General features: G+C 40.2%; 34 protein-coding genes and 2 long non-coding RNA genes across 72 annotated transcripts in view; 20 read left to right on the top strand and 16 right to left on the bottom strand.

Annotated features, from left to right (window-relative positions):
• Positions 1-20,662: 20,662 nt before the first annotated feature.
• Positions 20,663-23,500, top strand: LOC122986226 (F-box/LRR-repeat protein 14-like). The gene has a single exon (XM_044357378.1). The coding sequence runs from the start codon at positions 21,434-21,436 to the stop codon at positions 22,643-22,645; it is 1,212 nt and encodes a 403-aa protein (XP_044213313.1). The 5' UTR covers positions 20,663-21,433; the 3' UTR covers positions 22,646-23,500.
• Positions 23,501-25,456: 1,956 nt separating this feature from the next.
• LOC122986238 (ELKS/Rab6-interacting/CAST family member 1-like) lies at positions 25,457-44,012 on the bottom strand. 4 transcript variants are annotated; one of them, XM_044357401.1, is made up of 21 exons: positions 43,805-44,012; positions 41,709-42,372; positions 41,391-41,579; positions 38,327-38,618; positions 37,816-37,943; positions 37,600-37,674; positions 37,364-37,519; positions 37,042-37,209; positions 36,682-36,849; positions 36,402-36,539; positions 36,105-36,245; positions 35,711-35,851; positions 35,390-35,583; positions 34,505-34,516; positions 33,537-33,666; positions 33,233-33,364; positions 32,114-32,274; positions 31,764-31,911; positions 30,810-30,905; positions 29,510-29,695; positions 25,457-28,520 (listed from the first exon to the last, which is right to left on the bottom strand). In XM_044357401.1, the coding sequence occupies exons 2-21, from the start codon at positions 42,246-42,248 to the stop codon at positions 28,383-28,385; spliced, it is 3,333 nt and encodes a 1,110-aa protein (XP_044213336.1). In that variant the 5' UTR covers positions 42,249-42,372; positions 43,805-44,012; the 3' UTR covers positions 25,457-28,382. The 4 variants fall into 4 exon arrangements, with proteins under 4 accessions (XP_044213336.1, XP_044213335.1, XP_044213334.1 ...); XM_044357400.1 differs by having other exon boundaries at positions 33,531-33,666; positions 41,709-42,503; positions 43,805-44,011; XM_044357399.1 differs by having other exon boundaries at positions 33,531-33,666; positions 43,805-44,011.
• Positions 44,013-45,629: 1,617 nt separating this feature from the next.
• LOC122986232 (serine/threonine-protein kinase WNK1-like) lies at positions 45,630-75,043 on the top strand. 4 transcript variants are annotated; one of them, XM_044357386.1, is made up of 28 exons: positions 45,630-45,883; positions 47,613-48,864; positions 58,239-58,411; positions 58,654-58,874; positions 60,518-60,675; positions 62,023-62,111; positions 62,223-62,442; positions 62,607-62,708; positions 62,884-63,268; positions 63,378-63,532; positions 63,725-63,808; positions 64,227-64,262; positions 64,802-64,936; positions 66,207-66,283; positions 66,370-66,532; positions 66,623-66,739; positions 67,067-67,180; positions 67,286-67,334; positions 67,436-67,579; positions 68,144-69,162; positions 69,250-69,324; positions 69,453-69,572; positions 69,667-69,994; positions 70,569-70,746; positions 70,872-71,065; positions 71,194-71,349; positions 71,441-71,664; positions 71,768-75,043. In XM_044357386.1, the coding sequence occupies exons 2-28, from the start codon at positions 48,067-48,069 to the stop codon at positions 72,152-72,154; spliced, it is 5,901 nt and encodes a 1,966-aa protein (XP_044213321.1). In that variant the 5' UTR covers positions 45,630-45,883; positions 47,613-48,066; the 3' UTR covers positions 72,155-75,043. The 4 variants fall into 4 exon arrangements, with proteins under 4 accessions (XP_044213321.1, XP_044213324.1, XP_044213322.1 ...); XM_044357387.1 differs by lacking the exon at positions 45,630-45,883 and adding an exon at positions 46,065-46,274; XM_044357388.1 differs by lacking the exon at positions 45,630-45,883 and adding an exon at positions 46,423-46,589.
• Positions 75,044-75,821: 778 nt separating this feature from the next.
• rad52 (RAD52 homolog, DNA repair protein) lies at positions 75,822-81,052 on the bottom strand. The gene is made up of 12 exons (XM_044357417.1): positions 80,920-81,052; positions 80,564-80,635; positions 78,568-78,669; positions 78,164-78,257; positions 78,003-78,070; positions 77,751-77,869; positions 77,546-77,621; positions 77,204-77,442; positions 76,932-77,122; positions 76,404-76,484; positions 76,080-76,319; positions 75,822-76,000 (listed from the first exon to the last, which is right to left on the bottom strand). Exons 2-12 carry the CDS (start codon positions 80,618-80,620, stop codon positions 75,939-75,941), a joined length of 1,329 nt encoding a protein of 442 aa, XP_044213352.1. The 5' UTR covers positions 80,621-80,635; positions 80,920-81,052; the 3' UTR covers positions 75,822-75,938.
• Positions 81,053-83,554: 2,502 nt separating this feature from the next.
• Positions 83,555-92,786, top strand: LOC122986242 (proline-rich protein 5-like). 3 transcript variants are annotated; one of them, XM_044357409.1, is made up of 11 exons: positions 83,555-83,795; positions 85,007-85,137; positions 87,597-87,722; positions 87,820-87,900; positions 88,463-88,511; positions 88,653-88,710; positions 88,809-88,900; positions 89,032-89,172; positions 90,292-90,427; positions 90,535-90,813; positions 90,900-92,786. In XM_044357409.1, exons 2-11 carry the CDS (start codon positions 85,007-85,009, stop codon positions 91,187-91,189), a joined length of 1,383 nt encoding a protein of 460 aa, XP_044213344.1. In that variant the 5' UTR covers positions 83,555-83,795; the 3' UTR covers positions 91,190-92,786. The 3 variants fall into 3 exon arrangements, with proteins under 3 accessions (XP_044213344.1, XP_044213345.1, XP_044213343.1); XM_044357410.1 differs by lacking the exons at positions 83,555-83,795; positions 85,007-85,137 and adding an exon at positions 86,130-86,225; XM_044357408.1 differs by lacking the exons at positions 83,555-83,795; positions 85,007-85,137 and having other exon boundaries at positions 86,372-87,722.
• A 1,747-nt stretch (positions 92,787-94,533) lies between these two features.
• On the top strand, positions 94,534-96,449 carry tmem60 (transmembrane protein 60). Its single transcript, XM_044357426.1, has 2 exons — positions 94,534-94,786; positions 95,047-96,449. Exon 2 carries the CDS (start codon positions 95,133-95,135, stop codon positions 95,535-95,537), a length of 405 nt encoding a protein of 134 aa, XP_044213361.1. The 5' UTR covers positions 94,534-94,786; positions 95,047-95,132; the 3' UTR covers positions 95,538-96,449.
• A 1,177-nt stretch (positions 96,450-97,626) lies between these two features.
• LOC122986237 (lysine-specific demethylase RSBN1L-like) lies at positions 97,627-112,185 on the bottom strand. Its single transcript, XM_044357397.1, has 8 exons — positions 111,634-112,185; positions 111,213-111,341; positions 110,094-110,794; positions 104,016-104,153; positions 103,747-103,889; positions 103,041-103,208; positions 100,662-100,773; positions 97,627-100,210 (listed from the first exon to the last, which is right to left on the bottom strand). Exons 1-8 carry the CDS (start codon positions 112,106-112,108, stop codon positions 98,462-98,464), a joined length of 3,615 nt encoding a protein of 1,204 aa, XP_044213332.1. The 5' UTR covers positions 112,109-112,185; the 3' UTR covers positions 97,627-98,461.
• Positions 112,186-120,488: 8,303 nt separating this feature from the next.
• Positions 120,489-132,991, bottom strand: LOC122986252. Its single transcript, XR_006404270.1, has 2 exons — positions 132,904-132,991; positions 120,489-120,870 (listed from the first exon to the last, which is right to left on the bottom strand). It is a non-coding gene; the product is annotated as an uncharacterized LOC122986252 (long non-coding RNA).
• LOC122986233 (microtubule-associated protein futsch-like) lies at positions 122,713-130,756 on the top strand. Of its 2 annotated transcripts, XM_044357391.1 has the most exons (3): positions 122,713-125,969; positions 126,402-127,979; positions 129,291-130,756. In XM_044357391.1, the coding sequence occupies exons 1-3, from the start codon at positions 122,816-122,818 to the stop codon at positions 129,998-130,000; spliced, it is 5,442 nt and encodes a 1,813-aa protein (XP_044213326.1). In that variant the 5' UTR covers positions 122,713-122,815; the 3' UTR covers positions 130,001-130,756. The 2 variants fall into 2 exon arrangements, with proteins under 2 accessions (XP_044213326.1, XP_044213325.1); XM_044357390.1 differs by having other exon boundaries at positions 122,713-127,979.
• fam185a (family with sequence similarity 185 member A) lies at positions 132,655-137,398 on the top strand. The gene is made up of 8 exons (XM_044357418.1): positions 132,655-133,345; positions 134,029-134,138; positions 135,035-135,127; positions 135,335-135,473; positions 136,141-136,182; positions 136,281-136,376; positions 136,472-136,606; positions 136,745-137,398. Exons 1-8 carry the CDS (start codon positions 132,919-132,921, stop codon positions 136,855-136,857), a joined length of 1,155 nt encoding a protein of 384 aa, XP_044213353.1. The 5' UTR covers positions 132,655-132,918; the 3' UTR covers positions 136,858-137,398.
• Positions 136,476-155,856, bottom strand: fbxl13 (F-box and leucine-rich repeat protein 13). Of its 5 annotated transcripts, XM_044357404.1 has the most exons (22): positions 155,581-155,856; positions 155,330-155,436; positions 154,062-154,155; positions 153,863-153,930; positions 148,576-148,730; positions 148,087-148,196; positions 147,899-147,997; positions 146,820-146,915; positions 146,583-146,718; positions 142,766-142,818; positions 142,403-142,503; positions 141,763-141,892; positions 141,164-141,262; positions 140,866-140,986; positions 140,607-140,769; positions 140,404-140,523; positions 140,153-140,276; positions 139,983-140,063; positions 139,486-139,620; positions 139,223-139,386; positions 138,969-139,144; positions 136,476-136,557 (listed from the first exon to the last, which is right to left on the bottom strand). In XM_044357404.1, the coding sequence occupies exons 1-22, from the start codon at positions 155,650-155,652 to the stop codon at positions 136,541-136,543; spliced, it is 2,421 nt and encodes an 806-aa protein (XP_044213339.1). In that variant the 5' UTR covers positions 155,653-155,856; the 3' UTR covers positions 136,476-136,540. The 5 variants fall into 5 exon arrangements, 4 of the variants coding, with proteins under 4 accessions (XP_044213339.1, XP_044213338.1, XP_044213340.1 ...); XM_044357403.1 differs by lacking the exon at positions 136,476-136,557 and having other exon boundaries at positions 138,362-139,144; XM_044357406.1 differs by lacking the exons at positions 136,476-136,557; positions 138,969-139,144 and having other exon boundaries at positions 139,236-139,386; positions 139,486-139,522.
• On the top strand, positions 141,560-146,419 carry LOC122986243 (leucine-rich repeat-containing protein 17-like). Of its 5 annotated transcripts, none has more exons than XM_044357414.1 (7): positions 141,560-141,646; positions 143,066-143,346; positions 143,461-143,937; positions 144,197-144,411; positions 145,078-145,233; positions 145,748-145,889; positions 145,976-146,419. In XM_044357414.1, the coding sequence occupies exons 2-7, from the start codon at positions 143,222-143,224 to the stop codon at positions 146,256-146,258; spliced, it is 1,398 nt and encodes a 465-aa protein (XP_044213349.1). In that variant the 5' UTR covers positions 141,560-141,646; positions 143,066-143,221; the 3' UTR covers positions 146,259-146,419. The 5 variants fall into 5 exon arrangements, with proteins under 5 accessions (XP_044213349.1, XP_044213351.1, XP_044213347.1 ...); XM_044357416.1 differs by having other exon boundaries at positions 141,566-141,646; positions 143,184-143,346; XM_044357412.1 differs by lacking the exon at positions 141,560-141,646 and adding an exon at positions 141,699-141,822 and having other exon boundaries at positions 143,137-143,346.
• On the top strand, positions 149,394-152,305 carry LOC122986240. The gene is made up of 3 exons (XM_044357407.1): positions 149,394-149,604; positions 149,684-149,742; positions 149,817-152,305. The coding sequence occupies exons 1-3, from the start codon at positions 149,588-149,590 to the stop codon at positions 152,144-152,146; spliced, it is 2,406 nt and encodes an 801-aa protein (XP_044213342.1). The 5' UTR covers positions 149,394-149,587; the 3' UTR covers positions 152,147-152,305.
• A 141-nt stretch (positions 155,857-155,997) lies between the features above and the next one.
• Positions 155,998-160,719, top strand: armc10 (armadillo repeat containing 10). The gene is made up of 6 exons (XM_044357421.1): positions 155,998-156,508; positions 157,192-157,337; positions 157,541-157,675; positions 157,821-157,997; positions 158,235-158,306; positions 158,782-160,719. Exons 1-6 carry the CDS (start codon positions 156,235-156,237, stop codon positions 159,031-159,033), a joined length of 1,056 nt encoding a protein of 351 aa, XP_044213356.1. The 5' UTR covers positions 155,998-156,234; the 3' UTR covers positions 159,034-160,719.
• An 882-nt stretch (positions 160,720-161,601) lies between these two features.
• Positions 161,602-181,385, top strand: LOC122986236 (DENN domain-containing protein 5B-like). The gene is made up of 21 exons (XM_044357396.1): positions 161,602-162,979; positions 167,282-167,391; positions 168,320-169,034; positions 169,683-169,870; positions 171,268-171,783; positions 171,943-172,174; positions 173,215-173,365; positions 173,880-173,970; positions 174,086-174,205; positions 174,310-174,462; positions 174,613-174,691; positions 174,785-174,860; positions 175,563-175,691; positions 175,811-175,932; positions 176,136-176,281; positions 177,047-177,165; positions 177,645-177,829; positions 178,004-178,086; positions 178,764-178,890; positions 179,120-179,294; positions 179,987-181,385. Exons 1-21 carry the CDS (start codon positions 162,871-162,873, stop codon positions 180,168-180,170), a joined length of 3,810 nt encoding a protein of 1,269 aa, XP_044213331.1. The 5' UTR covers positions 161,602-162,870; the 3' UTR covers positions 180,171-181,385.
• A 947-nt stretch (positions 181,386-182,332) lies between these two features.
• On the top strand, positions 182,333-189,802 carry LOC122986249 (SIN3-HDAC complex-associated factor-like). Its single transcript, XM_044357422.1, has 6 exons — positions 182,333-182,812; positions 185,481-185,608; positions 185,735-185,834; positions 185,935-186,058; positions 186,214-186,364; positions 187,529-189,802. Exons 2-6 carry the CDS (start codon positions 185,481-185,483, stop codon positions 187,863-187,865), a joined length of 840 nt encoding a protein of 279 aa, XP_044213357.1. The 5' UTR covers positions 182,333-182,812; the 3' UTR covers positions 187,866-189,802.
• Positions 189,803-190,491: 689 nt separating this feature from the next.
• On the top strand, positions 190,492-192,899 carry kxd1 (KxDL motif containing 1). Of its 2 annotated transcripts, none has more exons than XM_044357423.1 (5): positions 190,492-190,664; positions 190,977-191,096; positions 191,286-191,438; positions 191,517-191,563; positions 191,658-192,899. In XM_044357423.1, the coding sequence occupies exons 2-5, from the start codon at positions 190,999-191,001 to the stop codon at positions 191,912-191,914; spliced, it is 555 nt and encodes a 184-aa protein (XP_044213358.1). In that variant the 5' UTR covers positions 190,492-190,664; positions 190,977-190,998; the 3' UTR covers positions 191,915-192,899. The 2 variants fall into 2 exon arrangements, with proteins under 2 accessions (XP_044213358.1, XP_044213360.1); XM_044357425.1 differs by having other exon boundaries at positions 190,510-190,668.
• A 1,161-nt stretch (positions 192,900-194,060) lies between these two features.
• LOC122986246 (endoplasmic reticulum-Golgi intermediate compartment protein 2-like) lies at positions 194,061-199,488 on the top strand. Of its 2 annotated transcripts, none has more exons than XM_044357419.1 (13): positions 194,061-194,525; positions 194,659-194,767; positions 194,853-194,899; positions 194,988-195,055; positions 195,222-195,262; positions 196,261-196,362; positions 196,510-196,602; positions 196,712-196,767; positions 196,904-197,002; positions 197,139-197,236; positions 197,327-197,489; positions 198,402-198,481; positions 198,596-199,488. In XM_044357419.1, the coding sequence occupies exons 1-13, from the start codon at positions 194,420-194,422 to the stop codon at positions 198,662-198,664; spliced, it is 1,131 nt and encodes a 376-aa protein (XP_044213354.1). In that variant the 5' UTR covers positions 194,061-194,419; the 3' UTR covers positions 198,665-199,488. The 2 variants fall into 2 exon arrangements, with proteins under 2 accessions (XP_044213354.1, XP_044213355.1); XM_044357420.1 differs by having other exon boundaries at positions 194,434-194,525; positions 194,720-194,767.
• A 64-nt stretch (positions 199,489-199,552) lies between these two features.
• LOC122986234 (membrane-associated guanylate kinase, WW and PDZ domain-containing protein 2-like) lies at positions 199,553-288,040 on the bottom strand. Of its 4 annotated transcripts, none has more exons than XM_044357392.1 (25): positions 287,669-288,040; positions 286,919-287,067; positions 280,747-280,826; positions 279,979-280,653; positions 257,682-257,798; positions 242,939-243,058; positions 237,904-238,128; positions 236,216-236,444; positions 235,425-235,504; positions 225,887-225,944; positions 224,612-224,733; positions 223,814-223,996; positions 219,296-219,825; positions 218,195-218,363; positions 212,953-212,984; positions 211,391-211,583; positions 211,176-211,291; positions 210,583-210,775; positions 209,783-210,022; positions 207,065-207,250; positions 206,625-206,928; positions 205,676-205,895; positions 205,368-205,511; positions 204,634-204,772; positions 199,553-203,562 (listed from the first exon to the last, which is right to left on the bottom strand). In XM_044357392.1, exons 4-25 carry the CDS (start codon positions 280,274-280,276, stop codon positions 202,868-202,870), a joined length of 4,593 nt encoding a protein of 1,530 aa, XP_044213327.1. In that variant the 5' UTR covers positions 280,277-280,653; positions 280,747-280,826; positions 286,919-287,067; positions 287,669-288,040; the 3' UTR covers positions 199,553-202,867. The 4 variants fall into 4 exon arrangements, with proteins under 4 accessions (XP_044213327.1, XP_044213328.1, XP_044213329.1 ...); XM_044357393.1 differs by having other exon boundaries at positions 211,200-211,291; XM_044357394.1 differs by lacking the exons at positions 279,979-280,653; positions 280,747-280,826.
• A 632-nt stretch (positions 288,041-288,672) lies between these two features.
• Positions 288,673-299,293, bottom strand: LOC122985871 (guanine nucleotide-binding protein G(i) subunit alpha-1). Its single transcript, XM_044356855.1, has 9 exons — positions 298,763-299,293; positions 294,347-294,389; positions 293,734-293,875; positions 292,411-292,568; positions 292,163-292,291; positions 291,691-291,820; positions 291,427-291,580; positions 289,924-290,116; positions 288,673-289,754 (listed from the first exon to the last, which is right to left on the bottom strand). The coding sequence occupies exons 1-8, from the start codon at positions 298,878-298,880 to the stop codon at positions 289,926-289,928; spliced, it is 1,065 nt and encodes a 354-aa protein (XP_044212790.1). The 5' UTR covers positions 298,881-299,293; the 3' UTR covers positions 288,673-289,754; positions 289,924-289,925.
• An 11,212-nt stretch (positions 299,294-310,505) lies between these two features.
• On the top strand, positions 310,506-320,666 carry LOC122985139 (muscarinic acetylcholine receptor M2-like). The gene is made up of 4 exons (XM_044355533.1): positions 310,506-310,563; positions 316,551-316,784; positions 317,016-317,885; positions 319,601-320,666. The coding sequence occupies exons 2-4, from the start codon at positions 316,614-316,616 to the stop codon at positions 319,910-319,912; spliced, it is 1,353 nt and encodes a 450-aa protein (XP_044211468.1). The 5' UTR covers positions 310,506-310,563; positions 316,551-316,613; the 3' UTR covers positions 319,913-320,666.
• Positions 320,667-323,978: 3,312 nt separating this feature from the next.
• LOC122985640 (S-adenosylhomocysteine hydrolase-like protein 1) lies at positions 323,979-334,008 on the top strand. The gene is made up of 16 exons (XM_044356467.1): positions 323,979-324,263; positions 328,893-329,004; positions 329,537-329,674; positions 329,892-329,992; positions 330,100-330,202; positions 330,309-330,403; positions 331,114-331,220; positions 331,304-331,420; positions 331,508-331,571; positions 332,348-332,436; positions 332,540-332,610; positions 332,722-332,816; positions 332,928-333,026; positions 333,528-333,596; positions 333,694-333,772; positions 333,884-334,008. Exons 1-16 carry the CDS (start codon positions 323,979-323,981, stop codon positions 334,006-334,008), a joined length of 1,749 nt encoding a protein of 582 aa, XP_044212402.1.
• A 13,063-nt stretch (positions 334,009-347,071) lies between these two features.
• Positions 347,072-355,329, bottom strand: LOC122986217 (ubiquitin-conjugating enzyme E2 H-like). Its single transcript, XM_044357363.1, has 7 exons — positions 355,052-355,329; positions 351,237-351,313; positions 351,008-351,082; positions 350,867-350,906; positions 350,604-350,656; positions 348,598-348,726; positions 347,072-348,323 (listed from the first exon to the last, which is right to left on the bottom strand). The coding sequence occupies exons 1-7, from the start codon at positions 355,102-355,104 to the stop codon at positions 348,199-348,201; spliced, it is 552 nt and encodes a 183-aa protein (XP_044213298.1). The 5' UTR covers positions 355,105-355,329; the 3' UTR covers positions 347,072-348,198.
• LOC122986218 lies at positions 355,304-358,066 on the top strand. Its single transcript, XR_006404266.1, has 3 exons — positions 355,304-355,368; positions 357,165-357,263; positions 357,907-358,066. It is a non-coding gene; the product is annotated as an uncharacterized LOC122986218 (long non-coding RNA).
• A 1,844-nt stretch (positions 358,067-359,910) lies between these two features.
• Positions 359,911-366,452, top strand: LOC122985811 (kelch domain-containing protein 10-like). Its single transcript, XM_044356750.1, has 10 exons — positions 359,911-360,165; positions 361,226-361,318; positions 361,555-361,776; positions 362,800-362,954; positions 363,075-363,223; positions 363,336-363,420; positions 363,517-363,583; positions 363,684-363,731; positions 363,821-363,960; positions 364,051-366,452. The coding sequence occupies exons 1-10, from the start codon at positions 360,087-360,089 to the stop codon at positions 364,258-364,260; spliced, it is 1,248 nt and encodes a 415-aa protein (XP_044212685.1). The 5' UTR covers positions 359,911-360,086; the 3' UTR covers positions 364,261-366,452.
• Positions 365,975-378,485, bottom strand: LOC122985810 (putative cation exchanger C521.04c). Its single transcript, XM_044356749.1, has 20 exons — positions 378,306-378,485; positions 375,378-375,542; positions 375,194-375,300; positions 374,984-375,098; positions 374,031-374,147; positions 373,877-373,938; positions 372,182-372,334; positions 371,870-372,061; positions 371,643-371,742; positions 371,392-371,533; positions 371,055-371,238; positions 370,689-370,788; positions 369,784-369,905; positions 369,632-369,663; positions 368,902-369,014; positions 368,620-368,765; positions 368,448-368,542; positions 368,287-368,365; positions 368,075-368,183; positions 365,975-367,095 (listed from the first exon to the last, which is right to left on the bottom strand). The coding sequence occupies exons 1-20, from the start codon at positions 378,373-378,375 to the stop codon at positions 367,022-367,024; spliced, it is 2,277 nt and encodes a 758-aa protein (XP_044212684.1). The 5' UTR covers positions 378,376-378,485; the 3' UTR covers positions 365,975-367,021.
• Positions 378,486-383,321: 4,836 nt separating this feature from the next.
• On the top strand, positions 383,322-387,748 carry LOC122986437 (zona pellucida sperm-binding protein 4-like). The gene is made up of 11 exons (XM_044357717.1): positions 383,322-383,438; positions 384,186-384,287; positions 384,450-384,740; positions 384,927-385,164; positions 385,558-385,742; positions 385,835-385,932; positions 386,014-386,174; positions 386,260-386,452; positions 386,641-386,788; positions 386,869-386,953; positions 387,034-387,748. The coding sequence occupies exons 1-11, from the start codon at positions 383,322-383,324 to the stop codon at positions 387,126-387,128; spliced, it is 1,713 nt and encodes a 570-aa protein (XP_044213652.1). The 3' UTR covers positions 387,129-387,748.
• Positions 387,749-392,746: 4,998 nt separating this feature from the next.
• Positions 392,747-396,583, top strand: LOC122986436 (zona pellucida sperm-binding protein 4-like). Its single transcript, XM_044357716.1, has 8 exons — positions 392,747-394,089; positions 394,327-394,511; positions 394,614-394,711; positions 394,793-394,953; positions 395,039-395,231; positions 395,577-395,724; positions 395,805-395,889; positions 395,970-396,583. The coding sequence occupies exons 1-8, from the start codon at positions 393,033-393,035 to the stop codon at positions 396,062-396,064; spliced, it is 2,022 nt and encodes a 673-aa protein (XP_044213651.1). The 5' UTR covers positions 392,747-393,032; the 3' UTR covers positions 396,065-396,583.
• A 520-nt stretch (positions 396,584-397,103) lies between these two features.
• On the bottom strand, positions 397,104-400,803 carry tmem263 (transmembrane protein 263). 3 transcript variants are annotated; one of them, XM_044357929.1, is made up of 3 exons: positions 400,575-400,803; positions 399,063-399,131; positions 397,104-398,706 (listed from the first exon to the last, which is right to left on the bottom strand). In XM_044357929.1, the coding sequence occupies exons 2-3, from the start codon at positions 399,127-399,129 to the stop codon at positions 398,408-398,410; spliced, it is 366 nt and encodes a 121-aa protein (XP_044213864.1). In that variant the 5' UTR covers positions 399,130-399,131; positions 400,575-400,803; the 3' UTR covers positions 397,104-398,407. The 3 variants fall into 3 exon arrangements, with proteins under 3 accessions (XP_044213864.1, XP_044213866.1, XP_044213865.1); XM_044357931.1 differs by lacking the exon at positions 400,575-400,803 and adding an exon at positions 400,031-400,551; XM_044357930.1 differs by lacking the exon at positions 400,575-400,803 and adding an exon at positions 399,662-400,001.
• Positions 400,804-403,174: 2,371 nt separating this feature from the next.
• Positions 403,175-412,922, top strand: si:dkey-103i16.6 (uncharacterized protein LOC557125 homolog). Its single transcript, XM_044357927.1, has 8 exons — positions 403,175-403,449; positions 409,457-409,685; positions 409,797-409,952; positions 410,268-410,500; positions 411,428-411,528; positions 411,630-411,791; positions 411,906-412,115; positions 412,307-412,922. The coding sequence occupies exons 2-8, from the start codon at positions 409,465-409,467 to the stop codon at positions 412,526-412,528; spliced, it is 1,305 nt and encodes a 434-aa protein (XP_044213862.1). The 5' UTR covers positions 403,175-403,449; positions 409,457-409,464; the 3' UTR covers positions 412,529-412,922.
• A 51-nt stretch (positions 412,923-412,973) lies between these two features.
• Positions 412,974-424,475, bottom strand: ric8b (RIC8 guanine nucleotide exchange factor B). 3 transcript variants are annotated; one of them, XM_044357926.1, is made up of 11 exons: positions 424,396-424,475; positions 424,013-424,105; positions 423,526-423,573; positions 422,791-423,420; positions 421,522-421,616; positions 419,526-419,676; positions 418,825-418,923; positions 418,449-418,593; positions 418,170-418,314; positions 417,928-418,047; positions 412,974-415,702 (listed from the first exon to the last, which is right to left on the bottom strand). In XM_044357926.1, exons 2-11 carry the CDS (start codon positions 424,094-424,096, stop codon positions 415,594-415,596), a joined length of 1,626 nt encoding a protein of 541 aa, XP_044213861.1. In that variant the 5' UTR covers positions 424,097-424,105; positions 424,396-424,475; the 3' UTR covers positions 412,974-415,593. The 3 variants fall into 3 exon arrangements, with proteins under 3 accessions (XP_044213861.1, XP_044213859.1, XP_044213860.1); XM_044357924.1 differs by having other exon boundaries at positions 424,376-424,459; XM_044357925.1 differs by having other exon boundaries at positions 418,825-418,920; positions 424,376-424,458.
• Positions 424,476-428,365: 3,890 nt separating this feature from the next.
• On the bottom strand, positions 428,366-450,415 carry rfx4 (regulatory factor X, 4). Of its 2 annotated transcripts, none has more exons than XM_044357922.1 (19): positions 449,751-450,415; positions 448,713-449,638; positions 446,220-446,306; positions 445,859-445,919; positions 442,544-442,667; positions 441,041-441,102; positions 440,231-440,444; positions 439,675-439,752; positions 439,364-439,527; positions 437,940-438,040; positions 437,755-437,813; positions 437,498-437,642; positions 437,030-437,124; positions 436,390-436,507; positions 434,810-434,929; positions 433,955-434,116; positions 433,660-433,825; positions 433,425-433,563; positions 428,366-429,795 (listed from the first exon to the last, which is right to left on the bottom strand). In XM_044357922.1, the coding sequence occupies exons 2-19, from the start codon at positions 448,753-448,755 to the stop codon at positions 429,523-429,525; spliced, it is 2,211 nt and encodes a 736-aa protein (XP_044213857.1). In that variant the 5' UTR covers positions 448,756-449,638; positions 449,751-450,415; the 3' UTR covers positions 428,366-429,522. The 2 variants fall into 2 exon arrangements, with proteins under 2 accessions (XP_044213857.1, XP_044213858.1); XM_044357923.1 differs by having other exon boundaries at positions 433,660-433,786.
• Positions 450,416-453,021: 2,606 nt separating this feature from the next.
• Positions 453,022-478,994, bottom strand: polr3b (polymerase (RNA) III (DNA directed) polypeptide B). Its single transcript, XM_044357796.1, has 28 exons — positions 478,809-478,994; positions 478,447-478,479; positions 477,328-477,384; positions 477,178-477,242; positions 477,007-477,082; positions 475,933-476,033; positions 475,593-475,684; positions 475,377-475,494; positions 474,689-474,797; positions 473,783-473,905; positions 469,574-469,690; positions 469,353-469,487; positions 467,947-468,108; positions 466,768-466,968; positions 465,312-465,474; positions 464,081-464,234; positions 463,764-463,838; positions 463,528-463,626; positions 463,305-463,432; positions 461,987-462,196; positions 461,723-461,881; positions 460,036-460,153; positions 459,664-459,806; positions 457,113-457,216; positions 455,825-455,991; positions 455,030-455,143; positions 454,611-454,784; positions 453,022-453,438 (listed from the first exon to the last, which is right to left on the bottom strand). The coding sequence occupies exons 1-28, from the start codon at positions 478,878-478,880 to the stop codon at positions 453,309-453,311; spliced, it is 3,399 nt and encodes a 1,132-aa protein (XP_044213731.1). The 5' UTR covers positions 478,881-478,994; the 3' UTR covers positions 453,022-453,308.
• A 126-nt stretch (positions 478,995-479,120) lies between these two features.
• Positions 479,121-483,795, bottom strand: endouc (endonuclease, polyU-specific C). Its single transcript, XM_044357807.1, has 8 exons — positions 483,688-483,795; positions 482,686-482,742; positions 482,499-482,598; positions 482,302-482,413; positions 482,080-482,201; positions 480,808-480,920; positions 480,516-480,666; positions 479,121-480,418 (listed from the first exon to the last, which is right to left on the bottom strand). Exons 1-8 carry the CDS (start codon positions 483,696-483,698, stop codon positions 480,143-480,145), a joined length of 942 nt encoding a protein of 313 aa, XP_044213742.1. The 5' UTR covers positions 483,699-483,795; the 3' UTR covers positions 479,121-480,142.
• A 699-nt stretch (positions 483,796-484,494) lies between these two features.
• ppfibp1b (PPFIA binding protein 1b) lies at positions 484,495-505,054 on the bottom strand. 10 transcript variants are annotated; one of them, XM_044357797.1, is made up of 28 exons: positions 504,835-505,054; positions 499,146-499,227; positions 498,417-498,622; positions 497,220-497,309; positions 496,980-497,093; positions 496,360-496,491; positions 495,311-495,403; positions 494,598-494,690; positions 493,756-493,873; positions 493,531-493,575; positions 492,306-492,367; positions 492,117-492,201; positions 491,589-491,728; positions 490,990-491,087; positions 490,460-490,520; positions 489,914-490,088; positions 489,432-489,464; positions 488,603-488,744; positions 488,289-488,420; positions 487,911-488,061; positions 487,681-487,792; positions 487,403-487,491; positions 486,925-487,047; positions 486,700-486,825; positions 486,422-486,610; positions 485,906-486,070; positions 485,576-485,641; positions 484,495-485,476 (listed from the first exon to the last, which is right to left on the bottom strand). In XM_044357797.1, the coding sequence occupies exons 2-28, from the start codon at positions 499,207-499,209 to the stop codon at positions 485,393-485,395; spliced, it is 2,988 nt and encodes a 995-aa protein (XP_044213732.1). In that variant the 5' UTR covers positions 499,210-499,227; positions 504,835-505,054; the 3' UTR covers positions 484,495-485,392. The 10 variants fall into 10 exon arrangements, with proteins under 10 accessions (XP_044213732.1, XP_044213734.1, XP_044213733.1 ...); XM_044357799.1 differs by having other exon boundaries at positions 490,460-490,517; XM_044357798.1 differs by lacking the exon at positions 504,835-505,054 and adding an exon at positions 504,327-504,418.
• A 1,227-nt stretch (positions 505,055-506,281) lies between these two features.
• Positions 506,282-507,984, bottom strand: part of si:ch211-245j22.3 (uncharacterized protein LOC563798 homolog) — a 4,103-nt gene continuing 2,400 nt past the window's right edge. Inside the window, exon 5 of the mRNA XM_044356380.1 lies at positions 506,282-507,258. Coding sequence (XP_044212315.1) covers positions 507,122-507,258 — 137 coding nt within the window. The 3' untranslated portion in view covers positions 506,282-507,121. The remainder of the gene's footprint in view (positions 507,259-507,984) is intronic.

Here is a 507,984-nt window from a genome sequence, read left to right as displayed (position 1 = left end):
ATATTCACAAACATTCACCAATTCTCTTGAAGTCATTACTCTTCTCCAGCCTGAGAAATGAGTATTTACCTTGTATGGAGGACTTTTTCTGCTGTGCAACGCAGGAAAAATATTTAGAGTGAAGTTATCAAATCACAGTACGAGAGCCTGAGGCTGAGTGAGATGTGTGTGTGCACTGAATATGTGTGTGTGTGTGTGTGTGTGCGTGTATGTTCATGTGACATCTGCCATAAATCACACACGCCACAGTGTCCTTGTAGCTCTAACACATATCATGGAAATCAATGTGGAGGTCAAGTCGAACAGAGCTACCCAGCCCCCGAAAATACCACAGCAGCCAATAAATATGGCAGGCTAATACACACGTCAACAACCCGCCGTTCTCACCCTATTGACTCGCCACAGATAATGTGTGTGCGTGCACGTGAACGAATGCATACATGGACAGAAACGCAAATGTCACTGAGTGTGTGTCTATTCTCCATGCACACGTTTGAGCCGGGTTTGACCTGGTGACATTGTGAGAACAGGAGATGAATTAATCTCAACCTGCTCGGCTTCTGCAAACAATATTAGAGGATAAGACCTGTGATATTCATCTCTTTTTGTTTTTTTTACCAGCAATAAAAACCCACGAAAAGACCAAAACTAACACTGAATTGATCCTACTCACAGCTTATTACTCTGTCCAAATCTGCAGCTGAAAACAGTCCCCAAAAATGCACTTTTCACTCTTGTTGGGGTAATGTTTGCTAAAAACTACATTGCCCAGCTGTTTTAGCAAGTTTTTTAAACATGAAAGTATTTGTGACCTGTTTTTGAATCCCCAGCTTTATCCTTTAAACACAGTAAAAGGTGGTTTTGTTTATTTCGTGACTTGCAAACTCCCAGCAGCCTTGATGCTCCTTCTCCTGGGAATGCATTCAGATTTTAAGAGATACAGTTTTTGAGAAGACATTCAGATAGCGATCGAGTGACAAGTCACTGAGGGGAAAACAGTGGGACGCTGTAAATTGTGTGGTGTGTATCACCAGGAGGTCCAGAGAGTGGGAGATAGTAAAATGCCACTTTCTTTTCCTTATGATACCACATTAAGGTCACGGTGTGCTCTGGATAACAACGCGTGAATGTAGTACACACACACACACACACACACACACATCCCCTCTCTCTCTCTCTCTCTCTCTGTCATGTCTTCTGTCTCATACTTTCTTCTTCTCTGTGGCATGCGATGATGGTTTTATGAAAGATTTTTATGTAGATAATATGTGTCATTAACCTGATTTTCTATTGTTGCCTCTAATCTCCATTCCTCTCTCATCCTTACTCTGCTCCACTCCTTCTACCCTGACTAATCACACAGTAATCGCTCCACATCTCACACAGACACACACACACACACACACACACACACACACACACACACACACACGCCTTACCCCTCACCCCCTACATTGTCAAATGATCATTGAGGAGCGAGCGTGTGGCTGACACTGTCTCCACAGCAACGGCAGTTAGGACCAGGAGGGGGGCTGGGGTATCTCCAGTGTGTGAATGATGAGAGAACACACACACATGAAAAAACACAACTACATAAACACAGACAGGTGCACACAACCACACACACACACACACACACACATACAAAGGTGCCAGCTATGATAAAAACCCATTTACACACATGCACAAAAACGCAAGTTCACACACACACACTTATGCACACAGACGTTCAAAAGTACACACATCACACAGACATTAAGCCAGACCTAGGAAACTGAAAAAAAAGAGGATGAAAGCAAGAGTGGAGGGTGGGGAGGGAGGTTGTTGCTTCCTGGAGAGATTTTCTTCTTCTCCCTCTCTCGCCTACATGCACGCACAGAATAGAAACACACTCACGCAAATATACAAACAATGACAAAGCACCACATAATCACTTCGATTCAGTCATTTATGAAAGCAGATGTATAATTCAAAAAGCAGCATGAAAGATTCACAAGGCAAAGAACATTGTTTAATCTGCCCTCCGCCCTCTAATTCCCCCCCATCAATCCCTCCTCATTTCTCTCTCTCTCATATCACCCCCTCCCCTCTCTCACTTTTCACCTTTTGCCACAGCAGGGTGTTTAATCATTGACCACAGTCTGGCCCAGACAACTAAAAGGTCAAAGATCAGGGTTAGGGGTCGGGGGAAAGACACGTCGTCAAGATCTGCCGCCATGCAAACAGCGTTCTGTTTCAAACATTATCATTCATATCGTTTCCTGTAGTTCTTCAATGAACAAAATCCCACTTTACACACCTTTACCTTTCCTTCTCACCCCGTCATCTTAATTGTTTCCTTCTCACTGCTTTTTCACTGACCTCTCCCTCACTCACTCCCTCCCTCTCTCTCTTTTCTGTCATCCTGCCCATCAGGCATGTTTAAGCACCTTTCTCAGGTAACCTCACACCTGTGTCCATGCTGACACTGGCCTCGCTTGCACTTGCATATCACACAGTGAAAGACTACAGACAATAGGCTGGTTGGCTAATAGCAAAGGAAAGATAAACCAAAGAGTTATTATAGACTGTGGAGCACAGAAAACCCACTACCTTTATCATGTCACCTTAAATGTACAGCTGTGTAATTTTCTCCAAGGTTGGTTTCTACGTCCACTGTATCTACTTATTCAATGAAACCTAAAATTCATAGAAGATCTGAGAAGGACGAGAGAAAATCCATACTTGCAACAACTTTAAAAAAAACATCAAAAAATCAAAACATTAAAAAATTCAAGAATGACATCTATAGAAAACCTTCAACTAACAATAAGAAGATACACCACTAAAGGCATGAAATATTCTGTATGTTTGGCTTAAAATGAGCAAAATTACTGTGATTAAGTGATTAAGAGAATATCATTTCTGCTGAATGATCACAGAGGGAAGTATTAGCAGTGGCTGAGAAATTATGGTACTTATTTGAACAGTCTATTCTGTCTAAAATGATCAAAATGATGAATTTGAATCAAAAACATCACTAACCACAGTGGCTGCAATATCTGTGACTATTACAGAAGCACTCTCCTTACCTGGAAGAAGACAGTAAATCAATGTGACATGACTCAGGCTATTAATTATGCCTTGAAAGAATGATTGAATGAAAGTGAAATTCACTCTCTGCAGCCATGTGACCAGCCCACAGTTTGATACAGTTTGACAGAGTGAGGGATACCAGCACAGAACTGTCCACAGAAAAATCAAATCCTGAATAAAAATGGACTTACCTGGGAGGTAGAAGTGTGGGGTCTTTAATCCAAACATGGCTCTGGATCACTCTTCCACTGACTCAGAGAATAAGAGCCCGGGTTTACAGGAGGCAGGGAGGGGGCGGGCTGTGGTCGGCCGGGTTAAGGAGCTCGTTGTTGGTGTAAGTCATCAGACGGCTCTCTGCCCCGGCTCTCTGGGCCCTGCGGGTGCGAGGAGGGAGGAGGGTGAGAGGTCAGCCTCTGTCTACCTCCCTCGCCTCCTCTTCACCCTCTGGACTGAACCCGTGTAGAGCGAAGTGGAGGGACCAGAGAGCAAACAGAGAGGGAAGAGAGAAAGGAAGAAAGAGTGAAAGAGAGGAGGAAAAATGCTCCACAAGATGAGGACGGGTGACAGTGTGGTCATGCCATCTTTTACTGAGGAGATCGTCTGGGAAGGAGAGCCTCTGAGAGAGTTGGGAGGGTGACAGGAAGGATAGAGAAGGGGGGAGGGAGTGAGAGAAAGAGAGGAGAGAGTAGAGAGATTCTTCAGCCGGCGTCCTTTCCTTTTTTTTAGTCTTGCGCTTTGTAATCCCTTCCTTGTTATTCATTCAGCGGCCTCTTGCTCGTTTGCTGTATAATGATCTGTTTTTCTGTGCCTCTGTTCTCTTTTCTGTCTCTATTCTTGCTTTATCCTCCCTCCTTTGCCTCAGTCCCACCACTGACTGCTCAGCTCTGCGAGCACAGAAGAGGAGGAGGAGGAGGAGGAGGAGGAGGAGGAGGAGGAGGAGGAGGGAGGAAAGCAGGGAGGGAGGAAAGAAAAAAGAGGGGAGGAGAATCATAAGACGGATGAGTGAGGGAGAGATGAATGAGTTTGTGTGAGTGTGGCTGCACACACGTTTGTGTTTGTGTGTGTGTGTGTGTGTGTGTGTGTGTGTGTGCATGAAATATGAAGAGAGGAGGAAGGATGATTTAGTTGGCACGCGTGTGTGTGAGTAAAAAGAGTGAGAGATTGAGAGGAAGAGAAAGAGGGAGGAAGAGAGGCGAGAGGGTGTTGATGCAGTTCTCATTATCAGTAGATTGGACTGGTGCCTGAGTGACAGCTGATTCATCATGGGAGAGAGAGAGGAAGGGAGAGTGAAGGGGAGGTAAAAGTGTGTGTGTGTGTGTGTGTGTGTGTGGAGCAGAAAGGGGGGGGGGGGGTTTCAAATCTGCCCTTAAGCATCTGCTTCATTCAGATCTCCTCTTCTTCTTTCTCCTCTCTTTCTTCCTCTCCTCTTTTCCAGCCTCTAGTCCTGAAAATCAACAGTCTGCTGCTTTGGATCGCAGACACACTGGTGCATACAGCGATGTGACCAGCATAACTGTATCATCCACACACACACACACACACACACACACACACACACACACACACACACATAGGCACATAAAATCGGTCACATGCTCCCATTGATTAGACAGGCCTCATATGTCTGACACATCACGTTAGCTGGGCTTTCCATCAATTACTGTCCACTCTTGGCGAGCTAACGTCCCATCTACTGTCACTGAGACCCAATTCTATCACAGCCACGTTAGAGTAGGAGCCACAAACCACTGCCCACACACACACACACACACACACACACACAGAGCATCAAACCAAGCTGCATCACAGGGGAATGATATGCCATTAGGAGCAATTATTTGAGGTGGTTCTGTGGTGTTCTCCCTGTTGGTGGTATAATGTCAGCGGTGCCGTTGTGGAGCGACTTTTTGCCGCTCATGGTTTTCGTTCTGTGTGTCCATGGCAGCCTGGAGGAACCTGGCCGCTCTATCACTGTCTCCATCTCCATGCACTAGGCTCCATTTTTCTCTGTCACTTCCTCTCTCTCTCACACAAATATGGTTGCATGTAGCCACATGGCCACACAGTGACTGTTTCACGGCATGTACACACACATTCAAGTGTACGGACACAGAAATGTTACTGATACTGTTTCTCACGTCTGTATTTTCCTCTATTCCACTTCTTTATATTTCTTCTCTTTTTTTCTCTTCACCTCGCTCCCTCTTCTCTGTGAGTTGTGAAGAGGAAGTGTGCTGGTGATGAGATTGATCGCAAGAGGTCTCAAAGAGCTATCTATAACCCCGTCTGTCACCAGTGAATCAATGAACAGAGACTGCTCTAGGACACACTGTATACAGTGCACACACACACACACACACACACACACACATACTATAGGGATATAAGCATTCACAGTCACACACATATATGTATAAACCAGCACATCACGCATGTATGCAGGCATGCAGGCATGCAAAGCCTCAGACATGCACACACGGATACACACACACACACAAATAAACACACATACACGGACACTGATCAGCAGCTGTGAGAGCAGTTGTGAAACATCAGCAGACCACAAACTGACAGTGGGGGCAGACTGGGGAGAAGAGATAAAGAAGACTGAGGAAACAGCAAAGAGGACAGAGAGGTGCTTGTGGGGAGGAGGGGCTGAGAACTGAAGAGTGTGTGTGTGTGTGTGTGTGTGTGTGTGTGTGATGGGAGATAATGGAAGTCAGAAAAAAATATGGTTTTTGTCTTTTTTTTCTCCATCACTCCTGAATCTGATCAAACTCCAAAGGAGACAATGCTTGTTTCTCTTCTTTTTCCGTATGATCATCTCAACTCACTCACTCACTCACACACACACACACACACACACACACCAGCCAACGCTCTGTAAACACCCCTGACCTCTGGGTCGAGACAGTCGAGACCCTCTGGCCCCCAGGGGTCACGCTCTACTGCACTGAGCAGGGTCGGCGAGGTCAAGAGAGGAGGAGGAGAGGGAGGGCCAACAAACACACAGCACAATCTGCGATGATTACAGACAACAGCCAATAACGAGCGCCCACCTCTGACCTCATCACCGTGGAAACGTGAGGGAATGCCTGTCACCGAGGGAGCCGTATAACTCAATCTACCACCGAGCGGGCGGAGGGACAGGATAGTGGATGGGAAGAGAAACCAGCCATCCCACAGCCCTCCTTTTTCCTCATTTGAGCTCTTGTTCTGTCTTCAAAACAGACGCCGTCACAGACACAAGAAGCAACCCCCCTCTCCCGCGCTGCTCCCTCTTCCTTGGCTCTTTCTCTATCATTTGCCTGTCAGATGCATGCTGTGGCAGAATAAGAGCTGACACCCCGGTCCCAGCAGCAACCAGGGGCTGCCATCAGCACTTAAACATTTTCTCTCTCTGCTACTTCCCCCTTCTCTCCCCTGCGCCCATGCAGCACTCATGCTGACAAGGAGCACAGAGAAGATGACAAATAAAAGGAGAGAAAAGATGAAAAAAAAGAGAAAACCCTCCTCCATCTTGGTATTATTCCTGCTTTCCCTTCCCCTCTTGTTTTCTCTACCCCACCCGCCCTCCTCTCCTCTCCCCATCTCAGCCCCAGTGAGGTCACTGACCCCGAGTGAACGAGCCTCATTACCCAGTCACTCTGTATCCACTCACATGGGGGGGGGTATCTATGTGTGTGTGTGCGTGTGTGTGTGTGTACATGAGTGTGTGTTGACAAGAGGAATAGTAAATATATTTGTCATTCCTGAAGTCACTCAGGCAGTTTCAGGGAGGACTTTAAAAGAGACGACAGAGGACAGGTATCATCGCAGAAAGGAAGGAAAGATTAAAAGCTGACGCTGAATCGAGGATGGGTAGAACAGAAGATGAAGTGGGGATAGGGTGGGGGGATGGATGGTGGATGGTGGAGGGGTAGGGGATGGCTTAGTACTGCGTTGGATCAAAGATAATTGTCAGCGGAAGTCATTATGCACATATTGTATAGAGAAACCCGTGGACGCTTCTTTCAACCGATCCCTCTCATCATTTCTCCTCTCCTCTTCATCAGTCTCGTGGTGTCTTCCATACCATCAGGGATTTAATTGGACGCTGATGGATTCACTGTGACCTCAAGAGAGAGCGGGGGAAAAAAATAGTTAAAATTGTAGAACTGTTGGGACATAAAACCGAATCCACACCACCATTAGCATTAGAACCAAACCAAAGTCTTTTACAGAAACACTTACAAACGATCCACAAGGCAGCACAATCTCATTTCTGTCTCCTCTCCTCCAAACTCATGACACAGCCTCAGACGTTCAGTAATAACACCCTAAAGTGCAGCCTTATTGAGGTTTGGATTGCCATGGTGGATTTAGATTGGTTTGGTCTGTGTGTCTTTGTCCGTTGGCATATGTGTGACTGTTTTAGTCTCCATATGTGTGCAGGCAAATGAGGATGAAATAGGAGGGAGGTATGCTGTGTTCCTCCCCCACAAAAAAAAAAACTCTTTTTAGCCCCCGAGCTAAACTCTGGACTCAGGCTGTCTGGTGCCTGTCTGGCCACGAAACTATCCTAAACACGCCATTCATGCATGCTCACATAGACATGTATTATCAGAGTGTGGCCTGCTGAAGCCCTGAATCAGCACACACACACACACACACACACACACACACACACATACTAGGCTGACGTCCCACCACAGCATGCAGAGCAGCATAAATCAAGACTGTTAATGGGCCTGAGCCACAGGGCTTCACTGTACTTCTCCACCTCCAAACTCTCTCTCTCTCTCTCTCTCTCTCTCTCCCTCACCCTCTCTCTCGCTCTCCTGTCCATCTGTCCTTTGCAAGTATGAGCAGAGCACAGTGACACACATACTGAGTGGGAAATTAGCCTGCTGCTGTGACATTCGGTCTTGTGTGTGTGTGTGTGTGTGTGTGTGTGTGTGCCTGTTTCTGTCAGTACGTGTACATGAAAGAGTGTGTATGCATGTTGGCATATGTGTATATGCACATACAGTATGTACATCTGATTTTTATGCTTGATGCAAAAACATTACCATAAGATGTCCTCTGGATTGTAGAACTGGATGTTTTTAAATGATATGAAGTGCATTAGTTCTGAGTTGAGTTGAGTTTCTGCTGTTTGATCAGCATCATCATTATCATACTGTACAGTATGTTCTGGCCTTTATGGTCACCAGATTTCAACGCAGTTGAACACTTATGATATATTTGGAGCAATGTGTTATTAGACAGTGTTCCTGAGCACCATCATTTCGAAAAGAGTGGTTGAAACAAAGCTGTAGAGGCCGGATATGCTGGCTTTAAGTGTGAAATAGCCAATAGGTTGAGACCCCAAACACTGGATCCTACACATCCCATAATGCAACTCAAGCCTCTTTGATGAGACCCTCCTTGTTTAGCAAATGTTCATGTTTCAAAGTCACCAGCCTATCTATCTATCTATCTATCTATCTATCTATCTATCTATCTATCTATCTATCTATCTATCTATCTATCTATCTATCTATCTATCTATCTATCCATCCATCTGTGTGCCTTAGTTTGGCCCTGCTCTGTCTACCCAGATGGCATATCTGGCTATTATCTCTCTATGTATCTCCTCCCCCATCCATCAGCCCTTCCGGGTCAGTCAGGTCCCACTCTCGTCGTGCCACATTGATTATGCTCCCCTGGGAAACACAGGCCTTCACAGCCAGGATCACACGAGCAGAGCTGCCCAGGAGAGTTTTGAACTTCTCTCAGCACATTTGCCTGACCACGGAGGTGACCCCTAACCTTTGACTCTGACTCTGTGACCTCTAAACCTGCGTCTGTCCATTCTGATGCTTACCGACCTCAAAGGATCATAAATCACCACCTCAGACACTGACTGAGCCTCAAGCCTTTCTTTTTTTTTCTTGTACAAAAATTGTGTAATTTTGCCCAAATGTGAATCTCTAAATTACTTCATTACTGTAAAACTACTAATGCTCACATGTGATGTTTTTGAAAAGTAAGAAAGAAATATCCATCTCTAATGTCTGTGACCTTTTATGATCTATAAGCTAATTTAAATGATTTTTAATTGATAAAACTCTATTTACAGTATCATCATATATCTCATTTACTCTAAATTTCCAGCAGATGTGTTAGACTGATGTGTGATAGTGGTTACTGTACCATGGTTTTCCGCAAATCACAGCTCTGCCTTGTGGGATATCGGGCGTGCCGGTGTGTGTGTGTGCAGTCAGTGCTGTCACTTGTCAGTCAGCTTTCGCTTCACATCTCGGACTGCTGAGTTAAAACACTGAGGAAAGACTGAAGAGGGAAAGCAGTTTTTTTAAACAGTTTTATCAAGATAACAGATATTCAAATGTTTCATATCCCAAAGCTCTTGAGGGAAATCCTGGCAGTCTGCACCAAATAACCAGATCAAGGATTATTCTAGCTCCACTGCCAACACACACACCTTCACACACACGTCCACACACACTCACACATGCACATTACCTGGGGGGTCTGAGCTCCCCCCTCTACAGGCCTTCACCCCACATGCTCATCCCAATTAATCACCCAACAAAACAGATGTCAGGAACAAAGGAACGATCTCCAGGCCTGTGGGGTAAAGGAGGGAGTGCGGGGAGTGTTAGGAGGAGGAGGAGGAGGATGAGCAGAGGGAGGAAGAACGGCAGGAGGAATAGGAAGCAAGGAGAAAGAGAAGGAAGTGTCTGTGTATTTAGAGCCGGGGTGGTTTGTATGAGGCAGGTGATTGGAGGTTGGAAGGGCAGTTAGTGTGGGATGTGTTAGCTGTTTATGTGCTTCAAGCCAGGTGCTACTGTTACTGTACAATACAAGATGAAACTGTAAAAGAGTGGGAAAAATAGAAGAAGTCACGATGCAAAGAGAGGGGGAGAGCGAGAGACGGCGAGAGAGTGAGAAAACAACAAAGCCCTGGAGATGAAAGACGGTCTACAAAACAATGGATACAAAATAATGCTCTGCTGTGTGCAGAAATAGAGCAAAGATTGAAAACCTGCCAAGATAAAGACAAACCCCCGCTTTTGAACTGTCACTTCGCCGCGATACTGTCAGAAAACAAATGGCAATCTTGACAGGTTTCATCTGCTTTGAAAGAGACAGAATCATATTTTATTCACAAATGCATATTTTAATGGCTTTTATAGCAAAGATCATAACCTGTTGTTAAGCACTGAATTCTTGAATCTTATGCTAAATTATTGACATCTACATAATGTACAGATGGAGATAGAGGGGGAGAGTAGGGGGGAGAGAGTGGGGTGAGGGGGGGCAGGGAGAAGGGTGAAAGTAGGAAGGAAAGAGGAGGGGGATAGAGAGAAAAAGAGAGGCTGCAGGGTGAGGGACAGTGAAATCACTACATTTTATTACGTTTTATTTTCACCACATGCACACTGTTGTTTTTACATGAATCTGTGAAAAACGCCACACCGCCTGCTGTCTGAACATTACAGGGAAAAGCCATTAATCTGCCGGCTTTATCTCGCCACTGTTTTCTTTTTCTTCCGTCCACCCATCCTTCTGAGGCAGCAGTCTTCCGTCTCCCTTTCCATCCGCCTGTGGAGTGTGGACAGTGAGAGTTACAGCTCGCATCAATAACAGGCAGATAACAGCCCAGTCTTCAGTCTTCAAGCACAGCCTTAAATCACTTCAGCCCCGGAGGGAAGCAAATGAAGAGAAAGAGAGAGAAAGAGGGAAGAGGAGAGGTGGAAAGAAAGGAGGGAAAAGCTTAGCACGTATCAGGCGCACAACAACAACAAAAACAACAGCAGCGCCGTGCTGCTAAAACACACACACAAGTGGAAAAGACCTGTATTGTTGGATATGTGGAGGGGGGGGGAATTACAAGAACACATCAATTTATGCAGCATAAAAACAAGGCTTGGTGTTGTAACTGAGAGTTCACACACTGAGCAACACACTGAGGGAGGAGAGAAAAGGAGACAAGCTATGATGACTGTGTGTGTGTGTGTGTGTGTGTGTCACTGCATGTCTTCAAGCCCATTTTAATGATACAGACTGTTTTAGTAACAAGAGAACTTTTTATTCTCACATTACATAATGATTTTATCTCAGTTGAGTTTATATCTTCAATTTTAAATATGAAATATATTGTGAATAAGACATTTCTCTGTCTGTTTTCCAACGAAATCGAAGATAAACATATGTAAATGGCTGCTGGGTTCCCAAATGACTCGTGTGTGTGTGTGTGTGTGTGTGTGTGTGTGCGTGTGTGTGTGTGTGTCACTGCATGTCTTCAAGCCCATTTTTCTGTCTGTGTGTGTGACAGCGGCACATTACCAAGCTGCAGTGCCCAACATGAAAAAGCACTTAATGAAGCGCTCCATCCCACGGGCATAGACTACATTGATCCAGAGATCGCTGGGAAACACTGACCCCAGTTGTAGGTATTGAACTAACGCATACACATACACACCATCGTGTTTTAAAGGATAACGACCTGGTATTACAACTTGGGTCTTATTTTAATAGCTGCGGCCATTATTCTTGTCGTTAATCATAACTTTGTACTCGCCAAGTTCATTGCTGAAATCTGGTAACGTGGCGGCATTGTTGAAAAGAAGTCTGACAGCCACGAAAGACGAACAGTTAGACATCTATTCAGGTTTTAAACAAACTCATCCATTTGAAAACAAAGTCAAGTGTCTATTTGAACACTGAAACAGGTTTTGCTTGTTGTAATCATTCCTCCTGATCCCTTCCTAATGCACTTTCAGTGTAATTGATAGGGAACAAAATCCACAGTCGTCTTTCTTGTCTTCTTAGATAAGAAGACTTCTTAGTTTATCTGTAGCTAATCTGAAGCCTCTGCAGTCCAAATTAGTCAAATCAAGTGGATATCTCTCAAACTTACAGTGTCCCAGCTGCGGGACCTTTATTGCATGTCATCCCCTCTCTCTCTCCCTATGTTTCCTGTCTCTCTCTGCACTGACTGTCAAATAAAGGCAAAAAGCCAAAAAACAATCTTTAAAAGATATATATATATATATAACTTGACAGTGGAGAATTTCCTCAATGAAAAATACATCCCATTTCCTACCAATAGTAGTTCTAGTTGCCTAAACCTTACCAAATCTAACCATACAAATGACATGTCAAGCAAAAAAAATCTCCTATGAATAATTTTTGTCATTTCAAACAGTTTCAGAGGCGTGCCAGATCAGAAAACATTCCTGTGGGTTTAGAAAATAATATCACTAAAAGGTCCTTTTAATAGCTGGTTTTCTTCATCAGCAGATCTAATTTATGTCACAGACTTACAGATATTCAATTTTTAAAACATTTTTCTGAGGACTTTGCATTCATGGAGGACATGGGGAGTAAATATGGATTTTTACCAACATTTTGGTTGAACTCACTTTGAGGTTTACCCTAAAAAAAAGCAGTTTAGAGAATCTGGCCAAACTGTTGGTTTGTGGTTGTCCTGCCTGATTGTCTGACTGCTCGTAATTCTTGCCCCTTATACTTTAGTGTAGCAATGTTAGCCTGTTCTCAGATGTCAGCTATTACAGTGGTGATAATAATATCCCAACCAATATGAAAATCTACAGGAATATTCCTTTAAGTCAAAACCTTCGTCAAGTTCGGGATGTAACTGATCACACATTCCTCTCTTTCACTCTTCCCCCCTTTTATCCTTCCACCCTTTGTGCCTCCCTCTTCATCTTCCCTCTTTTCTCTTTTGAAGACATGTCACTCAAACACACACACACACACATCAATGCCTCTCCGCCTCAAACCCACATCTTGCTCATTTATCTCGTTTGTCTCTTCCCAACTATCTCCCTCCCTCTTTCTCTCTTGACATGATGATTCAGTGACACTTTACAATTCAGTGTAATGCTGACAGGAGCACGCACACACACACACACACACACACACAGGAGAGTTGAAGGGGTTGTACAGAATAAAACCATCTACAGTTAACAATATGCGTGTGTGTGACATCCTCTGAGCTGAGGTCAGAGGTCACGTGGTGTTACGACTCCCTTTGTACCCTCTGCGCTGCCTGGGTCATACATCTTTCATAGACAGCTGCTGTCCATACTGCCCCCATGCTCTGAGGTATGGATCAGGACAGCTAAAGAGATTTAAAGGGATTACTCCACTCTGCTCAAACACACACAAACTCTTACTCACAAACATACACTGGCACACACAACGTGTTCGTGCAGACACACACTTGTCAGAGATAGAAAGGCTTTCAGACTGCCATGTTACTGCATTACCAGAGTGTTTATTTTGCCCGCGGGGTTCGATAATGTCATTGTGTCCGGCCACGTAGTAGCTGACCTTCTGACCTTTGCCCTGTGCTCAGCACCTGCCGACCCCGTTTACAGAAGAGGTCAGAGGTCACCGGGGACCTCCCAGTCACACTCCCAGATGGAGCCCTTTTAGTAACGGAGATAAACACCTGTTAAGCACACACACAGACAGCATCATCACTGCCCTGTAAAGGATACATATTTTCTCCATAGTGACTCCTCTGAATAGTGTTTGTTTCCTGTGAGTGTTAATCACACTGACACACCACTCTGCGCAGACACAACACACACTACGCTCTGTTTGACACGTCCTGTGAGTTCAGTCGCTCAGGGAGTGTTGCACCGTATGAATGATGACTGGTCACAGCTCACTAACTCTGAACACAATGACAGGAGGTCACAGTCACACAGTAGTAACTGTCTCCAGTGTATGTGTGTGTATGTGTGTGCGGTTTTTTGTGTGTGCCTGAAAAAGTGTGTGAAAGAGTAAATATGTTAACCACAATGACAATATGTGACTCAACAGTTTCTATAGTGAACAAATGTGTAGTTTTTCACTTACAATCATACAGACTGTTTTGGTAACAAGACAACTTTTTATTCTCACATTACATAACGATTTTATCACAGTGGAGTTTAGATCTTCAATTTTAAATATGAAATATATTGTGAATAAGACGTGTGTGTGTGTGTGTGTGTGTGTGTGTGTGTGTGTGTGTGTGTGTGTGTGTGTGTGTGGTGAGCTGTCAGAGGAGATCTGGTGAGAGTGGGCTAATTGGAGTTAATTCACCATCTGTCTGTGTGAGCCAGCAGACAGGGTCATTAGCAGAGACAAGTCCAGCCACAGGGGAGGCCGAAAGGGGAATCACCATCCCTCACTTTCTCTCCCTCTGTCTTTAGTTTTCCTCTTCATCTACCAAACCCTCTCTTGCCTCCATCTCTTTGTCCATACGTCAGCCAGATCCAACCTCATTGCTCTCTTTTATCCTTTTGTCTCATCTCCTCCCCTTTTTCAAAACACAGAATAAAAGAAATCTTTATTTTGTATATATATATATATATATATATATATATATATTCTTTTAACTCCCTGACTCTATTACAGGCAGAAGACTGTTTGAGGTTGCGATGCTCTAACTGGGTGTAGAGTTATCAAGTGAGAGAGCTGGTTTTCCTGATTGATTGTTTTGTCAGAGCAGCACTGCCCTCTGCTGGTCAGATGTGAGATGCCTGAGATGCCTCACAGAACTGAGCAGAGATAAAAGAGGAGAGAGTTATTTCATGTTCACCTCAGATAAAAAAGAGAATGTGCCAGCTTCTTAAGCTAATGTGCATTAATTGTGTCACAATCCCTCTATGAGTTGACGTGAGCATATGACACCCATCTGAAGCATAAAAGCAAAAATATACTGTATGATGTCACAAAAAACTCATGTCCCTTGACTTTAAGATAAACTTGAGCATCATGTTCATTACCTTTTCCATTTTTTACCTGATATTTCCTGTATCTCTCCACTATGCAGGGATGTAACCCTGTAGGATTTTAGAAATACTGAGGTCATGAATCAAGTCAAATCCTGAATTATGTATTCTGTAAATTTTATTTCACAACATGAAAGTCTAAATACTGCCTTCCCCAAACTGCCAGGATACATTCTCGTGGAGAAATACATATCCTTTATTTCCTCATCTTTTTTTGGATAAAAGTGTTCAAATTTAAATATATTGAGTCTATAAAATACTGGAATCAGCCTATAAAAACACCCAACACAAGCCATAAAAATATGCCCTCTTAAAATAATCTCTTAAAATTACTAAGAGGAACGAGAGCAAGAATCTGAGCAAGCGGGTGATAACTAAATGTTATACTCCCCCAAAGGTTCTTGTAAAATATCTCTGGATTATTAACTCTGACCATTAAATCTCTGCAGGTCCATGGAGGCAAGACAGATGATTGAGTTTTGAGGCCCATTTCCGTCCTGTACCACCCACACAGGTTTCACCAATCTGTATCCTAGAGAAGAGAAAATAGCAGGCGACTTCATATTTGGAGGGCAAATATTTAGTATTGGATGATTTAAATCTGGCCATTCAACTGGACCTTCTTACAAAGAGGTCATATTTTCCTTCAGTTCAGTAAATTTTCTCCATGTGGTCTTGTTTACCATAATTTGTGAAGAATGACACCTTTAGATATACATACCTGTTCATTAATCACAATGTGTCCACACCACACCAACAAAAGAAATCTCAGTGGGAGGTTAGAGCTCTTCGCACTCTTGATGTTTTCATCTAAAGACAACAGATCTCAGTGGGTGTTTCCAACTTTGCTAACTTATAAGTGAAATACGATATGAAGGTTCAAGAGTAAAAATCCAAAACACTCATTCTTTGTCACCACATGCTGCCGAATGTCTGTGGCCTAATGAACAACATACATAATTCACTGTCTTGTACTCAACACCTTCACTGTAGTTTTTTGGGGTTTAGTGCTTTGCTCTAGGGCACTTTAACAGAAGCTGATAACAATAGGAAAAGAGCTCATTTGCTTCAATGCCCGAAAAAAAGTAAATGATGCCTGACACAGCATCATTATACATACTGCATGTGGTATTTATAGTGGCACTAACATGTATTCAATTATTGAATGGATGGAACTTCGGCTACTCTCACACTCATTATGCAAACTAAAACAGATGCTCACGTTTTCCACATTACATGGTTGTCAACTGAAATACAATAAGGATTACAATTCAAAATAATGACAATTTAACCCTGATTAATCTTTCTGGCAATGGTTTATTCCTTCATTTTAGAATATTTTATGCTAGAAATTCATTAAGGATTAGTTTGTGTACTGTGTAAATCAGGAAAACATGATCATTAGTTTCTCATATCTTCGTGTCATTTACACATATGCTGGTTTTCATCATTTGAATACAGAAGAATGCCTTATATTTATATATAATTATTCAATTTGGTATATTATTCTATATTATCACATTTTTGGATACTTTCTGGCTGTCTGGTTTCCTTTGTCCTTTGGCTTCTTCTGTCTGAGTCCTTGTAAACTAAAATGCTCTGAGAAAAAAAAAGAAAGAAAGTTGTATGGGGGGGGGGGGGGGGGGGGGGGGGGGTCGCTGAATGATTCAGGGGCCTGGAGCTAGACAGGAGCCCTGAAACATGCCAGGAATTGTAGATATTTATTATTTCATGGCCCCAAGTGAGCTGTTGTCAAGAGGCCCAGGATTTCTCACGGTGCCCCTGGAGGTCAAAGGTGAGTCTGAGGGCAGATTCACTCTAACAACATTAACTTCACACTGGTTGTTCTGCTGGACAGAAATGTGATAGCATTAATGTTTTAAACAAATTAAAATATACAACATACATAAACTGAATTATGCTCAGGTGAATTGAATATGCAGTTAGTTGACTGACAAATAATTAGAACAACACACCACAGTTCATTCTCTCCATCATTATAAGAAATGTTCGACCATTTCCCAGAGTGTCTGCAGGTTAACACAGAAAGTCTCTATCCTGCTGTCAGATCCTGGATCTCCTGGTTGTCTGTCAGGTTTCTCTCACTGTGAAGGGATCTCAGAGGTAGTCAGATCGTTAAATCTTTTCCTTTTCCGAAAATAATCTGCCATCACCAGTGTTTTTCTTCCTGTAAATTCATGCACTTGCACAAATGTGTCTCAGCATGTGACTAATTTTTTAAAGTAGTTCACTTTTTTTGTCCACCAAAATCTTAATGTGCAGTCAGGTTAACAAAAAAAACAAACACACTCTTGAATACTGATGTGATAACCTACTGCAACACAACAAAGCATGAAGGTATTATTTGTTTGAAAGCCTTTGTATTGGATTGCATACAAATCAGGACTTATTGTGTTCACCTTGTGTTTATCTCTTTTAATGTTGGTGTGTAAATCAGAACATTGTACAAACACTCAGGACCCAGAGCCACTCTGACACATCCTGCCTGTTGTGCCCTATCCAAACTAAACCACTAACAATCATTGTAAAGCACCCACTATGTGTCCTCCCAGCAGCCAGAGGTGACCATGCAGGTCAGTGAATGCCTCGCTCCAGTAACTCCGGGCTTCCTGCCAGGTCAAAAACATTTTACCAAATGGCACTTAAGAGGGAGGCAGGTGACACAGCAGAGTCCTCTGAACAAATCCATTTCACTCTGCGTTGATGCTGGACCTGCGACTATGAGAATTCAAAGAGACTGTTTTGAACTGTCTGTGGAGGATGAGGCTGCCTCTCTGGTTGCCAGTCGTCCTTGAAAAGCTTCCAACAGCAAATGTGGTTACATGACTCCTGTTTTCAATCTTCTCTACGGGGCAAAACATTGAGATTCTATTTTTCTCCAGAGACGATTGCTGCACTAAAATATTTATGTTGCTGATCTATTCCAAGAAACAACATTAATCATGTCAAAAGATTAGAAGTCATCTGCAACCACATCATATCAGGGATATAAAAATATGCATCAAGTAAGTATACTCGCAAGTAATAATGTATGTGATACATTAAAGGGCTATTTTGACTGTACAGAGTGGGAGGTGTTAACTCAGGGGGGCAGTTTAGAGGACGCTGTTGTCAGTCACTACATCACCTTTTGCGAGGAGATGATAGTCTCCACCAAGTCTGTCAAAAATATTTTCTGGATCACAGAAGCCGTAAAAGTCACATTCAATGAAAAGAAAATAGGATTTATCCTGGGAAACAGGACTGAGTCCAAACACATTCAGAACAAGTTGAGCAAACAAATAAAAGAGGCCAAGAGATTGTACAAGGAAAAGGTTGAGAAGCTCTTCCAGGGAGGCAAAGCCAGGGGACGCCTGCAGGTTTGACCAGTACAACTTCACACTGTAGAGGGAGGAGCTAAAATCTGACCTGGCTACCATGTCACTCACTAGTGCAAACCTGGAACTGCATCCTGGGGAGGTAAAACTCACCCTGAAGAGGATAATTCCAAACAAAGCACCTGTGCCTGACCAGATCTTAGGCAGCCTGCTGAAGACCTGCTGCAGCCAATTGTCCGGTGTTCTCTGTGAGCTCTTCAACCACTCCTTGGCAGAACACTCAATCCCTACAATATGAATCCTCTATTATTTGTCCAGTACCCAAAAAAAGCAACCCCACCTGTGTTAATGATTACCAACCCATAGCCTTAACATCCCTGGTAATGAAAAGTTTTGAGAGGTTTGTTCTTTCCCAGTTACAGAAGGAAGTAGGCGTGCACACTGAGCCTCTCCAGTGTGCATATAAACAACATAGGAGGGTTGATGATGCTGTTCTGACACTGCTGCACGGTGCTTATACCCACCTTGAGAAGCCCCAGTCATATGTTAGAATGGTCTTTGTGGACTTCACAAGCACCATTAACACAGTGCAACCCCACCTGGTGGGACTAACTCTGAAGGGCAGCTCCGAGCTGAGATGGACACATTCTCAAAGTGGTATAGGGAGAATTGCCTTGATCTCAATGCCTCCAAGACCAAGGAGCTGGTCAGTGGAGGTCAATGGCCAGGCTATAGACAGAGTTGGAGGCATACAAATACCTTGGCACCTAAAGTGACCACAAACTCACTTTCAAACCTAACAGTAAAATTGTCTTGTCCAAATGTCAACAACGCCTCTTCTTTCTGAGGAATCTCTGTAAACTCCAGTGATCAGTTCTACTAGCTTTCTACAAGTGCTTCATTGAATTCATCATCATCTTCGACTTAAAAGCCTGATTGGTGCTTTCAGTAACATCCACCTTAATCCTCTCAAGAACCACTAAGCAGCATCTACAGCAAACGGTATAAAATGAAAGGACCACAAATAGCCTCGGATACCACACACACACTACATAACCAATAAAGCCACCTACTTCAGGCCACGGATACAGGTCACTCCCATTCAAGACCAACAGGCCATATCAAGCTTTGTGCCGACTTCAATTAGACTCATTAATGCCTGAGCTAGCTTGGGTGTTTGACCCTATTTATTACTCTTTATCTATGGGCATTTTTAAGCACACTTAACCTTATTAGTGGACATTTTAAACTGTTTAAAGCTGCACTTGTATGTTGTCTACTCTGTGTTTGTCATTTGTCTGGCTGTGTGTTGTGTATGCACTGACGTTTTTACACAAATGAAGTTCCTAACGGATAAATGAGTTTGAATTGAACTGAATTTGAATATGTAGTGTCAGTTGTTGGGCGAGGTGCAAAATAAAATGTACTGTATGTGATAATTACACATTGCAATCAAGTCAATCTAACATTTTGTGTAAATGTTCTCAACTCTTTGGAATATTTTTCAGTGTCAAAGACATTTTAAATCAACAGCTATACGAATTGTTTTCACATGTCATTTGTTATCAGTAAGATACATTTAACACTCAGTCTTTGTGTTGGGCCTGATTATTTTCTTATCTGCCAAAATTGTTGCTAAAAAATAGGAACCGTGGAAAGATTAGTGAGGAGAAACATCAACAGTTTGGATAAAAAGGTAGTTGATTTTAAAATGTGTTGATACAAAAGTTAACAGCATTCAGTGGGATTTTGAGCCCAGGTTACCCCCAAAAAATAAGCAAACACTGTTAACAGTTTGATCCATGTTCTGCTTTTGAGGTTTTAGGTTGATAATAAATTGGTCTCAGACAAGTTTGTTTACTTATAACAGTTACTTATGCCGTATGTTAATTAATTAACAATGAATGTATGTTCATAAATAGAACCTCTCTGTTGTATATATAGTAACTTATTGTACTCATCATACATTATTTATTCCAATGTTCTTTGCACTGCCATGCACTCTTGTACAGAAGTTACCAGCCAGACACCAATCTATATGATTGTGTATATACAACAACAACAACAAGCTTACCTGTGATGGTTTATTATTTTGTCCAGCTGCTTCTGCTAATTTATATTTTCATACTCACATTCATATATGCACATAATAGCTATAGTTTTTCGATTCTTGTGTAGCTTTGCGATCTATGTTGAGATGCATGCTGTTTTTATTTTCTCTGCTCATTGAGAGCTACAGACAACTGCAGTCAAATTAAATCCAAAATGAGCATATGAGCCAATAAACTTAATTTATGGGTTAGTAATAAATTACTAATCCTTGTGTAACCTTTTTTGGTAACTCATTCATTTTGCATGCTTTAGTGTGATGACTTACACTCAGGCATACTAACATACATACATTGCGTTTTATGTTGACCTAATGTGCTTTTCTCATTTGTTTTATCACGTGGTGGGCTTGTCAACTTGTGTTTATAAAGCTTCCCGCACAATATACTAACAGGTCAAACATTGTTCAAGAGCCATAATTTACTCTTACAAACTGTGTTATTGTGTTTTGAATAATCATATATATTGTATCATTGCTGTGTTGTGGAGGACGTATATCACCGATACTCGTCACTGCCACTAGGAGCCGCCGGCCAGCAGCTAACCTCGCTGTGAGCTAATAGTTGTTTTATTCATTTGTGGAGATCCGGGATGCTGGAAATGCTTCAGCAGCTACCTTCATACGATACTACTGCTTTGTAGATGAAGATTGCTACGGACAGAAAAAGTTCCTGGATACGCTTTGCGATGAGTTGGAGTAAAGAATAAGTTGTTCCGGACGGCTTGGACGAGGAAGCTCACAAGTTTAAACAGCTAGCTCTAATGCTACGCCGACATTTAGCTCAGTAGCATTAGCATAGCTTGCGAGGTAAATATTGCGACTGCCTTTCGGAGTTTCCCGCATCTGGTTCCACGTTGTCAACTTAAGAACTGCCCCGTCTGTTTTCATTTTCTGCCATTATTATTTTTTTAAGTTTAATGGTAAGCTTCTCTGCTGTGAGATGGGTGGATTTGTGTTGCCGTACACACATAGCTCACTTAGCCTGTGCGTATGCTAGCTGACATTAGCTAACGTTGTCGAGCAACTTCTGCAGGAGAGTTTAACCACGACAGTAACGTTACTGTCGCTCACGAACAACCTCTGCTGCTCGGAGCGACCCATTTGCAGTCATGTTTGAAATGGAGACACATATATCGTGCCTTTTCCCGGAGATCCTGGCCATTATTTTCAGTTATCTGGACGTTAAAGACAAAGGAAGAGTAGCCCAAGTGTGCGCGGCCTGGAGAGACGCGTCCTACCACAAGTCTGTGTGGAGGGGGGTGGAAGCCAAGCTGCACCTGCGGAGAGCTAACCCGTCCCTGTTCCCCAGCCTGCAGACCAGGGGCATCAAAAAAGTCCAGATCCTCAGCCTGAGGCGAAGCCTGAGCTACGTGATTCAAGGGATGCCGCACATCGAAAGCCTTAACCTGTGTGGGTGTTTCAACCTCACAGACAACGGACTCGGACATGCCTTTGTGCAGGACATCCCGTCGCTGCGGGTGCTGAATCTCAGCCTTTGCAAACAGATCACTGACTCCAGCCTGGGGAGGATTGCACAGTACCTCAAAAACCTGGAGGTGCTTGAACTTGGGGGATGCAGCAACATCACCAACACCGGCCTGTTGCTCGTCGCCTGGGGCTTGCACAGACTCAAGAGCCTTAACCTGCGCAGCTGCAGGCATGTGTCAGATGTGGGCATCGGTCACCTGTCTGGCATGACCCGCAGCGCTGCAGAGGGCTGCCTGTCCCTGGAGAAGCTGACCTTGCAGGACTGCCAGAAGCTGACTGACCTATCTCTCAAACATGTCTCAAAGGGCCTAAATAAACTCAAAGTGCTCAACCTTAGCTTCTGTGGCGGGATATCGGATGCGGGGATGATCCACCTGTCTCACATGACCCACCTCTGCAGCCTGAACCTGCGGTCCTGTGATAACATCAGTGACACGGGGATAATGCATCTGGCTATGGGCTCCCTCCGGCTTTCTGGGCTTGATGTCTCCTTCTGTGATAAGATCGGGGACCAGAGCCTGGCATACATCGCCCAGGGGCTGTATCAGCTCAAGTCCCTCTCTCTTTGTTCCTGCCATATCAGTGATGATGGCATTAACAGGATGGTACGTCAGATGCACGAACTGAAAACTCTCAACATTGGACAGTGTGTACGAATCACAGACAAAGGGTTGGAGCTGATAGCTGACCATCTGACCCAGCTGACAGGGATTGATCTTTACGGTTGTACTAAGATCACTAAGAGGGGTCTGGAGAGGATAACGCAGCTCCCGTGCCTTAAAGTGTTAAACCTGGGACTGTGGCAGATGACTGAGAGCGAGAGAGTGAGGTGAAAAGCTCTCCTGATCAGTATACATGTGCTTCATTGTGTATAGTGCTCAGTTGTGTACTGAGAGGGACTGCCTGTGTCCATTCTTAATTTTACCTTCTATACTGTGACTAAAAACAAGGAGAGAGAATCAGCACTGATCACTGGAATATTGTTCATCTCCGCTGCAGTACTCTGCTCCTGTTCTGATTTTGTTTCAGTTTTGTGCTCTCTTTTGATTGTTTAAATCTCAGCCTGTGTACAGTTCTTACTATCTAGCTACCTCACCCATCCAACACAGGAGTGCCTATCGCCGAATACTAGATTACATTGCATATTTTTATGACTCACATACCAATGGAGATTTTGATATTTTAAAAAAGAAAAAAATCTCATTGCAGAATAATAGCTAGGAGTTTTAACTCTTAACAGAAAGGCTGGAGTACCTTGGATTGAAGTTTTGATAGAATGTTTTTTAGGCTGATGTATTTTTTACTTATGTAACCAATATTTTTTGTATTGAATGACTGTTGTTGACAAAATTGTACTTCAAATTGAAGTGGGTGGATCACTCCCGTCTGTCTTTGTTTACCTATGTATAGTCGGCTATGTTTCATATTCCTGAGGAAATAATAAGTATGTATCAGATGTTCCAGTATGCTACTCTGTCAAACGCTCATCAACACAACTACAGTAAGGCGTAGTAATTAACAGCTGCCAAGGCTATATGCAATATCTTAAACTGTTCGTCAGTGGTTTTCTCCTGAGGAGCTTCCAACGATAGTGTCAAGAGTATTTGTTTAAAAAAAGCAGTAATTTAAGATTGTTTTATATTCATACAGTAGTGATATTTATGAATAAAGATGGCAAATATGTTTCAGTTTTGTCCTTTATTTGTAAGTAACTGTTTTACCAACTATTAATTGATTTATTATGGTTTTTTTATAATGACCTTCTGAATTCTAAGGTTTGTGCAGTTTAGTTCACCGTTTGAAACGTCTTTCATTTGTAGAAGTTGAGTCTTAATCACAACATGACCTGAAGCCTTTTGGTTTCTTAATTTTAGTATCTGAGGGGCCACCACTAAACTAGGGCTGCAAATAACAATTATTGTCATTATTGCTTAATCTGTTGATTATTTTTTCAATTAATTGATAAGTCTTTTGGTTTATTAAATGACAGAACATGGTGGAAAATATTGTTCAACAATTCCCTAGGTGGTGTCCTCTAATGTCTTATTTTGTCCTGAGCAACAGTCCCTAACTCAAAGATATTCAGTTTACTATCATAAAGCTGGAATGAAGGAAATTTAGTATTAAATCATTACATTTGAGAAACTGAAACCAGCAACTTCTTTGACATTTTTGCTCCAAAAATTACTTAAATGATTATTTGATTTTTAAAATGGTTGGTAATTATCTTTCTGTCGATCAATGTATTGACTGATCATTTCAGCTCTACTGGAGACTATCATCTTAATCACAGCATGTGATAACAAATATTAATACAACATCTTTACCAGCTTCTGCATATGAAGGGAATTCACATCATATAACTATAACAAAATGACATTTAAACATTTAAGAATGTTTGAGTTATTATGTTTAATATTGTCTATTGTAGAAAATTGTCTTTACGCTCAGAATCAATCTCAGCTGAACTAGTATAAACTTGACATAATACAAAGCTGTGCCAACAGGTTCAAAGCCCCATGCTGACAAGTTTCTACCTTGTCTAGCTGTTCTTGAGGAAGGCGCCAGTCCATCTGGTGTCTTTCTTTCAGATTCATATATGTTCTCGATGCGACTGTGAGGACTCGGGGCTGATGAATTATAAAACTGGCAAGTACTTTAATGGTTCTCTGACAGATGTCTTTGGCCTTTGAACACCTTTCTGAGGTCTGCAATGCTGTTTAATTGGCTTGAGGAAATAACCAACAATTCACTGCATTAAAGATGGCACATTAAAAAGCTTGCAAGATACACTGCGTTTAGTTGACAATTTCTAAAGGTTTTCACATGATTTGATTCCATATTTTTTACATGTATATTGAGAGTGAACAAAAAGCACCACAATTAAACCATAATTTAAATATGAGGTTCATGTCATGGACACATAAAAAAACTTCCTGTCTTGACCAGTGTGTCTGGCCCAGTTTAGTGTCGAGGCAAGTAAAATTAGAAATTTCTCATTGTGTTAAATTAATTAACAACATATGAAACTGACACATATAAGCCCACCAATTTTATCAGAGTAGAATATCAATTCCACAAATGTTTACAGATCCCCTCCAGAAATGTTTTAAGATGTATATAAAATACTCTACTTAGAATAATCATTTGTTTCTGGTATGGTTTTTCCACCAAAAAAAAAAAAAGAGTCAAATTATCTTGTTAAAATCCTTAAAACTACATCTACTCCTCCTCCGTCATTAAAAATTCCAGAATCTGTGAATACGCAAATATTTTTTATTTGTAAAGTTTAACTTTTTTTGAGTGGAGTGGGACTTTAAGATTCACCTCAAGGTGTACAAGTTTAAAACCTTTATTTTAAAGGCAACTCCACTAAGAGTCATTATATTAAACCAGTTTACTTTATTTCACCAAGATAATCCATTCAACATTAATACTACTTTCCCTGTTGGCCACATATTAAAAGCAAATAAAATGAGCCCTTCATTCAGTTCCACTAATAAAGTAAAACTACCAAATGTAACTTTATATTTGTACTGATTTCATTTAAATCAACAGCTGCAAATATGAAATCAGCAAGAAATATTGTCTTGATTTATACTCATAGGTTTTGTTTGGGAAAAAGAAAAACTTAAACAAGAAAACAAGGCTTATAATTTATTTATTTACATACATACAAAATCCAAATAACTCACAAACATGTCTGGTTTGCTTTCTTTTTACACAGTTTGATTCTTAACACGAACAGACAGAAGGCAGTACATTTCTTTTACAAATGCAAAATAAAGGGAAAAAAAACCAAAACAAAACACCATGAACTTGACAGAAGCCCCTTTTAATCAGCTCTGTGTTCCTCAATGAAGAGTCAAGAAAAGAGATGACGAGACATTAAGGCAAGGGCGGGGACACACAGGCCAAAGTAAGGGAAATAAAACACTTGAAAAACAAAAAAAAAAGCCTTCTTCCTCTGAAACCAGCGGTGAAAGGTGAGGGAGGGGGTTAAAAGGGACGGAGAGAAATCAATCTCCACTCCGAGAGGGTTGACAGACGAGATGCTGGAGTACAAAAACAAGCATCCAACTAACATCCTCCAAAACCAGGGGCGGGTTTTTTATTTTTTCAGTATCGCACACTGTTAGTCCACTCTGAAAAATCCACCCGTCCAAATGTATCTGTAAATCAACCACATACAGGACGTTTATGTTAGAAAACTTTTCTCTTTTTTTCTTTTTTTAAGATGCAGACAGATGCAGTTTTTCCACTGTTTTCTTGCGTTACATTATGTTCCTCTCATAACAGCAGGAGGGCCGTGAAAGCTGGAGACTTATTCGTGTCCCATCAGGCGCAGTCTGCCTTTGACATCAACCAACAAAATAACAGACACGACAAGTAAGAAGAAAAGAAAAACCACCACAACACTGGAATCGCAGGATAATACATTTACATCACCGTGTGGTGAAAATATATATAAAAAAAAATGACAATTAGAAATAAATGCAAGAAAAGTACGCTCCCATCACACAGTCACGGTTTGAAAACATTTTGTAGTTCACACGTTATTTTTGACACAAAAAGGTTGTTTTTTTTTTTTTTTGACACTTTCCTGTTTCCGCTGAGGAAACTAACTCAACGGTCATTTTGTTCAGAGCAGCTCGCTCTTCAAGATTCTGTGCAAACATTCAATGCATATCCATACAGTAAACATTTTTATATATATATATGTTTTATATTTATATATATATAGATATATATATATATATATCTCTATAGAACATGACTTTCCGCAAGTTATGGCAGTACTGTCACACACACACATTTTGTCTTGAAGACAAAATTAGACACAAGACAACTGCACTGCTTTTAACTTTTCAGATTTTTTTTTTTAAAGAATGCACAACACCTTCCACTTAATTACCTTTATTCAGTCACTGCACGTGTTAAATATCACGTTATTTACAAACTGATCTAAAAAGTCAGAATCTGCTGAAAAGTGACTTTCATTTCCTGCAAATGTAGATGCACTTAGTAATTAAAAACCTCAGCCCTGAAGATTTCAAAAAATACAATAAAAGGAGGCATCACTTGCATTTGTAAGTGATCTGAAAAATACAAGAAAAGGGGCGTCGCTTGTATTCTTCAGTGATTCAGTCAAACTAAAGATCAGGTGGGCTTTAAGTAACATCTATAGAAACTTTGGATGAGACTGAATGATCAGTGGATCCGATCGAAAAATTCTTACATCATGCCTTAGCACCAATATTACAGAGGAGTAAATATCCCTGCATTAGGTCCAGTACTGATCTGTGCATGCTCCAAGGCCACTAGAACGTTCTCAAAAGAAACATTGCATACCTCATAACAAGTGGACGTTGTGTGCAAAACCATCTAAAAAATTAATACGTCACCAAGGATAAAAGCTTTTTTTTTCCCCCCTCTTCTCTCTCTCTCTCTCATCCTGATTTAAGCTCATATTTAGTAACTAAAAGCTGACCGTTGATCTGTGTCAAAGGTCAGACCTTGATCCCCCTCTCATGCCACTGACCCAGCCACAGACTGCACAAGAAAAACGTACCTTTAGCCTAATCCTGCCTACCAGGACAGATCAACAGCTCCAAACTGGGAGAGGAAACATTTGGAGAACATGCTGCGTTTCATTTGGTTTAAAAGTGGTATCTCCTAAGTGTTCAGATGATCGATGACTCGGTTCCAATCCGCTACTTAGGGAACACTTACTAAAAATACATGAAAAGCATCTACTTAGCTCCATGATTCACCCTCCGAGCACAGTTCCTCTCCGCTCCCCTCTAGATGTAGCAGCTCCCCAGTTCTCCAAGACAAAAAGTGCTTTCCTGCCCCACGTTAGGAATAAATGTAACCCTTTTAACTTGAAAGATTTGTGAGAGGAAGGAGTAGAAGACTGAGATAGAAGTACGTGAGGTAACTGTGCTTGATCTAGCGATTCCTGCTGTGAATGAAGCCGTCTAGGGAGAGGAAGGCTGGCAGTAAACTCCAAGACTTTGTGCGGAAGTTTGCTTCTTTCATCTGATTTCCTTTCTCTCCCAATGCACCTGTCCCAGACATACAGGTGTGCAATAATACTTTTTTTTTTAAAGTGTACTACAAGCAAAATTGAATTTTGAGTTCAAAAATTCAAAAGTGTAAACTTTAAACCTTTCACCGACACACCTTATACCGTTTCCTGCCTGACATGTGATTATGTACTTTAACTTCAGCTCTTCTCTTATTGTGACTCACAAGCTCCACCATCAGACATGTCATAAATGAGCAGACCTTATATCAGACTTTGTGAACATCCCTAATTCAATTTTGCAGGCCTTAAACATTAAAGAGACACATGAGACAGGAAAGCGCTCAGGAGTCATGAAAGTTTTTTCCCAGGGTGGACGAGGGGAGACGAGGGAGGAGAGCTCAGGGGGGGAGTAAGATAATGCTCCCGGCTTTCTCACTTCCTTCCAGGAGCCACGTAGGATGGAGGTAGGGGCGCCTGGGCTCAGCTACAGGTTATGTGAGGACCAGGGTTCAACCGGGTTGTTACTGAGGTCAGAGTTGTCAGCATGACTCCTCCAGGGCGTTGACGACCTGCTCCAGGATGTCGGGGCAGTAGTCTGCGATCTGCTGGAGAACAGAGTTGGCGTATTCCTGCAGTTCTCCGCTCTCCTTCTCACACACCTCCAGCTCCCGCTCCAACTGGAGGGAAGAAAGTCTGGATTAGTTTCTTTTTAACAAAGTTTGAATCCAACCGTCAATACAAACTAACATTATTTTAAAAAATAAAATAAAATAATTAAGAATATTAACATTTATTGGACAAAAACATTTTCTTTAACAAAGATTAAAAAACATTTTTAAGTGTCAATTTTACAATAGTAAGGACATTTTATACAAAAATTTGCATTTACATTCAACCTTATTCAGGCACCATTCATTAAGTCATTGTACACTAAAGAATTGTGCCTCGACCCTAACCCTTTTAATACTATACACATAAATCTAAGTTATACATTTTAAGATGCTATTATAGGTTTGATCAATCAAACAGGATTTGAGGCTTTGTGCACAACATTCACAAAAGCGATGCCAACAACAGGACTCATATAAAAAATAAGAAGTTGTTGCACACTGAGGGGCTTGTGTCTTCTTCATAAGTTCTTGTAACATTTTATTTTTGTTGCCATTTTAGGATTGTTTAAATCAGCAATGTTTGTAATTATGAATAAAAGCCATTGAACTTCCCCCAAATTAAAATGTCAAAAACATTACTGTTCTCCTTTGTCTTTGTTTAATTTTATTTCCTTTATTAGATTTGGGGCATTTTACAGCACTGGGATTCTATTTTTTGTCTATTATTTTCTCTCCATTTGTATTTTATTTTCGTCTTCAGTGTGTTTTTAAATGTTGTCCTGAATCATTTCTTTACCTTATATGAAGCACTTTGAATTACCTGCATTTTAAAAAAGGTTTTGTACAAATTAATCTGCCTTTCATAAAACAGCCATATTAATTTTAGTTATTATCAATTTAAAAAATATTTTCAATAAAATAAATATAATAAAATAAAATATATTTTTTAATCAATGAGTTACAATATACTAATTATAAATGGGTCCTTTTAAGAGCGTGGATCAAAATCAAGTTCTTGCGATGTCGAAATGAGAAGTGCAAAGTTCCTCCGCTACCTGTTCAACGCTCATCTTCTGGAGCTCCTCCTCCCAGTCTTCGGGGTCGCTGTGGTGGTAGTGAGACGGCGGCGTGAGCTGGCTGAGGATGCTGGGGTCCCGGTCATGGCAGAGGTCTGTCAGGTGGGCGATGTAGAGCTTGAGCTTACTGCGGTTCTGGGACAGGGCTAGAAGAGGGGGTATCATCTGCGGGGCCGCGAGGGAGAAGCAGTGTGGAAGAGAGAGGAACGGGATGTTTAGGATAAGAGAGAGCGGTAAGGGACAGAGATAAATTGTGGGAAAGGGGAAGAAAATATGTTATTTTTCAGACTACACACAATACGTTCATGAAGGGAGACGCATGCTGCTGTTTCAGCGGTCAAAAATAATGTAAAACCAAAAGCACAAGACACCATCAGCATGAAAACATCATTTCATCAAACTAAAAGAAGTTTGAGAAAAAACAAAGCACCATCATGGGCATGCATGCTTATGAACCCAACACCATCTCACCATTTGAGCTTCTCACATACATTAATACTGTATCTATGCATTGTTATTTATGTATGTGCAGCTCAACAAAGTGTCTAACAAAGCATCTTACTCCACCACCGATTACATCAAGGCTAAAACTTTTATCCAATGCAAAAATCATTAGTGTGAGAGCAGTGGCATGCAAAGCTAAGATGCTTTAGTTTGAAGCGATGAGACTGAGCCAGGATCATCTCATCCACTTAGCTTGCATTTACAAACACACACACACAAACACACACACCACTGATCCCTGTCCCAGAAGTCACTAAAAAAAGCAATAAATGAATAGTGTCGTAGCACGGGATGAGTGGTGAGAACTGCTCTTATACGACAACGACCATCGACATCATGAAGAAAAAGGAATGAGGTGACAAAAAGAAAACCACAGATTGAATGGAAGACGAGTAAACATGCCACAGGGCAACGATGAAGAAAGACAAGTGTAGCTTTTCATACAAGCTCACCCTTCTGAACAAAATGGCAGAGAGAGAGGGGGAGGGCAAAAAGGCTGGCTATGCCCAAATACCCTCCTCATCATCCTGTTAGCCACAAGGTAAGCCAATCGCAGCATTAGAAAGGAACATTTGGTTAGTGCGTGTACAGAGTTTGTCTAAAAAAAATTTTTTTAAAAAAGGACAGAAGAAAACTTCCATTTCAAAGCAGCATCGGTTCAACCTGCTTCTCAACGTAACAACATTATCTTGTTAAATCAGTCAATCACAGAAATTTTAGAGAAACTGTTACCGATGAAAAGGAAACATGATTCATTGGTGGTTAGTTAAGCTACCTGATCTGGAGAGGGTTTGTGATTTGTCTGGTCAGGGGCAGTCTTTAGATGGTCATCCTCATAGTTGTCCGCCATCAGCTTCATTCGGTTCTGAGTCTGAATATAATCAAGGGAGAATTAAAAAAAACACGTCTGTGACATTAAGTAGAGGAGAGAGAGTCAGAGAGTGACCTGAAAAATCTAAACATCTAAAAGTGGGTTAGAAATGTGACACAAAAGTATCTTTTATCTTCTTATTTTAGTACTTTCAGCCATCATTCTGATCGATTATGATTACATTTGACTCCTGGGAAGTGGTGATATCCAAGAATAGTTTCAAGCAATACAACCACACGTGTAACAAAATCAAAACAAAGGTTTGAATGAAACAAAGAAATGAAATATATATATGTATAAATAATCTACATGATTTATAATTCATCATATAGCAGCATCATGAAGATTATTACAACTGTCAACAGGGGTTATATTTATATTTATATTTAGGAGAAAAAGAAAGATTGCATAAGTTTAAAAACTTTGTATGGAAGCAGCAAACACACAGCCAGTCAGGAAGCAGTTTGATATGGAGCCATTGTTTTACTTTTATTTGACTGGCTCATGGTTAGAGAGAGTGTGTTGTGTTAAGCAGGGAAACAGGCAAATAGGGAAAACTGACCATATCCAAGGACTTCAAATACTGTTTGTAGAAAATTTACCCCCAGAGAGACTAAAATAAAAATCCTCAAAGTGTTGTGGAAAAGACATATTTTACTGGCATTTGGCGTTTAAAAGTGCAATATGCAATTAATGGAAAGTCACACTGAGAGCCAAACTTTCCTTATGTTGAACAGTTGTCTTCTGTGTGGGATACGTGTGGGACAGATAAATGGAAATAACAGGAATGTGTTGAGGCTCCCTGAAATATTGAAATGTCTCAATCATGTCTGCTGAAACCAGAAGCCGTCCCCCCACCTGCTGTTTGAGCTGTTGCACCAGTCTGTCCTTCTCCCGCTTCAGCAGAGCCACCTCATCCTGGGTTTTCTTCTTCTTGGAGGAGGACAACTCCAGTAGGGCAATGTTAGCATCCTTCTCACTGATGGCAGCCAACAGCGCCTCCTGCCTGTTAGGTGGGAATAAAACAAGGTGGCATTTAATCACTTAAGTAAATAGCTCAATTATCATTTATTATTCATCGCACAAAATCATCCTGCTAGCTGGGGAGTGCCAGAATTGGATGACATTTTACAAGATGAAGGTAGCAATCAATAATACAGTCTCCTCCACCCTACTGTGTTGCCTGTGTGTGTGCGCATATGTCTTACTTCATCTCCAGCACCTCCTCCAGGTGTTTCCTGCGCTCAGCCCGCAGTGTTGTGAGGTGTGCCTCTTTCTCACACAGAGACTGCTGGGTGGAGGCCAGCTTGGCCCTCATAGACTCCAGCTCCTGCTTCACCTTCTCCATGGCACCCAGCAGCTCCTCCATCTGGAAACACACACACACACACACACACACACACACAAACAAGTCAATTATGAATACAGTAAAACAGATTGCCTAAATCCATCAGTTGAGGCACAGGGCTTTTTTCCAGGAAAATACATTTTGGGTAACTGCTTTAATAAGAGGCAGGGGCAGCAGAATTAACGTTGGCTGTCGGGAAGGAGTAGGGGTCAACTAAAACACAGGTCAGAGCTAAATGTACCATTAAAACTACAGCACTACGTTTTATTTACCTGTCATTTACTTGAAAAAGGCACAAGTACCATTGTTTTCTAGCAATATGTGCTTTAATTAGAATTGATTGAACAAGGGAGTGAATAATTTATCCCCAAATGATCAATTTTATTGGCTACTTTATGTGTGATCCAACCAATTCATTATTATTTAATTATTAGCAAAGAGCAGGTAAACAAAATAACATGAAAATTACACAAGTTGGAAACAAGAGCAACACCGTACAAATTAATACAATCTATTTAAATCCAACTAACAGCCCCACAGAACCTTTTTTATTGCGGGGCTGTTGTATAGCATTGCATGCATTGTAGAGGTGTTGCTGTTATTGTGTCCACCCCTGTGAGTGTTGTTGCTCACCGATGGAGGTCACACATACTGGGCTCATACCTTAGATAACTTTAAGAGGGCGAGGTTGGACTCATGCATTGGTTTGAGTGAGTGCTTCTGAGAGGCGGTGTGTAGCAGAGAGAAAACAAGAGAAAACGACAAGCAAAGATAAAAGAACTGAGAAAGAGGAGGAGGCCAGAGCAGGGGAGGGAAGTGAAGAAAGGATGAGAAACACCACAATGGCAGCAAAAAGGTGAGGGAGAAATAATCTCAGTATATGAAGGCGTTTGTTTTCTTCTACCAACTATAGGTGCGATCTTGTGGTTTGTTAATATTGCCTTGTCATGCCTGTGTGTGTTTAGAGGATGTTGTGTACCTGTTTCTCCTGGAGTGACCTGGCAGCCTCCTCCTGTGCCAGCACCATCTCTCGCTCTGCAGTGATTTGAACGCTCTCTCTCAGGGCCTCCTCCAGCTCCTCTATGCGCTCAGACTTCTGACGCAGGGTGTCCTACAAAACAAGAGTTTGAATTAGTCGAATTATAGTTTGTTATGGATTTGGCTAGCGAGGGAGTGCAGCCAAATGTGAACCTTTCTGCAGGGTTAATTGAGTGCAAGAGAGCCACACACATACACACACACACACACGCACACACACACACACGCGCAAGCCTTACCTTTACCTGCTGAGAGTTCTCGGACAAGTTGTCCTCCCTCTTTCTGGCCTCCTCCATGAGTCGAGCATTCTTGCTTTTTTCCACCTGCTCCTTGTGCTTCAGAGACGCAACCTTCTTTGACTGGTCCTTCGTCTGCCTACAGGGACACCATGGGACACATGGGAGGAGTTACATGTATTCACCTTGGAGAGAAAATCATACTGTGGTACCACCTGACATGTTAATGCAACATTTATCATTCAATTTGTAACGAGATTGGGAAAAGCTCTGAAAATAAAGCATGTACAGTTTATGTATTGATCATGTTTTGGGGAAATTAGCTGACGAGTGAAAGCACGTTTTACTCAGAAATTCTATTAACAATGGCACCTCAAGCGCACAGCAAGACTATTCCGATATAGCACAGAATTTACACACACTGATCTTTCCCGCGCATGACACAGATGGCCAATCCACGTGGAAATTGAAGGTCTGCAAATATAGTCATGGCACCAAATATAGTCATTTTATATTAGATTTGTACTTGATGACTCGCATATTGCCACTTAACTCATCATCCATGTAGAAAGTTTATAACTCAGTTATGATTGCGGCCAACTGATCATCACACGCCAAGTAAATACACAGAGAGGCAGGAAATGAAACGCATTTTCGAAGCAAATGTACAGTACCAACACACAAAAATGACAATTATAGCTGTAGAGGCTTTCATTGGCAAGATTTTAACCTCGAAATTTAATTCTGAAATGTAGAATAAGAAGGTGAAAAAGGAAAAATGTGCATCAACAGGGGTACAAGGAAAGAAAGCATTCAATATGTCAGGATAAGGTGAGGGCTTGCGGCTTCAAATACAAAGGAGAGGCAAAAGGTGGAGATTTTTTAAGAAACAAAAGGGGAGAGAAATGTGAGAAGTTGGTGAGAAAAAGATGTCAGGGTTGGAGGGGGGGGGGTTGAGAAAAAGAGCAAGTACTAACCTGGAGGCCAAACTGGTGGGGTGAAGGATTTCCGTTGTAAAGACAAGAAAGCAGTAAAGAGAAAAATAGACTCAGACCAGGAAGATGAATAAATATGAAGAAAAAGAGAGGAAGAGGGGGACCTCAAACACATCAGCTATAATATAAACGTGGTGTCTGATACAACAAGGCCACATGGTTCACCACATACAAGGAGAAGACAAAATGACAGAAAACACTACATGAAAAAGGCCACTGCTACGCACTGTGGCACAATTAAAACAGGTCTGCTCATGACATTCACCACATCAGCTTTCAGAGCAATATCGCCAATATGCCAAATGGCAGCTGGCCAAATTACACAGAAATCCACCGTTTAATGTGCAGGGGGCAACGGTCTCCACAGTGACATGATGTCATTGGTGGAAAATTTGCATCATTTAAGAGGCACAGCGGTCACAAGTCCAAGCTGACAGGGATGGAAACAGATAGCAGAGAGCATAGCTGGCTAATAATACAAGAAACAGCCTGGAAAAACTTCTGTGACGCAGACAACAAAGTCTGTACATTTTGTTTGAATAACGTCATAGATCAGCAGCCAGTTACATATGAAATCAAGGACAAACATGAATTCACTATCGTACAGTGAAAAAGGCAAAGCTTGAATATGTGGAGCAATCACTGTCTATGTCTTTCAGTACTTTAAGGATGTCGAGGTGTTCTTCCTTGAACATTCATCCAAAATAAATAAAGATTAATGAAAGAGTTAGGTTGTTCTGATAAAAAGAGTGGCCCTTCCCCTCTATATTAGGCTCTTGATATTCATATTTCTGTTATTTTGTCCTGAAGACTGAAACATATATGCACAGACATGTGTACACACATCCACAACACATTTCCACCCACCTCTCCAGCTCATTGATCTTTTTGTCCTTGTCATTCTTCTCGTTTTCCATTTCCCGAAGGATCTCCAACAGGCGGTCCACCTCAGCCTGGGCCTTCCCAGAATCCTCTTTGTGGCGGGCCACTTCCTGCTCGAGGCTCTTAATACGCTCAGCCAGCTCGGTGTTGGCTTGAGCCTCAAGGGCTGCATTTTGAGCCTAACAGGAGGTCAAGATGCTGGTTAGAAAGCAGCTGTTTTCATTTAAATGTCAGCAGGTAGGGATCTGGAAAGTGAAAATTCAAAAGTGCCATAATAAATCTCATTTCTTTATTTAATGATCTTACTCTCTTCAGCTGGTTCTCCAATTTGAGGCACTCCTCCTTCTTCTGCTCTAAAGCGATCTCCAGACTCTTAAGTTTAGAGTCCTTCTTCAGCCCTGAGGAGGCCAGGGATGATGCATGCTCCTTCAGGTCTAACAGAGATGTCTGTACATACACACACACACACACACACACACACACACGTATAGATGAACTTGTTGCAACTTATTAAATTAAGAGCATGGGACTGAAGAGACTGAAAATACATTAGATCTAATACAGGCATCCATGACTCATTGCGAAGTACGTCTAATGGAAAAAACCTGATGTTCATTTTTTGACAGCAAAGTTTCATTGTATTTATAGAATCGCAGTAAACAAGCATTTGCTTGTCTTTGTGTGAGCTTGTGTTTCTCACCTCTCTGTCTGACAGGTCTCCCTGCAGTAAGCTCAGTCTCTCCTTAAACTCTTTCAGTTCTTTCTTGGTGCAGTCGAGCTCCTCTGTCTTCTCCCGATCGTCTCTGTCTCGCTGCTCCTTTAGACGCTCAATGATGCGCTCCTAGGAGAAGGTAGAGGAAACGATCACACATGCTACCCTGACAGATATAACAATACACACCACCGCCATATTGCTAAAAATGAACACATACAAATAAATACAAATTCCAATTCGCAAGTGCACCAGTGACTTAAGTTTGTGCAGACATAAACTAACCTTTTCTGCAAGAGACTCCTCCAGTGTGGTTAGAGCAGTGTCAGTGTTGGAAGTGTCTGCCTGCAAGGACTTCACTCTCTCCTTCAGGCTGCTCATCTGCTTCTCCTTGTCCCTCAGCTGCTCCTGCAGGTTCTCAATCTGCAGAGCAAACACAAGCCCACCCCCCCCTCAGTAAGAATGGCCATCAACCACAGGACATGCATCGGATGTATCTCTGTGGTCATTTCACACAACAAACTCAATACAAATTCTTTGAAAAACAGCTCTTAGTCTAAATCACCTTCTTCTGGAGCACATTAACTTTGCGCTCCTTAACCTCAAGCATGTCCTTGAGGTCGTGGATCTCCCCATTGAGTGTTCCCTTCTCCTCTGACATTTCTTGTATCTGCTTGCTCTTCTTATTCAGAGTTGCCTCCTTCTCTTCCAAGCGCAGGCGCAAGGCATCCACCTGGCCAGGAAAAAAATAATAGTCATAGAATTTAACTGTGTTCTGCCTACAAGTGTAAAACTGTCGGTATGAAACTGTGGCATCACATGGCAGCACTTGTAAAGAATTGTCATGCTCATTCAACAGGGTGTTTGCTGTAAACATATTCCTAAATCCTCTGGGCAAGAGTGCATAGACATGTTTCTGCTGTACCTCTGTCTGTAAGATGGCAGCTCTCTGCTCCTTGGCAGTGAGGGACTCCTTGAGGACTTCAATGTGTTGCTTGCTATCTGAGAACTGGTTGGTCAGAGTCTCCAGCTTTGTCTGCAAACCAAGTAGCTCAGAGTCCTTCCTGGAGAGGTCCTGCTTCACCTGTTCCATCTGAAAAAAGGTGGGAGAGAAAGAGAGAGCCATACATAATATGAGAAATCTTGAGTTTACCTCCTGGATTGTTGCATAACTTTTAATTTTATGTAGGGCAAACCAAAAACTTCAGCAGCTCAGTCAAACTAAACCTCATCTTGCCGTCTCTGACCTTGTTTTTCATGAACTTGGTGTGGCTGCGGTAGACCTCCATCTGCTTCATCTCCTCCTGACGCTCCTCACAACTCAGAAGTCCGTTAGATTTCATCATTAACAGCTCCTCTTCCATGTCCCTCAGGCTCCGCTCCATTGAATTGATTTTTGCATCCTGGGGTAGATGAAGAGTGGTTAACACACGTAGCATGATGTGAGCTAACACACCGCACACATCTCTATTTTCATCCTCACCTTCATGTCGATGACGGTCTGTAAAGCCTTAGTTTTGGTGGACTCAGGGGTTCCCTCGTATCGACGGTGCAGCTCCTGTCAGGTCAGATGAGGAAGGTCATGTTGCAAGTATTTATGGAATATATGCAATTATAGATCAGGCAAAAAAATGAGAGAAAACACAACTAGGTCATTCAAACTTAATGTTATATCTCCCATGGTTAAGCTGGACATTACCTCTCTTAGTGCTGTAATCTCTCTGTCTCTCTGGTCCAGTAAACTCTCAAGGTGATGCCTGTGCATCTCTGCATCAGCCAATCTCCTGGTGCGCTCCTGGTCCTCCTCTGATGCCTTAGCAGATGGCCCTGAAACAGCAAGCGTTATAACAACTTGGTGAAGCAGGTCGAAAGACATTAATGCAGTTGTAAGGAAACAGGTTCAGTCTTCACAACAGCCAACATGAGCATCATCAGCCATGTGAGTAACAATAGCTCAGAGCTGCTCACACAGGAGGTGAGAGTTTGTTTTATGCGTCAGACAGAAGCTAATCTGTTCAGCAGGGAGGGATATGCAAATGTACCAGACCCCCACTTGCACATGCAACATGAAGCAAAAACATAGATCACCACTAACCACCATGTCTTACTGTGATAGACTGAGACCCTAACCTACTATAATACAGATTAGAAGTAGTCATATTAGCTATTGAGACTTGGTGTCTTGCTGATCTCCTGGGGTCCAAACCTACCTTTGCTCTGCAGCATCTCTAAAAGTTTCTTGATGGACTCGTCTCTGGCACCCAGGGTTTGTTTCTGTGTGTCAATCCTCAGCTCCATCTCCTCCAGGGTCTTCCTTAGGAGGAAGAGCTCTTTGGCCTGCCTCTCGTGCTCGGCCTGTAGCCGCCTGTAGTTCTCCTCTGTAGGTTCAGAGGTGAGGGCCAGGTCCCGGCCTTGGCTGGCAGGGTCTTGCTGTAGCAGCTGGTTCAGGTCCCTCTGGATCCTCAGCTCATCCTGGAGTGCCTGCACAGTCATCTGGAGATGCTGGGGACAGATGCGAGACACGGGCATGTGTTACTATTCATATGTTCTTCTGGACTTTAGTACAAAACAATTAATATTAGGTTAGGTGAGGTGAAGGAAATATATTGATTATTTGAATGGCACAGGGCTGCAAACACCCAAACTTAATGGGAATTGATCCTGCCAGAATATTGTGTTAGTCAGTTAAAAAAAAAAAAAAATCAGCCTCTAATTATGACTGAAAATGTATCAACACCCTCATAGATGCACCCCCAACAGTCGTGCTTTGTGGACAGTGTTACATTTCATGCCCAGAGAAATACAATTGGTGAAACACAATCAGCCCAGTATAGTGTTGCATTGTTTGTGGCATCCGACGCCACGGACACTTGGCAGAGCTGCTATGAGACAGTAACACAAGGCTGTGTTACACTCTGGTCTGAATCAGCTGTGAGCGTTTTCAGACGAGAGAACAAAGAGACAAGTCAGTGTCTGCCTTTGTTTCTCCCTGTCCTCCTCCTCCAGCCCCCTCCCTTTTCTTCCTTTGTCGTTCTCTCCTCCTCCCTCCATCGGCACACATCATTCTCGTCCTCATGCGCTGTTCGTCTACCTTGCTTGCTCTCTCCCTATCTCTTCCCTCCAATACTCTCACCTCTCCTCTCACTAACCCTCCCTTTCCATCACCCTCTCCACCCCGTGACTAAGGCTGACTCACTGCTGTGACTGCACCGATCCACCCTCCAACAGACACACACACACACCTTCTCCCTTCCTCAGCACCCATATTCTCACTCTCTCCTGCCCGAGGAGAGATAACGGTCAGTTTTAGAAAGCAGAAAGCATATGTGAGCATATGAAAGCGATGTGATGCACTAACTACACTGATCTAAACACTCAGTCACAACTCATTACTGCGCTCACACACAAACAAACCTTTCCTATGCACAAAGCACAGCCCTGAATAAACTGTATAAAAGTCAAAATGTTAAAAAAAAAAAGCTCAGTGTGCGATACAAACTTCTTTTTTCTTTTATTAAAATCTCCTGTCTGCTGCACTAACATCACTACCCCTATATATCAGTTGATGAAACATCACTGACATTTCACAACATCTTGACATAAATGTGGTGTATTATTCATATGACAAGGAGTATTTAGAGTGAAATAACTAATGATTAGACGAGTATCTGACCTCCTTTAATGGGAAAAGGAAGATAATAGCCATTTCACACTATTACAGACTAGGTAATAACAGTCACTAATCACAAAGGATGACAGGGACAAATGCCTTGCAGTGGGGATTTTGGAAACACTGTGGCTAGCACGCATATCAGCAAAGCAAGCTCAGAAACACATTAAAGTGATGGAAGCGCATAGATTAGAGAATATAAACTGGAAGACACAAACATACAAATGCAAACGTATGCACAGTCAGTTGGAGCTCTGTTCAATGAGGGCGTGCAGTTTAACAGAAGTCGTAATTAGCCAAATGACTTTGGGTGTGTGTGTGTGTGTGTGTGTGTGTGTCTCAGTGCTTTCCGTTGTATGTGTGTCAGCGTGGGAGGTGGAGGCTGACATATGAAAGCGGACATCTTTAAATTACAGCACCCACTGATTAGCCCTGCACTAGTCGGGCATTACTGGAATTAGTCCACAGTGTGATTCTGTGACTCAGCAGGAGTGAAAACAGCAAATTATACAGATCTGCCCATCCATTAAGAATCACAATGAAACAAAGACTATTTTTCTTCATTAATGAAACTTAATTGGAACAATTCCCACAGCATATTGTAAGTATTAAAAATAGAACTTATAGCTATATTTATTAAGTCGTTATTCTTAAATACATAAACATGTGTGTGTACAATCTGTACACAAGTATGCAGTCAGCATGTTGCTCAACAGGGAGACTGTTCAGCTGGGTTATCCCACCTGACATCAGAAATAAAGAGGCCATTTGGATGATTGACAAAGCAGCTTTAACTCTACAGTTAAGTGCGGGAACTAAATACTTGTTTTGTCATTTGAATGAGGAACTTGATGAAAACTTGTAATTGAAAAATTAAAAAAAGGAATCAAAGCAGTCAACACCAAGTCACAGACACACTCATATTTAATAAGAGTATTTTCTCTTAACTGCTCTTTGGACTTTATATTTGTGTTTTTATTCTGCAGTTTTCATACAGATTGTGTATAACATGTATTTATCTGGTTTCTGATCATTTCTTCTCAAGATATCAAAAGTGTCCAAAACATTTGATGAACCAAAAGAGAAATTCAATGATCATGAATGACTAAAATACTAAATAAAAAGTGCTTTTCACAACAGCTTCTTTCTTACAGATACCTGTGACAATATTTTTAAGTTGGTTTTGTGTTTTTCTGCAGTGATTAAACTGCTACACATACCCCCAGCTTTTAAAAAATTGCTCTTTCCCCACATTTTTATCCTCTACACCACATCCATCATTTTTCTGAAACATATAGGAGATGCTAATGCAGCCATTAGACTTACACCCTCTTTCATCTATTAAGCATGAGCATATAGCTGCATATAAGAGGATTAACTAGATGTTCAAAAATCTGCCTCTAACCTATACAGAGAGAGAAAAGAGAGAGAAACACACTTCTACTAAAGCTGACAGACTGGGGGAAATGCATTTTTCCAACATGTTTGACCAATGCAGATTGATGGTACTATTCAAAATGGCACAGAAAAGATCAAAAAAGGGGAATTTTAAATAGGAAGTCAAACAAAAGTATCTATTTGACCAGCTATGTGGGAACACTCACCTGTGCTTCATCTTGAATCACACGGTATTGTTCCTTCCACACAGTAATCTTAGAAACCTCATCTTTCCGAAGAGCTCGCTCCTTTTTTAACTCTGGGCTCCAAAAGGTCTTGATGGAATTCATGGAGGAACTGAGCTTACTCTCTTTAACTTCCACTTCTCGCCGCAGCATCTCATTTTCACGCAGAACCTGAGAAATCGGGATCAAAGGAGTAGCAGTAGATGTGGTCTGTCAAACCTTGCATGTACTCTTAATTAAAAATTCCACATCCTTTTTTAGAAAATATCAGCAAACTGTAAATAAAAACAAGCAAAATACCTCTTTGAGTTGGGCCTGCAGGTCAAGTATGGTGTTGTCTCTGGCCTGCCTTAGAGAATGGGGTACCGTGGAGGCCATGTGGTGATCCCCAAAAGCCAGAGAGTCACCTGCCATCATGCCTGCTGGCAGTACAGCGTTGGCAGGCACTGAGGTGGAAATGTTTGGAGTGCTGGCAGCCACAACCCCACTGCTGCTGCCCCTTGACCCATATGTCACCCTCTGTCTCCCCATGGTCGTCACTGTCCCGCCACTTTTGGGAATGTGGTCACCTGCCATGGCAACCTCATTGTCACTCAGGTACATTGGTCCTGAGGTGGCATACGCAGCGTTGAGGGACTGGATGTTCTCCATGGAAAGCGTCTTGCCTCCAGCTCCTCCAGGACCCCCTCCACTGCCTCCGGTGCTGTTGGTGCGGCGGTGTCCCATCCGAGGAGAGCGGGGAAGGCGAGGGGAACGGCCCTGATTACCAGTACCACCTCCATCTCTTCCTCCACTATGGTTGGCATCCCCTCTGCCAACAGAGCGGGCGCTACCATACATCTTCTGCTAAATAGAAGAATCAAGCTGACAGCAAAACTGTAGACTGTTGAGAGTATAGTCTTGCGGATTTTGTGGTTGTGACTTTCACCAAGTCTGTAGATATGTGGTGGCGAGCCTGCTTCAGCTGGAGACAGAGGACACAATGTTCATGATTAAAAAAAAAAAAAAAAAAGTCTGACTCTCTCCACTTTCAGTGACAGACTTTCCCTCCTAACAGGAGATGTAACATCCAGTTTTGCAAAATATGACACCAATCTGCAAAGAAAACACAGTTGTTCCCTGTAAATACCAGTATAGTATGCATAGTGATAGTATAAATTAAGTGGCTTTTATCAATGGAAAGTAAATGTATGCACTGGGTGTCATTTAAAGGCGTCCTGTGCATCTCCAGCAAAATGGGAGGTCTCTGTCTCATTAATTAACACTTAGCACAATGACAGTGAGTAAGAAAAGGCTATTCTGCATAGGTTTCACTGTTTTTACTGGATTCCTTTCTGCAGTACAGACAGTTATGTAACTGTATAAATCATGTCTAAGAACAAAAACCTTTTCAGATGTACTTCCTTAGTACAAAGTCCTTGCTGACTGACCAATTTCTATATCTATAGGGCAGAAATGTGTAAAAGTTTATCAGCCACTGCATTAAGGTTTATCCTTAACAAAGGTTAGGTTGAATGCGGTATTAAACTGTTGGTAAGTCATAACTCTTCCTCTCGTCCTCGTCGAGCAATTTGACTCGAAATTCAAGAGTTTCTGGTGGGGTTTTGTATACGGAAATGTATCTAACTGTTGTAATTTTGTGCTCCGTTTCATTTTGTGTTTGTTTTTAACTGAATTTCCACCACAGCCATTTAACTAGGGAGTCTGCGTGGCCTGGCTAGCAGCTAACGTTACGTTAACACACCGGCTAACAGCAAAAGCTGACATTTCTACCTTTACGTGTGCTACTAACTTGTTATTTGCGTTGAGAAGTGTGTTATTTGGTTCATATATTATGACTGGAGTCTAAATCTTGAATCTTTGAATCATTTTTTCTAATGTGCTGACGCTATGGATTAAAACTAGCAAGGGAGGGAAAAGGGGATTGTCCATGGTGGACGTTGTAAGGAAAAAAAACCCTCCCTGCTTGTAAAATTGAATACAGACAGAGATAAAAATGCTGCTGAATACATAGCTATATATCCAACGTGATAAATTCGTTAGATGAACTGTCTAAATGTGATAAATTAAACCAGAATTAAAACATTTGCACAATCTCAACGACACCGTAACGTTACTGGGTCTGCTCTGGAGACACCCATATCAAACCAAATCCATTTTCCTCCTCCTCTACTGAACGGTTTTTCATTTTAAGAAACGTGATTTCTTCATTTCAGAGGCTTACACGCCTCTCATTAATATCAAACACATAGCCTGAATAAAATTCGCATACGTTTAAACGTTAGCTCGCCGTGACATATGTAGGCTAGTCCATCCAATTTATGTGGTCAAGCAGAACCTCTATTTTTTCTCGCTAACACAATAGCCAGTGGTGAAAACCTCTCTAAACAAACTACCTTTCTCGTCCTCCGGTGGACTTCAAATCGGTGCCAGTCCTGAATCCTCTGTCAAGGGGAAAGCAGCTGCAAAAACGATCATTTTATGTTAATTACTCGATAGATGTCTATCTGATTTTCCCATCTTTTCGCCAGCAGTACCAGCGGCTCAGGAGAGCCAGGGCGCCTCAGTGACGTCAAGCCTCCTGTGCGCGCTCACGATAGTCCTCCTCGCCACGCTTGAATTTTAAACGCGCGGTCACGAGCTTATGGTGGTAGACAATGTAGACAGCAGAAAGCGACAACAAAACCAACACTTTGATAAATAAATAAAAAAGATACACTGAGTTCAATAAATATGATGGGAAAAGTAAAAGTTGTGCTCAAACTCATGAGTATTTTAAAATTAATTCCACTAAGCAAGCACCAATGGCCGTGCAGTTTATCAATTTAGAAGACCTTCCCCTGGTATTAACAATAAAATATAAAATAGACATTGTGCATGCACTATCTTTAGCAGTGAACATTTCACTTAATGTGACAGATTATAAAAGGTAAAACATATTGCGTGTTTTGTCAACATTTGCCAGCAGGGGGCAGTGTCTACCTGTGGAAAAAAAAAAGTCTATGACATGGTTGCAATCAAAATGTTTGTGGTCTTGGTGATTGCTCAGAGAAAATCAATAAACGAAACTAAGTATTGGGCCATAAACAGTTATAACAACATACAACAGTTGTATAGTAGCTACTCATAATGACATAGTAAAATATCGGTTTTATTTTCTGCAGTAATGTGTGGTCTGATAGAAAGTTGGAAAAAAGCAGCTCCAGGCTAATACTCACTATTCATCCTTAATTACATTTTAATAACAGAGCAACATCCTGGGGTTTTTCAACAGGGCTTCACTTAACAATGGTGTGATCAAAGTAGTATGTTTTGTCAAAACATAATAAGAAATAAGTTACCATTGTCGTTTTATCATAATAGGCGTTTTAAACAGTATAAATGGAAGATACAATCAAAAAAACATAAAATAAATTGAATGGAATAAAAAAATACAGGCTGTATTAAATTGAGAGCTTAGATTTAAGTGTTTTTGCAAGTGCAATTATAACATTCAATTGTATATGTACGCTTTGTATAAGTTCAGAGAGTAAAGTTGCAGGAAGTAAATATGGATATTCTTTCAGAAAAAGTGTTTTTTGAATGAAAAAAAAATTATAATTATAATCATGAAATTATTGTTAGTATGTGATATACCATTATCTACTACCATGAAACAAATCAGATACAAAATTGAAACTATGAAGGTGCCTCAAAATAATATTTTTTTTTCAACTGTATTAGTCAGCATTTGAAATACACAACACACACCACTAATACACGAATACAGGAAAACCATCACACAAAACAAATAGTCAAACAAATCCATAAAGGACATAAAACAACATAAGAGGCACAGGAATAGAATCATATATTTAAAAAAAGGAAAAAAAACAACAACAAAAGAAATTAGAGAGCTGAAGACAATAAATAAGTACATAAATACAAATAAATAAATAAAGACTATTACATAAGTGAGTTCTGAGTGTGGAGACAGTAGTAAGGCATTTTTGTGGCTCTTCATGTGTCTTAAAAAAGGCAGGAGACTGAATTTCTGCAAGGAAAGGCAGTAAACAAGGAGGTGATTTGGAACATTTGCTTGTGGATATAAAATTTAGCCATCAAAACCATTAAATCTTCTCGTGTCGGAAAAATATTATGGCATCACATAAAATAAAAGGCACATCAATTAAGCTGAATATATGACCTCAAAATAATGTTTGCGTTAGATGATTATGAGGTCATTCTTAGTTTGCGCATGCGCTTTGGGGAAAACCCGTTTCTTCGTCAATATGTAACAACTGCGCCGCATTTGTGTCCGCGAGCTCACAAACAGTAACTTTGATATTCAGTAACTGGATAACGTATCTCTCTGACACGTATGGATAATGTACATGTAACTTTACGTCTCTATATACATGCGAAGACGGATCTCCGCTGTGAGGACGATTTCAACCCCCGATGACCATCAGTTGTGTTTTGGATACGATATTGAGGTAGGTCGCTCTTCGCCACCCCCAGCACCGCTGTTCGTTAGCTGACGGTGTGACGGACTAACTGTAATGTTATCAAACATATAGTTAAACAGTCAGTCACGAAGACTCGCTGTGAAACAGCTGGTAAAAAATATAATTGTCTAATTATAACACTAGTGATATTAACGTTAAATTGAATGGGGCGGCCCCAGGAGGTGGGTCCAGCCTTTTAGGCCATCAGGAAGACCCGCCTAGCTAACGTTAGCTAGCAGGGTAACCGCGGCGCTATTTGTAGCTACCTGGTAACTTAGCTTTCCAACCGGCGTCACACTGGGTGAACGTTTCCGGTGTGTTAGCACTAGCACGGCTCGTAATGTTAATCACTCAGGGATGGAAACCGGGCCTATATACGGTAAAGTTGTCAATAACGAGTTAACGCTTGTGTTATATTGTTAACAGTTACAGATTAAAAATGGCAACATCAGCTATCTATTTGAACTGTAAGCTCAATTTGCCGACAGCGGGGAGGGATTTATTTAAAAAAAGACGTGACGTGGAAATTATTCATCGTTGTTTAACATTTCGCTGGTTAGGCCAGGATTAGCTCACACCAGCTAACTCAACTAGCTCTGTGCTAACAAAGAGCCGTTGCTCCTCCTTGCTTTGTATCGCTCGGTGTTGCCATTTCAAACGGTGTGGTGTCACTTGTAAGGTGGTGAATAAGTAGGTACGTAAGACAAGTTTTACGTTTAATTGAAATGCCTGTGTAATTAATTTCCGCTACAGTTTCATGTAATTGTCGGGATGTTACTGTCGCTATCATTGCCAGGTTTGGTTCTGGTGTTATGGTTGCCTACGTTGGTAATGGCTGCAACCATGGCAAGGTATATATTAGATGACGAATAAGTAATAAGACTGTCATTGCAAACTTGCATGTTTAAAAAAAAACCCCCACCGCAGATGCAAAATTGTAAACAATTATAATAATTGTCATATCAAAATGGCACCGGTCTTTTGCAGCTACAGTTTAAATGTTGGCAGGTTTATAGCGTTGTGCAGCTTTATCGTTGAGTGTTTAGTAGCGATTACCGCAATTGACTTAATCTTAGTTATTCAGACCGTATTCGTTAATTTGAGATCACCATTTTGTATTTCTAATATGTTGTTTATACTTGAGACTGTGAAATAAACAGCTGTCAGTGAGTTACTTTAGTCTCTAACAAGTGTGAGCCATTGAGAGGCTAGTGTGTCAATATAAAGGGGTGAGGAATGCTTTTTTTTTTTTTAAAGATTTATACAGCGTTACAAACTTTTAAAATCTTACATATATACATACTTATAAAGACAAATTTGCTGAATGTTTTATTGATTAGGCATGGCTGAAACATATAGTATAACAGCCCATTTGGACTTGCAGTGAAGCCACTGTGACAGTAAGCATGTGTCCTACATACCATGCCCTTGGGCAAGACAGCAAATTTTATCAAAGAGGGTATTAGAGAGTGTTAAAAGTGTACTACAAAATAATCTAGTGATTCACTGCAGTAGTATAAAAATGCACATGGCAGTCAAGGTAATGTCTGAAGCAGTAGATATGTTCCGTGCTTATAACTAAAGCAATATTTATAAACCTTTTGCATACTGTAAATTCTACTTGTGAACTCTTGCATATCTTGTTGACATTTGACATAACGTTGGCTACTTTCTGAAACATGTCATTCAGCTTTTGTTTTTGTATATTCTCTTGCAGTGAAACTGTACAGGACCATATTTGGATTATCCGGCCAACCTGCCTTTGCCCGCAGTCGTACGCTCAGTGCCTGTAGCAGGCTGTGAATGTTTGTTCCTCACCAGTGAATCCTTATGCTTGGTAGAAGAGGAACCCTGTCTCTTACAGGATGGATGGTGTGGACTTAAAGAGACTTGTGTATCAACATCGGCACTCTGCGTTCTGCTGCGGTGTTCAATCTTTTTCCTTTTATAAAAGAACACCTCCAATCTCTGCACTATATATATATAAAGACCGTCCTTGAGCAATAAAAAAGACAGTGAAATATAGGAGTTGGAAGACGTTCTATCTTTTTTTTTTTTAAAAAAAATCACAGATAGATACCGCTTATATAAGCCTATATGGCAGACATGGAAGTATCCTTATTTTAATTTTTCAGTTATTGTAGCCCCTTACTCTTGCTGTGGGTGGTGGGATGTCGGAAAAGCCTGACGACAAAATGGTGAAGTTCCTGGCTCCCCCTCAGAAGAGTGGAAATGGCCCAAGTTCTGGTTCAGACTCGATGGTGAGCGAGTGCCGGCCGACAGAAGTGAGACGCCGGCATCACACCATGGAGCGTGATCGTTGTAACCCTGAACACCGTTTCTTGCGCCGCAGTGTCATCAGTGATTCCAATGCCACAGCATTGGCCCTCCCTTTACCCACCAAGACCCCCGTCCCAGCACCTCTACTGATTCAACCACTTGAAGCCGTCCCCCCACGGCAACAGGCTGTTGCTGCTGATCATTTACCACGGGCTGAACCAAGTTTAGCTCAAAATGAGGAGACTGCTGTTAGTGATAGAGGGAGACAAGAAGGAAAAGACATAGAAATAGCTAAGGTGGAAGTAGTGCCTTTAGAACAGAAGCCTACCAGTGTACAACAAATCCGTGATGGAGAGGTGGTGATAGCAGCCCGCTCCGCACCATGCTTAGAAGCAGAATTGCCAAGTCGAACAGAACCTGAAATCACCGCTGAGGTGAAGGGAAATCATGAAGGAGAGGGGGAGGAAGAAGATAAGGAATCTGCCAAGGCTCGAGCAGAGGCAGAGCAGAGAGAAGCTGAGAAGAAAGTGCAAGATGACATCGAAGAGGCTGAGACCAAAGCAGTGGGAACATCACCAGACGGGCGTTTCCTAAAGTTTGATATCGAAATTGGACGTGGCTCCTTCAAGACAGTCTACAAGGGCTTGGACACTGACACCACAGTGGAGGTGGCTTGGTGTGAGTTGCAGGTATGAAATTCTGATAACTATTGTTCTCATTACTACCCCCCCCCCTCCCAAATCACCATGGCTGTCATTTCAATACATTTTTCATTTTCATCTTGTGCCCTGACTTGACATATTATTAGTTAAGAGGACACCAGTTATTCTTGGTCGTTAATTCACTCACCTTTACTATTGTATTCTCTTACAAGTGTCATCATCTCCTTTTGTTTAGACTGTTTGCTTTTAAAAGGGTTAAGTGTGGTGGAGTAGAGGAGTGGCGTAGATGTATTCGTGGAATTTCCTTCCACATTGTTACCTGAGTAACAAATGCCTCTGACATTTCCCCTCTGAGAGATATGGCTAGCATTTCCCTTTTAGATTGTTTCACATTGCTTTTGTCAGCAAAGTACAACAAAAAACTTCAATTTCCCCATTTCATTTTTAATTTTGGTGCAGCTCAGTCCATACTGGTTGGCATGACAACACTTAAGACTGAATGTCTTAATATAAAAAAGTGCCTACTTCACCTTAAGGCATTGGCAAAGTACCAGTGGTTATCAAGGCTTGTATAATGAATGTTTATAGCGCTGTATGACTAAGGAATACCTAACACTTTAGACACAGGAAATTACCCTCGACTACATTCAGGGTTGGACTTTTTTTCATTGTACTCATAGTGTGCACTATTGATGCAGTTATGATGTGTAATTTCCCGTCTTACATTTCTTCATACACTGTTAGAGGACATTGTATACCATTTCTAAAAATGAACTACATTTTAATAATAGATAAATAATGGATACTTGAGGTTATTACAACAACCTTTGAAGATGTCACATATCTCACATGGCTATAAAAGGGTAATAAAACTTTAAAATGCCATTTCCAAGGGTAATTCAGGCAACCATAGTTATAATTGTTAACCTTTTTTTAACACATTTTTCAGAGATCTTCCTCTCACTACTGATTTTGACTGACTGAAGTTTTATTCCCATCTTTAAATGATTCTTTGAGGCCTTGATATACTTGAGTTAATTATTGAGTCTATTTCATTGTTATTAACCTAAATTCAGTGTTTCTTATCTATTTGCTTTGAATCTACTACAGACCAGTTAGTAGTAATTCTCTTAAATATGCTTATGAAAAATAATGTCGCTCTGCTGTCTGTCCAGTTAAAGCAGCAACTTGGCCCATAGCAAAGTTTGACCTCATTCACCACATGAATGTTTGCTTTTACTGTCACGCTTTTACCCCGTCACGAGAGGCACAGGCCTCACACAGCAGCACATACAACCACAGCTACACATGCACACTGGTCTCAGAACAATGTGAAGATTACCGACACGTGCCCCTCCCCCCCTACACAGAGCGAATCTCACGCATGCTCAGTGCATTCCTGCTCTGAATGCTTGTGTGAATGTAAAATGGGTCACATTCCTGACAGAGGAATCTCCTGTGTGAAGCAGGCTGGCCTGCCAAGGCCTGCTTCTGAACTATCAGTCCACCTCCCAGCCATTTAACTTACTTACATTTTTCTATATTTCTAATTTCTTCAACCCTTTTTATTTCAAGCAAAACTCACTAAATGTGACTACTTTCCTATTTCCATTAGTTGATAGTAGTATACGTTTAGTTATCCCTGTCTAAACTTCATTCTACAACATAATCTATTTGTCTTTCTCTTGACCTCAAACTGTTTGCCAGCTGCTGTAGTAGGCATTGTGATTGCTTACACACTTTGTTAGTATACATTTGACTTCATCTATGGCAAGATGCTATATTGTGGTACTGTATATAAGTGTAGATGTGAGGTATACGCTGCTCCTTAATGCTATTTATTATTCGTATCCGGGCTGCAACTAGTGATAAGTAAACATCACAAGTTACCATAACCAAGTGACTTATGATTATCAATTTTCTGTTGAGTGAGTTATTATTGAAAAGGAAGGGAAACATTAAAACCAAAAAGTACCCTTCTCTTTGTTTGCTTGGTTTATATATATATAAAGCTGCAACAAGTAGTTGATTAATTTATTAGTGGATTGGGAGAAAATTAATCTGCAAATACTTGATAATCAATTCATTTTTACTGTCACTTTTTAAGGAAAAGAGCCAAACATTCTTTGGTTTCTGCTCCGTAAATGTGAGGAGTTGCTGCTTTTCTTTGTCACATAGGATAGTAACACAAATATTGTTAGGTTGTGGACTCTTGGTCAGAAAAAACAAGGAAATTGAAGACAGCACCTCACACTGACAAATTCTAAAGGGCATTTTTTGATCATTTCTGACATTTTATAGACTAAACGATTAATTGATAATGAAAATAATTGTTAGTTGCAGCCCTGTTTATCGAAAATGACTCACTCATATGGAGAAGGTGTAACAGCCTCTCTTTTGATGCTCACCTAAACTTGGTGTAGGATCTAGCTGGTCTCTAGCAGTTACCACTTTTATGAGGAGGCAACAAGTCAGCAATGAGAGTCAGCTTTGTTTCAGGCATTTGGTCCGTTCTGAGGTATGAACATGTAACCTAACACTCATTCCCCCACCGTTCCTCTGTCAATTCAAGAGTTTCAGGGCTAGAAACTGTTCAGCTATACATGAGAGGCTGAAATCCCCTCTCACATGGTTGTTAAAGCTGTCCCATGATCACTCAAGTGCTAGTGTTACATTCCCCATACAGCCTCAGAACATATTTAGTGGAATATAATCTTAATTTACAATATTTTTACTACTTTCAGTTTGGTTTCAGTTGCGTCTTTTCACACTTTAATTTAATTGCAGCCACCTCCTCTGAGGAGCTTTTGACAGCAATAGATGTACATATATTAACCATTTCAACTTTCCTAGTTTGGTTGCATGGAAAATGCAAATATTTTCCTAAAAAAATAAACAAAGTCCATCAGAACAAATGTTAAGATCACACTGTATACGAAAGGAGTCACGGCTCACCCAGTTGTTCTATTTATTGTTTTGTTTCCTCTTTATGCTGTAATCAGTGGTGCAGAGAGTAATCAGCCTCGTGTGCTCATGGGAAATTTGGTGTCAGCTGGAAGCAACAGCAGAACCCGTGCCTGTATGCTAATGAAACACGTCTGACAGGTTTTCCTAAGATCGTAAGATCCTTTTAATCTTGCTTAAACGTGGCAAAATCCTAGAGCTTCACTAGCAGCTAGCACTAGCAGTCCTGTGAGGCTGTAATGCTTATTACACACAAGAAGACTATGAAAATGGAGACATATTCATACCACTGGTGGGACAAATAATGTAACTTATAAATAATGTTTGACTTAAAGGTGGTCAAACAGATGTTATCCTTTGTATTCTTTATTTTATTACATTTATTTGTCAGGGAACATGTCAAACAGCACCTGAAAGCACTACATGTGGAAAGTTTTTACCAATTGTCGTGTCAATCTATTCAATAGTTGTCGATGTTTCACTCAACCCACATTGCCTTCCTTAGAGCTACGCTGCAGGCATGGATATGAACTTGTGTAAAGTTTAAATGAAGTGGTCCTGGTTTATTCAGGCTGAAAGGCCATCTGTCCACAATCGTCTAAGAATTTCTAGGCGTCCACCCTGTTTCACCCACACACGAACCCACACATTTGTTTCGGATCTCACGTTGCAGGCATGTTTGGACAATAAGTAGGTCACCAAAGAGAGGAAGTCAAGGAGAAAAAAAGAGGAATAAATTAAGGAGCCTCCCCTTTCTTGCTCACTCATCCATTTTCAACCATGTCATATTGCACTCTGCTTCCCCACCTCCTTCCTCTCCGGTACTGGCTGATGCCAAACATTGAAAGATTGAAAATAGAGAAGTCCAGGCATCCATAATAAGCTATGGGAGCTGCCTGTCCAGCTGGCTTATGGCATCCGCTGGTAGTGCCACGCTATACCCAAGTATTACAACATAGTAGCTTGTCTGTAATTACTCTTCATAATTGGTAGTCTTCAGGTTAGCTATAAGATTTAAAAATTAAAATTGCTAAAATTTCTATTTGTTAGATTTGATAAAGTTTAGATGGAACATCACATTTTGGTGAGTGAAATTCCTAAATGCATCATCATTCCTCAGTGAAAACATGTGTAGACTAACTCATGACACAGTGGTTTACTGTCTAAGCTCCTTCTCATTCACAGTTTGTTTTAACGGCTTGTTGTGAGTCATTTATAGTTTTTGTTGTGTCATTAACTATTAACCAGCAACAATCTTACAGTATTACTATAGACAAAAGCAGTGCAGTGCATCTGTTAGTGGTGCACTGCTTTTGTCCATAGCAATACTATAAGATTATTATAGAAGATTATTCACTATGCTGTAGAAGACCTGTAAGATGACTCAATGTGTAAAATCGGTTTAGTTCCCCTTTACAGATACTTTCATATCAGTTTCATCTACAGTTTATTACACTGAAAGAACTTTAAGGAAATGAAATACATCAGTAAAAAAGCAGAGCTGAATGGCAGCTTTGTGCATCGCAGCACTCAAAATAGACCAGAACGCAAAACTGACACAAATAACTGTTTAGTGTGATAATTTGATTATCTAGAATATAATAGGAAAATAAGATTATTTATAGGTTATTTGTGGGAACGTGGAGGAGACCCTTGACAAAATGAAAGCCTCCCTTGCGTACATATTATCAGGCATGTTTGCAGGGTTGTCCTTTTTGTATAATCTCTAGAAAATCACATATTTAAAATGCAGGCACAGTATTAGTCAAAACCTTTGCAGTCATGTTTTCATTCAACCATATTTATACAAAGTCTTTGAACATTCATTCAGTGATTGTGATTTAACAGTGTCAGCTTTTTTCAAGTAATGTGCTTTGAAGTGTTAGTTATGTTGGCTCTCTTTGGGACTCTTTGGACCCTGTATTTCCTAACAGCATTTCAGCTGGATATCTGTTTTTATTTTCTGCACCATTAAAATCAGATGAATAGATGTGAGGCAGTTGCGGATCTGTCATCTAGTCTTTTGCTGACAGCTTGACTGACAGTCACAGTGATCTTTGACCTCATCGCCATGTGTCAGGGGAACACCAAAGATTTCTGCCTATTGAGAAATACTGCACTTAATGCAATAAGTAAGCAACCTTTAGTGTGGATCCATCTAACATGGCTTCTTGACTTATCAGCCGTTACCCAGATCCCAACCAATGAGGGCTCCATGTAGCCCTCAGTCTCAACCTCAGAGCAGGGAGCTGACAGAGCCCGCCCATGGCATGATCACAGGCTTCTTTTTTTTTCACTCTGTCTGTTTTTAGGGTTGTTGGGTTATTCATGATGGCCTTTGCCTAGAAGCAGTTTTTTTTCCTGCTCTGCTCTGGTGATACAGTATTTAACTGCCATTACATGTGATTCACAGTGGGTGGAAATGCCACAGGTCAAAGAGTTATTCAGATAATATTAGGGTGTGGTGATTATAGTTGATATGAACATCACAACATTCATAGCAGCATATTTCTTATCGCCTCATACATCAAGACATGGCAAATCCGTGCATTCAGAATCACATAAGTCACATATACAATAATTAAATTGATTTTCCCATACAGTTTGTAAAATATCTGCATCGTGGAAATCAAGTTACCCCAAACCACTGCTCTTTGTCTGCTAAGCAGACATGGAGCTCAAATCTAACACTGAATAGCTGTATATTTTTTTGAAGGGACTTTTTGCTTGATAATTTTAATATAACAGCTTATCAAGTTGTAACACTGAACTAAAACAATGGGATCATGATTTTAAAAGTTCTTTTATGCTTGCTTGCATACTGACTCTGCAGAGATGTCAGAAACTCAAAGTGTTGAAGCCTCTATTTTCTTGATATTAAGTGTTTCTGCAGAACTCTCACACTCTCACTTAATCTGTATGCACACGTTTTTTTTTTTTTCATGGCTGCCTCAGAGATAATGCATAGGCATTGGTGGTGGCTTTTTAGTGAGCTGACTCATGCCCACTCTGTTAAATAGAGATGCTGTGATTCAAATGCAGCTGCTGTTGCCGTCTGAGTGCCTGCCAGGTTTCCTAATTTATAGACATTTAAAGCCTCGCCCTGAAAATGGCATGTAGACTATGCTGGGACCATAGACAGTAGAACAAGACGAGGTCAAAACCTAATATATGGCTGGACCGCATATGAAACCCTAGAGGGCCTTTCATTTGAAACGGATACAGGAAGTGGCGGCATTCGGCCTACCAATGGTGTAACTTCATCACTCAGTGAGTCACAGACATTCATGTTTATTGGGCTGGCCCCGCTGTTGCTGTCCTGCCAAAAATATGGACAAAGAATCTGAAGACGCCCCTGTGTGTTTTGTAAAATCTTAATCTCTGGTTTCCCAGTTCTTAAACCATTTATTGAGTTCTGAAAAGATTGTTTTAATTGCTAGTTCAACAAATTTCATCTAAATATTTTATTTGTGAAAGTCAAGCAAATGAAACAGTATAATTTTAGTTTGTCTTTGGCCTAAGCAGTAATGGGAGAAAGTATTCCTATTTGTTTCCCTTCCATTGTTCAGTGAGTGGTTAGCCTCTCCGCTCAGGATTTGTGGATGTACCAGTGACCACCAGGCACTGTTCTCACTGACACTGAGAGCAGGACATGGCACAGGCCAAAGAACTCTTTCAACTTATAGTCAAAGGTGGTTTGATGTGTCTTATGATTTTAAGACTGTAAATTCCTGGAGGGTTTACTTTTAAGTGGTGAGAGTTATGTAACTGGTTTGTAACTGGCTTGTGCTGAGCAATTTACAGAGAAAATGTTAAAGGGTCTAGTGTGGGAGTTAAATATTTTTCTGGGATTTTTTTTCTGTGTTTTTGTGTCTGGCACTTAGTCAGTGGTTCTCAAAGTGATCCGGGAACCCCCAGGGGTCCTTAAGGGTGTTCCAGGTGGGCCCCAGCAAAAAGGAGAATCATTTATTTTCACTTTAATTCCATTCATAAGTAACACAATGAATGTATGACTATTTTGGTCATGGGTTTCATATACTTTCTGTAATAAACATCTAAAAGCAAAAATCTCATCAGATGGGGGACACTGGGACAAATTCTTATCAAATGGGGGTCGGTGGTCTAATTTGTGTCAGTTTAGGGGTCCTTGATATGAAAAATTTTGGGAACCACTGACGCAAAAAACAAACTTTTCACATTTGAAAAACTGTCTTTCAAATGCATCGGACACATCACATGTCTGACATACTCATATACTCTGAGCATATCTCTTTTTTGATCACTGTAGTCACTGGATTAGAGTCTAAAATAATCATCCTGTGATCTTTATCAAGTTCAATATGCTTGTTTTTGACATTATGCACAACGTAGGAAAAATCTGCAGCTGTTAAGTAGATTTCACAAAAAATATGCTTCAAGTCATGAAGTCATTGCATTAATCTTAAATGTAAACACCATGATGATTATTTTTTTGTTGTTGATAAAGTAGTTTGGTATTTGTGGGGGTTGCAGTGCTGCACACACTAGGGTAGGAGCTCTGATGCTACACTGGATGCTTTGCATGACTGTCTTCACATGGTGTGCAGAAAGAGAAAGGGGAACCACTGCCCCACCAGCAAAGTAGGTCATTGCACGGAGGAGCCTCCATTACTCACCCATCTTCCCTCACCTCCTGTTTCCTGATATTGCTGCCTGATTCATTGTCTTCCCCTGCTCCTAATTGTTTCCACATGTCTCCCTGTAACTTCTCATTATGTCAAATTGCCCTCAGACGTTGCAAAAAAATGCAGCCTAAAACCCTCAATATACCTCCAGCAAAGTTTGCAGCACGTTTCTCTTCAAATGATATCAGTCACTGGAAAGTTTTCTGTCTCTCGCTGTCGCTGACATACACACACACACAAGTCAAACGCTCGCTCTCCACTCACAAATGGGTTGAATTTCCTGGATAGCCTGGCTAGTAGCCAGGTCTCTGGGGGTTTCAAGGGAGGTCTTTGGCTGCGGGGTTTCACTGGGCTTGTCTAACTGGTATGAGTATGTAGCTGCTCTACAGTCATGCATGTTGTAAATGTAGGTCACGCCAGGAATTACTCAGGAAATTTGAGAAGGGCGGTTTTACACATTCCGGGTTTTTTTTTTTTTTTTTTTTTTTTTTTTTACTTTTTGGCTAAGAACCTACATCCAAAAGCCATTATTGCCAATCCTTATTTATGCACAGGCCATTTAAAGAATGTTAAATCACATTGGACAAACAATAATATCAGATATGCATACATTTAGCTATTATTCATTATCAACCCCATCAGCTGCCAGAACATTTGCTGACTCTTATCATCCATAGCTTAGTTCAAAAACAGATCTTGGTGAGTACAATAGTTTTCTTTTGTGGTCTTACCCACTGTATCTAGTATGAGGCTATCAGAAGGGCTGAGAAATATATTAATATTCATTATCTTCTATCATTGTTAACATAGTAAAGCACAATACACACAGTGTTAACTGATTAACAATACAAAGACAGTGCTCAGTTATTAAGAATGTCTGTTATTTCATTTGGAAGCTTTTCACTGCTGTAATGGACAGTTTTTGTAACAAAAAAACAGATGGTTTTCAGCATCTAAACATATATACTGTGAGGTTTTGATATTGTCCTCAGGTATTGGTGATATTTATTTTTCCCACATTGCTTAAACCTACTTTAGAGTGGTATATGATTGCTGAGATGAGTGTAGCTTGTGTATAAAAGTAAAAAGCTCAAAGAGGACGGTTTTGATGTGGTGTAACAGGCCTGATTTAGGCTATTCTTTTTTTCTTTGTTAGACACAGTCAGATCTTCTCTAGTTCTGAGTCATACAGTAGCTCTTTTCTTATTTTGGTTTGGTTGGAATCTAGGACAAAGCTCGACACATTCCTTTTGGTTCACAGTCATCCACCAGAGAAAACAGGGCCACATCCCTCTGCCCCCAACTGTATGTGTGCCTGTGCAGGAACATGTATGCAATTCTTGTGTGCTGAAGCAAATGGATATTGCACTACCTTTTTAGTTGAACTTTCAAAGGTGTTTTATCTAATATGAAACATGCAAGTTGTGAATTTAAAAAGTGGAAATCTGATCCCAGACTGGTAGTTGTCATATTTAGATATACGCAGCCTGACTCCCCTTCAACACTTTTAATAAACAAATAAGTAATTCACACATTGAGGCAGAATTAGATATCACTCCTGATGCAGTCACACTTTTGAGTGATTGTATGATGATGAGCTAACCAATACATCAAATTCCCATGGTCTGTCTTCAACCTTCAAATGATCATCATTTGAAGGTCAACATTTGACCCTTTTCACTGACTTTTTAAATTAATCTGTATACCTCTATAAATAGTGCTGCCCTCTGTGTTGTGTGGAATCTTCAAATATTTCCTTTTTGTCCCCTGCAGGATCGTAAATTGTCAAAGACAGAGCGGCAGCGCTTTAAGGAGGAAGCAGGGATGTTAAAGGGACTACAGCATCCCAACATTGTCCGCTTTTACGACTCCTGGGAGGGACCCTCCAAAGGCAGGAAGTGCATTGTACTGGTTACTGAACTCATGACCTCTGGCACACTCAAAACGTGAGTCTTGGTTGAGCTAACAAACGCTTGAATACTGTACTCGTATATATACAGTGTGCACTGCCCCATTTTGACAAACGGCCCATCTTGATTATTGATTATAAGTAACATAACCCATATTTGTATTACATTTTAAAAAACAAAATATGTGTTGCACTTTATATAAACTGCTCTGTGTTTCCTTGCATACTTTGTAAACTACTTAACAGATGATGTGAAAATGATGACCTGTTTTCTTGTAGATATCTGAAGCGGTTCAAGGTGATGAAAATTAAAGTGCTGCGGAGCTGGTGTAGACAAATCCTCAAGGGGCTTCACTTCCTTCACACTCGGGCTCCTCCCATCATCCATAGAGACCTAAAGTGCGACAACATTTTCATCACAGGCCCAACAGGATCCGTTAAGATTGGAGACCTGGGACTGGCCACACTGAAGCGCGCATCATTTGCCAAGAGTGTTATAGGTACGACTCCGAAGTCATTTCTACCTCCTGATCCCTGTCCTACTGTGGGGCAGTACCTTTTCTGAGGTCATGATATTATGTTTTGTATTGAAAATGACGGTGTTATAAAGAAGGTATTTTGCTTTGTTTTACTGACGATGTGGTTCAAAAACAGACCACAGCGTTTCAGCTGTCTCTCAAACCACAGCTCAAATGGAGGCCAAATACTGTGGTAATCTTAGGCAGATAACCACAAGGCTTTCTCTCTTTGGACTCACAGCAACTCTATCAAGTTTGGTCATTGTACAGAATATTTCTGTTCTATGTTTCTCCAAAAAAGAGAGGGTTTTTTTCCAGGCACCTACTGAATGTAAGTAGAGCCTAATGTTTCTCCTACTGTTAAACATTAATATCATTATTATAATAGTTGTCATGCCTTCTTGCAGGCTAACCTGGCCATGGCTAAAGGTATGGCCTTTGCTTCTGTCTTAGACTGGTCTTTGTTCTGTGGTTTGGAAATATGTGGTCTGTTTGCCAGTTATATACCCATAATGTTTAACATCTCTTTCTATGGGTTTGCCTCAACAGGTTTTTTTTCCTAGTGTTTGTCTCTTACTGTCTTTTAAAATATTGCAGGACCGCAGAATCTTTTTGCTCCATCTTTGTGTCCAGGGAGCTCTCCCCACTTTCTCTCTGTCAGCCTTTTGCGTTTATTTATTTATTTTATTTTTTTTACTTTCACATTTTTTTCTTGGGTATGTTTTTAAAATGTAGGCTCTAGCCTCAGCTGTGCCCCATTCTGCTGTTTGGAATGAATAGGGTACTGCTGGTCATTGAGTAAGTATGAACTTTTATGGGCCTGGTAAGTCTGACAGTGTGCTGTAACACACATCAATTTCAAAAACAATTGCATTCAAATAACCAAATGAGTTTTTCTGTGTAAGACCTAAGATTGAACATAAAAATGATCAAGTAATGAATCAAAGCTGATGTGCAGAGACACACTGCTGAGAACAGTAACTAGCTATGGGATCTGCTTCTCTCAGCCTTGACCGTAACACTTTCAACCTGTAGGTCAAGAAGAGATGGTAAGTCAGACTTCAAAAGGTGAGTGTACTATAAAAAGCAATGTTCATGTGGTTTTAAGGTAAGGTCTTGACAAAAGTTACTTCCATAGCTAGTCTTATTTCTCTTACAGAGATCATTGGCGTCCCTTTTAACATTCCACTGTATTTTGGCCTATGTACTATTCCTAAGTGCCTTATTTAAAGCTAATGTCAAACATGGCAAATAACTCATTTTGGCTCACAAGTGTGTTCTGCACATTGGCTACCTCAGCCACATTCTTTATATCTCAACATGTGAAGGTCTTACACAGACAAACACGTGCCTTCTTCTCAACAGTCTAACTGAGTCCAGCTTCTCCCTCCTTTTTTGTTTTCTGTCTCTTTTTTTGCTTTCCTTCCCCTTTTCTTTTTTTCTCTCTCTTCCAACTTTCACCTCACAGGTTCTACCCCAGGAGACGTCAACAGGCTGGTCACTCTTCTCATCCTCCTCTTCCTCAACCCCTCACGGGTTAGAGGAGCAGAGGGGCAATGGGTTGTGAGAAGCCCACTCAATCAGTAAGGAAGTTCGAGAGTTCTGAATAGTTGTTTTGATTTAAGGTACCCCTGAGTTCATGGCGCCTGAGATGTATGAGGAGAAGTACGACGAGTCAGTGGATGTGTATGCCTTTGGAATGTGCATGCTGGAGATGGCCACCTCAGAGTACCCGTACTCAGAGTGCCAGAATGCTGCACAGATCTACCGCAGAGTTACCAGCGTAAGTCCTTTTATTCAACCCTCCATGTCACTCCTCTGCCCTGCCTTCACCTCTTCCTATGTGCCAAGAAGGCCTAGTGTCCCATTCTGGAATAATTTTCTATTCACATAGCTGAACCTGCTATGGTCACATTCCCGCTGACTCTTCTTTATCAAGCTTATTTTACATTTCTGTCTTCTAAACCTGTATTTCACCTCTCAACAAGTGCATTCCTGTATTTCCCAGTCCCTGTTACCCTGTTTGAACAAATCCCAAACTTGCAGGACCTCTAAGAGAAAACATGTTATTTACACAAACAAGCCCCTTTTGCTTCACCTCATCCTGTTTTTTTCCTTTGTCTTTCCTTCTGAATTATGTCCTATGTTGGTTAAGCATGTAGACCTGAGGCTTTGTATGACTGAGAGGCTGAACAAGCATATTCCTGTTATTATCCTAACGGCTAATAGTTCAGTCTTTTGTCAGTTCCGGGAGGGCAGTAACTGTCATAGAAGGAAACACATATTTTTGGTCTTATTCATACAACTCCTACTGGCCTACTGATATGATTCATACTCTTGCAATTACAAGAGTCTCATAGATAAAAAGGTTAAACCTGTTCCTGGAGTGATATCTACCAAATGGGCCTTGAAATTTATACTAGTACCTTCACTAAAGTCTTTTCCACATGATTTAACGAAGGTTTTTTATTTATCACATGGCTAGATGTTGACTTCTTCAGGCCTTTTGATCAGCTACAAATAGCTGATACCGCAGAGCAGCAGACACAGTCAACTCACTCGAGAAACAAAGTGCTGTTGTGGTGTTGAGCCTACATTTAGGTGGTGTCACATGCTCTGGTTTTACAGTAGTATTCCTTTGGGAGATGGACTGTTATTCTTCCTGTTCTTACAGTCAGCTCAGCTGTTCAGCTCTCAGCCAGTCCTCCATTTTTATGTAGCACCAGGCAGTTTTCTGTTGCTATTGGATCAATTCATCACCTCTTATCAGCCGTCCTTCATTCACTCATGCCCTCCTATTCCCCTCACTTGACATTCTGCGGTATTTAAATGCCACCAGGCAAAGAGCACACCATCTTTATAACTTTATTTTAGCGACTACTTCTCCAACTTCTTACTGTGATTTTTGAGATGCTCTATAGATGAAAATGAAAAGAGGAAGTTTGTACTTTTGTACCTTACTGTTAAAGATTGTGATTATTTCAATCATTCAGAATGTGACAGTATATAATAGTACTATACTAGTAGTACATAGATGAAAATGACAACAAGGTATGGGCTAGTATCCAAAATTTAGAAAGAATAGATGAGATGAGAACTACTCTCATTCAGTGTTCTGTGTTTCCTGTAGGGGGTGAAGCCAGGCAGCTTTGACAAGGTGGCCATTCCTGAAGTGAAGGAGATCATCGAGGGATGTATTCGCCAGAACAAGGATGAGAGGTCTCTAACTTAAGAAGAGCACATGTTTACAAATTTAGGGTGGTCAAGCTCTCCCTGAACATACACATTTTATGTCTTCCGTTTGCTTACCGCTTGTTTCTGTCTATTTAGGTACTCGATCAAGGACCTTCTGAACCATGCCTTCTTCCAGGAAGACACAGGGGTGCGTGTGGAGTTGGCAGAGGAGGATGATGGAGAGATGGAAGCTATCAAGCTGTGGCTGAGAATTGAGGATGTGAAGAAGCTCAAGGGGAAGTACAAAGACAACGAAGCTATTGAGTTCTCCTTTGACCTCAGCAAAGACGTCCCAGAGGATGTGGCTCAGGAAATGGTGACTTTAACTTTTAATGCTATAGTCATTAGACTTATGTCTTTAAAAACACTTTATTAATTCCATCACTGGTGAAGAGTGTATGTCGATTAATTAAAAGGGTTAGTTACCACAATGTTTGAAAAGTTTATTGCTGAATTGTACATCATGTCTCTGTGCTTTAGGTTGAGTCTGGTTATGTATGCGAAGGTGACCACAAGACCATAGCTAAGGCCATCAAGGACAGGGTGTCTCTGATCAGTCGCAAGAGAGCACAACGGCAGCAGGTGTGTCCTTACTCGCCATATTGCATCCAATGTTTTTATGTGTACTATCTGTTTAGGTGCGTTGCTGAAATTCTTAATGCAGCCATATGATGTATGTAATTGTGCTGTGATCAGATGTTGCCCATTGATGCTCTCTTGAAGGATTTTAATACATTTGGCACTGATTGTCTTGAAGGTCAGAGAAGAACAGGAGAAGAGAAGGCTAGAAGAAGAACAACAGATTCAGTTACCGCCAGCACAGCAACCAGGCCAACAAACTAGCACGGAGATGTCTCAGCCGGTGCCACAGCCTGCATCTTATGTCTCTCCACAACCAAACCAACACAGCACACAGATGTCTGCCCAGCCTACATCTCAGCAGAGCATTCAGAGCACTAACTACAACACTCCCCAGTCAACCCAGCTGACTGGCATGGCACAGGGGGTCCCTTATGTCCCCCAGTCAGCTGGGCAAGTCCCAGTCCCAGTTCCAGTTCAGGGTCAGAGTGTGGTTACCATCCAGCCAGAGTCAGAGGAACCTGAAGCTGACCTACACCAACAGCTGCAGCACGCTGGAGGAGGTATCTATCAAAGATGATTTATGGCCTGATATACTTACAGCTCACTGCATGATAATAAAATGGTTTGGGTGTTTAACACATGACTAACCCTCTTGTCTCCCTCTTACAGTCACTCACATGGGAGACAGACAGCACGGTTCTTCCGAGGCCCAGCCTGTTCAGCCTGAAATGTCCTACAGTAACCCTCCCGGTCAGCAGCTTCAGCCCCAGGTGTCATGCCCTCAGACACAAAATGACCAAAATCAACAGCAGCAGTTGTCAGTGGTGAGTCATGTTTAATATAGAATATGATCCACTGTGCTGAATTAAAGAGATGATTTCCCTTTGGTATATGCTCAGAATTATGCGTGTGTGTGTGTTTGTAGATATATAATGATCCTTCATTAGTTTACTTTTTACTTTCTACTTTGCCTAATTTTTAACCATATACGCCGTTTTCTCTCTGTGTTTCATAAGGTTCAACCCCAAATGCAAGGTGTCAAGCCTGAAGTTATCCCTGTTGTGCCCGGCAGCCAGTCTGTTCCAGTGGCACCTCAGCAGGTATACTTACGTCATACTACATGTTCTAATGTCTTAAGAGTAACTTAACACCAAGCTGAGAAGCCTTGTTTCACTGACCTGTTGTGGTTAAGTTTCAAATCTGTTGCACCTAACAACACACTTGTGTATATATGATAGTAATGTCAGGGTTTACTGAACACACCCTGAGTACACTTCTTTATCACTGCAGTAAAGTGAGGACTTTAACTACTCAAAGTCAGCAAAAACAAGATTTTCAGATGGTGTTAAATTAACCGTCTATATACTCTGCTTCAGGCGGCTGTGTCAAAGCTGCGGAGTCTTCTGAATCCCCAAAGCCTAGTTTTCCTGTCTGTTCTATTTTCCTAGGTTTGCTTGTCTTTTCTTTTCATTATCAACTTTCCCACTCTTACCCTGTGTTATGTTTTGTTTCTTATAGTACGGAGTTTACTACAAACCATCGCTTCCCCCTCAGGTAGATAAAATGTCCCATTTTGCTGTTACCACTTTTAAATACACCCACAGCCTTTCAGATGTTCTGGGGAAGAAAGTTAACGTAAAGTTTTATATTGGTCTGTGTGGTAGACTCTGTGTTTGTGGTCAGTTTTCACAGATGTTTGGTAAGTTTTGACTTAGTTGTAGCAGGATTTCAAAAAATGAAATTTATGGCATGCAAATAAACAAGACAATAGTTTTTGAAACCTTGCAAGTACAGTTTAGATGGACACAACTATATACATGTCTCTAAAGTGGTCGTTAGATGTTCAATGACTTGCCAGCCTATACTGTCAAATAGATAGAGGGTCTGATTTATGTAACTATGTTATCCAACAGGTAAGTGCATGTGGCTTTGGAGAAGAGCCAAAATAAATAAATGAGAGCTTTTAGATAAGAAAGAAACTGCGTTTTCAGGAAGTAGCTTGAATACCAGTAGGAATGTGTTTTTATCTCAACCTCTTACCCATCTGATTTTAGCCTGTTTCTGCCTCTCCATTTTTATCTCTTTTCATATAGATGCCCACCCAGCAGGTGATGATACCCCCATCCTCTCAGTCATCTCCTCCTCAGCAACAGCAACAGCCCGAGAGCAGCACTTCTCTTCAGAGCCCCGCTCTACCACAGGCACAGACTGGAGCTCAACAGCTACAGGTGATACACACCTACCCTGCTCATAATTTCAGACACACGCTGACATACAGTACATATGTGTTTAACTCATTAGTTCCTCTCTTCACCATACTACAGTGTGAATTTCATGCTGTCCATTTTATATGTGCAGTTCTTCTAAATCTCTGTCCTTTTCTCTGGACACACTATTCTCATTACCATGGCTTTCCACTTTTTTCTTTCACCTGTCCCCTCTGCATGCTGCTTATTCCTGCATGACTATTAGTCTTGGGCCAATGATCCAAGTCCTATCCTGTCTCCTCCACTCAACGCAGAGCACCTATACTTCCTCTATCAGGCCTCGTGCCTCTCTGTACTGCAGGTACTCAGTGCACCAAATAAATTTATGTGTGTGTGTGTGTGTGTATATGTGGGTCAGGTGTGAAGCATTTGGTCCTTTTTGCTCTGTCCGTGTTCCTTGAACTATGTGTGCGTTCCTCCCAAAACATGAAGTCAAGTATTCACATTTTAAATCTTTTTTTCATTGTTTTATGTTAAATAAAACATAACCCTTTACATACATTTATCATAGAGCACCAACAAACATACAAGTAACATAAGGAGGACAATAAGGGTTTTTTTTTCCACCCACATTCCCACCACCACACACCAACATATAAGAGCATAGAACAGTGTTTGTGTTGAAGACTGTTAATATTTGACCAAAACGCTATGTCATCAGTTTCACATCATTCTGGCTCTTCAGATCAAAACAGCTCAAAGGTTTTACTTGGACCTTTAAGTCCTCCATGAAACACTACCCCAGTAGACATAATCTGTTATCAGTTACAAAAATCACAGTTTATTGAAACTTGAAATTGATAGAACAGCAGTAGTTTATATAAACATGTATAAACAGAGAAACATGGCCACATTCTGGAGGAAATGAAATGAAAACTCCATTGTACAGCAATATTTACACTCTGTCTGAGAGCTGAGTAATGGCCGCACCTGTAGTACTCAGATACAACCATCAACATCTCACCAGGTTAAACAGCTCCATCTGGTGGATGGTTTGATTTTTAACCATTATATTTTCTGTAAATGTTTTATCAACATAAATGGTTAAAAGTCAAATTTAATGAGTATGCAATGACATTGCAAAAAGTAAAGATAAAGTTAAAGATTGAAGGTTAACTATGTACATTCCTAAATCATTTCAAATTAGTAATGCACAAACAGTAGGACTTTCCATTTTGCGATTTGGTTTTGATATGAAGTGATTTATTTATGAAAGTTTTCTGTGTTTCAGGCCCCTGTGAGTGTTCCTCAGTCCACGCCAGTTGAGCAGCCAGGCTCTGCAGCTCTGGTGCCTCCACCTGTGGAAAGGTGAGAAAGAACTTGATTAAAAATGTCAGATTTTGTAACAAAAACATCTTGTCAGAATGTTTCTCATGGATCCTCGTCTCTTTCAGCTGCCTGTCAGATGCAGCTTCAGGTCTTAGTGACGGCAATGATGGAAATTCTACATCAGGAGGCCGTCATGAGGGGCGCTCACTAAAGCGCCACCAGCGACGATCCGTCCGCAGTCGCTCCCGCCATGACAAGACTGCAAAGGCTAAACTGAATGTTCTCAGTGTAAGGATCTGAACTGATAAGTTCATTTATATTCTTTCTTAAACTCTTTTTTTTGATGAAACTGTTTTAACCTGAATGAATCTTTTGCAGATCTCTAATGTGGGCGACAGAGTAGCAGAATGTCAGCTGGAAACGCACAACAGGAAGATGGTGACCTTCAAATTTGACCTTGATGGTGATAATCCAGAGGAAATTGCACAAATCATGGTAACAGTGACTCTCTTCTCTAAACAAAACCACAATTACATAGAGACTCTACATATGTGTATCATATACACTCAAGTTCATGCATAAATTGTTGCATATCTACCATTCATGAAGCACCTTTGAATTCACAACTGACAATCCAGTGACAGCTCACTGTAAATGAACAAAAAACAAGAGCAAAGGACACATAAAACTAAATTCCTACTATTAAATATCTGTAGCCTCAACCTCAACAGTGCTTGTCACAATTATTGAGCTGGTGTTTGGAGTTTTCTCACATTATATGTAGTTTAGATACAGTAGTTGAACTTTTGCTTTATGTTTCAGGTTTCGAGTGAGTTCATCTTGGAAAGTGAGCGAGAGTCCTTCATCGAGCAGGTCCGTGAAGTCATAGAAATGGCTGATGAGAAAGGAGAGGGCATGAAGGAAGGCTTTCCCCAGGTATTTCTTTACTACGCAGTACCTTTTTATTAACCAAATATTCATACTGTCAATTTCAATCCTCACCCGAACCTGAAGACTTACCTAAATGCAATCTCTCCACAGATGATTGATCTTCAGCAACAGCCTGAGCTCTCTGTTCCCATGCTGCCAGGTAATCAGCCAGCCACACATACAATACTTAATTCCCAGTTATTAATTTTCTGAAGTCCAACTCCTGCCTCACTTCTGACTTTCTTTTGACTATTTCCTCAGGCATTAATCCCAACACTGCAGCCCAGGTGGTGCATTCGGCAGGACGAAGGTTCATAGTCAGCCCAGTGCCGGAGTCCCGTCTTAGGGAACAGTTCTTTGGCGCTCCCTCTGCTAATACCTCCTTTGGAGATGAACCTGCCCCAGGTGAGAGAACTGAAGACTGTATATAGACTGCTTAGATAAACAATGAAGCAGCGACACAACAATAAGAATACAGCAGCAATTTATAGTGCACTGATGATATATGACGTGGCAGCAACACCACAGAAATGTAGTTTCTGACATTAAACCCCTCACAGCTCCATCAATAGTGTTATTTTTAACTTAGAGTCTGAAACTGAATTTAAACATTTTAAGTATATATTTGTAACTCCTATGTAGAGTTTGGTTGTTCAGAGTAATACATTTGATTATGCATGGAAATAAACAGGAATTGAAAACATGTCATTTGTTTGGGGTCCTTAAGTGTTATTGACCCTCTGACCAGTTCCATTGTCAAAACGTTTAACTCTGGCTGGTGATATTTTCTAAAACAAGACAATAAAAAGAGAATTAGAGAATAATAAACTGTTTTCTTTGTTATGCAGTATATTAGTCAACTGATCACATTAGCTGGGTTTTGCTTCTCAGAGTGCTCAGATTTCTCCACATTTTTGTCAATTTCCATTGATTATTTTAATTAAATGACTTATTCTCAATTATTTCTAGGGGCTCCTATGACATTGGGCCTCTCCCTGTCTGCTCCATCTGGGATTCTACAGCAGGCTTTCAGTAAAGTGAAGCAGGCTCGTGTAGAAAGAGGCAACACCATTGATCTTCCCACTGCTGATCAAGAACCAGGCACTGTCCCGTCCACTGAGGCTGTACTCGGCCCAAACTCTAACAGTGTTCTGGCTCCTCCAGAAGCTGTAGCTTCCACCACTGGCACTAATTTTCCTGCTGTGTCTCTCACATCGACTGCAACACCCTCACCACCTCCTTCAACTGGGAGGGTTTCCCCTCCGCCCATATCATCTCAGTCCCAAATTCCAGCTCCTGTCCCCAGTGAACCCTGTCTACCATGCCAGTCTTCTCATGAAACTGCCTCCTCACAGATTGCACCAACTGTCAGCATCCCTCCCTCATCTTCCTCCATTTCTCCTCCAGCTGTGCAGACCTCTGTCCCTGCAGCACCAGGGCCTCAGCTGAGCGGTAGTTCTGTATCCTCTGTTGCTACATTCAGTAATACTGTCTCTGTCCCTGCTTCAGAGCCTTCGCAGCCTTTTAATAGTGCCGCTTCATCCTCTCAGCCTATGAATTCATCCATCCATGCACCACAGCACACAACCTCCCAGTGTCCGCCTGTTCCCATTTCTGCTCAACCTGCACCTCCCACCTCGTTACCCAGTCAGAGCCAGCCACAGCCAGGGGAGTCAGAAGGGGCTGAGCTCCAGACCAAAGCCACTGGCAGAGATGATATCCAAGCCCTAGATAAAAAGCTACGCTCCCTCTTTAAAGACCAGAGCTCTGCTTCCTCCTCTGCATCACTGGATCCTGGACAGAACACAGGGACCTCCTCACCTCCCACTGGAACTTCTTCCCCTCCACCTGGAGTAGCTCTGGTACCTCCATCTAACCTTCCCCTCACGTCTGGGGTACAAGGTGTCCTGGGCCCCACAACCACCTCAGGACAGGGGATTACCCCAGCAGGACATGCCCAGACTCCCCCAACTAAGCCCAGGGCACAGGTGAGAGACATATCTAGAATCTAAGAGTAATCCCAAAATGCTGTTTATTACAATAATAATAATAAGTTCTTTGTTATATTTTTTTAGACTTTACCCACTGGTTTTGACCAAGCTGCTACACCTTCCTCCGACCTTGTGCCCCCATTTCCTGGACCAAATCAGGTGAGATCTGCTGTGTCCCTGTAATACTACCTGCCCTTTTACTTCTGCAGGTTTTTACCAGATGCGTTGAAGGTGTACTCATGTACTACTTAGATTGTTGATTTTATTCTGTTTGTTTGACTCCACAGTCACAGCAACCCCTGGGTAATTTGGATGCCCAGTTGAGGAGAGCTCTGAGCCCAGAGACTGTTCAGGGAGGTAACAGAGTCCAGCCTCCAGCAGCAGGTTTCACTCTGGGACGTTTCCAAGTAGGTTTATAATAGTCGCAGCTTAAAATGAATGCGGTTAAACCTCTTAAACCTTGAGCGCAGGTCATTAAAAATCCCTCCTCTCTGTGCTCAGGTGTCCGTTGCTGGTGATGGGACATCAAGCAGCGTTCCAGGTCCCCCCAGCATTGTCTCCTCTTCCTCCCACCCACCGTCCTCTACCTCTTCTTCCTCCTCATCTTCTTCCTCTTCATCCTCCCCCTCAAGTCCAGAAAATACTCTCCACCGGTCATCCTCTCTGTCCAGAGGAGTCTGTAAATCTGACACTGTAAATGGAGCCTCATCTGTCTCTGCTGGTCCTGCCAGTCAGCCCACCACCATAGGGCGCTTCCAAGTTTCCACAAGCACTAATGCAACATCTGGGCAAACAACTGGCTCTAAAGTGGGACGCTTTTCAGTCACAGGTGTGTATCAGGTGCACAGTCCGCAGAAGCTAGCTTTGATAAACTAGTGAAAGGCCCTCTTTATCAGGGACTAATGTTAAACAGGGTCCTTCTATACTGTACTGTTCTGACAACCGTACAAAATGATATTCCACGGTATTTTACCAGTTATTTCACTGCAGTTGAACTGGCTAAAAGAAACGTAACAAATGTTTTAAAAATAAAATGACGATTTTATCACAGCTTTGATTTGTGGCCACGGTATAATCACAATAATGCACTCAGAGATTTCTCCAGAAAACTGTGTGAAGGCGTCGTCTTTGCTGCCTATTGCAGAGACCGTAGTGGAAATTATTAAGAACTTTGATGTCATTTTTTAAATAGCAAATTCAGTAGACTCATCTGCTACTGAGCTGGAAGATCCATTATGTTTCATTCATTTCCAGATATAATCCTTTTATTTGGTCAGTGACATGAAACAAAGACTGTTAATCCTGTGCACGAGATGTTGAGGATACATTTTTAAATTGTTTAAGGTCTCCAGTTTAACTTAGTCCAGGCCAGTAATTGACATCATGTGTTAAATTTACCTCAGTGACCCCAGCCCCAGCAGCAGCCTCCGGCCCGTCACAAGGCTCCAGTATGCAGAACGGGCCCTCATCCTCAACCTCCGACCCTCATAATGCACATACCCATTACAGTAGTGACAATGATGATGACTCTGAGACTGACGACGAAGCTCTGCAGAAAGAAATCAGCCGTCTCAGAGAAAAGTATGTCACATGTTCACAATCCTATTTGATGCTACCTTCATTTCTCCTTATGAATGTCACTTCACATTTACAGTACAAGTGTTTTCAACATGACTATTTTTCTACCTTTGCTTTCCCGCTCACAGACACATGTTGGAGATTCAGGCCTTGCAGAGTCGTCAGAAAGAGGAGATAGAGTCCCTGTTCACGCGGATGGGAAAAGCACCTCCTCCCTCTGTCTTTTCTCCTGCCGTGGCCATGGCTGGAGGTCGACGTAGGCTTAAAAGCAAAAGCCACAAATCCGCTCGCAGTAGTGGACAACCCAGCCCTGTACACTCAGGTAAGGACAGTGAACTGGCTTTTCAACGTTTTGTCCACTTCAAGGTCAATGCTACAGTTTTTTAAAGTATTATGTACATTCTTAACCATTTTAATTTAAAACTCTGTGTGCTCTGCTCATGTATTCAGGATCTCCGTCCTCAGCTCAGAGTCTTCATGGTTCAGAGTCGTCTCCAAAGCAAAGTTCACCATCAGCAACAGAGGCTTCACAATCAGGTGGCAAGTCATCTTTACAACAGCTCAAATCCTCTCCATCCATGCCCATTCTCAGTAGTTGCTCTACAGGTATGTGCATACACTTCATCTTGCCGCACCGAGCGACCAGGCTGAATTTATTTCCTGTTTCCCATCTCACCTCTCTTTTCTGTATTCCCAGGAGTAAGCGGGACCAGCTCCACAAATGGTTCAGGCCACTGCCAGAACCACTCTACTTCTCTGACCCAGGCGACCGGACCCACCCCCTCTGCCTCTCACACCCAGAAGGGCAAGGGCACCTTCACCGATGACCTGCACAAACTGGTGGATAACTGGGCCAGAGATGCCATCAACCTCTCCCAGTGCAAGAGAGGTCCTAAAACTGGACCACAGGCAGCACATGATGTAAGCAAATTGTGTTGTCATATATGATACGTATGTTTTTGTAAACCACATAAAACAATCTTGTATACACAGTAGTAACATCCATTATTTTTCTCTTTGACAGATTATTCCTCCAGCCAACATGGGCCGTAAATTCTCAGCTCCAGGCTACCTCTGCCCAACACTTCCCAATCCTTCCAGCACCACCACTACCACCGCCACTCACCTCCCCAACCCTGCCAATCCCTCCGTCCCTCTTGGGCCTCGTAAAGGCTCTCTGGGCCCAGTCGCCCCGGGGTTTGGGTACGCCTCAGCCCCGTACAGCGCTCCTCAGTGGGCAGGACCCACAGGCACGTGCCCGGTCAACATGCTTAACCCAGCACAGCCACTAACACAGTACCAGCCGCCTACAACAGCCTCAGTGTCCCTGCACCAAGGCTACCACATGGGAACCACGCCAGCCCCCCAGAAATCAGTCAGCCCCGGAGGATCAAACCTGAGGCCTACGTAGCCCAGTCCAAGCCCTGGTCCAGGCTGAGATGGAGGGGCCACACAGGGCAGAGAGGGCAGACAAGTCGTTGAACAAGAACCACTAGCTCTCTTTGCAGTTTGCTGGTTATCGTGCTTTTTATTTTTATTTCAACTTTTATTATTATTATGTGTTATTCTGTCATAGAGTTGACCTGTGTGGTTCAAGTCCTCTCAGGCAGAACGAAATCTGTCTGGCAATTGGAGGGAGAGTGCAATACACATCCACAGCATGAGAGTCTCACACTTAGCTTGCCATTAGCTGTGGAATCGAGCTGTGATGAGTTGGTTGGTTGTGTCTGGCGATGTAACAACCCAAAGGCATAACCAACAGCAGCCAAAGATGTCTTTTTTTGAGAGCAGATGTTGCAATTTTGTCATTCCTTTTGGAGAGGAGAAGGTAGGAGGGATTCTGGTTCACATCCTTACTGGTCCTGACTTAAATCCGAGCTTGGACTGAAACAGTTTGACTGACCACCATTACACCGTAACAGACACACAGTGCACATAAACTTGACTAAACATCGACCTGGTTGAGATGGGATGATATGTTAAGTCTCAGAGAGGGGAGAATGTACAGAAAGAGGAATAGTGAAGTGTGACTGGTGAAGTAAGACAGCGAGTGTTAGGAGAAGAAAGACAAAGTAAGTTAGGCAGGAGTGTTATGGATCAGGTTGCAGTATGAATACATCCCAGTGGCTACCTATTAAGTAAAATGCAATAATGGCAAAGAAAAGATAAACTGTCCCTTGTAACTGTGGCCTTAATCCCCAAACACATTTAAACATTGACTTTGTACATAGATGTTTCCTCACTGGGTTATGATTCCATGTTTAGCATATTTATGTCTCTGTGAGAGTCTGGTGTCATTGTGATTTGAGTTGTTTATCCACACAGATTTAATATCATACGGATTTCTCCTTCACATCTGACATAAGCCAGTGGATCTGCCACATAAAAAGCATTGTCCTGGTGTTGACCACCATTAGGAGTTTGGATTGAAGAGGTGATGCTGCTGTAAATCACAATCTGAGTAGAGGGTGTTTGCAGGGTGATTTTTTTTGTTTTGTTTTGTTTTGTTTTTTTTACACAAGAATAAAATCTTGTAAAGAATCCCAACTTGACACATAAACCATTCACTCAGTAGTTCATTATTAGATGCTGGCAGTTCAGAATCTGCTTATCATATCATATAAGACGAAATAGTTTGTAGGATTTAGTGTTTGTGGAAGGTCTCGGACTCTGTCCCGGATGTTTACACAGATGGTGTACAGTACACAAATGAACAGGTTGTTAGATACGTCAAGCCACAAAATATCTCAGCTCATAACATTTAGTCGTCACCTCCCGAATCACAAGTGTCTGGGGTTCTCTCTCTCTCTCTCTCTGTGGTCTGTTTTTGTATGCGTATATTTAATAAAAACAAACAAATGTTCTTTATGGACCTGTATTCAGCCATCAGATTTTGATGTTGTTTCACTGTAATTATTATTAAAGGTTGTTAAACAACATGTAGTTAAAGGAATATAAAAAGTGCAATTGCAGGGTTGTTGTTATCGGTATCCTACTCACAACGCAGGAGCGATCCTGCTGTTAAGCTCTTCTATCTATAACTGCCCTGCCCCCCCACCCCACCCCACCCCACCCTTTTCCTTTGTCCCCCCACCTTTTCTATTTTATTGTATATATGTTAATGTGAGGTAAATGCTTTCACGTGATGCTCAGTCACTAGAGTACGCTTGTGGTAACCTATTCGACATGCACACGCACTCTAACCTGTAAACATGAGGAACACTTTAGTGCCTTGCATCCTCACTAATGACAAGTTCCAGATTCATCTAGTCCTGTAGCTGTGACTGTACTGCAGAAAAACCAGTTAACTAAACCTGTACATGACGTAAACGCAGCACGTGGCTCAGTAACTGTCACACGGCCAGTTCAGAGGATATAACGCTCTGAAACATTAGACACAACACACAGGACTGCAGCACAAAGAGCACACTGAGTAATGCAGAATCGTTTCTTTTCTCTCTCTACAGTTACGTTTGTGTTGATTGTGTAATCAGCTGTGTATTTATATTTGGCTCATGTGTACTTGTTTTTTTTTTGTTTTTTTTGGCTGGCATTTGTTTTTGTGGATTTATCATTAAACCATTTCATAGAAGCACTTGTTCAGGCAGCGAGTGAGCTGTGTAAAGGTTTTAAAAAAAAAAGTTGTCATGCTCTCATGCTGATTTAACTTTTTTGTCACAACCTCTCACGAGTGCCATGCTGTCATTGTGACTCTTTATCGCCTGCTCGTAGATTGGATGAATAGTTAAACTTCTCTAGAGAAAAAATAAGTTACTGCAATGCAGAATATGCAATGTTTAAAGTTTTATAGGGACTGAGGGGTAATGGAAACATTTGCATGCTGATGAGGGTTGTTACTGATGTCAATGTTTTTGATATTGGAATATTAGAAATCTTTTTTTAATTATTCTTTGCCTTCCTGATTCATCACAAAGTGTTGATCTGTTTGATTGCCATTCACCAATATCACAGGCACAACTTCGATATCAGCATATGATTTTCTGCATGCCGGCTTCACTGGTGTTTAATCTTACAACTGACAACCAACTCACATCTGGCCACTGTACAGCACAAACTCACAACAAAGCTTACATGTTAGATTCATGTGCTACTATGCTACTTTCAGTAATTATCAAAGACCTCCATACAGTACTGTTTGAGGCTACTGACACGCAGTGATATCTGTTGAACTTTTACTTCTGATCCCTCCTTACTGACTTCCTGTGATTCAGTGTCTGTTTTGTGTATGTTTTTCACATTGTACAAAATGTAAAAACAAATAAAAATAATATCAATTAAAGCACTTGTCATGCTTTTTTTGTGATTTTGATGACTGTGCTCTTTTAATTTACTAGTTACTAATTAAAAACTCCCTCAGGATGAACTAACATGATATTCTATGTCAATGCTTTTGAACAAGAAGAAAAACATTTTTGGAGTGGAGGGGGGACTTTAAGATTATTCATCAAATTTTATTAAAAAGCCCTGAAAATCCTGAATATTAAATATTCATGGATAATTAAGTAACAAATCAAAAAAAAAATCCTTTTCTATTGCTTAAGATTTTCACTCTTAAATCTTCACTAGGACACTATTGAAATATCATGTTAGTCAAACTTAAATAAATTGCAAGAGATCCTTTTTAAGAGGAGCATGACTTCATTTCCTATGACAAGTAATTTCCTCTTCACTGCTATATGATCATTTTCTACTGTAGTTGAATAATGGTTTCATCTTTTATTTTACAAGGTTTTTTTGGTGACCATCCTCAAAACTTAACCCTTTAAATCTTACTTAATTATGTTTTACATACATTTAGTAGTATTTGTTTTGAGCACAGCCAACTTGCTTTATGTATTATAGTTCCTTTTTACTTGTAGCTGGGGGCTTTTATTAATGAGACACACACAGCGTAACTAACATATTCTCTGCAGAAGCTGTGCAGAAGCAGCACTGAGAATAACCCTGAATTCTGATGGGACTGTTGCTTCTTGGCCTGTGAGCTGCTGCGTTAATATAAAACAAAACTACAGCTGCAGACTTCTGTGCTTGTTTTTATTATTTTTTTACAAAACCAAACAATATTTGTGCAGAAACACACAACATGAACTAATGAATTTATTTACACTGAAATAAATATAAAACAGAGTTAAACCATGTGGCTGGATTCTATAAAGTGTTGAGGATGTAAAAGTTCAAGTGTCCAGTCTGCGTTTCTTCATGAGCTGTCCTTGTCTGTATGGACTGAAGGTTTCACCTGTGAGATTGAAAAGGTGAATTAGAGACTCATCCAACACCTCGCTGACAGATCAGCGTCTCCTCTCATGAAATCTCACCAGGTTTCGCCTGATTGTGGTTCTGTTGTTGAGGTCTGTGCTGAGTCTGGTCCTGTCCTCTGCTGTACCACGAGGCCTCATCTGGAGGTCTACCGGGGGCTCTTTGTGGGGTCTTACTGCGCGTCTGCATCTGATGATTCCCGGGTGTGCTGGGTCTGAGCCCTCTAGAGGGCGTTCCGTCTGCGGGGACATCCAACTCCTCAATCCCATCCAGGGTGAAATCCCAGAGCTCCGGATCATCTGCAGAGAAACAAAAAACAGAATTACAAGGAGGTAAAGAGAGGCGGATTATATGTTGAGCCCTCTGGTGGTGGGTCACAGCACCTGCTAAATGCTCGTCCCTGCTGCAGGGCTTCCTGTGCGCAGCCGCGGCGCTGTCACTGAACGCAGGTACACCATCATGACCTAGAGAAGAGAGAGATCTTCATGGAAACACCACCAGAGGAAGACACATTTATGGAACAAAGATACTTGTGTGACCAGTGGGGTCAAACTACCAGCCTGCAATTCTTTTGTCTTGTGTTTTACTGTAATTATTTAAATTTCAGGCAAAACTGCAAAATCAAAGAATAAAAACTGACTCTTTCTGTCACATTTGACATTCAGTAAGCTGTACCGATCTGCACAACATCAACACTAACGACCCTCTGATTTACTGTTGCACACATGACACCAAAATATCTTTTAATAAACATAAAAGAATGAGTGTTTGGAAACAGTCTGGAGGAAAAAGTTACATGTGACAGCTTCCCCCACATGCATGATCTCAATCAGTGTTAGTGCAGGTACGAGGGAGAAATTTATTGTTGGGAGAAAAAAAACAAACACTAAAAGGTCATTTGAGTTTGAGACCTCCACTGGATCCTTGTCCAATAGCGATCTCTGCATCCTCGGTCTTGGTTTGATCCTGTTTCTGTTGCAGCTTCTTGGCCTCCATCTCTCTCCTGAACTTCTGTTGTAGCTGCTGCTGTCGGAGTTTTCTCAGCTGTTTGGGGTCCGAGTGTGTCTCAGACCCAACAACGTCCACCGAGTCCATCGCAGGTCTGAGGAGAGGAAACGGAATAAGGTAACATGAGGAGGTTTCGGTGCTGTTGAGAACAGAGAGGAGGCCCAGTGTCGTTTACCTGGAGCAGACGTTCTCGCTCCTGTCGGTTGCAGAGTCAACATTAGGAGTGTGAACCTCTGAACAACTCTGCTCCTGGTTCTGGTTCTGGTTGAGGACTCGCGGCTCCAGTGGCATCCTGGCGGGACCCACCGCAGACGCAAGCTTTTCCTCTCGGACCAGACTGGAGAAACGGGCCTTCTCCACTGAGGGCTCACCCTCAGAGCGTTTAGTCCGAGCCGGGTCTAGAGGAGGAGGAGGCTTTGTGTAGAAGAGAAGTGACGAGATTCAGAATCAACAGAACTACTGGATGGAAAAAAATGAAAATAAAACACAAGATGTAAATGATTAAACTGCATCTGACCTGTTTGGGGATCTTGTTAATTGCTAGGAGGTATTCTTTATCCAGGATGCAGTTTCCAAGAGCATTACCGAAGCATCTCAACAGGGACGACAATAATACATAAATAAATATTAGCACAAACATTTGATAAGTTATTAACAAAACTAATTTTTCTAAAGTTTTCTAGGTAAATTTGTAAGAGGCGTAAATAATCAAGTTCCAGTACTTCAGTGCTCTCTTCATGCCGTCAGTGACAGCTTCTTTTCTCGCTTTTTCTAGTGACAAAGCTTTAGACTTCAGTCCCTCACTGACTCCATATCCTACATCCTCATGAAACGATCCGTCCTGGAGGAAAAATTATTCCAATCACACACAAATCCATGAACAATATGAGCATCAGAGGGTCATGAGGGGGTCAATTCATGTGAAAATACTGCTGGGATCACAATCAAGAAAAAAAAATGTTTTTCATTCTAACCTTCAGCTGGACTTTGACAAACGCACTGACTCCGACATAAAACTTCCCGTTGATGAGGTCTACAAAGTCTGTGAAGCACAAACACAGGGTTCGGTTAGTCTGGTAGTGGTCTGGCATTGAAACAGGATCCTCTGGCGACAAAAAAGCTCGGCGAGTCGTACCGACGTTCTGCTGCGAGATGGAGTGAGACCATCCGTTGTATCCAAACATCTCGTTGGCCAGGCCGATTACGCGATGCCCTTCAATGTAGCACACCTGGAAGAGTCATATCAGAAAGTTACACGCAAATGCTTTTATGCAAATTTAACAAACTGGAAAATTTAGGTAAAATGTTCTCTGTATTGCAACAAGATATTTCTGTTGCCACAGTTTGTTTAGAAAGTATAAAGAAATTTCAAACCAGCAATGAAAATGCATTTGTGGAGTAATTACATGTGGCTATAAATTCATTTGAATACATTTAACTTTGTATGTTTGGAACATTTCTACGAGTCACTGACAACTGATTTCAAAGCTGCTGGACAGAAACAAAGAGACAGACTGAGAGAGAACAACAAAGACTTGCCCTCTGTCCTCCTCCGGCCACTCTGGTACTGATGTACTCTGGTCCTAGCCGCTGCCGCAGAGCACTGTGCACCGCCTGGTACTCCTCAGCAGTGTAGGTACACTGAGACCACAGTGCAGTTAGGACACAAAGTACACAGAAGTAACAGTTATGTGACAACGGATACTTGTATCAGTCATCCAGACATCTTTGTACCAAATTGTTTTGCTTTCAAATCATACAGGACTGTGATTTTCCCTTCAATGAAAAATGTGTTACAAGCACAATTTATTATAATTCTTCTTTGAAGTTGCCTGAAGCTGAAAAACATAATAAAAATGATGAATGATTATTCTGTTCTTCTTGCCTCCTGACTACACGAACCCTCACTTTCAAAGTTGATATTCCATCCATGCAGCTGTTTAGGGGCTGCAACTAACGATTCATTTCATTATCAATTTATCTGATGATTATATTCCTGATTTGTTTTTGGTCTGTAAAATGTCAGAAAATGTCAAATGGTGACGTCGTCAAATGTCTAGTTTTGTCCACAACCCGAAGATTAAGTTTACTGTCACATAAAGATAAAGAAACCAGAAAATGTTCACATTTAAGAATCTGGAACAAGAGAATTTTTACATTTTTTTCTTAAAAAATTACTTAAAACAATTAATCAATCATCAAAATAGTTGGCTATTAATTGGGTGGCAGAAGCCTTTCCCAGCATCCTGGAGAGTTTACCAGCACATTATTACACAAACACACTTGTAAGCAGATGTATGTGTAATTCCAGGTGTCCAATCCACTTGAATATGGACAAAGAACAGGTAGAACCACCAGACTAGGGGACAGAAACACACTGGTCTTATCATAGATTGTCATGATTATAAAAGGTAGTTTGACTAATCTTACTCCTTCTGGATTCAGGAGCTCAGTAGCACAAAGACATTTTTACACACTGCTGCAGATCTCTGAAGCAACAGCAGTCTGAAAGGGGTCAGAAAGGGTTATTAAATAGTTAATCATACTTTTGCATGTTTTTAACCTGCAAATAAATAAATAAGTAAGTAATGAAATACGCTTTTAACTTTGTTGTGTTTTCTTATCCTCTGCAGTTTAATTGTATGTCAGGACTTAGTGACTGCAGTCTTGTATTCACACACACTTCACTGTAAAAGAGATGCTTTCCCTGACTGAAGGGCCCAGGTTTTTTCCTTCATGCCTTTAACATCTGTAGGAAAAGACCAGCTGTGTACAGAAGCTGAAAGCGGCCGTGCTGGCAATTTTTTACTTATTTTTTTAATGCCATTATCTCAAGATCACAAGTTTATTATTTCGTTATCTCATGATGAGGAGATAAACAACCCGTTATCATGCGAAAACAAAAGGTTGTTTCCTCTTATTACATATAAAGCTTATGAGAGATCAGGAATGCCATGCCAGCATGCAGAGATGGCATCTTGACAACTGTAGCAACTGATTTAAGGAGTATCTATTATTGATCAAAGCATCAGACTGTACTTCAACAGAGGATCGCAGTTCACAACCAAGTCTTCTTTTACAACCTTTTTCTTCAAGTTTATTATATACAAAACCTACATGAGATCATCTATCTACTCAATTAAAATAGCTTTATTGGCATGAACAAAAACATGTTGCTGCCAAAGCAGATTCACATATATTACATATACAGTACATACAAAATACACAGGTGTCACATATGCAGGTTCTATATTATACTGATGCAGTCCATTATTTGATTGCTATACAATACAATAACGATAAATCAACCCGTTATCACGATAAAAACGAGCTATGTTATTTCAGGATAACGAAATAATTAACTCGTGATCTCGAGATGACGGCATTAAAATATAATTACATGCACGTCCGTTCTTGGCTTCCGTAGCTTATTTACCTCAGATTAATTAAATCTGTACACCTGAGCCTCATTTGGATGACAGGAATAGTCAGTTAAACGTTAAAAGGTGTCCCTGCAGTCTTGTAATCCACCTACCTGTCCGAAGCACTTTTTGGCAGCAGGAGTGCTCTTCTCCTCAGAGTTATCGGACATGTCTGCAGAGATGTCCTGCAGTGCAGAAAATAAATGCAGACATGTAAACAGCCATGAGACAGTTAACGTCGGTGGTTTGTGTGACCAAATAACAACTCTGCTGCCAGGTCAAAGATGCCTTTTCATCATTTCATAACGGAAACTTTTTAATTTAATGCTAAAAATGAAGCCAGAGCTGACGCAGGAGACTAATAGGTCTAAAGAAGCTAACGTTAAAGGTTTGTACAGCTAGCAAACAGCTAATACTGACGCCACTATTACACTAGCCATGACTGAATGTCACTTACATACAAACTCACCTGTTACACTTCATAAAAGGTGGTTTTTGTGTTGAATGAGTTAGTCGGAGCACCGGAATATCTGCTACATTGTAGCTGAACGGGAACAACATCTGAACTTCCCGCCGACAACCGGAGGTGGAGTTTATGCTGCCTTCAGGGTTTGTCGGAAAATAGAGATGCATGGATAAACACGAAGCTCTGGTTTTGCATTTATTCTTACTATAGCGTAGAGAATTTAATCATTAATGAATAAATAAAAGACTGAATACCTGTGTAGTAGCTATCTGTCAGTCTCACTGGTATGTCAGTTTTGTTTATACAAATTTGTGCGTTATCCTGTAGCCTACTTAGGAGCAGTGGTGGAAAGTAACTAAGTACATTTACTTAAGTACAATTTTGAGGTACTTGTACTTAACTTGAGTATTTCCATTTGATGCTACTTTATACTTTCACTCCACTACATTTCAGAGGGAAATATTGTACTTTCTACTCCACTACATTTATCTGACAGCTTTAGTTACTTTTCAGATGAAGATTTGACACAATGGATAATATAACAAGCCTTTAAAATACAACACATTGTTAAAAATGAAACCAGTGGTTTCCAACCTTTTTGGCTTTTGACGTCTTACAAAAAGTAGTGTGTAGTAATGTAGTACATTTCAGATGTCTATGAGTTGTTAACAGCTCCACCAAATCATGATTTTTCCCTCTAAACTTCTCACATGGTTTAATTTCAATAAATGTTCAAATGATCCAATATTTCACCAAAAATCAAAGATTAGAGAAAAAGTCCAAAAACTGAAAACAGATTTGTGTATCAGAACTTTGTTTTTTCTTCTTTCCTCTCCCATTAATCATCTCACCACCCCTCAGATTTATCTGCTGACCCTTTGGAGGGGCCCGACCCCTAGGTTGGGAACCACTGGACTAAACCAGTTAACTGTATATAAAGTAGTTCAAACTAGCTCCACCTCCAGCAGCTACAACAGTAACATGCTGCTTACACACTGATGCTTCAGTGTTAATAATCTAATGATGTCATATATAATAATATATCAGTCAGAGGGACCAAAGCACTACTTTTACTGCAATACTTCAACTACATTTTGCTACTCATACTTATGTACTTTTACTTAAAGGTGCAGTATGTAGAATTAAGTGGCATCTAGCAGAAGGGCCTTTCGCATTTTTCGTGAGAACTTTTACTTGTCATGTTATATTTTTACATTGCTGTGTTGGTGCTTTTACATCAGTAAATGATATACTTCTTCCACTACTGCTTAGGAGAGATAAAGCACAAATTCACACCAATCACAGATGTGGCTGTTACCATAGAAACGTCACCCTCTTAATGGTAGAGAGTCAACTTGGGACAACAAATGTGTTTTAAAATGTGTCGGCAGGTTATTTTATTGAATAAAATAAGGACCGAATAAAATTAGCTACATATTCAATTTATCTTCTTCGTTCTGTCGCTATAGCACATGAATAACATTTAATAATATAGAAACAGCTTTTGTTCCCGTACAGATTTGTGGGCTAATTCTTTCCAAAACAGCCGTAATGCGTAATGAGGGTTATTTTCCTTCTTAATAGGCTAAAAATGGGAATTTACAACGTGCACCTGAATGGAACATTAAAATTATGCACTAGGAAGATTAAATGAAGATGAAAAAAGCTCTATTTCCCTCTTCTTCTCTTACTCGACAGTCTAAATTGTCCACTGTTAATGCACCGTGTTGTTGTTAATTTAATTTGGGGGATAAATATAGAAAGATGAAGATCCATGTTTTTATTCACTTTGTCTATTTTTTTATTATTATTAATCGTTGGCTTCTTCTATAGACCTTTCTTGTCTTTTCACGTTTTCACTCTGAATAAATCGTGCAAATGATTATCTGAGCAGAAAAAAACACATCACAGACTGGATCTGAGGTGAAAGAAACTCCCTTTATTGTTTATCCGGGCTGTGCAGTATGCTGATGTGCGCCTCTTTGATCCAATAAGAGCGTTTTACTGCACGCACAGATTAACTGTCACAACACGCATATGAATGTCATTATTTGATGTTTGCTTATTTATGCACCAGTCAAAAATTACATTCTTATATTCTGAGGAGGCAACTGAAATTTACTGTGTGCCTAAATTCATTACAAAAAATTGGGTAGTGATTTCTCTATACCATTTAAATTGCTCATGACTCTGAATTATTTACACCACACCACTCATGGAAATAGGGGATTATCTGCAAAATCCCATCGTCTGCACTGACAGATGGCAAGACACCCACTGTGTTAAACGACATAGATTGGGGTCAGTGTGTCTTTCTCCAGCACCAACATCTACTCTGCATACCTGCATTCACAGTAGATACCTCTTGTTTTGTTTTGTTTTTTTTTGGGGGGGGGGGGGTCTTTTGTGTTGGGTTCAAGGGCCTGCAGTAAATCTGTGTCCTACATGACTCTGCGTTTTAATGCTTAATGAATAAAATGGCAACATTTTCCAGAAATGTCCAATGCAGGACAAAACTCATGAATCACAGTGGTGCCCTCTTATTTGCATATACAGTTTAAAAACCTCGGTGCGCGTGCACGTGCCGCTCTCGGTCGCGTCCACGCGTGCAGGTTCGCTTTTGCATCTCGTCAAAACAAAGCGGGGGCGAGCCAGAGAGCGAGCGAGCGGCGCTGCATGCTTCATGAATGAGTCCCCCTCCGCCGCACCGCAGGTCGGACCCCTCATCCGCCTGCACCCTGATGCCCGTGTGGGTGCGCAGACTGGCGGGGAACAGTAGAGGAACCCGCCGCTGATGAGCCCCGGACGGTAAAGACTTCCCAATCTGGACTACATGACCGATTCATCTCATCAGGAACAACACGACAGGAGAAGGCACGGTGAGTACAGGCTACAGGCGGGCACAGGCGCATGACATACGGCAACTTTGTGGCCATTATGGTACAGTTTTCATCCATAGGTGGACTTTATGATGCATCTGTGCCAGTCTGTGTGTGTCCATGAGACAGCCGCGTTGTTTACAGTGGTACTTTTCCTCATTTTGTCGTCCACACAGGTAGAAAAAATAGAAAAACCTCCACGTACGCACGACTGGCTAAACATTCCTCCCTGTAGGATAAACGTGGACTGTTGATTGCGTATCTGGCCGATTGATTTGGTTATTTTATGTCGAATAAACATGACAGGGGCAGTGCAGTGGGATATCAATACGCCAGAAAAGCAATAGTGGCAAATGGTAATCAAAAAAAGTGGCATCGATCTGACTGTAGTCGCCCCTAAAAGACAAGGAGGGCGAACAGAAGCAGAAATGCCCAGACTGGCGTGGCATGGCATGTCGGGTAGACAGTGTAGTCTGCCTCAGTGTGTGTGTGTGTGTGTGTGTGTGTGTATGTGTGTGTGTTTGTGTGTGTGTATGTGTGCGACTTACTCTAATGATACTGCAGACCAATCCCTCTGAAAATACACGAGTCACCCATTTTATCACTTGCATGCAGGGTGGCAGTGAAAGGAGGCTGGTGCTGTGTCTTTGTCTGAAGAGTGACAGCCCAGACTGTTGTTCTCCCCTCTGACCAGAGGATGGTGTTTTACTATGTACAGTGTGTTTCTGTGGGGGTGACACCCAAATAGACTATAATACTGTAATGTCATACTCCAGGAGAATCATATACAGTGTGTACACTCATACTGTACATGCACACACACACGTTTTCCTCCCCTTCTCCTACAACGTAATGTCTGTTATTTCAACACTGTGGGAGTGTATTTTGCAATCATTGCTCAACCTAACACTCCTACCTTACCACACACAGTCAGTGACAGAATAAGGAAACCAAAAGCAACAAGCTGTGTGATTTTGAGACAATAACTCCTTTAAGGAGGTAACAAATATGTCTTTATTTACTTTAATTTGACATGTGTGTCTGTTTCAGTGCTTTAATGTCATCCTTTGTCTGAAGGGAAGATATGAGCGGATCATTAAGGGCCTGATGTCTCCAAGAGCGTTTTGATCGTGCCTGTAGGCTTTTTATCTTTTTCCTTTTTACTCCAATCATAATAACCACTTTTACATCATTTCCCCTCTTGTGTTCAGATGCTTGATGGACTCAGGCGGAGGCACGCCTCCCGGCCCTCCCCCCGACCCCTTTCACTCAACTTCAGCACCTTCTCTGCCCCTCCCCCGAGCCCGGACATGGACAGCAGCAGTGAACATCCAATCAGGAGGTAAGGATCAGTTCCTGGGATTAACATTTCAGAACGTACAAGCATCCTGGAAAATGCATGAAATATTCATGAGCATTCACAAAAATCCCACCATCTCTCTCGTCCCCCCCCAAAGATTTCGTTTACTGGCTGAGTGCTTCTTGCAACATATGTTGACCTAAAGATAATGATCTCCCGGTGGGATATTTGATTGATTCCTTTCATTGTGCGTGTACATTTCATCAATTCATATGTGTGAGTGTTTATTTGAGACGTTTGTTTTTCATGTTTTCATGTGTGTTTGTGTGCATGTGGGTGATGAAGGGGGTCTGTTGTTTACTGCCGTGCTGTCAGCAGAGAGTTTCTGGACTGCGTGGGTTTGAACTCATCATTTCGTCTTCTTCAGAGTTCTAGTTTTCACCAGTATCCCCCTGAAAATATACAAACAGTGTTTTCTTTTTTTGACACTCATTTCAATTCAGGGCTTTTTAATTTTTTAATGAATGCAAGTGTGCAATAAAATCCGTGATCACATCCAGGAGTTAGGATTTACAAAAATCTGTAAGGGAGGATGTCTTATTTAGAGCAAGACCAATCAATCAACCATATCAGCTTATTATAGATATTAGATCAGAAGTGGTCTGTATGTCGGCTGATAAGTAATGAAAAATATTAGTGCAGAAATGCTGAATATACATTATCTCAGTGTCTATCAGTGTCTCTATTTTATAGTTTGTCCACCTGACAAATTTATTTCTCCACTGTATAATGTCCTGCCCACATATTGTGATCATAGTTCTTTAAGAAAAAAAGACTAATTTAAGGTATATTTATCAAAATTGTTTGTTTGGGTTATGTGTTTCTGTTAAAAAAAGACTATTGGTCAATATATTGTTATCAGATTATTTTTTTATTTGCTTTCTTGCTGAGAGTGAGATGAGAAGGTTGATACCGTTCTTATGTCTGTATGCTAAATATGAAGCTACAACCAGCAGGTTAGCTTAGCTTAGCATAAAGATTGGAAACAGAGAGAAACAGCTAGCCTGACTCTGTCCAGACACAAAAACCAGAGAATGAAAACAACGGAAGCGAGACTATTGCTTGGCCAGGTGTAGTAACTTCCTGAATTCAAAGGAAACCACAGTTTGTCATTTTACACAAACAAGATATGTTAATTAGTGAACTTTAAAGGTGTTGGTAGGCTTTTTTTTTTTTCTTTTTTTTTTTTAGCTTTTTACAGAGCCAGGCTAGCTGTTTTTTAGCCTTCAGTCTGTATGCTAAGCTAAGCTAACCAGCAGCTGCCTCCAACTTCAAATATACCGTACAGACATGAGACATGGTATCTCCTCAACTAACTCTGGGCAAGAGCGAATTAGCGAATTAGTGTATTTCCCCCCAAAAAATTGAACTATTCCCTTAAATTCTCAAACACTGATAGTTAATAATAGTTAGCTTAGTTTATTATCCTTTCATAAATTCCTTGTATGTCCGTGGCAATTGTCAGACAAACAAGCAACAACAAGGATATTACAATTAATCATCAAACAGCTTAGTGCTCCATAATATCAGGTAACATTGTGCTCACCACAACGACACCAACAATCAAAAATCAACAAAATGCGAGTGACACAACTCTCATATCACAATGATTTGTTGAAGAGCTTTACTGGACAATATAAAGGATCTCTGAGCACGGGAAGTTCAATATCTTTATGTCTGATATTATTTGCCTCAAATATCTGGTATTGTTCATGCTCTTGTCTCCTACATTGTGCTACTTCTTACTTTTGTCATCCTGCACCACTCATCACCAGCTGTGCTGAAAATGGGAAAGCAGGAAAACCTCCTTTATTGTCCTGCATTGTATCACTGCTTCCTATCCCTGTTTTTGTTGTCAATAAGCTGCACGACTTCCTCCTCCACCTCCTCGCTGTACAGTGACAAGCGCAACAAAGTCCCCCACTGCTCCAGTCTGCTTACCCTGCAGTTCCTCTGGCATCTGTGTTCTGCATAAATATTTGTTTGCATCAATGGTTGTATTGTGCTGAGAGAAGAGAGGCAGAGAGGGAGGAAGAGTATGCCCCATCAGTGCATGTGCTATTGTTTCCTCCTCTTCTGAGACCTCGGGCAGCGTGGCCCACCTCTCGGCTTGGCTCCACCCATCCTGCTCTTAACGTGCTGCCCCTCTCTCACCATGTATCATTCTGTCCTACTTCTCTCCTCCTCTGTCACCGCGGCCGCTCTTTGTATTGTCATTGTCCGTTTTCCCTCTGTGCGCTCTCTCTCTCTCTCTCTCTCTCTCTCAGGCTCGCGCCGCTTATGTTCTCCTCGGCCCTGCAGCTATCTCCTCGTGTTTCCTCCCTGTGTCAGTCTCTGCGTGTGTCAGCTTGCAGCCTGACCTTCTTTCTCTCCGGTCCGGTACTTAGTGCATACTCTTGTTTCTCTCCACCCCCTCAAACTCTCTCTCTCTCTCTCATGAGGACTCTGCACCGGCTGAAGTTGATGAGCTCCCCCAGCCTCAGCGAGCTGGGGAAGAGCGAAAAAAGTTCGCCAGAGGACAGAGGGGAGAAACAGAAGAGGGCAGGAGCCAACGCCACCTGGAACAGGTACACCAAATAAAATCAAGGTGCAAAAAAAATGTTGTATTTAAATGCATTTGGGACAGTAATGTAAACGAGAGTGTGTGTGTTTTTGGTGACGCAGCATCCACAACGCCGTCATCGCAGTCTTCCAGAAGAAGGGTTTGGCAGATAACGAACTCTACGTCCTCAATGAAGGTGTCCGGTAAGTTTATACAGCCACACACACTCACTATGTAGAGAAAACATCCTGATTTTAGACTGTTGATGTCATTTTCTGCCGTAATTAGTATAATTAGTCTGCCCTGCGTTTGCTGACTGAATGTATTATAGTGAATGAGTTTGTTTGCGTGTGTAGTGTACTGTATGTGGGTCTGGGGAGTCATGTGGTCGTGCCAGATATCTCATTATCTTTGTAAACCAGACTCATCCCTTCTATCACATTACCCTCCATTAAAGCTCAGTAAACACGTTTCCATGTGCGGAAAAAAGACACAAAGACGTCGAAACACACATTTCCTCAACTCCACTTCGAAATCTGAGTGTAATACAGGAAAACGAGGTGTCGATTGGATTGTGCAGTAACCTGAAAATTAGCGTAATTAAGTAATTAATTGCAGGTTGTAAACACCTTATTCACACAGGAATGAGAAAAGGCTGCACTGATTCATGTAGTTTCTATTAATGGTTGAATGCTGTTCATTTTAGGACTGTTGGTGTTGTATTTGAGTCATATAGTGAAGCAGATGACGTATTTGTTTTTCCAGGCATCTGTTGAAGACTGAGCTGGGGTCCTTCTTCACAGAATACCTTCAGGTAATAGACTTTTAATACTGAATGGAACAGGATTGGGATTAGTAAATGGCTGCAAAAACATCATGTAGATACATGAAATATATGAGACTCAGTCAGCTTATCTCAGATGTTCATATTTAATCTTCTCTCTTGATTTCACAGAACCAGTTGCTGACAAAAGGCATGGTCATCCTTCGGGACAAAATAAGATTCTACGAAGGTATGACTGAACATGGTCTGAATATATTTTGTGGTGGTCAGTGTCAGTACATTAAGCTTAAATGAAGTGTCTTTTTGGCCCCCGTGTGGTGGATGCAGGTCAGAAGTTACTCGACTCTCTGGCTGAGACCTGGGACTTCTTCTTCTGTGATGTTCTCTCGATGTTGCAGGCCATCTTCCACCCGGTTCAGGTACATCTTAAAAATCTGCTGGTTTTTCTCTTGACTGCCCAAAAGATCAACAACCTCAACTGTCGGATCTCGACTTGATGATGGTGATTGTTGCTCACTTCTGCTGGTTTCTGTGTCGTCCCTGTGTGCAGGGTAAGGAGCCTTCCGTCCGACAGCTAGCTCTGCTTCACTTCAGGAACACCATAGTCCTGAGCGTAAAGTTAGAGGACGCTCTCTCTCGGCCTCGGGCCCGTGTGCCCCCCTCTGTTACACAGATGCTGCTTATTCTACAGGTAGGCCTGCGGATGTGATTGCTTGTTCACTTGTGTTAAGTTATTGTCTCTGTTCCTAATGTGGGAAATCTGTACTAAATCATGTTTTTTAAGTTTAAACTGTATATTTAACAGCCTCTAAACTAAAATGGTAATCTCATCACAGACAAACCTGATTTGCATCTGAGGTCATGCTCAGATCCACTGTTTTCTACTTACATATAAATATAAACTCACATGACACAGAGCGGCATAAAACAGAAAAAGCTAAGATGAAAATTCTAATAAAAAATATTTATTTATTGGGGCGCCCTGGTAGCCTGCTGGTTAAAACAAACATAACCACAACATCAATGTTTCACTTCTGGCTGTGAACTCTACTTGTGATTTCCGTCTCACTACCCATGTTTCCTGTCCCTGTGCACTTTCAACTATATTCTGGGGTAGAGGGCGTATGACACTATTTACAGGCAACCAAATGAAACTAACCATTAACTAATTAAAATAATGGATTTATCTAGGTTTAAAAATTGTTGGAAACATTTGGGATAATTCAAGTACACAACTGAACAAAATATATAACATAGGTATAGTCGTTTTCAGTGACATATTAATGCGTTTTAATGACATATTATACCTTTAAGTGAATATATACATTGGGTGACATAAAAAACTTATTTGTCAGACATTTTAATGTTTTTTTACAAACCAGGTTAACCTGTAATTGAGTAAAAGTGAACAAATTCATTAATTCCAATTTTTCTGATTGATTTTTAAATTAAATGATCATTACTTTAGTCTATAATATGTCAAAAATAAATACTAATTTCCATCTCAAGTTACCACAAATTCCTTGCACACATGTGCTGAGTGAATAATATTTCTGATTCTGAGCCTGTTAAAATGATATTATATTGCTTTATATTGTGTTCATATTGCTCGGTGTCTGACCTGCAGTCATAAAACCCAAAGTTGCTCAATTTATTTTTCATATTTTTACTTATAAATGACTATTAAATAATTATCAAAATCGTCATTGATTACTTTTCTGATGGATGTGGACCAGCTTCAGTACAGACCAAATAAAAAAACAAAAAAACAACTTGTAGTGTGATTGATGTCTGTCTCTTCTGTTCATAGGGGGTCCATGAGTCACGGGGTGTGAATGAGGACTACTTGAGGCTCGAGTCTCTTGTTCAGAAGGTAGTCTCGCCCTACCTGGGCACCCACGGACTTTACTCTGGAGATGGCGCAGAGGCCCATTGCTGTGTTCTGGGTGAGACAGTGTGTACATAAACCTAGAAAAGAGTAACAATGGCGTGTGTGTCCAACAAGAAACACAACTTATTCAACACCTTCCCTGCTTTTCTTCTCGTCTTTCAGAGAAGCGTTTACATTGGGGCTGCTCCAAGTCTGCGGATCAACTGTCTAAAAACCCAGTGGTACGATCGAAAAGCTACAATATCCCTTTGCTGCTGACCCCAGTGGCTGAGTATGACCCAGATGCCAGCTCGGTTGGCAGTGGAGGAATTAGGCGCCACTCGGCCTGTGAGATTATATCATGCTTGGAGGAACAAGGACTGGCCTATGCTGACCTGGCCTCGGGATCTGAACTGTCTGGCTCCTCCTCCAACAGGCTGTGTGTGGCCTCTCAGTTCAAAGGTATGACTTTTGTTTTCTGTTTTGTTGGTTATTATGAAAAAAAACCCCCAAAATGTATTAATCAGTTATACCCCTCTTGTTCACAGGTATCGTACAAGCAGGAGCCGGCGCCCTGGACTTGCCTCTTTCGTCTCCCTCCATCCTTCCCCTTCACTCCTCGGGAGCCCTCCACGGCACTGAGGCCACAACAACAATGACTGATCTCAGTAAGGCTGCGTCCTCTACGCCACCCAGTGAATCATCCAGCCCCGAAACCATAATTGGACAAGTGCTAGAGTCTGCAGACTCAGACTCAGATGGGATATTTATTGATTTCCCACCTCACTCCTCAGAGGCTATCGGGTACAGCCGCGAGAGCAGGCAGAGCACTGTGTAGCTGCGGTTGCCTTTAGGAGCGCCCCCCCCCCCCCCCCCCCCATGTGTGTGTACGGTAATAATCTGGGACAAACTTAAAAAAAAATCTTAAAACTACATTTCATTAAATGGGTACCGTCTTCTTTTCTTACTGTTGTACGCGGAGGTCATTCCTGCTGCTTTCACTGGTGGATGCAAACCTCGTAACTCTGAAAATGTAACTTTCTAAGAGCTAAGAAACATACTCTCGCCTAATTTCATTAATATTAAGAGCTGGAGATGTTTTACTGTGTTTTCAACTTGAGGATAGTGTAGTTGTAACTTTATCAAATGAGCTTTGGAAGGATTTTATAACCTCAGATAATTTTCTCTTTTTCTTATTGTCAACAAATCCCATGAAATGACCAAAACCAACAATGAACTGATCACACAAGTTTTGATTGTGTAGCCAAAGCCTGATTGAGTTTATAGCTTTTGTCTGAACTAAAAACTATTAAAAACATCTCAGTGAGCCACACCATTGAACTGGGTGTCATGTGCATGATATTTTGAGTCCCTCATACACGCTCCTGGTACTGTAAATACTCACCAGAGCACAAATGGTGTATTAATCCGCAGCTGAAGATAATCCCTAATAAATACACTAATTACTTCTGATTGAGTAATGTTTGCTTAAAAACTGCAGTGCCCAGCTGTTTTAGAAGACTATTAAACTTGTTTTTTTAATGAAAGTTTCTATTTGTGACCCATTTTGAGTACGAATAAGTGCTCTTGTGGCTGAGTACTGAGAGAGAGATCAACGCATCTTCGGTTTTGGTCTTTTGATGGGTTTTGTGGACCATAACAAAAATATTGAATATCGCCAGCCTTATTCTTTTACCCGCTGAGGAGCATGTAATCCTTCAACAGCAAGTAGAAACACAAAAAATTTGAATTACAAGGTTTTCACACCACAGTTTTTTTACCTCCACTGAGGAGGTGGCGACTACAGCCGCCAGAAGTGGCTTTACATAATCATCATGTTTTACATTTTTCATGGATTTGTGTTGTTTGTGTGTATTCTGAACCTTACAACATTTTTGATAGTTTCTGTTTACGTTCTGTTGTCTGCCGCTTGGCATTAACACAGAAATGAGGTCTTCTGCTCTCACTTTTGATCCGAATCTGATGAAAAAGTGGAAATGTTGAACTGTTTTTTATCGTCAGCGCTCGTAGAGGTCTAATGCAAAAGTCCCTTCTTAGACCAAACATCAGTGTGACAGCATTTGCTTTTCTGTATTAGCTTTGTACAGCCGGAGTTTGAGGAATATGATGATGTTTATTGTTTACATTCGACAAAGACATGAAAATCTTGATTGAATGTTGTCTCACACACTGTATTTTGCACCACTGCTACCTTGTAAATATAAGTGCATTGTTGGTTTTTAGGACAGCTAGATAGTGTCAAGTGAGCTTTTACCTTAAAATGAATTGAGATTTTTTAATAAGGGCTTTTTAACTCGATCTTTTTCAACAATGTTTTACCTCAAGCGTTTTGTACTTTACTTTTTTTGACAATCTATGATGTCTACAGAGTTGTACTTTGTATTAATTTGTTATACTAGCCCAGTAAAAAATAAATAAATTTGAATAATATGTAAACAATGAGTTCTGTCTTATCTTCCTTTGGCCAAACTCATCTATAATCAGGACTATAGCCAGGATTTAAAAAATACTGAGGTCCAGAAATCATTTGTGTTTTCCATGTTTTATTTTTCAGTTAATTGTTTCATTATATTTTCTGCAAAAAATGATTTCCCAATGCTATTTTAAAGACTTCTATAGCTGGACTCGCCTCAAAACTATCACCATGTGTAAGTATTTATTTGTAGAATGTGATTCCCTCCTTTTAAAGCTTATTTAACCACATGTTCTTATCTTAAGGTGCACTTTTTTTCCAGAGCTTTCAGCCATGTATTGTGGCTTCTCATTTGTCATGGTGGAGATAGTGTGCGTCTCTTTGCCGGACGAGAACTTGTCCTTGAACTGTTCTGCTTCCCTGGCTGTCGGTGCCATTTCCAGAGGTTTTTGGATCCTGCAGGAGTTCAGCCTCACCTCATGTCTCTCGCTCTCCTGTGTGTGTGATGTCCTTATCTTTCTATCTCTTTTGTGTGTGTGTGGTTTCTTCTCTGTTCTCCTCTGTGTATGCGAATGGTGTGATGTGAGTCTCCCCTGTGTGCATGTGTAGCCTGTCCTCCTCCCAGGTCTCCATGGTGATGGAGGTCACATGGCTATGGTCCTGTTCTGTTTTGGTGGCACCTGGATCATCATATATGATATAAATCCATCTATAATTTTGTCATCCTGTTTTCTATGCTGTATTTCTGTAATTTGGCTTTCTTTTTATATCCTGTACACACAACATCTATTGCATATCTGTGTCCTGGGAGAGGGATCCCTCCTCTGTTGCTCTTGAGGTTTCTTCCTTTTTTTCTCTGGTAAAGCTTTTTTAAGGGAGTTTTTTCTTGTTTGCTGTACAGACTGTAAAGCCCCCTGAGGCAAATTTATGATATTGGGCTATACAAATAAAACTGACTTTAGATGACCCAATCAGTTAAAGGATAGATCCACAATTTTTCAAGTGTGTCTTAAAACAATGTTCAGGTGCCTTTATGAACAATGAAAGAGGTTTTCCTCATTGTAATCATTCCCCCTGTTCATACTGACTATTAAAAGATCATCTTCAAATGTGCTTTCAATGTCACTGATGTAGGCCAAAAACCACAGTGTGTGCACACAGTCATTTTGTGCAACAATGCATTTACAAGTTTACCTGAAACTTATATGAAGCTTCAGCAGTCTGAGTTAGTCGTATTAAGTGGATATCTGCCACATTTACAGTCTTTTTAACATAAAATTCCCTCCTTTTGTTTCCTCGGACAGTGTTTCCCTGTTGAGCTGCGGTGAAAGTATAGTAACAAAAAGAGGGACTTTGGCACCATAAAGATTTGGACAATTTGAAGCTTCATAGCTTCAGATAAACTTTTAAATGCATTTTGGCACAGAGGGAGGACTATGGATTTTGTGCCCCATCATTCACATTGTAAGTGCATTATAAAGGGATCTTCTAATGGTCAGTATGCACAGGAGGAATGATTACAGCCAGTAAACATGTGTCAATGTTCATTCGTGCTCCTGACTGTTGTTTTAAGACAGAGTTGAAAAATTGTGAACTTGTCCTTTAATAATGGTGGTTAAACCATCTCCATGGCAATAATAAGTGAACTCTGGGTTAATAATTATTTGTAAAATCCGCCTTGTTCCCTACAAAAGTGCTGAGGAAATGATCTGTGTGTCCTGAAAGCTGTAACTTAATAACTACACAAACATCAGGTGCAGAAAGAACAGATAAACATCACGCTTTTGTTTTGAGATTCAGCGGAAGTCCTGCAGGTCTGTTGCTAACGGAAGCTAGCAGCGAGCTAAAGCAGCTAGAAGCTAAACACACTGAACTGATCCCGTCGACATGAACGACCTGCTTGTGCTTTAAAAACTGAACAGGTCATTTAAAAGTGCCGACATTGGTCTGTGTGCTGGACAGCTGGTCGTTGAAACTTTGAGAAAACGGGTGGACTGCCTGGTAAGACTGTTTTAACAATGTTTATATGTGGGTTTTATAACTTAGCCGCAATGCAGCATGTTATGCTAACTTACAGTAGCTTCAGGTCTGCACTGACAGTGACAGTAAAAGCTTTTGAGAGGCATCTCTTTGGAGGACACTTGAGTCGTCGTGACATGTTCAGTCTAGCATGTTTTGTTTGACCAGAATAAACCTCTGTTTTCCGGAGCATCGTGTCCAACAGGGAATGACCCTGTTGTTATGTTTTGGTGTATTTCCAGGTCTGTCACCTTGGCTGTGCTCCTCAGGCTCCTCCTCAGTCTCTCTGGGGTGTGGATGACACTGGCTCGGTGCCAGTCCTCTGTAGATGAAGATGTCCCTGGCCCAGCGAGTGCTCCTCTCCTGGATCTTCGCCCTGATCTTCCTCATCATGCTCGTCCTCAAACTTGACTCCAAAATCCACTGGAACTGGTTCCTCATCTTCCTCCCTGTCTGGACGTTTGACACCATCCTCATCCTCATGCTGGTGGTGAAGATGGCAGGTCGCTGCAAGCCAGACCTTGACCCCAGGGATGGCGAGCAGAGCCTGAAGCGGAGGTTGTGGTACTTGACGGCCCTGTTGCTGAAGCTGGCCTTCTGTCTGACTCTGTGCTCCCGCCTGGAGAGGCTCACCGACATGTGGGTCAGTGTGGTGTGTGTCCCCCTGTGGGTGCTGCTGGGTGGGGCGCTGGTGGAGCTGGGACACAGTGTTTTCCACTACAGGAGGGACTGAACCAGAGGACTGCAGGGTTGAAATGTACTAAACTTTGTGATACTTGAGTATCTCTCACTACAGATGCACCGATCTGATTCCCTGGATTGGTATCAGGGCCGATACTGACCTTATAAAGCGGACTGAGTATCGTCCAGACCTGACGATCCACACTAAATACAGTTTGTTTATCAGTGTCATTATAAAATTCACTGTTACAACTATAAGTTAAATATATTACATCACATCAGGTTGGGGTCCTCATAAGTTCTACACAGTGTGGTGTACAGGTTTCAAATATTGGAAACAGGGAGCACCAGTATCGGACTGGGAATCTTTATCATGAGAGGAAAAAGTTGGATCAATGCATCTTTTTCTCCCGCCACAGAAAGAGCTAACTGTGTGTTATTCTGTGATACCATTGGATTTTGGTTTAAAGGAGGCTTTTCCTTACACCAGTCACACAGGGTTTGGCATCTTCAGAATAAACCCAGCTTTTACATTTCGTTGGCATTCACAACTTTGCCTTCTGGCTCGTCTTTAGGCAACAGGAGAAGAAAACCAGGCAAAAGTGGAATCAGATCGCAACTAGACTTAAACTGCTAGCAAACTGAGGCAGTGATCAGCTGTTGTGATCCAAAATGTGCTGCAGTTCCTGGCTACACTAAATGTTGATATACAAGTCATCTCTTCACTTTTCTGCACTCGCATGTATTGCCTGCCATTGAGCCATTCACTGTCTGTCTGTGATATCACTGTTGACCTGTTAGAAACTACATGACATCCATAGAAATGGACCATATATGACATACTACAACAATTTGTCCAGGATATCCCTGTGTCATTGTTACACAATTTGGATGTAAATTCTGTATTTCTTCTTAATATATGGATTAAAAAATATCTTTGCACGGTGCAAAGATGTATTTTCCTTTAAAATATGTCCATTGGGTGAAATTGTTACCAATGAATGAAAAAAAAAAAAAAAAAAAAAATATATATATATATATATATAAACATGATGGATGAAAAGCAATGTTCCCTAAATCAACAGAGTTTATCCTGACTCACCTTGTCAGACACAGCTGAAGTTGTAAGACTCACCTTTTATCAGTCTGTGCTGTACCTTGTCCTGTAGGCTCATGTTCAGCATCCATCCAGTTACAGTTTGGCACTTCACCGACATATTTGTCCAAAGCGACTTACAATAAGAGCATTCAACCTCTTTTTTTAGCTTTAGCTTAGCTTGGAGCTCAATAGGCCTTTTTCGCAGCAGTACATTCTGACATGTTACAAGAGGAAAACTAAAGATTAGTCGATTAATTGATTGACAGAAAATTAATCATCAACTATCTTTGATAATCACTGAATTGTCATTTTTTAAAGAAAAAATGTCAAATGTTGGGTTATGGACTGTTCTTCCAGTTCAGTCTGGACAAAACAAAACATTTGAGGACGTCACCTTGGACTTTGGACAGTAATTGACATATTTCACCATTTTATTGACCAATTGATTAATTTAGAAAGTAATCACCAGAGTAACTGATTATGAAAATAATCCTTAGTTGCAGCCCTAAAACACAAGTGTAAATAATCAAATAAATGATGGCTGGCTTAGATTTCGCTGGTTCAGTTTCAGATTCCTGGTATTATGCGGGCTGGTTGGCTTACTGGGACACTTGAGTACAACAGATCCATGGTTACTATTATTAGCAACACCTGTGCTTTACCTAATACAAGTCAAAACGTGTGCTGTAGGAGAGACCTGTGTCATAATGGCATGCTACCAACAGCATTTAACATGAATGCTGTTAGGTAATTATAATATTTAGCATGTTAGCATTCTATATTAGCATCAAACTAAAAGTAATGCTCAGACTATACTGGCATGAACTGACGTATTAGAGAAGTTGACGTTTTGAACTGTTGGTGGCACAAGATACAAAGTCAGGGCTCATCATTAGGCTTCATCCTCTGAGGATCATCAGTGTCTGCACCAAGTTTCATGGCAGTCCAATCCATCTGTAGAGCCTAGCTGCTAAAAAAGGCTTTAAAAAAAAAACAAAAAAAAAACAAATATGAAATGCAGAAGAGACATCGACTAAGTCAATATTTTGAACCATTTATTGAGAGGTTCTGATCAGAGTATAAATCACACTACCAAGTCTTATCTTAGGAAATAAAATGTATTTACAACAAAATTTTCACATACATTGGTTTCAAATAAAAACAGACAGTAAATGATATAAATAAGTTCTATGGAAAATAAAACTTGTCTTACAAAAAATATATGCAATTTCTGTATACATTTTCTCACATTGGTGCTAATAACATCTATACTGTACAGTTTTGGTACATACAGTATCATTTACAGCCCTGTATGAGTCAAACAAAGTCCAGTCTGAAAACAACGACTTGCTCCGATTTTGGAGTGTTAAAACGACAAACCCCATCGACTAAAATGACGTGGCCAAGAGAGGATTTCAGTAGGAGCTCAGTGACTTGCCGACATGTTCAAAACAGTGAACGTAGGTTTTTCCTATAGCAGGGAGTAAGCGTGGTTGTTTTCAGATTGAATAGTCCAGTACCTAAAATAGGTGCTTTAAGAGCGAAGCTAAGTAGTGCACAGGCACTGACACACGGGTCACATAACATTTTATATAGAGCCTACATACATTCGCTAACAAACGTGAAGTGAGCTACTTAGCTTACATTCTTGGGCGCTGTTAAAATACTTGAAGGGTGCGTCCTCTTTTCACTACGTCACTGGAGTAAAATGTGGCGGCATCAATGTCACAGCAAAGTAATGGAATGCGTCTGCCCGTCTTTTACGAATTAGAAAAACCAGTTTACGTGTGAAGGAAGGGCGCATCTTCAAATATTTTAACAAAGCCTCGGCGTAAGTTGTACAGTAAAAAAAAAAGAAGACCAGACATCTAAGACATTCATATTAAGAAGTCTTTCTGTGTTTGGGGTGTGTGTGTTTTGAGGGGCTGTTTTAATGAGTGCTGCTGCGGCCGAGTGTCCTGTAGGGGTGTGGCAGGTTTTCCCTGCATCGAGTCCTTTACTTTTGGTCCTTTAGAGGACACAACTGTCCGGCTCTCTGATCCGAGCTTAGAGGAAGAGCCTCGAGAGTCACTGTGATGGTGGGTCTTAGGTCTACTGTCTGTGAAGGAAAGAGCCAGAGTCTGGTGAGCCTCCATCGGCTTAAAGAGGTCAAAGGTGATGAGCGTCCTTGGTGGTTTGTGTTCTGCTGGCGGGGGACCAGAAGCAGACTTCTTCCTCTCCTCTTTGCTGTTGATGTCTTTATCCTTCTTTCCTTCTTTCTTTACCTGAATGTTCGCAGGTTTGGGAGTGCCCGTCTTCCCATCCTCTCTCCCTGACTTCGCCTGCACTCCCTGCGTAGTCGAGGTGCTGCTCTCCTTGCCCTCCCTGTGCCCGCTCTTCTCCTTCTTCCCGTGTGAAGACTTGTGTTTATGCGTGCAGGCGTCTCGAGCCTCCTCTCTGTCTGGCCGCGTGTAAGAGGCTGCCTGCGCGCCTCCCCTGTCTTTCTCGTGCTCCTTCTCTCTCTTGACGTGAGGCTGCGTCTTTGAATCCCACTCCTTGGCCCACTTCTCGTCTCTCTGAGCGGGCAGGGAAGTTTGAGACGCTTTACTGCCCTCTCTTGTCCGCTCCTCGTCCTCTTTTTTCCTGATCTGCTGCAATGGCTGCGTGGACGTGCTGCCCTCTCTGCCACCCTCTGCCTTGACTTTCTCCTGTTCTCTCATCCTGTCCTTCTCTCTATCCCTGTCTTTCCCCCTGTCCTTTTTATCCCTTTCCTTCTCTTTACTCCTGTCCTTGTCCTTCTTCTCCTTCTCTTTAGCCCTTTCTTTTTCATCTCTCTCTCTCTTTCCTTTATCCTTTTCCTTTTTGATTTGCGGTACGTTGTAAGTGCTGGTTATACTGTCTTTACTTTTCTCTTTTAGACCTTGACCTGGCTGAGTCGTCTTTTGCTGCCTCTCTTCCTCCACATCGTTCTCCTTCTTAATTTGCTGTAGTGACTTTAAAGATGCACCGTCCACTCCACCCTCTTCATGGCCCTTCTGCAGTGTCTGGCATGCGCCTGCACCTCCGTCTCCCCCTCCCTTACCTTCCTCCTTTTCATCTTCCTCAGCCTTGGGCTCCGTTAGTGTGTGAGCGAGTACACCTTCATCTCTCTCCTTCTTGACAGAAGGTAGAGACTGTATCGTTGACGAGTCCTTCATCTCGGCTCTGTTCTCGTGCTCTTCCTCCTTGAAAATCTGTGTCGGAGTTTGTGAGGGCGGCCCCTCCCTTCCCTCACCGTCCTCATCCTCCAGCTTCGTCACTGTCTGTACAGCAGTGTCACACTCCTTCGCCTCTACTTCCTCATGTTCCCCCTCTTCTTTGATATGAAGTGAGACTTCTCTGGGTGCACACTTCTCCTCTTGCTTCACCTCTTCCTCCTCCTCCTCCTCTTCCTCCTCCTCCTCCTCCTCCTCCTTCTCCTCGTGTTGGTGATACTGTTTGAGCCGGATGTGCCAGGCCAGACTGCAGACAGCAGACACAGTTTTGAACTGGTGGACAACTCCTCTAGGAATGAAGTAGATGTCATCGTGGTAGAGTTGGATACGGGCGTATCGGATCCCCTCCCTCCTTAGCTGGTTCAGTTTGGCGTCGTCAATCCACTGTACACACTGTGGAGGCAACGACAGGAACAAGAGAGATTCAGTTGTGGCTCGGCTACACAGAGAAAATGTTCAAATATTCAGAATTGTACAGTAACTCCTGCTTGGTAGAGAGAAGAAAAACCGATGCTGGTCGTGATTTGTACAACTAATGGCCAGTAATGTGCTGGAGAATCTCTCTAATTGATCACCAAAGTCAAAGAAAGGCTTTGGCTTTGCTGTTTAACTTTTTGCCAACTTGAGGGCAGAAAACAAGTTGAAAACACAACATTGACATATCTTAGAAAGTTGTTACTGCGGACATGTTAGCAAACAGTCGGCTCTTTACACATCCAGCAGATTACAGAACAACATTATCGTTCATTTGTAGTCGTGTTTCTGGCCACCTGGCTGATTTAAGTCCAAAATTCACCCTCCCTCACCCTCGAAAGTAGAAATACAGTTAAGAACTCCGACCGACCTGAGACAGCGGAGGCTCGTGGAGGTCCAGCTGCAGCCTCATGACCACATCTGGGAAATCTCCAGCGTGGAAACACACAACATCTTTGGTAATCCGGGCCGGAGTGTCACTGCTGTAAAGCAACACAGAAAGTCCTGCTCAGTGGTTTTAATTAAAACAAGAACACAAAAGCAACATTAACTATGTTTCTGATACTCCATCACAGTTTTAGCTTTACATGTTGTCAGTGACACCGGACGTCCTGAGACGGTTGAGTTGTAATTCTATGCAAAAGTGTGCTGAATGTGATAAGGTGTCACTGTCAGGTTCCCACTCTTTCCTAGCGATCATTTTCCAGGACTTTTCCAGGATATTTTCAGTGATGATCTTCCGGGTATGACAGACCGGGATCGTGCCATATACTAATATGTTCCTCTCTGTGGGAGTCTGATTTAAAAGACGTGCAGTCTATGGCTTTACCTTATCTATGAAATCATCTCTTACATGCTTGGAAATTACGTAAAATTGCTTACAGAACAATGCAAAAACACCTGCAGATGTATAGCATGTCACAGTATTAGTATAACTAAGTTAAAACAATGGTTTAGGCAACTCTCATCTCAGCTTTCTCTTTTCTCTCTTACTTTCTTTAAAAAATAAAAATTAAGTAAAAAATAAAGAGCCAGCAAAAGTATCTGGCACCTGCCTTACTCAAACAAACAAACAAATAAATAAATAAAATCAGGAAGATCAAGAACTCAAAAGTATAGCTGCTGTATCATGGATATTCATCATGCAAAGTGGTGAATACAAAACAGAGCAAATGTCACATTCAAATAAAAATGTTCTCATTGAGCTTCAGTCTCTTGACACTCTGCTGCAGGTTCTCCAGAGTTTTTCTAGAGCTGCCAGCTCTTCCCTTTTCTCTCTAACACTTTTGTGATAGGCTTTTGATTTTGACAGTAACGTGAAGTTCTGTTTTTTCTCTGCCCTGACTGCCATTTCATCTGCCTCTTTGTGCATCGTCTGCTTTGCATTATTCTTTGCCGTTTTGCTTTGACATTTGCCATTTCATGCTGGAGCTCCTTTCTTTTCTTCTCATTAGCAGTTTGGTTTTTTTCTTTTTTTCATCCTCCAGGTACATACCTCATCCTTGCTACCTTTGCAATGTTCAATGAGGTCTATTGGCAGAGCTTAATCTATTGCATGTCCAGCCATAGCATCCTGGACCAAGTGCAATGCTACCAGAGTCCTCTCCTTCAGGCTTCAGGTTTTCTATGAGCATATCCTTGTTGCCAAAGTATCTCTTTCTACTGCAGCTTGTCCATGAGACAGTGTAGGGAGACATTTCATTAGATCCCACAGTGCTGCATACTCTGCTCTGCCACTGACAAATCTTATAAGAAATTCATCAAGCCTGCAGCTGTAAACAAAATCTTGGAACTCTGCTTTATACTGACAATGCTTTATACTGAGCAAGAACTTTGTCACACTTGGAGGCAGTGTACCATCCCGCTTTGAGGAGAACCTGTAGGAGTTTCTCAAATATTGCTATTGCACCTTCAGCTTATGTTACCATGGTTACTGAGTCAATGTTATGGTCCATTTTACCATAACAATGCAGCACTGCGTTCGAAGAGACGCATTGCTGCCAATACCGGCTAAACAGTATTTAGCAGGTGTTTGAATCACATACAGTTGGGCTCCCATTCATTGTTTTGACCTCGGCTTCCCGTTCATTATAATCCAACTCTCTCAACAATACCCAACACACATTTGAAACCATTGCTCCCAGCCAGAGTTGAATCACAAACCTTAAACCTTTGCAGGCAAAAAAAAGCTAGCAGGCACATCAACTTTAGTAACTGAACCAAACATGCTAACCAATTTAACATTATTTAACCTTTTAAAACAAGTTGGAAAGAAGGTTAATCTATAAACCTAATAAAAAGTTACCAGCCAGCAGTGACTAATATTTACATTTGCAGGATAATGTAACTTACATTATTCAGAGTTTCAGCCACTTAAGTTGTGATGTCATCCAACCTGCGCTGTGCTACCGTGTGATGTGACTTGGGGGTGTGTTCACAGCGTGTCCACAACATAACTGAGATCACCCTATTCAAAAGAGTCTCTTCCATAAACTACCATTTGAATGTTAATATGATCCTGAACATAACTTAACCCTTTCAGATGGCAATGTTTTCTGTTTTGGGGAGCTCTGATAGGTAGCCTAGTAGTTCGTTCTCGGCTAAAGGAAAATAGGAGAATGATGAAATAATTTTCCAGGACATTTTACTTTTTCTATTATTTTCCATGTGTTTTTCTATGACTGGAAAATTGGTCAACAGTTTTCAAGGTTTTCCAAGACACGTGGGAACTCTGCCACTGTGTACTTACTCCTCTCCGCAGCGTACTGCCTTCAGCACACCTACAGCAGCAGTAGTTTGTCTCTCAAACCCCTGACCGATGTGGTCAGCGTGGGCTCTCGTCCGGTCCTCAAACAGCATCTCCCTGGGCTCACTGGCTCTGGGTAGATACTGCAGGTTCTTTATTTCATTGGTGGACCTGAAATATGTGTATTTACAACAGTCAGGATACATTCAGTGATTCAGAAATATTTCACTAAAATGTGGTTTTGCTACGTCAGCTCAACTTCAAAATTTCCTGCTTTCAAAAATGAGGATGCTGGTGAGACTGCAGTAATATTGCTGTAAAGAAGACCCGTCATCATGCTGGCTTTGCTTTTTTACACTGAACCAAACAAAGCCAGCATAATGCTGCCTCCGTGTATGATTTCAGATAGCATGCTGACGTTTCAGAATCAAAGGCATGACGTGTAACACAACAGCGCTGGCATATAGTGTGTGTAGTCCCCCCATACTGGCTGTCCAATTCAAACAGACATCGATCTGGCGATGTGACTACCTTCACTGCCAGCTTAATAACGGAACAACATTGTCCCCCGATTCCATGTTTGTATGTTTTATACAGAATGGTGGGGTGGAATAATGGCACAACATTCCCGCCTTTAACAGGTTGTGTTAAAGAGGCATATTACACCTGTGCACTGGTAAATATTTACACACTCAACATGTCAACCCACCTTTTCCTTTTGAAGGGTGATTTTGGCATGTCAGCCATAGGGATCATCTGTTCTCCAGGTCTGACCCACATGATGGGGCCGTCGTCGCTCTCAGTGGGGCTCTGCAGCCGCAGACTGGAGAACGTTCCCCAGGGCAGAGTCCGCTGCGTAAACACAGGGTGAGAAATAACGAGTTACACAATGACACACTGCAGAAAACTTACTGGCTGTAGGCGTATGCACGCACACACACACACACACACACACAGAGATATAACACACACACTTACCTCCAGAAAGGGAGATTCCTCTAACATGCTGATGAACTCTGGGAAGTAGTCTCCAACCTCTTCGTCCACAGCCCCGACCAGACTGACCTGCCGCATGGCCCCGGCACGGTACGTTCCCTGGGAATATGTCCGCTTCACCTGCAGCAGGAGAACACAGAGGAGACAGATCAGTAAGCAGGTATCAACAAATCCTACTCTGACAGATCTAAACCTGACATGTAGTTTACTGCCAGATGAAAAGTTGAAAACATTTGCACTTTTAACAGACAACATATTGGTCCAGGACTGTCATTGTTCTTGACATAAACGGTATAACCTTTCCAGTGCACCTGTCTTTAATAAAGCTCTCATTAAAAGTCTTAGCAGCAGATGTTAGCCAGTTAACAAGACCTTAAATACAAAGATTTACTTTTATTGGAGCTCCAAGACACTCAGCAGTAATTATGGGAGGCAAAATGTCAACACACGACAAAGAAAAGACAAGCTGTTGTTAATCTGAGGAAGGAAAGACTGTCTTGCACAAAAACTAGTGAAAAACCAACTGAAACTTGTGAATTATGCGATCGGAAAGAGGCCCTCTAATCATAAGGGTCATAAAGACGACAAAAATCAGATATGAGGTTCACATGGGTCGCTTGCTTGTGTAACAGACTGTTGACTGCGAAGCAGAGCTGAACGAATGAATCAAGGTGTCAACAGTGCACAGAGGGCTTCAGCAAGCAGGGCTGATGCTTCAGAGCGGCTCATAAACCTTAATTATGTTTCAGAACTCAACTTTGTTTCTCTTTTGAAGCTGTAGTTTATGGTGTCGTCACATCTCACTGTATTATACTGCAGGAAAAGACTATTGTGTGTATTGTCTCTAACTGTATAATCTAGTTACATTCTTTCATAACTTTATTTGTCTTGATGGAAGTTTTTGTGCCAAAGATGCCCAGTTTACAGGAATAAAATATAAAATAATATGTAAATATATGAAACACAGTATACAGACATAAGCAGAAAGCTCAGGGCGTCTTATTGGACTCGTAGCACGCTTTACACAGTGAGTTTAATTTGCTTCCATCGGGACACAGATTTTACCTCCCTAGGGGCGTCACTAACAGATATATGAAGTCTTTTTTCACATAATTCATTGACTTTAAACAAAATGTAACATGGTCTGTTTCTAGCTGTGGATGTGACAGGGTGTCTCCTAATTTCTGACTTCTTCTTGTTTTATTTTTAATGGTTTTGGTGACAAGTGAGAATATCAACAGTGACATCAGCTATGTATTTACTTTTTTGCCTTTATTGTAGTTCTTATTAATTCCAGTACTTTTAAAGTATTTATTATTATTGACTGCTATCTGTGAGCCAAATTTCCCCTCTGGGACATTCACACTTTAGTCTACTGTAAACACATACACAGTAAAATATCTGACATGTAGAATAAAGGGAGGTGAGAAGTGTGAGGGTGCACGTCACTATGATATAAAATACAAGCAATGAAAAAAAAACTGCACTGAAAGTACAGTTTTCATGAATTACAAGTACAAGTATGGAAAGAACTGTATGAACTGTATTATGGGGTGCATCACACTGCAAGAAGGATACGTCTGCAACTAAAGACCGTGTTTCCCCTCAGATTTTTTTCAGCAGCGGTGCTGTTGTGCGTGTGCAGAGTCCACAACGCCAGGGCGCATATTTGCACACACCAGCAGTGGAATAACTTAAAACTACCTTAGAACTGTTCCAGATAGGTTCATCCATGTCCAAAGTGTCATGTGTGTGATCATTTACAGGAGCATTTGACACCAGAAGGGCTCTGGAGGTCCAGATAAGTGTCATTGTAATAAATGTCAAAAAATGTAATGCCTCAGCACAGTCGAGGGGTTTGGTGGGTCTTCCCTAAGAAAATTTTATGTTATTTGACTAAAAAGTATGCATTTTCACATCATTTTGTACCATTGTCATTACAATATTTATTTAAAAAAAACCCACACAGATTGTAGTTTTTCACCAAACACTCAAACATTAGAAAGAAGGAAAGTGAAACAAATATGCTCACGAAGAAGGAAGCACAGTGTCCTGAAGTTTTCCTAATCCAGAACAGGATTAGAATTGATTTATATTTTAAATATAACTAAATATTGTTTCGAGAGCAGCAGCAGTAATGTTTACAACAGCAAAGTCACTATATAAACTCAATAATACCTCACTGGAAACAAATCTAAAATGTCAGTGAATAGTATTATAATATTATATCATGTTTCTCACATCAAAATAGTGAGTGAAGTTTAGAAAGAATGAAGAACACAGACATCAGTCTCTATCAGTCCTTCGTCCTGTTGATATGATTCACTGCCTGCAGGTACCGCCGGTATAGAGAGAGAGAAAGGAGGGGCTGGTTTGTCTCAGTCGGCAGCAAAGTTTACAGGAATTTGACTAGTTTTAATATACGTTGCAAACTAAACCAAACATACACACAGCTTTTATTTTAGCTTGTTCATAACACTCATAGCTTAACGAGCGCGCTGTGGTTGAACATACCGCCGGTGGACGCAACACTGCGGACAAAGTGGTGAAAAACATTGCTTGTTTATTCTTGTTAAACAGGTGGTTTGATAAAGTACGTCTTCGCTTTTTACTCGCAAAGGTTTTATTGCACTTATAGTAACAAAGGTAGCTGTCATCAACTCGAATAAAACTTTCTCTTTCACTTCACCTGGTTCACTATCTCCACCATGGTATCTGTGTGTGTGTGTGTGTGTGTGTGTGTGTGTGGGGAGGAGCTGAGCCCCGCCCTCGGTCAAACATCGACACAGGGAGCAGAGGCTACTGTGTGATCATACATGATACCAGTTTTATTTTTCACTCCGCTTGCTCAGCTGCTGGAAGCGGAGAGAGTGTGAATGGTTTGCGTTTGTCGTGATTATTATGTACAAGCTGAAATTTCAGCAGCCGCTGTTGAAAGAATATACGGGAAACATTGAAAGATTATTTTCATTACTGATTTATTTTCTCAATTAATTGTTTTGTCTATAAAATGTAAAAGAAAGTTGTTAAAAATGTCAGTTATAATTTCTTAGAGCCTAGAGTGACGTCTTCAAAAGGTCTTATTTTGTCTGATTAACAGTCAAAAATCCACTTTACTATCAAGTAAGACACAGAAAAGCTTCAATCCTCACATTTAAGAAGCTGCAACAAGCAAAAATGTGTTTTTTTCTCTTTAAAAAAAGACTAAAATGATTATTTGATTATCAAAATAGTTGTAAATTAATTTTCTGTGGATCGACTTATCAACTAATTATTGCAGCTCTAAAGACGGAGATGTGATGACAACAGTGAGAACAGGAGTCACATGAGTTACAGTTACATGTCGGCGTTTTAACGATGATAAATACTCACATCAGATGTTGACGATATTGATATGACTCAAAGTTTTATTAATCTACTGCCAACATATCTAATTTAAAAATTATTCATAACAACATCTAGAGTCTCACTGAAGTGCAGAGTTAATAGCTGAATTTCCAAATAACTTCTTTCATAAGTCTAAATGTTATCGTTGGTTAAATAACCAGAATAGTTTGGAGGAATGTGTTTTGTTTTTGTTTTGTTTTTTTGCGGAATGCTGAAATTATTCCAAAATATAAACTATTTTGATAATCGTTTCAATCAGCAAAAACTCCAAACATTTGATGGTTCGAACTTCTCAACTGTGACAATTTCCCATCTTTCCTTGTCTGATATGTAAATTGAACATCTTAACATTGTAAGATTGTAGTCAGACAAAACAAGCAAATTGAAAACATTAGCGCGGCCTCTGTGAGAAATTGTGAACACCGTTTTTTCATTTAAGCGGCTGGTTAATTGATAATGAAAATAACATGTAGTCGCGGTTCTAATCGAAACCAATTCATGTTTCATCTTTTCATGAGTTGGTGTCTTCCACAGAATCAACTAGACCACCTCTGACATTATTTTGTGTGAAAGACGATTCCCAGCAGAAAAATGAGCCTAATTACACATTAAACCTACCCCAGACTTTCTGACGACCAAAGAAGAGCAAAGACGGCTTGACACACGGCGTTTCCGCCAGCTACCACCAAACCTCTCAACCCTGAACATTTTCAGCAACATTTGAAAAAGGAAAAAGTCAAAAACGTGCTGCAACATCACAAAGACGCCGTCTGTGATGCTCTAAAACTGTGATTGTCAAAGTGAGAACCGAGGACCCCTGCGGTCTGTGACACACAGCCTGGAGGAACAAAACACTGTCATAACACTAAGAGTTTATTAAAAAGTGAATATTTCAGGCTTTTCAGTCGAGCTATGCAATAAAATCCATGTTAATACTGTATCCATTACTCCCACATGTAAGTTAATGCCAGTAAAAACTCTGATTCTGACACATCATGTCAGTTTAACAGCGAATGCAGTCGAGAATCAATCATTCACTCAGGGGGCAGTGAACACGGTCGCTTCACCATCTGAACTCTGTTTGGAAAAATCCATGGCTCATATCATCAACTGACATTAAGCCCAAACCAGCTAAATTAAGAAAATATGCTGACAGTTATATCGAGTTTGGTTTTTATTGAGAACAGCAACAGGAAGAAAAGCACCATCTGCCTTATGTTGGTACGGTTGAAGCCGCGATGCCAGACGAGCTGAAGGAATATCTGATTACAAAGCACGCGGAGTATCAGTATGATCAAGAGGGAGACCTTGGAAACATTTTTCCTTCCCAGCGAGGGGTCCCTGGCCGGAATAATTTTAGGTTTGCCTGACCTAAATGGATTCTCTCGATCTGTGTTCAAATTATGCGAGAGTGCATGCTGTGATTGTGTGGTAGACATAATTTATGACTGTTCTTAACATGCTGCATACTTTTTGGGATTTAAGAAATATAATTTAACCGTTGTCTCAGGTGAGTCATGATTTCTTGATCTTATCTTTCAGGATGTGGCTCGCTACAGTAGGGGTGCAGCAGTTTAAGGCAGATATAATAATAGAAAATGGATTTATCAATCATTGATAAATAATTTGATGTAGTAATTAGTGATGAAATTTAATAAAAACATTCTTGGCTCTTGGTAGTTCTTCAGACTTTTGTACATCATCATTGACTTTGATATATGTGTAACATCTGCAGGGAAAACTAAAGGTTTATGAAAACTTGTAGAGTACAAACCAACGTGTCTTTTAATAAAAGATAATAAAGCTTTTCTCTTTAAAAAGACGCTGATTTCAGAATGAGAAGCCTGTTTTTCATAATTTATTTTCTGATCTAGAAATGACAAACTCCTGTTCACATCTTGTTAAATGAACTCAGATGATTTGTGAGAGTAAGAAGCCTCACACTCTTTGAAATTTCTAAGCTGCAGAAAATCCTTTCAAACCTTTTCAGTATGAAAGCAAAGTGATCTCAAAACAAATGTGAAAAATCCTCAATTTAAAAAAAAAAAAACAATCACACAATGTTCATGATCTGGTGAGGAAGTAAAGAAATAAAATATGAAGCTTGCCCTCTTACATTGTTAAAGTTTAGATTGGAAAGAAGTGGAATTATTTTTTAAATTTAGCTTTGACTGACTAGAAAAACGTTTTGTAAACACAAACAACAGCTGCTGCAAAACAGTCACCCGACATGCAGATGTGCATCCAGCCACCTTTAAAAAGAAAACAATTATTTTTTTCTTGACTCAAGACAATTAAACCTTCCTCAGGAGTATCAGGCGACACACCTCCAGCTGACCGTACCAGAATCACTATCAAGCATCTTAACTGAGGAGTTTTTTAAGGGACTATTAACTATCAATACAAAGTGACAACAGCCGATACGACGACACACAACGAGACGACCTGGACAGCGAAACACTTTGAACACAGGAGTGAAGATGTCTCAGGGCGACAGACTGATAACCTCAAAACACAAAGACTCTCGTGTTGTTTGAGCTTGTGGACAACGATGCAGTTTTATCAGTGCTGCTCAGACCTTCAGACTACAAACGTGAACAAATCCTCTTACATGCAGACGCTTCTTACACTCGTGAACATTACAGACGGGAAAAATAAAACAAAAATGCTCACCTGAGAGTAGAAGTTGACCATGGTTGTCGTCTCTATGTCCTTCTTCCCGAGCACCTCCATCTTCACTGGCGCGTTGGGGAACTTGTAGGAGAAGTAGTCCAGGAAGTCTGGGAGGTAGGACGCCGCTCCGTGGATGATCCCCATCACAAAACTTGCAGCCTGGGCCTCGTCCTCGCTGAAGGACAGGGTCACAAACTCCTGGGCGAAACGCTGCATCTCAGCCGGAGACAGAGCGGAGAGCTGCTCGGTGTAGGCGTGCGCCACAGACGCCCCTCCGTTGGCCTGCTGCTCGATGTGGATCAGATGGCCAAACTCCAGACCAGACATGCCCGGCACTGGGGTGCAGTGGAGCGGGGAGCTGTAGCCCAGCCGGTCCCTGACCATGGAGGGGGTGGAGGCGGAGGTAGCGGCAGTGACGGGAGGATCCTGGTGTTGCTGTGGCGGTGCTGCGGGGTGGAGCAGACTGCTGCTGCTGCTGCTGCTGCTGATGTTGTTGTTGTTCCCGTTGATGCGACTGAGGAACTCGGGGAGACCGAGAGACACTCCTGAACACACAGTCTGGCACGAGCGATGATACATTTTGGGTCGGTTGTGCCTCTCCTTCACTCGCTCGCCATCTTTGTGCTTCTTTTTCTTCTTCTTCTTGAGTTTCTTCAACAGGAGGTCTTCCTCTGACCCGGCTTTGGGCTTCTCCTTAGACTCTGCGATGGAGGATAAGACATTTTTTTTTAGAGATTAAGTAGAGTTGTGTGCATCATTCGAGGCTTGTAGCTGCGGTGAGGATTTAAATCATAATTTGATAAACTTTACATAGTTTATACATTTGTTTCACTGGGTTATGTTTACTGTAGCCCTATACTAATGTGTTTAGTGATGGCAGTTTTTACCATATTAAAAAATAATGATACAGCAATAAAATAAAATATGTGACATATTGTTTTAAATCAGATATTTAAATTATTCTAATTTAACTTGTTTTTTACAGTTAGTATTGAGAAGTGACTTGACTAAAGTTAACCCTCTAACTAACTAATTTAAAAGACTTATTGTAATTTATAGTTATCTTAAAATGAACTTTAAAAAAATAATTTTCATCCCAGTTGGTCACTGTTATATTACCTTTCTGTGGAGAAACCACTTCTCCGTTTTCTCTTGCAATGTCATGCACAGGTGGCAATTTGTGACTTTTCCACTCTTCTTTATTCTTGTCTTTCTTCTTCTCTCGGTCTTTCTCTTTAACACGATGATCTGAGGTGGAGGGAAAGAAAGAAGAAGAAAAAAAACACACAGAGGAGAGAAACACACGGGTGAGGTGAAATACTGCTACATCCACGCTGAGACAGAACTGACGAACAAACATTTTCCACGTGTGAATATCACCATCTGGGCCTAATAAATACTGGGGCCTGTGGCAGAGCAAATTATGTAATAATGCAATAAAGCTTTTTATTGCAGTGTTGCTTTACGCACAGTTCTTAATCTGACTCTAAAGTGTAAAAAAAAGCGAGCTGAGCTGAGCAGGCTGGCGGTGTTGTCCTACCTCTCTGTAGCATTTTCACGTCTCCGTTCTCGGTCTTTGTATGGCAGCTAGCTGCGCTCACTTTCTCCACAGCAGCGGCTGAACTCCGCTGCGCTTCGCCGCTTTTCTCCTTCTCCTTGTGCCGCTTCTCTTTCGGCCTTTTCACTTTGTGAGGCGACGCGAGGAAGTTGCTGATCTTGAAGATTTTCCGAGCGGGAGCCGCGGTGGAGAGGCTCGCCTTGGCCGGGCCGAAACTCCATTTCGCTGGGCTCCCACAACTCTGCTTCCCGTTGTGTTTGTCCGCTGCGCACACCTCTCCGTTCACTGCCCGGTGCTTCAGCCCCTTCTCCTCCACACGCACTTTCTTAGGGGGCGGCGGGTAAATGTCGCTGGAAGACTGCGGCCGGCTCTCCGGTGGCCGCTTAGCTATTAAGGGTTTAGGGGAATTTGTTTTGCTGTTTGCTGCGAAATGCATGGAGTCCACGGACTCGGCCATCTTGGAAGTTTCTATTTTTTACGGTCAGACGTAACTGGTGCGTGAGAGCCAGGCCGGGGGCGGGGCTTGGAGGGCTACGTACTTACGCACGGAGGCACGGAGGAGGGAGAGCTGCAGACAGGACTGTTTGCAGCTCTGCAGGACAAGAAGCAGGGGCGGATTTTACCAGTACGCCAGGTAGGGAACTGCCCGGGGACCCCAACTAAAAGGGCCCCAAATAGCTATAGATTTATATATAAAATCTATAGCTATAGCTATATGATGTTTAGATATGAAAAATATTGAATTATGTTACTATTTTTACTCATTGTGCCCGGTGGCGGCTGGTGAAATTTGTCTTTGGGGGGGCACACTTTTTACATTTTTTAAAATTATTATTATTTTATAAATGTATGTGTTTATTTGATAGGTAAAATGCAAATGAACAGCGCCACTACAGAACTAGACTATTATATTATATAGGGCCTACTTTAAGCCGTGTAGACTACTTTTCTGCACAATACAGAACTACTACGATTAAAAACATTGTAAAAAACCAACACCATATATGTAGCTTCTATCTCACCTCTGTAGCTACCCTCTGAAGTTCACCTGGGCCCAGTGTGTGGTGTTTCTTGTCTAGCTGCTGCTGAGATACAGATATGTTTTATCACAGACGTATCCAGGTGTTACACGACGTGCCACTCGCTCTCTGCTGCTTGGGTGGTGGAGTGTAAATCAGCTGAATCGGGCGCTGGACAAATGCCGGACATACGTCACATATCACTAACTTTAGACAACCTAGAACATTTTTAATCTACATTTTTATTGCAGATTGTACATTTTACTCACTAACTATATAATATTTAACTTGCTCATTTAAAAAAATATATATTTCAAAGTCATTTTTAAAAGTCTTATTCAGTGAAGGTGTATGTGATTCTTCTTCATGTGGAGAGCGGTGGGGTGGGATCGTAGCGCCCTCTATTGACCAGCCACCACTGATTGTACCCCAAAATAACTTACCAAAAGCCCTAAAAGCACTTTAAAATATGCAAATGTATACTTCTACTTCAGAGGAAAACACTGTATCACTAACTTACATTTACCTGACAGATAAATGTTACTGGTTATGCTTTTATATAATTATTTAAGAATTAAAAGCTCAACCTTGAACAGACATTAAGTAAATTTAAGTACATTGTGCTGATAAGTCCTCTCTTTCACTCTTCACTTTTAAGTAAAAATTTGAATGCTTTTAGTTTCACAGTATTTTTACTGTGAAGTATTAATAGTATCAATAGTTTTACTTAAGAAAAAAGTGTGAGTACTTCTTCTACCACTGCCAATACCAACATTCCCAGTTAGAAAGAGGGTGAAAATAAAGCAAGACTGCGTTTGTCTGGGCCCCCAAATCACTAAATCCACCCCTGACAAGAAGAAGTACTGCACTAGTTGGTTGGTGATTATATTATATTATATTATATTATATTATATTATATTATATTATATTATATTATATTATATTATATTATATTATATTATATTATATTATATTATATTATATTATATTATATAGTAGTTATATTAGCATTAAACCTACAGCTGTTACAAGTCTGAAGTTATTCTTCCTTGTCAGTTTGGAAAGTTGTACATTAAAAGAACATACAATCATTTCATGATCAGACATATGTTGGCAAATTTATTGATTCTACATCGTAATGTGTTGTTTTCACAGACACATGGTTAATTAACGTGCCTTTCCCTGTTGTGGGTTGTGTGACAAGCTGAATACACCTTTTGTCTGTTATAAACCTGCAGATGGTTGATGATTTCAAAGTTGTTCTTTAAACAAAGACGTGGGACGAGATGGTGGTTAATAAATGACCGCTACTAATATGTTATAAGTAACACAGCTGTAAACACCACATTGTCTGCACCGTACATGCCGACTCCACCGCGTTGTTGTCCTTGCACTGCAATCAACATCAGGTTGTTGCTACTGTACAATAAACTTTGTGGATTATAAAAACTATAACCATCAATCTTTACCGTTTCAAATGGAAGCAGCTGGTAGTTTCTGTAACAGCAACAGTCATGTTGTTATGCACTTATAATATAGAATTATAATAATAATCCCTTCAAACTTTCTTCATTTCATAAAGAAATGCTACTGCCATGGTGTTTAATTTACAGGCATCACTTCACTCCTCACAGGGTTTTTTTTTATCTGGAGCAATAAAGATATTCTGTATAAAAATGAATCTATTTTTTTCAACCGTGGTTAGTAATAATATGTTATTGTTAAGTCAGTTATCCAACCAGCATAGTCAACTCTATAATTATGTTGAATTTATTCAACACTGTTTCTCCAAAGGATTTCTCAGTTGTCTTTGATGCTGTATTATTTCACTTTTTAAAGGTTTTAAGGCAAATCAATAAGCCTCCACCGTTAGATGCAACTGAAACAACGGTTGTGAACACTTGTTTTTCATTTCTGACTAAGAATAAAAATAAGGCAATCGATCAATAAGACATCATGAGTATACACCCTCTGCCTTATCATACTGGTCCACATTTGTTGGAGATATTTGTTGGAAAAGAGTTTGGTTATTGCACCATAAGGTTTTTTGTTGTTGTTGTTTTTGACTAACAAAGTCAAAGAGATCCTTTAAAATGCTTCACTGGTTTTTATCCAACTTATCATTATTTGCAGAAACTCAGAAAGACATTGATGTAAGTTGTACCCGCATACAAAACAACTGTGGAGTAAATTGTAACAGTTTATTGCTGATCATATCTATCCTCACGTTTTATTACTTTGGAAAAAATATGCTGTTTGGATTCACTGAATATGAAAGGAATCTCTGTTCGCAGATATTTTTATTACTATTTTGACCAAATTTTATATTCACCAGTCCAAATACTTCAGCAAAAAGCCAAACTTCTCAGAGCTGACTGTCTATATCAAACAACACATTTCTTCAATATGTGATTGTACAAACAAAAAAGCTTTTAAAACCTATAACCACTGTAAGCTTTACAAGATATTTACTTAACTTTTGTTTGTTTGTTCGTTTTTACAACCTTTAGTCTCTCTGGTGTGTTTGTGATTGTAGACTCAAATTGTACACACAAGATGCTGTAAACTTGTTGTATACTTGCTTCAATAAAGCTCCCCTGTTATATCATTTAATTATTTATTGCACATGTCACATTTAATTTTTTGCGCTTGTCACCTTCATATATATCATTACTTAATTTCTTTGTCTGCAGCACAGTCCATGTTTACTTTGTACAGTCAATATTTCATTTCAAGTTTTATATCCAATTTCAAAACTATTAGTATTCTTTTGTGTAAATAGATTTTAAATTTTAAATTTAATCTTAGTACTCGGCTACTTTGTTTATTTCAATATTATTATTATGACCTTACTCTTGTTCTGTTTTTATTCTTCTATGTTGCGTTTGTTACACATTCTTTGTATGTTTGTATACTTGACTAATAAAGAGATTCTTTGCTTCTTTTTCTTTGCTCTCCACTGAGTAAGATTACAGCTGATACTGTGATGTGTTGTACGTTTTACTCTGCTGGGCTCATCTGCCTGTTTCAGTTCCCAAATACGGAGGAAAAAAGTGGAAATGTTGTACAATTGTTATTAATCATTATAATGTTAAAATATAATACATATAATTATCTATTACACTATATTATATAATTATTATAATTCTTAATTATTGTGACCAAACAATATATTCAAAGATGGAGTTAATTAAAAGATGGATTTATATTAAACCTCTGATTTCGGTTGTTAGAAATCATTGAAGCTCATTACTGGGTCGGCTCTGACTATGTTAGTGTCCTAGATGAGATTTTAGACTGGGGTCCTGCAAAAAATGTAACAACATCACCTCCAGTACAAGAACTTCAAAATCACAAAATGACAAATTTGTCAATCTGTAAAACATCCAGTACATCAACAACATCAACAACAACAACAACAACAAAACTTTACAGACAAACATGAAGATTATGGATCTGAGAAGACGTTCAGGTGCTGCGTCGCTACATGCAGGTGAATGGTTACTGCCACTAACAATAAAGGTAAAGTAAGCTGGTGAAAACAGTAATTTCATGGTTTTGATGACTCAGTTTTGAAATGTTGACACGCAAAACAAGCTTAAAATTTCAATAGAAAGTTAATTTATTTAATAATAAGTGCATAATTTAATAAGAATATGTTCTAAAACCCTTTTATAACATGTATGATGTATTCTACTGAAAATAGTTATATCACAAAGGTTTTTGTATACACTGAAACATTTGTGTCCTCATGCTTATAGTGTTATAGTATATAATTTCTAATAGTAATAAAAATACTTTTAAACTAGTTTAGTTATTCATAAGATTTGAAACAATGCACAATGCTTGTGAGGAAATACTGTCCAATTTCCATATGTGACAAGTTATATAAAGTATACACTTAAGTCTTAAATGTGAATCTGAAATTTTGAGACATTTCTTAAAAATGTCACAAGGTGGCAGTGATGTGAAGGAAATGCAGCAAAGTGCATTTTCACTCAAAATCATCACATCCACTGATTCACACAGCTGTGCTATGAGCGCTCCTGAGCAGATGTTGGGAGGTGTTGGTTGAAAGTTTATTTACTTCTATTGCACAACAATTCTTAGTCCCTGGTTTTATTACATCCAGGATATCAGTGCTATTACTCATATAATGTCAACATTATGTGATTAAAATTTGAACACAATGCCTAAATGCTTATGTTTCATAACGTATTAATATTTGATGAAAGTTGTCTTCTTGTTATGATAGAAAACAGAAACAAATCCTGCACAGATGTGGAAAATTACATCTCCTCTAACCATTCTGTCAAATGGTCCTCTCTCTCAGTCGACACCCATTTACATGCTACTCTTGTTGTATCTGCCAGAGAGATTGGAAAAGTAGTGTACACAGTGTTCATTAGTGGTGACATTAGCTTACTCTAAAATGGGATTTGTTTATTTCTTTTGACCGACATTGTTCATTGGTTAAATGTTAAACTGAGCACCAACACTTAAACAGTTGCCATAGAGATGAAGATACAGTTTACAGGATAATAAAGGTTATTTTTGGCTAACGTAACATGAGGCAGCACAAAGAGAAAAATCCTTTATAGCTTCAGCAGTGGTGATACATTTACTCAAGTACTGTAAATCTGAGGTACTAATACTTTACTTTCATATTTGAGTTTGATACTGATTTATACTCAGAGGGAAATATTGTATTTTTTACTTCACTTTTTTTATTTGACAGCTTTAGTTTCAAGTTACTTTGCAGATTAAGATTTTACATACAAAACCAGATAATCTTAGGAAATACTATACATTATTATGGATAAATAAAATATAAAACAGATAAAGTAACTAACAGTATATAAAACTGTTAAAATTTGCTCCACCTCAACTTTCTACAATAGTAAAATGCAAGTTACACATTAATGTATCTATAAAAATAATCCAATAATTTATTTAATATTATAACACTCACAGGTGCCAGTTTTCTTCATTGAGTACTTTTACTATTGATACTTTACTTTACTTTTTATACCATACTAAGTACATTTTGTTGACAATTGTAACATTTAGTTAAAGATCCCCTCCAGACACAATTTATAAAAATACTCAATCAATTAATCAATAAACCTTTATTTGTATAGCACCTTTGCAGAGTGTAGACTGTAAAAACAAAACAAAAAAACAAAAACAATTTGAGACCAATACACGCAAGAAAATACAAATGATGAAAATATAATAAAATAGATCTAAAAACTATAATAACAGTACTTGTGAAATAGAGTGAAATAAAAACTAGATTAAAAAACTAGATAAAATAGATTAAAAAGACAAAACAACAATAAAAATGATGACAATGAAATACAATAAAATAGATTTACAAGCTGAAGTTATAATAATAATAATAATAATAATGATAGAGAACAGAGTTAAATAAAAGCTAGACTAAAAAATAGATAAAATAGATTAAAAAGACAAAACAAAACAGACAAATAAAATCAATGAGAGATAAAAATATATATAGTAATAAAATAATAGCTAAAATAAATTAGAATAACATGTTACAACATAAACACACTAAACTAAGTGAATAAAATAAAGTAAATAATGTCTATAAACCGTCTTTCTTTCTTAATCAAAAGCCAGGCTAAGAGGTTCAGTAGGTTTTAAGTTTACATTTTAAGTTTTCAACACTTCTAGCTGCTCTCAGATCCTCATCAGATTGTTCCAGCGACTCGGAGCATAAAAGGTAAAAGCTGCTTCACCGAAGGTTTCAGTCCTGCACTTTGGAACAACTTACAGACTCATGCCTGAGGACCTGAGGGGCTGTACTGGTGAGACATACAAACGGGTGACAAATTAAAGGAAAAACCAACATAAGGAGTCATAGTAAGGTGTTGGGTCACCACGTGCCGCCAGAAAGGCTTCAATGAGCCTTGACATTGATTCTACAAGTATCCAAACTCTTCTGGAGGGATGAACACCATTCTTCAAAAAGATACTCTAAGTCAGTCCAAAGTCTCCCATAGGTGTTGGGTTGAGGTCTGGTGACTGTGAGGGCCATAGCATGTGATTCACATCATTTTCATACTCATTAAACTATTCAGTGACCCCTCGTGCCCATTGTCATTGATTTGCAGTGACCCTTCCCTCTAAGGGGACAAGTGGACCCAAAGCATGTCAGCAAAATTCTGCCCACAGCATAACAGAGCCACCAGATTCCCTGACTGTAGGGGTCAAGCATTCAGGCCTGTACCAGTTTTTCCTTTATTTGTGCTTTGAAAATACATATTTAAAAAAAAAAAATCAGTACGGAAACTGCCAGGCAACCAGTGTAAGGACTTTAAAATTATGGTGTAATGTGTTCTCTCCTTCTGGTCCTTGTCAGCACTCAGGCCGCAGAGTTCTGCATCAGCTGGAGCTGATTTATGACTTTTTTTTTTTTAGGTAAACCAGATAGGACAGCATTACAGTAGCCAAGCCTGCTCTATGCTATTATGTGTCTGATATGATTTTTCCACAAAAAAAGTTCAATTATCTCATTAAAATCCTCCATCTACAACTTCTCCCTCATTGAGTAATCCAGAATTAATTAATATGTTTTCAAAAGTTTAACTGAGGACACAATATGTAAAAAGTCCACACACACACACACACACACACACACACACACACACACACACACACATACACATACACATACACACACACACTCTTGTATAAGTTGTATATTGGACCACAATTGTCTCCAAGCTAGTTGTAATGTGACGAATCCTGCTCGTAGGCCCGCCCCTTAAACTCAGATTTAAGGTGAGCTCAGAGAAACTTTCCTCTTTCAGCAGAAGAATGTGAAAACAAACTCTGCACAAACATCATTCCGCACAGCGAAGCTCAAACATCCAAGTGAGGGAAAAACACGTAAAACATGTTTTTTGAGTGAAGGGGGACTTTAAGTAACATTTTCAATGCAGGACTTATTTGTAATGAAGTATTTTCACAGTGTTGTATTTCTACTTTTACTTCTGGATAAGAAAAACAAGCTCTGATTCCAATCTAATTACTTTTACCAGCCTCTGGAAGACTCTGCTAAATATTATTAAAGAATTGGTACAGACGAGAGAAAGGGCCAACAAACATATCGAGTATCGAGATGCACTCAGTCACACCTTTCTGTGCATTCACGTCTCATTCATCCAGTGTGTATTATGCATGGTTTCTATTAACCACAGCTGGGAAATACACAGAATGCACAGAATAATGTAAAAACCAAACGGCTGCACTTGAATGCCTTTGTGACAAAGGTCTGTGCAGACAGGTCACTGCAAGACACACTTGTCCCATTGGGCAGAAAGTGACAGCAGCAGATAACCTGTTCCCACGTTACGCCCGCTTTCCATATCCTTCATCAGGACAAGAATTCTTAAATATAAATCTCAAACAATGTCTTAATGAAGTCCAGGGTTTTGGAACAGAAACAATTTGTCCTGACGCTATCTGGTGTTGGCTAGCTGTAGGAAATCCAGCCCAGATGTGAGGAACATTTAGTTGTTTCATTTTTACGAATCACTATCAGTCGTTGTGCGATGAAAAACATTCTCACACATGGCAAAGGAATGTATCAGTTACTGAAGAATTAAGGAATTGGCAACAGGCAAATCATGTGGATATGAATGTGAATATGAGTGTGTGTGTGTGTGTGTGTGTGTGTGTGTGTGTGTGTGTGTGTGTGTGACAGAGAAAGGGGAGATGAGGAGTGATACTTTAATATTAAAGTGATACACACTGATCCACAGGATTGAGGCAGATAATGTATCATATGACTGTTTCGCTAGATGAATATGTTTATTTGTTCTCAGCATGCAAACAGTGAGTCAGACGAATATTATTGTCCAGGTAGGTTTAAACCTTCAGGCAGCCAGACTTAAGTGCAGACTACGACAGACATTGGGTTCACTCCAGTTCAGTTGGAAATGGGACACTTATGCACATAACAGACACGACCGACGACAGTGTCTCCTCTGCCCAAAGTGGATGGAGATGAAGTGGTCTGCCAGGAAGCGCAGGCAGCAAAGCTGGACTGATGGTCAGATGTTTGTTCTAGTCTGTACGGAAAAAACCAGCAGTGTTTACACAATCCAGGATAGAGAGTGGGCCAAGCCAGCTCACTGGGGGAATTCAAAACACTGTTTCCCAAGAGGGCACCCTGAGGAGAAAAAAAAAAGCTGTTGTCCATAAATGGGTAAAGCCAAGAGTGTGGGTATTATTGGGAATAATAAGTTCCTAGCTGTGCTCTGCAGCTGTAGAGAGCAGAACGAAGCCATTTAGATTAGCTGCTATCAAATGAATTGACCTTATTAACCTTAATCAACTGCATTAAAGCTGTAACGATTATCGTTTCTCATGCAGCCAGTGCATCAGGTTAGTCTTCTGTAGTGAAGCAGCAAGTGTCTGAGATTTAGGTTTGGCTGTGTTGGTAAGATGTGTCTCTATGATAATCAATCAATACGGCCTAGTGTTCAGACAGAAGTCTCTTGAGAGTGTAAACATTTCTCTCACACTATTTCCCAGAGTAAGTGTTGAAGCACTGAAGTGATTGTGAAAGGTCAAAGGATACTCCTGGCTTTTATCCTGCCAACAGCTGTCAAATGTCAAATGAGCTCATAAGCTGCATCAGCATAGAAGGAGGATGGGTTCGGATTGAAATGTCAAGTCATATTTAGTGCAGCAGGTTTAGATAGATAACTACCACCTTTATATGACTTTGCAAGATGCCATCTCTCTAGACGTAACTATGAACTTACAGGTAAATTCTGTTCTATATAAAACCTTTTTCTTTCGTCTGAACTAATTTTTCACTTCTAACCTGATGCTTCCCACAGTCCTCCTGCAAAACAAATGGTTTCCTTTGTCATTATTAAAGGACAGCTGAGAAATCTCTCCAGCTTAGTTGAGTCAGAACAAACCAGCCAGAACAAACTGCACAAGGGTCAAGTTTCACTACTGTCTAAAAATAAGAAAATTTAAGTGGTCTAACAAGCATTAACATGGACAAATTTCTGACACATCAAAAAAAAAGCATTGCATGCTATCACTCATATCCTGTGGTGGGACTGACATTTACACGCCGGGTCTGAGAAACTACAGCCTCATTATCTAAACTCCCTGCCAAGCAGATGCCTCATTTAGTTCATGTGACTGTGTTTTCTCTCTTTCTTTTTTTTCGTACTTATATGTAGACATGATGAATTAGCTTAGATGAACCTACAGTCTGTGTGCAGTGAGCTTCGCTTCTCCACCCAGCGATTGCCTCACCAATTCCCGACACTTGTTGCAGATTAGTACTGTCCGAATAAAGTCAATAGTACATGAGAAATGTCTTTCCCCTGGCATAGTGTTTGAATCAAGCAGCCCTCTTGGATAAATCCGACATTCCTGACTTTCATTACTCAGGAGCTGAACTAAACCACACAGCTTACAGTAAAATGAAATATGTCCTTACAAATCTACAACAAACCCCTGGCTCCAGCCCAGGAGCCAGTATTTTCCTTCAAATACATATTTTGACCTGTTGCATCTGTCACTCACATGTTTGTGCACCCACTGAGAGGAAGCTTGGGACGCGCCTGCCAATGCAACTGTGACACACATGCATATTCAAGGCCCTGATACACTTATTATTACAGCATGGAGGGAGAATGCATTGCAAATGGTCTTCATTAGGTGATGTGATTACAGTGAGGACAAAATGGAATGTAACAACAGGATTACAATAAGACACACACTTTCTGAATCTCTACTTTGGTTACGGCTAATTCTGCTTATGTTATGAAGTAGAAATATTTTACTATTTCCTCACGCTTTCTGATCCTCATCCACTATCTCATACAGACCATCTACTGTGACTACATCCACATAATCCTTTTCTCCCTCTCCCAGTTTTTTTTCACCTGTCTCCCTCTCAAAGCTTCTTGCTCTCCACTTCTCTCGCAGACTCACTTTCCACTGAAGAGCACCATCACTTCCCCCTCCCTTCTTTTCTCCCTCCCAACTTACCTCCTCCTCTCACTGTCACTGCACTTCACAAATTGAGGTGGGTCTATTTTACAATCGCCCCCTCCTCTCCCATTACTCTTCACTCTCAGGACGCGATGAGGTTAACAGCACTGTGCATATGTGGGACCCTGCTGGCCTTCTTGAACCTCTCTTGGACCACAGCGGACGCTGGTGAAGGAGTCCTCCTGGGGGATAAAGGATTTGGGCCCTGCGCTGCAACTCTGAGACCTGCTGTGCCGTGCAGACCGGGGCAGGATGAGAGCACGTGCCCCTACCTATTCAATCTGCCGCCGCTGACTGTCCATTTGCCAAAGCAACTAAGAGAGCTGGAGAAGATCATGAAGGATCTGCAAAAGCTGAAGGATAATGTGGACCAACTGAGGAAGATGTGTGCAGATTGTAAAGTAAGCCAAAGTGAGAGAGCGTGTGGGAGACAAGGAGAGAGAGAGTATGAAATGCTGATTGAGGGCAAGCATGAACATAAGGATGAGAGGAGCTGGATGAATGAGAGAAATCCTGAGAGAATACAAGAGAATGACAGAGATTTAAAAAAAGAGTGTGGGATGGACAGGGTTAAAGCGGAAAAGACTATGGAGGGAGACGGTGACTCTGACTTAGAAAAAAGAACGACTTTGGAAGAGAAAGAGAGAGAGAAATGGGGAGCAGAAAGAGAGAGCGATAAAGGACCCACAAAAGAAAATGAGAAAAAAAAAACTCTAAAAGAAGCGGCAGAAAAAGATGGAAAAACTCAGGCAGAGGGGGCAAAAGGAGAGGACAACAAAGAGCCAGACAGAGATAAAGGAAAAGGTGGAAAAGGGAATTCAAAGGGAGATCAAGAGGATAACTTGGAGAATGGAAAAGAGAGGAAGATTACAACTAATGTAAAAAGTAAGCAGAAAACAGAAGAAAGTGACCATCACATTTGGCGAGATAAAACAAAGGCAACAGAGAAAAAGACCCGAACTGAAGAAGACAGGGGCCATGATCGAATAAAGATGTCAGGGGACCATGATGGGCATACAAATAGGGAGCAAGAGCAGCACAGGGAGGAGAGGAAAAAGGAAATGGAAAAGAGAATAAAAGCGGAGCGAAATAATGAGAAACCAAAGCAGACTGAAAGCATCGGCCGTGCAGAAAAAGAGGGGACTATAAAAGAGGGCGAGGTGGAGGAGGACAGGGAGAAGGGAAAGGAGATCAGAACAGAAGAAGAAAAAACAGTCCAGAGTGTTCAGAGAGACAGTGATGGAGAATCAGCATCTATCAAAGCAATCAAGGGCACAGACTTTGTTTCAATCAGTCCGACTCCTCGATCTATCATTAGCTTAACTCAAAGGCCTGACTCCATGGACTCAGACGAAGCTATAACCATAACGTCATCTCTTCCATCTCCTCCTTTGACCAGTTCCACTTCGCATTTTATCACAGATTTCAATGAAGAGACGACAATAACTGCTTATAGAATACCATCCTCAAACACAGACCTTTGGACAGCTGGTATTGCTAAACACCATGACGCAGAGTCTGCCTTTAGGACCAGCAGGCCAGCAGCAACAGCCACAAAGATACCTAGTGGTGGTGCTAGCTCTCAGAATGAAGTAAGCTCAACTACAGCAACTTCAACCACTGCTAATCCTCATCAGAACTTACACACAACTACATTCCCTGGAGCTGCAGATCGCAGCCGTTGGCCATCCAAAAAGAATATCAGCTCAAACACTAAGACTGTCGTCAAACCTCTACCAGGCCGATCACCAAAGCCTGGCGAAAAACATAAAACTGGAGTTAAGCCTGTAGCAGACCAAAAGCAAAAAAGTTCAAAGTATGACCGTAAACTGGACCAAGCCCCTTTGCCTGACAGAAAAACAAAACATGACCAAAAGCATAAACCTTCTCCGCATAAACCCACACCTGACCAGACATCTAAACCTGGCAAAGACTCTAAACAAGTCCAGGTTTCGAAACCTGACCAAAGATCTGATAGTTTACCCACTGATCCACCACCTAAACATGGTCAAGACAGGACAGCTAATCAAAATCTGGAAAACGACCAAAAACCCAAACGTGTTCAAGACAGGACAAATGATCAAAATCTGGAGAACAATCCAGAATCAAAACATAGTCAAGACAGGACAACTGATCAAAATCTGGAAAACAACCAACAACCCCAACGTGTCCAAGACAGAACAACTGATCAAAATCTAGAAAATGACCAAAAACCCAAACGAGTCCAAGACAGGACAACTGATCAAAATCTGGAAAACGACCAAAAACCCAAACATGATCAAGACAGGACATCTAATCAAAATCTGGAAAACAACCAAAAACTCAAACGTGTTCAAGACAGGACAACTGATCAATATCTGGAAAACAACCAAAAACCCAAACGTGTCCAAGACAGGACACCTGATCAAAATCTGGAAAACGACCAAAAACCTAAACATATTCAAGACAGGACAACTGATCAAAATCTGGAAAATGACCAAAAACCCAAACGTATTCAAGACAGGACAACTGATCACAATCTGGAAAATGACCAAAAACCCAAACATGTTCAAGACAGGACAACTGATCAAAATCTGGAAAATGACCAAAAACCTAAACATATTCAAGACAGGACAACTGATCAAAATCTGGAAAATGACCAAAACCCCAAACATGTCCAAGACAGGACAACTGATCAAAATCTGGAAAACAACCAAAAACCTGCACATGTTCAAGACAGGACAACTGATCAAAATCTGGAAAATGACAAAAAATCCAAACATGTCCAAGACAGGACGACTGATCACAATCTGGAAAACGACCAGCAACCCAAACGTATTCCAGACAGGACAACTGATCAAAATCTGGAAAACGACCAAAAACCTAAACATATTCAAGACAGGACAACTGATCAAAATCTGGAAAATGACCAAAAACCCAAACGTGTTCAAGACAGGACAACTGATCAATATCTGGAAAATGACCAAAAACCCAAACTTGATGAAGACAGGACAACTAATCAAAATCTGGAAAACGACCAAAAACCCACACGTGTTCAAGACAGGACAACTGATCAAAATCTGGAAAACAACCAACAACCCAAACGTGTTCAAGACAGGACAACTGATCAAAATCTGGAAAACGACCAAAAACCTAAACATATTCAAGACAGGACAACTGATCAAAATCTGGAAAATCACCAAAAACCCAAACGTGTTCAAGACAGGACAACTGTTCAAAATCTGGAAAACGACCAAAAACCCAAACATGATCAAGACAGGACAACTGATCAAAATCTGGAAAATGACCAAAAACCCAAACGTGTTCAAGACAGGACAACTGATCAAAATCTGGAAAATGACCAAAAACTCAAACGTGTCCAAGACAGGACAACTGATCAATATCTGGAAAACGACCAAAAACCCAAACTTGATCAAGACAGGACAACTGATCAATATCTGGAAAACGACCAAAAACCCAAACTTGATCAAGACAGGACAACTGATCAAAATCTGGAAAAAAATCAAATACCAAAACATGTTCAAGACAGGACAACTGATCAAAATCTGGAAACCGATCAAAAACTCAAACGTGTCCAAGACAGGACAACTGATCAAAATCTGGAAAATGACCAAAAACCCAAACGTGTTCAAGACAGGACAATTGATCAAAATCTGGAAAACGACCAAAAACCCAAACATGTTCAAGACAGGACAACTGATCAAAATCTGGAAAACAATCAAATAACTGATCAAAGCCAGTTACCGATCCAAAAGCAAAATGGTCATCAAAAACCAAATCCTCCTGTTCAGAGACCTCCATCTGATCAAAGACCTGCAACTGTCAACACAACCAGCTCTGACAAAGAGCCTGAATCTGATGAAATCTCAGTATTTAATCAAAACTCCAAACCTAAGAAAAAACCTTTTCATCCTTTTAAAACCAACAAGACTGACCAAGAACAAAAACCTGACATTAAGTCGAGAAGCGAAGAAAAAACAAAACCTGATCAAAGGTCTATATCAAACCAAGATTTCACACCTGTTCAAGAGCCTGAATCTGGAAGAAGTCAAACAATTAGCCATACGACAAAACCTAACCAAAAGTCTGTGACTGAATTAATGGAACATTTTGATCAAAAGCCATCAAATAAACCCAAATCTATCCAAGACTCAACGCCTGGACAAAAGCTTACACCTGATCGTGATAACACACTCGCTGATCAAAAGCCTGAATCCAGCAAGAAAATCCCTAAAATTAACCAAAAGCCTAAACCTGGCCAACTGCCCAATTTTAACCAAAACCCCCCAAAGCTTGTGACAGGCCAGAAGACTAAACCGAATGTGAAGCCTAAACCAAACCAAACACCGCAAACCAATAATGGGCTAAAAGTTCCTCGGCCTGCCCAAATACCTAATCTCAGCCTCAAATCTGTATCTGATCAAATCCCTGGCACAGAATCCAACAAAACATCCAAACGATGGCCTCCTCCCAGACACAGACCACCAACCACACCTACACTCCAGCCAGGAGCAACACCTGCTCAAAGACCAAAACAAGCAGTGCAACCAAAGCCAAGCCCAAAGACCAAAACACACGTTGATCCTCCTCAAATCAGCACGACTACCATAGACATCATCCAAGACTCTCACACTGACATGCTACCTACTTCTCGGCCTGTAACAGCTGAAGTGAGTCACTCCCCAGGGGAGACAGAGTTCAGTCCCAGCACGATGAAAACTATAAGTCTGGATCCCAAGACCTCTAACAGCCTGGAAGCTGGTCCCTTCCCTCGCCTTCACGCTCTCCCTGAAGGCTTCACAATGAGCCCAAACAGCAGGATCACGTCTGATCTGAGGCCACAAACAGCCGGTCAACTATCACCGATCCCAATGACAACAAGACCAAACAAAGTCATCCATGGGATCCTCCCAAGTGTTATGCCTAGCGCCAGTCCAGGATCCACAAAGCCAAATCCAGCTTCTAATGGTGACTCCAGCTTACGAGCTAAGATACTTCACAATGTGGAGGAAGTCCCTTCCCCCAGTGCTCAGCCCATCTCCATAGTAAGCTCTAACATCAGGTCAACAACCCTGGCCACCTCTGGCCCCGAGGCACCGCTTGCTGAGTCCTCCACATCCAGTGCACGTGAGCTGCGTGTCAAAATCAATCAGGTGGCTGCTTTCCCCAGTAACAGCCTGAGTCAGAATGGAAGACCATCAGACAGGGAGTACAACCAGGGAGGCAGCAAACCCCCAACGCTGATACCATCTGAAGGCAAGACATATTGTTTTACACTGTCACAGTGTCTGAACAATGTATGCATGCTCTACCATTAGCTTACACTTCAACTACACACTAACTGCATGCAGGGATTGTGGTTATTATTACTGACAGAGCTTGCAGTAGCAGTAAATATTAATGATTTGCATCCCCATGTGCCATAATTGAATCAGTCAACTCAAAGAAATGTTGTAATATTCACCAAACAAAAGGAAAATACAAAAAAGGAAGAGAGAAGCCACATGCAACTTCACCAATAAAAAAATCTTTGAAATTTTCAACCAACCATGTAAAAATGATGACATTAGATCACAAGCATTAGGCTGAGAAAACTTAAACAAATGGTTGCACATTAGTATTTGAGTGCATATAATTGTGTTACTCATAAAGCAAATTGGTATGACCTAAGCTAAAAGCCTTTTTAGTAAGAGGACCACACAGTAAGCACTAAACAAATAAAAAATGATAATGTAGTTATGTGGTATGAGATCATTTGTCACCATACATCGCGGCTATTATTTGTCAAGGGTGTAATTTGCATATGTGTGTAAAATGTATGTGCATCAGTGTGAGCATGGTGATTATGGATAGAAAACCACAAGTATGCCAAGACTAACAGCTTTGAAACATCCTGCAGCAGAGTGTGACTCACACTGAGCAATTAATTTGACATCAGTCTTATAGATTCTTCAGTTTAACACTTTAACGTTCAAACATTGCATGTTTATAAAATCAAGAACTAACAGCCTGCAGTGCACAGGTGAAGGTCTCAAATTACTGCATATGTCTTTACATTACTTTAAGTCCCCCTATATAGCAGTTATAAGCAGTATAAACAGTTAATAAATGGCTTATGACACACAATAATGAAGTTGTACGCATATATAAGTGTTTATTCATGTATTTGTCTACTACAAACCATTTATTAAATGTTTATATTCTGCTTACTAGGGGGACTTAAAGTAAAGTGTTACTTGTCTCATATATCAGAAAAAAATACTGATAAAACATAATAATTTTAAAGTTTCTGCATTTCTTGCATTGATCTCTCAAATTCAGCTTGTGTGGAGGTTGACCTTAAAAGACTTTAAAGACACTTTTTTATGGTGGAAAAGTGGGCCTAGTTTTGCACTGACCTCTGTTGCACATGTGACCTCACTCAAAACATTTCAGGGCTACATCCCAGCTGTTAGATGATCACCTGCAGGCAGGATTTTAGATCACTCTCTAAGTCCCAGTTTGCTTTTGAAAAAATAATCATGATTCTTTATCATTTCTTCCTGATCACATTTTCCTTATCTACAGTTACCATGGCGAGGAGAGACTGCTCTGACCTGTTTCTGTTGGGGGAGACTGAAAGTGGAGTCTACCTGGTGACTCCAGAACACCACGGCAGAAGCTTCTGGGTGTTCTGTGACATGGATAGGAATGGTGGAGGATGGACCGTGCTGCAGCGCCGTCAAGACGGCAGCGTGAGCTTCAATCGCACTTGGGCAGAGTACCGAGCAGGCTTCGGTGAGCTGAACGGAGGGGAGTTTTGGCTGGGCAACGACATGATCCACCTGCTGACCCGGGAACGGGACATGATGCTGTTTGTGGAGCTGGAGGACTTTGACGGGGTGATGGAGTATGCAATGTATGACCAGTTCAAGGTGGCAAGTGAACGGATGCGCTACAGGCTGACAGTAAGAGGTTACTCTGGCACTGCAGGTGATTCACTTCGCTACGGCAGAGGTTATGATCACAACAACAGGTGGTTCACCACCCCGGACAGGGACCATGACCGCTATCCATCTGGGAACTGCGGGGCCTACTACAGCTCCGGCTGGTGGTTTGATGCATGCATGGCTGCAAACCTCAACGGGAGATACTATGTGGGAAGTTACAAAGGAATCCGGGATGGGATTTACTGGGGGACGTGGCACAACATATCGACAGAGTATTACCCTACCAATGACAGACAGTCTTTTAAAAATGTCAGGATGATGATAAGACCAAAGGGCTTCACACCCTGAGTGGGTGTGAGTCTCGGGCAGGGCGTGTTTGAAAAGAAAATAAACAAAAAAAGATGTAACTGCTAACCACACCCATAAGCTCCTAAAATGCTCCATGCAGTATTTAATATTCAGTATTTAATAAAACCTATTATACTTTAACACTTACACACTATTTTTTGTGATCAACGGTTTATTAAAGTTCAAGTTATGTATTGACGACTAGCAACAAAACATTACATTACTAGTACACATAACATTTATGACACAGAACAAAACAGGACTAATGGCAGCACCGAGCCCCCAGTTAGATCTCCATATAGTACACCGGGGAATGTGTGTTCTGATGTCAAAAATAGATAAATACATAAAAACAAAAGGGGGGAAAGGTCAAAAAGTCACATGTGGAGGAGCAGTTACTTTCTGTACACTGTTAACACAATGCTGCCGCCTTGTGGTGGGATGTGATTCTGAGATACTATTTTGTTTACAGGAGGATGTGACAATAATAAGGATGTACATAGTACTTATAAAGGTTATTCGTTAATTACAAATTGTCTTTTCATAGTCTTTTAATATTAATATGTCATTATAACACTTATGTCGAGAGTGGAATTTGTTTGTTGACCAGAGAGGGAAATCCTCTTGTGAGGAGTTATTTTTCTATCAGTGAAGATCACAGAGATGATTTTTTAAATTACAGTACTGGAAGTTGATGTTGGATTGGAGAGTTTAATAATTAAGATTGTTTTGTGAAAATAAATAAAATGTGCTACATAAAAGCTTTGGATTACTTTCCTTTTTTCTGCTGACATTTGCTGCCAACTAAAGTACTAAATAACCAATAAATTCAAAAACTGTGTGTTGTATTTATTGTACTGTGTATTCAGTTCCATCAATATTATTATTATTTTTAAAAAGGCAACATGGCCTCTCAGTAATCAGCCCCATGCAGGAGACTAAATGTTTCAAGACTCAAACTCCCTACACCCTATGCAGAGAGAATTACGTCGCTTTTGAATAGCTAACCTCGTCTGCTGATTGGACAAAACCACAAGAGGGGCGGTGCGATGTTTACACAAGATCGTACATCCGGTGTGTCAAGTTCCTCAGAGTGACGCAGAATAAGGCCGGAAGCACGTGACTTTGCCCTCAATATAAAAGCATAAAATCCCATGTTAAAGGATGGGGTGTTAGAACTGTGTCTGGTAGTGTTTGTGGGCCTTTATTTCCATCCAAAAGAGTAACAAGTGTTAAATAGATCATCCAGAGTCCTGTTGAGAGGTTTGCTGTAGCAGAGTGGTTTTATTTTTGTATACCAGTTTACACAGAGCGGGTCTTACACAGTAAACTGACTGAGAGGAATGACAGGGAGGCACATTTATCATTTATACAGTGATCAGACAGCATGCAAATACAGCTGTGATCACACCAGAGGGGCAGGAAGCTGTTCCCAGATGTTACTTGATTAATACTAGGCGAACAATTTTCACAGGTGGATTCAAATATTTGGATCAAAAGCATGGGGATATAACAAAGAATGGTTTACTATGAAGTCTGTATATACAGACATAAGTCTGTAGGCTTCATCACAAGCAAGAGCACTCCTCAATACTTGAAGTGTTTTTTGTGACAGGCTGGATTACTAACTGGGCAGAACACCAGGACCCTGAAAGCTCCAGACTGGATGTGTACTACACAGTTTGTGTTAATGTAACTGAAAAGTTGTTTGGAAATACGTACCACTAAAACACAATATCAGCTAGCATAAGGGCCATAAGGTGAGTTCTGTTTTATTTCCTAATCTTGAGATCCTGTTTTGAAGAGGGTCAGTGTGTCAAAATATAGAAATTCGTTATTTCAGTCCTTGGCTTACATTAGCTAATTTCTAAGTTAATTTGTGTTTACCATCTGTGGCTGGATTGTGTTCCAGCATAGAAAAACTGTAAACACTGCACAGAGGAGAGAAATGTGAGGGTTAACTGGGGCGAACTGCAGCTCATTTTTGCCCCAAGCAGGATAATCTGGCCATAATGATGTGTGTACTTTTCTCCCTCTCTTTCACTGTGTGTGTAAAGTTTCTACAAAACTAGAAACTAAACCAAGGCTATGGAGGTTCAGGTTGAGCTCAAAAGGAATTATTTTATTTTTACGATAGCAGGGGACATCAGATAGCAGGGATAACATTCTGTTATATTTGTGAAAGAAATAATTGGTTACATTACACTGCTCACAATTTCACAGGGTGTGGTGTGTGTGTTTCTGTCTTAGATTGTGTGAGTGACCTTTATTTAACCTCCTCATATTTTCCCCACCTTGTTTATAATATCCCTTTTATTATTTCATATCAGAGCAACAACAAATACTAACATTGAAGCTTAAATTTTAAAACATAACCAGGTGCCCATGGTGAGGAACATAGATCTTTCTTATCCTATGTTTTCGACAAAAATATGTGTAATATCTGGAGTTTATATCAAATAAACACAAATTAGCAAAAAGAAAAAGTCTTATGTAAAAGGTGTTGATTCCTAAGGCCAGAGAGAGGTCAAGTCAGTCGACTGACCACGAATAATGCTCATTTTATTGATTTGTTGTGAATTGTAAATGTTTATTCTAGACAACCTTTTATTTATTTAACCTTTTTTCGTATTTCACACCTTATTTATAATATCCCCTTTGTATTTTCTATTAGAGCAGTTAGTAACAACGTTGAAGAACAGGCCTACATATTTTTAGTCAGTTTGTTGTGACTGTTAAACGACGCTTTCAGTCTGAAAACTGACCGGAAGTGTTGTTCTTTCGGTTCGACAGAAGCTTGACAGTGTTATGAAAACGCATGTTGACTGAATGGCAGCTTCAGTAGATTGTGTGGGTCAGCAGCTTTTACAGAGTCAGTGTGCGGTGTGAATGAGCTCGTTTACCGTGAGGTGACAGAGATGTTTTGGAGCTCGGCGGGTCAGCGGACATGTGTGGGACTCCTCCGCTCCTGGTGCCTGACGGTCAGTCCCGGGACTCTCGCAGCCCCGCGATGCCTCTCCGTCTCTTCCTGCGTGAAATCTGCGGTGACCCCAACACACGAAGAGGGGAAGAAGCAGCCGCTGAAACAGTGGGCTCTGGACGTGAGCCCCTTCAGCACGGTGCGGGCACAGCTGGGCTGCAGCATCTCCATCCGCCCGCTGGACCCGCATGCCTTCCCTGAGGCCGACCGAGCCTTCGTCACGGTACACGGAGCCGGTGCCGAGCAGGAGGTCAGCCTGGATCACCTGCACGTCCTCTACGACGACCAGAGCCAAGAGCTGCTCATCTCTGCTGAGCAGGTGAACAGCAGCCTGTCGATTGATCTGACCGCACCAATTAAAAGTAGTGAGTATCTCCTATGAAATAATAAAGATCCCCTTCACATATGTTAAGACATAAAAAAAATACTCTGCTTGGAACAACAATGTGTGTCTGATATTGTTTTTACAGAAAAAAAAAATATAATTGCAACTTAAAAATCCTTAAAATGGCATCTCCTCCTTTTCCCTCATTAAAAATTTCATAATTAATAAATATGCAAATATATTTCATCTTAAAAGTTTAACTGCTGGACACAAGATGTCTCCTACTTTACTGTAAAGTCCATTATCAGTGTCTGTGTACCGGAGGCTTCAAGTTTCCACATCAAACTTGTGTAAGTTGAGTATTGGACCAGGATTGGCTCCAAACTATTTGTATTGTCACAAATCATGCTCGCCCTTAAAATCAGATTTTTAATAAGCACAGAGAAACTTTCTACTTTCAGCAGATTCATGTGAAAACAGCCTTCTAGTGTCAAAGTCTGCACATACATAATTCTGCACGGTGAAACTCAAACATCCAACTGTATGAACAAGAAGAGAAACAAATTTTTGAGTGGAGGGGAACTTTAACTAAACAGCCGCAGACAGATAGTGTTGATCAATGACGACCGATAAGCAGCAGCAGCAGCAGCAGCTGTAATGACAACAACTGCATTGACTTTTCATGCCCTCGCATCACTTCAGTATGTGTGTTTTGTCTGTCAGATCTCTTCATTACCACTCAAGGAAAAGGCGAAGTGCAAGTGAAGAAAATGGAGTGCGATATCTGCAAGGTGCAGACGGAGAAAGGCAACTGTTTGCTGCACTCTGTCAGGGTAGGTGACAACATTAACTAATGTTTATTGCAGAAAACACACTGAAAAGAAGTGGAGATGCACTCATGTGTTGTCATTATTATGGTAACTTGTTGGCTGATATTATCTTTAATAAGCAACAAACTGTTGATTTCATAATTTCGTATTGCAGATATTTGAATGATTGTGGAAGTTGAATTCTTTTTCTTCCTCACTTCATACAATTATCAAATTAGCCTCAAAATCAGATACTGTGTCTTATATTAGACAAGTCGGAAAAGCTCCACCAGCTACATTTGTACTGATACTCTATACGCTATTTGAGTCTTGACTGGCCGGCATGATATACAGGACTGTGCAAAAGTTTTAAGCACTTAAGATGTTTAGATTCTTATCAAATATGCAATACCACCATCATCAAGTTGGTCCGGGATCACATGAAGAAACAGAAGCAACTGAGATGCCTAAATCCACAGAACCAAGAACTGTGACAAGTTTTCTAAGATGCAGGAACAAACAACCTGACGAATACTGAGGAGAGATGGTGCTGTTTTACAGGCAAAGTGTGCTCACACCAAACATTGATTTTATTTAGGTTTCTTCTGTTTATTAAACTTTGTATCAAGTTAGTTGGTGAATAAGAACTATTCACTGCATTATTTTGCTCACCCACTAACTTTACTTTTAGTGTCTAAAACTTTTGCACAGTTCTGTATGTGTGCTTCGACATGAGCATATGTCATAAGAAATGAAGCTACAAACAGTCCACAACTAAATAAACTAATTCAAGTTGACATTAAATTACCCTGTAGACTGTTGTTGTAGGATTGAAGATGCTCATCATCCAGAGAGGACTCATGAGTAAGAGGGACGTGTTTCAGGCTGACATTTTCTCACTCTTGTTTGTTGTATCTTAGGGTCATCACGTTGAGGTTCAGTCCCGTGGAGGACATGTTACAGGTGTGGGCACTATCCATGGCAACGTGGACATCAGCACATGTGGAGACAGTGTAAGGAAGGATGGTGTTATCGTTTCGTACACTCAGCAGACATTAGGGGGCAGCAGCAGCCTGAAAACAGGATTTATTTACACTCATTTTTTCAGTATTGAGTCTTATGTCATGACTGGAAAAAGTTTGAATAATTTATTGGTTATTTGCATACATACATCACCTGTCTGCAGCCCTGTGCTGTGATCAGTTTGTTTGTGTTTGCAGGCAGTGGATGTCAAGAAGCTGCAGGGCACCAAGATGAATGTTTCAACAGAACATGGTCCTCTGAGGGTTAAAGCCATCTATGCAGAGTCCAGCTGCATCTCCTCGTGCTCTGGCAAAGTAGAACTGGGGCATGTACACGGTGAGTAAACAGCAACATCTGTTTATCCGCATATATACAGTTGGCTTGGTTAGTACGGCAGCCAATCTCAAGTGTAGAGAGGAGCAAAATCTATGTTTTATTACATTTATTTGGCTTTTGTCCAGCTCTAGTACAGGTGGTGGTGTTAAAACTCTGCAGCCAGTATAGATCAACCCTGCCTGTGGGTCCCAAAATTTTCAAAAACCACATTACTGTAGCTTGGTTTTTAAAACAGGATACAAATAGGGTACGTAGGGGATCCCTGTTCCGATCAAAACAGTTGATTTATGTGCAATGTGGTTGTAGTTAATCACAAATTATGTACTTATTTGTTTTGGCAGCAGCCATAAAATGGGTAAGTTGTAAAAAACACTAATTCTTGGAGGCAGATTGGAGGACTGAGGGCACTTTAATGAGAAGTGAAGAGAAAAATATGCGTCATCCTTGTAGAATTTTAATTTATTCCTGATACAGATGAGCTTTCATCATAGAATACATGGAAACAATTATCTTGTTAACTTCAGTGATGCATAGCCTATGATGAAAGTGTTTCCCCTGTCAAGTAGTCTTTTAAATATCTAGTAATCTGCCTGTTGGTGGCTGAAGATAAACTGACCAATATAGTCATGTTAGTTGGCACTGACCTTGTGTTTTTATTGGATAAAAGGTAACGCCACTGTGAAGAACGTATCTGGAGATACAGTTATAGGTAAGTAAGCTGATCCTCAGATTGCATAATGAATTACGTATGGTATCTGTCAGCAGCTGGTCAGAGCAAAACATCCAAGGCTTGCTGTGCTTTTGCAGATGGTTCAAATAGTTTCCTGAAGGTTTCCTCTCACAGCGGAGGCATAGATGTGTATGTGGGAGACGGTGGCAGTGCTGAACTCCACAGCCAGGAGGGTAAACACATAGTATAAGAACAATATTCACCTGTCTCTATCTTTTGAATCATCTTCCTTTTCTTAGTCTATCCCTCATTCTTCTGCCTTGCATAGGAGCCGTGTGTGTGCGCGTCCCCTCCTCGTTAAGAGCAGGGGTGGAGCTCTGTGGTGTATCGGTGGATGTCAGCCCAGAGGTTGTTCTGCATGGAGTAGAAAACAACAAAACTGAAGGCCAAACCACAGTTACTGGTAAGCCATTAGGTTTTATTACATCACACTTCATGGTACAGTCAATAAACAAAACCCTCCATGAAGTAAATCAACACAGAACATATTCTGCCTGTTTCCTGTATTTCTCTCATTTCCCGTGTTCTCTGTCTGTCTCAGGCTACATGAACGGAGAATCTCCAGCAGACCAGTGGGTTAAAGTTCAGGCAGACAGAGGCTCTGTCCGCCTGAGGACGCAAAGCTGGTTTGAGTCCCTGAAGCTGAGAAGCTGAATGGCGAGATTTATGCCACATCACCGCACTGAGGCTTTACTCTGACACCGGATGCATCTTTACGTTGCCTAAGTATTTAAAATTCTGTACTCAGGTTATGCTGTACTTTCAATGAGGAAAGTCTGTATCATCTATAAGTATTGAACAATTATTCTATGTTAATATTCTGTACATACATTGAGTCTAGGAAACATACTGTGTAACTGCAAACCGGTGTTGGTTTGTACTGAGCTGTCAAATGGTTATGAGTGCTAATTAGAAACAGCTTGTTCATATTTTTGTATGTTTACTATCCAGTGATTGTATGTTATGTCGGTATGTAAATACTATAAAAACTATTATTGACTACTATAAGACTACTATTATAAGTCTTAACTGTGACAATAGTGTGGAAACTGTTCAGTCAGATAATTCTTATACCTGCATGTCATCAAAATCATAGTTACAAAATGACAAAGTCATTCTATAAATCATGCCTGTTCACTTTTAATGACCAGGCTATAATTAATGAATGTTACTAATGAAGAAATGCTTATCTTGACATGTAATATTAATATTTTCCAACATCTCCCATAATCCCCTTTGCATATTCAAAAGGTGCTTCATATCATTGCCCCAAATGAGCTGCGAAACTGTACAGGATCCCTCACTTGTTTCCACTGATGAGCTTCATTTCACCAGAGCGTGAAGCAGAAAGTGTGTGCGTGTCTCGCTGGGTTTTCTTAGAGAGTATTAACTGTTTAGGTCCTGCATTATACACATCCACACACTGTAAGAACGTCAGTATAAAATAAAATGAGGGGTAATGCAGTTAGAAAGCGTTCAGTTAAAGGATAAATCAAGATTTTCACATAAAATAATACAGATTTTTAATGTAAAGAGCATAAATAAACATATTTCTAAAGGAAAAAGACAGACACTGCATAGACAAACCAGTGTTAACAACAAAATGTAGAAATTTAAAAACCGTTACAATCAGTTAAAACAAGTTCTAAAATCAGACTGATGAACTGGTTGAGTCATACCAGAGAATACAAATATAAAGTGATTTGTACTTCTGTGTATACAGAAGTTAAAAGTTTCCTAAACAAATAGACACTGATGATGGTTATGTCTTAATGCTTAAGTGTTTGAAGATGGCCAGTCAACTTCTGTATCCACACAGTGGCGTGTTATTGCTGTCACTGGCGATTAATAATTTGTGCTGAGTTATAGACAGATTGTATCTCTGTAATCCAAAACAGTTTTCTTGAAGGAAGGAATAGTGAAGCAGCTCTTATTTCTGTTCCAAGGTATTCATACTCAAGAATTCTCTCTATAGGAGTACTTTCTATGAATATACTGTATGTAAAGGCTGGAATTTGAGCACTTTGCTATTTTAAACAACATCCAGTAATTTACAATGCAGAAGTTGCATTTAAAGAGTGTTAAATCAGAGTTGCGCACTTTGGAATATGTGGAAACAAACTGTTGTCTGCATACAAAAGTCAGGTACTATTTAAAAAAAAAAGTAAATAATTAAAAAAAATTGTCAAATGTACTAAATTACTTGAAACAATAGCATAACATTCATATAAACAGTAAATGACCCAAAACAGACCCCTGAGGAATGGATATTACACATTTTAACACACTTGTATCTATCAGAGAGAAAGTTCTTGAACCATGAGAAACTTGCAAAATCAAGACCAATGAATGGATAATTTATGTAAAAACAAGAATGATTTGCCGTATTAAAAGATTTTCAAAGGTCAACAAACACTGTATGATTGAAAACCAGGGAGGAGGCTGAAATAGTAAAGCCTATATACACAGAAGACAGCTGAGACTTAATTATAAACCAGTGATTTGAGATTTTAGCCTTGTCTTGTATAAGTCTTGTTGTCTTGCTTAAGTCTTGTATATTTAAACAAAGACTAAATGTGAGGATGTGATTCATTTTTGTGTGGATTATTTCAAATGTATTGTGCTAAAGATGCTTAATGATGCTCTTAATATATTATGATATAAAGTATACAATATCCCAAAAATCATTTCTGCTGTGATTGTCAAACACATTGTGTGCATTAGTTGTCCTGAGTTATGTAAATGTGTTTATGTCCTCTCTGTACTTGCTGCTCTTGTCATCATTGAGTGCTGCTCCTCCCCTCCCCAAATCTCGCCAGTCTTGACTGGTCTTGTGATTGGATGCGCTATTTGGCCTCTGTTGTATCCAAACCAGTAGGGAGGGTCATCATTGCTGTGCTCCCAGTACTGCACATGTGGCTGCAGCTTTAAAGCGGCCAACCTGAGGAGACACACACCCACTGGTCATTAAAATTTCCACTGCAAGACTCTGCAGTACTTTTCTAAGTTTGTTTCTTACTTTGAGATGCCACTGCAGCAGGCCATGGTGATGGAGCAGAGTGGAGGACAGATCCTCTCTAAGTGTCGGAGAGTGCGATCTGTTAGGAGAACACAGCCGCTCACATCAAGCTCTCGCAGGTACTGAGATCCACTTGTCAGATACTGCACTGCCATATCTGTCATCTGAGGCAAAAGAAACAGAAAATATGGCATGAGATCACAAGGACACACACAACCTACTTTAGGCAGACTTTCTGTGTGTGTGTGTGTGAGAGAGAGTACCTTTGGACAACCTGACATCCGCAGTGTGACTAGACCTCTGCAGTAAAAAGAAAGGGCTCTGATGGCCGGATCAGACAGAGCTACACAGTGAGACACATCAACATGCTCCAGATCTCTCGCATTCTTGCACAGCTTCTTCCCTCATTAAGAACAAATGAGATTGAAAGAAATTTGTAATAAACTGTGAGTTAGTACAAAAATAAATAAAGAGAAGAAAAGAGGAAGGAAACGGGGAACCATGTCTACAAGTATATAGAGATGTTTTTCCTCTTTCACAATCTTCCGGAGGGAGTAGCAGAAATAAAACAGCTGTGCAAATTATTGACCATTTTGTTGGAATTATTTTTCTGGGAAACAGTTCGGGTAACAAGTTCCTGTTAGCTGCTGATTATGGCAAACATTGGAAAAGTTAGTAAACTTCGACCCACTAAAGTTGTAATCTGTTCTATAAAAATGACAAATCTGGCCACGTTTTGAAATTCTAGCAAGATTTCTACCTCGATGCCAATATCTGTGATATAGACGCATTCGGCAAGAAATAACTTCTTCCATCGAACTCTCTCGAGGGCAGCCAATCCCTAAAAATACAAACACCAAGTTACAGGCTGTTCACAACAAAGGCCAGTAATCTTTTCTTCGATAGGAATGAGTAACATGCAAACAGTACCTGATCCTGAATGTTGCAACCACTGATGTCAAGAGAACGGACAGAGCTGCCACTCAGCCACTCCAGAGCCATGTCGGTCAATCTCTCACAGTAACTCAAGTTGAGATGGTACAACTTACACATCCTGATAAAACACACATGCCACATGCATACAACACAAAGGAGCTGCTGTGACACTGACACTGTTCAAGAGAACACAGCAAGATATGTTTGTGTGAGTGTGTGTGTGCGTGTGCAGTCGTACTGTATACCTTTTTGCAATCCTCATGACAGATGTATCGGTGATGTGATTGCAGTAACTAACATTCAGCTCTCGCAATTTGGTGAATGAGGAACCCTCGATCAGGTAATAAATCCCTCTGTCACTCACTCTGAAATACACAATACACAAAATGAAAAGGTGCAGCATCTAAGATTGATGATGTAACACTTCTGCAGTCACAAATACACACACTTGTTGCAACGTGAGATGTCCAGCTGTTGCAGGTTCCTGAGGGCAGCCACAGCCTTGAGGCTGGCATCACTTATTCTGGGGCACTCTGCAGCGTGGAGTCTGCGGAGGCTGTGCGAGCTGCTGCACAGGGCCTTCAAGCTGAGGTCTGTTATTTGGTTGTTACCTAAAGCGCACATGATGTATAGAACAGACAGAATAACTGGAAGTGTTACATCTTTTTATATGGAAATGAAGGTTGCAGGACTCAAAATGATCTTACCCTCAGTACAGAAAGTCTTAAGTTTGGCTCCTTCAGCGATGGCTTTGAAGGCGATGTCGGATAGATGAGGTGCATCAAACAGAGAAATGGCAGACAAACATCGACATCTGGCAATCAGGGCCTGTTAGATTAAAATAATACACACAGCTTTTCTCTGTTGTAGGTAAGAGCATGTAGCCAAAAATAATACATGAGTTGAAGTTTCTCTTCTAATTTATTCCTTATTTTCTTTTAGAATTCTCTGTTGAACATTTCAAATCTGTGAAACCTGAAATGTTTTAGAAATGAACAAACTTACCAAGACACAGCTATCTGAAAGTGTGGGCATGTCATTGATCACAATCTCTTTGAGTGAAGGGCATCCTGCAGAAATGTATCTGAACCCGTTTACTGTAATCTAGGAGGAGAGAGAGGAAAATATTTGTCCATGCTGGAATCTGAATCATTCCCCTGGATATAGTTTTCCTCACTCTTCACATTTTTCCCATAAAGTAAAACCATACATCTGGAATCAAACCAAGGCACATTCCCAGAAGGAGGTGCGTCTCAGGTTGCGGTGCATGTGCGTTATGTTATAGTGTGAGCACATGGTGAGCGTATGGGCCAGAGTTGATTTTATAAACCCAACCCACCACTTGGCCACAGCTGCCTTTTACTCTCCCTCTCCTTCAGATCTTTGCTCATTCGCTCTGAGCTCTGACTGAACAGAGTGCAAATAGCGTGCAGCCAGAAACAAGGGGAGACACGTGCAAACAGAGAAGAGTGGCTGGATTTACCCAAGGTGAACTGAACACTAAACTTTTGGATTTCCAGTAGGCAAAAAGCTGTGAGCTGGTCACAGATAAAGCTGAGAGGAAAGAATACAATATATATACCCAGAGGAGACTGACAACTGACCTGAGTGCAGCCGGACAGGTTGAGGTGGATGAGATTGTGGCAGCCCTTTCCTGTGTTCAGGTACAGAAAGCCTTTATCTGTGAATCTGTAGCAGTAGGCCAGACTCAGGTACTGTAGGTTGAGACAGTTTCTGTTCAAAACCAATAGTTAGATTAATTTATATAAAAAACTGAAGATTGATTGTTTGTGTTTAAAGCTTTTAAAGCTTTTGTTATCTTTAACAAAAGAAAATGGTGTGTACATAATCTGCAAGGAAAGCAATAGTGACATCACATTTGGAAGTAGATATCTTCAAATTAATGTGTGGTAAAATCAAAATCATTTTGCTTTATACTACTGCCAAGAGACAGACCTACTGACAGTTTCAACTAAAATATTTACAGTGCGCAAATCTATCAACAATGCAATCATACAGTCAAGCAGTTATCAGTGTCAAGTCTGTTCATCTAAATCATAACATTGGCACTGACCACGCTGGTTTCAGATGATATACAACCAAGCACACTAGAGAAACAGAAATGGGATAATTCTTGGAACTAAATGACAAGAGGCCAGTCATTTGGATATGCACGTTAGCTGGAACACAATTTAGAGCACAAATCTGGTGACATGGTGGGTTTTGCCACAAGTGGAGATTTACCTGGACAGTTCTCTGAGAGTTTTGTTTGTTACAAGTGTGCAAGAAAGATTCAAGTAGAGCAGACAGGGACATCCTTCAATAATCCTCTGAATCATCGTATCCTGTTAGAGCACAGATGAAAATGTTACTTCAAGTTATGTCAGCAAGACAGGGTCATATATTAAATCACAAGCTACAGCGCTTTCTTGAATTTTGACTGAACCACTGTACTGTGACTATGTGTCACCTGCTGCTAGAGCATAACAATGACACCATCACTGGTTTCCCAGACAAATATAGCATAATCTCAGATAAAAGGATAATAGATTTGGAATTTTGTTATTGTCCACACATCATCAATAGTCTTAACGATGTCTTACTTACAGTAATGTTAAAACACTCCGAAACATTGAGCTCCTGGAGATTTCTGCATTCACCTGAGATGAAATGCAGAGAAAATTAGCAAAGATGCAGAGAAATGAGTGATCAAACTCCAATGTCTATTTTTTGCTATAATTCCTCACAGGTCACCTGTGTGTATTTCTGAACATGTCTCTATATTGTCATGGTATGGTATATTGTCAAAACTGTATAAGTGTTTCCTGCTCTGTTTCAAAGCTGTATATACATTCCTGGATTGCTCCTATCTCTTACATAATCTGCTACCTCTCACTTCTTCCACAGGGCAGGCTGCAGCTGCGTTCTATCAACAATAACACTGTTGCCCTTTGACCTATTGCTTCTGTTTCTCCAAGCCTGTTTTTCTTAAGACTGTTATCCCAAACCCCTGCTTTGGCTCCAGCTCTTCTTACTGAAAAGACAATCCCTGCAGGGCTCAGGATGCGTGTAACCTCGTCTCTCCTCTTTGCCTCCCTGCTCCTCCTGCTGCTCCCATCCACCGAGATGAAAAGACCGGGCAGGGGCAGAGGCCTCAGAGGAGTAAGACACAAACTCACACGGGACAGGTACAGATTTATTCTTGGATCTAATTTGTTCAACCCATTTTTTACTGACTGTAATGTTCATGTATAGGTTTTGACAAGCCATGATTTTTTTTGTTTTGTTTTTAAATCTGTCAGGGTAAGAGGTGTTGGGCGTCACAGCAGATCGCGTCCCTCCAGACTTGTAGCACCTGACTGTTCAGAGTCAACAGAATCTGGAGAGTTCTTTGTGGACTGTCAAGACCGACGCCTCAACTCCATTCCTGCTTCACAGAACTGGTCCAAACAACCCAAACACCTCCTTTTAGCCCGAAACAGGATCAAAGTCCTCCATGATGGGGCCTTCTTTGGTTATGAGAGTTTAACCAGTCTGGACCTGCAGCAGAACAAGATCTCCTTGGTGGAGGAGGGGGCCTTCCAGGGTCTGACACATCTTACAACCCTGCTGCTACAGCACAACCACCTGGGAACACTTAGTGAGGAGGTCCTCATCCCCATGCCAAACCTACGCTATCTACGTCTCTATGATAATCCCTGGAATTGTCTCTGCCCAATGGATAGTCTCATACGCACCCTTCAGGTCCCAAGCAACCGTAACCTCGGAAAACATGCCAGGTCAGTTTTATTCGCAAAAAGACTTTGACAGTCTGTTAGGTGTACAAGTCATTAATGTGTCATCAGAATGATGAACAGACTTTAAGCTGTTTACTAGCAAAACATTAGTTGAACAAAAGGAGGAACAGGCCGCACTTTCTTTATATTAAAACTCTTGAAATCCACAAGGTTTTGCCAGTCCAGTTGCCAATAATTTAATAAAAAGTGAAGTGTAATCACATCTGATATGACATCAATGTAACTGTATTTCTTTTGCCAGGTGTGCAGAGCCCATCAAGCTAAAAGGCATGAAGCTGAAGCAGGTTAACCCGGAGTTACTCTGTAAGGAGACGGACGCAATTGGCGACCCACAGGGCGACCAAACGGTTCCCATAGACCCTGTACAGCCCGTTCCAATTCGCTCCAAACCAGATGCCACCACATCCTGCCACACCTACCTTTTCCCCCAAATACGCATGGACTGCAGTGGCCGAGGCAAGTTCACAATCATTAATCAGATTTTCATACATCAGATTGATTAATTGTGCCCTCCTATATACCTCACTATGTTTTGAGAAATTCAGCACGTCTCTTATGCAACAGAGAGGTTAGGAAAAATACCACTGCAGCACCGTGTCAGAAAACATGTATGATGATGGTTAAATATTACTGCATGACTGGATTGACTTAAGTTCCATTTCTCAAAGGATTTTCTGAGCCAGACACATCTGGTTTGGCAGATGTTTTCTATTCAATGTTATGTTGCTTGCTTCTTTACCTCTGAATCTTAATTTCACTTTAATGAATCTTAATTCTTAATCTTAATTTCAAGAATAGACCTCCTACTGGAAAAGGTCTGGATTTTAGTATCAAATTCAGGTTATCGATAGAAGCAGAGCTTAAATCTGTCTCTACGCCAATTTTTAAGCTTCTGCACTTGCAGCACTAAAAGCGGGATCTCAAGATGATTTCTTATTGTATTCACAAGAACAGTCAGTTAAACAAATGTGAATGGTATAGATGAAATAGTCATACTTTTTAGCTAATTGAAAAAGTAAATACTGAACATATGAGTGAAGCAAAGATATCAATTTTGGCAAAGGTAAAATAATCAAATGTGATTGAATAAGCCCCTAATGGCCCCCTTCTCTCTATCTTTAGGTCTGACCGAGGTGCCTACAGGCATTCCAGAGGATGTTGTTCACATAGATCTGTCCCATAATTCAATCAGTCACCTCAGAGCCAGAGACTTCCACGGAGCGAGGAGCCTGAGAACGCTTAATCTCAGTAATAACAATATGGAGCACGTTGAGACAGGTATAACCTATAATGTATGATATTATAACTGCTTACCTATTAATCATAATCGGTGAACAGGAGTTATTAGTATGTGCTTTATATTTCCAGTAATATCCAGGATGACAGACTACGCAAAGTTATGTTTTTCTTTAGATGATAGATAACATATGGAGCCAAGAGGTTGAGAGCACGTTATACAGCTGCTGCTAACGTGTGTTTCACATTTCTCCTTTTTAGAGACAGTGGGCATTCTGCCATCGTTGTGTATACAGTATTAGCTCTATTTATACACAGGAAAGCTGAGAGGGCCACAGACATAAAGTGATCAGTGTGCTCAAGTGATGCAGACACCAGCTGCACAACCTCAGCCTGCACATTCCACTCTCAGTTTGATTGGACCATTGGCTTTTATTTTTCTTTGTTAATAATAAACAGCAACAGGTCTGTGTAAATATAACTATACTCAGAGAAGAAAGAAACTAATGGATAAATATATACTGTGCACCATGTATCACTGTCTCTCTCTTTCCAGCTTCCCTATCTGGGCTCCTGCACCTCCATGAGCTGGATCTGTCTGACAACGGCCTGCATTTTGTTCAGTACGGGGTTCTCGAAGACCTTTACTTCCTGTCGCAGCTGAAGCTGGGAGGAAACCCCTGGGTGTGTGACTACAGGTGGGTTCTTCTGCTCATGAGTGCGCAATCAAATATAGTTTGAGACAAATTCAAGAATCATATTTAAAATTAATTGCACTTTTCAGCATCCACTACATGGTGTACTGGCTGCGCCTGCACCCCAGAGTGAGGCACTCCGGCCTGCTGTGTCACTCCCCTCCTGAACATAATGGTGAGAGAGTGCAGGAGTATGTGGATTCCTACAACAGAGAGTGTCCTAAGGACAGACAGCACAGCAGAACAGATCAAGATGAAACAGACCCTGAGCTTTGGAACACCCCTCTGGAAGTGCAGGGAGAGCTGGAGGAGGAGCTGGAGCCGAGCCACTTGAGAGGGCCACAGAAATACCAGATCATCAGACTGTCCTGACTCAAGTGAAAACATGACCTAAAATCTAATTTCTTTCAATTCCCTTCTTTCATTTCCTTTCAGTATTGTAAAACAGTCTGTATCAGATGGTGAAAATACCTTTGTCAGTGTTGCTTTTATGTTTTGTCAGTTTTGTTTAATAAAAAGACAGGAATGATCAACTTTTTGACTGTTTTGACCAATTATTAGGGTTAAAGAACATGATCTGTATGGGTCGCTGCACACTTAAGTGAAAACTAGATGTTACACATAAAACATTCACTACAGAAACAAAGTGTAGTAACAGTAGGAATCACATCTGGCACCAGAATCTGGAATACTCACTGATGCATTTCAAGCTGGACCATTTTAGTGACGTGCAGCCACGCAGGTTGAGATGGATCACAAATGGGCGGTAGTTCTGAAGAATCTGCTTCATTGTGATGTCTGTTATCCAGTCTTTTTCCACAGAGAAGTTGATCTAACAAGGTCAAAACATCAGGAAACATTTAAACCCCTGTTTCCAGTACAACCATTTACCAATAATATGAATTAAATTAAAAAAGCAATCTTGTAACAGACCTGACTCCACAGTGTGCCTGACTGGATGATGGCTTTCCATGTGCAACACACCTCTGCGCAGTTTAGCCAGTCTCGTAATTCTAGATACTGAAAAATCTGAGGACAAAACAAAACATCTAAATTTCCTTTTATGTAGGGTAGTTCAAGGTATTATTTTTTTCCACAACTTAACTTAACTTCTATGTTATTCTATTATGTTATTGCCATTAGGTATAAATATGCTCTAAGTAAGGTTTGTAGATTTTCTTAACCACCAATGAAGTGTATGTAAAATCTGAGAAAAATGATCGATTGATATTTAGGTCTTTAGGTTAATTTTACATATTTAGCTGTTTCTTTAGAAATGTTTGGCCAATGTCAAGGGGACAGTTAGGCACCCGTATCAGAACAGGAAGAGTGCTTTGCCCCATCTGCCGCTGCTCAAGGCAGGGTGATGTAAGTGTACAAGTGGCCCCTCTCTTTTTCCAAACATAGTCATGCTAAAGTGCTATTTATCGGGAGAGGTGTTGGACAGAAACACCAGAGCAAACAAAGCCAAAAAGACCCTCAGTTTGCCAGCAATTGTGAAGCCAAAACAAACATGGCCTAACAACTGGTTAGTTTGAGCAGAGTGAATAAGATAACATGTTCAGTGGGGGTTCAACATATTTATAAAATATAGAGCCAATGGTATGAAAGTACTTCAACAATTATACAACAACTACAAAAATATCATGATTTATATGCACAAAACCCAAACACAGCGATAGATGTTGTGAGAGAGCTCTCCCACAAACACAATCCTCACTGTGGTGATGGGAAGCTAATAGGTGTACTTGACCATAATGAGCCACAACTGACTTTAATCAACTGGCTTCAAAGAGACTGGGAGTATGTTTATAGTGAAGTCCACTTAAAGTACAACAGATATAATCTCATCACTATCTGTTTAGAGAACAGAGAAGTGAAGCTGCTGCAGCTTTAAATCTGGGGCCATCATCTCACTATGTGTGAACTAACCAGGCTCAAGAACTGCAAGGTAAAACATGGAAAAACTGGCGGAGTACCACCTAAATGTTGTTTGCTGTGAAAGGAAGTACCTTCAGTGAGAGGCTGCTAGGAAGCACTGAGAGTCCATCACATCCTTCCCCAATCTGGTGTTCTTTGCTATCCATTTCAATGAAACCCATCTCCAACCTCTGCAGCACACACACACAAGCGTACAAATTAATATAGAAACTTGCAAAAGCTGATTACAGTTTTCACCAAAATCCAAAAAAATCTATACCTTGAAGTACTCTTTTGTCCTCTTTGAGTCCAGTGCAACATTTTGCCATGCAGCTACGATGCGCTTAAGGCGAGCAGCGTTAACAAGTCTCTCAAGTTTCTTGATGGCAGCTAGGTTGAAAAGAAATTTAAAACTCATTAAAGTAAACACTTTTGAGGAAAAAAACAAGTGTGCCTTTCTGCATCTCTTTCAGCAGAGGAAAATGTGTGGTTTAAATTATGGCAACAATACTGTAATCCTAAATAAAGTCATTTCTCAAGAGAAACTTGTTAGAGTCAAGTCTCGGTGAAACATGAAGGGGACAAAATGAGTCACAGGAGTGGGTGTATTAAGTGGGGAAGAAATGATTGTCAGGAAAAATTTTTTAGTTTGGACACATTTGTTAACCACAGTATATGTTTTCTCTGGCTATATACTTGAGTCACAGCTTTCAAAAACAAAAAAAATAACATCAGTTAAGCAAATACTTATGATCACTTTTTCACCTACCAGTCTGTGCCTTCTTGTGCAGTTTTACCCAATTCAACCATTTGGTGAGTGCAGCCTGCTGGCATTTTCTCTCAAAATGCTTCTTTGTCATGTCCATCTTCAGCGCCAGCTCTTTGGTGTCCCTCTTGCTCTGTGCGGCGAACCTCTTCCACCTCCTGCAGCAAACACAGCTCATCATTAATTCAGTACACAGGTAGGCTGTCAGGAAGCAGCATTAACTCAGCAGAGACAGGAGGCAGCAATGTTGAAATAATATTCACAGATGATTTATTAAAATTATCTCAAATTAGTTTACGGTATTCTTAATGATTATCTCAACTGAAGCAGGTTTGGATGTTCAGATAGAGTGACTGACAGAACAAAAAGCCAATGCTGCATTAGTCTGCACTGGTAACAGACAGGTGAAAGGGAATCTGTGAAATAGAATAACCTCATGCATTCGCCAGCTTGTTGACAATGATGTAGAGAAAACATTCAGGACTTTCTTTAACATGGGTCAAATTTCTGCTCTGCTGAGTCTGTTTCTCTTGGTATCATCATGAATACTTTATAAATGTTTATTCATCAACTCCACAAGGTTAAGTCTCATTCTAAGTGTGAGAGGTTAGTTGAAAGTACTTAACATGTCATATTTATTAAACTCTACACAATAACTAAACAACAAGAAAGCAACAGATATTTTAAAGCTATCACATTCTAGATGGACTTCTGGATTGGTTTTATAGATAAACCGTCACCATGCAGCTCTGTGAGAAAAATGCTCCACCTGTGCTTGTCTAATTAGGTTGATGTCCACACAGCACCAGCTGGCTGCAATTGCAATCAGTGTGAGCAGAATCAGAAAGGTTTTCGTATCATTCCTTGCTCTTCTCCTATTATTCCTTGCTCACTTTTCTTTTTAGAGAAACAAAGGAAAGAGCATGAGTGATAAATATCTCGGCTGCTACTTTTAATCAACAGTCTGCTGCTGTTGCTATTGTTGCAGGTGGATGCTGTGGTTGAACTCGCTACCATGGCTCTTCCTTTTGGGTAAATAAAATGCAAGTGTATTTTTTTGGCTAAATTTGACATATGTTACTTTTTCCTTTCTAACTTTATTGTTTTTCAGGGTTTCTTGGCTTTGCACTCTGTTGTTATGGGGCTGCCTTTGTTTTCCTCCTCAAAAAGGTAAGAATGTCGTCTTATTCACTCCCATGTTCAACTATATGAATTGAATGTAATGTCTGTTTATTCCACACCAGGTTACAACTTTGCACATGGCTACTCACTCAATGATGATGAATTCAGTAGCTATGCAGGTGCATTTGGTCCACAAACCTCAACCCAGCTTAATTCTGGAGCAAATCATGATTCTGTTACTCCAAGAGATGAGTCACAAGATATGTGGCACCAGAGCTTTGTCTCCCTTCAGAGAGAACCAGCCCACCATAAATACAATAAAGATGTTATCTCTGTTAACCCCGGTGAAGACAAGCTGGTGCAAAGCGAATCTGACTCAGAACAGCCAGGGGCCGTCCCCACTCCCTTTGTGCAGAAACATGAGCAAGTAACTTCTGGTTATCAACATCCCTTTGGCCTTTTAGTGAAGGAGCATACACAAAAGAAAGCAGCGAAGGGCATCAGTTTCCCATCAATCAAAGACTTCAAAAAATTTATAGAATCTATGAAGAGCTCCTTCTTAACGCCAGGAAGTGACTTGAGTAGACATTTTCATACCGCACGGCAAACTATGAAAAATGAGATGGCTTCTGGTGCACAGAATATTAAAGGAGAGTCTTCTAATTCTGCAGAAGAAGGATCTGCCCATGATGATGGCAGTGAAAATGAAGTCTGGAGTGAACCTATGAATTCAGTCTTTGAACAAAGCGAACAGGGTGCCAACTATGAAACACCAAGTGAAAGCCTCTCTGTGCCTGACCCTGTCATCCCCACTGCAGGTCTCATTTCTCCCAGTGTTTATGAGAGCCAAGACTCTGGACTGGGCTCGGCTTTCTACCCCAGCCCTCAGCTAGCAGCCACAGAACATGTGTCAAGTCATTATGGACATTTTTCCAATGCTGGTTTTTCTAGGGAAACCCCTGAATTTTTGACACATCCTCCTCATGTGCATGAATATGTTCAGTCAACAAGTTACAACAGGTTCCCTGAACAAATTCCATTTTCTTCCAACTCATATGGTGAGTATTTTTCTTCCAGTTCCCATATGACTGCATCTCCACTTGAACATCCAATCAGTTCAGCTCAAGATCTCAGCTACTATCCAAGTAAGACATCCAGTATAACTCCTCTAACCTCTGAGCAGAAAATCCAGCAGCCCACATATACATCTCACAGTAAAGACTCTCCAACAGGGTATCAAAAACCATCTGATGGCTTTGAACTCAGTGGATATTTGCAAAGTGAGAGTCTGGGTGAAGTGATCCCACAAAATCCCCCATCTTCTTATGGCAAAAGCCTCTACGTTCGTGCTCCAAGAGTTCAACACCCATTATCAAACAATATCCCAGATCAGCAGCCCACCCATGGGGAAAGACCAGCCCCATCAGTTCAGAGATATCAACCCACAGTTGGCAAGGAATCTAAGGATATAAACTTCTCTCCCTCTGTCCATCTCCCTAGTGGCTCTGTTTCCTCAAGTTCTGATATCCTCTCACCACCGAGTATTAGCGGTCATGTGGGTGTCCAAGCAAGCAGCCCGCATGACCTTCTGAATCGAGTGTTTGGCAGAAAGCAGCCAGTCAAATCTCATCTCATGTTTACTGTGAAACCTTCAAGCTCTCCTCATGGCTCAAGCAGACATAATGACTATCTTGGAGACCAGAGTGTCGGTGGTCCTCATCCCTCCATTATTTCTACCCGAGCAAAAGATGAGGAGAAATCAGACCTTTCTGAGCAGGCTCTAGTCTCTGCCATTCAGGAACCAAAACATATGACTGAAAATACCCCAATTCCTGTTTCTAGTGGCTTAGATGTGAGTTTCAACTCCCCAACTAACTTGGCTCCAGCCTCATTAGTTGGTGACAAAGTCATGTCCAGGAACTTTGAAACCCAGAACATGATCTCTTATATGTTTCCATCTGGTATATATGGCACCAGAAAGCCCTCTGATTTATTTTCTACACCTTTAAGGCAAGGCATTTCTCTAAATGAAGGCTACGTGAGTGCAACCAGAGCTGACCTTCTACAGAACTTCATACAACCTACCAAAGAACAGAAGCGTCCAGCCAATGTGAATAAAAAGCTCGGCAACATCGCCAACAGACCTCTTAAACCGCTGTCTACATCCAAAGTTTTTGGTTCTACTTTAAGCAACATCCTATGGAGAAATGATGGCTACAGAAAAAGGCCTCCCCTTCCCATCAACACTGACTTGTCACCGCCATCTGTAAATGCTTACATTGTGAAATCCAGAAACCGTTATGTAAGGGGTAAAGTATCTCTATCAGAGACCCGTTACACACCACATCTGCTGAATGAAGGCGAGGCTAGTAAGGACCAATGGAAACCTGCCCGAAGACAACGTAAATACAACATTACATCCCATAATGTAAAAGAACTGGAAGAAAAGTAAAGGAGCGTCAACTTTTTCAAGTGAGACGTTAAATGTTATGGAAAAACTTTCAAATGTTTTGCTTGTGAACATAACTGGTGTGTTATAGATGGAACTTCAGTCTATTAAATTCTGTTAAATACTAAACTAAAATTTATTAAACTAAAATTATTTCTCACATCTCACTGTCATTGTCACTGAATAACAAGATTCAAAGACGAAAGTGGCTCTAAGTTTCAGAGAGAAACTTTATAAAGTCATTGAACTTTAAGTAAATAAGGATTTAAGATGCAGAATGATGTTAAATCCAAATATACAAATATAGTTGGAGCCTGCTGAGACAAACAGCTGCGAAATGTATCTAGAGTGTGAAAATTGTAGCTATCAATTCTCCAATTATTATTTTTTAATTATTGTAATTGTAGGTCAAAATGCTGACTGACAGCAAGTCCTTTTTGTATACATGAAAGTATTCTTGATACGAATATGTAATGCTCAAACAACTGAAAACTGGAGATGGAAAATTTAGGGGCAGCACAAAATTCTTCAAGGGGTTTTGCTCGCTGTAATCATTCCTCCTGTTCATACTGACCATTAGAAGACCACCTCCTCCCCGAAATACACTTTAAATGTAAGTGATGGGAGAAGAAATCCACAGTCCTCATTTTGAGGAAAAAATTTATTTAAAAGTTTATCTGAAGATAATATGAGGCTTCAGCTGTCCAAGTTAGTTAAATAAACTCTATAATATCTTCCACAGTTCATCTTATTAAAAAAATCCTCTTTGTGTCTCAATGGAGTGTTTTCATGTTCAGCTGCAGTGGAAGGATCATAACAAAAAGGGAACTTGGCACTAAAAAGACTGACATTGAAAGATATTGACTTGATTTGACTCATTTGGACGGCTGAAGTTTCATATTGGCTTCAGATAAACTTTTAAATACATTTCTGCACAGGAGGAAGCTTGTGGATTTTGGCCCCCATCACTTACATTGTGAGAGCATTATGAAGGAATCTTCTAATGGGTCAGTATCAACAGGAGGAATGATTACAACAAAAAAAACAAACATGGTCATTTGGGCACAAGACTGTTGTTTTAGGACAGACAAATTGTGAACCTTTCCATCTAAATATTTTAGACAGTTGGGTTTTTTTTGTGTCAGATGGGAAAACCTCATCCACAATCTGTGTTTTTAGGTTGATAATGTTTATTTTCAGTCACAAAACAAAGCATAAACTCTATCATCTGAGCAGCAAAAAGTGGTTGTGACTCATCTGTTGTGATTTATTACTTTTCTCTTACAAAGGGTGACAATTTATAAAAATGATCTTCAGTCTTGTTTAGCTAACACTTTGCTTTAATTCTTTTAGTAAAACAAACCAAGAAAAACAATAACTGCCAGAATGCTAATGTAGCTCACATCTCATGACCCATTCTTCCTTTTCCCCTCAAGAAACAAGCCTTTTTGAACAAAAGAGATTCTGATGTGTCACAGCAGGAAAAGCGCAGTATAAAAAGTAAAATTAATAATGGCTGGATTCCATTTAGTTGCTTTAGTTTCAGGTCCTGGTATTGTGCATGATGCTTCACTGTCATGTCAATGCCATTGTTAATGTTATTAACACCCGTGTTTTTCCTACAATGACACGTTAAAATATCTGCTGTAAAAAAGGCCCATCATTCATTAAACTATCTTTACTCTTGTGTTGGTCTTCACTGTAATACTGTGGGCCTACCTGAAGCAAGAGCTTGTTAAAGTTGTCCTGTAACACGAATAGGCCTTCTCGAACAGACCAAAGGACAACTAGGAATGTAGAAAAGAAATATTTGTAAAAAGCAATAAAACTATTTTATTTTTGGTTTGAATAATTTGTCTGTAAAATATAGCATTCAACTGAACTTTTATGACATGAACAAGTCTAAACTATACTGTACCATAGTATCATCTGGGTCCATGTGGGCAGTGTCCACAGTTGTTGTCAGAGAGGTTGTTGCTGTGTGCTGTTCTGCATCATCAACAAACTTGTGCCTCAAAAAAGAATAAGATTGACATCAATAACAGATCATGCTAACTACAGCTGCAACAATTAGTCAATTGATTCATTGATTTTTTTTTTAACTATTAAATTAATTGCCAACTATTTTGATGATCAATTAATTGTTTGGAGTCACTTTTTAAGAGAAAAACGACAGAATTCTCTGATTCCTCTCAAATGTAAATATTTCTGGGTTTTTTTAGTCTTCTATGACAGTAAACTGAACATCTTTAGATTGTGGACTGTTAGTCGGGACAAAAAAAAGACATTTAAGGATGCCATCTTGGGCTGTTTCTCCATTTTCTGACATTTTATAGACCAAACAACTAATCAATCAATTGGGAAAATAATCCACACATTTATCAATAATGAAAATAATCGTTAGTTGCAGCCCTAATGCTAACGCCATACATGTATCACTGACTAGGTTTGTAAACTGGTGATTTACACATTATACTTCACAAGCAGAAGTAGATGTAATTGATTCATTATAGCCTACTAAACTATTTAAGATAGTAATGGAGTATTAGTTATTAGCAATAGTGGAAGAAGCAATACATGGTTTAGCTGTTTGGTGATTTCAGAAAGTTATAATTGTTTTAAAAGCACATGTTCAGGAATGACCACTAAAAATTTCAAACAAAGTTTCAAACAAAAATCTAGATTGACAAAGAACATTGTTATTCTCCACCAAAAATGAGGTCTTAAATGAGCAATGCCTGTAATTGTAAGAGGTGTTGGGGACCCTGGTGCTAATTAGGACCCCCAGAAGTGTTGTGTTTGAGAGTCACCTAAAGTTGAAGTATATCCATGTACATCCACATTAAGTAGCCTATTTGATTTATTCCTGTATTCCTAACACTCCATGTACTTAAAGGGGCCTTGATGTGAGCAAATAAAGAGAACATATTGCAAATGAAAACACAATGTGATACAAATACTATTTACAAAAACATGTCAGTTTAATTTGTTTTGTAAAAGTTTTTCCTCTCTTTTTTGTGAAAAGCAGTTTAGGGGAAATTTATTTTGGACTTTTAATCTTCACTCCTCCACATTTGATAGCCATACCATAGTTAATACTCTCAGGAGTAATAAAAGAAAACTTGAGAAAGTGAGCCACCAAGTGTTCGCCTCAAGCAATATCTCTGAGGAAAGAGGTCCACCTACCAGTCAACATCCTGTAGATTATCATGTCCCTGCAGTGTCATAAGAGTGTTTTTCAGAAACTGTATCGGATCGTTGGGACATGACAGGCATGAAGCTGTCAATAAAGCCTGTTGTCAGAGACAATTAAACATGGTCAAATAAATAAAGTGAATTGAACGTGTGTAGCAACTACTGAAGGTATGACTAAACTCGGGTTGTCTGTAACGTTAGCGTTACACGTAACTAAAACATTTCCACACAAAATAACCTACCTTATATAGTTGTGGCAGTTCATAATCTTTCAGAGCAGGCTCTGAAAAAGCCATCATGTGTCTCGGATACATTTGCAATGTTGAACGGTTATCTAGCTAGCGTTAGCTCAAATTAAATGAGCGTTTGACAGATTTAACTCTGTATTCTCCATCTCTATTTGGTAATTCAGCGTTGCTAGGTAACGAGGCGTAAAAACTTCAGCAAACTGACATTTTAATGTTGGACAACTAAAGCGCCTTCTCTCGTTTGTTAATCGCACATGACTTCCAAACTAACAGATTGGTCATGTTACGTACTTTGAAATCGTAAGATAATCTAAATATGTAAAACAAAAATGGTGTTTTATGTCTCGTAACAGTCCCTGCTCGTCACTCTGTGAAACCTTTGGTTGGCCACTCCGAGCGGCCCGGAGTAACAACGTAGCTTAACATTGTTGACAACTGTGGCTCGTCAGACAATTTATCAGTTTGCACAACGATGAAGCCGTCAACATTAGTTTGGATGGCTTTGTAGTGGTCTCAATGGGTTGTCGTCTGTGGTAGCTAACTAATGAGCCGGCTTAGTTAGCTGGTAAATGATCAGATTTGTTTGATAGCGGTCATCTGTAGATTAACGTTAGCTGCTAGCAGAGTTTAGCTAATAGCAGCAGCAGCATGGGCGATGGCAGCATTACTCCCAGGCTCGGCAACATGAAGGCGTTACTTGGTATAGTCGCCGGAGCTGGAGCCTCCTACGGGATATACAAACTTATCAGCGGGGGAGGCTTCAAGAGAAACAAGAAAAGTGCCACCAGTGAAGGTCCTGGTGTCAAGAGCAGTCAGCCTAGTCAGGTTACCCTGAAGCCGGGTAGCCTGCTGGCTAAAGTGTCCGGGCTGGATGTTGTCTGTGCCCGACCTGTGGACACACACGGTGTGGATGTTGCATCAGGTAACCAAGCTAATACTGACTTTTATTTATTTCTGACGTTTATTGGCGGTTTACAATACCAATGTATAGAACTAATATTACATACATTAATACATTAACTATATCTAAACTTATCTTACTGGTTCAGAGGAGTTCATGTTTCCAGATGATTTCTTAAAAATGATTTTTGTTTAAACACTCCTGCAACCGCAGTTAATCCTCTAAATTAATTTAGAGCTGCAAAGATTAGTTGATTAATTGATTAGTTGTCAGCTACTAAAATAATTGCCAACTATTTTGATACTCAATTCATTGTTTGGAGTCCTATTTTGAGAAAATGTGCAATTTCTCTGATTCCATCATTTTAAATTAATATTCTGTGTTTATAGTCCTCTATGATAGTAAACGGAAGATCTTTGGGTTGTGGACTGTTGGGTCAAGATAAAACAAGACATTTGAGGACATCATCTTGGGCTTTGGGAAACAGTGATCGACATTTTTCACCATTTTCTGACATTTTATAGACCAAACAACTTAACCATTAATTGAGAAAATAACTGACAGATTAATCAATAATGAAAATAATTGTTAGTTGCAGCTGTAATAACTCGTATAATCATATTGTTTACCAACAATAACTACAGCTGGGTGGAGAATCCGTCTCTATTGTAAACACACATTAAATGTCATATTTTGCTCCACAGGTGACATCATCCACCAGTCCCCTGGCAACCTGGAGCCACAGCACCTGAAAATGCTGCTGTCATGTCTGCAAACCAGCAATAATCCATCAGACAAATGTCGGATTCTAGTTACTTTAGGAAATGCTGCTGCCTTCACTGTGAATCAGGTAAAGTAAAAGTATAAACTTCTCTATGTTTGGTTATTATTGGTTGCTTTATTTTTTTTTTTGCTAAACAAGAATCTGAAAACTTAATATTTTTAATAATGAAGTTGTTTTGTCTCTCTCTAAGTTCTGTGTACAACTTGTTTCATTTTGTTTCTTCTCTGCCACGCAATATATTTTTTCTTTCTTTATTACTGATCCTACAGAATCTCATACGGGAATTTGAAGGAATACATATCATAGCCGGCTTCCTTTCCGATCCTGCAGCAGATGTTAGAGTGCAGACTCTGACTGCTTTAAATAATCTGTGCATGAACATCCCAAACCAGGAGCAGCTGAAGGTACACACTAGCATGTAGCATGTAGCCTGTAGCTGAGTATGAGTAGCATCCATCTTCTCTGCCTTTTTGGTTATGTCTTCCAGTCTGTTTTTTTATTTATTTATTTTTTTTGAAAAGACACTAAAATTTTCTTCTTATCCTGTAGGTTTATGTGCCACAGGTGCTGGAGCTGATTGAGATGTCACCAGTGAATTCTGACCTTCAGCTTGGTGCACTCAGGCTGCTGACAAACCTCTCAGTTACAGACAAACATCAACACTTGCTGAAGGAATCAATTACACTGTTACTCTCTCTGCTTGTTGTAAGCAATGAAACTTTACAGGTTAGCGACTTTTTGGGTAAAATTTATGTTATATAAATCTATATTCATACATAATGATTTGTAATGTTTTGATACCATTATGAGATGTTCAAAGATTGTAGCTCTAGTTGGAAAACAGATAATCACACATTTTATTTATAGGATGCTTTTCAAAATACTCAAAAACATGTTACACAACAAAAGCTCGGTCAGCCTGTGAGTGCAGTTAATGAAGAACTTGTAATATTTGCGTTTCAGGTTCAGGCTTTGAAAGTCCTTGTGAATTTGTCATCCAACCCAGATATGATGGATGATATTGTTCAAGCTCAGGTAAGAGTAAAGGAATTAAATATTTGATCATATTAATATTTGAGCATGGCTCTGTGTTAAGGATTCATGAAACAAGGTGCTGCAAAATGATGTGTCAGAGGTCCAAAAGTCCAATATTCCCTTAACTCGACTTTTCATAATAAACTTTGTTGATTTTGATGACTATACTACATGCTAGAAGTTTATGTTGCAGAGACTTAACTGTAAGTCTTGTGTAGACATTGCTTCTTTACTTCTTAGACTTTATGCTTAACTACATTGCAACTGAAAGACTAATAAAGATTCAATAGTTCAGAGTTCAAAGATTCAGTCTCTACAGTCTGCACATCTGCAGTCTACTGTAACTCAAATACTAGTCATTATTTTCAATGACTCATTACAATCTTGTGAAAATAATTTATGAGACAGCCACCATCACACAGCCTGTGGTCATTATGAATCCTCATTTTTCCTTCTTGTGTGCTTTTTGCCCCAGGCACCAGCTTCTGTTGTGCTGCTATTTGATGCACGGACAGTCCCTGCAGTGCTTCTGCGACTGCTGACGTTTGCAGGGAACTTAAAGGCCTGGAGGCCTTCTGCACAGGTGGCCGATGAACTGAGGCGGAAGCAGGATTGCCTCTTCCGGGTCATGTTAGATGAGTCCTCCCAACTCCACAGTAAACTGGTCCAGCTGCTTTCACACCCCGACAGGGAGATTCAGGCTCAGGTGGCCCGCATCTTGACGTAGTCCTCCCTCTCTGCACCCTGTATTCATGCACAGCTTTCGCTTCCACATATTTTGCCAAAGCCATCAACCTAACACCCCTCCAGTTAAATTATAAATCTGTTGACGTTAATCCGTTGGAAGAGCAAGCTGTGTAGCCTCCTGTGGACACACAGCTTACACTCCCACACACATTTAAATCAGTATTATTACACACAGCTAAATGATCTGTTGCACCTCACCAGTCACTCTGCCCTGTTTTCCAGTTTCTTAGTGTTAATTAATGAGTAATGAGTGGAAGGACGGGAGCAGGAAGAAACTACTCAGTAGTGTAAAAACACCTCTCCCTGTTTCCTCCTGCCACCAAGAGTTTTCTTCTCATTGCAAAAGACTTCTTTCCTCCAAAGTCCCACAGTGCCCTTTCTTCTGAGAACTTTATTCACCTTCTCTGAAGATGTATTCCAGGTGCAATTTTTGAACCCAAACCTACTGCCAAAAGTTTTCTAGAGAATGTGTCAGGATGGCCTGAGCAGCATGACCCAGTTTACTTATCCCTCTGTTGTGAAGTGTTTAGAGAGGCACTTAGTTGGAGAGCTGGAGAAGTGTCTCACTGCACACCCTAGCATGCCTTGGAGACACCAATGAATGGATGCAGCCCCAGTCTTCACTAATGCACTGACATGTTGGATTCAAACATCGTGGTATTTTTCTTAATGAAAGAAAACTCTTTAATTTCACTTCATTTGAAAATCAGTGACTTTATGACTTCTGAAGAGCAACAGTGAGGTTAACTTACAGGGCAGTCGGCTACGCATTCTGTGATTATGTAGCATGTTAAGGCATTAAAGTGTATCAGGAAGACCTTGGAGTTGAAACACTGCCTCCCCAACATTAAGAAGAGACAGTTGAGGTGGTTTGGGGACCTGGTAAAGATGCTGACAAGGTAAACTTTGACTCTGAAGGTACAACAACCATAGCTGCCTGCGGGGAAACCCCCCCCCCCCCCCCCCCCCCCCCAGGGTACGATTGTGTCTCTCAGCTGGACCAGAAACACCTGCAGATCTGGACTGTTATGATTGTTTAAACCACTTGAAATCACACGGAAATGGAGCTTAAAAATAAATGCTTCTTTGAACTTGGACAAAGCAGCATTGTAGTAAAAACAATAATGATTTTTGCCATGATAGATGAAGGATTTTATTCCTAAAATGGTTGTTGAGTGGCAACAGTTACTGGATGTTAAATACAAGCCTCACTATGTTAAGTTATGCACTTACTGTAATTGGACAGACTGTAAGTGACAGATCCATATGTTAGCTGGAGGGCTGGAGCTGTAGACCCATCTGCTGATTTTTTAAACTGTATTTACAGAATTGGGGGGTTGGGATGTAGGTGCACACCTGCAATTGGCATGGAAAAAACTGAAAATTATGATTTTTAATGCAAGGATTTTATGGCATGAGCCAGTCCAGGTGTATACTGTAGAAATGCTGCACAATTTTGATGTTTGGACACTGATTTTGCTTAACTCAAATCCTAAATATGTCTCAGGCAATATGGTTTACCAGAACAGATACAGCAGGAGGCTGATTTGCTCGTGACCTAGATTATCATATTTATTAAATGAAGTTAGTCAGCGTTTTGCATATAAAATGAGAAATGTTTGTTATGTCTGTTTAAGTGGTTCAATAAATACCCTATATGACCTATTATTATTATTATTTCTCTTATCTACACTTTAATTTCCAGCAAGTCAGATCACAATAAATGTCTCCTCTCAGGATTCCCTCATTCAAAATACTGCTGCTAGATTCCTGACGAAGACGAGGAAAACTGAACAAATTACATCAATTCTCTCTGCACTGGCTGTCAGATGTACAAATGCCCTCTTTGTGGCTGAGGACCTCTGACTGTTTTTTATCATATGAACCCCCTCAGCCCCCAGGTCATCCAGTAGTGGTCTCCTAACTGTTCCCAGAAACTACATATCAAGAGGCAACATTTAGTCACTGTCATAAAGATTACTGTCACCACAGAGCTGAAACAGCCCTGACTTATCTGGGTTGAAAACTTGTTTGTTCTCCACTGTCGCTGACTGAACCTTAAAGGGTTACTCCAGTGATTTATGGAAGTAGCATTTCCATAAAGTCAGGTGACTCACACGAGACAGGTTAAAAAAAAAGAATAGACAGAATCAAAACAGCAGAAGCTGAGATAAACAGACTTTAAGTCCCTTGTGTGGGTCAAGCTCCACAAACACTTGATCCTACATTTCACATAATGCAACTTAAATGTGTATTTCACTGTTTCCTGACAAACTACAGTGTTATAAACTCCACATATAGCCTATATTTAAATACTTTTTGGTCTGTGGAGATAAAACCAGAGGCATCTTTAGTGGTCTTTTCTCAGACTTCAGAGAGCTCCTCCAGAGCCGCAGAAGACTGAGCAGCACTCCGATGATGAGTAAACTGATCTTCATCTGTAAAGACAGTGGAGTGCCCCTTTACATCATTTCTATTTAGTATTAATTTCTCTCTAGTTTAAATTTTTAAATTTCTTCTTAACATTTTTAATTAGCATTTTAATAGTTTATGCTGTACTTCCTTTTTAATGTTTTAATCCATTTTGTTAAGCACTTTGAATTACCTTTGTGTGTGAAATGTCTACAATTAAAGGTGCCACTGTAGCCTAAATTTAATAATATTAAAATGAATGTATATTAAATATCATATATATATGTAAAATTATTCATTATATGCTTTCCTGGTCACTGAAAATTCACTTTTTTCCTTTGACAAACCATGACTTTTTTAAAATCTCAACATGGGAACAGAACAGTCATAAATATACAGGCAGACAAAAGGTTCAACGTCGCATGAATCAAGAGTCACAGAAACAAAATGATGATAAACATGCAAATAAAAATAAGACAAATGCAATAAATGTATAAAACTTATGAAAAGTAAGAAGAGAAAAAAGGGAAACAGACAAAACAAAAAGGACAGGCGCATACATATGGGGGAAAAATCAGATGTGTCATAAAATGTGTCATTTGTGAGGAAAAGGAAGCTGAATGAGTCTATGAGTCTTGTGGATTTCTGTTTATAACAGAGGTGAGTAAGGAATCTATTTCTGCTAATAAACGAGGCATGTTTGGTACATCTTTCAGCACTCTGCTTGTGTGAGAAACAAAACCACTAGAAAAAATAAATTCACTACATAACCAAGTGTTTGATGCTGTGTGTCAAAATAACAGCACATGTGCCTGAGGCTAAAGGAGTGAGTGTGTGTGTGTGTCTTTGACAAGCAAGCTAAGACTCACAAATCATGACTGCTGTGATGCAGGACGGTGTTTTTTCCAATCCTGGTCCTGCATTTTTAGATGTTTCCCCACTCCAACACACCTGATTGTATGATCAGGCCTCTGCAGAGCTTGATGACGAGCTGATCATTTGAGTCAGGTGTGTTGGAAGAGAGAAACATCTAAAACATGCAGGACCAGGATTGGAAAAACACTGATGATGAATTTCGATAACACCCTTTAAAATGAAGCTGTTTAACCATTGGTGTGATGATGCGTTCAGGTCTTTGTCTCCCTCCCTCTCTCCTCTCTCCTCTCTGCTCCCCTCCCTCCCGGGCCTACACACAGCCTCCTCCCCCTGTGAACAGCCGAGATGAGCAGCGTTGTACCGTCCTATGCTCCCATCAGTCGGATCAGAGAGTGCAGGCGAACAACACCCAGTAACGCGGATCAGCAAAGGACGGACGACATTTAGGATTGAGCCGCATCAGCTATGAACATCCATCACGTTAAGTAGAAGCAAACGGAGCTCTCTTCACCCATAAAACGCGTCGAGGATGAACGGCACCGCAGCGGCAGCAGGATCGGCTTCTTGCCGTTTCGCCCACTATTTTGTTGTGTGTGGAGTGGATGCAGAGACGGGCCTGGAGCCGGACGATGGAGCAGGTGCAGTAGATGGTCCATAAACATGAAAGATGTGTCAACAAATCCTTGCTGCAAAAATACACAGCCGATGATAATGTTTGATTATACTGAAGGGAAAACACCTATAGGCCTATTTGTGTGTGTGTGTCTGTGTGTGTGTCTGTGTGTTTGTTGAGGTGACATTTAAATATGTTTTCATTGGACCCCAAATTTCAGTTTTTTTCAAAGCGTTGTTGACAATTTAATATCTGCGATTATAGAAGTATAAAATCATTTTAGTTTATTGATTGATCTGAATATTTTTGGCAGGATTCTGTTCAATTTAAATCTCTGAACATATACAGTGTTGTGTATATGTTCTTGTTATGAAAGAGTGACACACAAAAACACAAAATCCAAGAAAATTTTTCTCTAAATTTGAAGCAGTTTGATTGAATTTAAAGTAAGATTTATTCTGTATTATCACACGGTCTTGTCCTTTTTGTCATCCATCTGCTTTAAAAAGCATTACATATCTACATATTTGATCGGATTTTCAACACCCTATAGTAAGATTATTGAGAATACAGCTTTGTTTTCTGCAAGTCATTCACTGCTACATCTGGATAAGGAACTCTGCAGAATGAGGTTTGAACAGAAAGAGGACGACAGCATGACATCCTGCCTGATCAAGCTGGAACACAGATGGATGTGCCAGGCAACTGTTCATGGTTAACCCAGGGCTGTGTGATGTGATGTGCGTATGTATGTGTGAGAAAGAGCGAGAGATGCCAGATTACACTGTTCTGAGTGAAAAAGCAGTGATAAACCCTCTACAACGGCTGATTTGCCTCCATCATCTCAGATACAGATGGTCCCTTCACCTTTCTATCCAAAACACTTCTGTCCTTTTTTTCTCACTAAAAGCCAAAAGGGAAGTTAAAAGGATGCTGTTAGTGTTGGTGGATGTGGGGGTTGCCACGGTGATGACAGCTGCAGTGATGCTGCCTGTGTCTAGGGCTCGTGATGGTTTTATTTGTGGTGGGTAGCACTGTTAGAAATAGACATATTAGGTGGCGTTGTTTTCTTCCATGCTGAGTTGTTGACAGATTCACTCAGGAGTCCTTCTGTGACATCTACACGAGTTCTGCTGTGTGTGTCGGTTCTTGCGTCTTTGCCCATGTCTTTGTGAGCTTGTGTGCTAATAACCAACATATTTAAAAGTCACTTCCAGGTTTGAGATGTGGAGCACAAGCAATAGTCACACCCTGTGTTCTTGGTAGCAGAAATGTAGCTCATGTTGCGCAGCTCCTCAGGGGAAAATATGGCTGTAACTTGATTTTTTTTTTTTTTTCTCTTTTTCAGACAACAACTCATTTGAATAATCGCTCTAATAGAGACAAGAAAAATGTATATTTAGGACAAGCTCTGTATCATTAGCTGCAAGGGGACAACTGATAGTCCTGCTATGTTTCAAGCTGCAGATTATTAAGCATTCTAACTGACCAGTGGGGGCTTTGATAGCTGGCTCCCTGCGGCGAGTGACAGCGTCACTGGCTTGTATATCTGAGCTCCACCAATCTGCTTATGTAACAGCAGGTCATCTCATGCCCACTGCAGCAGGGGGGCTCTGCTCCTTTCAAGGGATTTCTGTCTGTGTGTGTGAATATGTTTGTCTTTGCATACACATAAGCTGCAGTCAAGCAAGACATGTTTATTCCCTCACGTGCACTAGTCATATAAGAGTCGAGATGTGTGAGGTTGCACAGTATCTCTTTTTGTGTGTGTATGTGTAATTAGTGAAGGCCTACCGAGAGACAATCTGCTCTTGTTGGCTTCTCAATAGATGCCACTGTGTGTGTTTTCTGCAGCCTAATCAAATTTCACATGACGTTGCCTGTTGGAATGCTGAATGGCCGAGGCTTCAGCGCCCGTTCAGGCCAGATGACAGTCACAGGGGGATGACATCAGTGGAGGACGAGAACTCCCTGACCGAACATTTGATAGCTAATATGTGCTGTTGAAATGACTGGAAAGACATGAAAATATCTTGCACTTGTCTTGTTTTTACAAGTGTAAGCAGATATCAAGGCTGAGTCATTTTATTTTTAGGTTCTCAACACTTTTATCCCTATTTATTTTAAGCATATGAGCCCAGCACCACGTCTGTGTCTCAGGCTTAGATGAAAAGCAAAAATTTAATTTTTTTTTGTCATACGGTTCACCTTCAGTGAAAGGACAAATCCGTATTGGAAAGACACTGTGATTTAAATTGTTTGAGCCAAAAAAAGGAGTCTATTATTATATTTGCTGTCATTTTAATCCCTATCCACTTTTTATATCTGTCCTCATCTACTCATGTGATGAATGGGACGGTGGGGGTAATTCAGCTGCTGAGTATGACAGACAGATGTCTACCTCTATTCTTGTTCAATCATCCCTGATGAAGTGCTCCTGTTTCACGGATGGACGACCATTTGGGACCATAAATCTTTGTGATGAATATCTGAACACTGGAGTGAATATGAGGCACTTTTTGTTTTTGTCATCCAAAGAAATGATATTCACAATGTTGTTTCTACAGTGACAGTAATGAGGACTTGATGAGTAGAGCTGAAACCGTGGAAATGAATTTGCAACTATTGATAATCAAGTAATGGTTGAATTGATTTAAACAAAAATGGCAGCATTTCACTGGTGAGAATTTGCTGTTTTTCTTTGTCTTATGTGATAATAAACTAAATATATTTGGGTTTTGGACTGTTGGTTGGACAAAACATGCAATTTGAATCTTGGATTTTAGGAAATAGTGATGAACATTTGTCACTATTTTGTTATTTTATAGACCAAACAATCAAAAAAATAATCTGCAGATGAATCCATAATGAAAATGGTAATTGGTTGCAGCCCCACTGATGATGTAAAGAGTTCTGCCTCTCATTGGCTCATTTACAGTTTCTTGTGTGTGTGTGTGTGTGTGTGTGTGTGTGTTAATGTGGTAAGAGAAGGAAACATACTAATTACTGCCTAACTGAAACAGCCATTTAAGCTTTCATTCAAACACTAAAACAAACCTCCTTCTTTCTCCGTTCTGTTAATGCAAACCTTGAGAGACTCTGGTTTGTATAAACTCTTTAGGTGGGAGCTCATGTCAAGAGGAGTGTGGGTTTTAATTGGGTCAGCTGCTAAAATTTGGGGTGACGTAACCACTGACGAGCTTTGTCTTGATGGTTATCTTTGAGGCCACGGTGGAAACGGCTACCATGGCAACTAGTTGTCCTTCTCCTAGGCTCCTTTCTGTCTCTCAGTGCCAATTTGTATCCTTAGCAAAGAACATTGACTCCCTCCTCTCGTCACAGTGATCTGTTAGCTTCTGTCTCCCACCTACCAGTCTGACTCAGTTTAATTTGAAGAGGTGCTCATTTCTCACTCAGCCTACAGTGCAGTTTCCTCTCTTGGGGTCCTGTGCGTCATCTCATTGGCAGGTGAGGTGGATGTTCCCGAATGCTGAATGAGTGCGTCACGGCTGGCAGCTGAGAGAAGACTGTTAGTTTGCCATTTGCAGTTGTTTTTGTTCTTGTAGTACGCCGATGTGAGTTACAGCCGAACTCTGGGAGTCCATGGGAATACAGTGAAGAGTACTGTTCAAGGGCATCCCCCTTAGAAAGTGGATGAATAATGAAAGTCCCTCATTCACTACTGTCAGTCTCTTTCTTTTGCCTGCTATCTCTTCTCCACACACTCATGCTCACACAGACAGCACTCTGTATGTAACTGGAGCTAGAAGCTGACGCAAGGTGCAGAGACTGAGAGGGAGAGAAACTTAAGCCAGACGGGGCAATGCATCAAATGTGCAGTGTGAATTTAGGAATACATTTCCTGCATACACTGCAAATTCAGTCATTCGTGTACATGTAGTTGTTATAGAGAAATCTTTCATCCTTTCTCCTGAGCACATTTCTATCTTGTGCACCTCTAAGAAGCGTAAAATGTTTCCTACCACAGCGTGTCAGGGTTGGGGGCTGCTGTACCGCTCTCCCAGTCTATCTCTATGGTAATGAGTTGAGTTACATAATCCTTGGAATGGTCTTTGCTGTGGAGTGGACCTTGCTGTCGATAACAGATGAACTTTTTATTTTTTATTTTTTATTTTACAGAGTGTGTCAGACAAGGTCGTACAGTCCGTGCTTCTTCATAAATCAAAGTTGTTGTCATTTTGTGATGTCCTCTGTTCTGTTCTGTCCTCTGTGTCCCGTCATGAATTCTGATTCAGCAGTGATAAAGGTCAAAGATCACTCAGCGCTAATACTTTTTTTTCCCCCTCTCTCTCCGGGTCTCTTTCAGGTGAGGGCTTCGAGCAGAGCCCCATTCGGCGGTCCTTCAAGTCGAGGGTCCTGGTGCACTACCCTGAAAACACAGAGAGGAACCCCTTCAATAAAGATGCTGTCAACATGGTGAGATTCAGGATTTCACACAAATGGTCATTTATTCTCACAACAGTTGAACCATATGGGAGGACATGATGTGGCATGTTTGAAGGGTAAACATTTTGTAGCTCTTTCAACTAGTGAAAATGAATTATGTTAAAAAAGACAAAGGAGAGAGACGTGACAATAAAATCATCTGGAACAAAAGCATGCAAGGAGCCATGTATTTTTGCCTCTAACAGGATATATTCTCATAGAAGGTGTTCATTGTTCTCTGTTGGAAAAGCAGGTCAGGATGATGAAAGCACAAGCCTCAAAAGATTGTTGTCAGATGGAAATGAATTCATTCCTATATGGGGCCTTGCTTTGCTTGCTAGAGAGACACCACTTTGTTTTATGTTATGCTGAAATTATTAGAAAATCATTGTTCTTTTTTATACTTTTTATGATTTTATTTGGTTTTCAGATTTGGAAACAAATACATGTGACAGTAACACAATTACAACATACCATAGAACAAATGGGGTACTCACTTTTTCTAAAATTTCTGTAAAAACAAACAAACAACCTTTCTCCCCCAGAAGATCAATTTAGATTTGCATTAAATACATTTCCAGACAACATAAAGCCAATGTAAGGATCAGCTTTTCACCTGTTTCCTGTTTTGCTTAAAGCTTATTTTTTGTCAAGTATCTTGGTACAGCATCCTTTATGTTCTCTACCGGAGAGTTCAATATGTCATTTATGGTTCCTTTTACATTGTGCTAGAAATGCTTTAGTTCAGTGCGACTCCAGAAAACATGAGCATAGTTTAGAAAATCCACTGTTCCTTATGCACAGTATCAGTTATTGATATAATTGTTATGATTTGTCTCTACTTCTGCCACTTTATTCTAAACCTTCTCTTACATTTTATCCTCTCCTTCCTCCTCTTTCTTTACCACTTCATCCTCAGCTCTGTATGCCGAGGGGTCTGTCCTTCCGCACTCAAGCAGACAGACTCGATTCTCAGTTCCACTCATTCACTATTACTTTTGACGACGGCACGCGTTCTTACGGCTTTGTCCACACTTTCTACGAGGAGGTGACCAGTGCTCAGATCATCACCGCCATGCAGACACTCTACCAGATGCACCATGTAGAGCACCACTCCTCGTCATCCTCCTCCTCTCCCTCTTCCTCGTCTTCATCTGCCTCCTCACCCTCCACCTCCAGTATGGACTCGCTTGTGAGCAGCTTGGATGAGTCGGACGCCGAGTCTCTAGCCGGGGTTTCCGCCTGCCTGGGCTGCGCGGCCTCCTTTGACCCAGCACGTGACACCCTGTATGTGTCCAAAGCCCTCTGCCTCCTCACGCCGCTCCCCTTCCTTCAAGCTGCTCGACAGTTCCTGTCTCAGCTGCACCAGGCTGTGACGTCGCACACAGCCCCGCCCCTCCCTCTGGAGAGCTACATCCACAACATCCTGTACGAGGTGCCCCTACCTCCACCCGGCAGGTCACTGAGGTTTCACGGGGTACAGGGACCCATCTTGTGCCAGCGGCCCGGGCCAGGTGAGCTTCCACTTGGAGAGTACCCTCTTGGAGAGGCATTCAGCCTGCTCGGTGTGGACAATATGGTTCAACTACTTACCTGTGCACTTCTGGAGACACAGGTTCTGCTCTGCTCTCACGGTAAGCACTGTTCACTTTCACTTCAATTCACTTTCATCAATTAGCATGATTGAAATGACACTCCAAACATGAAATAACCACATAAACAATGCAAATCATTGTCAGAGTAAGCAGAGCTGAAGGGACATATTATTACTGTGATTGAGACATTAGTTTTAAGAGCATATTGAAGAGCATCTCCACTGATCAAATCTATCAGTGTTTTTGCAGAATTTAGCAGCACAATGTGGCAACATATCATTTGTTGACATCTCATAAGCTAACTGGCTTTTCAAAATGGTTATGTAATAAGATGACACTAAATGTGGAATTAATAGAAATAGACAAGCTATTTATACAAGACGTGACACAAAATGAAAACAGCCTTTACACACTAAGTTAGTCACACATGTAACCTACAGTAACAGCATGACAGATGGGTTAAATACTGCAGGGAAATCTAACTTAATGAGAAAAGGGTGTCCTCATTCAGTAATTTGGGCAATGATCTGTAGCCTGTAAACAGAAATATGGATTAAGTATCTATATAAGCAACTCATATAAACAGCTTGATTAAAACCTAATTCCTTCAAAATTAGGTTTTCCTGGGTGCATTGCAATTCAAGCTAATATCTCTCCATCTCTCTCTTGATTTTCTTGTCTCCTCAGACTACCAGCATTTGATGACTGTGGCGGAGGGCATCACCACTTTGTTATTCCCATTCCAGTGGCAACACATGTACCTGCCCATCGTCTCTGCACCATTACATCACCTGCTGGATGCTCCCGTGCCGTTCATGTTGGGAATCCAGCGCAGAGAAGGAGCTCAGCGATCCTCCCTCCACCTACCACATGAGGTATAACACTCAACAACATGTAAATGGCATCTGCAGGTTTCCTGTGTGAACATACCGGTCAGAATTTCAGGATTGTGCAGGAGATTCGTATAAAAAGATCTGAAATGTTTTTGTTAAACTTGAAATGCTTTTCCATCCATTTTGCTGATCTCCTCCATTCTGCGTGCATGGGAATTTGCCCTCAGCCTCCGGCCTGTCGAACCGAGACGATACATTTCCTCAGAGCTGCCCCCGCTTTCACAAATCCAATCCTGCAATCCGAGATCACTTTCTGCTGCATGAATATCTCACTGAAGCCTCTTTGAAGTCGCTCTGCCCCAGAAAGGAGGCAGTAGAAAGACAGCTCGGGGGGATGAAAGCAAAACCGCAGAGCAGCAGAGATCCAGAATAATGGGACTGGCTGAATAATTAATGTGAATTAGGGATCACCACTTATTTCTTGAGTTGCACGAGTTGATTTATGGGGGGTAATTTGCAAGAAAGGGGGAAATACTTCAATCATACATGTATGTTTGTTTGGAATTTGTCTGTAACAGCAATACATTTAAACGTTTAAGCAGTCTTCCATAATATTGATGTACAGGGAAACTCATTGTAGAAATGGGAGCATGAGTTAATAATGGGGAAATAAAATATGTTTAAGCTCTGAATCTGAAAGAAAAACTCAGTCTTTATTATATTTTTAATCGTTGCATCTACTACTTCGGTTCCTCTCTTTGTCTAAATGTCCTCTTTAAATCAAATTGATGATGAACAGACATTGACGAGGAAGACTAGGAGGATGAAGCTCCTCTGTCTGCGACTGTCCGCTCTACAGTACATCTCCCAACTTCCCCTGAGGCTTTAAACCGACTGTCTGAGGTCACTGTTGAAGGTTGTGTTGCTGCTGACTGGGCTGTGCTCCACTGCTGCTTACAAAGGCCTTTTTTTTTTTTTTTTTTTTTTTTTTTTAAATCAGTGCCTATCTTTTTCACAAAGTGCGATTATTCATTACTCAGCAGCTTCATGGGCACAGCTTTTGTTATTTGTTTGCTGGTGCAAAAGCCTGATTTCTTTTTTTTTTGCTGGTTTCCACAGTTTCTCCTGTTGCAGTGATAACGTTTAGATAATCCTCCACATGCTAATATCCTCTGAGGGTTTATAACGGTGAAATACCAAGAATCTATTAAGGAAACGTAAATCTTCATCTCTGATCTTAATTGGATGTTTCTGTACATGCTCCAGTGCTGTTAAAACTCGCTTACTTTGTCTGCGTGAGATGAATTAGAGCGTGTGCATTGTGACAGGTTAAACCTATAATGATTATCTGATGGAGGAGCCAATTGAGAACCTTGTTTCATTGCAGTCGGGTGTTTGCATGTTATTCACTGTTGTCTTTGTCTATTCCTCCTGCGCAGTCCAACCTGTGTTTTGTGGATATTGACAATCACTGTGTCGAAGCCCCCGAGGACCTGCCCGTTTTTCCAGACCAGACTGAGCTCATCCAGGAACTGAGTGAGATACTGCTGCGTTTTGGGCTCCCTCCACAGGGAGGCGTGACCACTAAGCCCACCACCACTACCACCACCACTACCACCTCCCCTCGCCTGAGCAGCCTGGTCTTGGAGGATCTGATGGAGGACAGAAGGAATGGGAACCTCGGAGGCGAGGAGCTGGCGGTGCTGGAGAGGCTGCAGGCTCTGGCAAGGAGGTGTGGAGGAGGCAAAATGTCAGATGGGGAGAAGATACTGGGACATGTGTTAGAGGAGGAGGAGGAAGAGATGAAGGCTGCAAAGCTGAACATTCAGCTGAGGGAGGTGTTTGCCGGCCGGTTTGCTGCCATGTTTGGCAGGTATGAGGAGTTTGTCATCCACAGCGCTCTTGATTTGGACTCCTGGTTGAGCAACAGAGAAGGGACATTCAGCTTTGACAAGGTACTTGAGAAGATGTTAGTGCACAACGTCAATAGATGGATCTAATAAAACTACTGTATTTATGCTGTTTATCTTTAAATAGATATGTTACAATCCCTTTTCCGTGTTAGTGAAATACTTTTCGATTGTGACAGAAATATTTGCTTTTGAATGTTTCAGGGTTCCTTCCTCTCAGCTCAGCCTGCGACGCATTTGCACTTCTTGTCTCGGTTCCTGGAGACCTCCATGTTTTCATCTTTCGTGGATGGGAAGGTGATAGCTCGCTGGGCCGATAGGGAGCCACTGCAGCAGCTGTTTGACAACCGCCTGGAGAGAGAACGACTGTATGACACCGACGAGGAGGATGCCCACGGCTGTCGTTACAGGAAATGCACCATGCTCTTTGAGTCAGGTAGTGTGAGAGAGCTCACAAACAAGAGTGTGAAATAAAGTACAATAATACATCATGCAAATTACTGCAAGTAAGGCACAAGGTACTGTAAATACGTGGGTCTTATAAACTGAAGGAGATGCAAAAAACATCAAAACATCTATAGCTCAGTAGTCCAACCTGTCTTGATTTCTATAGAATTAAATGTACATTTGACAGTGAAGTGCAAGTTTACAATGAGAAATATACAAGTGACGGAACTTCAGTCTCTCTAAGCTGTGCATTTTAATGATAGACTATGACAAATCAAGATCAGGATTTTTCAGCAGTTTCCTCTCAGCATTTAGATAGTGTTTGTATAGCAGGAAAATAAATCGAAACCTCCTTCGGTGGATTGAGCTGAATGATGAGATTGAAGTGAATGCCAGAGGAAATCTGCCAATCTGTCGCCATCTGCTCGTCTGTTTGGGTTTATATGTTGATTATGTTGCTCTGTCTTTCTGAAACCACCACTATTGTTCTTTCTCCTCTATAAAAGGTTTGGACAATGTTGCTTAACTCGTATACCAGAACATAGTAGCTGATGGAAATATTCCTCCAGTAGAAATTGAAATAAAACAAAAAATCAGACAATGTGTTAAAAAGGAGGTAAAGATGAACTAGAGAGTGGTGAACTAAAGGATGTGGTGGAGAATGAGCGTTATGTAAGGGGAGGACAGGGCTTTGTGCCCTATGAAAACTGCTTTAAATGTCTGCTTTGAAGTTCTGCCAACCTCTGCAGAGAATGCAGCATTTGTATCTCAGCTGTCTGTGTCACCATATTTCACATGTAGACTCAAAAGATGCTTCATCTCTTTTAAGATGTACCATCAGTTACATATTTCACTCCAGTTTGGTGTATACTGTATGTTCCAGTCTAACGTTCATGTAAGAAGTGACATTAAACGTTACCCACAAGTCCTCCCTGGAAATGTCTTTATCATCACTTTCTTGACTCCTTTTTATCTACAGTAGAAATCCCTGCAGCATGATCTTTACCATTGCTGTGTTTGTCTCTGCAGCCCAGTCCATTGAGCGCAGACTGCTGAAGGCCGACCACACAGCCATACACCCTCACCTGCTGGACATGAGGATCGGCCAGGGTCGTCACCAGCAGGGCTACTTTCCTAAGCTGCAGGCTGATGTTCTTGCACAGGGACAAAACACAAACAAGTGAGCCGTGGTTTCTGTTGTTGAGTGAAAATACACTTGAACTGTGATTCCTAACCAGAGGTACTTGTACCCTAAGCCCAGGGGGTACTCAGCTAAATAAGATTTCAAATGGGTGTGATAATAATCTTGAGTAAATGTATTGTAAAAGTCCAGCTCCTGCCAGTGCAATAACTACAAACCTGACCAAACTGACCTAAACATTGACAATTCAAGTGTATGAAAAATATTGTAAAAGCTATTATCTACTTATAGTTTATGTTACATCCAAATCTTAACTTAACCTTAAAATCAATAGAAATTAACCCATTTGGAACAAGACAGGTGGGGTTAAGGGGTACTTGAGCTCATGAAAGGGTTTTGGGGGTACACTAGTCAAGACAAGTTCAAACTACGGCACTAGAATATTACAAGTTGCCAGGGTCTACTTTTTTACCAACACACGCATGTACTTTAACTGCAGAAACACACGTTACACATGCAGACTTGTGAATTTGCTTTTATGTCGCCTGAACAGGTGGTCCAGTCGTGTCACAGCCTCACGCAGGACCGACCCCAAGAGATCAACAGTCTCTGAACACTCAGGAGTGGACAATGAACAGAGACAGGTACTTGCATTTGATCAGACACACACACACACACACACACAGACGCACACAGACGCACACAGGAAGACTTCATAAGGCCAATGTCTGATTTATTACCTTTTTATTTATTCAACAGAAGCACACATTTACGAGGAAGAACCTCCGTCAGTCTAAGTTACTTGACCCGTCGCCTCAAGCCGTCACTCAGACTCATCGAGAGTTTGTTGACGGGCTGCTGAGCGAGTGTCGTCTGAAGGTGAGAGCTCTCTCTGTGTGTGATAGAAGAGGTACTGTTGCTGTGACTATATTCTTAAGTCACCGTTCAAGGTTGACGCCATAATATGTTCCCTGGCTTTGTAGACCAAACGGATGTTGATGGAGAGGATGGGGAAGGAGAGCGCAGAACTGGGTCAGGGAGAAGCCAACATCACAGGCCTGCAGGAAAACACGCTCATCCATGGTCTGTGTGACCTACTGGAGAGAACCTGGGGCTACGGTCTGCAGCTGAAACAGGTCAGACACGGACATTAACAAATTACCAGCTCAGATGACCTAAAAAAAAACCCATCTGGAACTATAAACAAATACACATCATGCACATGAACACACAGAGACGACTGTATAAACAGGTTGAATGTTGACGAGCGTGTTTGTTCTGAACAGGGGAAGTCCGCTCTTTGGTCTCATCTGCTTCACTACCAGGCGGCCCAGGGGAAGATGGAGGTACCAGCTGAGTCTCCAGGTCAGAGCACAACCCTACCGCTTTGTTTTTCTTGTGTAAATCACTGAGTTAATTGTTGAATGATCATTGGTGCTAAATTTGCTACATGTTCAGGGTTTAACAATTCAGACCAGAGAACGTTTGACGATGGCACTCCCGTCCTGAGAGGATCATTAATACAGGATATGAGGTAATGAGAGAAAACATACTGTGATGGTGGGAAGAGTGATATATCTGTGTGATAGAAGTATGATATAAACCAATAAAACTTAGATATTTTGTTTCAGATAAAAGCCATTAACCTCTTAAAATCCACCAGGTCGCCGGCAACCCGCTTAAACTATTTGTAAGCGGTAGCATCACGCAGTAATGAGTAAAAGCAATTTGCACAATTTGACCAATTGGAGATGATTGGAGAGGTTCGGGGACACCAGTGACACCACAAACTAAAAACTCCCTAGCTCCCATAACGTTAGGCCTAGAAGTCTGGAATTTTATACAGGTTGACAAGATGTAGAAGGTAGATGTTGTTCTGCATAGTTCTGGCATAAAGCATGTCCTAATTATTGTTATTCAAATATGACTCATTATAGACAAGGACCAAAAACACTTTTTGGAGCCTTATTTGAACTGACGTAGTTTTGTTTTGTGTTTTAGCCACATGCTAAACAAGCACATTTCCAGAAACTAGAAGATGTCACCTGTCAAATGAAGCCTAATACATGCATCGTGGCACAGTTCTTCTGTTATAAGCTTTTCCATTTGGGTATGCCAAATAGGTGAAAATTCTATAAAAAGGGTGGATGTTAAGGGGTTAAATACAAAAACTGAATTGAATATTAGAGCTTTATCCTCACTGCTTATGCCAGCCTTTCTGTTGTTTTTCTTTCAGGTTTATTCAGACCATGAGTGAGGGTCTGTCTGAGGTGGGACAGGCCCGGGCCTGGATCCATCTTGCCCTGGAGAAGAAAATGCTCTCCCAACACCTTAAAGAGCTACTTAAAAACCAGGAGCTGCTCAGGTCACAATTCACTCATAAGTAATCTACTGCTAAGCCAACACAAGTAGAATATTTTGGATTTCATTTGTATTAAGTCCCATAACTTTGACTTTTTTCGCTCTCTTCATGTCCCGTGACAGGCAACTGTATAAACCCCATGCATTCCTGCTCTGTGAGGAAGAAAGGGAGCAGTTTTTATTCCACCTGCTCTCTCTCAACACTGTGGACTACCTCTGCTTCACACGCGTTTTCACCTCCATCAGTAAGTAAACTTTAGCAGAAAAAAGGACATAATTCACTGTGGCAGTTTTATAGCCTCCAAGGACACTGACAAGCTGCTTCTGGTTGTGTTTGGCCAAATTCATGTGGATTACTCATTACTGTGGAGAAACTCTGTCAATTTAAGTATGAAGGAAATTAATCATTTTTGTAAACATTTGCTCTGGGTTGCTTGTGTCTCCCCAGGTATTCCATACCGTGTTGTGATAATACCAATGAAGAAGCTTAGCATTGCTATGGCAACAGTTGATCCTTGGGTGTGCGTGTCAGGAGAAATGGGTGATTCAGGAGTTAGACAGATCCCGAAGAATACACAAGAAATTTTTTTCCAGGTTTGTATACACACCTCCACAGTAAAGTCCTGATGCATTCAAAAAATACTAAGTGTCTACATGCTAGCAGTTCTGTGAGACTGTACCATGGATTTATATTTTATATTTATCTTACAGTTATACATTCATGGACTGTACAGTGGTGCTGTGAGCTCAATGCTAATGTCAGCATGCTAACATGCACATAATGACAATGCTCACATGCTGTTGCTAAGCAGGTGTAATGTTTGTCTTGTTCACCACCTTAATTTAGTGTGTTAGCATGCTAATATTTAATAATTAGCACTAAAACACTCAGCTGATGCTGATGGCAGTCCTACTAGTTTTGCAAGTATTTGGTCATAAACCAAAGCACCATTCATCCTGAGGGGGATATGAATGTTTGGACCAAGTTTTATGGCCATCCATACAATTGTTGTTGTGACATTTCTCTCAAAAACCATACATGTCTACTTCATGGTGTCGTTAGAGGAAAAGTCAGAAGATCACCAAAGTCATTAGGGGTCATGTGGGGGCACCATAACTATTTGTATCAAATTCAATGGCAATCCATCCAATGGTAGTTGAGATATTTCGTGAGAGACAAAATGTCAGGCGAATGGTGGCTCTACATGAAAAGAGTGGGATCACCAAAATCAGTAAGATTCATCCTCAGGGGACCTTTGATGTCATGGCAATCCCCTTTGTAGTTGTTGAGATATTCGGCTGCCTTTCCTCACATGGCTAAAAAAGCAACATCAATTACTGTTACTTTTTTTCTGTCAGTGCAAGAACCTCGGCAGACTGAGCACCCTGCAGCTGGGACAGGAGAACTCTGGCTTGCTGGCCAAGTGTCTTATTGACTGTGTGATGGTCTACAATGAGATCACTGGACACACCTACAAGTAAGACTCACCCTCTGACCTCTTGGTCTCATCAGAAAACCCTGACTGTGCAAGAATGTGTTTGTGGAAAGCAGCTGTGATAAAGTGTGAGATACATTGACATCTTAATGATCCTGCCTGTCAAACACCGGATGTCTGAGCTTCTTTTGAACGCTCCTCTTAGAAATATTTTTCAAAATAACTGTTTACAGCTGCTTTATCACGACAATAACACAGCAAAATAAAAGTGACTACAATACCATATTGTCATAAACTGAAACCAACTGTTGCCTGGTAGATAGCAAATGAATCTAAATATAAATTGTATTCAAAACATGTCAAACCAACAGTATGGTCATTAAAGTTATTTAGAAAAATGCATGCTCACCACACAGCACTGATTAGAACAGATGGCCTCACCTACGACATGTCCCTGTATAATAAATCACGTTTTTTTCACGTTGCATATAATGAAACACTGTCTCTTTCTTTCCTGTCAGGTTCCCATGTGGCCGATGGCTAGGGAAAGGCGTGGGCGATGGCAGCTTGGAGCGAGTCCTCATTGGACAGCTGGTGTCACCTGGTGGAGAGGAGGATGCTCGAAGGTTTACAGGGACGCCTCCAGAGCTGGCCTCTCCTTCTCAGAGCATGCGGACAGTGCTGGGATCGCTTGGCAACCGGAGTAGTACGTACTGACAAAGAACACATTCTTCAGTACAATAGCTGCCCTACTTGTTATTGAGCTTTACAATAATAACAGATTCAGCTCCAGTATCACCTTTCTGTCTCTGTTCTTCTTCCCTCATGTTTCTATTTATAACTATGCTCCCCGTGTCTTTCTTGTTTTATCTCTTGTCAGGAGTGTTGTCTGTTGAAGTACACGAAGACATGAGGGAGGCGGCAAATAACCTTGTTAAACACTTCCACAAACCTGAACAAGAGGTATGTGACTGTAATCGTGAGTGTGTCCCCTCGACTCATTTAAGCTGTTGGCTCGCACAGTCATTTTTAATACGAGATCAACAGAAATAAAAACTGGAACTTTATGTGATGTTTCAAATTTGGAAGGGAAAATCATCATCATTATCAGACTAAAATGGTTAGAAAACGGTTAATGCAAAGAAGAGCATCTCTGCAGCCGTGTGTTAGACTCTCAACACTCTGTATGTGTTATTTTTATCTCCAACATGGTTCATTACCCCGGCTTGTTCGGCCTGGGCCTCATTTGTGTCTTTTGTGTATCACTTTAGCCTCTCTCATCTCAACAGCAAGTTAAAAGCATTGCAGACACTTGATGGATCACTTTACTTACTATCTGTAATGGGCCTCAAGTTCAGTTTGTTATTATATTTTCATAGCAGGCCAGATAGTGCTCAGGACAATACCACTGCACAATCTTCAATGCAGAAGCCTTTGCTCAGTGTTGTTTATCTTCTCTTAGTACAGTAAATGGAAGAGGAGCCTTTTTAAATCCAAAAAATAAATAAATTGTTCTGTGGAGGATTTTGGAAAATTGCAGTGCCGTCTGTCTCTCATATGAGGGGATTTACTGAAGTTGAAAGATGAGCCATTTGTTCAAAGTGTCCACATTAACTCTGTTCCCGTTTCTATCCTCCCAGAGGGGAAACTTGACAGTCTTGCTATGTGGTGAAGGAGGTCTGGTGCTTTCTTTGGAGAAGTTCCTCCTCCATGGGTTCAAATCCAACCGTCTTTTCCAGAGGAATGTGTTTGTTTGGGACTTTGTGGGTAAGTTGTGTGTGTGTGAGCTTGTTAAAAGCATTCAGTGAACATTAAAAGTGATGTTTAATTTCCGACTGTGTTTCCTGTCTCCATCTAGTGGCAGTGAAAATGAATTTGACATATCAAATTGCACATGACAAAGCATGATTGATATGTTAAAAACCTGTCTTTGCAACCGTATTTTCTGTATTCTAACAATTCATTAACTAAAACTATAACCAACTCGTTCCCATAGAGAAGGCAGTGGTTTCCATGGAGACAGATGATCAGATGGGTGACCTGCATGGATCAACGCTGACAAAGGGTCCACCTTGCGACTCACTGTGCCATTATGTCAATGCAATCAATGCTTCACCCCGAAACATCGGAAAAGAGGGCAAGTTCCAGCTGTTCGTCTGCCTGGGAGTCAGGTGAGTGGTCTCAATTTTAAAAATGACATAGAAAAACTCTCCAGTACACCTTAGCAAAAAATTAGCAAAAAAAGTTAGCAAAAAATTGAAGAAATCTCCTTAAATGGTCAAGGATGTAATAGGAGTTATAGGTCAGGAAAAGGTAATTAAAATCAAAAAAATGAGCAGAAAGTTGAAGCAGTTAATACAAAATACAACATAGACTTATAATCCATTAATAAGTTTGTAATAGGACTGATACTACTGTAATGTAATTGATACAAAATAAGAAATGGTTAAATCATTCTAAAAGGTTTATGATTTATATTTAAACCTGAAACAGAGTCTGAAAATACTTTTAAAGCCTCCTGGTTGTTACGTTATTTTGGGCAAAGGTCAAACAGTTTCCTTCCTGAGGCTCGGAGGAAGTAGCCTGCAGCATGACGCCACTCAGAGGTTTTTCTCACGCTGACCTTCTTACATAACATACAGTTTGGGAAGGGACAGGTCAGCCTTCATCTTGTAGTAGCTGGGCATTGATCGCAGAAAAATCTTCAAAAAAGCCTAGATCAGTTGTGGCTGTCACAATTTTTTCACAACTAAATCAATTTACAAGCCGAGTGGTTTAAAGTGAAAGCGCTGGGCAATAGTAATAATAGAACTTCATAATGCATGTACAGTATAGAACGATCATTAACCTGTCTTCTTGACAGGGACCGGCTTCTGTCTCAGTGGCTCCCCCTGCTGGCAGAGTGTTCGCTGACAGTGCGGATGTACGAGGAAGGCGCGCTGCTACGGGACCGTGCTGCTGTACACTCCCTCTCCCGCATCCTACACACACTCACCGAGTTCACCATTACACTGGAAACATCGCTGGTTAAAGGGGTTGACCTCTGACCCTGATGGATAAGCACTGCGGAATATCGGCCCCCTGCATCGTAACCTACCGCAGGAATTCTGATGGGTTAAAATATTCATCTTTCCATGTGCCGGAAAAAGAAGTACATCAGACACTTGTGACTTTATGATGAAATGGACAGAGGACTAGATGGAGTCACCGGCAACTTGAGCTGCAAACATATTGCCTTGTTCACTGATGTAAATGTCTTACACACTGTATTTGCTTCAGGAAATAGTCTGATTTTCCAATGCTTGTTTACACTGTGAAATTCTGTTTTCCTCAAGGAGAAATAGAGTCATTCATAATCTCACATTGACAGAACATATCTTCACAGCTCACACCATTTACTCTGACCCTATGACAACTATAACTCTCCTCCTACTGCTGTATTGCTTGCACTTGAATTTTAAACTAAGCACATGCATGGCCAAATCTGTTTATGTCTCAAGTGTGTTGTGATCTGAAATATCAGGACCCAGGCCTTACTATATAAACATTTTCTTGACTTTATTGATTGGATATCTTAGTAATTATACTATAAAATAATGTTCCCAGTCTATATTATAATTAATCTGTTATCTTATTATGCTCATGTTATACTGTGTAACGCCTGGCCTGTTTCTCATTGTTTAATTCAGTTTGGGGTCACATACTGAACAGAGTTGTGCTCATGAAATCCTCAGTGGGTGAAACACTGAAGCCAAATTGGTGTCCCAGTTGTGTCAGTTCAAATAGTCTTTGTCACTTTGTCAGAAAGCTTTTTTTCCTTCTCTCTTGTAAATATTTTTGCTTCATTAGATCTTTGATAGAATCGTGCCCATTTGTTATTATGGTGTAATGAATTTGTGGCATATTTTCTGTATAAAGGCATCCTGTTTGTGTCTGTATAAAACAATAGATTCCATTATGGGCACACTTTACTGATTATGTAGATAATAGTCATGCTGTTTGTTTCTAAACTGTTCAATTGTCTTTGCAAAATCGAGACAATGAATAGCGCACAGGTTCTTAAAACCGCTAGGTATTATGTTGTCGCATTTGATTTAACAGTTGAATTATGAAAACGCTGTCTCCTGCACTGTCCTGCAAGCACTATGTAACCCACAATGACCAAGCCTCTATTATCATTTAAATACAGATTAGAGAAAGCAATAATGAATTATGTTATTTATGAAATGTGTTGTCAAAGATTAAAGTTAATATTGACATAACTGACATGTGTTGGTATTGTTTTTTTGTGCTATTTGCCTAAGATCTGTGATGTCTGAAACAATCAGATATGTTTGCATATTAACAGAAACTGTCAGTTTTGTCAGTTTCAAAATTAAGACTCATTGCATTTGATATTTACAAAGAATTTGACTCTTATAGTTTTTTTCTAAATGCAAACTTGAGCCACTATAAACTGTTTTGCAGTGCTCTCTAACAGAAGCTCCTTAGATCAAGTCAAGTCCATTTTATTTTTATAGCCCAATATCACAAACCACAAATTTGCCTCAGGGTGCTGTACAATCTGTACAGCAATGCAACATCCTCTGTTATTAGACCCTCAGTTCCAATAAGAAAAAACTCCCTTAAAGAAAAATAACAAAACAAAACCCTTTAAAGGGTAAAAAATGGAAGAAACCTCAGGAAAGATCAGTCTGAGGGTGCTGGCACTATTGGTGGTGGTTTTGGCATCACAGCCAGTACAACATGTGAAAACAGCCTCCTACACAGGATGACCCAATATGAGCACATGTAAAGTGAAATGTGATCAAATTCGTTAAACCTGAAGTAAAATCCACCTTTGTGAAGCTGATGATTTTGTCATTTTTGTCTTGATTACATTACCGTGCTTGTGTGTATGGTACTAAGAAGGAGAGAGTAATGAGAGTATCTGAACTGTTGTTCTAGATTACAGTAGAGAGCTACATCTGTTTACTTTGATCACCAATCTACAATTTAAGGCCCCATAATAACCATGTAATAACTCGGGTTATCCACCGGGCTTACGTTAAGATTTCCCAGATTTTGCTAGTGACAACAACATGGACAGCAGTGACGGTAGGGTGACTGTTTTGCTACTGATCTGAAAAGAAAAAAACAGTGGTTGTTTGATCTAAGATGACCGCTGGGTGGAGACCATGTTTCTCCTACCTTTTATTTACAACTAATCTGGTCCGATGTCACGCAATTGAGATCAACAAAGCGCATCTCCCTGCTAGACGCCGAGCCCCCTAAAAACCGTCGGCCTCCAGACGGGCCATCTGGCGCTGTGTAGTAAAACGACAGGCCCCGCCCCTTTGCTTACATTCTCCAATGTGCCATGGCAACCGGGGCCGAGCCCCCTGTTCCCGCGCAATGTTCCCGTCCTTATAAGGCCAGCAGAGCGCAGACGCACGGGGACGTCACACGTCGTTTATGTAAATGCCTTGATTGAAGAAAAAGAAAAAAGCCTTCTGCTCTACTCCGAAATGGAGGTGTGGATACGGAGCATGCGCACTGTGTCCACAACTATCCAGTCCCGTCCACAAGCGCAGACATCAACAAGAGAAGAGCGGGTTACTGATGCGGGCTGATTTTGATAATAGTCACATCGTAACGACGCCGCATACGGAATATTACTTTGTATCAACTTCACGCAACTTGCAACAAGGTAACGGATGCATCAGGTTTCTATGCGTTTTGTTGGGTCTTTGCAGCTTTGAGGGGGGTTTGGAGTCTACGCTGTGTTTTCAGACGTGTAATTTAAAACAAGCTCCGAGTTGTCTTAGAACAATTGCTCTTTTTTTAGGCCTGCGGTAAGACTAACTGGGTGGTCCGCCTTATGTGTCGGTTACCTTATAAACAGTTAAAGTGACCGAGCAAAGCTGGGGGAATGCAAGATAAAGCTGAAGATGCATTAAATAGTGTCAGCACGGGCTTCATGTGCAAGCACGGCGAGCATGTAATGGCTGTTGTTGTTGTTGGCTGGTTCCGTGCGTCTGGCTGCACTCCTTTTATCGGTCCCGAAATTTGACTTAAGTCGGTTATTGTGGTCGCTACGGTGGGAAACACACTCTTCTAAAAAGCAGAGTAACGTCCACGTTGTGGCTGTATAGCAGCTGCAGTCTAGTTACTGCACATCTGCGCCTGCTAAATAAGCCAAGTTGAGCCTCTCACGCCCACCCGGACGAGAGATGCGTCTCAGCACGCGGGCGCTGCTGTCAACAAAACAGCTACCGCAAAACACCAACTATTTATGAACACCCTGTGAAACTCGAGCTGGGTAAACAGGCTTGTTTAGTGCGAGAAAAACAGTAGAAAACACCGACTTTCACTAAGCCGCCGCTTTGAACTTCGTGCACATGCAGTTGTAGGTGGACTGTTGCAGTGACGCGGCTCTGGAATAACAAAGAGTAAAGATCAAATTACACGATTATCTGAGAGCAGCTTTCACTAAAAAATGAACGGGAGGTATTTTTGCTTTTGAAATTGCTTTGCCGTAGTTTATCTGACTCCATAAAGTTAATGTATGGGAGGAAAGTCGGGCATCGTCGAGCAGAGGACGGTCATCATAAAATGGGTGCGCATGAAGCAGGTCGTGTGGCATGCCATGCTTCCTCGCCGGAGTGGGCGGTGAAATTGGCGACTTGCACTTTTCTCTCGATAAAAACAAGTGCATTTCTCGGTGTCTTCTTTTATTTTTAAAATGTGAAATGTTATATGGACAGGTCCTTACTGCTTTTGGGGCGATTTTTGCAGTTTCCATGGAATAAAGCAGTTTTTGCGGAAAATCGCATCACACCCCCTTCCCCACACTGCCTCCGCCTTTGAAGTGTGTTGCCATGTTGAGTTGCGTCACGTACTGTATTCTGCTGCAGAGATCGTCTGCTGCTTACAGATGAGGCACTCAGAGGCGGATATATAGTCAGACTTGTGAGCATAGATGTATTAAGAGTTTTTCATATCATCACAATTTGTAGACACTGATTTTTTTATACAATAATAATAATTTAAGAAAAATCACACTGCAGCTATTTTGCCCATTTCATTCTTCTGATCACATCTGTTCTGCAGATCATAGATTTTCTTTATATTTTATCCATTTTAGTCACTTATGTCTTTTAACCTGGTCTGTGTTCTTTGTGCTGCTGCTCTGTTAGATATTTTATATCAGTGAAGCCGTTCACTGTTTAAATAAAGTTGTATATAAATTCAACCTCTATGTTATAGTCGAAGGTCAGTGGCTTTATTTGCAAATTGCTAAACTTTCTGCAGCAGTAAATAATATAGGCAACATTGAGACCTTTTAAACGTTGTTCATTAACATCTGTTGGGCTGGACTTGTAGTTTATTATTCTGTTTTACAGACTTGGATCATAGTGATGTAATACAGAATTATGAAGCTACTTTAGGAAATAGTAACATAGTCACACATAGTTTCACATTTTTATGTTAATATAAAGTTTGATTTCTCACTGCTGAAAATGAGTTCCGGTTTTTGTTTTCATCCAGTCCGTTGTGCTGAACATCAACTAGGCAATTTCTCGTGAATTTTTCATATGTCAACTGATATCTTCAGACTTAAGGAGACAGTTCTGTGGTTGTCATATTTCCCAACCTTAAATGATATCTGATATAACTATCAGAGTGAGTGGTCTATGAGTTTTCCTCCTCTCTGCCTGCTCTCTGTGGCACCGCACTGTCAGAAGACCCTGAGGAATGATGGCAAACGGAAAAAAAAAACAGTCTGGGGGGCGCGGCTCGCAGTTTTGCCGCAGTTCAGGTCTACATGTGCTGTGGAGATTAAATTTCTCCCTAGCAACATAAATCATAATTCCTCTGCACAGTCGGCTTATTGCATTTCGAGTGAATCATCCCCGATACATCCATATTTTTCTGCATTTCTCTGGCAACACCGGTTTATATTTTATAGTTTAACCACAACAGATAACCTAATATCCTCTGTAGCCTGGAGGCTGGGAGTAAGTGCGTGCTAATATTTTGAGCTGCCAAATTGAAGCGTGCATCCTGTGAGCGCAGCATGCTGACATGATCTGTCTGACACGCTGTCTGACTGTTGACCTACTTCCTCCATGTGGGCCAGAGCGGAGAGATGCTCCAAAAAAATCGCTTTCACTGGATGTTTTTACTTCTCTGATCGTGGCAAAGCACCCGATTTCATGTTTAATTCACATTTTGCTCATCTGAAACGGTTCAATAAAATACTGCCTCTCATATGAACCAGTAATCTAGTGCTGCAGGGAGGTACTGCAGTTAACACACGATGCACACTGATTAGAGCCTGAGATATTCACATGTGACTTCTGTTTTGCACGCAGATGTTTGGCTTTCATAAGCCGAAAATGTACAGGAGTTTGGACGGCTGCTGCATCTGCCGCGCAAAGTCGTCAAGCTCTCGTTTCACGGACAGCAAGCGGTATGAGAAAGACTTCAGGAGCTGTTTCGGGTAAGAGACACAGCTTAGACACGTGGGGTTTGGTGAGAGATCCAGCTCTAAAGTCTAGATACCTTTATGGATATCAACTTTCTTCCACTGTCATTTCCTCACAAACTAACTGTAATTGTCTTGTAGATTGAGTGAAACGCGATCTGGAGAAATCTGCAACGCTTGTGTGCTCCTGGTGAAGCGGTGGAAGAAACTACCTGTGGGAACCAAGAAGAACTGGAATCATGTGAGTCTGGACCACAGTAATGATATTGTTCCTGAACTATCTGATAAAAAAAATGTGGAAAAATAACTTAAAGTGGTAACATGCCCTCTCTTCCATATAGGTGGTGGATGCCAGAGGTGGTCCCAGCCTAAAGATAACTTCAAGGCCGAAGAAGATAAAATCCATCTCCAAGAAAGCACGGCCGAGCCAGATCAGCAGGCTGCAGAAAGAGCTGAAAAGAAACAGTGAGCTCTGCGTTTTGGCATTTGATTTGTAACTTTAAAGTCAGACTTGTTTGAAGGAAGTCTTTTTGTCACACACATTCCCCGTGCAGACCCCTCAAAGTCACACCACATGCAGCACCTAATCTCCACTTTTCATGCTTTGTTCTGCTCACCAGATTCAGATGCCCACAGCACCACCTCCAGTGCGTCTCCCGCTCAGTCTCCCAGCTACAGCAACCTTTCAGACGACGGTTCAGACTCGGAGCTCAGCCCTGGATCCAGCCGCTCCCCTGTTTTCTCCTTCCTGGACCTCACCTACTGGAAGAGGTAAGACAGACAGTGAAGCACAGACTCTGTCTCAGGTCTGCAACAACCCTAATAAGTGCTAATTTTAATCTTGTTTTTGACCCTATATTACACTCAATCAACATAAAAAATCAAAGAGACGTTTTAGAATTCACATTGGTACAATTCCAGATGCTCAAAATGTAAAGAAAAGGCAAGAAGTCCATTTTAGTGTTAATGTTGTGCATTCAGTTTTATAAACTTTTGGTGCAAAAGCTTGAAACAGATATGATGTCTGTCACAGCAGTTGAATAAAGACAGTGGCAACGTTAAATTACATAATTTGCATCTAGACCTCGTAATTTTTTACCACTAGTAAATATAAATCTTTGAAGTAGGAATGAAAATTATATTCAACCCAGGAATCTTCCATCTTTATGCTTTTGGTCTGATACTATTGAAAATTATAAGGACTGCTCACCCTCTTTAAAAGACCAGTTTGAGACTTTCTCAATCTGTTGTTTACTTTTTTAAAAAGTTTTTTTTATGCATTTTCCTGCCTTCCAGATATATATCATATCAATAGTTTTCATTCATAAAAAAAACAAGTCTGTAGAGACTTAAAACTCGAGTATGAAGCTTGAGATAGGCAATCCATCACAGCAATATTGTATTTGTAAGAGTTAAAGAATTAAATTTCAGGCACTTTTAATGCCTGGTGAACGCGGCACAAAATTAGCACCAGCCAACAACCAAATATAAAAGGTAAAATATGCAAGTGGCTGGTAGATTTGCCTCACTCATCAGCCAAAAAAAACCCAATGGTAATCTATTGAGTGGCTTGTAAATTTTGAACAGTCACTAGACATTTGGCTGGTGGACAAAAAAGTTAATTTTTCACCCTACTGGTGAATGTCTGTGACAGAAAGTCTTCAACAAATATGACAGCTGACAGTGTGCTGGAGTGTTTGGTAGTGCACTACAACACTTCTGCATGACTTCATTTTTCTACACACCTGTATGATAAGTGTGCATCAGACAATAGTCACTTTGACATTCAGTATTTTTCACAGTTACGCTATCAGTGCATTGTAATGTAGTAATGTTATGTACAAGGCCTATAAATGTACAAATATATATAGGCCTTTAATTTGTTGTTACTCTATAATATGCTTGAATAAATACATTGTTTCATGTTTTGTGTAGGCAAAAGGTGTGCTGTGGAATAATCTACAAGGGGCGCTTTGGGGAGGTTCTCATCGACCCTCATTTGTTCAAACCGTGCTGTCGTAACAAACAACGGCAGCAGCAGCAACAGCAGCAGCACGAGGAGGAAGAGGATGAGGAGGAGGAAGATGAGGAGGAAGAGGTGGAGGTAGACGAGGGCCAGGTGGGTGTGGAAGTCAGCAGGATGAATTCTCTGACTGAAGAGGAAGTGAAGGAAACACCAGCTTGTGTGCAAAATGCAGAGCCTGCTCAGCTATGTGTTACCGTGACAACACCTTCAACCAGGAGTGGGGTGGGGGCAGAAGAAGGGTGGTAAAGTCAAACAACGCCCCCCCTCCCCCTCCCCCCGCCGCCTTGCACACATCTGTGAAGAAATCTCGGGGTGCTGTTTTTTTTTTCTTGAGCACTTACAGAAAGAAGTTGCCTCAGATGGCCTTCAACCATAAAGCAGCTGCGAATCCTTCGGTCTTCTCCGTTATATTGTTGGAGGTATGTTTATTATGTTGAAACAGTAACTTATGAACTGTTGTGTTTCCACTTTGTCTCTTTTTTTATATTTAATATTCTCACCATCCTGACGATGGACCATCATCTGTAGTGTTTTTGATCTACTTTAGGTAAAATGCTGGAGCTCTAGTTTGCTGGTACATGTAACCGATTTTATTCCAAAACGCAATAGATCCACTTGTTACAGAAAAAGGTGCTACTTGAAACTCATTACTCAACATTTCAAAAATACAGTTTAACCCATTTTCTCAAATATCCGGATATTTTGTAAGCATATATGTCAAGACGACTAATATTGCAGGATTAGTTTTGCTTCCTTCTGTTGAGAGTAGTTATCTCTTTTTTTGAAATGGTGGTTATGTTGTTTTGGAATGAATGACACTTTATATTGACAGAGCACAGATCTGTACAGTAGCCCTTGTGTTTGTGTCTGTTCACATTGACATCCACTCCTATCAGAGAGTTTGTGTTTGTAGACTGGATTAGTGTCTCTGTGTGCAAATATGTGGGTCCCCCTTTGAATAAAGCCTATTCACAGCTTCAACAGCAAATACACCAGCCTTAATTATGTGTTACAGACAGTGCTAGTGTTAATTCTGGATTGGTATTAAGGAACAAAAAGGGACAGTTGCTATATTTATCGTGGCCTCAGCAACACATAGTGCATTTTTGCATGAATGGCAAGCCCACTCATCCAAAAGACCTAACGATCTGATGCATGAGTATACTAAATTGCATGGCCTTATATAAACTGTAAATCTTACTTTTATTTTTTTGGATCCATTTCTCTGAAGTTTTAACTTATTTTTATATGTAAAAAAAAAAAAAATGGAAAAAGTGTCTTTGCATAATAATACCACACAATACGACAGCAAAACACACAATCGGTCTATAGTCATTCAGCAATATCAATATCAGTGATTTCCGTCATTCCCGGGTCAGTATATGGTAAAAAAAAACTTTATACAAGTTGAAATTCTATGCCATTGCCTCTTATATACCACAAATGTGTTGTGATATATAGCCTAATATTACTTTATTTATCAAGTGAAAGCCAAAGCACATTGAAATTCACCCAATGTCAAATCAATGCAGGTTTTCTATGGACACTTGTGCTTGTCCGAGGTCATTTGTATGTATGTTTATGGTATTCTAAAAAGAACACTAATATGAAATTTCATACACGTGATGTTGTAGTTGGGAGCAGTGGGTGTGTTATGTACATAAGGGGTTGGGTGAGCCATATGGCTCCTATATGGGTTTCATTATTTATTTATTTCATATTTATTTGTATCACTGCATCCCCTCGCTTAGAAGTGTAATACTACTCTTTTCATCTTAAGCTTATACGTAGTATGGTTTTTGTACATCAGAAATCAAATGTAATTCTCATGCAAGATTTGTTTAACATTGCGTTGAATTACTGGTTGTCAATATTTGTGAAGTGTTGTTAAGTATTTATTTACTCATCATTTGAGTTGTGTGCAACCTAACTTATTTTCTACCATCACTTTGGATCTGTATCATGTAGACTGAAACGACTGATAGATTGCAACCAAACTGTACTTTTTCCTCTTTTAGCCTGTAGCTTAAAAATGTTACAGAATAGTAAACTCTAGACTTGCATGTACTGTTGCTATGCATTTACTTCGCTTACAAGTTAGACAAAGCGGTTTTGTATTTTTTATACATCATGTACTTTTTTTACTTGTCCCTTAATAAAAGTAATTTTGTGAGTTTTCTGGATGTGCAGAGTCTCTTTCTTTTCTAAAGTGTCTTTCACAGGTGCAAAACTGCTGCACACATTTTATTTTTCATTTGCTTGTAGGCTCTTAAAATTTTATAGGTGTGTGTGTGTCTCACTATTAGTCTGTCCATTATCAATCCAGTATATGAAAAATATTGTTAATTTATATTAATAAGAAACACTTATTTATTATGTCCCCCCTTCTGAATAAATATTTTCTCTACTTATTTTAATGCTTTCATTAGGCTGATGAAAGAAATAGTTTTTTGATGATGCTGTTAAACTTCTGTGCTTCTTCAGGAAGTTACATTTTCATAAATAAAATTTCATACAGTTTTTGGTAGAGATATATGCAATTTTCAGCTCCCTATAATGACTGTATATGTGACTAGAAAGACAACCAACACATGCATCATTTTGATTTCATGCACTCAGAAATAATATGCTTTTTTATTTTGTTTCAGTCAGTGATCATATGCGTTTGTATTTCTAATAACTTCATTTTTTGTTTTTGTAAAGTATTTGTTCTTTTGATCTTTATTTATGAGTGCTTATGATTTTGAAGTGTCCCCGCACTTTTGTTCTGTTTTGCTATTATATGATTATGACAAACAATTTTCACTAATTCAGATTTTTTAGGATGTATCTTTGTATTCTGCGCTGTTTTAAATAAAGAAGTAAAAAGAAAAAAAGAGACGAGCACCGGAAACGAAGGTCGTGTGACCGGAAGTAAGAAAACGGGAGCGCTTTGTTTTTGTTTTACACACAGCTGTCAGATGCCTCTTTAGGCTGTAGATGTAACTTTAAATCTAATATTAAAACAGCAAGAGGTCTATAGAGACAACCGCAGTGGACCCTGAGGTAGGTAATATGAATTTTGTAGCTTCGCTGTTTGTTTTAGCTTGCAAGCTAAATCGATAATTAATGGTTCGTCCTGGTCCTGACTAGACTGATAATAAAGTTCATCATCGGTACAGTGAGTTGCAGTTAAAATATCACGGCAGAAAACTGTCAGAGGACATTTATGAATGTTATTGAATCTGTCTGAATAACTGACTGTGTATTAGGCTCATGATTTAGCTTTCTCTGTGTGTTCATTGTTTCAATCTTTATCTTTGTGAAAATATCGCTGCTCGCAAGAGCAAGTTTCTCAATGAAGGTTTGTATTTGCAGTTTTTCCTTCTTGACCTTCATCATGGTGGAGTCCACAGCATCTGGCGTGTTCTGCAACAGGATGCTGAGCATGGTCAACTCTGAGGATGTCAACGCCATCATCCAGGCTCAGAGACACATGTGAGTGTCAAAGTGTGATTGGTCTTCTTTTTCTGTTTTAGCTTCTCTGCTGCTTCATACTACTAAATATGAAATGGGTCTTTTGTTAGTTCAGCTCAGTTAACTTGCATTAAGAGTGATGCTGACACACTGGTTTGTTCCTTGTAGACTGAACACTGTTCATGTTTTGCTGAAATATTCTGAAAACAGGCTTGACCGCTTTGAGAAAACCAATGAAATGCTGATCAACTTCAACGGGCTGTCAAACGTGCGACTGCAGCAAATGAATGAGCGCTTCCTTCTTCATACCCGCACCCTTGTGGAGATGAAGAAAGATCTGGACAGCATCTTCAGAAGGATCAGGTAAGGCTGACCTCCTTAGTGCAAGCACACATGTGAACACACGCACAACCTCTGATTACTGGTCTCCTCCACTTTCAGGACACTAAAGGGGAAGATTGCTAAGCAGTACCCTGAAGCTTTCAGCAGTGAGTTAGCATTTTCTTTTCATTCATATTCATTTTATAACCACAATCAGTTCAATTTGCCTAAATATCATACTTTAAACTTTTTTTTTGGCAGACATCCATGAGTCACCCATCCTGGAGGATGAAGATGACGAGTTTGACCCAGTTCTCCCCAGTATTGCCACAACAATCATGACGGCCACCTCAGAGCAGAGCACAGAGTCCTGTGACACTAGTCCAGATGTGGTCTCACCCACTGTGAGCAGATGCTCCGAAGATCTCTCTCAAGAGCCGCCTGACACGCCCACCTCTGACGTCCCATTGACAGCCGTCCTACAGGATGAGGGTCCTGATTCTGTGCCTGCAGAATAGAGATATGTCATGGGTGGATTTCAGTCTTAAAACCGGAGTTTCAATTTAACTAATGTCAGCTTCAGGTCATGTTGCATTTTTGATTCTGTGTTGGCCTCCATAATATTTGCAGACAATATTGATTCTGGAGGTGGCTATGAACTGTCTTTGAGGACACCCGATGTTTGTTGTTACTTGTCCTTTTCCTGCACAGCACTAAAATAATGCAGACCATACTTGAAGTTGTTTTAAACTAGAGCAGAGCTCTCACTTATTATGTGATTATACACATATTTAATTTTTGGCAACTTAAAGAGATGCACGTCTGACTGAAGGAAATTGTCTCTCATAATTTCTCTCATGATATATGTTACTTGAAAGACAGTAAGTAGTGTTCTCAACCTGATTAAAAGTAACTAGGATTTGCAAGTAGTAACTATGATGATAATGGAGCATTGTTACTCTATGAATCCTTGTTAGCATTTAATACAATGCTTTACTGATCCTTGAAGGATATATCACTCTCTGCTCTCCTGCTTATCACAGGGAGGCCTGAGATGAGCTGCAGTGTCAGCGATCAGTAAGTCAGGGTCAGTGATCAGTGTCCGAGGAGCTGTCAGGAATTCAGCAGACTGTTCAAGGACACAGTAGCAGAGCAGACACTTACTGACATAAGATCTGGAAATGAGGTTGTGTGAGTGGAGGACAGAACCAGTCTGCTACCCTGCTCCCCTTTAAAAATGCAGTTTTTGTTTAAAAGGGAAAAATCCAGCTTATAATATACACTTCACACAAGTTATTCCTGTAATATTTTACATGTGAATTTGAATATTAAGTTAAAAAGCAAAGAGGGATCTAGAGAAAAATACTGAGGCTGCTCAATGAAGAGAGAATATTAGAGCCACTCCTAGTACATAGTGAGTAGGGGTAAAATATGGGTATGAATACATTTTATTAGTCACAGCTGACAACCTTACAGTCAAATAAACCTGGTTTGTATGGAACATTTCAATCAAAAGAATTTATTAGCCCACAGAGTCACACTAATTCAGTATCAATGGATCAACAACAGAAATCCTGTTAATATGATCAATTTATATATCTATAACGTTCTGATTTCAAGTATAAGGGTACAGGTGTGTGTGTGTTTGTATTGCCTATACTGCCCAAAATCAACAGAATAATATACATTAAAATTACAGTGGATTTTCCCTGTAAGTCAAAATTAATGTGAGCATTGTGACTGCATCTTGATTAAATGTTAATTGGCAGTAAATGAACAGTGATATCATTGTCACACTGTGTCCTAGATAGATTCAAGGCACGATTACCAACGGGAGGAAGTGGGCATCTGTTGCTACACGTCAACAGACATGATAAGGGCCTTGGAGTAATCTAATGTTCTTCTTTATTATCTGATCTTGATGTCTCGTGTGGGGAAAGTCTAAAAAATCTAGCTGCAAAACATTATTTCAGGTGTTTAATCAGATTAAAGCACAGCATACATGAATGGATGACCAAACTGCTCTGATGGGCACAGGCTCAGGGGCTTTAGTCAGGGCCTCTGCGTGAAGTGATTTTTGAATGACACTATGCAATACGGGCTCTGAATCTAAAACACTTGACGTTAAGGCATCTATACTCAGGGGAGCATCCTCTTTAAATATGTCCACAGGGGCATGTAATATTCCAGCATAAGAATATTGTGCATAATGCACAGACAAGGAGAGGAACAGAGGGGTTAATAGGGGTCACACACATACCCAGCCCCATGTTTGCTGTGAGTCAGTTTATCTAGGGCCCCTCTATAAGACAATAATATAGGAAGGATCCACTTTTACCATAAATTTGGTAATAAGCAACAGTTATTGCGTAGTAATATTAATAGTGAATGACTCACAGACAGCCTGGGAGTTTTGGCAGCTACTGTCTGCTTTGCTCAGTTGCTAATCCAATCTTGGCTGGATCAAACGTTTTCACTCGCTAGTGGTAAATTATCAAGCACTAAACTGTTCGTACATGATAGCACTTATAACACGACATAGTTTTGAATGTTGTTCACAAAATTTAACCGTTTTAAACATTTCTTAAAACATTAAAATTAATGTTTTTTTTAACTTGTAGCGACGTTAGCCGCCGTCAGAGGGCGCTAAGTCCAAATGTGTGCAGTTTTCTTCTAGACAAGGGGTCAAAAGACAAAGAAGCTAGCCTAACCAATAACACACTTACCGCATACTTTTTTATGTTTAACGTTGAAAAAAAGCCCTTAACCGTGGACTGAGCTGACGCTTACATTGTCTCTTTTGTAGTCATGTTTTAGCCGGCTAGTTGTCGTTAATGGTTGACGGTTAGTTCGGCTGTTGTCATGGTTGACGTCAGCACAGAAAAGCAGGAATTGAAGACTTGAACATTCGACTGCTCAACGGTCGTCGCACAAAAACAAGCAACGTTAACTAACAATTAGAAAACATTTCGCTCTATGAGGGAGTCACCTGAAGCTAAAACTACATCACTGCCGCTGCTGAGATGAAGAGACTGACCAAGAAGAAGGCTCTGACTCTGGTGAAAGAGTTGGACGCTTTCCCAAAGGTTCCTGAGAGCTATGTAGAGTCCACAGCCAGCGGTGGGACAGGTACAGATACACAACACAGCCAAATGTTGCTAGCTTTCAACTCTATAAGCTGCATACAAACTCCTACCCGAGGGAGTAGCGTCAGGTTAACTTATATATTTTGCATAATGACTCATTTTGACACTCTCTCCAGTGTCTCTGATAGCATTCACTCTCATGGCTGTCCTTGCCTTCCTGGAATTCTTTGTGTACAGAGACACATGGATGAAGTATGAGTATGAGGTGGACAAAGACTTCAGCAGGTAAGAGTTAAAGAAGTTTATTTTTGTGTCTAAAAACTATCTTGGCTTAACATACCTCTTAACTGCTTCTGCTCTTCATTTACAGTAAACTGAGGATAAATGTTGACATTACAGTGGCCATGAGATGCCAATGTAAGTATTAAAATTGTATTTCAGCTTTATAAAAACACAGCTGATGGGAGAAAATTTGTCTTTAACTTGTATGTATGGATAAATGCAGATATAGGTGCAGATGTCCTGGATCTGGCTGAGACCATGGTTGCTTCTGATGGGCTAAAGTATGAACCAGTGAGTATGAGTGTCATTAATGTGTAATAGAAATTTATTCACTGTATTATAAAGATGAGAAACTTGACAGTGGTAGAGTGCTTTTAACTTAATTTAATCTATTGTGTTAAAACGGCAAAGCATATTTATGTTGATCTCACAATTATCTGTTTTTTTTCCATTATAGGTCAACTTTGAGCTCTCTCCACAGCAAAGATTGTGGCACATGTAGGTTCAAGTACACTAGTAATATCTGGTAATGTCACTCCCTAAAACACTGATTAGATTTTCAACTATTACATTCAGCAGGGAGTTATTTTTTTTAGTGGTGAACAGTACAGTCTATGGTCTTGATACAGTATTTACTCATCAGCAGTCCATTGGTGACACTGTTAGAAACTCTAAAAGATACCAAAAGGTAATTGCTTATTGGAGCCATTTGTACAGTTTTTCAAGTCTGTCCTAAAACAATAGTTAGACCCTATATGAACACAGACACATTTTTCCTCACTATAATCATTCCTTCTGTTCATACTGACCATTAAGAGATTCCTTCATAATGCACTTAAAATGTAAACGATGGTGGATAAAATTCACAGTCCTCTTTCCATGCGAAAATGTATTTGAAAGTTTATTTGAAGCTAATATGAGGCATCAGCTGTCCAAATTAGTCAAATCAAGTCAGTATCTTCAAAATTGGTGTTTTTAGTGCCTCATTGCCTCTTTTTGTTAGAATCCTTCCACTGCAGCTCAACAGGGAAACACAAGTAACGAATTTTATGCTAAAAAAGATTGTAAATGTGGCAGATATCCACTTGATAAGACCAGCCCAGACTGCTGAAGCATCATTATCTTCAAATAAACTTTTTGATACATTTTTGCTCAAAACAAGGACTGGGTTTTGTCCCCCATCACTTGCATTGTAAGCAAATTTGGAGGGGATCTTCTAGCAGTCAATATGAACAGGAGGAATGATTACACCGAAGAAAACCTGTTTCAGTGTTATTTGGGGACCTGACCTGGAAGACAGACTTGAAAAATTGTGAACCTATCTTTTAACGGTGCTAACATGCAGGCCAGAGTTGACATGTTTTTACATGTTTTTCCTTTTTGTGACATGAATAATAGGCTTAGATTTAAAACGCCATTTTACCCATTGCAATTAGCTTTGTCTTATCCCAAGTGAATCTTTGTTTCCCTAATCTGTCTTGCCTCTCACGTCACAGGACTCTTCTGCACATCCAGGAGCGTCTGAGAGTGGAGCACGCTCTCCAGGACGTGCTCTTCAAGGCTGCGTTAAAAGCAGCTCCTCCTGATGACCCTCAAAGGTACGGGAGCCTCAAGATGACCTCTGCTCTGTTGGGGCGGTTGAATATATGATGATAAACCAGAAAGTGTGCGATCTTCTGTACATGTTGATTAAAATCATTTTAACATTTTATTCCCTCCACATTGTGTTGCTCCTTTTCCCATAGCCAGGACAGTTCCACTCCTCTTAGTGCCTGCAGGATTCATGGACACCTGTATGTTAACAAGGTGGCAGGAAATTTCCACATTACTGTGGGCAAGTACGTATCCACATGGCTTTAACACTCATAATAGTGTGTTGATAATTTAGTAATTATTAGAAAGTTAGCATCCTTCATTCTAAACCGGGAACTTTTCATCCCTTCACAGGTCCATCCCACATCCCAGAGGCCATGCTCATCTAGCAGCCCTAGTTAGCCATGACAGTGAGTTTGTTTTCTTTTTGAACAAACCTTGTTGTATACTTTTCTACTTTATGTATGTTCTTATACTTTGGCAACAGGGTGATTGTATTAATGTGATGGGTATTATTAGTTGTCCTGACTTCGTTTTGTGTTACAGGTTATAATTTTTCTCACCGGATTGACCACCTGTCCTTTGGAGAAGCAATCCCTGGAATTATCAGCCCACTAGATGGCACAGAGAAAGTCTCACCCGATTGTACGTCTGTGTTGTCAAATAATCCATTTTTGTCTTGTTTTTAACATATAACCACTCTTTGAGAAAATAAATTGTATGATTCTATTTTTTGCTGCTTAACTCAGCTCTGTCATAACATTGTTTTTATTCTCTCCAGCTAACCACATGTTTCAATACTTTATCACCATCGTGCCCACCAAACTGAACACCTACAAGGTCTCTGCAGAAACACATCAATACTCTGTTACAGAGCGGGTAGGTTTTAATTTTGGACCAGTTTGTAAATTTGTGTAGTACGCTATGTATCAGTATGAAAGCAAAAATGTTTGTATGTTTGTCCTGCAGGAACGAGCGATAAACCATGCTGCCGGCAGCCATGGAGTCTCAGGGATCTTTATGAAATACGACATCAGCTCACTAATGGTGAAAGTCACTGAGCAGCACATGCCTTTCTGGCAGTTTCTCGTCAGACTCTGCGGCATCATTGGAGGCATCTTCTCCACCACAGGTTCAGAACTCACACATACAAACTTACATAACATATATTAGTATTCAAATAATATCTGGTAATGTCCCAGTCCCAGATGCATCTTTAAAGGACTTCTTCATGTAAAAAGAAGCTTTTTTTTAAATTGCTTTCCTGACTTCTAGGGGGCCATTGGGTGCTGTTAATTTATTTATTTAACTACACTTGAAAATCATCTTGCAGGCTTAATGTGTTAGATAGGCAATCCATCACAGTGAACATTTATGACATTTTCTGACATTATAGATGATTAATTTAAGGGCTTTCTGTTGCCAGTTCTCTAATTTTAGATGTTGGCGCTTTTCATAAACGCCTGAACCCATGAACAAGAAAGTGTTTTTAAAACAGTCCCACATGAAACTGGCATGAACTCAAAAGCAATGACTGCCTGGAAGGTAGAAAATTAATCTTAAAACTTGTGGTTTTCAAAATATACACAATTAACTAGCTAATAGTAGCTAGTTAACGGGCAAAGTCATGCATTACCATTGGTTTGCTCCTCTAAGATGTCATGTATACTCAAAAGCTGGACTTACAACATTATAATGTTGCCATCTAAGAGGATGTTTCTACGAGGAAGAATATAATCTGGAGGAGATAATAAATGCATTGAACAAAAATGATGGAGTAATTTGCCAGCTTGAAGTTTAAATTGTAGACAAATAATTCAGTTTGTGACACTCATTCTTAAATAAATGGTGTTAGGCAGCTTGAAAATCAGCCAAAAATCATTCTTCATCAATGTATGTGAGCATGAAAACATCACGTTGTCAAAAACAGACTCGCACTTTGACTCAACAACCTCTCCTACATCAAAGCAACAACTAACATCATAACTCAAATCAAACCTCATGAGCATCAGTATCTTAAGTTGGATCTTTCTCTCACTTGCAGGCATGCTCCATGGTATGGTTGGCTTCTTGGTTGATGTGGTTTGCTGTCGTTTTCAAATGGGAATGTACAGACCTCTTAAGGTGAGTGAATATATGTCTGTAAACCTTGTTGACATGACATTTACTTTGAACTGAAATATATTGGAAAGGTGACAAGCAACGTCACCCTTTTTTTCCCCTCTTCTTTTATCTCAGGAAGAGGCTCCTCTGAATATGCAGGAAAACAGTGAGACCCCGCTTCCAACAGAAAACTACAGTCAGTAAAGAGAGCTCCCTACAACTCAGCTGCAGCCGACCCACAGCTCACCATCTTGGCCTAACCCACAAGACAGCAACGAGCAATGGGAATATGTTTACAAGTTGTTTGATCATGAAAAATGTCCCTAATCTCTTGAGAGATGTGTAAATATTTTTATCATTTTTAAAATTTTTATTGGTGGGTGTATGTATTTGTGGGTGATTCAGACAATTGGTCATCCGCCTGGACTGTAATCAATACCTCCACTAATCTTATGTCTCAATCACTGGAAAGCTGCAGCACCAGGAGGATTGAACAGCAGACATTTTGACTCATTATAGGAGAAGCACAGGTGTTACTGATAACATTAACGATGGCTCAGTCCCAGTAAGCCCTGACAGCGACCCTGTATGCACAATACCAGAAGCTGAAGCAGCTAAATAGAATTCAGCTGTTCGTTAATTTCATTATTTACACCTGTGCTTCTCCTACCGTGACATGTCAAAATGCCTTCTGTGTAAAGGTCTATTATTGTAGATCTGACCTCGTTAAATACGAGGATACCTGGTGTTAAAGCACCTACACAGCCATGGTCCACCCACACAGGTGTTTTCACTTAAATTGACAAATTAATTACATTTTAACCCACATCATAGCGAAGTTAAATCAGCCACAACAGAAACAGCTGTGTGGGGGTGCAGAGCCTCTTAATGGGAACTATGTAAAAAAACAAAAACAAAAAAAAAACAAAAACAGAAAAAAGAAAGTTGTTCCACGAACGTGCCTATGTGTAAATGCTTGTTGCAAATACAAGGCGGATTTGTTAAATAAAAATCCTCTTTCGACTTGATGTACATTCCTTGTTAATATTTATCATTGTCTCAGGTGTAAGAAAAGCAATCTGTAGAAAAGAATATTTTACACCATGTCAAGAGTTTATTTGACAGTATTTCAGAATATCTTTCAGTAAACAAGTTTTTTGTTTTTTAGCAAAATGTAATATATCAGTACTGTCGCATTTCATAAAAATAGTTGTTCACGTCTTTGAAACTACAGTATCAATGATACAGTAAACCATATTTGTAGGAATACAGCTGTACAAGGTGAATAGTACACAATTAACACTACACAGTTATACTTGATCTCAATGGGGAGTTATGAACGTGCCATCCGTCACAGGTTCCAATAAAGCAGTTTGTTTGTTTTCTGTATACAAAATCACTCACAGCAGGCAGGGGGACGGCCTGGATGGAGACAGAGGGCTGGATGACGTATTCGTTCACCTTTTTCTGACATTTGCACGCACAGTAAACACATTTCTACAGCCTAATGGCATGTTCTCATGCTCCTTGCTAACATGTTAACCAGTTTATCACATGAGCCACGGTTCTGTTCAACTTTTCAAGTCAGCTCAATAAAATCAAGACCATTTGTTATACTTAGAAACTAATGCGGGTAAAGATCTGTAAGGATGATGCTTTGTGCACAAGGTCTTAGTGTCTCAGTCTGCAGTCCGCCTTGCTAAAAGCAGTTAACTAGAAGCCCAGTTTACATGTACAGCTTGGATGTGCCATCATGCTGCATTCAGTCAAATTGTCACAAAGCACTGTGATTGTTTTTTAATCTGGTCCTCCAGCACTCTAAAGCTCTGGTGATACATTTTAAATGAGAGCAAACATCTTGTTGAGAGAGAGATAGTGACTTCATCTCCGGTGTCTGAGTTTATTAGCAGCATGGCTCCACTCTATGCTGCTAACAAAATTTGTGATTAAACTGCTTTTTCTAAAATCTAAGATCTTGAGTTCAGATTCAGGGAGCGCTGGTACTGCCTGCAAGCAAAGCAAAATGTTTGGTAACGCTTTAGAGAGAACCAAGTCCTCCTTTGATGACCATGACCTGTATGACATATTTTACAGATCCTTTCATACCAATTTCCTGGAAACTTTCTGAGTAATTTGCAGGTATTTAACGGTTCAGTCGTGCACTTTGGTACAAATTATAAGCAAAACAGAAAAATGTGCTAAATTGGTTTTGCTTATAAAGTTTCCACTCATCACATTTGGCTTCATACATAGTTTTTAATTTGCAAAAACTCTTAATAAATTTGATTCTTGACTGTTCTTTAGCAGACAGAAAATACTTACTGTTTGTAGATTTGTATGTCAAACAATACATAAGCATATTCGGTTGTTTCTTGAGAATGCTATCAACACTTGCGGTACCGTTTTTAATAATTTCCTAATAGTATCTGCTGTGTGACTGTTGTGTTATTTGGTAGTATACAGGAAATGTGCTCATTGCTAATATGCTAATATGTACAAATCACACAATCCCACAAATCTACACACTGAAAACTAAGTATTTTATGTCACTAAAAGAACTTTTAAGATTCTAATTGTTAAGATATTAAGATCTTTTGCAAATTAACAACTACATACAAATAGAATGAGTGGGCACTTCAACACTAAATCAACTTAACACTTTTTTCAGTTTTTAAAAAAAATAATTATCACCAAACTGCACCACCCTCTCTGTAAAATGAACCACTAAATACCTGCAAGTTACTCTGAAGCGTTACCAAATGTTTTCTTTACAGAGTGGACAATTTAAGCTAATATATCTGAAGCAACAGTAAGCTCGGCCCACTTTGATAATGACCCAGTCTTGATAAACGTTCACAGCTCTACTTTCTAAGAAGAGGATGTAATGCTACAGGCTACATTTGATCCCCCTTTTTAAACACTAGGGGGACAAGGGCAATCATTGACATTGATAAGCTATACAGCTGAGAGTGCATCCAGATAACTGTATATACTGCTTGTGTGTTAAGTCCGAAGAGAAAGAGGCTCCACAACTCAACAGTTTGCTGATATGTGTGCACGGTCACTAATATCTGTTTTGCATTCAGGTTCCCAAAACATATCACGACGGCAACAGCTCGGCATTAGTTTGAGTAAGGCACTCCGCCCCACCTCATAACCATCGGCCTCCTCTTCCCCACACCGATGCCCCTCTCCCACAGTGATGTGGTACACTTAGCACAGTAAAAGGCATAGAAATGGGAAATATAGACTGGACATAAAGTTTTCTGTTGAGCATTAAATGAATACAACACAGCTTATAATTCTGCACAATGACTGCATGGTTGACTTGTGATCAAGTTGTGTACATAACTCAAAACAGTATTATGGGTTCTTACTAAGCCAACTGTTTTCAGTCAGTCAAAAGTTCAATTTGATGAAAAAAGATCTTTTTTTTTTGTCTCACATGAGTACCAACTGGTTAGCTCCACAGAGGATTTCCTCCCTATATTCTACCTCTAAAAGACATGTGAGTCCCTGTATAATGACATGGTGGTTTATATCCATGCACACGACCGCTGCCTCCCTCAGTGGTCTGGGTTTGGTGACTTGCACAGTCTTTGATATGTAGTCATAGACGAGGCCATGGAAATAGTGATCCTAAAATACTGTCCTGGTGTTTTTTTTTCTCTTTTCTTTACAATGTATCTAACTACAACACTGCCCCAAAAAACACCAACAGGTATGTTTTTGAATTTACCAAATGTACATATTTTTCACATCTTTACATTTACAGTATATGATATATTGGTAGGCATGTGAGATCTAACATATGTGTGGTTAACCAAGCTGTCATTTGGGTCAGTGCCATGTCCTCCAGGAGCTCGTGTTTCAAGAGAAGTTTCAGTGTCACTGCCTCCATCTGACAGATTTGTAGAGTCGTTCTTCCCGCTGCACAGAGAAAATGGAGCAAAAGTAAATCTTTTCGATGCACATATGTCTCTCTCCTGTGAGGAACTTTGTTCCATCTGAGGTTACGTTGCACTGACGAATCTGAAGCCAGATACGGTCGAGCAGTTAAAGGTACACGTTGAAAGCAAAGCTCCACTCAGAATCACACATTGTTGCTCCATCTGTGATCACAACTGTCACATCTGAGGGTACAAAATGCCTACGTATTGAGTAGTCTCCATCAGGTTTTATACTGTATGTTACAATAGCTGTGAAAGTTCCTGTTTTTTAAGGTGGTGGGTGTAATAATCATCTTGTAAGAACAAATGAAACATAAAATATGATTTCAGAAGTAGATGGAAAGGAAAACAGGACAGAAAGAGAGAGAGCGAGGGAGTTTTTCTCAGACATCCATCCGATGGTAAACTGAACGAGGAGCCAGACAGTGTGATCCGGTCCAGACCAGCGAGATCCTTTCTACCTGCTTACTGTGGAGGTCCAGGACCTCAGGGTGCCAGGCAGTTTATCAGACCCAGGGATGTTCCAGGGCCCAGGGGAGGCAGCTGCGCTCCTTGCAGGAGGATCTTCCATGGTTTTAGAGGGGCAGCAGAGCCCACTGTGGCCACCGGCCCTCTCGTCTTCTCTGGGGAACAGACCTCTGGACACCAGCCTCTCCTGGAGGCTGACATGTCCATCTCCACTGCCTAGAGAGGCTCCATTCAAATTCACACTCACATATGGGTCCCAGGGCCAGACAGTGCTCATTGCCTGTGTGTGTAGGCCCTTCCTCTCACAGCAAGGGGAGCAAGTCTCCCTCTGCCGTTCTCTTCTTTCAGCAGGCCTCCCCAGGACAGCTTTGGGAGGCAAAGCCCGAGGCTGTCTGTCGCCTGGTCCACAGTCCACCCCTCCAGACCCCTGGGGGGTTCCCTGCCCCCTGATGATGCACTTCTGCTGGGTGGACCTGCCACCTGTAGCCCCTCTAATGGAGCTGTGGTCTGTCAGCTGTGGAGCTTTGTCTGCCATGCACACTGTGGCCTCTAGAGGGAGCTGATGAGGGGAGTCTGGGGCTGAGGCTGGATGGGATGAGAGCAATGGATTCGGGTAGGGTTCGAGGGTCACTTCCTGCAGGGCAGAGTGGATTGTAGAAAGGGAATCCCAGGGGCCGCCACAGTCTGTTGGACAGGAGGAAAACATGCTCAGGTGGACTAAGATGAAAGCAGAGTGGCACAAACAAGCATGCACATGCATATACTGTATATATAGAGAGGAAGCAGAGAGAATACAAGCAGAGAAAGAAACACAATAATACAGTGAAACCACAACATAATATATCAGGCAAACCTGCATGCAAATGTGTGTCAACAGCACACATCTGATATGGTACACCTAAAATTATATCTAGACTACTATGGTATTGACAAAACAGTTACATTTTCATTTTGTGTGACAAGATTCATTCAATGCTTGAGAACAATTAATCGTAGTTGTGTGACAGACTGATCCTGAGCAGCCCTGAGCAGACTGATTTCACACCGTCTACTTCACAGCCCCTCTACAGGATGATACAATTTCATCTAGAGGGTCACTTCAAACCATATTGCTCTCTTACTACAAGACACAAAAGCATCCACACACACACACACACACACACACACACACACACACACACACACACACACACAGCTGCTGTTTTCTCATGCATAAAGTCATGATCATGCATACACAAACGCATGCTTAGAGCACAGCTACAGAGCACAGATTAATCAGTATGGAAAGAGAGACATGCTGTTTTTCACAAACCGTGTCTTTAGAGTGGCCCATTAGGAAGAAATAGGGGGAGCTTAGTGTGTCACCTTTCATGCACATGGAGAGGTTGGAAGGTACCATTCCTGAGGGAAGGCAAGTAAAAGCCTATACCAATCATTAGACTTAAAGCAGTGGGGTTACAACACATGTAGGATAAAGACGTTCTTCTGTTTGTTCACACTCGTTTTTTTCACAGAGAGAGAAAATTAATTGTAGATGACAGAATAGAGGACCATGGAGCGAGGAGTAAAATGAAGAGAGATATTAATAATAAAGCTAGGGTTATTATGCTTGTTAATGTGCTCTTGAGTAAAACACACAGTATCTATCAGGGAAAAGCCAATAATCTCCAATATTATAGCGAGGAAGAGATCAGGTCAGAGACAACGGTAGAAAGAATGAGAATGAGACATTTAGTTTGTGCCAATGAAACCCACCATATTCTGGCACCTGTCCTGTGCCTCTCTTTAGCAGCAGCCTGACCCTCCTGCCTCCCGCCTTGATGAGTTCAATTGCACGGGCGTGAGTCATGTCCCGCGTGCTGTCCCCGTTAATCTCTATGATCTGATCCCCCACCTGGAGGAGACACGCAGAGCACAGGGTCGATTTCTGTCAACCTCTGTTTATCCACGGAAAGTTGATTTTTCTACACAAGTCGTTGCCTTCTGCTTGTGCCCACGCAGCATCTCTACTGGAGCAACTGGGGGATTCAGTTGCCACTAAGTGCCATGTTCAAGTGCATCTCAACTGTAAATGTTGACAGTTGAGCAGAAGGTTACACGGCCAGTGAGTTCACATCCTTTACTTACTCGCTTCCCCCCTTTCTTAACATCTAAGCTATTACTGCCCCATGAAGAAGAAATAGACTGTAAAATAAAGACTTCAGTTAAAAGAATGGCTGAAAGATGACAAGCAAAGCACAAGAAGAACATCAGACTGACTTTGTGGCCTGTTTTTTCAAATTTTACAGTATTTTTTTTAAATTCAGTGAAATATATCTCACAAGCAAGTTGACATAAAGATGAATAAAAACTGGCATTATGTGTTACATATTCATAGTCAATACTTGTCTGTAACTTTATCTTATATTCTTGTTTATCTTCATTTTGACAGAACAACAACTATAGAGTGCTTTGTCATAGTTTTCATCATCTCGTCCATGTCATCTCACCCTCATCCTCCCATTACGTATGGCAGGACCGTCCTCAGCAAGGCGCAACACAAATAGGTCCATCTTGTACTCTCTGCCCCCGCGGATACTGAAACCAAAACCCTTTGCACTTTTCTCCAGCTCCACCGTGAAGTAATCAAAGTCCTGAAAAAAAAAAAAAAAAAAAGAAGACAACTTGCAACAAACCCACTGCAAATGCTGAAAACAAAGATCACAAACACCCTCTCTACTAGTATAACCCTACAATAAATGTACACTTAATGATCACTACAGTCTACTCAAGCACAAAGTTATTGATTTGATTGTACTTGTGGTCTGAAGTCTGCAGGGATCCCCAGAGGGAACTGTGCAGCTGCAGGGTGCTGTCTGAAGTCCAGCAGACCAGGTGGGTGTCGGTAGTCCAGCGTCGGTGGCTGTCGATAATCGGTCACCGGTGGGTGGCGGTAGTCTACCGGTGGTTGCCTGTAATCAGTGAATGGAGGATGGCGGAAGTCAGGTTTGACATCCTGTCTGGCTTTTACCTCTGACCTGTGAGGAGAAAAGAAGCAACAAAATCTGAGAGAGCATTATTTTGAATAAGCATAAAGGAAAGAGGTGTTCTGCTGCACCCAGCCTCATATGTGTAGATTTATGGGTAAAGTTACATTTAAAATTAGACTGCCATGTGAAGAATGAGAATATAAGGATTACTGCGTGTGTGCAGCTGAGATGGGTCACCACTAAAAGGACGGAAATATCACTCTCTGTTTTTAAACTTTTATCAAGTTCCTGCTTGTAAAATAGACATAAATCCACAGCTCTGGGAGTGCTACTCTCAGTGTCTTGATCTGAGACTCACATGCACACACATCTATCCATGCATGCATGCACTCACACTTTCATAGTTGTGACACAGAGCAGGGCCTGATCGCTGGGTTCCTGCATTATAGAAGAGATACCTTAAGGTAAATTATTCAGTGACACTGTAAGAGCTAAGTGGCATTACGTAAGAAAGTAGAAACCAGCCTGAGAGTGAGCGTCTGAATGGGACAAAAGTTGTCTGCAGTCAAAGGTTTTCTCCAGAGTTTACTGGCATGCAAGGAGATGTCGACACTCTCTCATCTATATACAGTTTGATATTTGTCGCCTTAAAAAACTGCTCCTCCTTCTTCCACTCATCACTCTCCATGCAGTCATCAAGACACACTACGCTTAAAGAATCTTATAAATGGCTCCTGCTGAGTCTTAACAAGAACATCCCTGTTAGAGGTGTCTTACCTGCCGTCATGGAGGTAGAGCTGTATAGGGGGGCCGGAGGGCTGGGTGACAGGGCTCTGCTGGGATCCAGCTGGTGCAGGCTGGGAGGCTGCTGGTGCAGGAGGGCCAGTCACTGTTTGGCTTGTCTGAGCTGGTGTCTGACCGGGCTGCGCAGGTGCTGTCTGAGTGGCCATTTGGCTCGGGTGAGGAGCTGTTTGGCTGGGCTGGATGCCTCCTTGGCTTGATTGGGCTACAGGACTGGGCTGGGGGCTGTGTTTCTGGGTCATGGGGCTCTGCTTCTCTGAGCTGGGTCCAGAATGGGAGCCTGTGATGGACAGAAGAGCATGTGGAACGTGTCAAAGTCCAAGGAGAGGGATTTAAAATGGATCAACACGTTCACAAATGCACAAGACTGCAATGCAAAGGGAAAATTAAACAAGCTGCCATACAAAAACACTTACCCTCCTCCGGTACGATGTGAAGTGTGACTGTTAGCCCAGCATCTTTAATGAGCTTGACAATGTCTGCGTGCGGCATGCTGATGATGGACTGCCCGTTCACAGCCAGGATCCGGTCACCCACCTTCAGCTTCCCACATCGGTCTGCAGGGCTGCCCTCGATTATACGTCCTATTTTATGGGGCACAGCTGGAAACAGACAATAACAAGCTAGTTGTCAACACCAATTTTGAAGAAAGATGCCAAAACAGCACAGATAATACTCAATTTTAAAGTGGAGGAAATAACATTTCAAATTGTATTACAGTATGAGCTTTGCCAGTCATAAATTTATAATATTGCAGCCACTCTTTTTAAAATTAGTTCCAAATATTAAGCTTTGTAGTTGTCCAATCCAAGCAATGTCACTGCATTGAAAAGCTTACACTGTTAAAACCTGCTGAGAAATGTAATTTTCTAAATCTTCGACACTATTTTATGACAATAACATCTAAACAAAACAAATGGTATTTGAGTTTCAAATTTGATTGCCACTTTTCACACAAATAAAGACAGAAAACTGAAAATTTCCATGTCAATATTACACATTTCTGGATGCACCAGAATGTTTGATATTACAATGACTACTGTACACTAAACTCACATTTGGGGTATGCTTATTCCTAGATGTATACAGACACTGAGAGGGGGTGCCATGAACTTAAGCATACAGTTCTTAGAAATTGATATTTATTAATATAATATTTTTTGTATATGAATGTGACTACACCAGGTATTTGTGCAGGTTATTCAGTGCACAATTAGTCCAAGCTGACTCAAGAATCCCACAGTCTGTTGAAAGATATCAGCTCCCTTTAGCAAAGTCTAACCATATGTTTAATAAAGCCAAGACTTTTAAAGAGTTTTTTAATACTACCCTGGCATGAGATTAAGACCAATTTAAGACAAAATCCTCAAAACAAAATTAAAAAAACCCAAACCCAAAAGTCAATTCCAGTTTGACCCCATCTAATGAAAGTTCTGAAACTATTGGGTGGATTAAAAACATCACTCAAATAAATTAATTGCTAAGGGACATGAAGCCCACTGGTTATTACAGTAGTAAAGCAGACCATGTTTTTTGAGTGGACATGCAGTGAAAAGACAACTGACATGGTGTCATTTAACATGATTCAAAACCATTTAATGTACTAAAATAGTATAAAAGAAAAAAAAAAAAACTGTCAAACTGCGTCTCATCAGAACAAATCCGGCTATTTTTTAAGAATAAAATCAACCTGAACTAGATCTAAAGCTACACTTTTACTTTTAGGAGGTAAAAGTTCATCAGCTTGACCTTTGAGTCCTGTTCACCGATAATTCAGACTCTTTCTCAGAGTGGAAACCCCACAGAGAATAAAAGTTAAAACTATCAGTCTCGTTGTCCTGCTTCAGCTGGACCAGAGAGGAAACTGCAGACAGAGACGGGATGGAGAGAGGAGGAAGAGGAAGAGGGAGTCATACCACCTTAAAGATGGCTGGCAGAATGTGATTCGAGTGTAGGGAATGGAGGGAAGGAGTGGAGGTGAAGTGGAGGAGGGGAGAGGTGTGTGAATGAGGGGGGAAGGGGGGCTTTAATAGAGCCTACAGCTAATTGCTCTGGTGACACCTTAAAGCCCGTCTCCCCCAAAAGCCCTTGGAGCCTGAATAATGCTGCTAACAAAAGAGCTGCTGACACAGGAGGAGAGGAGAGGAGAGGAGAGGAGAGGAGAGGAGAGGAGAGGAGAGGAGAGGAGAGGAGAGGAGAGGAGAGGAGAGGAGAGAGGAGGAGAGGAGAGGAGAGGAGAGGAGAGGAGAGGAGAGGAGAGGAGAGGAGAGGAGAGGAGAGAGGAGGAGAGGAGAGGAGAGGAGAGGAGAGGTGAAAATGAGATAAGGAGTGAGGAGAGAGGATAGATATCCAAATATGATTGCATACACTATTAACCACGTAATGCATATTTATTTATTTCAGTTGCCTGTCAAAGGAACTAACTACCAGGGTTCACTCTTTTTCACTGACGACGCTATTTTACGCCAGACTAGTTCGCTTGTTGTTAAGCTTAATGGAGGGTTATTGCCTAAGTAAGGCTGGCTGCTGTATTGAGATGTTTTAATAGTGGTTTCATTTCACAACAGTGACAAACAACGCCGGGGCTTAGGGCAAACACTATCGTTACCTGACTGTCACCAATGAAGGCAGGTCAGGGAGATGTGGATCATGCTGCTCTGCAGCTTGCTCGGTTTGTGTGTGTTAACTGTGGTGGCTGACAGGGAAAGTCATAGAGAGAGGGGCAGGAGCTTGTGCGGTTTTGCAGAATTAGAACTCAAATGCAGTTGTCAGGCATTACAATATGCTTTTAATTGAGCATTGATTCCACGGGCCAAATTTAAAGACTATAATATAAAATTAGAAAAAGAAATAGACGAAAAATGTCTTGCAAAAAGGGACCTTATCTAGTCAGAGGCCAAAAGGGCTTGAGCTCCACTTGGGGTCTATCTGTGCACATGCCTGTTTTTTTTACATACGTAATGCAAAGGCTCACAGATACCACCTAACACCTGAAACTGAAATAGTAACCAGAACCCATAAACTATCACTCTTGGACAGTCATCACCCTTTTCAGGATCCTTGGTCATCAGGATTTACAAATCACCATTTGAATTCAGGAGCAACCTTTAGAGCTCCAGACAGAAGAAACTCACTGATGACGGTGGCGTTCTCCGGTCTGTTCAGGGAGCTGATGATGACGAAGCCGAAGCCCTCATTCTCCTTGCGGTGAATGACCACGTCACTGGTTTGCAGGGCAGATCCCTCTGGAGGAGAGGTTGCAGCGGGGACGGCAACCACCGGCGGGCCTGAAGCCGAGGCTGCGTCACTACGTGGAGAGCTGTGTTGTGTCGACACTGAGCCGGGGCTGCGGCCGTTTACAGGACATGGTTCACCTGGAGGAAAGGAGGCGGAAGAGCCAGAAAGACACGAGTAGGGATGAGTCAGGACAACAGCTCTGCTACTGTAAAACAACCAGTTCAGTCTCTTATAACCATTTATTTTAAAAACTTCAGATAAAGCCACTGGAAAAATTCTAATTTTGCAGCTTGTATTACATGAAACAATGCACTTCTCTACCTCCCACAGGGATTCTCTATCAAAGCCAAATATTGCTTGTTGGTTTGTCATTTGACAGGTCTAACCCTTGTGTAATCATACGTCCTTGCAGTTGTACTGCATGTGGAAAGACACTAATCACAAAGCCTGCTTCAATGTTCAGAAAGAACAAAGGATAGATGTATGTATGATCTACTACCTCAGAGAAGATGCGTGGGTGAGAAGTACAGTACACACTGATCCTGCACACAGATTGTCTGCGTGTGTGTCCTATCCAAGTTGTCTATTTTTCAAATTGATGCCAGTGAAATGTGCAGCGTGTGCTCCGGTTTTGGTAAAGTGTGAAAAAAGATAAAACAAAACAGAAAAGAACAAAAAAGATAAAACATCTCCTCACCAGGCATTTGCACTCTCCTTCTCACAGTCAGGCTGACTTGACCGTTGCGAGCGGCTGCGTGCATCAAGTCTATTACGTATTTGTGCGGTTTCCCAGCAACCACATTTTTATCCACAGAAATGAGCTCATCCCCGGGTCTAAGCCGCCCATCGCGCTCAGCAGGAGTGTTCTCTATTATAGCGCCAATAACAATCTGTTCAAAGACAATCAATATTAGCAGCATAGATGAAGGTGAAGAAGATGAAATAGTGGCATCATACAGTAACTACGTTATCTAGCCTGTGAACTACATTGTTTCACCTTCCTAATATTCTCCTGCCACACTTTCTGTATTGAAGTTTGCATGCTGTTTTACACTTGCACAAGTTAGCAAGGCGTTTCTTCAGTATGGGAGGTACCGAGCAGTTAGAGGATCAGGACAGTGTGAGAAAGTCAAGGTGTGCTTGTGTGTAAGTGTGTGTATGGAGGGCATGTTGGTCAGATGAATGAACTGTAACAGCATAAAGAGTGTGAGGTGAGGTTAGGTGCAGGTAAGATGGGGTTGGTGTGTATGAGGTTAAGTATGTGTGAGGTCCAGCCCGTCCCATACGAGCCTTGTCACGGGCGTCCGGACTCACAGCCTGCACGGCCTCGTCTCCCCCCAGGATGCGGAAGCCGAACCCGGTCTTCTCCCTCAGAAGGTGCACCTCCACTTCTTCATACTCTGGACCTGACATACAGATGCAGACAAAAAAGGTTCGCTCTTTTTTTTTTTTTTATTGCAGATCAAATGCAACATAATGCTCTGTCTCCCATGCTCTATACTCACGTCGGCTTTCATAGATAGCCCTTGACTTCTCGTAAAGGTCATAGGGGTCAGGCTTGTTAAGGTCGAAGCCCTCAGTTGAGTCAGGCACAGAAGTGCGGTGCTGTGGCTGGTTTGGGAAGGGCGTGCCAGGAGGCAGGACCGGGCCAGACAGGGTTGCTTGGGGGCTTCCATGTGGGTCCCATTGGTCAGGCAACTACAAAGAAAACAGCAACACGAATAATTAATTGAAGGTACGGTATGATTTAAGGGTAAAAACATTTATTACTGTCAATTAAATTTCCCCCACTCATTTTGAAATGTATTCGTGGCCACATTTATTTTTGCTTCTTTCTTGAAATGTTTAATACAAATGTGTTAAATCTAGGTCATATTTAACTACTCATGCTTCATGTTACTGTGGGATCAATGCCTGTACGATAATAGCATGTCTTCCTGTTGGCATCTTAGTGATTTGAATGACTGATCCATTTCATTATATCAAAGGGAAATTGATTCACAGTGTGGGCACAAAAAGAGCATAGAAAGAACATACACAATAAAAAACAAGTCACAGACGTAATCCACACATAACAGCGCCCAACATCCCACATAATACCACGCTACCCAGGCAGCAGAAAACAACACAGCAACAAACAGCTAAAAATAATATGCAGCGCTGACCTGTAGTCCTTATGCAAGATATAAGGACTAATATAGTAAGTGCTGAAGAAGCAACATGGCAATAAAAAGTACACAATGCTATACTGCACCAGCTGTAGTGCTAATAAGAGAAGTGTTTCATTTGCAAACAAAAGTTGACAGAAAAGAGAGACAAAAGGCATTTACATGCATGCAAACACGTGTATAATGAAATACTGTGACCTTGATGATAAAACAAATAACGGCCTCATGTTTACTGTAATGAATTATGTTGTAGTTTTCACATTGTACAAAAAATAATGGCAGGGAAGTTAAAACAACAAGCCCAAGGCTGTGTATGTGTAAAAACCACAGAGAATATTATAAATAGATAGGTAATAATGGATAATTGTCACTTAAAGAATAAAAAAGCGTTACCCTTTAAGTGTGTGAGTTATATTTAGTTAAATGTTTGATTCAATAACTCAATTATGTGAAAAAGAAAAATAGCTATTTGGCCAGGGGCAGATATGATAATGAATTTAAAATCAATATTCACATTTAAACTTCAACGAGATGAGATTCATCATGTCTGAATATTCTGTTTTAATAGCATGAATGAGTGCTGATTTGCACAAGCAGTAACAGGTGCAGTTTAAGTATAAATCTGAAAAGCTTTTCCCCCAGCCAGCGAGGTGTGAGATCTGATCAAACCAATAAGCAGGTCAGGACAGGCCGGCTCATTTCACAATAACGCAAAGTCAAACATCTCTGAGGCAACACCGCCTCTGTGACAAACAGTGATCCTACAAGCCATTGTCTTCTCTCTCTGCTTCAAAAAATAAATCTGGTTCACCGACGCACATTTTCTCTGTTTCTGTCTCACTTACACACACATACACACCAGTAAGAACACGTCATCATAAGCAGAAACATATTCGTACCTGTTTGGAGGCCTTCCATGGAGAGACGTGGCCTGAGGAAGGAAGAGAAAAAAACACAGTTAACAGGGAGTTGGACTTGGATAATCTGTTGGATTCTTTTTTAAGCAACAAAATACAGACAATTATGACTGTCCAGATAAAGACAACTATAAGGGAAACTATGTACAAAGGTTTCTAAAGGAGACATTTGAGATATTGGACACGTGTGTTAAATCTTCTAACATGAGTTTGCTGATTTCATATTCCTCTGTTTTGACTTTGTTTGTGTAACTCTTCCTAAACGGGTCTGGTTGTTGCGTTTGTTTTCAACATAATTACATCATTAGCTGCAGGGGAAAGCACCCCCCCCCCCCAACACACATACACACACACACTTTCTTCTGTAAGTCATATTTTATCTGCATGCAGGAAGCAGGGAGCACTCTACATCACAACAACAATCTCATCAACACAGCTCCCCTGTGACTCCACTGAATCAAAGACATACAGTACATTTATGCTGCTGAGACCCAAATACATACATTTAGACATGGGGGAGATAGCATGCAATGGTTGGCTTGTATAAACATTCGGTTTGTATCTTTATACATGAGGATAGAAACACACTCATCAGGCACAGTAGACTCCTGCAGCATCGCTGATGAATCCTTTCACAGACGTGGGTGCTGGTAAAATATTCTTTAGAGAGTCCTGGAATGGAATTACATCCGCCCGCCTTTTAGATAAGCGAGATGAAGACCAGTGCACTTAGCAACGGGGCAGAACTTTCTTTCAAGATCAAGTGGAGCAAGTGTGAGGAGATTTCAGAAAAATTAAATACAATAGATTAGACATGTGAGGACATTTTTTTTTTGCAATTCCTTAAACTTTTATTTCTAATTCACCACATTTTTCAACCCCAGGCCCCCACTATTCGCTCAATTAAATCAGCTTACCAGAAATCTAAACATCCTACGTCCCTGCTGTGTCTGTGAGCGTGGAGGAGGACACAAGAATATGGAGCAAAGGAGAAAAGAGCTCTCCTGTCCATGAGTCCCATAAACATAAATGGGGGTTTCAGGAGAGCTGTCCGTGGTACTGAAATGATTCAGCACAGTGGCAGCAGCAGGGAGGGGGGGGGCATTCTGCAGGGAATACAGGTCTTAAGGGAGGCCTTTAAGGAATTCTAATAACTCATTCTCAGGCAACTTTCCTTAATGACCCACTGAAGGAAATGAGTATGAGCTAGGAGGCAATTGTCCACTCATATTAAAGAGGAGCGTCATACTCACAGACACATTTAAGCTTAATTTAAATGCTAATACAATTCATCGGCATATGTGCCGGATGTGTGGCACGCTCATATGCATGCTGATGAATTACAAATGAATGACTGGTAGAGAGGCTTCACGTGGCCTTGCTCACGAGTCAGTGGTCAGGCAGTCTGGCAGGCCAGACTCACAGACTAGCCTGCTGAGTTCTGGATGGCCCTCAGATCAGCCTGATTGGCTTGTGCAGCCTGACACCCTTTTCTTCACAGCTATGATCTGCATCCTCATTGGTGCCGCAAAACGTCTCTAGTCTGTGGTTGGCTCCGCTTCCAACTGGGCTGTCAGGGGACGGAGCTGTGAACACGACCAGAGCTCAGTGGAACTCTGGCAGAGTGCCCACACTAGAGCGGAGCAGTCAGACACAGAGACACAACACACACATACACACACATAGTCACACATGCAGCGGAAGTCTAACACCCTGTCTGTGTTACACAAAGCACTGATGCTCTCAGTCACACATCTGAAATCATGTGTGCAAGCAAAATTCCGTTGATGCTCTACACAGAAATCCTACGTCTATGAACACAAACATGTTTAAACATTCCTGACATTTTGCACATCTGAGTCACTGCAAAGGACCTTGTCCTTTCGTTCACCCTGCAGAGAGGAAAGGCACACAAAGAGAGGCAGAGAGGTTCCTGGTGTGTCAGGCTGATAGTCCCTGTGGGGCCGTTGTCTTGAGTTGTTTGATAGAAACCGGTGAGGTTGAAGGAGGAGATGGCATCTTTGGGGGGGAAGGGAGGCAATTTGTCACATTTAGTTCAGCATTTAAAAGGTTATATCCATTGCAAGCTGTGTGTGTGCATGAATTCAGATACAGATCTGTGTATATACACGTGATGATGCACAAATGTGTGTACAGCTATCTCATTTGTGTATTGAATTTCAGCACCCTTTTTTAAATGGCGTATCTGTCAGTGAAACACGAGTGTGTGTCTTTGCAAAGGTTAACCACCAGGTGGCAGATGCTGGCTCATGAGATGCTTGGCTGCTCAGCGCCACAACATTTGATCTCAGCTGCTCATGTACACATCCCTGCATGCTGCAGTGCATGCACACACACACATACACAGTACATGTTTTTTTTTCTATTCTTGCTGCGAACACTTGAGTCATTTGTGCACATCACAGACTCAGTAGAATTTATTAGCTTTCACATAATGAGGGGACTGAGTATAATTCACTGAACAACATACAGAACACAATTAATTCACTTGGCAGGCAAGTTTGTCGATACATCTTCAATAATGGCCAATAATGTACTGTAGGCTTGAGACAACAGGTCTAGTGTAAAATCAGTAGCAGTTCCATCAGATAGTCTGATGTATCAGGATCACTAAGTGCTAATGTCTTTGATTGCTGTTGCAGGTCTGCAATAATAATTCTTGTCACACTGCAATTAATTAAACCTGAGATGCATAAGAGACTGATTGCCTTCATCCCTAATTAAATACAACCCGTGAAAAAGGAGTGATGCAAAAGAGAGCAGATCTATAATTCCTTTTTATTGTTCTGTTATCATCTCAGGAACAATGCGAATCAACTCTTCACTCCCGGCAATTTACCGCTAGAAAAACGACAGACTTAACAACTAATGAGCATGAAAATGTGAGCTGCTGAGCTGCTGGGTGGCCACATCAAAAGCAACCAGAATGAACTTGTGAACTTTGACTCGTTAAATGTGACATAAATGGCCATAAGATTTTTTTGACTCAAATGACTTTCATGCATGCTGTTGATCGGTGCTGTGCGGTCAATTATTGTGGGGTTGAGTGTGTGTTCCTGAGATGGCCACAGGCTCAGCGGTATAGGCAGCCCGGGGTAATTATCAAGTCAAATCAAATTTTGACCCTGTGACCAGAACACCTTTTAGAGAATCAGTGCAGAGCACATGTCAAGCAAATAAAGCGTTCACTGTGCAATTTAATTTCCTCACAGGTGGCCAGTCATGCAGGAAATAGGAGAAGAGGGAAAATGGCCACACTCCATGTCGTTCTGGCAATATGACAAGAACTCTGCTCTTCAAACTTCCACGCTAAGAAATTCTTTCCTATTCCTCTTTTCAGCTATTTTATAACTCCATTTTGATTTATTCTCTCAGACCAAGGGCATGTGGTCATCTTTCACTTCAAGGTGGAGGTAAAATGGTGAATATAAGCAGAAAATTAAAGGCACTGTGGAGCAGCTCATCACAATGCAGAGCTTGTTACAGCGATTCAACATGTGAAAGGTATAGTGGAGGAACACTGGCCTGAATTAAAATCTAAATACACAAACAACCTGACAAAAAAAAAAAATCAGTGAAGATTAAATGTTAGCTTTTAAAAGTCACGAGGGTGTAGGAGGAAATTGTGAGAAAGATCCAGAAGAATATTTTTCAGACGGGAAGGTGGGTGGTCAATCACACAGAAACAAATTCTATTTGATCAGTGAATCTAAAGAATCTGAAGATTGTAACATTACAGATCACAAACAGAAATATGTGCATTGTTTTTAGGGTTCTTTGACTCCAATTTCATCTTTCTTATAACTGTCTCTAACTCAGCATCGCATCAAAACTATTTGTACATCCAGAACAAATGCCATTTGTACAAGCAAATCATCATCATCTCAGAGTACAGTCAGTACAGGTGGCAGCTAGATACATCTCTCCACAGTCATTTGGTGGATGTTTTCTGTCCAAAGCATATTAGAGTGAAATAACAGCATATATTCTGAATATGAGCAGCCCCAGTGGGAATTAAACAGCTTCCCCATTAACAGTGTTGGTGCCACAGAGCTGTTCAACACCTAACAGTGAGATTATGACTGCCTCTCATCCCATCTCTCCATTGCACTTTGAATTTACCAGCTCTTGATTTTGCTGTATTTTAAAAACATCTCTAAATCTCCCCCCTGTGTGGCTCCAGTCTGCTTCAGTGGAAAACATCGATGACATGTTGGTGATAAAGCCGCATTTGGAAAACACTGAGAACACATGGTGTGACACACACAACACTTACTATGACATCTGTTTACACTCTTTTCTGATCTGTAATATTTTTGTGAATTCGCCGCATGAGTCAACACATATGAAGAACATTACGCAACATATTGTTGTTCATTTCTAAGTTTTTTCTATTTTCTAATGTCGATTAATGTATCCTGTGGCTGTTTGCTCCTGTGATGACCTGATTTCCCCATCAAAGTTTCATTTTTTCTTAACTGGCACATGGAAGCGATGGTCTGTGAAATAATCCTGGAATTGTATTTTTTTTACGAAAATACTGTTGGTATTTCCATAAATACTAGAATAACTTGACCAGTTTTGCACCAGGCAAATTAATTCTTTTAGCCTCTACACTCAAGATATTTAATATTTCCAAAAATAAAATCTCATCTAGAGACTTGAATAAAATCCCAATAAAGTGCCACTGGAATTTCAATGTGTTCAAAAATAGCACGGGTCTCAAAATGATCATAATCAAAATCTATTTTGCTCTCCCAGCTCTCACTGTCAACTCTACTTGACTCCTCTCTCGCAAAGCTGCAGCTGGGGCTGAAGATGCACAGTAACATGATATTTGTGCGTTTCAATCACAGGCTTGTTTAGCTGGGCAGTTGCTTTTGTGTTGGACCTTTCTGATTTTGCTAAAATGTCACTTGTTATTTGCTACTAATTGTACTGTAATCATTTTTGCCATTTCTGCTGACATAAATAGATAAAAAGTGTTAAAAAGTATTTCACTTTGGCAGTGCTTTATCCATCATAAAGTATGTTTTAGAACTTTCATTAATTATAAATATGCACCATCAATCAATATTTGAATTATAAGATTTATTTGGCACCAGTTACTTCACTCCTTCACCTTAAGAGCTGAAGGGGTCAAACTGGAACAGAAACACAGGGACTGACAGTTTAACAAAAAGATAAAAGGTCTGTCTCTCACCTGTTGCTGCTCTCTGTATGAGGAGTGTCGCCTCGGCTCCGACAGGACACTCTTTGAGCATCTCCACCACACGTCCATGTCCAGCTGCAGCAACTGGCTGCTGGTTCACCTCCAGGATCAGGTCTCCCTCTATCAGCCCTGATGCTCCCTGTGAGCCCGGCTCCAGTACCTGCACCACACCAACACATCCACAACACATCCGCAGTCACACAGTTAGGCCTGCTGGGCTGTGATTTCGTGGTGACTTTCAATTTCTTTCATTCCCAACTTCTATTGTCCACCATAATTAATAAACATGGGTTAGAGTGAAAACCTGCACATTTATTTTTGTATTTTGAGAAACTTAATTTCCTAATTTACCTGTTCATGCTGCAAAGGTGTTTATTGTTGATGCCCAAAATCATATTTTTAAAAAAGTCTTCCTATGTGGTAAGAATATATCAGCCATTTCCAAAACCAATCCACTTATTTTAGTAATTTTCACATTTTCAGGTCCAGGAATCTGTTTCAAGACACTAACAAGACGATATTGACTTGCTTCTGTAAAATTGTTCAATTCCCAAAACAATGAAAATTGTACTAGGAACAGCTGCAGGTGGTTATTTAAAGAATAAAAAGTGTTGAACACTGAACAAAAGATAAATTACTTGTTAAGACACATGATTTGCTTTTTTGGCAATGCAGATGTATTACTGTATAAATATAACAGAGATGATAAACAACATCTGTCACATCAGAACTAATTGAGCTGTTCTTTAGTGCCAGGATTTTATATTTAGTCTGGGATTTTTTACTTTTTTACCTTCTTTAGGAAAGTCTAGTCTTCATTCATTATGACGTTATTAGATAAAAAAAAAATCCTACACAGGCTGAGCTCACTTTGTTCATATTATCTCCATCTTTAGTTGCGTTGACCAAATTAAATTTACTTTTTTGTAACTCGACTACTGAGTTTAGCTGACGACAGAGATTTTACTCTTGACAGAAGACATTTACTTCCTGAAAACACACACACAGTTAAACACATTTAAAATATCAAACACATCTACAGGCTACTGATGGTCTACTATGTGAAAGTACAGATGAACTGTGATACATCACCTGTTTAACTCGCTGACCAGTGGGACTGTCGGCAATAGTGAACCCAAATCCCTCCGCCCCTTTCACCATGGTAACTGTCAGCAGCTCTGCCCCTTGTGCTGTTGCCCCGGCAACCCCTGCAGTCCCCGAGGAGGCCATGGACACATTGTCGTCGTGAGGCGTGAGTGCTGAGGATGAGCCAGGTGTGGTGGGTGGCAGGGATGAGCCGTCCAGATGTGTGTCCCCGGGGTGAGGGGCTCCGGCCTGGGCTAGAGCCTGAGGAGGCAGCTGGGAGCTCAACGATAGATACTCCAGGTAGGGGTCGTAGCTGCTGCGGCCGTTCACCACCAGGGGGCGGTGCTCTAGGCCGATGGGGGTCAGGGAGGTGCTTGCTGCGCCGCTGGGGTCCTCAGGGTCAAAGGGCAGAGGGTAGCCTCGACAGAGCACGAGGGTCACACTCTGACCGATCGGTACGGACTGGAACAGCTTGACCACGTCGGCGTGTGTGGTGCCAAGCACACAGATGTCATTAATGTAGACGATGACGTCACCTGAAGAGGAAGGAGATAGCAAGGACACAACAATATCAGCCACACTAACACTTTCATGTCATGTTACACAGACCACATGACTTGGTCTCTGTGGTTCAGGTGTTAACATACTGTGCTAAAAAAATAAACCTTGCCACCGTCTGTTGCCATGAATGTCAAATCTCAGTGGTATCAGGACATGCTGCAGCAACACAGAAAAAGCGCGCTGTCCCTCTGAAGTGTCGCATTGGAATATAATATCAGTTCACTGGCACTGCAGGCAATCCACAAGTGTATGTGTGAGACAGAGAGGTGAGAGAGAGAGGGTCTGTCTTTGTGACTAGGACAACCATCTGGTGCACACTGGCATCCACATGAAAATATCATAACTTCATACAGATACACATGGTCACAGTCACAAGTAGTAACAGTTTTGTTTCATTCACGATGCATCAGGATGTTGCACGTCTCTGTCGCTCTGTTGACTAGCTGGAAATATATATCTGTAACAATGTTTGTGTTCACAGAGAGGAAAGTTGACTTTGTTCAGCTGCTGTTGTCTGATTTTATCACCTCACTAAATATTATATTCATGTCCACCTTACCTCATGTTGGTCTAGTGGTGGAATGTAACTACATGTGTACATTTACTCAAATATTGTACAAAAGTACACATTTTAGGTCCTTGTACTTTACTTGAGTATTATGTTCTACTTGTATATGTCTTCTCCACCACATTTCAGAGGGAAATATTGTACTTAAGTTACTAGTTACTTCACAGACAAAGATTTTACATGCAAGATATATGATGACCTTATAAAATGATGCACTGATACAGATTAAACTACCCAACAGTATAAAGAAAATACTTCAGATCAGCTCAACCTCAACTAACTACAACATTAAAATTGCTGCTAATACATTCATACATCAATAATAATAATAATCCAATAATGATCACCTCTTTAGTTTTTGGGGGATTTATGTGAAATAGCTGCTATAATCTATCTGTAACATATACAGTAAGAGTATAACATTTTTCTGCATTACAAGTACTTTTTGATACATTTTGTTAATCTTACTATTGTACTTTTACTTAGGTGACATTTCAGTTTTACTCGTAATGGCGTAGTCTTATATTTCCTTCCTCCACCTCTGCCTTGGTTGATGACATTTTCCCTGCATACCAATAACAATGAGGTGAGACACCTTCACAAATGCAACAGTAGATGGTCTGTCATCTCTGCTGTAGCTTGAACGTGCGGAAAGTTATGGATTTCAGATTTAAAGTCAGTCCCATGACAAATGCAGCTGCCTCAAATCCTCTATTTCACACTTCTGGAGGCGCTCTCTGTCATACATGCACACATGCACACGCATACACACTCCTGTGAGCATGTGCACACACATACATGTCACACGCACAATCATACACAATCCCTCAGAGCAACGCCGCACCGCTCAAATAGGCCAGCTAATCTCAGCCAGGGAGTGCCGGTGTGTGACTGTGTGACTGTGTGCATGCGTGAGTGTGAACGTTTGTGCGCGCATGCATGTGTGTGAGCAGCTCTGGCAATGACACAGAGCGGAGAGGAGCAAGTTGGAGAGAGAGAAATCAGAACAGAGAAAAAAGAGGACCAGGATAGAGGGATGAGGAGAGAAAAAAAACTAGAGAGGTAGAAAGAGACAGAGTGAAAATATACTGAAAGCAGAGGAGAAGTGTCAGATGACATGGCTAGATAGGGAAGCATAATAAAGGGTAAGGCAGAGTGACAAAGAGAGAGATGGTGATAATATAGAAAGAAATGGATTCCAGATGAAAGAGAAACTGATAGGCAGAGGGAGAGACATAAAAGCAGAGAGCAGGAGCTGAGAGTAGGAAGGAGGATTCCCAGCTCCGAAATGAGTGATTTAGGCACCGACCGTGCCAGGCATGGGGACAGCTCGCAGGTCCAGAGGAGATAACATACAAAGCCTCATACAACAGTTCCTTCTCTATAGCTCACTGTTATTTTTACTAACATCATCATGAGGTTAGGCCTATACTGAAGGTTCTCTACAGGTAGGTCTATTAACATGTTGCTGCAGGGATCCACTAAGTTAAACATGTGAATCTGCATTACTGTTTGTGTGGATATTAAAGGCTCAGTTTTAAGTATCAAAGCACATACACGTGTATGGGGATATTTTATGCTGCTGGTGTACCTGCATATGACTGATTTTTAATAATGTTGTGGCATTAAGTGTAGTGATACTGTACCTGCAGTGCAGCTGTAAAAGCAGAAACGAATCTCTTAATGAAGTAGGTGTTGTGTAGGCTGGTGTCAGTTATGGCCAATCAAATCAGCTTTTCTCATTCCCATAAAAAAACTGGATGTTATTGAGTGCTGGCAGAGGACAGAACGCTTGCTAAGAGGAAAGTGAAGTCCTTGTCTGGGACACACAGTGCTACAGGCAAAAATATAGGACACCCCAAATATGCCACCATGGGCAAATGATGTCCCCTTTTAAGATGAATTCATATTTCTGGGGGTACTGAAACCTCTGCCACTAAGTTTTTGATTGCTAAAATGTGCTTCTTGGAGTATGGCAGCAATTTTGTTCACGTTATTGATACAAATTATTATACAGCTTAGACGAATTTCATGAACTAACGAAAAGATGCTGGCAACAGACAAAAAAGGAAGTGTGGACCTTCATTAGTGCAGGGCAAGTGTCACCCAATGGTTTATTACTGATAACTTTGTCAGTTACTGAAACCACAAAATCCAAATTTGGTGGAAACTTGGTGAAACTGAGGTTAAATGAACAATTGTGAACCACAATAGGCTATAATTGGCTAGTCAGTCTAGGACCCAAGAAGTCTTAAAATCTGCTTAATTGAAAATCAATTGAAAATCAATGCTACAAATTCCTAGTAAGCCACACATTAGAAGTGAGATTAACTATTGAGACACTAAATTCCTGTGTAAAAAAATACTGTCTTCTTTTTTTGTCTTGTTTCAGAAAGACTGTGGAGGACTTTTGAAAGTGAATTTAGTGCAAGACAAACAAAGTGAAATAGGCAAACGTACACAGTGTTTGTATCTCAGGGGATGTGATTTTGGAGATCTGCGTATGTGGGTGACCTTTACTAGCTAAAGCCATAAAACTAACAAAAGTACCAGTGCTTATGTTCTGAGTTGGCAAAGTCACAAATCTAATTTTTCATGACAAAATAACTCTGCACCACCAAATTTATTGGCTATTGACACTCCCCTCTCCTCCTGTGCTCCCCGAACTTTTAGGTACAAGAAAGGTTGACCAAAATTACCCACCAGACAGGTAAAAAAACGTACTTGAATGAAATTGAAACACTGCCAGCAGAAGGACTTCACACTGATCTGCTCTGGCAGGAAATTAAAGTCCATAATGTTGAGGTGTCAGAATAATGAGGCTGTACTTAAGAATTTCTCCAAACACAGAATTACAGTATCAGCAGCAGGCTCTCAAATTAACACCCGCCAAGCCCAAAATGCGGGTAGATTTTCTGTTTGGCGAGTAAATCTCGGAAGGCTATCCGCCACACTGGCAGGTAAATGTTTGTAATAAAATATCTGGCATGACAGCTCGGAGGAAATTACTCATGTTTGTCCCTATACAGTGTAGACACGGCACCATATGTGTTTTTACATGCATCTAAACAGTGCTGTGAAACTGTAACTGCTCGAGATGGTCTAAGGCTAATTAATTAATTAAGTCATTAATTTTACTCTGAGCATGTTTACACTCCTGAGTACTTTTTGATATAAAGTCAATATAGTGAAGTACATTATGTACTGAAACAAATGTATATGAAAAAAAAGGTAAGAAAAAGGCAATTTATTATTTTTGTAAAAAATATGGTTGGCCACTGGATTTTTTCATCTACCAGGTGAGTCAACAACTTAATTTCGGACACTGATCAGCAGCTTGTAGTTGTTTAAACCTCAACCAGATGTCAATATTCTGCCTAAGTACAGATAATTACCTGTGTCCATCTTTCCATCCTGTGCGGCGGGTCCGTCTGGTATTACGCTCTTCACTTGCAGGAACTCATCGGGCTCGTCACCTCCTATGATCGTGAAGCCAAATCCCATGTTGCTCTTCTGCAGGGCCGTCGACAGGAAGGTGCCCTTCAGCTGGGTTGGGTCCCTCGTAAACAAAGGCTTCTCTGGAGGATGACAGATTCAGAAACATGATATTTTAGATATTTCTCATTATGTTTAGGTGATATTGATGGAGTTCTGTACCTAATACAGCTAAATCTCCTCTGCAATGTCCATGGTTGGTTTCAACATTATTTTTCTTGGGATTTAACTTCCCCATGATCTTTTTGATACTGAAAGAACCTATTGTGTCCTTACGTTTCCTTAATTCCTGATAAGCTGACTCATTGGAGATATGTAGTTTTCACTCAGTACATTATGAAGCAGTTCACTATGTACTGGTCTATTACATCCTCATACGCTTGCCTGGATTAGTCCACTAGGGGCCTCAGGGCGAGCATGTTCTCAGTCCCCCGCACTGCCAGCAATCTCCACTCGACCCTGTACATTGTGACATTGTGCATCTGCCCCGTCAAATACTCACCCTTTAAACTGCCTGTATCCATCATATAGGTTAGGAAAACAATAGATAATAGGATAACAATAATATGCTCCATGTACAGCTACTGATGTTGGATGTTTACAAATTTCTTCTACAGGGAGAATTTGAAAATGTTTTAAATCTATCTGCACATGATCATATTTGTGCAGCTGTGACATAACTGCACATAGTGTGGTACCTCTGTATATAGTGGGCAGTGGTAGAGCGGAGAGTCCCTGGCTCTGCATCTGCCTCTGCTGCTCCAGGCGTCTCTTTGCTTCCAGGACTGGGTTCTCAAACTGGGTCCTTCGATTGATGTGACTAAAAAAACAATGCAATACAATGTTACAAATAATGGAAACAGGATTATTCAAAGCGTTTCCTCAAGCAGAGGTAGCGATACCACAATGCAGTTCTACACTCAAAACTTTACTAAAACAGAAGCATGAAAGTATTTTTAGTAACCAAAAATAAGTGTTCATTGAGAAGAATGTTGCCTTTGAGAGCTTTAAATAACTGCTGCATTTAAACTCCACTTAACAACATTGAATCAAAAGACTTCCTGTATAGCGAAAGGTTGCTAGCCCTGTTGATCCCACTGAGAATCAACAGTCAAGCTCCGCAGCTCTCTGGATAAATTTCAGCTGCTTTCAGTTAATTGTTTTAGTTTGCCAGTGTAACTGTATATTAGAGTGCCTCTGGCTCTCACCTATCCCCCATATAAAAACGTGGGCAGCCACTCCGGTTCACATAAATTGTGAACGCTATCTGGTCAGCAAACTGACAGTGACTCGAAACAAAGTTCTGACAAGAGTTACAAACAGTTAGCGAGCTTAAAACCCAGATATTTCTATCAGAAGGTGGCAAACCAAACCAGAGATAAAATACCATTGAATGTTGGACTAGCATTAAAGGCTCGTGTTCCTGCTGGATGTGTAAGTAAGGTGAGGCAGGTGATAGCAAAACAACTTATAGCTGATGGAGTAAACCAAGCTCTGAGCTTGCTGTGGAGCCTGGATTCTGCCTTCTCTCTGTAAAAACTCAACAGCTTCAATATATTATCTGTATTTTAATGTTGTTGCTGTTAGGTCTAACTGCATATATTGTTAGCTAGTTTAAAATACAGCAATACATAATATTTTATGATCTTTCCTATGTTTTACATGTCAAATGTTATCCTCAAAGCAATTCATAACTACAGCCAAATATTTTAAAGCAAGAGTAAAAAAGTTTAAAGCTAAGTAGCAGCAATCCATAACAATATTCTCTGTAAATGTATTTTACTTTGCGCCTCCTAATAACCCTTCCGAGCAGAATTTCCGTGTATGAGTTTTGTCAAATGAGCAGTAACAGATAAAAAAGACATGAGAATGTAATCATTTATAATTCATAACGAGGCGTTGTAAACCATGGAAATGCATTTCCTGTTTTACTACAGAGCAGCCGAGCTAACCGAGTCAACAGGGAGACTTACTCTACGTAGTAGCTGCCGTAGATGGGGTCATCTATCTTCTCCCAGCCATAGGGCAGCTCTGAGAGGAAGGAGAAAACAGATGAGGGAAATGAAGTCAGTTTATGCTGAGAGCAGAAGAAGGAATGTAGACACTAAATTGAACCACTGAGGGGAGACAACATGAATCTCAGGGCTCACAGCTACTCTCCCAAAGTGCTCCTTTAATAGACAGACAACACTTCGATCTGCAGCGGTGGCTTCTTCATGGAGACACGAATCACAACAAAGACATCAATAAAAAGCAGAGCGGGAGGAAAAGAACATTTAAATAGTGTGACACATCTCATCCTGCTGTCTCTTTCTTTCATTCTCTTCCTTTTGTGGTGTGCACAAATCCTTTGAGGCCAAATATCTTCATGTTTGTCTCTTTTTTTATTTCCCCCCTTTCACCCACCCACTCCTTTTCACCTTGGATGGCTTCCACCGCTGTTGTGTTAATTGTCTCCTCCTCTTCCTCCTCTGGTTCTCTTTTCCCTCACTTCATCCATCCCTTTGCTGATTTATTTCTCCTCTCTCCCTCCGTAGAGTAACTGGGTCAAGGCACTGCTAAAATTCCAGTACTCTTTGCCCTATTCCTCTATTTCACTTCTCCTAACGTTTCACTCACACGCACAAACACACTTACACACAATATACGGCGCCCTATAATGAGCTCTCTTTGCCAGTGTATGCAAAATTCAGGATGTTTTGGCTTTAGCACTCAGCTTTCACTAAGGCGTAAGGAACACAAAAGGGGGGATTGACCTCGTACTATAAGGATAAGTTAACATACAAAAATACACACAAACACCCACAGTAACAGTCCATCTGCCCAAGCTGTTACCCTCCCACTCCGACATATACTAGAAATACAGCGTGTCTGATTAGCATTCATCAGCAAGCGTTCTTGAAAGGTTGATCTTCCTCCCTCATATTAATTCCTCCTCATGTCTTGCATTAAAGAGTCTAATTCATGAAATTCATGACTATGTCTGTAGGAGGGTATCTTCCACAGGGAAACAAAGCAAACCTGATGAAGTAGTAGAATCATACAGATTGAAATAGATGACAAATACACTAACAGTGAGTCATCAGGGATTTGGTTTGACCCTAAGCTTATTATTAAATCACAAATACACACACGCACACACCCAACCTTTGTGGTAGAAGAGGAGGTCTAGGTGTGTGTAAAGGTGAGTGGGGGTGGCAGGTGGGACGAGGAGTTCCTGATTAGAATCAAAATCATTAAAATCAGGAACATGATCATTTTAGAAAGTATTTTAGGTGAGTTGTATATCTGCTTGTGTTCAGACAACATTTCATATTTGAGAACTTGGGTTTTTGTGGAAAAACATGTTGGTAACAAGTTCTTAATAATTTTGTAAATAAAGTATTCTGGCAAGAACGATGTAATTAGGTACTAATTACTGGGAAACAACGAATGTCCTTGAAAGAAAAGCTCCATTTACACCCAAACAAATGTTTATTCATAATTAATTTATCATTGGAAACTAAATTCTGCTTATATGTTGAATTGTATGCTCATCTTCAGACAAATTTCACACGTTTGCACATTCAGCTGACCTGTTGTGCACTCACTAAAAAAAACTCTCCTAGCAATTACTTTGAATTTATTTAAATACAAATGCACAGAACAATGGCTCTATTTTATTTATAATTACAAGGTTCTTTGCACGTCTCGGAAATCATTAGGAAATAATTAAGAAATTATGGACCTGTAAAATAAAACATTACCAACTCGTTAATATATCTCCAAGTTCTGAAAATAATCAAAACAACGGCAGCGATAGTATTGAAAATCCAAAACATTACAAGACCATCTGAAGTCTTTTGATAGTCACACACACACACACACACACACACACACACACACAAATCCCCAGTCCTATTATTTTTACAATTATTTGGCGTGCGTGACACAGATACTGTGGCATCATCCCTGCATGCTGTAATGTAATTATGAACAGATTTGTGATCTTGATATCAATAATCCATGTGTGAATGTGTGTGTGTGTGTGCATGTGTGTGCTGGCAGCTGAGCAAGCTGACGGTGCAGCCCAAGGTGAAAGGGGTGCATGCCACAATTATCTTTGATCTGCTTTCCTGTTTGCTCAAACCGCCTACATAACGCTCCCATTACCTCGAACGACCCTTCTCACCCTCAAGGCGGACAAGTCAGATGGATTCACACTTCAAACCACCTTAAATTCCCTCCCACCCTGTCCGTGAGCCACCTTAAATGTTGGCCTAACTCATCCACTAGTCGCTTGCCCTCCCCCTAAAGTGAAAGGGAGACAGTTTCCATGGAAACCACCAGTAGAAGTCTTTTTTTTTTCTCGCCTGAGCTGAGGGCTCTGTCTTGTCTCTATTTCCTGCTGCTGAAATACAGAGAGCGAGAGAGAGAGAGAGAGAGTTTGTGTGTTTTTATGCATTCATATGAGACTATATTTGGTGTGTGTGTGTGTTGTGTATGAGATGGCTGAATGAGTCAACTGTCATCTTCTTTGACACTAAATCAAACGCCTCATCATGTGTTTGTATACAGTATGAGCACCGCCTGTGTGTTCGGATGCTTGTTTATGTGCATCTGTATTGGTGTCTCTCCTCACATGAAGTCTAATTGTGATTCCTCTACATTAGATGAGTCATCTTCCCCCTAACACAAAGTCCCTGACCAACAGGCACGCAGGAACAGATACAATGAACTCATCTGACTCTGAAAAAAACCAAACAGAAACACTAACCATGAACTCAAGAATAAACTCAACCAAAAACATGACCTCTATATTTTTAATTTAAAAAATCCCAGACTGTGATAAATCCTTTTGGTCCATATGTTGCCAGAAAAAGGTAAAATGCCCATCTAATATTTCCCCATCCCTAAGTTGACAATTCATATTGCTTGTTTTTGTCCAACCCACAGTCCAAAAATCTGAAGTTATTTAGTTTAAAATCCTAGAAGAAAAAATATAAATATTGTTGTTGGAAACAATGAATTTTGACATGTTGCCTACAGAGAGTCTATAGCCACGCTAGCAGCTCTATGTGGCTGCATTTAGGCACAGCTGTGTTTTGAGGTAAATGCTAACATTAGCAGGTAAAATGCTTATGATGTTCACCATCTAGTTTAGCATGTTAGCATGCTAACATTTGCTAATTAGCACTAAACACAAAGTTCAGCTGAGGCTGATGAAAATGTCTTAGGTTTACAGGCATTTGTTATTGTTATTGTTATTACAATTCATCCCGTAGAAGGATGTCTGAACCAAATTTCATGGAAATCCATTAAATAATTATTGAAATATTTCACTATAAATCAAAATGGTGGACCGACTGACTGACTGACATTGCCTCCCCTACAGTCATGCCACTAGCATGGCTGAAAACGATTAATTGATGATCAAAATAGTTGCTGATTAATTTTCTGTTGATTAACTAATTGATTAATCAACTGATAATTATAAGTCTATAGTTATGCAAGTACAACTCAAGTGTTGGATCATGTTTGTGCTATCAAGAGAGCATAGATAGGAAATAAAGATCAGTAATCAAGACAGGAATGAAGAATGAAGAGAAAAACATGAAGTGAGAAAAACATAGACGCAGAGAGAAATGGCTCTAGTCCAGACATGACAGTGAAATAACAGTGATGTAACTCAGAGGTAACATTTTAACACAGCTCCATCACTGTCTGACAGTGGATGCTTCAACTCTCATGATATTCAAACCTCTCTCTTCATCTCCATTTGTCTCTTTCATGCTTTTTTCAAGACGAAGTGCTGGCAGGACATCATCATCACTTCCTCTCCCTTCACCTCTTCTCATAAATTTTCATATTTCACTATTTTCTGCTCTGATGTCTCTACCTTTTCTTCTGTTGGTTACAGACGGGGGTTTTGACATTGTGACATCAGCCTCATTTAAGATTCCTGCCTCTAAACCAGACATGAGTGACACATTTTTGTCAACAGCACTGAGATTACTTTGAAACTGGCACAGGGATTGAGTGCATATCAAAGGCTGAATTGAAACCAACACTTGCAGTGATTTGAAGCTTGTCCCGCTCTGTTCTTGCCTCTTCTGAGCGAGAGAGAAGATATGGGCTTGCGTTATGTAACAAAGGACTCGACTGACAAAAAGACTGCAAGCGAGCCAGATCTGTGGTGACAAGCCTTTGAACTCTGGGAGTCAGCCTTAGCATATAGATATAATACAACGCACACAAAAGTTGCACATTTGCTCAAACACATCAACACAAACAAACATCTCCTCAAATTCACCCAAAACGCAGTATGGGAGCAAAGAAGCCCGAGAGGCTGAGCGAGGGGAAAGGGAATAGTGAATGAGGATATGAAATGCTAAAGGAAAGTGGAGCAAAAAGACCAGACATGCATGAGATGGAGGCAACGGAAAGGGAATAACAAGAGGGAAGATGCAAAAACAGCACTGACAAAGTATGTCTGAATGTTTGTCTGCTTCCTGCCTGAGGCTGTGAGACTGTGGGAAATCCTTCAGGCAGATGGGCAGTTAAAAACAGCAACACCTCTTCCTGCTGTTCCCTCCCCATGTTTATTGTTTTATTCACTCTCCTTGTAGAATCTGACATCCATGTCTCCATACATATTTCATTACTCAGAACTACATGTCCATTAATGTGGCTGAAAATGGAAAAATGACTTTAAATTGTCACTTGGTGTGTAAACAACCAAAAACATGCCGCGTAGCACTTAACTAAGAGCTGCAGGACATCGGAGTGATTGTTCAATGAAAAACAACAACAGGACGAGGAATGTATAGAGCAGCATGCTGAATTAATTCTGCTGTCGTCCGCGTGGCTGTTTATATGGAAGAAAAGAGCGTTTCCTGGCATCTAAACCTGTTTTCTGGAAGACATTAATTCAAAGGTGCTGCAAAAGGATGTGATGTGTCATCCAGGACCTACACAAATGTTCTGGGGCGGCTGTGGATCAAGAGGTAGAGCGGGTCATCCATTAATCAGAAGATCGGCAGTTCGATTCCCGGTTCCTCCAGTCCACATGTCGAAGTGTCCTTGGGCAAGACACTGAACTCCAAATTGCTCCTGAAGGCTGCGCCATCGTTGTGTGAATGATTAGATTCTACTGATGAGCAGGTTGGCACCTTGCATGGCAGCCTCGGCCATCAGCATATGAATGTGTGTGTGAATGGGTGAATGAGGTTTGTAGTGTAAAAATGCTTTGAGTGGTCGGAAGACTAGAAAGTAGCTATAAAAGTGCAGTGCGTTTACCATTCACCATTTGCTAAGCGCCTTTGATTCCAAATCCTTTGCTGGTGGTGATCGTTCATGCATTAATATCATTTAACCACTGTTAATGGAGGCCAGAAAAAGAGCCATACCCTAAGTGATCTTCTTACAGTAGGTAAACCACTGACCAATGGATAAAAAGAATGAAAGAAATAGGAGGAGATCGAGGGCAGGTGTTGCCTTTGACATATTTCACTTTCTGCTATCAGGAAGGTCTAGAGATCCAATCAAGCTGCTAACTGGATAAGTAGAGCTAATGCTGGACTGTTACTGTTTGTGACTCTCAATTAAAATGACTCTTTTATAAAGAGCACACATGAAACTGGAATCTCCCAGTTCTGTCCCAGTGGTAAAAAAACCTTAGCAAAATCAAGTGAACTTCTGTAGTAATGCAAATTATATAAAATCCAGTTATGTAACATAACCTTATTTAACAGTTTGTCACATGGTTCACTGCATTTGTATAGACAGGAATGCTACATTGAAATAAATATGTTTTATTGTAGTATATTAAATATTTCTGTTTTTATTAGTCTGTAGCTTATTGTGCTATGGACTGCCCATGAGTTATGACCTTAATAAAGTCTGAATTGAAAAAAAAATGAATATAGCAAACACCATTTCTCAAAAGTCCAAGACTCATGCTGTATAATTATGGCCTATTATGGACAGAGAGGCCTGAACAGTGTAGGTGTTTTTTAGAGATGACAGCTATAAAGCTGGAAAGCTGACATTAGAGGAGAACACTGATGAGAAATCAGGAGAACTGTACTTTATTAGTCATGCTAGCAGTGTGGCTCTATGGATGGCAATGTCGGTCTGTGCAACCACTTTGATCCAGACTGAATTATTGTATAGATTGTCATGAAATTCAATACAGATGTTCATCTCCTAACTTTGGTGATCCCTTAACTTTTCAACTTTACTACCCCCAACTCTAAATGCGTATGAAACATGGATGGCTTCAGGAGGGGAGGTAGAGAAAGAGGCTATCACTGCATTATACTTAATAACTCTATTTTCTATTTTCTTTATGTTGTGTGTTATTCATGCTCTATGGTCTATATTATTAATACTGTAGCACTTTGAGTTTCACTATGAATGAAAAGTACAGCACAAATTAAATGTATTATTATATTATTATTATTACCAAATATTAGACACATACACATTCTCCACAAATAATCTGTCATACTGTGGAATACCTGTTGGTTGTGAGTGTTTCTTGCCTATTCTAAAATTGTGTTTTTGTTGCTGACCAGAGGTGTGTGGTCCTGAAGAGCAGTAAGATTTTCATCTATTATTTGTACTGGCAGGAGGTGGCAGCAGGGGAAAGTGGGCAGGAGATGTACATCCTCGTCTGATAACATCTTTGCGGACCATTAGCAACTGCATGGACTGGTATCACTTTGCAGCCCAGTCATTGCAAATCACTGATCTATCTGATATCAAATCCACACACAATTTACACATAAAACAATAACACATGAAAGCAGCTGCACACATTTAAAACTACAGATGATGGGGCATTTGAATTTAATGTGATTTTAATTATTTCTTATGACTATCATCCATCGCAGTATCAGTTGATAAATCTATCAATTTTTCAAGACCCACAAAATTCAAACTATTGTTGTTTTGAAGGGAGCTCAGGTCTCTTTTTAGGGGAGTTAAGCACCCCTGACTCCCCTGTAGTTTGAACACTGCTAACAGGCTAAACTAAGATGGTGAACATGGTGAACATTACGTGTGAAACATTAGCATATTAGCATTGTCATTGTGAGCATGTTAGCCACATGTTAGACTCTTCATCTTGTTTGTACACTAACAAATTAATAACAGTTTAACTATAAATCACAAAAGGTTCACATGGCAACATCAAGTGCTGTGAACAAGTGCAAGTGATGTCACAACTTAAGCTTTCCTTTCGCCTGATGTCTGAGACAACTCTAGTATTGTTTTAAAAGCACAGTGATCACAGACAGAGCCAGAAACAACAGAAAGTCGTTAATTTAAAACACAAAATAAGTGATCACAGAGCATCGCAGCTGACAGAGACTTGGCTTGAGAACCTTGCTGGCGTCGGTGGAAACCGATCTTTGCTCTGCCAAGCTGAAGTACGTCAGCCATGTTTGAGCATTGACAACAGTAGCATGTGTGTGTGTGAGTGTGTGTGAGAGAGAGAAGCAGTTTGTGCAGAGCTGAGCGGTGTTATTAGAATTCCTGTCACAATCCGGCCCTTTACTGGGCAGAGGAAGAGAGAGAACGACGGAGAATGAAGGTGGGAGAGAAAGAGAGAGAGAGAGAGAGAGAGAGAGAGAGAGAGAGAGAGAGAGAGACTGCAGGAAAATTGAAGAGAGGGAGATTGAAAGGGGAGAGAGAGGGAGACATGAGGAGAGCGCAGTGCAGGAGGGAGAATGGAGGAGGGAGAAAATTGAAGAGATGGAGAACAGAAGACAGGGAGAGAAAGTATTGATTCAGATCTCGCTCTGGTGACTCATATCACAACCTAATTCGCTGACCGAAGACTGTGACAGCAGCAGGGATGCAAGATACATATCTGATCACACCGAACCACCACAGATAACTGACTCACGGACGTTGGTGTTGTATTTTAGTTGTATTAAACCCCTGTTCTGAATTTTTTTTGGTCAGTTTTAATTTTATTTCCTCATCTTCACACACCTTTGTGAGAGAGAGAGAGAGAGAGAGAGAGAGAGAGAGAGAGAGAGAGAGAGAGAGAGAGAGAGAGAGAGAGAGAGAGAGAGAGAGAGGTACAGAGAGAGAGAGAGAGGGAGAGGGGAGACAAGATTGGATTATGTTGTCAACAAATCTCATGAAAAGACTAAAACCAACAATAAATTAATCCTACTAACAAGTACAGCGTGTGTGTAGCCAAAGCCTGATGCTGCTTATTCCTCTGTGCCAAAGAGCTCATTTTCTGTCCAAAAACTATTAAAAACACATCAGTGAGCCACACTCCTGCACTGGGTGACATGTTCCTTCACTACAAGGAATGTGGCCGCTGTATATTATTTCGAGTTGACCCATATACTACTTCCTGGTGTCGTAAATACTCACTGGGCAAAGGTTCCCACCCTGGAAGTCGGGACCCTGTAATGGGGTCACAAGATAAATCTGAGTGGTCACGAGATGATGAACAGGTTAGGAACAAGCCAGTTTCAAAACTAAAAAAACATATAAGAGCATATTTTTTCAGACTACTAATAGATTTCCGTCTTGAGGCATCTAAAATGATTCAAGTTAAACAATGTAAGAGAGGATAATCTCTTTTTCTTTAACAGTTAACTAGAATGTGGCAAAATATGTAAGCAGGCGCTGCTTCTTTTTAAGAGGTCGCATGCCAAAAAAGTTGGAAACCACAACGCCAGAGCATCAAATATTTAACAATCCACAGCTGGAAACAGTCCCTTACAAATGCACTATTTACTCCTGTTTGAATAACATTTGCTAAAAACTACCCACCCCAGCTACTCTAGAAAATTATTTAGTCTTTTTAAAAATGAAACTGTGTATTTGTGACTTTTTTTTTTTAAGATTTACATCTTCAGATGGTCTTGGGCCTCAGTGCAACAGACAGAGAAGAAAGGTTAGAGAGATGGACTAACGTATTTTTGGTTTGGGTCCTTTCACTTGTTTACAATAAAAATATTTTTTAACATAATAAACAATAATGTAGGATTTGTTCTGTTTCTGTTGATATGTTTCAGTGATGTCCTGACACCGACAGCTGCTCTGATTTGAATTGATTACTAAACCTTTGATCGAAAAACAAAAAAAGACGCTTGGAGCAAATGATTAAACTCCTCCCTGCACATCTTGCAAAATACATCTAAGCTAATAATTGCTTCCAAGCAACAAAGGTCAAGAAAGGTTGAATTTATTAATCAAGTTTGTGCTTACTTTATTTCAAAACCCTCCTTTAGTACCCCTCCCAAAACCTGAGAATGGTGAGACCAGCAGCAGACTAACAAACACCTCGAACAACAGAGTATTTTTGTGCTCTTTTTCTCGAGGAGTGAAAACATGCTGGAGCAGTGAGTCAGGAACAGACAACGCAGACACACAAACAGCAGGAAATGCAGAGACAACGCACTCCCACGGATGCTGAAAGATGAGCTCCACTCAGATGAACACAAACTAAAACTTACAAAACAAGGGAGCAAACGGGGCAAAGAGGTCGTTCAGACTCACCGTCTTCCCTGCATTCTTCTGGTGGCTTTGCTTTCTTTGCGAGCCGAGGATCCAGCCATGATGTAGTTTTGGTGTTGTGACTGGAAAAGAAGAAAGAGACGTGTCAGCGAAGGCAATAAGGAGAGGAAAGGGGCAAACAGAGGTCAGAGAGAGACTGACAGAAAGGATAAGAGAAAGAGATGAGTGCAAAGTAACACTAATGATCTGTGTGTGTGTGTGTGTGTGTGTGTGTGTGTGTGTGTGTGTGTGTGTGTTTGTATGTGTGTGTGTTTGTGTAGGGGCAAAGAGAAACAAGGGGATTTCTAAGGTAAACTAAATGGTCATTAATCCACTAATTGGCCCTCAGCCGCTAATTAGCAAGGGTGAGAAGAGAGGGCAAAAGTTTGCACGTGTATGCATGTATGTGTGTATGTATGTGTGTATGTGTGTGTGTGTGTGTGTGTGTGTGTGTGTGTGTGTGTGTGTGTGTGTCTATATATATAGTGTGGGTCTGATTAGCATTTAACATTATGTTCCATCAATTATTCAACACAGAGGTCGGTGCTATAAAGTTTACACACCAAACCAAACATAAACCATGTTTTTAAAGTGGGTGCATTTTGTGAGTCGCATTACATTTTATTTGTTTTGAGCCATTTTTATTATTTTCAAGTGTTTTTTTTTCCCATTATATCATAAATGAAACACTTACTGTAACCAGCTGTAACACTACAGACAAGCACATGCTGTTTATTGAGGGTAAAACCCTTTCTTCTTATGTAAAAGATCTTAAAAAACATCTTTTCTCTTACTCTATGAAGTAGACCTCCCCTTTCTCGGTGTAGGCCATCTCCCAGTTGTCGGGCAGAGGACCCAGCTCTTCCTCATCTGCATCTGGGACTTTGGCGGGGGATTTAGAGGGAGATTTTGGGGCCTCCTCTCCCTCGATAGGGGGTTCGGTGGAGGCTGGAGCCTGGATGGACGCTTCAACAGCAACCTCCCCGGAGGCGTCTGTGCTCTTGTCCTCATGTTCACTGGACTCTGTGAAGCATGCACACACACACACACACACACACACACACACACACAGTTATTCTCACATACAATCTGTTCCTCTCTGTATAGCTTCCACAAAATGCCACTCTGACTCTCTTTGGCTACAAACACACACACACACACACACATGCAGATCTGGATGCACACTGCACACGCCATGCATGATGAGTCAGAGTCAAGCCACTGCAGAGCTATGAACCCCCAGGAGAGACAGAGAGAGAGAGAGAGAGAGGCAGAGAGATTGGGTTCGAGGACGATGAGCATGAGGAGGAAACAACATGGGGATGTCAGAAATGGAGAAACAGGGAAAGACAGAGACTTTAGGGGTCAGAGACTGAGTCAGAAACACAAGGAACAGTTTTTTCAGTGTGAGGAGAAAAGCTGGTGGCATGTCAGTGGATGAAGAGCACGCAATAGAGGAGAGGAGCTATATAATCCTATAATATTTATGTATATCTCTTTTTATATAGGTGTTACAGTTAAGAGAGCTTGTAACAAACTTCTTATTCTTGATGCAAGCCTTTGCTGTAATATCAGTATCAAATTATAGAGTAATTACAGTTTTAAAGCAAGTTAAAGCATGTATAAAAAAACAATTAAATGATTTTGTTTGTTACAGTCAAAGGAAAAAAGTTGTAAGTAAGAAACAACACAATAATAAGCACATTGCAAAAACCAAGGCGAGAAAGAGAGATAGAGGAAAAAGAGAAAGAAGAGAAGACGACAGTCCACAGAGACAGAAGGAGAGGTCAGGAGAAAGAAGATGGTAGATAGAGGAGGGGAAGAGAGAGGGGAGAGTTGGGAGTATTAATAGAAACAAGGACAAAGGCCAGTGGCGGGAGAGCAAAGACAGCAGGAGAGAAGGAGAAATAAGGGGACAGGGAGACGGGGGTTGAAGCCAAAATGAGACTCTGGACAGTGATAATAGTGGAGACATTAAAGTGCCCTTGTGCATTCTGTTACATAAGGTTATGGAGACCCTTTGCAGTTCACACTCATGCAAGTGAAGTCTGTTAACTGTCTGTAATGACTGGTTAGGGGACAATTTGTGGTCAGATTTGTAGCCATCTGCTCTGGTTGGACAGTATAAACTGCAGACATGAAACTGGACTAAAGGAGGAAAGAGACTCCTTATTTATCCGTGAGGGACGATAAAAAGGTACCGTAACAATTGGTATGACAACTGGCTTGTTTCTTGGTTTTACTCAATCATACCAGTGAGACAGCAACAAATAACCCATGAGACAGTCCAGGCCTTCAAGCCAGATTTTCTCCTCGCCTAAATATGTTGTTGTAAAATGTCTTCATGGTCATGGCGTTTGTGAAACAGACCATGTTTGAATCTAATTTCAGTCTCGTAGATGAAAAATGTGTTAAGAAAAAAAAACCATCACAACAGAAAATGGATGTTTTTCTCACTCACTAGTTTTCCATCCTACATTACCTGGTGTGATGGCCACCCCATTGCCGTTGACGACTGGGCTCTCCTCTTCCTCCTCCTCAGGCGGCTCCAGGCTGGCGCGCTGCTCCATGTTGCTGACTGACTGGTTCCTCTTCCTCTTGCCCTGGGCGCTGGGCCGGGCTCCGGGCAGCAGGGCTTCACTCACATTCAGAGGAGGGGCTGCGGGAGACGGCTCCGCTGGAGGTTTCGGTGTGCCGTAAAAGTTATCTGAGGACGAGAGAGGCGCAGCAACGATTGTGTTAGAGGCCACATGAAAAGAGGAATCTCAGGTGATGTAACACACCATCTGGCAGGCAGAGTGGAGGTCCACTGCTTGTGGGCATCTACGGCTTTGAACAGATAAATGCCTTTAAAATTGTAAGACTTGTAGGAAGAGTTCAGCAGAGCTAACAAATGTTTTTAACTGAGAACTGATCATTTTAATAAATCTAAACAGCTAGTCATAGTCACCGTGCAGGAGGAGGAAAACTGAGTCAATCACAGGTTCATTTAGATTCAATCTGGTTTGTGTTTTGTTAGAAATGGACAGATCCAAATAAAAACATTGTTGAATATATACAATCCTCACTACTCAGCGAGATGGAAAGAGATAGAGGCCAGCACAACAGATGGGGTCCCAATACAGGCTATAATAGGGGACAATAACCTGGGAAAGCACATTAGAGAAGGGGCAAACCCATGGTTGGATATATCACTGAAGATCTGGTTCAAATTAATCGCGGAAAACGACTTGAAAACTCAAAGTAGATTATTAAGATGGATTGGGTTTGATTCTGAATTCATGCCAAATAGAATAGATAAGAGTTTTAAAAATTGGGAAAGGGGACCTACAATATTCTTGGAGCTCTTAAGTAAGGAGAAAATTAAAAGTTTTCAGGAGATAAAAGACCAATATCATCTAACAAATTCGTATCAATATAGGTATTTGCAATTATGGAACTATCTAGAGCAAATAATGAGGGGGGTCATAAACGGGAGGACAGAAATTATTGAGATATTTACTGCAACATAGGAATCAAAATTGGGAACGAAGCTTATTTCAAGACTATATAAGGGAGTGGAGGTGGGAGAGGGATGCAAATATTGTTATATCAGTGGATGAATGGGAAGAGATAAATGAACAGCAAAGGAGAACAACCTGTTCTTTATCTTGGAGAGAACATGGGTGGAAGAATATTATAAGATTTTTTAGAACACCAGCACAGTCAAAGTATCACGATACAAAGTGCTGGAGATTGTGTGGAGCTGAGAAAGCTGACCACTTCCATGTGTTCTGGAGTTGTCCCTCCATTCGTACCTACTGGCAGGAGCTTAAGAAGTGTATGGATAAAGTATTGAAGGTAAATCTTCCACTTACATTTGAGGTGTTATACTTGGGGATACTGGGCATAGATTTAACAAGATTTGGGGACAAATATATTTACAGAACAATGCTGATTGCAAGTAAAAAAGCGATTACCAGAAAGTGGTTGAAGAATGAGGTACCTAAGGTCGAGGACTGGGTTGAGGTTATGCACAATATATATGGGATGGAAAAGTTAACTTTCTCTGTGAGACTGGAGATGGACAGATTTGAAAGAATTTGGGAAAATTGGATAGAGTACATAAAACCAACTAGATTAGACTTTATCTGAGATGTACATCATAGGAACAAAGACCCCTAGTTCATATTTCATAGCTACAGGTGTTGAAAGGTTCTGTTTTTTTTTGTTTGTTTGTTTTTTTTTATTTTTATTTTATTCTATTTCACAATATCTGTAATATCGATCACATGGTAGAACTCTGTTAATTCAACTGGCCATGAGGTATGGGAGATTGTGAATAACTGTTGTGCTCTGGACATGTGTATATGTATCCATGTATTTATATATAGCTATAGGTATATGAATAATATATTTTATTTTATCCTACTTTCCCTCTTGATATGTATGAGTAGGCACAGTTATTCTCTATCTGGATCCAAAGTAAAAGACTAAGGAAGACTGTCATATTTAAATGAATAATATTGTAATATTGGGAATAGAGAAAAGAATATGTCATTGTGTACCAGTTGTAAGCAGAATGAATGTGAAAATGGTAAATAAAAAGAAAAGAAAAAAAAGAAATGGACAGATCCACCTTGTGCACCTATGGCAGGACAGTCTCCCTTTCCACTGTCATTTTTGGGTTGAATACAGCTTTTGCACTGCTTCAACATTAAATGAACAGACTCACAAGTGTGCCGGCTCTCAAAGCCCAAACCAGCTGTCCTTTTACCTTAATTGAGCGGACTCTCTCAAAACTACAACCGTTGTTTGGACTGAAGACATACTGTAGGGCTCTATGTTTGTCACAGGGTGGATGCAGTGAGAGTAGGAGGAATAATAACATATAACATTTAGAGATAGTGTTTAAATAATGGCCTCATCCCCCACATCTCATCATCATCTCCTAAACAGCAGACAGCGTCCTTAATGGGTTTGGGGTGAGATTTCAGCTTCTCCTGAGAAAAAAAAAAAAACTTGGCGCAATCCTGGAGAAGAAAAATAAAGCATCCAGAATATAAATAGAGCACTTTAAATATGTCAACATGGGCAGGCGATGTCCCTTTTTATGATAAATTAATGTTAATAAAGTTGGAAGTTAATAAAACCCTGTCTCTGTGCTTTTGCTGCTTTTTTAAACTTATTTTACAACATAATAATAGCTGTGCACTTAGGCTACAGCTATAGTGTCTTAGTATAACATATGTATGTATTATTATTGGCTGTTATTTGTCTATATTTGTATCTAATGAAAGTGATAAAAAAGGTTGCACTCAGTTATTCATATTTGGGTAAACAATAGAGCCACAACTACAACTACAATAGAAAATAACCTTTTTAAAAGGCGCTTACATGACTGCATACACTTCATTACACTACCTCCCATATACTGTCAACATCATGTACCCCAAGAGATTATAATGATTATCTAGAAAAACGGCATTTTGATTTTTGATTGAGAACAATGTCTTCAGATCTTCGATGAAACACGGGATGCATCTTGACGCTACGCTAACTGTGTGGAACATCTTAAAAGGGAGAAACAGGTGCGATTTCATGATTAAATGGTTACCAAAACTGCACAGCACCACCTGATCTTTATGGACGCAACCTCAGCTGCGTCATTCCACCCATGTTGGTGCAAACAGATTTGTTTGGAGGCGCAAGCACAAAAATAAAAACAAACCATATAAATAGCATTGATGCTCTCTCATTCCACACCCACTGTAATGGAAAACTGAAGAGTACACTACAGTGCATTGAAAAGGAAAGACATGAAAGTCCTCTGCGTATCTTACTAGAGATGGAAAGAAACATCCTCAGTATAATAACGTATATGCTCTCCTTTTCGACAGTACAGCTTTCTGTGTGCTTTATACAGTACTGTATATTGACTGAGTACATTTCTTCCCTCATGCTATTTGCTCTTAAACCACAATAAAGTTTGACTTTTATTTGAAATTCAAATAAGACCCTCACTGTCAGAAAAATACATTTTTTGATTAAATATTGAGCGTGAGTGAGAGGCAGAGATGTGTTATTTTATAATCCTTCAAAGTGGAAAAGGAGTAGGGGTTTCACAAAGAGGAAACACAGAGAGGGGACAGGGGCAAACAACTGAGCAAAGAAGAAGGAAGGAGGCAACAATGAAGGACAAAAGGAGGATCAGCAGTAAAGAGTCCACAGACATCAGTTTACTTTCATCACAGCAGGAGGGGGATAGATATTAAGAATGGCTCAATCACTGCCACCACTTCCCCTGCTGCCCACTATATAGATTTATCACATCATGACTGAAACATGTGCACACACAGGCACATGTAAACAAAGACACAAGTATGAACACCAACCTGTGAAAGCATAAGGTCAACCTGAAGAGATGCTTCACAGAACATAAAGCAAGGTTCCTCCTGATGCACCGCACCGGTTTTAAAAACGATGTTCCCTTGATCTTGAATGCTCCTGGTTTCGCCTGAAGGCATCATGGCTTTATGAACAATTCAATATCCACCTTCAGCTCTGACTCATCTCACATCATCACATACGTAAGCCGTATGTGATGCACAAACACACACAAACACACACACACACACATATGCACAACAATTACCTTGAAGAGTTTCCTCATGATACTCCAATGATGTCTGATTTTGGCCTTTTTCATTGACTTCTAAATCTTTCTCTTCCTTTTTACCTCGTGCCTCTTATTCCTTCTTCTCTACTTATTTTAATGTTTATTACAAAATGAGTTGCAGCACCTCCAGTGCAGCCACCCAGAAAGAGACAGCTTCCCCCAGTGGGCATAAGTAAGCTCTGTGTTAAGGGAAACATACACTGTAAACATGCAAAGACACACAGTTATGACAGGAACACGCCAAAACACAGCGAATACAAATACACACAAGTGTGCATGTGCACATGCCCCCTACACACACACACACACACACACACACACACACACACACACACACACACACACACACACACACACACACACACACACACACACAAACACAAAATTTGTGTGAGTGTGTTCAGCCGCACATGCTGACAAAAATTGCTACTGGGCAAATGAACCAGCAAATCCCCCATCTGTAGATGTATCCCTGACAGTGTAGCAAAGCAGATGCACAGACTTGACATGACTTGGAAATGGCATTCGTCCAGCTTTCTCTTTCTCTCTCTCACACACACACACACTAAAGTAGTCAACGAGGCATTCAACAACCATCAGAGGAAGCTGTAATACATGACTCGGTGCACAAGACTCATTTTGTTTACTTAAGCAGTGTGTAAGAGCATCACCTGACACACCTAATCCATCAAGAAAAGACATCTACACTGTCGCACGAGAAGGCAGATTACATTTAAAAATAGAAAAATTGCTCTACTGAGACATACGCTCCCATTTTTACTCCCCAAGCACCTGTACTTGTCTTACGCAGATGCAAAATGCCTTCCTGCGCAGCAGCCACAGTTGTCCCAAAACTCACCTTCATAGGTTCCACTCTCTAGCAGGGCTCCACTTTGCTCCAATTCCATAAAACGCTCCACACTCACAAAGTTGTAGTCCACCCCCGGCACCTCCCCCTCCTTAGGCTGCCTGGTTGTACCTGCAGGAAGAGAAAGGGAGAGAGGGAGAGGTCATCAGAGCCAAATAGGCCACTTGAGAAGAAAAGGCAGGAAGGCAGAGAAAAAGGGCTGGATAGAAAAAGACGGCAGATTTGAGGCTACAAAGTGTATGAGAGGAAGTGGGAGGGAAAAAAAGGAAATGGAACAGAAGAGGCTCAGTGAGGAGTCATCACTTGTGATAGCCAAATCCATTCACACAATTGTGTGTGAGTGACAGCAAGAGACAGCTAGAGAGGAGCAGGGAAAATATGCTGAAACAGCAAACCGCCGTCATTCAGTTCATACAAGCCGATCCGGTGCTGTTTTAGTAATGAGTCAATCAATACGCCACTTTTACCAAGCATAACTCAAACCTCCTTACACAGCACACAATACTGTGCTGACTGGATTACTGTCGAAACAGCAGGAATGCAGAGGCACCGCATTACCATACAGCAATTAGAGCCTTCCTACATAAACGCTCTAGAGATCGCCATCAGTGCTGCTGCGGCGGCTCGGCTCGGCTCAGCTCGGCTGTGTGATGGCAGCGGTGGGAGTTTCGAGTTTAATGAGGTGCTGTGTTTGTGTCTCTGCCAAGTGGACTTTGAGCTCAGGCTCATTGAAGTCCGCTGGTGTTGATTCCTGCTCTCTATTGATCATGCCTGAAACCAGTGATTGGCCCGGCATGGGGAGGGACTCCACTCTCAGAGATTTTCCCAGAACTCAGGCCCATATGGTTAAAGCAAAGTCGGATTGATCTGGGCTTGTTTTGCCAGAACATCAGGTCTGGCTGTAGAATAAGATCTATGTTCTCTCACAAGGATGTGGAGGGGAAAAAACAGCTCATGTTTTCAGGTATAATGGTACCTATGAAACACTAGGACAATAATTGGAGTATGAACTGTGGGAGATTAAAACAGCAAGAGGTGGATGTGCTTTAGACACGCACACTGCACACACACACGCACACACGCAAACACTGAGCAAGTAAGGGGCTAGTCATCTCGAGGAGTGAAGGATCCTCTAAGTCTCCCCAGAGTGTGATATCTTAATCATTAGATCTCTATTGATCGTCTGTCACCACTCTGCTCCTGCACTGTTTCTACTGAACATTCTCTACTGTATTTACTTCACCGCTGGGAGCAGAGACGGCAGCTTAGCAACACGTAATTAGCAAGGAAGTGATGCCCAGACCATCAGAAACCCATCACCTCCTCTATAAGGCTGTCCAGCACTGCCATGATGTGTGTACAGGTTTGTGTACTCATCTCTGTCTGTGTGTGTCAATATGGGTGTAACCTGACTGTGTGTTTGTCTTTCCGACTCTAAATGTTGGTAAAGTGCCCACTGTGCCAACAGTAATCCCATCTCCAAGCTGATCACAGCTCAGTAGGACACCGTAAATCTACAACACCACAGGTATGCGTGTGTGTGTGTGTGTATGTGTGTGTGTGTGTGTGTGTGTGTGTGTGTGTACGGCCGATGCAATGATCCCTCAAATATCAAATACTTGTGACAAAAATATGTAACGGAGGCAGGATATTTTACAGTTTAACAATAAATTTTCTTGTCTAAAATGACATCAGTGCACTGAAACAGTTAACTTCACTTGGAATTTAATAATTAGAAATAACTATATATAAAAATGATGCACTCTGACTCTAATTAAAACATACAAAAGGCTCTATAATGCACAACATGACCGTATTGTTGATTTAATTCAAACTGCTATCAGAGACGTCTTACCAGCAGATGTAATTATGTATAAACATTCCTATGTGATATCAGGATGGCTCATTATCTCTCATGACCTGTTCAGTAAAACCTCGAACACACTTGATGTTGTTTTTGTAGATGAAGCATGATGAGAAGTTTCAGTCCTAGATAAGGTCTGTGTTATTGACCTGCACACAAATGAGACACAAACGAGGCCTTTACTAATAAACTGATCAAGCACCGGTCCCTAGATGAAAACATCTGTGAACTACAGTAATATATGCATGTAGATTAGTGACACTGATATCTGGCAGCCTTGGAAATGTTCACAGTCTGACTGTTGTGGGTTACGATTGGCAGTTTTACCACACACACACAAAATAGGAGCTTGACAGATGGCAAAATTTTGTTCCATCTTTGCTGTAACAGGTAGTCTCGCTGTTCTTTTCCCATAAGTGTAAAAGAATGTATATCTGTAAATAATTGATGACACATACATGACTGTATGTCCATTCATTCTGTGTATTTAGCAAAAAAAAACCAATATCAACACCTGAACTACTGCCTCTAACACTCCTAAAATATTGTTTCAACAAAAAATAATAATAATAATTTTACACTAGCCAAATGTAGTATTTATTGCAGGTCTGTTGTACTAGATAATGTCACATAATACAGGTGTTTGTGTTACTGTTATTTTGTCCGGTCCCTGCATAGTTTAACACAACCCAATATAACAACCTTGCAAAGATATAGGATCCTATAATGTTCCATATTGATTTAATTCCATGGTCATTTTTGAGGCTTTTCAGGCTGATGTGTTGATAAATTGAACTGAGTTGAATCATCACCTCTCTGATTCAGTCTACAAGGTTATCTGATTCACAAAGACACTGAAGGACTATTTCATTGGATTGCATTATCTTATCAGGTGTTTCTGATATTTTGTCCATCCCTTTAAATACAGCCACAGAAAGCTCAAAGATTGTCCCTGATACTGGCTATAATCTTTTATTTACTAAAAGAAACGTCTTTGTGAAGAGGCTTCACAGACCAGTGGGATGGAGCTCGGTCCATGAACTGTACTGCATGTTAAACTCAAAAAATCCATCTTGAAGAAGATCTTCCATCGAATGTGTAGTGGTACTCTGAATACCGCAGCCAGGCGGGGCCGGTCGCCTTCCACTGGGTACAGCTATTGATCTGTAAGATCAGAATGAAATTATTCTGCTGCCCACACCAGAGTAGGCAGAGCCTGCTGGAATACTGATGACCTGCCGATGGCCTTCTCCCACAGCTTCCTTCACCGGACACACCGACAGAGCAGAGAGAGAGAGAGAGCGTCTTGGATCTGAGCTGGGAATATTGATCAACTATCTGGTCTTCAGATAGGCAGATAGGCCGACTTTTCCTCTTTTCTTCCTTCCTACTTTTTCACACATTTCTACTCAGAGCGGGTTAGCACATTACCTGTTTTTCTCCCTCGCTCTCTGCTCGCACTCCTGCCTTCCCCTTAGCAACACCCACTAAATAACTGTGAAGTGAACCTTTTTATTAAAACGAACACTGTCCCCAGCAGAATCCATACTGTGTTCCCTCTGCCCCTGTTGCTACTTTTCTCTTTCGTCATCTATCTTTAACCTTACCAACTCCCTTCTTCTCATCCTCAAAAACTCCCAGGTAGAGGCCAAAAATAATAAAAATACAATCCATAATTGATGGAGCCTTGTGGATGAGCGGTGAAAAGGTTTCAGCTCAGTTCAGTTCAGCAGATTCTGTCTTTATATTTTTTGCACTTAAACACACAAACTCCTAAGCTGAGCTTTAATAAACGAGCTGAACAAAGCAGGACAAGCTGCACAGGTGCTCAAATTAAAAAATGGCAGCAGACTGTACAGTGAAGAGGCAGCAACGCCTCCCCTGAGCCTAAAGCACTGCTGCTGTTGACTATTGATTGGATGTCATGCTCTTGCTAATAAAGGATAAAGTCAGCTGTGTGCCAAAAATGGCCTTTGCATTGCAATCAGCCAGTGTATCCAAACCTCTCAGAGGTGAAGCTGTGAGTAGAAGTATGAGCACCAGAGAGATTTATGGCTTAAATGACTTAAATCTATAACAGCACAGAAAAGCTTTGGAGCTGCCACTTTAGAGGGTGAAGACATTCTCTGCCTCAAACCATGACGACTGAGCACTACAGAATATTTTGAACAGTGCAGGAAGTGTGTGTGAAAGAGAGAAAGAGAAAGAGATTACGTAGAAACATAACAAGGAAAGTCCATTTGGAGCTAAAGCTAAAATAGCAGATATACTGAAATAACTCAGCTGGGTGTCAGACGATAAGAGGACAAAGACCTTCACTGAATTATAGAGTGGCAGGCAAAGAAAAACTGAGGCAGACGGCAACAGAGAGGGAGACAGTGAGAGGGGGGAAAAGGCGTGATTGGTTAACCTTGTTGTGCATCCACAGCAGCCTGCGAGTGAGTTTAAAAATGTTCACGTGTACGCATACGCATGAGGAATGTTTGTATAATTAGACAGGAAGTCACCAAGAGGGATAAGCAGAGCGGGGGAGATTCAGAGCTATTAATAGACTATCGATGGACTGATTATCATAATAAAGGGTGGGGGAAGGTGGACAGATGATGCAGTCTCAGCGTGCGTATGTGTGGGAACAAGGAGGTGAAGGAGGGGGAGAGTTAGTGTGTGTTTTATATTAATAGTTAATACTTGAAGCTTAGATATCATTATTACCTCTAGAGGTTTAAGACTCATTGTTGAAAAAAAAAAAGACTCCTACTTGAAAAGACTGAGCAACAAGCCCAGATGATGAACGACGGGGGGATAAAATGTTCTCATGGCTCCCACCTGAGCTTCCACCTTTATGTCTCACTGCGCTCTTATACGGATTGTGTTTGTCTCACAAACCCCTCTTGGTTTCAGCCTATATCATCCATCAGAGCCATCAGGCTGCTTTGGGATTCGAGTGAATTTCTTACAGAGGAAACACAAAATCTAACAGTTACTAAAAATATTCTCTAAAAGGTGAACAGGCGCATCGCTCTTTCACGATGATCCCAAGGTGGACTGAATGAGGCGGACATGCAGGTACAGATTTTATAGCACACTTGTCCTCTAAGGGTTTAGTTTATGTCCAACCTAACCTGATATTACTGCATGTAGTGGAAAGACACACATTTCTTGTCTGACTGTCTTTTATCTGAATTGAATCATGTTCCTCAATGCTGTTTGTCCAACTTCTTCAAGCCTGCAGATCCATCCCTACATACTGTTTGCATGATGTGCAGCCAAGCACAAACATTTACTTCAATTTCTAGTACAGATCCCAAGAGCTCTTTGTGCAGTATTTCCCTCTAAAATCTATGAAAAAGGTGTATGAGACGAAGCACAAAAGTTAAGAATTTTCCCATTCAGTGTAATTGTGCAGCCATAAAAACCTCCTATCTAATTTTAAAGCTACCCAAGGGGGAATTTAAGGGGAACATTGGGTTTCAGGAAGCGAGATACAATCCTGCAACCACATACAAAAAAAAAAAAAAAAAAAAAAATACAGAGACAGAATACAGTGTCCTCAAAACCCTGAACTTGTTTACCCAGCATCCCTTTCAGCACAGAGCAATCAGAGCACCATGGCAGCAAGAGAGCAGAGAGGAATGCGATGACTGTCTGTGTTTGTTTGTCTCTCGACACACACACACACACACACACACACACACACACACACACACACACACACACACACACACACTGCGGCTTCTTTATTTATTTACTGTCTCATTCTCAGCCTACCATCAGCCTATCTATCTATCTATCTATGGTCTTGTTTTTCAAATTGCCCTCCATTATCCTTTCTCTTGCTCCTCATTTCAAATTTACCTCATCGCTCTTCCATCCATTTCTCATTCACTCTCACTGTCCACCCCCCCCTCCTTCTCCTTCTCCTTTTCCTTCCCGGCTGGCAGATGTGAAGTGTGACAGCAGGTCTATAGGAGAGGTATGATCGAGCACACACACACAGGCATCCTTATTTACACTACAAAGCCCCGGCTACAGATGCAGCGACGCAGCATGGCAACACTGACAGGAGTGTCTGCTACCACGACAACACGTCAGTGCCTGGCAACACAGTCTTGCCATGGTAACAAGCTGGAACATCTACATTAGCTGTACGAAAACAATATTTATGTTAGATATGACACTCGGCCGTTTTGCATACACAGCCTTTTCACTAGTTACAGTCTCAGGGGTTCTCAGCTCGAGTCCTTTTGGTCCGCAGAGCTGCAGGTCTGTGCTTCTCGCTGCCTCGCACTTCATCAATCAATTACTGTCACAGCTTGGTCACTGAGAGCTCACACCTGGTTACCTCAGAGTAATTCAGCTGGCGTTAAAGCGGCCAGGTTTGACTCCGATGGGGATTGCAGGCTGGGAGGACTGGGGGACTTGGATGTCACCTCTCCAGTGTAAATCACTCTCAGGGGTTGGAGGATGCTCTGCCCCCACAGAGTCTGTCTCGCCGCAGTCAGCGGTGAGATAGTGTGTGGGACGTATGTGAGATTGGGCCGCTAGCTTAGTTAAAGATACACTGAGCTTAAAAGCTAATGGCAGATTGTTGTATACACACTGTCTTCTAGTGTTCTCACAATCAGAGACAGACATCAGAGAGTTTTAAAGGCTGATGGAGCTGAGATGAAGGCCTGCAGTCAACATCTGGTCATCCAGTTTATATAAAGCCTGTATCTGTTTTTTTTTGTTGTTTTAAAGGTTGTATAACATGTTGTCATGTTGTCACAGGTTGTCATTCGTCAGAGGACTGACGCCAGGGGCAGAGCAGAGATATGGACATAGGATAGTGGTGTGGTGTGTTGCGGAGGAGCACAAACTTTTTTTTAAGACCGTGATGGACAAAGAGTGATAACTCTAATCCCTGGAGAATTTTAGTTTCTGTCTGTCTATTTGTTTACTTAAATGAACTGACACTAGGTCTGAGCTCAGTGCACAGTTGTTGACACAAGAAGAGGACTGGCCCGTCCGAACCACCCAGTCGAGTGAGCGATGACACGGGGGAATGAGTGGAGCTGAGTGGAGTGGGTTCAGGTGAGGCTGCATCCTTTCTTGTTGTTACCAACCAAAGACATTTTGCATATATTGCGGTCTGTTAGCTGGTACAGCACAGAAGGCTTGGTGGTAATTTAATCCCCTAGACCTACAGTAATAACAAAACATTTCATCAGTACCACCTGTGCCATCACTATGTGAGTGCAGAGAATCAAATTTCCTGCATTAATAGCTTGTATGAAAAGTTAAACTATCCTGAGAAGCACGAAGAGGGAATTTCTTACTAAAAAGGCAGTAACTTTGGAAGCTTCCCACAGACTCTTTTCTCAGCTTTTACTGAAACAAACTGTGGTGTTTGAATGTCTCCATTTAGAGTTTGGAAGTTTTTTATTAGGAAAACAGTAACAGCCTCATGTTACGATACAGTACATAAAAATTATTCCAGTGGGCTCCGTGTAACGCAGATTTTAAATTTGGCAAAAGAGAGCACTGGTATTGGATCTGTGCTTGGTATCAACCTGTACTCTAAATTTAATTAACAGCGTCATTGGAAGAGAAAAGGTTGGATTGGTGCATCCCGACATATTTGGAAATTTTGGTTAAAATTAAAACGAATTAAAATTCATTAAAGCTCTGTGTATTTGAGCTTCATAACCTGCTTTTGTCATGATGACCTATCAATGACTACAACAAAGTGATGAAGAGATGAAGGAAAAAATGAGAGTAAAAGCAAAAAGTCAACATCCAGTCAACTAAAACTAAACAACTAAAACCTGATAAAGTTTTTTCAGGTTTTAAAAAACAGGTGCATCAAGTCTGGAGTTCCCTCCATAAAGTGTCTGTCTGTCAGGTTGACTTGCGGCTGCAAAGACAACTGTGTTTGTCAGTGGATCTACGTCTGGCGTAGCCGGTGCCTGGGTGACATTGAGAAATTGCCGCTGCACTGAGGTGTTTCCTCTGGTGATGGAAATCAGCCCTGATAGGCTGAAAAGCACCTTTATTAGTCTGCAGTGCTGACTGACGCAGGACGACAGTGGGGGTCACGATGATGCACACACACAGAGCTGGTGTGTAATGTTTGGTATGCAGTGTGCACAGCTGTGTGTGTGTGTGTGTGTGGAGAGAGGTAAAGACTGACCAGAGTAAACAGTTAAGCTCTCTGAGGTGTCAGCGCTCGCTGACCATCACAGGACGAGCTGCTCACTGAGCACCCGGCTCATCACTGCACATTACTCTGATCTTAGAAGTAGCGCAGACAGACATGGGGGGGGGGGGGGCAGCGATGAGGTTGAGGGGTAAAACTACAGACAGGAACACAAATAAAAAAGGCTTCAGAAGTACCTCATTTTCTGATTAGCTGCTGAGTGAGAGGATCATACCGTACGGAGGAGAGCAAAAGAGATGAGATGACACCTGTCCAGAGATTAACACGGAGAGCCCTTTGCAAACATAACCAAATCATTAATCATGTTCAATATTTGCTATTTTCATTTCATAAAATTCATATCATTCCCTCGCAGTCTCTTTCATCTGTGGAACAACATTAATCCAGTGTGCCAATCAAACTGCAGGGAGCACAGAACCACATCAAAGCATGTCAGCCAGCCCTTTAACAAGAGCAAGCCAGCAGGCAAATCACTCCTTTAAGGAGAGAGTCCCTGTGGGGATGATGTATTTCTCTCTCTCTCTCTCTCGGATAGAGGCAAGCACACACAGCCTCGACACAGAATAGTGTGTAACACTCCCATTATTCATTTATCAGCTCAGCCTATTAAATCTCAACACACAAACAGAATAATCAATGCGACACTGTAAAATACACATATAGTACGTACATGTACATTCATGCATAAACACAGTGTGATACACAATCATTCTCCCACAGAAACACACACACACACAAGATATTAATCTTATCTTTATCACATCATTCAGCTTCACTATTATCATCCTGACAACCATCCTTAAATAAGCAAATTAGGGTTAAGGCCCACTTACACAAAAACTATGAAGATGACACAAATCAGCAATCAAACAGGAATAAGAAGAATGTGTTCCAACTTCAAAAGCGTCCAAAAAAACGGCACCTATATTCTCGCTTCAATTTCAGAACATTTTTTTGGGATGAAAAAAATCCTTTTTTTTTCTTCAGCCAGTCAAATTAAAAATCAAACACAGATGGGAGGTGGGAGAGTTTGGTAGCTCACTGCAATGACAGTTTCCTTTGCTGAGGAGATCTTCACAGATGAAGGTTCTGAGGGTTTGTTCGGAGGTGCAGATATTTGAACGTCCATCTGATTACACGTTATCAATAGCATAATGAATGAAACTCCAACTTTTCTACAACAGCACACTGGCAGCCGTGTCGACAGAACCAAAAGGTCATTAAAGTGTGAACGTACAAATGACTGTGAAGAAAGCAGAGAAAACTACAATATGAGAACTCAGCTGGAAGACACTTTGATCACTGTCGTACTCGTGTTCCTTGGACTAAGTCTGGAGCCGATGACTGTTTTTTTTGTTTTTTTCCAGCTCTTTAAAGGACATCACTCTCTATATCTATAAAGTTCACAACAAGTTGATGACCAGACATGCTTTTCTTGCTAGCAAACACTTTTCACACAGAACTCTTTGGACCAAATCATGAATGATTTTCCTTAACCACGAAAACATTCACTGAATCTGCATTGCTAATTATTTTGTCTGTTCAGAGAAAGCAGAAACCAACTGTAAACGTGACACTGACAAATCATCAGTTTTGAATTTGACATGATGAGCATGTTAGCAAAAAGTTTCTTATTTAGATACGGAGCAACATTAGCATTTGTTTACAGTTGTGTTTCTGCCCACCTGATGAATGTAAGTCCAATATTTACTCTCATTTTAGCTCTGTCATGTCACCGCCTCCTGAGGAAAATATCAGGGTCTTGGCTGTAAAATACTAAAAAGAGTTCACCAGCTGGTTCCTAACTATCTTCGTCTGAGACTTTGCCTGTCTATCGTTTGGCGCTGGGCAGGTAGTTTGGTGAAAACAGCTGCTTGGTGTGGCCAAAATCAACACTGAGAATGAACTAAAACCATAAAGGTGGAAAAAAGTTGCAGAGTCAGGAGATGATTCTTTGTGGATTAATCACTGCGAGAGTCTCTTGTCATACTACACGGTTATTTGATCCATTGTTAAAAAGAAAATATTGATTCTATCCTCTTTAAAATTATTCAGTTCATTTTAACTAAAGCTCAATCACCAGCATCAGTGCAGCCTGCTGATTTGCAAATCTTTGCATATTCTGTCTCAAAACTAATTCACTCGTCATAATAATAAAAAATCTCCTGCAGTAAAATATTTCCAAGTGTAAAAGGACTTTAATTTTCTTCACCATCAATAAAAATCTTTGAAATGATTTAGCTGAAGATTGACTCAGCAGGAAATGGAGATTTTACCAGATGTCCGATAAGAAAATGGATTCTCTCCAAGAAAATATGTCATTAGAAGACATACGATGTGGTGCTGGTGGTTACTTGCAGCCTTTTTTACTTGATGTATATACGCATACATTTTTTTCCAACATAAACCAGAAAACATTTTCTGTATTACAGCATTGCAGTTATTTGTTTCTATCACTTGACTTTTAGTTGCTAAATGTACTGTAGCATTTCTGTGATGTTTTCCTCTTGAATATATTGTCCATTAACAGTAGATGCACCATTCTCTTTGTAACGCAAAGCTGGTTGAAAAATATAACAATCTATACCACTCTTATCATAAAAAACGATCAAATATTAATGTACTTCTTCCAAGATACATGTATGCATCTACATACAGTATGTCATGCTAGTGTTTTTGTTGGGAATGAAACATTTTTGAGACATGTTAACAATGTTCTGGTCGTTTCTGATCCTTTAGGGAATGAAATGAGCTACTGAGTCAAACTGCATGTTGGTGCACCGAGCCGTATGAAGCATTTTGCAAATGTGATCTAGCGCTAGTTATCATTTACATAAATAACCTGCAATTTTTACATTAACAACACCGTGTATGAAAATCTCCTGCATGTATCAGGGTTAAAAGGTGTCATTTTCCACACATTTCCTCACATCGTCGTGATAGCCATCTTCATTACTGCGATCATTATCAGCGGCATCCGTCATCTCTATCACCATCACCGTCCTAAGCGTCTTGGCCATGTTCCCCATCAACATCTTTATCTTCTCCTCCTCTGTCGTCTCCAGAGGAGGATTCCCTGTCGGAGGCTGCGAAGCTGCGGGGCAGCATGCGTCCAGAGCAGCGGATGCGAAGTGACAGAAGCTGCATGTATTTATAGGCTATCTGAGTAGAGAAACGTGCTCACTGTTGAAGCTATTTTTAGAGCCTTTTACTAATGCCTCTGAGTAGAGTGGAAGAGAGGAGATGGTTCTCTCGGGAATGACTTACGAGCCTCCCTCATATCTCCCTCTACCCCCATTCAGTGCACGTCCGCCCTTCTGCTCCCCATCTCCCCCCTCCCCATCTCTGCTCTGCTCATCCCTGCAACCTCTTCCCATCACTCCCATTGACTCTCGCTTTCTAAATTTCCATCCTCCGTCCGCTCTCTTCTTCCCTTCCCATCTCCCCTGCTGATCACTGCCACTTTACCACCACCTCTCCTCCTGTCTTCTGCCGTTTTTCCATCTTCTCGCCGAGTCGCTTTGCTCATGTCCACATCCATCATCTTCCCTGCCTTCTCTCTCTCTCTGTTTACTGTACCCCCCACCTCTCTGCTTCTTCTCGTATATTTTCCAGATCTTCTCACTCATTTAGCCCCATTTCACTGTCTTCCACTCTCGGCTCCTCTCATATCGAAAGAGGCACTCTTACTGTTCGTATGCAGAGAGCAGAATCATCAGAACTCTCCTCTAAATTCCTCAACAGCAGGTGCTCCGACAGAAGCTCAGACTCATTTTCTAAAGTGGTCAAGTGATCCCTGTAAATGAAGTGAAATTGTGGCTGTGAATTTCTAATCTCAGTCAAACTATCAAACATTGACAACCTTATCAAACCTTTCAGCCCACAAACTGTGATGCCTCTCTTAAGTTTTATTCCTCTCCCGTCCTTCCCAAATTCTCCTTTTCTGCCATTTTTGTTTCTTCTGTTTGACCCTTTTTGCAGCTATCGATTCACTTTAGCACAATTTGATTTCTCTCCTTAATGTTTATATCAGTCTGAGACAAGTCTCTATCCTCTGGTGAGGATGTGTGTGTGCGTGTTTTTGTGTGCGAGTGTGTCCTTAAAGGGCCAGCTCTGCTAGTGTTTGGCATGTGTGCTTGTTGAAGTGCGAATGCATGTGAAAAGGAAACATGCCAATAAGCAAACATTCACAGACAAACACAAAAGCAAACACACAGCAGGCAGCCTGGAGGCAACAATACATTATGTGAAAAAAGTTATTAATATCAGATGGCAAATTATCACATTCAATTCATTGTTTTTTTTTTGGGGGGGGGGGTGGGGGGAGAACAGCAAAACCTTGCAGCCGAGTGATGTAACAGGATGCAGGAGTTGATGTCAGTATGTGAGCCTTCTAGCTGTATGAACACACACACACACACACACACACACACACACACACACACACACACACACACACACACACACACACTCACACACACACACCTCCTCCCACGTCCTTCAGTGTGACAGCATGTTGTGATGCAGAGTGGCGTCTGCTTGTCAAGCTGACAGACTCGCACTGACAGCATGGTCAGAGCGCTGCAGACACGGGAGAAAAACACTGATTTTATAATGCTCCAAACCACAACAACAAACAGCCTGCCGGCCACGAGCAACACAGCCCTCAGGACCATCATCCCTGTTCCTTAGCTGTCTGATGCCGTGTCACTCTGATGCCTGAGCAGCGCCTGCTTTTGTGAGTCTGCCAGGAAGTCGTGTAGAGATGTATATGCAGCATCTTCATATGCAGCACAATGACCTGCTGACCAAAGGCAAATTAAATCAGGTCAGCGAGATTAAGACAAGGTTGGGGAGTTACTGTAATATCACATGTATTTGAATTAAATTCGAATATTCAGCGTATGATTCAAAGCTGCCACGCAGGAGGTCTATGAGTTTCTATAATCTTCATTACACTGTATCAGCTTTGTTAAGTGATAGGCATTTAATTATGGGGATGTCATTACCGCTCACACATCAGACAGAATAAATGTCTTTCCATTCTCAAGAAGAGCTGGAAGGCGGCTTTAATTGAAACGTGGTGACAAAGCCATGGTTCATCCCACCAAACTGACCCGTGCCATCCCTCAGATTCGACGGGGGCTAAAGTGTGCAAGGACCTGCAGTGTTGAACCTCAGCCAGTCCCCATCACCTCAACCGTCGCCCTGTTGGTCTGCTTTCGCTGCACTATTACACAGCCAACAGGCTGAGAAAGGCAGAAAATAGGAGAAGGAAAAGAAGGAGTCGGCTGTCTGGAGTTAAAATTGAAAAGGAGAGAAAATGTGATCGGGAGAGGTGGCGACAAAAAGAAATGAAAGAGCTGAGCGAAGGAGGGAGAGGCCGGGGAAACATGAGAGGGAGCTGAGAGGGAAAGCAAAGAAGACGACAGGAGAGAGGGTGGGAGGGAAAGGAGAGGAAAAAAGAGAGAGAGAGAGAGAGAGAGAGAGAGAGAGAGAGAGAGAGAGAGAGAGAGAGAGAGAGAGAGAGGAGAGGGAACTGTGCAGCTGTGGGAGCATATTAAACAATCACTTCTGTGTCAGCAGCTCAACACACCAGCAGAGGACATCTTGTATAGTAGAAGCGCTCAGCCGATGCAAAAACATCACTGACGTCAAATCTGAGCTTTGCTTTCTCATGGTTCTGTACCAGATTCTGCCAAAAAGGCCCGTTGATTCAACTCGACCACCTTTGCTTACAGTACACCCAGACAGCATGACTGAGGTTATTAACAGAAACATGCCAGACAAGAACAAACCGCTTTAACAAACATCAAATCAAAGCACACCGATCCACATGCTGCATGAAAGGAATAACGTGTGTAGTTTGCAGAGTCAGGCATCAGAGCGGCTTCAGTCTCCAGAGAAGCTGATTCACGAGCTGCTTGATGTATTGACAGCAGGCGGAGCTGCTGGGGACGGCATCCCCTCAATGTCAATCACAGCAATGACATCGTCTCCCAACAGGCAACAGGCAGACGTGCTGAAAACACAAGTGCTCAATGTAAGCACAGACTCACACGTCCACATTCCCGCAGGCATTTAGTGTATGTGTGAGGATGTGTGTGTGTGTCCAGCATGTAAAGATGTTGCCATTTTGCAAATTTCTCACATACAGCTTAAAAAAAAACATCTGTCTAATATATCTGAAAGAGTGACGCGTTATTATCTTTCTATATCTGTGTGCGTGTGTGTGTGTGTTGTGCATGTCTAGCGTGTGCTGAAGGGGGTAGGGCATCACTGCAACGCAAGCCTCGAGACAAGAGGGTGGTTGCCGTGGAAACCTCAGGCTGAGAGCTCGGCAGCCGGACGATTGAGGGAAAAGAAGGAGCGAGAGGCGGCGGGAGACAGAGAGAGAAAGAGCGTGTGATCAAAAAATACGAGGGCAACATCCCGAGGGCAAGAAGGGAAAACTAAAACAGAGAAAAAGGAAAGGAAATAGGGCTGGAGGAGGAGGAGGAGGAGGAGGAGGGAGGGGAAATTATATCTAAGAAAGCGAGAAAGACAAAGAAAGAGACTATTACATTAGGAGAGGAGGAGATCAAAGTGGAGTGAAAGAGAGGAGTGAGGGAGTGACAGAAGGCAGGAAGGAAGGAGAAAGGAGAGCTAGAGGTGGCGTGACGTCGACTCACAGGGAACGGTGCGGAGGTAGAGGTTGTCTCTGATGATCTGCTGGTGGTCGTGGTCCACTGAGCCCTTGGAGAAACGCAGGTTGAGGTAGTGCCGCAAATCCTTGTCAACCACCCCTCCTAAAAACAAAACACAGCGATAGAGTTTAGAGATAGCCTCTGTTTGACATTTTGTTGGAGTGATATCCAAAGATCCCATTGGTCCCTTTGTTTTAAGAGACTGAATATTGTTTCTAGATCATTCATGATGCAAGTGACACTGTCCTGGAAACAAATGCATGTTTTTCACTTCAGTGGAAGAACAAGCAGTCCTGCCAGTCATTAAAAACTCATGTAGTGCAGCACAACAGCATCCAAACCCCACATGTTTCTTCATTTTAGATTGTAGTGCAGATCCAAATGTTTCCAAAGATATCTTGGGTTTTAATATTTGAATATTTCACTCAGTGTAAACATTGAATAGCTTCATTGAAGAGTTACAACAAGCGGATATATAAAAAGGAATCCGCCTATCCAACTTTTTTCTCTCCTGATACCGATTCCAATAGCTCAACCCAGGGAATCTACTAATATGGATTACCGATCCCATACCAGTGCTCTCTTTTCCCCAAATTTAAAATCTGCATATCACACTGTGTGGGATTTATCGGAATAATTTTTATGTAAGGTGACATGACGCAAGGGATTGCTGTGGCACTAAAAACTGTGACGGTTGACCGCCATGACTGAATGAAACTGTTCACACTGAACTTCCCAATGGCACTGACGAAAAATTGTATTTAATGTGGATCAGTCACATCACTTTGTCCCTAACAGCATTACTGTATATGATACTGTCAGACATGAATATGACCACAGGGTAAACAAAATTAGAAGACTGTTTGTTAAGATTTTGTCAAGATTTTGTGGTTAATTATGAGGCAAAATGGTTTAATCAGGTTGAAAGCTTGAGCTGATTCTCACACCAAAGCAATACAGCAAAGGCTACTACACACGCTGACACACACCAACACACAAATCATGGTAATTGTGTAAACCAGTGATCCCCTTGGGGCTTAATGTGCGGTGTCAGCAGGTTGGGTGACAAAAGCCTACAGAGGACAGAAGCTCACACCACCTCATCTTTGCCTCTCTGTCTCTGCTGATTATTCGCTGTAAAATGCTTCTTTTCACAGAACGGAATCAGAGAAAAATAAAAAATGACAAACATCAGCCTTTAAAGTGAAAGCAGGAGAGCAGGCCAACATATCCGTGCCGCACACACACACTGTATGATAATGTCCATGAATAGTTTCTCCTCCCTTCAGCCTAAACCAAAGAAGCCCAGGAGGATGAGAGGAGGAGAACTTATTCCACACAACATTCAGTATGCAAGACTATCACATCTGACAGCAGGAGGGATGAGGTTACATGCCATGCATTTACAAATGACAGAAATGTCTTCTCACTCATGCATACTCTAGCAACCTCCTGCCAAATTGACTTGACGGCGTTTGGCCTACCGGTGGAGATTAATTCAGCGCCTACCTACTCGTTAAAGAGAACATACAGCATACCATTGGAGAGGAAATTCTTTACATGAGCTCCCGCTGTGCAGACACATACATGTATGTTGGTGACACAGGTGACTGTGATTCTGCAGCAATGAGTCCTTTTGGAATAACATCTTATGTAAACTGACACCATTTTAGCAAGGCTGTGAAGCACTGTGAATTGCTTCAGAAACAGGAAAGCGAGAGGAGAGGAGAGGAGAGAAGAGGAGAGGAAAGGAGAGGAGAGGAGAGGAGAGCAGAGGAGAGGAGGAGAGGAGGAGAGGAGGGCTCCTCTTTTCCTCCCCTTTCTCCTCTCCTCTAGAGGAGAGGAGGAGAGGAGAGGAGAGGAGAAGAGGGGAGGAGAGGAGAGAGCCAGAAAACAAAGGCAGACAGGATGAAATCTTGATTAACATTAACAATGTCGCAGCCTTCTGATTGAAATGGATAAACATCACGTCAAACAGCCATGTAATCACACACAGTCATAGACCATATCTTTGACGTGCACAGACACTGACACATATTTATACATGCAGACCAACACATACAGATATATGTTCAGAGAGAGAGAGAGGGAGAGAGAGACAGAGAGATGGAGAGGCAGACAGAGAAAAGAAAAAGGCAGTGCAGTCCAGGCACCTCATCAGCGGCTGGCACAGATGTTGATAAAAGCGGTCCTTTCTCCACAGGTATACATCCACAGACAGCCTGTCCTCCCAGGCGTCCTCTAGCCTCGCAACCAACCACCGCACATCTCCTGCCGCTTCGGTGAAACCTCACCGTCCTCCTCCTGCCTCTGCTTCTCAACCGCTGCTCCAGCACACAGCACACAGCAACCGGCTGCAGCCAATTTTAATCCCAGAGAAGAAGATGGTGATGGGGGGTGAGGGGGAAGGGAGATGTAGAGAGACACGGTGAGATGGAGAGAGACGACGACCATCGGGAGAAAAGACAGGAGAAGGAGATGTGCCAGTGGGAAGCCGGGCTCCAAACAACCTGCCAGCGGATTGGCCAGAGAGCTTCCACAGTCCTGCAGCAGCCCCTATCTGCTGCCGCTGTTACTGCATTGGAGTGTTCGTGCATTTGTATGGTAATTGTTTGTGCAGAAGACGGAGAGAGGCTGAGAGAGAGGGAGACACTGAGAGTGAATAGGAAATAAATGTTTATGTGTATGACAGCATTTCTAAATGTGCGTCTGTATTTCTGTATGTGTGTGTGTGTGTGTGTGAGCACACCCAGATGCTCCCTGACATTCCTCAAATACTCTGCGTCTCGCCCACCAGATGCTCTCCCTGCTTGACCTTGTGTAAACGTCACCATCTAGAGAAAAATACTGTGAAAGGCAGCAGCAGCAGCAGCAGCAGTATGTGTCATGCTGAGGTTACACACACTCGTACACACACGGAGGGCTGATGAGCTCACAGCTGCAGACGCCAGTAAAGATGCCTTGAGCGCCGTCTCGGACAGGGTTTGGTCTAAATAGAAGGAATAAACAAACACCAACACAGAGACATATGATCATGATATGAGTTCTTAGCTCAAGGCACAGTAGAGTGTGGAGGATGGGCGTGTTTAAAGAAAAAAACGGTTCAAATTTAGCAACCTCACAGTTAAACCTGCTGCTGTAAACATCACAGTCAACTTGTTCTGTGGCTGGCTGCTCTGTGACAAAGCAGGAAAAATTCTGGGGAAGACAGTTTTATAGATTTCCAAAAATTGTGGCACATCGAGGGGAAAAAGATGACGGCCGCGATCAATCACAAATTCATCAAGGCTGACAGCAATCAGTGCAGCTTCTGCTCAGTGAAGCATTACATAAGTCCATGCAGGTCACGCAGTGTCCTGTCCATCAACAGATCCCACAAAAACCAAACAAAAAATACCAATCATGTTGTAACACTTCAACATGGTGGCCCATTTAAGCTGTCAGCTCCATATTCCCCCCCACCCACCCCCTGCAGCAGCTGCTACACACAAACTGCTGTGACTGGTGGAGCTGCTTCCACCACAGCAGCCACCTCCTTATTAATCAACACACTGCAATGGTACAGTGGGTCTCTATGGGCTGGTCTGTTGAATTTATATGTTCAATATCTCCTTGTATATGTCTGTTCTGTTACTGCTGGGCAAGTTAACGGCGCTCCGAGTGTATAGCATGCTGCTCGGATCCACATGTAGAGAGAAGTGAGTCCGTACTGTGTAACCATTTGAGTGATAAACCATTGTGACTGCATGAAAGGGAACATCAGGCCACACCAAGGGAGTTGGTTCAACCAGCTAAAGCTTTCCATTGTACCCAAGGAAGGCCAAAAAGAAATTTGTTTTACAGAGAGAGATGTATGGATGTTGGCAGCATACACAACACAATCTGATGCCTTTGTTGCTTAGCAACACAAAAGAAGCAGATTTGTTTACACAGCTGCTGAATGCTGCACACTGCATAGCCATACTCCTGAGCAACACTGGGTCTAAATCATTTCAACCTAAACTGTATTCTGTGTATTCACACAAATGAAACTTAACAATAATGTAAAATTCCAACATATTAAAATCATTAGATTTATTTGAGAAAAATCCTAAAATCCAGCATTTAAAAAGAATACACAACCAAAAGATGCAGGCCTAAAAACAAAAACAACAACAAAAAAAAGCCTTCTCCAATATTTCTGTGCTGAGTTTCAAGCAGTCTTTCATTCCAACTCTTCTGGGCTGTCATCAATGTGAAACCCTAGTCCATAGTTAGACTTAAGCAAAAAGAGCATGTTTTTGTTAAGCTTTGAATGAAATGTCAATGGCTGTTTGACTGTTGGTCATTTTTGCCTTTAACTGATAGAACATTGTTGAGACACAGATCGGACATTATATTTGTAAGCATGATGTTGACGGCCATTTTCAGCCAGACTAGCAGATCACCACTTTGGTCCAAACTAAAGTATCTCAACTATAAGATGGATTGTCATTAAAATTTTGTACAGATATTTCTGGTCCACAGAGGATTAAACCTACTGACGTTATCTCAACAACTATCGGATGGATTACCGTGACATTTGGTAGGATAAAGTGTTTATATTTTAGCACCATCATCAGGTCAAAATTTCAATTTCTCCACTTCTCTGATTTAAGACCAAATACCTGCAAAGCTAATGACATCCCCATCAGCTTCAGCTGTTTTTTGTGTTTAGCACTTGTTAGATAATTCTTGCATACTGTCAAAATAGTATGAAGATACAACTGTGAAGATATATTTTATATCTAGAACACATATCACATATCTCTGGCAGGTAAATCTAAGACATTGGATTAACTAGACTGACTTGTTACTTCCTTTGAATTAAAATACAATTGATCTTTTATCTTTTCAGGGTGTTTCTGTAAAATATTTTTCTTGTTGTCAACAAATGTCAACAATGAATTGATCATACATACTTATCCAAAGCCTGATATATCATATTCCTCGGTGCAGCACCTCCGTTGATGTCCAAAAACTATTAAAAAACATGTCAGTGAGCCACACCCCTGCACTGGGTGACATGTTCCTTCGCTACAAAGATTATGAGTACATTAGATTGTTTAGAAACGGCTCTAAAGAGTAATAACAGCAATCACGTTTTCAGTCTCTGGAGATTAGTTTGGTGTAAGGAAGATGCCACTGAGCATGCACAGGAACTCCTTTTACAGAGCTTTGCTAACTTGTTGTGCTACATATCACAACCTCTTGACTTCATACTACATTGTAAATTTCTCAGAGAACTGCAGCACAAAGTCACGCGCAATGACATCTGCCTTACACAGAACTACTCTCTGGAGACTGAAATAAGATTGTAGTTATTACTCTTTGGAGCTGTTTCTAAACAAACTAATGTGCCCATAATCTTTGCGGTGAAGGAACATGTCACCCAGAGCAGCGGTGTGGCTCACTGATGTGTTTTTAATACTTTTTGGACAACAATGGAGGTCTATAGCACAGAGGAATACGATATATCAGGCTTTGGATACACACACAATACTTTTCAATTCATTGTTGGTTTGGCTCTGCACATGAGATTTGTTGACAGTAAGAAAAATCTAGAACAACACCAGCCATTATGTAAAGAATTGCACTTGTGATCTCTGCAACTAAGCACTTTATGTATTCATTTAGCTGTTTTGTTTAGCTGTTGAAGCGATCATGAATTTGTACTGTTTGTCCCTGTGATCTGTCTAAATTGTTGCATTATGTGATTATGTTTTTTATGTTATACACCTGGCTGCAACAAAATTTCCCCTGGTGGGATAATAAAGTTTGACTTAATAATAAAATTTGACTTGCCATATCCTTTAACATTATTCAAATGTTAATGTAGGTTCACCAGCAGGCCTCTGTACTAACAACGTGGTGTTCTTCTACAACTGTGTCTGTGGTCTAAATACCAGAACAAGCAAACAGCAGAGCCCACAGGCTTGTTCTGGTATTTAGAGCACTCCACCAAAGAGCCTGTAGTTTATTTCAATTACGATTGTTAACAGGAACAAGTAGACGTGACCTGAACTCCATCACTGTTACTCACTGGCTGTCTGCCTCTTGCTGAGCAGTCAGGCCTACAGTGTTTCATCCCCTCAGAGGATTTGGATTTTCTCCTCCTCATTTAACCGGGAGAAAGTTGAGTTTAACTTTTCTTTCAAATGTATTTTTTTAATATAATAAGGTTTTACCCAATATAAAAGGAAGTTCAGCTTATTCTTCAGGTCCCCTGTTACAGAGCGACCACATATTCAGTGGAGAGCTCTGTCAATTTGGACCTTACTTCCATTTTTGAGATAAAAATTGCTTCAGTTTTAGCTTCGTAAGAGCGAAAGAACAGATGCAGCATGATGTTTTTGTTGAGTTGATGTATTTTTTTCTAGTAATGAATATCTGTTTGTGATGAACTTAAGGTTACCATTTAACTTGTTGATGATGTCACTGATTGTAGATTTAACTGTAACACGTGGTGGATATTTGCCTCACTTGCAAGTCGCTTTGGATAAATGACAAAATGTAAATGTAAATTTAAGGCTGCATCTGATGCTTGTTGAAGAAAAGGCTGTTATTCATCATTCCATATTCGTTGAGACATTTATACGGCTGAAACTATAGTGCAACATCAATAAAGTTGCTTTATAGCAGGCCTGATAATAATGCAACTTTTCTCCCGGAGGTAGCTAACTGAATTACTTAATCCTGCCCTCAACGCCCTCAACAGGTCAAGATCACACTCCAACACCTGTCACTTATCTTGATGAGCCGTCTCCCTCGAAACAGCATCCAGCCTGAGGCGAAACTAAACAGCATACAAAATACTCGCTCCCAAGAAGATGAGCGAACAGGCAATCTTTTATCAAAACCGCAATGCCAGGGTGTTCTATTTTAACACAACACTGACATCACTTTCTCTGCTGCTCTGTGCCTGTTACTTTTATTCCTGCAGCCACTGGTGGGTACAATATATACTCTCTATTTGGCATTGGTCCTAATTTTCCACTTTTATCCAGGATGATCGAAAATCTGCTGGCTCAAAGACACTTACTGACAAAATCTTTGACAAACATTTTTTACTTGGTCCACTTACTGGCTTTGTCTGGAGCTTTCAATTGCATGGCACAATCTTCCTCAATGGATGAAGCTGAGCAAACTCCATCCACTGAGGAAGACGTTAGATGCATTAACTCATCAAGCTTCACATCAGGTGTTACTGAAAGCTTTGGAAAAAGCGGATAAAAGGACCTTGACTTATAATTTTTTGGTCAAATTACTATTTTCAAGGTCAAGGATGAACTTTCAAAATGTATTCTGTACTTAAACCGCTCGGCCACCAGGCAACCTGTGTTTATCTATTGTATCAGCAGCTCTTAGTGACAGTACAGTACAGATTCTTGAGTACTACTCTCTTCTAACAAGGCAGTCTGCATTGTTTGTATGTACACCATTAGGCCTGAGGGGGGAGGAGATAGATGTAGTAACCAACAGGAGCCATTTTGTTTGATTTGGGAAGGCATAATTAGGTCTGACATGCCCACTCTCCCACGAGGCCGAGGGAGGAGAGAAGCACAGTCGTGCCACATTGATTCTCTGAGTTTCTCTCCTTACAAAGTTAAACCGCTCGACTCTTAAGTGCAAACAACCCTGCAGTCACGCTTCCGGAACGCATGCCCGCATGCAAACTCAGAGTCTTACTGTACATGCACACACACAAACACACTCTCATAATCCCAAGATCACAAGAGAAAACGTGAGATGTAAACAACGTGCAACATTATGTAAAAGTTGGCCAGACTCTCAATCTATCAATGTCAAAAACACACATCAAATATAACCTTCCTGTGCACCCTTCACTCCTATAAATCTTTCCTTTATTTTCCGTCATTCAAACACAGACACACCTGACATGCACCACAAACACACAACTGATCCAATCCCAAGCACACATACATACATACACACACACACACACATACAGTACCACACTGAATAAACTGAGGGGCCGTCTGGCTGGTTTAAGGCTGAGATCATCTGAGCTGATGTTAGGGGGCGTCTGGTGAGAGCATGAGGTGAAGTAGTGATGTACAGGAGTGGTTGTCATAGAGAACAAAACTTTGTGATCGATAACTTGCCCGCACTCCCACAAGAGGTCAAACAGGCTACAGAGGAATATAAAAATGCAAGGCGGTAGTCAGCATATACACGGCAGCACCTCTGGAAATAGAAATAAATAGAGGAATATATCTTCGCTTGCTTCTTCATCCAAATTCTGCTCAAGCTACCGAGCGTCATAGACGATACCTCTCAACCCCTTACGCCTCTCTGGATGGACTCAGGGGCGCCATCAGCAGGCAACTGATACCGACAACCTGCACCACTGGACACAGTGACTATTATGATGCACTGATCTGTACCACCAAACTCAATCAGTTTTACTCCTACTTCTACTGTTTATCCTGTTTTGCATGCACTTTGCACAGTTCACATACAGCATTCGTCATTGTCCCTTCATACTGTATACGTCTATACTTGTAATGCAACATCGTAACACAGAAGCACCTTTTTGTACAGCAGAGATGAACAAACTTGGGGTCAAGGCTCAACTGGGAGGACGTACATGACCTGAGGAGAGAATGTGGTGGGAAACAAAAGTTGAATAGACCTTTTTCACACAGCTGCATCGTATTAAAATAATTATTGGTAAAGAACCATCATTAATATTATAAGTTGCATCTGTGTTCATCCTACTGTGGCAAGTCTGCTGTGGAAAATACTCTGAATCCTTTGAAAAAACAAACAAACAAGAGTGCTCTGATGCTATCAAGATTTAGCTAAACGAGATTAATTCAGAAAGCAAAACATGTAAAAATAAAAACTGGTGACTTATACAGCAAGCTCATCTCTCAAATCCAAAATATCAAGAAACTTTTGCTCTTGAGTTCACCATTAATGTCGCAGGCGAGTCTTCTTCTTTAGTGTCTAGGTTAGCAATAAGTTTAACTTTAATTTTTAATTTGCACAAATGAGACTACTAATGAGAAACACACCTTCATGGTCTTGATAAAATTGCCAATAAAAGACCAGCCTTGACTGATTGTCCAGTGCTTCTCATTTGTGTTGCACTTCATTAAACCAACGTAAGAGCTGAACAGAAAAGTAAACAAACAAAAGGAGCATGACTCGGCTAATAGCAGACATTAACATAACAGAAACTTAGCTAACCTAAAGGCCTGTAAAAATAAACTCAAAACCCTTAGAGACACATAAATGAATTAAACGTACCTTCCTTGTTGCCATTTTAGACTTTCTTTCTTTCTTTCTAAACTCGAGTTACACTCTCCTACACGCCTTAAAGGACCAGTGTGTAGAATTTAGTGGCCTCTAGCTGAACAGGTTTGGCAGAAATGGAGTATAATATCCATAAGTATATTTTCATTAGTCTTTAATCACCTGAAAATAAGAATCGTAGTGTTTTTGTTACCTTAGAATGAGCCCTTTATATCTACAGAGGGAGCGAGTGTGTTATTTTTTTCCCCCACCTGCATTCTGCAAAGACCCGCCCCACACTGCCTCTGATTGGCTGATCCTGATATTCTTACCTTAACCATCTCATGCCTAAACCTAACCAACCTAACCAACAAAGCCAACAAGCACTAGCCAATCAGAGGCAGAGTAAGGCGGAATGCAGGTGGGGGGAAAACAATAAGGCGGAGTGCGGGTCCTCTTCCATGGAGCCCACCATGTTGCACCGCCATGTTTCTACAGTAGCCCAGAACAGACAAACTAAACGCCAGCTCTAGAGAGGGTCTTTCGCAGCCACCGTAGATTCTCCTGCATGCTGATAACTTTATATGAACTATGAGACATGAAACCAACCATGTACGAAGGTTATTACAAATAATTTCGATAGAATAATAAAAGTTTGGGAAGCACTGCTGTGAAGTTTATTTCCTAACACTGTAACCATGACAACGCACTTCATTAATACTTTGCACTCATTTGCAGCTTTTTATTCTATTTTTTTCTTTTATTGTGCTGTATTTTGGAATGAAGTTGGATCATCTCATCCACATTACATTGATTTCTTTGGACCAGGCCTCTTGTGGCTTTAAAGAACATTTCTCTAATACATTCCAACTATTCTGTTTTAAGAGATAGTTGATTAATCGATTAGTCGATCAACAGAGAATTAATTGGCAGCCATTTTGATAATCCATTAGTCGTTGATGGTTCCAGGTTCTCAAATGTTTTTTCTTCCATTATAATAAATCAAATATTTTGGGGTTTTGGATGTTGTTGAGACAAAACAAGACATTTCAAGTTGTCGCATAGGGCTTTAGGATATTGTGATGGGCATTTCTCACTGTTTTCTGATCTTTAATTCACCAAATGATTAATTGGTTAGTTGAGAAAAAAATCGCAGATTTATGAAATAGTTGCAGCCCTATCTGTTTTAACAACTATCCTTTTTGGTCCTTACTCCATTTCTCGTCTCTGTCCCTCCTTTTTTCCCATCTGAGATTTGAGCTTCCCAATTTCTCTCTCTTTCTCTCGTCATCCACCTCTCCAGTGGGCCAGTTAAGACTATCCTAATCTCACCTAGTCTACTTTTTCTTGTTTTACAGTTCCAATTAGGACGAGATAGTTTGAGCTTTGAACCTCAGAAGACCCGTTTAAGTGTGTGAGTGAGAGACGGAGTGTGGATGTGAATTATACTGTATGTGCTGAGTTTCTACATGTGGGTATACTGTGATAGCCATTTAGCTGTGGATGAAGTATCTGTTTCCAGTTCTCCTAATGGCATTATTACAGCAGGCGGCAGGGCCCATTATTAATAGTAAATGACAGAGTCACTCTCCTAAAGGTCTTAATATTGATCCCACCCTATCCTCAGACTAGTCTTAATGATGATGTTCCTCCATGTCTTTCTCTACAGCGCCGTAATCAAGGCCAGACACACATTTACAACCTCCGAGTCACTATAAAGAGAAACAAGCCCACACTACAAATGAGACTTAAAGATTAAAGGAGGAAGGTTATAGGAATTGCCAAGCCTAATATTCCGCGTACCACCCTCCTCCTCCTACAACGGGTGAATAAATTCCTTGTCTCCCCTCACCTCGCATTTCTATGCAGATGAGATAAATAGGCTACTGATGGACACAAAGAGTGTGTATGCGACGGCTCCTGTCTTAAATGTGGCTTCATAGGGGTGTTTGTCACCCCTGATTGCACTCTCCAGTTCAAGCAGCGCTACTCACACTCTATCAGGAACAACAAGCAGGATGAATCTTAATGAGAATTTAAGTACACATCAACCGAGAGCTGCAAAGAAGACGATAGAGGATGGAGGAAGAGGCATGAAATAAAACTCTGGAGGAAGGGCAGAGGTGTGTGTGGGCTCAAATGCTTCAGTTCAACAGCAGCGGAAAGTTGAGAACAATAATGGGGAGAAAAGAGAGACAGAGCCATAGAGGCAACAGAGAGTAATAAGAAACTCATTGGTTTGGGGGCGCAGTGGTCGATAACCTGAGGGGTTAAAACCAGCAGGGGCAGCAGGGTGTGTTCCTGGTCAATACAAAAAATTAATAATCGTGGCTGAGAGAAGGCCGCCCTCTAAGCACCGTAATGATTCTCCTCTCCAATGCTTCATTTGGCTGCTATGGTCTGATAGTCTAATAAAGCCTGTCTGTAGTGATTAAGGGGTCCTTCATGCTCCTAAATCCAAACCAAAATGAATTGAATTCAGCTCAACTATATTGACCTGACTGCTCTTTTCTTTTCTTCATTACAACATGTTAGGATGAACTATATGAACAGGAATATTATACACACCCAGCAGATAAAGTCTGCGAGAGGCGGTCATAACTCACATCCTAACAAGTCGGGTGGAAAACTACTTAGAGCCTTTTTTACACGGTGGACGTTTTGCTCGGACTCATCAGCACAGTGATTGTCATTTCATTATGTCATCATATAGACTGCTCTAACCCAAAGACTTCATTCATTGAAGCTAATCACAATAAAATGTAGACTCGGATCCGACACAGCTAACAGATTATTGATTTGAGTGCTAAAATGAAACGTTGTAACAGATCTAAATACAATATGTGCTTTATTAACTGTGAAAAACAATGTCTTTGTTGCTTAGCTGGTCGTTATCACCTGGATTTCAACAGGGACACATCTGTTTTCAGCCTGTTGAAGCCTAGAGCCCCTGAAGCCCCACAGTTTTGACAAAATGGTGTAGCAGCAAGTGCAAACCTCAGAAAGAGATATTGGACGTTTAAAAAAATAGATGGAATAAAAGGTCGGTTCACACAAATAACAAGAAAGTCCAAATTTGAAATATCTGTCTTTCATTTCAGCCTCACCACAGTACTGGTGAGACTGTGATGCTCACAGCATTGAAAAATTACATTAAAAATTTATCAGCAATGTGTTTTTCCAGAAACAGTTTTCTTGTCCTGGATAATTTACAGGAATGTAAACCATTTTCAACAAAGAAACAGTCGATATGAAAAGTGTTGACAGAGTAAGAACATTGTTTCTAGGAAGTCGAGTTGCTGTTCAAAACGAATTTAAATTTGAGTTGAATGTCTCAAAATCTGGACAAATAAAACAGAACGATCATCTGAAGATAATGCCATAAGACAAAAGTGAGAACATTTTTTTTATTTTTTTTTATTTTGGGTGGACTGACTAAAATATGTCTAATATGTCTGTTTAAAACACAAACAAATGGAAACACACACACATGATGTACAGGAGGTAATTCAGGTACAGTGTAATTGTTGGGGGAGTAAGGGACACTCACACGCTGGTCATTCCAGACATTAATCTCATACCTCCGTCTCAAACAGTGGAGTCGTTTCACATAACAGTTCAACTCAGCAAAATTATTCCAGTCAGACTGAACTCTGTCAAAATGCTCTGGTCACCAGTCTACCAGTGACACCAGTAACACTTTAGCACCATGGACAGCAACAACTATCAGACGAGAAAATGACTGACACCGCTAAAGATTTGAACCTTTATCATATTGAAGTGAAAGTTCAAACTAGACCATAAACTGCCAGTAAGTGTCAGTGCAGGGAGGGAAGCTGCCTCAGGCCTTCTGAAGACGAACTGATTAGAGAGCTACTGTCCTCTACTGGTAGGAAGCATCAACTACAGTGATAAAATTATCATGAATGCAAATGAGGCACTTGAACATATAGGATGAGATTTCTTACAGTTAAACAGGAAGCTGCCTGCTGCTGCAATGGACATGATTAGCTCATGAATGCAATTTAAGTGAATATATTTACAGTCCTTTATTTTATTTAATTTATATTAAATACTGATGCATTTCAACTGAGGCGCTTTTTGAAGTACAATGAGGAGGTGAATTCAGTTAAAATCCATTATCTCTTATTCAAGAAATATAAAAACAAAGGTATGCATATGGATAAAGCAAAGTAGACAAATTAGAGGATTTTGAGACAGCTGAGGTGTGACTGTGTAAAGAAGGCTTTAGCTCAACATAATACTGTGTATGTGAGGATATCCAAACACACGTTGGCTCCAATCTAAGATATTCAGCTCAGGAATGACGGTGAGCCTCTTTAGAAAGTCAGAAAATCGCAGAACATTGTTGTTAGCCATCCGCCAGTGTCAGTGCTGCAGCTGGAGCAGCCCCCCTGACGCCAGCTTTTTTAATCCTTCTCATTCAGATCTGAAGCCTACAGTGAAGCTATCAGATTAGCGCTTCTGGCTAATCTACACTATGCCGATGAAAGAAAACCATCCGCTGCCTTCTGTGCTGCCATGCCTGACTGAATAAGATATGATTTTGTGAAACTGGGAGGGAGGGGGGACTCTTGTTTCAGCGCAGACCTGACTCCCTGTCACACACAGAAAGTTAGCTACATACAGTACATGACATTTTGAAAGCAGCGCTCATGTATGTGAATTTGTAAGTGTGTGTGTGCCAGCAGATGGAACACACACAGATTGCATAACTTTCATTTCACATCAATGCAGCAGTTGTGATGAGCCAGATGTCCCAACTGCTTCCATCTCTGGAGGTGAGAGATGGTTGTGTCTCCCAGTTACAGTGAACGCAACAAAGCCTCCCACCTGTAGCCTGACTGAGGCCAAGAAGGGACCAGAGTGCTGGGATCTCGCACAGGAGTCCCAGTGACACAAAGTGTAGTGACTATTTCCCAGTGGTGGAAGTACATTAACTCAAGGACTAATATTCTATTTCATGCTACTTTATACTTCTCCAACACTACAGTTCGGTAGACTCTGCTGTCCTTTTACGTCAATTACATCAATCTGAGAGCTGTATTTACTAATTACCTTATAAATGTAGATTTTACTTACACAACAAATGATGAGCTTATAAAAATTGATCCATCGATATAAATGAAACAACTCACCATATAATATTGTTAAAATTAGCTTTCGACAACAATAATAATTCATTATTGTCCAGTAATATATTATGGTCCAGGCTTAAGATAATGGGGGATCCAACACTGTGGAACAGCATCGGGTCAGATGAGACCAACCAGTACAGGCTGGCGTTTTATAACTTATTACTCCAATGGTTTTGTGTTGTTCTTTTTATATTTTGTTATAATTCTTTATGTTTGACAATTCCTTTAAAATCTTGTTGTCATTTTCTGGTGTTTATGTATTTTATGTGTTCCTGTGAAGCACCTTGTAACGCTGAGTTTGAAAGGCACTATAGAAATAAAGTTTACTTACTTACTAGATATTTCTGGTCTTAAATGTAAAACGACAAGGGAGTGCTGTTCATCTCTTTTGGCTCAGCAACAACAGACAACTTGGTAGATTGCAGAAATTCTCAGAGGGTAGAGTAAAAAGGTCCAAAATATAAATATACTCCACACAGTGCCAAAAGGTTGCAAAGAAAAAGCCAAAAACCAATTTGATTTATATATAAAAATGCAAAAAGTGCAGCCAAGCACATTAATACCATAGTAACAAACCAACAAACAAAAGAGGAAAAAGGAAAGAAACAAATACAAGTGGCTGCTATAGAGCACTAATGGACTAAGAAAGTCTTATTTTAGTGAGATTGATCATTTCTGATATACTTCTGTCCTGCTGTCTTTGGTCATGTGATTTTACCAGAACAGCTGATTCCCTGCAAAAACATTACACACAGGGAACAACCTAATCAGGGTGCAAAATTAACTTTTTTGTCCACTGGCCAAATGACTAGCGAATGTTCAAATTTTACCAGCCACTAAGTAGATTAGCATTGTGTTTTTGGCTGGTGAGTGAAGCAAATCTACCAGCCATTTGCATATTTCACCAGCATTTGGCTGGTGGCTGCTGCTAATTTTGTGCCCCAAACCTAACCATTTCTTATTCTTATTCCCACAATGAGGATATGTATGCATATTATGCATTATGTATGCATACTCTACCACTCTCAGCATAATGCGCACACACACACACACACACACACACACACACATTCACATGCTTTTAATGGCAACATCCTATTTATGTCAAATACAGCCTCTGCTGCAACATATGACCTCACATATAGTCACGTCGCCATGGTGATCCATCACTTAAAGTTCTGTGCTGTTCTGGAAAACCCCTTGGTAACCTGACTCATTTCTTCAGACGACAGCTCAGTTGTTGAGGGCAAACTGTCTCGACATTCAGATCTCCAGCTCACTCAACACGTAAAGGCAAGGTGTCAAAATCACACACCAGCATCACTAAAATAACTGAATATGTTTTTATTATTATACATTTCACATCATCATGCTTGGTAGAAACTCTCATGCTATTGTGATTGAAGGACAGTGATCTTTATGTAAAAATGGTGTGCCAAAGCCTTCTTTCAATCACATGTTACACACACACACACTACTCGTATCTACATTTCACAAACACATGCAGCAGCACAGTCCCAGGTTGTTCTATGCAGTGTGTCCACACTGAGGAAAATTACATTGACCTAATTCACTTAACTGGACCAGTTAGATATTCGGTCATTGGCTGGCTGAGCTTGAGTTTGATCCTTTGAGCTGAGCTCCAGCAGCTTCTAGCCTCAATAAAATCATCGTCCGCCTCTGAAAGAACTCATCTCTTGGCGAGTTATTAATACCAACAGAGCAGACAGGATGTTATGCACTGATTCTTCAAGCTTCTCATCAACAAAGCGACAAGAGAGGAGAAGAAGGTCGCCTTCTCTGCCTCTGCTCCATCTGTCCCTCCATACTGTGCCCGCATAAGAGGACTGGCAGGAATTGGGCAATCGAGTCAGAAAACTCAAAAACTTCAAATGAAGGCTAAAGCTTTATTTAATATGACGCAGGCAGTTTTAAATGTCACATCGTTGACTGTATTCAGTGAATGTGAGGGTCATAAAGTTACAGCTTAAAGAATAAGGCCGGCAGTATTCTGTATTCTGTGTCCCATGAAAAGACCTACACTTTCCCGGTTCCCCTACATTGTCTGTGTGACTCGGCCAGTCATCTCTACTGAAGACCTAAATCTTTAAAAACAGGTCATGAATATATGCTGCAGTTTCATTTTTAAACATTACTCAAACAGGAGGGAAAAGCGTATTTGCTAGGAACTTTTTTTTAGCTGCGAATTTGATGCTCTAGTGAGTATTTACAGCAGCAGGATGATGTAGGTGGGATTGACTTGAAATAAACTACAGTTTCCATGTTCATCATAATGAAGGAACGTGTCACTCAGTGCAACAGTGCGGCTCACTGATGTGTTTTTGATGGATTGTGGACAACAATGGAGCTCCGTGGCAAAGAGGAATAAGCTGTCAAGCTTTGACTTCACAGATAAAATGTGTTAGTGTGTCAGCTCATTACTGGTTTGGGATTTGTTGACAATAAGAAAAATATAAAATATCACTAGAGCTATCCTTTATGAGAGAATTATTTTTCAGATAAAGCAGGTATAGTCCCCTGCTGCATTTCTGTTTACAGTTTCATTACTAAATAGTGGCTCCCTGGCCTGGCCTATATAGGCAGTGGCCGAGAGCTGCCGCACAGTGTGACAGAGGCTGGCTGTGCTCCACTTAGATGTTAAAGGGCATGTTAACATTTTGAATTCATGTTGTTTTTTCCCCTCACAAAACACCACATATTGTTCTCATGAACCCTGAATAAAACGTCCTGGGGTCTTCCTCCTCCGCGCTCCTCTCTGAGACGCAAAAACACAATTTGGAAGGGAGAAAATTACATTTCAAACAGGCAATATCAGCATGCAGTGACATGTTTGTTGCTTTAAGTCTGCATTTCTTATCCAGGCCTCAGTACCTTCAGGTAGGTTTAAAAGAAAAAGCTTTTTGATATTCTGTTCATTGTTATGAAAATCAGAGCATCATTTGTTGTGGATTTAGCCTGGGATGACGGCCCTTATATTCTCTGAATGAAAAAATACAACACTAAAAATAGCTGACATGATTATTTATATCAGCGTATTTGCTCCATAGCTATTTATGACGCAAGATTAATGCCAATTAAAGGTATCTAAAAGAAGAGCTGGATTATTTAGTCTTCAATTCTGGGATTTTTTTCTTCAATTATATTTCCATTTTTTCCAAAAACTGAGAATAAACAGAAAAACTAACTAATGTGCAGAATTGGAAAATGAATTGAGAAAACCCAAAATATAAAACCATTTTTTAACATGATGTCCAGTTACATAAACTGTGATTATTTTGCTCAATTATGGAGAAGGAAACGATAAAGACAGGGCTAACATTTTGTCTGTGCTTTAGTCTTCATGACATGTAAGAGATCATAATTATAAAGAAAGCACTAATCTGAAAATATCACAAGATGGAATTTACCCCGTTTCCTTAAGTGTGTATTCTCACACTTTCACCATACTCTGCTCTTAAAACTCCACCTGTCTTTCTCACTCTCTCTCTCTCTCACTCACACACTCACACACACACACACACACACAGACACACACGCACACACTCTTTCACACTTCCTTCCTCTCCATACTGTTCTAACACCTCTTGGCGGTTGTGATCTTCATGGCACTTTTATAAATCTGCATCACTGAGCCAAGCAGCCGTTTGCACTTCACTCCTGCCTGCTGCTGATGAGGAGATGAACGCGAACCAGAGATGTTTATCTGATAATTACGTACAGATGGACAGAGACAAGAAATCATTTGCAGGCCCCGCGTTTAAAAAGAAAAATCGTAACAATATTTTTTTAAAACCACAAATGCCTTAGCCTTGATGTGGGAATCTTTTTGTTTTGATTTGATTTTATGGTGAAATTTGGTGTTATGTTGTTATATTGCCATTAGCTGAGGTTTATTTACAGCACATCCATTTACATGACTGAGAACTGAGACACTTGAAGCAGTCACACACACACACACACACACACACACACACACACACACACACACACACACACACACAGCAGGGGAATAAATAACAGCTCTCTTGAGAGACACAATCAAACCATGTTTCTTTCCTGGCAGTTCAACTATCACATTTAAGTAATTTCTCTGCAGAACAAAAACAGAGTGCAATGACTGATTGACTGATTAATTTGTTTAATAGATAGACATCTATATAAGACAGTTAACAGTGGGCAACACTATTAAATGGTAACTTGATACACCCTCGCATCAGTTCAAAACTCACACCTGCATGCTAACTTGCCAACGCAGGACTTGTGAAAATTGTTGGCGTCTGTGTTAATGGCTCGGCCTATACACTATCCCAGAAGTGGGTTGAGCCTGCATCAGTAACACAAAAAAATGCACAGTGTTCACAAAGCACTGTCCTGTCCTGGTGTATCTATTTTCTGTGATCAGGTGGGATGAAATAATGTGTGTGTGTGAGAGGAGGTCAGGCCAGAGTGAGATTGTGACCTCGCTCTGGAGGTCCATCAGGCCTTGCTGTCGCTGCTGTACTCCCTCAGGTACAGAAGGAAGATTTCCACCTGACTGAAAATAGCCTGTTAAAATGTGTAAGTGTGTGTGCATGAGCAGCCAGACATGATTATGTACCCAGCCAGGACATCCATCTCTTATTTGGCCGTGTGTGGCATCTGAGCCGAGTGACTGGACTGCTTCTAGATGATTCCTCTGTGGGGCCGTGAGTGTGTCAGCAGCTGTTTGCAAGCACACTGCCATAAATACACTCCACTCTCCACCCTGATGGAAGTCGGTAGGACTGGGCAATATTAATAAGATCAAATATCACTATATTCTTGACCAAATACCTCACAGTGTTTCCCATACATAGGCTCTACTTGGGCGGCATGCCCAGGTCGATAAAATCTGAATTCAAAACAACACAGATTTACCCTGTTGTCTTTGTATTTACTGCTGCATTAGTTGGATGTAATGAAAGAATGAAAAGCAGAAATGCAGAGGAGGAAAATTAAACTAATAGCGTCTGTTTCCTCAGTAAATCATCTGTTGAGTGTTTGATGGTTATTTATTTCTGCTTTAGAATGTAACCATTGTGAAACAATCAGAAAATAACGTTTTATTTCTCTCATTCACTGCTTTGTTCTCACTACCACAGCTCCCTCTCCTCCCTTGACCATCGTCACGCTGTCTCTCTCTCTCTTGTGCTCTCAGCTCAGTCACGCTAACTCTCTTTTTCTCTCGTCTTTTTTAAAACAAGTCAGGAAGCTGACAACAAAGTCTAACTTTACTCTTAATGTTAACAAACAAAGAGAAATGTCCCCACCTCATCCTAAACTGGTCCCAAATCGATAATAGAGCACTTCCTTGTTTTGTGAATGAAGCGATACAAAAGTGGAAGCAGCCACAATGTGTTTTTCACCAATCAGTGACAGTCATCACTGCAAACCCCACCCCAAGAGTTCCTGTACTTTTGGAAAGTATGCCTCCTCCCTCCCCCAGCCTCCACAGCAGAGACTTTTTGGAGGGTAAAACAATCACCCTGGAACTTAATTTGGATCCTGATCCCTCTGATGAAAACGCAGAAGAACTGAGCTCCTCTCTTACATGGCTGAACTGTCAGAACATCTAACCAGAGTCTACAAGTCTCAAGGAGTCAGCACTGACCACAGACCATTCAACACCTTAACATCTCTGCTGGTACTATAGACAGGACCCTCCTAAGAGGAAGACTGGAGTGGTGTATGACATCATCACATGACAGTTGTGGGGAACAAGAGGCTGAATGAAGACCAGAAACAGACACCAGCTGTCTTAAAAAAAACTCCAACCACTGCTTAAGGCCAAAAGATATGGGTGAAAGCACTAAAAATGTTTTGAATTTTTTGTATTTTCCTAGAAAAAACTCTTAAACTTTGTTATTCATAAACCTTTGTTTGACTAGTTTATTACTAAACCAGCCCGTCGTGCCACCCACCACCACAATTAAATTATCAATTTGCGGGAAACACTGCCTCGATATCGATATTGCAACTATATTGTAGGGATGACTATTGGTGCTTTCACAAAATCTTAACACAATGAGATTTTTGATAAATAATCATCAGTAATGTTAATATAATGACTAACTGGGCAAAGGCAAATAATAGAACAGCTAGAACAGTCTGGTAAGCTCAGAAAATTGCATCACTTTACTGTAACGCAGCCTTTAAAACCAGGAAAAGACAACACTTATGCCATATTGCGATATCCAAAATCTAAGACGATATCTAGTCTAACATCACGATACCAATATAATTTTGACATATTGCCCAGTCCTAAGTTGAACAGTAATATGACAGCAAGAGAGAAGACAAGACCAAAAAATACACGGTGAAAGGGACAACAAGCTGTGCACAAACAGCAGAGTGCTCAAGGACGTTCTTAGCAAAGACCACATTCAGCTGGAGAACAGTGTGAGGTGGGTAGTTAAACAGACTCATGTTTAAATGGATAAGAGAGGGAGGGAAGGAGGGAGAGAACAGACCTGTCTGAGATACATGTGCATTAGCATTTAACCCCTCACACATCACAAGACCGTGCTCTTACTCTGTCAGCAGCTCTAACTCAATAATCAATCACATTGACGCAACCCGTGGAAACACCAAGATTGAGAGCGAGCAGTCAGGCGAGGAGTGTGAAGACAAATCCTCTCGGAGCAAACTCTGCAATGTCCAAAAATAAAAAGCGGTTTGAGTGTTTGATTTTTGCTTTACTCGTGTCCCAGAAAGAAGCCACTGTAATGCTCATTTCATGGCTGAGAACTCAGCCCCTTTTAGCCAGTTATTAGGACTTAAACTGAGCCTCAGAGGGTGTGATGATAACTATCTCCTCCGCTGCTTCTTCAATCCAATGTTCTAGTCATATACAGAGACCCTGTCGGCTTTTACACTGGCTGACAGAAGCAGGTCACTCAGTCAACACTGTTGCCATAAACCCCACAGCTATGCTCAGAAACATCACAACAAGCCAGCTTCAGAGGCCTCGGTAATTATACAAAACACTGCACCAGCTGACAATAACAAAACACTCAAAGGCTCATCAAACCATGACTCCAAGAGACCTGGACAATTATTTTCCACTCCTGAATTCAGGAAGGTTTCATAAGCAAAACACTTTGTGAGTGTGTGTATGTGTGTGAAATTTGGAGGGGGCGGGAGTTAAAGCAAAACCATGTTGACTACAGAACCAGATCTGATCAATATGACCGCAGGCTCTTCAGTAAATAGGCTACATAGGTTTCTTTTTTTTTTTCAATCAGTGCGTAATTACGCAGTAATAACAGTAGTGGTAATGTGGACAGGCAGCCAGCAGAGTCTGTGTGTTTTAGTGTGAAGCCTGTCTGTCTACAGCAGCAACAGAAAAACATTTCATCCACGGCGCAGGCCTGTTTGCTGAAACCAGCCCTGTCTTTTCGACCAAAATAAGGAGAAAACCGCAGGCTGTGGCATCACGCCTAAACGGACACACCCCCTCCAGGCTGTGGCATCAAACCAGCGACACTGTGATAAACAAACGGCGGCTGCTCCCGGTTGCGATATAATCATTATAGTTACTGATCCTGGTGGACTGAACCCATCATTGCGGCTCGTAATCACATTTCACCAACAAAACAGGCCTAAGCATAGGTTTGTGCTTTGCCCACCTAAACACACGGCTTCTCCCTTTAGTGCAGACTGACAGATGACTGCACAAATGACATCTTAATCACACCAGTCACACACACACACACGTCCACAAACACTACACACACACTCCTCCCCGCCTCTTATATCCGCGCGGCTGTGCGCTCCTGGCCCCTCTCATGTTCATCATGTCTCACCTTGTTTGACACATTTGAAGCGGACAGGGTCTTTGCAGTGTTTAATCACAGCCAGCACGTCCCGGGTGGTGAGCCCGGCCACTGGCATGTCGTTGACCTCCAGCAGCAGCTCATCCTGGGCCAGTTTGCCGCTCTGGATCAGTCCCTTCCCCTGCTTCACCTCGCCGAAGTAGGGGAACTGGCCGTTCTCCGCGCCCCCCTTCAGCTCGAACCCCAGCTCTCCTTCCTTTCCCCGGGTTATCACCGCTTCGTGGACTTTGTTGGTCCAGTGGTTTTTCTTCTTGAGGCTCTTAGACATCGTTAGGGCGAGTTAATCACCGCGGGCTGGCCCATACAAAAGCCTCCTACCGTGTCATCCCTGCCTTTGTGCGACCGGCTGCAGCTTCACAGCGCCCGTGGCTCCATCATCACCGGTGCACGCCAGGCGCAGTGTCCGCTCGGCGAGCCGCGCAGTCGGGCAGAGGGCTGCAGTACAGCACGGCGGCGGATGAAATAATTATTACACTGTCAGACACACAGACGCAAGAGACAGATACTGGCGGATGACCCGGATGTGAAGCCTGAAGGAGGGGAGAGATGAATGGTTCTGGTTCGGCGTAAAAGGATGGAGAGGAGGGGAAATAACAGGAGGCGCTTCGCTCCCACTACACTGCCAGGGGCGCTTCCTCCGGCTCACTGTGATCACACACAGGCAATGACATGTAGGAGGAACATTTACTCTACTTATACTGTATAGATACACCTCAGCCTATAGTTTTTTTTATTTACCTGCAAGCCTGTTGGGGACAAATCGGGAAAATCGTCTTCAAGACTTCTTTTTTTGCTTACTGTGCAGCATCCTATCAAACCTAGAAGAAACCCATATTTCAAAGAGAGACACAACTTTATGATATTATTACTTTTCAGGGAATATGCAATCCAGATTTGTGTGTATCCATGGAAACTGGCCCCAGACCCTTAGGGAGGCCAAAAGCCAAAATATATTTGTTAATGTAGGAAACACTAAGTCACATTACAAACTGAAATGATGGGAATTATTACATAATCTTGAGGATCCATCTTGTAGAGGGGCCCCTCAGCTATACTAGTTTTAAACCTGTATTCACTGAGTTTCTGGCCACTTGGGGCAGCAAAAACAAGCTGTAAACAACAATGACATACTATATTTGTTAGCAAACATTTGCCTATGTAAGCATAGAGCAGCTACAGAGCAACATTAGTATTCATTTGGAGTTCTTGTTTTTGTTGCTCACTCTCCTTTTAGCTTTGGTTTGGTCCTTCAGGAAATTTTTTTCTCTCTTTAGCTAATAAATACTCAAATATGTTCATAAGCTAGTTGCTAAATCTCTCTGGCTGTCATTTGGTCCTGTGCAGGTGGGGCACAGTAGGGTTTTTAGAGCTTTTTCACTGCAGTGAGAAACAATACTGATGAGAGAGTTGAGACTGAAACAAAACAATAAGGTTGTGGGCCAGAAAAACCAAAACAATGGGCTGAAAGACTCCAAAGTGCTATGTAAAGCCAAGAGAAACTGCAGAGTTGGGTGATATTTCTCTGTGAGTTCATCATTATGAGTGTGTCCTCTCATATATAAGTAGTCATGTGATCCATCGTTGATGTAAAATTATTCGTTATAGCTACTTTAAGGCTTATACGGTAAATTATTTCAAGAGAGTGCGACAAATGACAGGGTTAAATGGGGGCCACAGCACATTTTTGCCACGAGGCCTCAAATTGGGTTAATCTGGCCTACCTTCACTACCTTATCATATACAGTAGCACATTCACGCACAACTAGCAGTGAAGAAATACAGCATGATCTCTGTCTTATTACAACTGTTTTTTTAAAAGTTATGTGAAAACAGCCACATTCAGCATCTGCACTTCTGTTTTTAAAAACTCCAGCCTCTTCAAGCTGGTCACCATTACGTAATTGCCATGATGACATAAATCCAAGTCCAGCAGAGAATGACAAATCCTTTTGTTGCCATTACTATTTCATGGTTGCACGGTTCTCCGAGGCCAGTGAAGTAAAGTTTCATTCAATATTTAACACAGAAGTCAAGAGCTGCTCCTCCAAATCTACAGAGGATGACAGTCCCTCTTACTGCCACTCTCAGCAGTGCCTGTGAGTGCGAGAGAAAGTGTGTGAGTGTGTGTTATGAGGACATGCATGTGCTTCTGTATAGTGAGTATCATCCCTAGCAAACAATATTACAGTATACAACCTCTGTGCATTTGCAACCAGTAAATAATCCATGAAGAGCAGTGGATTCACTTTGAATGTCACTTTATTTACTTCACTTTCTTGACATTTAGGTCATACTGTACATTCTGTTAACAGCAGATGCTTGTGACACTAATTCTAAGCAGATGGTGCAGACTAGATGATTATTAAAGACCACCACACTGTAGAAAGAGTACTGGTCTAATCCTGAAACTGGCTGGATTAGGAGATTATACACCCAGAAGGGAAATGAATCCCTGCTTTGCTTTATTTATGCCTCTGCTGGTGAATGTCAGAACTGCAGCTTTAAGAGGACCGTGGCTGACTGAAAATGTAGTTCAGAGTTGAGGGAGCATGCCCTATGGAGGACTGAGAGTTTGCAAGTTTTCACTCCAACAAAACACCACGCCAGCAGATTAACTCCTCTCTGTTTTACAGGTGTACTAAATAGTAAAATCAACTGAAGTCGCCTTCAAATATAACAAAAATCTGTCACCTTGTAGCTTTTTTTTTGTTACATAAGGACTATTTTTTTGTGTGTACAGGATAAATCATGCACTAAATTTTTTTTTCCAATGTTCGTCTATCTATATCTAGATCAGAGCAGTTCATTATTTTGGATCGTCCTTTGAGAATAGAAGTGATAGAAGAACAAAAAGAAAATCCATCAGCTGTCAAAGCTTTGAGCTGCAGCATCTAAATTTGGAGTCACTTCAATCGACTCATCGGCACTCTGAGATTTTGTCTTGACAGGATACAGTGCAGCGAATGCTTTCAGCGTCTGGGTAGCCGCTGCTCACACTTCAGTGTTAGCAGGAGGTGTGCTTACATGAGCCCCTAACAGCATTGTAATAAAACCCTTTGGTCTGAGCATCATTGTGGTGTATATGGCTCAGAGAAAAAATATGGCTTGATCAGCTACAGCAACTCCATCAAGCATGAATGAAATAAGCATTAAGTGTGATTCTGCACACCAAAAGCATCTATCCAGGCTTCCCCAAACCGTCTGTAAATATATTTGCACCCTGTGTGTGCACACTGGGTGAGGGGAGGAAGAGGGGGAAAAGGATATTACTTTATATCATCATTAGAGACAGAAAGTAATGAGCATCCTAAAGCAGACTGCCAACAACAGAAGGCAAAAATACAATAACGCGAGGCAGTCTGCGCACTCAGACGGGGAATTTCAATAGAGCTTATATGGATTTAGCTCACTGCCTCCCTCATTGACTCTCTGCTTTGTGCATTTATTGTTGGGGAAGAAATGCACACTAAGTTGTTTTTATTGCACGGCAAAGACGAGGGGGTGCAGGGTCACCTTCACATAAACACTCATACTCTCTCAACAGGGTGAAGCGTCTCTTCCCGCCTTTATCATCTTTATTTTATCCACTGATGTGCCATAGCTTTAGAGGAGAACAGGCTGCAGACAAACATATTAACTATCATCTACTGTCTACAGAGACATTAACTACGTTTGAAAGGCATTTTAAACTTTAAAATGAAATTTAAAACCAACACAATTGAATAAGCAATACAGTGGCACCAATGAGAGACCCATGGGTGTGCTGGACTGGAGCAGCAGTTAAAAATCAGTTTCAAATCTGCGCCCACACAGACGCACACACCCAAACGCAACACACACACAGAGACTAAGTTAATTAGACTGAATGGCTTTAGGGAATTGGCAACTAAATCAAGTTGGCTTTTTCTCCAAGCTTGCAATGAGATTTAATTATATAGTGAAACTTGCGATGGCAAAGTACACCTGTGGAAAGTCCAGACTGACTCCGAACCAAACCACACAGACATCCTCAGCAGAGTACAACTGATAAATCAACTAGGCTAATATCAGCTGACATTATATCATCACAGATATATTTGTATTGGCTAGAGGTGGAAACTACAGATTATTTTTGCTGATTCAAAATGCTTTGTTCAGTTTTAAGATTTGGTCACTGACAATGGGGATTTAGTATATTAATCTCAAGATTTAGGGTTACAGATTAATTCGTTCGTGTACTGAACACCTCTGGGCGTGTATGTCTGCTGAGAAATAATAAGAAATTGCAGTCCCGAAATGCAGAAGGTCAAATATATCGTCTGCATTCGCTTAGTACATATTTTGGGCATCATTTTTAAAAAACACAATTTCAAAGCTGCACTAATCAACATTTTATATTGACAATGGATCAGATGTGTAAAGTGAAAGGGATTGCTCATAGTGAGTAACTACAAAGAATTATCACCTGACTCTGAAGTTACGGCATATTTAGTGTACAGCCTGACTGTACAAAGGTAACAAAATCCACCTACCAGCACCTCTAAAGCTCGCTAATTAACATTTTATATCATGTTTGTTTAATTCATGCAAAAACTGAAGGGTAAAAACAACAAGTGGTGGTTTGACAGGGGATTATGTGCCAACCTACCTATAGTTACCACTGGTACCCCTAAGTGGGCCAAAAGAAATATGTAACTGCAGGTTTAAAGGATCCTTATCAAAAATGCATGTGTTGTAGCCTACAGTATGTTTATGTTAAAAAATAATATGGGCTTATATATCTTTATTAGATTTTAAACATCAGTATCAGCCTCAAAGATCCAGTGTTAGTCGGGCTGCAATATGGACACACTGATAAAACTCACTACATGGTTTACAAAGTCTATCTTCATCCAGTCTTCTCAGATGTGAAATCTTTTAAGTGGCATATATGGATCAATTAGGCAACAGATGAAAAAATAGCTGGTTATTACACACAGTTTTCAAAGAGTTTCTTTTGGTTAGATATGTGGTTTGGATTCCTTTTGCTTGGACTCTCTGGTCAGCTGCAATCTGCAGTGATGTGCTGTTTGATCAGCATCATTAGCATCATCATCCTCTTCACTTTCACTTTTTCCTCTTTTCTTCAAGTACATACCTGCGTTTTGAAGAAGCTTCATATCCACACTGTTTGATCTCCCAGGTAGGGCTTTGGGGATTAGCTAAATGACTCTGCAGTTAGCTTTTAAATCACACAATGCCTCCCAAAAATAGTGTCCTCTCAGCTAATGCCTAATCATTGTGCTTGAGCAGTGATGGCTTAAGTCTGCATAAGACAGGAGTCAGCCTTGGCACAGCTGTGACCCATTTGTAGGATGTTAGCTGCCATCATTCCAGTGTTTATGAGAAATATAAAAAATAATAAGACTGTAATGTGACAGTTGTTCTGATAATCCTATCACTAGCTCTAATTCTCTTCCTTCAACGGTTGATCAGCTCATAAATACTGGAAAAGATTTTGGGCCACAGTTCTTGCTTTAAATCACCACAGCTTGGTAGAAAATCACTTTCTCCCTCTAGCTCAGGATTAATTAGTCCTAATCTTGGGGCGTTTCCAATGGAGATTTTGTATAAAGGGCCAATACATCTTTGTCAGGAACAATCTATGTTAATTATATTAAGACTGGTGATTAGATCCTCCTCAGTTGTCTCCTTTATGACCATCAAGCAGTCATCAGTGTTGGTCAGTACATGCAGTTACTCCCTGTGTCCACTAGAGGGAACTATTTACTGTTCAATAATACTAGTAGATGCCATTAAATCCTCCTAAATATCACTCCTGCTGCCTTCCAGTTAGTTTTAGGATCAACATTAAAATTCTTCTACATATCTATAAATGTATTCATGGACTTGCCCCTGACTACTACCTGCATAGATGTTCCTGGTCCACTGTAGGGGCCTGATAATAGGTCAACATGTAACATCAGCACTGGGCTTCATAGAAATGCTCTGCCAATTTTTGGTACATTTCACCCTGTGTATTGATAAATGCCACATATTATCTGCTACTCACCAAACCAAACACTGTGTGCTTTCTGTAGTTTTGCACCCAAACTGTGAAATTAGGTCTGTATCTGAAGAGAGCAACATCTTGTAACATCAACAGCTGATTTTATTTCTTTTTTTTTTTAGTGCTGTGCCTGTTAAAAACGCACCTTATTAGATTTGCTTTTACCTGGAATATGTTAATACCACACAACAGTCATCTTTAAATTGATGGACATTGTTACTATTTTTTTTAATTCTACCATCGTTAAGATAATGATGGTGGCAGTGTTTATGGTAATGGTAATTGTATATATTATATAGAATACTGTTATTCATCTTCTTCATCTTGGGAACACATAAATCCCTAATATATATATATATTTTTTTATAAACTTAAGGTTCACTCACTTAGCTGTTTCTGAAGCTTTCTGCTGTATTCGTCTGCCTTCTTGAGCAAGTGGAGGTGTCACCAATTCTTTTTTTTTTTTTTAATCACAGTAGAAATTTAACTGTTGTTTAAATTGTTGCTCTGCTCACTTTTACTGGGTAAATCAGCATTTCATGTATGAAATATTACTTTTATCATTATGAAGGTATGAGACACTCAGATGATTAAACCCACAATTCTCACAAGTGATTTTAGTTGTAGGGCTGCAACTAACAATTATTTACATTATTGTATTAATCTGACTATTTCTTTCTTAATTAATTGCTTGATCTAATAATTGACATAAAATTGTGAAAGTCCAAGGTGACATCTTCAAATATCTTTTGTTCAAACAAAGCTCCAAAACACAGATATATTATCATGTAATAAAACAGCAAACTTAACATTTGACCAGCAAATGTTTGGCATTTTTGCTTGTAAAATGACTAACAACTTCCAAATTATCAAAATAGTTACCGTTCAATTTTCAGTTGATCGACTAATCATTTCACACGTGTTTCTGCGTTGGTGTCCAGGTCAGTAGCAAGAGGTGTTCACTGTGGGGTGCCCCAAGGCTCGGTGCTCAGTCCAGTCCTCTTTTCATGTCCATGCTCCCTCTACGCCTCCTGATATGTAAAGATAATATGTTTCCATTTTACGCAGAGGATACTCAGATCTATCTAAGATGTGACCCTGCAAACAACTATCAGAACACTGTCATCCTGCAAAACTGCCTTCATGACATCCATAAGTGGAAGTCACAAAATTTCCTGCAGCTAAATGCTGACAAGACAGAAATACTGATCACACATCAAGATAGTGCAAATACCCAAATATCAGTCTTGGTTCATTGACCCATTCAGAAACTCAGCATTGCAGAAATCTTGTTGTCATTTTTTTATCAAAACCTCATCTTAGACAGACATGTTAAATCAATGATTCAATCCTGCTTTCATAATCTCAGAAACATTTCAAGCATTAGACCATTTCTTTCTGCCAAACATGTGGAAACTGTCATCCACGCTATCAATACCAGTCGATTGGACTGCTCCCTGCTCTCTGGCATCAGTAGAAAAATCCCCCTCCCACTTCCAGTTCATCCAAAACTCTGCTGCCAGGATTTTAACTCAGACTAGGGAACATGATCACATTTCACCGATCCTGTCTTCCCTACACTGGCTACCTGTTGCTTTTCGTATTGATTTCAAGATTTTATTGATTACTTACAAAGCCCAGAGAGGCCTCGCCCCAGGTTATATATCAGATCTCTTATTGCCCTATGTCCCTGCACGCTCCCTGAGATACTCTGATGTGTTGATCTTGTTGTTCCAAGGTCCAGATTGAGACGCAAAGGTGATAGAGCCTTTGTAATTCGGGTTTCTAGAATTTGGAACGACCTGCCCGAGTAGATCAGGGTTGAAAACTCTGTTTCGTCTTTTGAACTTGCAGTTTAGAACTTTTCCATATGAATGAACGTCCGTTACATTTAAGCCCTCGCCCAACGAGTTCACACAATACTGATTAAGCCTATCACAGCCAGATAAATCCCTGTATTTCACGGAGTATACCGAGTTTTTAAATCTTGTGTCGGGTTTGACATTCCCGCGCCAGCCGGATGAATGCATAATGCGCACGCTCTATAGGCAGAGCCTGCGCACCGGAGACTTACGCTGGCCGAGCGGCTAACTTCCGGTTAGCTAAATGATTTAATTGTGCGGCTCTTCTAGACTTTCAAATGCCATGGGGCCGAATGGATCAAATTCTGATAGTGTAAGAGTCATTTCGCGGGGGTTGTGTGACACTCAAAACAATTTATCAACCGTTTTACAGCCACAGTAGCGACGGAGTAAGCTACAGCGAAGCCTATGACGTAAGCATGTGTCATTAGTGTTTTTGTAATTACTCTCACTGCCAGAACAGTTAAAAGTCCCACACTCCACCTAAAATCACTTTTAAAAAAAAACCAAAAACAAAAAAACTTTTTAAAAGAAATACTTTTTCGTGAATTCATTTGTATAGTCATTTTAGTTTGTTTTAACGTTTGTATTTTATGTGTTTGGTTTTTATTGTGAAGCATTTTGTAACTCAAAAGTGCTATATAAATAAAGTTTATTATTTCAGCTCTTCTGTGTCACTTTTGTACATGACTGTCAGCAGTGTTTTATGTTGATCACCATCAGTCAGATGTTTTCCTGAAAATTTCAAACACAATAAAGACAAGGAAAAAAGTGTTTGTTGCATAAGATGCCATGGTTTCACCATAGCAGCTCTTTTATTAGCAAAATCATGGAGATTAGTCCACTAATGTCCCCATCCAATGGAAACAGAGGGCTGGGGTGTATAGGGGGGATATGTAACTTGAAACCATCACAGATCAGGATCAATAACAGTGCGCTTGTACTCAGCTACCTGTCTATGCACTGAACACAGATCTACATGTGGTCCTACTGTCTGCTACAAGGCCGCCATTGGCATCCTCTTTTCAAAGCTTCTCTTTACGTCATGATTCAATCAGGAATGTTACAGTTTGTAGCGACGCACCAACAACGTGCACGCATTAATTAGAGTAGCTTCTTTTTGGTCATTTAGAAAAATAAAACTTTGAAAGAGGATGACAAATAGAGGAATAAAGTCCCTTTGTTTTATTTTGTGCTCACATCCACACAGGCACACACACGGAGGTCATGCATGCCGAATCACTCACACAGGCTTTTGGCCTCAATCGAAACAAAGCTCCCACTCGCTGCACACATGCAAACAGCACATCCGAAAAGGTTTTACACACAGCTCTCACAGTATGTCAGAGTGAATTGGTCTGTAGAGTGAATTGGTCTTGTCCAAGGAGGCAAAAATTATGTGACAAAGACGATCAGAGGAAAAAAAAAGATAATATGGACTGGGGGTTCTTAGGAAGAGTTCAATGGTACATCTACATAAACCTAACATCTAAGTCAACATAAAGAAAACACTGCAACTAAGGCATGCAAGGCACAAGCACTTACAAACAAAAGACAAAAAGTGTTCATTCATGGACAAAAAAAAAAAAAAAAAAAAAACAATGTAGAGCCCCCCCCTTTCATATAAAAATTAAAAATAATGATAGCTAAAACAAGCACATTTTAAAAAGTGAAAAATCCCCGGCCATAGACAGTTGTACAAATATTTTACACAAAATGTTTTTCTACACTCCGTCTTTAAAACTTTTAGAGATGAACATAAGTTAATAAGAGGTTAAAAGTGACACACAGCAGTGTCTGTGAAGTTCAGACTCTCCCTCGAATAAAGTCACTTGGTAAGCTGGCCACCAGGCTGCCTGAACAGAAAGAGGAAAAACAACAAACACACTGCGATTAGAGAAGATAAAAAGACTCATTAAATCCTAAATAACACTTGGAAAAAACTTTATGTATTACCCATTCGCATACAAAAAGACGAGACAATCTGACAGCATTCACACTGACTGTCAAACTTGTCCTTGTTACCTTTAGAAAAGGCCACAGTCCTTCAGGTTGTTCTTGATGATGACGTCAGTGACAGCATCGAACACAAACTGCACGTTTTTGGTGTCGGTGGCACATGTGAAGTGGGTGTAGATCTCCTTGGTGTCCTTTCTCTTGTTCAGGTCCTCGAACTGGCACTGAATGTAAGCTGCTGCCTCCTCATAAGTGTTGGAGCCTGAAGGGAGGGGAGGAGACAACAGGGACACAATTAAAAGAAAAACCAAACAAGGACATTGGAACATAGTTTAATCCAACCCAATTGAAGACTTATTGTTAGACCTTTTTATTGCAAAATTGCCATTTTAAACTCGTAAGGCAGTAAGCCTTGCGAGTTAAAAACTGTACACTACGTATGATTGAAATGGGACTATTATATCTGATTCAGTATCAATTTTAAGTTAACCAGTCATTTTATAATAAGAAATTGTTTAAAAAAAGAAAAAATAATTTATAGTTTACAAATAAATAGTTAAAATTTTCTTTAAAATATATTAATGGTTTTACACAATTTGGCTCGATATTGTTTTACCTGATCAGGCTGCAGTACAACACCTCTGACTTTGACCTGCATACCACAGAGCAACTTCACTGACTCACATCTGTTTCGCTATGTTTCATTGACAATGCTGAGGTTTGTTACCAGAGAGTAACTCAAGGGAAAATCCTGAGATGTTTTGCTTTTGCTGTATTAAATCTTGGAAACTGAAGCCTGTCATTTTTGTTGGGCTTTGACGCACATAGAGGCTGACTGACGTGTGTCCCTACATCTTAGCTTGAGAACAAAGAATTGTTCTCGACAGTTTACGTCATGTTAAAACTAGGAAGACTGCAGGCGTGGGGGGATTATTTCTCACTCAGTCATACAGAATTTGTGTCTTTACCTGCTTAGATTTTAATGTGGATACATGTGTGAAATATGAAATATGAGCATTAATAATGGTTGGTGAATTGAACAAGGACACGTTTTCATAAACATGAAGCAGCCCACGCAGTTCAGCAGCAGAGCAGCGAGAAGAATAAAGAAACATCTTTGTGTCATCTGTAGACTGCCACACCTTTAAGGGGCCACAAGGGGCAGACAGGCTGAGTGTGTCAGAAAATGGAGGACTGAATGTGAACGAGTATGTTCTGGATGTACAAGTCTAAAAACTGAACATTAAAAAAAAAGAAAAGGTAAAACTGTTACGTGTAGAGCTGCTGCATGTTTTATATGTTTATAGAATCTTTCAAATTATTCTGATGGTACAAGTTAGTAGAAAAATAGTTTTGATTATGTTTCTTTCAGCTTTTTCATTGTCTCAAGGTTGGATCCATGTGGGCTTTAAGAGCCCCAATTCATAATTTAATTTACCTCGTCTAAAACCTTTAAGGCCCCAAGGAAAGACTAATTGAAGACATTTTCAATATCTGTAGGGACCTGCAGGCCTGCTGTCACAGTGTTTGCACTTACAAATCACCTAATCTTTATGTCTGTCTCTATCTCACCTGCATATTCTGGGTAGCAAATTGTAAGAGGGCTCTTTTTGATCTTTTCCTCAAACAGGTCTTTCTTGTTAAGGAAGAGGATGATGGAGGTCTCTGTGAACCACTTGTTGTTGCAGATGGAGTCAAACAGCTTCATGCTCTCGTGCATTCGGTTCTGAGTAAGAGCAGAGACACACAATCATAGCCCGTCAGCGAAACTGCACAGACTGAACTTAAAAAGCAGTGTAAAGGATAAAAAAAACAAAAGGGATCTGGGTGTGTTACCATCTCTTCGTCCTCAGCCAGCACCAGGTCGTAGTCACTCAGAGCTACACAGAAGATGATGGCAGTGACTCCCTCGAAACAGTGGATCCACTTCTTCCTCTCTGATCTCTGTCCGCCGACATCAAACATTCTGCAGAGATCACAGACACATTTTCATTCATTAACATGCATCACAACTCTGACAATTCATCCTGTCAGCCGTTAATCATTCAGTTTTTCCCTATAGCCACTTTGTATTCTCAAGAGGATTATTGGACGCCTCACTGAAGAGCAGACTGCCAACGGTGCGATCCTCATTTGATCCAAGACATGAAAGTAAGTATTTTCTTTTTAGGAATGTTAACAACAACTAGATAAACTATGAGATAAAATGAGATCTCACAAACTGAACAGCACAAGTACAACAAGGAGAGCATCAATGATCATGTGAAGAGGGGTAAGTGACTGGACAAACGGTGGAGGTTGTACTCACTTGAAATGCAGATCCTTGAAAGTGAAGTGTGTTTCCACAATACCAGTAGTTTTGACCCTGGTCCTCAACACGTCCTGTTGGGTGGGCACATACGCACCATGGGATATCCTGTCCAAGTCATTTAGGTAGCTTTGGGAAGAGAAAAATCAACAAGATGCAGGAAAAAAAAAAGAGAAAGGTTGAAGATTAAGAGTTAAGAATGGTAGTTTTTCTGTCAAGAACAATACGTGTCAGTCCGTCCTACTCACTATGCTGCAGAGTCGTTGAGCTGATACTCTCGGGAGCGGCTGAAGCAGGCCTGAACTCCTCCGTCCTTCCACAGCCGCTGGATGACCCCGGCCAGCTCACCCGTCATGAAGCCCTCCTCCGCTGAGCCAGCCAACACGAACAGCTGCCGCGCATCATCCTGATGTGACAAAACTCACTCAAATTAAAGTCATAATCAACAACTTTTTCATCTTTATTTGTCGTTTTTGCTGTGAAAAGTTACTATTTTTTTCATTTATATTTTGTTAAAGCTCTGCAGGTGAAAAATGTTAATTATGGCTCAATTATCAAAAGAAACACAAATAACTAAACAGACACAGACATTTCGACACCTTTATTGACATCAGAGCTGGTCTAATACCAGATAATGTTTGCGGTGTGAATATCTGTATGTTTCTGTGTGGAACATGTAAAGGCTGTGAAGACAAATAAAGACTTCATCTACATTGTATTAAACCTAACTGACTGATTTTGGACTAAATGAAGGAAACTCTTTTTTTAAAAAAAAATAAAATCACACCAGGAGATTTGTCACTTACAAATGTCCTTGTTTGGGAACAAATGAGGTGATGAAATAATAGAGACAAATTAATATGCCCGTTCCAGTCCTATTGTCCTTGACACTGTGCATAAAATTAGATTTTATAAGTTACAAAATGTCTAAAGAAAATTGATATCTACTGTATAACAGCATAAAAATCAGGAAAGAAAAGGCTTTGGGTGTAAAATTGGTCACGATGACAGAGCAAGGCCAGTCACACTGAAGGCAATGACTAAGCCTCTTGTTATGCCAGGGGAAAAAAAACAGATTTTTAAAATAAAACAGAAGTCTGTTGAAGATAACTGAAGGCAGGAGGAAAATAAAACTCTGCAGTCTGGACTGTATTTAACTGCAGCATGTGGTGATAGAAAAGGAATAGAACTGAAATATTGCTGATAAAGATTAAAACTTAAGTTGACAAGTAGCACTTCAGTACATGAAGAAATTCAAGATATTCTATCAGCAGTGCGGCAAGATGATCGTCTCAACTGATGGACCAGCGTACGATTTATGTCCGTAAGCCTCTGCTTTAATGAAATGTTATGAATGTGATACTGAATCCCTGCGAGCTCTATTTGACCTGCTGCTGCTGAGGAGGGGAGTGAAAACAGCTGCCCAGTAGGGAAGGGTGACATATGACTAAGTAACTGTTGCCCTTGTAGCACTGAGCCATATATCAGTATTGAAAAAGAAAGTGTCAGGAGATGGATGCACATTATGTCCCGAGAACAGTTAAATGCCAGCTTTGTTTTCCTCCACTCACCGCTCTGGCTGCGTCAGCAAAGTCAATCTTGAGGCGTCCCATAGCTCTGATGATGGCAATAATGGACTGGATGGTGTTGCTGTAGACAACCGCCTTGTACTGCTTACACTCCTCCTCTGAGTAACCTGCTTCATGGATGATCCTGGCACACAGAGAGAGGACGTAAGTAGTTGTCTCCAAGTAGTTTTATTGTGGACATGATCATAAAACAGATTATTATGATCTACATTACAGAAAATTTCAGTTAAGCAACAATCAATGAAGCAAAATGATGGATAAAAGGTGTCTGAAGTGTCAATTCAGTGTTCACTGAAGCAGAGTGAGGAAACGACTGAGTGTCCATTTTATAGGCAATAGCACATGACTGAACAAATGAATGATTTCACACACAGTGAACAAGTGCGTTGACGGTGTCTCACCTGTTGATTACTAATAAGCACAGCTGTGTTTGTGATTTGATCTATATATAGTGAAGTGTGTGTGCTCTCCATGCAGTCTGAGAGGGGTCACTGAGACTGAAACACTTGTGAAAAGACGATTCTCTGAGCTAACAGTAATTGAAGTGTTTCAGCTTGATGTGTTGTTAAATGTGATGCTGATCATCCACACTTACTTCATCTGTTTAACAATTGTACTCTTTCCAGACTCTCCAGCACCTGAAACACAACAGTTGAGAGAAAAACATTAGTCACTACAGTCACATGATGTTAATTATCTTATGTATACATCACAGACAAGCAGGTGCAAAATACACGATACTGCCAAAAAGCCTTTGCTTGAAATGATCATTCTGGCCTGTTCTCTTGGCCCAGTTTCCACCTGGTGTTAACATGTGTATCTGAATAAATTATCTGGGTAATAATGCTCGATCCATGAGTCTTTTGCATTTACAACTGGTATTAAAATGTGTTTTTGCCATTTCAATTGCGTTTGCATTGTGCTCAGATCTCAATATGCAAATTAGCAAGTCTGTTGGCGGACTTGTCAATAAACACGGTGCATCCCAAGGAAAGGACTGCCACGAACATACATCATTCGTTTCTAAATTATTCTCTGTGGGGGAAGACTTGCTAGCCACTGCTAATAATTGCAGCTTAAGCTAGCAGGAAGAGGCGGAGTAAGGTGACCTTTCATAATGCTGACTGAGAAACATGAATGTGGTCACAGGTATTGCATTTACACCTGGCTGAGATCCGTAGTAGTCTGTCAGATCCAATCGCATTCTGATCCCACCAAGTTCTGTATGCATTAACGTGCGTTTTTCCGTTATGCACGTAATGCATCCAGATACAGATCGTCTTTTAATGCGAGGTATAAACTGGTCATCAGTTACCTCCCTCTGGTCATTTATTAATGTACTGTGTAAACTAATATTTCTAGACAGACAGACAAAAATAGATATGTAAATAAATATGTAAAGTGAAATTTTGCTTCCATATTCTGACAAAGGTTTTGTTTTATGAGTCTGCTTCTCTTTCAATCAGGTGACATACCGATCTCTCTACCGATAACCTGTCAAAAACAGGCCACTTCATTACATGTCTTTTTAAAAGATAATCTTTGTCTGCTTGGTTATTTCAAGCTAAATCAAACACAAAGTTTGCATTTTAGCACAGGCGCACATGCAGCATTAATGTTTCGAATGATTTTGCAATTGTCAGATGCTGAAAAATGATTAGAGTCAAACACAAAACCTGATACTCCTGGGAATATCAAAGTACAGCAATCAAACTTTTGATTCATTGTGCTGCCCTACAATCATAACAAATCAGTCAAGGATGAGCTGCTACGTTAATGAGATATTGGCAAGTTAAATCTCACACCAACACAAGACAAATCACTGCCAAACACAGAATTTTGTTCACATCAAACTGCAGCACATCACAGGCCTGAGACTGCAGAGAGGAAGCGTCTCAGGCCTGGTTTAGCCAGGTCACAGTGCAATTGGATTTATCAACTGGATCCTCTCGTCAATGAGATTATACACAGCTTAAACATCCCTGGGTTAGAAACTCACGCTGCATCAGGCTAGCTGGCTGGACTCAAAGCTGTCAGATGCATCTAATACGGACCATTTGATTTATGTGAAACTAATATACAACGCTACTTGCAGCAGTATGATGTCATCACAGCATTAAAAGTGTAAGAAATATATGTAAATCTATTTGAATTAACTAGAGAAGTGTTTGATGCACAGTCTCTCATACACCTCTCCAGCTCCCTCTGAGATACCGGCATGTTTTCAGCTGAACACACAACATTTTAATTACCTTACCTCTGCAGGGACTCACGGCTCCCCGGTGAGGAGAACTGTTCACCAATTCGTTGTCCCATATGATAAACAGCCACGCACCGAAGACACAAAGCTAATATTACTGCAAACATCATAACACGCTCTGATTACCAAACCCACACTCACACCTCAGTGAGCTGCTGGAATTGAAAGGCTTAAAAGGTCGGCAACTGTGACAAAAAAGTGGAAAAGTCAAGCGAGTTCAAGTTTGTCGATGATGATATTTGATTTGCAAAGCCAGGCAAATTTATTTATACAGCACCTTATCCTGCAGAGGACATCCCAAAGTGATAGGGCTACACATTCACCTCAGATTATATGGAGACGCAGATATCCCCCCAGCGAATAATACACACTATGCCTGCTGCTTTTTGCGCAACTGTGCAACACAAATGCCTCTGCACTAAAATGAAAATCTCTATGATTTGCATTTGTGCAGTACACAAGCAGTCTACATTTTAGGCACACCTCCCACTCAAAACACTTGTGTCAAGAGCATGTCATTTGCAGATTACTGCATTAATGCAAACACCTCTGGTGGGAGGCAAACTGCAATAAGCATGTCAACCAAAGCTGCATATCTCTCTGCCTCGTACAGAAACACACACAATATAAAAAATACATCTAGCTTCACAAATGTGGAAGTGAAACACATCCATGTGTTCAAAGACTTATGGTAATTGCCCCATCAGATGATAAATCCACAAACCAATCCCATACATCTCATGCAGGTGCTTGTGGGAATCGTGACAGGAAAAAAACAACCATGAAAATTCAAATAAAGTCCATCTCAAATGACGCACAGACATAATGAGAACTGACTGCTGCAGCTGACACAGTGCATGTACAGTGTAGACAGTGTGTCTGAAAATACGAGGTGCCACACACACACACACACACACACACACACACACACACACACACACACACACCTGCCTGAGCAGAGATGAACTAAAAGATGCAGAAGACTCCTGCACCGTGTGAACAGCTTGCAGACTAGATGGCCCAGGCAGACATCCAGTTAGCATGCACTAGCTGTTTCTGTTGTGTGTACATAGTTGCCACAAATGCTTATTGCCGTCAGCCAGGCTGCACAGGTTGCCATGCAACCTTTTGGCCATCTTTTCCTGACAGATAGTCAGCGGTGGTCATCAGCTACCAGTTATGTGAAGAATTAAGAGAACGTGTGTATGTTTTCCATGAAATTAAACAATTCCAGATAAAGCTGAGAGATGTAATGCTGATATTATCTGGAGGATTAGTTATTGTTATATCATCCTAGGACTTCAACACTGTGTTTTTGACATCTTAAAGACTGCATTACAGTTTAGTGATAAGACTTTCTGAATATATTTGCCTGTTCTAGCTGATTGAAATGGGAGTGAAAGCGTCTGCCTGTCAGGCCAGCATATTCAAATAACCGTCACCTAACTTTATTTTGGATGAAGTATAAAATCGCCATTAGTCCACCTCCACTAAAAAACATGTTTTGCTCATTGTTACTTACAGAATGATGTATGTGCAGAGTTTGACACTAGAAAACGTGGATATTTGCTCACCAAACATGTGTAAGATGTGTACGTATGACATCACAACTAGTCAGGGAGCCCATCATGCAACTTAGAAAAACCTCCAGCGCACAGACACTTAAAAATTGACTTTTTTCAGACAAGTAGGAGACATCTAGTGTCTGGTAATTAAACTTCAAATGAAAAACACTTGAATATTCATAGATTGTAGCCTTTTCAATTAGAGAGGAATATGTGTAATTTAAAGAGGTTGTTAACCTCTTTTGTGAAAAAAAAAAAAAAAAAAAAAAAAAAAAAATCAGACAGACGTCAAATTATTACTGAAGGTTTTTAAATGGCTTAGAAACATGTTTGGACCTTTAATAAAGACAATAATTTAAAAAATATTGTAAATAACAAATAGGAAACATGTTTTACAAGCAGGTTGAGTTGAGACTTTCAGACTAGTTGAGCAGTTGGTATTATCTCTAAGACCAGCTGGTTTTAGGAATAAAACTGGTTCCCATAGACATCAACATTTATGCCGTATGACCGGGATTTATTTAAAATCACTGAAAACACACACGGTAGTTTCCACCAGTTTGGGAGTGAACCGGCCTGAAAGTACGTTTAGTGTTCATTTCATGTGATGGATGGTTGCCAAACAAGAAGATAGCTTTGAAGATTGAAGACAATCTGCCACACTGAGGACAACTATACACACATTTCGGACGAGCAGAATTGTTTTAAGATAACATTTCAATCATTGTTTGAGGTTAAGCTGTCTGCTAACTAATCCAAGCTACCGCTGGGGGAAGCTAGTTAGCGTTAAGCAGCTAAGAGCTAAATTAGCTTAACTCGACTAACTTGACGCTAGTGCGGTAGCGACTTAACTTAATCAAGAACTATTTTATTAATGCTTATTATTTTTAATTAGCTGAGGAGAGGGAATCAAGAGAGATAACGCAGCAGCTAAACTTTTCAGCTAACTGCACCACCGTTCATAAATAAAACGCCCCGAAATGTCTCAAACTGCTCCGCTTGTTTCCGTTTCATCAAAGTTCACCTCGTAACAGATTTATCGCCACTGCGGCTAATTAAATGAATCATAAGCGGGCAGAAACACTTGATTTTGATGTGTAAATGTTGGCTATATGTTTGCAGCAGTAGGAAGGGTCCCTCCCCAGCTAACAGACCGACACCCCGTCCATCCATCTTCCCGTCTCACCGAGCAGCAGCAGCTTCACCTCCCGGGCGGCTTTCTCTCCGTCGTCCCGCAGGTTTCTGTCGATCATCTTGCTCCGCTCCTGCGCCGCCTTGTCGTCCGTGCTCAGAGTACATCCCATCTTCTTCTAGCCTGACCTCCGATACAAATACAAAAAAAATCTAGACGAGACACAACTTTTTAACTACGAGCGTTACGACATGCAAAGGGCTACACAGCTAGCATCCAGTGGAGGAGGAGGAGGAGGAGGGGGAGGAGGAGGAGGAGGAGGCACGCTTGTCTCTCCAACTGTTGAGATTCAAACACGCCCTGGCCTCACACTCAAGCTCCCGATTTCACAGCCGAGACGCCTCAAATGTGTTTATTTAACCGCGGTAGCTGGCTCTTTTAATGGCGTTTCTACCTCTCGAAGGAGTCACGCACAGCCAGCATTCACAAAAAAATGACAAAAACAAGACGAGTAGACGAGTAAACGGTAGCTTCTGCGTCCGAGTCTGAAATTATTCGTTTCCTGTTCTTCTCACATACCTGTGAGCTGCGCATGCGCGGCGGAGCAACAAGCTTTTCTTTCAAAAAAAATTTAAAGTCCCGTTCCACTCAAAAATTTGTTTTTCTTCTTGCTCCTACAGTTGGATGTTTGAACTTCACTTTGCAGAATGATGCAGTGTGTGCAGAGTTTGACACTAAGAGGCTGTTTTCATCTGCTGAAAGTGGAAAGTTTCTCTGAGCTCATTGAAAATCAGATTTTAAGGGATGGGCCTATGAGCATGATTTGTGACATCATAAATAGTTTTCGAAGCCAATCCTGGTCCAATATTCAATTTACACAAATGTGATGTGGAAACTCGAAGCCTCCAGTGCACAAACACTGACAATGGATCTTACAGTGAAGTAGGAGACATCTTGTGTCCAGCAGTTAAACTTTTGAGATGAATTATATTTGCAAAACCATATCAGACACACATGTCTTAATACATGTCCGGGGAGATCTTTAAGCTTCTTATTTTACAACTTGTGTGCTGCAGCAGTGGAAAGTAACTAAGTACATTTACTCAAGTACATTAACTTAAGAACAATTTTGAGACACTTGTACTTCACTTGAATATTTCCATTTTATGCTACTTTATATTTCCACTCCACTACATTTCAGAGGGAAATATTATACTTTCTCCTCCACTACATTTATTTGAGAGCTTTAGTTACTTTTCAGATGAAGATTCAACACAATGGATAATATAACAAGCTTTTAAAATACAACACATTGTTAAAGATGAAACCAGTGGTTACCAACCTTTTTGACTTTTGATGTCTTACAACAAGCAGTGTGTAGTCGGGTCACATTTCAGATGTCTGAGTTGTTAACAGCTCCACCAAATAGTGATTTTTCCCTCTAAAGTTCTCACATTGATTCATTTCAATAAATGTTCAAATGATCCAATATTTCACCAAAAATCAAAGATTAGAGGAAAAAGTCCGAAAACTGAAAACAGATTTGTGTATCAGAACTTTGTTTTTTCTTCTTTCTTCTCCCATTAATCATCTCATGACCCCTCAGATTTATCTGGTGACCTTTTGGAGGGGCCCGACCCCTAGGTTGGGAACCTCTGGACTAAACTAGCTAACTGTATATAAAGTAGCTCAAACTAGCTTCACCTTCAGCAGCTACAACAGTAACATGCTGCTTACACACTGATGCTTCAATATTAATAATCTAATGATGTCATATATAATAATATATCAGTCCGAGGGACCAAACCACTACTTTTACTTTAAGTACATTTTACTGCTAATACTTACGTACTTTTACTTAAGTAGGATTTTTCATGCAGGACTTTTATTTGTAATGGAGTATTTTTACGTTGCTGTATTGGTATTTTTACTTAATTAAAAGATCTGAGTACCTCTTCCACCACTGCTGGGCTGTGATTACTGATGAAGAGCATGTCAAGAAAAGAAAGGAAAACATTGTATGGAAAGTGAGACATGATCAAAGTAGAAATACATATGGTAAAATTATAATAGACTAAGTCAATATTTTGTCAAAAGTATTTTATTATTTTGATTTTTATATTGACCTTGTATCTCATAATTTAGTAAGTCAAAATCATAATTTAGCTCTCATAATTTTAATATAGTTGGTCAAAATTTGACTATCGCATACGTTTGGTTTAGTAAGTCAAAATTCACCAATTTTGATTACTGTAATGAGTCAAAATATTAATTCGCTAACTCATAATTTTGACCTACTAACTTATAATTTGTATTTACTAAACCACATTTAGACTAGTATCTTGTATTTTCATAGTTTTTTATGCTCTATCATGCATCACCTTTCATTTACAGTATCATTTGCTTTGCCTGTATGGTGTCACCCATGTCTCTTCTTGGACACTCCCCTTGCCTCTCTTGGACAACGATTGGCCTGAAGCCACATGACCATGTATCCAACCCATCTCTGTAGATGTCCCATTGGCTGATATGTGTCTGGATGTATATGATTGGTTGTCTTTTATATTTTTTTAACTTTTTTTTTTTTACCTTTTGTCATACCCAACTTACTTTATTTAAATGGTGTTTGTGATGTCGGTCAACTAATAAAGTTGTTCTTCATACTACAAGTGTTGCTGGAGTTCTCATCTTTCTAGACTTCTTTCCCTTCTCCGTGCACCTTGGAAGTAGGTGAAGTTGTGCCAGAGACCCTCACTCTGCATCAATTGCTTTTCCTGCCAGAAATGGGTTTCCATAGTAGCCTATTTCCATAGTTTTATAGAGCAGTTCATTAATTTCATGTCAGGTTTTTAAAATTACAGTTACAGTGTTTTCCAACGTATTCTCCAACATATTTGATGTGCAGACAATCAGGCGACAATCTAGGCAAATCCACTGCAATTAGATTGTGCCACATGTTTGTTTTGTGTGCAACGTTTTTATGTGTGTGTGTGTGTGTGTGTGTGTGTGTGTGAGAGAGAGAGAGAGAGAGAGATCAGTCTAATGCGTACTGCGTCCATGCTGTCAGTGCTGATTTGCATCGTAAGCCTCTGTAACATGTTTGCATGTGCCACTCATACAGACAAACTGCTTAAACACAGACACATTTAGTGCTGGCGACTTTCAGCCTTTGGAAAATTTGACATCTTAAAACAGGATAAATAACAATATGTTTGGATACTGGTGAAAGAGAACTGCCTTCATCTCTTTTCTCAAAAAAAATCTTTGTCGTTTCACCTATAAAAAATACAATTAAAATGGAATAAACATAAATATATATAGACAAGGGTATAAAAACTGACAGCACCAGACAAAACATAAAAACATCTAGGTGGGTGGGTGCATCCTACACCTTCCTAGTGCTATACTCCTTAAGAAATATTAAAGTGGAGAGAAAATGTATGGCACTTGTAAAAAAAAAAAATAATCCAAAGTTAAAAAGTGCTTCACAGTCAACACAGAATTTACAGGCAACATTAAACAGGAAAAAGATGGCGCAGAACAAAAAGCAATACAAAAGAGGCATCATTAAATTCAAGCATGTGTGTAGAGTTTGTTCTTTAAAAGTGATTTAAACAACATTGGTTTCAAAGAGTAGTTGCTCTGATGGTGAAGGCCTGCCATCCAAGGATTGAAGTCCTTCCCGTCCACTGATGCTCACAAATGAGGGTCACACCCTGTGGTTGAGCTTTCTCCATGACCACATCCAGGAATTCAAATGACTGTCGGATGATGATTGCGTGATTCAGCCTTAAGGGCACCGAGGCTAAAGCACCTGAAAACAACAGAAACTGATACATCATTTCTGAATGATGCGATTGTTTGAAAAGTTTAAGCAAATAAATCATAAATAATAAATGGGCCATATCAGAGGGTTTTAAAGGGGGAGGTGGGCCTCCCCAGGGCTGCTCTAAACAATTTCAGGGGAGGGTCAGTGAATGGAAGTGAAAAAATATTACATTATTACATTATTTATCAAAAGGAAATCACGTAGAATAGCCTAAATTTGTTATTTTGTTAAAGAGATAGTTCAGAAATACAGTAGTTTTGGGGAATTTCACTGTTTTTCCAACTTTTTCAGAGTCAGAAACAAATAAATGCTTTCATACACCTTTCTTATGTAATTGGTGTAGTCCGAAGTGTTTCAAACAGCAATATCAGGCTATCTCGGCTCAATTGTTGAGTGTCTAAGGAATCAAATAACATAATCATAATCTCATAGGCATCCAGGAATTGAGTGAAACTAAGATGGGGTGGGGGAGAGGGGAGGCCCACAGTCTCAGACTTAATTAAAAAGTAATGCTGCAGAGTATTGCTGCATTTTCTCTCTTCGTGATCATATAAAATTTGACTTAAAGTGAACACGTCATTTTCTCAATGGTCATATGTATAAATGTGATGGGAAAGGGTTGAGATGTGGTGAGAATTCATCTCCTCACTTTACATAGTATTTCCATTGCAGATGGCCCCTGCATCATGCAAACGAGCGCCATAATTTTTTCCAATCCATTCTAAGTGAACATGGAAAGATTTTCCTGCACAACATGAGAGGCCATGAGGTCAGCAGTGCAGTAAAACAGTGGAAAATAGACTACAATGATCCTGACGCCACCAAATAGCCCAGTCAGGTTTTCAAAGGGTGATGTGTCTTTTTTCTTAGTGGAGAAGGATGTGTAGTATTGTTGCTATGACACAGCAATGCCACCCCCTCCCCTCAACCCCCCAAGCAACAGGAAGTGTTTTAAGTGATGGAGCATCAGAAGGCAACAAGTGTGAGATGAACGGAGAAACGACAGAGCAGCTCGTCAGCACTCTGATGCTCATTATGTGTCACAAGGATCAGGGCCTCCAAGTGGGTCCTATTAATTTGTTTGTGTGTTTTTGTGCATGTGTGTGTTTGTTATACAGACCTCTATATTGCCCTGAGCTGCACAGATTGCTGCAAAACATTTTTACATTTTTCAATCTTATAATCATATATTAGCTCATTGTTTGAGAATCAAACATCGCATCAAACATCAAACTCTGTAACAGTCACAGTGTGGACAGGAAGATGTCAAAGTCATTGACCAGAAGTCAGTGGAGGGTCGGAGAAAAATCAAGAAGGCCATTCAACAACTTTTGACAACAACAAACATCCTTGAAAAGAGACACGGTTTACACACGCACCTTCCCCTCAACTACCTAATAATTAGGTCATGTGATAACAACTGAGCTATCTCCATGACTGCTGAGCAAACTCCAACTGCTGATGAAGAGAGATGCAGTTGAAAGCTCTGGAAAAAGCTAGTAAGTGGATCTTGACTAATGATTTTTGTCAAATTCATATTTACTTAATACTTGAAAGATACATATCTAAGTGACTCGGAGAGACTTCCAGTCCTGCTGGGAGAGAGGAAGGACTGCTGTAGACTGGCAGCAAGATATGAAGCAGCCTGCCATGAGCTCCACAACTGACCCACGTGGCTAATAGTTAATGTTTATTAAATAACAATTAATTTGTTGTATGTTTTATATCTTATGTTACTCTTGCCTACCTTCCTATTGTTCTCCATGCTCTCTTGTATTGTTATTGTTTATTGTTTTCTTTATTGTGCTTATTGTTTATTTATTTATTTGTTTGCTATGATTGCATAGTTTGTGTAAATATGCTTTAGCAATGTTGTATTGTATGCAGCCATGCCAATAAAGCCAACTGAATTGAAATGAATTGAATAGATCAGACCTCTGCACCAAATCATCCAGGTGTTCACAAAAAGCTTGTTATCTAAATGACATAAAACCATATCGTTACTCAATCACAAACGACCACTTAGCTGGAATTTGGTGTTTACTTATTTGGAATTTTAACAAATTATTAAAAAGTTACTGAGCTGAAAAAAGGCTGCAGGTTGGTTTGATTAGTTTTGGTTTTCAAAGTAATCCTCAGTTTTAACACTCAGTCAGTTACATGCAGTGTTTGTCTTCCTCTTACTTTGACACACACACACAACTCTAAAAATTATTTACTCACTTGATATTAACAGAGCGGTGGACAAGTGTTCTGCATGACAGATGTCTGCAGGTCTGTGAGACATAAGTCCTCCAGATGGCAGCAGAGTCATAAAGCAACCAATTAGTGCAACATGAGAGCTGGTACATACTGGCTGAAGAAGGGACCTTTAAAAGGGCCTTAAATCAACAGCTTTCATGTGATAGTGAGTTGGTTCAAACTGCATTTTAACAGACAGTTAAATTCAACTTGGGTTAGAGACTATTCATCTATTCAACAGAGACCTATGAGTCCTTGAGGAGATGTCAGTGGATCCTCAGTAAGATGGAGAGTGTCATTATTATCCATTTCATTACAAACCTTGAAACTGCACTCATCCAATTTTACAAATGGGAGAGACGCTTGTTGGGCATGTTTACCCGGAATAACTTGCAGTCTGACGAAGATACCAGAGGGTTGACTGGTTAGATTTAAGCATGGTGAGTGAGATGGTTAAGGTTAGATAAAAATATCAGAGGCAGAGTAAGGGCAGGTCTTCATAGAAGGCATACTGGATAAGTGTGCCCGACGAGGGCATTTAAGTCGTTCCCTTTTACAAATGAAGTTGAGCTTATTTGTCTTGAGGACCAGTCCTCAGCCTGTGGAAACAGTTGTATAATTTCTTCTGTGACTCTGGAGGGAGCTTTCCAAAGATTAAAAAAAAAAAAGACCCTGATGACGTCACCAAGCTTGGGGCTTAAATTTATTTTTACCACAAGGTCTGCATTGCAAACTGTACGTGTGAGGTTTATGTAACAGAAGTGGGCATTTAGGAGGCATTATTGAGTTGAAGTTTGGAAATTGATCCAGTGTTTCTGGAGCTTGACTCATAATAGGAACAAAAAGTCAGGATATATTGGCCTCTCCTCAACCATTCTGTTTTTAATTTGTCTCTTGTGAGTCTCTCAACTTTATGACAGTGCAATACTAAATTGCCAGAAACCCCCATTAACAGAATTCATCAGTATTTCTATTTTGGTTATCTTTGATATCAATCCACCTACAGTGTGGAAAAGTTTAGGTTCTGAACTAAAGCATAAGAGAATGAAACTGTTACTTAGAGATATTGTGGATAAAAAACATACATGAGGATAAATCATGATTGTGGTGTGATGGAGAAGTGCTGCCTGGTAAATCGTATAATCATTTAAACACTTTATGTTTGTTTTGTGTTTTCTCATTCAGTTAGAAATAAACCATCTGGAGGGCTACAGAGAAGAGCTGAACACTATCACCATTCAGTTGATGACAATATTATTTTATAAAATTTTCTGTAGTCCTTTTTTATATATAGCCCCACTTCATGTTTCTATGACCATTATATTTAAGTCACAGAGCTACAGGAAGTATAAATACCCAGCTGGTCATTTAACTTAATTATTTAACACTTAATTTTGTCTGTTGCTCAACAAAAAAGATTTTTAACCCATCTCTCAAGTTCTGCCACTGTTATTTTATCCAAATAAAGACGGCAGCTGGAAATGACATATGTCCATATATGATGTAAAACAAAATGTAAAGCTTTATCATCAGTAACATTTGTCTGTACTGATGTTATGATTTTAATCGTTTCATACAAAATTACCTGTTAATATTTCCCTTATGTTGTACAAAAGGGCATTTTGTTTTTGTCTTTAAAGGAAATAGAGTCACAATTTGGTTAAAAACTGTTTTTTAAAAATGATCGTGCACCAACAGAATATTTTTTCATCCAGACGGTGAGAAGAATCTTTGAGGATTTTGGAAAGAAAGTCAGAATAGTGGCGACTGTTGTTAAACGACCCTCTGGGTTTTTCAGATTTCAGGTTATTTACTACTCTGAAATAAATCAGCTCTGTGACTCTAATGTAATGGTAATAAATCACAGGCACAACTGTGGCTAATTCATCTACAGGTAATATCAGGGCCAGTGGTTGACCAGAGTCCAGGTGGCCCAAATCCCAACTGAGATGATAAATTATGGCCAGTCTTTGAATCATAAGAAAAGATTATAATGTCACGTTTTGCTCCAAGCCCCAGGAAGAGTTACAGTAAATGTCTATGGGTCAACAACATTAGCTCATTAGCACATGATGTAGTTTACAGTCATGCCCAGAGAAAAATAAATCCAGAGATCATGAGCAAAGAGAAACTTGCAGCGTGGCTTTTTCTGTCTTTCTAATACACATCTTCCGAATCCCACAGCTTTGTTGATAACTGAACGCACCAGTAAATTTCAGAAAATGCGAGGACATCCTGTCAGAAGTGCCACATAGTAGGCTGGTATTGTGTGTGGCCCTTCTCCATTCAAAAAGCTGCTTTGGCTCCAACTAGATGACCTCATTTCCCTGAAGCCTTTGGGGCATGACTGCATATAGTGAAGACGAAAGAGCTTCATTGTTAGATGTTTTTTTTTTTTTTATTCCTTGTGCACACAGAGTTGCAGATGGCAACTTTCAAATGAGGACGTTCTTCTTCTTACTGTGCCAGCACTGAAAGAAGTATATAATTTTTAAGGACTTATGGTGTAGTACACTTGTGCTTACATCAGCTAGAAAGAGAGAAAGTTGGCAAATGTGTGTGGAGAAAATGAATGATGAGAGGGTGTGTGTGTATGTGTGTGTGTGTTGAAGGGGTGATGGCTTTTATCACTCATGGTGCTGTGCAGTAACATAGATCATATGCCCTAAAGCAGTTCATCCTTTATGGTTTCTATCTGTCCTCCTTTCAACTCTGAACACTTTCAGCTCATGAATGTACTGTATGTACGACAGTCTGTGTTGGGCTTTTGAACGTGGATCGACTTGCGCGTAACTCCTCAGAAAAAAAACATATTCCAACTGACACAATAAAACAAAGGATGAAGCCTTTGATGAAACTGAGACCTTTAAGCAGCCCATTCACATAAGCAGACGCTAATTCAGTGCCATGTGCGAGGAAGCCTTTGTATGATGTTACCATGCAAAGTAATTGCCAGTGGCCAGCAAGGACTAGACACGACTGTACGACCCTTATGAATTATACATTCTGTATCGAGCTTTAAAACCACACAAGCCATTGCCCAGAGGATGCTTCATGGAAAGAGTTCTCTTCTTGTGTTTCGACATTTCACTTGCAATTACAAGAACTGTATATGTAATATATGATATATGCCAGTGCCACCATACAATACACATGTGGTCCTATTATTTCACAAAAATACAATTTGAAAAAGTATCTCTTTCTGCTGTCACGACAGATACTTTTAAAATATTCAACTTATAATACCAGACTACAAAGATACTGACCCTTTCAGCAGCATTAGGTAGCATTACATTTATCTTAAAGGAATAAGGTGACATTTTGGGAAAAACACTTTGCTTTCTTGCTGAGAGTGATGTGATAAGATCGATACCACTCTCATATCTGTATGGTAAATAAGAAGCACTGCCAGCCAAGAGGGTTCAACTGCAGACCTCACATCTGGGGACCCCAGGTCTGTGAGCCAATGGAAAGAGAGTATGTGAGGCGTGTCACTTCCTTTAGGGTCTCCATACATATATAAGTATTTAGAGGCTTTGCAAAAAAATACTAACTGTCCATTCTTGTTGTGTATCAGGTGTGAAAGAAATACTGAGAAGCTAACATTTATGTTATCCCTATAAAGGGATAACATAGACAAATACATGAAACAGATTGTTAATTAATATAATATATCCACATGAATGAAACTGTACTGAAAATGTACCTAAACTCATACAGCCTTAAAATCCTGTACACAATATAGAAATTAGAAAACATTTTCCAATATTTTTTAACTTCTACCCACTTAGGATAAAAACGTAACAGTGATTAACACAAAATCATCAAATACAACAAGCAAATTTCAACAGCATATTTTAATCCTACTCTACGTCATGCACCTAACTAATGCTAATGTTAGTTACAAATGTCTTTATAAAAGACTGAAAATACATTTATACCCGCCTAGTAATATCTGAACATTTCTTGGATTTTTATTTCAAATATTGCATATTTTTCACACAGACGATACTCTTGCCTTCTCATTCTAAGCAAAAAAGAGTTAAATTAACCTTAAAATAAGTAGCCTATTAGTTTAAATACTTTTGTGGCAGAAAAGGAAGTGACAGACCTCATGTCTGGGGACACTACTTTCTTCCCATCGGTTTGCAGACACCTGGAGTCCCCAGATGTGAGGTCTGCAATTGGACCCTTCTCCCACTTGCTGCCAATTAGCTTAGCTTAGCATAAACATTGCAAACAGCAGGAAACAGGTAGCCTGGCTCTGTCCAAAGGTAACAAAATCACCAGCACCTCTAAAGTTTGCTTATTAACATGTAATATGTTGTTTGTTTTTTTGATTTGTACAAAACCTCAAGTGTAAAAATACACATTTTGGTTTTACAGGGGGTTATACACCAGACTATTACTTGGTTGGGTGCAGTAATTTCTAGCTAGTTGTTTCCCTGTTTCCAGGTTTTTGTGCTAAGTTTTAAGATGACTGTTACAGGCTGTGGCATCATATTTATTGTACAGACATGACAGTGATATCAATCAAGTACACAAGTATAAGTGTAATTCCCAAAATGTCAAATTATTCCTTTAACTTTTTAAATATGTGATTTATCCTCATTAACAGAGCCTGTATTTCTTCATACATCATCAGAGTGAGTCATATTACTAAAAATAATGTCTTCACATACTTAGAATTGCTATAAATAATAGTAATAATACATGCCAGAGTGTCTTAGAAATGCAAGGAGGCTCTAGGAGAAAGGAAACCAAACACACACATGTAGTGGAGATACAAAGTCAAAGCCTCATATTGATTTGTGTTCATGACAAATGGTGAAACAGCAGACGTAAAGCGCCAGGCTTTGGATGCATCTTTCTACGACATAAATGTCCTCACATCAAGAAAATAGTAAAATAATATTTATATGATATTAAATCTCAGTGATTACACAGAATATATAAGATGTGCAGAAGTCTTATACAGTTTTAAACATATCCCAGCAAATCAATTAGCAGACCAATGTTGATATGATCAGTGTGCCATAATTCCGGACCAAGACAACCACAATAAATCATCTCATATTTTCTCATCTCAAATCATGTTTACATGTCCGGCTGGGGCCTTGATGTTTGATGGCAAGCCCCACGTTTCATTTGCAATATTGTTTTGTGGAGAGGGACCATTATTCTCTGTGGTAATTCCATCAAAGTAAGGTCATCCACCAACTGGGGCAGACTGCGTCACCAGTTTGGTTGAAAGGTCAAAACAACAGAGTCTTAAAGGTTAACGTCCTGCAGCAACAGAATATCAGTGCGACCCTTTCCCTTTTGTCCTCTTTTTAATAGTGCTCTACCATTTTATTTCATGCCACAGCCACTCAAACTTCTCTCTGCTTGATCGCCTGCAGCTTTGTAACGCAGGAGAATATGGTGTGTTTGTGCTGCAGAGGCCAGTGCTCTCCATGGTCCTGAAACAAACATCTCTCTCCGTCTGTCTGTCTCCGTCTCTTGTTTATTCAAATTCGCGACCCTCGCTTTAGGGATACAACACAACAGTCATTAATAGCCCCTATAACCCCTCCCACCTCTGTCTGTCAGTGTCTCTTTCTGTCTGTCTAACACACACACACACACACACACACACACACACAGAGACTGGTTCTTGTCAGAGGAGGAGCGACATCAACATCGAGTTACTTTTGCTCCTCTCTCTGCTCCAGTGTGTCGACAGAGGTGCGACTAACATGGACAAAACTAGAACAGCTCCTTCATATCATTCCCTGCAGATTAGGTAAGATAACATTTCTCTATGGATTTCTGCTAAACTTCAGCAGGTAAGGACACCTTTTTTTTTTTTTTTTTAGAAAACATCCAGTACCCTAACATATGGATCCGCTAACAGACACCTTCATCAGATTTCAATATCTTTTAAAGTTGGACAATGTATTTCTTATATTGTGATTTCCATGTGTATTCCCTTGCGGTGTGACTTTTAATGACCACGTGAAGCTTTCTTATGCTGCTTGATTTATTTGAAAAGATGCTCAAAGTACAATGAGGACAAAATTATACACTGCACAAATGTAAAGAACTATTAAGGGATTGATATGTTAAAGCCATGACAGACAGAAATGTAACCGTAAACTCACAGACACACCAAAAGGAGAATTCAAGGAATATAATTTGATATATTGATATACTGATATATTGACTGAAACTCAGCACTCTGCTTGCAGCTTCAGTTTCCAGAGGAAGTCACTTAATATAAAGGAATATTGAAGGAGCATTATGTTCAAACCACGAGAGACTGAAATGTAACTGTAAACTCACAGACATGCCAAAAGGAGAATTCTAGGAATATGATGTATTGATATATTGATTGAAACTCAGCACTCTGCTTTCAGCTTCAGTTTCCAGAGGAAACCACTATTCAGTGTAGACTAGAAATATTTTTTTTATTGTTCCCTTAGGGCCGTTCTTCAAATGTTTATCTTCATTTCTGTCCCGAGCTGAAAGGTTTCAGTCAGCCAGCAGCATCAGATCCTAACTGGATTCCCCAGTCTCCCTGCTCCCAAGGAATCCCCCTGGTTACACTGCGTCTGTCTTTAAGAGGGAAATTAGATTTCAAACAGGCAGCTCCTCCCTGAAATACTGTTGGCGTACAAGATGAAATCAAGTTATGTTTCTTCATCTTTGCTCATTAACTACTCCTGTCCCATCAGATGGACTCCCTCTGAAGTCACCTCTCTTTTTTTGGAAGGCAGCTGCATTATATTTAATCGTGTATCCCATGTTCCTTCCTCTATGTGTTATCTCTCCTGTACCTTATCTTTTCTGTGTTACTCTGTAGTCCTTCCTACCCTGGTCACTCTGTTATTTGTAATTTTTTTTTCCTCCTCTCTGCGCTTTTTTCTTTCTGGCTCAGTGGCTTTTCTCTTCTCTCTGTTACACCGCTGTGCGAGGCCAAAGCTCAGGTTCATGTGAAATTTCCCACTTTACAGATTCAGGACACACTAGCAATAACATCAGGAATGTTTGCTGCAAAATACTGCCTTAAAAAACAACTTCAAATCTGTCAAATGCTGCTTTTACAAATTTAACAGCGCTTCGATAATATGCATGTTGGTTGAGTTGAAATCCTATCTCTACTAACATACAATAGGATTAATTAATACCAATTTGTCTGTGTAATTTTCATCTACAGTATCTCAGATTTCCACTTGGAGACATGTCTGGCCTGAAATACAAAGCACACAATAAAATCAATTTATCAGGTTCAAATCTATATTGAAATCATATAATAAAAAAAACTCTTTGATCCATGTACCCATTAAATCTCCCTTTTGATGAAACTGTGTACTCAGATGTGCTTCCACACCTGCTCTCGTCTCTGCAAACAAGCCCCTTGTTTTACCCTCTCATCTCATCTTCTCATAACTCCTGACTCTTGTAGCTGACTGTTGTATTGTTCATTATGTCAAAGACAGTACAGACTTCTTAAAGCTGAGCTCACCCTGCCAGATATTACCGGTACAGCTGTTGCATCTGCTGGATCTAATTGTCTAAATGTTTCTGTGCCTGTCAAAGAAATAATGTTTGCCTCTGTGACCATATCCAGTAGCCCCGAATAACAATTAGGGAGGTCCAGTAATGCAGGTCTTATTAGTGTGAACGGAGGGAAGAAGTGAGGACGGACTCGTGAGCAGGCAGAGATCTCCCATTAAAGAGAAGAGAAGCTTCTTCACTCTGACTTATTAAACATGTTGTTTTTCATATTTAGTGTAAATTTATGTCAAAAGTAGTGTTGAATATCAGCCTTATTGTCCTGATAGTCCTCATCTTTCTACAAATATGTTCTAAATTCAATGAAACACCAAGCATGTAGACCTGACTGCCTATATGTCTATATGAGCTTTCACAGATGATCATACCAAAGCACACACACACATACGTATGAACATGCACATGCACCTATACACATGCACATGCACACACATTTTGTTCCTTAGGAGAAGTTTTGAAAAGTACTGTAAGTACATTTGCTAAAGTACTATACTTAAGTAAAATTGTGAGGTACTGGTACTTTACTACTACATTTCAGGAGGAAATATTGTACTTTGTACTCTGCTACATTTATCTGACAGCTATAGTTACAAGTCACATACTTACTAAGATTAAGATTTCATATACAAAACAAATGATGAGGTAAATATGATACATTGCTATAGATTAAATTACTTAAACTTTAAGTAAAATTAAGTCTACCATGACTGTCGACAACATTTAAATGCTGCTTAGATATTTATCTAGCAGAGATATAAAAAAAAAATCAGTAAATACTGTATTTAACAGTACAGCACTTCTGCCTGTACTGCAGAATAATAACTTTTGATATTTAAGTACATTTTTCTAATGATATTTCTGTACTTTTTCATTAGAAAAATAATCAGTGCATGACTTGTAACTGAGTTGTCTTTTTTACATACATTTTTAAATACCACTGCTTAGAGGACACTGCACTGACATTACATTCATTCCCTAGAGACTAACTATAACATTAACTGCACTGTAACAGCTACATGCCAAACTGCAAACCTAACTTTAACCTCAACCAAAAAACCAACTCTTAACCTGAAATGTATTGGTTAATGTAACAGACTGCTTTTTTGAGAAATATTTTTATTGGGGTTTTCATAACTAACACAACAGATACACTTATAAAAGTCTACACACACACACACACAGGAAAAGGGGGAACCCTGCAATTCTGATGTAACTGTTATGCTGAATAATATTACATTATCTTTATACATTACAACATTCTCATTTTCAAGTGTTCAGCAAATATCTTGATAGGTAACTTTCAAGATATTTGATAAATTGTCCCCATATTTTAAAAAGCTCTGTATTTTCCCTGTGGTGGCATAAGTCAGTTTTTCAACAGCTAAATAGTTGGAAAGACTTTTAAACCAATGTTCAACTGTAGGTGCCTCAGTGCTCTTCCAGGTTGCTGAAATACAGTGTTGAGCTTGAAGTGAGCATTAAGTGACTATTTTTTTATTTGTACCTGACAGTCTTACTTCAGGTGGAAGCAGTCCAGGAATCAATACCTGAGGGCAGACAGGCAACCCAATAGAGATTTTCCCAGATTTTTTACATTTTCGGGCAGCTCCAAAGGCAGTGGAATAATGTGCCTTCTTCTGGGCCACATTTAATACATAAATCAGGATTATTATTATCAAAGCGATGTAACAGGGAGAGAGTTATGTATGTATGCATGATCCACTTAAATTGTATCAGTTTAAATCTGGTGTTGATAGTCTGGCTTTGTGCATCTTGGCAAACTCTCTTCCAGTCATCTTCAGAGATTTCTACATCTAAGTTAATAGACCAAGCCAATCTATTGTTGTTCGAGGATTCTTTAGATTCATCACAGTCAGTTTATATTAAAAGGACCCCTGGCCACGACCTTGAAGATGATCTAGTATGGCCTTTCCAAGGCTAGACAGAGGAGGTGTACAAGGGACCTGTTTAATGTAACTCCTAATTTGTAGGTTTTTGAAGAAATGTTTTGAATGGTTCTTTGCAAATCATCAAAATGTTAAAATATATCATTGTCATTATACATACCCATAAGTTTACTAATCTCCCTCTGCCCAAAATCTAAAGCCAGAGTCACCTCTTCCTGGAGAAAATCTACCATATTGGTTTAAAGCCTGATATATCAGACACTGTCTTTAAGTGTGCTTGTATCTTGCACCAGACTCTTATAGTATTCCTGACAAATGGGTTCTTTTAGCAAGTTTTAAAATGTATTAGAATACAGATAGGGCTTTAGGGGTAATAGAGATGTAGTGACATTTTCCATTGTGACCTAGGGTATTGTAGGAATTGTCTGAGAAGCAATGCATGGCTGCTCTAATCTGGGCTGCCCAATAATACCAGAGAAAGTTTGGAACTTGGAGTCCTCCCCTTTCATATGGCAAGTAAAGTTAGGTAAGTCTATGTCTTGGGTGTTAATTATAGCGGACTGCTTTTTGTCCCCACAACATGATTTATGCAACTACATACATCCTTATCCTGAAAAAAACCTAAAAAACCTTACCCAAACCTAAGAATCTCAGACTGTCATGACTTGGACCTGAGAATTATAGCTAAACTGAACCCTCACTCACACACAGACACACAGACACACACACACACACACACACACACACACACACACACACACACACACACACACACACACACACACACACACACTCTTTCTTGTCTGCAACAGAAAAGGTCCAGAATGGGTCTTTGATGAGTAAGTGATAGAGTTAGAGATGCTGTAATGAAGTTTCATCTGCCTGTAAGAGCAGGAAGGAAACATCTCTCAGGTACAGTATGATGTTATCATGTGGCCTAATGGAGTCACTTACAGGGTTTTACCAGTACACACTGACCCTCATGGGCTCATCTAAGTGTCTTTACATTGATTTTCTGATCAGAAAACATCAGTTTATCACAGTGTTATGTTGTGTATAGTTGCAGTCCTGTTCCAGCACAGTAACTCCTCTTGTACGGTAATCATACTTTGCCTTAATTATGGTGTTTTGCTGTCAGTTTGATAGCCTTTGTCCTTTTTTGAATACACAATGCATTAGGGATACAAAGAACAGGTAAATCTGTGTGCATATCATATGTTGTTTGCACAATGCTTTTATCCAAAGCACTAAACAGTATCATGAGCGCCTGGGTTTTTTAGCGTGGGTGGCCCCAGTGGACATCTGTCTGTAAACACACTGAAACAGTCTCTCATAACTCACAGAATAGACAGTTCTAGTGCCCAAAAATTAGTTTTTTCCATATGTTTCTCTCTCAGAAAGCAGAAATGATTCTGCAGGTAGCCTCAGAGAACATGTCCTGTCTTGACATTAAAACCATGTCTCCTATTAAGGCTTATTTGGGCATCTGTTTTGAAGAGCAAATACATAAGCCTGAGTGTATACACACATGTATACAGACATAGTTGGTAGCTCTCCAAATGAAAATCCAATTTTCGAACCAGGCTGGACCTTTTTCATATCAAGGAGCAGAGCTGTTGTTAGGAAATTACTCCTCTATGCCTGCAGGATCAAGATAACAACTTGACATTTTTGAATTGGCTCTCATGCACAGATTAGATACTCTCAAAGGGCATTTTGTGACTTTCAAGGCCAAATGGGAAATTCAAATGAACTCTCTCGAGGTGTAGGTAACCTTGTTACGTCGTCCTGTTCAACCTGTCAGGTCAGATTTGATCAGAGTTAAGATTTTCAGGTCGGTTAAGATGTAGGAGACGAGAGTAGTTTGGTAAGGAAATCATTTAGCTCAAGCATAGATAAAACTCAAACCAGTGTAGAAAAAAAAGTGTTTATTTAAGTAGCATCGGATACTATTTACAGTACTAGTATAAAGATACCACATCTGTGTTAACTCTGAACTAGTTTTAATGTGTTATTCCTGATATGAGGATGTGGGATAGTGCTATATATTTTAAATACAGCTGCTGGAGTTTATTTGCTCACCTGTCCATTGTTCACACCTGGGCTGAGCTGTAAGCTCAAAAACACTCAAACACCTGCCAACTATTTACATGCTGAAAGTTACACACAATTTTGCCTCTGTGACTGTGCTGACAGGTGAATACACACACACACACACACAGACACACACACACACACACACACACACACACACACTCAGACCAGTCTAAAATAATTAAAACAGTTGCTGATTCTTTGTCTTTGCCAGACTTTGCACAAGTATGACTCAAGCTTGAAACATCTGTGAGAAGGATTTCCAAGAACAGGCATAATGGAGACTCTGAATTTATCTCACATCGCCAACACCAGCAGTGGTGATAATGCCGGCCTCTTCTCTAAAAGCCCATACACGACTGTGGAGATAGTGCTCATCATCCTGGTGGCTGGATCTCTGAGTCTGATCACTGTCATCGGAAACATCCTGGTCATGCTCTCTATAAAGGTTTGGATTTATTTTCTTGTTTTGATCATATATGATTAATGACTGTGATTCAAACATCCATCACTGGACACCATGAAAGGAGCTCCCACATGGGAGAAGAGAGATAGAGAACAAATACAGCATGTGCAACCCTGTGCAAAGTGGTAATCTAATAGAAATGAGAAAACACACATCACATTGTAGAAAAAAAGATTAGCATCTGACAGCCTGTTCCATGTTGTTTCTCTAAAGGTGAACAGGAACCTGCAGACCGTCAACAACTACTTCCTGTTCAGCCTGGCCTGTGCAGACCTCATTATTGGTGTCTGCTCCATGAACCTCTACACTGTCTACATTGTGATTGGCTACTGGCCCTTGGGAGCGGTGGTGTGTGACCTGTGGTTGGCTGTTGATTATGTTGTCAGCAACGCCTCAGTCATGAACCTGCTCATCATTAGTTTTGACCGTTACTTCTGTGTCACCAAACCGCTCAGCTACCCAGCACGCCGCAGCACCAAGATGGCAGGCTTGATGATCGCCGCGGCCTGGGTGTTGTCCTTCATCCTGTGGGCTCCAGCCATCTTGTTCTGGCAGTTCATCGTGGGCGGGAGAACGGTGCCGCCAGGTGAATGCTACATCCAGTTCTTCTCCAACCCAGCGGTGACATTTGGCACAGCCATAGCAGCTTTTTACCTGCCAGTGGCCATCATGATCCACCTCTACTGGCGCATCTCCAAGGCCAGCCGCAGCCGCATGAGGAGGAACAGCAGGAAGACTTCAGGTACCAGTTTGGGAGAAGGTCCCTCTCACAGCCAGGATGATGGGTGTGAGAACCAGAACAACTGCATCACAACAAGAGAGGAGCCTGGGGAGGCTAGAGATGGGAAGGAGAAGGAAATGTTGCAGCAGAGGAACGGAAGTGGTCCCTGTAAGGAAGAAAAACCCGACCCGGAGGACACAATGGAAGACAGCATCCATGCTTCAACATCTAAGGACACTGAGGTCTCTGCTTCATCACAGAAAGGATCAAATGGCGGGAAAAAGACAAACCCAACACAGCCACCTTCCCCAGTGACCTCAGCTGCTGACAGACAAAGTATGGCCACAAGGACACTGTTTAAGGTACATTTGTTTACTTTACACAAGCCTTTACATCATGTTTCAAATGACTAAAAATAATAAGTTATCAATCACAAATCTGATTTAATCAATATTTTAGCCCTGCTAGCTACCATGGTGCTAGCAATGGCAATGTCGGTCTCTCGCTTGGTCCACCACTTTAGTCTAAATTGAAATCTCAGCAATATTTCAACAAATATTGGATGGATTTCGATGAAATCCTAATGAATCCTAAAGACTTTGGTGATGCCCTGAATTTTCCTCCAGCACTACCTGAGGTTGACACTTACCATGTATGGTAACTGTTGATGGATTGTCAAACATATTCATGTCCCTCTCAGGATGAATTGTAATAACTTTGATGATCCCTGAACTCTTAATCTTGTGACATTATCAGGCCAAAATTTCAACTTGTCCAATACTTTATAATCAAATACCTGTAAAACTAATGAATTTTAGTGCTAATTAGCAAATACTAGCATGCTATCATACTGAACTAAGATGGTGAACATGGTTGTTAAATATCAGTTAGCATGGTCATTATGAACACGTTAGCATGTTAATGTACACTCTGCTGTGCCTAAATTCAGCCTGACAGACCTGCACGCATGGACTCTTAGTCTTGTTATTATACTAACAATTAAGAATGATCAAATGACAAAATGTTTGTGAAAGTTGTCACTCGTAGCGATGGACTCAAAGAGAGTTATCATCTGACTCTGCAGCTCCCCTCAACTCTACAGAGCATTTTAGCATCTTTCAGTTCATTGTTTTGGCTTTACAGCCCTGAAATTTACTGGTTCAGTCTCACCTCTTTCATCAGCACCAAATAGTAAACAAACAAAGTAGCTGGTGAAACTAGCAGCTACAGAGCCAGATATTTCCCCCAGGAGTTGGTGGACACCAAAAAAGAGCTAAAAGGAAAATAATGCTGCATTAATGTGCTCCTTGGATGGTCCCATTTCCTGAGTTGGGAAGTCGTTTTTCTGACTTTGGTGTGTTTACAAGCTTTTAAGTTGTAATGTGGAAACAACATGGATGCTACAAAGAAGATGCGTTGTATTTTGTCCCAGACTTGTTGTTGCACCAGTACATTCTCTAAAACCCCTAAAATATTGCTTTACCTGACTTGTTATCAGTGTTAATGCTAATAAATAACTTTTCTAACTAATCTAGGTCACTCTATGTGGACAGCAACTAATGGTTACAACCTAATAACATATTACAAATTACATGTGAACAAAAAATTGATAAGCAATACATGAAATAGTAAAAAGTTTCTTGCCATCAACCAAACATTTACTTTCATCTGCCATGTTTCTGCGTATATGATGTCAACCTTCGGCAAGTCATGTACCAAAATTTTTGTCGACTTTCCAAGTTGTTGTTTCCAATTTGAAGGGGTGTTTGTGTAAATTTTCCCATGTGAGATCTCATTTTTCTGATTATTGTGACACCACATGAATGCAACATAAACATTGGACTTACATTCATCAGGTTGCCAAAGAAATGACAGCAAAAGAATGATAATGTTAATCTTTGTCTGCTGGATGGGCAACTGTTTGCTAACATGTTAGCCATAACAGGTTTGGAAGGTGATAATATGTCAAAGGTGTGTTTGTAGCTGCCCCCAAGTGGCCAAAAAAACAATATAATTGACATTGCTTTAAAAATTATCAATGAAATAAATCTATTTTCTATCTATTGTCCATTCCCAGGTGACGAAGCAGACTGCTGTGGCAAGATGGAAAAAGAAAGGCACATCTTCCAGGGAGAAAAAGGTGACGCGCACCATCATGGCCATCCTGGTTGCTTTTGTTGCCACATGGACACCGTACAACGTGATGGTCCTGATCAACACCTTCTGTTCCGTCTGCATCCCAAACTCTCTCTGGACCATCGGCTACTGGCTCTGCTACATCAACAGCACCATCAACCCGGCCTGTTACGCCCTGTGCAACGCCACCTTCAAAAACACCTTCAAGCACCTGCTTCTGTGCCAGTACAAGAACATACGCACCGCACGATGAGGGCGCAAACACTGACTCATGACTGAGTCCAAGTTAATGTGATGCAGCTTGTAAAATGTGACAAATACTGGAATATAGAGCGTGTTCTTATTGTGCACTTAATTTATTTTTCAATGGTGGAACTTATTTCCACTTCCATTGAAAAAAAAAGTGTATTTACTTTTACAAGTGTACTATGAACTTAATTTTCAATGATTTTAAAAAGACATGGCATTGTATTATAATTGCCGAGACAATGCATTTGTGTATGAGTGCAGTTTATTGTGAAGTACTTTTGACTGAGTGTAGAGTGTGTGCTTTAACCCTGACTGGACATTTTCCTCTTTGCTCCTTCTATATGAGCTTATGCAGTATGTTGTTTGTCGTAATTTAACTACAGTAATACAGTATAAGTTCTAACTTTGTCCTAAAATCAGTTTGTCTGGGATAATATGCTGTAGAGAAAGACACTGTTACTGCCATTGCATAAACCATTAGGAGTGACACTGTGCTGTGAAACATGGAAAATCAGCCAGATGTGTGTTTGTGTCTATGTGTGTGTGTGTGTGTGTGTGTGTGTGTGTGTACACGCAAATCAGTGTGTTTGTGCGGCGCATGCTTCCTCTCTGGTTAGATTAAACCAGTTCTTATTAGCTGATGTGTTGTGAAATGAGCCCAAATGTGATATTTGTCCATACCTTCCCCTCTTCCTTCATGTATTAAAATGATTTCCTTAAAAAAACATAATAATAAAAGAGATAATGATAGAATATTATATTTAGTGTCATTTTCTTTGTCACTCAAGTGTGCTCAGAATTAAACTGCTTAGTGCAAAGAATAAACGCTTAGAGGCTGATTCATTGGCTCCGCCACATGAGACTGAACTGGACTTTTGCCCATTTCCTGTTGCTGCTACCTGATGAGGAACTGCAAACTGCAGTGACAGAGGGAAACCCAGAGGAGTAGATCAGTATGACAGGTCAAAGAAAAACAAGGTTGCGGTTTAGTCACTGTGCAAGAAAGACTGACGAAGATTGGGAGCCTGAGTAAATCCTGACTCTGCTCAATCTGACTCTGCTGAGTTCAAGATGGTTGACAAAGGCGGGACATGTGCTGGTAAGTTGGCAGCAGCTCTTGTACCTGTAACCATCTGTCTTTGCAGGTGCACAACAGGAGATAAAACAGCAATAATGTAAATCACACAAGCAATGCTACCCGTCCCCTTTTTGGTTCAGTCCTCAGTCCTAAACAAGAATAAAGATACTCCACAGCAAAGTGAGTAAAGATTCAATTATATTTGGCATACAGAACAGAGATTACATACACAGGAAGCATGTTTTTCTCTGGATATTACTCTGGTTTCATCCCAAAGTCCAAAGACCTTCAAATTGTAGTCAGGTGTCTGCATATCTGTTATTGCCCAATGACAAACCTGTGGGTTGTTTCCCTGATTTCTGCTTAATATTCACTAGAACAGGCTCAGTTTCCCATAAACCTGGACACAAATAAGTGGTAAAAGTGAAAATTACAACACACTTAACTAAATCCACACTACCGACAACCAAAAACAAGAAGTTTCAGCTGTTAAAATATGTTATGTGCACGTTCCAAGCCTCTCCCTAAAACCCTGGCTACCATAGAGGGCATCCTTACTGGAGGCATACTGGTGTGGTTCTGCAACCTGACTGAACAAGACCACAAACAACTGAGGAGGACAGTAAAAATGGCTACAAAAATCACAGGAACATCACTGCCACAGGTTCATTTACACCTCATGCTGCAGAAAGAAGGCCATAAGTATTATGGAGGACATCAGCCAGCCAGCACATGCATGTTCTCATATAGATAAATGCATTCAGAGCATCAGAGCTCGGACCTGCCACCTCAAAAAAAAGCGGTTATATTACTGAACAGTAAGCACTTAACATGACTCACAGTGATTTATTATTTGTGGGATCTCTTATGTTTTGTTTTTTTGTTTTTTTACTTAATTTATTTCTTATTTATATATAGTTTTAAGGTCTGAGAGAGCCAGGACAGATGCATTTCATTGCATTTGAATGTACAATTGTACTTTTTAAATGTATAGTTACTTGAACTTTGAATGTTCTGTTATAAAACTGATCATATAAACACAAGTTTGGTTGTGAAAGAGAACTACTGGAAGAAAGACAGAACAAAAGACCTTCCCATGGGGATAAAAATCACTGAACCATTTTCTTTTATATTAGCCTAAAAGTTATTTCCCAGCAACAACAACATATGAAAAAATTTACACAACCTTTGTGGACATCCTACTGGCCACTAGCAGGGACATTTTTATACCTCTCCTAATTTAACACCCCAGTCTGAAATTCCTTCACTGAATAGAAATGAGGAGCAGAGACAGATTTGGCGGGAGGGGGAGGACTGGATGCAGCATTAACTCTCTCTCCCACTGCTCCTCCCTCTGCTCTGACAGTCATAAACTTCTCCTGCTTCCTGTCAATACACAGAAACAGACCAGAAGGAATCAAGTTGAAATCTTCACACTGAGGAAAGAAAGGACATAAGGTTTCTCTGATGTAGCTGTTAGAAAAGCCCTCTGGAAACTGTGGACCTGTTGTGCCCTCTAGTGGAAGAAAAAGCATGTTTGATGTTCCTGCATCAGAAAGTCCAGTGGTAGAAACCTGAAAACTGTAACTATTTCCAGTTAACACTGTGAAAGACAACAAAACCTTTCAAAAATGCTAGAATAGAATAGATACACAATCACAGCATGAATAATTGATAATTTCTCAATTAACACAACGTTTATTAGTAGCTCTCTGCAAAGAACCAAAGATAGTATCTAACACTAAATTTACACAAAATGTAATGCAGATGCGAAAGGTCATAACTTAAATTAGATGATGCTCTTATTTATACTTTTTATACTAATTCTCACAACATACAGCATTAAATCCAGAATATACTCTTTTGTTTTCAGCACAGCAAACACAGTTGCATGTTTACATAACATATGACAGATTAGATTTTATTTTTTTAATTGATAACGTAAAACGTAAAGAAAACTTTGGTTTGGATTGTTCCTGGTTCCTCAGTTACAAACCTGAAGCAGTAGACAGGACATTGGCCTACAGAATTTAAATATAGAATGTGCATTTTTGTGTTTTCTAAAATTGTTTGGATTTGTATGGAGACATTCTCTTAATGGCTGACAGACACTTCATTTTGTAATATCATGATTATGTTGTTGTGTTTTGCACCTCAGGGCCACTGTAACATTGTGTCTTTCAGTCACTTGGAAAGAGAAAAAGTTTCTGCACCTGCTACAACTTGCTAGCAAAGCTGTTAGATATTTACCTTCTTTGACTTCCTGTAAACTCAAAACGACCCCTCAATTTCAGCATAACACAATATGAAGTGGTTGGTGTGGTTTCCTGCAGCAGAAATGACGCCCTCCACTGATGAAAGCTTAGTTCTACATCAAAGTGTTGGCGCAGCTCATGGAGTCTCTTGTCTTTCAGGCATAAAGGGAAGTAGTCGGTCACCACGGGGCCACTATTGATGCTGATGGGGTTTAATGTAAACACATCAGCATGCCTGTTTGTTTATAATGTACCCCTCTGTTTGCGTTGCACTCATGTCTTTGCGTTCATGGTGATTTGATCCAGTGTTATCAAAGACAACACAACAACAAGATGCAGCTCTGCAAGTTTAAACGCCTGAGGACTTGAGTATTAATACTTCTATCAAGGAAAAACAGAAAGGCTTTTAGTGCAAAAGACCACGTCTACCTACAATCTGTGTCACTTTGGTAGAAAAAAGTTACATTCCTACATTTCCTGATTACATTTCACTTTGTGACAGACATCCGTGTTCACTTCAGTGTTTACACTGTACACACTGCATCCAGGACTAATTATCTACTTTACGTTTGGTCAAAGTAACCCGAGAGCTGTTTCTGTTTAGAGTAAACATGCTCCTTGCAGGAGGAAATATCAGATGTATGTGGGCAGAGTATGGCTGGGCTGTCCCCTGGTCATGCTGTTAGATCACCTGAGCCGGAATCTGATTCACTTCGTCAACAGCCGCCAGTGGAGTCATGGCAGAGGAAAAGCAGCAGACAGGAACCTCCCGGGAGGACCTGACACTACCTGACGAGTATCCTCCACCACTTACGGAGCTGGATGGAGAGGCAGGGCAGGATGTTTCTGCTGCCACAGAGGAGAGCAGCAAAGATCAGGAGGTAAAATGCAGCCCAAATGTGCTGCAGATGCTGAAGGCGGCAGAGAGCAGACGGACACCTCAGGGTCAGGACAGAGAGGGGGAAGAGGTGACAGAGGCTGGGACAGAAGAGCTTGTCACTGAAGCACTAAAGACTGACATGGTGAGCACGGACGCTTCTTCACTTCCTGACTTTGACTGAGTTTGCCAGGCCTTTCTAGAACAAAACATTATATAGGACGTGCATCTGTAAGAGCACTCTGCAGGAAGCGTGAATCTGCATTTACTCAGGCTGTTAATGATTTTAGTCGCCTCTATGAATATTTGACCAGCACACCCACACACATATTGCACTTTTTTGTCCTTCTGAAAAGACAAAGCAGACTTAACTCCAACAATTTGTTTGCACCTACATAAAGTTAGGGGATGTGTAAGAGAGATTTAAAAAAACAATAGTAAAATATATTATTTTAGCTAATATGTTTGATTCATAGTGCAGGTGGAGCTTCAAAAACACCCCTACCTTTCCCGTAATGTAACCTGATTTTGTCTTTTATTAGGTCCCACCTGCTTAGTAAATGTCAATGTCTTTTAAACTCAAAATTTGACTTCTCATGTCCAATCTACAAAGTCCCCTCCAATGTCACAGTGGACTATTTTCTGAGTGGTACTTTCAGCACCGCTCAGCCCAGACTTCCAGTAGCCCTGCAGAGCTGCTTTAGTCATTTAGCGGACAGAAAACAAAGACTCATTCTGTAGGTCCAGCTCTATTGTCCGATTTACTTGAAGAAACCTAAGCTGCCTTCTGTGTCCCTGAATGCAACTAAGGCTTGTGTTTTTTCACTTGGCTGGTTCTTCTGTTCTGTAGCGACTGCCCTCTTCTTTCTCTCAATAACAAACTCTCTCATGAATGTATGGTCATGTACGTACATCTCTCTGCTGTCTATTTAATACATACCCTGAGAGCAGAGTGTGCTTTGCTGTATGCACTCATACACATTTGTGGCCCCAAGTAACACTCGACTGAGCTTCTCTTTCCTTTATAACTCATGTTCTCCTCCTAGTATTTAACTTGTCCCTCCGCTATATTTTTCCCAGAGTTCCTTGCTGTTAGCCTCACAAAGATCACTTTTCTTACCCTCTGTCCTCTCTCCACCTGTCACCTGGGCCTGCTGGGTGAGGGTGTGGCATAAAGCGTCACTCTGTGAACTCTGTAATCAGTCTGCAGTCTGACAGCATCAGCTTGCAGCTCTGCAGGTTTCTTTGAGTGGTCGCTGTGAGAGCGCTCTGCCAGCATGAAGAAAGTGTACAGTCTAGTGAACATAACTAAAGCCAAGGACCAGGAGGCAGTGCAGTCCATCTGCATCAAGGTATCACTGCTTTTGTTTTAGAAGCGAAGTTGTTCTCTTTTTGTGAAAGTTTTTGGAGTTTGCTTTTGGAGGGCAGCGAGTCAAATATTTAAGAGAATTATGGGTACAAGTGAGCATAAAGCTGTTTTAATGGGAATATGTGAAAAATAACACTTTGCACCTGCTTTTTAAACCTCTACGACTATGAATTTTCAGGTTTTGTGCTTAATCGACTTCAAGGGCAAAGAAGAAATGACAACAAATGGTTATTAGAAATTCAGATGTTCTCAGGCCATAAATTATGGGCTTTCATTGTACTTTCACAGTAACTGCTGGCTTGAGTTCCAACTGGATTTCTGAGTCCTGTTAGGGATGGTTTTGTGATCAATAAGTTAACTTTCACACTGCTCCAAGTCACAGCTTAATGTCCTTTTATGTTAAAGATTAAGCAGCTGCTTGAGTAAGTGCCACGAAATACCTGCTGTATTCATGCAATTGCATTCAAGTGATTGTTACTTAGAATAAAAATAGAGTCAAAACTTTTTCTTTGAACAAGCATCAGCTCTGAAAAATTATTAGACTGCTGGTGTTTTAATATTGTGTTTTATAAGTTTCTTAAATTCAGGAATTATTTCTGTTTCTGTGATTGCAGGATTTCTTGTGTTAATATTCAATCATGCAGGTCAGCAAGGTGGACCAATTTGGATTTTATGTGCAGAAAGAAAGAAATTTGAAACTTGTGTCAACCAAAGTGCTCAAAGCGGAGCATGTTGGGCTCCTGCTGTAATAAGTCAGGTCACCAAACTAGATTGCTGTGAAGAAGAAAGGATCACAAATAAAATGATAAGTGATTAATTTATGTGAAATGTATTGTTAAAATGTGCTATTAATAATTGGTAGGAAATCATTTTGTATCGGACTGACTGACCGGCTTCGTCGACCTCAACAAATCACCTTGTCTAAAGGTCACAAACGTCTCAAAGAGAACAATGACACAACTGTTACTTTGTGTGTCTGTTTTGAAGTGTTTTTGTGTTGTTTCTGTGTCTTTATCAGATAGTTTACAGTTGAGACATGACATGAATTGAGGGGGATGATATGCAACAAAGGTCTTGAACCAGACTTGTTACATGGTCAGCATCTTAAACCTTTAGGCCAATAGGATTCCTCTTTATGATGTCATGTTATTTAAAAAAAAAAAAATCAAACTTAAATGAGAGTTGAGCAGAGTGCTCAGAAACTCCTGCAGACATCTTTGTTGCAAACGTTTATGAGCATCTCAGGTTTAATTGCTCCTAATGAGGAAGTGAGAGCTCAGTTTGAGTGGCAGCACCGCATGAAAGATGCCTTACTGATCGTGAGGCCTTCCTCTCTTTACTTCACTGATGCATCTGTGATGCATGTAATTAGTTGAAGGCATTAGACTCGAATATGAAATCCATATAGATACACAGTTAAGGCTGTATACAGTGTAAGAAGCAATTTATATTCCTATTGCTGAACGTAAAATTAAGGCAACTTTCTGTTTTTTTTTTTCCAGCAAATATCCCATGTAATGATTATATTGACATATATGTAATTATAATCATTATTTGGGATTTTGAACCATAATACACACTTTTGTTGTCTGATTTAACACCTTATAGCCAGATTGGTTCACAAATGATTTCTGAAATAACTGAAATTGTCAGCTGGAAGTTACAGTTTGACTTTAACTTTCAGTCCAGTTTGCATATGATTAAAAGTCACCTCATGATTTTTCATTCATACCTTGTTGAAATTGGAACAAGATCACCTCATTATCCAGATATTATTTTTTTCCATGTCACCGAGACCCAAATTCATATTTTTTTAACCCTGAATCATTTGGGTTCAACTCCTCTGCACAACATGTCCTTATTACAATAAATGCAAACATTTCAATCTTAATCACTTTCCAACTGAAAATAATGTGTACGGTTTTGACCTGATGCACACTTGTATCAATTTTAATGTAAAAATTTCGGTATTTATGTTGTATTCCTTTTAGCACAAAGTGTAAAAAACGTGTTTACTCTGTTTCTATTTGTTTGCATTTCAGATTAATTGGAGGTTTATTAACTCTGATCAGAACATTTCAGTGTTTGGACTCCAGGTTAAACCTCAATCAAAAAGAGGATCAATCTATACATTTTGAGGAGTCTTTGAATATAGATTTTAGACACTTAGACACTCCTTTAAGGGATACATCAGTGATTTAGTATTTAATTTCTTTAAAGTTGAGAGACTTGCAAGAGACAGATTAAAACTTGATAGCGTCTTTCAATAAATCCTCCCAGACTTATAAATGACTGCATCTTTTAAACTCTAACCCCCCAATTTCGTAACACAAGCTTTCTGTTAAAAATTAAAAAGCCAAAGCCCAAATAACTCTGATGATGTTGTGTGATGTTATTTTCTCTTGACACATTTCCCTCCAGGGTCAGAAAAGACATTAAACAACATTCTCATGGACTGAGTCGTACTCCCTCTGTGTGTGTGTGTGTGTGTGTGTGTGTATGTGTGTGTGTGTGTATGTGTGTGTGTGTGTGTGTATGTATATTTGTATAAGAGTATGATAAAGCTGCAGTATGCTGATCCTTTCTGAAAGCATAGCTACCAGCTTAACTCTGTAATGATCCCATCCAACCTGCAGCCCTAAAGCTCCAAACACTCAGAACATATGTTTCAAGGGTTTTTTTTATATATATTTTTTAGTTTTTATTGGGTTTTCAGCTCTGAACACAACAACATGAGTACACATACAATATAACACTACAACAACAACAATACAACACTGAACAAATACAGTAAAAATAGTTGTCAAGGGCAAGTCAAATATGTGGATATGCTCTATTTTCCAGTTATTTTAATTGGATATGTTTCTGATTTAGTGGGAGGATGTGACCAGCGCAGGGGTGTGTCTGGGTTGGTGTGTGTGCACGCCCATACACATGGGTAAGAAAGAAGAGCAAAAGTCAAAATTCCCACCATAGCAGCAGGAGATTGTAGTAGGAGGGAATAAGCCCCGCAGTAAGCCTCTAGTCATTTTTTTTTTTTTTGGAGCTGGACTTGAAGCTCGGGCTCAGGCAGCAGAGGCAGAGTGAACAGCCAGGGAGCGGACATGGCCAAGTGGGATTCCTGTGGCAGCAGCCCAGCCTTCAAAGAGCCACACTGGATGGTGAGACAGCAGCAGATAGATGAGAGGATGTATGACAGTGGCAGGCTGTGAGCAGGGAGGTGGAAGAATTAAGAAAATCCATGTGAAGTGAGGTGCTCATGTGCAATTTTGTCAACTGTTTCAAGCATTGAGTTGATTAGTGTCTCCGCTTGTGACCTGCAGGGGAATAACAGCAGACACTTTGTGCTTTTTTTCTATCTGACTCTGTTTGTTTTGTGTGTTTGTGTCTCTATTTTTTTTTTAGCAAATACAGCTCACTGAGCAGAAACAAGAATTCAACAAACGTCCCATCAAGGCTGGTCACCGCTCTCTGTCTCGGTCCATCTCACAGTCATCTACAGACAGCTATAGTTCAGGTATGGAAACATGCAAACACACACACACACACACACACACACACACACACACACACACACGCACACACACACATGCTCTTAAGCTTGGTCACATGTCTTTGATATATAAACGGATCTAGAGAGCTGGTTCTGATCCCAGCAGCACGAGAACTACAGGCCCTGAGGATTAGCCTCACGCTTTCTCCTTCAGCTAAACCTTCATTAAAAGGAAAAGTCTTCTGAAGAATTAAGTCTCTTTAATTTGGTCCTAATCGGCTCTGTGAGCCTTTCTCAAACATGTCAATCACTGCCGGAGTTTATTCAGACTTCAAAGGTTCAGAGAAAAGAGTCACCTAGCTGGAGTCTGATTCTAAACACTGCATTAGAAACAACAATTAGGGCTGGAAACCAGAGCCAATTCATACTATTCAAGCAATCCAACACATCATGTGTCTCTGTATTACTCTGTTATACTTTGACCATGTTTGCTTTTGGACATTGCATCACATCGACTGAATATATTTACACGTAAAGCCTGATTTCCGTGCTGCAGTGTGCAGTGACAGCTCCGAGGATGAGTCCACTCCCAGAGACAAGCTTCAGAAGAACTCCAAGGGCTTTTCTGACTTTTGCATCAAAAACATCAAACAGGCTGATTTTGGACGCAGAGAAATCCAAATCGCAGAGCAAGGTGAGGAATCTTCAAAACCACTGTTTATGTCTTCACAAAATACACAAAATAAATATTATTTATACAGCGACCATCTAAGAAGAATCCAGAGAAAAGAGAAAAGTAACACAAGAAGAGGAGATAAAATGAGAATATTAAGCCATAATATAAAGTATGTGTGTAATCATGATGGCCGTCCTTAAATTGAATGTGATTCGTCACCATCTGTGATATTTAGAAATGCCAGCACTGATGGTCCTGAGGAAAAGAGCAGGAGGGGAGAAGCCTCTCGCTGGAGCCAAAGTGGTGGGCTGCACACACATCACTGCACAGACAGCAGTGAGTTCAACACACACACACACACACACACACACTGAGCATTGCACTTATTTGTTATTATACTATATTTTCCTATAATCTAATGGTGTGTTGATGGTCTCTTGCAGGTGCTGATTGAGACTCTGTCTGCGTTGGGGGCTCAGTGTCGCTGGGCGGCCTGTAACATATTCTCCACTCAGAACACTGTGGCTGCAGCTCTGGCTGAAGGAGGTACGACCATCTGTGCCGCTCCTCCTCCTGACTTATCTTTTTTCCTCATACTTCCTGACTTTCTCTTTGGATTGTCAACTGCTCTTTATCCCTCATTCCCTCTCAGGCACCTCGGTGTTTGCGTGGCGGGGAGAGTCAGAGGACGACTTCTGGTGGTGCATCAACCGATGTGTCAGAGCTGATACCTGGCAGCCCAACATGGTACTGTGATAAGAATAGTTATCTGCCACAGGGCTGCTCTGGACAGGGAGACTAAAGAAAGGACAGTTAGTCAAAAACTAAATTAAAATTTTCTTAAAGTTTTCTTTCACCCAAAGCATAAAATATGCAAATATTCTAAATCTGGTGTTATCAGTTTTGACCACATGTGACTGGTAGACAAGTCACAAAATTAACTAAAAAAATACAATACATTTTTGTATCCCTAAAAATTACTATTTTTGACTGATTAGTACGAAAATGCTTGTTTTTCTCAGTTTTAGATCAGTTTTTTGGAATAACGTTATGTTTCATTCATTTGTTAAAGTGAGCGTTTTAGTCACTATTTCTCTTACTTTACTGTGTATACTGAGTTCACATGGTCAACTCTTTATGTGAATATCAAACAAAAACTGTAATGTGACTTTCTGTACAAATAAATATGAATTTCCTGTCATTTCCCTGAAATCTGTGGATTAGTTCAATACATTTGAAGAGATATTGTTAATTTTTTAATGTAAATTTTTGGTGGTTTGAGCTCCAAAAATCAAATAGTGTTCAGTACAAAGTGACAGACAATATCTCCAAACTTTACACAGAAACTATCTATCTGTTTAGAATAAGTTTTATTGCATTTTTGTGAACTATACCGTTAATGATTGATGATGATATACCGTTAGAGCCATAAACCTTTTTTTTTTCACTCTTTCCAGATTCTGGATGACGGCGGCGACCTGACCCACTGGATCTATAAGAAGTACCCGAGCCAGTTCAAGAGGATCAAAGGCATCGTGGAGGAGAGTGTTACAGGAGTCTATCGGTCAGTTTTACATAAAGCTTGAATGATCTTCCACAAGTTCATAAAGTCCAGATGTCACAAACACATCTCCGCCTGTGTTTCAGGTTGTACCAGCTGTCGAAAGCAGGTCGGCTGTGTGTTCCTGCTATGAATGTTAACGACTCTGTGACCAAGCAGAAGTTTGACAACCTGTACTGCTGCAAGGAGTCAATATTGGACGGGTAATGAATCATGTTGCGAAGGTAAACTGGTAAAAACACTGGAGGAGTACAGAGCAACAACCTGACTGTGTCGAACTCTACTTTCAGGTTGAAGCGAACCACTGACATTATGTTTGGAGGAAAACAAGTGGCGGTGTGCGGATATGGTGAGGTCAGTACAAAAAATAATGTATCCAGTCCTACTGTGTAATATATGTGCACTACATGCCCAAAGGTATATGAACATGTCTGTGGTCTTTCTTTTGAATATTTGAAATTTTAGACAATGTGCTTCCAACTTTGTGGCGACAGTTTGACACAGATTTCTGTTTTAATGTGACAATAACCACCTGCACAAAGCCAGGCCAGCAAAGAAATGGCTTCGGTATGAAAGAACTAGACTGGCCTGCACAGGGCCCTGACTTCAACCAGATCTAACACCTTTGGGATTATTTCTAACACCAACTACAAATATCACCAAACTTCAGTAATGCTCTCGTGACCAAAATGGAATAAATCCCCGCAGCCAGTTTCCAAAATTGCATGGAAAGTCTTCCCAGAATGGAGGCTGTTACAGCAACATATTAATGCCCTTGACAATCCTGCTGCTTTATACTTCTACTCAACGACATTTCAGAGGGAAATACTGTACTTTTTTACTCTACAACACTTCTTTGACAGCTATAGTTACAGTTACATACAAAAAATGAACATCAACTAATAAAATAAGACAGAATGTGACAGATAAGCTACCCAATAGTGTACAAAATACTTTAAGACCCCCTCCAGACTTGTTGTGAGATGTATACTTTGCTTGGGATAATAATTTGTGCCTGACATGGTTTTTTGACAACAAAAAGTCAAATTACCTCATTAAAATCCTTAAAATTAGATCTCCTCCTTCTCTCTCTTCTCTCCTCCACTGACCACTCTTCCTCCATCTTGCAGGTTGGTAAAGGTTGCTGTGCTGCCCTGAAAGCGTTGGGTGCTGTTGTATACATCACAGAAGTGGATCCCATTTGTGCCCTTCAGGGCTGGTATGGACAGAGGAAGCTTTTATCAGATGTGGAGTGTGGTTCCCTCTTTCAGCAGCACATTGTAACACAAGGTCAATATTGTCCCCTCCTCTCCTCCTTTCAGCATGGACGGCTTCAGAGTGATCAAACTGAGTGAAGTGGTCAGGCAGGTAGACATGGTCATCACCTGCACAGGTATCTGCTGTCCTCTAACAAGTCTTATTATAATACTGTTATTATTGATACAGTTCAGTTAGCTTTCCAACACAATATCAATGTTATACTTCATCTCTGTTTTATCTGCAGGCAATAAAAACGTGGTGGGGAGGGAACATCTGGACAGAATGAAGAACGGCTGCATAGTCTGCAACATGGGACACTCCAACACAGAGATAGATCTGGTATGAATAGTGTGTGTGTGTGTGTGTGTGTGTGTGTTTGTGTGTGGTTTTCATGTGTGTTCAGGCCTGTATATGCTTGAGTGTGTAAAATATACACTCTTTGTTTCTCAGGCGAGTCTGCGGACTGCGGAGCTGAGGTGGGAGCATGTGAGGCCTCAGGTGGACCATGTTATATGGCCTGATGGCAAGAGAATAGTCCTGCTAGCTGAGGTGATGATACTGTTATTATTATTATTATTATTGTTGTTGTTATAAAACACATAGATGGTCAAATATAGCCCCACAGTGAAGACCATCCTATTCATTACACACACAAAACACATCACCACTTGACACAAAATGTTGATTTAGATGATTTTACTTCAAGTAAAAGCATGTTTCTAGATTTTTTATGTATTGTCATGTATATTAGAAGCAGATGAACCTCAAGTATAACCTCAGATATCCTCAAGATGAGGAATAATTACAGCAAGCAAAACCATTAATTAAGTCCGTAATGCTGATTAGCAACAGGAACAGATTTACCTGAACATCATTGTTAAAATGTGTAGCCTTTAATTGGATCAGGTTGACACAAGTAAAGATAGAGGGGTACTTGAAGACCGTGTTGAACTATATTATTACAATTATTTGACACAAGACAGTTTTCAGGAGTCTTTATCAGTGGCTGCTGTTACATTATGACACCTGTTGTTGGTTTTTTTCTCTCAGGGCCGTTTGCTGAATCTGAGCTGCTCCACAGTGCCCTCGTTTATCCTCTCCATCACCGCCACAACTCAGGTGTGGAAATATGTTTTATCTTATCCTTATCATTTTCCAAATGTTTCATAGAGGAAGTGAGAGTCAGAGGCTTCAGTTTTGTGACTTTCACCTTCAGGCGCTGGCTCTCATAGAGCTGTTCAACGCTCCAGAGGGACGATACAAACAGGACGTCTACCTGCTGCCAAAGAAGATGGGCAAGTCCTCAGTTCTTACACTATAAAAAAACTGTAACATGTATTGTATTTTCTTATTTATATAGTACAAAAATGAATTAAATTTTTTTTTAAACTTGCATACATTTTCAGATGAATATGTGGCCAATCTCCATCTGCCTGCGTTTGACGCTCACCTCACAGAGCTGACTGATGAACAGGCCAAGTACCTGGGTGTCAGCAAACACGGGCCATTCAAACCCAACTACTACAGGTGAAGACAAGTACAATGTTTCTCACACACAACAAAACACACACACACACACACACACACACACACACACACACACACACACACACACATTTTATTTCTAGTATCTAACAAGAAGCATTTTCAAACAGGTATTGACCCTCTGGACATGAGGGGGTGAGACAGAAGCTCTTCCTGTTGAGGACTTTGATGATGGAAAACCTCTCACGTTCCTGCAGACTGAGCGATGACGCCCTCTCTGCCTGAATCTCACTGAGACTGAATATTGAGGGGAGACCTTTTATTTTTGTTCACTGATTTTTCTGTCTGTGTTACACTGTTCCTGGTTATAAATGTACACAATGTCTAGACTAAAATTACTGAATTCATGTGGAGGACTGAAAGAGTTTAAATGAAACACAAAGTGCTGAATATATTTACTTAATACTTATTTACTCCTATAATTGGAATAATATCAATATTGTAATACCATACAATTTATTAATTAAGGCAGGTAGACTAACATCAAGACTTTATCAGCTGAAAATCTGCTGGTTATCAGTGAGGGAGAAACACATTTACATAAATGTAATATTAACTTGAGGCTCCCGACAGTCTTTTAATCTATTACAGATGTGCTTGACAATCAACTCTTTGGTAATTGACATATGATCACAGATAGTTCAAAATATGGAGCTGATAACTTGTTGAGACATTTTTGAGTTTTTGAGTTTGAGATTTATTGAGTTAATGCTCTATAAACATAATTGGTGTTATTGCACACATAAGAAATTATAATAAAAACTCAGTTTTTCTCTTTCTCAAAGCTTTTTCACATTTGTCTTATAATTTCAATATAACAAAAACTTGGCAAGGCAGGGAAAGTTTATTCATGCGGCAAAAAGCCAACTCAAAGTGCTCAAAGCTTTGCATGAAGCATTAAAACTATGAACAAGGAAGGCAGCATGATTCATTAAAACCAATGAGAAGAAAGGAAGTACGAATTAAAACCTCTCAGAAACAAACCTAAATGATCTGTACTCACACATCAATTTCTACAACCACACAACCTTGTAAAGACGGATTAATCTCTAGTTTGCCATTAAGCTTTAAATTTCTCTCCATAAACAATGACTACAGTACAGTGTTTTTCCCCACTCGGGGGCGTCAGAGCACTAATTGTGTTTGTGTGATACTTAGAGGACAAAATTGATCATTTTTCTGACAATTAAAGGCCTTTGCGTTTTGTTTTATCCTGCTCTCAGTATATTTTTATCATTGTCTCAACTCCCTGTTCAAACACATAACAGCAAAGTTTTTGGCTGTTGACTGAGATAAATCCAGGATCCAGTGGCAGATGGACGGAGACAAAGGCAGATCCTTTATGTGTGAACACAAAAAATATTTTCATACTCAATACAAATGTTCATTCAATATTCAAAAACTGTCAGTAGGACATTTTTTTAAAAATCAAACCATTATCATGAAGATAAAAAATGGAATTAAGAGGCTTGATTAAACTTTTACATACTGTTCAGTTATTCAGAAATTCAAAAACCATCTTTCAAAAATGCATTCTGCACATTCATTAACATTCATTGAAAGCACGCTCTCTGCTCTCTGAAAGATGAATTGTAGAATAATCACCCTTTTATTTTTGACTGATGAGGTATTTATGGATGAAAAAATAGATTTGTGCTTAAGACGTTTGGCATAGAGACTAATTTTGAGGGGTCAGAGTATGTGAGGGTTAAAAACCGTTTTATTTTCATGTGTCATACAAAAATGCAGTTCTGGTCTTTACTGGTCATCGGTTTCTTCCACAGGCCCAGGTCATGAATCATGAGTGTCTTCTCTCTGTTGTGAAGAAAATATGGAAACCTGCATACAGTGATATTTGAACAGGGTGTTGTTAAAGCATATTTGGTTTATATAAGTGCAGCATGTTACAACTACAGTATTTTTAACATATCAAATCATATGCTGCCCTCCTTGGTGTGTGTCTACAGTGACTGAATTTTAGATATAATTTAAGTCTGAACACATGAGAGAAGAGACCTTGTTCTTCTTCGCTGTGGAGCTGATTCTCTGTTCGTACAGTAAAGAGCATCAACTCTACAAATCAGGTTATCTGGGCTCAGTTTTCACTCTTACCCTGTCTGTCCATCTTTGGCCTCATTAATCATAACGACCACAAACACCAAAATGTGATTATTGTCTCCACAAGGTTAAAGGCTGCAGTGTGTGAAAAAGTGAGAGGCCGATGAGGGTTTTTGTCTGCTCTGTCTCTGTATTCATGGTCATGGCTGATGATCAACATCATCTCTGTGTATTTAACAAAGCAATTTATAATCTGTTTTCTTCCCTTTTTGTTTTACCTCCTTTCTGATTTTTTAAACATTTAAAAAATAATATCTATAGGGCTAGTCAACCTCCTTTGGCCTTGTTCATGATGTGTGTGTCCTTGTTTATCATGTGTGTGTGTCCTCCATCTGTGCTAAATTTTCCTTTATCCAATTCTCTACACATTAGAGTAAGTTTCTTTTATACTATGTCATCTTGTAATTTCATTTTATTTGATAATTTGGCAAATGTTAGTTTAATTTGTATCAGAAATACCATTATTTTATTTCATTTATTTGCAGTTATGGTTCTATTGAAAGGCCACCACTTACATTATTTGGTTTAATTGATAAGAAGAAGAAAAAGCTGATTTGATTTTAATGACATTGACACTTCCAGTAGCTCTATACATGATTAACTGATTAGTTTTGGTTCCTGTTAGACGCTACGTAATTAACTCTGTTCTAAGAAAATCCAGTTGGTCATATGACTTTTCTTCAATAGTTGCATCCTGTGTGTCTCTGATCATGAAGTCCTAAAAATACCCCCCCTTGTTCCTGGATTACTGTAATCCAGAGTCTTCCTGTGTTTGTGTGTGTGTGTGTGGCTGAAGATCCTTATTGAAAAGTACACTGTGTTTCTTCGGGGCAACAGACTAAACGTGAGTCACTAACGCTCGCTCTTCTTCCTCCTTCCTCCCTCTCTGATGTGCAATATGACAAAATATTTGGTAACACTTTATAATACAGCCCAGGTTTTAGAGTGTAACTGTACCAATTTACCTCACATATCTCTTTCCCAGACTCTTGTTTTACCACAATGACAGTAAATGCACCAATAAATCATCATCACCTTTCTGAAGCATTGCACCTGTTCTCAGTTTTCTGAGCTAATCTCCAACATACTCCATGAAGTGACTGAACACACAATTGAGATTAGTGTAAAATATCTTTAATGTAGCAGACAAGTAACACAATAATATAGAGTACAAAGGAACAGTTGAGACAATAGCAAGTAAAGCAAGTCATTAGTGTAAGAGATTAATGAGATCCAATAACTTCCACACCCAATCTAATCTAATGATACCACTCATTCTCCTGTATTACCAGTATCCCATAGTTAGGGGAGGGGGTTGGTGTGTGTTTGTGTGTGTCCTGGGGCCAAGCTGCTGTTAATCCATTGGTTAGTGATGCATCTGAGAATGACAGATGGCCTGTGCAGCCTATATGCTGTTGGGCCTGTGTGCTCACTAAAGGCAGTTTTAGCAACCAGAAAGTTCTGTATCAGGATTCGGTGTGTGTGTGTGTGTGTGTGTGTGTGTGTGTGTGTGTGTGTGTGTGTGTGTGTGTGTGTGTGTGTGTCATTGCCTCCTCTCTGTTAGGGATTCTCCCTAAAGAGCTTTGATGCCTTCCCTGCATCACTACACGGTCTAATCACTCGTACCAGCTGTCAGCGTGCCGTCCTCCCTCCTTCCTCTCTGCGTCCGCTGACACCACTTAACCTCACATCCTCTGCAGTCGGCCATAATAGACTCTCACATATTAAAACATGATTGCTCGGATACAGTATTACCAGTAATATGTTCTGTCTTTGTTTGAATGACGCACTTTTGGGGTAACACACAACATTATGGACACAGATTTTCCTATTCAGCTCATCTCTCTTTCTCCTCCACAACTCCATTTATTTTTGTCACATCTTGTACTTTTATCTCTTAAAACTTAAAGGTACCATGCAACAGATTTTTGTAAACAAAAAAAGAGTTTGTTCAGTGTTTCTCGCCAAACACATTGCGTGTAAATTTGAGGTCTGTGAAATATGTTGAATACATTTTCCTCTTCAGATTTTTGGGTGAACTTGAATTTAATGGTTTACGTCATACACTGTATATAAAGATGGAAGTAGTGAGGTGTGACATCGCTGATTGGTTTGCGTTGGAGCCAGTTTGAAGCCCAGAGTTGCAGCTTATGGTCGGCAGCATCTGTTTACATTTGGAGCCAGGACCTTATGAATAAGGAGTGTGAGGGTGTTTGCCCCGCTACCTCGGACAAAAGTAAACAATAACTTACTGGGAACACCAAGCAGTGCACACTTGTGCTAAGGTTAGCTACTTTAGTTAAATTGTGTTAACGGGGCAGGTATCATAATCAAGTAACATTAAACTAACTGAAATACCACGACAATTGTCAGACTCCTGGAGCCGGGAGAGCAGCAGGTGAGCCAACTGTCAATTGCAGTTGTCAATCAGTGCCTTCACGGCAGGCATCAAAGGTACTAAACGTCTTCAAATCTTATTAACGGAGCAATAATTTCCAAAATGACCACCAGCACATTAGAGATTGGGACATAATGACTTGTTGAAAAAAATGATTGACTTTGTATTTCTAGAGAGAAGTTGACACTTTTTGAATGGGAGTCAACTGTAACCAGCATCTAGCAGCCATCAGTGGCATTACACTTCAAGGTACTTCCACATCGGTTTCAGCCTCACGCCGTAGTAGTTGTCGCTTGGTTTGAGAAGAGTCTAACTGTAGACCTCCCTCATGAGGCAGCTAGTTCTGTGAGCCAGTGGGGTTTGGGCATGAGTAGTATGGTTCTGTTGTATGAAGTATATAAACTTTCACTTATTTCACCTCAACAATCCACCAAAATCTGTCTGAAATAAGCAATCCAGTTGCTGAATCTTCAGCATTAGAGCTACAAGGCATAATTTAAAAGTTTGTTCCGACATTCATAAGGCAGCGGCACTACTGCACTGCCGGTTGCCACTGCTTTCTTGGCCATGCTTCAAGCTTGTGGAACACCGAAGCAAAACAGCAAAGCCCCAAACAACTACACATGTAAGTAATGTTAGTCTAATACTACTTTTATGTCATTAAATATTACAATAACGCTGATAATGTATTCATATTTGTATTTAGAATAAACGCTTTGTTGTTGAAAATGCATTTACGGATCCAACTGCTAGCCTATTAGCTTATTACTGTAATTTCCCATAGAGGTTAGCGAGTTAGCCAACATTAGCTTGCAGTTTACTGTATACAGCCTGTGGTAGCTCATTAGCCACCAGCATCTAGCTTTCCAACAAATGCTGTTTTTATAAACTTACAACATGTGAACAGCAACTAACTGTATAATTAAAACGCCAATGATTTTCTTTCCCATTTTCCTGATCCTTATTATTATTATTATTATTATTATTATTTATTAGATACTGTTAGATATCTTACAAGTTAGTATGTCCATGCTCATTTAGTTATGCTCTCTGGTCACTGATTGTGCATGTATTGCTATATCATATTCGGACATTAATAAATGAATGATTTATTGAGGTTTCATTCCAGAAATGAGGCCCATCTCACACAGGATTACAAGACACTGTTAATATGCCAGAGTTTGGAAATGTTACGAAGATGGAAGAAAGATTAACATGTAATGTAATCGTAGAATAAAATTGTTTGGAACCATTAGCCTACTGTGTCGTGAATGTTTTATCTTTTTCAAGGCGGGCTTGGACCCCTACAACCACCGCTTGTAGCTACACTGGAATTTGTAATTTTTTAATCTTGCTTGGTTTACATCCACATTTTCTTGCTAGCAGGCTTCTTCTCTCTTGCTACATTTCTTGGCACATTACCGCCACCAACAGTCAGTGAGTGGAAGCAGGCCTGTGTATCACCAGCACACCTGTACAAATAAAACAGGAACCCACTCTTAAAAACATTGCTCTGTAGCGCTACTTGTGGTCAAAAGCTCCACAGGATGCCTTTAAGACTCCCTATATTATAAATTTAAGCTCTGCATTATTAGATAACAGTTTCCCATTCTGTTTTGAACCATCAATTAAATTCTACCCCTGCTTCACTGACACTACCAGACTTACAGACTTAGTGAAATATATAAATAAGAGATATTATACCTTTGTAGTATCTCCAGAATTTAAAGTAAAGTTCAGTGGGTTTTAGAGACACTAATATAGACAACAAGAGTTTAAAATGAAACACCTTACATGTGGTTTACTGGTTTCACACAGCAGCTCTTGTGGTGAATCTCTGCACTGCTTGAACTCCTTAGACCTTTCGTGACAGAGTAAAATCAGGTTTCACCATAAGCTGAGCTATCTGCTGTTGCTAAAACCAACACTGAGGATTTACAACAGGCCCTCAGCTGCTGGTTTCACAGCCAAACGCGTGAACACGATTGATTTATTGACCAAGGCAGATGATAGTCGACTCAGTGCTTAATGGCCTGTGTATGGATTTATGGCTTATGGCCTGATAGTCAGAAGGATCCTTTGGTCCATACTTTCAGTGTTTGAGGTCTAAGATTACACTCTAGATTTGATGCCATGATCCGCCAACTGTGGACATGATGACCCCGAGGGGCAGCACACCTATGATGATGTTAGGAGATAAAGTGGGGGAGAGAGATAGGACAAAGAGGAATTATAATTTGTGGGGATGTTTTCCTAACCAGCAGACGAGAGGTGAGCTTCTGTCTGTTTTCAGTTTAGTCCTCTTAAAAATGGTGAACTCGTTCCGTCCTCGAGGTGTTTCCATGGTGTTCTGAGACTGCAAGAACTGTCAGAGGGGGATGGTGAACTTTTAACCCCTCTGTGCTCCGCCTGCAGTCACTCACACACTACACCTGCCATCCGTGACCTTTTGAGACACCCAGGTGGGTAATAATGGATAAAATGACAGCTTTAACCTGTCTAACACACTTTTCTACACTGCATCTGTTATAACATAAAGTAATCCTCTTCCTGTGATAAGTCCTGGGACAGTTGGAGGGCAGGTTAAAGCTCTCGGTCAGTTGTTGGCAAGTCTAGAACCACCGGATCCTTCCAGCCCACCAGAGTGAGTTCTACCATTGCCAAACACTGCGGGAGAGTAGACGGGTCGCTACCACCAGATCTGTGCAAGCATTGAGGTTCAGGTTACACAGGATGGCATCTCAGAGATAGAGCACGTGCCTCCATGGCAACCAGTGATATCTGAGAGGAACAGTGCAATCGATCAGATCCATAGCTCTTCCTCCATTTCTCTCCCTCTCCTCTCCTCTTTCAAAGATAACACAAAAACAGAAAAAATACAGGAAATACCAGAATATTTAGAGACAGCTGGACCAGTCCTCCAATTTGGATTTACCTTGAAATAGCTGAATATCTGTCTTGTCCCATATTGGCACTACACATGATTGCTCAAACAACGAGAAACAAAGCAAAAATGTGCTAGTGCCAAAATGGGCCAAGAAGACGACTTCTGAGACTTCACCTCACATTTAAAGCTGAAACAGAATAGGGATACGATCACAGGCAGGAAGTGTGGTTCTGTCTCTACTCTGTTTATGGCCCTATGGTAATTCACTGATAGTGTGCTGTGACAGTGAATTCTACCAGTGCCATACACAGAACAGGAGGAGATACACCTGTTGTCCCTCTTTATTGATAAGTCTTCAAATTCAGGTAAAAACTGACATCCCACCTGCTGCTTCATGCCCAGGTTCAACTTCTATGTCTGTCTATAAAAGCTCTGCTAACTGCTTTTAAGTTTTAGGTGTTTTGTGCCAGAAGGTTTTTTTTTTACAGTCCAGCGTAAAGTGGAAATGAGCAGACAGTATCAGAATCAATGGTGTCCTTACTTCATCTCTATTCTGCCAATCACACCGGATGGGGAGTAAATCCAGTCACACCATCTGCTGCTGGGATAGTCAAGCCTGTAGTGTCTTTAAGCAAACCCTGACAGAAATAGAGGTTATATTATCCTAAAATGTTATTTTTTGTTGGGTTTAGTATTTCTGGGACATGTCTGGCCTCCATGAGAACCCTCCTGATCCTGGTGAAGGAGCAGGTCTGCTGCTCAGATTGATTCTGGCTGTGGGGAATGATGTGCTAAGTGATTTTTGAGATGCTCCAAATGGGTCCCAAAGCAGGGCTCATCTTCCCGTTTCCGGGAGAGATCAATAGAATAAAAAGCTCGAGGGAGAGAGCGAGAGAGAGAGAGAGAGAGAGAGAGACAGAGAGAGAGAGAGAGAGAGAGAGAGAGAGAGAGAGAGAGAGAGAGATCATCAACATGTTTTTAGTTGCTCCTCATATCTTGGTTGCTGTTACTACTGAATGATAATCGCATTGTCTGTGATGATGATTAGTCCACATGTCTGATGGACCTGATAGAGGATGTAACTCTTCAACAAGAGTTCAAGAGAAGAACAAAATATATTCAGGTCCTTCAACAAGTCACTTCCTATTATAATCAAGACTGGAGTAGAGTATAAAATCTCCCATTCCTTGTGTAATCACATTTTCATTTGCTGAATAAAATCCTCAAAGTTGGACATTATGAAATTTGGAGTCGTCTGAAGCTCTTTTGCAGAAAACAAACGTATTAACTACTAATTTTTAAAGAGAAACTACTACGTTTTTTATTTGTTGGCATTATGATAATCATTAACTTCGCTAAAGGTCATAAACACTCACTTCTTAATTTACTCAAACTCACTCATTACAATAACACAAGCTATATATGTCAGACGGGTTATTCTATTTTCAGAATAGACTGCATGCATTTATCAAACAGTTAAGCAGCATCCTGCTGCGCATACTGCAGAGGTCTGTGGATTTTTTTAGACACCCAGCGTTGGGCTGATTCTTACCTTATAAAGATGATCCTAAGTCCTCACTGCACATAACAACGCTAAAGTTACAGAAAGACAAGAAGAAACTTCTTTGTTGAGCCAGGTTTACAAAAATCCATCAGAAGAAAATCTTCAAAAACAAACAGTTTTTTTTAAAAAAGTATATTAAAGATAAGAAAGTAGCCTAATGATCGTCATCTAGCTGGATGAGCTGGGCTGCCTGCTGGTGGAGCGGAGATGATTTTTCTTCATCCACACACACTGTCAGTTTACTCTCCATATCTCCATCTCTCGGTCCCTCACAGCTCCCTGCTTGTTTGGGCTGTATGGCAGGGGATTTTCTAGTGGACAGGTAATTAGTTGGTAAGCATCTTAACCCACTGGCAGTATAGTAATCCACGCCACCCTCCTCCTTCTCCTTCTGCTGCCTGAATACGCAGGCCTACAGCGCACTTCCTCTGCGCCTTTTACGCACAGGACGCTCACTGCAGAGACGATGATGAGGAACATTTGAGCGTTTTCTTCTGACTGAGGAATTCGTGCTTTAAAAGCTGACCAAATTAGTTTTGCGTCAGAGTCATAGTCATACAGGGGGAAAAAGCAATAATGTTAGTTTTACTTACACACCGGACATATAAGTCTGAATTCAATCATGATGCTTGCCATCAGACCTACCAGCATCCACCGGGTGTGGCATCCTGCTGCAGCCAGGCCTGAAGCTCAGCTCTCTCATCCCTGCACAGGACAGAAAGTTTCTCCGACCCAGGCCTCCTCTGCTCCTCGTTATATACGTGCACCTAAAGGCCCTTCCAGGGCTCATTTACCTTCTGTCGGTGATTATTAGACAGATTGCAGGTGGAAAAAGAAGCATCATCCTTTCAAGCTGATGTGAATCCGTCAGAGTGGGATAGGGCAGGTTTGGGTTACGGCTCTTTCAAAGTTGACACTGAAATCCAGCCGCGCAGTCTTTGTCCTCTCCATACATTATGAAGGAGGCGCAGCCGGCCAGCAGCGTCTCTCTGCACAGCGCTGCTGCTGCTGCTGCTGCTCGCGTTACTCTGAAATAACTTTACTCATCGCCGGCTGGACTTCATTAAAAGACAATTATAACTCTGTTTTATCACTCGTGAAACTCATCATCACTCGCTTCTATCATTTATTGGCAGATTGCAGTTGTTGAGATCCTTAAAATAATATCAACACCAAATGACCGCACATTGTCATTTTACATTAAAACAAACTATATAACTATTTATCACAACCATAAATGGCACAATTAAAAACTGATACAGTGCTAAAAATTTGTCTTTAAGATTAGATGTGTAACACTTCTACCCAAAATATTTTTTCTGAGTGTGTTCTCATTTTTTTCGTTACATCTCAGCTTAACAAATAGGACAAATATATTAACTCCAGTCCAATAAAGGAGATTATAATAAAGCATCTCTCAGCCTATTCAACTAACTATTGCATTCACAGTACGTTTTAAAGCTGTAAAGAATGAGAAAACAGTTGGCCTAAAAGCCTAATCTAATCTTCTTCAGCCTCCAGCCAAATTAAACTGATGCGGAAACTGGAAACCTGGTTGAAGATGCTCAGAAAAGAGGCTGAACACACAACAATGAATATTTTATAAGATTATTCCACCCTCCGCCTACTCCTCAACATGCAGGAGGAGCAGCTGACTGCAGGCTCCTCATTCATTCAGTCATTCATTCATACATTCATACATTCATTCACTGTGTGTAAATTATCATCAGCAAAGCAAAGCCAACAATACACTTAATACATTTAGAAAATTACCACATCCTCCCCAACTCTCGAGTCTGGATAAAAAATGTCTCAAGTTTTAATCATGTTGTATAAAAATAATAATTTAACTCTAACAGAACTACACTAAAACAAACAAATAAATAAAAATGAACTGTTTTCTGAGTGAATATCCACGAGGACAGCTGCTTTTCTGTTCTTCCTCCATAAACTGACACCTAAAAATACGGAAACATATTTTTTAATAGACATGATTCAAATAAAACTTATTAGCAATGTGATTTGATGGGTTTTATACTCTGTTCAAAGAGAAAAGTAAGCTGGTTTTTTGAAGGAAGCAAAACATAAGTGATGGTTTATATAGAATCAGTATTATCTTTTAAATCTTTTTTTTAAAGAAATCTTTACCAAAAATGCAATTCATTAATGTTACCCACGTTTTGGGCTTTAATAAACTGAATCTGTTGGTTTTTTTTGTTTGTTTGTTTTTTTTGTTTTTTTTACTTCAATCTTTATTCTCTTTCATTCGTTGCTTTTATCTGTCTGGTTTTATTCACAGTGATGAATTGTGTTACCTCCATTTTAATGCTATTTGTGACTCTTTTTAAATGTGCTTTATGGGTATTATCTAAAAATGTATTATTTATTTATTATCTAAAAGTTTCTAGGTATCATCTAAAAATAGTCGGTCTTTGTCAGTGAGCCTCCTCTCTGACAGTGAGACAGATAAGTGAGACTGCCATCTAGTGGACAGAGGAGAGACAGACAGCTGTTAAAATCACTGTCAGTGTGAAAAAAAACACCATTTTGCTTCAAGCACATGACAATAAATCAATATTGTGTGTGTGAGTTTGATTTGAATAGATCATCTGAATAAAACTGAACTTTTAAACACAAATAAAACAAACTCACCTCAACACCTGAAGGCAATAATCTGACACCATATCACACACACACACACAAGCATAAAACACCAACATATGTGTATATATTTTTTGTTGTTTATTTCCTTCTTCAAGTTACAAGGGAAGCACATTTATTCAGTTTTTGCCTTTTAAAAAAAAAATCAGGGATATCTCGACTTGTATCCTGGACGTTGGGTGTAAAAGACAAAAATAAAAACATTCAAACAAATTATAGGCATCAAATATATGTGTCTCATTAATAAAAAAAAATACATAATACGCTGATGAATCCAGATGATGACAAACAAGACTGGACAGAGGCTGTTTTTTCTTGCAAAAAACTGACTACACCAACTTATATTTGGTTATCAAAGCTAATTAGAGCCGTTTCAACCGGGCTGTTCAACAAATACATTTTTAATGTCATTTCAAAAACATTTTGACATGCTACTTTTTACCAACCTATGTTAATGCTCCAACAAAAGGTAAGACACCATGGAAGAGATCCTGATATCATTTCTTAAAAATTATAAAAAGGGATTAGTAATTCAATTTTTCCCAAAACAAGATGGTGATAAAGTAGGATTCAGATTTTTTTTTGTTTCTTACAGAAATAAATCATCTGATCTGCGATGAGTGCGTGTTACAAACACAGACCGGTATGCCATCATGAAATGTAACAGTAAACTGTCACTGCTCTGGTAACACCTCTTCATGCAGTCACACAAATATTTTCAGGGTAAATCAGGACAAAAACTTTTAAACTGTCCTAAAGAAGAAGAAGAAGAAGAAGAAGAAGAAGAAACCTGCACCTGAATAAACAAAGTTTGAACTTATCTGAGTTGGCCACTTCCAGAGTAAACACTTTGAGAGACATTATTCATTCATCAGTGTAAACTCTTTATCCAGCCTGAGGAGGATTTCTTTATTTTTTTAAATTTTTTTTTAATGAAACTAAGCTCGTAGATCCATTAGATTTTGGTCCCACCATTTTGGAAAGCAACAGGCCATTAACAGCATGAAAAAGTAAACATGACAAAGAATCGCTACAATGCTGAATGGCAGAAACAAAGAGCACTTCTGTCTCACAAAAGTATCTCACGATGATAAAAGTTGGACACATTTGCATAAGAAAGGGGGTACAGGGGTGCGACATGTCTTTGGAGGATTTAACAAAAAAAAAAAAAGTCATCCCACAGACAAAGATGTATTAATTCTCCTCATCTTTACAGGACAATCAGTTTTTAAACTAGTGTGTTTATATAAGTATTAAACATTATGATAGGATTCACCACCTGCGAAGAAAAAAAAAAAAAACTACCTACCCCTACGCAAGTCAAACACCTATTATAGTTCAACACAAGCAATAGGCAAAGTTAAAAAGTTCAACAATTCAACAAGGACCTGGATAATCCCCCCCCCCGCCCCTGCCACGAAGACCGAACCCCGCCCTGACTCACACACAGAGGCCCCCAAGCACAGGTGTCCTCCCCCCCGTCTACAGCGTTACAGCTCCACAAACCCTACACAACTTTACTTCTGTGTCATGCCACAATATACAAAGATACTCAGAGAATAAGAAACACTTTCCTAAAACGGAGAGGAGGAGGAGGGAGAGGAGGAGAAGGAAATGGGTGTTGAAGAGGAGAAGGATGAGGATGAAGTGAAACTTCTCTGATTTCTGCTGAGCATCAGGGGTCAAAACAACACAGGTTATCAATAATATGCCATGATTCTCCCTGGATTACATTCATGCATGCACACAGGTGTGTGCACACACACACGCACACGCACGCACATGCTGTGGCGTTTGTGTGACTTGTCATGGTTGATGCGTTGGTGTTTCCTAGCGTGTGATGCGTCTGCGGGTTTGCACAGATGGCAGTCCTGTCAGAGATGCCATATGCAGCCACATCAGTCTGTATGCGATGAGCGCACGACTGCACTGTGGCCTCCAGCTCCTCGGAAGAGGTGATTGTAATAGCGACTCTTCAGGGCAGCAGTGTCAAAAAGGAAAGGTGACAGTTTAAAAAAAAAAAAAAGGGAATCCACACTGTTTTGAGACCAGCAGTCCTCTGTCGGCGAGGACAAGATGCCTGACAAAGCTGTAAAATGTTGAAAACCTAAACATGTCCCAACAGAAGAGGTGGTGAGGTGCAGCTTCTTGTGGAACCAAATGGGAAACTGATTGTAAACAGTCTCGTTTTGTGTCGATGACAGTTCGACCTCCTGGCCCCCCCCCCTGCGTTGGTTTCACGGCTCAGTTTGGACAAGATAGAAAGCCGCCTGAAGCCATGAAAACTTTGTGGAAATGAATGACGTGCTCCTCTCTGATCCAAGCAGGCTCTCGGGGCGAGGAGGTGGAGAAGGGAAGGTGGTCATGAATTCCTAAATAAGGGTTAATATTTCTGCAATATCATACTGCAAATCCTTGTGTAGCCATAAAAATCCTTGTGTTGCTGTAAAAAATTGTCTCGTTTAAATATGAATATAGTACTGAGTTTCTGCTCTTTAGGAAATGACAGTCTGTTGTGAGGTGAAGGGGATCGGATCCCCCCCTTTCACTACAACTCCATGTCCTGAGCCTCGTTCTCCGAAAAGTCTGACATGGAGCTCTCGGAAGAGGAGTCGCCCCCTCCTTCCTCCTGCTCCTTTAGAGCTTCCTCTGTGGCGTACTTCTGGATGTACTCTGGAAAGGAGACAAGGAGGGGAGAAGACGGATGACAATGATGTGAGACAGTGAATCTATCAAGCTTCGGATGAAACATGGATGAGAAATCTTAAATAGCTACAGCAGCTGCTCAAAAAAAAAATCACAGATGTATTCAGGGACTGCACAAGATCTAAATTTTACATTCCCCCCAATGCAGAAATATTGAGAAACACTAAACATATACATTTTTTTTCATCTTTATATCTAATCTACCATTTCAGATATTCAGTGTAAGACACCGTTGTGCTACCTTTGATCTTGTGTTTATAATCCTCCGGTCGGTGAAGGTACATGGCGGCTGCGTCCCCGTTCAGAGGATCGATGGGGTTGGGGTAGGCGAGCAGCTGAGGGAGGAACGACTCGAAGATGTTGGTGAGGTCTGCAGGATGTGAGGAGGAAGATTAGTTAGTGAAGACAACAGAAAAGCAACAGAGATCAGATGAAATATGAACCAGCTGGACTGTCCAACGTTGAGTCATCATGTGTCGACATCATCCACTAGATGTCTTCGCTGTAATGTTACGATCAACTCAAGCTGTTGCATCTCTGTATAGTTGTATTGTTTTCTGGTTTTTGCCTGTTTCTATTGTTTCTATACTATGTATTGTAGGTGGATGGAAACAGATTAATTTATCTACAGGTTATTGTCAATTCATCACTTTCACTTTCACATATTTTAAATGCAGATGCACCTCAGAAACAAACAGGTGTCATCAGGCACAAGTACGAGAGTCACGCTGCTTGTGTGTATTTGACAGCATTTATATTATGTCTCACCTAAAGTCTGACATGAAAAATATTTTGAGAATCTATACAATTTGTGAAAAAATAAGCATCACAAACCACATCTAGTTTGTCATAGACATTATTTGACTACAGTTGAGAGATGAGCTGCAGCTGATTAATAGATTAGTTGATCGACAGAAAATCAATCGTCAACTATTCTGAGAACAAAAACAATCCAAATTCTCAGATTCCAGCTTTTCACATGTGAATATTTTCTGGTTTCTTTAGTCTTTTATGACAGTAAACTGAACATCTTTGAGTTGTGGACTGTTGGTCGGAACAAAACGAGACATTTGAGGACATCATCTTGGGCTCTGGGGAACATTTTTCACCATTTTCTGATATTTTATAGACCAAACAACTAATCGATTAGAGAAAATAGTCTACAGATTAATTGATATTGAAAACAATCATTAGTTGCAGCCCTAGTTGAAAGAAGACACAACAACTTCAGTTGCAGAGTACAGGCCGGCCTTTTGGACGCTAAATATCAACACTATCAACTGTATTTCTATCATTTCTGATTCAGGTTTTAGTTAAATAACTACTACAGTGTATTTCTGTCAGCTGAGGAAATAATGTCTTTAGGACATTCTCAAGGCTTTCCTCATGTTATTTATGTCTGAAAACACTACCACTTGCAGCTGAGTATGTCCTCTTTTAGTCTGTTGGCTTAAAACAACTTTCAGATAAATAATTAAATGAGTACTGGATTTTCCAGGGATGAACAGCAATTAAACACACATGTTCAAATTCACTATATTCAACATTATGACCCAAAGGAAATCACACTGCTGCTTCCAAACAGCTACTTGAATAAGGGCAATAATATGCTAAAAAGTTCAGGCTGTTCTTCACCACAGCTAAAGATTACCATCTGTGCCGGCGTCACAACACCCCCGAAAAATACTTATCAGGGTGTTTTCCCATATACATCTGAAAACAAACAAAGCTGAAGAACAAGAAAGCTTAGTTGTCTAAGTGCTCCCTCATAGCTGTGATACAATCTCTTCACTAATACTGAGCTCTCTTTTACAATAACACATGCAAATGTACCCTTTACATTAAGAACAAAATGTGACATAATGGTGGAATAACATTATAACAATAATATATCGATATGACTCACAAGTTGATCAAATAAACTGTGAGTTAATTCACCTGGTGAAAATCTGGCCACTGCTGATGGTCGCTCACTTGAACGGCAGAAACGAAGAAAGTAAGAGAAATCCCCTCCAGGTTATTGTGGCCACTACGTTCTGTTAAGTTACCTTTCAGCCTTCATATCTATCAGTGCTCAATGGATGACCTCAATACAAGCAGCAGTTATCACTGAAGTGTAAGCTGATTAACCTGAGATGCTCTTCTCAAAGCTGCACTCTTTGTGTTTTTTTTAAATTGGTTATTACTGTCAGTTAGTTTGACTGAGTGACCGGTGAAGCTACAATAAAAGCTGTGGCTGCGACCTACCATAGAGAGCTGTCCATGTCTGGTTAATGACATCTAAACACACCGTTCCTGACCTGAGAAAAAGACACAACACCGTGAGTACGAAGCAAGAGCCCAGCAGAATTCATCAAAGCAAAGCAGGAGGTGGAGTGAGTTTTGGTTGACATGAACAAGAATCAGCATTTCCTCAATAGCATGAATCATTTCCTGTCTGCTACACATGATGTAAAAAAAAAAGATACTTCATGGAAAAAAACAGCCGTAGACAAAGGTCTAAAACTTACGCTTCATCGATGTTGGGGTGAAAGATTTTATTCATGAATCCTGTCAAAAAAAAACAAACAAAAAGAAGCAGGTTTTAATTACTGGAAGTGAATGTGAAGATTTCAAGGCTTCAACACGACATTGATGCAAATATTTCATACCTATTGATGGTGATTTGAAGGGGTATTTATCTGGTAGATCCACCCGAACCTTCCACACACCTCCTTCATACGGCGCTGAAAGAGATAAATACAGACACTCAAAACCAACAAACTCCTAAACTTTCTCTTTAATATCCCGGCTGTCAAAATTAATATTCTAATACACATGAAACCCTGCCTGGATTATTAAATAAATAACACTTTGGTGAAATGTTGTTCAATGTCTTACTTCCAGGTGGCCCGTGGAACTTGACCACAAACTCGTTGAGTCCACTAAGGATGGTGACCTCATGCTTGCTCTCGATGCTGATGTTCGGTTAAGGTAAAAACAAGCAACACGAGCGGCAGAAGAAAAAAAATCCAAACAACTTTAAATACATTTTCAACAACAATGAATCGGGCTGGTTTGCGGTGTCCAAACTTTTTGGTTGGTCAAACAGTTTCTCTCTCTGTGAACTTGTGTGGGCAGAAGGTCAAACATAGGATCAATAACATAAGCCATGAGATCAATAATGCAGTGGCAACCAACAGATCACAGCTGTCCTTTCCTGCAAAACAACCTCACACTGAGTCAGGACAGTACTTATCAAACATAAAAGTTTTCTACTATAAGACTGACCTCTGACGATCTTTCTTATGTAATATTCTGACTGAATATAAAAGGAGACACACAAACATCAAAGCAGAAAACATTATGAAAGTGCTTTGGGTGAGGAGTTAATGACTCTGAATCATTTTTCCTAATGAACATGAGTGACTGATGGCAGAGTCATGAGCGTCTATTATACTAATTGCTCCTGAGTCAACTTCCTCTTTGTTGTAACAAACACTACAAGATAAACCTGCTGCCCTCCGCCGGCTTAGCTGTGGCTTGATGTGGAACTTTCATCTGTTTTGCAGGTAACGTGCAGCTGGAGAAGAAGAATGTGACTTTGGGTGGGGAGGATGTGTGTCATAATCACAGCGTGTGTTGACAGCAGGAGATAAAAGTGTGAGTCAACTGTCTGACAGCGATGCGGAAAGGTCGAGCGTATTCAATCAGCGGCTGTGAGAGTCTGACACAATGAAAAACAAAAACAACACAAAAAAACACACAAGAAACTGTTACAGCCTGTTTCATCATCTTGTCGTAAATTCTTCTGTCATCTCTATTCCTGCAATCTAAACACGGTAACATAATTTAGCCAAACTGCTGATAGCTTATTTGCTTGAACTGCCAGGTATAAAATAACTGTTAACCGGAGAGGATGAGGGTTTAAAAAGCTCAGTTGCTCAATAGAAAAGGGTTGCAAAGCACTGACCAAGAAGACAGCGTAGCTCTAACTGTGATCTCAGGCAACGGGTCCTAAATAAAACCTGATATAGACTATGTGCATCTCTCTCTCTAATGCCTTTCCCTAAGGGGTGTCCATAGAAATTCAAAGCCCAACATCATATGCTCACTCAAGAGTAACATAAGTACACAAGAGATAACATTTATTGTGACAAAAGCTCTCACTGCCCCGTGATATATCAGCACTATCCCCTGATAAAAACAGCTGAGTTTTTTTGCAGATTCATATGTTTATTTTGTACCCATTTGCAACTCTAATCCCAGTTGTGCAATCAAACTGTTCATTCATACACAATCTGCTGACCTACAGTACAATAGACCATGTGGTCCAGCCCCATGTAAAAGTGTTGGACACACCTTTGTTAAAGTGTTTGTAAAGGAGAGAAAAATCATCTTAGAGCAGGAATGACATATGTGGCAGCAGCCCAGAATCAACTGTGCTCTGTCACTGTGATTGAATCTCACATATCTGATTTAAAGCCACAATGTGCAACTATGTGCGGCATCTTCTGTTAAACACCAGTGTTGTATTCAGGTTAAGAAACCACAACTGCAGGAACTGACAGATCCAAACTTGTTTTCCTTATTGACTGCCATTATCTATGCTTACATTTCTCATCCATATTTTATGATGACATCCATGAAAAACAAAAACAATAATCTAGCTTGGTATTTCTCCTTTGTTTGCGTCTTTTATAGATGTAACTGTACATCCATGGTTGATCATGCCCGTGGTAAAAATTTACCAGGTTCTTGCTACCATGCACACGACCTTTATATTATATACTCAGAAGTACATAAACCCAGTTTACCTGGGTGTCATAAAGTCTGCCAGACTGAACATGTTACATGCAGCTGTCGGTGGAACCACACGCGTTTATTGAAACTCCGATCAGTTTCAAGTGAAGGTTAACTAAGATCATTATCATAAATATTACTTAATAATAGATTACATTTCGGCTTATTTTGGAGATTTTTTTTAATAACGAGAAGTGTTCAATTATCAAACATAAAAGGGAATCTTATCCCTTTAAAATCACATTTGGATCATTATGTCAAGTATATCTTTTATTTTCAAACTGACTGAAGTCTAAAAAAGTTTTTTTTTTAATGTAAAAGTCAAACTCTAATAACTTAAGCAATAAATTGAAACGTACACACCCAAATCATTTCTCAAGTGTGTTTTAAAATAGTCTGTACATGCACCTCATTTTAATTCTCTAACAGCATCTGAGGTAAAAGAAAAAAATTCGTCCCCTCAGGTTCAGCACATAGCCCTGCTCACACCCTCAGCCCCTCTGCTACAGCGCATAGCCCTGCTCACCCCCGCCGCTTCAGCGCATAGCCCTGCTCACCCCCTCAGCCCCGCCGCTTCAGCCCATAGCCCTGATCACCCCCTCGACCCCTCGGCTTCAGCACATACCCCAGCTCACCCTCTCGGTTTCAGCACATAGCCCTGTCCACCCCCTCAGTTTCAGCACATAGCCCTGTTCACCCCCTCGGTTTCAGCACATACCCTGGCTCACCCCCTCGGTTTCAGCACATAGCCCTGTCCCTTCCATGGACTGGATGTTCCCAGCCCCCCTCCCCACATGTGCCCCCGTCCTGCACGCTTGTTGTCCCTCGATCAGCTGTATGTGAAGCCCCGCCCTCCACCGTGTTCCGGATGGTAACAGGCTGACCAATCAGAGCGCAGCATCTAGCTGCAGGACAAAAACAAAACAATTCAGCTTCATGCTGTCAGAAAACCTTTCATGAAGACTTCAGCTCGTAGGTTAAAATAATTTGGCAGTAACATCTGAAGTTTACTTATTACAAAAAGACTAAGCATGGAAACTGTCAACAAATAAAAAAATATTACATTATATGGCAATACACCTCAAAGAAAGTCCTGTTATTGAGAAAAAAATATCTTAACTATTATCATTTTGTTTTTAAATTCAAATAATTTTTTGTTTCAGTTACATTTTTTTCTGTATATTTTGTGGGAAACAGACCAACTGTGAGCTCACAATTTGTTTTGTTTATCTTCAATTTGCACGCTTTTTTTTATATTTGGCTAACAATTTAAGGTTAAAGTCTTTTTTCTCTCTCTGTTCTCTCAACGTCAATTAATGTGGTTAGCTGTCGCCTTTGTACATCATTTGTTATAGCTCGTCTCTGTTCGGCTTCATCGACCTTATTTGTTCTCTCTTGGTGATAGCATGCTAACTTACACTGCTAGCAAACCTTTGGTAACCCGTGAAAAAAACAAAAAACAAACGTGTCTTTACACAGAAGCGTCTCCAAAATAGTGAAGAAAAGTCCTCGATAACCCTCCGTGTTGTGTTGTCAGTCTACACATTAGTGGCTGAGAGGCTAACTTATCGTTTTTCTAGCTAACTCTGAGTTAACAGTAATATTGCGACAGAGCTAACGGTGGCTAGCAAAAGAGGCAAGTTCACACAGATAACACTCAATGTGCAGCTTGTTCGCACTGTGAGCTAACTAAAACCATCAAATCTAACATTATAGTCATAAACATCAACGTGTTTACACTTTTCACTAAATCTACTGATGTCACATATTAGCTAGTAGCAACATTATTACACATCCGTACAGCAAGCGAGCAAAAAGCTGCAAGTAATCAACATTAAAGAGCTGACACAGATTATAAAAACAGGTCTGATTTTGACTGTTTAGGCTCCTTGTTTATCTTCTGTGAAGGATACAGTTTCACCACGTCGGTATCCATTCGCCTCTTGCCCGGACTTGGAGACGACATTTTTTTGTATTCCTCTCAGAAGTGATCTAAAAAAATATATACTGCGGCGACTGCGCTGCCTCAACCTTACCGCTTCAAAATACCTACAAGCACCTCAGGACTGTATCAACAAGCCTTCCCACAGTGTCCACAAACAAGATCCTCGCTGCAACATCGCCCACTTTTCTCCTCTCAGCTCAGGCTGACTGTGTCCTGTCCTGCAGACTCTCTCTCTCTCTGGCTGTGACATCAACCTCCAGCGACCACACTGGAGGAGGAGCTCAGGTATAGAAATACACCACACAGAGCGAAGATACGCCACAGTACCCCTTAAAATAAAGCAAAGTCTGCCTTGGACCCGTCTTCACATGTCGTTTTGTCCACAAAATGTCAGAAAGTAGTGAAAAATATTTGTTAAAGTTCCCCACAGTCCAAGGTTACGCCTTCAAATGTCTGGTTTTGTCTGACTAACAGTCCAAGACCCAAAACTCAGTTTATCGTCATGATCAACAAAGAAAAGTCATAAATCATCACATTTGAGAGGTTGAAACCAGCTCATTTTTTAGGTTTTTGCTTAAAAATCACCTGATGACTTGGGGTCCCGACCACCACGTAGCCTATTTTTTAAGACTTGCAATTTTTATTTTATGATATAACATCAGTCATCTTAAGTTTTGTTATTTTCTTTGTTATGTGTTATATGTTTTTTTTGACACTGTAGCACTTTGAGATTCACTGTGAACGAAATAATAATAAAATATAGAAATAAAACGACAATATACAAAAGCATATCTCTCACCTCATCTTTATATCTTATTTCATAAAAGGAATATAAACATGCCTAGCTTGAATAAACATTTCTCTGTCCTGTCCTGCATCCTGTTCATTCTTTCAAACGCAGCTACGTTTCTTAACTCAGTCACCCAGTCCTGAAAAGGAGGCTCTCCAGACGTCCACTATAAGTATTTTGGTTATGAAAGTGGCTTATCCCTCTACAGTCACGTCTGTCTATATAAAGGTCGACATTTAGTTATATACTAACTCATTTCTGGATCGTAGTTCCCTGTTTCCTGGTGCAGCCCTAAAATAGAACACGATGATAAAATGCATGCTTGTCTATCATGTATAGATCTATGTGAGAATTATCTTTATTAAAAGGCTGAAACACTAGGCCAAAGTTATGTTTCTTTTCAGGCACTCAAGAATAATGAATCATATAAATGAATGACTAATGAGTGATTTTAGCCTCTTATACACATTTATTTTTATTTTTATTTTCTGTTAATTAGTGAAGAAATTACATGTTCAGTATAGTCAGTCTTGTTCGCGAAGATTCATTTGCCAGTTTATCAGGGACACTTAGCTGAAACGAATTCAATCTAATTCAACCCTACAATAAATCCCTGAAGCTATTAATGTTCAGTTTTTGTTGAAACTGTTGTAGTGAGGTGTTGACTCAACTTTATGGTCATTTTGGAGGCTTTATATTGTTTGTGGTGCTGTTGAATTGTGTTGCATTAAACTAAAAGGTGTTTCCATATTTTTAATCTACCCTGATTGACATGGGGTGGACAAAATATTAGAAATGCAATACAGTTCAGTCAGCAGCTGGAGGTCCTTGCATGCATTCCCCACATTAAACAAACTAGGACGGTGCACCAAAGTGAAACAACAAGTGAAAAACAACAACAAAAAAAGACCTCATGTTCATACTTCTTACACATCACAATCCAAAGCTCCACATCGCCACGACAGAAAGTCATGACAAATCAATAAACAACTTGATTACTGCATATCTGCCCATCCTTCTCTGTTCTCTTTTGTTCTTTGGGTGTGGGGGAGCCCTTTGAAGCAAATCTGTGATTTTGGACTATATAAATAAATTTCCTTGGTTTGACTAAGTAGACAGCCTTCATGGAGTTCAGACACAGCTTGTCAATCAATAGCCTCTACGATGGAGGAAACTCTGATTTCCAGTTTACCAAAATACCTTTTCCCAGTAATACTGCCCATTAGAAGTAATAGTGGTTAGTAATTCAGCTCAGATCATCAGGTTATCTATTTTAAATGTCTTCATGCAGGAACAAACAAAAAGCATGGATATAGTCTACTATCTACTAATCGCCTCAGTCAGAAGTCAACTGGATGAGATGGACTGGAGCTTTGACCTCTATAAATCTGTGAGTAGATCAATGTCATGAAACAAAAGTTGATGACTCAGCTCCTGTTTAATCTCATTAACACAGCTGCAGCTCATAGTTTCATAGCCTGGCTTCATTTCCAACTTGCTGACAATCTATTGAGAGATTATTTGGAAAGGGAACGTCACATTAATGAATCACTTGATTCTTTTATCTGATAAATGATCTATGTAAACGTCCTGTTAACATTTTAAGTGAAGTTTCAAGACAGAAGATCTCTTGTGAAGGAGTCTGTAAAACATTGGTAACTTCATGCAGATTTATTTGTGCTTTGAGGCGAGATATCTTATCATAAACGGGTTAGGAGTACAATCCCAGTTCGCCACAAACAGTTTCTTTGTTTCTAAATTCTTGACATGCAGCGAGGCCTTACATGTTAAACATTAACACGACTAAACACTTCTGCAGTTAAGTGTCTGTAGCGTAATCTAACCGCACGTGGGAAAAAAACACTGAAAAGAAAGACAAAAGATTGTGTTTGATCTAGTCCTCTCATGATCAATATCAGCTCTAGATTACAGTTTTTTTTAACTATACTTGGTTTGTTTTCACACAGCCTACGTGAACAAGCCATAGCAGCTTTTCATGGGATTGATCTGTTTGCTCTGTTTTGCTCCTTCAGCCTATCCCAATGAGCTTCAAATCCAGATTACCTCATGTCAGCAAAGCAGCCCCCGAAGATCTGGGGGAAAGGTTGACTCTTGATACGGTTGATCAAAAGGAGTCACTTACAACCACTTGCTTCTCTCCAAGTAACTAAACAGCTGTTCCTCAGCTAAGTTGTACAGTAAAACAAGCAAATAAATACTTAAGTTTTTAAGTCTTTTTTTTTTTAATGTATGGTGATAAAGTCCCAAAGGTTTGTCACATTTAACTGAATGGTGCAATAATAACTTAGAGACTAAATCAAAGTTTTTCATATGACAACAGATTAACATTTGAGCCGTACATATTCACTTTAGGGCAGTTTACCTTGTAAATCCCTGAGGTTTATCATTATCTTATGCAGTTATCTGACAGCTGTATCCACTAGTTTGCGAATGAAGCAAAGTAAAGTAAACTTACAATATGCAGTGATAAGCTCAACGCAGAGATCCTGAGGTCACAAGTGCTACATATAGTTCTTACAGGTAAGTTTTGCTATTTTTTTGCCTGGTGTTAATAGAAAATTACTAACCTCTGGACCTACAGCATATTATTTTCCAGATACACTTCTTAAAAAGAGACTAAAGACCATATTTTGCATGTAAATGTTATGAAAAGTGTGTGCATATAAGTAAAGAAAAGAACTATGTGCCTTAAAACAAACTTACTGGGGGCACATTCAGTTTTATATTGTCCAGTTTATTATATTAATCAGATATGATTTGTGACCAGACTATCAGACAGAATTCAAATATACACATACTAACAGTCTGTGCAGTCTGCACAGAGGACATGACCTCAGTGACCTTAGCGACCTCTATGGTAGCAACGACTCTGACTCTAAGCTTTGATGCATTTCTAAGAGGTTAAACTAATAAACTTACATCCACCTACATTAAAACACTGCTTGCATGTTAATGTATCAGTAATTGTTTTTGCTTATTTTGCTTTCTTTTAGAACTGAAACAATTGATTGATTAGTCTAGAGATAGAAAAGCATCCTGCATTTATGAATAATAATTGATTAATTGTTTAGGTCATTTTTTCTAGCAAAAATACCAAACATTGATTGGTTACAGCTTTACTGTGAGGATCTCTCTTCTTTGTCTTATGCGATAGTAAATTGAATATCTTTGGGTTTTAAAGTTCTTAGTTGGATAAAACAAGCAATTCAAAGACATTAGCAGTAGGAACTTGTGATGGCTTCTGTAGACCAAACAATGTATTGATTAATTAAGGACATAATTGGCGGATTAATCAATTATAATATTTTTTTATACAGATGCTGAGACATGATTGTGCACTTCAAATAAATTCTGACTTCACTATTTCACACTCTGAAATGGGCCCTCTTAAAAATTAGTACATTTCCCAGATACTAATATAGTTTTATCCAAAAGAATACTTTAATTCTCGGTAGAATTTTAAATGTGGAGATTTTACTGTAATTATTTTTCCATTTGTCCTCTCTTCTACTTTTGTCTACTACTTGTAGTTGTAGTCTGGGGTAAGAGAGGGACATTTATACTTATTATCCATGTAAAGAATGTAGGTTTTACACTAGTTGTTTTTATGAGGAAAAAAACATTTACAATCCTACAGTTGTGACCTAAAACAGAACACAACAGCCACAATGATTTAAATGAATGTTATTGAATGCACAGAATGCAACAATGTTTTTGGATAGTGATTTTTTTTTAAATATTTAACCTGGACCACCTCCATGTAAAAAAAAAAAAAAAAAGTTTATCAACTGCACGATAATTTGAAGTTGAAATATTTCCATTTTTGTATAATCTGGGTCACTTTAGCAAACGTAAAAACGAGTCTAATTTGATCTGAACAGTATGTAAGGCTTAATATAGGCTACGCATTATATTTTAAGCAATGTAAAGCCAAACATTTATTTATAAACTATAAAGAACCCCGCGTGGCTCTTGAACACATCATGCAGGGTTCCGCCTCCTCTGATTGGTCAAAGCAGGTCAGCTGGTTGTGACGTTGCAGGCAGCAGCAGGTATGGACGCTCCGTTGTGTTATTTCTTGATTTTGTTGTGATTGCTGGAGCTCGCAGTCTCATGCCACGGCGTCTGTCTAAACCGAAGCGGGTTCTTGTGCAGCTCCGGGTCTGAACCCTCTCCGTGACGCCCTGGGAAGATGTCTGCGGCCGAACATGACTTCAGTCAGCTCAATAAGTTTGAGAAACTGTCGTGGAGGCCCTCCATCCGCGACTCAGGTTTGTAAACAAAACCAAGAAGCAGCCCTGAGTCAGCAAAGCAGATACTGAGCCAAAGGTTAACCTTGTGGGTGGCGTCAGTCAGCGTTGATTTTGTGCGTTTGTGTGAGTTTTGTCAGTGAGTTTTGCGGCTGTAGCTTCAGTGCAACACACAGGCCAAAGCGAGCTAACGCTGCTACGGAAGCCAGCAGAAATTAATGAGTGAATGAACAGCCAGCAGACAACCGCAGTGCTATTGTTGCAATCTTGTTTAAAGAGATTAACATATGAGAGGCTGAATGGATGAAAGACAGAGGGGAGGGGGGCACAGAGGACACATACATTTGCATTAAACACACTGTATCAGTCCAGAAAACATTCATTACTTTCAAACAATGCAAGTTTAAAAAGTTAAATCCTGCATGTTTGATGTGTCACACGTGCTTTCATGACAACGAAATGTTTGCTTTGACAGAAGTGATGCGTTTAGAAATAATCATTAGTAATAAGTATGGCTGCAACTAACAATTATTTTCATTATCGATTAATCTGTCAATAATATTTTCGATTAATCGATTAGTTGTTCGGTCTATAAAATGGTGAATCATGACGATTACTCTTTCTGATATCCCAAGATGATGTCCTGAAATGTCTCCTTTTGTTCAACAGTCCAAAACCCAAAGATACTCAGTTAACTGTCATAGAGGACAAAAGAAAACAGAAAATATTCACATTTGAGAACCTGGAATCAGAGAATTTGACATTTCTTTGTAAAAAGATGTTTCAGATCGATTGATAGATTATCAAAATGGTTGGTGATTGATTTAATAGTTGACAACGATTAATCGACTAATCGTTGCAGGTCTAATAATAAGTCAATTAAAAATGATTAAACTGTAAACGGAAATAGCTCACATTACCTCCTGGTCACTCTAAATGGCATCCACTGGTTTTTGGAGTGTCATCAGTCCATCTCTGGAAATACAGATAATATATTACATTCAAGATACAAGCAGTACATTAACTACATATTTCTGTCTCTCTCTGTCTTTTTACTTGCTACGTGGTGACTTACTTCCAGGCTCCAAGAAGCGTGTACGATGGCTTCAGGCTCGACGCATCTTCTCCCCTTCCTGCCCCAACCTGCGGATTCCCAACAGGTTTCTGAGAGAAGGTACTGAATTACACGCCCCATTAGACTTTGCTTGGCGGAGGAGACCAGTGTCATATAAAATTTTTGCAGTTTAAGGAATATATTGTACCTGCAGTGTTGTGCTAAATCTTTCCATTCACTATAAAAATGTATACGTAAACATTTAGTGAGGACATCATTATTTACAGATGTGCTCAAAGATGTTTTTTTTTTGGTTACATCTGGGACTTAAAAAGCTTGTTACATTCCTCCCACAGGACACTGTGTACCCCCCGCTCGGAGCGGACACCGCTGTGTGGCGGACAGCACCAACCTGTATGTGTTTGGTGGCTACAACCCAGACTTTGAGGAGGCAGGCGGGTCGGAGAATGAAGATTACCCTCTTTTCAGGGAGCTTTGGCGGTTTCATTTTGCCACAGCGACCTGGCAGCAGGTCCGCACAGAGGGTTACATGCCCACAGAGCTGGCCTCCATGTCAGGTAAGGACTGATGGGATGTTGTCCTTAATGTTGTCAAAATTACAACCGCATGCTCTTATTTAGAACCGGGTACTAGTCTTACTTAAATGCACCTTGTGGAGTTTTTGGCCACTAGTAGATCTACGGAGCAATATTTTTAGAAGTGGATCCCCATTTTGTTTGTTTTTGTGCACACATACAATACACATTCCTGCCAACAGTTTCACACTATTCCTCTTATCTACAGGCCCTATTAATGTGGCTACAAAGGCACAGAAGAAGACTGCTAGAAAGTAAATGACAGATGTAAGCAGTGCAGGTTTCAAACTTGTAAGAAAAATCCCCTCTGCAAATGTTTTGTGAAGAAAATGCACTCAGTGGGGTTGTTAGACCTCAAGGATACACACACACTGGTGTGTGGTCAGTAACAATGTAAACAGAGACTTTGTTTGTCTACAAAAAAATTCCTCAGGGCAGCTTAAATGTCATCTACATAAGTTGTCAGACACACTGCAAAAAATCAGTGTGTTTACACACACTTTAGAAACCAGATTACAGTCAGCTCTCTGCCTCAGCCTGATTTCTTCAGTGACTTCAGTGTTCTGATGAGTGAGACTTTAGTTGTAACAAAAAGAAGAAAATACTGAATATAATTCCTGCTTCAAAACCTTTTTTTGAATGTTTTTGAAAGCTGTTTTTTCTACATGAACATTTGCTCACTTCAAACTGCTCTACAGTGCCTCTGGTGGTCAAAATGTTCACAGGAAACCTTTAATACAGGTTTTAATTCTAAAAAGGCAGCTCAAGACTTCAGGGACTGAAATAGCACTGTATGTTGATGTGAGCCAAACTTACCTTAACTTACTCAGCCAGATATCAAACTGTAATAGTTTGATAATGTTGTTCTCTCTCTCTCTCTCTCTCTCTCTCTCTCTCTCTCTCTCTCTCTCTCTCTCTCTCTCTCTCTCTCTCTCTCTCTCTTCTCTCTCCTCTCTCTCTCTCTCTTCTCTCTTCTCTCTTCCTCTCTCTCTCTCTCTCTCTCAGCTGTTTTTCACGGCAACAACCTTCTTGTGTTTGGTGGAACTGGGATTCCATTTGGTGAAAACAACGGTAATGACGTCCATGTTTGCAACGTTCAATATAAACGATGGAACCTGCTCAACTGCAGAGGGAAGAAACCCAACAAGATCTACGGACAGGTAACAGTGTTTGTGGCTTTTTACAACTGTCCTTCTGTCATCATCATGTATTCACAACTCTGTGACTCTGCGGCTGTGTATTCTGTCCACAAACATCTCTCAACACTCTCCATTTTCCAGGCGATGGCCATTATAAATGGCTACCTTTATGTGTTCGGAGGGACAACAGGCTACCTTTACAGCACCGACCTGCACAGGCTGGACCTCACCACCAGGGAGTGGACCCACCTCAAACCCAACAACACACCCACAGATCTACCTGAGGAGAGGTCAGACAGCAGAGATCATTTTAATAACAATTAACAACTAAAATATATGTGACACAAAGTGATTCCCAGAATACAGATTAAAATAGACTGAAATTATCGCATTATTTTACAGGTACAGACATGAACTCGCTCATGATGAACAGAGAATATACATTTTGGGAGGTGGGACTTCATGGACCTCATATCCCCTGGACAAGGTGAGAGAAACGAGCACATTGACAAAATGTGATGTAGAAACATACAGGTGTTCCTTTTATGTATTTAATGTTAATTATTTAATTTGTCTTCTTCAGATTCATGCTTATAACTTGGAGACAAATTACTGGGAGGAAATAGTCACCAAACCTCATGAAAAAATAGGTTTGTGACTTGTTTTTGGGGGAATAAAATTTGATTTTTTTTTTTTCTCTTGGAAGATCACACATTAAAATTACTTTGTTTCCTTTCATTATCATGACAGGATATCCAGCTGCCCGCCGGTGTCACAGCTGTGTGCAGGTCAAAGATGGTAAGGACTGTTTCACCCACCACCTTCTGGATACACACATGTCTGAAATGTTTTTTTTTAATCATGTCTCGCTCTGTTTCCACCTCTAGAGGTGTTTATATGTGGCGGTTATAACGGAGAGATGATCCTGCCCGACCTGTGGAAAATCAACCTGCAGACTTTTCAGTGGACCAAGCTGCCTGCCGTCATGCCAGAACCAGCCTACTTTCACTGTGCTGCAGTCACTCCGGTGAGTAAATTCACTCATTACCACGTCTTCTACACGAGATTTCTACATGAAGGCAAATTTTATATCCTGCCACTCACTCCTCTCGCTTAGGCTGGCTGCATGTATGTCCACGGCGGTGTCGTCAACATGTCTGGGAACCGAAGGACTGGCTCTTTGTACAAGGTGTGGTTGGTGGTTCCCAGCCTGCTGGAACTGACCTGGGAGAAACTGCTGAAAACGTTCCCTCACGTAGCCCAGCTGTCCACCCTTCAGCTGCTCAGCCTGGGACTGACACACACACTAATCCAGAGGCTGAAATAGACGAAGCACCGAAGGCAGCGGTACGTGACGGAACAGCACTGACTCTAAATCGCTGATAACGAGGCCAAACATTTCTTCATCTTAATGAAAAATGATGTCAGATGGTTCTGAAAAAAAAACTTTGAATGCCTTCTAAATTTATATAAATGTGTGTTTGTTTTTTTTTAAATGGAAAGTGCAATTTTTTGAGTTCCTTTGTGTGTAAATGTGTCAGATTTGCATACATCCATTAGAAGCCATGCATCAGTGTGGAGACGAGAATCACTATATGCTGATTTCCTTTGCTCATCATTTATATAATTCACTCCTCAGTTACTTTCCCACATGTCACCAACACTTGTGATGAGCTTGCGAGGGAATGGCTAAACGTTTCACCATTTCTTGAAAAAAGCAGAATGAATGTTCCTTCTTGTGGTGTAATTTTTTTTTTAGCTTCCTGTCATAGGCTGAGATCGGCTCCTTTCACTATTGCTGACATGACAACGCGTCGCACACTGCTGTCATCTTTTGACACATGTTCAGTCAGCTGCTGCTACGCCCACTGTGACATAGATAAGGTCAGAAATTACAGGTGAAATCTGTGACCGTGTGTCTTGAAAGACCATTTAATTAGTAGCGAGATTCTCGGAAAAGAGGCACACTGCTGATACATTATAACTGTGATACCTCTTAACAGTTTAGTTAGGTCAATTATTTAAGGGATCATGTTTTAGCCTCAAGGACTCTCTGATTGCATGCTGATATCAGGCTGCGATTTTTAACTCCACGCTTCAAATTGAAAAATGTTCCCCTCACTGGTCACATTAGGCCTTGTGATCTGATAAAAACCTCTAAAAGCTTGTTAAAACATCTGTGACATGGCATCACTGTGAATTTTCTAGTGCCTCTTCCATTTTTCCTCTTTTTTTTTTTTTTTTTTGACTGAAGCTCACTTAGTTAGGAATGAATTTACACACCTGTAGCTCCACAGCGACGCTTGAGCCTTCATTGGGTGCCTTCCGAATCCCCCAAAATGTCACACGTTGTTATCATATCTCTGTAATTCATCTTTGAAAGTCTTATTCATTCATGACTCTCTGGATTCTCCATGTGATGTTCCCGGTGCTCTCCACATGAGCCTTTTTGTTGCTGATTTTTTTTTTTTCTGCTCATGATTAATCAGGAGGTGCCACTTGCAGCTAAAGATTTTCCCATAACTTTAAACCCACAGAGACATTTTTTACTTATTTATTTTAATCACTGTGCTGCTGTTTAGTTTTATTACAAAACTTTAAATTATAGGTAAACATGTAGCTACATTTGTTTTTCCCGCCTGATTTTTACTGTCATTTCATTTCTCACATCATGACTGAACTCCATTTTAATTTTTATACTGTAACATAGGCTTTATTATTTTACTGTTTTTATTTTTAACTTTGTTTTTTCGTGCCGTAGTGCTGTGGTACTTTGAATAATGAGCGGCATGGGACTTTTTAAATCAGTAACAAGGTACCGTATGAAAGGCAAACTCAAGATGTGAAATACTGTGATCTGAAAACATTCAACATCGTCAAAATGTCAGGAGTATCAGTCATTTTTGTGAAACTAGATTTTGGTACAACTAGATGATTTTGATGAAATCAAATCTATTGTTATTACTGTGGACTGTAAACCTCTAACACTGTAGTACTGCTCCCAGCTGCTTCAATCAAGTCACACGCCTTTAATTTTTTTCCACCAATTTCGTTAGCCTCTATCTTGAATTTGCACGTTGTGTATCTCGACAGCATTTTATTTCACACATTTGTTGCAGCCGTGTTGGTACAATATTAAGCTAAACTCCATGTTTCATGATGTACAACGATGCCCATTTTCACATTCAAAACCTTGCTTCACATACTTGTCCTTAGTTTGACATGTTACGGCCTTATTTATGTGGTCTTGTGAAGAAGGTCTACTTCACTACGCTCGGATTTGGTAAATGTACTGCCTTGCTTAAAACTGAGATGTTTATATTTGCATTATCTTCGATGTTAATGAAAGTTAAATGATCTCTTCTGCATGTCAGTACGGTGTGCATGTCACTTCACATGAACTCTTAGGAGAAAAGGTGAATGTCTCCTCAAAGGCAGTTATGACTGTAATGTACATTATGTTTTGTAATTCCTGTCTGTACAAACAATAAAAACACAGGCAGTCGGTTTTTTTCAAAACGTTGTATTGACAGATGTTGTTTTTGTTGTTGCTAAGCACAGCCAGCCATGCCACTTTTTCAATATACTGTAGGGTGTTTCTGTTCTGTTCTGTTAAATAATGTCACTTATGTAATGAACTCTGAAATTTACCTTCTCTACATTTTGGAGTTACAAAGTATACAAAATGTATTACAACATTATCCTTAAACAAAATACAATTAGTGCAGATACTTTACATCATAACACCGATCTGTATTGTAAAAATACTGCTTTTCTTTCCTACGACACTGTTTAGCATAAGAATCTATGAGTATAAAGTAAAATATTTAGGTATGTTAGCTTACATACCGTACAGTTTACAGTGGTAGGAGTTATCTATTTGTACAGTCAAAAAAATTACCTACCTGAGATAAATTTCAGTCTTGTCATTTGTATAATTTAAGAAAAAAATGCTTGATTAAAAGGTCAGTCTCAGGGCTCCCACTATCATAATCCTATCAGGATTAAATTTCATCAACAAGGAGTGGTATGAAATATGAGTGTCTTTCCGACTTAAATAAAATGGGCTGAAGATTACAGTCCCAGAGTCAGCAGCCTGCTGGAGATGGAGCGAAGTAATACAGAGCCAGTAGGATAAGATAGACGACCACCAGAGCTGTACCTGCGTAAAACAAGACAGGAAATAAAAGTGAGTATTGCATCTATATGTTACACATTTTGACAATGCCTATTTGTTCTAAAATGACATCCAACCAAATTACCACACTGGATTAGCATGTTTCATTTCTTTCTACATTTTCCTCAGCATACTTTAAGTATTTAGATATATTTCCCATCTTTCAGGCAGCCATCGATATCATCACCATAAATTTTGTTATCATTGCATTGTAACGCAGATGCAAGCAGGGACCATTGTGACACTTGTTCGGCAGTTTTACTAAGATGTTTCTATATTTTACTGACTAAAATCTGGACTTTAGTTAGCATGGACTAAAGTTAAAAGACCTCTGTTGGTAAGTTATCCATAACTTAAAGATAAATGACTAAACCTGAATCTTGGGACAGCTACTGTGGTGCACTCAAAGAAGCTTCAAGATGTCAGACTTGAGGATTAGCTGCTGATCAGCGCTTCTTAATGCAATTAAAACCAACTATTTCACATATTTCAAACAATTCACATCCAAATCACAACATCTAAATTTGCTCATTATACCGTATGTTTTGATTTTGCAACGGTATAGCTGATGAATGTAAACTTTTCAAAACTGCAGCATTACCATGAAATTATAAAGTAACTGAGAAGTGAAGCAAACATTAACTGCGAGGGATTAGCGATTACTGCTGTTTTTTAAAAGTATGATGAAATCACTGGAATTCTGAGGATGCTCAGCAGTAATGCAAACTACATACAATGTATAATTAAACATGCAAAACAACCAGCATGGTCCTTAAAAATGGAAAAAAAAAAGAGTTCACTCAATCAATCTTTGAGGACAAACACCTCACATAATTCACATCACAAGTTCAGGATTGATTAACTAGCGGTTTTTTTTGGAAGAGTCAAGACAACATTATTTGATAATTATTTCTTTTCTATTTGCACAAGCTCAGTTGTCTCATATTGCACTGTGAAAACTTACCCTGAAAATAATCTGACTTGCCATCCATGAAGATGTAGTTGACCAGAATCACGCTGAAGATGCTGGCCCATAGGTGTAGGTCACTGAACAAGAGCACAAACCCCACATCCTACACAAAGCAGAGATGGAGTTTAATTACAGGGAGCCATAAACCACAAAGGGAAGGTATCTTTATGAATGAATCAATGATGAAAAGGAAGAGGATGTCTTACATAGAAGGCATTAAATAAGACCAGAATTGGAATCTGTAGCATGCAGACCTGCACAGCGATACAGCTCCCCACCTCCAAGCTGGAAAAAAATGCAAATAATTTACATACAGACATCACTTTCCAAACCTTGTAAGCACCTTTTCATATGAGGCAGAATTTACCTAAGACTGATGTTGTTTTGGAGAGCAAATTGAATCCCATTGACAATCTCTGGGATCTCAGGAACCATAGCGAGAACTGTGACCCCAATGAAATACTGGAGACAGAAATAGATACATTAGCACAGCAGGAGGACACAGTCAGACAAAAAGCTCCTCAGATGTGCGGCCTGACCTGAGAGATGTTGGGCTGGTTGAGAATGGGCTGGATGTGCTCAGTGGCGAGGTCAGCGCAGGCAGACATGAGCACAGTGGCCATGATGAGGATGACCAGAGACCTCCACCGTGACCAGTGGACCACTGCCCCATTGTGGCCGGTCACTGGACAGACACACAGAGAGAGGACATGATGTGGTGTGTTAACATTAACTGAACCCTCACTGTTCACCGTATTATATCTCAATAATGCAAGGTGCAATTCTGTTTTAGCTGTTAACTCTAAGAAGGACACTCGTACCTTGGCCCTCTCCAACATGAATGTCATAAATGTGGGAGTGTGTCTTCAGTGTGAATATCAGCCCAATTATGTAGGCAACTGGCAAGAGGGCAGACACGGTGTACACCAGCGGCCTAACGACAAAGAACACACACAATTAATGAGAGGGAAGAAATATAAAAGGAGCAGCTTACTGAATTATTTTAGAAATTAACAAGACCGTATGGTGGTTCTCACAGGGTTTGCCTCATTTGTTTCAAACATTTGACATCACTGCCGAGCACTTTCGTATCACAGCACTAGTTTTTTGATTAATTTATCAACTTCTTGGTAGATACTGGTTTCCATTTGTTTCCCAATGGTATGAAAATCAGCTGGAAACGTGCCTGACAAACAGTTTTGCATGTTACTTTTATCAATTGTCAATTTTATGTTATCATTGGATGGTGATAGAGCTGTGTTGTAACTCTTCGTCACCTCTGCTCACAACAGCAATACCATGTCTTAGAAATAAAATATGTTGGCAATAGATCACGTTATGTCTAGCATGACTCCAGCTTCTGCAAGTGATTTTTGTAACTGAACCGAAACCAGTAGCTCCCTGAAACGCCAACATTAGTCTAGAAACTTATGGTATAGTTTGGAAAATAGTAGTGATGTTGGTAGTTATTCACAACTTGTAGTTCAAGCTGTAAGGTCCTTTAATTTAGAGTCTGTATACAGTATAAATATATAAAGTATAATTTCTTACTCAACATGGCTGTGGAACAAAGTACCGTTGTTCTGTTGAATAAAAACAGAAAGATTATCACATTATACATAAAACTGTGCATGTAAGTCATACATTGTTTGTTATAATGAGTTTGGAAGGTTTTTGGCTTCCTCCCGGCTGAGGATGCTGACCAGATCGTAATGACAGTTGTGGCAGACAAACGGCCCGCTGCTGTTTCCTCCAGTGGAGTTGGTGCAGGCGTTGCACACCAGGCTCCCGTAAGCCTTGGAGAACAGTGTGGGGGCAAATACACCTGCCGTTGACAGTAAGGGGGATGAGTCAATGCATTTTGGTAATGTTTTACATTGCAGTTGATTTCAGTCAGCCTCTATCACCTGAGTATCATCAAGCATTTTCTTTTTCCATGTGGAATTGATTATTTGATGTTTGAAATATTAAACATTTCTTTTTCTTACTGGTTAATAATTTTGGACATGTGACTATTTCTTTACACAAAGTACTTCTATGATGGTCTACTGCCTAAAAAAATCATATTAATCACGGCTTATAGTTTCAATATTTAGGACGGGTAATAAATTATATATTAATTTACAAACTCACTTACTAAAACATCTGTGTCACAAGTAGAACTTTCTTTCATTTGATTATTTTATATCAACTAGAGGTTAGTTTGACACAAAATGTTAAATTATTTTAATTAATTTAAGCTAGCATGTGGTACAAGAGTTAAATGCAAAACCTGAAAACACTCACACAAATGCAATAAAAAAAAGCTGAAAAAAAGACTGCAGCTGTGTTGCCTGCAGGTGGCGCAAGTGTTAAAATGTAGCCACTATAACCTTCATTGCCTTTAGGAGGCTGGAGGTAATGCAGGGTGCTATTGAAGAACTGATGTGACAATGACCAAAACAGCTTCTCCTGGTGGAGACTTCAGCTAACTAAATATGATTGAGTTGGAGACCAGTTCCATGAGGTGTTTTGCATCTAAAAATACAGCTAGAAATACAGCTGAAAGTATCTGACACTTCCAGAAACATACAGCTGGGTGTTGGCATATTGCTTTTCAGTTATTTACCTCCTACAGAGATGAAGAGCAACGAAGAGCTCACTCCTGTACAGCGACTGTTGAATCGTTGCTCACTGTGTCTCAGCCCTCCAATTATCATGCAGATGCCCTGAATAAAAGACAAAAAGCTTCAATTTATACAAGCTGTTTCCGTTTGGCATAACTTTCACTGATTTAATGATTTAATGAAATGATACAATGTTAAATGGAGGTGGCATGGTGACATGCAAAAATTAAAAAATGAAATAATTTCCACAGTGGGTGAGGTAGAACGCTGGTTCATTAGCTTAAAATTGCTTACATACTTTTGAGAATGATTGTTTTTACTAAATCATTCTCAAACATGTAAAATGAAATGTGATGTGAATGTCTCACAGGGATGAAGAGGATGCAGCCCAGCAGCGTGCCAGTCAGTGCTGCCTTCACAACCTCCTGCAGACACGGATTGGCTGCCCGGTGACCCCTGAGCAGGGCTGTGATGTAAAAGGTCAACTCTGTGATGGAGCCGAAGGTGGCGTTCACCACTGCACCCACAGCAAAGTTACTCTGGGCTGAGATGCTGCAAGTGCCAGAATGACCAAAATGAACATCTGAAGTATTGTGATAACACATTTGGCACTCTAGCTGTAACGAGTAACATCAGACTCAATTTGTTTTATTTCTCCTTGGGTCACTCTACAGGTGTATTTTAAGGTAATGAGAAACAACTCACCTGGCGATGCCCATACCAATGTAGTATGACAGAGGTATGATGGAACCAATCGCTGTGGCGAACTTGACATCAGAGCTGGCGTACTTGTTTTCTCTGTCGATGTAGCCAATTACCATGGCAATTATTACAAGAGGGAGGAGGTCTGAGATGAGGGTCAAAGATGACAACAGGTCTTCATATGATGCACGCTGACACACACACAGAAACACACACTCACTCATACACACTACACATCTAATGGTAAAGGATACTGACAGCAAATACATTGATCCCATCAACAGTATACTTGTAGTAATACCAGTTTGCAGCATGGTAGCAGCACAGCAGCGCTCTGGTCTCATAGCCTTGATTCTAAGGGTCAAGTAGAAAAAAAAAAAAAAAAAAAGAAACTGTGCATGAGCATCACACCAACACTGACAAGGCTTGTATTTCTCCAGGTTTAACGCTGGAGCTTATTAGTGCTAAATATCTGCCTTGCCTTCCTCTGCGAGCAGGTGGAAACAGAAACATCCTCAGGAGCCAAGAGAAGGATGACACTCAAAGTGCGTGCGTTCATCTTGGCAACAGGGATGGTGAAGACCAGGATCCAAGAGAAGAAGCAGGCCAGGAAGTGGATGGCCACCAGAAGAGGATATCCCAGCAACAGCCACACATAGGTGGAGATGCGATGCTACGCAACAAGAAGACACTCATTTATATCCCATGCTTGATATATGATATACACAGTGAGAGAAAGTGTGTTCAATCTTTTGACTGGTACTGTATGTATACTTTAAATGTGGAAAGTTACCCAGTATGGAGTGCGCACAGGTCGCCCTGGCATCTCTGGGACTGGCACCTCTGTGGGTGAAGGCAGCAGAACTGGTGAGTTATCCTCCATCCCCTCTATGATGCAGTCACAGTCTGGCATTTGCTCACAGCACCTCCTCAATGTGTTTCCAATCTGGAGAAACATTACAGATAATTAAAGCTCATTAAAGCACCAACTGTAACATTTAATCTAGTGTAATAATAATCACAATCAACAATCAATAATTCTCATATACATAGTCACATTTGGAACAATCACAGTAATACACTTAAAGTAGCACTTTTCTAAAAGTTAATGACAAAATTACAAGACCGCACAATAAAAGAGAAATATATAAAGTCCCCAAAAATATAAAAAGTCGTAAACCAATATAAATGTTTATTCACATAAAACTGAATTTTGTTGAACTCTGAAGTGATTGTTCTAAAATCTTGAGGCGTCACTGCGAATGCTCCATCTCACTGTGAGATTCTTTAAGTCACATTTCTGAATCTGAATATAAACATTAGTGACCTATGAGAATAATCCAGGGTGCAGACGGTTCAAAGTTCAGACATGTAGGTTGGTCCTGACTTTTTGTATATGTAATTTTGTGATATATCAAAATCAAAAATAATTATATAGGAAGGGAAGCCAAAAAAAGATGGTGCTGCTTTTTTGGGGGAAAGAAAATCCAACTGTTTGTGTTTTAACCTGAGCACCAAAAACTAACTCATAAATAGAGAGAACCGCAAGATTTGTTGCCTGAGTCCAGACCTTTAAATCCGCTCCCTCCACCAAGTCAATTCTGTCTGATATCAGGCAACAAGATTTGAGCACAAAATTTCACATTTGATGACAGAGTTTTTGGAGCTGAGAGAGTTGTGAGAACCAAAGAGAATATCTGGTATAACGTTTGGCTGACATCTAACAAAAGGACAATTGGGTAATTTGATTTTCACAGGCAGACACAGATGTGTATCATCCCTGAAATGATACACATCTAAAATTGAACCTTGAGAAACACTATAAAGAGGCATTAATAATCTACCAGACACCTGCTGACTTCTATAAGAATCTGCAGCACAGTGACTCCACTCTGGCACAGCTTGTAGTCTGTAGTCTACACTAAGTATAGATAGTGATCACAGTGTGCTGTATATCCAACAGAACCATCTACTAAAGAGGTCAGACAGATTGTAATACTACAATAATGCTGCACCATGTATTCGTTAGGCTCGCAACACCAAACACCGACACAGCTCTGTCCTCTATCACTGTAAGTTTGTGTTTGTGTTTCCTCTGCACTTTGTGAAATAACTGGTGAGCCGCTAGTATTGATATCAAACTAACTCTTTGCACACGTAAACTTTGTAAACTTTAAAAATCTTAATAATCAGAACTTCCTCATCTTTAATGACTAACTTGAATAAAAAGTCTTCACTGTCCAGAATAATTTTGATGGGAAATTTGTTTAACTGTGTTCAAAGTGTCAACTGCATCTGCAACAACACATTGCAATAACGAGTTATTGCAAGTGGCTTGTGAAGTGTTGCAGACTTGTGCTGTTATTCAGAAAAAAAAAGACTTCTGCTTTTATGACCACAAGTCAGACAGAGATTATGAGGAAACTAGAGGATTTATTGTTTCACATGCTCATTTCAAACATTAACTGAACCCAAATCCATGAAATACCTCGTGGATTGACTTGCCGAATGGCCACAGGAAATAGCAGGACAACTTCAGGCAAAGCTTGCCTGAAGAGAGAGAAAGACATAAATGAGTGAGGGTAATATGTGATAATCAATATTAAACACTGTTATTATCCTTTGTTGATTGGCTCACCTACCATATGGTACACCAGCGACGGTGATGAACATTAGTATGCTGACCAGGAGGTACGCCAGAGAGACCCACCAACCAAATAACAGCACATACGCTACATTTCCAATTGTGATGAGATGACCTGACAGCAGGATGACAAGCAGACCAAAACCATTAGTGAAGGGCTGACAAGTTCTCCAGCAGCCACAGTGACAATTTGTATCCATGTAATTTAAAGGTCCCACATGGTTTTGGTCAACATTCCTAATTAGTAATAACAACATTGTACTCTTTAAGTTAATTGTCAGAACAAGGTGACATCTCTAAAAAGAAACAAGAGACAATCATAGAGGTTTTAAACAAACCTCGAGGTTAGCCAAACCTGCTAACCTTATGTACGTTGAAAGGGTTATTTATTGGTCACTGTAATTAATCCTGCTGTCCGTTTTACTCACAAAGAGATCCCAATTTCAACCTAAGTGATGAGGGACAAAATCCATTGCCCTCTTCTGGTGCAAAAATGAATTCTCAAGTTTAAGCTAATATGAGACTTGAGCAGTCTGAGTTAGTCAAATCAAGTGGTTATCTTCCAAGGTTACGGTATTTTTAGTACTAAATTCCTGCTTTGTGTTCCTCAGCTGCGGCTCAGCAAGGAAACATTGTCTCTGGAAATTCAAAGAGGGAATTTGATAATAAAAAGACCATAATTCTGGAAGATATCCATTATGTGTCTACTGTAAACTTCAGCTGAACTTAGCATGCATTTTGACACAGAATGAAGACTGTGGATTTTGTCCTCCATCACTTACACTGACATCACTTTAGGAAGGGATCTCTTTGCAGCCAGTATGGACAGGAGGAACAATTACAGCTACTTATAACCCTTTCAATGTACCTAAGGGCAGTATTGTTTGAAGAAGGACTTGAAAAACTGTGGACCCAAACCGTACATGGTACACAAGCACAATAATCTGTTACCTGGACCAGTGCGTGGCCTAATGACGTTCAGCTCGGAGTAGAGCTCTTTCACCACTTCTGACCTGTCTTCAAATGGACGCTCCGTCACATGGCTCTTCCATTTTCTAAAACCAAACTGACACACACACACAACAAACAGTGAGTCTGAGTGATGAAGAGTTTTGCCTCTTTCTATTTGCAGTGGGAAACCTTTGCTTTCAGACTTTTTACCATGTAGTTGTTGACCAGTTTGTTGGCTTCCACTTCATTCTCTGCTCTGATGGTTCTCTTGCTCTGGAGGTCCTCCCAGCTATCCTCACAGACATGATGGCTTGGGCCTAAAATGACAAATGACAAATGTTTGTAAACATATCAGCATTTCTGTGAACAAATCTAAATGCTGGCTGATACTCACATGGGTGTGCTGACATGTGTTTTGTTGTGCACGGGGCAGGACATGTGCAGTGATGTGTAGATGGAGTGCAAGTGCCTGATGAATTAGGTTGCTGATCTCTACAAAGGCGGTCGTGGATCTGACCGTGATCGTATCCTGCCGGGTTATCCTGTTCCCATGAAAGATCTGCAACACCAAGCAAGAAACTAGTTAGTCAGAGAAAACTAAAAGATGTGTTATATTGTCACAAAGTAAGAAGCTGAAATATTGGACAACAAATTATTACAGGAAAAAAGTTGAAAAGTACGGAAACATCATGTGCTGAATACTATTTAGTGGTACTGAAAAAATGGATCATAAGGTTACTGTACCATCAATCCATGAGCCAGACAGTCATTTTTCATTATTTGTTGTAGTAGAAGTAGCAAAGAATATTCTGATCTATTTATATATTATTATATTAATATTATGATTTTTGATGTTATTACCATTTTAGTAAGGAGACAAAACTGCGGCGAAACCTTTAGAGTTTACTTTTGTACTTTTGAGTGTGTTGCTAAATCATGAAGTCAACAATAAATGTTTACTAGGGCAGTTTTAAAGACATGATTAAAGTAGGGCTGGGTATCGGTACTCGATACCTTTAATTTGACCGAAATAAGCCAATACCAAGTAGTATCAAAACCCCAGTCAACCGATTCCTGCATTTGATTGATTGGATTGATTTGATTTGAGCTTCAAGATGTCTCCTACTTCACTACAAAGTCCATTCTCAGTGATTGTGCACTGGAGGCTTCAAGTTTCCACATCACCCTGTGCAAGTTGCACACTGAAGCACTATTGGCTCCAAACTAGTTGTGAAGTCACAAATCATGCTTGCACAAACCTTAAACTCAGATTTAAGACGAGCACAGGAAAAACTTCCCCCTACAGCAGACTAACGTGAAAACACATACATCATTCTGCACAGTGAAGCTAAAACATCCAACTGAAGTGAACATTTTTTAACAGAAGGGGACTTTGACCATGTATAGGAAAGATAGAAAGGCATCTTAGAAATCTTTTAACTGACACACTGCTATCATGAATCAATCAAGTCTTTGTCTTGAGGACAACATCCACATGCATTGACTTGCTGTTGGTCTGTGACAGTGTAAACACTCTATCTGCAGCACCACAGTCCTTTCCTTACAGTGCAGAGCCAAACTTGCTGAGTCAAATGACCAGCGCTCCCAGTGTACACTGCACTGCCCACAATACCACCTCCATCAGTGGGCGAGGTGAAGCGGTGGAAAGCTTAAAACATTTTGGAATCATATTGGGGGGGGGGGGGGTGTTAAAAACATATCACACATAAACTGCTTCCAAAATCCTGACCCTCCCCAACCCCCCAACCTCTGAGACCTCAGCTACAGAGCCATCACACACATATGACCTTGCTCCATTTTTCACAGTACCTCAAGGACTTTGAAGTGGAACAAATCACATTTTGACACGACCATCATCACCTCTGTCAGTAGCCCTGAATGCATTTACAGTATAAATATTCAGATGTTGTATCACTGCATCTGTACCTAAGTGTGGGTTTGTGTGGATGTACAAAGTTCCTCTCAGAGGTAAAAAGCTCATCTAACTATCTTTCTACTCTTTACTACCTCTGACAGCTTGACAACAGCTGGATTTGTTCTGCATGTCCTGCAGTGAAACCAGAGGCATGACTGCAATTAAGTAAAGGGTAAAAACAGCCTTAGGGTCATTCATTCATTCATTCATCCATTTCCAGGGTTTGTCTCTTACAAGATACAGCCTTGATAAGTGAAGAGAGTACTCCCATCATGAGACAAGCAAGCACGTTATTCATGACTTCCCCTTTTAAAAACTTTAAAACACACACTTTAGGTAGAGTTTTAGTTCCTCTTTTTTTTTGACTTTGCTTCCTGAGATGTGTAAAAATATAAAAGACACCAAAAAGTGTTACTGATTGTGCACTAACGGAGGAGGTCTTAGGCAGCATTACTTTAATTCACTACTATTAATTAATAATAAATGTGTAATCCTATATCATCACAGGATTAAGATAAGTTAATCACTGTCTCTCAATGACAATGAACGACAGCCCCCAGTCTTCTTTAATTCATTATTACCTGGATAAACACTAAATTCATATTATTCAGGACATAATCTTACGCATGTTAACTTACCTTTCATTTAAAAAAATCTACCAATTTTGTCAGTTTTGGCAACTGAGGATCAGATATGTTGCTGACACTAAGTGATGGAGAAATTTTTGGTCAGGGCTAAAACAAGTATTTCATTGATCAATTCAACTATTTTGAAAATAAGTTAACTGTTTACTGCAGTTATGGAGCAAAAATGTCAAAACATTTTCTGGTTCCTGCTTCTCTGTTGTGAGAATTCGCTGCTTTTTTCTGTTTTATATGGCTGTTAATCCAATGTGAAATCTAATTAAATTAACTTATTTAATTTAAAAAAAACAATTAATTGATAACTGATTGAAGAATTAATGATAAATGAAAATATTCATTAGTTTGCAGCTACAGTGTGTCATACAGTAACAGCAAACACGACCACTAGATTTTAAATGTCTCATAATACTTTTACACGTATATAACCTCTCTGTCACGTGGAGATTTGGGCACACACACAAACACACACACACACACACACACACACGCTGAGGGAGCCACCTCTTAATCAATAAGACGTGACTGTCCGATATGCAACAGCACTGTCGATGCTGAGCCGTCATTCACATTCACTCATATAATTATATCACGGTAAATAACACCAAACGCTACTGTAAACAACATGCAGACCGACTTAAAATGGAGTGTTCAGTATTTACACTGCTGTTACACAGTCTGCTTGTTACAAATAAAGTTTTTTCATTATCACACAGGCTATATAATAAGAGCTCCAGCCGCTCACCTTGACCGTGTTCAGCCGGCCTCCTCCTCCGGCTGGACGTGTCTGTGCTCGGTGAGGACGACAGAGACATCTCCTCCGGACAAACACTCACCGGTAGATTTTATTGCTGCAGGTCTAACCCGCTCATCTCCCCTCAGTCACGCTGCTGTCGCTCCTCTGCTGCGAAGTGGACGCACTGACTCACGGAGATTTAGGCCGCGTGGGATTGTGGGAAATGTAGGCCGTCATTGTTGAGCTCCTTAAAGGGAAAACCCACCCTAATTAACAGACACCCGAGCTGTTAAAATGAGTTTGTACAGCAGGTTAAAGCGGTGGAAGACATAATATTCCGATTCTTGAGTAAAAGTAGAAATACCAGAATGTGAAATGAATATTTACCAGTACAAGTCCTTCATTCAAAATGGTTCTTACACAAAAGTAAGCTGACAGTTTTAGAAACAAATTCCTTATTTAAACAGGTCCCCTCCAGACATGTTTTAACATGTATGTAAAATACTCTACTTTTAATAATAATTTGTGTCTGGTTTTTTCACAAAAAAAATAAAATAATAATAATTATCTTGTTAAAATCCTTTAAATCTCCTCCTTCTCCCTCATTAAGAATTCCAGAATCTAAAATATGTAAATATTTTTCATTTCAGAAATGAAACTGATGGACATAAGATACCTCCTATTTCACTGTAAAGTCTATTATCAGTGTTCACTGAAAGTCTCAAGTTTCCATGTCACACCTGTGTAAGTTGAATATTGGACAACATTTGGTTTCCAAACTAGTTGTGATGTCACAAATAACAGAAAATCAGATTTTCAATGAGCTCAGAGAAACTTTCCACTTTCAGCAGATGAAAGTTGAAACAGTCTTCTAGTTTCAAACTCTGCACAAACATCATTCTGCACAGTGAAGCTCAAACATTCAATTGTCGGCACAGGAGGAAAAACATATTTTTGAGTGGAGGGAAACTTTAACCAAATGGCACCTTTCAGTTACAGTATTATATATGTTATATATGTATTATTTTTGTTAATGTGTGAGCAGCTTTTCAATGTTGTAACCACATGTGGAGCTACATGATTCATCTACCACAGCTTTCATTAAACATCCCTTTTTCTGTTATATATTATTGTATCTATTACTTTTTCTATTTATTCTATTCTAATTTTATTATAATTTCTTTTATTTGTTCTAATGTATCTTGTTTTTATTTTAAGTCCTTACACACTTAAAATCATTGGGTCAAAACGCAGCCACCCAGTTTGGGTTAATATAACTCCAACACAATACTGGGTTGATGTGACCCAGAAAGCCACTCAAGACAAAGGGTTGTTTTTACCCAGTTTTAGTGTTATTTTTTATTTTACTGTTGGTTTATTTACCCAAACTAAAATATAGTTTTAAGTTATAATCTACTCTACTTTTTTTTTAAACTTCCATGTTATGTTTTGTTATTGATTGTTAATAACTTGTGTATCTTTTGAATGTCATATGCACATTACACGTTTTGTACTCAGTGCGTAACACTGAGTCAACATAACAGATTGCTGCTGGGTGAAGTTAACCCAGTGTTGTATTGATGCTATATATTGATCCAAACTTTTAGTGTGTACCATCTGCTCACAACATATACTGGAGTGCTGAAACTTTGCATGTTTGTTGTCCATGAAATGCCTTAAAAGATTGTTAGAAAACTGGAATCTGCAGAGTAAGCAAAAACTGATGTTAGATAAGTGTAATGGAGTTCAACATTTTCCTCTGAGGTGAAGTACAAGTATAAAGTTGTATAAAATGGAAATAATCAAATAAAGTACAACTACTACGGTATACAAACACAGAGACAAACACACTTCCTAAAGCTGGAAAATCAGTTCTTGAATTGACAGTCACCATATGACAATATTTTCACCTGGTAATGAATTAAATTAGATCTTTGGCCTTAGCAGGTGCTGACTGTCAACATAAATATAACAACATTTTACAAAATAAATTATTGCAAGAGCTAAAACCCAATAATAACGTTTCTGGAGACGATAGGAGAAGTAAATAAATGACCTCAGAAAACAAATAACAAGAGCAGAAAACATACAAACATTCTTATAAAACAGAAACAAGGAATTCATTTAACAAAAAGAAAACAATACTTTTGGTAGTGTTTGTGAAATATTGCTGTTTTCCATCTCAGTTATCACTGTAGGTTTATGTTGGAATGAAATCACCATGTGTGTCATTATGTCCAAGCAGTTGCCACTGTGGAGCAATTTAGGGATTTGGAGAGAAATTATATGATTAAAGGAAGACAATTTCACAATACAGATTTTGATTGATTGATTGATGTATTTGAATTCAGTTGAAGGATTTTCCATTATTAGCATGACTGTTGGTTCTATAGGTCTTTAGAAAATACAGAAGCCAGCTCTGTTGTTAATGGGGTCCCAGAAAAATGACAATTGATGATTGATTGATTGATTAATGTATTTTTGTGTGTGTGTGTGTGTGTGTGTGTGTGTGTGTGTGTGTGTGTGTGTGTGTGTGTGTGTGTGTGTGTGTGTGTGTGTCCAAATCTCCACGTGACAGACAGGTTATAAATGTGTAAAAGTATTATGAGACATTTAAAATCTAGTGGTGGTGTTAACTGTTACTGTATGAGACAGACAGGCTGTAAAAGTGAGGACATTTTGGCCGGTCCTCACTTCCTGACACACCTTCAAAGGGCTGTTTGAGGGTCCAGACTTGGTTTTAGGGTCAACATTAGAATTGGGTTTAGGCTCAGTTTAGGGTAAAGGTTGGGGTTTTGCATTTAGTTGTGATGGTTAAGGTTAGGGTTAGGGGTTAGGGAATGCATTATGTCAATGACTGTCCTCGCTAAGATACCTATACAAACGTGTGTGTGTGTGTCCTGCCACTGATACATCTGTGGTGTTTGCTTGTTGCAGAGACAGAGAAGATAGAGCCACAACATGGTCAAACCAGAGAGTGACATGGAAAAAAAATTCATCTCAAATCCAATTTTTCAGTTAGTTTGTCTGCAAATTGTTAACAGTTTGTTTTTATCATTTAATTAGCTGAGAAAACCAACTTAATTGAAGATGAAGCTTGTTCCACTTCCTTTTCAACAAAGCAACAGTTTCATTGTCCTGTTCTTGTTAATATTATGTTCATGAAAAAGCTTGCCTGAAAAGCCTAAATAAACCTAGGACTAGTTCTAATTGCTGTTAAAATGCGTTTAATGACATTAAACCTTTTGGTTGTAATTTGTTGTAATTTTTTTTAGTTTGCGGAGTTTAAGCTCCAGTTGAAGTTTGTGTTTTTTCATTTGTGAAATAAAACTGAATAGGTGTTGAGCTGGCCTGAAACATGACCTAATGACAAAATCTTGTCAGTATGATTTTAGATCAGTTGAGATTTGTTTTAATCAGGATGTTTAGAGAGTCCCTACCACAGGAGTTTCCTCAACATCTGTCATCACAGAGATGTAATGAAGGCATTGTCAAACTAACACACCAGTTTGATTATTGAGTTTCAAGAAAAGGGCTATCACTTTACTCTGTGGTGCTACCCGAAGACAGCAAAAGACAAGAGTACAAATTTGAGTTTGAAATTAATTAAATCTCAGACACAGATGGCTGTGTAAACAACATTACTCAGTTTGCAGACTTAAACACTTATATACTTGGGCTGCTGCCTTTTTTAGCATATCACAGATAAATATATCAATGGTAATGTACAAAAGTACACCAAGAATCATACAAACTGTTTCTCATCAGAAGACATGTTTTTAGCCATACTGCCATGGATGTCGGCTGGTTCACCACTTTGCCAGAGCCAACTGAGCTAATGAAAGAAACCTTCAAAGACTTACCTATGATGACTTTTAAAAGGACAAGAAACAAAAAGGATAGAGATGTGGAGCATGTCAACATATCGAAGTCTCCAACATTAGGCTTAGAAGTGAATCTCTTCAAGTGTGCAGCTTGCATAAGCCAGTATATAAAAAAAGTCTTTCAACCACCCTACCAATTGAAGGAGCATCAGCATTAAGAATTGTAGTACCTGCAAAAATAACAATTTTATTTATATGATACAAAGCCCATGTGGTAAAATATGCATAGGTGAGACATCCTGTGTCATTAAAGAAATATCCTTTTGCCAGACATTTATATATTTTTATATATATTATATCTCATTGCAGGTTCTCTTTTTATTTTGTTTTATTTGGCACATGCCACTCTGCCAAGTTGGGAAAACAATTGGTCTGAAGCCACATGGCCATAAACCAAGCCCATCTATGTAAGAGTGACTCATTGGCTGTTATGTATGTATTTTTTACTTTTACTTTATTTAAATGTTGTTTGTAATGTGTTGTATGATGACCCTAATGAATGCCAAGTTATATGAGTGAGTGTGTTCATAATAGAGACTACAGCAGTAGTGAAAACCACAGCCAAAGTTTAGGTTTAAGTGTGGTTTGACATAGTATGGCAAAACTTTGTTCCAGATTCTGAGGAGAGAATCAATATGTCCCCTGTTTTGTGGCTTGTTACCTTTTCAGTGTCATCCAAACCTTTGACTGTTATGGGCAAAAGACAAACTGCAAACAAATCAAGCCAGGGATGTTATGTGCATTGTGCACAAAATAAACATTTGGTGACAAATAAAGCTTGAGGTTATGAAGACCTTTGAAAAAGTTTTTGTGACCTGAATCTTGGATTTGTCAATAAATACTTTAATGTTAAACTGTCATCCACCTCAGGAGATGTAATAGGACACGTGTGTTTCATCCCCTTATCCTGCCCGTACAACTGATCTTGTGAAGTTGCCAAAAGGCGTCCACCTAAATAATGTAAAAAACCATTACATAATAAACCCCTGAACCTTTTAAGTATTGAAGTTAGGAAACCTTGATTGGTGGTTATTTAGCTGCAGAGGTGGAGTTTTTAAAACATCAGGTCTAGTCACATATAAATGTGGCAGCACATGACTGGTTGACTTGGGGACTGTCCAGGTCAAACTGCTGTGAAACCATGGCAAAGTATTGGAGTGCCACCTCTTTCATGGCACTAGCACTGCTAGGGTGCTTAGTTTGGACAGAGACAGAAGCTCAGATGTCAAAGGGCTCTCCACCTCCTCAGGCACCGCAGGTTCTCCCGCCAAAGGCTCCTCAATACCCACAAATGCAACAGGCCCAACCTGCCTCACCAGCAATGGCTCCTCAATATCCTCATACGCCACAGGTCTCACCTCCTTCACCACCAAAGGCTCCTCAATATCCTCAGTATGATCAAGTCTCCCAGGTCTCACCTCCTTCACCACCAAAGGCTCCTCAATATCCTCAAATGCGACAGGTCTCACCTCCTTCACCGCCAAAGGCTCCTCAATATCCTCAAATGCGACAGATCCAATCTGCCTCACCACCAAAGGCTCCTCAATATCCTCAAATACCACAGGTCTCACCTCCTTCACCGCCAAAGGTTCCTCATTATCCTCAAATACCACAGGTCTCACCTCCTTCACCGCCAAAGGTTCCTCATTATCCTCAAATACCACAGGTCTCACCTCCTTCACCGCCAAAGGTTCCTCATTATCCTCAAATACCACAGGTCTCACCTCCTTCACCGCCAAAGGTTCCTCATTATCCTCAAATACCACAGGTCTCACCTCCTTCACCACCAAAGGCTCCTCAATATCCTCAGTATGATCAAGTCTCACAGGTCTCACCTCCTTCACCACCAAAGGCTCCTCAATATCCTCAAATGCGACAGATCCAATCTGCCTCACCACCAAAGGCTCCTCAATATCCTAAAATACCACAGGTCTCACCTCCTTCACCGCCAAAGGTTCCTCATTATCCTCAAATACCACAGGTCTCACCTCCTTCACCGCCAAAGGTTCCTCATTATCCTCAAATACCACAGGTCTCACCTCCTTCACCACCAAAGGCTCCTCAGTATCCTCAAATACCACAGGTCTCACCTCCTTCACCACCAAAGGTTCCTCATTATCCTCAAATACCACAGGTCTCACCTCCTTCACCACCAAAGGCTCCTCAATATCCTCAGTATGATCAAGTCTCACAGGTCTCACCTCCTTCACCGCCAAAGGCTCCTCAATATCCTCAAATGCGACAGATCCAAACTGCCTCACCACCAAAGGCTCCTCAGTATCCTCAAATACCACAGGTCTCACCTCCTTCACCACCAAAGGTTCCTCATTATCCTCAAATACCACAGGTCTCACCTCCTTCACCGCCAAAGGTTCCTCATTATCCTCAAATACCACAGGTCTCACCTCCTTCACCACCAAAGGCTCCTCAGTATCCTCAAATACCACAGGTCTCACCTCCTTCACCGCCAAAGGTTCCTCATTATCCTCAAATACCACAGGTCTCACCTCCTTCACCACCAAAGGCTCCTCAATATCCTCAATATCCTCAAATGCGACAGGTCTCACCTCCTTCACCACCAAAGGCTCCTCAATATCCTCAAATACCACAGGTCTCACCTCCTTCACCACCAAAGGCTCCTCAATATCCTCAAACACCACAGTTCCGTCAACCTGCTTCCTCGTCAAGGTTTCCTCAATATCCCCAAGCACCAAAGTTCCCTGGATCTCCTCGAGCATTTTCCAAGCCTCCTCAAGACCCACAGGACCCTCAAATGTATCAGCCATATCCACCGCAGCAACCGCATCAGCCACATCAGCCACATCAGCCACATCAACCCAGTCAGCCAAACCCGCATTCTTTCCACAGCTGTGAGGTGGAACAGGGCCAGAGAATCCCATGTGGAGCTCCTGATATCTCTGCTGCTGCATGTGAAGCCATTAGCTGCTGCCATGATGGCCGACAGTGCTACTTTGGAAAAGCAGGTGATTTTTTTGACAAGGCTATTATTGATTTTCAAAGAGTAACAGGGTCACTTTTCTGGATGTGTTGTGTATATACTGCATTTTGTCAATGGATGACACAAATGTTTAACTTCACTAAAAATACAATTATCCTGATAGAATAATACAATGGTAAGATGCTTCTTTGGATTAAATTTGACAAATGTTAGCATGCTTACACACTAAACTAAGGTTGTCATGGTGAACATCAGCATGGTAAAATTGTCATCATGTTAATATTTAGTTCAAAGCAGAGCTGTACCTAAACTCTCAAATAGCTGCTCGTGTGGCTGTTGACTCATAGTCTTGTAACATTTTCTTTGGTCAATAACATCTAATTTTTCAACTTATCAATTTCTGTTTTTATGCCACCAGTAACTGTCCAGTGCACAAAGGATGCCCAGTTCATTGTGGTAGTGGCCAGAGATGCTACTCTGCCCAACATTGACCTCGAGACAATCTCACTGTTGGGAGAAGGTCAAGGCTGTACTCATGTTGACTCTAATTCACACTTCGCCATCTACCAGTTTCCTGTTACTTCCTGTGGCTCTGTCATTATGGTAAGATCTTTATTTTCTCTACTTTTCAAACAATAAAGACAACTTTCACAGATTGTTACCCCATCTAACACATTTTCTCTTGCCTTTTGTAGGAGGAGCCTGGTGTCATAATCTATGAGAACAGGATGTCCTCCTCATATGAGGTCGGAGTTGGGCCTCTTGGAGCCATTACCAGGGACAGCTACTATGAGTAGGGGATCTTTTTTTTAGTGTTACAGTGTTCAAGTAAATGTTCTGGCCAAGCAACATAATGCCAGTTTTCTCTTTTCAGATTGCTCTTCCAGTGTAGGTACATTGGCACTTCTGTTGAAACTGTGGTTGTAGAGGTTTTGCCATTACAAGATCCTCCTCTACCAGTTGCTGCTCTGGGACCCATCAGAGTGGCGCTGAGGTTGGCTAACGGACAGTGCTTTACAAAGGGTTGTAATGAAGGTAAGTGTTTGTCAGCCTTGTAGCTTTGCATTGTTTGTAGATCATTTCATAATTTAATATTTAACTGGTATCTCTGTTCTTACAGTGGATGTGGCCTATAGCTCTTTCTATACGGAGGCAGACTATCCTGTGACCAAAGTACTGAGGGACCCAGTGTACGTAGAGGTTCAACTACTGGAGAGGACAGATCCCATGCTTGTCCTGACTCTTGGTCGCTGTTGGACAACCATAAGCCCCAACCCTCACAGTCTGCCCCAGTGGGACATTCTGATAGACGGGTAACTAAAACATCAATTTACTTGTCCTGTTTGTGACAACATGCTCAAGTTTTGTCAAGGTTTACACTTCTGTCAGGTCTGCTCACTAGAAATAGTGTGAGGGGAAATTAATTCTATAAAAAACACTGACTTTCTAATTCATTTTGAATTCAGTGTCATTGCATTAACTAAATTTTCTCTTCACCCAGGTGTCCATACAGGGATGATCGCTACTTGTCCTCACTGGTTCCAGTTGATCTCTCCTCTGGCCTGGACTTCCCAAGTCACTACAGGCGTTTCCTTTTCAAAATGTTTACCTTTGTGGATCCCGGCTCACTAACACCCATGAGGGAACAGGTAATGATCAAATGATTAAAAGAAAAAACTGATAGAAAATATTTCTGTATGAATCTGACAACACTGTTTTCCTTGTTCAGGTGTACATCCACTGCAGTACAGCTGTGTGCAGCCCTGTAGCTGGAGGCTCCTGTGAGCCATCATGCTTCAGAAAAAGTAGAAAAAGTAAGTGATTGATTTATAATCTGCAGAATTCATTAGCAAAGTCCACTTGAATCTGACCATGTTTGTATGTTTGTTTGTAGGGAGAGATGCCGAGGCTGTGGACCAGAAGAGGGAAGAGCCAAAGGTTGTGGCCTCTGTTGGACCTGTGATCATAGGCGCCCCTGAGGAAGAGTAAACAGTGCAGAGTTTCAAGATCAAGAATTTAGCTGAGAAATTTTGGTGAAGCATTTGGAATATTGACATGCTTCATTATTTGTGATGTGCAATTAAAATGACATGTAAGTAATTGTAATGTTTGCAAAAACTAGTAAAGAGCCAAAAGTGTGCTGCAGGAGGAATGAAGTGGATCCTCAAATCACTGTAGTCAAATTTGAACTCATGAAATTTGGCTATGATGTGCTTTAAATCTCATCTTACGAAACTTACCGGTTTACCAGATCATAATCAAATGCAACACAATTATCCTTAATAGATAATATTTAAAACTTACAATATGCAGTTTCTGTTGACACTGTGTCAGCAAGGTGTTAATTCAACTGGTTATATAAGTGTTTATATTGTTTTGTCAACCCACAGTACCTTAATGGTAATTCAGGGTAATTCCAAGTTGCAAAGTTGAAAATACTGCTTAAGGGTCAATAACCAATTTTCAAAACTCACAAGAGATAAAATAGAAGGACTGAAACTGTAATTGCATATTTCCATTATTTTTGTGGACTCAGTGACATTCTAATAAATGTGACATTTGGCATTTGGCATTTGAACTGACCTTTACTTGAAATTACTTTTGTAAAATAATACAATATGTGAATAAGATTTTAACTGTCTTACTGACTATTAACTGATTTAACTGTCTTGACATGGTATGAGAATTAAGCCTTTAAAATGGAAAAGACAAGCAATTAAAATGATTGTAGTGGTGGAAGACCATTTATATACAGTAAGTTAAAGTAATACAGTGGTACCACAATGTGTATAAATATCCTTACACTTAAATACAATTACAAGTTGCAATTGCAACAAGTCTGCATTTGAAATTTTACATTTGCTAGTGAAGACAAGTAATGGCAAAATATAGTTAAAAAATAAAAGTACCCTTCTTATAAAAAAGACCTCCTTTGTGTGTTTTAATTATCAAGACAGTAATGTGAAAACTTTTAAGCTGGTTTTACTGTAGCTAATTTTAATATTGTTGACTTGTTTAATCTGCAATAATACATCATATTAATGAATCATATTTTATGTATGTACATTTTTCATATTTAGTAGTGACTACAGCTGTTGGGTATTAAAAGTGCAATATTTGCGTCTAAAGTTTAGAGTTGTACTGCAAAGTAACGCTAAATTGAAATCGTCAGGTAAAGCATTTGAGCCAATGTACTTGTGTCATTTTCTGATCTTGTGTAGGGTGGTGAAGGAACAATCTTGTTATATCTATCATTATTCACTTTCTGTGGAGAGGCTCCAGGATTTGTTTCAACATGATCACCACCATATTTCTGTCTGTGTTGTTCAGCCTAAGGAGAAAACTACTTTAAAGAATACCAATACCAAGTATCATTGCACACCTATAATAATGGACAGTTCAGAAAAAGAGATCTTTTTTATACCATGCATTCTTCTTCTTTGTCAAAACATGGTGCCTACATTACCTACAATGCAGCTTGATTCAAGTGTAGAGGCTAATGTAACCTTGAGTTGCTAGCATTTAGCAGAGATGAAGAGTGGGCAACAGAGGTCTGGTAAACGCACTTCTTTCTAACTCCACATCCCCTGATTTTTTTCATGTTCAACTTGTAGTCTTCAGTCCCAACCAACACTGCCTCAAGTGACATCACTTGAGGCGATTTATCAGACTTCATGCAGCTACCTTTATACAACTTTTTTCACATGTGCAGTAGTACTCCCCAAGATCCTGTAAACACACTTTCATGTGTAAAATTATTGGAATTCCTCTTTAAAGTCACATGTTCAAATGGAGCTCTGCAACTATGTAGAAAAAAACATGTAAATTACAGTGTTAGAGTGGATTTTCTTCTTTAATAACATTTGATTTGCTGTAAAGAATGCCTTTTTCAGAATGCATGAAGTCCCAAAACAATCCCAGAAAAATGAGAGGTGGGTCAGTAACAATATGCTTTCATCCACTAAATGCTTTTAATCCTGTTGATTATTTTAATCAGCAGTTTAAAGGATGTACATGAACACATTTTAAAGACAATGTCAGAATTTTATGTTTGATTGGTTTGAGGTTTACTGCAGGTTCAGGCATAAGTGTAAAGAAACAAGCATTTTTATCTTCATAACGGAGAAGATTTTTGTACACTTGTTTGAGTACATTCAGTTCATACTGTGATTTTTTGGCAGATTTTTGATTTGATTCAACTGCTTTTCAAAAGGCAAGAGCCAAAGAGCAGCTATTCTGCTGTCTGCAGTCAACCTCTTTTCCCACAGTAGGCATCCTAGTAAAAATTTGTTTTGAATACAAGTACTATTTCTTCTGGCTCGGTAATGTGATTTACTGGCACATTATTGGCACTCATACTGACCCTGTCAGACAGTTGTGGTTAGATTTGATCAATCCACATTACTGTTTCCATTAGAAAATTGTAACTATGAAATTTAATACACTTTAGCAACATCTGGACATATATAATTCCATACTGATTAAGATTTTTCTCCTACACGGAAGGCATGAGGCTATAATTACATGTCACTAATTATGTGGAGATGTTCTTCCTGAGAGTTAAATCAGAAGATTGATACCACGTCATTATCTTTTGCTATATATGTATGGCAGGTTTTGAGTGCCAAAAAAAGGGCCTAACTAAATCAATGAATATATAATTATATAATAAAATGGTTAAATAAATGAATACACAAATAAATATATAATTTAATGCTTAATTGTCACCATGTTAGATTTATTTTTGTATTTATTTATTCATTTATATATATATATTTATACATTAGTATATTTATTTATTCATTTGTATATTAATTTATTTATCAAAAGTCAGGGGTGGACTCTGTGATTGGTGATTGAATTTGAATCTACTGCTTTTGCCTAATTCATGATGGCAGCACACGATGCAGATCTTAATTAAATCTTAATGAAATCTTGTGTGTTACAATGGTAGATATGTTGGCTGTAGCTGAACAGATGGAGGCAAATGCCAATTTCTGTGCTTTTTTTAGATCAGATTGAGGGCTATGCTGAATGAATTGGAATGATATTGGCCCTGACTGACACAAAAATTGATGAAGCTGTATTCCCGATCCTCACAGAGACAATACAGCAACTGAAGCTGTAGGGTGACCAATCAGAGGCTTTAACCCGCCCCCTGCCTTTAGATGGATGAAGTTGACACATTTATTTGTTAAGCAGCAGCAAGTTACACTATGGATAAATAAAGGTCTGAATAAATAAAAAAAATTATAAATAGATAAATAAATGTAAATAAATGTATCATGTGTAAATATATAAATATACAAATGAATAAATAAATACACCAATACATTTAACATTTATATATTTAATGTCTCATTTAATTTGTGATTTATTTATTTATGGTGACAATTAAGCATTAATTATACAATTATTTATGTGTATATATATTTGTGTGTATATATATATATATATATATATATATATATATATATATATATATATATATATATATATATATATATATATATATATATATATATATATATATACATATATACATATATACACACACACACACACACACATATATATATATATATATATATATATATATATATATATATATATATATATATAGTTTCGGCCCTTAAAACTCTCCATATCTATGTAGCTGGAGCCAGCAGCCAATTAGCTTAGCTTAACAGAAAGACTGGAAACAGTGGATCACAGCCAGTCTGATTCAGCCACATAAAACAAAGATCTCAATCGATATGGGATTATGTATGTCTTACTTCTTCTTGATGCAACGTATTGCATTGTCACACTCACTTAAGTTATGTAAAGAATAATTAAATTTGACCAAACAGAAATATATTCTGTACTTTTTTTTTGTAATTAAAGTTTTATTAACTTTTTCAACTATTCATGCATAAAAACACACAGGACCAGTTACTACAGTACATCAATGAAAAATAAGCAACAGAACAAACAGAAGAATAAAAACAAAATACATCGGCAAACAGAATTAGCGACAGGTATAGTAAAAAACAAACAAATAGTAGACTATGGAGACAGGTGAAAAATAAAAAATAAGATTGCACCATGTATCAATATGTGGGGTAGCATATTTCCCTTAAAAACAAAACAAACTGTAGGAATATTTACTTCATGTTAGGTTCTTTCCTTTATATATATCAGAAACTTAGACCAAATTTCACAAAACTTTCCTTGGTAATTATTAGTCCTTGTGATTAAAGCTTCTAAAGAGGAAACGTCTCTCATCAATTTTAACCACTCAGCAAGACCTGGTTTTGTCTGGCTCTTCCAATGGCAGAGAACGATCCTTGAAGTGGCGTTGGTAGGACAGACCAGTTGACTAATAAGCACTGCTGAGGGATTTCTGGCAGTGGCCTATGCAACCACTCACAAATACTTTACTTTACTTTATTTGTTTCAAAGAAGGAGAAACAAAAGAAAATAAATGAGGAGAAGCACCTGTTTCATTTTTACACTCCCAACAATAATGGTCATTTATGAGTCCCATTTTTTAAAGTTAAACTGGTGTATAATAATACCTATTGTAATGTGTAAATTTGTCTACTGTGTCTCTAACTGACCACCCAACATCTGTCACCATATTTTTACATTTATCCTCTTCTATGTTCTAAGATCTCTTTCCCATATTTTCCTTAAATTTTCACAGTTCCTGTGCAGAGTGTTTGCCATCATCTTATAAAAGACTGAAGCTGATTGTACACTCCTAGGCAAATTAAAATAGGATAATAGGTTGTTCTCCTTTTCATCTAATATAACTCTTGATTTGGATATACCTCCAAAGCTCCCTCTTGTCTGCTATGCCAAAATCATCTTTAAGCTCTTGAAAGGACTTAAAAATGCCTGCTCTATACAAATCAATAACTTTTTGAGTGTTCTTACCCACCCATGATTCCCACAGAACAGTTTTTTCCCTATTTGGATTAATGGGTTGTTTCCAAATTGACGAATATCCTTTCTTATATTGAGAGATATATAACAACTTATGAGCTTTTATTCATGTCTTTCTGGAATGCTCCATTAGTGGGTTGTTAGGGTTAGCTCTGGTCCACTGCAAGGTCAATTTTAAAATTCACCTCAAATGCATTAATTCAAAAAATTCACTTCAAACATCATTACCCCAAGCAATTGTAAAACTGGCAGTTATCATAAACAGAAAATACCTTTACTTAGCCAAAATCACTATATAATACCATACAGTCATGTTCAGATCGAAAGGTTTTCCAAGACTTGCAGATATATTTAAGCTTCATGTGTTTCTTTTGCACTGGATTTAGAGCTGTCTGTACAGGAAAGTGCAACATGGCTGTGTTAAGTAATGGTGGTATGAGTGAATATGTTCATAATAGGCACCGCAGCAGCAAGGGTAAAATGACTAACCTAGTTTGGGGTGAAGTGCAGGCCGTCAAATTAACAAAGTTTGGTAAATGTTACAGATTCAGAGAAAAGATCAATATGTCTGCCATTGTGCACTAGCAAAATAAATATTTGGTGACAAATTGGGTTCACAAAGACCTTTGAAAAGGTTATTGTAACCCAAATGTTGGATTTCTGAGTAAATACTTTAATGTCAAACTGTCGTTCACCCCATCACCTGATGTGATAGGCCAAATGCGTCTCATCCCCTTCTGCCACTCATACAATTGGTCTTGTAAAGTTGCCCAAAGGCTTCTCAAATCATTACATAATTAACCCCTGAGATTTTTAAGTAGCTATTGAAGTTAGGAAGCCGTGATTGGTGGTTATTTAGCTGCAGAGGCAGGGTTTTTAAAACATCAAGTCTAGTCACATATAAATGTGGCAGCACACAACTGGTACACTTGGGGACTGTCCAGGTCAAACTGCTGTGAAACCATGGCAAAGCATTGGAGTGCCACCTCTTTAGTGGCGCTAGCACTGCTAGGGTGCTTAGTTTGGACAGAGACAGAAGCTCAGATGTCAAAGGGCTCTCCACCTCCTCAGGCACCAAAGATTCTTCCACGCCCTCAGCCGCCACAAGTCCTTCCACCGCCCAAGGATCCTCAATATCCTCAGCCGCCACAAGTCCGTCCACCGCCCAAGGATCCTCAGTATCCTCAGCCACCACAAGTCCTTCCACCGCCCAGGTATCCTCAATATCCTCAGCCACCACAAGTCCGTCCACCGCCCAAGGATCCTCAATATCCTCAGCCACCACAAGTCCGTCCACCGCCCAAGGATCCTCAATATCCTCAGCCTCCACAAGTCCGTCCACCGCCCACGTATCCTCAACATCCTCAGCCTCCACAAGTCCGTCCACCGCCCACGTATCCTCAACATCCTCAGCCACCACAAGTCCTTCCACCGCCCAAGGATCCTCAATATCCTCAGCCTCCACAAGTCCGTCCACCGCCCACGTATCCTCAACATCCTCAGCCTCCACAAGTCCGTCCACCGCCCACGTATCCTCAACATCCTCAGCCACCACAAGTCCGTCCACCGCCCAAGGATCCTAAATATCCTCAGCCTCCACAAGTCCGTCCACCGCCCACGTATCCTCAACATCCTCAGCCACCACAAGTCCTTCCACCGCCCAGGTATCCTCAACATCCTCAGCCACCACAAGTCCTTCCACCGCCCAGGTATCCTCAACATCCTCAGCCACCACAAGTCCGTCCACCGCCTACGTATCCTCAACATCCTCAGCCACCACAAGTCCGTCCACCGCCCAAGGATCCTAAACATCCTCAGGTATTCCATGATCAGGTGCAGCAGGTCCCTCAACGGCAGCACCCTGGAGTGCCACAGACACCAAAGGAGAGTGAGCCTGTCCAGAGTTGTGAGGTGGCTGCAAGTGTGAGAATACCGTGCGGACATCCTGATATCTCTGCAGCTGGATGTGAAGCCATAAACTGCTGCTTTGATGGCCGACAGTGCTACTTTGGAAAAGCAGGTAAGTTTTTGAAAAGGCTGTAATTCTCTTAAAAAAAATATTCTCTGAATTATTATCTAATTATTTTTCTAGTTGCCTTGACTAGTTGATGACATGTTGTATTTTAAAACTGATTGGAGTTTTGTCAATAAACCAAAACAAATAATCTGATAAAGATGTGTTCTACATCTTTGTATTTCTTATGTTTCGTCAATAACATCTAATCTTTCAACCTATCAATTCGTGTTTTTGTGCCAGTAACTGTCCAGTGCACAAAGGATGCCCAGTTCATTGTGGTAGTGGCCAGAGATGCTACTCTGCCCAACATTGACCTTGAGTCAATCTCACTGGCGGGAGAAGGTCAAGGCTGTACTCATGTTGACTCTAATTCACACTTCGCCATCTACCAGTTTCCTGTTACTGGCTGTGGCTCTGTTGTTATGGTAAGACCTGTATTTTCTCTATTTTTCATAAAACAAAACAAATAAATAGAGTCTACGCAGAATTTCACCCCACAGTGCCGATTTTTTTCTTGCCTTTTGTAGGAGGAGCCTGGTGTCATAATCTATGAGAACAGGATGTCCTCCTCATATGAGGTCGGAGTTGGGCCTCTTGGAGCCATTACCAGGGACAGCTACTTTGAGTAGGGGATCTTTTTTTTAGTGTTACAGTGTTCAAGTAAATGTTCTGGCCAAGCAACATAATGCCAGTTTTCTCTTTTCAGAGTGCTCTTCCAGTGTAGGTACATTGGCACTTCTGTTGAAACTGTGGTTGTAGATGTTGCGCCATTACAAGATCCTCCTCTACCAGCTGTTGGTCTGGGACCCATCAGAGTGGCGCTGAGGTTGGCTAACGGACAGTGCTTTACAAAGGGTTGTAATGAAGGTAAGTGTTTGTCAGCCTTGTAGCTTTGCATTGTTTGTAGATCATTTCATAATTTAATATTTAACTGGTATCTCTGCTCTTACAGTGGATGTGGCCTATAGCTCTTTCTTTACGGAGGCAGACTATCCTGTGACCAAAGTACTGAGGGACCCAGTGTACGTAGAGGTTCAACTCCTGGAGAAGACAGATCCCATGCTTGTCCTGACTCTTGGTCGCTGTTGGACAACCATAAGCCCCAACCCTCACAGTTTGCCCCAGTGGGACATTCTGATAGACGGGTAACTAAAACATCAATTGTCCTGTATGTGACAACATGCTCAAGTTTTGTCAAAGTTTATACTGGTCAGATCTGCTCACTATTACTGATTATTTTAGTTTTGAGGCTGATACTAATTTAAGAGAGTTTTACATAAATATCTGCCAGTGATGTTTTTTTAAACAAACACATAACAAACATTTTGGTAAGAATTCCTTAAGTTTGGTTATTAAAGAATTGTGACCAAGATAACATCTTAGCAGGCCATTGTACAGATAAAAATTGTTCTCCAGTGGAGAAAACTAAACTAAACTAATATGAAACTATGTAATTGTCATTGCCTTGACCTAATTTGCTCTTCACCCAGGTGTCCATACAGGGATGATCGCTACTTGTCCTCACTGGTTCCAGTTGATGCCTCCTCTGGCCTGGACTTCCCAAGTCACTACAGGCGTTTCCTTTTCAAAATGTTTACCTTTGTGGATCCCGGCTCACTAACACCCATGAGGGAACAGGTAATGATCAAATGATTAAAAGAAAAAGTTGCTGCAAAATATTTCTGTATGAATCTGACAACACTGTTTTCCTTGTTCAGGTGTACATCCACTGCAGTACAGCTGTGTGCAGCCCTGTAGCTGGAGGCTCCTGTGAGCCATCATGCTACAGAAAAAGTAGAAAAAGTAAGTGATTGATTTATAATATGCAGAATTCATTAGCAAAGTCCACTTGAATCTGACCATGTTTGTATGTTTGTTTGTAGGGAGAGATGCCAAGGCTGTGGACCAGAAGAGGGAAGAGCCAAAGGTTGTGGCCTCTGTTGGACCTGTGATCATAGGCGCCCCTGAAGAAGAGTAAACAGTGCAGAGTTTCAAGATCAAGGATTTGGCTTAGAATGCAAAAGATCTGAAACATGCTTTAACATGATTTAGTTAGTAGTATTGTGGAATGAATCCCCAAATTATTGTAGTAAAAACGGTATTAAAAATGGCTTTGATGTGCTGTAAATGCCTTCTGATTATTTATGTGCTGAACTTTATACTCAACTGTCATTTAACATGACTCCTAAATTAATTTAAAAAAACCTGTTCTTTAAATGTTTACTGTACATAGTATATAGTAGCTATTCCATTTGATCCTATTGTCTTGATGAGATCTCAGAATTAGACATTAGAAATGTTCAACTGATCTCATAAAATTCATATCTTACCAGTACTGAATCTGTGATCTCCTTTCTTGTCCATAATTTACCATTTAGCGTTTTACGCAAAATCCAAACATTTTTCAAGTGACTCCTCATCTTGTGTAGGGTTGTAAGAAGGGAACATTCTTATTTTTTGTTAAATGTATTTTACATGGTATTTTACTCAAATTTTGCAGTTGCAATTGTATTTAGGATTCTCACCCATTAAAATAAATACAATACACTGAATACAGCATTACAGAGATGTTTGTGTACATCTTTATTTAACTTAAAAGTTAACTGGAACTTGTTGGGTTTGGAAAACAGCTTGTCCCTGACTGATATCATCTGAAGTTTTTTTTTTTTTTTAAATAACCAAGATACAAACAGTGCTGAAATGAGTTATACTGAAATGTCCCTTTAAGTCTGGGTGAAAAGAAAAGGAAAGAGGAATTATCACATCTAACACTCTTAACAGAAAAAGGACATTTTGATGGAAAAACTAAAAATGCTTCAAACAATAAAAGATGATACTACACAAAATAAATTAATCTACAAATACGTCAGCTTTGAAGAGGCAGATTGGGTTCTGAAATTAAACCTCTGTAGAAATTTCTGAATATTAACTGACAAACTGAATAATTTGAATGAGAAACTGTTTTAGTCCCACAGTATTTATATTGAATCTTTTCATGATGGAACACAAAACATACACAACCTTCAGCATTTGTTTTATTTAAACAAGTATTGAATACAACATAGTCATGTTTCAATAAATTCTCACTGTTCAGCAAACTTCCAAACATTCTGCAACACTGATAAAAATAACAGCTTTGAAACCTTAGTTCTGCATGACGCAAGGCTTGCATTTTACAGTTAAAAAGGTATTGAAATAGTAAACACGGTGACCATATAGGCCATAATAGAGGAGCGTTTGGGAAATGTTATGGTTCAGAACTAAGTGTCCTTTTACGGGTCAAGCTTTGGTGCAGTGGAAGACATTTATTTTACATTTATGAAACTTCTGTGTCCAAATGTGACTCATTTATTTTTGAAGGAGACATATTAAATATATTGATTTGAGAGCGGCAACATGTCAAAGTAAGTATAGCGGAGCCAAAAGAAGTGTAACATATAAAATGTGATTCAACAAACTTAGACTCAACTAGTTCAGTCATTGCTGTAATTCTGACTGGAAATAAAGTTCATCGCAATCAAAATACTCCGACTCTTGTTGTAATAAATCAGATTCTGTATCAAAAGAAGGAGTTGTTTCTTACTGAGCTGAGGACATAACCAGAGGAAAATCCAAATTGTCACAACCATATTAAACTGGACCGCACTTTTCACATCTTCAGACTTATTTGTTCATTTGTGAATCCTGAACAATTTACTGAACAGGAAGGTGTTTTAAGAATGCTGTGCACATTTCCAGATCCGTTTAAAAGTGTTTGCCAGTGGACAGTGAAACATTTCCAATTCCCAATAAACACCTCATTGTCAGTTATAGATCATAATCAATCATTGATTGTCTTGCAAGTGACATTTTAGTGCATTAACGCTTACTTTGCTAAGCTGTTCTCCTCTGGTGCTAAAGCTAACTAATCTGTCAAATACAGTGAAAAAAAGTGTTGTGGTTTATTATAAATAATGAAACATGGACATTTTATTTCAGGCACTGGTGATCATAGTTTTCCTTTCACAACAGAGCAGGAGAGTCTTTGTAAGTTCTTGCTTTGTAGGTCCTTACCACATAATTGAATGAATGTGGGGTTTACAAAATATATATATATGTATATCTATATATCTATATATATATATATATATATATATATAGATAGATAGATATACATATATATATAAAACAAACTTAAGAAAAAAAGAAATCAAAAACAAAGCGCAGACCCCTCACCAAAACATGTACACTGAACTTTTGAGTCTTCTGTTGCTCTTTTCCTGCTCAGCCGCTGTTGATTGTAAAACAACCTCAGCTGTGTGCGTTCATTCTCCTCTTCCCGTCAGTCAGACTTGTCCTTCTTTTTGCCTCCTCCTATGGGAACTTTGCTGACCACTGCAGAACCGACAGCGGTCACTCCTCCAGCTACAGCACATACTCCTCCTTTAACCAGCCCCACTCCCATTGCGGGCACCGCAGCTACAGAAGTGACAGCGGTCTTGGTGAGGTCCAGACTCTTTCCTCCTATCCAGGTCACACCGCCCACCGTCGCTCCTAAAGCCCCCTTGGTGGCGCCGTACAATCCCCCCGCCAGCCTGCCAAACATGCCTGGCTGTGTCTGTGGGTGGTCCTTGAGGGTGTCTGATTAAAAAACAACAAAAGGACATACTGAACATACTGCATCTTCACAGGCCTCGTCTTGATATTCAGGGCATACAATGATACCTGACCCATAATAAGGATTTTATCATATGACACATGAATTCTGCAATAGGAATTTAACTTAATCAAGACACTAATAGCTGTAAAAATTAAAGTTTCAATCTGTGCAAATATAGTACAACAGACAATAACAGCCACACACTGCAAAAATAGCTGATCATCAAGTTAACTTCATAAGCCATATTTCCAGATAATGTGTCATACATCTTAATTATGCACAGACAACTGTGCTAAGACGTGATCTAAAACCTTTGGCCCTTTGCAACTACACTTACCTGTAGTACCTGGCTCATCTTGGAGGTATGCAGGCATGTCCTCAGGCACCTGCTCCGCCTGACTCATCTCTGTGGGAAAACAAATGAGGTAATCACCAAAAGAGCCAGTGACACATAATATATTCAGACATAAAGTGTAACAAACAGTGACGAAAGCTACTCAGTCCGACACTGATGATGCGGCTCAAAATGGTTTTCATTCTGGCATCCTTAAACCCTTAAGACCCATGCCTGTGCTTGTTGTTGCATATTTTCCTGTGCATTTACCTGTACTGTGTGTAATGCAAAACAGCAGAAACAACTCCAAGATTTTTCTGTTTTTATGCCTTAAAATTCACATATTGGAGTATTCATGAAGATGAAGATACAGTGTCATCTTGTTTTGCCTGGTACATATTTAGCTTCAAATGTGTGCTAACCCAGGTTACCCTGTAATTGTGACATGTAGGTACACATATGTTATTAAAAGCAGTTGTTCCAAATAGCATGACATGCTTTATGTGCGACAGTCTGCAGTCAGAAGCCTTAACTGAATGTCAGTAGTTAGGAATGGGACTGGAATAGGCAGAGCAGTATACAAAGTAAATAAAGGAGCTTGCTTTGGGCGTGCTGCTGATCCTCAAACAAGGCAGACCTGTTCACGGTCTGTCACAGAGCTGTACAACAGGATGAAAACAGATGGCTAGGACACAAGTTCTATAATCAATCATAAAACGTTATAATGGTGAGGTAGCCTTTCCCTTATGTAAGTTAATTTAATAAAGAGCAACAGTGACCTCCGATGCAGACTTTATCTCAATAAACTGTTCCCCACATTATTGAAAAGTCAACCTGAATGTGTCTGGTTCACGTCGTTTGCTCATCGCGTTTATTAAGGTTAAATTTAAACTTAAGGAGCTCCTATTACTTTATCGCAAGCATTTAACAGCTGTGTGGACAAAAGCCCGGTGAGTAAACAACATTATCACCTTGAGTATCCCGGGATAACAGGAACAAGTATTTGTAGCTTTAATGGCCCACTGCGCCTGCGTCAACTGTACATTTAATGTTAACTTATGCTAACGTTGACCCCAAACACAGTTAGCGTTAAAACTCGACAGCCGCGCATGCTTACTTAAAAAATAGCAGCATTTCTGTACAATTTAATTTAATCAAGAGGGTTTCTGTGTGACTTCTGAAGCCAGATAACGTTTATCCGTCGTGTTTATCACAGCTAATGTGGTTGTTTCGCATCCAGTCTCAACGTATCGTTAGCTGAGGCACCTAAACAGACACGTCATTCCCGAAATACCAAACATCACTTTAACGGTTCGTCTTTTTCACAAATAAATCAATCTGGCGTTACATTTATCGGTATTTTCGTCAGCCTATCTGTCCCGCTGATTAATAACGGTCGATGGAGTTTGCTTAAAAGCCTGTTTGAACGATAAAATGGCTCAGTTTTTTCTCCGTCTGCAGAAGTTCTTCATCAAACTGAACCCCAACTAGTTAGAAGGTGATTTGGCAACTTACCTCGTTTTGTAACGTTAGCAAGTCAATCCAATGTACACAATGCGCTGCCAGAAGGACTTAAATACCAACTGCCCTAAATAATTTTCAGCTTCCACGGCCTGTAATGAAGTATCTGCTGGTGGTGTTGTCTGCTTGTTTTTTTGGAGGAGGACCTCAGTCTCCACCCATAAAAACACAGAGGTACACTGTCCGCAGACTGGAGCTCCAGCTGCTGGCTGCGTTTACTGAAGCACATGCATTCATCCTGCTGCAGAGAGAAGTAGTTATTAATGTCTGACTGCTCTCATTGTTGTTTAATACTGTAGTTCACTCTTTTTTTTTTTTTACACTTCCATTGTGTCTGTGCATGTGGGCGTGAATGCACAAACACAGGGAAATTGCATTTTAAAGAGATGAGAAAAATTTCTGATATGTTTTGGTGATAATTAAGAACTAAACTTGAGATCTACATTCAGAAATTTCCTTAAGGTGTAGTATTAAATGTGGGGACATGAATGAAAAATGAGGTAGATATAATACAATAAAGGTTTATTTAGTGGTTTTGTCTATATGGTGACTTTGGCGGGAGAGGAAACAAAACAAAACCCCCAAAACAACTTCCTGCCCTCAAAGTGGAAGTGACGTACATCCTCCTCTTGGATCATAATGCAAAGATCGTCTCTTCAACGTCAGCTATCACGCCAGGATTAAAAACAGATCGGAATCTAATACTTCCCTCATAAGTGGAGTTGACATGAACAAAAAAAAAGCATGATTATGTTAAGGCCGGATGACTGTCTGTGCAGAATGTGAAACTTCCCGCGTGGCTCAGATGCCACAAACCCCCCAGGTGTGTCAGCTGGTTTGTGGTGATGTGATTATTTGGAAATTTGTTTGGGAATATGCATTTCTGAGCTGCTTTTTAGCTGAAGTGATTCAAGATTATTGTTACATGCACAGCAACACAGTGAGTAGCAACACTGAAGGCAGTGAAATGTGGCTTCTTCGCGCTCTAGTTCCAATTAGATTATGAAATAAATATTTACAACTGTAGAAAAAAGAAGGAGAGAGAAGAGAAAGATGAGACATAAAAAAATATATGTGTACAAATATACATTATATTGCATACTGTGTGTGTGTTTGGTGGGGGTGGGGGTGATTAAGGCAGGTCCTGCATTATCACCTGGCTCTACTACCTGTTTTATGTATTATAGAGGCCCTCTGTGTGTTAAAATTAAGAAAGTAATAGGTGAAGGCCCATAACAACACCTGACATGCAAATGTGTTACATCCATCCATCTGTGCAGTTTTGGGGGTGCTGGTCCTGATCCCAACTAATATTGGGTGAGAGGAAGCGTTCAGGTAACCACAGTGTCAAATTCTGTTACATACGAGAAGATTCAGTTGTGTAAGCTAAAACTTCTAAAATATAAAATAAGAAAATTATGTCTAAATACAGTCCTGATATGATATTGTCAGGTGTTGCAGGGAAGAAAGTGTTTTTTTCTCATAAAAAAATGCAGTGTATGCATCAGTATAAGCTTGTGATCATAAAATTGACATATCTGATATATTAGACAGTATCTTAAGCACTTTGCAATATATTTTCAGTCATTTGAATTATTTCATTGTTGTTTGGGTGTATTTCTGTCAGCTACCATTTCATGTTCTGAATTATTTTTGTTAAGTTGTGAAGTTGTGATCACTGTTTGGTCTGGAGAATCTGGAGAGATCTTCAAAACCAAAATCAGTCACTTCAGTCAAGAATTTCCTGACAAATATACAGCTGTACTACAACCATTTTTTTTATCATGTTTGAAATAAGGCCTCAAAAAGGATGAAGAACAGTCACAGACCTATTCTGATTTCTATTTCTGTGTGTTTTTACCTGAAGTAAAGTGCATTAGGGCTGCAACTAACGAATATTTTCATTATCAAGTAATCTGTTAAGATATTCAGTTTACTGTTGTAGAAGACTTTAAAAAAACTGAAAATATTCACATTTAAAAAGCTGGAATCAGAGAATTTGGAAATTTTCTTCTTTAAAAAATGACTCAAATGATTAATTGATTATCAAAATAGTTCACAATTAATTTAATAGTTGCCAACTAATTGATTAATCGCTGCAGCTGTAAAGTGTATTCTTAAAACAGATTGTAATAATAATAATAATAATAATAATAAACTTTATTTATATAGGCCTAGCACTTTTCAAAAACAAGTTTACAAAGTGCTTCACAGACATAAAAACAGAAAATACACAATGCAATTACATATTAAAAAGTTACAATGCAATAAGAAATGGAAACAAAGATAAAAGACAATGAAAAATCTTAAGAATAAATAAGTGTAAAAACATAAAACAAAAGAAGGAACAATACTAGAAGACACAACTAGTATTGTTCTACTTCACTACTAGAATAACACCAGAAGATAAATGCTGCACACATAACAGCTGGACACACACACACACACACACACACTTAAAACATGAACCCGTGTATACATCCACTTTTTCTCATCCTAAAACCAGACTGGGACTCAGGAACCGGAAACACAGCACCACGTGACTTTCCAGCTCCGTTTTCCCGCCCGCGTTCGTAATGACTTCTTTAGTATCCGGAAATAGCAGCAGAGTGACATCTCTGTCCTCCAACACCGTCACAGTTTGTGCTGCATGCAGATAAAGTGTTTGTATTTCAGGAGGAGACACCTTTAGTACAGCTGCAGCAGAGGTGGACCAGACTGCTGCGGCTCCACCACAAGATCCGAGTTTACTGATTAAAAAGAAAAAGAAAAGCTCAGCGAGTTTCGTTTCGGATGTAAAACAAGAGTCTGCAGCCTGTCTGTCGTCGCCGTCTGCTCAACATTCAAAAGTTCCTCACTGGAAAGACAGGTAGCTAACGATGATGATGATGATGATGATGATGATGATAGCCCCCTTATATCCTAAATGTTATTATTGTTCTTACCAGAGCAGGTCTACGGATTGTGGACTTCCACCTTCTAACAACAATCCCCCCAAATACATTTTAAAGGCAGCTTCCAAAAGCCTGGTATATATTTTTTAATTAAATTTAAGATTTAGAGCCACATCAGGGTGATTAGCTGGAAATGTAATGAATCCCTGAGCTTTGGTGGTACAATTAAAAAATTGCAGACATTCAACTATCACTTGTTTGCTCCATTGTGTTTACTTCATGTGACTCTACCTACACTGTTTCTCTCCAATGAAAAGCTGTTATGTATCTCATTTTGTAAAATAGAACTGGATAGGTAATGCTGAATGGTGAAGCTAATTAGTGGTCCAGGACTAAAATGTCAAAGCTGTTAAATTGGTAAGACTAGGCACGTTTATTTGTATAGCACATTTCAACAATAAGGTAATTCAAAGTACTTTACAGAGAGCATAAAAAGGCATTAAGACAGAATATAAAATACATTTAAAAACAATTTTAAAAAGTGTTAAATTGGAAATAAAAAGAAGCTAAAATAGAATAAGACAGAGATTAAAAGTTACAATGCAGTGTACGATATTAACCCTAATAAAAGGCAGCAGCAAACAGAAAAGTCTTCAGCTGTGATTTAAAAGACCTGAAGTTTTCTGGGAGTTTGTTGGTGTAAAAATATCAAGCAGAATGACACATGTCCTCCACAAGATAACTTATTCAGTCTGTTCAGTATTAAAAACAACACATGACAAGCTTTTCAATTTAGAGAAAATAATATTTTCAGTCAGTTATGAAAATTGTAATTAACTTGCCTGATAAATTAAATCACTTTCAGAAACAGTATATATAATCTGCTTGGCATCATATGACTGAAAACATCCTCATTGTGTTCTTGTGTCACGTGTGTAGTTCTTCAACTAACAATTATTTTCATTATTGATGAATCTGTTGATTATTTTATTGATTAATCACTTAGTTGTTTGGTGTATAAAATGTAAACGGTGAAACATGTCGATGACTGTTTCCTAAAGCCCAAGATGATGTCCTCAAACTGAAAATATTCACATTTGAAAAGCTGGAACCAGAGAATTTGTACATATTTTTCTTTAAAAAATTACCCCAAATGACTAAAAGTTTATCACAATAGTTGCTGAATAATTTAATAGTTTATAGCTAATCGACTGATCTATGCATATGTGTGTGTGTGTGTGTGATATCTCTGTCTATCATGGTGTCATCAAGACAAATGAGATTGATTGATTGTATTTGCTCATGAAACAGGGTCAATAGTTTGTGTGAAAATGATCTGAATAGCTAATCGGGTTTGTTGAGAATCGAGATTTGTGGCTTTTTGCGAGCCAAAAAACTAATTTATGTAAAAGGAGTCAATGCAGCCCTCTTATGTAAGCTGGTCACAGTTTACCACAGTATATGTGGCACTGATTGTTTTTCCAAAGTGGGCTGGTGGTTTTTATGTGTAATGAGTTGCTGTTTCCAGCAGGTGGCAGCATAACCTCAGTTATAGCAGCTCTTCCGCTACTGGAGGCAATTTATTATTTTTCACTTGTGTCAGAATTCATTCAGTGTTTTTGTAGCAATGAAAAAACTTCCAAAAGTGGATTTTGTCTTTTCTAAAAATGAGGATTTGGTCACACACAGTTAATCATACTGACTGATGCTTTGTTTTCAGTTAATGTCCCTTTTTTATTTCAAGAAAAGTTAAAACTATTCTGTTTTCAAAGACTATTTCTATAACCAACAAGACTTCAGCTCATTAATTGATCAACAAAAAACTAATCAGCACCTATTTTGATAATCGTTTCAGTTATTTTTAAAGTAAAAATGTCAAACATTTGCTGATTTGCCTCTCAAATGTGAGAATTTGGCATTTTCTCTGTTTTATTTCATTGTAAATTAAATATCTTGAAGTTTTAATCTGTTGATACGACAAAACAAGCAATTTGAAGACGTCATTTTTTCACAGTTTTCTTATATTTTATACTCTAAACGATTAATTGAAACGTTAATGAGCAGATTAATTGACAAAATAATAGTTAATTACCCCAGATTATGGGTAGCATTTATTTGTTTTGAATGGCTTTACATTTAATTTCATTGTTTTGTGGTACAGAGTGGTCCTGTGTTTCCAGTTGGGATGACTTGAACATGCAGCGTTTACTTTCAGCTCCTTTACTCTTAAAGAATCTATGTGGCTGCATAAATGGTATCACATCCCATTATTGGTAGATTGGTGCTTAATTTAGGGCTGGTACTTCCTCAGAGGGGTAACAGGACAGGAGTCATTAGTTAGACATCGACCCATTGGGCAAAATTAGCTCTCCGCCGCCCTCCTTCCCCTCTGTGTGTGAACAAACAATATACTAACACAAATTAGGACTCGCTGCTTTGTGTCGACTGAGAGTCCAACAAAGATGCTACACAGAGTGATATGTCATTAGTGAGCAGGTGGGGAAAGAGAACATAGAGCTGTTGCCTCTCCAACTAAGTAATGAAGAGGTTTCCATAGTGACCAGGCGGCCTGTTGCCGTCCGTGGTTTGGGGGGCAGCAGAGATCAAAGACTGCTGTTCTCAATTCTGCTGTAAGTGAAGGGTTAAATGCAGGGGTTGCAGGGGGAAAGCCCCTCATTAAACTTAACCAAATCTCCTTTAAGACGCTGACATGTCAGTCCAGAGACGTCAGGTAGATGTTTATTTAACACTCAGAATAAAGTAACAGTGTCGCAGGTTCACGCTGCTGAGAGTCAATAAGGATCTGATCATCTGTCTTGTTATGCTAATTAGTATATTTCTCTTCCTAATAAGGAGAACAATTATTATTATTATTGTTGTTGTTGTTGTTTGTGTTGTATTTTCTATTTTAACATTGAAAATAGGGCAGACATTGTCAGTTGATTAATTGATTAGGTGATTGACAGAAAAGTCATCAACAACAGTTTTGACAAGTTATTTATCAAAGCAAGAATGACAAACATTTTGTGGTTGCAGCTTCTCAAATCTGAGGATTTTCTGCTTTTCTCCTTTTATTTTATTATGAACTTGAATATATTTTGGTTTTGGACTGTTGCTCTGACAAAACAATTTGTCAATTTGAATTTATATATTAAAAATTAGCTATTGTTAGTTGCAGCCCTAATCTAAAAGAAATATCAAGTTACTTTTAGACAAGCATGCAAATCAGCCTGTATGCTGGCTGGTTGAATTTCAACTCTGTTGTCATGACTTCAAAGCTCCTCCACACAAATAGTCCACCTACACAAGTGTTTTGACTTCATTTGCATATTTAGACTGTTGACTGATTGACAAACCTCCTCACTCAGCTAGTTGCAACTGTTAGGGCCGGACATCTCGCACCATTTTAATGTCAATAGTACATCCCAGCGTCGCTCCACCCAGAGGTGTAATCAGCCAGCAAATGTTGTTGTATTGTTATTGGTTACCTGTGTAAAGGCAGTAGTTTATATTATCATTCCAGGAGTATTTATTGTCAGAGCGCTCTTGTGTAGGTATGTGTGTTGTTAATCAGTAGATATATATATTTATAAAAGTCCACTAGATCACAGTTTTATGAGGTGAAGTCTAATTAACTAAACACTTGTGTGAACTGAGTTCAATCATAATTAACTAATAATTAGTTTCTAATATCTGAAAGGAGACTTGCTGTATATTGTTGAAGTTACCTGTATGGAAGTAGTTTTTTACAAAGTAGAAATGATTATCTGGTTGTTGTTGTTTTTTTTGTTTTTTTTAAAATACTTTTGTTTTTTTCTACTTTACATTTTAGCATTTCAGGCAAGAACTTCTTCGTCAATGAGCAGTAAATGTCGAGCAGATAGTGGTTTTGGTCATTTAAACACATGTTGTTGTTTAGACACAAACTTTTTGCCTGCTGCTCTTCGGCAGTGTTTGAGTTTTAGTCCCAGCCTCCGAACTTGTAAAAGGATTACCCATTAGTCTGACTTTTTTCGGGGGTTTATGGTGAGCAGCGAGGTGTGCCCAGTGTTGTAGGACAGTCCTAACATATGAGCAGCTACACCCCTGGTGGTCCGGTACTGCGGCACACTGGGCTCAGCTTTTCGACTGGGGAGAGCTGCGAGAACGAGCCGTGTGAAAGGCTGAGCGAGGGGGGCTCTCAAATCCTTTTTAAGCCTTTTGTCATTTATACAGGGATTTATTTGTCATTAAAGAAAAATAACTGCATTTGTGGCACAATTAGGCCTTTATCAGATAAAAAGGTGGATCTTATAGCATTGAGGGCCACTCTTATCTAAAATAACTTTCTGTATGCCTGTGCATAAAACTTTTTTTTGCATTTTTCTGGATGTAAATTTTTTAATATTGCACAATACCATCTTAAGTTGTTACAGGTTTTTGTCGAAGCATCCTCCATTTTGTCAGCATTGTTCTTTGCTGCTCTGGTTGTTGACTGTTTGCCTGAAAACCTGCTGCTGCCTCCGCTGCACCAGTTTTCTCTACTGCTGGTTTCCTCTAGATCTGCCCCCATGTTGAAGCTACGTCTCTCTTTGAACAGTAACCAACATTTTTCCAATGACTCAAGTTTAATGTAGTAAATTCATAGTATTTTGTGGGCCGGACCACTGTTGAGTCTGCACTACACCATCTGTGTGGGACCTTAATAACTGGGCTGGTGATTTATTGCCTGTACTCAGCAGTGTCTTTTTTAGAGGAGCCCAGACAAAAGGCAAGACCCTCACCATCCCGCTGTTTTTTAATAGTTCTTTAGGATGTGCAAGGGAGGAAAAAAACACACTAGTATTGTGGGGGCTCCAGCCTTGAAGGAGGTAAAGAAGATTGAGTGCCTGAAATGAAAACAGAGATTTTCAAGATTCCAGGAGGCAAAAGCTACATCTGTTTTAAGCTAGCTAATTTTCTTTAAATGTTAATGTAGCAATTGGGGGAAAAAAAGCTTAAAGGCCACAACCACCCATCACTTTCTGGCTGTATTTCTGCTCTGTAAGCCTTCAGTGACCCCTCTGTTCGTCTCCCGGCTCCTCCGGAGGGCGATAAGGTGCTGCTGGAGAAAAGCTCGTCTTATCTCCCTGCTGCCCTCTGAAGCAGTCATGTTTTATGGGTTGTAGCTCTTTTGTTTCCTTGTTCGCTGCCTCTCCCTGATCACTCACACTCATTCCTCATAGAAGTTGTTTGAAGGCCTAGAATAGCTTTGGAAAAGAAGCCCTCCACCCCCTCCTCCTTCTGTCTCCTCTTCTTCTTCTTCTACTCCTCTGTTCCCTCTTTATTGAATCCTGCCTCCGTATCATTTATCTCTGCACCCCCCTCCCACTCTCTTTTTCCTCAGTCTGAGGGGGCCGTTAGGGGGCATCCTCTTTTCTCTCCCAGCTGGGTTTGTTGACACACAGTCAATCTACGGTTCCCTTTCACCTCTACCACCCCTCTTTTTAAGGCTCACCCTCCACCCCCCTCGGCTATACCCTCCGCTTTCCCTGAACAGTAAAGCTGCCACAGCTGTGGACTGTATTAGCATAGCTGCTGAGCAGCAAAGGGGGGTTGCTAAATATATTGCAGCCATTACCTTTTGTTCAGCAGTTGACAGTTTTAAAACATTTCAGCTTCTCTCTGTGCAAAGGGGATGAACAGAAAGGATGCCACGATAATTTCAGTGTAACAGCTTTTTAAATATGGGTGGAGGGAAAGGAGGGAGGCAAATGAAAAGCAAATCACTGAAAGCAAGGCAATGACTAATTAGAGCAGGTAGAAAAACAAAGCAAAAAGCTTCTATTTTACATTTTGCACAATAAAGAAATAAAAAAAAAAATTCAATTTTCAAATGTCATTCGGACAAATCTTGCTTTAAGCTGATAGCGCGGAGGAAATGAATCTTGTATGACGACTCATAAACAGTGATTGATGTTTCATTTAGGCTGAATGATTTGTTTGTTTTCTTGCTGTCAACAGGTGTTGGAATGAACAGGTCCAGGTCCAGCTGGGATAAAAAAGCCCCTCAACCTCCAGTCACTCGGCTAACCCGCAGCTCCAGCTCCCAGGCCAGGCACAGCGACCCCGCAGAGCTCCAGGACTCCGGGCCGAGCCCGTATGGAAAACAACGCAAAAAGCAGACGGACTCAGCTCTGGCCCAGGACCTCAGCCAGATGAGTGTCAGCGGACAAGACGGTGTACCTACAAGGTGAGGAAACATTAGAGAGACTGTTTATATGAAATATTTCTGACTCTGCCTCTAGATGTTGCTCATAGCAGAGAAATGCTATCATGTGCCTTTTCTTGGCCTCCTCTCCAGTAAAGGAAAGATGTCCAAAGGTCCTCAGCCTACTGGGTCCAGGTCCCGGGGCGGTCTTGCCTCTGTGTCTCGGCTGGTGAAGCTTGGCCGCTGTAAGAATGTGGTTGTGGTAGCCGGAGCAGGGATCAGCACTGCCAGTGGAATACCAGACTTCAGGTCGGTGTCTGCAGGGTCTGTGCTCTCTGCAGCCTCCTCTTCATCTCTCTCTCTTCTATACGAGTCCTTGAATATTTTCATTGTGCTCTGTTCAGTTCCTTTTCTAAAACTTAAGTGTAAACCTGCTTAGTCGTTATAGAAACTGTCCAGCAACATACTGGCTCTGGTTTCCTTGGTTAAGTGTGTCAAAAGAGCTATTAATCCCTGGGAACAATTATTGAGAAAGACACTTATTGTTTGCTGCTCTTCAATGAAGGCTTGTACTGAAATGCCCAAAATGAACATGTAAAAATGTTTGTACTTCCCCGTCTTCAGAACTCCAGGAACAGGTCTTTATGCCAACGTGGAGAAGTACAACATCCCGTACCCAGAAGCCATTTTTAACATCGACTACTTCTCCAACGACCCGCAGCCTTTCTTTTCTCTGGCCAAGGCGCTGTATCCTGGCAGCCACAGGCCCAACTACATACACTACTTCATCCGCATGCTTCATCACAAAGGCCTGCTGCTCCGAATGTACACGCAGAACATTGACGGACTGGAGAAAGGTGAGTGAGATGTTAAAGGGAACAAAAAATCAGCCAGAAATAGATCTTTACATGAAACTGTCAGGCGAGCTGAAAGTACATGAAGTTTTTTCATTACAGAGTAGAAACTTGCACAATAAATGATGCGATCCAAATTCAAACCCAATCCTCTAATTACTTATCTTCAAGCAAAAAATATATTTTTTATGTAACCAAACATATCACAATTAACTGCAAACAGAAACAATTGAAGACGGTGCCATTTACTTTGTTTTTTTTTGATTAACTTTTTAAAATTTATTCTAATTATTTATCAATGACAACACACATGAATTACCTTCAAAATTGTGTAAGTGTAGGTGTCAGAATTAGCCAAAGTGCTAGTTTTCTTCTGCAGTCCCTGGGCAGGTTGATGTTATGCATTAAAAGAAACAACACATACAAAAAGCAGAACATCACAGCTCATAAATCAAAGCAGAAGAGACTCGTATTCAGTGTGACATTCAGAACATTCAGAATAAAAATACAATAACATGAAGGGATGTTTGTAGAAGACTCACCTGAAATGTTTACTTCTCACCACTGGTTACAATGACAAAATATCTAGTGACTAACACATACTGGGATGCCAGTTTAACCCATTTAACCCTCAAACTTTTTTTTAAAAATGTTTTACTGCTGATGTGTTGTTCTGAACCACATGAAAAGTTTGTAGAAAAACAATAAAGCAGCTCTTGTGAACATTTAGTCAATGAACGCATCACCTCAGAGATGTGTGTTCATTGTTTCTCTTTTACACCACCAGTAGTCGTGCACTTCTGACACTTTCAGGTGTTCACATTGACTGCCTTTCATCTAGCCCACCAGTGACGGTCTGTTTGTTTGCTGAAGTGGATGACCCTGTTTGCTATGAATGTCCTTCATAATATTTAATAACTTTTCTCACAGTTTGTGGCATCCCAGATGACAAACTTGTGGAAGCTCACGGTAGTTTTGCTACAGCTTCCTGTCACCTGTGCTACACTCCGTACCCTGCTGAGGAGGCTAAGGTACACTTAGTCATTGATCTGAAACCATTCATATTTCAACACAGTGCCTCATTGCATTTGATACCACATTGATGCTTCCTTCATTTGTGTCTGTCTCACAGCACGCCATAATGAATGACAACGTCCCCATATGCACATTCTGCGCCGCAACAGTCAAACCTGACGTTGTGTTTTTTGGAGAGGACCTTCCACAGAAGTACTTCCTCCACACTGAAGACTTCCCCAAAGCAGACCTGCTAATCATTATGGGCACCTCTTTACAGGTGGACAATAGCATTTTTAATGTCTTTATTAATTAAAATTGGTTTCTAGCACATTTCTTTGGCAGGTAAATCTTAAGTTCACTTATATCTGAACAAAAATTCAATGTTTTATAGATTGAGCCTTTTGCCAGCCTGGTGAATACGGTGCGCTCCACTGTGCCACGTCTCCTGCTGAACCGGCATGCTGTGGGTCCGTTTGAGAAGGTCCCACTGCGGAGAAACGACCACATGGAACTGGGTGACCTGGCGGACACTGTCCGGAGATTTGCTGAAATGCTCGGCTGGAGCAACGAGATCGAAGAGCTGATGAGTCAGGAAACAGTGGTGCGTTCCTTCTTAAGCTCTAGGCTCTTAGCTGTCTAACGACTCTTCTGGGGTTCTTTATTTTTCTTTATTAGTTATTTATTTATTTTTTTACTACATTTAGAACTTTGTAAAATTGAAAGGTAAAGACAACACAGCTTAAAAGGCTCTATTGAGAGGATTGACCATGGCAATAATTATCCTCACTGCAGAGCTTCACCACATCAGTAAGCAGCTCTCCATCAGTGAGCGGACAGATGCCTTGCCAGAGCACCTCGAACGGCCTGATGAGCAGAGGAGCATCAGAGCCTCAGGGCAGGATGGAGACATCCAGGTCCAGACCAGGAGCTCAAACAGCAGCCAGCAGCGGCAGCGAGGAGACGGACTCTGAGACGGACAGCAAGAGCACTGCATCCTCCAGCCCGAGCAACTGACGCCGCATGTTTCATAAAATAAGACACTGGAAAAGGTTTGAGACAGTTTCCTCTCTCCTTTGTTCGCAGTAAGACTGTTCTCCGGTATTCTGTACACACACAATGTTTTATCTAATGGATTTCAATGTGTGCATTTAAGTGGCACAGTGTGTGAGATGTTCATATGTACAAATAAAAAAAAAATCATATCAAAGACAGTTTGTCAAGCTCAACAAGCGTATTTAAGCACTTATTATGGAGGAAGGGTCCATCCAGAACACTAGTCAATGTCTCAGCCCTGTCCAAATGTTTCTGCATGTGTTCTTAAACAGACGCCAGCAAATGTGTTCATGTTTTATATCAGTACAACACTGTATTTGAAACAATATTTAATAAAGGTTTTGTGTAATTTGCACTTCTTCTGTCCTTCTATAAAGGTCCATGTTGTGTTACGAGTACAAAAAGACAACTTTTATTCAGTTTATTCAGTTCAGTGGAAGCCTCACTACATAAAATAAGTGTGGTGATATTTACAGTGTTTAATTGTGCAAAAACATTTTTCCCCATAACATATTTTTTCCAGATGGAGAGGTGATCAACATGCAATTTCAATATATCCCACTATGACGGGGGGAATATGCATCAACACAGGAGCTCAGAAGAAACAAAGTGGTCACTGAAGGGTTTGATAATTTATCATGTTCATCTGCTGTCAGCAGAACTCAACCCAGTTAATCTGTGGGAGATTTAACACGTTGCTTTCCAACAACATCAAAATACCAAATGCTGGAAGGAATATCTTTGATTTTTAGTGTTTCATCCTTCTAATAGAGTTCAAATGACATGGAGCACTAAAGCTGTTCTGTCACCTTGCCACAACTGTTTTTTTTTTTGTTTTTTTTTTTTTACTTCATCATCCATCTGCATATCTGACCTTTCATGGCTCCAAACATCTGATTAGTGACATGAAATTCAGGTGGGTGTCTCAAAATGTTGAGTCAGAAATTCTGTGAAGCCAAATTATTTAAATCTTCCTGTTATCTTACTGATCTTAATTCTTCCTGTATGAGCGGCCAGTGGAGGTGATTCACAAGTCAGGTGAAAAATGCTCATGATTATTCACTATTTAATAAGTGAACCTGTAATAATGCAACAAAAGGTTTTCTCTGGTTAATATTCAGGCAAATTCACTAGATTGTAATCTGCAATAAAATGACTTTCTAACAACAAATGAGTCTGTAATCCAAAACAGGGTTTCAAGTGACCCAAGCTGTTGTGAAGTCGTCACCAACCATGCAGCTGACTTCAGCAACCAGCAGTCTTTACACTTAATCACTGAGGAAATATTACTTTGTTTATACATAGATTATCCTTGTGGATTTATATAAAACCAGGAAAAAAATTGCATTTCTGAGAACTGACTGAACATCATGCAGATTTGGCAAAAAGTACATGGATTATAGAACAATCACTTCAGGTTGCACATTTCTTTGTCCTCAACAGGTAGAAAACAATCTGTTTACCATCATCCACCACAGGAACATGATGCATCTCTCTATTTAAACAAGTATTCATGTCTAAAACACCTGTCAGTGAGACAAAAGTGAGGCAACAAGCCCTGAATTCAGAAATAAACGGACTAACTGGTGTGCAGCATTCACTGATAATAACAGCCAATATAGACTCACTCTGAGCTGCAACTTTAAACTATCCACACTGACGCTGCCTGATTTCTAAATATACATCAATCCTGTTCACTCTGGACAGGCGCTGTGACATTAAGGTTCACCGTGAACAGTTCTTACTATGATTTCATGTTTAGTGTGTGTGTGTGTGTGTGTTTAACCATCTAGCAATACAAAGACTGAACAAAATCATCATGTAGCAGAAAATCTAAAAAAACAAAGTGAAAAACAGAAGCACATGATAAGGAATGATTATTCAGACCCAATTACACTTTAAACAAACCATGACAACAGTGCTTTCAGTGAGATACACCTGATTGCATCAAAATTATATTATTACGTCTATCTTCTCAATTTAGGAAAGGTAAAATAAATGATAAAGGTGCAACAGTAACCAAGGAGGCCTCCTACACATTGTGGTGCCATTGCAAAGTCTTCCTGCCACGTGTTAAGTCCACTTCCGCTTTGGAGAATGGCTTACGGCTACGACGGGGCCCCTCGGAGTCTCCTGTGAAATGTTCAGCTGTGTCCCACTTCAGGGGCTGGATCCTCAGAGGTCAGAAGGTCTGTCCCATTTCAACACCTCCTCTGAATAAGGCTGAGAAACGAAGCCTCGCTTGGCTTACTATTTCCTTCTTTGAGGCAACTGGTGTAGTTTTTGCCCTCAGTGTCCTACAATCAATTTCTCAACAGTCAATTGTTTAATGACGCATTCAAGTGACCTTTGTCAACTTGTAAAATATCAATTGACAACGTCGCATTTACCAGATTCTGTGTTTGCATTAAAGTGTTCATCATTTACAGGTAAATATCACTTGAACTTGACCATAGCACACACATTATTTACACTGCCTGGTCAAAATAATAGATGACAGGTATAAATGTACATATAAAGAAAAGTAATATAGATATATTTTTTCAACTTGATACACTATTTTTTGTTCAGCATGTTACAGTAAAAAGTTACAACTCATAATGTGATCATGGAACAAGTTACCACAGTTATCTAAACTTTGTCGACCAATTTAGAGCCTAAGTCCACTATTGGTTTTGGTCTCTATGAGAACAGAAGAGAAAGATCTGCACACTTCTGATAGCTGCCATTCACTTTAATTTAATAGAGAGTAATTTATTGGGAGCTGTTAGTAGAGCGTGTGGATCTTTTGTCTGACTTTTTGATCCAGCACCTGTGAAGGTTTTTTGGTGACAGCTCTACACTCTGTTCCTGTGACAGAGTCATTTAAGGAGGAGGCACGGGTTCGGCCCAGCTTTCAGGTCCTCTGCAGAACCCATCTTTCCTGATCTTTTGAAGGATCCAGCCCTTAAAATGCGACACAGCTTTTAATTTGTTGGGGGCCCAGTGGGCTTCACCTGGAAAAAGTGGCGTAGATGTGCAATGCACTAGTCAGAGTCTGATCCTGAGTTGTCTCCAGGCGGATCGCAAAGAGTTTCTTCAAGAGGTGCTAACGTCCCGTCCGGCCGGACGCCCATGGGCCGAATCACATTCTGCCTGTGGACAAAAACATTAGACGTCTTCAGAAAGCAAAAGATATTCACTTGCTCCATGGGGAGGGGTCAGATAGGAAGATTGTTAACTTTTAGATGGACCTGAGTGTCATGTATGTTTAAAAAGTAAACAGGATTTGTAGACAAAACCCAACTGTGCTCAAACCCTTTGTATCCATCAACAGTCTTAAGAGGGGTTTCATTTGTACATCTTTACTCTCACACATCCAGAACTTGAGGACCCTCACTCTACAACCCCCACCTCCCCCCTTCATGGACACTCGCTCCTGTCTGGACATCCTCTCACCCACTTGTTCCTCCTCCCCTCCCCTCCTCTCCTGTGGCAGTTTAATTACAGGATCAGCGCTCAGACTAATCTCCTCAAAGCCACGGCTGCCCCTTCATCCTAATCCAATTATACCTGCACTGTGTGTCACCACTCCCCCTAAGATGATTTATCAGAGAATTATCCATCAAAGATTTAAAAAGGACCCATTTGCGTTAATTTAAAAGATTCAAATGTAAATAGCCTGGTAATTCCTGCTAAATCCTGCGTTTAAGTTTAAAAGGAGATGGAGAACTGTGATCTGGTAAAAACTAAAAATATTTTTAGATGTGAAACCTGCGGAGTAATGCAGTAATGTATGTAGTAACTTAAGAAATATAGTCTGGTTATTAAACTCTTTTTCCTCAGATGTGAATCTTCATTCCAAGGCTTGATGTCACATATTGAGGACTAACGAGGCGTCTACTGAAAACAAAACAAACAAAAACACAAACCATCATCTCTCCCAATTAAGAGCCAAAAAAACACAAAAAAAACCCTCTTCTCCTCCTCAGCAGTGACAGAGGACTGGGGGTCTGGCAGATGTAAGGGGTGGTGGGGGTGCAGAAAATGTGCTAATTGGAGGACCAGTTAAGCAGTTAGGGGAGCGCATTCTTGCGGGGCTCTGACCGATCTCCTTAGAGTCTGTACTGAGGAGGCACCTCTCCGTCGTCACCACATCTCCTTTACTGAGGAACAGAAGAAAGAGGATGCAGCCTCGGAAAGGAATCTTCCTCTTACAGGCGCACGTGCCTCATTACAGCTCAACCCCCTCTTTGGCTCTACAATGACGAGGTCAGCTTTCTTATGTCTGCACATTTGTTCACCCGTGTCTCTTCCTCTTCGTCCACGTTCCACCCAAATTGCTTTGTCTAGTTGTGCCTCTGTCTCTGTCCACTCCCTGTCTGGCCAATGATTGGCTCCTCAGAATGAGAAGAATAAAGTCAGGACACATGTGTTATTAAAAACCTGAATGTGGCACATAAAGGAACCAGGACCGGCCAGCAGACTCTGTGTGCCAATTAGGTGATAATTAATGGAGCAGTAGTAATGATGCTGCAGTGGCGTGCCGGCAGCTTCCATTTACTCCAGCTGAATGCTGTGCTGTGCTGAAAGTCCGGGCCTAATTGAAGCTGAAGCTAACGGCAAGAGATTCTTCCTTTGATGAATCGGTTGGCAGGGAGCGAGCTCACTGTTACCTTTGTACAGGCATCATGTTTGACTTTGCAGAGGAAACAATAAATAATATGAATACATTGAGCAAGGGGAGCAACAGTTGTTCACAGAGAAAAAGTTCATCATCTTAGTCGAGGCTTTGCAAAGAAAACACAGTTCATTATTTGTCAAAGAATTCTTTGGCATCTTATATCTGTCCTGTTTGTTTGCTTCTTAGTTAGCAGGATATATGATAAACCCTCAGTTTTCTGATACACACAGTACAGGTGACAGATTACGTTACACACAGTGCCAAAAATCTCTTGTTAAAAAGTTCAACTGAAATATGGTGAACTTGGTCCCTGGAACATGTGATACATTTTTGTTGTGGATCTGAATACTGATGCAGATCTAGTATTTCTTATTTCTGCATCTCCACACATGAACTACAGCCTTTGTGTGAATGAAGAGAAGAAATCTGGCATCTGTTTGATCTCATGTGTTTGTCACTGTGTATTTTAATGCAGATCAGGATCCTGGTGGAGATTGAAAATTTGGCGTGTCCAGGTGGCGACCATGTCATTAAAACACTCCCTGTTCAAGTCCCATCAGGGACCTTTATTGCATTTCATCCCTTCTCTCTTTCCTCTCATATCTTTTCACCTCTCTTATGTCCACTATTTAAATGAAATGAACATTTTGAAATATTTATTATCATTCAAATAAACAGTCGGTGGCAGAGGTGTTACCTTGACAACTTGTCAAACATATAGACAAGTTTCTGGGCTTCATACTCCTTCTGCTCCTCGGTCATCTCTTCAATGGGGTTCGGCATCGGCTCCTCCACGTGACCAGTGATGGGGTTGATGCTGGAACAGAGAAAACGTCATCAAAAGCTGATTTTTTTTTTTAATTATCTTATCAATGCATACAAGGAAATGTGTAAAACAAGTTCACATGAGATTATTAACACTCTAATCTGAGCACTCACAAAGGTTTGGCAGATTTGTATTCCTCTGTGTCTGAGTCTTCATCTTCTGAGTACTGAGTCTCTCCTCTCCCTCCTGCCAGAAGTCCTCGAGCCACCAGGAGTCCTGCTGCGTTTCCGTACCCGGTGTACTTTAACAGGTTGTCCACTAAAAGATGACACCACAAATAGACAAAGTTTAAATGTTACATGTTCTTGGCTCTCTCGTTCTCATATTTTCTGATCTGATGTGCCAGAACTCATGTTCCTCCTGTGACCAGACCACTGCTCGCCCCCTCTTACCGCTCTCTTTGCAGAGGACAAAGAGAAACTCTGCAGCCGTCTGCTTCACACCCATGTCCACATGTGTCATAAGGCGAACCAGCTTGTTTCTAATGGCAGTGCCGATCTCCGGCCTGATCTTCACATCTTTCAGTGGGGGGAGTACCTGAGGACGCAGAGATTACAGACAGTTCAGTATTTTTGTCAACCTAAAACATACTGTAGCCGCAGTAGCCTGTAGCTATGAGGTCATTAAAATCTGTTTGAGCAAAGTACTGAAACGTCACTAAGATCCCAGACATGTTCAGCCTTCCAGATAAGAGGTCAATGAAACTCACACAGGGCACCAGAAATGTTTATTGTAATCTGTTGTTTAAACTGATGGCAGCTGCCGTACCTGTGCTTTGATATATCTGCGGATCTCTCTGTGGTGTCTAGATCCTTCAGTCAAAAGGCTGAGTACCGGAGTCAGCCCCTCTTTGTAGTTGGAGCCCTGCTTGGAGTGACACAGACCACAGAGACTTCACAGGCTGCAAAAGCTGGAGCACTGAATAGATGTCAATCAGCACTAGCACACACACGGGTAATGCAAATAATATTCTGTCATCAGATCTTCCTTCCCTCCAAACCCTCTACCTCATAAAGGAACCAAATCAAAAGAGACAAAGACAAGAAACTGTGTTATTCAGTTTCATATCTACTATTTGCAGTTTTTTTTTAATCTTTTCTTTACAGTTTCTCTGTATGAAGAAATACTCTCAGGTAAAAAAAAAAGGCTTTACTAATACCACAGAAGTTTGTAACAATGCATCTTTCTCGTCCTTTATCTACTTTCAACTATACAATATATCCAAAATGCCACAAAATATTTGTAGAATGACCGACTGCGTCTGAAATGTACATATCTTAGTTTACATGAAAGCTCTAATATATTTCTATTATGTCCTGAATTGTCCGATACAATAAAAGTTACTCCACCACACTATAATGTAGCGTATTACACCATTCTTACAAGATTTTAGGATGTATCACTAATCTTTCATTGTGTGAACAATGCAGCCCATCTGCTCTGCATTTGCTTCAGAGGATGAACTTTACCTTGTCGATCCTTTTCTCCATGAAGTCAATTAACACCTGTATCGCATCCATGTTTTTCCCGCCATATTTCTCTTGTCCCCCCTGGACAGGCACGTCGATTAACACGTCCAGGCAGGACACAGGCAGGTTATTCAGCAGGTTAATGGCATGGCTAGCGACAAAAATAAAAACAACAACAAAAGATTTTTTGAATGATGTAGATCTTTACAAAATTTAAGATACTTTACAGTAGATTCTAAGATGCGACTGGAAAAGAGTCTGTGAAGTTCAAGTACAAACATAAGAGTTTTAAGAAGTGAAGAAGATGAAAGCTTTTGGAACAACAGCTTTTGAAAAGATGAAAGCTTTGGAACATTTTGCCTCGGACAAGTTGTTCCAAAGCCAAGGACCCTTCATGGCAAAGATCCAATCACCTCTCGTTTTTAATCTGCATTTTGGAACAGCATTGATGGGGAACTGCCAGATGACCTCAGGGTGCGATCTGGCTTAAAGGGGTAAAAAGGGGCCTTCAAAAATCATTTTGCCTAACTCCCATCTGTGCGACATTGTTTAATGTGCACTGTCAAGAGAGCAAATGACAGGAAATAAAGTGTTATAATGAGAGTGATATTTGGGTTGTTTACCACTTTCTAACTGTTGGCAGACTGACTTTTATCCAGTTAATCTGAATATTTACATAACTGTTGCCTGAGAAGACATAAAATAGCCAATGAGAGACACATTAATGAGGAAGATTTTGGAGAAGTGAGGACCATTGAAGTTATGAATCTAAAAAGACAAAAAGCTGGTGCACGGGTTAGCTGTATCCTGCCCAGGTCCAATATAACAGGTCTTCCTTGTCACAGCTGCATGGAGAAAAAGTCGTCATGTAACTCCACTAGAAAAAACTGCTCTTATCAAAGCCCCGGCTATGCCAAAAACGATTCAAGCTTAAAGAAATCAAAACAGCATGAATTGTGAAATATCCATAATATCTACTTAATAAGATTGACCAAGCTTTTGTTTAACTCAACATATTAGTATAACTTTGGTGTTTTCTAAATAAAAACCACACTCCTCCTCCAACCCCCCAGCAAAGTTATGCTGGTCAATGGCCTAAACTCCTGTGACCAGTTCAGCCACTGACTCGACAGGTCATAGCCGTGTCTCAATTCAGGGGCCGCATCCTTCAAAGGACGCAGTCTACAAAAGGCGTGTCCACAGCTTAACCAATCTTAATTTACCTGGCCATGGTCCTCTCTCAGCCTGAGATACATCACATGAAGCGGCAATGAAAAACGGCAAAACAACAACAAAAAAAAATTGAAATTTCTGCCTCCATCTCTAACATTACTAGCTGTGTCCCAATTGTCAACTGCAGCTGTCAAGGTTGCTAGGCGACAGGAGCATCAGTCACTTTTACTGACACTGTTTAAATTTCAGTCTATAGCCTCAGATTCTTGGCATTCCTGCATTAAATTACCATAAGAAGAAGATACTGTTGCAGTATTACGACAGCTAAGAGCCTTTAGAAGATGAAACACCCAACAAGGCTCAAAAGAAACGACTCTGTTTTGCCTGAACAGATTTTCCCACGACGCTGCAGTCTGCTCAGACCGTGGGCTATCGGTCTTAATTTGCGGTAATGCACAGATACTGAGCGGACACTCAGTGCTTGTCCATTTGGGTGCTTACATGCAAATGACAGCAGGTGATTTTCCACTGACATACAATCTATCTATGTGCGTGCTTTTCTATTCAAATCAGTTTCAAACGACATTTAGACATTCTCGTGGCTCAGCAGCAGCATTCCAGTAAAACACACAATCACCGGTTAATGGGGTCAGGACACACATTTATGTATGTAAGCTATAAAGCATCATGGGAGACATTTTATGCTTGTTTTGAGTCTTTTCACATGTGCGACTGTGCAGAGTGCCTTAATTCAACGTTTAAGGTGTTGTCAACTAAAAGAGATGAATATATGAAGATGAACAATGAAGCACAGACTTCTCACCTATGTGCTTCCTCTGTTTTCTCCTCTGTCTCAGTCTTTAGCATCAACAGGTGACGCAGGATGGCAGCGATGAGTCGGAACTGGTGGTCATCCTCCTATCAAAACAAGAACATGAATTCTAAGCGAACATTTTCATTGTTCAGAGAAACAATAATGTGAAAAAATACTGAAGCTACAAGGACAGGAGGCTAAAAGCAAAACCTGACTGCCAAAATAGGGACCTTAAAATTTTATGAGGCATCACAACCAGTCTAAAGAGCCAAAAGAGGAGAGCACTGAAGCAGACATAAGTCAAAGCTTTTACTCTGGATTTTAAAAAGGACGTGGGGAGAGGAAGCTGGGATTTCTACATCAAAGCGTCAAACGTGTGTCTAGAAACTAAATTTTGTGTCATTTGGACTTACACTGTGTTAAATGCCGCCTTTGTGGTCACCTTCAGTCCAAAATGCATGAAATATGGCAAGAATATTTGAAATGTCTTCCTGAACAGGACTGCCAGGTTTGATTTTACAGAAGCAGCTGTAGCTACAAACTACTACATGATCACTACATCATGAAAGATATCAATCACAACCAAAATGTATAATGTGTCTGACACATCGTCCTAAAGCATATGTACCACATCTCATCCTATTTCATCCACAGGACAATACGTTTTTGGCCTGTGTGTGCATGGAGCCTGTGAAACAGAGAGCGAGTGTGTCATGTACGGTATATGTAGCAGCATGATGCTGGAAAATACTGCTGGTTATACTGGTCTAAAAGGCTGGATTAGATACTGGTGACAGTGACTGATTTGATTCAAAGACATAATTTGATGTATAACTTATGAAATATGTGAACGTTACAAAAAAAGGGCATTCTGGTGAGTGTAACCTGCCTAATAATGTCTGTTGTTTCCAATAGTTGTGTATTTCACACTCGAGACAGAAAAACACTAAACCTGCAGAGTGAAAGAACTGCAAAACCAGTTTAATATTGACACACATAAAAAGGACTTAAAAGAAGCTGAGCAATTTCTATTTAAAAAAGGGGGTCAGTGGTGGATAGAGTGGATTGTCTGATACCCAACAGTTGAGTATCAATGTACTGTATCAGTACATGTCTAACTGAGATTTGAGTTGTGACTGATGACATTAACAATTCAGGTGATGCAAACTCGACCTGCTCTCCATACAAATGAAAGTGACACATGTGACTGGCATGCAATGTTACATTTACGTGTAACATCACACACTCTTAGAGAAGACATAACCACAACACACTCACCTCACCACCAGCATTAGACAGCGTGAGGTTGAACAGGGCTTTGAGTGCTTCCATTGCTCGCTCGTTGTCCTCTGCAGGCATGGGCAAGGCCTGCGGATCTGGACGGGCAGCTTCATACGGACCAACCCAGTGTACGTCCAGGGTGTGCTCCAGCACCTCTGTCAGTAGTCTCACCGCATGCCATTCTCTCCTCAAGCTCCCTCTCAAGTCAGATCGCAGGGCAGACAGCAGGAAGAGAAGGCGCAGCGTGAACAGGCCCACCTCGTGGCGCCATGTGCGTGCTGTGCGCAGGTTGGCACACAAGCCATTTGCCAGCTGCACCTCTACACTGACCTGCTGGGCTGCAGAACTGTTGTACACCACGTTGCATAGGCACTTTAAGGCCTCCACCACCACCCTCTCCTCCTCCTCTGACTGGGAGTCTTCCTGAGGGGTTTTCTGGTTGTCACCTCCTTCCTCTCCAGTATGCAGCCTCGCCATCCCACCCAGGATCAGCATGCCCTCCCTGGTGGCTACCGGTGCGAGGACACGCTTGTCTCTGGACAGGATGCGAAGTGTCTCCAGACACGTCCTCTGACAGCTGGGCTGCACCTGCCTGCCAAGCACTGTCAACACACCCTGACACAGCTTCTGTAATGACAGAGTGGGGAGGACTCTCATTTTTAAATACAGGAAGGAGTGCTTTGATCACAATAGCACTACTTTGATCATTTAAATGCTTACACCTCTACTTACACTCCGCAAGGCTTCTTCCTTTTGGTTAAAAGTGAAGGTGTGACTGTTCTGAAACAGAAAAGAGGCTCATTGTAGATACCAACCAACTCTATATTACACATGCCATATTACATAAAAACCACGACATCTTTGAAACTGATACAAACACCAAAATATGTCCGTGAGACCTCGAAGAAGTAGCTAAAGTTAGGTAAAATATCTGTATGCGCAGTAACAGAGAGCAGGCAGCATTAGCATTAGCAGCACTATGTTGGTGTTGTAAACAATGAATTAAGGTCCTGTTTGCCTCATTCAGAGGTTATTTGTAATATGTTTAACGATACAACATAAGCTGTCATGGGACGTCGCCAACAATAGCGTAATTGGCTGGTTTAGTGTAAATGGTTTGCTAACTAAAAGCTAGCTGTTTAGCAAGGTGGCTAGCTAGCTAACATTAACGCTGCCGTTTGTTTTGGTTGACGTAAAAACGAGCAGAGCACCGACTCACCTCTCGATTAAATTGCAGCAGAAGCGTCTCAATCTCCTCTTCGTTGGCAGTGTCCAGCTGCGACAGGATGTTATTCAAATCCATGGTGGATATCTGAAGAAAACAGATAGTTAGCTCGGTTTCGACGTTACCAATGAGAGTTGAGCAGCTAGCGAGCTAGCTGACAGGCTAGCTGTGTGTGTGTGTGTGTGTGTGTGTGTGTGTGTGTGTGTGTGTGTGTGTGTGTGTGTGTGTGTGTGTGTGTGTGTGTGTATCTGCTGTCAACAGGGAAACTCCCCTGACTGTCTGCATCTGCTCTCCACTGGGTTTATTCACTGTAATCCAGTTTTAATATGCAGTTTTCAAAAGTATTTATACACTCACATATTCCAAACAGCACATACACATATAGGGTGAATTAGTGTGATGTGGGACACCTGAACTCGATAATTTCTCTTTTTTTTCTACCAAATGTTAGCTAAAGATGAGGACTACTGTCAAATTAAACCTGGAGTGTCATGTAATTTAAATCACGTGACTCCAAGTCATAGATTGGGGCGGTCCAGTCAAAGGTCAGTGGAAAAAGATTTAGAGTAATTTAATGTTAAGGATATAAATTTGTCATAAATGAAGAAATGTTGACAAATGTATCAGATTGTGTTTATGATACATTCATGCATCAACATATACTATAATATGGTGAACAAATTTTTTATTTCTCAATTTTTCATTGTCCTACTTTGGAAAGTGGTTTGAAATGTGGGACAGCTGTTTTTTACTAATGTGGGACAGTCATATATGTTGTTAAACTGGTGAAACATGCATTCAAGTAGATCAAATGTGCAATACCAATAGTTATTCAGGGGTCTTATTGTAATGCTTAATTTTTAACTTATTTAGGTAGGTTGCAAATTATATTATTACTAATATTTATACATAATATAATACATTACTACACCATCTGTAACAGCAAAAACGTTGTAATTACTGAAATGACTTAGTTTTTATTGTATGAATTAAGGTGATTTAGACCTTTCAGCTTCCCAGTGAGAGTCCCACATTTCAGCCTGAACTGTCCCACATTAGGAATCGGGACAATTTGGCACAAGGAACACTTTTGTATTTGCCATTTCTATTCAGAGTGTGTTATTTGCATTCACTTTCATGTTATGATTAGAAGGGCAGTGAGGTGATTATATCCTACTGAATAAATACAACAGATTTAAGTTTTCACTTTCATAAATATACTCAATTGTTACAATGTGGGGATTTGGGCCTCTTTTCCAGACAAGACACATGAAGCCTATACATGTTTGTAATAAATAGCCAGTGGTGGAAGAAGTATTCAGATCCTTTACTCAAGTACCAATCCAGCAATGTAAAAATACTCCATTACAAGTCAAAGTCCTAAATGAAAAGTCCTACTTAAATATTAGCAAAATGTAGTTAAAGTATTAAAGAAAAAGTATTTGTTAAATTATTAATGCTGAAGCATCAGTGTGTAAGCAACATGTTACTGTTGTAGCTGCTGGAGGTGGAGCTAGTTTCGACTACTTTATATACAGTTAGCTAGTTTAGTCCAGTGGTTTCCAACCTAGGGGTCAGGCCCCTCCAAGGGGTCACCAGATTAATGGGAGAGGAAAAAAGAAAAAAACAAAGCTCTGATACACAATTTTTCTCTAATCTTTGATTTTTGGTGAAATATTGTATCATTTGAACATTTATTGAAATGAAACCATGTGACATGTTTAGGGGGAAAAATCACTATTTGGTGGAGCTGTTAACAACTCATAGACATCTGAAATGTGAACCGACTACACACTGCTTTTTGTAAGACGTCAAAAGCCAAAAAGGTCGGAAACCACTGGTTTCATCTTTAACAATGTATTGTATTTTAAAACCTCGTTACATACCTCCATTGTGTCAAATCTTCATCTGAAAAGTAATTAAAGCTGTCAAATAAATGTAGTGGAGTGAAAGTATGAAGTAGCATCAAATGGAAATATTCAAGTTAAGTACAAGTACCTCAAAATTGTACTTAAGTACAGTACTTGAGTAAATTTTACTTTCCACCACTATAAATAGTACAGTTGGTCTTGTTATTTGTGCAGGGAATTAAAAAGATCCTACAAACAAAGAGGTATTCTCTTGCCTCACTGTGCAGGTTTATAAACATGTATACCTGTCAGCTTTGTTTGTGAAATACATATAGTAAGTAGCTATGGAAAAATACATAAAAATGTTTCAATTAGCAGAACAATTAAAGTAGAAAATGTATTAAGTGTTGAACAAGTGTTGACAAAGGAAAAAAAAAACACATTGGAACTGTATTGGCAGAAAATGTGAGAAATTGTGCCTTTTTGGGGCAAATGTTGTGGAATTTGAAGGAGAATATTTAAGTCAGTGCTCCTGTCACAGAAAATAAGATATCCTGTCAGAGATGTGTCAAAATAGCTTCATGCTGAAAACGTTTGCCAACATATAACTCCTCTTTGGGAGTCAGATTTGTTCCCTCTCTTGACAACTTGTTTTTGTTTGACTAAAGCCTGTTTATTAGTCAGTCAACAAAACTGACTTCACAGGCTATTAAAAAGTAATTTTCATTCATTTTCATAAAAAGTTCAGTTCTACATTAATGCTAATTAGAGTCATACCCATATAACCAGATAGTTGTGAGGTGAGATTACAGCAAGTAAATGTTTGTTCTTATTTCAGGTTTTTTGAGGTAATAGATGATTTCTTCAATTTAAGCTGAACTGTCCTGTTTTGTGGATTATAGAACATAATTGTTTTGCAACAGTGAGCTTTCACTTGCTGCAGATACTGCAAAAGCCAATAAAGCTGTAGAGAAAAGAACGTAACGTCAGCAGAGAGATGAAATACTCATCTGAACCTGCAGAAAAATTACGTACTGTAGGTGAATCAGTGCCACTTTAGACCCCGACTCCCATACACCAATAATAACTAGATTGCCAACAATTACTCAAATGATTATGATTCAGTTATTCCAAACATTCATCTCATTAAACAGGATCAGGATGTCGGGCAGCTACGGCCACCTCACAGAAACAGGCTCCTCAGTCCTGGTTGTGTCTGTCCAGATACAATCACAGTGAAGTGGAGACTCTAAACTGTCCATAGTTGTAAATGTAAGTCTGGTTATGTTTGTCTGTATGTCTTTTTCCTCCCAATAAATGTTGCCACAGGCTGCAGTTTCCTTAAATAGGAATATTTTATCACGGAAAATTATGTGAACGTGTCTGGTTAAAGGGATCATATGCATTTAAACAAAACATTATCTATAAATACTGTTTAAAAATGTTAACCGCTTTCAAACTTGAAATTAGATTTTTCTGTAATCGTTATCTTGTACTTTTATGTACTTTTTTGTTTCATAAAATGACACAATCTATGTGTTATGGACTTATTTTATAGCACAACACTATTTCATAGAATTCAAAATACATATTTGTTATAAACAGTGTATAAGCTGTATTTTGGTTTGACAAAACACATGTTTCAATGAGCGTCGAGCTCAAGGACACCAAGATTATCAATCTATCTCTAAAATCTGTTTAGCGGATATTGATATTGACACGCGGGTCAGGTGATTAAATCACAATGGAGGGCAGCCTTTTTTTTTTTTTTTTTGCTCTAAAAAGGTTTCCTCGGTTGTGAATCCTGTAGGATTTCGGAGAGATGGGCACACATAACACACAGGATCTATGTTCCAATAAATACAAACCTCGGCAGGGGTCAGAGGTCAAAGGTTATGGGACTGAAGTGCAATGACCCTGGCACAGCAGGACATTCTCTCTATAGAAATGTAATTCTTTCTGCAGTGTGGCCCTTGTGTTACCGGCCCAACCCCCCACTGTGTTGTCACTTGGGAGCATGAAGAGAGAAGTAAAAATCAGCTCAGAGGACTTCAGAAGAAGTTTCTTCTTCTTCTCTAACATCAAAATGTGAATTGGGATTTGGAGAGAGGGCTGAAGTAGAATCAAAAAGCTGCAGAGTTGAAGTCCATGTTTGTCAAATTAGGGAAATCTACATTAAATTCTATTAGAAACATTTTTTATCTTATATTCAAGTATGGAAAGTATAGACAGGACAGGGCTCAAGGGATCAATGTAATTCAACACTTAGCTCTTGTGCTGACACTAATTATGATTATTAAATAGATACAATGATGTGTTTGCCATTTTGTTAATATTTGGACATTTTTGTGCATTTTCCCACAGAAAAAAAAGAGATTTTAAAAAATGAAGACATCTGACAAAGATGAGTCAATGTTTTAGATTGTGAAATTATTTATGTGCCAACATTTTTTCCACACACATCAGTTTCAACTGTGATAGTTTAACAGTCACCACAGACGGTTTCCAGTGCTTTTATTTACAGAAAAGTGACTAGACTTCATGTTACTGTACACTTTGATATTTTCCCTTTTTATAAATACCCATAGGGTAATAGGTCCTCAGTAGCTTTGAGTGCATTATAAAACACACAACCCTAGGTTAATGCGTCCTTTACTAACCATACAAAACAGTGAACAAAGTACCAATTGTAACATAGAAAATAAAGGATACACCATGTTACAAAGTTACAGAAAATACATACTATATATATATTGTCACACGAAAAAACAGCAAAAAAGCTTGCGACAGAATACACTCGCACAGTTGTTGTTGAGTCACAGCATTCAATCGTTAAAAAAACCATCCAAGATGAAGACAGCTTAACATACTGATCAAGGTCTTTCATAAATTTATATCTGTCATTTATGTTGTGTGTTTTGGCTTTCGTGCCACTGTTTGTAACTGGTGTCACAGGAGAGCGTTAAGGCAGCACAGTATGTCCACATCCTGCGGCAGACGGTAGTTTTAGTCTGTCGCAACGAGCCCACGAAAAGATCCTTCACAGTGCTGAGCGACAAGAGGAGACGGCAGTGTCACAGAGATTGTACTGGTGTCAGTATCAGCTTAGAGCACACTGATCCTTCAGTCGCTGACATCACTGACTGACTGTTTGTGGGACTCCTGTGTGTGTGTGTGTGTGTGTGTGTGTGTGTGTGTGTGTGTGTGTGTGTGTGTGTGTGTGTGTGTGTGTGTGTGTGCTGACTTATGAGACTGACGAGAGAAACTCTGGCAGAGGTGTACATTCCTTAAAACAAAGGCACAGCTTGGCAGCAGCATTGCACTCTTAAAATGATTTTGCTGCAAGTTTTGAGAATCTATATGATTTCAAAGAGACTTTTTTTTTCCTTCCGACAGTGGGCAAAAACATAAATTGTTGTAGAAATTCCATTAAACCGCCGCACAAATTACACCACAATCATCAAAATGATTTAATGAGATGTTTCAAATTGTCAGTACGTCCATACCATGATTCCTATTACCTTGCATTGGTACTTTTCACACTCTGCTACTCCTTTTTCTTATGTACTTGATTGGAAGTGTTCAGAGACTTTCCATCCACCAGCTTGGCAGGCCTGGAGCTTATACACGGCTGTCCAAAGCAGCGTTTAAAGGCTATTTCGCCCAGCCTGTAGTGGCCTCTCCGTTGATGTAGGCAAAGCCGGGGAAATGCTGTGAGTGTTCATACTCTGAGTTCCTGCGTGGGCCCAGGGGAGAGTACATGTCCCCGGAGGCGGCATAGCGGGATGAATGCATAGGTGGGCTGGTGTAACAGCTGTTAGCCGGTGACACATCTGGCCACCGGGGGGCGACAGGTGCGGGGTGCAAGCGAGGAGTGCTACCCATCAAGCAAGGCTCCATTCGGGACATCTGACCGTTGAGCTGGTACTGCGGAAGAAAAGAGGGGGAGAGACGTTAAAGTCCTGCAGTGAAGTCCTTTATTGACAGAAGCAGGAAAAAACAGCGACTAGATTAAAGCTGCAACTAATGATTATCATCAATTAACCTGCTGATTATTTTCTCAGTTGATTGATTCATTGTTTTGCCTGTAAAATGTCAGAAAATAGAAGTGCCAATCATAATTTACCAGAGTTGAAGATCATGATTCAGATTTCGTTTTGTCCCACCAATTGTCTAAACTCAAAAAATGTTCAGTTAACTATCATATGAGACAAAGAAAAGCATCAAATCAGCACATTTAAAAAGGTAGAACCTGTGAATGTTTGGGATTCTGCTTGAACCGCGACTCAAATGATTAATCGATTATCAAAATAGTTTCTGATTCATTTTCTGTAAACTGACTAATTAAGCAACTGACTAACTGTTTCAGCTCAGGATTAAATCATTGCCAACTTTGTAGATTATGAAAGACGCTTAATGTGGACATCTGGATGACAAGTTTGCCAAAACATTTCAAAGAGTGGACACAAAGGTGATAATAACTGTATAGAAATATTATAATTTCCTTGTTGATAAATGCAATTAAAAGCTATTAAACTATAAATTAGTCAGAAGAGACTAAATGAATAATAAGAAAGATAAGATTTGGTGGAGAGTTTCAATTGGGGATTTTTTTTTACTTGAACATCCCTCATGGATGAGGGGTTACAGATCCATCAATAAAGGTTAAAGTCAAGGTTATTTTCTCTCTGTTCAAGTCCAGGCTCTCCAGCACTTACACTGCTCAGAAAATTCTGACTTGACACCAAATATGTCTCAAATTGTTCTCTTTATTATTTCGATTTTTCATCTTTAATTATTCAGTTAACTGTTAAATTATATTTTTCTTTAATTTTAATTCCCATAAAGAAATAGGCCTGAAAACACGTTTGTTAGCTGTCTGACGGAGAGTTAGATGAGAAGATCAATATCACTTTTATAACTGTTCCATAAATATAGGGCTATAGCTAGCAGTCACTTAGTTTAGCTTAGCATAAAGATTTGGAACAGGGGTTGGTTAAGCGCAAGGAAAGAAATAGTCTGGCACATAACCACCTGTAAAACTGTGATTTCTTTCGGTACAGATACAGATAACCGAGGTAAACCGGATATAATATGTTAATTATTGAGCTTTAGAGGTGCTGGTTGGCAGACTTTGTTAATCTGAGGCAGAGCCAGGCTAGTTGTTTCCCCCTGTTTCCAGTCTTTGTGCTAAGCTAAGCTAACCGGCTGCAGGCTCGGGCTTCACATTTAACAGACAGATATGAGAGTGGTGTCAATCTCCTCATCCAACTCTCTGCCAGAATGTACAGAAGTATATTTCCCAAAATGTTGAATTAGTCCTTTAATGAAGGTCTAAATGCTGTACTTCTTTGGTGGAGAGGTACAGGATTCTGTATTCACTAATGGCCTAAAAGTAGTCAACATTTCTGGAAACAGCCAATAAAATACCCACTATGTGCTAATTTTTTCATTATAGTGCTGAGGGTTGCTGAAAGACATGACCTCAGTGTCCTTAACGGCAGCCACAGTCCTGCTGATATCATATTTGATAATGTGTGTCAGCCATGTTGCACAAAGTGTGAACTGACCCTCCTGATGGTAATTTCCTGTCAGGGGAAATTGCTTCACAAGTTGTACCACAGTGATCAAAATAGAAAATCAAGCCACTTAAGACAATTAGCTGAAAAAGTGTTTTTCCTGTGTTATATATGTTGCCTATGGTGACCGCATTGACTGCGTCGGCCTGTTGATAAAAATATTTCGGACAGATGGGGATCTGACAAAGTTTTCTGTTCGTTTGAGCTCCATCTCCAACCTCTCACATGGACAAAGTGCAGGCATTGTGCCCGATTTAAGCTCAGACAGGCCTAAAAAAAAAAGTGGAAGTAAAACCCTTCTCCCTTTTCTCACTAAATATAAACACGACAGTCGATTCCATTATGAGGGATCACGGCATGGAAAAAGACAGTCACTGCAGGTCAGAGAGCAGAACAGACGGCTCAGCTGCCTCTTGTTCACAAGCAGAAAAGAGACCATTGAATAACAATATTTTAATAAACGCCCCCTTGCCCTACTCTGCGGCTACTGGCTCAAACAGATGAAGAGACCATTGAGAGCTGGAAAGAGGGGTAACAGAGCAGGGCCCCTCTTGGCCCTGGCCGAGCCACCTTTCACTGTCTGCTTCCGCTGTGTGGAGAGGGTGATTCGGGGACTTTTAGAAACACGGCGAGCGCTCAGGCCCGGCTGAACTCCTCCCACTATAAAGGCCGTGGAGGCTGGAGGGCCCTTGACAGGAAATTACCATCAAAAGAGTAAACTCACACCAGTCGCTACATGAGCTGTAACATCAGCGACTCCTTCTCACGTTTAAATCTTCAGTCCTTTATTAACTGTCTTTAAGGGACAGCTCAGATTTGAGGGGCCAGTCTGATCATTTTCTCACCCACAGAGCTGCTGTTGTGTAAATAATGTATCTTGGCACTTAATTCTGGGCATATATATGTGTATCTGCTTCTACTTGCTAATGTAAATAACATAAGACAGTTACACACATTTTGGTATTGTAGCTACATACAGTTTAAACTTTACAGTTTACACATTAATACAAACATTCACTCACATTATTGCAAACTTCATATTCATATTTGTTTTTTTAAAAAGTGGTGGAAAGTGACTGCATACCATTACTCAAGTACTGTGCTTAACTACAATTTGAGGCGTTTGTACTGTACTTAAGTATTTCCACTACTATATTTCTACATTTCTGAGGGAAATACTGCACTTTTTACTCCTCTACATCAATCTGTCAGCTACAGTTACAAGTTGCTTTGCAGATTTTACACAAAAAATATATCATCTAATAATATGGTACATTTGTTATAGATTAAACTTCCCTACAGTATTTTAGTAGTTAAAATGTCTCCTTGACCAGCTGCAACTTTAGAATATACCTTATACAGTATATTTTATATAAATTACAATAATCCAATATAAAATATATGATGACTTAAAACTGAAAGGAGTCATTTAGCATAAAGAGTACTTTTGATACTTTAAATAAAGTTTGCTGATAATACTTGATATTTAATTATATATAATTTTGAATACATTTTACATTTTTTATTGTAACTCAGTACTACACTGTATTTTCATACTGTGTTTTACTTAAGTAAAGAATCCAAGTACTTCTTCCGTCACTGTTTAAAAAGTACCATCAAGTTTTACGTTCAGCTAGTCCAAAAGTGTTGCTTTAAAAGTGAAGTGATTGTGAGGTGGGGTCCTCATAATCCTTTGCATTTTGCATTCAGTTACAAGTTGGTAAAACCAAACCAAATTTGGTCAATTTGGATAGTCATTTATCTAAAAACAGTAGCATATACTGCATGTACCCATCGGGTGGAAATGAAGTTTTCATTCTCTAAATGTAATTTTAACAAGTTTTAGTAAGTTGGTTATGAAATAACATTAAAAATGCTTTCAACATTTTAAAATAGCTTTTATACCTAAATAGATTTTTATAAGAGTAACTAATTGATTTACATTCAATAAAGACACAATTGGTGACTGAGGCTGACCTGTGCAGATGAGCGATGGTAAGCGGAGTAGTGGAGGGGGGCTGGGATCGCTGGCTCATGGGCCAGACTCGGGTACTGGCTCTGGATGGAGTGAGGGTGCTGGTTGGCATAGCTGCCATAGTTGTAGCTGCCAGTATATCTAGGATGGAGTAAGCAAATCAAAATCAATTAAAAAAAAAAAAAAAAAACACCATTGAAAGGTTTCCAGAAATGTTAAGACTGAAATCATAATTACCCATGCTCCTCTCTGTGGGTGTAGACTGGCATCCGGTGGGTGGAGGACGGAGGAGGGACTGGTGCACTGCTCCTCATACAGGACAGCTGCTGCCCGGCCTCTGGAGCGGAGCCGCCTGCTGTTGTCACTGTGTATGTAAGGGACCAGGTATATGACTGAACAGCGCCTGGTAGACACATATATGGAACACAGAGACAAATGTGACGGTGCAGACGATCTAACTGTGTGTGTGTGTGTGGTGAAACTTTGCTTGTTCGGGACGCCTGCTGCGTGTGACTATGAGTCCCCTTCTCACCTGTGGTGGAGGTGACTCCCGTGTACTCCGGGGACACGGCTGCTGTGGGGGAGCTGACCGAGGAAACACCCACAGAATGGACCGACCGGGCCGGAGAGTAGGATGCTGGAGACGGGGAGGTGGGAGTGGTTTCTGTCAGCGTAAATTCCTCCTCTCTCTCTGCTGAAGGTGAGAAGAGACAACAGAAGGCAATTTAATACAACCTCAATGGCATGTTTGGTGTTCAGGAGCCAAAACAAATCTTCAGTTACTTTGAGAAGGTCAAACTTTTTGTGTGTATACAATTAAAACACATGTGGGGCAAAGTACGCATGTGTACTACTGTAAATAAAAGAAAAGTAAAGTTGATTCTACAATATTCTGTTCATCGTATTTCTTAAAGCAGGTTTATTGCAAACACACAACCTTTAATAGACTTAATATACTGCATTTATAAAGATTTAGATATGCTTCAAAGGTTTGGATATAAGCACAATTAGATAAAGGTACAATTCACTCTTTTTACTGCACTTTGTACAAATATAAAGAGAAGTACCTCATGTCAATATCACCATATGTAAGCTGTAATTGCAAAATCTTCAATTGATAAGAGTAAACCTCCTCAAAGACCATCATTTCTGGAGATTTTCTGCCCACTGACCCCCCTCTTAAGTCAGAAAATTTTCAGTTTCAATATTTAGAGATTTACTGTGTGTTGTATTCTTGAGAGCACAGCAGAAGCTCCAAATCCAGTTAAAAAGTTTAAGAAAAATATACGAAACAACGATCGATACATCAGTCTTGAGGATCTCTGGTGACACCACTACACTACTAGACATGTTTACAGCTGTACTGTACTGCAGGTAGCGGTCTCACCTGTGCTGCCCTCGCCCTTCATGGCCCTCATGAGGTCGTTGGCCCTCTCCTGGCAGTGCAAGGACTCCAGCAGGTAAAGCACATAATCATCAAACATGAGATGGATCAGGTGGAAGGACCCTGCGTAGACACAAAGGATGAGTTTTGAATTAACTGTGTGTTAAAAAGTGAAAAAAAAGCCTATCCATCTTTTGGGTTAGGACATAAATGATTATGACCATTAAGATTGAAACATTTCTAAAAGCATCTGAGTGATGACATCACATCCTCCAGACTGACAGGACGGCTGCTGTTATTGAAATTTAAAAAAAAAAATCAAGTGCGGTTGTTTCCATGTATCGAGTCAGAGCCAGAAATATGTCAGCTGACCCCGGGGTCGTGCGGAAGATGAGACCGTGGCATGTGAGGGAGTGTCACAATTGTGTCATTGTGCCGGTCACTGCTGCCGCCGTACGCATAATAAACACTTGTGGCTATTCAGGGGAGCCGGCCGTAATCCTGACCGGTCATAAAACGGAACAGACAGGCAAACACATCGGGAGAGGGGACGGGCGCTTTTGTTAATTAGCTGTTTGTGCACAGAGACCTGCTTTATCAAAACACTGCAACCAGCTGTGTCTTTGATATTCACAGACAGAAGCCAAAGGACAGAAGTAAGGGACGGAGAAGCCATTTTCCCCTTTCTTTCGTTTTTTACGGCTCTTCTCTTACTGCAAACCTGCAACAGTGTGCTATTAAACAACAGCAGTGTGATCTGTTCCTCCTCTCTTCTTTTTCAGACTTAACATACACAGAGTAAATGCTTATTTTGTTGCACTCAACCAAAATTTAGATCATTTTTTAGGAGTTTATAATTTTACATCAGCCGTCAGTGATGTTAAGAGTTTAACCTGCAAACATCAGACATAAATGTGAGATGATTCACCTTTGGAATAACCTTGAATTTGCCTGAGCAGTGGCTCAATAAAAAAAAAAAAAATAACTAGAACTTTTTTTGGACATCCCTCAATTATTGAGGTAAAATCTTTATTTCATATAATCTATTTTTTGTTTTTCAAATAATGTTACAGTGCTGATACAAACCTAAATTACAAACATACAGTATTGTCTCATGAAGCATAATTTAACCAAAAGTCAAAGATCTCTGTGTGCACTGTTACAGTCGAGTATACAGCCATTAGCTATAGAAACAGGCAGGTTTAATTGTCTGCATGAAGAGGAAAAGATTGTTTGTTATGTGATTTAGGGGGAGATTGAAGTCCATTTCATGTTTTATTGCTCAACATAAGATTAAATGTCTTCAATTTTTAGTAAAATGTGTATCTGATGAGTTCTTCTGGTTGCATTATTATAAAATCTTGAGCTGTGTTTTAGAAAAGGAGCTTTTGTTTGTAATAGTAGAAACAATGTTCCTGTCTGATAAATGTTTCACCACTGCAGCAGTATTTTTGGAGTCATAACATTTGTATGTATATGATACATTAAATAACATAACTAACTAGCTACTGTAAACACATAATACACTGAATTAATGATGACAGCAGCAGCAGCAGCAGCGTGACAGACTGTTAGCAGCTCACCAAAGCTGGGTGCGCTGTGGAGGGTCATATCCCGGATGACTCTGGTACCGAAACACGACCACATCAGCAGGAACTGTTGGGCCACCTTCTTCAGGCACCCGGGCCTCTTCCCTGCCACCTAGAGAGAACATTTCCATGAGAAAAGAGGGGGAAGGGTCGGGATGCCGGGGTAGAATTAACCCCTAGGTCCGTATTGGGGCTTAACCCTCAGGAACGAAAAACATGTCAACAAGTCAACTATTTAATTTGCCCCCAGGGACACGCCTTCCTATTGAACTATTGTCTGGGCAGTCCAAGACGTTGCCGGGGCAACCAAATTTTACAAGCCCATATCTGGCACATAATGGACGCAAATGGGAAGCTTGAAGACATCATTAACTGGGAGGATTGCAACCTAAGTGCCTCTGTGTAGGAAAGACAAGAAGCCTTCAGCCACAGGTGTCTTTTTAAGGGCAAAATCATCAGAGTCCTGCTGTGCAAATACTTCAAGCTTTTAGGTAAAGTCGCTTGAAAAAAAAAATATAAACATCACTTCACAACAAATGCGGATGGAGTGGGTAAGAATGTGCTGAGTCAGACTAAATTTCAACAGCTGTTTTCTGAAATTAGTTTAAAAAAAAGACGGTATTCGCTGCCTGACCTTGACGACACAGCGGTCCACCATCGAGTCCAGCCACTCGATGTAAGCCTCGATTGGAGACTGCTCCTCCAGTAGACGATCAAACTCCTGATACACTGTGACAGGAAGGAGAAAGTCAGGTTACACACTATTTTACATCACATGAGACTGAGAAAAAACACAGATTTGGATGCAAATGGCATCTTTACACGTCAACTTGCACGTATCTATGACCTCTGATCCTGTCAAGGCTGATTCAGAGGAGTGAGGACGGAGTGAATTGGAGATGCTCCACGGGGTGTTTCAGCGGAGAGTGAACTTGTTTAACCTTTTGGTCTCCATCATTAATGCTTGACTCTGCTGGTCGTGGGAATGATTGTTCCTCGCTGTGTTGTTTGTGTGGTAGTAAAGTGTGACTCTCTGTCTGTCCGTGAGACGCAGCACTTAAGACGACTACGAGTAGGATCTGTTTAAATGCGTCGGACTTACAGTGGATAATAAGCTGCCTGTGCTCCTCTTGTGAGTCCTCCATGGTGTAAAGTGTCTGCTTGGTGATGCTGTTCAGGTCCACATTCCTCCAGTCCTCCAGCATTTGAAAGGTGATGTCGGCGCTGTTTATCACAGTTCGCGACGCCTGGGGAACCAGATAAATCAACAATATTACTGACACAAGCATACTCATATGCCTTATCAGCTGTTTGTTCATATGGATTTTATTAAAAAAACATTCAGAACATGATAGGCACCTGACATAGGTGGTTTAATGAGGTTTGCCGCTTTAGAATCTGAGAAAATCTCCTCGATACTGGAAACAAAAAGGAGAAACAAAATGATGGTTAATCCTGTCATCTTCCTTTAAAAATGAAAGCATATTTTATCAAGATGTGAACCATTATGACAAAATGTGGATTTTTAAAATGGAGACACTTACATTCAAATTTGATATTCCTCAGGTTCTCCGGAAGGTCGTGAAGTGCTATTTTAAGCCACTCATCAAGCTGTTTGGCAAATTTTCGAATAACCTGAGTCAAACTGTGGAGGGAAAACCAAAGCGCAATAAATACCTGAGGCACCTCTTATTATTTAATTTAATTTCAGCTGCACCAAATTATTATTTTCATTATAGAAAATAATGATGATTTTCTTGATTAATGGATCAATAATGTGGTCTATAAAATGTCACACAGCAGATTAAAAAATGCAGATGAGAGTCAAATGAGGCGTCTTCAAATTGATTCTTTTGTCTGACCAAAATTTAAAGATATTCAACAGGCCAAACACCACTCGTTGAGGAGGACAGTGCAATGCTATTGAAAGCTATAGAAAAAGCTAGTAAGTGGGCCTTGAGTTGAGATTTATTTTTTTACTACAAGCTCAGGAGTGAACTGTGATGCTTAACAAAGACATTCAGATTACTCTCATATGTGACAGAGAAAAGCAGAAAATCCTCACATTTGAGAAGCTGGAATCAGCAAATGTTTGCTTGAAAAATTATTCTCACAATTATTTGATGATCAAAATTGTTGCAGATACATTTTCTATTGAAAGACTAGTTGATTATTTGATTAACATTTTCAGCTCAGCAAAAATATGAATTTTTGGGGGAGATCAAATGTAAATGTAAATTGTAAATGTAAATTTGTGCTTAAAAATCCAAAACACAATTTAGATAAATAGATAGTATACAATTTTATGAGTGGAAAACCTCTGACATCTGTGGCTGCAACATCTGCATGCAGTATTGGTTAAACAAAGCAAAATTACATATTTTGCTTTGCATGGAAAAGAAGAATGTTTACCCTACTTTTCATATACAAAAGGTGGTGATATTTCCATTTTTGCCATATTTTGATCCTATTACAAGGTCAGCAGTTAAGCTAAGATTTGAGTTAACACTGATGTGTTCAGTATGCAGCTCAGTAGGAAAGACATGCTAAGAACAATTTGTTCTACACAATAGCAAAATCCTACTGCTGATATAGCAGTGTAATATAGTAAAAAGTACAGTATAGTAAGAAGTGTAAAGTATTTTATTGGTGGTGGTTAAGGTGAGTTTCCCCCCTTCACTGTGTAGCACTTTGGTTATCAAGACAAAGCGCTATATAAATGTAATCCATTATTATTATAAGAAAAAACAAACTTGCATGCAAGTTAACCTGAAGTGTGTTAAACAGCTTAAATCATTAAACTAAAACATAACCATGACATTACTGTGAATGCAGCAGCTTTTCACAATGCAGGTTTGCCAAAATAAAAAGTGTAAAGACAAACTTATCTTATCCAGTTTAAGTAATAGCAAATAAGAAAATGCTACAAAATTCACTGATGTTAAGAGTGAAGGTTTCAACACCTCACCTATCAGGCAGTGCTTGCAGGACAGTGGGCATCAGCACCCCAGAAATGGCCTTGTAGAGAATGGAGTCACAAACACCGACTATGTTCACCACCGTGGGGGAGCCGAGGACAGGGAGCATGTGGGGCGGCATGCCCTGCCAGAAGTGCAGCAGGAAGCTTTGGACCTGAAAGTACCAACACACGCCATGTTATTTAACATCACCGAAAATAAAAGTTAAATGTTTTTCTGAGCTGAGCTTTGTTGCCTACAATCAAACCGTTTGTTGAGACAGAATTTGATCCAAAAATAGTTTAAAACTGAGAAACCTTGCCTCATCAAAGTTGGCTCGGATGACCGTGTCCAGTATCCTCTGACAGTGCGTTCTGTACATCATGATGAAGGTTGACACCTGTGGGCAACAACAGAGTATTAATCTAATTGCACCACAAACTTAATAGCTTTTCTCTCTTTTGGGAAAACTAAAGAAAAAGTGGTACAAAAACAAGGAAATAAATCTTGAACAAAGCATGTGAACCAATAAATACATGTTACAGGTCTAGGCTGGAGCGAAGTAATATAAAACTTTAGAGCTTTAGAGATCAGCAAAACACAAACCATTTAAAATCATGGCCCCCTCTTTAAAAGCCGGACAGCTAGTGCCTGTCCTTTGTCCATTACTAGATCTTATTATCTCCCCCAAAAGATTAAGAGTTAGTGAGGAGCCAGCATATAAATCCTCAAGGTCCTTCTCTAAATGCAAACCCAGTGAAGGTCCCGGGCCAGATAAAAGGCCGGAGCCAGAGGGGGCGCAGAGATGGTGAGATGGCAGGGAGAGGTGGAGGGGAGGGGTGAAGCTGTAAGGATGGACTTTTAAAACTCCTGTTTACCCTCTCTTCTGGCAGGCTGGCGGGCAAATTTAGGTCTTTGACATTTGGAAACTCTGGCAGGAGCGTCCCCAGTTTGGAGCGCGGTGAATACGCCACTGTCTGCTTCGTGACCTCTTTCTTCCCCGTCTCATTCACCCACGCCGCTCCCTTTTTGGAGTACATCACGTCATAATACTGAGAGGTCTCCTTCACCGCTATGCCGTAGTAGTGGTACCTGAGTAGAACAGAGGGTTTGACGGGTGAATAGAGCTTTTATCCCTCATCGAGTACTATTGGCACCATTATAGCCTAGAAACATTGGTGAAAGAAGAATGTGGAATAAAACAAGAAAAACAATTTGTTCAGATTTTATATCAATATATACATCTGCATACTATTACAAATAAAACATAAGTAAAACTATAACAGTTGGTTTTATCAGATTACATGCTTTTATCTGTTTTTTTTCATGCAATTCAGAAAAACAAAATAATCTTTTCAAAATGTATATGTATGCTACATTTTCAGATCTTTACTAATATCATCAGTGATAAAAGTGTTTCGTATCGAGTTAAGAGTGTAAATTAGGTCATGAGAAAACGACTTTTTGATTAAAAAAACGAGAATCTATGTAAATAAGTTATTTTAACTTTTATTGTTTTTATCCTGCGTCATGCTTAGTTTGAGGCATAACACCTTGTTTGTGTTACATGTTTTGTTTTTTTTCTGGGTTCATTTGTATTTTTTTGGGGTCTCCATCTCCATGTTGGATTGTATTTGTGGTTTTATTTTGTTACTTTTTCTCTTATAAATAAAACCAAACTAACTTACTTGGACTGCCCTCTTGTCCCCAGTCTTCTGGTAGTCAACGCTGGAAACTGTTGCCTTATAATCTGTTTATTGTACGAGAGAAAAAGTTGTCAGCTAAACATGTTTTTAAAGTGATAAGAGATTAGTAGTCTTCAACGATAATTTAGATAAAACAGGAGGAAAAATTTAAGGAGATTGAAACAAGTAACACAACAGGTCAAATAAGTTCTTTATAAAATATCAAATGATATGTTTTTTACTCAGTTGAAGAAAGAAGTGTGTCACAGAAAATGGTTGGGAATCTATTACACCTCATACAGTAAAGAGTACATTAGTTAAAGGGAAATGCTGTACTTATACAGTATCTTTGGCTCTTTATGAGAAAGCGCTTAATAATGTCTTTTAGGACAACATGAAAGTCTCATAGCTGTATCCACAGGGAGGTCTGCGAGGGAAAAAAAAGCTTTGAGAGCCATCCATTTATGACATCGAGGGGTATTACTTTTTTTTTCCTATATCAACAGTCTCCCCTCATCCATCCACCCACCCATCCTCACTCCTTCTTTCTCTCTCTCTCTCTTTTCCACTCCCTCCTTCTTCCTTTCCTCTCTTTTTGTCCCAAAGAGATTGGCTCCTTGGTCTAGCTCCTGGTGCAGAAACTTTAGCAAACAGTGTAGCTCTCCATTGTGTGGGATGAAAAAAGAGGCCAAGCTGTGAAGTTTCTGTCAGGCCCCGCTTGATAAATGAGCAGACAGGGAGGCAGTCCGGGCCCTCTCTCGTTTTTTTGTCCTGAATCAATGAAGCCTTCCTAAAGGACACCCCACACTGCTCCAGCCACTGATCTAACATTCCGCAACATCTCACCCTTCCAAATTTCCTTTAATTACACATTAATCCAGGCCCCTTCTCTTTTTCAATATCTTCCGACAGGAGCTGTGGAGGGGCGGGGGTGGGCCGGGTTGGGGGTTGGGGCCGGAGTCCAGGGTACAGGGGATGGCTGGGGGTAGGAAGGCTAAGGAACTTCTTGGGGTTGTGGGAACAGACGAAAGCACATCTCCTTTGGCTCTAGATTATGTGTTCAGTGAGCGACCGCAGAGCTTCGCTTCACACTGAGCTGCAGTTGATATTACTTCAACAGCAGCCAGAGCCGCAGCACAAAATGAATCCAGGCATGAAATGGACAGACTAATGCTTACGGCTGTCTGAGTGTACGAGATTATAGCCTTTATAGGGTTTATAACGTCCAACTGTTGTTTTGCATCTTCCTCTGTTGAGCCATTTTGTTCTAATTACTTTAAACATGCAGTGCATGTATAAATGTATATTAAAACCCTAAAAATCTGAGAAAAATATTCATTTTAGGGTGTCACAAAACTGTCAAATACACCACACCTGCATCATGGATCAAAAAACATTTTAAAGAGAGACATTCACCACAGAGTGATTTTCACAAGTTTTCAATGCATTTAAGGATCATTTTGAGTTAAACTGGATGCCAGTGGGGATAATGAGTATGAATGTTACCTTTCCAAAGCTGGCTGCATTCACAGGCTGTGTGTCGTGCTTTTCGCTGAAGTCTAGGTAATGCATGTAGAGGGCACTTCGGGGGATGCACACACCTTCGGCTATCTCGTAGTTCTCTTCTAGCCTGTAAATGACAACAGGATTCATCAGTATCCAGAAAATTACATCCGGAATATGGAGCGTTGTTAACATGAGTGATATGAAATGAGAAAATCGCATCTTTAAATTTAAACACGACTCATATGATCATGGCATTTCTGGTAAATGGTGATAAATGTCAGCGAAAAGATGCAGTGCAGTGAGATAAAACTCACTGATGATATAAAATTATATGTTAAAATTAGGGGATTTAGCCTTTACAGTAAATTCTACAGATTTGTAATCTCTACATCATTTAATGGTTCACAATAGCACATGCAACACAACAATCTGAACTGAAAACTGAATAAAAGCACAATCATATAATTTTACATTAAAAGACACTTGAGGAAGGCTAAAGCAGCATCAAGTCCCCTCCTTCACAACACCAGACAACACGGATCATAAGACAGTCACTCATACATCCTAACAGTGTTAAATGTTTCAAAAAAAGCGCAGTGAACAGCAGATTTACTGTAACACACAACTTTTCCTGTATTGTATTTAGGAGATACAATTACACAGACATCATCCAATGGAATAGACGTGTCCAAAAGATAATCTGCCTGATGATATCATGCAATCTCCTCACAGATGTTGTGGACAAATTCTGATAAATTCTAGGCAGAGCAAAATGTGAAAATGAAATGAAAATGTTGTTTTTAGTGACTGAAACACTCATATCAGAAATTAGTTAAATCTCCATTAAGTGACATTTATTATATTAACGTTGACTCGAATGATGCCCTGAGAATCAAAACACTTTTCTACAGCTTTATGTAGTTGTTGGTGTCTCTAAACACGATGCTGCATGTCGCATATTCGTACATCAGTGCTGTGTTGTTATGAGTTTGTTTTGGAGTATTTCTGCCCCCTAGTGGTCTAAGTAGGGCGCAGACTAAAACTGAATGTGTATCTGACATAAAAATTGACAAGTCATGGCACACATATATATTTACATTGCCTGTGTACATCTTAACACTAACAACAAAAAGGGAAATAACTAAATAAGAAGGGACCCAACATTAAACCCTGAGGTACACCAGCACCATTACCAGTAGTTTTCTGTTTGAGATATGATTCACTCGTTTTGTGGCTTTAAGTGAAAAATTAATGTGATTTTTTGGTAATTAGGTTTTTATGATTTATGAGATTGAACGTTGTTTTTAGAGCCCCTACCACACTGCTGTTTGTCAGAAAAACATTTGCAGCCTATAGAAATACAAATACAAACTTGACTGCAAGTTTCTAAATGTTAGGAGCACAAAAGGAGAAATGCCTTCCTGTTTGTTATGTTTATCCTGTATACATCTACTTCTTTAAAGATCATAATACCAGAGCCAGTGCTTAAAGAAGCAACAGATTGATCGGAAAGATTTAAATTCTGAGTCTGGACCTTCACAGAGTCAACAAACTACACATTAAATCCTGTCAACACCTCATTTAGATCATGACTTATATTCCCATTTACACCACAGGTCTGTTAATGCCTTTGAATTTATCTGTTAGCATGAACCCTCTACTTCACCTACAATGTTAATAAAGAGGATTTCTTTGCCTCTCTGAGCTTTTGTAACCTTATTTATCAGTCCTAAATAAACGTATCTTATATGGTACTTTGTTCTTGAATATTTAGTATATATGGCTACTGTAGGATTCTGGTGTTTCTGTTTTATTGTTTCAGTGAGCCACAAGAGATGATCTCTTTGACCTGATTCACATTTCATGTAAACATACACTAATAAAAGGATTACAGTCATGTTTTCAGTGATAAATTATCTGTTCAACTTTATTCTCAAAACTGGTTAATTCATTGATGGGTATTCTTTATCGTACTGGCATACTGTTGTTTCAGATATGTAAATATATAAACCTCTTTTTAATTATTCTTCTGACAATCAGACTGGATACTGGTCAGTCTGTCCTGTAACCAAATTGTTCTTTTTTTCTGGTTTAACAATGAAAACCAAATTATTAGTCAAAAATTCATCATTTTGGTCACAAAAATAGAGATACTGTTTACTTTAAGTGCAACATCCTGCTAAAATATTAGTAAATTTCTTGAGTAATACTGCAGTATTTTTGTTCAAGTTATCCTTTTCATAGTTGCAGCTGTCACTATTACTGCAAGACAAAATGCTCAATATAAACAGTGAAAAAGGATCACAATTACTACAGGGGCCAATTATAGTAGCATTTATGTATATAAAGCTTCTTTTTAAATGGTACATAATTAGAGGTACATTGACTTAACTGCTTCTCATGCTGAGTTTCAGCTTCCCCTCAGTGCAGGTTAAATCACTGTTAATATTCATTTAAGCTGTGTGCATTTTGAATGCTATTAAGTAAAGGGTGTCATTGGTCATGGGGCTGTGCAACAGGCAGGAACAGATTGTATGAATTAGAGGTAATTGAGGTGGGGTTTCTATTTTATGAATTCATTTACGTACATGTGGAGGAAGTGATAGATGTGTTCATGTCAAAGCTTATTGTCATGTCTGTATGTGTAAAATGTCTCTATTGTGGTGCTGCGGTGCAGACAAAATTGCCTGTGGGAACAAACAAGACATAAAATCGTATCTGATTACACGATCAGATGGAAGATTAAGGTTTGAAAACAAATGAGATTTCTATAAATTCTGTCCTGTTGTTACTTAAAATACAACATTAGTTCAATATGTACAAACTAAAAATATACTTTAAAAACCACCATATTTGTGCTTCACCGGTAGATAATGTACAGCCTACCATCAGCGTTTTGTATGAGTGTCACGTAAAACTATTCAAACTGATGCAGCTTTGTTATCTAACATGACGAATGATGTAGGAAATACTTTAATGAATTATTTAACTTTACCACCGTCAATGGAAATACACGCTGTTATGTATGTATCATTTTAAATCATGCAAAATAAATTTGACTGATTCTAAACTTAATAGCATTTATATGTGATGGTATCTGTGGTATATATATGTAATGGTGAGTGAAAGCTTAAGTCAGAATAATGCCTGGCTTTTTTATAGAGATAATTTTTGCATTCATGCACCATATTTGCATTTGATTATTTTGTGTTTGACATCAAATTTTGTCCTTTCTTTTACATTTTCTAACTTTTTTCTCATTATTTTTTACATATAACTAGACAAAAAAAGTGTAAAAATGAAAACAACCCTTACCATTCCAGAGTAGCTGGTGTCGAATGTGGTTTAGAGGCTCTGTTGTTTTCTTTTTCTTCATCTGTAACATATAACACATTTAGGATTTTAGGGCAAAATGAAATTATTCAGGTAAAATGAGACATCACAATTGTGGGACTAGTGAATGTTTATATAACCAACCAAAATAATGTGCAAAAACAAAGTTTTTAAAAACTGACTTTTGCTGTTCAGAAATGGTTGCATTTATTGTACTAAACACTTAACATTAACTAACGATAACAATAAATTAATGACGTATAGGAAACACAACACAATCAAACTGTACAAGATTCCTCAATGGATTTGGTAGTTTTAGTGGAACAGTGTTCCTCCTGCTTACGTTCATCGTTGGACATGTTCCCCAGAGACGTGTGACTGGAGTATCGCTTGCTCTCGCTCTCATTGAGGCATCTTTCAATCCAGCTCTCTAAAAAAGAGAAATGAAGGAGCACAGATCACTGAATCTGCTGCACCAACTGTGACTGTGTTCAGAAAGACTGTATATTAAAGACTTAATGTTGTTATTTACACAGAAATCATTATGAAATTATAAATCTGGTCAAAAGGATGTGTTTTTTAAATCTCACAACAGTGGGCCTGCTAATTTCCATTTGTGTAAAACATCAGTTAAAGTAGTTCTCCATTTTTTTTTGGTTTTGATTTAATTTGCTCTGTAATTGTCACTTTTAAAACATTTTCTGAAGAGCTCGTTTTATCCTGCAGTAGAATAGAGCCAAAGCTGTATTTACATAAACAGTGCAAATCACTGCCTATACAGGACACTTTAAATGTCACTAATGTGACAGGGCGAGCTGACAACAATCGATTGTATGGGCAGCGGTGCAGCCATGGCTCTATTTGAGATGTTTTCACCAAGACGGCAGGAATCCAGCATTGTTCCCCGGAGACTACGAGCGTACACACTCGCTTAAAAGAGCCTGTGCACATTACTGAGGCAGTCTCGTGGAATAGAGGCCATTGTCCTGTTTTAATTTCTACTTACAAATAGCTCAACTGGTGTGCTTTCTGGGGCCGAGCTGCAGCAAAACACCAAAGCTTTCAAGTAGAAACAGCCTGGTAGAGTGAAAATCCATTTAATTTGTTTTCCAAGAAAAGTATTTAGTATTTCATAATTAGGCCTAATTAAGAAGGAAGGAAAATTTATATGATTACTATTATTCTTGTTTATTTGAGTGCAAAGAATTCTTATGTGTTATTTTTCTATATTTAATATGATACAACCTCCCCTTTACCAGTCTTAATTAACTGCAAGTGCAGTACAGAATAATGGAATATAAAGTATGTTTTTCCATTAAATATAGTATATATATATATATATAATGTAACCTAAAATGGAAATAAACTAATCTTAGAAATATACTTAACTTACACTACTAAAGAAAAATACTTGAACAGCTGCTGTTTTCTCCTTTAACACCGTGAAAACTACTTTTGAAAATTGTGTAAATCATTTATTTTTTTCTGCATGTGAACTGACAACAGTCGCCATAGCAGCTGTTGCTAGGACAGACTGTTGGCAGGACGACCTGTTGGTGCAGCCCATGGGGGGTGAGTGGGGGGTGTGGGGGGACTCAGAGGAGGTCACAGATATTGAAAAGTTTTAGGGACGTAGAAGTTTACACTCGGAGAGGAGTCTACACCTCAATGTGAGGCACGTGCTGATAGAAAAGGTCAGACTGCAGTTAGCGTCCCATCATCACTCCACAGGAGGAGAAACTGAAAACTCACAGCCGTCTCAGCAAGTTTTTTTCTTTCTATGTTATGAAATATTATTATTATCTGTTATTATTAGTAGCAGCAGCTTACTCTTTAATAGTCTCTAATACTGTTGTTATAACCTTTAACATTATTGGCAGTTTAATCGTATTCTACATAACGTTCCAATTATAATGCCTGTTACACAATTAAATAAGCAGCCTGTGCATTTTATCTTTGACTAAAACACCACCGACGTCACTGACGGCCCTCCACAACAGATTCTGACATCTCTAAACATTTACCAACAATATTTGCTTCTTTTCACCAAAAAAAACCTGGAAGTGAAAAAGTGAATCCACTGAAGTGAAGCTAATTCTCCACAGAGGCTCAGATCTCAAGCTTCATTTGCCACAGGGACAGATAAGTTGGGGATCTAAATAATTGGATTAAATTTGATCAACAAGTGAAACGGATGTTCACTCATTTATAAACACACATTCAGGACTCAACCACCTTACACTGCACCAGCATTTTAAAAAAGGGTTTAATGAATCAAATAAACAATTTATTTTAAGTTTTTACAAAAAAGCCAATTCACAGCAGATAATGTAAATTACCGCATAATTTGTTTTATTTCAGTCTTTTAATCCAATTGAACATTAATCATTAATGTTTCTGATAGCCGAATAAAGTGCTCACTTATGGATGTAGAAGATATTTTATGGATAAATTCACTTTTGAAGTTTTGGCTAATTTATAAATTCTTTAGTTTTTTAGATTTTTAACTACAAAAAAAGAGAATTTAGCTGCAAAGAGCAGGTGCAAAATCAGTGGAAAAATGTGTCCTGTAACATAAAAACACTTCCCAAAAATGTTGCTGACCAAAAACACTCCTTCGTTAATAACTTGAGAAATCTTTAAATTGAACAAGTGATAAAAAAAAAAGTTCAAAACCAACAACCGAGCATCCAGATACTTCCTCTGAAAGACTACAGAGAAAAAGTTTGAGACTTCCACAAGTCCTGCAGCAGAAGCTGATGCAACGTTTCTGAACAGAAGCTGATTTTCTCAACACATCCAGAGCAGCAAAGCGAGCAGAGTTAACAGGACTGACCTGTGGAATCCATATCAGGCTCCTCCAGCAGCCCGCAATGCATCCTCTTCCCATCAACGACACTGGCTCCTCCAAGAAAATGGCTTAGTGCACACGTTTCCCCCTCCTCAGCGGCTCTCCCCTTGTCTCGCTCAGTGTTTCCGTGACCACTGCCCGTCACTGGAGATGTTGAGGATCTGAGGTTCGCCCAGAGAGGGGTGGTGTTGGAGGAGGAGAGGGGGGAGGTGGGAATAAGGGAGGAAGGGGGTAGAGACTCCAGAAATCCAGCGGGGGGAAAGCCAGACCCGTCAAAATGTTTGCTGATGTTTCATGGGAAAGGGGCTGATTTTATAGGAGCCCTGATGGGGACATGTCATTGATAGGCTTGGAAGGCTGATGAATGGCCCCAAGTCAGATGGGGATGTGGCAAGGCTCACTGGAAGTCTTTTGTGGGGCTGTTTTGAATAAGAAAAGCTCCCTCCCAACGAAAAAAAAAGAGGCTTAGATCTACGCAGTCCTAACACTGTGGCCTCCCCGTCTTCCATTATGGCATTTAATACGTTTTTATACACCCCCGAGCTCCAAATAAACATACATCCCTACACAATCGCCGCTCCTGCCATCCCTTCTGATTTTAACTCCCGTTCCACATCCCGTGGACACTTGTTGCCACATTTGGTTTGTTGCTTCCCTCCCTGGCTTGACACGCCGCCATTAAACCATCTTTGTGACAACTTTTTTCACAGAGATGACATATCATGTGCTCAGCTACCCAAAAAATTACACAAGTGTGAATTTTCTGGTGGAGTTCTCACCTCTTTTTGCTCACTCTTTCGCTGTGGCAACCTTATTTTGGTGTGCCTCTGAGAAGAGGGAACGGTCACAAAGGGGGGGAAGTAAAAGTGCAAAGCCTGAGGCTGGGAGGGCTCTGATGGAGTGCCTGAGAGCTGGAGAAGGGAAAGCTGTGATTAGAATATGAATGGAACCACAGGAGAGGGGGAGAGGAGAGGGGAAAGAAGAGGGGAGAGGAGAAAGGCGGATTATGGCTGAATTACTCACCACACCATGGATAGCAAAGGAGGACTTTCTCTTGCAGTGCGCAGGCGTGGGCACCGCTACTGCAACTCACCCACACACACCGTGTGTGCAGCCACCTGGGAGCACGTATGGGACAGGGTGGCGGCAACATCACATGGGACACTGTGCAAAGGGCCACAATTTGTTAAAACAGGGGTGTGCATCCAATCAGACTCGTATAGGAAGGAAATAGCTGCTGAAGAAAGTAGAAGAATGGATCAAAAAGACATGAAAAATCTAAAGAATGCAAAAAAAAAGCCCTGCATTACCATAACAGAAACATCATTTCTGACCTGTCTGTAAAGATTCTCTGTGATTAAGAAAATATTTAACAAGAAAAACATTATTAAAGCACACATTCAAAGGCCTTAATAGTGGCTCATGCAAAGCTGTGACCTCAAAGGAGGATCTAATTAATTTCAGTCAAATAAGGAGAAGGTGGAGACGTCCTTTTTCCATCCTGCCACTGTTATCTGCTTATTAGGGCCTCATAAAATAGGACAGGTGCAGCCAGCAAAAGAGCCTCTTCCACCCTTTCCTATTCTCACACACTCTACCCGCACAAACGGATGTGTACCGCTTTTGTTCAGTGAAAAGGCCCCAATTGAGTTGTGTGTGTATGTGCGAGTGGGGGGTATGGTTACGCTACATACGACATGTTGGTGGCATTAAGGCTTTGGTTTAAAGAGGAAACCATATGACTCAAAGCTACTTTCTCTTCTTGTTGGCATGAATAAGGGCGTCGAAGTAACAAACAGAAGCTATATGTTGTCACTGAACATTGTTGTATGAAGCGTTCAGCTGTCTGTTTATCACATGAAATGAGAGCGCCTCTCTTCTATAAATGAAGAAGCTTTAATCACGTCAGGTCATAAATTTAAATAAACACCTCAAACTAAACTCCTTTTAAAGATTTTATGAGCCGTCAATTAGTTTCTAATTTACTTTAATACATCAGGGAACAAATATGTAGACAAACATTTTACTTAGAGCAGTTTAACAAAGGCAAGACGATAATTAAAAATGTAATATTGAATTTTCAGAAAAATCATGATAATGTGATCTTATGATACCACGAGCTGTAAAAAAATTTAAGTTACTGTTTTTATTTTACACACATGAAGAGTTTGGTCTCATGTACTGCAACAGTTAAACACTGTTAATTGATTTTATCACCAATTTCATTGATTTGTAACTTTGTATACATTTGCTATGTAATAGCATACTGTATATATATTTTTTTTTGGAAAACATCCTCATTTTTCATTATTTTAATACTGTAATAATGACTTCAACCAGATCATCCAACCCAACTTTGACATTTCACTTCTGCTAAATGCATTTCCACCTACAGACTGACTGTAAGCATGAGTTGTGTATTTCTTATTCATCTCTACACTTTGCATCTGTTCCTGATCTTTCACTGAGGTGCATTCAGATTTTTCAGAACAATAAGTGTTGGGAGTGATTTCATGCCATTAATACTTTAATACTAGAGAGCTCCCTTTATATTTTATTTATTAAGAAAACAAAATTATTTGTAGTTTTACTCTGTTCTTGTTAATGTGGATGTCGATATACTGATTTTTTGTGTGTTTTTCTGGGTTGCTTTTCAGAATTCTGCAACTTGTGAAGAAATGCTCTTCAGAAGCCACATTTTAAATCTCAGATTTTGGATCTTTTTGCCAGGACTTGAATGCACCGTGATAGACCGATAAACCTTTACATTAAGTTTTTACTTTCAGCTGCATTACCACACAACATTTAGGTAACATCAGTAGTTGATTTGAGGGGGGATGCCATCCCCCTTGTTAGCAAAATTACCAAAATGCATCCCCATGTTAACCTGCCATCCCCTAGTAGCAGAGATACTACAGGGGCAGAGGGGTTGAATGTTAGTCTAGTCTGCCTGACTCATTGATCCTTTGTCTCACTGAGGTTTGTGCAAGTTAGAATCTATGGCCCTGAAATATTAGCAGCCTAACTGTGCTGTGTATTGATAAATGCATGGTGCTGTCTGTGGTGCTGAAGTAGGAGATGTATTTGTAATTGCACCTTTTTCTCTTGGTACCGCCCTCTGTCAGTTTTGTCTTGGATCAATAATATTCTCTAAACTTTAACTATAAATACTCAATTCTATACTATATTGCAGCCTATATACTCTATAGTGTAGTGTCACCTTCATGATCAAGTGACAAGTGACAAGTAGCAACGTGTAGTCGCAGAAGAGCAAGAGGATCATAGAGACAGACTGCTGCCTGTAGTATTCCTATAATATTTCTATGATCATTCTGCAGCGTCTGTGCTGTTGAAAATACACCCTCAGACCAAGTCACCTGCGTAACAAAATATTTTTTACAGATATAGTTTTTACTATAGATGTTTGGTGTAACCTGGGAGTGGAGCGGGTAATGTGACTGAGGAAATTAACCTCTGCTGACCGCATTGCACTCAGTTGCTATGGTTACATAAAAGTTTATATTGTCAAAACTACCGTGTGTTTTAAAAAATAAACAATATTAAAATGCTTAATGTCCACATCCAGTAAAAGAATAGGCTTACAAAAAATATGTATTTAGCCTGATAGAAGTTCTATTAAATGGAAATTATAATCATAATTATAATATCAAGAATTAAGATAGGCCTATATGATAATCCTGCAGACTTACTGGGAAGGTTAGGGTAACCCTAATTGGGTTGGGCCATCCCCCCTGTTAAAAATTAACAAATCATCTACTGGGTAATGTATGTAGAAAAGCAGACAGCAAAAGGAGAACGTCAGAGAGAGAGAAAGAATAGGATAAGATGAGCAATAAAGGTCCCTGGCCAGAACTGAATCAGGGATGTTGCTGTTATTGTAGCATGCTGCTGGATGCTCTAACAGTAAGGTAACTTTGACAAAAATAAAACAACATACAAGTAAGTTTCATATCTCTTCAAGTTGATTTTCATTTCTTACTGAAATGTGTGGAGACTAGTGGCTGGCATCTGCTTCGAAGCAGAAACATGGAGAGTAGAGAACATGATTTATTGAATCAAAACATGCAAAAATCATGGTTTGTCTTTTAAGAAACAAGAAAAACTGCAAAATATTGATGATCTACTGCCATCTTTTCTTCATGTGTTGTTCTTCATTCCTTGGTGAAATTCTGTATTTAGAGTTGAGGACATTCTAACTCACCAAGTAAACATTTTAATGTTTGTGATTAAACAGGAAATGCATAAGTAATCAAATTGTATGACACACTGCAGATTGTGAAATAATCTTTTTGTGTTTATTATGTACACATACAAAGAACATAACAGGGAGAAATTATCAACATGAAACAGAAAAATCATGTCCTAAACTTCACATTGTTTTGGTTCGTGAACAGCAACAAAAGTAATTAGATCGAAACAACCCTTTTTTCAAGTTCAGCCTGTTTCTTTCTGCTCATTCACAGCTGAAACATCTTTAACAAATGAAATCAGACTTTGTAAATTATATCTCTGACTCTAAACCTTTCACTCACACACACCGTGTTTCTGTTTCTGTCCGGGTCACTCGTTGTAGCGTGACAGTTTGAGTCGGGGGATGATGTTCATGGACTGCAGCTCCTGGAACAGCAGTTTGCAGGCGTACGGGATACGCAGGGAGGAAACGTGGCAGGATGACTTACAGTAGTGGCACCTAAAAGAGAAGGGAATGAAAATCAGACTGGATGCACACTGGAAGAGCACAACTGTATTTCCGTCAGCTCTGAGGACTTGTACAGAGCTGATGATTAGCAAAAATGATCCGGTGCTGTGTGCTTACAGATTCAGTCTGACCATCCAGACTGATCCAACCAGCTGTGATCATATCGGACATGTCCTGTTTTTTTGCCTGCACCTAGAAGTTGCTCAACATTCTCCTGATCAGATTCTTCCCTGTAATTTGTTTTTCTTTGTCTATTCTGCACACACAACATTTATTGCATGTCTGTCTGTCCTGAGAGAGGGATCCCTCCTCTGTTGCTCTTCCTGAGATTTTAAAGGGTTTTTTAAGGGAGTTTTTTCCTATTTGAAACAAGGGTCTAAGTATAGAGGATGTTGTATTGCTGTACATATTATAAAGCCCCCTGAGGCAAATTTGAAGATTTATGGTATTGGGCTATATAAATAAAATTGACTTGACTATTTATAAAACCAGCGTATCAGATGTTATTCAAGAAGTCCTGTTCTAACTCCTACATTTACCTTGATAAAAATAAGACATATTTTTTTTATTTCAGTCAGTGAAAGACAGAATATAAAGGCACAAGCATATGACTTTTTTATTTTTTAGGGGGCAGCTCTTAAAAAAGCCTTTACTGGAAGATCTGAAAATGCAAAATTAGATGTCTACAACTATTGAAATGTTACGTTCTTAATTTATTTTCCAGCTTTATTTTGTCTTGAACAAGGATCAGAGTTTCAGCCCAAAAGTGCAGACACAGTAGACAGAGAGGGGTCCAGTTTAAATGATCTGATGTAGAAATCACTATAAAGACTATAAAGACACTTCTATCTTTTTAAAGATCCCATCTAACACTTTTAAAGACCTACCCTCTAATAAATGTGAATTTCCAGTATTGCTAACATAAAATATCCTACACTAAGGTTCTTTCAGTACACCTTAATGCACACTGCATCATGTGAGTTACCATGAGTGACAAACAGTGACCGACAAAAGCTCTGATGTCCTTTGTTCCAGGTGTGTCGCACAGTGTCTCTTCAAATCTTAAGAGCACATGAGCACCTGCAACTAAATAATGTCATCCACTGGTTTCCAGGAGAAACTGATCACCGATAGAAACATCTGCAGCTGTAGACAGAACTTACCACCCAGAATATCCCAGCAGGCCACACTGTCCGCACACGTCCACCTCAAAGGCATCACTGGAGATCATGAGGCGCTCCAGCAGTAACATGCTCGCTCCGTAGCCGATCAGACAGTCTCGCTCCATCTCGCCCAGACGCAGGCCTCCATCCCTGGAACGACCCTCAGTCGGCTGCCTAACGGACGAATACAGGAAACACAAACAGTTTTACTTAACCTGCTGCATGTTTGGAAGTTTGGATTGTATTCATTTTTATTTGTGACGAAAACATTCAAGAAGTCCAGCATAATCATCAATGAAAATTCAGGGATGTAAAAATCTTTCATGTGAGGCGCAAACTCAAAGAATAACCACTCTTCACAAACAGGGGTATAATAGTATCAACTGAGTTATATTAGAGAACACTATCAGTTATTTTACCTGGTGAGAACAGCTCTGGGGCCTCGGGCTCTGGCGTGCATCTTGTCCAGGACCATATGCTTCAGTTTCTGATAATACACCGGTCCGAAGTAGATATAAGCCTCCAGAGGTTCTCTGAGGAAAATACAGCCGTCAAACATGGATATCAAACTAATAAACATTTCTCAACGCTACAACACGGAGTATGTTCGTTGGTAACATATAAAAATCAGTCATGTATCAAGTAAGAATACAAAACGTTTTCTGGTTAAAACTTTTCAAACATGAGGGATGGCTGCTTCTCCATTTCATCTGATTGTATATTGAACATTTATGGGTTTTTGGTCCAATGATTTGAATCACTTTGTCCTCTGGTAACTGGTTTTTATCATGACTTTGGATATTTTACAGACTGAAGGTTTCACCTATTAATCAGAGGTGTGTTATTGTCTTGTGGTGATGCTTTGAAAAGAGGAGCGGCTCTGAGAATCATCCGACGTCCTATATATGACCCTAAAAAGAGGTTATCGTCATTGCTCTTGAACCCACTAACGTGGAAGAATTAATAAAATAGTCGCTGTTCTCTGAATAAACAAGAAATCCCAACATCACTGACAAAAAACCATTTCAGTTAATGATTACATATCTCAAAGCAATATTCATGTCTACACAGGCTGCGTTTTACAGTGTACTGAAGAGAATAAAAATGAAAGGCAGCCACTGGAAAACGACCTCATAACATGGTTTTTGGAAAACACTGAGCAGTAAAATGACAAGTATTGTGTTTACTACGATAAAACTGGATCTTTTTATTACCCGGTGATTCCTGAGGTGACGTAGTCCTTGCCCTGGTAGTTGTATCCATAACGGATAAGATCCTCACACACATCCTTCACCTTGCTGCCTCCGAAGGCCGTGCCGTAGTGAAACCGGCCGTCCAGGACACCTGCCTTCCCGGCCAGTAGTTCGATCAACTTTCCCACCTGACAGAATCAGAGACACCGTTTGAAATCCAGAAATAAAACAACAGCTCTGTTCATAACATAAATCTTTTGTGATTTATATTCTCTCCTGGGACCAAATGTTGATATTGTGGATGCGTTTAGATTACACATGTACCCCTCGGGGTGGGAGCAGCAGTCTAAGGATGACTGATTTCAACAATTCCACTGAGGTCACACCCAGAGGACCCCTGACCCCATCACATAAAAGGAAACACCTACTCTCATTTCACTCTTTGGCCACAGAAGCATCCTCCCGAGCCAAACATTTCTGAGTCTTCCCCATGACAACGGCAGCAAACATGCTGGCACTGACAACTCCGGCAGTAAAGATCATTCAGGTTTTTACAGTGTAAAGGGACAAAACGCAGGCAGAAACACAGCCAAGTCATTCACATTCAGCACCATCCTACTCTTCAGATGTACTGTGCATGTTTGATAAAACTTCCACACTCTGCTACAGGCGGCGGCTTCGCTGGCAGCCGTCTCCGCAGCAACAAATATCTGTTTGTGAACAGTAAGATTGCTGCTTAGCGGCGTCAATGGACGTGTGCTCTGGAAGCCAACGATAACCCAGAGAGGAGAGCAGCTGGGATAATGAGGGTTTTGTCTCAGAAGAGCCGACACAAACTTATGAAGAGCGAAGGTCAACACAGCGACTGAGGTGATTCAGACTGAACTCGCAGAAAAAAAATCCCAAAAAACAATCGTCTACAGGTTGTGGATTAGGTGTCAAATTACCACTTTTTTTTACTACAACAAACATTAATTCATCTTCCCCTTCTGAATCTTTACCAAATTATTGGAGCTGAAATGTTTAGTTGAATTAAGTAGCAACAGTTTTGACAACTGATGGATCATTTTGGGTCACTTTTCAACACTCACTGAGTCCGTTTTCTCAAAACTGATGATTTATTGCTTTTCTTTGTCCTTTATGTTTAGTATTTAGTTTCTAGTCAAGACATCTGAAAACTGAAACATCTGATCAGTATTGTACTTTTCTGACATTTTATAGAATCTAGTATAGAATAGAAAAACTACTAATAAAGAAAAAAAGACTTTGCAGATTAATCAAGACTTTCTGCACTTGTGAAGAGCCGTACCGTCATTCTGGAGGGATATCCGTGAGGGTTCATGATGATATCTGGACAGATACCTGTGTCACAGAACGGCATGTCTTCCTGTGGGACGATGAGGCCACAAACACCTGACACACATACACAAACAAATACAAAAACACACATTGAGGTCAATGAACACATCTGGCAAAGAAAAGCAATGAAACGATTACAGCAGGTTGACTGTGCTTTAACAGAAATTACATCACAAAAGTGACGAGCATGTAGATTTACCTTCAAGTAATGCTAAAAGAATAAGTCAATTAATCAATTAGTTGACAGTTTAAGACTTTAGATAATCAATTAATCATTTTTATCATCATTAATCAAGTAAAGGTGCCAGAAATTGATGGTTCCAGCTTTTCACATGTGAGGATTTGATGCTGCTCCCTGTTTCATGTAAGCGTGAATGAAATATTTTTGGGTTTTGGGCTGCTGGTTGGACAAAACATGACATTTGGAGACATTACTTTAGACTCTCAGAACTTGTGATGGGTATGTCTTGCAATTTTTGGGGGCCTTTTACAGACTCAACGATTAATAAAAAGCAATTTGACAGATTAACTTGAACAGAAAATATTTTTAGTTGCAGCTCTATCAAAGCCAGCTTTGTCAGTTAGCCTAAAGACGCAAAGATGCATTTCTGACCAACAAAATTTGTAGTAAAACATCACTTAAAATGATGAAGACACAATTCATCATTCTTCAAGCTGTTTTGTTGTCGAATTGCTGCTGGGAAGCTTGGTGTGGACCTCTGGCGGAGCATGACATTTCCATACTCATGTGGACAGACAGGGTCCTCTTTTGATTCACATGACATGGGGGGACGAGCGCCCTGGTAGCCAGGAGTTTAAGTGTGAGTGCAAATGTTTGCTGAGGGGCCGAAGCACTCTTCCCTGGCCAGGGTAAACAGATTGTAGGCCCATTTGCAAATGAAAAAAAGAGAAAGAGGAGAGAAGAGAAGGAGAGCAGGAAGTGGAGAAAGGTGCTTAGCTTGACAGGGAGACTGGGATTACACATCCATGACTTTCAGTTCAACTCAGAGGAAGTGGAGGGGATCAACTGGAGAGGAGAAATTGAATCCGTGCACGTGGGAAAAATTTGCTATTAGCCGGCCACAGCGCAGACTGTTGATGCCTTGCAGGATGTTGTAACAGGATGTTGACTGGGAACAAGTGCAGCGATTTACTGGAAAGTCATCCAACAGCAGGAAGGAGAGAAGGTGAATAAAAGAGCGAAAAGGCGAGTACAGCAGGGCCAGAAGAGAAGGGAAAAAGGGAAAATGAAAAGAAAGAAAAGGCAGTAAAAAAAAAAGTTTGGATATCAGGGTAAATGTAGGGTGAAAGAGGAATGAGCAGAGGAGGAAAGAAAGTGGAAAATGGTGGAGAAGGTGAACAGAGAGATTCAGAGTGAGAGACACTAGTTCCCATAGCAGACATCCTCGGTGTTGTTTGTTTTGTGTGAAAGTGAATGATAAAAGAGGCATGAAATCAGCAGAGAAAGGCAAGACAACAGCAAGGGTCCACAGCCCTCCATCACGGCTCATACAGCTCCACGCTGGCGGCTTGCACAATGGGCCCCCACTACTGACAACCCCTCCACATCCTCCCCCACCTGCACCCCTGCACAGCCTCTACAGCTGTGTGTGTGTGTGTGTGTGTGTGTGTGTGTGTGTGTGTGTGTGACCGGTAAATAATTAACTTATTCTGCTCTGCTGACCAGGACTTATGAGACTGGTCATGAGTAGCTGGGAGATCTATTGCTGCGGCCAGATTCACTTCTAATTAAATAAAACCTTGGTTCAGGATTCAAATCTGTCAGTTTAGGTTTCCATTTGAAAATAAAAGAAAAAGTGGTTATTTTAACATACAAACCCCCCGGAAACAAAAAAAAACAAAGCTTCACAAGCTTTGCTTAACTCTCTAAAGTAGCTGTGAATGCCTCAACGTGAGTCTGGCTAAAAACAGGCTGTACCTCAGCTGCACATCTGGGCCTTTCCATCCAAATCTCCTCCAGCTAACCCCCCGGCGACCCCTCTCTCTCTTCGTCACTATCTGAGACAGAAGACATTGTCCCATCTAGAGCTGACCGCCCCGTGGCCACCGCGTTAATGAAGAGAGTAAATTATGCATGGCGCCAGTTAGCTTTTTGATTAAAACATCATACAAGCCCTCTATAGGGGAGGTGCTGCAAAACAATGGAGGTTGTAAACACTTTTTCCCCCAGTAGCAGCAGAATACTGCTGGGGTGTAATAAATTTGCATAGTCTGGCACAGGACAAAGAGCCAATTAATTGAAAAGAGCTCTTGAAAGATGAGGACAGGAGGGCAGTGACAGAGCAACAACGACCGGGACTTGACTCAACAAACGCTCAGGCACAAGTTTTTTTCTTGTTCGGTCACGTACAATCTTTCACAACAGGTCCAAATCTGGCCTCAGAGAGGTGAATATTAATGAAATCCTTTGTGTTGTTATAATGCAGGTTTGAGCTCATATTGAGCTGAAGATGATGGTGTGACGGAGCTGAGGATGGCACCTTTCTGTCCGTGCCGACTGCTGAATTTGTCTCCTATCTCTGGCCTCCTGGTCTGCCTCAGAAGGATCTTGATGAGGAAAGCATCTTCGGCGTTGGATGAGATCATGACCTTCTCGATGTATGAGTCTGTGGAGCCTTTATAGCTGCAGAAAGAGAACGAGAGAACACACTCCTTAATTTTCTTTACAGCAGGATTAACTCTAAGAAACTTTACAAGGGCTCAAGTTTTGTGCTGTGCTTTCAGTCTCTCCATCCATTTTCTAAAAAACAAAAGCTGAGCAGGTGAGACCACATTGAGGTGACATCAGTAAAAGCCAAGAGTGAACGCGTTGGGGTGGGTGGGTGTGGTGGTGGGAGCTGATGTGCGCTCACCTGATGGGCACGTCTCTGTACTGGGGCTGGCCTGGCTGGGTACTGCCCTCCAGTGGTGTCTGGGTGACAGTTGGCATGGATTTGTTCACCAACACCTGCTTGTTCTCCACTCTCTCACCTGTAGCACACGAGAAACATCACGCAATGTTAAGATGGCTTGTCCTCATTTATTATGTGCTCGTTTAGATTTTCAGACACTCTGAAAGACGTGAAAAGACTTTTCTGCAACTTTTTAAAAACATTTAAGAGTCACAGTCTGAAATGCACTGATAAACAGACTCTCTCTGCTCCATGTTTCACAGCCATAAACTCTCATAGCTGGTTTCAAACACACATCGGGAGGTTTGGCTACTTGTGTGCTAAATGGTGTGATTTCACAGAGAATTCTCTGTAAAGCCTCTTTATTGATCTCTTGTACCAACAAATGTCCACTTTATTCTCACTATGAAGACCAGCTTCTTCCTGTGAAAGCAGCCACTGTAAAAAAAAAATATGTACAGTGGAAAACATGTTGTCCGACCTTCTGAAAGACAATTTATCCACCCTACCTGTCAGGGCTGTTTTGCCTGCTGACAAAACTTTCAAACAATCAAATTTAAAGTCGGCAAGCATATAATGTAAAGCATGATAACTAATCAAAATTACCATAATTCACTGCACCTATGGTAGCGTTCTTGTCTTAACCAACATAAAATGAAGTTGTGATAATAAGAAAGAATCTGGATACTGTTTAAAACCCTCATCAATGGAGACTTCTTCAAACTACCTGGAAAACAACAATTACAAGTTTTGCAGAAATCCGTCTGCTCTGCCTCAAATCAAACCACTTTTCTTTTCTCAGCTGATAATAAACACTGAACATCAAATCATCCCCAAAACAAAAGTATACTAACTAGAAGAGTGCACTCAGTTGAGTTCAGATCTCCGTAAGGTGTGTCTGGGTGCACATATAGTCTCAGTTTTCTTTAAGATGCATAGAATAGTGTAATAGTATTGTAACCGAGAGTCCTCCTGAGTTCGCCTAACTGTATAAACTTAATGAGGAAACAATAAACAGGATGATAAGTCCAAACTTCTCAATTTAAACACCGTTATTTATTTAGAATTTATTGCTGTAACACACCACACAAAATAAAACTACTCCTCTCCCAAACAACGAAGAGTTGAATCTCACTCAATTGTCCCTCATGACTCTGTTACAGTCAAGATGGCAGCAAAGCTAACAAAAATGGAGATTTATTCATCTCATATTGTGCCTAACTTTAGTGGATGATAACATATTGGGTCATTTGTTTTTAATCTAGTGGATTGCTGGAAATGACTTTTGCTGCAGTTGCCGATCACTTGTCGCCCCTACCAGCTGGTTCAGAGGAATGAGGAGTCAGTAGTGAATGGTGGTATAAAAAGGTATAAAATAAGATTTTCAACAATTGTGAATCCCCAAAACCACTACATGTCCTTGAGCATACAGTCATAAATGTGCACAAAAAATATTAGGCAGCAGTATGTGAGATTAGCTGTGGACAGATACACACACGACCAAACAAATGATCTCCTCCAGGCTTACATCTGGCGGAGATAATAAGATATACGTTATTAATGTCTATTAGATGTATTATTAGATCAGTAGAGTCTGGTGATGAGCAGCAAAGCATGCTGGGGCTCTTCCGGTCCTGCTGGTACTCACCGGGGGAGCAGATGCCATCAGCGTCCAGGATGCTGTGCCTCCAGATGGGCTTTTGAGTGGCAGCATCCAGCATGGGTCCCATCACCTTGTCAAAGGTCTGGTTGGTGTAACGCCGCAGCGTACACTTGGCGTTTTTATAGACAAGGCAGCGGCCAAATCCTGGAGGGAAACATGGAAATTAGACTTTCTAAGAGTCTCCTACCTAAACCGGTTGTTGATATGAAAACAGTATCTTTTCATAGAAACCAGACAAACGGCTTTCACCTCTGTCAAGCGAGGCTTTGTTGAGGACCAGAGCGTCTTCAATGTCGTAGCCGCTGTAGCTCATCACGGCCACGGTGGCGTTCTGACCGGCAGGCAGTTTCTCAAAGTCAATCAGCTCGATTGTTTTTGTTTTGACCATGGGCCTCTGAGGATACGCCAGCAAGTACATCAGAGTGTCGATACGGTTCCTCTGGTTGTAACCAATAGTACCTGGAGACAGGAAACATGGAGAGAAAACTTATATCTGTATACCTGTTGTTCAACATTGTTTAGTGCTTATTTTATACCTATATCAGTTTTATTATCATTATTATTACTATAAGAGGACTACAGGTGTTTAATCCTCCTGTTGGGCGGGTCATGGCTGGTCCTGCTTAGCGCCATCTCAGAGCAGCAGAGTGGAGGAACGAGGTGAGTTATGGCATAATGCCTGGCCTCCCTGGAAGTCTTGACATTTGTCAGATGCTATTACTTCACAATCAGGCTACAAGCACAGAGTCTGTGATAATAGACCCGGGCCACACAACTAGATTTGCACATGTATAGGGCCGTCCACACAAAACAGACAAGGCAGAGGATATTGGGCCAAATATAGTTCCAGTCTGTGTTTTTGTAAAGATGAGGGGGGAGGGGAGGAAGGGATGGACGGAGGTAAAGCGGTGGGGTGGGGGTGACAGTGGCTCTTACGAATGTTAGCAGGGCCGTTTGGGGAAGTTTTGGTTACCAAGGAGCTGCGGGTGCACACTCTGTGGTCTTTCGCAGCTGAGCACACTGACCCCCTGAGCACAGCCAGAGCAGACACAATGAATTGCTAATGACACTCTGGGTGACTGGCAGGGAAAGGGCCTCCGCACACACACAGCACAATAGAGAACCTACGCAAGCGCCCCATGTTTGATGTCCATGCGCATACACACACTGACACACACACACACACACACACACACACACATAAGAAAAAACACTCAATCACACATACAAATGTATTCTGACAAGTAGAGCAGGAGCAGAGTTTCGGGGACACAAACCAGCAGGCTTCTTGTCTCTCGCTGCTCGCTTTACTTTTTGTTATTCTAATGTCCTTTTGTATAATTTTAACTTGTACAAATAAAACTCTAAACTCTGAACCGGCAGCTTTAGGGGGCTTAAGAATAGTGTTCATGTGAGATTAAATTACTGTAAGTGTCAGTGTTTGTGTGTATGCATGCACAGGAGTAAATACTGCAGCTGTGTGGAGGATGTTTGAGAAGAGATTTGAGATCTTCACAGTTTAATGACCTGACTGCTGACTGAAGCTACCTGCTCAGCTCAGTCTTACCCATGGCCTGCTTGCCCATAGCGCACTGGTATGTGTTCCTGGGTGACTGGTTGTGGTGGGGGTAGGGAATGAGACCGGCACACACCCCGAGCAGCGTGAAGGGCTCAATCTCCAAGTGTGTCGTGTCTCTACGGAAGTAAAAAAAAACATGTGGGATGACACAAACACACCAGGAGGAGGTTTTCCCATTTTTAATGTGTCAGCTAAATCTAGTGCCACTCACTTGTTAATCATGTGCTCATAAAGGGCGATCTGACAATCATTCTCCTCATTGACATCCAGATACTCCACCAGGCCCTCATGCAGGAAATCTTCAAAGGTCCTGGAGTCAAGAAAATTGAGTTTTAGAAATGATACAAATCAAGACAAGGAGCTCTATCAAACCAAAATCTGTTCTTCAAACACAAATAATAATTTTCAGACAAACTATATGCTCTCTTTATTGACTTCCAGCCTCACCTGTAGCCCTGAGACAGATCTTCAATGTGTTTGTTTTTCACCATCGGCTGCCCCTTCTTCACTATGATGTACGGTCTAATGAAGGGAAAAAAAAGACCAAAGCAGAATAATGTCAATCTAACAATGAGTCACTTTTCATCCTTTTCTTTATTATTAAATTCCAACACATGTGGCAATAAACTAGAGGAAAAAATTCCTTTTTTTAACAATGTACAAGATACCCAACTAATGATCAATTTTAGCATACCAGAAACAAGTACTTTTACTGCTTTTGTAAAGATTTGGATACGAGCTCAGAGGTTTTCCAATTTTCCCACCTGCAGAGACGTCCTCCATCAGATGAGATGTAGACGCAGCGGTCGGTCAGGTTGGTGGAGATCGACACAAACTCATTGATGAAACCTGCCCTGCGCATCAACCTGAAGGTGTTGACCAGCTTATGATGATCTCGAATTACACCTAGAATGTTACCTGTGGATATGATGGAAAGAGATAAAGATAGAGACAGTGCACATATTTACATAATTTACATAACATCACCTGTGAAAGAAAGAACTAAACTACAGAGTCAAAAAGTGTCTCAACAATTTCCTTATTGATTTCCAATAACTTACTTGTAAAAGTTTATTGTTGTCATGATCTATAGCCAGCCATCTTTGAAAGTGATGACTGATATATTTGATTCCACTTTGCGATTCCCACATTGTGTCTACAGCGGGGCTGCAACTAATGATTATTTTCATAATTGATTAATCTTCCTATTATTTTCTAGACTGTTCATGTTGTCTATAATTTCCCGGAGCTGAAGGGAAAGTCTTCAAATGACTTTTTGTCTGACAAACAGTCAGAAGATATTCTGCTCACTATCATATAAGACAAAGGAAAGCAGCAAATCTTGACTTTTGAGAAGCTGGGATGAGGAAATGTTTGGCATATTTGCTTGAAAAAGGACTCACAGCAGATAATTATAGATACTATGTGTGTGCACAAACCTTAAACTGGAAAAAAGAAGAGAAACAGCCAGTTTTGGTACACAGCATGCATTTACAGTAGAGCACTCTGAACCTCCACGACTGGTGAAAACAGCTCAAACTGGCTGCAGGGGTTTGCGTTCATATCAAGTCTGACAGACGAGCGACTGGAGAACAGAAGAGACTCTGTGCTCCGCCTCTGTGTGAGGGCACATTTGCAGTGAACACACTCTGAAGGGCTTTGACACCTGCTGCTACCAACTAATTAAATGGTATGGCAGCTAATATAATTTGACAGTTATCAGTGGTGAGACAAACATATACAGTAATTAAGGGGCCAAGTTCTGACTCAAGAATAATACCTACTGCTGCCATGAAATTAATGACTTATCAGCTTCCCTGCAAAATACAAAATTACCTTCTGTAAACTACACAGAATATTTTCCCTTCATGTTCACAAGCAATGCATTCAAAACAGGGAGGATTAGACTTTCTTTTTAAATGATCTAAAGCAAAAGCATCCAGCGTTAATTCTTTCTGTGTTTATTTATTTATTTATGCTGCGCAGGAGTTTTACCGTTGAGGAAGACTAGGAAGACGCTGGGGTAGGAGAGCTCCTCTCCACACAGCAGGTTGACGTCTTCTACGCCAAGGTTGAAGGCCAGTTTTATGATCGGACCGTCCTCCATGTCGGTGGTGATGTGGGTCATCAAAGCCAAGTTCTTCACCAGACCGCAGGCCTACAAAAACCAGAACGACAAATGCAAAGATTTAAAAGGTTTCTGTGTATTTATTTACACCAGACAACACGCAACAACACTAGAATACTGTGTGTGATTTTTACACAATCTTCAACAATATTCAACATCCTTCGCATGATATCTGTAACTGACTGTCCTGTGATTCTCTACATCAAGAGCTACTGTATGAAAACTGTATATGTGTCACAAAATATCTACACACTGTATCGATAGCTCCCAATAAAAAGAGAAAGTTTTCGATCAAACAGAGAACTTTTTCAGATGTGTGGGCGCTAAACTGTACGTAACACGGGACTCATGTCAGCTCTGTTTAGGCCAACATGTCAATACTTAATGGGAGCTGTCTGTCTTTAAGCATCACTAGTGCAAAAACATTACATCCTCTCAACTGTGAATGTTTAATGGATTTTAATAAATGCTAAAAAACTATAAAACAAACTGGTATTTCAGTAGCAGTACAGTATATTTTCCTTTCCAAACACAGCTACATTCTCCCTCTCTCTCTCTCCTTCCAACATACAGTAACAGTCAAAAGTTTGGACACATTTTCCCATTCACTTGAATAACAAAGTCTGTCCCAACTTTGGACTGGTACTGTACATTGGTGTATCTTTATAATGTATGAATCCATATTTATTAAAGGCTTCTCATGTTTAACTATCCACTTGAGTGCCTGAGATTGGCTTTTTCTGCCACACCCCACCCATGGATGAAGATATATTCTTTCTTCTTTTCCCTCAAAGAGCACTTGTATTCTTTTTCCTCATAAATATATTTATACTGTATACACTATACACCTACGAGGGCTAAAAATGCCTCATTTATCAGTCAATAGTCTGAAAATTAATCAACAACAATCTATCATTAATTCTAGTAGCCCAATTTATCAAGCAGAAATCAAATATTTGCAGGTTCCAGCTTCTCAAATGTGATGATTCACTGCTTTTTCTCTGTTCTATATCACTGTGCATTGAATATATTTAACTTTTGGACTGCTGGTCAGATAAAACAAATGTCAAACAAGATGTCACCTTGCATTCTTTGGGAAATTGTAATTATTATTTTTTTTAAACCATTTTCTGAAATGTTATACACTAAAAGATTATTTCAATAGTTAAAATAATTATCAGCCCTAACTTCTATACTATGCTGCTGCTTGCACACTAACATTGTGGACAGGAATCACAACATAAATAACACCAAACAGAATAACTTTGTTCCTATACGCTCGAGTACATACACGCATGAATACCTGCTCAGGTGCTCACTCACCTCTCCTTCAGGGGTGTCAGACGGGCACAACATGCCCCACTGTGAGGGCTGCAGGGAGCGCGGCCCGCTGACCTTCCTGGTCTTCTCGAACTGGGAGGAGATCCTGGTCATCATGCCGAGAGCCGATATGAAGGAGAGACGAGACAAAACCTGGGTGACGCCCTGACGGTCCATCTTGAATCTCTTCAGAGACCAGTTGCCCTTTGGACAGAAAACAGCAAGAGAAATAAAAACATCTGTGATGAAGATTCAGCATTAATATATTACAATTATGCTTAAAATAAGTATGCTGGTGCTTTCTAAGCAAAGGGGGAAACAGGAAATTACAACTGACAACAAAACTTCTGAGCTAAAAATCAAACTCCTGCACTAACTGAGCCGCTATAGTCAGAAAGTCATCGATCTGTCCGACATGTGGAGGTTCAGAGTGATCTCAGCTTCAATGATGGTTTTTTTTTAAAGTTTAACACACTTTCTGATGTGTGTGACTTCTCACCTCTGTGCCGTTTTAATTGAGTTCATCATCATTTTCATCATCAAGTGTGTGTTGAAAATAAGCATTATACATGAATGTAGAAATACAGGCATCCAGGCATTTTATAGTTTGTAGTTATACTGTTTTATATAAATAATAATAATGTCTTTGTTGATTCCTGTTTTGTTTGTTAAACCTGCTCCACACGGACAGTATCCAGATTACTATTCAAACGAGCCAGTTACTTTACTTCCTACTTGCCCTTCATAGTAACTACCAAAGTTTAAAAAAGTAAATGCAAGTTAATCATCATCCAAATAGAAAAAAAGTTATGTTTAGTAGTCAAAGCTTGAACTATATTTTTCTTTTAATAATAATAATAACATGCGCTGTGTGGGACGCTGAAGATGGCATTCTGCTCTTTGCGGCTGGTGCTGAGTAGCTTTAAGGATGAAAACAGCTGATAACTTTTTCAGTTAAACAGCATTTAGATCTTGAAGTATAGATACAACTGTTGAAATACAATGAAAGCCTTACATTTAATCACTTATAACCCCCAAAAAGTGTTTCTCCCAGCAGAGCAGGTAAGGATTCAGTTTCTCTATCAAATATCTGTCAGTAGATGTTTGCTGATGTTGGTGGAGAGGTGTATCCTTTATATTTTTGTTTATTTAATTATATATCTTTATTCTGCATCCACTCACCGTTGATATGGCGTTGACCATGCCGTTGGTAATCTGATCCTGCCGCATGTGCTTGACCACATCAAACTGCGCTGCCCGTTGTTTGGGGATGATCTGGTCTGCAATTTTCTTCAGTTCAGAGTTGAACTTCTTAAACAGATCTTCAAACAGCAGAGACAGAAGCTGGGAAGGACAGAGGGAGACTCTCCTCAGTAAAAACATACGGGTTGATATATATATTTTTTTTTACTTGTCAAGTCTCCAAACAAACCACTGAGTGAGAACAACAGTTGTCTCAGAGATAGAGTCGTCATTGTTTCTTCACGCAGTCTGGCTCTCAGATCTCCTGGCATCTGTTGGTGTCTCTAATCGACGCCGAGGTGCGTTTACAGTCAAAATTTAATAACCAGGTGTGCCGGCTCACTGATAAGCCTGACCTGGCCCCCCTCCCAGGTCCCTGTCCTCCTCCATCAGGCCTACAGGAGGCAACCTCTCTCACAACCCCCCACCCCCACCCCCCCCCCACACCCTTTGCATTAGCATACATCAAAACAAACAGGCAGCGCTGCTTGAAATTAATAAAGAAATTAAGCTTCCGTTGCGCAGCCAGGCCAATTAGTTGAATGTCAGGGAACCATAATTGGAGAGTGAGGAGATTGCTGGCGTTGTTAGTGTGTAAGCCCCTATTGAAAGAGGGCTCTGTGCCCCCCCTCCTCCCATCTCCTGCTCCTTATACAGAGCAGGTTGGGGGGGGAAATTAAAGGCCTTAAGACAGCAGTAATTACATTATCAGAGCCGGGCCTGCGGATTAGCTCAATCGCTCCAGTCAAGGCAGCAATTCTATTGTCACAGTGCTGAAAAATCCCCATGCTTCCACAGCCTTGGGATTTTGGTGCCACTGCATATCTCTCTCCTGACAAAGCCAGGCTGAAATACAAGGGGAGGGAGGGAGGTGGGTAGAAAACAAAACAGGGAAAAACAAAGCTGAGGGAAAATAATGAGAGTCTTATTAAAAGAAGGAGGCAGGAACAAAGATGCAGGTGAGAGATCAGGGCTGGAGCAGCCGCTGTCCTCTGGTCCAACTCTGTGATCCATTCGTACTGAGGCACATGTGAGTACGCCGTACGTTTCTATACGCATATTATTAATAAGCATCAAGCTTGTTTTGTTTTCTAGTGGCTCTATGAGTAAAGAATAAACACTTTTCAGTTGAAAATGAATGAATGAACAGCCAGATTGACCGGGTGCCTTTTAACTTGCAGATCTGAACTCATTCACAGCTTCCTGTTGATCAGTGAACAAATTAACTAAACTTAATGAGCATGATGTGTTTTTTCACATAATGTTGAGCATTAAAACAGTGATTGAATGGCTGATTCAACAGGGTATGAGCAGTAAATGAGACCACATGGAGGATAGAGGCTCACCTGTCCGGCCAACTCAAGACGTTTGTTGCCATAGTAATCTCTGTCGTCCACCTTGTTGTCCCCTTGAGCCAGGATCACCCTCCGCACCATGACAGCCAGGTAAATACACTTGGCCCTAAAGTTGAACTCTTTGACCTGAAGACAAATTATAACTTTTTATAAACTATAATGAGTCGTTACATTGAGTATATTCTAACACTCTTGTCTGTCTATTTACATACAGGCACATGTGTGAGAATAAGTGACGCCAGCAGTTCTCTGGCCTCCTCCATCTTGGTCTTCTTGGGTCCCCCCCACATGCGCTGTCTCCGCACTTTATTCCCGAGATACCTAAGAGCCTAAGACACAGAGCAGCACACACAGCAGAGGTCAGATCTTTTTTTTCATACCTTAGTTTGGTGAATATAAACATGTTTTAACCTTCTTTTATAATATGTATAAACAACTTGATGCATCAGTGTTGCATAAAGAACTTTAAAGGGGAAATACACCAATTTTACACAGAAATACCACATTACTTATCACAAGGATGATTACTCAGACTGTGAAAACAGTTACATCAAGTCTTCAGCGGCTGTGGAGGGAACTTATTAAAGTCTGAGAATTTCTGGAGTGCTCCTTTAACCAACAGTCTTAAATTAGACATCATTGTTTAGATGAGGAAATATCTGTTCGAAGAGTAGACAAGTGAATCTGATCAAGAATTCGATGCAAACTATCAATCCATAAAACTTTTTTTCTGTGATCAATTGTTATTATTGCTTATATAAAAAAAAACATAACCCTCCTTGCACCCGCCACAAGATCTCCAAATAATTAAGTCACATTATCACAGTCCGCACAAAAATCAAATGTACTTCGGTCATACAGTTGTTCTTGGATGCACACACACACAAAAACTAGAAAAATACAGAAATGATATAAAACTACAATAAAATAGACTATCAATAATATAGATAGATAAAAAAAATAAGTATTTGCATACAATTAGGACACTATGTACAACAGTGAAATTAAGACAGAATCAGAGTAAGAAACAAACAAACAACAAAAAAGAAAACAATATGCAGATACTTTATGAAAGCACTGAGGTTTGTAACTTGGCGCTGGCCAACAGTTCAGTTAGAAATATAAAAAAACAACTGTTACACTTAAACATTTAAAGCTATTTTGTAAACATGCTGACTGCGAAATGATTCATGTGTGTGGAATTTTCTAAAGAAAGAGCGCATCAAATGTGTGTATCAAGCTTGTGGGAGGTCAAGTGAATCACAATGGACATAATACACACACACACACACACACACACACACACACACACACACACACACACACACACACACACACACACACACACACACACCTGAGTCAGTGTTCCTTTGGAGCGCTCTACAGGACTATAGAAAAGGTCAAAGGTTAATGAGGCTGAAGACTTTTGGTCAAGACCACCCACCCAGGCCTCCATAATGCAGAAAATATATTTAAAAATAAATATATATAAATAAATACTTTCAGGGAAACAGTGTAGAAAGTCAATTAATTGTCTTATGCAGAGAAATTTAAAAAATTGATTAAATAATGTCTTTTAAAATCTGATGTCCAAGTATATCACTGCTTAAAAAAAAGAGAAAAAAAATGACAATCAAATTTAGTTTAGGCAGATTACTTATCATAATCAGATAACAATGTTTCTTAAGCCTCATCTGCCTTTAATTATATAGATTTAGGCCTCATTGTGCACAATACAATGACCAATGAATACCATGAAAAGACATCATGGAGGCTGGCAGACAGAGGAACATGAGAGCTGCAGCGGCCGGTTGCTAGGAAGCAAATGTGGCCTCATCAATGCATCAGTGGTTCGTCTAACAACATAATCTTTATGAAAAACAAATTGGGCGATTGCATTCATCTGTAGATGTCAAAGAAAACACGTGGGCCTCCTGAATAACCCATGAAACGCATTACTTAACTGGCTGTAAGACAAAACCTTAGTCATCTGATCACAGACAGACAAAGAAAATACCTTCTGTCATCAGCAGCATCCTGCTCTTCGGAAGCAGTGACGGCCAGACGATGAGCAGACGTTGGGGTCGTAATTCAATATCAGCGTTTATTGACTTCCAGCTGAATCATATTGTAATGATAAGATCTTATCATGTCATTCTACACATTTCTGTTGTCCAAATTAATTAAAAACTAACAAAAAACAAAGTAATTTAAAAACTAATGAGCTACTGAAGTTTGGAAACGAAAGAAACAGTCACTGCTTTGACCATAAGTTTGATTATATTGCAATATTTTGGAAAATACTCTTAGTCGCTGTCTTGTCAAGTTAGACGAGGAGATGATGCGACTCTCACGTCTGTCTGGTCAATATGAAGCCAGCACCACTTAGCTTAGCTTAGCACAAAGACTGGAAACAGTAGGAAACAGCTAGCCTGGCTCTGTCTAAAGGGAACATAATCCACCTACTAGCACCTCTAAAACACACTAATTAACACATAATATTTTGTTTGTTCAATCTGTACAAAAACTGGAGCGTAAAAATGACACGTTGTGGTTTTACGGTTGGTTATGATCCTGACTATTTCTTGGCCAAATGCAGTAACTTCCTGGAGTCTTGCAGGGAAACTATAAAAGAAGAAAGGGTCACTACGTCATAATGCCAACGTTCTTGGTCTGCTTTGTGCCAGACTTTGGTGCCAGTTCTATTGAAGCCTATGGGAGAGGCACACTAAAACCCAACGTATCTACGTCATATGACCTTTGATGAAGAAGTGACTAACAAATGAAAGAACAAACTTCAGAGAACACTGACTCATTTTTCCAAATGTGTGCAGTCGTTTATTTGCTGTTGGTCTCCAAATAGCATCCAAAGATGATTATAGACATACTTTACAGGACTCATGGTGAGTCAAATTAAAACGCTCACCATGGCAAATTAAAAAAAAAGTTGCAAGTGAAGTGTCCCTTGAAATTATTGATGTTTAGTATAAATAAATGTTTAAAAACTCTGTATTCTTCATTCCTTCTCTCTTCCTTTTATTTCGATCCAGAGACTGCATTACGATGATTAACAGGGCTAATAATAGCTAATATCATGGGAATATCACGTATTCAAATGAAACGTTTACAAACCTCCTCTGATTATTAACTGTGCATCAGTGGGCTATTAACTAACCCTTAGCTATACAACAACAAACACATACATTTCATGGCTATCGGAAAATTTAGAAAAACTTTAAACAACAAACTTGATCATCAGAAAACAATGGACTGTAATTATGAATGAAGCAATCAACACCTGGGCTGTAATCCCATTTGTCTGAAGCCCATCTACCTAACGCCTGGTCGCCAGATCAAAAATTGTAGATTTTTCATTACATAATGTTACCTAAAAGGCTCAGAGTTAATTTAGTTAAAGTGTTATCATAGTTTAGCTAACTTGCTAGCGTTAGTCTGTTACTAACCTCAATCACATATGCATAAATCTAGCATAACACTAACATAACTTGCATGCCAATAAATTATTGAATTAACATACATATCTAATGAAATGTACCTTGAAAAACACATGAAACATTAGCTGAATAACAACACATCAAAACACCGGTGCCTCCATCACCCAGACTGTTAACCTGTGACACTGAGAGCGAAGAGATGAAGGAACTTTCTGCCCGTTCACCACTACGCTAACTCCGCTGACTGCATTCAAGTGTGGCACTAATGTGCGTTCAGGCGCTACACGGTGACATAATGACTCTTCCTTCTTTTATAGTTTCCTCTGAGTCTTGTAGTCACCGTGAGGTTGCCAGGCAACCAACAGTGACTCCAACTAGTGAGATGTAGAGGTACTTGTGTTTAAGCTAAGCTGAACTAACAAGCTGTTTGCTTTAGCTTCATATTCACTGTACAGACACGAGAGTCTTCTCATCTCACTCTCATCAAGAAAGAAAATAAGCGTGTTTCCAAAAATGTCAAAATACATTTATATTTATAGTTTAGAGGTTCAGTTAAAAGGTCTGAGAAAAGCTTTACAGTCCTCAGATTTGTTAAATGTGTTTTTTTTTAATTGAACTGTGAACTAAATATCAAATAAAACCCAACTTTCAAACTACTTATTGTTTATTTTTTCCATTATGCACTTTTTTAAAACTTGTGTTTTATTCTTTCTTTCTTTTCTCTCTTCTAATTTCTATGTGCATACTTGTTTTATCATCATCCTTTGATGTACATTGTTCATGGACAGTCAAGGCTTGTTTGTTTTGTTACTATGACGACATTATTTGAATGTCCTCCGGAGTCAGAGCAGACTTCATACACCTGTTTTCACAGACGTGAAAGTAGTAATCATGATTAGTAAACTAACTTATGTGTGAAACTGGTGGAATACTCCTTTAATTTCATGCTGTGGACCACTGAGGTACCTGAGTCTGTGTGAAGATCTGGGCTTTCTGACACTCCTCCAGACTGGGGGCGAAGCTGGCCATGACGTGCTCCTCTGTACCGATCATCTGCACTATCTCCTGGTCACTCTCCACACCCATCCCCTGTGGGAATGACGTACACACAGTTTGTCAGTCATGAGATGTAAACTGAGAGGAGTCGGCAAGATTCACAGGATGAAAAGTGTGAACAGTCCTAGAATTAAAAACAACTTAGGCTAAGTAGTCCATCTGTGTGACCAGAACGAGACCAAACACACACACTGTGGACATTTTGCAATTAGTAACTGGAACAAAAGGTGAGCTGAGAGGCGTGAGGGGGAGACGTGTGTGTGTGTACAGGGAGCGAGAGGTGAACTGGGAGTCAGAAGGTTGTCTGTCATTTGCTTATGGAAATGTGAGGCTGTGGGAACTGATCCACTCGTCCCACACTGGAGCTGGGGAAGAAGTCACCCGGGATATACAAGTGCAGGGCAAACAGAGCGAGCACGCAAACTGTGTCCTGCGGATAATGATGCTGCTTGAAAACACTGACGTGTTTGTAGAGATTCGTCCTCAGAGGGGAGAGAAGTTAATGATGCCAGCTGGCCAGCTGACATTTTCATTGAGAGAGAAGAGCGACATGAAAATGAATCTGATGAATTATTGAAATTACAACTGACTAAAGTGAATTCATGTGTTATTAATGCTGTGTGAAATAATCTAATACAAACAGTTCTGTGAAAAAAAACAGAGTGAAGCATAAAATAAATAAAGTTATTTCAGAAACTTTTGCTTCAGCCTCTGAGAAACACAACTTCCTCCAACGTCAGCTAGCTGTCTTGTAGCGCCCTCTACTGGACACGGCGTCTCTCAGCTGTGTTCATCCTCATCACAAACACTTTTCACCTTGAATATGATGGCGATGGGAGCGTCCTCCGACAGCGTGTTGTGTCTCAGGTAGAATCGGCCCTGTTTGACAATCATGTTAGTTCTGCTTTTCTTCTCATGAGTGGAGCTGGAATAAGAGACAAGAAGAAACAGGAGGTCAGACATGGAGGATGAGCAGTTTCACACAAAAAAAATTGGGAAAATTGGGGAACTAATTAAAACAAAAGTAATATTGTTAGTTGTCTTTCTTATAACTCCAACAAGAGACAATTTCAGGTATTAAGAGGGAGTCGCTCCTTTACAAAAAACCTAAACACTGTAAACACTCGAGGAATTACAGTATTTTTCTGCAAGTTGTGCCTTTAATTTATTACACAGTATCTCTTAATGAGACAAAATCAAAACATTATATGTAAAACTAACCTCAGACATCGTCATATCTCGGAGGAAATTCACACACACACTTTCTGTGATTATTGAAAAGCTACTCTGTCTGCTTTATGTTTGAAATATGAACTTTTTGAATGTAGATTATTAGAAAAGCATCTGAAGCAGAAGGTTGGATTTGATGACCAAAATCGAATAGCTTGTTTGACAAGGACTGAGACTGATATTGCTTGTTTTTGAGGTTTTTCCTGCAGGTTTTGGACTTAATAAAAATGTCATTGCACTGAGCTCGTGGTTAGCGGAGATGTTGTTACAGTACCTGGTCACTGAGGCTCCGACTGCCCCCTTCCTGTCCTGCTCCACAATGATTCGATTCTTGGACAGCTGTTCTTGGATCAGAATGACTTTCTCCTGACCTTTTACGATGAAATAGCCCCCTGTGAATAAAAACCACACAGTGTATGGTTGCTGCTTTCATTCTGTGTCAATCGTAAGTTGAAACAGGTTTTAAGATGACTGTTTTATGATGCAGTACCTGGATCCAGAGGACATTCATTGAGTTTCGAAAACTCCATGGGCGTCTTTCCTGTGAGAACACAGTTTGAGCTCCGCAACATGATCGGCATCCTGAGGAAAACACAGTTAAACATTAATAACAAGAACTCCTGTCGAATATGTCAACAAATTTGTTTTGTTGTTGCCTTCTGTTGCTGAAAGAAGAGTTTGACTTATGAAAGAACTGCAAACACAGAGAAGAGTTACAGTAAATTTATTAATTTATAGAAAAGATGAGTGAAAGATGCCAGATTAAGATTTATGAAAAGGTTTTCTGGACTGTGAATTGCGACTGTGAAGGTCAGAGATGTAACACAAACCTTCCGATGGGCAGCGCATTGCGGATGATTCTCTGACTGCCGCGCGTGTACTCTATGTCCACTGTGATGGGCGCCGAGTAGGTCATGTCTCTGAGACGACACTGGTGGAAACACAAGCAGGAACGATGAGCTGTATCTCAACAGCAAAAGAAAACGTTCTGACATTTTGATCTGAAGAGCTTTGACAGCAGATTTCCTCTCCAGAATCACATGATCTTTAAAAGGCAGCGACATCACAGGTTTAGATATTTTGCCTAAATAACCCTGTTGGATCTACAACAAATCATTATTTAGTTATCAGTTCATCATTGTATTACTTTTGAGTGATACACTTGAGTGAATCCATAAAAACAGAGCTGCAACGATTAATCTATTAGTTAATCGACAGAAGATTAATCGGTAACCGTTTTGATAATCGATACATTGTTTTGAGACATTTTTTCAAGAAAAAATGTTAAAACTCACTTCGTCCAGCTTCTTAAACGTGAATATTTTCTTATATTTTCTTTTCTAATAGTTTCTTTAATCTTCTATGACAGTAAACATAATATTTTTGGGTTGTGGACTGTCGGTCGGGACAAAACAAGACATCTTAGGTTACATCTTTGCTTTGTGGAAATTTGATGGACATTTTTCACCAATTTTCTGACATTTTATAGTCCAAACAACTAATCGATTAATTGAGAAAATAAGCAACAGATTCATTGATCATGAAAACAATCGTTGATTGCAGCCTTACATAAAAATATCAAAAGATATTGTAAAAAATGGCTTCTTTAGTCTGATCAACCGTCCAAAGCCCCAAAATATTCAATTTTCAATTTTATAAAACAGAGGAGGGAAATTCTCACATTTGAAAAGCTGGAAGCAGCAAATGTTTGAGGTTTTTACTGACTCGATTATCAAAATTGTTGTTGGTTAATTTTCTGTCAATCTCCTGGTTGTTTCAGTACCAATTCCTCTAATCAAAAATGATGTCAAACTACATGATCTCTCATATGTATCCAACAATGTTTCATATTCAGCATTAAAAACCTGCTACCGTCCTTATTATTATGGAACAAACTCGCTCACCTCATGAGGAGAAACTGGTCGTGTTACATTGAAACTCTCTTCAACATCAGGCATGCCAACGTAGATGTTCAGGTACCTGAAAGAATAACATGTAAATCATTGAGTCTAGAAGCTGCTGAATGTTCATCTGATCGTCGACTGAAGCAGACGATGAAAGATCTCGTCACTTACTTGAGGTACCACATCGGATCGGCGTCACTTGTGATCTTCTCGTTTGCTTTCATGATTTTCTTTATCTGTAAAACGAGACGCTCACATTTACACACAGGATTCAGCTGAAACAGCGGTAACACACACATTCATGTCGGGGTCGTGTTTTACCTCCACATTTATGAAATAGTTGAACGAGTCGATGTGCTGCTTCACCAGCCCTTTCACCTGGAAAACAGAAACATTACAGCGCTGAGATGATGGATTCAAGTAGTCAACATTAATAATTGATTGACTGCTTAAACATTCACTACTTCCAGTTGCTTAAATGTGACGATTTGCTGCTTTTCTTTGTCTCTTCTGTTTGTGACAAATCTTTAATTTAATTTCCCCTCTCATTTGGTGATGACACAGAGACGTAACATTAAGGAGATATGAAAGTACTCATATAGAGAATGTACGCTTAATATACCTACATACATTCTCAACAGAAACACAGACAAGATGTGAAAACATCTCTGTCAAGATGGGCTACAGGAAACATTGAAATCATTCATTTCATTGGTCTGGACAGATAATACTTCATACTGTACATATAAACAGCAGAAGCTTAGCAACCACAATGTTACTCATGTTATTAGTGTCCCAGGAGTGTAGAAATACCATAAAATTCTCTGTACATCCTGTTGGTTTGTTTGTTTTTTAACTTATGATGTCTCTATGATGAAGATACGATTTTCAGTTGAAACTGTCTTTAATAAATGACTGTTAGCCTTCAAGTCTGCCGCCTCTGTGTCCTGCATGATGCAGAAGAATAGAGCCTAAATTCAGTTTTTATCCGTCACTGTTTTCTTCCATTTCATTACTAAATAACCAATGATTAGTCAAAAAATATCTGCAGATAAATTGCTAATGAACATAATTATTCTCTTAAATATTTCTGTGTGCATGAGGCTACTGTGGGCTGAGTTTTAAATAAATGAGCAGGTGGCTACATTAGATTTTAGTAGATTTATGTTGCATCAATGTGATGAAATATCTTGATTTGTCATCAAGTTCATACACTGGACTAAAAAAAACAACGGACCTTTACCTATAAACAGTTACTCAGTTTATTTTCTTGAAAATGTTCTATTTGTAGACATAAATGAATATCACAGCACAGTTGAACACACCACAATGAACACTGTGAGAGAGGATTTACATCCATATCTCCACATCACTACTTGCAGCCTTTGATGTTTAACACATTTTCTCAAACAGCAGGTACATTCAGGTGTGCTGTGTTACCTTCAGGAAGGCTGGCAACAGTTTCCATTTTTCCTGTTAAAAAAAGGAAACAAAAGAAAACAATAAACACATCACATTAAGTCAGAATCACTCATTTGAGACACTTTTTACTCAGAAACTGCAATTATTACTTCAGACAGTGAGTTAAACAAACTGTTCTGACAAAAATATTAAATATTATGTGACTAAATTAACAAACAATAAACAAACGGACACATTGGCTATAGTTTATGTTCACATATCCTCTGTCCACACTGTATATAAAGCTGTTTGTTGTGTTTTCTATCCTGTTAGCTGCACCACGTTAGCCTGCTACCTACGCTCGTGCTGTGAACGTTAGTCTTTATTTCTTTTAAACTCACCGCCACCGTGTCGACAGGAGCCGCCAACTGCTGCGGAGTCAAGCCGCTAAACTCGTCTTCAAGAACCTCCATATTTATTTCTAGTGTTCAACAGTAAACATGTAAAACTCTGATCATACTGTCAGTGTTGTTATACGGCGTCGGAAGTCGCTGCAACATGCGTCTCGTCGTGTGTTTCGCTGTAAAATGTCCGTGCGGGCGGAACCAAAGACAGGGTTCCGGGTATGAGATCAGTATGGATGGATGAGTAGTTTCTGTGAAATGTACATTTATATACATTGACTTGTAGGTGGTAAAAAAAAAAAAACCCCAAACATTTACAGATACTTTATTTGTGCATTTCCATTCTGTGCATATTTATACCACAAGATTTATTTGATAGCTGTTCTAGGTACTTGTCAGATTAGGATTTTAGCAGATAGAAATATAATACATTGCTGTACAATAGTCAGACATTATTACATACATTATACATTAGACATAAAGTCCCCCCCCCCCCCCCCCCCCCCCAAAAAAAAAAATTTGTTTTGCTTCTTGTCCATTCAAAAATTTGCCTTTTTACAAAAATTACAGGAGTATTATCAACAAAATGTACTCCAAGCATCAAGAAGTACTCATTATCCAGAATGGCCTGATTTCGAATGTTTATACTACTGTATATTATATTATTTCATCATTATTACCAATGCATTAAGCAGTATTTTAATGTGGCAGCTGGTTGTGGCACCAACTAATCAATATACTGTTGGATAGTTTGATCTGTAACAACGTATACTCTCCTATTTTATAACCTGATCATGTTTTGTATGTAAAATCTAAATCTGTAAAGTAACAGTAACCATAGCTGTCTGTTAAATGTAGTGGAGATATTATATAATATAATTATAATAATATATCATTTCCCTCTAGGTAAGTAAAATACCTAAAAAATGTACTTCAGTACAATACTTTAATAAATGTACTTAGTTACTTTCCACCACTTGTTATGGTTTTGTTAAATGTACATATGTAAAGGAGGATTTTAATACTTCTTCCACACTCTGCATACAAATCAGTTCATTGCAAAAAACTGGTTTACATTTATTACACAGGTTAAATGGAAATCATTTTATTAGCTGAGGACATTGCATAAAAACATCAAATATTAAAACTTCATCAGTTTCTTTATAGAATGATTTATTTATCACAGTAATAGAGTTTACAATGGCCTTAATAAAAAATGCAGGTGTATATACTACGCCTGTCCACTAGTAGCTCATTATTCTTGTGTATGAACATAATGAGGATGTGAATATACAGTAACTGTATGAAAAGTGAAGATGAGATCCTCCTCATCACTGTGAGTTCTGTCTAATGTGTCGGCTGTTGCTGCTCAGCAGTCTGGGGTACGCTGTCCCAAGGGAGCGTCCGTGTCGGATGACCACTAGCTCCATCTGACACTGGTCGATGTTGACCAGCACTGTGGTGCTTCTCTCGGTGTTTATGAGGAAGACGATGGTGAAGAGGGCCATCTCGAACTCAGGGCTGGTGCCGATGAAGGCGCTGCCGACGGGCTTCACCACACTGTGCCAACTGAACTGGAGGTTCAGAACATGGTCGTCTTGATCCGGCTGTAGACAGAAATATATGAATGTTAAGTTGGCAGAAGAAGGGAGTAAAGTCTGAGACTAAGAACAGGTTTCCACCCTGGTGAACTCTTATACTCACTAAGTCGTGGTCTCTGGCCTTGTATCCTTTGTAGTCCAAATGGCGGTTTTTTTCTTGCAGGTAGAACTGGATCCAGTTGTGAAAACCAACAATTTCTGTTCCAGATTTCGTCTCTCCAACAAAGACGTGCTCAAATCCACTTGAGTCCAGGCTGGTGAATGTTTTAAAATCTTTCATCAAAACTTCATCACACTTTTACATAATTGTATTTTATCCTTATTTAAAGATGAATCTAACAAACAGACAAACATCTTATGTATCTCATGTTTGGCAGGATGTTCAGGTGTCTCACCCGGTGTTTCTCTGTCTGTGGTAGAGGTTGAACCAGATCAACTGCAACTGACTCTTAAACTGCCGCAAGTTGGAGCTCGACTGTCCTTTGCTCACCAGGTACCTGTGAGCTCGCTGTGAAGAGATCACATTAATAACATCACATCAAGTTTCACACCTTACAGAAAAGATCTAAACAAGAGAAGATGGGCCAAAACATAGTTCATAATAAGATCTATTCATAAACATAACAATTTTAACTTTATTATAAACTTTTTAACTCTCCTTTATTTACAGGTAAAAACGTAAAAACATATTTTAATTATTACTATTTTACTGTTATTAAAGTATCAGGAATATGTTTTCAGAATTTGCTGAAAAACTCTTTCATGTATGAGAAATGGACATTTACTGGCACTCCAGAGCTACTTTACATGACCAATTTCTCATTTAACCTCTATATTTCTATTTTTACAATGTCCATATTCATAATTTTCTTTGCATTTTTATTTCCTATATTGCTTCATGTTTTACATCCCATGGTCCATAATGACTTTTCAATTACTCACTTATTAACTTAACTTAAATTCACCTACTTACTGCATTGTACCTACTTTTGCTCTTTGTTTTCTTAAATGTCTTCTTTGAAATGTTCCTATGTTTTAAGTTTGTTGATATATATATATATGCACAGTCTATGAAGAGGGTAACTTATGTACTGTTTACGTGTATGTACGTGACAAATAAATCTTTAAATCTCTTAAATCATAAAATTATGAAATGGTGCATTTTTCCACAGATATATGCTACAGCGTACACAGTGTAGCTAAATACTTGTTGTGATAAGACTCTGCACCTTGAGGAAGGAGACTGCTGAGACTTTTGTCCTGAAGTGAGGTGAAGCTACAATCAGCCTCATCTAAACACGCCGTTCTTCCAACAAGTACTGCACGTCCACATTTTTCCAATGTTCCTCTTTGGGGAGACCGCTGAAGCTATGAGCCAACGCGGCATTCCACAGCTGCACACAGATGTTGTACATGTTTCTTCTCTCTCTAACATCATGAAGTAATGAGCTCAGAGAGGCAGGAAGAGACAAACTCCCTCTGGAGTTTAGCTGCAGCCTCAAACCACCAAACGTAGGAGGAAGACAACAACTTATTCTAAAAGTCCTGAGACATCTCGACTGAGAACAAGTAGGTGTGAGACATGAGGTGCAGCAGAAACTAGAAACTGAGCTGTTGAAATGTATAAGACCTGTAAGATGAAACTGGTTGTAACTTGTCAAATGTACCTTCATGACTTCTGTCTGTAAGACAGCATCCAGGAAGAGACTAATCTCCAGCAGCTCCTCTGTTGTGACTCGCTCCGTCACGCCTGTGGATCGCTCATAGTTGTCCAGGAGTTTCATGAAGCCTGCAGGCACATTCATTCATAGGAAAGTCTCCAAATGAGCTGAAAATGTTGACGCTCAGAACATGAGAAAACCATTTCTGTCTGTTACAGAGATACTTACGGGAGATGGTGGTGGTGGTCTTCAGTTTGTTCTCATTAACATTAGAGAAGAGAGGCTGTGATGCGTGATCCCGAGCTACATTACTGCCCTGGCTCACATAACCAGCTCTACCCTGGACGGTTCAAACACATACAAAACAAAACATCTTTGTAAAAACAGAAAATAAGTGTTGTGTGAAGGAAGAACAACTTCCGTACCTGAACAGAGAGTGTGTAATCTATCCCAGGCTTCATGCGGTTCACATCCAGCCTCCACAGCTCATTGAAAATATTGGACAGTTCCTGGTTTACAGCGGGTCTGTTACACAGAAACAGACAGACTAACAAACCCGACAAATACTGTAAACACTGAATAACTGGAGAGAAATGTTTATATGAGCTGTACCTTGAGGCATTCAGTCCACTGAGGAACACTGCAAGCAGGACGAGGACTCCACAGAACCTGCTCATCACACATTAGACACATTTAACAAAGTACATTCACTCAAGTATTGTAATTGATTTTGAGGTACTTGTACTTTGTATGCTACTTTATACTGCCACTCCACCACATGTCAGAGAGAATTATTGTACTTTTTACTGCACTACATTTATCTGACAGCTTTAGTTACTACTTACTTTTCAATTTTACTAATTGTTTTAATTTGATGTTTGAAAATCTTACATGAAATATCACACGCTAAACTTATAAATTATACTGCGATGTAAAAATAATTCGACCAGTAGTTCCCAAACTTTTTGGCTCATGACACGTTGACAAAAAATATGTTTCAGATCAGTCTATGGGCTGTCAGCAGTTCAACCACAGACACATTTTCCCTCTTAACTTCTCAAATGCTTTCAAATAAAAAACTGTTTGTGGCCCAAAGAGGTAAAACTTTACAATATTTCACCACTAAAAAGGGAAAATCTGAAAAATTAATCCAGATTCATGTAGCAGAACTTTGTTTTTTCTTTGTACACAAATGATCTCATCACAACAGTGAAATGCTGCCTGAACACTGATGCACCAGTAGTAATAATGTGCTTTATTAGACATATTTAACATATTAGTCACAGGGAGGGATTTCTGCAAAACCTTTTACTTGTTATACTTTCGGTATATTTAGCTGCAAATACTTGTACACTGTGGTTATTACTATTTCACTTCAGTAAAGCATCTTATTGCTTCTTCCACTTCTGATAATTTCAATAAATACATTAAAAACTAAGATATCTGACGTCATCAAGTCTATTGTCTAACATTAGACGCGTTTAAGGAAAAAAGATGTTGGTGTTAAGTCATAACAGACAGTTTTCTAAACTACAACACTGGAGGAAAATTAAACTTATTCACAAGAATTAAAACAACTGTCAGGTTTGATAGGACAAAAATATAAGTACACACCTTGAAGCCATCGTACTTCTTATAAGCTTCCACTCCTGCAGCTCACAACAGCAAACTACTCACATGCATAAATGTAAACTCACGTTTCACTTAAATCCATGAACTGCGCATGCGCAAACCTGGTCACCCGCTGAGGCTTCGGACCACAGAATTTCACCATAAAGCCACCAGAGGACGCTTTGCTCCAGAATAAAGTCTTTCTCCATTGATTGTGACTTATGAGTCTTTTTACACTGTTACACTCACTTTTCACACATCCATCACAGAGAAAATGTGGTTTACAAAAATCTTACACAAGTGCACCTGAGAGTCATAATGTCTTCAATCCAGTTTGCTTCTGTTGATTGTGGCTCAGTCACTGTCTGACAGTATGCAGAGGTATAAAACTGGACTCTATAGTCAGTATGAACCCACATTTAAAGGGACACAACGGGTTGATCACCTGCCAAAGTGTCGAAATGTGAGTTGGGAACATTTATGGAGGGACCCAGACAACATTTACATTTTTACTTCCAGTTTGCTGTTCTCAGCCTCCAATGAGGGAAGTTATGATTCGATGCAGGCGTTGTTTGTCTTTTTCTGTCTGGACTGAGTTGGTGTTTGTTACAGTGTTTCCTCTTCAGACACCAGTATGTTATTTTGTTGATTGTATGACGTTTTGCAGCATGAATTTGCTGTTCTACAAACTGGAGTCCAAAAACACCCACATTTGTTTTAGTTTCATCATAAATCAAACTGTAAACATCCTGTTGTCTATTATTGTGTCCTCATCTTGTTTTTAATTTGTGCATTTGATGAAACTCCAAACTGATTTAAATTACTTTATTGATCTTAGAAATGGATAAACTTAAAAAAAACAACAACACAATCTATCTTCTCAGATACGTCAGCTGCATTACAACATTATTACTTTGAGAAAACCTGACATTATCTCGTCTCACAACACTTTTCCAAAAAAAATGATCTTGTGTCAGCTGATAGGATTCGGCTTAAAACCCATTTGTAGTAAAAAATAAAATAAATGACAAGCTTTTATATTAAATGTCGGATTTCAATACCATGCAATGATATTCATTAGGCTTTGTACTGTACGATATGTATTGGTGCAAATGCATGCAGAATATTACTGATGAGTGAAAACCTGTTAAATGTTCAACGTAGGATAAAATATAAAGACAATTTCCATTTAATTAGAAAAATTCAGTTCTGTAGAAAACATAGCAGCTGTTTTTTGGAGTTATATCTTTACATTAACTTCTGCACAGCATCACTTCTGAATCAAATCTCTCTTTTTTTTAATATTTCTACAGTCAGAAGGCAATTTAAAAGACATAATAAATCTATAATGGCATATTCTATATGTCTTTTTTGCTGCTGGTTGACACTTCAGTTCTATCATAAACAGGAAAATGCGAGTACATACTGTAACTACGTACAAAATATCTCCAGAAACCAGCTGGCAGGCAAGCAGTGGTGTTGCCCCAAATGTTCCCTCTGTCATTAGACACTGTAGGCTTTCACAACATTGTTCAAAACAGAAACGGAAAGACACTGTAATACTTTTGGCTCATCATTGAACGCAACACTAAAAAAAGGAAACGTGGGCGCATTCTCTGGGTTTGTTGAGAAAAGTCTGTGTGCGAGTGGAGAGGTTTGGCACAGGGTTTCATTCACAGCAGGACCAGGTGTCATGGTGCCGACAGTCTCATGCGTTGGATTCGTCGTCTGTTACGCTGGGGTTGGGTGAGTTTGAGATCTCTTTGAAGAATTCATCATCTTTCAACATGCTCTGGAGCGACAGAGAAAAATTATAGAATTAACTTCACAAGAACAATGTTGCTACGTTGCCCCATCGATTATTAACACACTTTACGTTAAATATTCTTACCGTCAGGTTTTGGATCCCCTCAGAGAAAGCTCCAATCTGTCTCACTGTTCCCTCGGAGTCCTCCATCTGTATACAACAAGCAGCTTTCAAACTCAGTAAACTTACATCTACAGTACAAACAGCTACTGAATAAATATCTGTTGAAGAAAGTCACCAAAAATGAAAACATTGTTGTACAAAAAATAATCAGAAACTCATGAACTGGACTGTTTTAAATGACTTAGTCAGCAGTAGATTTCTCATATATACACATGTAATTACATAGAGGATTGATAATGTTTTAAGCTGGATCATATAATCGTTCAGTGGACCCTTTGAAGAAAAGCTCACCTGTTCTAGTCTGTCAAGGTCGTCTTCGTAGATTTGGAGCTCAAATCCTTTCTGAAAGCTCCGTCCCTTCGGCATCTCCACATCCATGGGACACACGTACTCTTCACTCTCTTCCTGCTTCTTCTTCCTCAGGCTGCCAAAGTTACCAAACGACAGTTTCCTTGGCTGGTTTGTGCGAGTGGAGGGGAGACAAATAAGTTCAGTATATCAGTTTTATAACTTCATTCAGATAAACATACAGCCAATAACAAGCCCCTCAGGGTTCTCACTTAGTTCACATTTAAATTTCAAATATTTTAGCTTGTACATTCTTGCTATATTCTTTGTTTTATCTTATTTCCAGTTTTAATTTTTTGTTTGTAATAATCGAAATTTCATTTTCAGGTTATATTATAAATCTGGTGTCATAATATAAAATCAAATTACTTTTTGTTTTATTTATATTTGAAAAACCACTCAAATCTTTTCCTGGATATTCCTGACTTTGGGAATCCTGGTGCTAACTGTCATCCGTACCTTGACCTTGGTGGTTGCAGTCAGCAGAGTATAATCTGGGTTTTCGAGACACTCCTGTTTGAGCTGCTGGGCCTCTGAACCAATCAGCAGGTTGAAATGTGTGGCGAGGTGGCGGCGCAGCAGAGTTTTGTTGGGGGGGATGTTCAGCAGCAAGGCCATGGTCTCCACGTTGAACCGTGGCTCCAGGACCTGAGGAGAGGAAAGCATTGTGTTTGGAGAGGATATTCTGTGGTGAGAATCTGTGTTTCCAGGGACGACTGAACACCGAACCCTCTTACCATCAGGCCTCCGTGCACACCGCTGCCTCTCAGGTTGGGAGCATATTCAGCAAGGTCCACAGACCGCAGCCACTCCATCACCCTGTGGTTTGTCCACTGGGAAATCTCTGCTGGTGAAATATTGTTCTATGGGCACAAAGCACAAGTTAGAAATGGGGAGTATGTTTACAGCAGACTTTAAAATCTGTCAATACATTTCTGTTCTCAGGTGTCTGTTAAACACACCTCGTCAGACGGCCTGCGTCGCAAGCAGTTGGGCTCATAGTTGTTGAGCCGGAGCACTTGAATAGCTCTCTTGATACTGAGGTGATGCAGGACACTCCCCACCTTCAGAGAAAGCAGGTCATCCTAAGGGAAAAAAGGAGGCATTAATGACTAACTGCAAAATACAAACAATAACGGCAATGTTCAGTTGAAGCTGTGATTAAATAGATTTCCAAAGGACATAACAGTCACTTAATTTTGCAGTAGAAAAATAAGTTTTCTCAGCACAGAAGACTGAATCACAGTTTTGCCAGAGCCAGAGGCTGTGGTGTGACTTCACTGTGGTCACAAATATCATGGAGGGTGAAACCAGGCCATCTTCAGTGGAGCTCATCGGACTCTCTGTGCAATAATCTTAATGTGAGATGGCACCGGAGTCGTCAGACCTACTAAGCCACAGGGTCTGTGGGGGGAGCACATGTCTCTCGCCAACACTCACCACTGTCATATAATGCAGCATGCGACCGTCCACTCTTCCCTCATCAAACTGGGTTTTATACTGAGGCAGACCAATGTCATCCAGCCATCCTGAGAGGAGGAGAAAAAGGAAGAAGAGCAAGTTTTTATAAGCAGTGAGACGACCAGACAGTCAAATATAATTCAAAATTTAACTGGTCAAGAAAAAAAACAACTGATATTTGTATATTTTAATCAGAGAACAGAGCGACAGAACATTTTTAACTTGATTAATTTTTTGGTCTGGCAGCTGGTACTCACTCGTCACCCAGTTGTAGTCCAGCTTTCCCTTATTATCCTCCTCCTCTGAGCCGAGGGCCTGCAGAGCCAACTGCAGCTTCTTTCTGTGCAGTGGGTGTTTGATGCCGAGCTCCTAAACACCAACAAGGAGGCGAGTGAGGATTACACATAACATCCCCGAGGTACTACGCAGTAAGTTTGACAACAACTCTGCCTGTCTGGTGGCTTTTTTAAAACTTGTTTCATCTCACCCTCTCCAGGTCCTGTTGTGAGGCCTGAAGCAGCGTCTGACCAGTGGAGATCCACACACGAGCCATGTTCACATAAAGACCAAGACCCTGATCCTGCAGCCAGTCACACACCTGATCCTTTGACCAGCGTGCAAATGGAGCATCTACATCACTTAGAAAAATATAAGCAAATAAAATATAAATTACTCAGAAAATTTAAATAAAAAAAAAAAAAAGGTATACAGACAGGAACACCCTTGTAGAGGTAAAAGGTAACAAATGCATTTTGTTTAACAAAAAAAACGCTGCATTATCTCTGAGTTGGACTGGATACCAGAGATTCAAAACAAGAAACCCACACTCTGAGCCTCATTATTCAGGCTGAATGCACAGACTTACTTGTTGACTCGTTGGAGGTCACGAGACCAACCCAGTCTGGGTCCTGCTGTGGCTCGGACCCCACCCCTCTTGAACTCTCCCTCTGGGAGGTTGTCATCCAGGTTAAATGTGGTAGACTGACTTCTCCTAAGCCTTAAAAAAAAACAAAAAAAAAAAATCAAAACATCCTCACAATCATAACAAATAGTGATAATCCACAGTGATAAAATAATACACTTATATTTCCAGCTGAATCTGAAAGTGTTACACTTCTGTCTATTTTTAAATTATTACTTAATTAAAAAGTTGGGAGAATCATGTAATTTTCTACTCACTTCCCAAAGAGCTTCTTAATTCCTTTGGATTTTTTCTTGCTCTCTGGTGTCGTAGGGAGTGTGTGGGTGCTGTTGCTGTTAGACGACTTCTGTGGCAGCCCAGCTAGATCCAGGTGGTCAGTGCCCTGTCGCTCTGTTTCAGCTGTACAGACAAATGGGCACAGAACATCATCGGTATAATGAGCGTCAGTGTCAGAGTAGAAATGCACAGATGGATGGAAATAGAGCTGCTGCACGGGGCCAGAAAACAGACAGACACATGACGACTCCTAGACGGACTTGAGAGGTCATGGAGGTCAGCATCAAAAGCAAAAACCCTGAGTGGGTTGCATGCATCAGACACAACTGACATCTGACTAAGACAACAAGAAAGGAAGTTATTAACTTTTTTTTTTCTCCCACTAAACGAGGGAGAATTAGAAAGTTTTGTTGCCGATAGAGAAGCAGATAGAAGATTTTAGAGGAAGGGCATCAAGATCCAAATCATTTTAGCTGATAATGTGTGTTTGGATACAGACTCAAGATTGGGGAAGAGTGACAGAAACAAGAGTGTAAACAAATACATGCAGGCACACAGGCAACTCAACATACACGACAGACTGGATGTATGTTGCACGGACAACACTGGAGTTGACACAATGGCTAGTGACAAGGGTGTGGCTGTTAAGGCACTGCAGCTACTGAAACGTGATATAATAAAAAAAGATGCGAGCTGGATGGATGAGTATAGAAAAGGTATAGATGTACAATGAGGATATGTTCAGTAGTTTCCTTTGTTTTCTTCAGAGAACTACTGCATCCCTGCAGTGACCTGTGGTCTATACTGTACCTAGCATAGGCGCACTCGCACTCCTGCTGCGGTCTTCATGTGTTACAAAGCACACACGACACACGACAGGGTCCAACAGAAAAAAAAAAAAAACAAGACAAAGGGCAGAAATTATGATAACAATAAAAATAACAACAGGATTGGAGAGGTGGAACAAACACAGACATACATGTGTGCAGTACACACACACACACACAAAAAAGCACGTACACGGGACGAACGGCACGGAAACAGACTTCAATAATTAAATGGGGACCACAGTTTGTGTGGGCTGCAAATTATGGTCTTGGTCCATATAGTATATTCCATGGGTGTGGCTTGGGAAAACAAAAAGTTGTCCATAGTGGAAGAAAAATGTCCAAGAATATCTCACTGTGTAGTAAACACCCAATCAACTCCACAGCTAGTTTAATGTCACGTTAACTGAGTCATCTTGCAGACTTGTCTTTCTGCAGCTGCTGAATCGTGTGGTTTGTTCTTACCGAGGTTTGGGTTGCTGCCTGTCTTCTTGCCCCCGCGGATCTTGAAGAAGCCCTTTCCAAAAGACGACCGGGCCTTTCTTGAGCCAAAGCTGCCGTCATCCGTGGTTGCAGGCAAGGTGGCAGAGGGTGGCATCGGTGGCTTTTCACTAATCTTACTGACCTCTTCACTTGTATTCTAAGACAACAAAAACATTGCTCATAAATGGCTGTCATGTTTATTGTGCTGAAAGTACTGCTGAAGTAGAACATTTTAAAACCACTGGTGGAGCGTTTTCTTTTAGAAGTTAAATATGGTAACTTTTACTGTAAAGAAAGAGAATTAAGGAGTTACGCAGCAGAGTACATGTGGTATAAAGCCTGTCAACACTACTATTACTATGCATTTTACAGGCTTCCGGGACAAACGCTTAAGGTTAAAAGTCTACTTGTATCTGTTACAAATCAACAGTTTTGTGAGAGGTAATAAAGTAAATTCATATTTGTTTTGGCAAAACCTTTTAAAATAATATATAAACATGTCTTCCTCAAAGATGTTAGGACTTTTACCTTTTCATTATCGCTCCTATCTAGCTGGTCCTGGCTGCCAGTCTTGGTTGTATCCTGACTGCTGAAATGACACAACAATGTATAGTAGTTGAGACGGTAAGCTCGTCTCACATGGTCATAAGAAGCAGCAGAGTGAGGCTACAGGATGTGTTACACACATTCTTCTCATATCTAACTCAAAAAAGGCTACTCAGGCACTTCCTCACACTCTGTATGACTGCAGCAAATGGACAAAACAGCTGTTGGCCTGGTAACAAGCTGAAAAACTGAAAGTCCACATTTATAGTATTAAGTGATCAACAACATAAAAACAAGTCAATAAAGTAAAGTAATTTCAAATAGTTTAATTTCTTTAGCTATTTTTAAAAAAAATCATCTGTCATTCAAGGGTGCGAGTGGCACAAAATAGATGCTACTGGTGTCTTTAAAACAAACACAAAAAAAAACTTGCTTCAGCCAAACTCTACACTGAACTCTGACTTGCAGTATCGGATGCTTGTGAAAAGGATAAAGTCTATGTCATAATTCACCTTTCTACATCTGTTGGTGCCGACTCTGATACTTGTTCTGGATCAGTAGGGCTGGGTGTGTACGAAGGCTCTTCATTTAAACCGTTTAGGCTCTCCAGCTAAGCACAGATCCCAAAAGAAAAAAAAATAGACAGACAAAAACAGACAGAAAATACACCATTTAAAAGTGTGGACAGCCTTAAAACATTAACTAACATTTCCTCCTGTGGCCTCTAGACTAAATCTTCACACGTGTTTGGAGAACTGACAGGAGATGTTATTCAATTAATTGGAAGTCGACCCTTCAGCACTCATTTTAAAAGTGTAAAATTTATGTGAGCTGTAAGTGTCTTATTGAGCATTTTAGAGTTTAATGAGATTTGAAGTCACTTGAGGGAAAAAAAGTAAAGATGAAACAACCAAAAATAATGTGAGGTTTACGATTAACACTGTTAAACGTCTTATATTCTTCATTGTACTTTTACTGTATTGCGTATATTCCATCTAATTGCTGCATCTCATTAGTACAGTATTTGCTTTTCAAATGATGTTCACCTAGCGATTGTTAGATATTCAGATACAAACATCTGTGACACCACGTCATGTTGCGCTGCACAAACCTCATCTGGGCTCCTCCTTTTTGGTTGTTCAACATCTGTAACTTCATACTTTTCCAAATCCGCAGACACAAGGTTGGTTGATATGAGTGCGATGGAGCATTCGCCGTAACCCTCGATGTGCTCGTTATCTTTGGTTTTCTCTGGAGAGGATAATGAATAAAATGCAGTGAAAAAGACCAAACTATGATCATATAATGCCGGATTTTAGAATCAGCTGTTTTGTTTGGTACTGACTTCACACACCAGTGATCAACAGAAAACAGGTTAGCTTAGAAGACTAATTTACATCTTTGGTCTCTTGAGAAAATTGACATTCACCATCTCTGGAAGGCAAATGTGTACTGAAATGAACTAAAGCCAGCGGCTGCCTGGAACGTTTGAAATAAATATAAAACCCAAGATATGCTGTGAAGAATGATTGGCAATGATAAAAAAGAATACACAGTGTATGGTTGTACTTTTAAGCTTTTGCTGTCAAAGCTTTTTTTCTTATATTACACATCTACTATGAAAGAAGAGATGTCGTACCTTTTTTCCCTTGTACTGACATCACCATGTCTTGAACTTTCTTGTATCTGAGCAACGACTGCTTCAGTTCTTCAATCTTACGATCCTGTACAAGAAAAAAACATTTCGGTTAATTAACAGGAGGAGAGTTGAAGCATTTTACGTGATGCAATGTGAATATGCCAGCCAACCATAAATGATCAGATGTACCTTCTCTTCATTAGCTGCCATCAACGATTCAACTGCCTTTTTCATTCTCTGCACTTCCACATCTAGTGAGGAAAGAAAGTTATTATAGACAAAAAAACTGTAATGTTCACAGTGTAAAGTTTGAGCAGAGAGAAATTTGGAGATGGGTAATAAGCCTGAACACACAGGATGCTACCAGAGGATTTAATATCTACAGAACATACAGACTGCAACATTACCAACCTTGATTCAGAAACACATTGTTTTGTTTTTTTTCAAGAATCCTTCAAATTGATAAACCGTATCCTTGTGTGGGCAGGTTCCACATTTTTCACTTTGGCAGAACAATTTCATTTTTCAGGAAGCACACTCAGCCAACCCTCGACATTAGCAGTCATAAGGGTCATCTGTTATTTGTGCTTTTTTTTCCCCCTCAGGTTTAGCATTTCCAAGTAACCTAAAACCATTTTCTCTGTGATCCCTAACAACAAACTTTTAAAAACACACTGGTCCATGCTTTTAAAACTTATGAAATATGACTTTAATCTGACATTTTAAAATGAATGAAAGAAGTGTTGAATGAGGATCTAGACTGCTATACAGTATATGTAGAGTCATGTTGAGGGCGTGCACTGAATGAAAAAGGAAACTGTTCTGCATGAGTCAAAGATCACTCATAGGGGGAAGGCACAGATCTGGACACAGCACTCACAACAGAAGACACTGTCGCACAACACTGAACATGACGACAACATTACAGGTTAGCATTAGGGCACACACTGGTTGTTGGTGTGAGCAGGGAATGTTTAGAGGAGTGTGAGGAGAGATATTTAGGGGTACAGGGGGTGATTATTGTTGGAAGACATGAGGCAGGAGGATGAGCGAACAGCCTGAAAGGTTATGACAAACGACACAATTCATTCCTCATTCCTGTTGAAAACACAAAGCAAACATTCCTTGTTGCTCTTCAAGGATGGACATAAAAAAAAAAAAAAAAAAAAAAAACACACTGAACAGGGCTTGTGGGAAGACATTTGGTTTTGTTCAGTTCAAAATCCTTAAAAAGTTGCATGAAGATGACACAGTTTTAACAGAGGTGTGGTGCTCCGTGGTCAGGTATTAGCACTCCAGTGGATTATAATGGACAAGCAGAGTTCAGATGGCTCATGCTCGTTCATGCAAACAGGGGTTGAGATGGGTGCAGTAATAAAGTGCAATAATAAACAGAAGCATAAAACCCCCTTACGTTTTTCTTTCAGCCTCTTTCTAAGAGTTTCATCTGGATGAGAAACTAAACAGGACAAAGAATTGTGAAACATAAAACTGGTTGTTTGCAGAATCTGAAGAATGTCAATACTGACTTCTAACAAGATGTCAGTCACTGTTTTGGTGTCGTATAAGTTGAACATGTGAGTTTAAACATCTGCATGCTCATACTCAGCGAGGCTTGTGATTGAACTGCCCGTCTCACCTCTCTCTGTAGGATCTGCGCTGCTCGAGGCGATGGCTTTGAAGCCTGTCTCATCCTGTAGTCTCAACATCTCTCCGTCTTTGCCCTCCAGCTGCCTCCTCAGTATGGCAAGCTCCTCCTGTCCAACAGAGGACAACAGTGAGGATATTTGCTCCATGCGGACACTAGCTCCCACCCCCACCCCCAACTCCACACTACAAACAAACCACAACACAAAGGTTCACAGCTGCTGACGTGGCGTACAGGCACGCAGGCCACACCTGCTGTAAAGGGTGATGTGTGCGAGGTAGGTAGTAAGCACTACGTCTGAGGGGGCTGAGGTAATAACAAATACAGGGGCCGTTATAAAAGAAAAATACAAGTTAAGTGAACGGAACAGGAAACAAGCACAGAGACAGACAAATTAAATTAGAGGTTTTAATAAAAATCAGAGGAACAAGTGTAAAGAGTTATGAAGAAAGACGCAGCACAACAGAACTCTGTGCCAGCTCTTAGGGAAAAAAACAACAACAAAAAAAAATAAGCATAACTGTGGCTTGAAAAATGTGAATGTTTGTTTCATCTGGTGCTTAGCTGGAAGAAAGTTGCATTGCTGACTACGCTTGAATTTTGCATTTTACTGTACTGTGCAGTTCAGTAAAGTAAGTGATTTCATTTCACAAAAAGTGACATCATTTTGCCTTAACGGGTGAAAAGAAAACTTGGAAAACTGCTGCAAACCAAATTAAATGTTTTTTTTTTCTTTTTTACCCTCAAAAATAAAAACAGAAGAGGAGCCAAAGGGAGAGGTCAAAAACCATAATCATACAGCAAGCACGACAGTGATCCTGAGAAAAGCCAACCTTCATAGCCTGGAGTTTGTGCTCCTTCCTCTGTTTCTCATACTGCATCTGGCCCATTTTGATTTTCAGGCTAGAAAGCTTGGCCATTAGCGACTAGCAGTAGACAGACAAACCAAGGAGGAGAGAGAAAATAGAGATGCATGAAGTGAAAGATAAAAGAGGTCAAGAGGATCGGGCATCCAAGACTCAAGTCAAGTTATTAACTGTGTGAAGCAAATTAAAAAACAGACAATGCTGATCAACAAAGTCAAAAGCTTAAAAGCAGTTTCGGTGTCTTTCACAGTCTAATTACTCTCCCAACACCTTCATGTCCAGTGATCTACGCATCCAAGAAGGTAAATCCCCAAATTCAGAGCCTTAAATACAGCCAAAAGAATCTTTGAATGCGATGACGACATAAACTAGTGAGATGATGACATGAACACCGTTCAAGCTTTCATTTTGGTGGTTTTTGCAACCTGAAAACAGCAGGCACATCCTAGTGCCAACTGATTAATAAATAAATGACTGAGTCAAAGATGTCGGCTAAAATCTTTGATGACATTAAAAAGGTAATTTTTAACTACTGTATAATGAGAGCATTAGAGGTTAGAGAGGACAAGTCCTGAAGACAGATAAACAGCGAGAAGAAATAAAGATGTTAGTAGTGAAGAGTTTGTAATATATACACTAGGAGTGTGCAAACTCCTGTGAACTTCCCTGCAACAACTCACCTTTGTGGATTTAAGTTTCTTTTCGTACTGTAGTTTTTCACTCTCAAGCTCTGTCAGTCTGTACCGCAGTTCGTTAATTTCAAGAATCAAATCCTGAAAGAAGAGAAAGCGCATATCACAGAATGATGGTAGAGCAAACAAACATCTTAAATATCGGCAAAACTTTTAACTTAATTCCAAAAATTCACTAAAATATTAAGTCTACAGCATCCATTTAAACAGTATATCCTTCTAAGAGTTGGTGATAAATAACATTGTGCAGATGCCCTCATTTCTTTTCAAAGAGCTGTTGATTGTCAATATGAATTTCATTACTTCAAAAATTCAATTAAGAAATGCCTCTTGCATTTGAGCCTCAGGTTTATATTCTATTAACCTTTCATATCATTCAAATCTGATTTAACTCAGCAGGATTGGAATAATGCAGTATAAACAAACTGTATAAAGCAACTCGTGATACGTTTGAAGGGACTGACTTCCTTGGAGAGTGGCTGCATCAAAGTAGCAGCAGTGATAAAATGAGAGGAAGCTGCTTGTAGAAAAGAAGTGATTTATGTGCTGTGAGGCGGAACATGGACAGCAGCTTTTTGTTCCAGTGGGGTGGAAGAGACGGCCGCGCTGCTACAATAATAACATGACGGGTTTGAAAGCTTTCCAAGTATTCTGCACGGTTCATCTGGGAACAGAAATCTCTAGTAAACAAATGATTGACATCTTAATGTTTGTAAAGCCACTGACCAGAGGGCAGTGAATTCAAACACAAAAGGTAATTCACTACATACTGCTCAGTTTTTCCATTTTTCCATTTATCTTTCAGTGAATGCTGACATTTCCTTGACGTACTATAACATTTTCCTGACTTCATTTTCTTACTTAACATGCAGCTGCTTTGAATCTCAGGATAATAAGACGTCCCTCTCCCACACAGGTGTCATGAAGACAACATGAATGAGTGTTTGTTCGGTGTGTGTGTGTGCGTACTGGGGCAAGAGAGAAAGGAAACTTGCATACACAAAGACAATTCCTGTCCTAAGCATGAGCCCACATACCTCACTGTCTCTAAATCTGTCATCAAAGTCCAGTCTGTCCTTCTCCATGGTATTCAGCTTCAGCTTTAAGTTGGACACTTCAGACATCAGTTCCAGCTTCTGGGTCTCAAGTGCTGTTCTGCACAGGAGCTCCTACAATGATAAATGAAGACTGTTACAAAAACTTTCTATGTGGTCAGTATTGGTAGCCCAAACAGCAGTGGCAGTATAGGCATTATTGTTGTGGCTGTACATAATGATAATAATAATAATAATAATAATAAATGAGCTGGAAACATGTACAAAGTTTACTAGCTAGCACTGTGTTTAGTCTTATCTTAATGACAAGTCAGTTTTCAACACCAACAGATACCCTGAAATATGAATTTATCAAACACAGCAGATGTTTGCAGACAAGAGGACATGAACTCAGATCTTCAAGTTAAAAGTCAGTGAGTCCACCACATATGTGCACCATGCATAGCCTTCAATACTCTCAATCTTGTGTGCTGACAGTTTGTCCTGAGCTTTATTACATATAAAATGCACACACACACACACACACACACACACACACACACACACACACACACACACACACACACACACACACACACACACACACACACACACACACACACCTGTTGGAGCATCTCCTCAGTGGCATTGAGTTTTTCCCTGTGCTCATCCAAACACAAGTCCAGGTCCCGAATCTTCTCTCCCTGAGCCTCCACCTGGTCTGTCAGCACACTCACCTGCATGAAAACAAGACGTTACTCTTTGTTAACAACACAGCTTTGTTTTGTTTTGTTTTTTTAAAAAAAGGAGATTTGAGTCTTTGTGGCATTGGGGAAATGATCTAAGCATTGCTGAGTGAGTACCTGAAGCACCAGAGACTCCTTATCACTCTCTAGTCGGGAAAGCCTTTCCTGGTAGTGGTCACCCCCGCTCAGAGAGATATGGCCGTTGGACTACAAGGACAGAAGAAAATGTAGACAAAGAAACATAAGAAGAAGTGATTTGAGAGCCTTTGAAGTGCAGGCAGGTAAGTGGTATGAGTAAGTTAATTCATTCTTCTGATCTTGAAAACGTTGCATGTTTCAGTGCCGAATAATCTCAGATGAAATGTTTCACATCAAAGAGTGTCTGGCTGCACCGCTTTACCCAGTGCAAACAAAACCTTACATGGCTGAGAGGAAGGCTCACATTCAGACCGCTGTACACAGAGTGAGTTACAGCATTACACAAAAACTCTGGCATTTATCTGGCCTACTGCCCATCACCCTCCATAACACTATACTGGTTCCCAAGAAGTCAGCCTCTTTCTTGCAACACACAAGCTGTGACATTGACAACACCAGCATTTCATCTTGCATTCCCAGGGACTCAGCGGAAGAGGACGGTCATGTTTTTGCTTAGCAAACAACACGTTTGTCTACTTGCACCCAGGATTGTTTGTGCATGATTGTCTGTATTCATAGAGATTTAATGCAGCACAGAGTGAGCACAATCAGAAGCAAACCAGATGTGCTAAAGGTTGATTGCAGCGTATTCTGTCCAAACATCACAGATAAAATCCCCTCCATGCTGATACAACTTAAACTCACTCCAACATTGCAAATGTTTCTTCGTTCACTAATGTATGGAGGGTGAAATGGATAAAAATAAAATCTTAAAGTAGCCCAAAAAAATGCATGTTATCAACCCATATTGCATCACTAAAAGCAACATGAGTCCCATGTTTTACGTGTTTTGTGTGTAGATAAACCTGTTATGCTACATTAGCAGTGAAACAGATCTTCCCTGAGGCTACACTGTTCTGATGAGAAAAAAAAGGGTCTATGTTATTTTATGATGTGCAGTTCAGTTCCAGTCATTACACTAAAATCTCAAAAATGACATTAACCCCATAACTGCACACATTCTTTCTATGAACTGATAATAAACCTATAATATAAAACATACATGTCCCAGTTGAATCACTGTATCTGTTCATCGAACCCTGCGCTGTGTTATCTTAGCAATCTTAGTGTGTCATGCAGCATGTATCTCCCCTACTGTACATGCGAGCTTCTCACCAGGTGACCCTGCAGCCACTCGGCCAGACTGTCAGCTGTGGAGTCTGGGATCTGACAGCGTAGACTCTCCCTTTCTTCTGTGTCCATCAACTCCAGGACGCTCCGTAGGTCTTCCAAAAGGTGAAGAGCCCGCAGGCTGCCCATGAATGGAGAGGTGGGCGACTGGCAGTCAAACAACCCGTTGGAGTAGTCCAGAGCCTTAGAGCCTGAGATAGAGAATATATATAATGATTTTATTGTAGCAAAGGAGCATGTTAGGTAGATTTACTCCCTCAAACTACTGCTCTAAATAGTACTAAATAAGGTACCAGATTTTAAACACTATTTTATGTATTATTAATAATCATTATTGTAGGCGACCATCAATAGCTTCTTTGACGTCTGACCCTACTGAGCATCACCAAGCAATGATGTCAAATGGTCCACTGATGCAAAATACAAGTTGGTATTTCATCATCTTTGACACTACTGCAACACTGGTGAACGTGGCTTCAATCTACATGACCTGAATAAGGACAGAATAAATGCTAGACCCTCTCTGAGCAGCATGTAGCTGCAGACATCATGTGGCATCAATCTGAAATGTCAGCTCCGCTACAAATGATAACAAGACACCGGATAAACTCTTAGCAATGTTGACTTAAACTAGAGGAGTGAATCAAAACATGTCTCTTTAAATACTCGAGGTCAAGGTAAAATATGATGTGTAACGCTGAAAGATAACTTAACCTGCTATAATGCCGTCCATCTGTTCCAGGGCAGCTGCCAACATGTCGCTGGCATCGGACATCATCTTCAGTCTCTGATAAACCTGGAAGGAGATAATGAAACAATGTAAAAAAAAAAAAAAAAAGTCACCCTGTATTTTAGTAACTTTGGAAACTGAAAAGCGATATTTTTTGCTCCATTTTTTTTTAACAGCACAATACAGATGATCCACTGAAATGTTTAAGTATTAAAAATCAGTTGCATTCAAATAACCTTTTATTTATAAACTCAGGTTGTTTTGTGATGGGTGTGAAGGAATAAAACCTCAAAAGAAAACAGATTAACTAATATAAAAAGAATTTCATAGTAAAAACAGCCAGGATTATTATGACTACCAACATGGCGGTGCGACACACTGATCATTTCAGTTTAGTCTACAAACATTATGGCTGCTGCTCTGTGTACATGAGATATGGATATCAACAGCGTAGATCGAGGACAAAACTAGCAGACCAGTTACAGCAACGTTCAGCTTTCTAGGCAAAAAAAAGTATCTGCGTTATTTTAAAATTAAGCATGTCATTACAAAACGTTCCCACCCAGGAATTAGGTTGTGATTGCAGTACATTATCAACAACCCTCTATGTCTGGGAAAAAAAGGCATAGAGGGTAAAATAGCATGTTTGGGTTTCTTTGTGATGGGCTTGACTGTTTAAAAAGGGATAAGCTGAGTGATATATGAGAAGAGCACCCCATCTTAATGGTTTTATGATAAGGGGTTAAAAAAAAAAAGGAAACAAAAACAACTGAAAGGAAAGTATGCGTACATGAGCTCTGTGCAACAAGCATTTCAGAATATCAATCAGGCCATTTACCTAAAATATTGGCAGAATGAATGAAGACACTGGACACTCTGTTTGGAGTGAAGATACATTTTAGTGTCCCGGACTTGAACATCTGCCAAAACAGCATAGCAGTCCCTTTCTCTTGGGATGTTTAATCAAAAGGCTTCGCTGTATATTCATGCATGCACAAACATGCACAGGCACTCATCCCCACACACACACACACACACACACACACACACACACACACACACACACACACACACACACACACACACACACACACACACACACATCTCCCTTTAATCAGCTGCCTCACATCCTGGGAGTGCCCAACACTGGGACGTAGCACCATTTTCAAACTTTATGGAAACCACCGACAGACCTACCACTGTTATTTCAGCATTCCTGTGGTCAAATTTTCCATTATGTGTAAAATAAGCATGCACTAAAACATAAGAATCGTCACAACACACTGAAGGCTGAGAGGATATGAGAGGAACCAGCATGCTGTCGGTTCCACTGTAAACTGCTGAGTGGTTTCCAACAATAAAAAAAAAAAATCTGAATACGGGTAAAAATGCTTCTCTCAGGCTCCCATGATTCTCACTGCTTGTCCCACTTTCACAAGAAGTGGGACAAGCAAACAAACACTGGCATTTGAAAAGGGCAGGGCTCTATTTAAACAGAATCTTAAACTTATTTACAAGAGACAGGGATCCACAGCATTCAGTTAGCTTTTTTTAAAATGTTTTTATGTTTAGATTTTGACATAAATTATGTTTGTTTTGAGAGGGATCCTAAAAATATCAAACCCACTTATTAAAACACATCTCATCTTATCAGACAGACATGTAACATTAGACAGAAATGCGGAAGGAGAACAAGAAAATCAGTTGACTATGTTTGTGAACACAATGAAATATTTTGAAAACATAATAAGAAATATAGTTGGAATAGACTTTCCCAAACCCCTTGTGATGGTTTTACTTTTTTTCCCAGACTGGCATTACATATTTATTCAAATAAAATCCACTGCAGATTCATTACTGCAACATCTCAGATAATATATCCATGCTGTGGTGGATCCATTGGGGAAAAAAGAATAAAGGAATAAAGGGAATAACCAACTACAGGCCCTCACTACACTCCAACAACATATGAAATTAATAAAATCCAGTCTTAAACTGAGATAACACAGAGTTTGGATCACGATGACTCAAATGGGAATTGAGGCCTGCAGGGCATCCTTTTCAAAACCCTGAGTCAGCTTTTCTCTCACACCAAAAAGGCAAGTATGGGCCAGGTTAACACTTGGCTTTCAGCAAACAAACTTCAATCACTCCAGGACAAGAGCAGACCTGCTGCTCAGAAACCGGCTGTCCATGTGTCAATCAGTGCTAAACAAGTGTCTGGACCCTCGTCTGTTGGCATCATCCAGTGGACAAACAGATCTCAGCACAAACTTAGACTGCCTAATTACAGAGAGGTGCACTCTGTCCTCAAGTCCCAGGGTGCCTCCGTAGTATGTTAGTCATATGTAAACAAAAATAGGGTCATCTAGCAAGCAGACAGCGTGACTTTGTCCACGCTGTCTTTACCAAACAAAGGCTGTGAATCAGATAGGATTTCAGGGCTGAAACTACTCTCTATTTTTCAAGTTATCCCTATTATAATTTTACAGAATCCAAGGGGAAATCTTCATATTGCTTGTTCTGTCTGATCAATAATTAACTGTTATGTGACAAAAAAAGCAGAAAATCCTCACACTCGAGCTGCTAGGACAAGTGAAAAACTGACTTGATCATTACAACAGTTGCAGATTCATTTTCTGGTAATCTTGACTAATCATTTTAGCTCTAATGTGTTTTAATTTTTTGTTGGATTAAAACAGCGTCAAAGATAATATCTGTATGCGTATTAGCCCTTATGTACTGTTTATATTCCATCTGTGCTATCAAAGGAGACATCTCAAAAATGACAAGCAAGCATCACTCTCAAAAACAAAGTCTCACTGTCTGACCTTCTATAAGCAGCACGTACAACAACCATAAGACGCACAGAGAGGGCTATTGTTCATGGTGGCGGGGTATTTTGACTGAGAGGCATGAGAAGACAAAGACAGAAGAAAAAAAAAAACTGCGATGTAACGCTACAGTACACATGGCATTTGAAACAACACCTGCCCGCATACTCTTTTCAGATCCACAGAGCCTCAAAACAAATCCAATAGAAAAAAAACACTCAAAAAGCAATCTTGCCCTTTGGTGAAAACAACCATATAATTCATGAAGACATGCAAAGAATAATGAATACAAGCGGGAGAGTGGACCACTATAATGGCTTTTGAAATCCACCAGCTCTGGCCCCTTCAGGCAGAGAGCAACCATCATAACCCGTCCTCACTGGACACTGTAGAGTATAAAAAGAGAAAACCAACCCCTGAGTGACCAGTAAACTATGCAGGAGATACACAGGAGATAGGAAAACGAAATAGAAGCTTCAGGGCCACTTGTCTGTGCGGGAAGAAAGTGTTTACAGCAGGCACGCCACTGGCTTCAACAGCCAGCCGCTTTGAGACGAGGAGTTGTGCTGGTGGTAAAAAGGCCCCGGGGAGAGAGGAATTTACAGTCAAGGCATAAATCATACCACAGTTTGCTTCCCTTGTTCTTTTTTTATCCGTGTAAAATTAAAATAAAACTGTGGCGATGTCTGTTTTACATGAAGGGATAGATCCAAGTCTCACCGCATAATGGCGCTTTTTATATTTTGAGTCATGCACAGGCCTTGACTCAGTCTTTACCTTGACACAATGCTTCCTAGGGAAAAGTTTAACCAAGGCTTGCATACCTCATCCTGTTTGACCTCACACGGGACACTGTAAATTAGAAAAATACACAAAATAACGGCTACGCTGAGCAATCAACCTGTTATTTTGTATCACACAATGAGTCACAGCTGTTATTTATGCACCAGCTTGGTGTATTTGAGAATTTGCGGTGTGCCAAACACAAGATGCTTAAAACAGTTGCTATATATTAAGAGCGTCTGCTGTGATTTGATCTCATGACAGAGCTAATGTTATTGTCTCCAAGTTTAAAGGGTGATATGAAGCGGTGTGGTAAGCAAGCTGGGTTGTCCCCTCCAGTCTAGGCATCTCATCAGCTGCCTGCAAGGGCGCTGCTCTGGAATAACCTGCAGCTATTTCCAACCTGAGTGAGCGGGCAGAATATACAGCATCACTAATTTTATACCACCAAACAACTACACCCATATGAAAACAAGACGTGGGTGTAAAGCGGAACGAGTCTTTTCTTAATGCCTAGATCTAAAAAGTAAGAAAGGCATCTGTGTAATGGGTGATGCAATGTAAACACACTGAACAAAAGATGGAAATTGAGGCTTTTTTTTTTTTTAAATAAAGAGCTTCCATGTGATTAAAATCTTCAAAAACTTCTCCCGCTTGTAAATGCGAGAGATCACAGTGGCAATTCATTTATGTTGGAAAGCAGGACACATTCTTTTCATATTACTCACAACTGCAGTGTCTGTAACTCCACTTGACATTCATGCAGAAAATGCAAAACTGAATAGTACACGCGTAGTACAGGAGGGTCAGTATGTAAACCATAACAGCTGAAGGTTCACATACAAAACTACTGCTGGTTTTCTGTGCACAAGACTTCTTCCCATGCATCACTCCATATCAGTAAAATAAGCTTGCTTGTTGCAGTTCAAAAACCAACTTCTGCTTTATTTTTAGCAGCCTTTCCGAACAAATTCCTTGCATTTCTTTTGATGCAATAAAGACGAAAACTGGAGCTTTGAAATTAAGAGTGTTGAGAGGAGAAAGGGGGTCCCTTAAATCTGAATAATAATTAAAATGTTGGAGGAAAACCCCAGACTTTAATCACAAAGAGGCACCTCACACATCATACTTAAAATCTGACACTATCCCATAAAGTCTGCTAGGCTCCAGAGGTATTTATAAAACTTCCAAACTATAAACTCATAGTTATGTATTACTGAGCAGTGCATCAGGGTTGTTTTGAGAGCATCTGGTATTTGCTTCACAGACAATATTTACTGTTTTGGAAAGAGAAAGTAAACAGTTTTAAGAGGTCGGCTGGAGGGCAATACAACAGCTGATCAAATTTCAAGCCTTTTTAGAAAGAAATAAAAAAAAAAACTCCAGACGGTAAACTCTAGGCAAACTTACGTGGTTAACAGTCTGGCTCACAAATCACCTTGGAAAACACTAGATTAAACCTCAGCAGTCAGCTCGAAGCAACATCAAAACAGACGAAGTATAGTTGAGTCTAAAAAGAGGTGGCCTCGGGCAGTGGGAGCAGCTTACCGCAGAGTCTGGAGCTGAGGCACAAAGTCGTAAACTAGACCGACTTTCTCACGGCAGGAACCTTTAAACCCTCGTTTGATAAACTATTGTGAGGATAAATATTTTATGTATAACGTTACTTCCAGATGAAACTGTTCTGGATGGAGACGTAACGGAAAATTAACTGAAACATTGCTCTTAACGTCTTCTTACCAGTGCTTAACGCCCGACGAAGTGAAATAAAAGTGAAATTTTTAACCAAATTCCTCTCTAAGCTGTGATACCCGAAACCCTCTGTTGATAACCCCTTGAAATCACAGCACCCTTTGGTCGGCGTTAAGCTTCCTGGACAAACTAAAAACTGACCGTTAAGTTAAACGTTACAGCGTCAGTTTAATGTGAGAGAGAACGTGCATATTCATCTGCGCGAGCCACAACAGCCGCTAGTTTCGCCTCAACGTTAACAACTCCTAAATGTAAGTTAGTGCAGATAAGAAATCACAGCCGAAACAACAGCAAACTAACTTACCGAAACACTTCTCAATGAGATTTCGAGATTTCCGTTAGCTAGTTTCCTTGAGTGTTTTCCAAGAAAAAACTTCACAGCGCTTCGTTTCTTAACTTCTCCCGTGCCCACCAGTGCCCCGGTCCGTCCACATCGCTACGCCATGATGTCGAAGTGACAACACGGTTGCTGGAAAAGTTGGGACGTCACACGGCCGGAGAATCCCGCCCTGCTGCGGCCTGGATTGGCCCAAGAGCAGGAACTTTTTATACGGGAGTCCTGATGCGTTCAGAGGCACATGAGGAAAGTAGGACACGAGAGGTTCCGGCAAGTCTGAGGTTCTCAACTTTATTTTTTTTCAATGACTTTTGTTTTTCTTTTAAATATGTTTTCTTTGGTGTTTTTAATCATCCAACTGGATTTTACATTTCACATCCCTCTTTCAAACCCTGCACTGGTCTTCACATTGTAGGACTACACTGCATTCAACCACCACTGATATATAATTTAATTATTTATTGCATGTCACATTTAATTTTTGCACTTGTCTCCATCTCTTGGTCCATAGTGCAGTGGGTTGCACTAACCCTAACCCTAACCCTAACCCCTAACCCTAACCCTAACCCTAACCCTAACCCTGCACTAAATTTCCCTTTGTACAGCCAATATTTAATTTCAAGTTGTTTTTTTTTTAATTAATCTTCTTTTTTCTTTTAAATTAATCTTTTTTTCTTTTTTGCTAAATTTTAGATACATTAATAAGTCTAGGCCCCCCCATGCTGAGCTGAAGAGGAACTTAAACTCTTTCCAAAAATGTTAAAGCTATGAAAGCTGTGCTTTTACTTACAACACTTCTGAAGGATCTGTTTTCATATATATTTATTTAATTTTTTTTTTTTTTTTTTTACTATTTATTAATTTATGCTTCTCCCTTTGCTCCTTTTATTTATTTTTTCTTATGTGTATTATTGATCTGTTATTCATGCAGTGTCTATGTTCCCTGGTTTTAAATGTATGTCGTTTTTTAATATGTGATTTGTTTAATAAAGTTTGGAAAAATAAGTAAATAAAATAGAAAAAATCCTGCTGGATAAAACCATTCACTATTGACACCAGCAGCGAGAAGGACACAAAGATTACTAAAGATTAATCCATATTCCTTTTTCCACAACAAAAAGATATCATTTAACATGTTTCAGAATGACACATTTAACATTGCATCTAATGACTAAAATGAAACGAATATCTGAAAATATAAATGATGCAGATATTTGAGAGATGCATTTATCACAGTCGACCGTGATAATCTGAATTTTTTCCCCAGTTATTGCTGGACAGTGAAAGCAGCATATCCCTCAATTTGGGAGGTGTCTGTGTTTCAGTTTTACACAAGCACAGGCGACACCAAGTGGTCTGTATGTGTCACTGGTGGAAGTGTCCTTAGACAAAATAGTCTAATAAAAGTCCTGAATTCAAAGTTTTATTGATGTAAACATAGAGGCGTATTAAACAATAACATGTACTTGAGTATTCAAAGGAAAAAGCACTCAGTATGTCCCTTTCAGACTGTTACATTATACAGTATATTACAGAGTTATTGTTAATGATTCATGCATGCAGTTTTAATGTTTTAATTTGTTCATGGTGGAGCTAAATTTAACAACTTTAAACACTGTTGGTTTGCATCATATACAGCATATTGTTAAACTGCAAAGTAAGCTATCTACAGTAACTATTGCAAATAAGTGCAGTGGAGTAAAAACTACAGTCATTATCTTTAAAAATAGAGTAAAAGTATTTAGTGACATAAAATGGAAATCTTATAATAATAAAGTACCTAAAATTGCACTGACGAACATTACTTGAGTAAACATCTACCTCTAAGAGCCGATTTTACAGGGAGCCACAGTTTTGCAATTTTGTATTTAGAGTCTGTAACCTTTTAGGTTGCATTTTTGTCGCTGGTTATCCTGACCATGACTACAGATGGGGTATTTAATAATATAATATGAGTAGGACAAGTAATGTCTCAATGTATGCATTCAGACATAGTAAAACACAAATGACGCGGCAAAGAAAACACCAACAAAAGAACAACACTAAGCATTGATCCAATCTGCAGAAAAATAATTATAACAGAAATGAACACTTTATATTGTGGCAAATTACTGTGTGCACATTTTCTAGTGCTCTCTGGTGTCTCCCTTGAAGTTACTCTGCAGACCATGATATAACGTTTCCTGGAAACTTCAGTCCAAACATCAACTGCTTCATCTCTTTGCTCTCAGTGAATAGAATAACCCGCTTCAGGTCAACCATGGGTCCCCAAAGCGGTGTCCCTCCTCAGGGGCCTCTCCACCTTCACAGTGCTGGGGTCACATTCCAGCATCTCTCTGATCCAATCATCATCCAGCGCTCCCTCTATGAACTCCTCCACAGTGATGATGGCTACAGACATAACAAGGACACACAATGATTACAGACAAAGAGCGAGTGACATTTGGCTCTTGTCCCCCCTCAACCTACAGTATGCCTGCCAGTGTTTTAACTTTTTTTAAATTATTGTGTCATCAAAAATATACAACTACTGTATATAATCCATGCAGGAGGAATATCAGTCATAGCGTATCAGTTCAGTTTCAATTAAATTTAGGTTAAATGTAGAGGCCTGTGTACAGTATTTATAGCCTAAAAGAGAAATATTTACTGTCCTGAAGGCCCTACTACTCTTCTTTTAGGTCTTAATGTAAGTATCATATGTCTTGCAAGCTTGTTTTAAAAAAAAAAAATAAAAACATTTTGTGCACATGTCACATGCTGTAGTGAGTTACCTCAGCTTTAGGTATGTGCTTCCTTCATCTGAGTCAATATTGACCTTGGACCTGACAAAGACTTGTTCTAACTGGTAAAAGAAATACTTCTTTAGGGTTGCGTAGCAGAGCCTCTTCTGTAGCTCTCAAAACTTTCAGAATCTACACAAAGGCTTTAAAGAGGTATTAAATAACTTTTTAACAAACAGATTAGATTCTTTATTCAGACAGAGAACCATAGTCGTGAAGAACATGCAATAAATGAGAAAACAAATCCCTAATGTTGAACGTTTTGGTCACATTGCCCCCAACTGTGAGGGGCTGCTTAATATGTATATTTACTTATTAATTTACTACTTTCTCT

Source organism: Thunnus albacares, chromosome 7, assembly GCF_914725855.1.
Source record: "Thunnus albacares chromosome 7, fThuAlb1.1, whole genome shotgun sequence".
Taxonomy (NCBI): Eukaryota; Metazoa; Chordata; class Actinopteri; order Scombriformes; family Scombridae; genus Thunnus; species Thunnus albacares.
The sequence above is the reverse complement of the archived record's forward strand: the minus strand, read 5'-3'. Positions and strand labels throughout refer to the sequence as shown.

Excerpts from the sequence above, each read along its gene's own strand:
- LOC122986226 (XM_044357378.1), top strand. The coding sequence starts at position 21,434 with ATGTTTGAAATGGAGACACATATATCGTGCCTTTTCCCGGAGATCCTG.
- LOC122986238 (XM_044357400.1), bottom strand. The coding sequence starts at position 42,248 with ATGTATGGTAGCGCCCGCTCTGTTGGCAGAGGGGATGCCAACCATAGT. Across the intron at positions 35,584-35,710 it reads TGGAGAACCAGCTGAAGAGA|GCTCAAAATGCAGCCCTTGA; the intron begins GTAAGATCATTA and ends ACCTCCTGTTAG. Across the intron at positions 31,912-32,113 it reads GAGGAGGTGCTGGAGATGAA|GCAGGAGGCGCTGTTGGCTG; the intron begins GTAAGACATATG and ends CCCACCTAACAG.
- LOC122986232 (XM_044357386.1), top strand. The coding sequence starts at position 48,067 with ATGTCGGAAAAGCCTGACGACAAAATGGTGAAGTTCCTGGCTCCCCCT. Across the intron at positions 62,443-62,606 it reads AGGATGTGGCTCAGGAAATG|GTTGAGTCTGGTTATGTATG; the intron begins GTGACTTTAACT and ends TCTGTGCTTTAG. Across the intron at positions 62,709-62,883 it reads AGAGAGCACAACGGCAGCAG|GTCAGAGAAGAACAGGAGAA; the intron begins GTGTGTCCTTAC and ends ATTGTCTTGAAG.
- rad52 (XM_044357417.1), bottom strand. The coding sequence starts at position 80,620 with ATGTCCGATAACTCTGAGGAGAAGAGCACTCCTGCTGCCAAAAAGTGC. Across the intron at positions 78,670-80,563 it reads CCAAAAAGTGCTTCGGACAG|TGTACCTACACTGCTGAGGA; the intron begins GTAGGTGGATTA and ends CTGTGGTCTCAG. Across the intron at positions 76,001-76,079 it reads CCACAATCAGGCGAAACCTG|GTGAAACCTTCAGTCCATAC; the intron begins GTGAGATTTCAT and ends TCAATCTCACAG.
- LOC122986242 (XM_044357408.1), top strand. The coding sequence starts at position 87,436 with ATGTTCTCCTCGGCCCTGCAGCTATCTCCTCGTGTTTCCTCCCTGTGT. Across the intron at positions 87,901-88,462 it reads GTCCTCAATGAAGGTGTCCG|GCATCTGTTGAAGACTGAGC; the intron begins GTAAGTTTATAC and ends TTGTTTTTCCAG. Across the intron at positions 88,711-88,808 it reads CAAAATAAGATTCTACGAAG|GTCAGAAGTTACTCGACTCT; the intron begins GTATGACTGAAC and ends TGGTGGATGCAG.
- tmem60 (XM_044357426.1), top strand. The coding sequence starts at position 95,133 with ATGAAGATGTCCCTGGCCCAGCGAGTGCTCCTCTCCTGGATCTTCGCC.
- LOC122986237 (XM_044357397.1), bottom strand. The coding sequence starts at position 112,108 with ATGGCCGAGTCCGTGGACTCCATGCATTTCGCAGCAAACAGCAAAACA. Across the intron at positions 110,795-111,212 it reads AGTGGTTTCTCCACAGAAAG|AGTCTAAGGAGAAGCCCAAA; the intron begins GTAATATAACAG and ends CCTCCATCGCAG. Across the intron at positions 100,774-103,040 it reads GCAGTACGCTGCGGAGAGGA|CAGTGACACTCCGGCCCGGA; the intron begins GTAAGTACACAG and ends GTTGCTTTACAG.
- LOC122986233 (XM_044357390.1), top strand. The coding sequence starts at position 122,816 with ATGAGGTTAACAGCACTGTGCATATGTGGGACCCTGCTGGCCTTCTTG. Across the intron at positions 127,980-129,290 it reads AACGCTGATACCATCTGAAG|TTACCATGGCGAGGAGAGAC; the intron begins GCAAGACATATT and ends CCTTATCTACAG.
- fam185a (XM_044357418.1), top strand. The coding sequence starts at position 132,919 with ATGTTTTGGAGCTCGGCGGGTCAGCGGACATGTGTGGGACTCCTCCGC. Across the intron at positions 133,346-134,028 it reads GACCGCACCAATTAAAAGTA|ATCTCTTCATTACCACTCAA; the intron begins GTGAGTATCTCC and ends TTTGTCTGTCAG. Across the intron at positions 135,128-135,334 it reads TCAGCACATGTGGAGACAGT|GCAGTGGATGTCAAGAAGCT; the intron begins GTAAGGAAGGAT and ends TTGTGTTTGCAG.
- LOC122986243 (XM_044357412.1), top strand. The coding sequence starts at position 141,791 with ATGAGATTGTGGCAGCCCTTTCCTGTGTTCAG. Across the intron at positions 143,347-143,460 it reads CACAAACTCACACGGGACAG|GGTAAGAGGTGTTGGGCGTC; the intron begins GTACAGATTTAT and ends TAAATCTGTCAG. Across the intron at positions 144,412-145,077 it reads CATGGACTGCAGTGGCCGAG|GTCTGACCGAGGTGCCTACA; the intron begins GCAAGTTCACAA and ends CTCTATCTTTAG.
- LOC122986240 (XM_044357407.1), top strand. Across the intron at positions 149,743-149,816 it reads TTGTTTTCCTCCTCAAAAAG|GTTACAACTTTGCACATGGC; the intron begins GTAAGAATGTCG and ends ATTCCACACCAG.
- fbxl13 (XM_044357404.1), bottom strand. The coding sequence starts at position 155,652 with ATGTATCCGAGACACATGATGGCTTTTTCAGAGCCTGCTCTGAAAGAT. Across the intron at positions 154,156-155,329 it reads AATCTACAGGATGTTGACTG|GCACAAGTTTGTTGATGATG; the intron begins GTAGGTGGACCT and ends TTCTTTTTTGAG. Across the intron at positions 141,893-142,402 it reads ACTCTCAGAGAACTGTCCAG|AAACTGTCTCAACCTACAGT; the intron begins GTAAATCTCCAC and ends GGTTTTGAACAG.
- armc10 (XM_044357421.1), top strand. The coding sequence starts at position 156,235 with ATGGGCGATGGCAGCATTACTCCCAGGCTCGGCAACATGAAGGCGTTA. Across the intron at positions 156,509-157,191 it reads CGGTGTGGATGTTGCATCAG|GTGACATCATCCACCAGTCC; the intron begins GTAACCAAGCTA and ends TTTGCTCCACAG. Across the intron at positions 157,998-158,234 it reads TAAGCAATGAAACTTTACAG|GTTCAGGCTTTGAAAGTCCT; the intron begins GTTAGCGACTTT and ends TTTGCGTTTCAG.
- LOC122986236 (XM_044357396.1), top strand. The coding sequence starts at position 162,871 with ATGAACGGCACCGCAGCGGCAGCAGGATCGGCTTCTTGCCGTTTCGCC. Across the intron at positions 167,392-168,319 it reads ATAAAGATGCTGTCAACATG|CTCTGTATGCCGAGGGGTCT; the intron begins GTGAGATTCAGG and ends CTTCATCCTCAG. Across the intron at positions 179,295-179,986 it reads TTCGTCTGCCTGGGAGTCAG|GGACCGGCTTCTGTCTCAGT; the intron begins GTGAGTGGTCTC and ends TCTTCTTGACAG.
- LOC122986249 (XM_044357422.1), top strand. The coding sequence starts at position 185,481 with ATGTTTGGCTTTCATAAGCCGAAAATGTACAGGAGTTTGGACGGCTGC. Across the intron at positions 185,609-185,734 it reads GACTTCAGGAGCTGTTTCGG|ATTGAGTGAAACGCGATCTG; the intron begins GTAAGAGACACA and ends ATTGTCTTGTAG. Across the intron at positions 186,059-186,213 it reads GAAAGAGCTGAAAAGAAACA|ATTCAGATGCCCACAGCACC; the intron begins GTGAGCTCTGCG and ends TCTGCTCACCAG.
- kxd1 (XM_044357423.1), top strand. The coding sequence starts at position 190,999 with ATGGTGGAGTCCACAGCATCTGGCGTGTTCTGCAACAGGATGCTGAGC. Across the intron at positions 191,439-191,516 it reads AGCATCTTCAGAAGGATCAG|GACACTAAAGGGGAAGATTG; the intron begins GTAAGGCTGACC and ends CTCCACTTTCAG. Across the intron at positions 191,564-191,657 it reads GTACCCTGAAGCTTTCAGCA|ACATCCATGAGTCACCCATC; the intron begins GTGAGTTAGCAT and ends TTTTTTTGGCAG.
- LOC122986246 (XM_044357419.1), top strand. The coding sequence starts at position 194,420 with ATGAAGAGACTGACCAAGAAGAAGGCTCTGACTCTGGTGAAAGAGTTG. Across the intron at positions 194,768-194,852 it reads GTGGACAAAGACTTCAGCAG|TAAACTGAGGATAAATGTTG; the intron begins GTAAGAGTTAAA and ends CTTCATTTACAG. Across the intron at positions 197,237-197,326 it reads AATACTCTGTTACAGAGCGG|GAACGAGCGATAAACCATGC; the intron begins GTAGGTTTTAAT and ends TTTGTCCTGCAG.
- LOC122986234 (XM_044357392.1), bottom strand. The coding sequence starts at position 280,276 with ATGTCTAAGAGCCTCAAGAAGAAAAACCACTGGACCAACAAAGTCCAC. Across the intron at positions 210,776-211,175 it reads GTCCGGACGCCCGTGACAAG|ATTGTTATTGGCGCTATAAT; the intron begins GCTCGTATGGGA and ends GTCTTTGAACAG. Across the intron at positions 205,512-205,675 it reads CTGCAGACTTCAGACCACAA|GACTTTGATTACTTCACGGT; the intron begins GTACAATCAAAT and ends TTTTTTTTTCAG.
- LOC122985871 (XM_044356855.1), bottom strand. The coding sequence starts at position 298,880 with ATGGGATGTACTCTGAGCACGGACGACAAGGCGGCGCAGGAGCGGAGC. Across the intron at positions 292,292-292,410 it reads CTCAACGACTCTGCAGCATA|CTACCTAAATGACTTGGACA; the intron begins GTGAGTAGGACG and ends CTCTTCCCAAAG. Across the intron at positions 290,117-291,426 it reads TTGCTACCCAGAATATGCAG|GCTCCAACACTTATGAGGAG; the intron begins GTGAGATAGAGA and ends CCCTCCCTTCAG.
- LOC122985139 (XM_044355533.1), top strand. The coding sequence starts at position 316,614 with ATGGAGACTCTGAATTTATCTCACATCGCCAACACCAGCAGTGGTGAT. Across the intron at positions 316,785-317,015 it reads TGGTCATGCTCTCTATAAAG|GTGAACAGGAACCTGCAGAC; the intron begins GTTTGGATTTAT and ends GTTTCTCTAAAG. Across the intron at positions 317,886-319,600 it reads CCACAAGGACACTGTTTAAG|GTGACGAAGCAGACTGCTGT; the intron begins GTACATTTGTTT and ends GTCCATTCCCAG.
- LOC122985640 (XM_044356467.1), top strand. The coding sequence starts at position 323,979 with ATGGCAGAGGAAAAGCAGCAGACAGGAACCTCCCGGGAGGACCTGACA. Across the intron at positions 329,675-329,891 it reads AATCCAAATCGCAGAGCAAG|AAATGCCAGCACTGATGGTC; the intron begins GTGAGGAATCTT and ends TGTGATATTTAG. Across the intron at positions 331,221-331,303 it reads AGTGTTACAGGAGTCTATCG|GTTGTACCAGCTGTCGAAAG; the intron begins GTCAGTTTTACA and ends CCTGTGTTTCAG.
- LOC122986217 (XM_044357363.1), bottom strand. The coding sequence starts at position 355,104 with ATGTCGTCTCCAAGTCCGGGCAAGAGGCGAATGGATACCGACGTGGTG. Across the intron at positions 351,314-355,051 it reads GATACCGACGTGGTGAAACT|CATCGAGAGCAAGCATGAGG; the intron begins GTATCCTTCACA and ends ACCGAACATCAG. Across the intron at positions 350,907-351,007 it reads CTTCAAATCACCATCAATAG|GATTCATGAATAAAATCTTT; the intron begins GTATGAAATATT and ends TTTTTTTGACAG.
- LOC122985811 (XM_044356750.1), top strand. The coding sequence starts at position 360,087 with ATGTCTGCGGCCGAACATGACTTCAGTCAGCTCAATAAGTTTGAGAAA. Across the intron at positions 363,421-363,516 it reads CCTCATATCCCCTGGACAAG|ATTCATGCTTATAACTTGGA; the intron begins GTGAGAGAAACG and ends TGTCTTCTTCAG. Across the intron at positions 363,584-363,683 it reads CAAACCTCATGAAAAAATAG|GATATCCAGCTGCCCGCCGG; the intron begins GTTTGTGACTTG and ends TTATCATGACAG.
- LOC122985810 (XM_044356749.1), bottom strand. The coding sequence starts at position 378,375 with ATGTCTCTGTCGTCCTCACCGAGCACAGACACGTCCAGCCGGAGGAGG. Across the intron at positions 372,062-372,181 it reads CTGTGCGCACTCCATACTGG|CATCGCATCTCCACCTATGT; the intron begins GTAACTTTCCAC and ends CTTGTTGCGTAG. Across the intron at positions 368,543-368,619 it reads ACCAGCCCAACATCTCTCAG|TATTTCATTGGGGTCACAGT; the intron begins GTCAGGCCGCAC and ends TTCTGTCTCCAG.
- LOC122986437 (XM_044357717.1), top strand. The coding sequence starts at position 383,322 with ATGGCAAAGTATTGGAGTGCCACCTCTTTCATGGCACTAGCACTGCTA. Across the intron at positions 384,741-384,926 it reads AATATCCTCAAATGCGACAG|CCTCCTCAAGACCCACAGGA; the intron begins GTCTCACCTCCT and ends GCATTTTCCAAG. Across the intron at positions 386,453-386,640 it reads TGGGACATTCTGATAGACGG|GTGTCCATACAGGGATGATC; the intron begins GTAACTAAAACA and ends CTCTTCACCCAG.
- LOC122986436 (XM_044357716.1), top strand. The coding sequence starts at position 393,033 with ATGGCAAAGCATTGGAGTGCCACCTCTTTAGTGGCGCTAGCACTGCTA. Across the intron at positions 394,712-394,792 it reads ACCAGGGACAGCTACTTTGA|AGTGCTCTTCCAGTGTAGGT; the intron begins GTAGGGGATCTT and ends TTCTCTTTTCAG. Across the intron at positions 395,890-395,969 it reads CTACAGAAAAAGTAGAAAAA|GGAGAGATGCCAAGGCTGTG; the intron begins GTAAGTGATTGA and ends GTTTGTTTGTAG.
- tmem263 (XM_044357929.1), bottom strand. The coding sequence starts at position 399,129 with ATGAGTCAGGCGGAGCAGGTGCCTGAGGACATGCCTGCATACCTCCAA. Across the intron at positions 398,707-399,062 it reads AGATGAGCCAGGTACTACAG|ACACCCTCAAGGACCACCCA; the intron begins GTAAGTGTAGTT and ends TTTTTTAATCAG.
- si:dkey-103i16.6 (XM_044357927.1), top strand. The coding sequence starts at position 409,465 with ATGAACAGGTCCAGGTCCAGCTGGGATAAAAAAGCCCCTCAACCTCCA. Across the intron at positions 409,686-409,796 it reads CAAGACGGTGTACCTACAAG|TAAAGGAAAGATGTCCAAAG; the intron begins GTGAGGAAACAT and ends CCTCCTCTCCAG. Across the intron at positions 411,792-411,905 it reads TTATGGGCACCTCTTTACAG|ATTGAGCCTTTTGCCAGCCT; the intron begins GTGGACAATAGC and ends AATGTTTTATAG.
- ric8b (XM_044357924.1), bottom strand. The coding sequence starts at position 424,399 with ATGTGTATGTGCTGTTTGGAATAT. Across the intron at positions 419,677-421,521 it reads AAAACAGAGGAAGCACATAG|CCATGCCATTAACCTGCTGA; the intron begins GTGAGAAGTCTG and ends TTTTGTCGCTAG. Across the intron at positions 418,315-418,448 it reads TGTCCTCTGCAAAGAGAGCG|TGGACAACCTGTTAAAGTAC; the intron begins GTAAGAGGGGGC and ends GTCATCTTTTAG.
- rfx4 (XM_044357922.1), bottom strand. The coding sequence starts at position 448,755 with ATGCATTGCGGGCTGCTGGAGGAGCCTGATATGGATTCCACAG. Across the intron at positions 440,445-441,040 it reads GGGACAAGAGGGCAGTCCAA|GTACCACTACTACGGCATAG; the intron begins GTAAGTTAGTTT and ends TGTTCTACTCAG. Across the intron at positions 434,117-434,809 it reads GAAGGGCGAGGGCAGCACAG|CAGAGAGAGAGGAGGAATTT; the intron begins GTGAGACCGCTA and ends TCTCACCTTCAG.
- polr3b (XM_044357796.1), bottom strand. The coding sequence starts at position 478,880 with ATGGAGGTTCTTGAAGACGAGTTTAGCGGCTTGACTCCGCAGCAGTTG. Across the intron at positions 469,488-469,573 it reads TTATTCTCACACATGTGCCT|GTCAAAGAGTTCAACTTTAG; the intron begins GTATGTAAATAG and ends ATTTGTCTTCAG. Across the intron at positions 462,197-463,304 it reads TATGGGCAAGCAGGCCATGG|GTACTATTGGTTACAACCAG; the intron begins GTAAGACTGAGC and ends TCCTGTCTCCAG.
- endouc (XM_044357807.1), bottom strand. Across the intron at positions 482,202-482,301 it reads GACCACCACCACCATCTCCC|GCTTCATGAAACTCCTGGAC; the intron begins GTAAGTATCTCT and ends ATGTGCCTGCAG. Across the intron at positions 480,419-480,515 it reads AGGCCAGAGACCACGACTTA|CCGGATCAAGACGACCATGT; the intron begins GTGAGTATAAGA and ends TTCTGTCTACAG.
- ppfibp1b (XM_044357797.1), bottom strand. The coding sequence starts at position 499,209 with ATGATGTCCGATGCCAGCGACATGTTGGCAGCTGCCCTGGAACAGATG. Across the intron at positions 497,094-497,219 it reads AGGAGTCTCTGGTGCTTCAG|GTGAGTGTGCTGACAGACCA; the intron begins GTACTCACTCAG and ends GTTTTCATGCAG. Across the intron at positions 490,089-490,459 it reads ATAGGAGCGATAATGAAAAG|AATACAAGTGAAGAGGTCAG; the intron begins GTAAAAGTCCTA and ends TTGTTGTCTTAG.